Source organism: Mauremys mutica, chromosome 1, assembly GCF_020497125.1.
Source record: "Mauremys mutica isolate MM-2020 ecotype Southern chromosome 1, ASM2049712v1, whole genome shotgun sequence".
NCBI classification, from domain to species: domain Eukaryota; kingdom Metazoa; phylum Chordata; order Testudines; family Geoemydidae; genus Mauremys; species Mauremys mutica.
The window spans coordinates 285862708-286439423 of record NC_059072.1 but is presented as its reverse complement, the minus strand read 5'-3'; the positions used below and the strand labels follow the sequence as shown (position 1 = coordinate 286439423).

The 576716-nt window shown below is 42.6% G+C and overlaps 1 protein-coding gene and 1 pseudogene across 3 annotated transcripts; both read right to left on the bottom strand.

The window, feature by feature from the left end:
- Positions 1 to 127618: 127618 nt before the first annotated feature.
- Positions 127619 to 550092, bottom strand: KLF12 (Kruppel like factor 12). Of its 3 annotated transcripts, XR_006578411.1 has the most exons (9): positions 549531 to 549650; positions 446784 to 446847; positions 400463 to 400552; positions 334876 to 335419; positions 309597 to 309732; positions 290904 to 290963; positions 216523 to 216680; positions 128559 to 128754; positions 127619 to 127717 (listed from the first exon to the last, which is right to left on the bottom strand). XR_006578411.1 is itself a non-coding variant. In XM_045011495.1 (8 exons), the coding sequence occupies exons 2-8, from the start codon at positions 446802 to 446804 to the stop codon at positions 191658 to 191660; spliced, it is 1191 nt and encodes a 396-aa protein (XP_044867430.1). In that variant the 5' UTR covers positions 446805 to 446847; positions 549782 to 550092; the 3' UTR covers positions 182676 to 191657. The 3 variants fall into 3 exon arrangements, 2 of the variants coding, with proteins under 2 accessions (XP_044867430.1, XP_044867423.1); XM_045011495.1 differs by lacking the exons at positions 127619 to 127717; positions 128559 to 128754; positions 549531 to 549650 and adding exons at positions 182676 to 191839; positions 549782 to 550092; XM_045011488.1 differs by lacking the exons at positions 127619 to 127717; positions 128559 to 128754 and adding an exon at positions 182676 to 191839.
- Positions 197919 to 198328, bottom strand: LOC123367330 (annotated as a pseudogene).
- Positions 550093 to 576716: the final 26624 nt, after the last annotated feature.

Genomic DNA, 576716 nt, shown 5'->3' with positions numbered 1-576716 from the left:
AAGTGACTGGTCTCATCAGACTGGGAGCAACCTGAATATTTTTTGGTGTAAGTGATCATTTATCACTAAATTTAGCTTGCCTGGGTGGCAAGATAGACTGGAGAGCCCAAAGGGACTGCCTGTGACTCCAGGGTAAGACTGTTATAGTGATCCAGGAGTTCACATTTTGGATTTGTGAAATCTAATTATAACCAGTTTGGGGTGTGTCTGCCCTGCTTTGAACAATCTGCTCTGACTTTGGTGCTCTTGGTTGTGAGCCACTCCAGACAGCATGACAGGTGTAGTATCTGATTCAGATGGAAATCCGAGATCATTTTTGGAATAAACTTCAGCTGTGGCCTCAGAGAAATTTGATCTATGTGGAAGACTATATATGGTGGATCATCCATAACGGATCCCAGTTCACCCACCATTTTAGCTGAGATGATGGCAACTAGAAAGTCGGATAAGTGGGATAAGGAGCACAAAGCCCCGGATCCAAATGGAGGTCTGGTTAGTGCTGAGAGGATCAGATTGAGGTCCAGAGTAGGCCTACTCACAGGTGGGAAAGTACTAATGAGGCCTTTCCAAAAATGTACCATCACCAGTTGAGTATATAGAGTGTGGTTATAAATTGGAGGGTGACAGACACCGATAGCTGCCAAGTGAACCCATAGTGAGCTAAGTGAGAGACCTGATGTCTTTAAGGAGAGAAGATATTCCAAAATAGTATGGATGTCCAAGTCTTCTGGGGTTATCTGATATCAGTGAGCCCAGATTAAATATAATTTCCATTTGGCTGTGTAGAAGATTCTTTTCTACTGTTGTTAACTAAAGTATGTCCTGAATTGCTTCTGAGCTACATTTTCTAGGTTTGATGCTCATCCAAAAAATGTCAGGTAGAGGGAAGCTGGACTGGGATGCTTGCCTCTCTGCCCCTGTCCAGGGTCAGTAGGTCCTGGAAAGCCTGGAAACTGATGTATGGGCATGCTGGGGAACCAGAATTCCCTGGTAGAAAGGCTGAGGTGCTGGTCGAGGCTTGTATGACTGAGATCAGTCGTTCTTCCTCCTTGGCAATGGAGTGAAGACTCCAAGAGAGTAGAGGGTTGCCCTGGAATTTTTCAGGGAGTGTAAAGATTAGTCTCTTTTTATCACTGAACAGGCAAGTCCTCCATTGTGAATTATACTTCCCGAGGAACCCAAAAAATGAAGCCCCAACACTCAATGCATGACAATAGCCATTGCCATTGAACAGGGGACTGTGCCCGCTGCATCAACAGAGGCTTGGAGGAATGAATAACATGGTGACCAGTTTACCCTCCTCAATCAGAGCCTGGATCTGTACTCTGGAGGGTGTCTGTACATGAATTCTGCTAACTTAGGTCTGGTCTACACTGGGGGAGGGGGGGAATAGATCTAAGTTACGCAGCTTCAGCTACGTGAATAACATCGCTGAAGTTGACATACTTAGATCTACTTACCGCAGTGTCTTCAGTGCAGTAAGTCGAAGGCTGATGCTCTCCTATTGACTCCGCCTGTGCCTCTCGCCCTGGTGGAGTACCAGACTCAACAGGAAAGTGCTCGGTGGTCGATTTATCGTGTCTAGACTAGAGGCGATAAATCGACCCCCACTGGATTGATCACTGCCTGTCGATCCATCAGGTAATGTAGACAAGCCCTTAGAGTAACAGATGAAATCAGTGTAGTTGGCTATACAAAATTGCAGGCTGGCTGAAGAGCAACCTTCCTGCTCAGTAGGTCTAAATGTATGGCATCCTTGTCCGAAGGAGTGGGTCTTGCTTAATGTTGCCTGCTCCTTTCAGTAACAACTTGGACAACTAAAGAGTTCAGGGCAGGGTGCATAAATAAAAATTCTGCTTCCTTGGCTGGCACATAGTATTTCTTTTCAGTCCTCTTAGAGTTAGGAGGACAAATGGCTGGTGTATGCCAGATGACCTTACCAGGCTCTATGATGGTCTCATTACTGGGAAGTGCTACTCTGCTAAGCCCTGCACTCTGCAGAATGTCCAAGAGCTTGTTAGGAGCCTCTTGTACCTCTTCAGAGGAATCTAGAGAGTATCAGAAACCCTCCGTAATAAATCCTGGGACTGCCTGTAATTATGAGGCAGAAAAGATGAGCTGGTGCCACCGCCACATATGAGGATGATGTTGCCATTGGGGCTGTTGGTACCATTGGATCTGATTTTCTTCTTCCATTTGCTTCTGAGGAAGTTCAGATTCCTCTCCAGGAGGTGAGGTATGTAGTGACTCCCACTGAGAACATACAGACTCAGGGTATTGCGAGTATGGATCCCATGGTCCCCAGTAAGGCCAGTGAGAGGGATCAAACATTGGCTGAGCAGGTCCCAATAACAGGGTGCCATTGGTCTGAGGAGTAAGTCTTATGAGGTTGCAAAAAAGCCCACGAGATTCAGTGCCGTCTATCTGGGATGGACCTCACCAACATCAGATTCCCCCAGTGAGGAACAGGAGGATTCCAATTGTAAGGCTGGTGTGTTTGATCCTGTGAATGAGATGCCCGGGTGGTAGAATGAAGGGGAGACTAACTTCTCCTTTCATACCACCCTTGGGCTGATGGTGTCAGGACCTCCCATGTAAGAACCAGGTCTGATAACATGGGAGACTCTAGATCTAAAAAGAGAACAATATCTTCTGAGATAGTGTATCTATCCCTGGTTGATGGGGGCGGGGCGGTGGCTTTTATCAGGATTCGCAGTTGGAGCTGGTGTAAAAGGCCTTTCGATGTTGATAGGTTTCCCTGAGGACATGATGGTACAGCCGGATCATGGGGCTCTCTGTGTTTCTCCTTGGCCAGTACCAATTGTAACAGGGTACTTCTGCGCCCCCCTTGGTTCTGCCCGTGCTGCGCCCACAAACCAGCCAGAGACCTCTGCATTGGTGCAATCACCCAGCCTCTTTATTTACAGGATATGTTCCCACCACCTTCTAGCTGCAAACAGCTTCAGTAGTACAGCTTCAGGGACTGCCAGCTCCTGCAGCCAGCAGAGAAGAGCTTCCACTTCCTCTAATTCTCTGGCTCCTGGGTTTATTCAGCCATCTCCAATTACTCTTTCTTGATTGGAGCTGGCGTGACAGAGACCTGGCTCAGATTATCTTAGCCAGCACCCTGTCACACAATGACTGTGCCACCCTTGGCTCATGATGTTTGTCTTTGGTCAGTACCAATGAAGGGATCTGCAAACTGGTAATGGGGCCCGTAAGAGATCCTGAGCTTCCCAGAGCAGGGGGCAAGTTCTCACTAGACTTGAGTGGAGTCGGGAAGAAACCTGTCTTTTGAAGAGGCTTTGGAAGAGGATTTATTTCTATACTTCTAAGAGTGTTTCCTCCCCTCAGCCTATAAGGAGTTCTTGGCTCTGCTCCTGTGTGCCCTTGTGTTGGAAGTCACGGTATTAGGAGAGGCATGCTCTGAGGTGCCTCTGCCTGTTGTACAGGGGAAACTGCCCAGCCTGGATCAGATTGGGGGCCTCATTGCATAATCCAGCAGGAACTTTCTCAGTCCATATTCCTGCACTCGCTAGGTTCAGCTGGGAACAGATCAGCAGGTACTGCACTTTGAAGAGACATGAGCTTCTAGACAGTAGAGTCACTTCTGATGGTCATCGCTGACAGGGAAGTCTCAGGAACAGGAAATACAGTTCTTGAAGCCCAGAATCCTGGGCATAATACTTGTCCCATATCGGAGTCTGTGCGGGGGGAATCCCGAATTCAAAGTTATCCTAATGAATCTATACTAACACTATCAAGAACTGTCTAAAGAATATTACTTACAATATTTACAGGTTAGACACTGAAGGATAAATTTCATGGACACTGAAGGGGTTCCATCTCAGACCATGTGGTAGTAGAAAGGAACTGGAGAATGGATCAGTCCGCACCACCCCAATAGCTTCAGTTCTAGAGCATGAGGAGGAGAAGGGCACAGGAACAGACCAATGGACGCCGCTAGCAAAAATCTTCCAATCCCAGGTGCATGGAGCACATGTCCACCCACAGTGGAATATACCTAGGGACCAGCAATCGAAGAAGAAGAAGAAAAGATGAACAATCTTAAGAAACAAAACCCATCCTGGTTGTTGCTGTTCATATCTAAACCCCAATACAAACTGACCACATGGTCACACGTGATAGGTAAGCCCAAAGAAGGTAATCCCCAGATGTCAACTATGTATGAAATAATTCCAGAAATGGTTTCCGTTTGTGATCATAGATGTTCATCTTATTAGTCCTAATAAAGGGAGTTTTCTCACATTTTGCCAAATCCAGATTGGCAGTTGTCCATAAACCAAGTCTGACATAGTTTTGCTTTTAAAATTCACCAGTTAAATTTTTGTAGTTGCCACTGTTGCTCTCAGGAGCCATCTTTTTTCCACTGAATCAAATTATGTAAAAAGTTGGCTTATCCTAGTATCAGGACTGCTGCATCATTGTCCATCAGCTAATTCTGTTTCTCAGGGGTCATGATCTTACAAAAAGGTCATATTGGTCTAATGTTATATGTCTGATTTCAGAGTAGCAGCCGTGTTAGTCTGTATCCGCAAAAAGAACAGGAAAAGCAGCAAAGAGTACTTGTGGCACCTTAGAGACTAACAAATGTATTTGAGCATAAGCTTTCGTGGGCTACAGCCCACTTCTTCAGATGCATAGAATGGAACATATATTGAGGAGATATATATACACATACAGAGAGCTGAGTGTCAATGGCAGTGCATTTACAGCATTTGGCATCATGGTGGCTTTTTGAACATTGAAAACAGTGTTGTTCCAGTCATGAGATATAATCCTTTTTATGGCAATCCTTTTTACTGCTCCCTTCTCTCCCCTTGCTATCTGAGACAAGTGTTTGGATCTTGTTTCCTCGCAAAGAAATTGTAGATCTTGGTTCTTTCATGGAGGGAGCAAACTCAATAATAAGAGAAATATATTTTGATAATACAGGTGGAGACTGAATTTTTATTTTTTGTATAAAAAGTTCTGCAAGGGTTACAAGGTTATGCCTGCATAGATCTGACTATAGGACTCAGAGCCTAGGTGAGACAAGAAAAGACACACAGGGAGGGTCTGATGGAAGGATGAGGCGAAACAGTGTTGGTGTGGTCACTTCAGAGGCTAATGTTTGGATCTTCAGGGTTATGATAATGGTTCATACTTATGGGATATTTGGAAATAAAACAGATGACTTGGAGGGCTGAGGGGCTTAGTTGTTAGGGCATGTGGCTCTCAGCCCCTTAAAGACTGAGGAGCCTCAGTCTTTAAGGCTAGGATGATGGCAAACCCCACAATGTCTCTGGGGTTTGCTCACTCAGTTATCTCAAGTGCTGGAGGCTCCTAGGTCCCCTTTGTAGTCTCCCTTGGCTGGGGAGAAAGAGATTACTCCATGTTGGCTGCCCAGACCAGTGCTCCATCCCCTCAGGTAGGGTGGTAGCTAGCTCCTGCCTCTTCTCCAGTCAGCCCTGAACTAAGCCAGACTCTCTCCTCCCCCACCCCCGCATCCAGGCCTGGCATTAGCTGCAGGTATAGCCAGGCAGGGCTAGCTGGGCCCAAAGGCTTTCTATAACCCCTGCTGTGTTAGCTGGTTTCTCTGCTTCATCACATGGACCTGCTGTCTAACATAATCATTTTACATAGTACTGTGTATAACAGAGCAGATTGTAATCAATTCTCATTTTCATGTTATTACTGATACCACCTAAGCTACAAAATTTGTTAGTGAGTACAGTCCTATTTTAACGCTATTATAGGTAGAACAATGAATTTAGCTCTCTTTTGGATAGTGAATCATTCATGAACTGGTCCTGTTTTTTTTTTCAAAATATATTTGTTATTTGTAAATACTTTCTAAATAGTTTGGATGAATAATGTTCACTCTACAAGTTGCTCCTGAACTGTTTGTTTTAATTCTTTGCTATTTGTGTTGTGTGGTTTGTCATCTATATAATGTTGTAATGTTTCTTCTTCATGACTGGATGCCTGACTCTTTTTAAACTAGAGAATAATGAATAGTGTCTAACAAATAACTAATTTACTACTATGCATTCTTGGGCAAATAGTCATTCATGTTAACATTTGTGAAACCTTTTAGTTTCATGAGCATATTTACAATGACTTGCCAGTTGTCTGAATAATTCTGAAAAGTGAATATGACCCCCGGAATGAGAACAAACCAATTCAAAGCTTTTCAACCTAACCAGAGTAATTTTGAGAGGTCCTTAAAAATAACAAGGTCCAAAATGTGGCCTCTGTTTGAATATGTGCTCTGTTTCACATGCAATCACTTCTCAGCACAATTTTGGGACACTCCCTTATGTACACAAGTGATTTAAATTACAGATGTAAGTCCCATCTGCACAAGCAAATTAAGCAGAAATGAGTTTGCAGAAGTGACAGAGGTGCAAAATCAATGTGCAGATGTATACAGAAACCATGTGGAGTACCCTTTGAAAATTTGGTCCTGAAAGGATAATCAACAGAAAATCAATCATCTCTACATACTATTATACAGGCCTGGATTTTTAAAGCTATTTAGACATTGTTGCACTCTGTCTCACAATGCCCAACCGATTTAGGAGCCCAAATCTAATTTCTAAAGGGATTTAGGCACCTAGCAGTCTAAATTCTGTCAACAGTGACTGGGATTTTGACTCAAGTGCCCAAATCCCTTAATAAAATGAGATTTAGGCTCCTAAATCAGTTAGATGTTGCAGCATTGAGCACAGCAATGCCTAATAGCTTTAAAAATCCGGGCCACAGTGCTTATTGCTTCTTTCAATGAACCATTCCAGCAGAAGCTTTCTAATGATTATGTAAAGGTGACATATGCATGCCAGCAAAGAGATCAAAACCAGAGTTAATGAGTGCCCCAATTCTTCTGACACTAGGGAACCTTGGGAAAGTTGCAACAAGTGTAAGCTCTCGCTTTTTTTTTTTAATGTTTGTGTCAGCGCCCTCACAAATCTGTGATTCATGACAGGAATTCAGCGTGGATCTTCTGCAATGTAAGCAGCTGCAGATACTTCAAATACCTTGGTACATGTGATCCAGCAGCTTGCTATAAATTTGCCCCTAAAAATAAAGTAACAAGTGATTGAACAGCGATAGGAATTAAATGCTGTAGTTAGTGAATGGAATGCGAAAGTCAGAATCTTTTATTAAAGCAATTGCTATAATTATAACCAAAATGAAATAGAAACACCCTAGAATGTTATCTTTGAATAAACTTGCCACAAGATTCCTTTAAAAGGTTTTTTTTATACTCCTGGACACTGCAAAAAGCTATTTGCTGGTATACAATGTTACTGAGCATGATATTTATATTGTTACATCATCTGAGAGTCAAGCACATTTCCACATTCTACAAGATATAAATTAAGTTCCTAAACTAGTTTAGGTTCAAACTAAATCTTTCCCCTAAGTTTTTATTCATGTGAAAGAAGTAACCAAGGAACAACCCAAATAGCTTTTGATACTGAAACATTGTACAGTAAAATTAACAACCAAAGCCCATTGAAGTAAATGAAAAGACTCCCACTGACTTCAGGCAGCCTGCTAAGAGGGAGGAGGTCCCAGAGCTCAGGCTGCAGCAGAAGCCTGAATGTCAACACTGCAGTTAAACAGCTCCTAAACCGGAGCTCTGCAAGCCCAAATCAATTGGCGTGCACCAGCCACTGGTACTAACTTCAGTGTAGACATACCCATAGAGGACTTCATTTTCCAAGAACCTCAGTTTGACACCTTTCACAAGCACTAACTTTATGAAGAAGAGGCAGTAGTCTGCTGCAGTTGTGGAACTGGCAGACGTTAGACTCAAATTCTCATGTACATGGATCTACTTGAAAACCAAGGAGCCTGTGTATGTAAAGGCAGAATTAGACACTCTTGCAAGTGTTACATAGGTAATTAATAGGTTTTTTTAAAATCAATACAAATTGCAGGAGAAAGAATACTTTGAATTTTAAAAGCTATGGCGCCAAATCCTGGAGTTAGTTATAACTCAGTCCTTACAAAGGTAAAACTGATGCTGGCATCGACGACTTTAAAAATTGTGTGTTCACCATGTTTATACACAAATTTTAGTTACTGCTCCGAGGCTGTGCTTATTTACCTTTGTAAGTGACATGTTGCAGTACTTTACCTGCCCCACTTCAAACTCATGTAACATTTTTTGCTATGAAACACTCTGTCTCAATACTGTGCTCCTCCTGGCGTGCTTTGTTTCTCTTTTGTTGAATGTAAAGAACGGGGGTGGGGGGGTGGAGGGAGGGAATATCCATTATTTATTTAGCTCTTGAGAACTGAACTAGCTGTTTTATACATGCCTTATAAATTACCATTAAGAATATAGCCCACTTTTTAAAAGAAGCTTATTAGGACACAGGTAAGTGCGAGTGTGGTCTTTTTAGAGGAATGTTTGATTGAAGACCTGTTTTTGGACACAAGTTAAGGAAAAAGATCACTTAACCTCACTTGAATAAGTGGAGATGAAAGGTTAAAAGCTTTAAAGACCTAAAAATGCATTAGCAAGAGAACAGTAAATATAATCCCTGGAGACATGGAGGAATTAGCAAAACAAATGTCAAAGAAAGAAATGCACTCTAAGATCGGCTGGAACCGCAACACAACTCCTCAGTGCAGAGTACATTGAAGTGTTTCACTGGTTATTTTAAAATTGTCTTTGCATTCTTTAGATTGGCACTAATGGGAATGATTCTAACTCTTACCACAAACTGTGTAAGGGAGACTTGTGTATATCTTTCCACATTTTAAGCCTCCATATAGTTCTTTTTAAAATGTGTATTTTACCACATACCTAATTCGACCTATTCCAGACCAATTTGGTTTACAGTGCTGATGAACCAACAGTGTAACACTACACCTACTCAAAAAATCTACTTGTGGAAGACTAGATGGATCAAAGGACTGTTAATGTAAGAGGAACCTTTCATCATAACAAAGTCCACTAAATGATAGGTTTTGGAATTTATAGCAATATTTTTAGTTATGTCATGGGCACCTAGAGCAAACGAATATATGCTTTTATTTTAACTTTGCATAAACCTAAATCACAAACTTAAATCAACCACATACACATAACTGAATTGCAGCCACCTCTGAAGTGAAGGGTGGTATCTCTATATAGAGCACATCACAGCAATCCAGTCTTGAAATGAGAGAGGTGAGAATCACTGTGGCAAGATGCATATCTGAAATTAAAGGCTGACAAAGTGCTAAAGGTAAATGGAACTCAACTATTTTGCTAGCTAACCATCTAGAAGTAGCTGAGGTTCCAACAGGGCTCCCACATTGTGAGCCTGAAAAACAAATGGCAGACATACTCCTCCCACTGAGGGAGCTGGTGTCAAATCCTCCCTCTGATTTTGCATATATGGGCCAAAGACCTTATATATATATATGGGATTTACAGATTTTATTCCGACAAAACCTCCTTTGGCTCTGACTGAAGTTGTGTTAGTAGATGCAGAAGGATTTGACAGTGCAAGAACAGTAGGGTTGCAAATTTTGGTTGGACATATTCCTGGAGATTTCTTTGCATGACATAATCTTTAATTAAAGATTAATCTTTAATTCCTGGAGACTCCTGGCTAATCATGGAGGGTTGGCAATCCTAATTAGAACAGTGGATCAAATTCTGGCCACATTAAAGTCAATGCCAACACTCCCATTGACTTCATTGGGGCCAGAACTTCACCCAGTGTCTTTAGCTAAATGATAATATCTAGCGAATAGGGTCCACAGGTTCGAAAGCACAGATCTATGACTGTAGTATAACATATGCATGCAATTTTGTAAAAGTTGGGGATATTGGCAGTGAAAAGTTTTCACTTATATAAACAACGCTGTTCTAAAATTCTGCTTCTTAAAAATTCAGCTTAATATATGACAAATTAATCTCATTGCAGAATGGTCACATATTAAAGAGCTTTTTAAGAGTTTCTGAACTCATTTTGAACTTTATATTTTCATTTAAAACTCTCTGCTAAGGAATTTGGGAGGGTGAGCCGGGGGGGGGGGGGAAGACATTTGTTTAAATTCTGCTTTTAAGAAAATGTTAACACTTTGATATCGGTCTCCAATTAAATTCAGTATTTAACAGTCTAAGGAGAGGGATGAGCACCAATTAAATATTTGCTCTTTCCTTCTCCCAACAACAAATATCTTACCGGTATCTTTCAATGAAGGACCCATATCAGCCAAATCACTGTCATCAACCGTGGAGATCTCTAGGGAGCAGTAGCCAAGGATGTGAAGATTCCCCATCCCCTCCACCAGGAAAAGGTCAGTAAGTGGAAAGACCTGGAGTAGACTTTAGTGGCCTCACTATACTAGCAACCAGTGTAGTGGTTAAGGGGTAGGCTCGGATGGCCCTACCCTTAGGGGCTGATGATGTGGTCAGTGGGTGTCTTGCTTCTGACACTTCCCCAAATGGCAGCCAGTAATATGAGGATAGCCTTCCACCACTGTAGTCAGTTTAAAGGCAAATAAATTACTTGTATTGTTCCTTTTGTCCCACTCTATTTCTAGAAGGGGCAGCAGGAGTCTTCCATGACCCAAAACTTGCTTAGTAAAGGATTGATCTACAAGAGAATCCAGTAGCTTTTCCCCAAAATTTCTTTTGTTGGGCTACTGTATTCCCCTCCACATTCTACAATAGAAACTTGCTCAAAAAGTGTTTTAGCTAAGCACCAGTTCTCCCCTCCCCTGAACCTTCTCCATCCTTCTCCCTTTTCCTGTACATTTAATAATTCCATTATTCTCCCTATCATGCTAGACTGCAACTCCCAGTGTCCTATTTCACATCTCTCTTTTATGCCCCAATGCATTCCAGCTTCCACTAAGCCCTGGTGATTCCTGCTGTTCAGTATCTCTAAAAGCTGTCCTTTCCTCTTCATTCCCACTAGTAAGGCTCTAAGGGCAGGTCTACACTAAGGGCGGGGGTCGAACTAGGGTACGCAAGTTCAGCTACGTGAATAGTTTGAACTACTTACCCATCCAGACGCCGCGGGATCGAAGTCCGCGGCACCAAGGTTGACTCCGCCACCACCGTTTGCAGTGGTGGAGTACCGGAGTCGACCGGAGCACGCGGGGAGTTCGAATTATCGCGTCCAGATTAGACGTGATAGTTCGAACTCCGAGAAGTCGAACTCACCGCGTCGACCCGGCAGGTAAGTGTAGACTAGCCCTTAGTCATCTCCCACTTTGACTAATGAAACATGATTCAATGATTATTTGTGCTCCCCCCCAGCTGTGAGTATGAAATGTGATATATATGAAATATGCCCAGAATTAAGGATTTTTCCTGGACAGTAGAGTGTTCCTGAAGCAGTGTCATTCTACAATTCCTTTTCAAGCTAAATTAACTTGCCTCTCTCTGGCCACCCTGTTATAGATCAGAGAAACTTCAGTGGAACTCCCATTTGTACTTTCAAGGGTAAAAAGTGCATTTGAATTTTGGTCAAAGCCTTCCTCCAGTAGGGAGATGGAGCCTCACCATTTGAAAGTGCTTCTCTCTTGTTTTGTGTGTCCTGATCAATGATGAGCTAGGCGAACACTAATTAGGATAACTCCTGTTCTTCCCACTCCTTCCTGACAGAGCTAAAGAAAAGAAAAAAAAAGCACCACCACCACCTTTACAGAAGGTTTGAGATTTGTGGGTTGTTTTTGTTACAGCGGTAACACAGCTAGGGGATTTTACCCACCTTAGAGAGTTTGTGGAAATTCACAGAGGAGAACAATAAAGTTGGACTAAGAATGTTAAAAGGCATTTTTTTTCGTTAGCAAAGGACTTAAAATCAAAGTTTAGAGTTGATAATTTCAGGAAGAGACTTATTTGCACATTCCGATACATATGGACAAAAGTTAATATCTGAACATTTGAAACTGTTGATTCTTTTAAAATATATTCAGTTTTAGAAACTGAAATCATCTGTGCAAATAAAATGAACAACCTATGTCAATTGCCTGTATTTCCATGAGACAAACACAAGGGGAAACATCCTGCTATTCAAAGCACTAGGATGTTATGTAATCAAACATACCCCCTCAATGAAATTGCGTTCACAAATTACAACTGGTGGGTGCAAATTACATGATATTTGGTTATAGTCTGAAACTCAAGGAACCTGGCATATTGTACAATGGCTGAAAATACACTGTTACATATTCTTAAATTTTCACCTTTGTATAATTCCTCTTTTGGACCTGGCTTCATTTACAAATGACTATCTTATAGGGTATGTCTTAATGGTTTTACAGTGTTTTTATGATTGCACATTCACTTTCCTTCAGAAATAAAAGCCTGTTCTTTTGATCAGAAAAAGTGCTTATATGAGGAATATATTCTGGAAAAAACAACCCTCTTCTCCCAGTTGTGTATCTTGGAACAGAGCAGCCACAGCCAGGATCTTCTATTTTGTTTATGTAAAAATATATTTAACAAGATGAATCCCATCAGGTTTATCTCATTTTCTTAGCTCAGGGATCAGCAACCTTTGGCACGTGGCCCGCCAGGGTAAGCACCCTGGTGGGCCGGGCTGGTTTGTTTACCTGCCGCGTCCTCAGGTTCGGCCCATCGCGGCTCCCACTGGCCGCGGTTTGCCGCTCCAGGCCAATGGGGGCTGTGGGAAGTGGTGTGAGCTGAGGGATGTGCTGGCCGCCCTTCCTGCAGCCCCCATTGGCCTGGAGCGGTGAATTGCAGCCAGTGGGAGCCGCGATCGGCTGAACCTGCGGACACAGCAGGTAAACAAACCAACCTGGCCCACCAGGGTGCTTACCCTGGCAGGCCGTGTGCCAAAGATTGCCAATCCCTGTCTTAGCTCTTCTGGAGACATAATGCAAAACGGAGAGCTGCCACCAGGAACTACTCTATTTTGTACATGAATCTTTAAAACATTCATTTTTAAGTCATAAAGCATTATTTCTATAGTGAGAACTTGAGAACTATCCATCCATTATAAACCTGTGAATCAGACCATGGAAAAATGTCTACTTCCTATTTTTCCTTTTGAAATGCAATTGTGCTTAATGTTACAATTCAGCAAGATAACGTCCTACAGTCTGACTAAAGGACTTGGAGCCAGAACTCCTAGAATTTTAATCTGACATTAGTTCCCCCTGTGGGTTTATCCCAGTTACTCATGATCTCTGCCTCAATTTCCCCCTTTACTCAAAATGGGATAATGAAGTCAGGTTGATCCTGTTGTTTTTCATCCCGTGTGTGCAAAAAAGGTATATTTGATGGAACATCCTGGGTCATTTTTCTGTGCTGACTACCCCAGCCCCCCGGTCCCATCTTGTCTGATAAAACGTAGGCTGCTATACCAGGTACATTATGAGGCCTAGATGGCTTCATGAGGCTCAGGAGATCACTCTTAATAAGATATTACACAGACAAAATAACTAAAATGTTGTTCAGGTTGTAAAATCACACACTTGCAAGTTAGGAACTGTCAGATTTGAAGTTGCCTGTGGAACCTTAATTCTGCCTCTGTGTGTGCATGTGTTACGGTGCAGTTTTTAATAATACGATCCCATTCTATTTTTTCCATGTGTCCCTTGCTTAATTTAGTGCACAAGATGTACACTGCTCAGGGAATGAGACAGGATTACCATATTTCAAGTTCCCCAAAAGAGGACACTGTTGGAGGGAGAGGAAGGAGCTGGGGAGAGGGGAAGAAGGAGCTGGAGGGAGGGCACAGTTGTGGGTTCTGGAGGAGGAACCTGCAGGTGAGGTGCTCACTGGAGGTAGGGGTCAGTGTCACTCCCTGTCATGGTGACAAGGTGGCTGTTGCAAGCCCAGGATGCTGCGACAGCCATCAGTCTGGCTTGCAGGCGAATGGACCAATCAGCTGTGGATGCAGGGGAGGGACCAATTGAGAAATGGCCCTATCAGGGCTCTTTCTGAGCTGCAGCTTGCCTGCTCTGCAAAAACCCAGGACATTTCCTGATATTTGAAAAATCTGTCCAGACAGAAAAAGGAAGCTCAAAAAAGGGGCTATGTCTGGGAAAACCCTGTCTGTATGGTAACCCTAGAATGAGGCAGCTGTTCAATATTTCTTTTTATCCTCAGTATGGCCCCGGTGTTATTACTGCATATCTCCCAAACTTTGCACTGAAAATGGACTGATTTGTTTCCTCGTGGTCTTTTCTAGGAAACTTATCACAGTAGTATCTGAGGGTACTTTTGCACGGCAATTAAACATCCGCAGCTAGCCTGTGTCAGCTGACTTGGGATCCTGGGGCTTCGGCTGTGGAGTTGTAAAATTATGGTGTAGCCATTTAGGCTTGGGCTGGAGCCTGACGTCTGGGTCCTGGCCCGAAGATTTACACCAAAATTTCACAACCCCACAACCCAATTCCCACATGAGCCCAAGTAAGCTGACACTGACCAGCTGAGAGTATTTAATTGCAGTTTAGATATACTCTGCGTGTCACACACTGTAGTTAATTTATCTCCCCATTTCACATATAGGGAAACTGAGGCAAAGAGACTTTCCTGAATACACAGCTCTCTCTCCCTCCTCAGTTGTGGACCCCTTCCACCACAGATTCTGCATCCTGTCAGGAGTGAAGCATAAATGATGGAAGACCTATTACTAAGGAATTAGAAGATTTACAAGATGATAAGGAATGGAAATCTGAGGAAAGTGATGGAGAATCATCCAGTTTTGCTGGTGGTGTAAAGGAGAGTGATGATAAAGAAGAATGTGGCTCACATGAAAAGTCGAGTAATGACAAAGAAAAATCTGGTTTACATGAAAAGGTGAGAAATGATAAAGAAGAACGAGCCTCACATGACAGAAACAGCAGTCAGAAAAAATGCACACCACAAATCAATACATTAGATCCTGCCGACGATCCTAAACTCTGCCAATATTGATCGTACAGTTTTGAATGGACCAGGTAAAATTGAGGATATGATGTTTCCAATAAATGAGCAAAAGCGACACTTCTCAAAGTCATACTGCAAAAGAGTGCTCAAAATGGTGAGAAACTGAATCAGCGTTGGCTAGTTTACTTGAAATCAACTGACAAAGTGTTCTGGTTTTGTTGCAAAATATTTGACAAGAATGCCAAATCATTGCTTGCGCTTTCTGGGTACAATTACTGGCATAACTTAGCTGATGTTCTGAAGCAACATGGACAGTCATCCAGCCATTTTACAGCCTACTCCAAATGGATGGAGGTTGAGTCCAGGCTCAAGCTGAATAAATGCATAGATTCAGAACACCAATGCATTGTTAATGTAGAAACCCAGCATTAGAGGAATGTGCTTGAGCATCTGATTTCAATTACCCTCTTCCGTGCAAAGAATAGTTTGGATTTCTGGGGCTGAGGAGATAAGTTGTTCACTGAATATAATGGACATTTCCTCAGTTTGGAAGAGCTTGTTGGGAAATACTATGATGTCATGTATGAGCACATACGTTGAGTAGTTCGTAAAGAAGCTATGGACCATTACTGCAGCAAAACAATTCAAAACGAATTGATTGACCTTATGGCAAGGAAAGTTCTCGATAACATATTGATGTGGCTCAGCAAAGCGAAGTACTATGTTGTAATAATGGACTGCACTCCCGACATTATTCACAGTGAAAAGATGTCATTTACAGTAACATTTGTTGACAATGATGATGGCTGTGTCCAAGTAAAGGAACACTTTATCTGTTTCCAGTCTGTGGACGGCTCTACTGGAAAAGACCTAACAGAACTGTTTATGAATGTTTGGAATGAGAATAAAATAAAGCTCCAGGACTGCGATGGCTAAGGCTATAACAATGGCATGAGGCTATAACAATGGCATGAACATGAAGGGAAGAAACAGTGGCATCCTTGAATCAAAGAGCTTTCTTTCATGCCTCATGGCTGCCATTCCCTCTACCCGATTGTGTCAGATGTAGCATCATCTTCTTTAGATTCAGCATCTCTTCGGAGTACAGTAGAACCTCAGAGTTATGAACACCAGATTTATGAACTGACCAGTCAACCACACACCTCATTTGGAACTGGAAGTACATAATCAGGCAGCAGCGGAGACCAACCCCCCCAAAAAACCTAAAAAATAAATGGAAAGCAGTGTCCATCGAAGAAAAGTTTGGACAAATGAAGCACCACGATAAGATCTGAGTGTTTTTGTATGACCTTAATAAGCTGCCAGCAGACAGGAAAACATACTTGAACAATTGTACAGACCTTTACCAGATGCTGACACATGGGGAATGTTTGGACATCAGTGATAAAGACCTCTATGTGGAATTGGACAACATCTGTCATATTTTGCAACACAGGAAGCACTCTTCACTTCAAGTTCTCCAGTTCATTCATGATGCAGAGCTGAAGGACACTTTTCCTAATGTGAGGATAGCTTTGAGGATTCTGCTCACGCTGCTGGTCACAGTCACAAGTGGTGAGCACAGCTTTTCGAAGCTCAGGCTCATTAAAACATATCTTCATTCAACAATGGTTGATGAGAGACTGACATTGCTTGATATTTTATCACTTGAAAATGCCATTGGCCATTGGCATTTCTTTGGATTTCTCTGATGCTGTGCTTCAGTTCGCAAGGACAAAGGTGACAAAAGTGATCTTTTTGAACAAAAGGACTAGGGTTAACATTCTAAGACTGTCACCTACTGTAAGACTATTTAATACTGGTCCACCCAGTGTTGGTGCACAGTTCATTTGCTTGATGTTAGTACATTTCAGTTATTCTTAAACTTAAAAAGTTTCTATAAGCTTAGAGGAAACCATTTTTTATTTGCTTATATATGGCATGAATAAATACAGATTTACAGATCCTAGCATGCAATTTTCTTGATTTATATGATGGATAAATCATGCATGCAAATCGTGCATGAAAGTCGTGAAATGGGCTACAGATGCAATAAAAAATAAGGTATTCTAAAGTTTAACAAATAAGGGGGGGGTGGCACTGAAGATGCTCCTCGCCTTGGATGCCATTTGGTCTAAGGCCAGCTCTGTCAGCCACATTAGGCTTCCAGCTCTTATCAAGAAGGCTTCAGGACACTGGATCTGCTTCACAGTCAAAGAGAACCAATCTCCATATAGTCAGATGATGACCTGAGACTAGAGCTGGAAAGCATTCTTCTTCCTCCTCCTCTAAAGAAAAGAAAAGAAAAGTAACAAAATGCATTTTAAAAATGTAGATGTTTTTGAGAGGGAGCTACCCGTCTTTGTGTGTTAAATCAATTATCTTCACACTTTTGCCCAAAAGGCAATTCTATACATTTACTATTTATTGCATGAAGAATAATCCATCTGTTCTGAATTAGTTTCCACTTAATTTCTTTTCATTACCTATTGTCCTATTATCATTGCTTGACTGAAAACAGTCACTTGAAACATTTTATATTGCTTAGCATTTTACATACCCCATTTAAAACATGTTTCTATTGTACAGATACAGTGATTTTTAACTCGTCCAACTTGAATTATATTATGACCTACTTTGTTCTTATTTTCTTGTCTTAAGCAGGGTGGATAAGAATGGATGATTAAAAAACCAGATTTTTAAAAACTGGTTTATTAACATAACAAAAATGTAAAAGGTAAGAATCTGAATAAATGTGTTAAACTATATAATTTCTTAAATAAATATTTATGGCTAGAGCATGTCCTCTTTGTTAGCAAAAAGAAGCATCAAATTTAGTTGCAAATTAATATGTTTTAATGGTTATCAGCCAATAAGAATCAACCTTTCTTTAGGAAAGTAACTAAAAGTTACAAATGCCAGCACAATTAAAATCAATTGTTAAAATAAATGATTTACACTATTTTGATTTACACCAATCCACCCTGGTTTTAACCACTAAAGTACTTTCAACAGTGATATGGAAACATCATAACTTCTCCATAGTCAAAGCTACGACTAACTTTCTAATGCAGTCCCATTTTTGAAACCATCCATGCATCCAAATTTATCAAAACAGAATCAATCTTAACATCCCTGTGGGATAAGTATCCATATTTGCCTTGTCCACCATATCCACAGAGCCTAGAAACAATCACATCTACCTTCCTGAGGTTGGTAGAGGAAGGATCTAACCTCCATTCCCACTGTGCTAAACAGGAGAATGGTCTTCTGGAGTCTATTGGTTAACATTACTTTTTGTGGTAGCCAGCAGCTGGGAAATTAAAGGCTTTGAGGGCATGAAGCAGAAGCAAATAAGAGTACATATACTGAAGAGCAGGGATTGGCAACCTCTGACACGTGGCCTGCCAGGGTAAGCACCCTGGTGGGCCGGGCCGGTTTGTTTACCTGCCTCATCTGCAGGTTCAGCTGATCGCGGCTCCCACTGGCCACAGTTCACCGCTCCAGGCCAATGGGGGCTGCAGGAAGGGTAGCCAGCACATTCCTCGGCCCGCGCCACTTCCCACAGCCCCCATTAGCCTGTGGGAGCTGCAATTGGCCGAACCTATGGAAGTGGCAGCAAAACAAACCGGCCCAGCCCAGCCCAGCCCGCCAGGGCGCTTACCCTGGCATGCCATGTGCCAAAGGTTGCCAATCCCTGCTGAAGAGTATGGAAAAGACATTGTTCATCTTAAGCTTTGCATTTGGGTGTACACTCAGGCTGGAGGGGCAAAACCAAGTCTGTGTATGGGTCCACCTGCCTCTTTGTAAATGACATCCCTGATATGAGGACTTTCTGGGTTCCTAGACCATATTCTGTAGCATGACAACAAATTACAAACTCCTTCTCTCAGAAGGAGAACCCAAGTGAAAAGTATCTGTGGCCAGGTGCATTAAGGCTGGAGAGGTGTGAATTATACCTAATGGTTTAGTGAGTCCTCTTGCCTCTCCAGAGGAATTCAACCCTCCCTCAGGATTCCTGTTTGGGGGAGCAGTTTTAATTCTTACCTGGGATGCCAAAGAAGATCTGTGGACTGGAGCTGCTACAGAGAGGTGCTGAATTCCCTAGCTGTCCTAGCCATGCCCACCTTCCTGCCCGATACTACCCACTTTTGCAGCTGCTTTGGCTTGCTCACTGCCTGAAGTGCAAGAGAGATTGCAATAGCTTTCCACCACCACAAGAATCCTCACCTGGCAAGTACGTTACTACTAATATCTTGCAGGAAGCTGATTTCAACAGTGGCAGAAATCTAGCCCTTGGTCCCAAATTTACTGTATTATACATTAAAGACTAGCATGGTACTTTCTCTCTGATTTGTTTCATTATTCCTTCTGCCCTAGGTTAATCCCCATATTCCTAAATCTCTATTCTCTCTGAAAGCACAAGCCAATGGCATAATTCTTCACTAGTTCGTGTTTAGGGACTGACTTGCATTGAGGGCAGCTTGTGGATTTTCAGGGAAATGAGTTCTATAGAGAACTGTTCATCCTTTTATGTGTTCAGCTTTAAATGCATCGTCTCTCCAAAAGCTTGATTCAATTCCCACTGAAGTCAATGGGACTTTTTGCATTGGCATTAATGGGATTTGAATCGGACTCCACAAACATTTCTCACAAACTGCCCTTAGCAGTTCAAAAATTATTTCATTGTAAACTTTCTCATACTTATATATTAATAAACATTTTTAGAGTAATTGTTTTTCTCTATCCCTTTTCATAATTGTCTTATTGCCAAGAAAGACTGTTTAAAATGGCTGCCTACAGACCTGCATGCCACAGATGCTGTCAGTTCAGGGACAAGCCTTTACAAAAAACTAAACTCATTTGGTATAGGATCGGATTAACTTTTAATGGGCAAGTACATCTGTGTTTGGGATGGGCATGGAGCTAATTTGCTGTGAATAGAATCTTCTTCACTAGAAAGAAAAGTATTCTTTTGTGTTACTTATGGTATTTGCTTTTCATGCATTCTTCCCCTTCAGTATGGGTAAAGAATTATAGGTTACTAAATATCTTTTGCTTTTCATTCCAGGAACAGAAACCCGATATAAAATGAGATTAAGATCACAAAAATAATTCTTCCTATTGTTTTATGTATACAAATACAGTCTGGAATTTAGTACAAATTGCAGTCAGATTGCAGGAGGGTTTTATGTTATTTATTTTTTCAAATCATCTCAATGGCTAAAGATTGACAGGTGACATTTCCATTGGGGCTGGTGCAAAATATAGTATGATACTTTTATGGGTTAGAACCTCACTGGTACTGGTGGGTGCAACAGCTTCATTTCATTCAGGATAACTGTAAAAAGCAATTGAACTCCTTTGTGGAATAAATAGTTGTAACAATAGGAGCCAGTGACTTCCTGGAGGTATCCATTGTTGTGAGGCAGGAACCACCGCCCTTGTCGGTGCCTGCCATGGATCAGCTCCCCAACTCCCACAGGCATGGGCACCTGAAACACTCCCCTTGCAGCCTCGGAGTTACTTTACAGGTTAGCGGTTGGCACACCCCAGCCCTCAAACCCTCTGAACATCTTCCTGAAGTGTCCAACCCCTGGTCCACTGGACACTCACTGTATGTACAGATTCGTTGCTTCCAAAGAAACAGCACACTTCAGCTTACCAGTTCCGCCTTAGGTCACTGCCCCGCTTGACACACAGCACTTAGATATCTTTATAGTGAAATCAAGCATAAGTTTTTTTAACAAAGCACAGAGATTCGAGCATTAGCAAGTAGAAGTAATGAAAACAAATGGTTACATATAGAATACAATCATAATATGCATTCTAGAGTCTAGACTTAATTAACAAGTTACTCTCCTGTCTGGTCGAATATTGTGCACCCAAAATCCTTGCAGTGCTGTCCAGCCAGGCTTGGCTGTGGCCCTCCTTCCATGAGACAAGCACGCTGGTGAAGGATTTTGTGATTTCATGAGACAAGCATGCTAGGTGAAGGATTGTGTGTGTTTTCCTGCAGCCCAAGCCTTTTTGTCTTTATTGATAAACAGGATACCCCCTACTGTTTATTTTATCCTGTACATTTTCTCTCTAGTAGATTTTATTCTGCTCTGGCTCTGTATGCAAATAGACATACAGTGTGAGGCAGAGGACAAATGAATGACTAGACAAGGAGACAGGTGTCTGTTTCCTCCTATTTGAAAGGAACTTTTCCAAGGTATGTCAGCTCCTTGTGACCTGCCTTAACTCCAAGACCTTAAGAATATAATTTTTGGTATAGATACTTATTAAAAATTACCCGTACATACATTTCACAATGAATCTGAGGACCAATGGACTGCTGGCTCTCAGTAGAGACCTCACATGCCACCCTTTACTAAACTTCTATGCATATATTCGACAGGGATCCCTATAAAACCATCTGTGTCCTCTACTAGTTGGCACCAAGATATCCCTGAGTCACAAGGCCTCCACCCAAAACAAAGCTACATTCAAGTCCAGAGTAGGAGATAACCATGTAACTCAAGAGGGATTTCCTTGTGATCTGGTAAACTCAGGGCAGAGGGATTGATTGGATTGGAACAGTATATCTGTCTGTGTGAGACAAAAAATGAGAATACCACATAAACAGACACAGAAAAGGAACAGAAAGCTAGCGGACAGCCAGACCAAGCACTGGGACTGTGGCCCTGAGGAAAAGCCGAGAAAGAAAGAGAGAGAGCATTTGGGGCTAAATCCTGGCTAAAATAGGTTTGAAACTGTTAGCAAGAAAGCCTTGTTTGCTTCCTACTGTGTTGAGGGAAACAGGACTTTGTACATTCTTTGTAAATAAATATGATTGCACCAAAGAAACACTTAGCACCTTCATCAATTTGTCCTCCTAACAGAAATAATCTGCAGGATCCTGAAAACTGGCTAACTGCTTGATTCAAAAATGTGTAACAATACATTATGAAACACAATTCCTTAAAATCCTCTTTACTGAAGTTGGTAAGTCTTCTTTTAATAAGCTGTGGTAAACCTTCTTAGGTGATTTCTGCTGCAATAAACAATAGAAACAAAGGGCTGATTCAGGAAAAAAGAGTTTGAACCCATGCACTTCTATTTTGCAAGAAAGTGTGCTTGAGAGTCAAGTTATTTTGTGAACAATCCAATGTACACGCTAATAAAAAGGACATTGCACTTTCCTGATTCCCTTTCACTCTCCACTTTCTGTGTTTGTCTATCTCTTGGCTTTGCAGTTTTGCTATATGCTAATGCAAAATGCACTCAGTAGTGGTAGAAACCGTATTATTCATGATAGACTTCCAGAATTGCTAATGTGCCCATAAAAAGCACTCAGTCAGGTAGTTAAGATTATCATATATAATTTTAATTGTGTTTGTAATACCTTTGCCAAACAAAATGTCAACATTTTTTTCCTAGTCTGGTTATTAACTCTACTTAAAACTTCACACTGATTATCACTGGATTTGCTCTTTCTCTCACATTCACTATTTCAGCTTAACAGCCCTTTTTACTAGTGTAATGAATTTATCCAAAAGTAAATGATATAGTAAAACACATGAGCCAGACGGATGTGTTCAGCACTGTACACTATGAAATACAATGGCTTTATTGGTACTAAATCATGTTATTGTTCTTCCAGTAAAAAGCAATTAGAGTTAAACGGTTCCTGACTTCTAGTCCTGTGCTCAGTCCACTAGATCATACCAATCTCTAAATAATGTTCTGACGCTGGCTTAGAAAAGCAGTGCCCTAAAGAGCAGGAGCAGCTCAGGATAGAGTTAGAATTAGAAATGCAGCTTGAACTTTAGATTCACTTGTCCATGTTGTGTCAATCCTGTGTTTGTGCAACTGAGTGGAGAGGGAGGGAACAAGGGCCTCCCATTCCCTTGTATACCCGTGCAGGAGTCAGCCATACAGAGAGTTCTTGCACTCATGTTGACTGCAAGGGTTCTTCTGACTAGTACCAATAGTCAGCTGAAATGGAGTGGGGAAGTGTGAGAAGAAGGCAGGCCCCAGCTGCCAAGGGGAGTATAAACTGCACCCCTTTAAGAATGTATCAAGGGACACAGATACTGAGAGCTCTGAGAGTTAAGTTTCACAGAGGTTCAATGCTTTCTAGAGCTACTATTGAGTGATATATCTCTACACTGCCCTTGAGGCGTGCTAGTGCCTTAACAGCACGATAGAGCCTAGCATTAGAACTCGAAAGGGAAAACCACATCTACATCTCCTACTGCACTTATTAGAAAGCAGAAGAGATGGCAGAAGAGAAAAATTAGGATGATATTTCCTTCATTCACTCCTATCTACTGTTAGCACCTTGGCATTATCTGCTCAGCTTGAAATATGGGGACTTTTGTTGGAATCCTCAGATTGAGTGCGTTCTTCTCTTCTCTTCTTTGGAGGAAGATCCTTGTTACTAAAAATGGCAGCAATGCCCAGGTTAAAAGGCACTGATGATAGCACAACCTAAGTACATTATATAAATGCTCACCTGAGTCTTCCTTCCTATTTGACTCTGTGTTCTTATTAGTATAAAACTGATGGTCTGGACTCCATACATTTTCTAAAAATCTCTCTCCAGGCATCTATGACATTACTCTGTTAATTTCTCGGACTGGATTCAAAGTTTCTCCCAGCTGATCTTACTACCTATTTACATAGAATAATAGAATATCAGGGTTGGAAGGGACCTCCAACCCCCTGCTCAAAGCAGGACCAACACCAACTAAATCATCCCAGCTAGGGCTTTGTCAAGCCTGACCTTAAAAACCTCTAAGGAAGGAGATTCCCTACGTAACCCATTCCAGTGCCTCACCACCCTCCTAATGAAAAAGTATTTCCTAATATCCAACCTAAACCTCCCCCACTGCAAGTTGAGACCATTACTCCTTGTTCTGTCATCTGCTACCACTGAAAACAGTCTAGATCCATCCTCTTTGGAACCCCCTTTCAGGTAGTTGAAAGCAGCTATCAAATCACCCCTCATTCTTCTCTTCTGCAGACTAAATAATTCCAGTTCCCTCAGCCTCTCCTCATAAGTCATGTGCTCCAGCCCCCTAATCATTTTTGTGGCCCTCCACTGGACTCCCTCCAACCTTTCCACATCCGTCTTGTAGTGTGGGGGCCAAAACTGGCACAGTACTCCAGATGAGGCCTCACCAAAGCTGAATAGAGGGGAATGATCACATCCCTCGATCTGCTGGCAATGCTCCTATTTATACAGCCCAAAACGCTGTTAGCCTTTTTGGCAACAAGGGCACACTGTTCACTCATATCCAGCTTCTCGTCCACTGTAACCCCTAGGTCCTTTTCTTCATGACTGCTGCCTAGCCGCTCGGTTCCTAGTCTGTAGCAGTGCATGGGATTCTTCCGTCCTAAGTTCAGGTCTCTGCACTTGTTCTTTTGAACCTCATCAGGTTTCTTTTGGCCCAATCCCCTAATTTGTCTAGGTCCCGCTGTATCCTATCCCTACCCTTCAGCATATCTACCACTCCTCCCAGTTTAGTGTCATCTGCAAACTTGCTGAGGGTACAATCCACGCCATCCTTCATATCATTAATGAAGATATTGAGCAAAACTGGCCCCAAGACCAATGTCTGAACCTGTGGTTCCTCTTGTACTGAGCAGGATTACTATTGGAACAACACATCATCAGTAGGGTAAAACTAACCTGTCTCACGATGGTCTAATCGACCCAGCTCACGTTCCCTATTAGGGGGTGAACAATCCAATGCTTGGTGAATTCTGCTTCACAATGATAGGAAGGATCAAAAAGTGACATCGCTATGAACACTTGGCCGCCACAAGTCAGTTATCCCTGTGGACTCCGCTTGATACCAGTTGCCAACTAAACCTGGAGCCATTGATCACTACCCGTTGAGCCCGATGATCTAGCCAGCTTTCTATCCACTTATAGTCCATTCATCCAGCCCATACTTCCTTAACTTGCTGGCAAGAATACTCTGGGAGGCCGTATCAAAAGCTTTGCTAAAGTCAAGGAATAACACATCCACTGCTTTCCTCTCATCCACAGAGCCAGTTATCTCATCGTAGAAGGCAATTAGGTTAGTCAGGCATGACTTGCCCTAGGTGAATCCATGCTGACTGTTCCTAATCACTTTCCTCTCCTCAAAGTGCTTCAAAATTGATTCTTTGTGGACCTGGTCCATGATTTTTTCAGGGATTAAGGTGAGGCTGACTGGCCCATAGTTCCCCGGATCCTCCTTCTTCCCTTTTTTAAAGATGGGCACTACATTAGCCTTTTTCCAGTTGTCCGGGACCTCCCCCAATCGCCATGAGTTTTCAAAGATAATGGCCAATGGCTCTGCAATCACATCAGCCAACTCCTTTAGCACCCTTGGATACAGTGCATCCGGCCCCATGGACTTGAGCTCATCCAGCTTTTCTAAATAGTCCTGAACCACTTCTTTCTCTTCAGAGGGCTGGTTGCCTCCTCCCTATACTGTGCTGCCCAGTGTAGTAGACTGGGAGCTGACCTTGTTCGTGAAAAAACAGGCAAAAAAGCATTGAATACATTAGCTTTTTCCACATACTTTGTCACTAAGTTGCCTCCCCCATTCAGTAAGGGGCCCACACTTTCCCTGACCATCTTCTTGTTGCTAACATACCTGTAGAAACCCTTCTTGTTACTCTTAACATCCCTTGCTAGCTGCAACTCCAAGTGTGATTTGGCCTTCCTGATTTCACTCCTGCATGCTTGAGCAATATTTTTATACTCCTCCCTGGTCATTTGTCCAAGCTTCCACTTGTAAGTTGTTGGGTTTTTTTGTGTTTAAGATCAGCCAGGATTTCACTGCTAAGCCAAGCTGGTCGCCTGTCATATTTACTATTCATCGGGATGGTTTGTTCCTGCAACCTCAATAAGAATTCTTTAAAATACAGCCAGCTCTCCTGGACTCCTTTCCCCCTCATGATATTCTCCCAGCGGATCCTGACCATCAGTTCCCTGAGGAAGTCAAAGTCTGCTTTTCTGAAGTCCAGGGTCCGTATTCTGCTGCTCTCCTTTCTTCCTTGTGTCAGGATCCTGAACTCGACCATCTCATGGTCACTGCCTCCCAGGTTCACATCCACTATTGCTTCCCCTACTAATTCTTCCCTATTTGTGAGCAGCAGGTCAAGAAGAGCTCTGCCCCTAGTTGGTTCCTCTAGCACTTGCATACATTCATCCTGTGTAACACTCAGCCCTATTAGAGTCCCCCTGGCTGGACACTCACCAGTTTGCTGAGTTTGGGGCATCCTTAATGAGTCCCACTTGCTTTAGACTTCCCTGCCTTTTCCCTTGGCATCTCTGTCACATTTCCTGCACACAGGCTCTGTTTGTCACCCCTTCACAGAAATGGGCCCAGCTGCCCAGGCCCCCAGGACGAGTGCTGCCTCACAGACTCCTCAGTAGGTTAAGCACATCTTTTCCCAGAACTCCACCCTTGTGAGCACTCTGGGTTTACAGTTTAACTCTTCAGGTAACTCTACACGTAGCCTTTTTAAAGGTTTCTAAACACAACAACTCTTTACTTAGAAAGACAAAGTTCTAGGCAAAATAATAAATACTCCTATATACATTTCCCTGCCTCAATTACCTCACCACTCTTAAGCATTCTTTGGGCTTAAGCCAGAGTCCTCTAAGGAGTCCTGCATCCTCTCTCTTGCACATAGCTTCTCTGAATCATGGTGGCTGAATTTCTCTCTCTCTGCTCTAAGTCAGCTTCTTTTGACATTGGCTGGTCCTGCAGTTAAACAGGACCCTGCTCCAATCTTCCTCTCAGCTGCCCAGTATTTCTGTATCTCTATGAGTTCCTCTAACCCACCCAGTCTCTGTGGTTTTTAAAGTCTAGCATCCACACTTTGGTTTGTTGCTGGCAATTTTCCACCGTCCAAACCCAGCCCATTGCAGAGATGTGGGAGAGAATTGGTTTCCCCTAGAATGCAGTTACTCATTTGTTCTCCCCAGGTGGGATTTCCACCTGTCCAGATTTTCCCAAGATTGTCCCTTTTTTCAGGTAGTGGTCTTGGGAAATCTGTATGGGTACTCACTACACACTGCCAGCTGTTCACTTTTACAGGCTCGGGATCATCTCAGATGTCTTGGGTTTTTTGTACCTCAGAAACAGCAACCCTCTACCCACATAAAATCCATTCAGGTAAAATCTATCTAATTATCCTTAACTATTGGCCTATTCATGGATAGAGTTGATGCCACCCCTTATCGCTTTAGCACAGGGAACATGTGGCAGTACACAGTAAAAGACGATCATGGGACATAATGATACATAAGTTGTACCTAGACAGATTCCCCAAATGGTCACAGCCTGATTCTTATCTCACTTACACTTGTGTCAAACAACTTTTGCACTTTGGCTGCTTGGTGCCGCTCTGGTGATGCAAAGCTGCCATACAGTTGGGTTTATGGCTGCTTCGTATTACTGGCAGAAAGTACTAGTGAATGTATCCCATTGTCTTCAGTGGAGTTACTCCTAATTTATAGTAATGTCTTTCATAGGCAAAATTCATGTTACATGACAACGTCAAACTCACACTTTTCCAGGTTGCCTTTTCCTTTTTATTCCTTCTAGTATTTCCCTCACAAATCACCTGTAACTCACATGCATATGTACATTTACTCAGAGTAAATGATGAGTGAATGCCGTCTGCAAAAATACAGTGCTGTGCTCCTAGCAGAGTTGATCACTAGTTGGTCTTAGAGAAATAATATTACAAGCTGATATCATAACGGACAATGATAGTTCTATTGGCACAGAAGGTTTCAGAAAGTTAAAGGCTTGTTTTCTCTGATGGTCTTTATTAATGATTCTGTTCGTGAAAGCCCACACACTTTTTGTGTTGAGTTGGAGCCTGTGCTATAGCTGATCTTAGAATTGAAGATGTATTGGTAAATAGAGAGTTGTTCCTTTGCTGGGTCTTTAGCAGGGTAGCTGGAAAAGGAAAAAGTTGTTCCATTGAAAACATTGGCTCAGTTTAATGATTTAAAAATTGCCAGTAATTCTCCATTTCATAGTCTGTACTGTCAGATGAATATGTCTGTCCTAAAAGTGAATGTCTAACAGTGAAGCTAGTATGCACTTCCATACTTTCCACGATGCTTACTAGGTTTTCTCACTGCTCAAAAGGCCAGTCGGGTTTCTGAAATAAATCAGGGTCAAGCTGAGTTCTGGGTATCCCGTCATGTTCGTCAAGTATTTTTTCTACCATTGAATTACACACGTTACAAACTCTGTCTGTAACTTGGCTTGAGAATGCTTTCCTTACATGGGCTTCTTTTGCAGCTACCATGAAGGATTTCATAAACTTTCAGGAACATTACAACATGGAGCAGAGAAATCACCACCCTAGTATCACTATGCAGCATATGATGTATTATTAAATAATTACTGCTTTCTGAACAGGAATATATTTAATTGTGTGATTTCATCACCTCAGGGTAAAAGCTCTGTCAAGGCTGTAATACTGTATCTTGTAAATATATATTTAGGGACATTTCAAATGTACATTATTGATCCAGTGAACCATTAAGAGCTCATGTTTCCATAGTTTTGACATGGTAATTGCCTATGAGGTAATTCCATACTCAGGGACTTTTACATGATAGTATATGTTGTTCAGTAGCTCCTCACTATATGGATTCTTGATGTCTTAAGAGTTTCAGAAAATTTTCCCCTATTGCTTCAGTGCAAGTGCCATGAGTTATCTGAAAATCAGCATAGCATATCATAAGAGAGCTATCAAAATTAGAACATAAGAACTGCCATACTGGGTCAGACCAACAGGTTATCTAGCCCAGAATCTTGTCTCTGACAGTGCGCCATGATCCACCTCTGTCTTCCCCTCCCAGCTGCTTGCAGTCAGAGGCTTAGGGTCTCCCTGACCATTTTGGTTTATAGTCATTGGTGGACCTATCCTCCATGAACTTAACTAGTTATTTTTTCAATCCAGTTATACTTTTGGCCATCACAACATATCACGACAATGAATTCCATAGATTAATTGTGCATTATGTGAAAAAGTACTTCCTATTCTTTGTATTAAATCTGCTGTCTATTACTTTCATCATGTTTTTTTAATCATGTAAAAGGATGAATAACATTTCTCTATTCATTTTTTCCATACCATCCATCATTTTATAGATCTTGATCATGTCCTCCCTGAGTTGTCTCTTTTCTAAACTGAACAGCCCTAATCTTTTTAGTCTCTCCTCCTATGGAAGACATTCTCAACCTTGGATCATCTTTGTTGCCCTTCTCTGAACCTTTTCCAACTCCACTATATCTTGTGAGACAGGGTGACCAGAACTGGACACAGTATTCAAGGTGTAGGCACACCATGGATTTATATAGTGGCATTATAATATTTTCTGTCTTATTTTCTATCCCTTTCCTAATGGTTCATATAATTCTGTCAGCCTTTTTCAGGCTGCTGCACACTGAGCTGAAGTTTTCAGAGAACTATTCATGATGACACCAAGATCTCTTTCTTGAGTGGTAACAGCTAATTTAGAATCCATCATTATATATGTGTAGTTGGGATTATTTTTTTGCAATGTGCTTCACTTTACTTTTATCAATGTAGAATTTCATTTGTCTTCTTGTTGTTCACTTATCCAGTTTTGTGAGATCCCCTGTAACTCTTCGCTGTCAGCTTTGGACTTAGCTATCTTGAATAATTTTGTATCATCCGCAAACTTTGCCACTTCGCTGTTGACTTCTTTTCTATACCAGTAATGAATATGTTGAACAGCACAGGTCCCAGTACAGAACCTTGGGGGACCTGCTGTTTACTTATCTCCAATATGAAAACTGGCCATTTATTCCTATCCTTTGTTTCCTATGTTTTACCCAGTTACTGAACCATGAGAGGACTTTCCCTGCTTTCGCATGACTACTCAGTTTCCTTAAGAGCCTGTGGTGAGAGATCTTGTCAAAGGCTTTCTGAAAATCCAAATATTCTGTATTGACTAGATCACCCTAATCCACATGCTTGTTGACAGCTTCAAAGAATTCTAATAGATTGGTGATGCACGACTTCCCTTTAAAAAAGCCATGTTGACTCTTACCCAACAAATCAAATTTATCTGATAATACTATTCTTTACTATAATTTCTGCCAATTTGCATGGTACTGAAGTTAGGCTTACTGGCCTGTAATTGCCAGAATCGCCTCAGGAGCCCTTTTTAAAAATTGGCATTACATTAGCTAGCTTGCAGTCGTCTGGTACACAGCCGCCTTTCAGTGATAGGTTACATAATACAGTTAATAGTTCTGTAATTTCATATTTGAGTTCCTTCAGAACTCTTGGGCAAATACCATCTGATCTTGGTGACTTATCATAGAATCATAGAATCGTAGAACTGGAAGGGACCTCGAGAGGTCATCTAGTCCAATCCCCTGCACTCAAGGCAGGACTAAGTATTATCTAGACCATCCCTAACAGGTGTTTGTCCAACCTGCTCTTAAAAATCCCTAATGATGGAGATTCCACAACCTCCCTAGGTAATTTATTCCAGTGCTTAACCACTCTGACAGTTAGGCAGTTTTTCCTAATGTCCAACCTAAACTGCCCTTGCTACAATGTAACCCCACTGTTTCTTGTCCTATCCTCAGAGGTTAAGAAGAACAATTTTTCTCCCTCCTCCTTGTAATAACCTTTTATGTACTTGAAAACTGTTATGTCCCCTCTCAGTCTTCTCTTCTCCAGACTAAACAAACCAAATTTTTTCCATCTTACCTCATAGGTCATTTTTTCTAGACCTTTAATCCTTTTTGTTGCTCTTCTATGGACTTTCTCCAATTTGTCCACATTTTTCCTGAAATGTGGCGCCCAGAACTGGACACAGTACTCCAGTTGAGGCCTAATCAGCGTGGAGTAGAGTAGAAGCGGAAGTAGAGCGTGGAGTAGAGCGGAAGAATTACTTCTCGTGTCTTACTTACAATACTCCTACTAATACATCCCAGAATGATGTTTGCTTTTTTTGAAACAGTGTTACACTGTTGACTCATATTTAGTTTGTGATCCACTATGACCCCCAGATCCCTTTCTGCAGTACTCCTTCCTAGGCAGTCATTTCCTATTTTGTATGTGTGCAACTGATTGTTCCTTCCTGAGTAGAGTACTTTGCATTTGTCCATATTGAATTTCATCCTATTTACTTCAGACCATTTCTCCAGTTTGTCCAGATTATTTTGAATTTTAATCTTATCCTCCAAAGCACTTGCAACCCCTCCCAGCTTTGTATCATCCACAAACTTTATAAGTGTACTCTCTATGCCATTGTCTAAATCATTGATGAAGATATTGAACAGAACTGGACCCAGAACCGATCCCTGCAGAACCCCACTCGTTAAGCCCTTCCAGCATGACTGTGAACCACTGATAACTACTCTCTGGGAACAATGCACTCACCTTATAGTAGCTCCATCTAGGTTGTATTTCCCTAGTTTTTTTATGAGAAGGTCATGCGAGACAGTACCAAAAGCCTTACTAAAGTCAAGATATACCACATCTACCACTTCCCCCACATCCACAAGGCTTGTTACCCTGTCAAAGAAAGCTATTACTGTTTAGTTTATTACTGTTTAGTTTATCAATTTGTTCTAAAATGTTGTCTATCGACACATCAATGTGGGACAGTACTTCAGATTTGTCACCCAAAAAGGATAGCTCTGATGTGGGTATCTCTCCAACATCCTCTGTTGTGAAGTCTGATTAAAAGAATTCATTTAGTTTCCCTGAAAATGCCTTGTCTTCCTTGAGTGCTCTTTTAAGACTTTGTCATCTAGTGGTCCCACTTCCTTTCTGGCAGGCTTCCTGCTTCTGATGCACTTAAAATAATTCTTACTGTTAGCTTTTGCATCTTTAGCAAGTTGCTTCTGAAATTCTTTCTTGGCCTGCTTTATTACACTTATACATTTATGGTGCCAGAGTTTGTGCTTCCTATTTCCTCACTAGGATTTGACTTCCAAATTTAAAGGGTGCCTTTTGGCCTCTAATGGCTTCCATGACTCTACCATTTAGCCATGGTGCTATTCCTTTGGTCCTCTGATTGGGGTATACATTTAGTGTGAGACTCTATCGTGGTGTTTTTAAACAGTTCCCATGCCGCTTGCAGACATTTAATCCTTGTGACATTGATAAAGTAATTATTTCTCTAATAAATAATAATGATAATTAATAATTAACAAACCAATTATATTATACCATTGTACAAATCACATCATCTACATCCTCTACTTTTCCCTTTCAGTATAATTGATAAAACTAATATTACTTTTTGGGTACATTTTAACGTTATAATTGGAGGTATCTGCACGGGATTGGTTATGCTGCTTTCCCATAAACAGATAGCAAAACATATTTTTTTTGCATCTCAATTACTTGCATTTCAAATGAAGGAAGACAGACAAACAAAACAAATATGAATTCTCCATGAGAAACTGAAAAGAGTGCGACTCATTCTATACTAGAACTTAAACACAAAATGGTGCCTACCTCACAATTGTTCCTCTGGAGACTCTCCTACTTTAAGATACATAAAAACATAATAACATCTCCTTTCAGTTACAGATCTTCATTTGCTCTTTTGGGGTCCCCTTTATCCCCTTTCAACTACTGATTTCTGTAAAACACAACCTCGAAGTAGCAATAAAGCATATACGTTAATAATACATCTAATTTAAAAGTTATAGGGTGGGCTGACAGAAAACCTATCTTGACATTTCCTACCCCTTTCCATTATAAAAGAGTATTATGACCTATTTTGAAATCTATAACATCTCATTGTTTGCAGTACACCTCTGAAATTTGGCAAAGAGAAGATGTATTTGGCCAATTAAATTCTGCTCAGGTTTGGCTGAGTTATAAATTGTCAAAATTTTTCTTTTCTCTGTGCATCCTGCAGGGAAATATTGGCAGTATACCAAAATGATTACTAAATATATGGACAGTGTAAGGACAGGCAGATGCCAACAGCAAAAAGCAGCAGCAGTAGACACTGTACTGAAAAAGCCTGGGAGCTGTTGGGAAGGGAGTGAGGAAGGGTTGTGGGGAGACAGCCAGGCCAGGATCCCACCAACTACTTCTTGTACTGAATACATGGTACCAGTTGCTCATTCTCCCTCTTCTCCCTGCCCCTTCCCATGAGCACCACAGAAGGCAGCATCTCAGGCCTTTGCCAAGGAGGGGAGAAGGAGAGCGAGTGCTGGGCTGGGCTCCTCTATAACCACCACTGCCTGATCCCAGCTGCCCATCACCAACCCCAGGATAACAGCCTTCTTTTGCTACTGGTTAAAGTACATAGGCCTGTAGCTCAAAGTAGTAGCAGCTGCTTTTCAGTGATCAAAACCCAGTGATGAGGGGTTTGTTAGAGTTGCACAAAAATGTAAGTAACTTGCATTAAAAAAACCCCACCCTCTGTTAAAAGAAATGACTTAGGCTGCAAAATCAAGTACTGAAAGTTAGGAAATGCCAGGATTAAGGATTCATGTGCAACCTCAGTTCAGCCCCTTTGTCCATATGCATTTATGATATGGTCTTAAATTATATGAGCACATACTGATTTTTTCCACAGCATACCTGCATTATTCAGTGCATAGGATGGCCGCAAACGAGGGCAGAATTTAGGTTTTAAAGACCACCCATTTCTAATTCTTGAGTGCTTGACTTTGCAACCTAAATAACTTCCTTTTAACATCATTTATTTTGTATGTTATAATATCAAGGTTGTCACATATCATTTTCAAGAGAGGCAGCTGCTGCCATAAAGTCAAATAGCAAATCCTGGAGGTGCTCAAATGAAGCTGTTGATTATATATATATAAAATATATATATATATATGACTTAAGAATGTAAATAAAAAAAATAATTTGTTTGGGGGAAGAAATCCAAGCAGAATATACCTAATATTGGGGATTATTCTTTCTTATTCCCTCTTTCCATATTTTAGAAACAACATTTAAAGCATCATTGTGAAAAATAGTTTTTAAAAAGGCTATATAGATTGCAATGATAAAACTGTTTATTGCAAAAATTGAAGGGTAAGAATCTCAACTGGTATACATTGATATAGCTCCATTTGCTTCAAAGATCTAATTCTGATTTACACCAGTTGAGAATCTGTCCCGGAGTGTTTAAAAATACCAGCCCACTGTAATGAGGGACTTAGCAATTATAATGCTGATAACACAATAACCTGTAATCAAACACAGTCTCGGTTCAATGATGTATAATGAACCCATAGTAATCAGATTACACATATCTGCATCTAATCTAAATATCCAAACCCATAATAATAGTAATTAATAAGTACTTGGCATTTACATTGCATTTTCAACCCAAGTATATTAATGTCGTTTACAAACATGAATCTAACAATAGCCTTGTGAGATAGGTTAATATTGTTATCCCAAAATTACAGCTGAGGAAAGAGAGGCATAGAGAGTTCACGTGACTTGCCCAAGGTTCCATCCAGAAACAGAATACAGCACTTTGGTTTAGATGGGAGCATCTGCCCCAGAATACAATTTGTGTTGCACCTGCCTATACCAGGTTTGACTTGGTTCCAAGTTTTCTGACTCTCAGGCTTGTGTCTTAACCACAAGACCATTGATCAGCCTTTGAATTGTAAACAAGAGTGAGAAGAAGGATGGTCTAGTGGTTAGGGCACTAACCTAGGATGTTGGGATACCTGAGTCCAAGTCCCTTCTCTGCCACAGACCTTAGGCAAGCACCTTACTCTCTCTGTGCCTCAGTTCCCCATCAGTAATATGGGTATGATAGTATTTCCCTAAATGTATTAAAGTGTGCGTGGTATTTAGATACTGAGAGAATGGGAGCCAGCTATCTTAGACAGTCAGAACAACATATTGTATCAAGCTTTGTCATATTCTTCAACCCTTTTGTTCGGTTACACAGGCACAGCACTGAGCTCTGGTGCTACGATTTGTTCAGTGGCGTCCCATCAGGACATGGAGAACCCAGCTTTGCTCCACTATACCTGGGCATATCAGGAAGTAATTTAGGTTAGGAAGCTAGAAATAGTTCTTGGGAGGTTCAGGAATTGAGAAACAGATATTTAGGTTAGGGATTGAACTCAAGACCAAGTGACAATCAGGTTTCAAGTATAGAAATCTTGTGAAATCTAACCATAAAGGAGAGTTGTTCTATTGAGACCTGAGCTGCATCTGAGCCCAAGCTGGAAAATAGGCCACTTCTTGGTTCTGGAATCAGTCCAAAAATTCAAAGGGGTTCAGAGTCTCATTTCTGGGTTTGGCTCACTTCTAATACAGACACTAGCCGGGGTCCTGGAACAATTTGTATAGTGGGGGAGCTGAGAGCCATTGAACCAAACAGTAAACCCTGTATATAATGGAAACCATTTCAAGCCATGGGGTGCTGCCACACCCCCAGCACCCCTAGTTCCAGGACCTATGGACACTAGTTCAGATTTCAAGACAAATTTCAATTTAAAAATGTGACATGTTTTTGATTTATAAGAAAGAAATTAAGGCAGCCATGGTCACTGACTTCCATCCTTTTTCTTTTATTTATTCTTACATTTTTAAATGAATGTAGTGCATAGAAAAACTAGGAGATTTAACTACTAAAAGTGTATTCACACTTAGAAAGGCACCTCTATGAAAATGTGGTCCTTGGTGTGCATAGCACCTTAATTTTATTAAATTCATATAGAGTCAGATGAACGGTTTCCCCCTATTTGTGTGTGTGTATACAGATAGATAGATAGAGCCTCTGGCCTGGTTTGAGACCTTGCAAATCAGGAATAAGAGTACATTTTAAGGCCAATTATTCACCTCTGAAAATAGTGAGATTTAAAAGAGCTCCCCTGACAGATGGCCCTTTAACTACATTGTATCATATACAAGTATACTTAAGCTTCTCCTGCTCTATGCTGGGTAAATTGAACAGCAGATTCCAACAACACTGTGCCACAGATGTCTCTTCTATACACACCATATGTTCACTATACACACTTGTGATTATGTAGGATTTATATATTTATGGTCTATGTAAATAAACTGGAACAGAGTTTTTTCAAAATAGATACTGAAGTAATGAAAGTAGTTTCTGAATGCACTTTACTGTAGGATTAACATAAATAGAGCAGCACTCAAAACATCTATACAATGAAATTCTTTGGAAAGGATGAACAACATTCAATAGATGTTGTGTGATGCTGAAGTATGACTATTTTAGCATATGTGAACATTGTGCAGTATAAATCCTCTAGTGTGCATAGTAAATGGCAGGCCAGATATAGATAGATAGATAGATAGATAGATAGATTTTTTAAGCATTCAAAACATTTTATGTAATGTATTTATAATGTTATTCAACCAAAAACAGTGGTCAGAAAAGAGTATTGTGTGCACCATAATAATGTGTCAACATGTTTGTTTGGCATGTATTTATTTGATATGTCATAGATAAGAGTAAACTCCAGAATGCAAATGTATGCATATACCTTCTAATTTGCTGTTTGGGCATTCTGTTATCCCACTTTCTATTAATCTGGACTGTGTACCTGACTATCCTGCAACATCGTATGTAGAGAATTGTTTGGCACTGAAACTTTTATTGCAGAAGTATTGTATTGTGAAAACAGCATTTACTGGGGAAGGACTTGCAGCATGGTGGTGTCATGGAGACATGATTAAAAGAGGGCTTTGCATGTGGGTACTATTTAGTAGAGTTTGATAAATAGAGATAAACCTGCTTTGTGATTGAGTTTGTAAATGAGTCTTAAATTTGAATGATCACTCTTTGAAGGGGCATACTCTTCATTATTTGCTGTCACCATTCAGGAAGATGTTAACGAATCCTGAAATTTTCATAAATTTTAATGCAAATGATTCCATTAGACCTTATTGTTATTTTTTATTTCTTCTCCTACCAACACCTAATCACTGAGCCGAAACAGCGGCATGTGACTGAGATTATTAACCACGCACCATGAACTAGCAGCAGCGAGTAATCAATTAGAACAGTTTGCAATTAAGTCATAAAAAAATCCCCATCTGAAAATTATTTCTTCAAACTATTTAGCATTCACTTATGAATAATGAATACTTTGAAAACATGGAGATTGATTTGCTAATTATTCACAAACAAAACCAGGCTATCTCCATTACTTATTTTATTCACAACAACTAAGTTTTTGGTTACATATTAGACGAAACTGACAAGCTAGACAACACTCTTGCAAAACTTCTGGCAACGAGCTGAAAAATGTAGGATTTAGGTACCTAAATATACTTTGTGCAACCCACTCTGAGCTGTTAATCCATGCCCTTGTATGAGCACGGCATTCATGGGGAGAGGTAGAGGTAGACAATAGAGAGCGCAAACTCAAGTGAAAATCAACTGTAATCTGATCCAATTACTAATGCCTTCAACCTGTCTCCTGTTTGAATGTCTCCTTCTGAAACCTGCTGCATCAGGTTCTGCATATGTAGGGTTATTTTTAGATTTGCGTGAGCTGTTTACTGGGGATTTGAAGTCTGGTAACTGAGACACTCTAGACACACTTGGAATGCTCATGCTCACACACTCACAGCGCTTTGCAGGTTAGACTTGCAATTAAAAGGGCTAGGTGACTCTGTCATTCAAAGTTTATGGAGACTTGCATTAGGTGTCAAAATCATGATGAAACAGAGCCCTGAGGATTTAATATTAAGGCACCTAAGGATAGAAATATTCACAGACAAGCAGTTATGGACCCTTGAACTGGCAAAAAGATTTGGCTGACCGACCACCAAAACAGCTCAGTCTCATTAAGATCTGAGGTTTTTTTTATTTAGCAACCTTCCTTCCCTTTAAAATAATATTTCAGCTATTTAAATTTGCTATTTAACAGTGTTTTTTGGAAACTGACATTCCCTCCATCCTCAAGTATGGTTTTCCAGAATATTTCTCATTTCCAAAACTGCCATTAGACGGCTAAAGAAGTCACATCCTATAATATTATATAAATTAACACAGCCAGTGTATGTAACCTGATGAGATCACCACAAGAAGTTGTATTAAGTTCTTAGGGTTACCTTTCACAACTGTAATGTTATTTTCTCCTTTTTAATAGAATACCCCGGTGGTTTTTGCTATCTATCTAATCTATCTTTCTATCTAAACACATACTCCTCCTCTACCATCCACACACAAATATTTTAAAATTTCAACATTTCTACACCCAAGTATAGCTATGAGTTCACTTCATGAAGACTGTCAATTCAATGTACTGAGGGCAACTACGATAATAAAATCACATTCACCTTAGAAATTCTTGGGGAAAGAATTTAGATTTTAATGCTCTTTCTAAAGTAAGTTTTAATGTCCATTAATTGACAATTGTTAGGCAAATGTAATTTTAATTTAGATTAACTTGTTTTGTTTACTCCACATGTAGCTGAGGCCTTTTTAGATGAAGATAGATTCAATAATCACGCAGGTAGTGCTGAGACAGCGATGAAATTAGACACCTGTAGTAAGACAAGCTAGTTTTGGCCCTAACTACTTTTCACTATACTATAGTCTTGTTGTTTTTTCAGTCAGAAATAGAAAAAGTGTTCAGTGTTGCCACCACCTGCAATCTTCACGTGTACTCTACTTTGAAATTTGTCATCAGTGTTTGATGTCAGTTGTAAATATGAAATAAATGGGAGGTTAGTGTTGCCTTTTTGCTGAATTGTTGAAAATATTTACGTTCTTGAGCCCAGTATTTTCAAATTTTGGTGCCTAAAGTTGGGCCCTTTAATCCATATTTAGGCACCTATGCAACTGTCCTGTTATACGGATATGCTGGCTACCCATAGCAACTACAGCTGAGCCTTCCTTAGATACAATAGCATTCCTCTGTTGTCAGAAGGTTTAAGATGATGCAAGGGGGTTTCTGTATCCTTTCATCTTCTCCGACCTCCAGCCAAAAACAAAGAGAAAAATTCTTCTGTGAAGCAATGTTCAGCAAATGCTTTACTAATTCACCACATACAACACAGACAGGTTTAAAATCTAGACAATAATAGTATGGTATCTCTAGGACATATTTTATTGATTACAAGCTAAATACTGTATACACAGTTTATAACAGGGATCAGCAACCTTTGGCAAGCGGCCTGCTAGGTTCCGCCGATCGCGGCTCCCACTGGCCGCGGTTCGCAGTCCCAGGCCAATGGGAGCTGCGGGAAGCAGCGCAGACCGAGGGATGTGCTGGCCACTGCTTCCCACTGCCCCTGTTGGCCTGGCATGGCGAACTGTGGCCAGTGGGAGCCGCGATCGGCCAAACCTGTGGACGCAGCAGGTAAACAAACTGGCCCAGCCCCACAGGGTACTTACCCTGGAATGCTGCGTGCCAAAGGTTGCTGATCCCTGGTTTATAAGGTAAAAACAGGGGCATTTAGCCTTTATGACATAGCCCTGGGCTTGGTATGGTGCAGAGGTGCCCAATCTATAGGGAACTCCATGAAACATGGTGCCTCAGGTAGACAAAAGTAGTATTAGAGCCTCTGCAGGCATAGCAGCATGTGGCTACTGCAACACCGTCAGAGGATGTACAGTACAGTGTCCCCTGAGATTGGGCAGCTCAGCTGACTGGTGTTAAGGGGAGGCAAGGTCATCACCTTTCCACCTCTTTACCCCTTTGGGGAAGCTAATGCTGCTGTGGGCACTTGCAGAGCACTTACTCTTTCTGGAGCTCAAGGACTGCCACTATGAGCAGCAGCAAAGCCACAAGATGGAGAAGTTCTTTATATCTCACTTATGCACTAGCACAGCTGCCAGGCACAATCTGTCAGGCACAATGTTTTTTATTAAAACAACCCTGTGGTATGCATGGGTTCTTGTGATAATGTCTTTACTTCTGCTGAAATGGAGTGATCATGAATCTGCCAGCTGTAATGTATTTTTACCTGTGTACCTATTAGAGAATTTGAAATGGCTAGTTTTACAGCTTTGCTCATGGGATCAAAAGGTTAAATGAGAAAAGGTTCTGTCTCACTTGACAGCACTCGAGAGATCATACTGTACATACAGGATAGTGTATGTAGGACTGTTAACAGATGTGCAATTCTCCACATACCATTGGAAATGTCACAGTGAGCACCAGTACAACTTTGCAGTACAAACTCCCTCTGAAAGCCTATCACTAAATATTTTTCAGGGGTGGGGAAGAGATCATTCTAATTGGACCATCCGTACCAGAGAAGTGAGTGAGGTTTCAGTGTGCATCCTACAAAGAAGCTTAAACCACATTATTGGACATCTGTGTTCACCTCTCCATATAGCTGCTTCTCTTCCATCTGCAAAAATTTTATACAGCCTGTCACCAACACAGAAGGAGGAGGATGGCCAGGGAGTAGGGAAGGGGCTGAAAAACAGCTTTTATAATAATAATAATTAATAATAATAATTAATAATAATTGGAGATATACCAATCTCCTAGAACTGGAAGGGACCTTGAAAGGTCATCGAGTCCAGCCCCCTGCCTTCACTAGCAGGACCATTACTCTAACTGGCTTATTCCTCTTTCTGTATAGAGGATAATCTCTATAAAAAGAGGATCATTTTATGCTGCTTGGGAGTAGGAATATCTAGCCGTGTGTGCTATATGAACTCCCACTGAAAACATCATAGAGTGGAGTCCACAGCCCAGATACCAATGGCAACATGGTATACTTTGCCACCATGGTATTATTGCTGAGGGACTCTTCCAGCAGCAAGGACCCTGTTGCATTCATTTTGCTGCTGTGTTAACAATGCCAGAAAATGACAGCTGAGAAATTTATTGTTTCATAGTAATGGGCTCTGAGTACCCTTGACAGATCATTAAAAGTGCAAACCAGTTAAAACAAATAGCAAATGAACAACTTTTCTGCTCTGGTCATGAAACCATTGAGGATGCCCTGCCAGCAGCTCCCTCTATTATTTAACAAGGGAGAGCCATTTCAATTGCCTTTGCTCCATTGTGGAAGAACGGCACGGGGACAGAGGCATGTAGACAGCTCCCAAGCCATTTCAGACTTTATAGATCAGAACCATCACTTGAAAGCTAACACAAGGAAGTTGTGGTTCCAGGTCTGGTTAAAGGCAATGTCAGAGATAACAAATGTGTCTGCTCCACTTTCTAAAAAAATCACCAGTCTTGGCCTCCAGAAGGTCAAAAGAGCAAATTAATTCCAATCCTGAGGAGCTTCCAAAAAGACGGTTGTGCATCCCTCATCCTAATGAGTTCTACCCTGAGGTCAGACAACTAAGTTACTCATTGCAGCTGACCAGAAAAAACAACAATAGGGCATAGTGGGTGTGGCAGTCTTCAGGGTAACCAAGGCTCAGACCTTTTACAGTTTGTTAGATAATCTTCAACTGCTTGACTTGCATCTGAAAAGAGAGGAGAAGCCAAGGCAGAATTCGGGAGTTGTATGTCAGAGGCTGGCCTAACCTCCTCAATAGCCAGGCAGCCACCGCTGCACTAGCTGAAGCTTCTGAATGTTCTTGAAAGGTAGTGTTAAGAAGAGAGTTTTGCAAGAACCCAGCCTGAAACTGATGTCCCCTAGTTCTCTGCCACATCATCTGCAGATTCTAGACCAGCTGAAGTATTCCATGTGGTCAGCGGGCTGCCTCCATTTGGGGACAGTCAAGTCATTTTCCATATGAATAGTTTTCCACCTGTTAAGCAGACAAAATCGCTCAGATCTGTGATGGTTTCCCAGGCACTGAAGACAGTGTGTCAGAGGAGTAAGGAACAAGTGTCCCCTTTTCTGAATAAGTTTAACTCAGTCTCACAGAAGCATATTCTCAATATGCTGAAATAGCTTTACCCAGGCACCAGCAAAATAGACTTTTGGCTTTCTGTGTTATTAAAATCCAGTGGAGAGAGCCTGAGTCTGTTGCTAATGAGTACTATTAATACCTCCCTTTGTGAGAACAAGCTGTCTATCACCCTGAAGCAAGAGGTAGTTAGGTTCCTACTTAAGACAACATTTCTTCCCATTATCATTTTCAACTGGCAAGAGAATAGAAAAAAAATAAATAAAAGCAACTAATTAATTAGACATTTTCATTACAATCTTTAATCGCATTACAATATTTGCCGAATGGACAATCCTACATCACTTATTTACTTTTTTATTAACTAAGATGAATCAGAACTTTGAATCTGAACTCCTTGGGGGATTCAGAATCATTCAAAAATGGTCATGGATCGTTTTGTTTAGGTCAGAACCAAAGCCAGATGGGCCTTTTTTCCAGCTTTGGTACAGCTGCAGTAGCACAGAATTGTTTATGAGATTTTGCTTCTGCATAATCTGAATTTAAATCCTGGCCCTGGTTTGCCTTTACAAAACAGTATGCTCTCAACACAACCAACTCCAACGACTGTATGAACTGCTTTTGTGTGTGTGTGTGTGTGTGTGTTGTGTAAGGGGTGTATGCAGACAGGTGGTTGAAGGAAAGCTGTCATCATGTTTGCGGGAATAAAGTTTGTGGTGTATGGTAGCTGTGATAGAAGTGAGGGGTGTGTGTGTACATAGGTTGAAGACTATAGGGTGTGTGATTTCTTATGCATCCTAACTTTTCATTTCCTTGCTTTTGTGAGTTCATGTCAGGTCTGTTGTGTGTGTGTGTGTAGCAACCCTAATTGCCTCACAACAGATTTTTGTCTATTAATTATAATGCCTTTATTATTTCCTGAATATTTTAAGCACATTCTTAAATTTATTGCTACATTTACTTAGTTTGTTTCCACTCAGTAACATTGAGTTTACATTTCATAGGCCAGGGCTAAAGTGAGCTTTGGCCTCTGAAATAAAGATAAGAACTACAAATGTCACCTGGATGCCTTGATACGTACATTTAAGAACTGTTACACAAATAATGCCTTTTCTCAAAGGTGTATAGTCACCTCCTACAGTCATTTAGAACTTGATTTTTCAGAGTTGCCTCCACCAAGCTTTTACCTATACAGGACAATTGCATAAGCACAATTTTTTGGATGCACAAAACCAAGAATTTGGTGCCCAAGTGACATTTGTGTACATATACTGGGTAGCCAATTGGCATGCGTTAGGTCAACTAGCTTATGTGTAACCATAAATATATACTTATGGACATTTAGAGCCCACTTGGAAAAATCTGGTCGTGTTCCAGAGGCTTAGCAAGAGACACCTTAAACGAGAGGATGAAAACACTGAAAAGATGGATTTGAGAGCTTTGTACAATGATAGACTAAAAAGTCAGATCATTTCCTAATCCCTTGATTTGAACCACGCTGTGGGTTGAATTCTGGCACATTGAAATCAATAGGAGTTTGTTATTAACTTAATATGACCATGGTTTCATTGTATATCTTTGGGGTAATTCTGCATGGGATTTATATGATATGATATTAAATATTAACAGAAAATGAAAAGTATGAAAGCTAGTATCTTTCCGTATACAGAACCAATTTCAAGGATGAGAGCAACTTGCCCACACCTTCTTACTAATTCACATTTTTCTTCATGTCTAATTTTTCTTTGTGTTCTGCCTATGTAAGGAAAGAAATTCCTGGGAATTTGCAAATGTTAGAGAATGTACTTTTGAGAAACCAGGAGATTTTTAGAAAAGCTGCCATGTCAAATTTTCAGCTACATATTTGATGAACTTTAATGAACTCTCTGTCCTTAACTGTTAGAAAAGAGCCACACTACATCTCATCATTAGTCATCCTGATACTGAATAGTTGCAACTACTGTAATCACAAGCACTACTAATCAAACCAGCCATATTCTATTTATTATTGTGAAATAAATAATTCCTGTATGACAAGTTGACAGCAAAATAAGGAGCAGTAAGAAAAGCTGTTCATGCACTCCATTTGTTCTAGGCGTATTGCATAACACAGTCTGATACAAAGTAAGCAGGTAATGTATTTGTAACGGCCTGATCCAAAGTCCATTGAAGTCTGTTGACTTCAAAGGTGCTTTGACACCATTAATGAACGTTGTTTTTGCATACCATGCAGCATCAAATCTCAGTTGAAGTAGTTCATATTAATACCGGAGTTGTTACCCTCCAACTCTGCTCCTTCCCTTTCCTTCCTATATTTTGTGACAATTGTTATGTCTCATCTTTTTTTTTTGGGAAAGGGATCATGTCTACTTATATGTTTGTAGAGGGCCCAGCACTGCCTGGAACCTTTGAATACTCCAGTACAATAAATAAATTATAATCACATACCAGTATTGCTATGCCATTTTTGTAGTCTAGCCCCCTGTACTGAGGCTGGACCATATATGCCTAGACCTCTCCTGTCAGGTGTTGTCTAACCACTTCTTAAAAACCTCCAATTATGGGGTTTCCACAACTTCCTTTGGAAGCTTATTCCATGCTTAACTATCCTTTTTATAAGAAAGTTTTTACTGAAATCTAATCTAAATCTTCCTTGTTGCAGATTAAGCCCATTACTTCTTGTCCTACAGTCAGTGGAAAACATGGAAAACAATTGATCACCATTCTCTTTCTAACAGCCTTTAACATATTTGAATACTGTTATCAGGTCTCCCTTTCAGCCTTCTTTTCTCAAGACTAAATATGCCCTGTTTTTTTTAACCTTTCCTTATAGTTCAGGTTTTCTAAACTCTATCATTTTTGTTGCTCTTCTCTGAACTCTCATCAGTATGTCCAAATTTTTCTTGCAGTATGATGCCTGGACCTGGATACTGTACTCCAGCTGAGGCCTCATTAGTGCTGAGCAGAGCAAGATAGTTACCTCCCGTGTCTTACACGTTATTCCTGTTAACACATCCCAGAATATTAGTTTTTTTTCACAACTTCATCAACTGTTGGCTCCTACTCAGTATGTAATCTACTATAACTCTTAGGTATCTTTCAGTGCCCATCTTTACTGTAGTGCCCATCTTTAAAAAAGGGAAGAAGGAGGATCCGGGGAACTACAGGCCAGTCAGCCTCACCTCAGTCCCTGGAAAAATCATGGAGCAGGTCCTCAAGGAATCAATTCTGAAGCACTTAGAGGAGAGGAAAGTGATCAGGAACAGTCAGCATGGATTCACCAAGGGCAAGTCATGCCTGACTAACCTAATTGCCTTCTATGAGGCGATAACTGGCTCTGTGGATGAGGGGAAAGCAGTGGATGTGTTATTCCTTGATTTTAGCAAAGCTTTTGATACGGTCTCCCACAGTATTCTTGCCAGCAAGTTAAAGAAGTATGGGCTGGATGATTGGCCTATAAGGTGGATAAAAAGCTGGCTAGATCATCGGGCTCAACCGGTAGTGATCAACGGCTCCATGTCTAGTTGGCAGCCGGTTTCAAGTGGAGTGCCCCAAGGGTCAGTCCTGGGGCCAGTTTTGTTCAATATCTTCATGAATGATCTGGAGGATGGTGTGGACTGCACTCTCAGCAAGTCTGCAGATGACACGAAACTTGGAGGAGTGGTAGATACGCTGGAGGGTAGGGATAGGATAGAGAGGTACCTAGACAAATTAGAGGATTTGGCCAAAAGAAACCTGATGGGGTTCAACAAGGACAAGTGCAGAGTCCTGCATTTAGGACAGACAGATCCCATGCACTGTTACAGCCTAGGGACCGAATGGCTAGGAAGCAGTTCTGCAGAAAAGGACCTAGGGGTTACAGTGGACGAGAAGCTGGATATGAGCCAACAGTGTGCCCTTGTTGCCAAGAAGGCTAACAGTATTTTGGGTTGTATAAGTAGGGGCATTGCCAGCAGATCGAGGGATGTGGTCATTCCCCTCTATTCGACATTGGTGAGGCCTCATCTGGAGTACTGTGTCCAGTTTTGGGCCCCACACTACAAGAAGGATGTGGAAAAATTGGAAAGAGTCCAGCGGAGGGCAACAAAAATGATTAGGGGGCTGGAGCACATGACTTATGAGGAGAGGCTGAGGGAACTGGGATTGTTTAGTCTGCAGAAGAGAAGAATGAGGTGGGCTTTGATAGCTGCTTTCAACTACCTGAAAGAGGGTTCCAAAGAGGATGGATCTAGACTGTTCTCAGTGGTAGCAGATGACAGAACAAGGAGTAATGGTCTCAACTTGCAGTGGGGGAGGTTTAGGTTGGATAGTAGGAAAAACGTTTTCACTCAGAGAGTGGTGAAGCACTGGAATGGGTTACCTAGGGAGGTGGTGGAATCTCCTTCCTTAGAGGTTTTTAAGGTCAGGCTTGACAAAGCTCTGGCTGGGATGATTTAGTTGGGAATTGGTCCTGCTTTGAGCAGGGGGTTGAACTAGATGACCTCCTGAGGTCCCTTCCAACCCTGATCTATGATTCTATGATTCTATGATAGGCCAGCAAATTATTTAACATTTTGTAGTTGTGCTTTTGCTTTTTCCTTCCTAAATGTAGTCTTCGTTCCTAAGTTTAGCCAAGTCTTGCACTTGTCTTTATTGATTTTTACCTTGTTGATTTCAGACCAGTTCTCCAATTTGTCAAGGTCATTTTGAGTTCTAATCCTATCCTACAAAGTGCTAGCAACGTCTCACAGCTTGGTGTCATCTGCAGATTTTATAAGCATACTCTCCTTTCCATTATCCAAGTCATTCATAAAAATATTGAATAGTACTGGACCTAGGAGACCAGACTCCACTGGATACACTGTCCTAATTTGACACTAAACCTTGATAACTACTCTTTGAGTATGGTTTTACAAACCGTTAGGCACCCACCTTATAGTAGTTTCATCTAGACCACCTTTCCATAGTTTGCTTATGAGAATGTCATGTGGGACTGTATCAAAAGCCTTACTAAAATAAGATATATCATGCCTACAGCTTCCCTCCCTCCCCTACATCCACTAGGGCAGTAACTCTGTCAAAGAAGGATAAAATGTTGTTTTGGCATAAACTGTTCTTGACTACTGGCTATTACTTATAACCCTATTATCCTCTGGGTGCTTAAAAATTGATTGTTTAGTAATTTGTCCCAGGAGCTTTCAAAGTATTAAAGTTAGGCTGATGGGTCTATAATTCCCACTGTCCTCTTTGTTCCCCTTTTAAAAGATGGGTACTTGGTTTGCTCTTCTCTAGTCTTATAGGCAGCCTATTTCCTCCTCCATGAGTTCTTGAAGATGATTACTAATGGTTCTGAGTTTGTTTCACCTAGTTCCTTAAGTTCTCTAGGATGAATTTCATCAGGTTTTGCCAACTTGAATATATCTAATTTATCTAAATATCTTTAACCTGTTCTTTCTCTGTTTTATCTTGTGTTCCTTCCCTTCGTCCATTATAGTCTGTGGTCCATGTTTTAGCTCAATGTCTGCATGCTAGATAGGGTCATATATAATCTGCACAGAAGTGTTTGAATATGGACCATTGAGTAGTGTCAGAAGGTGTATGCACATAAGCATTCAGACCATGCCCTCTGCTTTCTTAGTACTGCCTTATATTGGCCTATTGCAACCCCTGCCACAGCAGGTCTACAGAGGCTAAAATTTTCAACCTTGAGTGCCTAAAGTTAGGCTCCTCAAACCATATTTAGGTGCCTAAATGTAAATGGCTTCATTTTCAGAGGTGCTGAGCATGTACAGTGCCCACTGACAGTTTCTGCTCCCATCTTCCCTGATGGCTGAAGAATTACTAACAGCACCGAAGGACAATGCCAGACTAAAATAAGATTCTTAACATGCAAATATATATAACTATCATTAGTACCATCTGTGAATGTAAAAGGGCAGACATGGGGCAGGGGATATGGCCACACTTCAGGAGGAACAAGTGAGTGAGCACAGAGAAGCTCGGACAATAGGAGAGATTGTTGGATTACATTTTTTCACAGCACTGAAGACTGGGTAGGGTAAAGGTGAAAATGAGTTAGGTGATCTGAACTTAATCTTGATTAATGAAATGCTTAATTAATGAAATGCCTGTTTTAGGAAATGCTTGTTCATGTTACAAAAGAGCTACACTGTTCAACAGAATTGTTAGTTCTAGCCTAGGAGAAACCTAAAGATGAAATGGTTGAAGTGTTGTACATCTGTAAAAGATGCATTGACACATTTTCATGAAGAAGCTTACAATACACCCAATATGTGCGATCAGTACCTTGCTTTCAGAGTGAAAGTGGGTAGGCAAAACTCACACACAAAGGTCTGAGCAAAGCCCATTTACAGCTGCTGGTAAATATCACACTGTACCTGACTCTAAATAAGAGTAAACGACTCCTACTTTGCCTTCCCAAAGGAACACCTTAAGTCTAACATCCACAGCCTTTTCAAGACTGCTTTTGCACGTGCACAAAAACTGATCGCAAAACATGTAAAGAATCAGTTATCCAAATAAAACCTAGGTAGCTCAGAGACAAAGACATTGAACTCCAAACTGCTGTGCCCATAACACTACTCAAATTGCCAGACACCTTTGTTAGCTATGTATCATGACAATTTTATCTCTATAAATTGAATCACTCTTTAAAGATTTAACGTATTAAATATATTATTTTAAAACTCTCTGTTAATAAAGTGCTTGTTAACATTTCAGTTGAGTAGTTGGTACCTGAAAAATGCTAGAGGTCTTATGGTCTTCAAGGGTATTTGGAACAAACCATTATTGTTTGCAGACTAATTCTTTTGTGAGAATAAAGCAATCTACCTTAATGACAGCTTGTGCAATAACAATCTATGATATAGTACTTGGATGTAGCAAGAACTGTATTTTAAGCCAAGAAAAAAAAACAGTCAGTATCTTGTGCGTGAGAAGCATGTAAGATACCCTGAGGTGACTTCATATAATTCTAAACTAGCAGGTAGCTTCTTGCATAGCTAATCATGGCATCAACGCCTGAAGCAAGTGGAGGTGGTTGACAATGTACTTCAGTTTTAGATGAATTCAGCTCCTTTTGAATGCTATCAGTTTAATTCACTGTTCCAGGTTCCAAAGTAGACATTTAAATGCTTTATTTTTGCAAAGTACAGGTGGTAATCTTGTGGGGCAGTGGGGTGTGTGTGTGGAATCATAGTTTATATAATAAAGAAAATACTACAGATCTCATGGCAGAACTGGGAGAACTATTCAGTACAAATAATCTAAATGGTGAATTTAGCCCTTTTCTCTCTCTCGGTGAATTATCCACAAAAATACTTTGATTTTTTTGAATGTGTTTGTAGAATTGTGCTGAGAATGCTATTAAGCAGATATATTTCAGCCTAGGGGTAGTACATGAACTGTTTGCATTGACCATGTCTTTGGCTATTTGCTATTAATTGTTCATGATGTGTGATTGACACATGATCTTGTCTTTGCTCCCTAACTGGATGACTGACGTTTTTAGTAAAAGAAGAGGGATCAAAGAGATTTTGAGATGGCTGCACACACCTCTCACATAAACACAGAGGAACAGATTTTTAAAGGTATTTAGGTGCTGAAAGATACAAACACTTAGTGGGATCTTGAAAAGGTCCTAGGTGCAAAGGGAGTTAGGTGCCTGGGCCCTTTTGAAAATCGCACTATGTGCCTGTCTGCATCGGTCAGCACCTAAATTATTCCAAAAGTCTGGCCTGTATTTACTCTTTGCTTTCCATCAACATTCTTGTAAATCAATCATAGTTTATATAATAAACAAAATCACTCATATGTAAGTTTGTGGAAAATAAGTAAAAAGGACACAAATACAGTCAAAGTGAATTAGTTGCTTTGATTCAATTGACTGTTTTCTACATTATTCACCTAACTCTGCTCTCTTCTCTGCACTACAGGTTATGCATCTGTGTCAGATAGGAGCTTAATATCTGAAAGATCTTTAAAGCAATTTCAAGGCAAAGTGGACCAGGGGTTAAATCACTCAAGTTGGTTCAGGAAGGTAGAAATCTACCTTAACAGAACTGGAGCTCCTTACTACCACTGGTTAAAAAAAAAATGATGAAAGTTTGTGGTATTTTATAAAAAATATATAAATTTTTGTCAATTTTTTTTAAAATTCCATTTCACCAAGTGTTTCATGTTTCAAAAATAATTCAAAATAATTTTAGATGTATTTTCAAAATACTTCAAAAATTTGAACTTTATCCTATTTTACAAAGCTTTTCCCTTCTTTTTTCCACTGGAATGATGGGATGGAGGAAGGAAGTACACAAAGTTAAGAATGTTAGAAGAAAAATACTCTGACACTTTAATTAATTGCCACTGGAAAAGTGAGGTTTTTTTAAAAGTGAGAAACTTTCTTTTTTCAACCATTACAAATCCCCCCCACCCCGACTTTCTCATGGCATGAAAGGGGGAAAGTAAAAAAATAGTGAGAGAAAGAAATGAAAAAAAGCCAGCACTTGGAAATGAAATTTTTCTAAACAAAGCAAAAAAAAAAAAAAAAAGGGTGAAAAATTTCAAAGGAATCAAAATATTTAAAACAGTTCTACACAAACTTAATCTTTGAAGATATGCTAAGAAATCAAGTCCCTTGGGCTCAATTCAATGCAAGTACTGCAAAACAGAAAGACAGCCTCAGAAGCTGTCTAAAGGTACATCCCCCCCCCATTGTCCACATCTAAGCCCCAGAAGTATGTGTCTGAAGATGAGTAAAGGGTGAGTAAGCTAGAATGCCCGAGGGGTGTGAGTAAGTGCATACCTCAGGCCATGGCACAGCCCCATACCTGTGCCAGTGTGCAGTGTGGAAGGGGATAAAGGGAATATATCAGGTCTCAGATTTGAAAAGTCTTCTGCCCCATCTCCAATACAATAAACCCTTTTCTGCATGACCTCTACCCAATCGATAAAGGTCATTGTCCCTTCATTTTCACTAGAAGTAGTGCCTTCATTTTCACTAGTAGCCTGCTGCACTCTTTACAGATCAATGCACGGGAACATGGACCCTGCTTCAAGAGCAGCCTTGTGGCCCTCTAACCCCACTCAGATGCTGATCAATGTGTGGTTGGAGTACACTGTCTTCCACAACATTGCCTGGAGCAGCAGGAACATACAACTGTACTGGGAAACTTCACAGATGCTGGAGCAGGTGTGGATTGAATAGACTCCAGCACTGTTCTGGGAACACATGAAGCACTTGAGACTCCTCTACAGGAGGGCAAAAGACTCCAACAGTTGATCCAAGAGGTCTCATTGTACACAGCCCTTCTACAATGAGCTGAATTGGGTGTTGTCAAGGACTTCCATATAGACCCTCAACTGGTTCACAACCCCCTCCTCAACCCCACCACCCTCATTGTCTGACAGGATGTCAATGAGGGCCAAGACAAGGAAGCATCAGGGACCATGGAGGATACCCCAGAAGACTCAGAGGATGAGGAGCATGTGATTCTGCACCTCCACTTGGAGAAACCAGTTGAAGAAGTTCCCCAATAAAACCAAAGAGGAACTTGAGCCTTGGAAGGAAACAGAATCTAAGGCTGGTAAGTTACAGTAGACCTCCACCCTCCTCACCAATATCCTCTCTTGCTTTTGCTACACTCCTGATTTCAAGCCCAGCCCCATTCCACTCCACCCCAAAATGATTCCTTAGCAAGTTACAGTTATAAATCGGTGATTTTATTGAATTCCCATGAACCACTGTTATGCATTTGGTAGAAGCTATAAAACAGATTATTAAGGAACAATCGTTGTGCCCTGGTGTCTGTGGATTTCTTGGCCAGCATGCAGGCAGAGATGATCCGGGGTCATGCAGACTGGAGGAAAGGAATGGGGGCTGGTTTAGAAAGGTCCCAGTTGGAAATGAGACAGTTGTAGAAAGCTTATAGTTGGTAGTCTAAAATTAGTAAGAGCTGTCTGTTGTTCCTTGGAAGATTTCACAGTTTTTGTGCTTCTACCCTCATACACTCCCAAACGTACAATCCCCTTACAAATAGGAGCTGTGTGGAAGGTGGGGGTTGAGGACTGGGAAGGGAACAATTTGGTTGTTGGAGGAATGGGTAGTCACAGCAGTTCTTACTTCCTTGGAAGATTACAAAAAATATTACCCTCCCTGTCCCTGGTGTCTGGGTGCTCCCACACCCAGCCATGCTTTAAAAGCTGGGGGAAACAAGGGTGGGGGAAGGATCCAGTTTGGTGGTTGGATAAACACAGCATGGTGTCCCTTTGCACTGGAGAAGCAATGGCATGTGGTGCTGATCTGAAATTTCAAAGAACAAAATAGACTTGCAGTGTCTGTGTCTGTTTTTCCCCATCCATTTCACCATTCTTAGACAGGCACAGGAGCAGGATTTTGTGGTGATGCCAGGGTGGGGTGGGCAGGGTTCACAATTCAGATCTCCCTTTGCATGGAAACTCCATATGCTAGCTGAGAACAGAGTCAATTTCCAGTCAAACTTCCTCCCAGCAAGTATCGGATGTAGCAGAACCTCCATCTGGGTCTTGAGGTTCAATGGCAGTGCAAATCTGCTCAGTCCACCTTCATGGTTGACCAACCCCCCTGTTCAGTGATATGTAGTGGGGTGACCATTAGCAGAAACATCTCTTTGGTACAGATTGCCAGATCTACTCCACTTGTCTTTTTGATTTTGGTACCTTGAAAACTTCTATGTTCTCCAACTGTTGGCCAGTCTTTAAAGAAGGAATTGCAAACTGGCCACGTCGACCCTGGAAGGAACTGCCAGTCCCACCTCTTGTGACACTATGAAAATTTAAATTTTAAAAAACATTAGTACATGTATCTTACCATTATTAGCCTCTGCTCCTTCCTCAAGGGCTGCAAAATTTGTTTGCGAACCCAGGATAGCCTAACAGTTGCATTCCTGGAATGTTGACAAGTATCAGTATGTGGCCTTCCACAGCAAAGTTATGTTTCTGTGAGAGGAGGGTCTCAGAACCAAGAACATAAGAACATAAGAATGGCCGTGCTGGGTCAGACCAAAGGTCCATCTAGCCCAGTATCTGTCTACCGACAGTGGCCAATGCCAGGTGCCCCAGAGAGAGTGAACCTAACAGGCAATGATCAAGTGATCTCTCTCCTGCCATCCATCTCCATCCTCTGACGAACAGAGGCTAGGGACACCATTCTTACCCATCCTAGCTAATAGCCATTTATGGACTTAGCCACCATGAATTTATCCAGTCCCCTTTTAAACATTGTTATAGTCCTAGCCTTCACAACCTCCTCAGGTAAGGAGTTCCACAAGTTGACTATGCACTGCGTGAAGAAGAACTTCCTTTTATTTGTTTTAAACCTGCTGCCTATTAATTTCATTTAGTGACCCCTAGTTCTTGTATTATGGGAATAAGTAAATAACTTTTCCTTATCCACTTTCTCAACATCACTCATGATTTTATATACCTCTATCATGTCCCCCCTTAGTCTTCTCTTTTCCAAGCTGAAGAGTCCTAGCCTCTTTAATCTTTCCTCATACGGGACCCTCTCTAAACCCCTAATCATTTTAGTTGCTCTTTTCTGAACCTTTTCTAGTGCTAGAATATCTTTTTTGAGGTGAGGAGACCACATCTGTACACAGTATTCGAGATGTGGGCATACCATGGATTTATATAAGGGCAATAATATATTCTCAGTCTTATTCTCTATCCCCTTTTTAATGATTCCTAACATCCTGTTTGCTTTTTTGACCGCCTCTGCACACTGCGTGGACATCTTCAGAGAACTATCCACGATGACTCCAAGATCTTTTTCCTGACTCGTTGTAGCTAAATTAGCCCCCATCATGTTGTATGTATAGTTGGGGTTATTTTTTCCAATGTGCATTACTTTACATTTATCCACATTAAATTTCATTTGCCATTTTGTTGCCCAATCACTTAGTTTTGTGAGATCTTTTTGAAGTTCTTCACAATCTGCTTTGGTCTTAACTATCTTGAGTAGTTTAGTATCATCTGCAAACTTTGCCACCTCACTGTTTACCCCTTTCTCCAGATCATTTATGAATAAATTGAATAGGATTGGTCCTAGGACTGACCCTTGGGGAACACCACTAGTTACCCCTCTCCATTCTGAGAATTTACCATTAATTCCTACCCTTTGTTCCCTGTCCTTTAACCAGTTCTCAATCCATGAAAGGACCTTCCCTTTTATCCCATGACAGCTTAATTTACATAAGAGCCTTTGGTGAGGGACCTTGTCAAAGGCTTTCTGGAAATCTAAGTACACTATGTCCACCGGATCCCCCAAGCCCAAACATCTACACTGCGATTTTATACCCCTGCAGCCTGAGCCCTGCAAGCCCAAGTCAGCTGACCTGGGCCAGCCACAGATCTTTTATTGCAGTGTAGACACATCTATTGCATACTGGAAACAATTATCTAAAACAGAGATCGACAACCTCTGGCATGCAGCTCGCCAGGGTCAGCACTGGGGAGCCGGGCCGGTTTGTTTACCTGCCGCGTCTGCAGGTTCAGCCGATCGCGGTTCCCACTGTCTGCGGTTCATCATCCCAGGCCAATGGAGGCGTCCGGAAGCAGCGGAAGCCAATGGCCTGGCCCACCATGGTGCTTATCCTGGCGAGCTGCATGCCAAAGGTTACCGATCCCTGATCTAAAAATCTCAGATCTGTCTGGGGCACTTTTTATCTGCTAAAATTCCTAACAATAATATTATACACTTTCACCAGAGAACAAGAGAAAAACACTCTTCTACCACTGGGCTGATTGCTCTTAATAAATTATTTAAGATCAAATTCTAAGGCTCCCTCAAATCACTTCAGCGGGTACTGCACCTAAATCTCAGAGCAAAATATCATCTTAAATGAGTAAAACAGCACTCATTTTAAATGTTATTTTACATTGTTTCTAATAAATTCATTAGAAACATTACTGCTTTGCCACTCTCTATTAGTGTTTGTTTTTCTAGTGTTTTTTTCTCTACCTCTTATACTGCATTTAAATCAATCCTCTGTGCGGGATATTAGCAGGAATACTATACACATCATTCTGGGAAACTAGGCAAGAGATTATAAGGAGGGATTTTCAAAAGCACTCAGCATTGGCCTAGTTCTGTTCCCATAGAGATCAAAATGTTATCTAATTAAGTGCAGCAAAGAGTCTTGTGGCACCTTATAGACTAACAGACGTTTTGGAGCATGAGCTTTCGTGGGTGAAAGCTCATGCTCCAAAACGTCTGTTAGTCTATAAGGTGCCACAAGACTCTTTGCTGCTTTTACAGATCCAGACTAACACGGCTACCCCTCTGATACTTGATCTAATTAAGTGTTCTTCAAGACCTAGACCAATATTCTTAGCACTGGTCAAGCTGTAGACAGCACAGCCCAGGAGGGGCTGTAAAGGTGACCAGGATGGACTGCCGTGTTCCAGCAGGGAGGGACGGTAACACAGGAGCTTGCTACATCAGTTCTACACCACCATATCTCTACATCCCCCTACAGTCGGATGGATCCTGCCAAAGCTGGATGTACTAACATTAGAACCAGAACTGGCCAATGGTGCAACACAAAATGGCCAATTCATTGTGGAACATCTAGGCCTTTGTCTGAAGTAGATGAACTTAATAAATGTCAGATAGTAAGACGTCTCTTGCATTTTCCATAGGAATAAATAATTAACAAAATGTAAAAAAATGCAATCCACAGAAATGTAATTAAAAAAGATAATTCACATGTAACTGAAAATTGCTATGTCAGGTGATAGAGGCAATCCCCCTGAGCTCAATAAATCAAACATAGCTGAAATAGTCAGTGGGTTTGGCTCTCTTACCTGACATGAAGCAATTCTCAATTAAATGCAAGTTTTCTTCTTTAAATGATTTCCATGGTTTGAGTCTCCTTTTTGTGGTTATTTGTTCCTGTGGAAGGTATGCTAGTCATTTTGTTTTTGATCTAAAATTCCGCACACCATATACTTGCATTGGTGCCAGTGAAACTCCCTTCTATATGGCCTCCAAAAGTCCCAGCCCTCCAGACTTAAGCACGTGCAGAATGCTACTGGCCGCCTTCTCACAAGTACAAAGAAATGCAAACACATCGCCCCCCTTTTGAAACAACTGTAAAAATTTCCTTTTGATTTGAGGATCCAGCTCAAAATATTCTTCCAGGGACATGTCCCAACCCCACTGTACCTCACAGATCTTGAGCCATATCAACTCTGGCAACACATAGAGGCTGGAAAACTGCCCTAAGTATGCAGCTGAACATTCTCCCAGCTGGAGGGGTTGTGGCTAGCATGTGTTGTGTTCCAGTGTTCCCTCTCCAGTGTAATGGCCCTTTGGGTGCTGATACAATCTGGCATAGTTTTGAGCAGCCCTGAGACTGCTCTAAACTATTCTGGGGTTGGGAATAGTGAGAGCAGAAAGCCTGTCCCAGAACCAGTAGCCACAAACACCTCCCTTGTGTTTGCCCTCAGTCATGTCTGCACCCAGTTCTGACTGTGAACAACTAAAGATTCAGCTTCTTATCACTTTCTACTCCCCACTCTGAACCCTCTCCTTATCTAGCATCAGTTTCCTTTCTGTCCCTCAGTATAGTTCATTAAAAGTGGAATGATAGCCTTCTCCTGCTCAGCTCCAATCATCTGCTGCTTCTTACCAGAATCTCTATGGCTAAATCCTGCACTCAGAGTTAAATGCATAACACCTTTTGAGGGGCAGGATTTAGGTGCCACTTCTCTCCACAGCATTTCCTACTGGCTAGCTTAGGCAGCTTCTTGCTCAGCTTGCCTTTTTAGGCACTTAACCTCAACCATACAATGCATGGGGAGCATGGGCACCTAAGTTGGGGATGTGAATTCCACTAGACAGCAGGGAACCTAAAAGTTAGGTACTGCAATGCTGAGTGTTGCAATGCCTAAATCCCTCTTGTAAGTCTAGCCCTCTATACCTAAAAATGCCACAGAACTAGAAATGATGGTATAAAGCAACTGTATCTTGCCTTGCAAGGTCCTGAGACATCAGACTTTAAACCCTTCACTAGTGCAGCACTGAATATTACCATTCTAAACATGGAGGCTGCTTCAAGCTGCTTTGGGGTCTGAACTATTAGAATAAATGTCAGATTGATTAATGGGCAGAGGGCAGGTAAAGCAGCCAGACATGGCATTTTCACCCTGGTTAGCATGCTGATGGGTTTGTGTTAATATTCTGCTTTCCAAAACTTTACACACACGAGGCCCATGAAGTCCATGAGATTGCCGTTGTGAGTGAAGTTAAGCACAAGCGTAAGTGCTTGAGGGAACTGGAATCTTAAATTGATAATTTTTTAGACATGACTCAGGTGCAAAAGGAATATAGAGAAAACATCATGCTTCAGGGCTCAAGCCAAGCTCTATATAGTAGCTGATTAGGAACTTTATTGAAACTTCCTGTGAAGCACCTGGCACTGGTCCAGGATACTGGACTAGAAGGAGCAAAGAGTCCTGTGGCACCTTATAGACTAATAGATGTATTGGAGCATGAGCTTTCGTGGGTGAATACTCACTTCGTATTCACCGACGAAAGCTCATGCTCCAATACGTCTGTTAGTCTATAAGGTGCCACAGGACTCTTTGCTGCTTTTACAGATCCAGACTAACACGGCTACCCCTCTGATACTGGACTAGAAGGGCCACAGGTCTGATCTAGTACGGTGAGTCCTATGTGCCTATAATTTATATGAGTGAAACACGTGAAATAAAAATTCAAGGAAAGTAGATGGAGTAACCCAGGGATCAGCAACTTTTGGCATGTGGCCTGCCAGGGTAAGCACCTTGGCATCCGGGCTGGTTTGTTTACCTGCCGCGTCCGCAGGTTCGGCCAATCGCAGCTCCCACTGGCCATGGTTTGCTGTCCTAGGCCAATGGGGGCTGCGGGAAGTGGTGGCCAGCACATCCCTAGGCCCACACTGCTTCCCGTGGCCCTCATTGGCCTGGGACGGAGAACCCCAGCCAGTGGGAGCTGCGATCGGCCGAACCGGCCGATGCGGCAGGTAAACAAACCCGCCCTGGCGTGCCGCGTGCCAAAGGTTGCCGATCCCTGGAGTAACCTGTCATGCCTACAACTTGCTTTAAATTTCAATCAGAATCCAATTTGGGCAGATTTCTAAAATGAACATTTTCTTACACTCATAGAAATGTAGGGCTGGAAGGGAGCTTCAGAGGTAATCTAGTCCATTCCCCTGCACTGACCGAGTACACCTAGACCATCCCTCTTACCCGTTCTCAAAAATCTCCAATGATGGGGATTCCACAGCCTCCCTGGGAAGTATATTCCAGAGTTTAACTACCCTTATAGTTAAAAAGTGTTTCCTAATCTCTAATCTAAATCTCCCTCACTGCAGAGTAAGCCAATTGCTTCTTGTCCTACACTCAGTGGACATGGAGAACAATTGATCACCCTGCTTTTTATAACAGCCTTACCATATTTGAAGACTCTTATCAGGTCTCACCAGAAATTAATTTTCTCAAGACTAACATGCCCTGTTGTTTTAACCTTTCTTTATAGGTCAGATTTTCAAAACCTTTTATCATTTTTATTCTCCTTTGGGTTCACTCACATTTCCCCACATCTTTCTTAAAGTGTGGTGCTCAGACCTAGACACAGAACTCCAGCTTAGGCCTCACTGGTGCCTAGTAGAGTGGGACGTACATATGACACGCCTGTTAATACACACCAAAATTATATTAGTCTTTTTCACAACTGAATCACATTGTTGGGCCATATTTAATTTGTGATTCATTATAATACCCAGCTATTTGTCAATAGTACTACTGCATAGTCAGTTATTCCTCATTTTGTAGTTCTGTATTTGATTTTTTTCCTTCCTAAGGAAAATATTAATACATCTATTATTCTCTAGGTGCTGATAAACTGATTGTTTAATCATTTGTTCCAGTATCTTTCCAGTTATCAAAGTTAGGCTGATTGGTCTATACTTACCTGGGTCCTCTTTGTTCCCCTTTTTAAAGGTAGTATGTTTGCCCTTCCGCAGTCCTCTGGGGCCTCACCCATCCTCCATGAGCTCTTGAAGACAATCACTAATGGTTCTGAGATTGCTTCAGCTAGATCCTTATAGTAACTTGGGATGAATTTAATCAGGCTCTGATTAAATAAATACATCTAACTTATCTAAATATTTTAAAACTGTTCTTTCCCTGTTCTGGCTTGTGGCCCATCCCCCTTGTTTTTGTTAATATTAATTGTGTTAAACATCTTGTCACTATTAATCTGTTTGGTGAATACTGAAGCAAAACAAACATTAAACACCTCAGCCTTCTTGATGTCATCCATTATTAGCTCTCCTTCCTTGCTAAGTAGTGGATCAATGCTTTCTTTAATCTTTCTCTTGCTCCTAATGCATTTATAAAATCTCTTAATGCAACTAATTTTGTTCCTTAGCCTTTCTGATTTTGTCTCTATATTCTTGTGCTGTTCCTTTGAACTTATCCTTAGCAATTTGTCCATGTTTCCACTTTTTGCAGGATGCCTTTTGTTGTTCATGTAATTAAGGAGCTCCTGAGGGAGTCATATTGGCCTCTTGCTATTCTTCCCATCGTTACTTCATGTCAGGATAGTTTGTTGTTATGCCTTTAATATTATTTCTTTGAGAAATTGCTAGCTTTCCAGAAGTCATTTATCTCTTACATTTTCTTCTCATGAGGCCTTCCCTACCAGCTCTTTGAGTTTGTTAAAGTCTGCTTTTTTGAAGTCCATTGTCCTAATTCTGCTACTCTCATTCCTTCTTTTCCTTAGAACCATGAGATCTATTATTTTGTGATCACTTTCACCCACATCACCTTCAACATTCAGATTTGCAAGCAATTCTTCTCTGTTCATTGGAATCAAGTCTCAAATGTCTGTTCCCACTTATTTCCTGCACTTTCTGAAACAGAAAGTTGTCCCCAATACATTCCAAGAACCTATTGAAAATTTTGTGTTTTACCTTACTACTTTTCCAAGTGATGTCTAAAATCCCCCAATACCACCAGATCTTGTGTTTTTATATTTCTCTTATTGTTCTAGAAACGCCTCATCCACATCCTACTCATGATTTGGTGGTCTATGGTAGACTCTTACCATAAGGTTTCCCCTGCTTTTTCATTGTAGTTAATTTTGCAAAGTCATTTTATATTAACAAAGTTACACAACAATGAATGTGAAAGTTAAAAAGTTGCATTTACTATTCTGTGGAGGAAAAATTTTCTATGGGTTGATCCTGAAGTCCTTGTTTATGACACTAAAGCAAAAAGGGGCTAGTAGAACTGTACTTATTGCCTGAAAAACATAGAATACTGGGATCTTTTCCATTTCTTTTTCTAATAAAACCTAATTTTAGTCACAATCTTGAAGTGCTAGAGGTTTGGCCCTGCCCCATTTTTGGTGGTTTGGATAAAAGGGGAGCTAAATGCACTCAGTCCCTAGTCTTGGCTTTTTAAAACCATAACCTGAATGATGAGTTTTTGTGAAACCAAAACCACCTCTGTTTGCTCATCTTTTTGGCAAAACTCCCTGAAGTCGATGGGAATTTTGCATGTGCAAATAACGCAATCGTCTAAAAAATCCATCTGTATTGAACAGATAATTTCAAAATTGATCCTCAAACTTTATCTCCCACAGCCTCTCTTGTTTTTGTCTTCTCAGATTCCTTGCCTACATTGCCTTTTCTGGCCCATTCACAAGTATTGCCTTTGCAACTGATTGAATTTGTGGCTTACTGTGTCACAGAGTGCAGTACATCATTTCAGTTCCACCTTAAAATTAACTTCCTCTCATCTTCCCTGTCTCTCAGTTTCAACAGTCACATAAAAGTGGCTCTTGCTGCACCTGTCTGTGTCTAATTACTGCTGGGAAACAATGCACGTACCTTTAGCATTATCCTTAAACTCTTTCTTGCTACATCACTGGCTCCTTTATTGGCATTGTATTTATTGGCCAGTCTTAACACTCATGTTCAGACACAGCTCCTTACAGATCCAACCCACTTTGTTTTTATTTTCAACCACCTAGCAACATATTCTTTACAGGGGCTCCTCCAGAATAATTGTGTGTCACTCATAAATATTATGTTGTGTAAATTTTGTAGCTGTGCAACCATCTCTCTCTCTCTCTCTCTCTCTGAGGTTTGTTAACTCACAGTAGTAGGTAATACATGAATGAGAGCTCTAGATCTGGAAATTAGATTAGTTAGCATTAGAGAAACCCCACTGAGTACTCAGTAAAACACTGATACTAATAATTGCAGTATTGCAAAACTGAATTTCAGGCAGTTAGCAAAATTGTACTTACTCCTTGTGTTCGTCTCTTCAGAAGTGTTAGACAGTTAGGTCCCAATCCTGTCTCCATATAGGCAGGCACCGGTATACATACAGAATTTCACTGACTTCAAGAGCCTCACATAAGTGTGAGGATCTGCTCTCAAAGAGGCAGTTGCATCCATTATCATTATCTTAACTTCATTCAGGTCAATTTTGCCAGAATTGGTCAAATTTGGATGATACACTTAAACAAAAAAAGGCATATAGCAGAGCCAAAACATTATTTGTTGGTTATTTGGGTTTGTTTGTCAGTAAATTAGGCCTGATCCTCAGATGTGCAGGAACAAATATGTTTTTCATTTTTTTTTAAAGCAAAAACAAGAGGAAGGCCAGAGAGCACAGTTTTATACTTCAAGGTACTGGTTCCCAACTCTCATGATTTTAATGTGAATCATAGGCATGTAATCCTTTATTTAAAGCCTGGAGTCATGTGATTACATGAGATCTCATCTTTGATTTTAAAAAAAGTCAGTTTCTAGCCCTCATGGCTGTAGGGAAAAGCTTGAAAGTGTGACCCAACTGCAACCTAAAGGCTCAGAAAACAGACAGTCACCAAAAAGCACACAATGTATTAAAATCTCATGATTATTTGGGGAGGGGCAGAGGGGAGATGATTCATGATTTTTGAACATTTGGATTGGCAATATTGAGTCCTGCTGTTTCAAAACTGAACATTTTCTAACTCTATTGGATTACTGACCTGGCTGGAGTGATGGGGTTCAGATAGTGGTGTTCTATTGTCTCATATTTTATATCTATAATCCTTGTGGAGGTTACCTGAGTGCCTGGGTGTCTCTTTGCTAGTAACCCAGAGAGAGGCTGTTCAAGGTAGCTGCCAGTATATACAGTCTTATTGGGAAAATTCTCTACCCACTCAGGCTGAGTTAGTCCATCAGTTCCCTAGATAAACCAGTTACCACATGGCAAGTACTACTCTTGCTGCTAGTGCAGGGTTGCCCACCTACTCATACACTTTAAGGCCAGAAGGGACCATCATGGTACTTTAGTCTGACCTCCTGCGTATTGCAGGCTACAGAAACTCACCCAACCACTCCTGTTAGCAGGGGTGCTGGAACAATTTGTATAGTGGGGGTGCTGAGTGCCATTGAACCAAACTTTAAACCCTGTATATCAAAGAATCATAGGACTGGAAGGGATCTTGAGAGGTCATCTAGTCCAGGCCCCTGCCCTCATGGCAGGACTAAGTATTACCTAGACCATCCCTGGCAAGTATTTGTCTAACCTGCTCTTAAAAATTTCCGGTGATGGAGATTCCACAACCTCCCTAGGCAGTTTATTCCAGTGTTTAACCACCCTGACAGTTAGGAAGTTTTTCCTAATGTCCAACCTAAACCTCCCTTGCTGCAATTTAAGCCCATTGCTTCTTGTCCTATCCTCAGACGTTAAGAAGAACAATTATTCGCTCTCCTCCTTGTAACAACCTATTATGTACTTGAAAACTGTTATGTCCCCTCTCAGTCTTCTCTTTTCCAGACTAAACAAACCAAATGTTTTCAATCTTACCTCATAGGTTATGTTTTCTAGACCTTTAATCTTTTTTTTTTTTTTTGCTCTTTTCTGGACTTTCTCCAATTTGTCCACATCTTTCCTGAAATGTGGCACTCAGAACTGGACACAATACTCCACTTGAGGCCTAATCAGCGTGGAGAAGAGCGGAAGAATTACTTCTCATGTCTTGCTTACAACACTCCTGCTAATACATCCCAGAATGATGTTTGCTTTTTTTGCAAAGTGTTAAACTGTTGACTCATACTTAGCTTGTGGTCCACTATGACCTCCAGATCTCTTTCCGCAGTACTCCTTACTAGGCAGTCATTTCCCATTTTGTATGTGTGCAACTGATTGTTCCTTCCTAAATAGAGTACTTTGCATTTGTCCTTATTGAATTTCATCCTATTTACTTCAGACCATTTCTCCAATTTGTCCAGATCATTTTGAATTTTAATCCTATCCTCCAAAGCACTTGCAACTCCTTCCAACTTGGTATCATCTGCAAAATGTATAAGTATACTCTCTATGCCATTATCTAAATAATTGATGAAGATATTGAACAGAACTGGACCCAGAACTGATCCCTGCAGACCCCACTCATTATGCCCTTCCAGTATGACTGTGAACCACTGATAACTACTCTCTTGGAATGGCTTTCCAACCAGTTTTGCACTCACCTTATAGTAGCTCCATCTAGGTTGCATTTCCCTAGTTTGTTTATGAGACGGTCATGCGAGACAGTATCAAAAGCTTTTCTAAACTCAAGATATACCATGTCTATCGCTGCTTCCCCCTACCCACAAGGCTTGTTACCCTGTCAAAGAAAGCTATCAGGTGGGTTTGGCATGATTTGTTTTTGAAAAATCCATGCTAATTGCTACTTATCACCTTATTATCTTCTAGCTGTTTGTAAATTGATTGCTTAATTATTGGCTCCATTTAGCTTTCCAGGTACAGAAATTAAGCTGACTGGTCTGTAATTCCCTGGGTTGTCCTTATTTCCCTTTTTATAGATTGGCACTATATTTGCCCTTTTCCAGTCTTCTGGAATCTCTCCCGTCTTCTATGACTTTTCAAAGATAATTGCTAATGGCTCAGATATCTCCTCAGTCAGCTCCTTGAGTATGTATTCTAGGATGCATTTCATTAGGCCCTGGTGACTTGAAAACATCTAATTTGTCTAAGTAATTTTTAACGTGTTCATTTCCTATTTTAGTCTCTGATCTTACCTCATTTTCACTGGCATTCACTGTGTTAAATGTCCAATCACCACCAACCTTCTTGGTGAAAACTGAAACAAAGAATCATTAAGCACCTCTGCCATTTCCACATTTTCTGTTATTGTTTCCCCCACCTCATTGAGTAATGGGCCTACACTGTCCTTGGTCTTCCTCTTGCTTCTAATGTACTTGTAGAATGTTTTTTATTTATACCCTTTATGTCTCTAACTAGTTTGGTCTCGTTTTGTGCCTTGGCCTTTCTATTTTGTCCGTACATAATTGTGTTGTTTGTTTATATTCATCCTTTGTAATCTGACTTTTTGTAGGACTCATTTTTTATTTTTATATCATAGAAGATCTCCTGGTTAAGCCAGGGTGGTCTTTTGTCATAATTCCTATATGTCTTATGCAGTGGGATAGTTTGTTCTTGTGCCCTTAATAATGTTTCTTCAAAAAACTGCCAACTGTCTTCAATTGTTTTTCCCCATAGACTTTCTTCCCTTGGGATCTTACCTACCAACTCTCTGTGTTTGCTAAAGTCTGCCTTCTTGAAATCCATTGTCTTTATTTTGCTGTTCTCCCTCCTACCATTCCTTAGAATCATGAAGTCTATCATTTCATGAGCATGTTCACGCAAGCTGCCTTCCACCATCAAATTTTCAACCGGTTTCTCCCTCTTTGTCAAAATGAAATCTAGAACAGCCTCTCCCCTAGTAGCTTTCTCCCTTTCTGAAATAAAAAATGGTCTCCAATATATTCCAAGAACTTGTTGGATAATCTGTGCCTTGCTGTGTTATTTTCCCAACAGATGTCTGAGTGTTGAAGTCCTCCATCCCTACCAAATCCTGTGCTTTGGATGATTTTGTTAGTTGCTTAAAAAAAGCCTCATCCACCTTTTCTTCCTGGTTAGGTGGTCTGTAGTAGACCCATACCATGACTTTACCCTTCTTTTTTACCCCTTTTATCCTTATCCAGAGACTTTCAACAAGTCTGTCTCCTATTTCCATCTCACCCTCAGTCCAAGTGTATACATTTTTAATATATAAGGCAACACCTCCTCCCATTTTTCCCTGCCTGTCCTTCCTGAGCAAGCTGTACCCTTCTACATGATGGAAATCACTTCAAGCCAGGGGTGCTGCCACATCCCAGCACCATTATTTCCAATACCTTTATCTGTAAATAGGCCTATAACCTCTGGCTGAGTTACTGAAGTCCTCAAATCTTCATTTAAAGATTTCATGTTACATAGATTACTAATTCAAACCAGCAAGTGACCTGTGCCTCATGCTGCAGAGGAAGGTGAAAACCCGCCAGGATCTTTGCCAATCTGACTCAAAGGAAAATTCCTTCCTGACCTCAAATATGGTGATCAGTTAGACCCTGAGCATGTAGGCAAGGCCCCCTAGCCAGACATTTATGAAAGAATTCTCTATAGTAACTCAGAGCACTCCCCCTCTAGTGTTCCGTCTCCGGTCATTAGAGATATTTGCTAACAGCAGTCACAGATGGGCCATATGCCAACATAGACAATCTCATCACATGATCTCCTCCATAAACGTATCAAGCTCTGTCTTGAAACAGATTAGGTATTTTTCTCCCACTACTCCCCTTGGATAGCTGTTCCAGAACATCACTCCTCTGATGAATAGAAACCTTCATCTAATTTGAAGCCTAACGTTGTTGATGGTCAGTTTATATCCATTTGTTCTTGTACCAGCATTGGCCCTTAACTTAAATAACTACTCTTCCTCTGTGGTGTTTAGCTATCTGTTGTATTTATATAGGACAATCATATCTCCCCATATCTTTTGTTTTGTTACCTAAATGAGCCAAGCTTCTGAAGTCTCCTCTCATCAGGAAGTTCTCCATTTGTCTGATCATCCTAGTAGCCTTTCTCTGCACCTGTTCCAGTTTGAATGCATCCTTCTTAAACAGGGAAGACCAAAACTGCACACAGTATTTCAGACGAGATATCACCAGCGTTTTGTATAACAGTAATAACACTTCTCTTTCTCTCCTGGCTATACCTCACTTGATTCATCCTAGGATTGCATTAGCCTTTTTCACAGCCATATCACATTGGCAGCTCATAGTCATCCTGTGATTGACCAATACATTCAGGTCTTTCTCCTCTTCTGTCACTTCCAACTGATACTTCCACGGCATAGAGCAAACATTCCTGTTGTTATTGCCTAAGTGCATGACCTTGCACTCTGCACTATTCAATTTCATCCTAATTATATTATTCCAGTTTTCAAGGTCATCCAAATCTTCTTGTATGAGATTCCAGTCCTCATCTGTATTGGCAATACCTCCAACTTTGTGTCATTCACAAATTTTATTTGCGAACTCCCACTTTTTGTGCCAAGGTTGTTAATGTAAATGTTAAATAAGACTCGTCCCAAAACAGTCCTTGAGGAACTCCACTAGTAACCTCCCTTCGTCCATTGTAGGCTCCCAGTTAACTAGTTTCTTACCCACCTTTTTATTCTTATATTAATCCCCATTTTCTCCAATTTACTTAATATTTTCCATGTAGCACAATATCAAATGCTACTGAAATCCAGATAGATTAAATCTATTTTGTTTCCTTTGTTTTCTCAAAGAAAGAAATCAGATTTCACCAGACCAATCTATCTTTTGTACAACCATGTTGTAAAACTGTTTTATTCCAGTTACGATTATCCTCTAGGTCCCTATGTACTCTCTCTTTCAAAATTTGTTCTAAAATCTTGCATACAATGGAGGTCAAATTAACAGGCCTGTGGTTTCCTGGATCACTTTTCTCCCTTTCTTATATATAAGTGCTCTATTAGCAATTCTCCAGTCATAGGGTATGACCCCCTGAGTTTATAGATTCATTAAAAATCCTTCCTATTGGTCTTGTAAATTCATGTGCCAATTCCTTTAATATTCTTGGATTGAGATTATCCAGGCCCCCTGATTTGATCTGGGCCCAGCAATTTGATCCCATTAAGCTGTTTGAGTTTGACTTCCACCTCAGATGTGGTAATTTCTACTTCCATTGTTCTCATTAGCCACTCTGCCACTGCCCCAAAGCACCTCATTACCCACATCAAAAACTGAGGCAAAGTAGTTATTTAGGTGTTGGACCATACATAGATTATGTTTAATCGCCACAATCTTAGTGTTTAACAGTCCCACTTCTTCTTTCCTTGTTTTCTTTCTATTTATATGTCTAACGAACCTTTTACTATTGCTTTTAATTTCCTTTCCTTGGCTTTTGGCAGTTCTTGCTTTATCTCTACACTTTCTGACTTCCAAGAGGATGCTTTCCTTGCTGATCTATCCCATCTACCATTCCTTGTAGGCTGTCTGCTTTCTCTTAATAACCTGTTTGAGATGCTTGTTCATCCAGTTTGGGCTGCAATCCTTCCCTATGATTTTTTTACCCTTTGGTTGGGATGCAGTTTTCAGATAGCGTGTGCTACTTTGACTTGAAGTACAGTAATTCCAAGCATCCTCCACTTCTTTGAGTTCTTCAGTCCAGTCCACTTCCCTAATTAATTCCATTAATTTTTTAGTGTTTGCCCTTTGGAAATCAAAGACCCTAGTTGCAGACCTATTTTTGTTTATCTTTCTATTTAGTTTTAAATGAATTAACTCATGATCATTCAAACCAAGGTTGTCCTCTACAACCAGTTCTTCTTACTACTTACTAATACCAAATCTAAAATGGCATTAGTTCTTGTTGGTTTTGTGACTATTTGGTGATGAAATCTATCATCTATCTATTTATCTATCTAGGAATATCTGGGCTCTACCATTATTAGTAGCGTCTGTCCTTCAACCTATATCTGGAAAATTAAAGTCTCCCCTAATTACACAATTTCCAGTAGCTTTTATTTCATTAAAAATATTACAGAGATCTCTAGTCATATCCAAAACGGACCTTGGGGGGTCTGCAGCAGACCCCAAGCACTATCCCATGGAACCTCTATTATATTTCTTCCCCAATGTGATATTAACTCAAACAGGTTTTGTTTGATCCAGTCCATCATTTTTCATTTCTATACAGTCTACCTCATCATTAATATACAATGCTACTCCACAAGCTTTACCTTTATTTCTGTCTTTCCTGAACAGCACATAATTACCTGTATTCCAACATGTTTCTATTATCCCAATAATATCTAGTTTCATTTCCTGCACTTTTCGTTCTAGTTCCTCCATTTTGTTATCTAGGGTCTTTCCATTGGTGTATAGATATCTTAGTTGGTTCTGCTTGGTTTCACCCAGATTCCATGCCTGATTAGGTAGTCATTTTACTGCCAGTTTCTCCTACCTGACTGTTACTGTCAGTGGTATTGGAACTATCTTTCTTCTTGTTGCCATTCTCGTACCCTCATTGGTCCTTTCTCCATTGTTGTATCCTCTTTTACTTGATTTTCCTCTTGCTGAATATTAGAATCAGGCATGGAGATTACATGAGTGTCTCCTAACTGTCTTCCCCAAATTCCTAGTTTAAAACGGTTTTAATCAGTTGTGCCAACCTCATCCCAGAAGTCTATTTCCTTCTCTACTCAGGTGGAGTCCATTCCATGAGAACAGTCCTTTGTGGATGCTTTCCAGTGATTGAACATTCCAAAATCCTCCTCATAGTATCATTGCCAGAGGCATCTGTTGATCATCTAGGGACAGGTAGAGACTCCATGCATCCTAGCAAGAATGAGGGATTCTTTCCTGCTCCCATTAGGATCCTCTTCAGCCTCAGGTCCACATCCCATATCTTAGGGCTAGTCTACACTTACCTGCTGGGTCGACGCGGTGAGTTCGACTTCTCGGAGTTCGAACTATCGCGTCTAATCTAGACACGATAGTTCGAACTCCCCGCGCGCTCCGGTCGACTCTGGTACTCCACCACTGCAAACAGCGGTGGCGGAGTCGACCTTGGAGCCGCGGACTTCGATCCCGCGGCGTCTGGACGGGTAAGTAGTTTGAACTAGGGTACTTCGAGTTCAGCTACGCTATTCACGTAGCTGAACTTGCGTACCCTAGTTCGACCCCCGCCCTTAGTGTAGACCTGCCCTTAGCTCCCAGCAGACAGAACACCCTTCTGTTTTCTGGATCAGCCTGCTGTGATTGTATCTGAGCTCATGCGTAAGAGATTAGCTATGAGGAATTTTTAGGATATTTATTATAATCTGCATGTGATCTCTATATCCTTTCATGGTGAGGAGAAATCTCGGAAACAGAAGCATCCTGATTTCTGCGCGAAGAGGATGCCTGCCAACTGAGATTTCTCAGCAACTGCACAGGCGCTGACAGTCTGGATACAGCTCTGAGCACGATATTCCTTTGTGGATTTGAAAGTATGCTATCTTTTAGTTAGACAGGGAAATTGTTTGGGAGACCCCCTATTCCCTGAACTGTGTTCTCAAGCAATGGGGTAGGGATTTTGGGACGTATTACTTACGGACTATTAAATCTATGGAAGGACTTATCATCTTGTCCCACGTGTGAGTGTTTTGGGATCTACTGAACCATGCTATTATTGCTATAGAAGATATGATTTTCACAAATCATCAGGGTCCCCCACAGAGTATGCATACCACCAGAGCATTTTAATTTTGTTCTTGGTAGATCAGATCAAGTAACTGGGGAGTTTTAGTTTATCAGCAGCGGGCGGGCATCAGTGACCCAGAGTATATTGGTTTACCCTGTTATCTTATATTAATTTCCTGTTTAAAACATTTACTCTGTTATTTGTGTTATTCCTTGGGACTCTCCTACTATCTGGCAAGTAAGTGTGAGTTATTCCATGGTTACAATTTTCCTTCTAAGCTGCCCCGGAGAAGCAAAAGGGGTGGAGGCACAGCCAAATAAATTACCTATGATGAGAATCAGGAAGTTACACCCTGCTGAGCTGGAGGCTGGGATCCAGATGAACCCAGGCCTGTCCATCAGAGACCATAAGGAGACTGACGTTATCAGAGATAACTGGGTGGACACAGCACTGCAGATCTGATAACACTATTGATACAAATGTGAAAAATTCTTTGGCCTTCACTAAAAATTAAAGATTATAGCAGAGCATATACCTAGGAGTTTATACTTTTATTTTTTCATATGAAAATATATTATCAAGAAGGTAGTTCTGCTGTTGAACGAACCCTCCATGCGGTTTCCCTGCCTTGTCCCAAAACGTGTACTGTGTTCTCAAGATGTGGGGAATCCGTACGCTGACCAAGAATAACTGACGAAATAGCTGCAGATTTTCAGTGCACTTTCCTTTGTGAAATACAGAGGCTGCAGAAATGTGAAATAAGGAGAAGACTAAAAGAAATAGATTAGTTTAAGAACAAAGTCAGGATTTATTTGAGGGAAAAGGGCAACATATGAGGTAGTGTATGTGGGACATTCCAGGCTAAATTCATCCTGCTGGTATAAGGAGTGCAAAGTGTACCCTTTCCTCTCTCCATGTCAGCAGGGCCAGCTACTTACTGGGGGATTTAACTATGGGGGAAGTCATGTGGTGTTTCTACTGCTGCCCTTCCTTAGCATTTAGTTAGGGGTAACTTAGTCAGCTCTGGCTGCAGGCATCTCCCCTGCCTCTCTGGCCCATATGGAGCTATCAAAGGCTCCCCACAGCTGAAGCTGCCCCCAGGACCATCAATGATCTTCCTCTGAATAATTTCTCTGTATCAATCCAGGCTTGTCCCTGGCCTGCCCACTTCTCCTCCCCGATCCTGCCAGTCACCATCATATTCTCCTGGTAATCAACCCCTGGAGCATGTTCTGCAGAATTAGAGGGAATGGGGATAGGCAGCAGTCATGCAGAAAGGGAGAGAGCCACATGCAGATGTTCTCTTCTGTTCATGGGTCTAGGGGGTGTTATATGGGCCAGTATTGTTATTTTATTTATTGTTTGTAGTGAGGTACTAGGCAGTGTTCACTTAATAGACTCAATCCTGAACAGAGTTAATATGTCCTTTACTTAATTTAAGCACGTGACTAGTCTCATTGAACTTAGAGGACTTAAGATGTATCTCCACAGTGACAGGGAGTGACCTCCCACCCAGGGTAGACAGACTCGGGCTAGCTTGGCTTGAGCTAGCCTGCTAAAATAGCAGTGTGGATGTTGCAGCTTGGGTAGCAGCTCAGGCTCTCAAGCCCACCTGACCCACCTCTGGGTCTCAGCTCAGGTGGCCAGCCTGAGTCTTCACCGGAGCCACAATGTCCACACTGCTACTTTTAGCATGCTAAACTTGAACCAAGATTTAATGCTAGTCTGTCTACCTGGTCTGAGAGGCTCAATCCCAGTTGCAGTGTAGACATACATTTAAAGTAGAAGCATTTGCAGGATTGGTGCCATATATAAAGAGGTAGCCTCTGCACCAAATAGCTCACTGTCTAACGTGTCAATCCAATGATAGACTCAATGTGCCTTTGCCTTCCTGGAGCTGGGCATGACAGACAAACAATAACAAACAAACAAGCAAGATACTTGAAGTAATGTAAGGTCCACAGGTTATTTTTGTTTTTTTTAAATCTTTTCTTTTAATCAGTGCTTGCTTATTTAATAATTAGCTTAATTATTTTAAAATCTTATCTAGTTAGATTTTGTTTTGTCCCACTTTAAATCTTTCTAAATTTATTTTTTACATTAAAAATAAAATAAGCTATGTTAAATTAGTTTTGCTCTTTTCCATTTTCTATTTTTCCTTGGCTTTTATGTGTTTCTTAATATGTATAATCTCTTTTTTCTTCAGTGTTAAACCATTGCCTGATTCTCTGATTTTTTATTTTTACTTTTAAATTTAATTATTGTCCAGCATTATTTTCTCTGGTTTAGCTTCATCAGTACTTGGCTACCCATAATTGTATAATTGTGCTCCTAAAAAAATGTGTCTTTTGCAATTGTAGATCGTAACACTCTATCACATTCTTCATTCCCAAGGCGACACCTTAGCCCGTTAGAAGTTTTTGGCCTGAAGCAAGATTACTTGGTGAAATTCTGTATGTTATTCCGGAGGTCAGACTAGGTGATCACAATGGTCCCTTTTGACCTTAAAGATCTATGAATCTGTATCCTCACCCTTTTCCCACACTACCTTCCAAAAGACCTTACTTCCCTGTTCTAATGAGATCCAGAAGAAACTGGAGGATGGAACCAGGTATCTGGGTTTGGGAAGGCTAGAGTTGGTAGAAAAATGACAACAAATTAATTTTTTAAAGTAATTTTTGTCAAAATTTTGATGATTTTCAACCAGTTCTAGGGAAAGCCTGTTGCTACTCCTTGGGGCCTTTAAAAAGGTTCTTTACAATGTATATGTACCCAGAGTTTACTGATGGGGGTGTGCATTTAATAAATAAAAGACCCGATTTTGCTACCCTCTATCAGACTCAGTTAGTCCCTTATTTTGCATATACTTTCTATCACTTACACATGGAGTAAATAACTATTCAGCATGGGTAAAGATGATAGAATCAGGCCAAAACCAAACAAGCAGGTGCAAGGCTGCTATGTCTCTCGATTAATCGCTCCAACTAAATTTAAATTTATGGCAAAACAAGGGGCCTCAATTCTGTGATATGCAGAGCTGTCAAGTCCATAATTAACAGGAATTAATGAGCCCTAGCCAGCAAACCTTTGCTAATGCCAGTACTCCTCCATAAGAGTAGAGTTATTGAAGTCAATGAGACTGCTTTACACGAGTGGGCACATTAGACCTGAGGTGCACAGAGCTGGTTGAAATTTTTTCATGAAACTTTGTTATGAAAAATGGCTTTTTGACCAAAATGAAAAGTTTCATTTTGAAAGAATATTTCCAGCTTTTTGCTGGAAAACTGGAAATCGAAACATGACATTTTTTCAATTTTTTTTAGGTGTCAGTAAAAATTAACCAAACTTTTTAACTGAGAATATTTTTGAAAAATTTGATTTTTAACTTGAAGAAATAAAACAAAGTTGGAATTTTGAAAAAAAAAATTCTCATGAAATATCACAGGCATTTTTTTCACCCACGTGTAATGCAGATTTGCAGGATTGGGCTCTTCATTTTCAAAGTAACTACCCTGATTGTGGTAGTACTGTCGCTTCTATTTGCTAGTACGTGGGGCTGTGCACATACACATTGTGCAACTGTGAGAGAAGCATTTCCATATAAGCAGACGTGAAGGCATAATGCTTTCAGGCCAGTGCTGTGATGCTGACTATTAGAAAGCTGTGGAGCAATGTCTCATAATTTAAACACATTAATATTTAATTAAAAATGCTAGATGCTCTAGAATACTTTAGATGGATGAATAGAAACTCTTGCCCTCCCTGCTTAGTGGCCAGAGCCTACCTCTTCCTGTAATAAGCAACAGTAGCAGCATCTCCTCCAAGTGGTAAGAGACTAGACCTGGTTGGAAATTCTCTGTATCAACCTTGAAATGTCTTGAAAAAATTATGTGGAACTGATGAACTTTCAGTGACTCACATTCTGGGTTCTGAAACTGAACAAGACCAAAATTTCAGAAAGGCCAAATTTCTTGCAGATTGGGAAATCCCACACTTCAGCCAGCTTTCCAACAGACAGGAGGGGATTCTCTGGCCCCTGATGGAAAGCTAACGGGAAGAAGTGGGTTATGATAGGAGCAGCGGTAGTTGCTCATAGCTCACCGTGCGTGTGCAGAGTACCATGCTTCAGGACAATATACAAATAGTATAGAATAATACAGAAAAGCAAGATGCAATATTATATTTTTCATACTCTGAACATATTTTAAAATCAATGAACAAAAGAATTTTAAAATCATTACAGAATATTTACCATGCATTACCCAGACAGTATGTAGCCCCAGCCAATTCAGTTACATGTTTCTGCACCCGTAATTTAGCTGAATGCCAGGTCTACTTGCCAAGTTTAAAAAAAAAAGAAGCAAAAATACCACAGCCTGCTTGTTAGAACCCTTTCAAGTATCCATGTCTCTCAACTCAGACATCAATTAGTCTTTGTATATGTTCTAGAATGTTTCTTCATCACACAAGGTACAACTTACCAGGGTCAGAATTTGTTTTCATTGTACAAGACACATAATGTTCTTTATCTGCAGCAACCTCATTCTTCGCTGCAGAGAAAAACATACCTCTGTATTTTACCCACGTGACAAAACTTCACAAAGGGAGGATGTCCAAAATAGGCTGTTTGTCCCTCACTCCCTGAAGGAAATTCCTATCTAAATAATCTTGTCTCTACAGGTGTTGAGACAAGAAGTTCTCAAATGAAAAAGGGAAAATGAAATAATGACAAACCAGCTTAGCTGAGAAATACCGCATGCTACCCTTATAAAACTACAAAAGGAAATGTGTTTTTCATTCCCTCTCTAAACACAGGGTTTAAATGTGAATACAGCAACAATACATTTAGAGTTATTCATCATCACTTAAGTCCTAAGATTTAGGATATTTGTGTGCTTGAATGTCTGACTAGTAGAAACTTCAGACTGCTATTAAAATGCAAAATTCCTTTCCTTAGTATGCACAAGCATAACAGACATAATCCTTTATCTCTGGCAAAGCTGTTAGCTTTTTGCCCTTTGGCATGTTCGATGTATACAGTATCTGTAGCTATTGCCTAATATATCTACCGCAGGAGCTGAGATACCATGATGATGGAGGCCATATACATGCCTAGATAGGCATATAGATAAACAGAAGTTTTCTCACTGACTTGCCAGCTCTTTGATCCAACCAGTGGAACTCGATTTTCCAGATTATTTAAGCAACAAGGCTCAAACCCATCTGCTGTTTAAATCCTGGGACCTGGCAAGTGATCAAGACCCTGCACTCCCACCCCACCACCATCATGTGCAAATTAAAGATAAACATTGAGCAGTTCTCATTTAAATATGTAGCATCTGACACAGCCTTGATTTTTGCAGTTGCAAGAGAATAAAAACAACAGTTGAAGGAACTGCACTCAGTAAAAGGTTTCCCTGGTAGAGAGGCCAAACTAAATAATGAAGCAAAAACATGCTTCACTGAAACTAAACTTTAGTCAATTCACTCTCCTGAAACAAAGGATTTTTTGTGATTTCAAAAGTGCACATTGTACTTGACTCTGGCAGCCACTTATGTGTTTTTGAATGATCTGGTTATGTATAAATCCCAATTTAGCAAGCCTTTCAGCACCTAAATCCTAGGAGTGATCTGAAAATATTAATGACGTTTTCTAGATAGTGTAGCTGCCCTTTTCTTCCTCATAACCATTTTAAAGTACAAGCTTCAGTGAAAATGTCTTGATGTACCTTGTTTATTGATTGGTATTTTCTTCCCTTTTATTTTATTTCTTTGTCAATATTTATAAAACATCCAAATTCTATTTCATGTTCTTGTGGCAAAGTGATTATTTTTGCCTTCCTTCCTCTCCTTTTATTCCCAGGATCACTGAGCTTTAATGCATTCTTTAAATCATCTGATAGAGCCAGTATTCCTTAGACATGCAGCTATTAACATAGAAGGAATTTTAGGGTGAGATGGCATCAGATTAGTGCAAGGTTGCTCACTGAGCGACAAGCTCTCAAATTTTGCTGTGCAGAGTCTGAGCAATCATGCTTTTGAAGGGCATTTGCAGATGGAAACATCTCACCCTGGGCTGTGGAACACTGATGCAGCATTCGCAGCTGTGATCTGTCTACCCTTACATGGAACAATTTGTAAAACGCTACTGATTTGGTAGCATTTTTCACCTGCTTTGCATTTTTGCAAAGGAAGTGAGAATCAGTGATTTCGAATGTTGGAAGGGGGACTGCAGGTCTTTAGCTTTGAACTGGTCTCTCTTGTAGAGCTTGATGCATCATAGCCCAGCATTAAAGAAGAGAACCCAAAGGAGATGACTTGTGGTTAAGATATGTGTGACTGGGAAATCTGGGTTTGGTCAACTCCTTCCCACTGTCAAAATATGTATAGAATTTTTGGTTGGTTGGCTGGTTCTTTTGTGGGTGGGTGGCAACTAGGAATTCGGTTGCACACCTAAAATACTTTTTTAAAAGTGATATTCCTTATATCCTAGGTTGGAAAATCAGACTGGATTCTTTCTTTGACTAGAGCACCTGAAACCTGAGCTACCCTGTAAGTTAGTATGTTTTTCTGTACTCTTTCTAGAGCTGATTAGAAATGCCCACTGTCCACTTATGCCCTCAAATAATTTGTACAGGTGAGGTAAACTAATCCACAGTAATATGGGTTAGAAGTTCAATGTCCCAGATATTTAGGATAGGAGAAGTTATGGAGGAAAAAAAATAACGAGAAATTGGGGACAGTCTTAAAAAAATATAATGCCACTACAAACAACCGCTGTACAAACCAATATGGTAAACTGAACTTCCTTCTGACCATAGCTTACTGTCACTGGGCCTGATCTGGAGCCTGGGGAAGTCAATAGAAAGACTCCCAAGACTTCAGTGGGCTGAGGATCAAGCCAAATACTGTTCCCACTGAAATCAGTGGGTAGGATTCTATGCCTCAGTCTCCACCGCCTTGCTCCTTGTGCTCTTATTTACACCTGCAGGGCGGGAGTGTAAAACGCTTCTTGCATTTCTACCTCATTTGTCCCCATGCACATTTAAAATATCACTTGTATAATTGTAATTCAAGGTTGACAGCAAGGGTGATCTGCCATTGCCTCTCTGCTATGAACTATAAATTCTTGTGCTGCTTCTCACAAATGTTCATTTTCTTATCCTTTCGCAGAGTTACAATGGGTTGCTGAGGTGACTGCTCCAACTTTCTCTATACTCATTAGTCCTGATGCTACTCTCAGCTATGCCAGTGTAAATCTGGAGTAACTCCAGATGTTGATAAAGTGTGGATGTGAGAGAGTGAGGCCACTGGAGTAATTCCAGAGGAACACAGGTAACTTGAGATCAGATTAATTCCCACTAGTTCCATGTGGCCTTAGGAACTACATAGTTCAAAACATACTTCTGTTGTCAGTGTATCCGTTTTGTCTATCTTTTCTTCAGTGATAGGGCTCCTTTCACTTCCTGGAAGATAATAAATGTTCTTCTTATTCCTTTATTCTGCCCTTCTGAGTTATTGAATTTTAAATGCACTTTCCAGAAACACAAATACAAGCTTGCGATTTAAGGGCCACTGAATTCTGAATTCAGTAAATAGAGCCAAGAGGAATTAGAAAGTTCATGTTTAAAAAGCTTAATTCAAGTAAATGAACAGCATGTACCACCAAAACTGGCAAGTAATCATTTGTTATCTAAGGCTTAATGCAAGGAACATGCAAGAATCATGCCTATTTAAGGACAATCTTGTAGTTTTGCATCATGTATGCCCAACAGAGATCACAAGGGCAGGGTACTGTGACCTAACGAATTCTGAGAGCTGATTAATCATTTTAGGGTATATATACACCACAGACTAGCTTATGTTCAAATAATATCAAACAACCTTTGGAAGAACCTCAATCAAAACACCGGAGGTTGCGTGTGAAAATTCTATTTATCATAAGAATATCTTGTTTACCCAAGCGGTGGGTGTTTAGCATTTATGTTCTTTCTCTGATAATAGTGAGGTTAGGGTTATCTCCCCAGCCCTTTTAAATTGCTGGGCCCCAGGGCAGCTGCCCCCGTTGCACCCCACCCCCTATCAGTGGCTCTGCCAGTACGGTCGGCTGCGTATCAGCGGCCCCTTTCTTACCGGTACACCCTAATGGACTGTAACAGCTTACTTTCATCTCTGGTCTTAGAATACTGGAGAACCAGTGTTGACAGGGCCAATTCGATCAGGGTGGATGTAGTCCACTCCCAATAACAGATGAGGAGGTGTCAATTCCAGGAGAGGCAAAGCTGCTTTTGTAATGAGCCAGCCACTCCCAGTACCTATTCAAGCCCAAATTAATGGTGTTAAATTTACAAATGAATTTTAGTTCTGCTGTTTTTCTTTGAAGTCTGTTTCAAGTTTTTTTGTTCAAGAATAGTTACTTTTAAATCTGTTATAGAATGTCCAAGGAGATTAAAGTGTTCATCTACTGGCTTTTGTATGTTACCATTCCTGATGTCGGATTTGTGTCCGTTTATTATTTTACATAGGGACTGTCCGGTTTGGCTAATGTACGTGGCAGAGAGGCATTGCTGCACATGATGGTATATATAACATTAGTAGATGTGCAGGTGAATGAGCCCTTGATGGTGTGGCTGATGTGGTTGGGTCCTCTGATGGTGTCACTAGAGTAGATATGGGGACAGAGTAGGCAACGAGGTTTGCTACAGGGATTGGTTCCTGGGCTGGTGTTTCTGTGGTGTGGTGTGTAGTTGCTGGTGAGTATTTGCTTCAGGTTGGGGGGCTGTCTGTAAGTGAGGACTGGCCTGTTTCCCAAGGTCTGTGAGAATGAGGGATCATTTTCCAGGATAGATTGTAGATAGTTGATGATGTGCTGGAGAGGTTTTAGCTGGGGGCTGAACGTGATGGCCAGTGATGTTCTGTTATTTTCCTTGTTGCACCTGTCCTGTAGTAGGTGATTTCTGGGTACCCATCTCGCTCTGTCAATCTGTTTCCTCACTTCCCCAGGTGGGTATTGTAGTTTTAAGAATGATTGATAAAGCTCTTGTAGGTGTTTGTCTGTCTGTCTGAGGGATTGGAGCAAATTCAGTTGTATCTTAGGGCTTGGCTGTAGACAATGGATCATGTGATGTGTCCTGGATGGAAGAAGCTGGAGGCATATAGGTAAGTATAGCAGTCAGTAGGTTTCCGGTATAGGATGGTGTTTATGTGACCATCACTTATTTGCACTGTAGTATCCAGGAAGTGGATCTCTTGTGTGGACTAGTCCAGGCTGAGGTTGATGGTGGGGTGGAAATTGTTGAAATCCAGGTGGAATTCTTCAAGGGCCTCCTTTCCATGGGTCCATATGATGAAGATGTCATCAATGTAGCACAAGTAGAGGAGGGGCGCTAGGGGACGAGAGATGAGTCAGTCATAAAAATGTTGGCATACTGTGGGGCCAAGCAGGTACCCATAGCAGCGCCACTGACTTGAAGGTGTAAGTTGTCCCCAAATCTGAAATGGTTGTGGGTGAGGACAAAGTCACAAAGCTCAGCCACTAGGCATGCTGTGGCCTCATCAGGGATACTGTTCCTGACAGCTTGTAGTCCATCCTCATGTGGAATATTGGTGTAAAGAGCTTCTACATCCATGGTGGCCAGGATGGCGTTTTCAAGAAGATCATCAATACATTGTAGTTTCCTCAGGAAGTCGGTGGTGTCTCGAAGATACCTGGGAGTGCTGGTAGCGTAGGGCCTGAGGAGAGAGTTTAAATAGCCAGATAATCCTGCTGTAAGAGTGCCAATGCCTGGGATGATGGGGCGTCCAGCAGGGGTGAAAGTAACTTAAAGGACTTACTGGTACTCCGGAGTCCTTAGGAGGGGGAGGGGCATGAACCAAAGAGGCAGGGCCTTTAAATCCCCGGGCACTTTAAATCAGGATTTAAAGGTCCTGGGGCTGGGGCTGTGGTAGCAGCAGCTGGGAGCCCTGGGTCCTTTAAATCACCCCCGGAGCTACCAGCTGCAGAGGTGGCTGGGAGCCCTGGGTGTGATTTTAATGGCCCGGGGCTTCAGCTGCCACTACTGCAGTGGAGCCCCAGGCCCTTTAAATTACTGCCAGAGCCCTGCCGCTGCTAACCCGGGACCCCAACAGCGGGGCTCGGGTGGTGATTTAAAGGGCCCCAGAGAGTAGCGGCAGTGGGAGCCCTGAGCCCTTTAAATTGACACCCAAGCCGCACTGCTGGAGCCCCGGGGTAGCAGCGGCAGCTGGGAGCTCGGGCAGTGATTTAAATGGCCCGGGGCTCCGGCTTCCGCTACCACCCAGGGCCCTTTAAATCGTCCCTGGAGCCCTGCTGCTGGAGCCCTGGGGTAGCAGCGGCGGTGCTCTGGCGGCAAGTTAAAGGGCCCGGGGCGGTAGTGGCGGCCGAGCTGTGAGCCCCAGGCCCTTTAAATTGCACCAAGGGAAGCCGATCCGCCCCGGTAGGGCGCACCGGCTCTTGCTGGTATACTGTACCAGGGTGTACCGGCTTACTTTCACCTCTGCATCCAGGGTTTCCAGGTTTATGGATCTTGGGTAGCAGATAGAATACCCCTGGTCGGGGCTGTAGGGGTGTGTCCATGTAGATTTGTTCCTGTGCTGTAGCCGGGAGTTTCTTGAGCAGATGGTGTAATTTCTTTAGGTATTCCTCAGTGGGATCAGAGGATAGTGGCCTGTAGAATGTGGTGTTGGAGAGTTGCCTGGCAGCCTCCTGTTCATAATCCGACCTGTTCATTATGGCTACAGCACCTCCTTTGTCAGCCCCTTTGATTATAATGTCAGAATTGTTTCTGAGGCTGTGGAATAAAAGAATAAATGGACACAAATCGGACGTCAGGAAGGTGAACACTTCAACCTCCCTGGACATTCTGTAACAGATTTAAAAGTGACTATTCTTGAACAAAAAAACCTTCAGAAACAGACTTCAAAGAGAAACAGCAGAACTAAAATTCATTTGTAAATTTAACACCATTAATTTGGGCTTGAATAGGTCCTGGGAGTGGCTGGCTCATTACAAAAGCAGTTTTGCCTCTCCTGGAATTGACACCTCCTCATCTATTATTGGGAGTGGACTACATTCACCCTGATCGAATTGGCCCTGTCAACACTGGTTCTCCACTTGTGAGGTACTCCCTTCTCTTCATGTGTCATTATCAGGGCCGGCTCCAGCTTTTTTGCCGCCCAAAGTGACAAAAAAAAAAGAAAAAAACCCCAAACCCTGATTGAGCTGCCGCTGAAGTGCTGCCGAAGAGGAAGAGAGGGACTGAAGGACCCGGTGCCGAATTGCTGCCAAAGACCTGGACATGCAGCCTCAATAACGGATGGAGTGCCGCCCCTTTCTATTGGCCACCCCAGGCACCCACTTCCTTCGCTGGTGTTTGGAGCTGATCCTGGTATTTACATAATGCCTGCATCTGTAACTTTCACTCCATGCGTCTGAAGAAGTGAAGCTTTTTACCCATGAAAGCTTATGCCCAAATAAATCTGTTAGTCTTTAAGATGCCACCAGACTCCTTGTAGTTTGAATATACAAGTTCAAACTTCTCCTTCACTAACTCCTTCCAACTAGCGCATAGGTGAGTGATGAAAAGAATTGGCCCAGGAATAAAAAATGAGTTATTAGGGTTTTTGTTGCTAACTTAGCAATTAAACACCAGCGGCGCAGAATAAAATATTTCACTGATGATTTAGGGGCCTGATCAGATTCAGCTGATCGCGGCTCCCACTGGCCGCAGTTCACCGTTCCAGGCCAATTGGAGCTGCTGGAAGCAGCGCTCAGCAAATCCCTTGGCCTGCTCCGCTTCCCGCAGCCCCCATTGGCCTGGAGCAGCGAACCACGGCCAGTGGGAGCCGCGATCGGCCAAACCTGCAGATGGGGCAGGTAAACAAACCGGCCCGGCCCACCAGGGGTTTTCCCTACACAAGTGACGTCCCCAGTTTGGGAAACACTGATCTATGTTAATGTAATGAAAAAGCTCTAATGTCTTAATGTTACTAAATAATAATATACACCTGACTACTGAACCTCAAATTCATATGATTCCCAAAGCAAGATACACATCTGTAGCTAGACATGGGGATTTCTTAATCTACCAGGTTCCACAACTATGGAACTTGGTTGTCAATTACACAACACCTTGAGAAGAAGCAATTTGAGATAAAGAAGCTTATTTCTTCCCACACGTTCCAAGGTAATTTGCTTGAGGGTCTGATGCACACAACTGGCTTGCAATACAGTTATCAATATGCCAGTATGGACAGGAACCCTGTCAGTAGTGCTGATCCACACAATTATAAAATATTCTCACACAGTTACCATGTGCATTTCACCCTGCATCTCCAAACAATAAGTTTAGATATAGCAGTTGCATTTACGATTTATAGTATTTTAAATGACAGTGTAATTCTCATCCCTATGTTGAGATGAAATAGAAAGACATGGAGTTGTTCTGCAAATATGTCATTTGTGAAAATATCATATAATAGTTTCAATTTAAAATATTTTCCCTTTTTGGTAGAACTGTAAGAAAAATATCTGTATCTTATATTCCTAAAGCTCATGCTTCAGGGTTTCAGCCAGCCACCGGCAGGGGTCAGGAAGGGATTTCCTCCCTACCCTGCATGTATTCTGACCTCCTGTATAGTGCAGGCCATAGATCTTCCCCAAAATAATTTCTAGAGCGTATCTTTTAGAAAAACATCCAATCTAGATTTTAAAATTGTCAGTGATAGAGAATCCATCCCAGCCCTTGGTAAATTGTTCTAATGGCTAATTACTGTCACTGTTACAAATGTACACCTTATTTCCGTCTGAATTTGTCTAGATTCAACTTCCAGCCATTGGATCCTGCTAGTGGATGTGGCAAAACTTTTATCACTGGTAACATTTAATTGACAATCAGATGAGGATTAGTAATTGTGGACATAAACAATTTTTGAAAAAATAGTTTAATTTTCTTAAAGTGCAAAGAACCAAGTCAATTTAAAGATGGAGAGATATGCAATCAACACACTTCTTTTTTTAGCATAATCCACTGCCAAGAATATATTGAAAACCAAGGGTCATTTATATGACATGTCCATACATTGAATAAAATCTCTAAAAGCTGTCTGAGAGATGTGGCTTAAAATTTTTAAGTAACAATCTTTTCTAAAATGCACCAATTGTCTAAAATTATTGAATGTATATTATGTATTGATATTTAATATAATGCACATGAAATAAACAGCACCGAAAGATAAAACAGGACAAAATTCTGTGTGGAAGGCCATTATACTGACACAAGGCCGAGGGCTCCGGTGAGCCTCTGAAGACAATAGTCCGTGGCATTCCTTGCTGCTTCTTTACAAAAGGAACAGCCCACTTCTCCCCAATGCCCTCTGTCAAATCAACTGATCCACTGAGCAACCCAGCCAAGCCTCCATGTCCCTTTGTAACTGTGGAGCACTGGTGGGCATATTAGACAATGTCCAAGCGAATGGGAGCCCAAGTGGCTGTCCTTGTCACCTTTCCTCTAGCACTTCCATGAAACTCGAGCAGGATTTTTCCAAAGAGTTCTATAATAATTATTGCAACTAACAATTACTGTAGAGCTTTACACATGGAAAGTACTGCTCACACATTAAATCACTAGGTCAGGGGTCGGCAACCTCTGGCACGCGGCTCACCAGGGTAAGCACCCTGGCAGGCCGGGCCAGTTTGTTTATCTGCCGCGTCGGCAGGTTCGGCCAATTGCGGCTTCCAGTGGCCATGGTTTGCTGTCCCAGGCCAATGGGGGAGGCGGGAAGTGGTGTGGGTGAGGGATGTGCTGGCCACGGCTTCCCGCCTCCCCCATTGGCCTGGGACAGCGAACCGCAGCCAGTGGGAGCCACGATCCGCTGAACCTGTCAATGCGGCAGATCAACAAACTGGCCTGAACCGCCAGGGTGCTTACTCTGGCGAGCCGCATGCCAGAAGTTGCTGACCTCTGAACTAGGTTAATTTATGCAGTGTAGTTGTAGCCATGTTGGTCCCAAGATATGAGAGAGACAAGGGGGTGATGAGGTAATACCTTTTATTGGGCCAACTTCAGAGAGACAAACTTTTGATCCCCACAGATCTTTTTTTCAGGAGTGTATGTCTCGAAAACTTGTCTCTCTCACCAACAGAAGGTGGTTCAGTAAAAGATATTACCTCACCCACCTTGTCTAGGTTAATTTATGTTTATCAGTGCATTCAACATGTAAAGCACTATCTATATTGATTGTTATTTTTGTTCTTTATCTATTAATGTAACTAATACAACTGCTAGCATAAACAGAGTGATATAGGGCCAGATTCTGCTTGGAATTTGCACCTTGTGGGGAAGGAGAAAGGACCATGTAAGGACCAGACATAACTGTAGTCTCTCAGCTCAGGAGAGAATGGCCTGCTCCATTTCTACTTGCCTGGGAGAACCTACGGTCCCAAAAGGGGTGGGGAGAATGTTGCATCATGCATCCACACGCACACTGACTCCTGGAGCAGGACTAGGGCACACTGATGTCATGCTGCACCTAATAAAGATGTGCAATAGCAGGCACACTGTCCTTGCATATGGGGGAGCTCTGGAAGGCATTTATTGCCCCCCAATGTTCCTCACTGTGACAGTCCAGCTCCATACTGGCCCTTACTAGGGGCTGTGCCTCAAAAGCAGGATCCAGTGGGTTGTTTTTTATTCCCTCATCTAGTTGAATTTGATGGGTTATGGAGTTCCAAATAAAGTTATCTGCAGCAGAACAAGAACAAAACAGGATGGGAAATACCTTTGAACTGCTCAACCCAGCCAAGTCAATCTAGTTCCTCCCAGTTGCCAGTTAGTGATTTTGTTTATTTCATCGTTGCCTGTGCTTTGTCTCAGACATTAAGCATACTGCAAAATTTCAAAAGCACAACATTTTCTGAAAAAAAATTGGAATCTAGAAACAGGGCCCCCCCAGAAGATCAGTCCCAACTTTACAGCCATTGCATAGCATAACATCCACAACACAGAACAACTTCATAGCACAGCAGCCACTAGAAAGTCCATTACACTCGCCAGATAAGTTTGGCATCAATCCATCATTTACTCCCCACTCTCCCTCTCCCCCTCCTCCCTCCGGTAAAGCATGGGAAAACAGGTGCATCTTCGGGTCAGTCCTAAAGGTCACCCAATCTTGGTTGCAATAGCCTAGTTACCCAGAAGACTGTTTCTGAAATCTAAGGTTAACATTACAGTTCCGTATGTTATGAAGTCTGCTGATGTAATTCGGGGCAGCACTTTGTATCCTTTGTGAAGTATGAGCAGCCCTAGAACCGAAATAGAAGAGGGAAAGAAGGCACAAGTTCTATTCAGCACGTCCTGGCAGTTAGTGTGATGATCTGCTGTTGTGACTGTGCAAAGGGTAGCCTTAGGCTTAATGTGGCTGGGAATTGCAGGTATTTCTTGTCATTGGTCTCACATTTTTCAAGGAGGTAGCCATATGGAGGAGTTCCCATTGCCTGCAGCCAGTCTCTGCTCTTAGGTCAGAAGAGATAAGGAAATTCCATTCCCTGAGTGCAGTCTTTCTGGTTTTCCATATGTTCCCAGCACATTCTCTCCAATATGAAATTTCAGCACTTGTGACATTATTTCTCAAGGCCTGCTGCTACTGCTCCGGCACATGAGCAGTGAGCTAATTCTGTTCACAGTAAGTGTGGAAAAGCTTCCTCATCAGGGGGATTTCTTCTGTGCTTTGTCACAGCAACCTCATCCACTGGAAGGACCCTGATCTCACCATGCCAGAAGCAAACTCTCAACACTCATGAGTGAAGCCACAATAAACCATCAGATTGGCTTAAAATCATAAGATTTTAAACATTTTGGTTTTTTTTTATTTACTGCTGTTTTTTTGAGCCTTTAGATCATACCCAGGTCACATTTTTAAGCTTTTCACCCTAACCATGAAAGCTAGAAACTTACCTTTCTTAAAAAATGAAAGCTGCCATTCTCATGCAATCACTTGCCTCTGACAGCTGAGGCTTTAAATAAAGCAGGGGTTCCCAAACTTGGTTTGCAGTTTGTTCAGGGTAAGCCCCTGGCAGGCTGCAAGATGCTTTGTTTACCTGAGCGTCCACAGGTACGGCCGCTCGCAGCTTCCAGTGGCCGTGGTTCGCTGTTCCTGGCCATTCGGAGCTGCGGGAAGCAGTGGCCCAGCCCATTAGAACCACGGCCAATGGGAGCTGCGAGCAGCCGTACCTGCAGACGCTCAGGTAAACAAAGTGTCTCACGGCCTGCCAGGGGCTTACACTGAACAAGCCGCAAACCAAGTTTGGGAACCCCTGAAATAAAGCACCAAAATGCATGAGACCTGTGATAAAATCATATGAATTAGCAATAGTGATTTTATTAAATGTTCTTGCCTTACATAGGTGCTGATTTTTTTTTTGGTAACACTTTGTGTCCTTTTTTAGTTGCTGCTGATGGAGGTTTCTACCATGCCTTCTCCACTTTCTCCTCTATTTCTTTTACTTGCTTATTAAAGATTTCATTCATATTGTGCAGTTTAATATGTCTTTTTAGTTCATGGCTAATTTGATCATTGCCTCCTTTTAGCTTCATTGTGATTATCTGCAGTTCTTGTCTCATGGTTGTTTTGCTGACCTGTGAGTTTGGGCTAAGTGGACTGCTGAATTTGTGCTCGGAGTACAGCCATCATAAAAACAAAACAAAACCGAAACTATGTTCCTTCCTTTTTAAAATAATTTTATCCTTAGAAGATGACTTTCCTCCATAGCCACTTAAAAAGAACTTTTATGGAACAGATCTGCTAAAGTCTCTGGAGGAAATTTATAGTAAAAATAGAAGAGGGATTTTAGCCCATCTTCTTCTACACTTTATCCATGGATGATCTCATTCAGTTGTAAGTGAGGGAATGGCCATGCTATTATGGAGAATTTTCCTGACTTCTCTAGTACCCAGGTGGAATTGGATGGTGAAAAGATCTCAGTCCCCAGTCCAACTCCCTTTACCTGGATGCCCTGACCTCAAAGACTCCTCTGCCTGTGTAGCACAGTCCTCATAACCCCAACGAGGCCGTGCCCAGGATCCCTGGGGGGCTTAACCCCCAGTTTTGTCATGGGTCACTGAGGCGAGGGTTTTCCCACATTGCAATACTCTCTCTTCACCAGCCACTTCCCTGACCCAGTGATCACTACACTGAGTTTATATACATACGTACCACATACAATTTATTAAACAGAAACTGTAAATGAATAAGGGAAAAACTGAAAAGGCTAAAGGATCCAGAAAGCCCACACTATGGGCATGGGGAGCCCCATAAACCATAGTCTCTGGAACTCAGGAAAAGTCACAGCCTATTCCTAACACATCCCAGGCCACCTTCCCAGGGCCTGGATGCACTGTGATGATATGGTGGGTAAGCCACTTGCTCTCATGGTGGCTACACACTTTCAGGCTCTAGGTGGCGAGACCCTTCTGCTGTCAAGTTTGTGTCCCCCCTCTAAGTCTAGCCTTCAAGGCCCTCTAGTCTGGTAACATTCCCCTCCACTGGGCACTCTCTGCCCAGGGTGTGCACTTTTCATAGAATCGTAGGACTAGAGGGGACCTTGAGAGGTCATCTAGTCCAGTCCCCTGCACTCATGGCAGGACTGAGTATTATCTAGACCAGGGATTCCCAAACTTGGTTTGAGGCTTGTTCAGTGTAAGCCCCTGGCGATCTGAGAGACGCTTTGTTTACCTGAGCATCCACAGGTACAACCACTTGCAGATCCCAGTGGCCACGGTTTGCCGTTCCCGGCCAATGGGAGCTGCGGGAAGCTGCGCGGGCTGGGCTACCACTTTCCGCAGCTCCCATTGGCCAGGAACAGTGAATGCTCAGGTAAACAAAGCATCTCGTGGCCTGCCAGGGGCTTACCCTGAACAAGCCATGAACCAAGTTTGAGAACCCCTGATCTAGACCATCCCTGAGAGGTGTTTGTCTAACCTGCTTTTAAAAATCTCCAATGATGGAGATTCCACAACCTCCCTAGGCAATTTATTCCAGTGTTTAACCACTCTGAAAGTTAGGAAGTTTTTCCTAATGTCCAACCTAAACCTCCCTTGCTGCAATTTAAGCCCATTACTTATTGTCAGAGGTTAAGGAGAACAATTTTCTCTCCCTCCTCCTTGTACCAACCTTTTATGTACTTGAAAACTGTTGTTCTCTCTCAGTCTTCTCTTCTCCAGACTAAACAAATCCAATTTTTTTCAATCTTACCTCATAGGTCATTTTTTCTAGACCTTTAATCTTTCCCCCTCCCCCCGCTTCTCTGGACTTTCTCCAATTTGTCCACAGCTTTCCTGAAACGTGGCACCCAGAACTGGACACAATATGCACAATAGAGTGGAAGAATTATTTCTTGTGTCTTGCTTACAACACTCCTGCTAATACATCCCAGAATGGTGGGTTTTTTTTTTTTTTTTTTTTGCAACAGTATTACACTGTTGACTCATATTTAGCTTGTGGACCATTCTGACCCCCAGATCCCTTTCTGCAGTACTCCTTCCTAGGCAGTCATTTCCCATTTTGTATGTGTTCAACTGAATGTTCCTTCCTAAGTGGAGTATTTTGCATTTGTCCTTATTGAAGTTCATTGTACTTACTTCAGACTATTTCTCCAGTTTGTCCAGATCATTTTAAATTTTAATCCTATTCTTCAAAGCACTTGCAACCCTTCCTAGCTTGGTGTCATCCACTAACTTTATAAGTGTACTCTCTATGCCATTAGCTATGCCGTTCTACCTCTCACCACTCTTGGCTCCAGTTTACTTGCAGCATGGCTGACTTTCTGCTGTCCTGGTTCTGGTCCCACAGCTCCCCATGGTAACTTCATTCTGGCTCACCATGAGCGCAGCTGTTCTCTGCTGCTCCAGCCCCTCAGGCTCTAGACTGCTGCTCTGTCTCCGCTCTGTGCTGCTGAACTCTTCCTACTGGCCCTGATTACCAGTCTCAGAATCCTGAATCCTTTTTGACCCTTCCCCTTTCTCCTGGTATTGGGAAAGGGCCAACCAAAAAAACCTCACTACGTTTCAGTAAGGGGCTGACAGACCACTTACACAGTCCCTGAAATGAATGGGAGCTAGGTACCAAGGTGCTATTGAAAAATCCCACTAGGTGGCCATCTCCATCCTTAGTAAACTAAATATCATTAAAAATCCATCCCTAGGTCACTTTTGAAAATGGGTCATAGGCTCCTAAGTCACTTAGGCACATTTGAAAATTTTACTCTAGATCACTTCTTGGGTGTCTTGCTACCAACTCAAACACAATAGGACCTAATCTGGCCTCCTTTTCTTTCTTCCCAACTCCTCCTCTCTTTCTCCCTTCTCCACTGTGGTGTTCGACAGCTCTGCTATCCCTTGATTTCATATACTTGTAACACACAGAGTTTTCTTTCCCCTCATCATCCCCATATACCAATACCATCACAACACCTTGCCAGTTTTTCCACCACAGTGTCATCAACTCCCATTTATTCCCTGCACCAGAACCCTTGTCCAGACCCTGATAACCTTGCTTAGTACTATAGCCTCTTCCTCTCTGTCTTCCCTGTTTCTCAGCTCTCCTCCCACTAGTTCATTCAAACTTCAACAAAGAAAATCATCTACAGTGATCACCACTCTGACCATGTCCAGACACTTTTCATATCCCATAACTGTCTTACCCCATTCTCCTCATCAAATTCACGCTCTTCATCTTTACCCTGAAGGTTCAGCAAAATATAAATGGCAGCTCGCCACCCTTTCCTCTTTCAACGTTCTTCTTAAAATGCAGTGAAGTCATCTAACCAGCACAATGGCTCCTTTATGCTGGGCAAAAGGGCCAGCGGGACATACAGGGGCTCTAATAACCTAATATCCAGCAGGGAGGCGATTCCCCCAAAACAGGAACTGAAAAAGGCAGCTGTAATGAAGCCTTCCAAGGATCCACTTGCAAGCCCTGGAATGGGGCAGAAAAGATGTATAGGGGTCTGAAGTGCTGTGGCAATTCTAGGCAGCTCACAGGAGAGGTTACTATAACTTAAGCCCTGAGAGCTGTTTAAATTATATCACCAATCACACTTCCACAGCAACCTAGAACTGGGAAGACACAAAGCCACCTTGGACTCTGCTCCTTCAAGCTTAGTACCACAGCATAGAATCTCATCTGCAGTTCTTCCACCAGGCCTTTGATTTCCCACCTCATAATATCAGAAAATAAAAAAATATATATATTTTTATAAAGTATCCAGAGGTAAGCCTGGCAGTTATAGCCCCGTAAGCCTAACTTCAGTACCCAGCAGGTTGGTTGAAACTATAATAAAGAACAGAATTATTAGACACATAGATGAAAATGATTTGTTGGGAATGAGTCAAAGGGAAATCATGCCTCACCAATCTACTAGAATTTTTTGAGGGGGTCAAACAAACTTGTGGACAAGGGTCATTCAGTGAATACAGTGTACTTGGACTTTCAAAAAGCCTGTGACAAGGTCCCACACCAAAGGTTCTTAAGCAAAGTAAGCAGTCATGGGATAAGAGGGAAGGTCCTTTCCCAGATCAGAAACTGTTTAAGAGACAGGAAACAAAGGCTAGGAATAAATAGACAGTTTTCAGAATGGAGAGAGGTAAATAGAGGTGTTCCCCAGGGATCTGCATTGGATCCAGTGCTGTTCAACATATTCATATATAATTTGGTAAAAGCAGTAAATAGTGAGGTGTAAAATTTTCTGGTAATATAAAATTACTCAAGATAGTTAATTTCCAAAGCAGACTGTGAAAGTTATGAAGGAATTTCACAAAACAGGATGACTAGGCAATAGAATGGGAGATGAAATTCAATGCTGATAAATGCAAAGAGATGCACATTGGAAAACATAATCCCAACTGAACTGTACATACCAAATGATGGGCTCTAGATTAGCTGTTACCACTCAAGAAAGAGATCTTGGAGTCATTGTGGATAGTTCTCTGAGAACATCCACTCAATGTGCAGCAACCTTCAAAAGAGCTAACAGAATGCTAGGAACCATTAGGAAAGGGATAGATAATAAGACAGTACATATCATAATGCCACTATATAAATCCATGGTACACCCGCACCTGGAATATGGTGTGCAGCCTGGTCACCCCATCTTAAAAAAGTTATATTGAAAAAAGGTACAGAGAAGGGCAACAAAAATGACTAAGAGTATAGAACAGATTCCATATGAGGAAAGATTAATAAGACTGGAACTTTTCAGCCTAGAAAAGAGATGACTAAGGGATGACATGGTAGAGGTCTATAAAATAATGAATGAGTGGGGAGGAAATGAATAAGGAAGTGTGATTTACCCTTTCACATTTACCCTTTCACAAGAACCAGGGGTCACCCAATAAAATTAATAGGCAGCGGATTTTAAAAAAAGTATTTCTTCACACAACACACAGTCAAAGTATGGAACTCTTTGCCAGGGGGATGTTCTGAAGGCCAAAAGTATAGCTGGGTTCAAAAAAGAACTAGATATGTTCATGGAGGATAGGTCCATCAATAGCTATTAGCCAAAATGGCCAGGGATGCAACCCCATGCTCGTGTTCCTAGCCTCTGACAGTCAGAAGCTGGGAGTGGATGACAGGGGGTGGATCACTTGATGATTGCCTGTTCTGTTCATTCCCTCCGAAGCACTTGGCATTGAGCACTGTCAGAAGACAGGATACTGGGCTAGATGGACCATTGGTCTGACCCAATATGGCCATTCTTATGTTCTTAAATCGACTGACATATTTTAAATATTAATAAAATGTCAAGATTGCTGCATTACTAACCAAAGCAATCACACAATAATATTGTGTGATCTTAGTCTTCCCTCCATATCCTCCAAGTACTCATTCCTTTATCACTCATTTTTCTATCTTAGTCTCGCGCTTTTTCCGTGCTACAGGGATTTCTGGTTTTCTGTATCAGTTTTACACTAAGCAAGCAAAAGTGTACGTAATGCATAATAAATCACAACTTCTTTTGTAGTATCTAGTAAATGGAGCCTTTACCCTTATGGGCAGGATTCCAGTCTTTTTTTTTTTTTTAAATGATAGTCTTTTAGTTATTTGCAACTCTTTTAATCCAACCTATTCATAAACTTCTTTACATGTTCTATTGTACATTAAAGTTGTTCTAGGATGGTAATTACTGATCATGAGTTCACACAGTACTGTACATTATGTCGGTAAGTAGATAAATGCATAATCGCTCAATAATATGAAAAGATTCCAACTGAAGGACCGAAGGAACTTGTCATTTTACTCCACACCTTGTGAGTCAGTAAAATGGATTCAATTATATACCAGAAGCAGCACTTCACTGTGATGAAACCCATCATAAAAAAAAAACAAAAAGTGCCACTACATGTTGGCAGTTTATAAAATGAGATTAACTAGCTTATCCATTGGTATTAACATGTCTTTAAGAATGGCAACATTCTTTGTAAATTAAATAGCTATTAATTAAAAAGCCTGTCCAAATATGCTTATACAGTGATGCCTGTCCAGATACGCATATGTCTACTAACAGTAGTGAACACAACTAGGAAACAGAGTCCATTTTTACATTTTCAGTGGGCGTTCACCTGGCCTTCAATCACGTGGCTTCCATTCAGTACAATGGGCCAGTTCTTTGGTCCCACTCAGTACACTTTGTGCTGATCCATGCTGCAAGTGGGACTTAAGCCTATCCTAAAAAATTGTGGAGGAATGCTTGGCTGCGGTAGCTAGTCCTATGCCTCATCTTCCTGGGCCCCAGCCCAGGATAGGGAGTAGATGGAGCATTCTGTGCTTTGGTGAGCTTTACTAATGTAATAGCTTCTAGGAGACTATTGCAAGCCAGTGCAACTTACAGCAGTCATGAGGTTGCTCTAAGTTGCACAAGATGTTGAATGCGCCCTCAGGACTGGGAGTGGGACAGCAATCTGATGCACCAACCATAGCTCAGATGCACCTGAGAACGTAGCCCGAACAGAATAATTTGATTTATAAATGTGAATTATACATTTATATAGGAAATCCTAGCCAAAGAGAAATCCTTTAAGGATCCCTTAGTTTGCCATACCTACCCTCCAGAGACCTGCAGATTCAAATCCTGAAAGAATCTACTCAGGTGTTCATTTTTCAGAGCTATATAAGCTGAGCTCTGTGCAGTATACTGAGTATGGGTCTTTAATAATTGAGGTCATATATATTCTTTGTATATATTAAAGCTTTAGCTTCACCAAAATGCCCCTCCACTACTTTGTTACAGCGTGCTGTTTGCTGGTTAGTTGCCATCCTCCACTCATAAGTGGTTGCATTTCCCTATATGGTTTGTCAGGTGCTTTAGAATGAAGGGTGCAATGTAAGATTTCAATCTTGTGAGGTATTGCACATCTATTAAATATTATTCACGTGAGTAGATATTTTTACGAACAGATTCTCAACTGGATTGACAACTCAGAATAGACACAAAATAAACCAGGTGACCAAATATTAGGCACATTTTGAAGTTTGCATGCATGCTTTGTGTGTGTGTGTGTGTGTGTGTGAGAGAGAGAGAGAGAGAGAGAGAGAGAGAGAGGTAACACACTTTTCTTATTTGTAGATTAATAGTGTATTTGGAACAAATGTGTCTGGATGAAGAAAAGAGGTTGTTCTGTGCACACAGGTCCTGATATCTATGGCAGTATTTCCAATGACTTCACTGGGCTTTGGGTCAGGCCCAAATTAAAGTAGGGAGTTGTGTTTTGTAGGCGGAAACAGTAGGGAGTTGTGTTTTGTAGCCTGCCCACAAACAAGCCCATGTTTGTGGGCAGGCTGAGAAGAGCTTAAAGGTCTGGGAGGGTATTAGAAGGCAATGTGTCGGGAGAGGTATATCCCAGGTAGATATCAGAATTATATTACTGAACACCTCCAGGCATCATTGCAGAGTCCACAAGAACAGTTGAGGCCCTAGAAAAAGGGAGTGGTATTATAAATTTATCTATTTATGATAAAGATAAGAACACACATTGCAACATGTAATTAACTTTAGATTGATTTAGACAGAATTAGAGAATTCTTAATCCATCTAAGAAAAATGAACAAAGCCCGAGAAACCATAACCTTAAATCAAGGCTTTGTCATTGTATCTGTGTACACATTGGCCAGCGATGTGTATTAAACAGGATATCGTAAATCAACAAAGTCTGGCAAATAAGTAGCCAGGCACATAAAGGCCTTATATTGATGGAACTCTGTACACATATTGCTAAATTTAAGTTGTCAAATTTTAAGCTGTGCTTTGACCATTAAAGAACAGCTCCTCTTCTTCCATTCACAATGTGCCTTAAATTATAGACCCACAGACTAACAAATGGAAAATATATGTTTTGTACTGTTCATTTTCAGTGTTGTTGTAGCCGTGTTTGTCCCAAGATATCAGACAAGGTGGGTGAGGTAATATTTTTTATTGGAACAATTTGAAGAGGACCAACCTATCTTGTCTCTTTCACCAACACAAATTGATTCAATAAAAGATATTACCTTTCCCACCTTGTGTCTCTTGCACTGTTCATATCATCCAGAGGAAAGCTCCAAAAGTATTAATTGCCAGGCTCTTCCTTATTCAGTACAAAGCATATTACTGAGATACACTCTGTGCTCAGATTTCACACCCTTTGCAAACTATGCCTTACTCATTCTCTGTCTCACTAAGAACAAAAGAAAATTATAGTTTTATTCATCTCTCACATATATTTGTTCTACGACAGAGCCAGAAATTGAAATTAGACATTCAAGGTTACACCATAGTGAAGCAAAACTTACTGGCTTGTCTTGAAATTGAAACAAGGAGCAGAATCTATTAATTTAAACCCTCTTGTCATAACTAACAGATCTACCTACCTAAATACTTTTATGGCCTTCATATGAAAGCTTCCCATAATATCAGAAATCTACCTATAATGGATATGTTATGATAACATAAGAATGAATTCCCTGGACACAGAATGCATTTGATAGATCATATGAAATTGTAGGGATATTAAAGAAGGTTTATATTAGACATGGTTTATATGAAAAATAACTTATTGTTAATTCATGCCTCATAACTAAAGGTTTATGTTAAAAGTAAATTTGTGATTCTAACCTGCAAGCCACCAGCTGTGTCTGTGTGAAGCCTGCTCAAAGAAATACTTTGTATAAAACTTGTTAAACATTAATTAACTCTAAGTAAGCCAAAACAGTAGCTGTTATAGTGTATAGATAGAGACCCCCACCCTCTGTAAGTTTTCATCTCACTTTATCTTTGATTGTTAAAAGACAGTGAAATAGATGTGATTAAGATAGAGAATGTATGTGACTGAATGGTTAGGGAGTTACCAGTCTGAAGAATTCAGTGTTGGCTGAAGAAGGTGTCAAGTGGGATCAACCAGATGACCCACCACACCTCAAAGGAAGGAAAAACAAGTATCTGACAGAATGGAGCCAGCCATCTGCTGATTGATTTAGCAACAGCAGAATGAAGCAACTCCTATCAACTAACATAGGGAAAAATCCCTATAAAACTGGACTCTAAAGACTGAGGACTTTGAGTCTATGGTTCTGATACCAACCTCCAGGAGCATCAGATGCATCTGACACAGACTCGGCTCCATCCTCATGACCAAGATACCTGGCCAGTAACTTGGCATAAGCAACATCTAGGCTGGTAACTATAACATCTATACAGAACCTGAATGAATGATTGTGTGAATGAATATGTGTGTGTGTATAAGGAATAAGTAGTAATAGAAACAAGTAGGAAAACATTGTCTTTTGTTTTGTTATGGTATTTACAATAAATGTGGCATCTTTGCCTTATCCCTCTTAATAAGATCCTGCTGGTTTTTATTATATTGGTACAACAAAATAAATGCAATACCTAACCTATTTCCAAAGGCCAAAGAAAGGAAACTAGGAAATAAAATGGTTTCTACAGAAATCATATTATTGCAAAACTAGTAGACTGGTAGCGCTAGCACAAAGTCTCTGTTACAAAAGGAAGTATTTATGAAGATATGTCTATAAAGGAAACACAATACATTTTCAATCTACTCTGAGATCTCACATACATGAGGCATCTTTATATCTCAGAAAGCTATAGTATCTAGAGTCCCTGTCTCTGTCAGCTTCCAAATGTGTACTCTCACAATTTACCTCCTCCTTTTTGGTCAGGTATCTCTCTGTTAGGCTTTCCCAGCTGGTGACCTTGGGACACATCCTATTGGCATTAGAGCAGAGAAAATGTCATTTAATTGGATTAAAAGCCTTTCCATTCCTTCTAGGATTTATTCATTTATGGGCTAAATTCAAACCTATATAAACTGTTGCAATACAGTTATACCCCTTTAATCCATGCCTAGATTTGTCTCAGTATGTTCAGAGGAAATATCACATAGAGAAGGCTTGCAGAATTGGTGCCTATGTGCTAGATACCAATGGATATTAACTTTTATGCAGGACGTAACTTTAATTTCTGAGTAACAAATTAGTTACAGGTAGAAAAAAAACCCTATAACTGAGAAGTTTTGAGAAATGTTAATCACTGCAGATTTGTACATGGAGCACCAATTTCTTTCTACTTTTTAACCTGGGAGGGGTGGGGGGGATTCTGGTGGTTAAAGACTGGGCTTAGGTTTAAGGCACGCAGAGACCATGCTTTAAGATATTTTAAAGAGACTCAGTTTTATGCTGGAATGCTGGATACAAGCTCCAAATATATATGTTGTTATTCATTTATTTAGTAAGTATGAACAGGTATACAAATCCTTGCAATGTAAATATCAGAAACAAAAGAATAATCTTTACAACAGTGAGCTTTTGTTTAAATAGACGTTATACAGGAATATAGTCATCAGCTCTCTATTGAAGAGGGAGTACCACATTACAGAATGGCGTCATTACGCCAGCAATGACATATTGTTTATAGAGATTATAGAATCAGGCTTTCTATTGGTTTTATTATATGCTTAGCATATTTTAAAAGAAGGAAATAGAGTTTGTGTGGGCAAAATAATTGTATAAACAAAGAGGGAATATAAAGAATAGAGTGAGGGTGACTCATTCATGGAAGCATTTAGCTTCTTCAGTATGTGCATCTACCTGTGTATCTAGTTAGCTAGCTAGCTAATGGATTGGAGTCTCTCTCTTAATGCAAGTTTTGCAGATAACAGATTTGAATTCTGAAATCCTGACCCCAGCTTTTCGGTGTGTAATCAAAATCCTTCTATATGAAGATCCTCATAGAGCACAAGTGGTGGTTTGAACAATGGAAATGTGGGAAAGAGCAAGCAATGGGCAAGCTACAGTACTATGGAGAACCACTGCAAAAGCTCACAGCAGCAATGACTTACTGTTAGGCTGATATCTGCCCTGACTATAGAATTATATGAACATTTAGGTGATTCCTAAGTGTCTCCATTTCAGTGTAATTACTGAAATGGTCCTTTCCAGGTGTTCCCAGTCAGGTCTCAGGCCTCCAGCCACCACCTGCCTCAGGGCAGGCACCTGTGTCCCATTCCCTTCTGACCAGGGGTTTTAATGCTGCACAGTCCTCAGTAATGCCGGCACCTAGGCTTTGGATGCTCTCTGGGGGGAATGACAACTGTGTCCCAGCAATTATAAGTTGCTACCCAGCTCCTTCTCAGCGGAGAACATTTATTCTTAGGATGGAAATATCAAAGAGAAAACATATAACACAGTAAAAAGTCCCTACATGTTTCCTAAACAGACCAGAAATTGCCCATCTTCCACATGGAGTCTGGTAGGCCACAGTCCTTTCCAACCCTTCACAAGGATTGGGGTCCCTGTCAAAAGGAAGACCTGCAGGATGTTTAAACTCAGCCTTTATAAATCCCAAGTTCTTTCTTTGTCTCTTGGTCAACTCAGTTTGAACCAGTGTATGCAAACCACCACAGAGGGTGATAACTTTCTGGAGTTGTTTATAGTCTTAGCGACTAGCCTTAATCAACCCCCACTGTTTTTAGTTCCTGGAGGGGCTGGGCAAACACTCCCCCATGGAGTAGGACACACTCATACATAAATCATTCATAAATATAACACAATGGCCCCCAGAGATATTGTATGGGGTTGCAATATTTATCGCACAAATCAAACATGGACCTTCAGCAAATGATTGCAAGAAGGCTGGATACACTTACTAGGTAATTATGAAGGTCCTGCTGCCTACCATAGAACCCATACTGCCCGTGCAGCCGTACAGTACTCTACGTCTTCTCCAACAAGCTATCTATGGTTTTGATTCTCACCAATGAGTATTTATAGCCACACCTAATGTCAGTTACAACTCACATTTTGCTCAGAATAGTGAAGTAACCAAAGCAATCCATTTTTGTAGTAGAATTATATGGTTCTTTCTTCTATCTTATTTGTAATACTAAGGGAACATATGGCCTTAACTGTATAAAAACTTCAACAGGAAAGGTAAAGAGGATTTTATTTATTTATGTGGAGACATATTCCACTGTTAGTTACACTGGTGTAAGTTTATAGTAACTTCATGTAAGCCAATAGAGTCACCTCAGATTTACACCAATGTAACTTGGTGCTGAATTTGAACCTTAGGGTATTAAAAGTCAAAATATTTTAGAAAATATTTGACACATCGATTTTTATTTTAAACAAATATTTTGTTCTTCTTTTTCATGAATAAACTTTAGAAAAGAAAAGCATCCCTTAATGAGGAAGCAGAGATCTACTCTGTTGATTGTAGGTCTCCTATATCAGTGGTTCTCAAACTAGGGCCACCGCTTGTTCAGGGAAAGCCTCTGGTGGGCTGGGCCGGTTTGTTTACCTGCCGCATCCGCAGGTTTGGCCCAATTGCGGCTCCCAGTGGCAGTGGTTCACCGCTCCAGGCCAATGGGGGCTGCAGGAAGGGCGGCCAGCACGTCCCTCAGCCCACACCGCTTCCTTCAGCCCCCATTGGCCTGGAGCAGAGAACCATGGCCAGTGGGAGCCATGATTGGCTGAACCTGCAGACGCAGCAGGTAAGCAAACTGGCCCAGCCAGCCAGGGGCTTTCCGTGAACAAGCAGCGGCCCTAGTTTGAGAACCACTGTCCTATATCAAAGGTTTTCAACCTTTTTCTTTTGGAGGCCCATCCCCCCAACATGCTATAAAAACTCCATGGCCCATCTGTACCAAAATAACTGGTTTTCTGCACATGAAAGCCAGGGCTGGCGTTAGGGGGTAGCAAGCAGGGCAATTGCCTGGGGCCCAATGCCACAGGGCCCCCCGAATGTAGCTACATTGCTCAAGCTTCAGCTTCAGCCCTTGATGGCAAGGCTCAGGGACCTGGGCTTCAGTCCCATGCAGTGGGGCTTTGACTTTCTGCCCTGGGGCCCAGTGAGTCTAATGCTGGCCTTGCTTGGAGGCCCCCCATAAACCTGCTTGAAGCCCCCTAGAGGGCCCCAGGCCCCTCGTTGAGAACCACTATCCTCTATCATGCTTGTGAACTCAGCTAAAGGCCAGTTATTTTATTCCACACATTCAACTCCAGGCAAAACTAGATCTTAAATTTGGCATTTGTGCATGGGGTGTTTGGCTCATTTAACAGGTCAAATAATCACCATATCTTCTGACCTTAATGTCACCATCAGTTACTGAATGACACATTTCTTGTAACTATAGAAATTTTACCCATGAGGGTGTTTGAGTGGAATGTTGCTATGTAATAGGACTCCAAGAAGAGTCTTTAACAAAGCAATGAATGAAAGACGTCTTCAGACAGGGCCTTTCCTGCCATTAATGTAATACGTACCTTTAGGGCTATTGCATCAGTAACTGGACAGGGAATCAAATAAATCTGACAAAGAATGTGAAAAACTTGATGCATTCTATGTATCATTGGTGGGTGGAGAAGGGTCTGAGGAGGCGTTAGCTTGCTGTTTCATTAATACCAAACTTACATTTGAACTTATTATTATTGATTTATTCAAGTTTCTACCCAATTCAAAAGCTCTTATTTTTGTCATTTATTTTTCAATGACAGCAACAGTTCAATTTTATGCAAGAGGCTATTTATAGCCTTGTAGAGACATGTAGAAACATGATTGGCCAGAATAAGTGATTTAAGAGAAACTGAACTATTTGAGGCAACATGGGCCAACTGGTATAGCGGGATAAAAAATAATTGCTATAAAACTTATATCAGAATGTATTTATTTACTGCATATGCTATGCTACCTCATGTCTGTGTTTTCTTACACTTTATCTATCTCACACTTCCTGTTTAATATTTTTGTAATGCAAAAGGTGCACAGTTAATTCTATTTAATTTTAATTTTAAAAATTAGTAAAAGAAAATAACTCTCTATGACCAGTTGTAATAATGCAATGTTGTTGTCACAGTATAGTGAAACCAATATTAATATTTTTGCAGGTTTGTTTAAAATTGGTGTGGATTTTAGCTCATATGAATTACTGAGGCATAAGGTGCTTAAGTCATTGTGAACAATTTCAAAGACAGCTCTGCCAGTTCACATCAATACTGACCGGAAACACACCTGTTATTCCAGTTCTGAACCTCTACTGCGCACAGAATTCCAACTTGCCAAAATGTCTTGTGGTTGAGTTCTAAGTCAAATCTCCAGAGGCAAAAGGATAGTGCATTAATCCAATACATCAATTTATTTCTCCCATCCATTTTGTACTAGTATGAAACTAATATGCTGTAGGGACCTGAAGGAAAGTTTAATGAAATCTTCAATGAGCTTTGAAGCAGGCCCCACGTGCTTAAACTATGGACCTGATTCAGGAATGCATTTCAACATGTGCCTAAATTAGATCCTGTATAGGAATGCTTGCCTGAATTGGGGCCTAAAGTTGGTTTCAAGAGAATAAAGTGAATGTTCACAGGGTAAAACATTAAGCACAAATTATTCACCAGATAATGTAAAGCAATGTGCTGTGGCCTTCAGACACAAACAATTTACTTACCTCATCAATATTAATATCTAGCTAGGATTCTCCCTCCCTCCTACCTTAACAAAGTTCTTACACATTCCTTGTTTGTTATTGCTATGCCACGACATGCTGCGTTTCTTTATCACACAGTGCTGTCTCCTCTTGTTCATGTCATTGGCAAAAGCTTGTATTTAAACAATAATGCTAGTCCAGGGGTTGGCAACTTCTAGCACTCGGCTCACCAGGGTAAGCAACCTGGCGGGCCGGGCCAGTTTGTTTACCTGCCGCGTCAGCAGGTTCGGCCGACCGTGGGTCCCACTGGCCGCGGTTCGCTGTCCCACGCCAATGGGGGCGGTGGGAAGCAGCGCGGGCGAGGGATGTGCTGGCCTGGGATGGCGAACTGCGGCCAGTGGGAGCCATGGTCTGCTGAACCTGCTGACGTGGCAGGTAAACAAACTGGCCTGGCCTGCCAGGGTGCTTACCCTGGTGAGCTGCATGCCAGAGGTTGCCAACCCCTGTGCTAGTCAATAAGGCAGAAGTTGAAGAGACTTCAGGAAGGGACCAAAAGTTGTTAGAGATGCTAGGCTGGGTTCTTGGTATCACATTTTTATTTAGATTTATAGCAATATGTAAAAAGTGTCTGGTCTATCTGGGCTCAATCTTAAGTGCTGAGAGGATTCTGAGCATCTTCAACTCCCAGTATCACAAAGATTGAGAATGCTCAGCACATCTCAGAGGCTTTTACCACTAGATAAGTTCATGGAGGATAGGTCCATCGATGGCTATTAGCTAGGATGGTGTCACTACCTTCTGTTTGCCAGAAGCTGGGAATGGGTGACAGGGGATGGATCACTTTTTTTTTAAATAGATATGGAGCTATACCTATCTCACAGAACTAGAAGGGACCCCAAAAGGTCATTGAGTCCAGCCCCCTCCCTTCACTAGCAGGACCAAGTACTGATTTTGCCCCAGATCCCTATGTGGCCCCCTCAAGGATTGAACTCACAACCCTAGGTTTAGCAAGTCAATGCTCAAACCACTGAGCTATTCCTCCCCTCCACTTGATGATTACCTGTTCTGTTCATTCCCTCTGGGGCACCTGGCATTGGCCATTGTCAGAGGACAGGATACTGGGCTAGATGGACCTTTGCTCTGACCCAGTATGTCTATTCTTATGTTCACCTTACAAGACCAGGTGGCTGTGATGTAATATAAAAAAATTACAATGGCAGAAATATAAAGAAATCCAAGACCCAGTGAGACAACTGTGCTTGGGTGTGTGTGTTAATGCTGACAACGGGGGCATGGATCAGCATTCATGTCGCAGTCCCCCTCAGTCCCTGGACTGGGCCTGAGAAACTAATGATCCAATCAGGGGACCAAATTCGGTGATGAATCCTGGTCATGTGCTGCCTGAGAAACATTGCACATAGGCCAAGAAGAAGAATGCTGACAAAGACCAGAGTTACACTCTTAGGAAGTGGAAGGGTTCTCAGCAGAGGGTCCTCAGTTGTGAAACTTGCTACCAATGGAGCTCAGAATGAGCCCAAGCATCAGAGGAAAGCCCATCTTTTTATTAAGACTTTCCCTCAGTGACAGCAGCTAAAGAATGTCAAGTGACTATTCTCATTGATAATGACACAATTAAATGGACATTAAAGAACGACAGCTGATTGAAGAGAAGGTGTTTTATGGGGAAAAAATTAATGCAACTCTTAATTTTCGTATAGGTCGCTCCATACCACAGCGATGACTGGCCTAGAAATATCTACGTAGTTATACTAGCAAGCACATAGGTAGGGAGAGAGATATAATAGCAAGCTCCAAACAGCCAAAACCATAGATGGATCACGTTTTCTTCAATTATGTAAGTTTCTCACAACAACAATTAGAGTATCAAAGAGTTATCTCCTTAACTGTATGTGCATAAAACAGGATCAATGGCAGATTCTTCTGCCTGCAATCAATAAAGATTAGTCCTGACATGATCTTTTGGCTGCGTAGGATGTAATAGGATGGCATTATTTGGTTGGTCCATCTGACCAGAGCCTTGGTGCCAAGGATCATGAGTTTAGATGAGCAGCCAGCCCCAAGAGGCTGTGAGATTCAGCGGATTGGGCAGTGGAGTATTAGCCAGGACATGTGGGTTCTTTTCCTAGCTCTGCAACTGACCTGGGCAAGTCTCTGCACCTCTGCTTCCTCATCCACCCTTTGCTTTTTTGTTTATTTAGATTGTGGGGACTGTCTCGTACTATGTGTTTGTTTAGGGCCTAGCACAATGGAGACTCAGTCTTAGCTGGCGCCGCTAGGCATTACAGTAATACAAATAGTAAATAGCAACAAGAATACTGCAATTGCCATTTCTCTTGAAGGAAGTTCATACCTTGCTGCAGCTTCTAACACAGTGATGCCATCTAGCACCATCCTTGATGGCAGACATCTTCGAGTAAACAATGCAATATTTGTGCATTACATATTGAAGACAGAACATAGAGCCTGATTTCTTGTCAAATAGCTTGCAAAATCAGCCTATAAACAGCTGTGCAATAGCTGATTGTACAAGATAAGTAGAGATACATACAGTGCATCTGAAATCAGACTGATCCAATGTTGTTTGTGATCCAAGACCCTGTGTCTACCTGAAAAATTAACATTATTATACAAAGTATCCGGGAAATTCATAAAGATAACCAGCACGGTCAGCTTTATTTAGTCAAGTGCTTTGCTTTTAAGCAAGCACATAACTTTGTTGATGTGGAGGTTAGGGGTAGGAAGCCTTCCTTCAAAATGGGTTAATTCATCTTTACTTAAGCTCTGTTGCAGAAATAAGACTGTTCATAATCTAAAGGAAGAAGTGATATTTTTAGCAGAAGTTTAACCCCTTGGATCTGAAAAGCTCTCTTGCAGATACTGGGTTTCAGCAAAGACCTGCCTTAGTAGTCTAATGTTCCGTTCTGGCCTTAAACTCTGTAATAGGAGAGTTAACCTAAGAGCAAACAAAAGTAATTTTCATAGTTTTCTTTGCAAATTAAAAAACAAAATGTCTGTTGAATGTCTAAATTCCACCATCAGACATTTTCAATATGCTTAATGTGTCACCTACTGAAAAGTACATTAAGTAGGTTGTTTGCAGAGTAGCACCCATAAAGCTGCTGTACTTACTTCCGCCATAAAAACAGATCTCCAAAACCTCACATTAGATAGGAAGAAAGGATTGAAAAAGCTTTTCAGCTCAAGTATCCCAGACAACTCCGAATCTGCTTCATATTCAGAGAGCTCTGGACATGGGGGTGGGCTTGGAACATTTGCTACTGTTCAGAGTCCTGTTTATGAATTCATGTAATTCTGATTCTTTTAATCTAATTGGAGCCGTATGGCCTTCAGAAAGAAAAGGCATCTCCTATATTTATTGATTGTATCTCATGGGACATTTTTCCTTTCTCTCTTTCCCATGCCCGGCCTTTCTCCCTCCTATTCATGATTCTGGAGAAGGGGGACTAATCTCCCACTGGGTTTCTGAAACTCTTAGGCCACATTCTCGTGTGGATTCCATCATATTACAGTGTCAGCTTTAGTAGGGCTGCACTGGCCTAACGGACAGCAGAATTTGGGCTAGATTGTGAATGCCTTACTCACAGTGAGTTAGGACCTTACTCCACAAGGAATAAGATGCTACTCACAGTGAGTAAATGTATCAGAATCTGACCCTAAAGAGAAATAATATTGGTAATGAACGACTAATGCAGTTCAAGATTTTATTTGAGACACAAAATGAAGCTTGGAAAATTGGAGAACCTCAGTGGTTTGAGATACTTAGCAGGTCTAAACAGATTTGTGTAGTAGTCATGGGCATTTTAAATTAGAAATCATGGTTTATTTAAATCCTAATAAATATCTTCTGCTGAACTATGTCAAAACAAAGTGCCAAATACCTTTAGTGGATTCTTTAAACAAATAACATTAAACTTACTTAAATAATGCCCTCTGGGTATTGCACTGAAACACCTGTTTTCTTGAGCAACATCTACTCCCATGGGAAATAAGTTCAAAGCAAGTATGGTAACATGCAAAGTGTTTTTGCCAAGATACAACTGGAAGCCAAATCCCAGAGTCAGTACTGCAAATGGGGAAAAATGCCACACTCACTTTTTCCCTAATAGCTCAAGGTCAATTTTACAATATGGCTACTTTTGTTTCCAAAGAAAGATCATCATTTGGAACTTTTAACTTTAACCTGATTTTTTAAAGGACTGAATTTAAAGTAAAGGAAGAAAAACAAGCAAACCCTCATCCAGATATCTAAAAATGTTTAACGTGAATTGAGACAGGAAAATGTATTTATGTCAGGGATTGGCAACCTTTGGCACGCGGCCCATCAGGGAAATCTGCTGGCGGGCCGGGTCAGTTTGTTTACCTGCAGCATCTGCAGGTTCGGCTGATCGTAGCTCCCACTGGCCGCAGTTCGCCATTCCAGACCAATGGGGGCTGAGAGAAACGGCGGCCAGCACGTTCCTCAGCCTGTGCCGCTTTCCACAGTAAGAATTTGACCCAAAGCCCATTGAAGTCAATGAAAATATTCTCACTGTCAGCTCCTTCTCCCATTGATTTATATGGTGCAGGATCTGGCTCCATAGAAAGAAACACTCCTCATTCTGATCTGTACCTCAAATGTAATGCCACAGAAATCATGAGTAGGTGTAAAACTGATGCAGATGCGATTATATTCAAGCTGTGTTAATTCAGTATCACTATTACTTCAGAATTATATTTTCATTTATAGTGTGCATTAGATCTGGGACAGGAGGAAGTAAGTTCTTGTCTACACTGGCAAGTTTCTGCACGGTAAAGCAGCTTTCTGCACTGTAACTTCCAAGGTGAACACACTGCCAAACCACTTAGTGCGCAAAAACTGCGCAGTTGCAGCGCTGAAAAAAAATGATCCCGATGAGAAGCGTAGAGCTTTCTGGGCTACGGCGCTGCAGTGCCAGTGTAAACAACATGGTTGATTACTGCACTGTGATTGGCCTCTGGGAAGTGTCCCACAATGCCTGTTCTCGCCTCTCTGGTCATTGGTTTGAACTCGACTGCCCTGCCCTCAGGTGACCAACTGTCATCCCCACCCCTTAAATTCCTTGGGATTTTGAAAGGGCCCTTCTTGTTTGCTCAGTGATGCATGCAGTGGTCTCAGCACATCTTTCCAGGTGACCATGCCTGCTCCACGCACCAGGCGATCCCCCGCTTGGAGCAATGCCGAGCTGCTGGATCTCATCAGCATTTGGGGAGAGGAGACTGCTCAAACCCAGTAATTATGATACCTACGGACAGATTTCACGATGCAGGAGAGAAAGAGGCCATGACCAGGACACACTGCACTGCAGGGTCAAAGTGAAGGAGCAGCGGAATTCCTATCACAAAGCACAGGAGGCAAACCAGTGCTCCAGTGCTGCGCCCACAAGCTGCCAGCTCTACAAAGAGCTGGATGCGATACTCGGTGGCGACCCCACCTCCACTGCAAAGGACCCCATGGATACTTCAGTGGCTCATGTGCCAGACGAGAGTGGACCGAACCAGAAGGAGGAAATCTTGGATGAGGATGTGGCAGGAGACCCAGAGGCAGAGGATGACTTGGAGGTCAGAGATGCATGCAGCCAGGAGCTCTTCTCTACCCAGAGGAGCCTAGCCAGTCACAGCTGTCAGAGCTTGGCAAAGCACAAAGAGGAGAGGAGGCCCCTGGTAAGTGGCTTTGATTTTGGGAATCACTGAAGTGAGTTGTTGGGGGCAGGAGGTTGCAGAAAGCAGGTTTGTGTCTGTATGATGCATGTATCTCCACATGCCTAGTCTGAGCGGTGGAACAGGGTATTGATTGACTCCCTCACTTCACGGGAATCTGCCTCAGAGATCTTCACAAAACTGCCCACAATACTGCCCATGATACTGGGCTATCCGCTGCCACAGGTTCTTTGGCAGTGCTGCTTTGTTTCTTGCTCCATTAAGAGTAACTTTCCCACGCCAGTCTGCTGTCACGGGAGGGACCATTGCTGCACACAGGCGAGCGGCATAAGGGCCAGGGCGGAAGCCGCAGTTTTGGAGAAGACCCTCTCATGATTTCCTGCTCACCCTCAGCAGTGAGATATCTTCCATAATGAACACAACCTGTGGAAAATGTAGGGACAGGAATGATTATAAGGGTCCCTCCTACAACCACATGCCCAGTATACATTACAAGGGTCCTGGAACACTGATTTCCCCTACCCCTGAGGTTACTCACCATTTTGGGGGTCTTGTGGCTCATGTGTGCTTGCCTGGGGTCAGCCAGTTAGTGACAGGTGTGTGAATAGTGGCTGTGTTTTAAATCACTGAATTAGTGGTTTGTGTGTTGCAAACAATCCTGCTTCTGTAAAATGTTGCGTTTTGGCTTCACAGAGATATGACCTTGGGAGCCCAGCCTCCATCTGTGTTATCGCCAGCTGAACGGCTGCACAGAATTAGAAAGCAGCCATGAAGAACTAAAGAGGACTTTCTGCATGAAGTCATGAAGCACTCTGTTATGTCCTAGGGGCAGCCGGTGTAGGAAGCAATCACTTGAGGCCAGAGAGCAGACAGCTAACCAAAACCTCCATTTTATTTACAGAACAGAGAGCTCACTCAGCCGGTTGAAACCGGCTGAGCTATCCCTTAATAGTCTAACTCAGTTGCCATAGTAACAAAACCCATGACAACCAAATACACAACATATTCCTCCCCCCCTAATAAGAACATCCCCTAAATAAAACACACACTAAACTAGAGAAGGAGGGTAGACTGCCTCCATTCCCAGCTAAACCCTGGGGATTATTTTGCCCCATAACCGTGGGTTCGCCCTAACTAAAGATCCAGCCGATGAGGAGGCCTTCTGTCTCTAGGTGGATTACGGCGAACTTCTGGTGTTGTTGCACCCGAAAGTACTAGGGGCTCAGGGTCCGCAGCACGAATAGGTGAGGAGGTGGTATCAGCTCGTGCTGGGCAAAGGGGTATCTCAGCTGCCGGCAGTAATGGAGGAGAACAGTCAGGAACAGGTGACTCATGATTCGGTGTCTCACCAGGAGGGGTGAAGTCAGACCCCTCAACTGCAGATGGGTCCTGAAGACTGGCATGACCTGGCAACAGCTGATCTACATGTCGCCGCCAGGTAAGATTCTCTGCAGTCCGGACTGTATGGGAAACAGGTCCTGTTTGAGTGATGACTGTGGCCGGGACCCATTTAGCTCTGGAAGTATAATTCCGAGCCAAAACTGGCTGCCCTGGGCTAAAGGTTCGGTCTTTTGCTCTGGGTGCCCGTCTGATGACTTGATATTGCTGCTGATGTTGCACAGTTTGTCTGGGTTCAGAAGGTTTCAGCAGATCAAAGCAAGTGCGCAGCTGTCGTCCCATCATTAGAAAGGCTGGGGAAGCCTGGGTCGTAGCATGAGGTGTGTTTCTATAGGAAAGTAAGAAGGTATCCAGACGCTTTTGAATGGAGTGTTGTCCCTTTGCTGATTTCAAAGCGTTTTTCATTGTCTGCACAAATCTTTCAGCTAATCCGTTGGTGGACGGATGATATGGTGCTGACGTGATGTGGTGTATCCCATTTGCCTTCATAAAATTTTGAAACTCCTGAGAGACGAACTGCGGTCCGTTGTCGCTCACAAGTTGTTCTGGCAGACCAAAACGACTAAAGAGTCCTCGTAGTTTTTGGATAGTACTCTCTGCAGTAGTGGACTGCATTATAGAGACTTCTGGCCATTTAGAATGGGCATCTACTGCCACCAAGAACATGCTTCCTTCAATGGGGCCAGCAAAGTCAACGTGAATACGTTGCCACGGGTTTTCAGGCCAGTCCCATGGGTGTAGGGGTGCCCACTGGGGTGCATTTCTTACACTCTGACATGACATACAAGCTTTTGCCTTCTCTTCAATAGCACTGTCCAATCTAGGCCACCAAAAATAGCTTCGTGCAATTTCCTTCATGTGCACTATTCCACAGTGACTGGAATGTAGCTGTTCTAACATCTGTGATCTCAGGGGTGGTGGAATAATGACACGCCTCCCCCACAACAAACAACCAGATTGGACCGATAACTCCGTCCGCCTGGACATGTAGGGAACAAGGTCGGGTGAGACCGGAGAGGTTTGTCGAGATTTTCCATGCATCACCAGGTCCATAACTTGGGATAATACTGGGTCAACGCGGGTTGCCTTCTTTATCTGAGTAGCAGTGATGGGTGTATTCTCTACCTGTTCAAAGTAGAAGATTTCCTTTTGGGCACTATCTTGATGTTTGACCGGTAAAGGCAACCTTGAGAGGCCATCTGCATTGCCGTGCAGAGTGGATTTCCGATATTTGATTTCATATGTGTGTGCAGAAAGTATCAATGCCCAACGTTGCATACGACTAGCAGCTAATGGGGGAATGCCTGTGTAGGGTCCAAAAATTGATGTCAGAGGTCTGTAAGAAGAGTAAACTTTCACCCAAACAGGTACTGATGAAACTGCAGGCCAATTGCAGGGGTAAGGATGGATCAAAGTGTGTTAGAACTTCAGAATTTAACAATGCATCCTTAGCTTTGTTAAATGCAACATCACAGGCTTCAGTCCACTTCCAGGCCTTGTTCTGCCCAAGGAGCTCATGAAGTGGTTTTAGCAGTGTGGCTAACTGTGAGATGAACTTTCCATAATAGTTCAGTAGTCCTAGAAATGAGCGTAGCTGGCTTACATTTCGAGGTGGGGGAGCCTCCACAATAGCTTTAACTTTTGCAGGGGCCTTATGAAGACCTGCAGAATCGATGATGTGTCCCAAATATTCAACAGAGGGCTTGAAGAATTCACACTTGTCTTTGCGAACTCGTAGGCCATACTCTTCCAGTCTTTGTAGGGTAGCCTCTAAATTCTTTAAGTGATCCTCTTCATTTCTTCCAGTGACCAGGATATCATCCAGATAGCACTGAACTCCTGACAAGCCACACAAGATCTGGTCCATAGCCCTCTGGAACAGGGCGGGAGCCAATGTGATTCCGAAGGGTAGGCGACAGTATCGATAAAGCCCCTTATGAGTCACAATAGTCAACAGCTCTTGGGACTTTTCATCGACGTGCATCTGTAAATATGCTTGACTCAGATCAATCTTACTGAACTTTTGTCCCCCAGCCAGGCCTGCGAAGAGGTCATCGATGCGGGGAAGCGGGTATTGCTCTGCACACAACACTGGGTTGACAGTGACTTTAAAATCACCGCAAATCCGGAGAGAGCCATCTTTCTTCACTATTGGAACGATAGGAGTGGCCCATGAGCTATGGGTAACTGGTATTAGGACTCCATTGGTGACCAGGCGCTCCAGGTCTGCTTCAACTTTTGGCCTGATGGCATATGGCACAGTTCGGGCTTTCAGATATTTTGGTGGACTGCCAGGTTTAATGTTCAATGTCACAGTGATTCCCTTCATACTTCCCAAATCATCTCCAAAAACAGCAGCATGTTTCCTTAGTATAGGGGTTAGACTGGTTTCTTCTTTAGTCATCCGGTGCACTTCTGCCCAGTTCAGCTGAATCTTCCCAAGCCAAGACCTACCCATTAAGGCTGGGTAGTCACCTCTCACCACAAACAGTGGCAATTTAGCCACCTGTCCATTGAGCTCCACCTTAACATCAATAGTGCCCAACATGGGCACAGCTTCACCTGTATACGTCTTCAGAACAGTTTTTGTTGCCTTAAGCGGAAGATGCTGTAGCTTTTCCTTATACACAGTCTCAGGAACCAGCGAGACAGCTGCACCGGTGTCTAGTTCCATGCATATAGGTTTGCCCTCCAATAAGGGGGTTACCCAGTATTCATGTGAGCCCGCTGCCAAAGACAAAACATGCAGTGGCACTTCCTCTTGTGAGGAGGTGTCACCTTGATCATCCTGGGTCTGCTCTAGGGTATGCAAGGTTCCTCTTTTTGTCGGCCAGACCACAGGCCTCTTTTTCTTTTGTTTACAGGCATACTCAATGTGTCCCTTTTTGCCACAGTGTCGACACACCAGGTCCTTACACCAGCATTCTGATGCCTGGTGACCCAGCTTACCACAGCGGTAACATTCTTGACTCTGCACCATTTTGTGGGTCAGTTCTTGTGACACTTTTTGCACCCTAGGGGATGCACCGATGTATTGTGCCTCCCTTGTAGCCAGTTCCATGGAGACAGCAATATCAACAGCCTTCTGTAATGTAAGCTGAGCCTCTGTCAGTAGGCGCTTCCGTATAGCTTCACTGCAGAGGCCACACACTAACCTGTCACGCAGGGCATCATTTAACATCTCTTTAAATTCACAGTGTTCTGCTAGCTTTTTTAAAATGGCTACAAATTGTACAACTGTTTCATCTTCCTTTTGGTCTCTTTTGTGGAACCTATATCTTTCAACAATTACCAGTGGTTTTGGGGAGAAATGAGACCCCAGGATTTCCACAATGTCACTGTAAGATTTAGTCTCAGGCTTAACAGGGTGTAGTAAGCTGCGTAGCAGAGAGTAGGTTTTAGCCCCTACAATAGTTAAGAATATTGGCACCTTCTTCGCTTCTGTAATGTCATTTGAAGAGGATCACTTAAAGAATTTAGAGGCTACCCTACAAAGACTGGAAGAGTATGGCCTACGAGTTCGCAAAGACAAGTGTGAATTCTTCAAGCCCTCTGTTGAATATTTGGGACATATCATTGATTCTGCAGGTCTTCATAAGGCCCCTGCAAAAGTTAAAGCTATTGTGGAGGCTCCCCCACCTCGAAATGTAAGCCAGCTGCGCTCGTTTCTAGGACTCTTTAGTCGTTTTGGTCTGCCAGAACAACTTGTGAGCGACAACGGACCGCAGTTCGTTTCTCAGGAGTTTCAAAATTTTATGAAAGCAAATGGGATACACCACATCACGTCAGCACCATATCATCCGTCCACCAACGGATTAGCTGAAAGATTTGTGCAGACAATGAAAAACGCTTTGAAATCAGCAAGGGGACAACACTCCATTCAAAAGCGTCTGGATACCTTTTTACTTTCCTACAGAAACACACCTCATGCTACGACCCACGCATCTCCAGCCTTTCTAATGATGGGACGACAGCTGCGCACTTGCTTTGATCTGCTGAAACCTTCTGAACCCCGACAAATTGTGCAACATCAGCAGCAATATCAAGTCATCAGACGGGCACCCAGAGCAAAAGACCGATCCTTTAGCCCGGGACAGCCAGTTTTGGCTCGGAATTATACTTCCAGAGCTAAATGGGTTCCGGCCACAGTCATCACTCAAACAGGACCTGTTTCCTACACAGTCCGGACTGCAGGGAATCTTACCTGGCGGCGACATGTAGATCAGCTGTTGCCAGGTCATGCCAGTCCTCAGAACCCATCTGCAGTTGAGGGGTCTGACTTCACCTCTTCTGGTGAGGGATCGAATCATGAGTCACCTGTTTCTGACTGTTCTCCTCCATTACTGCCGGCGGCTGAGATACCCCTTTGCCCAGCACGAGCTGATACCACCTCCTCACCTGTTTGTGCTGCGGACCCTGAGCCCCTAGTGCTTTCGGGTGCAATAACACCAGTAGTTCGCCGTAATCCACCTAGAGACAGGCGGCCTCCTCATCGGCTGGACCTTTAGCTAGGGCGAACCCACGGTTATGGGGCAAAATAATCCCCAGGGTTTAGCCGGGAATGGAGGCAGTCTACCCTCCTTCTCTAGTCTAGTGTGTGTTTTATTTAGGGGATGTTCTTATTAGGGGGGGAGGAATATGTTGTGTATTTGGTTGTCATGGTTTTGTTGCTATGGCAACTGAGTTAGATTATTATGGGTTAGCTCAACCGGTTTCGACCGGCTGAGGTGCTCTCTGTATATATGTAAATAAAATGGAGGTTTTGGTTAGCTGCCTGCTCTCTGGCCTCAAGTGATTGCTTCCTACACCGGCTGCCCCAAGGATATAACACCTCCCTTCTCCCATCCCCCTCAGTGCTGATGTGCTCTCTCTCCTCCAGCTGTTGTTTTTTAATAAAAGAGTTGTTTTGGTTTGAAAGCAATCTTTATTCTATTAATTAAAAGCAAACAGCCCTGCAAAACAACAGGCAATTTTCTTAAACCTTCATAGTGCATCATCTGCACCAATCACAATCACCTCCTAGCATTACAAGCACTGCACTCCCGAGCAACAAGTATTAGTGGCTTTCAGCTTCAAATTGCTGCCTCAAGGTATCCCTGATCCTTATGGCGCTGCGCTGTGCCCCTCTAATAGCCCTGGTCTTTGGCTGTTCAAATTCAGCCTCCAGGCGCTAAGCCTCAGCGGTCCAACCCCGAGTGAAGCTTTCACCCTTCCCTTCACAGATATTATGGAGCGTACAGCATGCAGCTATAAGCATAGAAATATTGTCATCAGACAGGTCCAACTTCCCATATAGGTAGTGCCAGTGGGCCTTTAAATGGCCAAAAACACACTCAGCAGTCATTCTGCACTTGCTCAGCCTGTTGTTGAACAGCTCCTTGCTGCTGTCAAGGTGTCCCATGTATGGCTTCATAAGCCACATCATTAAGGGGTAGGCAGGGTCTCCCAGGATCACAATGGGCATTTAAACTTCTCCTACGGTGATCTTCTGGTCCGGGAAGAAAGTCCCTTCTTGCAGCATCCTGAACAGGCCAGTCTTCCAAAAGATGCATGCGTCATGCACCTTTCTGGACCAGCCTGAGTTAATGTCTGTGAAACGCCCACCGTGATCCACAAGCACCTGGAGAACCATTGAGAAATACTCCTTCCGATTAATATACTCGGTGGCGAGGTGGTCTGGTGTCAGAATTGGAATACGCATGCCATCTATCGTCCCCTCCATAGTTAGGGAAGCCCATTTGTGCAAAGCCATCCACAATGTCACACATGTTGCCCAGAGTCACGTTTTTCGGAACAGGATGTGATTAATGGCCCTGCACACTTCCATCAACACAAGTCCAACGGTCGACTTTCCCACTCCAAACTGGTTAGCAACCGATCCATAGCAGTCTGAAGTAGTCAGCTTCCACAGTGCAATCGCCACGCGCTTCTCCAACAGCATGGCAACTCATTCTTGTGTCCTTGTGCCGCAGGGCGGGGGCAAGCTCATCACACAGTCCCATGAATGTGGCTTTCCTCATCCGAAAGTTCTGCAGCCACTGCTCATCATCCCAGACATGCATGACGATGTGATCTCACCACTCAGTGCTTATTTCCTGAGCCCAAAAGCAGCGTTCCACTGTGGTCAGCACATTGTGTCATAGCTACAACGTGTGGCAAGATCAATGCTGAACTCCTCTTGCCTTTGTAGTTTAAGGAATAACTCCACTGCCACTCGTGACGTGTTAGTCAGAGCAAGCAGCATACTGGTCAACAGTACGGGATCCATTCCTGCAGACTGAAGAGTCAGAGTGCATAGTACACAAACCATTGAAAGATGGTGCAGAATGCGGACGGAAGCACAGGGATTGCTGGGATGCGAAGCAATGCATCACGGGGCATTGGGACAGGACACAGGATGCCCCCAACCCCCTCTGCCTTCCCACAACTCTTAGCAGCAGAAGAGATGGAGATGCTCTGTGAGATAGGTGCCCAGAGTGCACCACTGCAAATACCGCTGCAAGTGCCTCAAGTGTGAACATGCTATTGCACGGCAGCTGACAGTGTGAACACACAACAGCTGTTTTCCTTCAGTGCGCTCTGAGCGGTGCAGTAACTGCTGGCTCTGTAACTCGCCAGTGTAGACATACCCTAAGAGAACAAAGTAATTGGGGCCAGGTAAAGATATGTTGCATTTTTTAATTTATGCCCTTTAGGTGAAATCCTGGTCTTATTAAAGTCAATGACAAAGCACCTTTAGTTTGTGCTTCATCTTGAGAATATTACAATTAGCCCTCTAAGCACCTAAGAACGCACAGTGCGCATTCAAGAAGGACACATTTCATTATGCTGGGGAAGACTATTCTAATTAGCCCAGATTTTTTATCTTCAGTGGGAGTTAGATTAAGTCCTTTGTGAACCCGGCAATCCCCTGAGGGCTCAGTGATAACATTTCCAGCATTAATGGCAGAATACAGGTTTACAAAACCACGATACTCACGAAAGACAATTTCCTAGTAAAGTATGTAATCTGACTTTTGCAAAACAGCCTAATCACTAATTACATTTTACAGCCAACCGGAAAAAAGCAGCCTAAGTTTCAGAACATCCTTTAAAAAGAAATCCCCCTACGTTCTAAACAAAGAGTCTTTCCTCTTCCAGGAATGAGCCTTACTTGGTAGCTATCAGTTCAATTTGCATTTCTCCAGAAACAGGATGGAATGGGAATGTGCACGTTTGACTGTAGCTGATGATCTCACAGGAACTAACCTGTGAAATGCAGCCATAAGCACAACAGCAGCAAAGAAGTGAAATCTCTTGCCTGGTTGACTTTGACATAAAGAAAAGCAAATTGTCAGAAGAGGGCAGCCATTTTTAAAGGCAATCTCTCAAGCTTCCTACGGACCAGGGCTTTCACTTTAAATACAAGTGAGAGAAGTGACTGTTTGTGATGGGGTTTGGATCTCTGTTGACAGCAATTTATGGCCCAATACCTGTCAATCCATTTGAGAGTGGAACTGGTGAAGGAGGACCCGAGTCCCCTTCCAGAAAGGAGACTGACAGAAGAAACACCTGCTTTTGGGATCCTATGTTCACTTTATTGCTTGTGGCTAAAACTGTGTAAAACTCAGGGTTTTTTGCACTTCAGCCATGCTACAGGGTAGACCCAAATGAACTGAAACATTCCGGGTGCATCTACACTGCGATAAAAGACCCACAGCATGGCTGTGGCTGTCTCAGGCTCCTGGGGCTCAGGCTATGGGGCTAGATAATTGCAGTGTAGATGTTCAGGCTCAGGCTCTGAGGCTCACTCCCCTTGCAGCGTCTTAGAGCCCAGGCACCATCCCAAGCCTGAATGGTTACAAAGCAGTTTTTAGCCTTACAGCCCAAGCCCCCATGAGCCTGAGTCAGCTGTGCTAGCCACAGCCATGCGACAGGTTTTTATCACTGTGTACACATACCCTGAATGTTTCAGTTCATTTGGGCCTACCCTGCAGAGTGGCAGACCTGGGCTCTGAGACTCAGTGCCGCAGGTTGTTTTTAATCACAGTGTAGATCAGGGGTCGGCAACCTCTGGAACACGGCTCGCCAGGGTAAGCACCCTGGTGGGCTGGGCCAGTTTGTTTACCTGCTGCGTTGGCAGGTTCGGCCGATCGCGGCTCCCACTGGCCGCGGTTCGCCATCCCAGGCCAATGCAGGAGGCGGGAAGCTGTGGCCAGCACATCCCTCACCTGCATCGCTTCCCGCCGCCCCGATTGGCCTGGGACAGCAAACCGCGGCCAGTGGGAGCCGCTGTCCGCTGAACCTGCCGATGCAGCAGGTAAACAAACTGCCCCGGCCTGCCAGGGTGATTACCCTGGCGAGCCACGTGCCAAAGGTTGACGATCCCTGGTGTAGATATACCCTTAAAGTCAACCTCAGCTGAAACTAGTGATTTTCACCTGGGTTTCCAATGAAACCACATAAAAAGTGCACATTAGAGTTTGACTGTCAGAGCCCTTACTGAAGTGCACAGTGGGGTAAGTATGATCCCCGCCCCCCCATATTTTGACTGGTTGTGGTGGGGAGAATGAGGGCAACACACTTTATATACCCTGTAGTGAGGAAGTGCAAGTGAGCAGGGAGGTGTGGAGAGTGAGAAGGGATCTGACTCTGTCCACCCTTGCTCCCATCCTGCTGACTACAGTAACTGGCTAGGTGCACAGGAAGGATGTCTCTCCTCTAAATGAAGTGAAATAACTTATTCCTTCCCAGGGCAAGTAGGAAGCAGGAGAAGAATTGTGATTCTCAGATGAGTTAGCATTCATCCTTTTGATCTGTTCCTAGGGTGAAGCAATGGCAATAAGCTGTACTTGACTCAGGACACACTGTGAAGTTACAATCTAGACAGAGGAGCCTTTATTTTTGCATTTTAAAGAAGTAGTCAGAGAGAATCCTTACACCAGTTGGTAGCATAACACGAGGAGTATGTTTCTTTGTGAGTTTGAGGAAAGGCTGAAAACTTGATAGCATCCAGACTCAAAGAATACTGATGGAAAAAGAAAATAGCATTGGTGGGGAAATAAAAAAAAGAGGATGGCTCCAGCCAGCCCTACAGCAGTTTGACCCCAAGATAGCCCTAGAAGCAGTTCCAGAGCCACCAATGCAGCTGTTGGTGGAGTCTTCGATAGCCAGATGTTGTTGCTGAAAATTGCATTCATCTGTGTAACTTATAGTCCTGACCCTGTTTAACCAAGGGAGCTGGTTCTGTTGCTAAAATAGGTAAAAGAGAACCAAGCAGAATGTCAAACTATGGAACGATATGATATTTTACTACCAAGAATGTACTGTCTGGACATATAGATCTGCCCATTTATTTTGTAACAGCAACTTTCTAAAAAGCATTACGAGTGGTGTGCTACACAACCAGCCAATCTTATCCCCAAAACAATGGGCAGCATTGGTATCTTTTCACATCTTCTAAGCATTATGCTAATTTAAAGACCTGCCCCTTTAAAATTCCCTGTCCTGTAGGAAATTACTTGCCCTGCAGGGTGAGTTCTGTAGGAGAACAGTAAAAATGTTTCGGTATAAAAATATACACTCAGTTTCTGCAGGATAAGAGAAATTTTAAAGGGCTGGGAATATACTTGCTCCGAAGCCACCCACAGGATAAGTGACAAAATTAAATACATCTGTCCTGTTACAGTACATTATGTCATGTCAACTGACATGATCCAGTGCATTACTGAGTGTGCAAGCCTCTCAGAAATTTAAAAGAAGCTATTGACTGCACAATTACTTATAGTATTATTTTTATTTTTGGCATATGAATGTACTGATTTGTGAAATGGGCAAATAACTGCCTCTAGAGTGCTGAGTATTTTTTCTTCTTGTTGTGCATAAAATAAAGTTTTATTACTGGTTGTCTTGACCCCAGGTTTCCTGCAACCCAGTCTTGGTTACTTGCTACTACCACCGAGATTCGTATTTGGAAATTTTACCTCAGGGCACCCCCTTCTCTGCTCTCTTGTTAAAATGACCCTGGCCCCAGGAGTGGGCGTCCTCTGATAGGTATGGTAAGTGATTTCGATGGATGCTCCAGAAGACCCTATTCATCACAGCTCCATTCTGAGTTGAATTAACTAACTTGTAATTTATTTTTGAAAATTAAAAGCTATGACTGAACCCCATTACCAATCATCTGATCACTGTCCTTATTTACTGCCTCAGTTCAGTCTTCCTTTTCATAAGCCCCAGAGTCTGATGTTCTCCTATCTGGTCTCATGCCACCCTTTCTGCAGCCCAGGCTTCTATCACCCCTGATGGCAGGGCCGGCTCCAGACCCCAGCGCGCCAAGCGCGCGCTTGGGGCGGCATTTTGCCGGTAGGGCGGCAGCCTGCTCCGGCGGACCTTCCGCAGTCATGCCTGCGGGAGGTCCACCGGAGCCGCGGGACCAGCGGAACCTCCGCAGTCATGCCTGCAAGAGGTCCCCCGGAGCCACGGGACCGGTGACCGCCAGAGTGCGCCCCGCAGCGCACCGCCCTGCTTGGGGCGGCGGGATTCCTAGAGCCGCCCCTGCCTGATGGATGAGTCTCTGGAGAGATCTTTCTTAGCAATTTCAGCCAATCCCGGCCAAACCAACTCCAACTGGCAAGTCTCCCGATGCCCTCCCCCAAGGGTCTTCCTCTCACTACTGATTTTCAAATAAACATTCCAGGGTGGCTCTTAGCAACCCAGTGGGCTCTCACAGAGTCCTTAGGTTTCAAACCTCAATCTCACTTCTACCCATATCCACCTCCCTCAGACCTAACATAACAGAGACACAACACATACCCTAAGGTTCTCCACACGGGGACTTAGTTTTCAATGCTTTGCATATGTTAATAGGCACTTGAAGTTACAGTGGTTTGTAGCACTAGCACTACCCCCTCTTATTCAATTCCGAACCAATACCTCAGAATACTGGTAGGGAAGTGGTGCCTCTAATGTATGCTGTCTTTTGGGTGGGCCATAAAAATGAGACCCCGACTACTTGCTAGCATTAAAAAATCAGTAGTAAATTTTACTAATAGGATTGTTAATCCAGTGTCCCCTCTGATTTCCAACACAGGTAATTATAATCTATGAAAACTCCCCACCCTGTTTCAGTTAGATAAGGCAGCATTCTTCAATTCCTGTTTTAAGCTGTCGGATAGCATTGTTGTGAGCTGTTAATAAATAATAGCTCTTATACAGCACTTATCAGTATATCTGAAAGTACTTTACAAAGGCAGGTAGAATCATCATCCCCCATTTCACACATGGGGAAACAGAGGCACAGAATGTTGAAATAACTTTTCTAAGATCATTCTGCAGCCTACTAGCAGAGCCGGGAATAAAACATAGTTCTCCTGAATCCCAGTTCATTGCTCTGTCCTCGAGGCATGTTAAACATTTGCTATCTTCCACCTCAGCAGTGGCAGTACTGTGGTGATGGCCAAAGTGATTCCCATATAGCATCTACATTTTATAGTTTTTAACAGCATTTGTAAAGTACCAGAAGATTCATTTCGATGAAGGATGATAACATCAAGAGAATCTTTTAAGGAGCAATATGGCAAAGAATCAGATTTGCATTTTCTAATTACTTAGAGAAAACGTTTTCCATTATCTAGGACATCTGATAAAATGAAGTGTTAAGTAAAGAGAAGAGGAATGGCAAGTAGGAGAAAGAAGAAAATTGTTCTATGTTACGAAAAATTACCTTCTCTCATTGCATAATGCAGATATTCTTCCCAAGAAACCTCTTTTTTGACTGACTGTATCTAGTAATTATTAGCAGTAAACATGTCACCAGTTGTTCATCGAGAGAACAAACAATAAACAATGAATCATCCAGCCTAAAAAGAACTTTCAGTTGACTCTGTAGTTGGTTCCAAGAGCTAATTCTGGTTTGCTACCAATATATTTTCCACATTTTGAAAATATACCATAGATGAAATATGTACTGCTCGCGATGTCTTTGAAACTCAACAAGCTCTGTCTAAATCAAATGGCCAGGGGTAAGGCTTGGAACAGGAAAGGTGGGTTTTCTAGAGACAATGTTACAATATTGTTTTAAAAAGAGAACAGTGATAGCTCTGTATTTTTTCCTAGACTCTGCTTACCTTGCAGAATCCTGTATGACAATTAGGACTGAGTCTGTGAAATTACCTGTCCTGTCCATATGAGATTTCCTCTACATATCTGAGCTGAACAACAGGCCAGGGGACACCAGCCGTTATAGGAACCCACAATTACATAGGTCTAAACATGTACAGGACTGTTAAAATTGCATTTGAAAAGTAATCTATTGAAAATGGTGTATTACTGGATTTAAAAAGTAATCATTTAGTACTGTGGGACTCTATGGCAGCAAGGGGATTGAAGTTGGTGGAAGTTCATGGTGCTAAACACCCATCAACAGTGGGCAGATAGAATTGAATCCTAATAGACTAGTAATTACTTTTCATCATGTGTTCAAGCAGAACTGTAGCTGTTTTGGGCAGCTATATTTCTACTTGGGGTAGAAATGGCAAGATTGCTTAGGCCAGCAGCTTAATCCATGTTAATGGACAGTAACCAGATTTCTTCTCAAGACAAAAAATTTATTTTATAAAATTATTGTAGCCACTTATTTTAATATATGTTCTCTTGGGCATGAAGCAAACACCCAGATACCTTCCAACTTTTGGGCAGCATGAGAAGTCATACACAGTTCTAGTTCTATTTCATAGCTGATCCTTCTTTATGTAATAGACCAGCTTTAAAACACTGGATATGAGCATTCTCATCATGGGTGTCATTTTAGGAAGGGATGGGGGGCAGCAGAGAGCCATACTTCCCCAACTTTCATCTGGGACAAAAGGCAAACAACATGTCCCATCCCACCCTCTCCTCCACACACAACTTCCAGCCCCCATCTGCGGGGGAGTGGAGGAGACAACAGAATGAGCAGGAAATGGTGTATATGTACTGTGTGGCCCACGTACTTGCTGCATGAGTGCTACCTACTGAACTTACATTTCTATAAGGGTGTTAGAATATAATAGCAACTGCTCTCTATCTCTCCCCATCATGCTGAGTTGTGCCTTACTGAACTCACATTTTTATAATGTAAGATATAAGTAATATTATTCAGAATTTCCTCTCTTCTTTTGTTCCTTGCTCAGCATAGGGATTGCCATGGTTTTCTTTGTCTGTTTTCTTCTTACTTCACATGTTTAATTATTTTCAGAAATAAAAAAAATAAAACAGTAACATGGGAGAGGGAATCCAATGGAGCTACTATAGTACAATGAATATATGTATGAATGAGGTAAGAAGGAAGGAAAGCAAAATAAATTCACAAGCAACCATGGAACCTATTGAGGGGGGGTGGAAAGTACTTGTTACAAAGAGAAGCAGTGATGTTCATCAAGTATCCTGACTGATTCCTTATTCTTTAGTTCATAATCTAAGAAGGGAAACCAGACCATCTGGAAGTCACTTGAGTGCTTAAAAATTATTTTCAATAATAAAAGTATCCTTCTAAACATGTCTCTGTCAAAGAAAATCACTACACTATCGTGTTCTAATGATACATCATTCCTATTATTTTAAGTAGTTCTAATGCTTGTTGGAAGGAGTGTGGAAGAAAAGGTACATTTTTGCACAGCTGGCAAGAATGTCAGAAGGTGGCAGAATTCTGGTTTATCTTAGATTTCATTTTTGAACTTACAGAAGCCAAATAGCCCTGAGACCTTTTGCTGATACTTTTAGATTATACTAAGAAAGGAACCTACCAGCTGAAAAATGCAGGCCTTTTTCTCATCTTGCTGCTGTCAGGATATAGGGGCAGTCCAAATTTCATTCTCTCTCTCTCTAGGTACTTATACAGTCTTCCATCACCATACTATTCTGCCATCTTCAGACATTTCTGTCAGATGTGCTAAAAGCTATGTCTTCCTCCAACCTCCACTATGCATCTGAACTACTTATAAAAATTGCTAATTACATAAAAGATATGGTTGCCTAGCTCAACCACTTAGCTCTTTGGTGAATGGACTCTGATTTTGTTTTGCCTAATGCAATGGGGCCTTGGTCTACGACTGGGGCTCCCAGGCACTACAATAATGCAAATAAATAAATAAAAGAATAAACACAAGTGTCTAGCTAGAAGCAGGACTCTTTGGTGAAATCCTATGGCCTATGTTATACAGCTCAGACTAGAGGATCATAAAGGTCCTTTCTGATCTTAAAAATTTTTTTTTCAATCACTGAAAAATAATAATATGTGAGGGAGAAAGGGAGGACATCATCTTTGATGTAGGCCTCCAGATGGCTATCTGACCAGCTGCTGTACAAAATCGAGGGACATGCTCTTTGTCTGGTCCTCAGGGGCAGAGAGTGACTTTGTTCTTGCTGATTTTATTTATTTTAGCTTTTTTATGGCAGTACAGGGGTGAGGCTTTATTAAAAGGTGTTTTACATCTTGACCATAAGGCTTTCAGGGTTGGCTCCTTTTACTCCTCTGATGGTTAGAAACCTTCCTCAAATTTCAAGCCTAAACTTGTTGATGGCCAGTTTATATCCTTTTGTACCTGTGCCAACATTGGCCCTTAATATAAATAACTTCTCTTTCGCCATGATATTTAGCCCTCTGGTGTATTTATATGTAACGCTTCTGCCAGTCAGCATTGGCAGCAACAAGGGCCAGGTTCAGTATCTAGGGGTTCCTTTTCAACAATACAACATACAACTGGATCAAGCCCCCACCCAGTGACCTGCGACAATTACATACCACCTCCTGGGCACCTCTAAGAGGCAATACTTCCCCTCTCACAAGCACAGAGTCTGAGTGTAGCAAAGAACTTTTAATAAAAGAGGGAAGTAACCCAACATTAATTTGGGAAAATGTCACAAACAGGATTCACAAACATAAACCATGAGCAAAAGACCCAACCCCAAATAAGTTGGGCAGTGTCCTTTCCCCCTCAGGTTCTTAAGTCCAGCAACCAAAAGTTCCTTTAATGTTCCTGTTCCTTCTCTGCACCCCACTCACAGCTGTTGTCCATGGTCTATGCAGACCCAGAGTTCAGAGGTGCATCTGCAGAGTTCACCTCCCACCCTGGGTAGAGGGCGGGGTAAGAAGGCACCTTACTCATTCTGCTGCCCAAGCACTTGCTTGCCACTCCTCTCTGCCAGCCACCCTGCTGGCTGATTGATGATCCACCAGGATGTCTTCAGGTCCCACCACTTAACACAGCTCTCAGTGATTTCAGTGGTTAGTGGGAGAGTCTCACTGATGGTGCACACTGGGCAGTCTCTTGCATCAGAGCAGGTCTTGTCCCAAAGCAGGTCTAATGCTTAGACCTATCAGTAATTTCAGCTCTGCAGTGTGTAACAAGACTCTCAGTTGAGTCTAAATTAGCTTTTTTATTACACAGTGGAAAGAGGAAGGGTCAAATGGTGTCTAAGACCCTTAAGCAGGGCTCACACCACCAAGTACGGTGATACGTCCTCAGCTTATAGCAAAAATTCTTGTTGTCAGTCCCTAAGTGCATGACCTTACACTTTGCACTATTAAATTTAATCACATTTCTATTATTCCAGTATTCAAGGTCATCCAAATCTTCTTATATCACATTCTGGTCCTCCCCTCTATTGGCAATAGCTCCCAATTTTGTGTCATCCACAAATATTATTAGCACATTAGCACATTGTGCCAAGATCATTAACGTAAATATTAAATAAATTTGCCCCCCAAGACTGATCCTTGAGGAACTCCACAAGTAACATCCCTCCAGCCCGACAGTTCACCTTTCAGTATGACCCTGTTGTAGTCTCCCCTTTAACCAGTTCCTTATCCAATTTAGCAAATAATTTTCCATATGAAACCATATCAAATGTTTTACTGAAATCCAACTAGATTATCTCAATTGCATTTGCTTTGTCTAGAAAATTGATTATCTTCTCAAAGACAGAGATCAGGTTGGTCTGGCACAATCTACCTTTTGTGAAACTGTGCTGTATTTTATTCCATCACTATGGGTTTAGCTCATTTCCTACACAGAGCATTTCCAGAGCATGGGCAGATTGAATAATGTTCAGATCCGCATCCAGATCAAGGCAAACTAACAACTGGGATCTGGGTTCAAGTTTGACAGCTTGACAATCTTGGGGGCAGATTTATTGGGAGATATCTGCCAAGTGGGACTGAAATTTCATGAGGACAGATGTAGCCCTGAGATTCTGGGATCATTCAAAACAGAACTGGAAAACAGGACCCTGCTGATTTTGGATCCAGTCTGGAACCAGTGTCAGTTCATTTATTGTACTCCACTACAAAATGGTATACATAAAACAACAACAACAATGTATCACACCATATATATATATATATATATATACACTAAGGATGCTAGGTATCTCAAAACAGTCTTAATATTTGGATATCACTTCTACTAATTTTTGAAGCGAGAAAAACCTTGAAGGCTAGTTAGTTCACCTGAAAGCAACCTAGAAGAGGATACTTTATTATGTGATAGCTTCAATAGCACTGATACACTTTGAATAAACCCTGACGCAATTAAAACACATCTAATTTTCATTTGTTGTATTGCAAACCATCTCCACATCAAAATGTATAAATTAGTCTTCCAGAAGATTATGCTTTTATGGCAAAGAGGAGCTGTTTTTCCATCTTTTTCAGACTGTAAGTGTACTTCTCAGGCCTCCCCTCTCCTCCCCTGCCCCTAGTACTTTTTGTACTCTTGAAAAAAATGATGAGCAACCCTTTGCACTGAAAATCCTGCACAATGTTGAAATGCAAAACAAGAGAACTTTTCTCTCAACAAATATAAACACATTCCACTTGAAGGTACAATTATAAAATAGCAAAGATATGATTAACGAATTCCACAGGGATTCATTACAAGCTTTCATTTCTGGTAAACTAATAAATGTTTCCAGCTCATTTAAAAAAAATCCCAACATTAAAGAAAATATTACTGGTTGGGTCTCTGATAGGATATCACCAGAGAGGCAAACTATCATCTATGCCAGATATGCAAGCCAATATAGCAGAGAAACCCATCAAGTATATCAAGTCCAGGCAAAAATATAACAAGTAAAAAAAGAAAATCACTTGAACTACAGCAAACCAATGGTACACCCATAAATATAACTGCTGTGCTACAAGCCAAGGCAAAAACCTCAAACACATTTTCAGAGATCTACTATTAAGACAAAAAAATAAAGAAATTTAACAATAAATCAAAAATCTTTTTACAGAACCTTAATGAAGGGGGGAAAAAAAAAAGAAAGAAAGAACAGACGAGCACAGTAAAAAGTCTCAGCAAAAACAACGAGGAGTCCTTGTGGCACCAAAGTCTGATGAGGTAACACTGTAATTTAAAAAAATTGGCAAAATCATCCCTGGTGCAATTCAATATATAGTAAAAACAATATCCAGTGTATATATCTAATCAATCTTTAAGAGAATATTAACCATACTTCGTGGTGGCGGGGGGGGGGGGGGGGAAGAGAGAGAGATTGAACCTTGCTTAGGACAAAAAAGTCTTGCACCTGTCCAGGACACTTGAATTTGTCCATTACACTCTGACGCTGTGTTTCAGTATGTGACAGGATAAGTAAGTATTTTGTTGGTTGAGAATTTCCATAACTATTTAGAAAAGGGAAACAATTCCACTCATACTACATGAATCTGTAATTGTTGATGTAATGGGAATATATTGCAATCACGGATACTTTATATGCAGGTATAGAATAAGTAGGTTTCAGTAATTTAACTAATTTAATGCACAGGTCTTAATCTCAAAGAAAACACAAACTAGCATTTCAGGGAATGCATTTGAAACTCCTGCGATATGTTAAGTTATGAGTGTCCAAAAAGTTGCTTTTGAAATTAATGCCTACTAGATTATGATTATTTTTTTCTCCTATTTACATTAATGGAGCAGGACTGAACCTTTAAGATTAAAAGACAAAAATCAAAGGGTTCCCAGAGCAGCAGGAAAGCAACTTTTTCCACAGGTTTATTTTCAAATAAGTCAGAAGTCTGGAGGCCACTGGCGGAGTGTTTATATTTGGGGGGATTTTTTGTCTGACCATTCTAAGAGGAAAATTATATCAAGTTCACCAGGATGAACACAAGGCCATTCAGTGACATTATTGAAGTCAACTCTCTGCTGTTAGTATAGGGAAGGAGAGTTGGGCTATCAGAGGGTCACTCTGGGTAACTTAATACCAATTCGAGAGGACTTGGGCAATGGAGGATGCTTAAAACTACTTCACCCTCATTGCAGATGATGGGTGGGGCCATGGAATGCTGCCTTTGGATGATCTTGCCACCAGTGGGGGAGGATTCATAGATTTTAAGGACAGAAGGGACCATTTTTGTCTGATCTCCTGTATAACACAGGCCAAAGAATTCCACGCAAAACAGAGTCACAGAAAAACAAAGAGACTTGCCCAAAGTTGAACAGTCGATTAGTCGTCCAGCCAAGACTAGGTCACAGGTCTTATGCGTTCTAGTGCACTAGACTATGTAGTTGTTACATCTGATAAAATGTCTTGTGTTGGGCTAGACATTAATTCTGGTTCCTAACTTTAAGCACCCAAGTGTGAAAATGTTAGTCAATGTTGATTAATTTAGGGATATTTAGATATGAGATTTTGGTATGGTTCCATTGCTGTTTATGAAAATTGACCTACATTCCAGTGGCCTAGTGCTCCTGGGTCAGCTGACAAGTGTGTGTGAAGACAGGAAAAAATCCATCTCCATCTTTCAAGGATTCATTATTTATACACAAGAAAACAAATTTTTGTAAGTTAAGGAAATACCATTCACCGTGTCATGTCTCAATTTACTTTTGCCTCAAGATGTAAGAAAATAAATATTCCTTAAAAAGTAAATGATACAACACACTCTTATGGCCATCCTGAAAAACATGCTGATAGATGGAACTTTAATCAGTCTACTCAAAGACCAACCCATAGTAACTACAATGACTGCAATTCCAGCTATGAGCGTTTTTTCTTTAGGACATTCTCCACTGTTTTCATATCTATTTGCTTAACAGACACATCTCTCATTTCACTTCCTGGAACATATCTGATAGATTGATGTACACTTTCATAGAGAGAAACTGTGCTTTTCTCCTGTTGACTCAATCTCTGATGAAAAACAATATGAAGGAGCAGCTATGCCACATGACACCAGTGAAGGATATGGCCCAAATTGAAGACCATTTTAAAGATGATTGTTTGCTGTTGCTTTCAAGAAGGGAGGGAGGAGACTGACAACATGTACCGAAAACCACCCACGACAAGGTTTTTGCCCCATCAGGCATTGGGAGCTTAACCCAGAATTCCAATGGGCAGCAAAAGCAATATTCCTATTGATATTACTGCTTCCTGTGTGCTCCGCAATATCTGTGAGAATAAGGGGGAAGACATTTATGGTGGGGTGGGAGGTTGTGGCAGATCGTCTGGTGAGCAATTTTGAACAGCCAGACACTAGGGCAATTAGAAGAGCACACCGAGGCGTGCTACGCATCCGAGAGGCTTTGAAAAACAGTTTCATGACTGACCAGGCTACAGTGTGACAGTTGTGTGTGTTTGTCCTTGATGCAAAGCCACCCCCTTTGGTGAATGTACTTCCTTGTAAGCCAATCCCTTTCCCCTCTTCGACCACAGCTGGCACAGGAAATAAAGTCCCCATTGTTCTGAATCCATTCATTCTTTATTTATTTTAAAAAACCTTGAGATCACTGACAATGCTGACTAGTAAAAGGAAGCTTGGGTGTACAAAGGGTTTGATAATGAGGTGGGGTGGGGGAGGAGGGAAGGACAAGGCCACTTTGCTTATTGTAGCCACACTACAAATCAAAGCTGTTTGAATGACAGCCTTCTGCTGCTTGGTCTATCCCCTGGAATTGAGTGGCAGGGTGCCCGGAGCCTCCCCCCGCGTTTTTGGGCCTCTGGGTGAGGAGGATATGGAACTTGTCGAGGAGGGCAGGCGGTTACACAATGGCTGCAGCAGGGTTCTGTAGTCTAGTTGCCTTTCCTGCAGCTCCACCAGATGCCTCATCAGGTCCGTTTGCTCCCCCATTAGCCTCAGCATCTCCTCCTGCATGTTCTGATCACGTTCACTGTATGCTTTCCTGGCCTCTGCCACCGAATGCCTCCATGCAGTCAGCTGTGCCCTATCAATGCAGGAGGACTGCATGAGCTCTGAAAACATGTCATCACGAGTGCATTTTTTTTGCCTTCTAATCTGCAATAACCTCAGGGACGGAGTTGATGTAGGGAGCATAGAAGCATATGCAGCTGCAGGGGGGGAAAAAGGGAGAGTAGAATTTTAAGAAGATAAGTTTCTGAGAACAAAAGGGAGACTCTTTCACAGTGAATCAAGCAATTCACAGCAGACAGCACATGAGTTTTAGGTACAAGGTCTCATTTTGCCTTTTATATTGAGCGCCTGCCAGGATGGTGACACATCACACATGGCTGGACAACAGAATTTGGTTTGCAGGTAGCCATGGTAAGCCAAAATAGCAATCAATGTCGGTTGTGTTTGCCATTTAAAAGGAGGGGCTGCAGTTTTGGGGTGGATGTGCAGCACACACACCTCTCCACCCCCCAGCATGGCTATTCTCTGGGTTGATCCCTTTTAGCCAAGTGCAAACAGCCCAGCATGCACGGGCTCTAACTTGTTGGGGATCACCAAACAGAGGGGATTGTGCCCTTACAAAACTTCCCCTATTTCAACCGGGTGACCATGAATGATATCGCTCTCCTGAGGCTGACACAGAAAGATAGGGACCGAATGTTGCATGAATGCGACCAAAACTCAGGACCATTCGCTGCCATGCTTTGTGCTGCAATAATTCCAGACTACTTGCTACTGGCTTGGCATGGTAAAGTGTCCTACCATGAAGGACAAAATAAGGCAGCCCTCCCCAGAAATCTTCTGCAAAGGCTTTCTGAGTACCTCCAGGAGAGCTTTATGGAGATGTTCCTGGAGGATTTCCACACCATCCACAGACACGTAAACAGACTTTTCCATTAGCTGTACTGGCCACGAATACATCTTAATTATTCAGGGCAAATCAAACATTAAACACAATTGCTTTTAACCCCTGTAGTGTCGTTACAAATGTGCACTCACCAGAGGTGCCTTCTCCACCATCAGAGTCCGGGAACAATAGGCTCTGGGAGGGTATTGGCTCCAGGGTGAGGAAAAGGTCCTGGTTGCTGGGGAGAATGGATTCTCTGCTTGCCTGCTGCGCATTCTCCTCATCATCATCCACAAAATCCTCATCCGTGATGCCTGAGGCTGCCACTTTGCATGAAGATGAACTCATCTGCAAATTTGACACCATCAGCTCAGGATTAAACAAAGACTATGAATGGCTAGCCAACTACAAAAGCAGTTTCTCCTCCCTTGGTGTTTACACCTCAACTGCTAGAAGAGGGACTCATCCTCCCTGATTGAACTAATCTCGTTATCTCCAGCCTGATTCTTGCTTGCATATATATACCTGCCTCTGGAAATTTCCACTACATGCATCCGACGAAGTGGGTATTCACCCACGAAAGCTCATGCTCCAATACGTCTGTTAGTCTATAAGGTGCCACAGGACTCTTTGCTGCTTTTGCATAAGAGTGTCGATCCAAAAACAGAGGAAATTAGATTGCACCTGAGAGCTAAAGGAGCTTTAGCAATTCAAAAACAGCTCTATAAATCCGGGGTCAGCAACCTCTGGCACGCAGCTCACCAGGGTAAGCACCCTGGCGGACTGGGCCAGTTTGTTTACCTGCTGCTTCGGCAGGTTCAGCCGATCGCGGCTCCTGCTGGCCGTGGTTTGCTGCCCCAGGCCAATGGGGGTGGCGGGAAGTGTGGGCCGAGGGATATGCTGGCCGCAGCTTCCCGCTGCCCCCATTGGCCTGGAGTGGCGAACCGCAGCCAGTGGGAGCCGTGATCGGCTGAACCTGTGGACGTAGCAGGTAAACAAACTGGTCCGGCCTGTGAGGGTGCTTACCCTGGCGACCTGCGTGCCAGAGGTTGCCAACCCCTGGTATAAATCAAGGCAGATGCAAGGATTCCACAGGGAACTATTGTAGGATTTATGAGAATAAAGTGATAGGATTAATGACTGATTTAATGCAAATGAGGACATGAACAGGTGTATTTATAACAAATTTAAGATGTCTGATAGAAGGATGAAAGCTAGAAAAAAAATACAATAGTTCCCTGGACTGGTAATGAAGATAGATTTGAAAAGCAATCCAATGTTCTGGGACATCTTCTTAGCTGTTGAGATGACTAAAGATGTGTGTTTATGCTAGAATAGAAGCCATAAGCAAACAATGTTATACAGAGTGTGGACAAGAATGCAGACTACCCCATCTATATCTGAGACAGATAGTTCCTGTGTGCAGTGTAGCTGTAGCTGTGTTGGTCCCAAGATACAGTATTAGAGATATAAGGTGGGTGAGGTAATATCTTTTATTGGATCAACTTCCGTTGTTGAGAGAGACAAGCTTTTGAACCACACAGAGCTCTTCTTCAGGTCTTCTTCTTCGAAAGCTTGCTTCACTCACCAACAGAAATTGGTTCACTAAAAGATATTTCCTTAACCACTTTGTCTGACAGATAATCCCCATCCTTCCTGGCAGTAACCAGGCTACATCAAAACCAGCTACTATAATCTACAGCATATTGCAGCTGCATGAACAACTTTTGACCTAAGAGATAGATTAAGGGTCAAATGCACAGTCTTGCATTGCCAGCAGACATGGGCTAGATGACCGAGTAGATCTCTCCTGTCTTTAACATTTGTGATAATTATAATAGTTAATATTAATAAAGTTACATAAATGCAGCAAACTTGGTGTGGTCCAGTGGGGAAAAAAAAAAGACAAATTCTGAGGCCTGGTCTACACTAGGACTTTAATTCGAATTTAGCAGCGTTAATTCGAACTAACCGCTCAACCGTCCACACCAGGAAGCCATTTAATTCGAACTAGAGGGCTCTTTAGTTCGAATTTGGTACTCCACCCCGGCAGGTGGAGTAACGCTAAATTCGACATGGCTAGTTCGAATTAGGCTAGGTGTGGATGGAAATCGAACTTAGTAGCTCCGGGAGCTATCCCACAGTGCACCACTCTGTTGACGCTCTGGACAGCAGCCCGAGCTTGGATTCTCTGCCCAGCCACAGAGGAAATGACCCGCGAAAATTTGAATTCATTTTCCTGTCTGGGCGGTTTGAATCTGACGTTCTGGTTGCACATCGGGGCGAGCTCCGCAGCACCGGCAGCAATGCAGAGCTCTCCAGCAGAGGAGTTCATGTAATCTCTGAATAGAAAGAGGGACCCGGCATAGACTGACCGGGAACTCTTCGATCTGATCGGTGTGTGGGGCGAGGAGTCTGTGCTTTCGGAGCTGCGCTCCAACGAACGGAATGCAAAGACCTACGAGAAGGTCTCCAAAGCCATGATCCAGACAGAGGATACAGCCGGGATGCAACGCAGCGCCGCGTGAAAATCAAGGACCCCAGACAAGCCTACCAAAAAATCAAAGCGGCCAACGGACGCTACGGAGCCTGCCACCACTGCCCCACCAGTGACCATGGACTCTGATGATGGGACAGTGTCGACGGACAGTTCCTCGACGATGTTCACGGACGGGGAAGATGAGGAAGGGTTTGTGGAGGACGAGGCAGGCGATAGCGCTTACAACGCTGGTTTCCCCGACAGCCAGGATCTATTCATCACCGTCACGGAGATCCCCTACCAACCCTCCCCGGCCAGGAACCCGGATCCTGAATCAGGGGTAGGATCTGTCGGTAAGTGCTTTAACCATGTTAACTTTTATTCTTAATATAACAGGAATCTGAAGTGTGTGAAAAGGAGGTCTCTGTATATATGGTGATAGAACAGAAATCCTCCTGGGAGAACGCCACGAAGCTCTCCTGCCGTTAATCGATAAGCATCAGCAGGAGGTTCCTGGGGAGAGCTGCCTTATTGGGTGCTCCGTGGTAGCACACTTTTCCGCGCGAGGCTTTCACGCGGTATTCAGGGAGCACTGCCTCCCAGAGCACGGCTGCATAGGTCCGTGGTTCGTGCTAGATTTCACGCAGCATGCGCTCTCTATCTCCTTCAGTGCCCGTCCTCACGGTGATCTCGCTCGGAGACTCCTGCATCTAAGTAGGGGAAGAAATGTTACGTTACGCCTGGTCCAAAGTATTTTTAATAAATAAACGGACAGACGGCATAGCACAGACTCAGCACGCAGCTGCGTGACGAGCGTAACGGAAAGCCAAAGAATCAAATGGACGCTCATGGAGGGAGGGGGGAACGAGGACGCAAGGTATCCCACAGTTCCTGCTGTCTCCGAAAAGCATTTGCATTCTTGGCTGATCTCCAAATGCTTCTAGGGTCAAACACAGTGTCCGCGGTGGGTCGGGGCATAGCTCGGCAATTTACGCAGCCCCCCGACCCCCAGAAGTTAAAGGGAAAACAATCCTCTGTTGACTCTTTTACATGTCACCGTATCTGTACTGAATGCTGCAGATAGACGCGATGGTGCAGCACTCAACACCAACATCCTTGCTCCCCCCACGCTATGGATGGCTGATGGTACAATAAGATGGAAATCCATCCTCATCATCAGCCTATTGGCACATGGGGCAGTGCAAAAGGACTGGTAACCATAACGACCGTACCAACTTGCTTGGAACAGGTCGGTCAAGGCCGCCTGTTGCTAATTTTTCATGGTAGATGGTGCAGTATGGCTGGTAACCGTCCTCATCATTGCAACAGGGAGCTGAGCTCCATCTGCCCCCACCCTTCATTGTAAAGAAAAGATTCAATTGCCCCTGGACTAGCAGAGGGATGAGTGGCTCCCTCCTCCACACCCCTTAATGTCATCTCTGGACTATCATTGCAGCTGGAGGCTTCCTTCCACTCATTTCTCACAAACGATTACCTGTGTCTTATTCATGCATTCTATATTACTTCATCACACAAGTGGGGGGACAATGGTATTGGAACCCAGGAAGGCTGGGGGAAGAACGGAATGAACAGCTGGGGTTGTTTCAGGAGCACACCCTGTGAATAGCGTTCAGCTCAAAATTTATGCAGGATTGGACAGAGAGCAGCTGTGGTCTCTGGTTGTATGATACAGTGGTTCTCTAGTACACTTGCCCATAATCTAGGCAGGACTGATTCTATTTTTAGATACCCAAAAAGGAGGGATTGACTCGGGGAGTCATTCCCAAATTTTGCTTTTGCGCCCCTGGCTGATCGACCAGGGGCACTTATGACAGCACCAAATGGCGCAGTGCAAAAGGACAGGTAACCATGACCATCTTATTACCGTCTTCTTACCAGTTCATGGTATGGTAGACGGTGCAGTATGCCTGGTAACCATCGCTGCTGTCATGCAAAAGCATAAGCATGCTGCTGTGTAGCGCTGCTGGTCCGCCTCTGTCAGCGGCATCCAGTACACATACGGTGACATATACAAAAGGCAAAATAGGGTCCATTGTTGCCACGCTATGGCGTGTGCCAGGGCATTTCATGAAAACGTGCTCGAAATGATTGTCTGCCATTGCTTTCCCGGAGGAAGGAATGACTGGCGACATGTACCCAGAATCCACCGCGCAAATGATTTGTGCAACAGCAGGCACAGGGGTCTCAACAAAAAATTCACAGAGACAGCCTAGACTCAGTTAATTGTTCGCAAAAAAGTATCATTGCAAGGAATTAACTAACTGTTTCCCATCTCACAGCTTCCACTGTCTCCAGACCTGCCACAGCATCCACCTCGCAGAGGCTGGCGAAGATTAGGCGGCGAAAGAAAAAGACAAGGGACACGATTTTCGATGAATGTGTGGGCTGCTACCTAGCCGAGGTGGACCAGCAGAGGCAGTGGAGGGAGAAAGTCTCTCTGTACCAGCGCTCACACAGCGAATGGGAGGAGAGGTGGCGTGAGGAACACAAGCAGGCGACTCAAGCAATGCTTGTACTACTGAGGGAGCAAACGGACACGCTCCGGCGACTTGTGTATGTTCTGCAGGACCGCTGCAGGACAGAGCCCCCGGCAGTATCTCTGCAACTGCCCTCCCCCGCCACAAAGTCACATTCCCCCCTCACCTCAAATAACCAGGAGGATGCCCGCCCTGGGCCGTGAATACTGTCACTGCACCCCAGCAGAGTGCTCAAGTAACCAAAAGCTCTCCTACCCTACATTTGCATAAGTCCTTCCCTTCCGGACTCAAACAAGTCCCAATCCCAGTCCCATCCCATAACTGTGTACTTAAGTAATAAAAATACTTTGCTGTTAAGTACTGTTTCCGTCATGTTTCTTCACTGAAGACTGTGTTTGAATGGGGTGCGTGGGGAAGTGCGTTGCTAATTGCATAGGACAGGCACCTTTCGCAGGGTACAGACACGGGGGCCGGATCAGCAGCGGGTAACACACACAGTGCAGTCAGCAGGCACCGTGGTCGGTATGGGAGGTGGTTTCCAGGTTCTGTGTGGGCGGTGGGGATGTGACTTTTTAGCGGGGGAGGGCAGGTACAGATCTTATACAGCGGTCCTTGTCGTGGACCGCTGAGTCACGCAGCAGAGGAATCTGTATCCGTCCTCCTCCGCCACAAGGCCACATAGCCCCCCGCACACAGAATCCCAAAAAGGAGGGATGGCAGGCTCCGTTGAAACAAGCAGTCCGGCAATGCGGACCGCTGTAGGAGCAGGAGCCTGTCATTCCTTGAGTTTAGAGGCGGTCTTTACATCAGCGCACACCCTACCCACCGCAGTCTGCGTTCCAGTTTCGACCCTTTAACGAAAAGTCATGAATAAAGAAACCTCTCCTCAGTAACAGTGTGACATGTATTTTATTTTTACACGTGTCTTGGAAGTGGAGGAAACGGGGAGAACGGGGTATTTAACCGAAGAGGAGAGTCAACAGTAACTGGGTAAAGAAACAGGGGCAGGTTCAGCTTCTCTGTAAAGAAACTGAACAGTCACAGGTCACGCTGCTCGCTGGTATTTAAAGAGTTCCTTGTCGCTGTCCCAGGCGCCTGTATAGGGCTTCATGAGCAAGTGCATTAGCGGGCAGGCTGGGTCACCGAGGATCACTATAGGCAAATGTACATCCACAACAGTTATTTCGTGGTACGGGAAGAAACTACCTTCCAGCAGGCGTCTGAGCAGCCCACAGTTCCTGAGAACACACGCAACAGGAACCTTGCCCGGCCATACGACGTTCATGTTGGTAAAACGTCCCCTATGGTCCCCCAGTGCTTGCAGAACCATTGAAAAGTAGCCCAATTTCTCAGCAGCTGAATGTGGAAGAGGTGGACGATAAAGTGCGAGGAGGAGAAAACGGCGAGGATCGCAGCGGGCTCCATGCTTGCAGTGCTGTGGCGTCCACGCTGTCACTGACCAGAAAAGTGCACGAACAGATTGCCCGCAGGCGCTTTCAGGGAGGGAGGGAGTGAGGGCGTGATTGACGGTTCAATGACGACAGTTACCCAAAACCACCCTCGACACATTTTTTCCCCCAGCAGGCATTGGGGGCTCTACCCAGCATTCCAATGGGCAGCGGGGACTGCGGGAACTGTGGGATAGCTTCCCACAGTGCACCGCTTCGAAAGTCGACGCCGGCCCCGTTAATGTGGACTCAGAAGTTCGAATTAGTGTATTTAGTATGGATACACAAATTCGACTTCATAAGGTCGAATCCACAAATTCGAATTAAGTAGATTCGAAATAGTCCTGTAGTGTAGACAAGGCCTGAGTTAGATCCTTTACCCTTTTTAAGTGCACTTCATGTTACTCCAGCAGCTGTGGAGTCCCCCTGGAGCACAAAGGATCTTCTCAAGGCTGCTGCTTCTGTTTGTTTTTGATCCAGTTGTAGTCAAGATCTACTGAGTGTCCAGCCACTGGCCTCATCCTCTGCCAAAGACATATGAAACTAATTAAATAGTGAGGCTGACTTTCTACCTGCAAATGTAAAGACAAATTACCTGGGGCTTCAAAACAAGTGATCCTATCTAATTAGTCAATCATGGGTTTTTTAAAGTCATCTCATGCCTCCGTATCTAAGGGCTAAATTACTATTAAAACAATGCTTTTAAAAATGATAAAGATTGGTCACTTAAGCACCTGCCTAACTTTAGGCCATTACATGGAAGTCACATGCTTAAGTACCTTGCTTGATTGGGGCCTTACTCACTCTGAGCCTCTCTTTTATGAGTAATAAGATTGGGGAGTATAGCAGCTCCTTAGACACAAGGAAAAATTAGGGTGACTATCAAGAAAATATGTTTATGGAAAGAGAAATCAGGGTCCCCAGAGACCCCCATTACACAAGAAACTTTAACATACCACAAAAGGAAAAATCCCTTTTTGACATGTGGGTAGACAAAATGGCTGAATAGATCTTTTTCATCTCTAATGTTACTAATTCTGTGCCCTCCTTAGCAAGCGGTATTTCTAGGAATGGCATTGCAGCTCTACTACTGTAATGACATTTCCAGATGCATTCTCTTCTGGAGGGGTACTTTTCAGGAATGACATCTGAGAACATGACAGCACCCACCATGGAGGCAAAAGCAGGCATATCAAATGACCCCAAACTGCTAGTCAACAGCTAAGCAGTTGCCCTAGGGTTCACAGGTGTCCAAATATTTACAGGATTAAGTGCATCTATTGTCTGAAACCATCAGAGCACTGCAATAGGAGTGATTAGATATGCAGATCACACTTGCACATTTTAAAGAAAGGTTCCTAACCAATTGTTTTGACTGGGCAGAACCTTGTTATGACCAGGATCACCCTTTGCTTCCTGAAGTGAGTGCACTCTGATTACAGGCCTGAGTAAATACTAACCAAGCTCTTCTATGGTTCTTTTCATCTGTAGATCTCAAAGAGCTTTACAAAGGAATGTAAGTATCATTATCCACAGCAGGGAACGTGACTTGCCCAAGGTGATCAGCAGGCCTGTGGTAGAGGTGGGAATACAATCCAGTTCTCCCAAATCCCAGTGCAGTGGGCTATGCATTAGGTACTAAATCCAAAAAGGTACTTTGGTGTTGAATCACCTAATCCCTGGGAATCCTGCCATCTAGTGGAATTTTCAGCTCCGAGGAGAGATTAATAAAACTGGGCCTTTTCAGTTTGGAAAAGAGACGACTAAGGGGGGATATGATAGAGGTCTATATAATCATGTGGAGAAAGTAAACAAGGAAGTGTTATTTACTCCTTCTCATACACAAGAACTAGAGGTCACCAAATGAAATGAATAGGCAACAGGTTTAAAACAAACAAAAGGAAGTATTTTTTCACACAACACACAGTCAACTTGTGGAACTCTTTGCCAGAAGATATTGTGAATGCCAAGACTATAACAGGGTTAAAAAAAGAACTAGATAACTTCATAGAGCATAAGTCCAGCAATGGCTATTAGCCAGGATGTGCAGGGATGGTGTCCCTAGCCTCTGTTTGCCAGAAACTGGGAATGGGTGACAGCGGATGGATCACTTGAGCCATACCTGTTCTGCTCATTCCTTTTGAAGCACCTGGCACTGGCCACTGTCAGAAGACAGGATACTGGGCTAGACTGACCTTTGGTCTGACCCAGTATGGCCATTCTTATGAGTTAGGCACTAGCTGTGGAGTGTTTCTGAGTGAGTCTCATTGGTGCCTAACTACTGGATTTAGGAACCTAAGTACTTGTGTGAATCTAGTCCTAGGTCACATATACTTCAATATGATTCTAGTTTATGGTATGGAATATCGAAAGCAGCTGACTATAGGCTGCTACTTGAGATTTTAGGAGGGATTTTAATGAAGTAGTGCAGCAAACAGATGCTATGGTGAAGTCATCCATATAAATCCGGAGGGAGAGAAAGAGTTAGAGAAAGAACAAACAGGTTTGGGCATTCCAAATGCAAGGGGAATGGAAGGAGAAAGAGGAGAGAAGGAAAAAGAGGAGCTGAAAGTCACAGGCCTGGATGGGAGGCAGAATAGTTATGTTACCTATCTATCCATCCACCACCATAGTACCTGAGCACTCTGAGCACAGACTTAAGGTAGGGAAGAGGCTTTGGGAAGAGTGAGGGCAAGGTCCATTTTGGCCATGTGGAGTCTGAGATGCTGTTCTTCTATTAACCCCTTTACAGTTCCCTCTCCAGGCCAGAGCAGGTTTCTGGAGAATAGCCAGATGTTCAATTACCAATGTAAACAGGAGAGTAAATATGGCAATCTCAGCTAATCCAAAGGAAGACAAAATTTGTGATTCATCCTAATAATTACAGTGTCTTGGAAAATATTTTGAAAAGAAATATATTCAGCACTTTGGAAATAAATATACTGCATGCATTTTCATTTTTTAAGCTGCCATGGAATGCTAATGGTGACAAAATATTTGTGTTATACAGCCAATACGTGAATAGAAATATTTTCTTAGTGACTTTATACAGTTTTATGGTGTTTGAGACCTTTTACGTGAAATTAAATATATGTTTAGCTCCGGTCTTCAGAAATCCTAATAAAAAGTGTTTTCTGAAATGGAAAAATCAAAACACACTAATTCTAAAAGATCATTTTGACACGTAAACGTTGCTGAATAAGCACATTTTGCACTCTACTGATGTTGAAACGTGAAATATAGTAAAGCACATGTAAGTTCAAAAGAATTTTGCTTACCCAGTCAAGGCTAGAAGCCTTCTGGTGAATTTAGAATTCCTTTTCACGAAACATTTACATATAAAGATACAATTTTACGCCAATATAATAATGATACTGTGATGATAAAAAAAAACGCTAAAAAGATGTTGGCTAAAAACAACAACCGCTCACTTGGTCCCTTTCCTCTTAATGTATCCCAAAGCACTTTACAAAGGTAGGACCCAATCCTACAAACACTTTCACATGGGTGTAATTTTGCTCATGTGATTATTCCCATTTAATTTAATGGGACTACTCACACAGGTAAAATTGCATACATGTGTAAGTATTGGCAGGATCAAGAACTTCTAGCAGAGACTCTACACAGGTGTAGGGGGGAATGGGACATTAACTGTTAAGTAGACTAGAGATCACTTCAGCCCAGCTCCTCAAAGGCACATAAGCACCTATCTCCCATTGATTTCAATTTTTTACAACTAAGCCCAATTTCCTGCCCACACACAATTTTTCACCTGCAACTAACTACAGGCACAATTCTGGACTCTCAGATAATTGCCAGTGCAAATATTAGCTTTTAGTCATCTAGCCAATCAGGGAGTGAGATATTTAAATACCATCATTTACACCCAGTTATTGAGCCTGCAAAATTAAAGGTACAAAATTGGAAACCAGTCTGATGACCCTTTTTTAAAATTATCCCTTAATGACCAAAAACAGTCAGTGCTTTACTTTTTAAATTATATGCAAAACCAACACATTATCATAGATCTCTTTGTTACACTATTGCTGCTTCACATTTGTGCTGTATGCTACCTGGGTTTGTTGGTGTGATTGTTTGAGTCAGTTCTCACTGAGGTCAGAATTTTTAAGAGCAATGTATTGATTTTACAATGTAGTGGACATTTGATTTGAAGAGGTTCACATATTTTGACAAAAATAAATGCACTTTATGTTGGCGTTTTAGAAAGATTTGAAAATCTCAAGCCCTTGCACGTGTCATTAGTGTCCTTGTGTGATTATCTGGGAGCTATGGAGAATTTCCTCCTCCTGATTCTTTGTGGGGGTTGCAGCCCTTCTGATTAATTTTGTGGTTCATCACTTTGGCTGGGAGTTATACTCTGAGCAGTGGAAAAAAGTGTTCAGATATCTAGTAAAGGCCTCTGACAGAAAACTAGTGTGTATATGTGGGAGGGCCAGGTGGAGGAATCCTTCTCAAATCGCCAGCTTTAATAAGTGTCTGCCAAACACACAAGGTAATTGACATGGTGAGTTTTCCATCTCGAAGGCTCAACTGGTCAGGACAGAACAGCAGCAGTCCACAGATATGGAGAAGCAATAATACACCATATAAGGCTTGAAACAGAATATATGCCTGATAATTATGAATAAGAGACAATGGGTCTTTTAGATATTGCCCATCCACTCTGGGGAGCTCTACAGTCAAAGTGTAAAATTATATAAAACACATTTTAAAAAACTAAATTCAGTGCGTGAATAGGCTGGTTTGATAGCCTGAGGTGATTTTATACCACACCAATACATCACCTACCTCTGCGTCGTACTGACTAATGTCTATGGATCACATACCGGTATTACCATTTGAAATATCTGTATTCTCATACCTCAGGTAACTCCTGACTTAAGGAAAGATTATATATACAAGATGAAGGTTCTTTTATCAGCCTGTTTCCATTTTATGTCCTTTGGGCTTCTAGGAGCTCTGCTTGTGGAACAAGTGTAAGTTACTGGAAACGGGCGAACAATCTACTCAGATAAATTCATGAGGCAGAAAAGATAGAAGTATTCAACAAATATTCCTGTCCTGTATTTGGGAAGGATCAGGATGATGTATTCATATCTTACAGTGATAATTAAATACTTTCTACCCCATCAGTCATCTGAGAGGATGTTATGTAACAACTATTAAAGTTACACATTTTTAATCTCCAGAAGTGGATAACTTACACTCAAGAGTATTAAAAGAACTGGCAGAGGAGCATTCTGCCCTATTAACATGTTTTTTAATAAATCTCAGAACTCTAGTGAATTTCCAGCTAACACTGTGTCAATAGTTAAAAAGGAAAAACAGTCTGACTAGGATAACTATAGGCCAATTAGCTTGACACCGATCATGGAAAGGCTAATATTGGATACAATCAGTAAAGAATTTAAAGGCTGATAGCATAATTCAGGCAAGTCAAGAATGGTTTTACGGAAAATAGGTCTTGTCAAACAAACTTGATAATGTTTTTTGATGAGATCACAAGTTTGGTTGATACAGGTAACTGTGGTGACATAGACTTTTGTAAGGCATTTGATGTTGTATTGCACGACATTTTGATAAAAAATGAACACTATACAAGATCATTATAGCCTGTATTAAATGGATTAAAATTGGGTAACAGATACCTCTCAAAAATGATCATAAATGGGGAACTGTCATCCAGAAAGGGTTTTTCTAGTGGGGTCCCACAGGGATCTCTGCTTAGCTCAATCCTATTCAATAACTTTATGAATGCTATAGAAAAAATTAAAAAATTATTACTAGTGTAATCTACAGATGACACAAATATTGGTGGAGTCATAAATAATAATGAAGACAGGTGAGTTACACAGACAGACCTGGATCATTTGGTAAGGTGTGCTCATTTACACAACATGCATTTTAATATAGCCAAAGGTCATATATCTAGGAACAAAGAATCTACGCTTATAAGACTGTGTGTATGTTGTGGGGGTGGGGGGCGGACAGACTCTGTATCCTACAAAGTAGTGATTTTCAAAAAGACTTGGTCATGGTAGATAACCAATTGAACATGAGCTTCCAGTGTGATGCTGTAGCTGAGGGTAAAGTGAAAACATCAACTTGCTACAAGATAAGCTTTTTGGGGGATATTTCCAACTAGGCTGGAAAACGATCTAAATTTCTGAAGGGGACCCAAAGTGTATTCATAACCAGGGCCAGGCTTAGGGGGAGGATGATCAGGGCAGGTGCCCTCACATTAACATTTTGGGACACAAGCCCATTGCATCCATGGGTGCTAAATCCCTCCCCCTTGTTTTGCTTGCACCTTTTGTGGGGGTAGGGGTGGGAGGAGGAGGATGTTTTCCATCCTGGGTGACAAAACTCCTAGGGCTGGCCCATGCATAACACTTAAGGCCTCCAATGAATTTGTTATATGAGTACTGATGGGTGAATCTGAAAAGGATCTATTTAGATAAGCATCTTAAAATCCTTTGGCCAGAGCCTCAGAGGGTATACACTGGTGCAGTTCCATGGACTTCAGGAGAACTTCTGTTAGAATAGCTGTGGATATGCCCCTTGATTCTTTGACTGCTTTGCTCTGGAAATTTGGCTAAAAGCATCACCAGTACAGGCTTTGTAAAAACGGACTTCCAGTACTTCAGGGTTTCAGCAAAACAGCTTTTTACCTAGGGTCATAGAGAAAATTAGATAAATACTAAATACTAGAAGGGCCTGTACCAAAATCTCTGATCTGAACACATGTAAATTTTGGTATGTTTGATCTCTGTGTCTCAATTTCACAGAACCTGCCCGTCTCTAATAATAGCTAACAATAAAAGTGTATGTAGTTTAAACAATACAGCATTTAGATGTGCCAGGAGGAGAGGAAAGAAATTAAATTATGAGGAATTCATTGAATAGATTTTCTGGGCTTGTGGAATGGCTAATCAAGTTGCAAATTATATCATTCTGATTGCAAGAATGATTCAGACCTACCCAGGTGTATGAAGTGGGTGAGATAAACTACTGCTGACATATGGGTCATGCAGTGACAAATGGAGTATTATCCTTCAGTCATGATTAGTAATGTTTAACCATTACACAGAGACTTACATCACAATCCCCTGGTGAGCCAAAATACTCAGACTGAGACAACGTATTTATAAAAGTGACATCCATGGGAGTCCAACAGTAGTAGCTTGAATTCAGATTATTTGACCCTCCAAAAACTGTAAATGAAATGGCTAACTTTACAAATATATACATTTCAATAGGCTCTTACACTTGAGAAGCAGCTTTGCATTCTAGCAGTTATGTCAGATTGCTTCTGTTTTCTGCGGCTTTCCTCAAACAAGTAAGCCTTTATGGAAAAAGTCCTATAAAATGTAATAGAGAGAAATCCAAAAGTTATAAAGAAATTAATCTCTCAGTCTATGGAGTCTAACAGAGAATGATACTCTTTCTATGGGTTTTCTGAATCCTACAATACAATTTAATAAAAAGGATACAATTCTCTATTAAATGGTTCAAAATATACCTGTAGAAAAATGATAATTTTCTACTAAATTCTATAGGAACTTTCCAGTAAAAGAGACTGCAGAACTGGGGCCAACTTGAGCGCATTGATTGGCCTCACTCTATTTCCCAGGGTAAAACTGAATAAGGGAGCTGCATGAGATAGCTTAACATGGGAAACACAAATTCAGTAATCTGATATTTCCTGGTTAATCTTATTTACTTTCATCAGGCCTTTTCTGGAAAATGCCCATTTAAATGCACACTCAGAAACCCTATATAGCACTAGAGCTGCGCAAAGCTATTCTGCCTGCCAGTGAGTGGGTGTTGTCTTCCAGTTGACATGTTAAATTAAGGTCCCTTCTTCCCAATCTCATGTGGCTGAGGAGCTGGAAATCAAAGATCCCATGGCCCATTTTAAGAGAACAGTGGGTAATTTCATGGTTCTAACAAATATTCCCCCTCACCCCTCTCAATAAAATGGCTCTAATGTACAGAGTTGGGGATGAGCTACTGTGGAATGGAATAATGAGACTTCCACAGTTACCTATGCAGTCAATGCATGACCAGTTAGGGAAGAACAAACTGCTTTGGAACAATTAAGAAACAGTCCATTCTTTTGACCAGTACTTGAACAAAACCTTTATTGACATTAAAAGAATATACTAATACAATATATTACAATCACAGAGTCCAATACTGCAAACTCTGAACCCTTTAATAACATCAGTAGGCCTTACTCACACAAGTGGTCCCACTGGAAATCAGTAGGACTCTTTTTATGGCAAAGGTCTACTCACAGAAACAAGAGTTTGCAGGCTCAATGCCTTTATTTCATATACCAACTTTCATTACAAAAATTATACACCAAAATACTTCAAAGCACATGGCTGCCTTGTTTAAACAAAAGTTGGCCCACATTAGGTGCACTACCCTTGCTTCCTGGTCTTGGATGAAATAGCTGGAAAGGGAGCAATTTTGTGTGATTTTTTACCTGGATTAAACCAGGAAGTACTGGAAATGTCATGGAAAAGCAAGTTAATGTACTGTAGCAAAGGGCACTTATTAAAATCTGTAATTATTATAATTAATAATAGGGCTATTGACAAAAGGCCTTTTTCTGGCAAGTGCTTCGGGCATTCATCAGGTAATTAAAACAAATCACAATAATTACATAGGAAAAACAGATGAAAATATGCAGTCTCAGTGAAATCTGAGTTGGGGGATAGCTATGATAGCTATCCTGCTTCCACCATCACAGGGATGTCATGTTAATTAAAAATTCACCTTGAAATACTTGGAAATGGGTTTTAAACTTTTTCATCATAACTGCTAAAACTGTTGGCTGCCTGGACCACAGTCAGAGGATTGGTCCAAGAGGCCAAACTTTTATAGACTCTTCTGTAATTAAATTACACTGCTTCGATTGCTACTTTTCCTGTTGCACTTGCTCCCTAGCCAGTAGTCCTGTACAAGGGATAGAATTTTGCCTACTGTGTTGCAAAATGTTAAATTGTTATATTATCCAGCAAACTTATTTTAACATGTAATTAGGCAAACCTTTAGGTTTTCTCACTTCAGCTACTGGCAGGTTGTCTGAATGAACCATCAGTACGGACCATTTGTCTAAATATGACATTTTCTAATTTCATAGACATTTTATAAATGATGATCTTTTGGCCAAATTCTCCTTTCATTTACAGTGGCGCAAAGTCACTGAAGTGACCAGGGTAGTGACAGTATAATTAGGAAGAGAATATGGCCATTCTAACCAGTCAGTTCTCAGTAGTCATGAAAGAGAGGCAGGCAGTGGAATTCTCTGGTAGGTTGAATGCCAAGAGCAGACTGCAGGCTGGTGCCAGCTAATGTGGAAGAAGATGAAGGAATAGAGGTCTGCCCCAAATGTCTTTCAAAAGAGGTATCTTTCTTCTCTTCGCCCTGGTCTACACACAGCCCCGGGGTCGAACTAGGGTACGCGAATTCAGCTACGTGAATAACGTAGCTGAATTCGAACTACCCTAGTTCGAATGACTTACCCGTCCAGACGCCGCGGAAGCGAACTCCGCGGCTCCAAGGTCGACTCCGCCAACTCCTCCTGCCGCGGTGGAGTACCGGAGTCGACCGCGGCGCTTCCGGAGTTCGAACTATCGCGTCTAGATCAGACGCGATAGTTCAAACTCTGAGAAGTCGAACTCGCCGCGTCGACCCGCGCGGTAAGTATAAACGTACCCTTCCCCTCTGCCCCCAAACATATTGGCATAGTTCACCTCTATTGCACAGATAATCCTCATAAAACCTTTCTATCCCCAGAGCACAGTTCTGAATCACTTCCAGTTTGTTTGGTTTGGGAGGTACCACAGAGGCCCACTTTGCTGATGGGCATAAGCTTATGGGTCACTTTGTTTGACTCCTGTTTTTGTTATCTTGTTAAAAAAAATCTCACTATGCCACAAGTCTTCTCCAGGGACTCTGTGTGAGTGTGCGTCACTTCCATCAGGCATTCAGCTTTCAACTGCCAAACCCTTAAGATCCTTTCTCCATTCCTGTACTTGTACAGTCATGCAATATCCTCTTTCAAAAAGAGTGAGAATAGGATTCAACTACAACCATCAGAGGAGTTGATATTGATCTAAGCTGACTACAAAGGAAACTGATTAAAAGCCTATTTATTGCTCCACTCATGCAATTATTAATCACCAGCATAATAAATTCTCCACCCTGATTATATGTCTACATTCAAATAAATGAACTTCAGAGGCTTCTGGTGTTGTTTAGTTCTGAGTTTCATGCAGCAGAAAGCTTTTGAATTAGCTCATGTGTGTGTTTAAAACCAGTTTGTAAGGTTTTTGCTTTTGCAATTTTTGCCCTTATTCATGAGCTCACACAGATAAACAGGTGAATGCAGCACCACAAGATAAATTTCACAAAGAACTTTCGGTCATTTTCTATTAAAATTCTGGACAGGAAAAAAACAGTACTTAAAACAGGACATACTTAAAGATCTTCTGATTTTAACATAATGCAGTGTGATTATTTTAATTCCATTTATAGAGAGTTGGCCTAACTCCGCTTCCACAGAAATCAATGGTGAAACTCCAACTGACTTTAATTGAAGCACTTAGGTCAAGGATGAGCACTTCTGAAAATCCCACTCTAAACATCGTATGGCACTTTTTCTATGAGTAGTGGTTTACTCTCTACACAACAATAACCCCACAACAGTCCCTCTCCACACACTGGCAAACAGCAGGCTGTAACCCAGTTATTTCCCCTGACAGCTCCATTTCGGTAGTGCTGGAATCATGCACCCCAATCCTACACGTAAGCACCTACACATATGCAGGACTTTAAACACACATGTAGTCCCATTCAATAGACCACCAACATGCTTAAGATTACGTATGGGTTTAAAATTACACACATGCCAAGTGCTTTGCTGAATCAGGGCCCTACTTTGTAAAACATGCTATAAATGTAAGATATTGCTATTGTAAATAGTGAAGATTTTATCTAGTTTTTTAACACCAGGAACTGAATTAAAGTTTTGTGCAAATCTCCGCTTTATTTTCACTCCTTTTGCACAACAGTGTTATTGCACTTATCTGTAAAAGTTTTTAAAAAATACAAATAAGCTATAAGAAAATTACTATGTCAGTATATAAATTCTAATAGCTACTTTACATCACTCCTGAGGGCCTCCCAAGAGTTTTACTGGCTCTGCGACATGATAGCACATTACCACTTTGGTTATGTGACCAGTGCAATTTACTGTACACATTGTAACCTGCCTCAGAACTCCTTCCTGTAAAATAGTTCCATGTAAAAGACAACCTCCCCCCGCAAAACTGCCAAAATGTAACACCCCTCCCCACAGCATTTTATAACATGCGTTAAATCCCAGACAATGAGATGAAACACTGTGGCAAGTTTCCTTATTATTTGCTTCATATTTGTTTTTAAATTGATTCTAAATCAGAATGAAACTGACAGTGAGAGGCCTGTCCTATGATGTGGAAAGAAGAAAGTCCTGTCAAGAGAGCGATCTGGAAGGTTCTGTTATTAATGTGTTTATGAAGGGACAGGGAGAAAGAATTAGTGGGTCATAAGTCACCTCCTCTCATTCAAAATCTTGCTGGCTTTGGAAAGAGAAGCGGATTGTCATAAGGTTCGTCTCACAATGCCTGCACTCATACTAGTCTTTTTTTTACTGTAACTCTTTCTCACCTCTTTTCCCAATTGCAGCATCTTGCAGCCCTACCTCGTGAAGAAATACCTCCAAACTTCCTCAAGTCAATAACCCCACAACTATCTTCTCCTGAATTCTGTCCTGGCGTTGCCTTGTTCTATTTAAACCATAAGCTCTCCAGGACAAGGAATTTTGCAAAGCCCTGTGTAAATTAACAGTATAATTTTAATAATAATTAGCTCTTGCATCTGTGGAGGTTAAGCTAGCAACAGCAACCTTCTCCCAAAGGTTCCATGATTATCTTGCACTTGAAGTTGCATTTTTGTGATACTCTAAAGACAAATCTTCATGGTCTATTACATTTAGCTATTCTGTAGTAAAATGGATTTAGATGTCTGTAAGATAATGGAATTTCCAGTATTTGATGCTCAGATGCTCTGATGATTAGTGCCTGTTATTTGCTTTAAAGTGTTATTGTGCCATTCATCACTGTAGTTTCTGAGGGCAGGGGGCATGAGATGATGCCATTATATATGGTCTTACAATTCTTTTTCTTAGCAAGTGAGCAGTTCTTGAGGCAGAGAGTTTTCTGGGAATTTGACAAATGTGTTGGGCTAAGATCCCTGAAAGAAGGATGCCTGCTGCATGCTGTTTGTGAACACTTCTGTTCTGGGAGGGATAAAGAAAACAAGTTACCCTCAAAATATACCCAGACTCTACATCACTGATTTCTCCTCCAAAGGGAAGCTGACACATAAGGTCCCAACCTCTGTTACTTCTTGCCAGAGGAGCAATAATACCTAAAATAATAAGTCTGGGAAAGTAGCTAGGTCAGTAAGCAAGGACGTGTCTTGCAGCTATTTTAGCTCCTTGGAAAAATGCTGAAAAACAGCACAAAGTGGAAGCGGTAGGATTTACAGTTAGCTTTGAAACCCTCAGTCTTTCGCCGTGTATGCTCACACACAATGAGGCCTCACATTAATTTTATCACAAAAACCGCTATTATTTCATAATTTTACATTAAGTCATGTACATAGACTCATCAAATAGAGGTGAAGAGCCTTTTGGCAAAAAAACCCAAAAACTCTTGAAGTGTTTACCTACTCATAATTAATGGTTTCAGATTGTTCCTTACTAAGTTAGGCAGCCATTATATAAAGCACAGTTAAAAGAGTCTTGACATTTTCTGTGAGTTCCAATTCACCTTTACTAATGGATACAGTTCAGTCCCCTTTTTGTGTCTTACAATGCCACAAATGCAGTTCAGAATAATGAAGACTTCCAAGAGTGGACATGGAATAATTACACAAAAGGTCAAAAGCCTCTTGCCCTGCAATAAGTACCATTTCTGATGGACCTGCTAGTTTGTTTAGAAAGACTGTCACTACCTAAAGGCTATAGGAAAAGATTCTTCTCCCAGACCCTGAGAAAGTTATGTTCACACAATACGTAGACACCCTCACAAAGGAAATTATATCTTAGCTGTTTTATTCCCCAAAGTAAATTATCCTTCAAAAGCTCATACAAACATTCACCATGAGATCTAGGGCCCTTTGAGTCATAGGCACAACTCCAGATGAAGTCACTGGGATTTGCACCCATGCATCCAAGAGCAGAATCCAGCATATTATAGCATTGGCTATAATCCTTGCAGTTCAACAATGGGCTCAAAGCCAGGCTTGGGGCAAGCAGGTTACATGACACAGCAATGAATTCAACTAGACTTGTGTAGGTAAAGAGTGATCCATTTGTAAATGAAGCAGTAGGACTGGCCAGGCAGAAGGACAGACTGTCCTCTTGCCATTGCCCTAGAGAGAAAGGAGGGGAAATGGAATGCTGAATAGAGCTGGGCAAACCATGTAGACTGTGATTCTTTTGTCTGTGCAAACTGGCCCCCTCCAGTTTGTTGGTTCATTAAGATACAGAAAACTTAGACCCCGCCATTCCCCCAGTAGCATCCTCAGTGGCATATTACTACCAGTCTGTCCAGACAGGGCTGTACTAACCTCATTATATGGCAGGTAATAGCTTTTGAACCACAACCCAAGAGCATAATGAAATGTTTATTTAATTCCATGATACATCTGTACCTTAATTCCAGGTACACCTGGATTCTCCAATAGGACCCTCTAGGGCTGATGCCAGGCCTGAACAAAGCCTTGTTGCAGGACCAGGTCCTTAGAGCTTTATGCCACATAATATAGATGAGCACTTAACAGCCAGGGTATTGAGGTGTCTGGGAAAGAAGTTTTGGACAAAAGTAACTTTCTTCAATACAGTGAGTGGCATTTCTATGCCCGTATATTAGACACCAGTCATCGTAGTATCTGGGAATACTTCACATAGCTTAAATTTAGGGCTGTCTATTAATTGCAGTTAACTCATGCGATTAACCACAAAAAATTAACTGCGATTAAAAAAATTAATTGTGATTAATTGCACTGTTAAACAATAGAATACCAACTGAAATTTATTAAATATTTTTGGATATTTCTCTACATTTTCAAATATATTAATTTCTATTACAACACAGAATACAAAGTATACAGTGCTAACTTTATATTATTATTTTATTAGAATGATAAATGATAAAGAAAAGAAATAGCATTTTTCAATTCACCTCATACAAGTACTGTAATGCTTTATCGTGAAAGTATAACTTACAAACGTAGATTTTTTTTGTTAGATACCTGCACTCAAAAACAAAAGAATGTAAAACTTTAGAGCTTACAAGTCTACTCAGTCCTATTTCTTGTTCAGCCAATTGCTAAGACAAACAAGTTTGTTTACATTCATGGGAGATACTGCTGACTGTTACTTATTTACGTCACCTGAAAGTGAGAGCAGGTGTTCGCATGGCATTTTTGTAGCCAACGTAGGCCAGCAAGGTATTTACCTGCCAGATATGCTAAACTTTCATATGACCCTTCATGCTTTGGCCACCATTCCAGAGGACATGCTTCCATGCTGATGATGCTCATTAAAAAAATAATGCATTAATAAAATTTGTGACTGAACTCCTTGGGGGAGAATTGTATGCCCCTGTTCTGTTTTACTGGCATTCTGCCATATATTTCATGTTATAGCAGTCTTGGATGATGACCCAGCATCTGTTCATTTTAAGAACATTTTCACTGCAGATTTGACAAACGCAAAGAATGTGAGATTTCTAAGGATAGATACAACACTTGAACCAAGATTTAAGAATCTGAAGTGCCTTCCAAAATCTGAGAGGGACGAGGTGTGGAGCATGCTTTCCGATGTCTTAAAAGAGCAACACTCCGATGTGGAAACTATACAACCCAAACCACCAAAAAAGAAAATCAACCTTCTGCTGGTGACATCTGACTCATATGATGAAAATGAACATGCGTCAGTCCAATCTGCTTTGGATCATTATCAAACAGAACCCATCATCAGCATGGACGCATGTAATCTGGAATGGTGGTTGAAGTGTGAAGGGACATACGAATCCTTAGTGCATCTGGCACATAAATATCTTGCGATGCCGGCTACGACAGTGCCATGTGAACGCCTGTTCTCACTTTCAGGTGACATTATAAACAAGATGTGGGCAGCATTATCTCCTGAAAATTGTAACCAAACTTTTTTGTCTGAGCGATTGGCTGAAGTAGGACTGAGTGGACTTATAGATTCTAAAATTTTATATTTGAATGCAGTTATTTTTTGTACATAATTCTACATTTGTAAGTTCAACTTTCATTATAAGGAGATTGCACTACAGTTACTTGTATTAGATGAATTGAAATATACTATTTCTTTTGTTTTTTACAATGCAAATATTTGTAATAAAAATAAATATAAAGTGAGCACTGTGCACTTTGTATTCTGTGTTGTAATTGAAATCAATATATTTGAAAATGTAGAAAACATCCACAAATCTTTAAATAAATGGTATTCTATTATTGTTTAACAGTGTGATTCATCGCGTGATTAATCACGATTAATTTTTTAATCGTGATTAATATTTTTAATTGCTTGACAGCCCTATTTAAATTAAAAGCAGCATAATTCCCAGATTCAGGAAACAAATACCCCATGAACTTCTGCGACACTGTACCTTTAAAGAAACAATATGAAGAACATATTGCCAATATGCTGTATACTACGTGAGTGTTAAGTATTACATTTACTATTAGTTGTTATTATCAGAGCTGGAAGTTGACAAAAAGGCTGGACAATGGGCTGGGTCTACACAGCTTTCTGAATGTATTAAGGCTCGGGTTTAGATATATTTCTAGAAGGAGTGAGAATTCCAGAGGTGAAGACCTGCCACCAAAAATACCACACTGCAGGTTCCCTTATGCCTCACCCTGTTCAGCATTCTGGATGAACACTGATGGCATAGCACAGTGTTTCCCAAACTTGGGACGCCGTTTGTTTAGGGAAAGCCCCTGGCGGGCCGGGCCAGTTTGTTTACTGGCCACATCCGCAGATCCGGCCAATCACAGTTCCCACTGGCCGCAGTTCGCTGCTCCAGGCCAATGGGAGCTGCTGGAAGCGGTGGCCAGTACGTCCCTCAGCCCGCGCCGCTTCCAGCAGCTCCCATTGGTCTGGAGCAGTGAACTGCGGCCAGTGGGAGCCGCGATCAGCCGGACCTGCGGACGCGGCAGGTAAACAAACTGGCCCAGCCCGCCAAAGGCTTTCCCTAAACAAGCGGCGTCCCAAGTTTGGGAAACACTGGCATAGCAGATCAAAAAGGGAGGGGCAATCCCTGGGATAGCTGAGCCATAGGCCATATGACAGCATCTTAAATTTCACCTGGCAGTTGACTGGCAGCTAGTGCAGAGTGTGGAACACTGTTAAATATGCTCCCATTGCTCCTCTGTGCCCAGAAGACGGGTAGTCACTGGCCAGAGCTTCCAGTGACCTTGATGTTTAGTCCCAGATAGAGCATGTAGAAGTAATCCAACCAAGAGATAAAGACTTGGATGACAGTGGTCATATCTTCACATGAGAAGAAAGGACACAACCTTTCGATCACAAAACCAGATCCACACCAACAAGAAATTCTTCCATTCTTACATGTGTCATATCTGTGAACTGTGCAGCCTGAGAATCAACAGGTTTGGTCTTGTCTGGATTTATTCATGATCAGTATGCTGAAAGGCTGTCAAAACTTCCTCACTTTCTAAACGGACTCCACCTCTTTTGTTCACAATGGATTATGAGGAAGTTTCTACACTTTTATTTGCTCCTTAAAGTGGCCTTTTAAAGATCATAAATGCATTTTGTAAATTAGATAAATGATGAGTTTTCCTTTTGATTCTCACAAACCATGAATTGTTTCCTGGCATGCATGCTGTATATGTATGATCTATCAAACACAGGCTGAAGTGGTGGTGTGCAGATCCTGATCAGACCAGTGTTCAGCATTTGCATACAATACCCACTCAGAGCTAGGGTTTAGTTTGGATCTAATGATGCTGGACTCATAAAATACTGTTCTCAGTAAGTTTTGGCCCCAAATGCTAGAAATCTCACCAGATCAGCTGTTCTTGTGGTTCTGTCCACATTGGAACAAGAACCAGAAGCAGAAAATGGGCCCTTTTCAGTTTTGGATCTAACACAGAACCGAAATCTTAAATGTGGGTAGATATTCACCAGTCATATCTAGGCGCAGGTGAGATCTTCCCTATTCAGAAGAAACCCTTACTTACTGTAACTGTGGTTCTTCGAGATGTGATGCAGACGTGTATTCCACTTAGGAGTGTGCGCACCCAGTGCACAGGAGCTGGAGAAATTTGCCTAACAGTACCTGTAGAGGGGCAGTGTTTGTGCTTTGTGGCCGTAGCCCCTCACCTTGCTACAGCAGACGGTGCCACCCCAATCCTCCTCAGTTCCTTCACACTGAACACTCTGAAACAAGACTCAGATGCAGAGGGGACGGAGGGTGGATTGTGGAATATGTATCTGCATCTCATCTCAAAGAACCACAGTTACAGTAAGTAACCATTTCTTCTTCTTCAATGCCTCCAACTGAGAAACCACTTTAGACCAAAATTCTGAATGGGGCCATAAAATTACTTTGCCTTTGGAGACTTCTGTATAAGGAGGATCTGCCAACAGAGCCCGCAACTCACACACTCTCCTTGCAGATATTATCACTACGAGGAATGCAGTTTTCTGACACAAAAGTACAAAGGGACAAGATGCCAGGATCTCAACTGGAGATCCCATTATGGCTGACAGGACTGCGTTAAGGGCCCACAAAGGAACCAGCTCTCAGACCGGAGGATGTAGACATAAGAACAGCCACGCTGGGTCAGACCAGGGGTACATCTAGCCCACTATTCTGTCTTCCAACACATGCTTCAGAGGTAATGAACAGAAGAGGTAATCATCAAGTGATCTGCTCTCTGTTGTCCATTCCCAGCTTCTGGAAAACAGAGGCTAGGGACATTCAGAGCATGGTATTGCATCCCTTCCCATTGTGGCTAATAGCCATTGAAGGACCTATCCTCCAGGAACTTAGCTAGTTCTTTTTTTAACCCTGTTATAGTGTTGGCCTTCACAACATTCCCTGGCAATGGTGAAAAAGTTCTTCCGTTTGTTTATTTTAAACCTGCTGCCTATTAATTTTGTTGGGTGACCCCTGGTTCTTGTGTCATGTGAAGGAATAAACAACACTTTCTTATTACCTTTCTCCACACCAGTCAAGATTTTATAGATCTCTACCATATCCCACCTTAGTCATCTCCTTTCCAAGCTGAAAAGCCTTTTTAATCTCTCCTCAGAAGCTGTTACATATCCCTAATCATTTTTGTTGTCCTTCTCTGTACCTTTTCCAATTCCAACATATCTTTTTTTGAGATGGGGCAACCAGATCTGCACGCAGTATAGAGGATGTGGGCATTCCGTGTATTTAGTTGGCGGCATCATGATAGTTTCAGTCTTACTATCTATCCCTTTCCTAATGGTTACTAACATTCTGTTAGCTTTTTTGACTGCCATTGTACATTGAGTGGATGTTTTCAGAGAACTATTATGATGACTCCAATATCTCTTTCCTGAGTAGTAACAGCTAATTTAGACCCCAACATTTTGTATGTATAGTTGCGATTATGTTTTCCAATCTGCATTACTTTGCATTTATCAACACTGAAATTCACATGGCATTTTGTTGCCCACTCACCCACTTTTGTGAGATCCTTTGGTAACTCTTCACAGTCTGCTTTGGACTTAACTATATTGAGTAATTTTGTATCATCTTCAAATTTTGCCACCTCACTGTTCACCCCTTTTTCCAGATCATTTATGAATATGTTGAACAGCAGTGGCCCCAGTACAGACCCCTGGATGAAGGAGTCCTTTTAAGAATTTTGCTACCATTGGATTGGAGAAGACTGATCTTCTCCGAATGGGGGTGTGATAGGGTGCGACTCACCATGCTAGCGCATACTCTTGGTCATCTTGGATCAGCTCCACAGATCAGTATGCCAACTCTTGGTGGTGTCTTGCCCACCATCACTTCTGCTCCTGGACCCGTGCCATTCCAAGGACCGCAGTGACCTCTTCAGGACTCAGCCCTCTGGCTGTGTCACACTCTGTGCTCCTCCATTCCAAGGGACAGTATCGCAGTCAAACAATCCATCCACTTCCTCAGTGGCAAGTTGGGGAATCGTAGGGTGAACCTGGGCCCACCCACTACTCTGGGTTCTGGCCCAGGGACCCTGTAGATGGCAGCCCTGTTCTGCATCCCTTCTTGTACCAGGCTCCCTGGCCCCTGCTCCCCTCTTGGAGGATCTTGAGCAAATCGTGCTGCTCTTCTGCCAACTGCCTCAGGCCTTCATACAGGTATTTCTGTGCCTCCCACTGTTGCTTCTGGTTCTCCAGGATCTGGCTCATTAAGGCCTGGATCCTCCTTGATTGCTCATCAACCCCCTTCAGTGGGAGGGGCAACTCTGAAGTCCAGCCTGGGAAGGTACACCTGCCTTCCACCAAAAAAGCCTCCACACACAGCAGCACCACTGTTCCTTTAACCTAAGTGTCTCTGGTATAGCCTTTCCCACTCCCCTTTTATCAGGGCCAGCTGTCCAACAGTTTCTGAGTCTCCCATATTCTCCACCAAGTGTGACAGGGTGCAACTCACCACATTAGCACGTTCTGCTGGTCATCTTGCAGATCAGCTCCACAGGTCAGTACGCCAACTCTTCCTGGTGTCTCACCTGCTGTCACTTCTGCCCCTGGACCCATGCCATTCCAAGGACTGCAGCATCCTCTTCAGGAAACAGCCCTCTGGCTGTGCCACACTCTGTGTTCCCCCCTTCTGGGGAACAGTACCACAGTTCAATGGTCCAATTACTTCTTCTGTAGTGAGTGGCAGGGGTGGAGGGAAACCCAAGCCCACTCACTAATATGGGTTCCAGCCATGCTGTGTCCCCTCCAAACTCTCAGTCTAAATCCTTGGGCCACTTCCGTGCAGCTCCAGTACATTCTTTGCCCTTGCCTCAGAGTCTCAGCCTTCAATGCCCAGTCACCAGCCAGGAGCTCTTCCCTAGCTCCCCTGGCTCCCGACTAGAACCACGGCTCTGTCCAGAGTGCTGGCTTTCTTCCACCTGAAAGGCATCCAGTCCTCCCTCCTTGAGCTCCAGGGAGCAACTGAACTTGCTCTGCCCTGCAACTCTTCTTATATGGACCTTCCAGGCCCTGACTGGCTGCTCCTCGCAGCCCTTCTCCTATTGGCTGCTTTCTGTGCAGCCTCCCAAGGGCTCCATTAATCCCTTACAGGCCAATGTGAGGCAGATGCTCCATTACAGGGGGGATGAAATGCCAATATCGCTACCAGATGCACTTTCATGAACTAAATAGAAGCCCCAACTACTGAAGGTGCAGCAGGCACTTCAAAATGTCCTGGATAGAAGTCAGCATTGGTTGTATTCCACAGGCTAATGATCACACCAAAAATTGCTTCCATTTTGCTGAATAGGCCATACTGGTGGAGGTTTTTCTACTGTTAAAGAGGATGTTTGGGACAGCCATTGAACACTGCTCTTCCTCCTCATTCAGTCATGCAGCAGCCACACCATGACATGCATGGAGCTGAGCGCAGGATGCAAGATGTGGCCTTGGTTCTGAGTGAGTAAGTCAGATAGGGAGGCAGCAGTATGGCAGGCTGAATAGACAGTGAGAGACGGTCAGAGAACCAGAACTGTCTCGGCTATGCTGAGGCAGTGAGAACAAGCCTGACCCAATCCACCCTAAGCTTGAGGATGAGCTGAAGGATGACTGGGATTGGGGGGCAATCTCCAACCCGATGAGGCCCTCGGTGCCAAAGCAGGCACCTGGCTTGTACGAGCAGCTGCTGTTTCAGGCGAAGGTCCTGAGCCACTTGAGTCCATTTCACAATGATCTGCAGATCACACAACACTCTTTAATGTGGGCATCACCAATACAGAGCATACGCTGCACATGGGGATTGCTGTTGGGACTCCCTTCTCCACACGAAGGACAATGTTGAAACCTTGGGTAGGGCATCACCGAGGAAAGTAAACTAATACAACTAACAACTAACACTAAGGGTACTGCTGACTATATACAACAAGAGAAAAATTAAACTAGTTGAGGGGTTGTGAGTTTAAGACCACAGAGAGCTCTGGCAGAATGTTGCCTGCTAGGCAAATTTCTCTGGCGCTGGGTGTGCACACACTTAAGTGGAATACATGGCTGCATCTAGTCAAAGAAGTACACAAACTACTATACAGAACATCAAACAAATACCATGTCAAACCTTTTTAGCACACCTCTAGTGCTACTATGCAGTGGCCTTTGTACTAAATAGATGTCCCTTTATTATGGCGTTTTATTTAGTGGGTGTTTAGATGGGCTCCGTTTCCACGTGCTTAGAGGGCAAGATTTTATTTCAGTTCTGCCCCACTTTTAGTATTTAGTTACATCCTAAGACATTGTTTTGATTTTTGCAATATTTGTTTTTTTGTTATGAAAGCCCTTGGCTATGGAGCGGTTTGTCAGTCCTATTCTATATTATTACTAAGAATGTTCCGTCAATCTGTGAACTGTAAATAGAAAATACATGTCAGTCAAGCATATATCAGTAGGGAAATAGGTATAGTTATTCCTTGAATGTTTGTTTTATAAAATCCAAGTTCTGGAAAACGAAATACTATTTGTCATTACAGTGCATAGATTGTAAGAATCAAGAAAAAGAACATGGAATAAGTACATTGCCATGCAACTGACTTATGTGAGGGCAGTTTTTACCACTGTCATAAACAGTTATCTGGATAAGAGAAATATTTACAGAAATATTTCTCTGTAACATATTAACATACAGACTGAAAACTGAACTAATTAGAACAATGGAAGAATGCAAAATAACTCACATATCCCATGTAGCCCTTGACATATTGTATTGTACTAATGTTTCTGGATTTGGGGTCAGGAAGGAATTTCCCCCCAGGTCAGATTGACAGAAGGGAGATTTTTTCACTTTCCTCTGTAGCATGGGACCTGGGTCACTTGCAAGTTTAAACTAGAGTAAATTGTGGATTCTCTGTAACTTCAAGTCTTTAAATCATGATTTGAAGACTTTAGTAATTCAGCCAGAGGTTCTGGGTCTATTGCAGGGGTGGGTGGGTGAGGTTCTGTGGCCTGCAATGTGCAGAAGATCAGCCTAGATGATGATGATGGTCCCTTCTGGCCTTAAAGTCTCTGAGTCTATGAGAAGCTGCAGGAGAAAATGTATTTAATACAGTTTGAAGAAGAAACGGTAAACATCTGGCCCAGCTAGGCCTTAATTTCTGTGCAATATGTACATAGAACTCCAATTAGCATTATGGAAGATGATCTGTGGAAGTAAATATCGTCCCTAATGTAAAGGCCACAAATCATAACAGCTTTAGTATGCCATTTAACAAGGCATTCACTGTTCTCCAGTCTCATATAATCATGGAAATATCATTGCCTCTCTCTGGATTTTTCCCTTTTACATGCTTATGCAGACAGTTTGCTTGGCTTTACTCACTAATGTGGTTAAATTTGTAGGCTTCTTGATGACTGCCACTGTTACAGAGCACATCTCTTTCAATGTGCTCCTTTTTCCTGGCGATAATACAATGGCTCTGATTCATAGACTGCAGGATAGTGGTTGTAAAGTTGCTGGAGCTTACTGCCTCTTGGCACTAGGGATCAAGTTCAGCCATGATGTAAGCATCGCTAGTGAGGAGAACACACCAAGCTTCAATTTGGCCCTAGGGGTTTAGCTCCTCTCACTACTTTTCTCTTTCACTACATTTCAGGACTAGAAGAAAAATGCAAGCATTTCCATATCACACTGTATAATTTAACAGAACCAGGAAGACTAATATTTTGCCTAGCAGTTTTTGTAGCTTGTATAGACGAATTTTTTATACCCACTCTCCTCCCACTTCCTCCCCTACCGCAATGTGGAACATTTTGAAGAGCCAGGATTACAGGCCCTTTTACTACAGGGACATTGCTAATCTTTTATAAATTAGGGCTGGATGAATCCTGCAAAGATCTTCTCTAAATATTCTTCCTTTGTTTTCATTCTAAAGCAAATATGATTCAATTCTGTTTTCAACCTTTTTGTGTTCACTAAGACTGGCTGAATATTTTCTCTTGAAGCTGATTTTCAGGGGAAAATTTGTTCTTTTGACTAAATAACATCTTTTATGAAAAGGGTCTGGTTTCTGCAGAAAATTTTGACTTTTCATCAAAAAATACAAACACCCAAAGGAACTTTTTTCTTCGTCAGATTTCAGATTTTATTTGTGGGCCAGGTTCCATAGCCCAATTACATTTCTCCTCGTGCGCCTTGGCCAGGGAGTCCCATGATGCATTGCAGCAGTTTAGCAAGAGGAGAGACTGTGTTGGCTCATGGGAGATGTAATTCAAACAGGGAGCCAGGCTCATAGATGAGAATGAGGGTACAAGCTTCCCAAATTACAACTCCCATAGCAATTTTCAGTTTCTGGCCAAAAGATTTTGGTTTATAAAATTTTGCTAAAATTTCAATTTTTTGTGTGGAAAACTTCAATGAATACTTAATTTTTTTCTTTTCCTAAGAAATTTCCATGGGGAAAAAATCTCTACTTTCTAACCAGCTTTAGGGTTTACATTACAATGAACAAGCTTATTGGCAGGAAAGTTCACAGAAAAGATGTATTTCAAGTGAATATGGAAGAATCTGAGCATTCATACTAGAAATTTGCTTCTAAGAATTCTGCTAATCAAATCAATGAACAGACATAGCTGTGGCCTGTTTTTTTTTTCAAACTTTAGCAGCAGAGCTCAAATTTTGAATACTGAATACTTGCAACTATTGCTATAGCACAATCTACAGAATTAGCTTGGTTTCGCCATACAGTACCATAATCCTATTGGTTTTAAAGCCATAGTCAGATAATGGTCCCTTTATTTCTATGCCATTGCCAAAGCATCCATCGGCTTAAAATATCAGATGGGAATGAAAATGGTGCTGCCATGGGGCAGATGTTTAATACGTGTACTGCACTATTCTGTTCTTACCTCTTTGTGTTTATCACTGCATTAATTTTTTTCTGTTGTTCCAGTCTATTTAAAAGAAATATACAAATTATCACGTGAGCTACATAATATCATTATTTTTCATTGGCTGGCAGTAGGTCATATTCTTTAAATAGGGAATGCATGACGGTCAGCTATGAATTACAAGGTGCATTCTGGGCAGCTATCCCACAGTTCCCGCAGTCCCCGCTTCCCATTGGAATGCTGGGTAGAGCCCCCAATGCCTGCTGGGGGAAAAATGTGTCGAGGGTGGTTTTGGGTAACTGTCGTCATTCAACCATCACTCCCGCCCTCCCTCCCTGAAAGCGCCGGCGGGAAATCTGTTTGCGCACTTTTCTAGTCAGTGATAGCGCGGACGCCACAGCACTGTGAGCATGGAGCCCGCTGCGATCATCGCTGCACTTATGGCCGTTGTCAACTCCTCGCACTTTATCGTCCACCTCTTCCACAGTCAGCTGCTGAGAAATCGGGCGAGGATGCTCCGGCAGCGCGGTGAGGACAGGAAGTCACAGAGTGGCACAGACCTGTCACAAAGCAGGGTACGCCGCGCAGTGGAGATCATGGTGGCAATGGGTCAAGTTCATGGTGTGGAACGGCGATTCTGGGCCCGGGAAACAAGCACGGACTGGTGGGACCGCATAGTGCTGCAGGTCTGGGATGAATCACAGTGGCTGCGAAACTTCAGGATGCGTAAGGGCACTTTCCTTGAACTGTGTGACTTGCTGTCCCCTGCCCTGAAGCGCCAGGACACCCGGATGCGAGCAGCCCTGAGTGTGCAGAAGCGAGTGGCCATAGCCCTCTGAAAACTTGCAACGCCAGACGGCTACCGGTCAGTAGCGAACGACTTTGGCGTGGGCAAATCTACCGTGGGGGTTGCTGTGATGCAAGTAGCCCACGCAATCGTTGAGCTACTGCTCTCAAAGGTAGTGACCCTGGGAAACGTCCAGGTCATCATAGATGGCTTCGCCGCGATGGGATTCCCAAACTGCGGTGGGGGTATAGATGGGACTCACATCCCTATCCTGGGACCGGCCCACCAGGCCAGCCAGTATCTTAACTGAAAGGGCTACTTTTCAATGGTGCTGCAAGCACTGGTGGACCATAGGGGACGTTTTACCAACATCTACGTCGGGTGGCCGGGCAAGGTTCATGACGCGCGTGTTTTCAGGAACTCTTGTCTGTTTAGACGCCTGCAGGAAGGTAGTTTCTTCCCGGACCACAAAATAACTGTTGGGGATGTGGAGATGCCTACAGTGATCCTCGGGGACCCAGCCTACCTGCTAATGCCCTGGCTCATAAAGCCCTATACAGGCGCCCTGGACAGTGATAAAGAACTCTTCAACTACCGGCTGAGCAAGTGCAGAATGGTGGTGGAGTGTGCTTTCGGACGTCTCAAGCGGAGATGGAGGAGCTTACTGACTCGCTCGGATCTCAGCGAAACCAATATCCCCATTGTTATTGCAGCTTGCTGTGTGCTCCACAATCTCTGTGAGAGCAAGGGGGAGACCTTTATGGCGGGATGGAAGGTTGAGGCAAATCACCTGGCTGCTGATTACGCTCAGCCAGACACCCGTGCGATTAGAAGAGCCCAGTGGGAAGCGCTGTGCATCCGGGAGGCTTTGAAAGCTAGGTTCCTCAGAGAGCAGGGTAACCTATGACTGTCCAGTCTCTTTACAGAGAAGCTGAACCTGCCCCTGTTTCAGTTACTATTGACTTTTTTCAGCGGTTACATACCCCCTTCACCAGGTTTCCCCCCTTCCAACACACGTTTAAAAATAAAGTTATTGGAACATTTTTAATTAACAAAGTTTTCTTTACTAACAAATTCGCGTTAAAGGGTTCAAACAGGGACGCAGACTGTGGTGGGTACGGTGTGCAGTGATGTACAGACCGCTTCTACACTCGAGGAATGACAGGCTCCTGCTCCTACAGCGGTCTCTGGGGGGAGGACGGTTACAGGAGGGTGTGCAGGAAGGGGTGGGTTTGCAGGAAGGGGTGAGGGGTGTGTGGGAAGGGTGAGTAGGTGTAGGGGGATGATGGCTCTGGCTGGGGCTCAGGGCATCGGAGAGGCTCATGGCTAGGGTGGAAGGGCATGGTAAGGGCAGCCTGCCTTGCCATTTGTGGATGCCAGGCGCTCGGACCCTGGGGCAGCATACACCTCCCAGACTGACCTGGGGCAGCAGACACCTCCCAGAGTGACCCGGGTGCCTAGTGACTGCACTCTGTGTGTGACCTGCTGTTGATCCTGCCCCCATGTCTGTACCCTGGTAATGGTGGCTGTCCTATGCAATTAACAAACCCCTATCTCCCCTTCACACAAAGTCTTCTGCAAAGAAACATGACGGAAACAGTAATTAACAGCAAACTATTTTTAATACTCAACTACACAGTTGGGGGATGAAACTGGGATTTGGGATTGGGTGAGCCAGGAAGGGAAGCAATTCTCATACTTTAGGGAATGAGAGCTGTTTGTTACATGAGCGCTCTGCTGGGGTGGAGTGACAGTTTTCACGGCCCCTAGCGTCCCTCCTTCTTGTTATTTTGGGTGGGGGGGGACAGGACTTTGTGGCGGGGGAGGGCAGTTGCAGATACAGTTCAGGGGGGCTCTATCCTCCTGCCTGCGGTCCTGCAGAACACCCACAAGGCGCCGGAGCATGTCCGTTTGCTCCCTCATTAGGCCAAGCAGCGTTTGAGTCGCCTGCTGGTCTTCCTGCCGCCACCTGTCCTCCCGTTCGCTGTGTGAGCGCTGGTGCTGACATAGGGTCTCCCTCCACTGGCTCTGCTGGGCCGCCTCGGCTCTGGAGCAGGCCATCAGTTCAGCGAACATCTCGTCCCGAGTCTTTTTCTTTCGCCGCCTAATCTGCGCCAGCCTCTGTGAGGGGGATGCCGGGGCAGGTCGGGAAACAGCCGCAGCTGTGTGATGGGAAAAAGGAAGTGATTTCCTTGCAAAGATACATGTTTGCGAACACTGAACACAGTCTAGTCTGTTTCTGTGAACAAGACCATACACGGCACCTATCTCATGCGCTCTCAGGACAAGTTCGAATTTTCGGCATTCGCTTTCATTGCCTGGGTCTTGCACTGGAGATCAGACAAGCGGGGCAGGACAGCAGAATCCGTGTAGCAGCCAGGCCTGGTAAGCAGTAAACTTTAGGCTGCTTAAAAGTTAATGGATAGCAGTGCCCTCCTGCTGCAGGCAATCTGGAAAGCATAAACTCTGACCCTGTTCCACCCCCTCGCGGCTGTCCCTGGGAAAGATCCCTGTATGCTTCCCCTCTGCAGCCTCCACCACGTGGCTGTTAAACGACGCTTATTGTTATGCAAAGGAAAAGTGAAGCATTCCCAATAGTAACACTAATTCCCCTAATTAGATGCAGCAGTCGCCGAGCGAGATCACCCTGAGGCGGGTCACTAAGAGAGACAGAGAGCATATGCTGCGTGAAACCCTGCACAGACCAGGGCCCTATGCTGCCATGCTCGTCGAGGCAATGCTCCCACTGTACGTGAGGATAGCCTGGCGCGGAAGAGTGTGCTTCCACGGAGCACCCAATAAGGCACCTCTCCCCAGGAACCTCCTGCGGAGGCTTTTCGAGTACCTCTACGAGAGCTTCGTGGAACTCTCCCAAGAGGATTTCTGTTCTATCCCCATATGCATTGACCTTCTTTTCATATAGTTTTTATTCCTGTTTTTTAAAAAATAAATATTTACATGTTTATAGCACTTACCTACTGATCCTTCCCCTGATTCAGAGTCCGGGTTAACGGCTGGGGAGGGTTGGTAGGGGATCTCTGTGAGGCTGATGAAGAGATCCTGGCTGTCGGGTAAAGCAGTATTGTAAGCGCTGTCGCCTGCCTCGTCCTCCACAAACCCTTCCCCATCTTCCCCATCCGGGAACATCGCCGAGAAACTGCCCGTCGACACAATCCCATCCTCAGAGTCCACGGTCACTGGTGGGGCAGTGGTGGCAGACCCACCGAGAATGGCATGCAGTGCCTCGTGGAACCGGCATGTCTGGAGCTGGGCTCCGGAGCGTCCGTTTGCCGTTTTGATTTTTTGGTAGCCTTGTCTCAGGTCCTTGATTTTCACGCGGCACTGCGTTGCATCCCGGCTGTATCCTCTGAGTGCCATGGCTTTGGAGACCTTCTCGTAGGTCTTTGCATTCCGTTTTTTGGAGCGCAGCTCCGAAAGCACAGACTCATCGCCCCACACAGCGATCAGATCCAAGACTTCCCGGTCAGTCCATGCTGGGGCCCTCTTTCTACTCTGAGATTGCATGGACCCCTCTGATGGAGAGCTCTGCATCGTTGCCGGTGCTGCTGAGCTCGCCCCGATGTCCAACCAGGAATTGAGATTCAAACTGGCCAGACAGGAAAAAGAATTCATATTTTCCCGGGGCTTTTCCTGTATGGCTGATCAGAACATCTGAGCTCGGATTGCTGTCCAGAGCGTCAACACAGTGGTGCACTGTGGGATAGCTCCCGGAGCTACTAAGGTCGATTTCCGTCCACACATAGGCTAACTCGACATAGCCATGTCGAATTTAGCGCTACTCCCCTTGTCGGGGTGGAGTACCGAATTTGAACTAAAGAGCCCTCTAGGTCGAACTAATTAGCTTCCTGGTGTGGACGGTTGCACGGTTAAATCGAATTAACGCTGCTAAATTCGACATAAACTCCTAGTGTAGACCAGGCCTAAGATGCTTCTATTGGTCCTGATGCAGAAACTACTATGTACTATGGCCAGTACTGTGTTGAAGGCATTGATGGTGCAACGGCACAAACAACGTCTCTCTTGGCATTATGCCATATAAATTGAAGTCACTGTGAAATAAACCATCAGCTATGTGAATTTCAATTCCGTTTAAAATACAGGAATAAAATCTGTTTGTTAAATGGGGGAAAATATTCCTATATAAAAAAAGAAGAGATTTTTTCATACCCATAAAGTGCATTGCAAACCACAATCAGTTGAATGAAAGCTAAAAGATAAAAATATTTTTAATCAGCTTGGCAATGTCTTTTAAATTATTTCATCTTGGATAAAAAGATTATAAAAGAGTATTGGGCCAGAACCTAAGCTCAGAGAACCCCTCACAGTGGGATAAAGGTCTTTATGTTAGCTGCTCCTCCCAAGTCCAGCACAGGGTATTCTGGGATGTGCTGGAAACATGGCGTATCAGCTGACAGCACATAAGCGGTTGCCTCATGAGATGCACTGGCTGCCTATGAGTGTCAAGATGTAATTCAAAGTGGGTGATACTCTACATAGCAAGAGATACTAGTGTAGTCTCTCCTCACTACCCCCCAGCATGGACTGACTGGGAAGTCTTGGATCTGATCGCTGTGTGGGGCGATGAGTCTGTGCTTTCGGAGCTGCGCTCCAAAAAACGGAATGCAAAGACCTACGAGAAGGTCTCCAAAGCCATGGCACTCAGAGATACTCTACATAGCACTGTCACATTCTGAATTTTCTTTTAGAATGTAGCTCCATCGGCAGCACATTGCACTAGTCTAGTGTGGATGTGACAAAGACACCGATGAGCATAGCATGGGCTGGATCCAAAATAAAATGTTGCACACTCAGCTTGTCAGGCATAGGTTGAACCAACCTTTGAGAGTAACAGTTGCCATTTGAGCATCCAGCAGAAACCTTAGCTCTAATCAAACTCATTCTGAACTTGAATTGCTAAGGACAATGAAAAGAAGGTTACTCACCTGTAGTAACTGTTGTTCTTCGAGATGTGTTTCTCCAATCCATTCCAGTTAGGTGTGCGCGCCGCGCGTGCATGGCTTCTCCGGAACTTTTTTACCCTAGCTACTCCGGCGGGCCGGCTGGCGCCCCCTGGAGTGGCGCCGCTATGGCGCCGGTTATATACCCCAGCCGGCCCGTCCGCTCCTCAGTTCCTTCTTGCCGGCTACTCCGACAGTGGGGAAGGAGGGCGGGTCTGGAATGGATTGGAGCAACACATCTCGAAGAACAACAGTTACTACAGGTGAGTAACCGTCTTTTCTTCTTCGAGTGATTGCTCCAATGCATTCCAGTTAGGTGATTCCCAAGCCTTACCTAGGCGGTGGGGTCGGAGTGAGACGTGGCAGAGTGTAAAACTGCTGAGCCGAAGGCTGCGTCGTCTCGAGACTGCTGCACCAACGCGTAGTGGGAGGCGAAGGTGTGGACCGAAGACCAGGTGGCCGCTCTGCAGATGTCCTGGCTAGGGACATGGGCCAGGAAGGCGGTAGACGAGGCGTGTGCTCTCGTGGAGTGAGCGGTGAGGCGGCACGGCGTCACGTGAGCCAGCTCGTAGCATGTCCGGATGCATTGCGTTACCCAGGAGGAGATGCGCTGGGAAGAGACCGGCTCGCCTTTCATGCGATCGGCGACTGCTACGAAGAGCTGTGTGGAACGCCGGAAGGGCTTCGTCCGTTCGATGTAAAAAGCAAGCGCTCGACGGACGTCGAGGGTGTGGAGCTGTTGTTCCCGAGGCGTGGTATGGGGCTTCGGGAAGAAGACCGGAAGAAAGATGTCTTGATTAAGGTGGAAAGCCGAGACCACCTTTGGCAGGAAGGCCGGTTGAGGACGAAGCTGCACCTTATCTGCGTGGAAGACGGTGTAGGGCGGGCCCACCGTCAACGCTCGGAGCTCCGACACTCGTCTTGCCGATGTTATGGCAACCAGGAAGGCCGTCTTCCAGGAGAGGTAAAGGAGAGAGCATGTGGCCATAGGCTCGAATGGTGGACACATGAGTCTGGCCAGGACGAGGTTCAAGTCCCAGGTCGGGGCAGGACGTCGAACCGGCGGGTATAAGCGGTCGAGGCCTTTCAGGAAGCGGGAGACCATCGGATTGGAAAAGACGGAGCGACTCTCCACCGATGGACGAAAGGCGGACACTGCTGTGAGGTGGACCCTCAAGGAGGAAACTGCCAAACCTTGCTCCTTAAGGTAGCAGAGGTAGTCCAGGATGGTAGGGACAGGTACCACGAATGGGTTGAGCCCCTGTTGGTCACACCAGAGTGCGAACCTCTTCCATTTTGCCAGGTAGGTGGAACGAGTGGAAGGCTTTCTGCTTTCCAACAGGACTTGTTGCACGGCCGCCGAACAATCCCTCTCTGCGTGGGTCAACCACGCAGGTACCAGGCTGTAAGATGGAGGGACTGCAGGTTCGGATGGTGGAGCCTGCCGAAGTCCTGCGTGATGAGGTCCGGCCATAACGGGAGCGGGATGGGATCCCGAACGGAGAGCTCGAGGAGCAGGGTGTACCAATGCTGCCTCGGCCAGGCCGGAGCCACGAGTATGACGGTGGCTCGATCCCTCCGAAGCTTCTGGAGCACTCTGTGTACGAGCGGGAACGGAGGGAAGGCGTAGAGGAGGTGAGTCTCCCAGGGATACAGGAAGGCGTCCGACAGAGAGCCCGGCGAGTGACCCCGGAACGAGCAGAACTGGAGACACTTCCTGTTCGCCTTGGAAGCGAAGAGGTCGACCCGGGGAAACCCCCACCTCTGGAAGATCGAGTGTGCAACGTCGGGACGAAGGGACCACTTGTGGGAGAGAAACGACCTGCTGAGATGGTCGGCCAGCGTGTTCTGCACTCCCGGAAGAAAAGACGCTTCCAGGTGAATGGAGTGGGTCACGCAGAAGTCCCACAGGAGGATCGCTTCCTTGCAGAGGGGAGACGAGCGAGCTCCGCCCTGCTTGTTCACGTAGAACATTGCTGTTGTATTGTCCGTGAACACTGTCACACAGCGGCCGTGCAGGTTGGACCGAAAGGTGTGACATGCGAGGCGGATCGCTCGGAGCTCGCGGACATTGATGTGGAGTGCGAGCTCGTGCGCTGACCAGAGGCCTTGAGTGTGAAGGTCCCCCAGGTGAGCCCCCCATCCGAGCGCAGAGGCGTCCGTGGTCAACGTTGCCGATGGCCGAGGAGGGTGGAACGGGACTCCGGTGCACACGACCTCCGGGTCGAGCCACCAGCGGAGGGAGTCGAGGGTCGTCCTGTTGACCGTGACCACCATGTCGATGGAGTCGCGACGCGGGCGGTACACCGTCGCGAGCCAGGACTGGAACGGACGGAGGTGGAGCCGCGCATACGCGGTGACATACGTACATGATGCCATGTGGCCTAGGAGGCGAAGGCATGCCCGCACCGTCGTAGTCGGGAAATTGACGAGGTCCCGGATGAGGGAGACCATTGTCTGGTGCCGAGCTCGAGGGAGAGAGGCTCTGGCCACCGTGGAATCGAGGACCGCGCCGATGAATTCGACGCGCTGTGTCGGAATCAAAGTGGACTTGTCGACGTTGATGAGAAGGCCGAGCCGCCGAAAGAGAGCCAGGATCTCTGTTAGCTGATTCCCCACCAGTTGTCGGGACTGACCTCGAATCAGCCAGTCGTCCAGATACGGGTAAACATGTATCTGACTCCGTCGTAGGGCTGCGGCGACGACCGCCATGCATTTGGTGAACACTCTGGGGGCGGTCGACAGGCCGAACGGCAACACGGCGAACTGGTAGTGGGCGTCGTTGACCACAAACCGAAGGTAGCGCCGATGAGGGGGGTAGATAGCGACATGGAAGTAGGCGTCCTTCATGTCGAGGGCAGCAAACCAGTCTCCCGGATCCAGGGAGGGAATGATGGTCCCCAAGGTGACCATGCGGAACTTGGGCTTGAGCAGGTATCTGTTCAGCCCGCGAAGGTCCAGGATAGGACGTAGCCCGCCTTTCGTCTTGGGGATGAGGAAATACCTGGAGTAAAATCCCCTGCCCCGCCTGGAGGGAGGCACCTCCTCGATGGCACCCACGCTCAACAGAGTCTGGACCTCTTGTATGAGGACTTGCTCGTGAGAGGGGTCCCTGAAGAGGGACAGGGAAGGTGGGTGGGAAGGAGGGGGTGAAACAAACTGGAGACGGTATCCCGAGTGGACCGTGCTGAGTACCCAGCTGTCCGACGTCACACGGGACCACGCCGAGAAGAAGCGGGAGAGGCGGTCGTGAAATAAACGGGAAGGATCCGGAGGGGAGAGTGATGTGCAGCCCTCGTGCGTCCCATCAAAAGGGTTGCTTGGCCGCGTGCGGGGCTTTGGAAGCGGCCTGCCCCTGGTTTCGGCGGTTGCCCGATGGGCGATGGCGATTTTGGGCCGGTCGCCGAGCCGGGTAGGGTCGGTACCGCGACTGATACCGGGAAGGCTGTGGGCGGAATGGCCTGCGCTGCGTCACCGGCGTATGCATACCGAGTGTACGTATCGCCACCCGGCCATCCTTTAGAGACTGGATCCGCGAGTCCGTCTTCTCCGAGAATAACCCCTTGGTGTCAAAGGGCAAATCCTGGAGAGTATACTGTACTTCCGGAGGCAGGGTCGAAGATTGGAGCCAGGCGATGCGCCGCATCATGACCCCCGATGCTAAGGTGCGTGCCCCTGAGTCCGCCACGTCGAGGGCGGCTGTAATGGAGGACCGAGAGGATCGCCTCCCTTCTTCCAACATAGTGGTGAAGTCCTGGCGGGATGTCGACGGCAGGAGGTCAGAGAACTTGTCCAGAGATGTGAGTATGTCAAACACGTATCTGGCCAGGAGGACCAGCTGGTTACCAATCCTCATCTGCAGACCCCCCGCAGAATAGACCTTTCGGCCGAGCAGGTCCATCCGTCGTGCGTCCTTTGACTTTGGAGCAGGGGCCGGCTGGCCGTTTCGCTCTCTATCATTGACGGACTGTACAACTAGGGAGTCCGGAGCCGGATGCACATACAAGTACTCATAGCCCGTGGGAGGGACTGAGTACTTTCTTTCGACGCCACGGGCTGTGGGAGGCACAGATGCGGGCGTTTGCCAAATAGTGGTGGCGTTCCTTTGGACTGTGCGCACAAAAGGTAACGCAACCCGTACTGGCATGTCTGACCCCACCACGTTTGTGATGGGGTCCTCGTCCTCCTTTACCTCCTCCACAGGGAGGGCCATAGCCGTCGCCACATGGCGGAGCAGGTCCTGATGCGCCTTCGCATCAACGGGGGGCGGCTCCTTTGACGCCGCGCCGGCCACCGCCTCATCGGGTGAGGATGCGGAGGATAACTCCTGGACGACCTCGGCCGACGAGGGGTCCACTGCGTGGTGCGCTGGGGGTTCGGAGGGGCCCTCTGACTCCACCGGAATAGCTGGTAGTGGTGATGGCGGTGGTCGAGATATCGACGCCTCTGGGACTCTGCGCTGGGCCCCTGGAGGCCCCGGCAGAAAGGGCACACCATCCGACTCATATTGGGCCCATGGCACCCAAAATCCACACTGCTGCGCACCGCGAGGCTGGGCTGGTGGCGTCGGAGGCGGGAGCCCATAGGCTTCTGCGCCGGAGGCGACCGACTCAGGGCGAGAAGGCCAGGGAGGTGCCGAGGAGATTCCAGGGCATACCGCAGCGGGATGCCCTTCCACTCGGTGCCGGGAAGGCGACCTCGCATGACTCTCTCCACGGTGCCGGGAGCTCGACCGGCGCCGGGAGCTCGACCGGTGCCGGGGGCTGGAGCGGTGCCGGGAGCTCAACCGATGCCGGGAGCTCGACCGGGAGTAAGATCTCCGGTGCCGGGAATGACCACGGTCATTGCGGTGCCGGGAGCTCGACCGGTGCCGGGAGCTCGACCGAGAGCGCGAGCTGCGACGTCTGGAGCGTCCGCGGGAGTTGCGGCGCCGGGAACGGTGCCGTGACAGAGACCGTCGGTGCCGATGCGGTGGCGACTTGGATCTGGTGCGACGCCGGGAGTACGACCGGTGCCGCGAAGAGGAGCAGTACCGGGACTGCGACCAACGAGCAGACTGCGATCGGTGCCGCGATGGAGAGCGGTGCCGGGATCGCGATCGGCGGGACGGGGACCTGTCGACGGTGCGGGAACGAGACCGGGACCGTGTACGACGTCCACGCCGTGATTCCAGGGATGGTGGCCGGATCATCGCGGCCGGTTTTCCCTTGGACACGACAGCCCGCACCGGCGGTGCCGGGGGCCGGAGGCCTGGAGCCTCTAGGAGCTGTATCAGCTCTCGCGCGGAGGCGAATGTCTCCGGCGTTGACGGCGGCCGAGGCTCGACCACGGACGGCACCGGGGAGCGTGGCGGCGCCGGACTCGACGGCCCTTGCGGCGCCGGAGTCACCGGTGCGGTGCACGGCTTGTGCAGAGGCACCACGGGGGCTGCAGGCTGCGGAGTCGCTTTGGCAGAGTCCTCTACGCGAGCCTGAGCCAGAGCCTTCGCCAGTCTCTGTTTCCTGGCGGGCGAAAGCGAGCGGTGCCGAGACTTCGTCACCGCCTTCTTCGCCGGCGGTACCGCAGACGTGGAGCGACTCGGTGCCGGCGGTGTGTCCTGCACGGGAGGAGGCCGCGGGACCGGTGCGGGCGGTGCCGCTGGTTGAAGAGACGCCTCCATGAGGATCTGCTTTAGGCGGGTATCTCGATCCTTGCGGGTCCGCGGTTTGAACTTCGAGCAGATCGGGCACTTGTCTGTTCGGTGCCCTTCGCCCAAGCAGCGGAGACAGGCGTCGTGCGGGTCTCCCACGGGCATCGGTCTCTGGCACCCCGTGCAGGGTTTAAAGCCCGGTGCTTTGGGCATGAGCCCGCACCGGCTAAGGCAAAAAAGGGGAAAAAACCCCTTTTTACCTTATCTATCTAACACTAACTATACTAACTAAATAACTACAACTAACTATGGTAACTATATACAACGATGAAGAAGAGAGAAAGCTAGGGACGTGGAGAACTGTTTAGCACTCCACAGTTCCAACTGCCGTCACGGGCGGTAAGAAGGAACTGAGGAGCGGACGGGCCGGCTGGGGTATATAACCGGCGCCATAGCGGCGCCACTCCAGGGGGCGCCAGCCGGCCCGCCGGAGTAGCTAGGGTAAAAAAGTTCCAGAGAAGCCGTGCACGCACGGCGCGCACACCTAACTGGAATGGATTGGAGCAATCACTCGAAGAAGAAGTCCCTCAGTCAAAGCCACCACCATGACATTGGCTTAAAAGTCATGCAATTAAAAAAAATTAAGTATGTGTTATTTTAACTTCTCTTCTGGATTCTGAGCCTTTAGGATTCAAGTTTTCATGTTTCTCTGCAACCACGAGGGCTGGAAACTTCCTTTTTTTTTTTCCTTTCCCCAAATGAAAGTTGAGATTCTCCCATAATCACATAACTCCAGGAGCTGGGGCTTTAAGAAAACACCCAAATATCATGAGACTTACAAATAAAAATTCCCTTCCATTTACAAAACACAGTCACTATTCAAGTCTCTGCGTATAAAATAAGCCTTAGACTGTATTTGGAAGAAATATGTCTGTGCATTGTAACCAGGTACAGTTTTGGTTTCCTTATTCTGTAATATGCTATAATTATGCCAGTTAGTGTGTTTTTCATATAATTTACATGAAAAAATATAACTTATGCATCTGACATTCTGACCTATATCCCAAGAAATGTAATGCCTAATCCTATCTGTACTAAGTGTTCTACATAGATGTGTATCTATTTCAAGCTTGCTGGGACCTTTCAGCACTTCCAATTTTCTTAGCTGGCAAAGCATAGATCTGATATTTGTGAATGTTGCCAGATCACTCGGGAGGGCTGGGATGTCTGGATTTGATGCATAATTCAAATCTTAAAACATTCAAGCCCTTTGAAGTAGTGGCAGAATTTGTAGTCCAGAATTAACATAATTCATGTATTAATTTATGTCAGTAGTTGAGCCTATTTTATACATCCTGTCACTGAAAGTATATTTATACCTTTAGCAATTTACAAATACCCTTGCTGGAATTGATCAAACAAGACAAGATTCCTTTTGGCTATTGCCTCTGAAATGAACTACACAACACAAATATTCCATTCCGTAGTGGAAATTGCATTTCTTCTCAATTAAATAATAAACCTTCTGTTCCTCTGCCACTAACAGAGATAAATATTCTGAGCAATCTTTCCACTGCTTGAAATACCAGATGGGTTTAAAAATCATGGTGCCAAGAGGCAAGGCATTTGATGCACTGGATTGCATTGCTGTTCTTACTGCTTTATATTTAGATTATCAATGAACTAACCTCACTGGGCTTCCATTAGTTAAAAGTAGATCACCCTTTCTGTTATTTCTGATCCCAACAGCTAAGATCTGAAATAAACTGCTGGAGGCTTGAACCTTTTGAATAAACATAGTAGGCCAAACTCAGACCTGAAATAAATCCATTCAGTCAACAGAATTACTCCAGCAATGAATTTGGTCCACAGTATATTGGTTAGGAAAAAAGTTAAAGCTAATGTCAGTTTGGGGAATCACTTAACCTGCTTAGATTCAGCCTTATTACAAAATCTTCTTTGCAGCTTGCAAAGAGCACATGGAGCTCCTGATATGGAGTGCATTTGTGGTCATAATAGAATCATGGCGAACTGAATGGAAAAATATGTGTTTGAGCACTTAAAGCTAGACTTGTAGACCACAAAACGGACTTCACAAGTAGAGGTCAAGGTGGCACTAATTGAGACAAGATTATACTTAATGGAGAGTCACCTGGATTGAATTAAGTGCATTTTCTTGGACATAGCAGGCTGAAATCAGGATAAACAAACTATTCCAGAATTCCTAGGTGACCTCCTAATAATTATGACCGAATTTGAATTTCAGAACCCCAAAATTAGACGTTATATAACAGTGCACATTGCTACTCGGGAGGTCTGTTTGTTGTGATGAACAGAACATAAAGTAAATCCTTCACACACAATACTGCAGGTGGAGACTGTATTAGCAATATCTCCACCCAATACAGCTAATGAGCCTCCAGTGTAAAAACATTTCTGTAATTCTCCGTTTTCACATTTTCTTCTTTTGTGGAGAATTTGATACCAAAAGAAGCCTAATTGCCTTGTTTTCAGTTCCATAAACTGCTGACATGCCACTTGACATGAAGCTGGGGGGAGATGTAGCTATGCTGGAGGGTAGGGATAGGGTCCAGAGTGCCCTAGACAAATTGGAGGCTTGGGCCAAAAGAAATCTGATGAGGTTCAACAAGGACAAGCGCAGAGTTCTGCACTTAGGACAGAAGAATCCCATGCACCGCTACAGGCTGAGGACCGACTGGCTAAGCAGCAGTTCTGCAGAAAAGGACCTGGGGATTACAGTGGATGGGAAGCTGGATATAAGTCAGCAGTGTGCCCTCATTGCCAAGAAGGCCAACGGCATACTGGGCTGTATTAGTAGATTTCCAGTAGATCAAGGGAAGTGATTATTCCCCTCTATTCAGCACTGGTGAGGCCACACCTGGAGTATTGCATCCAGTTTTGGTCCCCCCACTATTGAAGGGATGTGGGCAAATTGGAGAGTCCAGCCGAGGGCAACAAAAATGATTAGGGGGCTGGGGCACATGACTTATGAGGAGAGGCAGAGGGAACTGGGCTTATTTAGTCTGCAGAAGAGAAGAGTGAGGAGGGATTTGATAGCAGCCTTCAACTACCAAAGAGGATGGAGCTAGGTAGTTCTCAGTGGTGGCAGATGACAGAACAAGGAGCAGTGGTCTCAAGTTGCAGTGGGGGAGGTCTAGGTTGCATATTAGGAAACAGTATTTCACTAGGAGAGTGGTGAAGCACTGGAATGGGTTACCTAGGCAGGTGGTGGAATCTCCATCTTTAGAGGTTTTAAGGCCCGGTTTGACAAAGCCTTGGATGGAATGATCTAGTTGGGGATTGGTCCTGCTTTGAGCAGAGGGTTGGACTAGATGATCTCCTGAGGTCTCTTGCAACCCTAATATTCTATGATTCTATGTGCTTTGGTTAGCCACATATGGTAAGTCCACTAGCAAGTTCATTTCCACTCTGCATGTAAACTTTTGGGGCCACCAATTTTGTTTTCCTTGTAAACTTTCTTTTTTTTTCATTGTATTTTAACCGTGAAAGTATATATCTGTCTGAAAATACTGCCTAAGCTACTGACGATAGTGTGCACACAGCTCACTGTCTATAGCTCCATCTATAGTGTAGAATATATGCCCTGTATGCTGTGGTGATATCAAAGAGGTAAACTAATAGTCATGTAATAAATTTCATTTAATCTTGCACATTTGACTGTCTCTACTGAACTACAATTTCTAATTATTTTCCCTCAGGATTGTGTCTGAGATTCCAACTCTAAGCAGCTTTGAACACCTGCCATTTAAAAATAATCAGCCTGCCAGTGTTTACCTTTATTTCACTGAGTATTGGAACAGGCCCTTAAAATCCAATATTTCATAGTATTGGCTAGTAGGGCTAGACATAGATATTTCATGCCACTAAAAATGGGAGAATCTAGATTTTCAGTGGGACACAAAACACTTGCTTTATAGGTCTGATAAATTCTGAAATATTGTACCTGATAATGGTGCTATTATTCTGGATAGACGTATTTTAGGTAAGTTTGAAACATTTCTAAAGTGTTAATTATATTTTTCCTTTCCTTCCCAGGCCTGTACAGTTGCACTTGTGAGATTAAGGAAGCTGGGTATCAGGGTGAAGGAGAGGAAAAGTAACTTATTTTTTTTAAACTCACATAAACATTTCTAAAATACAGCATGTGACATGTACAAAGCTGTGAAGGAGTGATGAGGCATAAAGGTTTAACTGGGAGTTCTTTGGCATAACCTGTATGACCCAGTTTTGCTTTCTCGGCTTGTGAGTAATGCAGCCATTCAAAACTTATGCTGATAAAACCTGAATGCCACACTACTCCATCATGTGTTCCTCCCAGATAGAAGAGCACCAGCTCAATCACACAAAAGGAGAGTGCCAGCCAGTGTATTATTATCATCATAATAATAAATAAATAAATAAATAAGCATACTAATACTTTGCTTTTCTGGAGTGCCTTCTAGCCAAGGATCTCCAAGTGCTCTGCACACATTAATTAAACCTTACAACATCCCATCTGGCTGGCAGTGAGTGTATTTACATACCTATATCACATCAGATAGAGGATACACAGAGAAAGCACAGCCCACCCCGAGGCCCTCTGAACACAGTTTGGCTGCTGGCATGAATGGGGCCAAATTGTGTTTAGCACCTGATGCTTGAAGTGGACTGATCCTTTGAGAATGAGGGGCTGAGTTCACTTTCAGTGGGAGGTTCTGAAGACAAGTTGGTCCTATTTATGTCAACAGACAAATCTGAGTGGTCAGCCATGGTGGATGGAAGACTGAGCAGGCATGTTTGATATTGGGCATCCTTAGTTTAATTTTTAGTACTGACTAGCATTTAGAGTATACATCAGTGTATACAGTCTGCCCATGCTGTCTCTTCCTATGCACACACATAACCTTCTCTGCAAGGATTAAAGGCTTGATCTTACACCATTGAAATCAATGGGAGCTTTGATATAGTCTCCAATGACAGCAGGAGCAGGGTTCAGAAGAGACATGCTAACATGGGTGGCACGTGAGCCCCCACTTAAGGGAGGCTAGCTATGTGGCTCTGCCCCTTCAGCCTAAGGCCCCACCCCTACCACCCCCCTTGTCCACCAGAGCCCCGAGCGCCCCCTCCCCTGCGGCCAGAGGATCCGTGTCCAAACCGCCATGGGTCGCGGCCAGAGGACCTCTATTCGAACCGCTCTGGGTTGCCCAGCCCCAGCGCCAGCCCCAACGCCGGGCTGCCCGCTGGCCACCCCCTCCTCCGCAGATTGCCTCATCCTTCCTTCCCCCACCCCACTCAGCCCAGCCACCCCTCTACACCCCCTTTCCACCAAGCTGAGCACTCCCCCCGCCCATCGCAAAACTTGAACATGTAAAAAAACTTGGGAGGAGCATTTGCTACCCCCCCCAGGTACCCCTAATTGCTGCTGGCCTGCTGCTAACCTGGATGGAGTCCTGGAGAGGAGCAGCCAGGCAGGGGCGGGTGGAGAACACTCAGATTTTCTATGCGCCATGCAGGTTCCCAGGTGGCTGCGTGGGGGCATCATACATAAGCTATGACTTCTGATGGAAGCCCACTCCCAGCAGGGAAGGGAAGAAACGGGGCCACCGTCACCCTGGCATCTCGTGGAGGGTTGGCAGTTGTGCTGGGAAGGTTTAGCCTACTCTGGCCTATTATACCCACTACCCATGGTGCCCAAGTTCCATATTAATTTAGAAGCAGTGGTCAAAACCAGAAATAGAAAAGCAATGGCAAAGAGAAGCGTCATTTTTATTTCCACTCTTGCATCCGACGAAGTGGGCATTCACCCATGAAAGCTCATGCTGCAAAACGTCTGTTAGTCTATAAGGTGCCACAGGATTCTTTGCTATTTTTATTATTGACTCTTTGGTGCTGTTTCTAAGACCGCCAGAGAAATGGGGAGAAGACAACAGCAAAGATAGAAAATACAGCTCCAGTCTTTGCTTTTGTCCCCATTTGCAGTCTCACTGCTGAAAAAACACAGGCAGGGCACATGGTCTTATCAGCCACTTTGAGACATGGCAAACTTGTATCAGCACTGGGCAGATTAGGACAATACTTTTAGCTGCCTTCTTTTGGTCACAGCCAGTGTTGCAAAATATACAAGCCAGACTCTTATTAAACAGCGGACAAAAGGAGAGAAATAGGAAAGAAAAGAAATAAGGCAATGAAGGAACAGAACACTCAAAGAGGGGGTGAGTGACAAAGTCTTACATCCCAGGTAGTGGTTGGTATTCAGCTGGATCCAGTGCAGGAGATGATGTCATCTGGGTCCCTCTCTTGTTCTGGTTGGGTGAGGACCTCTCTCAGGATCAGGACAACAAAGGCCCCATGATCCTAAAAGATGGTGGGGGTGGCAGTCATGATGGTGAAGCTTGCGCCTTCCTCTTCTTTTAGTCTGCCAGCACTCACTTGTCTCTGAAGACCTTTCTTTTAAGGATCCCAGAAGGGAGTGATAGGTGGAATTCTCTCATTGTTTTGTCCACCATTTAGGCTTTGTTACTGACATACCAATTTTGGTTCATTGATTGAACCACACTTCTTGTTTACTAGGCACGATATTAACAGTCATTAAATTACATCAGTAGGCTTTTTTGTCTTGATTAATTCTGTCTGCCTTTTGCACCTTTTCCCATTATCATTTGTTGTTGTAGGTTATTGTGACATTTAATGAACTTTCACTCACTTTTTACAAGTAAGCTTACAATTAGGCTAAATTGGTTGGCCCTAATTATTACAACAGTGCACAACTAGTAAATTTACTTACAATTAATCTTTTCCCTAAAACATCAATGTGGCAACTCCGGTCCCCATTTGACTGTTTATTAATTGATTTTAATCTGAAATAACAGTGTCCAAGTTGCATTCATCTTTCAAAAATGTTTTGTAAATGATGGAAACTCAAGAAATCAGACTTTCCTAGTTGTTGATGAACTAAATGGCAAACCAAATGTTGAGCCCCGGGCTCCCATTGTACCTTTCTTGTAGTTGTAGTAATGCTCTTTGATAAATGAAACTTTAAGATTTACACCTAATGTGGTACAAGACTCAGCATTTTGTTTGGGGAGTGGCCAAAGCTGGAGGCCAGAAACTTGTATCTCATATACACGTGCAATGCCCCATGTATTTTGTTTAACTAAAACAAAGGTGCTAAGGCTTTGATTTGCAGACATCAAATAAAACTAAAAACAAAGCAGCTTTAGAGAAAGCAAACAGCTGGCTCCCTACATTGCTGACTATTAGGGTTTGTCTACACTTGAAATGCTACAGCTGCACCGCTACAGCTGTGCCACTGTGGTGCTGCAGTGTAGACACTACCTAAGCTGATGGGAGGGGTCTTCCTGTAGCTATAGGTAATCCACCTCCAGTGATTTTCTAGGTGCCTAAAAGTTAGGTGAGTCCCACCAAGCCCAAAGTGATTTGTCCAGGTGGGACAAAATGTTTGGGAGTTAGGCACCTAAGTACCTTGGTGGGATTCACAAAGGTGAAGTCAATTGGACCTAAGTATCTGAGTGGGGATCACAAAGCTATTTAGGCACCTAAATCCCATTGATTTCAATTGGGAGTTAGACACAGAAACATATTTGTGAATCCCATCTGACCAAGGTCACACAGAAGTCTGTGGTGGAGAAGGGAATTGAACTTGGGTTGTGACATAGCCACTGGACAACCATCCCCCTCAAAGGTCAAGCAGCAAGTCTGGAGCTGGAAATGTATGCCATTTCTCAGCTCCAGACATGCAATGGTTATTGCAAAGACTGGACCAATGGCCCTTACTTACAGAGACAGCATGCAGCTTGATATTTCTGAGCTGCATGGAAATCTGGGTGCCTATGACATAGAACCACAAAGAATCGTAGTACAGAAGAGACCTCAAGAGGTCCAGTCCCCTGTACTCGTGGCAGGACATGGTTCTCACTTTGCAATGTAATGGTGTATTTTATTAAAATTTTCCTCAGAAAAAGGAAAATTAAGACAAAAAGGACAAGAAACCATATTAACTCTTAGATTGCACTATAGTTGTGGGCTGTCCCACATTAAGGGGAACAATCCAGGTTCCTAGCATGTAAGTACTGGGGTGGCCTCTGGCTATCTTTTCACAGGAATGGATGTTAAATGAACTTCTCCTACCAGGCCAAGGAATAGCTATGGAGCAGTTCCACATGCTATTTTGGCCCAATTACTGATGTCTCCTTCTGTGACTCCACCGTGTTCCCTCCCTGAGGTAGACAGAAGAGTAGAAGCTGTGCTGCTGATGGATCCTCTGGCCCCTGCTGGGACCTGACTTTTGTAGGTATGAGGTAAGTCCTGAGCACTCCTTGCAGAGGTACACTGGCCTCTCAACCAGAGGACTCTCTGTGGCTGCAGGGCTGAGGTTTTGCCTCTGTTAGAATAAACCAATGTAAGAACCGCTGTAGGATATTTAATGCTGTCTAGTGGAAGAAGCTGTTAATGCTGGTGTGGAATGTTAACATTGTTTTGGTTCAAAACACAACACAACCATTGGACTGATTTTCCATAGTAGCATATATGAGCTTAGGTTCTTCAATGTGCATTTTAGAGATGCTGTGTAATTTCTACAATAACTTTTAGTGTTGACATATTTCACCAAAACCTTATCTCCTAGTGACATGGGTTGCCGGGGGGGGGGGGAGGGGGGGGGGGAGGGGAGAGTACACTTCTCTGGAGATGCAAATCTCCTATTTGTCGCTTGAGACAAAGTATTTCAGAAAATACAACATATACACAGGCAGAGGCCACTTGTCAACTGCTCCATACCTACATAAAACTGAACATGACACATTTATGAACTGGCTGATCAAGAGCTAGATGGAAACATAATGACTCCTTCCATTCAGTGTAGGAGAATCCCATACCCACATAGCATTCATGAGAAACACACAGTGCAGATAACAATAAATGTTACAAGAGGAAATGCCTTTAACTGATAAGAAATGGAGCAGATGACAAATCACAAAAGCCTCCGGTGAGCTTCACAGAGGTAGATAACCTTGAGATGTACCTGAATATAAAGATTAAACATGAAACCTATGTTTAGCAGAGATTTATAGAGCTTTGCAAATACCTCGGTTTCACTATTTGCATTTGCATCCATTCTGCACTTTATTGTTAGTTTCTGTCTGTTAACATTTTGTGCAGACACAGAAACATACACAATAAAAATCACCCCAGAAAAAGTTGGTTATTTGAAATGTTTTACAAGGGAATTTTATAGATCAATCTCCCCAGTGACCCAGAAAGGTAACAAAGAAAGGGCACAGTAAAGTCGCATATGGGGCTGTGCAAAATTTAGAAAAAACCACGAAGGATCAAAAATATTGATGTATTTGCGCTCATTGGCCACATCTAGTTACTCATTTCTTGTAAGTGGCAGCCCTGACTATTGTGGGCTGTATATCTATGCTAAGGCAAATATGTGAGACAATAAATAGCTTTGTTAGTCTGCCTCAAGAGCAAGGATAGGGGCTACTGTTGCAATTCAGGCCCCTTAAAGCCTCCCCGGAAAAGTATCCAACAGGAGAATACATGGTCAGCAATTGAGTGGGTAAAAGCATTAAGTGATGGAAGCCCTGCTGACTAATGGCTTAATCGGGAATGGAGGGTCAGAAATTTTAGGTTTAATTTCCAGCTTTTACTGTCTCTCTGTGTGAAGTTAAGACCATTCAAACTTCTGTTAATTGTCTTTATTTCTTCATATATAAAATGGGTATAATACCTGATGAGGGTTGGTTAACAAGGGAAAAAAATATTTTCCAGTGCACAGCCTGAGTATCTGGACAATACATTGGGAATTCCACCGGGGGTGGGGAATGAATCCTACCTATCAAGTACTAGTGCACTCTGTGGCTCCAACTTCCTAGCTTTGTAGGGGGACAAAGGCTGGTAGATATGCATAGAGGTAGATGCTCTATTACGTCCTGGACCATTACCACTTGCTCCTCAGCAGCAGTGCATTGGGAGAGCATGCACTCTGGCTCAGTTTTCTCAAATCTACCCCACCCTGCACAGTGGAACCAGACCACACATCCACAAATACAGGTTTGAGTGAACAGACCTCTATTTGTGATGTGTAATGAATCACAAGGATCAAGGCTGCTGTCTATCGAATCTATTGTCAGATAACAAATGGCTCTTAGTTGTCTGATTCAGTGTCTATATGATCAAAGATGAAGGTGTCTGCTCATGCCTGTTGCTGCTCACATTAATGGAAAATCATTTTGCACAAATAAACTAATTAGTACAAACAGACTCAGCACTTCAAATAACACGTTGAGCCAAAAAAACAAAAGGGAAAAGTAGATGACAATTAGCCTATTGTTCATGCAAATGGAAGAAATAACTTCAGAATCAGACAATAGGTCAAGAGAGTATATTGCGTAGGCGTTCATTGGAGAACAGACTAAACAGGAAGTGATGTATTTTATACTTATAGCACTGTTGGGAGAGAAAGATATTAAATCCAGGCAGAGCACTGAAAGGGAACAAACAACATATTGTGTGGGAGACAACAGTAACAACTTTGAGCAGGGGGAGACACAGGACTATATGGTTTAAAATACATCAGTGGCTTAAGAGACTGTAATTATACTTTACTGGGTATGGCTTTGGTTTATGCACATTTTTTGATAAAGCCCAGAGGTCTCCAAATCTAAAGCATATTGTTTATTTGTTTCTGTGCCTTAATCATTTAAAGCTCTGGTTTCAATTAGAAAAATAATTATAGCAGTTAAAAGTGAACAAATGGAAATGTGAAGGAAAGGGAAATGTTCAGATTTAGGAACAAATTTCACCAAAGAATACAGCGTCCAGTTCAAGTCTCTGTCCTGTATTCACAACCATCCTTGGGACTGGTCCTAATTGCTGTAGAGCTTGCCTGTCCCTTGCGATCATGATCTCCCAATGTTCCGTTGGAACCATGGAAAAGTCAGCCACTAGAGAGAGAGGCTCATGAGTCCAGGAGACAGAACTTTCACAGGGCCTAGTCCTGGACTATGGAATCATGCTGAAACCCACCAATTTCTAAACCAAATACAAAAACTACTTTTGTTTTTTGACTTACAGGGCCGGTGGAAGGATGTTTCACGCCCTAGGCGAAACTTCCACCTTGCACCCTCCCCCCTGCACCCCCACCCTGAGGCACCCCCCTTGTGGCAGCTCCCAACTCTCCGCTCTGAGGCACCCCTCCCCCCCGCCCCAGCTCACCCCTGCTCCGTGCACAAGCACCCCAAGCATGCTGTGGCCGCTTCACTTCTCCCGCCTCCCAGGCTTGCGGCGCCTACGCTGATTGGCGCCGCAAGCCTGGGAGGTGGGAGAAGTGAAGCAGCCACGGTGTGCTCGGGGAGGAGGCAGGGCAGGGGTGAGCTGGGGCGGGGAGTTGCCCTGCGTGCTGCACCCCGCCCCTTACTTGCTGCAGGCGGCCCTCCCTGTGCTCCCCTGCCCCAGCTCCCTCCGCCTAAATGCCGGTGGCGACCAGGGCGGCTGAAGATCCGGCCGCCGCGGTCGCTGCTGAAGAAAATGGCACCCCCGAAATGCCAGTGCCCTAGGCGACCGCCTAGGTTGCCTAAATGGTTGCACCGGCCCTGTTGACTTACCACAGCTTTCCTTCAATAATTGATTCTCTCTCTCCCCATCTCATATGTGTGCACACCCCACCCCCACAAAATGCATCCATACACATAGATACCTGTCACACACGCACCCTTATTCAAAGAAACTATAAATTAATTAAGCTATTTCCCCTACAGACTTGCGGGGGGGGGGGAAGAGTAAGGCGGGGAGGGAGAGTGAGTGTGTGACATATTTGCATTTTTAAATACTTAGTAGGCACTCAGATACCATACAGTAGTGGTAACCCAGTACACAGATAGAAGATATTACACTAACCTTTTTAAAGAAAAGTATTCAACTAGTTTTTAGAGCATTACTGGAAATGTGTGAATAATTTGGCCTTAAATAATCATATTTAAGCAAATTTTTTTTATCATCCTAAGACTTTCCCATTTATATAATTGAGTACTACTCTGATTTGCCCCCGCATGTTACATAGATGTAAAAATATCTATACTTTGTATGGTAGCTTTTAGAAAAGCAAATAAAATCCATTTCTTAACAAATCTATTAAAAATCACTATATGTTTACAGAAAAGATTTTTGTAACAAAGGTTTAATTTAAAAAGTTAATAACTGCATTTCAGAAGATCTGAGTCACCCACAGTAATAATTAGGGGGTTTGTTCTATACAAAATGCTTTATTGAACCTTCATGCCTCCATTCAGATAATTATACAAATGCATACATTTAAAGGTTTAAACTCTATTTCAGTTCACAGCTCAATTCATAGGAAAGTTGAATACAGAAAAGCAATGCACCAACAGAATATGTCTGAGACACCATTAGAAACAATAACACTTCTTCATTTAAATCTTTGAGAATAGACTGGAATAGTCATCCTCTGACAGAATTTCATGAGGGGACTCCCTTTACATTATCATAGGGCAAAAATCACCATTTTACAGTAAGAGGAAAAAAGCTCTGAGTATATTTACAGTACATACACTATACATAAATACAAGAACAACACTTACTTAATATTAATAAACTTATAACATAGGTGTTGCCTAAACACTACATAGTATATAAATGCAGAGGAAACTATTGGGAAATTAGATCTTTAGATGATTTTTTTTAAAAGAAATGTTTTGCAGTTAAAACCCTTTGAAAAGAAAGCAAAAGAAAGATTTAAGGAATTAATACATCTGCTTGCTAGCACTGGTAGTTTTAATTCTTCTCAGTTCAGGACTTTCTATTGACACACTTATCTCTGTCGGGTTATGGACTAGTGACCCTTTCACATCATATTCTAGGAAAGAGAATCAAGATGCTGTACATATTATTCCACTGCTGTGAAGCTTCAGTCCTGAATCCGTTTCGTAAATTAAGGGATGTTTTTGTATTTTTACACAAGAGGTTCATACGAACAATTACTGGCACTTACAAAAATAATGACCTAGCTGAAGGGAAAAATATGGGGCCAAATTCAACCCTGGCCTCAATGTTACACCTAATATCATGGTGGAATTTGCTTCATCTATGTTTGGGTTGGCCAAGAATGATATTTTTTATTATTCTTTTGTTTCTTCACAAACACAGCTGACAGAACACTTTAAGTTAATATTATTTTTGACCTCACATGTAGATAGTATCTCAACTCTTCAGTCACTTTGAGCAAGTGTGTGTGTGGGGGAGAGGGGGGAAGAGAGTGGTGGTGGGGTATGTTAAAAGATCTGATGTCTGAATTTATAACTGTTTATGTTCTCTTGTGCATGCAAATGGAAGATATAATTTTTCAGGAACAGACAACAGGTAAAGAGAATGTGTTGTGTGGGTGTTTGTTGGAGAGCTTACACTAAACACATTTATACTTACAGAACTATTGGGAGAGAAAGAAGTTGTCTTTAGAAGTATATATATGTCAATTAGAAATGGGCTTGAATCAGAACCCAAGATACAACCTAGTCTGAATTTTGGACAAGTTCAGCCTCAATCCAAAAACTGTGTCTCAGAACTGTCTCTTTGATAAGCCCAACACAAAATCTGATGGGAATGGATTTAGAGAATGTTGGTACCTAAATCTGGTTCCAAACTGCATGGCTCAGGTCTTAATCTCAATATAGTCCATAACAATCACATCACATCTCAGTGTGATACCATGCTGAACACTGTATATGTTTGCAAATGCATTTTAAAGGTAGGGTTAGCAACATACAAAAATATATCTCATGAAGCAAATCAATGTGTCCAACAATACACAAAGATCAAGCATTTTTACAGTCACTAGTATTTCAGCTTGCTGAATTTTTTTTGACAGACTAAACTCTGGAAAACATTGAAGATCATGAATTCACACAACAGTGCCCTAGAGAATCCCTATCACTAAGAGCTCAATCTTGTATTCTTATAGGAACCAGAATTCCCACTGAATTTTTGCCTGTGCTGAGGAGCAAGAGTGTGTCCATAATATTCTATGATATGACAAGGCTAATACAGTTTATTTCATAGTCCATCATCAATGAAATCAACAACTACTACAGAGATATGCTGGCAATCAATGCAACTAAAAGCATGTATCTGTGTGTGTGTGTGTATTGCAGAATGAAGCAAGAAGAATTGCACATTTTTGCATCATGAAGACTATACTGCCTTTCTTATGAATGGCCAACTGACATATACTGCTGCAGTAAACCAGTCCCCCTAAAGGAGATTTCTATGGGGGCCTGTTTCTAGCAGTGTTCCATCAGAAAATACACACACACACACACACACACACAGAAAAAAACAAAACAGGAGCCATTTTTGCCCTTCAGCCTTCTGTTGACATATTCTATGATGCCCTACTACCATCCCCCAGTGTGCACTGAATTCTTTTATGTGCTTAATGTCTGGACATTAAATTCAGGATGACACAGAATAAATATTTGCATGTCCTGGTGCGATTATATCCACTGATGGCTGATATGATTAAAAATAATTGGTTACTAAACTAGTGGTAATGAAACGTGTTTAACTGACACACACTGTCTGCAGTAGTTTTTGCACACATAGGCCCACATTTTCAAAAGTTGTATCTAAATTTGCACCTGCTGTTTTTCTCTTCACAACTATTTTTGTATACACAGAATCCTGCCTCAGTTTGTGCAAATAAAACAGATGTTATACGATTCAAATAGCACGCACAAATGTGGATTTTTGCATACACAAAATGTAGTATGTGCAAAACTGCAATTACAAATTGAGAAGCTATTTTAAAAACATGATCTGCATTGTATTGTTTAAGAACAGAAGGTAATGTTCTTCAGTTTAAATTCTGATCTTCAGTAGGTTCATTTTAAGAAGCAGAAAAAGCCTAAGAAATGACACCACTGAGATATTTTAAAAATCCATTAGTACATCAATTAATCAACTTTCTGTCAGAAACATTTAAGATTATATGTAAAAAGAGAGACAGTGTGAAAAAGCCCTGGTTGTCATGGCTGGCAATTTTCTATAATAAAATCAATTAATTTATTAATGTAATTGTCAAGGACAGTTGATTAGTAAGATCATTTAACATAGAAAACTCTCTCTAGATCATTTAAAAAATATCTGCAAATGTTATTTAAATATGCTCCAGGCTCCCATCCGCTTATCACAAAATGAAAAAAAGGGAGTGATCCATTCTTTGCTGACTGTTAAAGTATTTCAGCTAGTTCCCTGGTGATTTTAAATTTTTCATAAAAGGGGTATTACACAAGAGATCAAAAAAGGAGAGAAGTAATGTGTGAAATCTAAGTTTCAAGAGTTCAAAGCCAACGGAGAGGATTTTCAAAGGAATTTCCATTGAAAAACAATGCATTGCATTATTCTTCTAGAAATAGTTGCTAGCGTTACACTGGTTTTATTGCTGTTTTCTGGATTATTTCATTTGGGAATACCGTGGATGCCTGGATGATTCTCAAGCAAATTGGCCATAAATTGGGAGGGACACCTGAAACAGTGCAGGGCAATGACCTCCACCTATAATTTAGACCTGGTGTGTGTCTGATTCACCTGTAAATTACAATCCATTTCCTTCCTGCAGATTTTTGAAAAGACCAGACCAGAGAAAGAAGATCTAGCACATCATCTTAATAAATGAAAAAACAAATGGCACTTTGTGTTTGTTTCTGTGTTGCAGCGATATAGTCCAAGTGTAATTTAATTTTTGTTTTATTGATAACAGGATCCTAGTTATTGCTGTGTAAAAGTATAAGAACATCCCATCAGTTCTAATGTTCATGAACAGGCACTTTCAGTTTCTGTTTCATGTCTGTAAATGGACTTTGGGTGGTCCTTGTTACAAACATATGTACACTAGAAATGTCACAATCTTCCTGTAGCACTTCATCTTGACATGCAACTGTACCTAAAAGACTAAATTCCTTGGAATCAGCAAAGAGTTGACCATCTGTTTTAGATATGCAATCTTTCATTCAAACTGCATTTTAGTAGGGGAAGATAAACACAACAAATAAATTAAACGAGAGTCTGATGCTACTGTATCTTTTGTGCATTTTAGTGACTAGAAAAAAAGCACTAGTGCAGTTGTTCTTGTTTTTCGTTTGTTTTTTACCTTGTTCAGACTAAGGCATTCTGAGTTTTGACTTTTTCAGCTTCCAAGGACTCAAAATGGCTTCATTGCATCTAACACCATTGGCAATAAACCAAGACAAATGGCCACTCCATTTTTGCACAGACTGAACATGCTCTGACAAAGTGTAACAATTTAGTTCCTATATTTTAACTGTGTGTAAGTTTTACAAGGCATATCTGAGCAGGTTTTAATTTTATTTTTTGTGATGGAAAACTAAAAGTTTTGTTTTAAACATACTTCATTTAAACTATTTACAACCTGTGTAAAATTGTAAAGTTTGAAAATACTTTTCGACTATCACATATATTACAGAATATTTAAACTGTTACAAGTACAGTAAAATACCTTCATTCTATTTTTTAAAGATGCAGTATCCTTATAGTTAGGTTTCATACTAAAAACTGAATTCCTACTGAAATTGGTTAGGATATAACATATTTAAAAGTACCAATGGGCATGACTTGCTAGCATACATTGCACAGTTACTGTTACTCTGTAATGAAACCGTGAAAATATAGCAGTTTTGAAATTTCTTTATGTACATCTTCAGTTATAAAACACAGGCAAAGGCATAATACAGTAATACAAGCTGGTTTCTTAATAAGGTGAAGGTATTTTCTTTTACAGTACTAAATATTTCCAATTCTTCATCTGGTTTTGAAATCATGGTTAAATCTTTGTTTCTGATTACGTATGTAATGAGGTATGTGAACATGTGAGTGTTTGTATGCAGGTGTGGATGTGTGTGTGTATTGGGGAAGGGAGGACATGTCGAATGGTCTCTATTTTTGTATGCTGTATAAGACACACTTTACCTCACTGACCTCTTTAAAAAAAAGATTTTAATGGCGGTAAACTCATTTCCACGTTGAGGCATCTACCCTCTATAAAGCAGAAAGATAATTTTTCTATTAAAGAACATTTATTATCAGAAGATTCATTTATCAATGACAACCTGGGGTACTTTTTCTATGCAGTTAATGGAAAAGGAGATGTGTGGTTGTTATTATTCCATTATTATTTCTGGGGTGTTGCTCAGCCATTTGTCCATTGTCTGCATAGTGAATTTACCCCAAATACCGATATTGCTGATGGCATTTTTAACACTGTTAATTTCATTATACATTATTTCAGCTAACAATTTCACATGCACCTTAGTTTAAACCTATTTTACTTTTAATGGTGCCAAGTATAAGAAAGTGGAGAATAAGGAATACTGCATCTTCATCTCCTTTATAAACTGCCATTGCTATGAGCTGATTTCAAAGTGCTGGATCGTTTGGGTGTTTAAAAAGAGTAATGAAAATTTAAAGTTTAAAAAATCCTGTATCAAAGAGAACACTTGTTCAATATGTTTTCAGATACTATTGATGACTGGGCTTTACTGTCCAGACCAAAAACAGCCTTTTAAAATCACCTGGAGCGTAGCACTTTGTAGCATAGGTGCACATGCAAGCTGTAATGCATACAGTGTACTTCCTGTCTACCATTTATTCACACTGAGGAGGATAAAAATTTGCTCTTATTGCAAGAATGGGATGGTTCACATTTGTGTTTTACAATTGCATATGTACAGATCTAGTGTGTTGTGTAAAGATGACACCAGATATTCCTGCATGCTGTTTATGTTGTAAGCCATTCCAGTTGCAAATCTGCAACAGAATTTGGCATTTTAGAGAAAATTATAATAGGGAATATCAGACTTTGCATGAATGCAAAAGATAGAGGTAGTTCTGAACCAAAACCCTTGGTCTGAGAACACCATTGGAGTCAGATGAAGTTCAGATCTCTCTTCAAAGATAACTTCTCTTAAATCATTTCAGACCAAGAACAGAAGCATTAAAAATGGTCTCAATGAACATATTGGGCCAAATTCTGTGCGCTCAAATATACACATGAAGCTCACCATTAATTTCAGTGGATGCCTACAAACCCCAAAGGCAGACATAGCTGATTGGAGAGGTTATCTGGATAGAATAGCAACATGAAAGCTCTTTCACACACAGATATTTTATCTTAATCTTCCTAACTGGAGAATGCGTCAAGAGGGATTGTCTGAAAACTCCAGTATTTGATGCTTTTGCCTCTGGACCTGTTTCTGCTGTCCCTTGTGCTAGACGGTGTAACTCCAGTGATTTTAATGGCTTTACCCATTGCACATTGATCTAATCCAGAGTACAACCAGATCCGCTGCAGTGTTTTTAATATGTAAATGAATAGGCAACCAGATGAGAGAAATGATGACATCCCTTACTGCTGTTCCTGAAAACTACGCTAACAGGCTTATCAATCTCCTTCTGGCCAATAAACTTTGTTTTCTAAAGATGAACTAGCTCCAAAAATAAAATAAAATAAATAAATAAAAAATAAAAAGAAGAGACACCACATGATTTGCTGAAGGGAATTTGTTGTGCACCAGTAAAGATCAGCCAAAAGTAAATTCTGGTTCTTTATGTTCAATTACTGCTACTTGAGTAATTGCTGATTGCGCATTAAAGAAAATCTCATACATTGACATGTGCTTGAACCCTTTTTCTATGTTTTTAGAAGGAATGGTACGTTTAAAAGGACATTGAAGTTAATACAGGTGGGTCCGAAATGTAACCTACAGACAATGCTAATCATATCTCACATACACTGATCAATCAATCCTTTATATGAGGGATGCAACACTAGTAGTAAAATCTCAGCTGCATAGTCAGGAGACCCCATGACAACCCACCCACCTATAGTGTGCTCTTGGTTTGTTTCAGTCACATCCCATTACACTGTTCCTTTCACTCTCCAGTGGGGTCTCCAGTGCTGGTTACGAGAAGGCTAGATATTGAAATGTTTCTTTTGGATTTGGATGACCTACCTGATCATGAGAATAGGACAGGAAACGAGAAGTGGAAGAGGCAAGCTCATGCAGTGACAACAAAGACTTTTTTTTTGGTGCTGCTCTCTTAGTTGGGGAGCTGGAGCTGAACCCTCTTGATGCCCTTATTTGGGAGAGCTGATCAATTGTTCAGTATCAGGAGAACATTTACCAATGTATTTAGGGATGATCAAACTTTGGGCCTGCCAATCTTTATACAGTAGTGTCCCTTTAACGTTATTCTTCAATTATTTGCACTTGTCTTAGTGTTTAGTTATGCCTTCCTCAGTTGTTGGTTGAATTTTTCTTAAAGACTGTTTTGATTTAAGAAGTCCTGTAACATAATAATTGTTATTTCAGGAATCAGAAGTTAATTCAGACTGGTCAAACATCATAGCATCAAGCGGCATCATGAATTTCATTTGTGCAGTTCCTGGAACCAAGTGTTCATAATTAAGTGTACTGCAGAAGATGTTATGTGTTTACTTTTTATCTCTAAACTATAAACATCTCAACAAACACAACATTTCACCAAGGCTCTTTGTCACTTTGAGCTGAATAACAGATCCTCACGAAAGAGAAAAAAAACCTGTTCTGTTTTAAAGAACAATTGCTTGCTAAGAGTTTCTCCTCTCTTTAACCATACAATTTAATTAATACAAATTGGTTCACAATTATAGGGCTGCATGGGAATGATAAACAATTTGCATTCATGTAAACTAAGGAGGTTTGAGTGGAAGATGCCTGCAGTGGCAACCTCTGGATCCCATGTGAAGGGTTATTTATAGCATACTGGGTTGACTAATGTCTCCTTATCCTGTACTTCCAAGTGAGGAAACTAGAACCCTCTGGATCATCTCTTTCAGAGAACATCTCTTCTACTCTATTAACCCATTAACAGTGGGGGTTTCCCAACCCTCTCACCTATCTCACCTTTCCAGCCACAAAATAACTATTACATTAGATGGGAATGAAAATATTTAACTGTGGTACCTAGCAGGCCAAAGAACATCAAAAAGAATAGCGTAAGCTGTCAACATAACACAAAAAATCCAATATGCTATTTCTTTACAGCCACCTTAGTTGGTACAAAGATTGGGTTTGGCAAGTCCTCATTATGTTTTTGTCTTGAAAGCCATTTCATTCATTATTGCTTTCACCTGTTTGAGATGCAGCTGTTTCTTTTCTGTTTTTCCTCACTAGAAGTGGTACATTCAATTCCATTTTATGGATGGCCACGCCACTAATCTTGGTGCAAGTGGATATAAGATTTGTTTAACTGTTTCCTTGTAATCAAATACATGTATGTAGATGGGGAGGATGCCTGGGTGACAAAAAATTGCACTTTGAAAACAGGGCAGTAGCTTGTAGATGGGGTCTTTCTATACGAACTGTTCTAAAATCCACAGCAGAGCACAGATGCTTATACTGCACTTCAGCTGAAATGCTGCTACCCCATTTTGTTTTACAGACTTCAACAAAAAAAAATCTAAGAAAAAGAAAAGGTTACATGTTTGGTGTCCTTTAGGTCATAATGACAAACTGTGGTGAAACAGTAAAACGCCACCATCATTATTGCAAAAGTTTGCTTAAGTGCCCCTACACTTCAGACAGTGGAACCTCTCCAGCAAAATCTTCTCACTGACTTTCATGCAGCTTGTTTGTAGCACAGATCAGGTATATTTTATATAATGATAAGACGGTAATCAAAAAAAGGGGGAGACAATGGAATACTAAAGGTCTAGAGGTCTTGTTTTTGTCATTGGTTTGTGTTGTTATCTGATAATCAAAATAGCAATAATTCTCAAGAATAAAATGTCCAACAGCTGAGAAAATGTACAGGCCATAAATGTTGTTGAAGGACACAGCATGGAAAATAATGCCCATTTTTGTAGCATTTAAATTGCTATCTCCCAGGTGAACATGATGACATTTTGGGGGGTTGCCATGCTCGGGGGCTTTAACTTCAGATGGAAAGGAGAAGAGTGGCACTTCTTTTCCTGCTTTTTTGTTATGGACATTATGGAATGCCCTTTGTGTTAACACTGTAGAAGAGGATTCAGCCCTGCTGAATGCACGTAGTTAAGAGATCCAGCTCTTATACTCTGCTTGACAAGTAGCGTTTCTCACACCAGCATGTGCCTACGGCGGTGCAGTGCCAAGTGATCTGAACGGGAAAAGCTGCGATCACAGTCTGCACACTTGAATGGCTTCACTCCCGTGTGCTTACGATAGTGCCTTGTCAGTTCATCTGAGCGAGCAAACTTCCAGGTGCACCCTTCCCAGGTACATTTGTATGGTTTTTCTCCTAGGATAGACAAGAGAGAGAAAGAAACAGGCAGTGATTTTCTATTCAGTTGATCGCAGTCACTCCAAGCCCTTCTGCATGCATCCCACTCCCACTGCCTCTGGGCAGTTTAAGGAAAATTTTCAAAATTTGTACTTTCTGAATTTGCAGAATAAGACAAAATATTTTGGCCCAGATTTCTTCAGACCTACAGGAGTCACATGACTAAGAGAATCAACCGGATTAAGGCAACAGCAATCTGAGGACAGAGCTTTGTGAATCCTTTTAGCTTGCACTTCCCCAGTCCACACCTGCTCTCAAAATGGCAGACTCTCTTCAGTTTTCATGCAAAGGCAGAATGCCAAAGGGAAGTCTCTTACTAGAAAGGCTCCATCGTTTTTACAAACCACACAACAGAATATTTACTAGCACATTGTAAAAAGTCTATAAAAATAAAATATATTTCTCAAAATAAACAGAAAAAGAGCAATCAGTGAGGCTCTCTCCTTGTTCTTGTTAAGTTAGGGTGAATTCAATGGGATCAGAGCTAGGCAAATTCTGAATGCTCTGGAAAATGTTGTACTTAAAAAAGTGAAGTGCACTGCATAATACAGGTTCTATATAAGTCAATACAACACCAGCAGAATAATTCAAAACATCCCTATTTTATCATTTACAAAATAATAATGTTGTTATGCAAACCCATTTCTATTCCTCTTATAAGCCACACATTTATGTAATTTCTTCACCACCCCAGCATTCTGTGGTGACATGTTAACTGCTCTTGGGTATCTCCCATATTCAGCAGTCTAGTGTGCATCAAAAACTGATAAAGAAAACCAGCTTGAGGTGTTTTTGTTCACATAAATATGTGCTTTAAGGAACTCCACTGGCAAATTGAATTAGAATGTAGAAATTCATCAGGTATACTGTGGTTGCAGTTGCTAAATCAGCTAGCCACAAGCAGTGTTATGAGGAAAAAAGCATCTCTACCTCAATGATTTCTTTATTAGAAACCATCTGCCCTAGCTTATTTATACTCTTGTTCTGGTTCATATTTAGGCTCCCTGGAACCCTGAGCAAAATGAGTAGCAAAATACTACTTCAATTACATAAAACAGTGAGAGAACGCTTACCTTGGCCCCCTACAGCACTTCCCTGCAGGTGTCTCTCCAAAAGTCAACAAACACTTGTTGAGCACATTATAATTTCAAAGAAAAAATCTCACTCATTTCCCAGTTCACAAAATTGTTGCCATGTTTTAGAGGGATAAGACCTGAAACCTCCAGATGAAATGGCAGCGTGTGACTTTATAAACAATTCATATGCTGCACATATATATAGGTATAGCAGTAACAACATTTGAGCTAATAAGAGTTATACCTATTGCAAATCATCTGGGATATACTGTACCTATATGCCATCTAATACCCTACAATTTGCACTGCTTCTGATGTCTGATGGTGAAATAAAACGAAAACTGCAGGGCCGCCCAGAGGATTCCGGGGGCCCGGGGTCTTCGGTGGCGGGGGGCCCTTCCGTTCCGGGACCCGCCGCCGAAGTGCCCCGAAGACCCGCAGCGGGAGCCCCCCGCCGCCGAATTACCGCCGAAGCGGGACCCGCCGCCGAAGCGCAGCCTGGTCTTCGGCAGTAATTCGGTGGCGGGGGGGGTCCCCGCCGCGGGTCTTCGGGGCACTTCGGCGGCGGGTCCCGGAACGGAAGGGGCCCCCCGCCGCTGAAGACCGGGCTGCGCTGCGGCGGCGGGTCCCGCTTCCTCCCCCCCCGCCTCTTACCCAAGCGCGTCTCCGGCGGGGCCTGAACTCCGTCCCGCTCAGAGCCGCGTGGTGAGGGGGCGGGGCTGTGAGCTCCACGCCGAGCGGAGGCAGCTGCCCCGCCCCCTCCCCACGCCGCTCTGAGCGGGGCGGGGCTCAGGCCCCGTTGGAGCTCCCAGCCCCGCCCCCTGACCACGCGGCTCGGATCGGGGCGGGGCTCAGGGGCTCGGCCGGAGACTCGGCGCTTGATGCGCTGAGGCTCCAGGAGAGGGGCGGAGGCGGGAGCCTCCGCTCTTCTCTTGGGGGCCCCTGCGGAGCCCGGGGCCCAGGGCAAATTGCCCCTTTTGCCCCCCCCCTCTGGGCGGCCCTGTATTACTGCAAAGACAATCCAGTATTCTGTGTTTTGAATTGATTACAATACATATCTGGAAGCAATAATGAGGATAGGAACTTTGTCAATCTAATTCTGTGATCCTCCATTGCATGCAAAATGCTGAATAAGATTTATTGTGTTCTGGATGTGCATGGCATCTGGCTCTGGAAATTCTGCAGCTAACATGAGGTGTATGAGCATGAGCTAACTGGCAGATGGCTGGTTATGTGTTCTTGCCAATGACAAAGTGCTACAAAACGTACTCAGATTTGCCATGGAATTCTCTTACATACCCTTGCCACAAACAGTTGGTGTGGAATGCTGTACAAATGTACAATATTCCATGTGACCTGGCAGATCTATACTAATGGTCTCCTCACGTCATATGAATGATTTCTAACTACAGCATGCGTCACACCATCGCTGTGCCCCCATTCTCAACACATTGTAAATCTCTTTTCATTCAGACTAACTTAAACAGATCTTTTTGGTTCCTCTGGTAACAGAGGCTTCCAAGGCAAAGTGGGGATGCAGTTAGTCTAAGTGCAGTACATTAAGGTACATGGGTGCTTATCTGAATCATATCCAGATTACCTGAAGCTCCGAGAGCTCTGTAAGACTCAGGGCCTTCCCCCATCACAGCCTCCCTCCCACAAAAGGGCCCCAATGCCCCTTGACTTGGAAGAAGGAGGAAGGCCAGGGGAACTGGCTTCTGCCCTCAACTAGGAATGAGACATACCAGAGATAAGTAGTGAACCACTCCCACTGGGCCATTCCCTAAGATGACAGTCCTGCAGGTAAGAAGTATGTGGAAGATGTAGAAGGAGGTGGCTCTGTGGCACTGAGCTGGAGTACTTCAGCTTCAGCAGCCAGTCTCCCTTCCCATTAAGTCCTGCCTGTTCAGCCCTGGAAAAACTGGTACTGGGAATGAGCCTGGAATCATCCCATTCCTCTTTGACTAACTTTGGGTAGGAATGGAAGAAAAAAGAGAAGATAGGAAAAGGAGGAAGAAACCTCAGACACAGAGGGTATGTTGATCCAACCCTGTGAATCAATGGAGTTTAAAAAAAGCAATGAAGCTGCAAAATTTTTCCCATATTGGGCTGGGATGACCTGCCCTCTAATCTCCTGCTCCACCTTAGGGCTTCCTGGTTTTTGTGCTGAAATCTGATGGGTAAGAAAATATGAGCTAAAGTAAGGCACCTCAATGAGAGTGCACTTTTAGTCCTAGAGAAGTGACTGGTGGAGTTCTGCAGCATGACTACTATCGTACAATTTATGGTTTAAATGAATTAGGCATTCATTTTCTTGTCCAAAATAACCCTGCTATTGTTTGGCAAGGTTAATTATGTTTAATAAGTTGCAGGTATGACTCAAATCCAAAATGGAACTAGTCATTTCTACTTTCTATTAATAACCCAAATATTTTTAACATCTCTCCAAAAATCCCTTGTCCTAGTCCAGATGCTACCCTCCCAAGTACCTTAATTATTGTTATTAAATGATTTATCTCTCCCCACCCATCTTACTCTCAGAGCAAAGCACTTCAGAACATACTTAACGTTAAGCACATGCTTAAGTCCCACTGACTTCACGTTAAGAATGTCATTGTATTGAATAAGTGCCACAAGGCCTAATCAATTAGTAAAAGCTAGCTTTTACCCTTTCCCAACCTATATCCTATCCTACCCAGCCCCCGGAATCCCTAAACAATCACCTCCCTCCCATCTAGCCTGACCACTTCCATAAGATCAATCACCTAAAGAAAGTGCTCCCTCTCTCTCCCCATCCAGACACTCAGATACCCTAAAATAGTTATTTCATGCAATTCTGTGAACAGGGGAGAGGGCCATGCACCAAAAGAGAGCTCTTTGCCATATGGACTCTCCCCTGCAATACTGATGTGTTCTTCTACTGAAGCTTTTGCCAGGAACAGGGATTGCTGTCAAATGCTTCAATTCCCCTGTAGACAATTATGGAATAACCTGCCTTTGGGGAAATTTCTTTCTACCCTCAGGCAGTTAGTGGCTTATGTCCTGTAAAAAGAGGTTTTATGTATTTTAATTGTGACTGTTCTAATTATCCATATGAATTTTTATATCTATCTATCTATCTATCTATCTATCTATCTATCTATCTATCTATCTATCTATCTATCTATCTATCTATCAGGGCTGTCCATTGATTGCAATTAATGCCTGTGATTAACTGAAAACAAAATGAACATGTTAATTTTTTTAGCACGTTAATCGCATACTTTTGGGTGGGGAGGGAGGCATCAGCTGCGAGGGGGCTGAAGCTCCAGCCCGGAGCTCCAAAGGTGGTGGTGTTGGTGGGGAGGAGACCTAAGCCCCAAGCCCAGAGCTCCATGGGTGGCAGGGGGCCTGAAGTCCTAGCTATGGAGATGGTAGGAGGGCTGAAGCCCCAGCCCAGAGTGCCGTGAGGAGCTGAAGACGCAGCCCAAAGCTCCATGGGCTCCTACACTAAGCAGTCCCAATCTTTTCAATCTCTTGTTGCACGGAAATCTTCCCATGCTTCTAGTCCTTTTCACCATTTTTCTGTGGACCCTTCTTAAAACAGTATTCATAATTTTGAAAGACTGATGATAATGTACATTTTAAAAATTAGACTGCATGCACTAGAAAATATGCTGTAGGGAAGAAAATGCACTGGGAGTGAGATGGGCTGCATCATGTAGGTTTTTTCCACCTCTAACTTTTACGATTTGTGAAATAGTCAAATGATAAAATTCTGATTTTGATAAGAAAAAAATAAATGATCAAAACACCTGAAAATCAAGTCTGATTTGAAAGAGAAGAGTTTTAAAACAGGGGGCCAAATTCTACCCTCTTATACCCACATAACCTAACTGGCTTGAGTCGAGTTGCACAGATTTAACTGAGGCCTAAATTTTCCCAGACAGCATAATCGGTTGTGTAGAATGATGCAACGGAAGTAGGTCTACTACCAATTTATCACAGAAGTAGTGGCAGAATCTGCACTCGCCCAGTCCCACTAATCTAGAGCCATCTCCTGAAATATTTATGCTATCAGTGGGAGTATTCCCTGAGTAAAAACAGAGTAAGGGCCTTCGGGTCTAGCCCCTAGCAAGTTAAAAAAGCCAAACAGACAAACCTGGAACTCAGTCATACAAACATGCGTATGTGTAACATTGCTGATGGGAGCAGTGCTGTTGGAGTAAAGGGTGAGTAACTGTAATTAATTAAAAAAAATACAACTTCAAAAGGATTTGAGGCAAACTGTTCCATAAGCAGAGTCTTTAGAAAATAAATGGCCCAATAAAGTTTGAAAAGCATAGTTACAATAGGAGAAAATGTTTTCTAATACAGGACCAATAGTACAACAAAACAAAACAAAACAAACACCCCCCAAAAAAGACAAAACAAAACAAAAAAAAACAAATAGTGTACAAGTACCTGGATAATACATTATCTTATAATAGCGCAGATTTGAAGTTTCATATTGTTGACTGTCAATAGTCCACACACAGTTTAGACACCATATTTCAAGAGTATGCAAACTTTCCTAACGAAAGCTACTTTAACTGGTATAACCCAGATGTTCCCTCATTTGACCAACTCCATCTAACTTTAGATGCGCAGAAGGGCTGAAATATCCAGAGTCGGACATGTGCAACACTTGATATTTGATCAATTTTCCAAAAATTTATCAGAACAATGACAGTAATGTAAAGGGAGAAAAAGACATGGAGGAATAGAGTCCAGGGGGCCGGAACAGGTGAAGCCAGGGGGCCATGTCCCGCCCCTTTACTGGCCATAAGAGCAAGTGATGGGGGGGGCAGAGTGGAGCAAGCGGGGAGCAGGGTCTTGGGGGGGAAGAGGTGATGCGGGAGCAAGGCCTCAGGGGAAGGAGCAGTCAAGAAAAGGCAATTAAACAATTTTGTACAAAAGTTAACACCTTCTGTATGATGTATTCACTTTGCTGTCATCATTTGTACAAGTTGTTCACCATTTACTTGACCATCATCATCTATATCTGCTTCCTTAATTATCTCATCAACTTCATCTGCTAGCTTCTCTCCAAAATTTGTCATCACATGATGAAGTTTTGCAGTGGTAATATAATCACTGACATCCTTATCAAACACACAGAACGCTTCTCTAGTATCTTCTTCATGTGCTGAATCCTTCATTTGTCTTGCCTTCATGGTCAGAAATTCTGGAACATCAATTGTGCCATCGCCATCAGGGCACCTACTTCAAGGATCATATCCCGTAACTCAGCTTCTGTTGGGTTTTGACCAAATGACCACATCACTGCCACCAATTCCTTTGCTGTTATAACACCATTGCCATTTGTGTCAAATAGTGAAAAGAGTTCTTTGAATTCTCAATCTGCTCTTCTGTGTTTATCAGCCTGCGCTGTCTGCAAGCCCACAGACCTCAGCTGAGAACAGCATCAAACATACGACAGCAGGGAGATTTCTCTTGGAAATGGCGGGAAGGTGCCGAGCGCAGGATTATTTCCCCTGGCTTACTCATGTGAATAAAGTTACACATGCGTGTAAATGTTTGCAGAATCAGGGCCAAATTGAAAATCCATGGAAAAGCCTTACAATTACTTCTCACTGTTTAGGAAGTTATTGCTACAATACACTCGTAACAAAATGCCCAGTGTGGAGTACCTGTGTCATCTGGCAGCAGTGCCTATATCACCATCAAATTAATTCCGAAAGGGAGAGTACAGTCCCACGACACCACACTGACACAGCAGTTGGGTTGGGAGTTACAAACTGACGGCGACAACAGATGACTACGTTTGGGAGTGAACCCAACAAATGCAAAATGTTTGAACAGTTCAAGAATCTCTTTACAATAAAATGGCCATTGTATAATTAACAGCCTTAGGCACTCCCAGAGGAAGACAACAGATTGTAGAAGCAGTATAAAGGCAAAAAAATGATGTCATTTTAAGTTTTATTCAAATTAATTTTAAACAGTAGTGTCAAATAGTTTAGAATTTTTAATGAAAAACAACAGCACTTAAAGCATTTTCCCTCTTCTAAGTGCTTTATAAACCTATTTTAAAAAATGATTATTGCTTTACAATAATCAGGCTTCACCACAGTCTTGGGAGGTCAGTATTATTATCTTTATTTTGCAGATAATGAAAGTGAGACAGAGAGCTTAAGTGACTTTCTCAAAGCCCCAGAAAGAGTGAATGGCAGAATTAGACTTAAAGATCTTACTCACTCACTCTACAAAACCCAGAATATCATTGCAGCACTAAGATTTAATACATTTTAAGGAAATGTTTTAGAAGACAACTTTAGAATCTATGTACTTGGTCTGAGCTCTTGACTTACTATATGTCTTTGGTGAAGTTACTGAATTTGACTTTTATGTCTTGGTACTAGTAAGATATGCAAATATAGCTGTGACGCTGGCAGGCCTGATGCCAGCTCTTGCCAAGACTGCAGGCATTAGCTAAGAACTAACAAACTCATAGCTGGAGACCCAGACCAGTTCACCTTACATTAGTTTTGCTCAAAATAGGTATTAGCCTTATAAGAATGTATTTAATGTCTAGACTCTATGAAATGCTTGCAAGTTGCTCCATGCATTAATCTAATTTGTAACGTCTGTATTCCATGCTATAAGAAAATATGTAAGTTTTGCTTTATAACTTTGAAAATGTTTGCTCTGAACTTGTGAACCTAGGCACAGGAATGTGTCCTCCTCCAATCCAGAAGGACTAACAAAATCACATAGGCCATCAAGGAACATTGCAATACAAAGAACTGGTTAATGGCCCTATCACACCTGGGAAATGTTACGTGCAAGGAAGCTTGTCCTGTGGACTTGGAAGCTGAATGAAGGAAACAAAACAAAGACACAGGGAAATTTTCTCTCTCTCTCTTTTTGGCTGTTTGAGCCCTGTGACAAGGCCAGAGATACCAAACTGCAGCCGGAAAGACACTTTGAATTGATGGATCACAACAACTCTGTCACCCTTAGGATATATATGATAACTCATTTGTGTGTATATGTTTGCTTGCTTTAATCTGTAAATAACTCTTATTTCTTTTTCCTAGTCAATAAAACTAGATAGTTTATTACAGGATTGGCTACAGGCATTTTAAATTTGTTTAGTGTAAAATCTAGGGTACCAGTTGATCTGGGGTAAGTGTCTGGTATCCTGTGACTGGAAGCAACTTCACCATTGTGTGATTTTAGAATAAATAACCATTTATCATGAAGTCCGGTTTGTCCTGGTGTTAAGATAGACTGTAGAGTCTAAGGGGACTGTCTATGACTTCATGGTAGGACGGTTATAGTGATTTGGGAGTTCACATTTGTTACTGGCTTGGTGAAATCTAATTACAGAACACACCACCAGTTTGGGGTGTCTGCCCTGTTTCTGACAGTCTGCCCTGAGGTAGGCACTCACGGTTGTGAGCCACTCCAGACAGCATAACAACAGCATCTCTCTTGGACCAGGGTCGAGTTTTATATCAGCTAAGCAAGTTTGGGAAACTAAATTATAAGAACTGAGGCGGAGCATAATCTAGCGTAATCGGTTGAGGCATACAACTTAGTATTTGGGGTTCTATTCCTCGTTCTAACACTAACCCAACGTGTGACCTTGGGGAAGGGAATCAGTTTCTCCATGTGCAAATTGGGATAAAACAGTTTCTCCAATTTAAAAAAAGAATAAAATTTACATCCAATAGAACAGAGGGAATTTCATGATGCTTTTGACAATTCTTAATGCTATTATTTATATTCTGTCACTGATAATTTATATTCTCAGTCACTGATAATTCAATTAAAAGTCAACTACTTTTATGTTTCCTTATCTTTACATGTTCCCTCTACATATAGCTCTTGTCATGGGAGGCGAGTTATATACCCACGTGGTGCCCGGGCATCAGCAATATTCAGAGCCCAGGGCCCAGCTCCATCAATGTTTGGGGCCGGGTCTCCCCCCTGGCCCCACCTGCCACCCCCGTGCCTCCCCTGGCCCCCCGTTGCTGGCCCCCGAGGGAGCAGAATGTCCCTGCCTCTTCCATGCAGCTCCATGCTGCCTCCCTGCAGCAACTGCTGCCGCAGGGTCCTAGTGCCCCCCTCCCAACTCACTGCCAGGGCAGACTGACTCTGAGCCTGCCCTTCCACCTCAGACCCTTCCCTTTTCCGGCGGGACCCTCCACCATCACAGCCCCCCCCACCCGCAGTCACCACTCCTGCCCCATGCTGGGCAAGGAGGCAGCCCCATCTCCCACCCCCAGTGAGGCTACAGTCAAGGGCAACAGCAGGGGAGGAGGCGCACGCAGCACCCCACGGCACCCACCATGGGGGAGCCGAGGGAGATTTCTGGACCTGAGAAGGGCCCTAGGAGCACATGCAGTGACAGTGGTGGGGGTGAGTGTGCTGCTGGGGGGGCGGGAAAGGGGGAGCTTCTCCCTCAGAGCTTGCTGCTGCCAGCAGGGAAAGGACTGGGGGGAGTCCTTTCTGGCCCCTCTCCTGGAGCAGCCTGCCTACACCCCAAACTCATCCCCAGCCCTGCCCCACCCCAGAGCCCACACCCCTAGTCAGAGCTTTTACCCCCACTGCACCCTCAACCCTCTACCCTAGCCCTGAGCCCCTCCCACACCCCAAACTTCCCATCCCTAGTCCCAGCCAGAGCCCTCATCCCCCCCACACTCCAACCCTCTGCCCCAGCCCTCAGCCCCCTCCAACACCACAAACCCCTCATCTCCAGCCCCAGCCAGAGCCCTCCCCCTGCACCCTAACCGTCTGCCCCAACCCTCAGCCCCTCCCACACCCCAAACCTCCCATCCCCAGTCCCAGCCAGAGCCCTCATCCCCCCCACACCCCAACCCTCTGCCCCAGCCCTCAGCCCCCTCCAACACCACAAACCCCTCATCTCCAGCCCCAGCCAGAGCCCTCCCCCAGCACCCTAACCGTCTGCCCCAACCCTGAGCCCCCTCCTGCATCATGAACCCCTCATCCCCAGCCCCACCACACACCCCAACCCTCTGCTATAGCCCTGAGCCTCCTCCCACACCCCAAACCTCTCATCCCCAGCCCCACCCCAATCCCCCCACCCCCAAACTCCCTCCCAGTGCCTGCACCCCTTCCGCCACACCCCTCCCATCCCCAAACTCCCTCCCAGCACCTGCACCCCAGACTTCCTCCCCCACCCAAACTCCCTCCCAGAGCCTTGGGCAGGTGGGGGATGAAGTTTTTTTGGGGGCGTGGAGTTTGGGCAGGTTCTGGGCACCACCAACATTTCTACAAACCTGCCACCCATGCTCTTGCTCTCACCAGCACTACTCTGCCCTAGCCATTAGCATGGCTCTTGCTTGTGATCATATCCACTGTGTCCCCTCCACCATAAAACCAAAGCTAAAACCCTGCACCATCACTGCTTTACTTTGACTCTTCGGGTTTGTGACTCACTCTGTTGACAGGACCTATATAATACTCTAAGGCCTGGTCTACACTAGGACTTTAAATCGAATTTAGCAGCGTTAATTCGAATTAACCGCTCAACCGTCCACACCAGGAAGCCGTTTAATTCGACCTAGAGGGCTCTTTAGTTCGAATTCGGTACTCCACCCCGACAAGGGGAGTAGCGCTAAATTCGACATGGCTATCTCGAATTAGGCTATGTGTGGATGCAAATCGAACTTAGTAGCTCCGGGAGCTATCCCACAGTGCACCACTCTGTTGACGCTCTGGACAGCAGTCCAAGCTTGGATTCTCTGACCAGCCACACAGGAAACGACCCGGGAAAATTTGAATTCCTTTTCCTGTCTGGGCACTTTGAATCTGATGTCCTGGTTGGACATCGGGGCGAGCTCAGCAGCACCTGCAACGATGCAGAGCTCTCCAGCAGAGGAGTCCATGCAATCCCAGAATAGAAAGAGGTCCCCAGCATGGACAGACCGGGAAGTCCTGGATCTGATCGCTGTGTGGGGCGATGAGTCTGTGCTTTCGGAGCTGCGCTCCAACAAACGGAATGCAAAGACCTACGAGAAGGTCTCCAAAGCCATGGCACTCAGAGGATACAGCCGGGATACAACGCAGTGCCGCGTGAAAATCAAGGACCTGAGACACGGCTACCAAAAAGTCAGAGCGGCAAACGGACGCTCCGGAGCCCAGCCCCAGACATGCCGCTTCTACGAGGCACTGCATGCCATTCTAGGTGGGTCTGCCACCACTGCCCCACCAGTGACCGTGGACTCTGAGGATGGCATAGTGTTGACGGGCAGTTTCTCGGCGATGTTCGCCGATGGGGAAGATGAGGAAGGGTTTGTGGAGGACGACGCAGGCGACAGCGCTTACAATACCGCTTTCCCCGACAGCCAGGATCTCTTCATCACCCTCACAGAGATCCCCTACCAACCCTCCCCGGCCGTTAACCTGGACTCAGAATCAGGGGAAGGATCAGTCGGTAAGTGCTATAAACATGGAAACATTTATTTTTAAAAAAACAGGAATAAAAACTATATAAAAACTATATAAAAACTTTTCCATATAAAACTATATAAAAAGAAGGTCCACACATATAGGGATGGAACAGAAATCCTCTTGGGACACTTCCACGAAGCTCTCGTAGAGGAGCTCGAAAAGTCTCCGCAGGAGGTTCCTGGGGAGAGGTGCCTTATTTGGTGCTCCGTGGAAGCACACTCTTCCGCGCCAGGCCATCCTAACGTACAGCGGAATCATTGCCTCGACCAGCATGGCAGCATACGGTCCTGGTCTGTGCAGGGATTCTCGCAGCATCCTCTCTCTCTCTCTCCGAGTGACCCGCCTCAGGGTAATCTCGTTCGGCGACTGCTGCATCTAATTAGGGCAATTAGTGTACTGTTACTATTGTGAATGCTTGACTTTTACTTTGCATAGCAATGACCTTCGTTTAACAGCCACGTGTTGGAGGCCGCAGAGGAAAAGCATACAGTGATCTTTCCCGGGCACAGCCGCGAGGGGCTGGAACAGGGTCACACTTTATGCTTTCCAAATTGCCTTCAGCGGGAGGGCACAGCTATCCATTAACTGTTAAGCAGCCTATAGTGTAGTGCTTACCAGGCCTGGCTGCTACACAGATTCAGCTGTACCGCCCCGCTTGTCCGATCTCCTGTGCAAGACCGCAGCCAATGAAAGCGTATTCCGAAATCTCGAACTTGTCCTGAGAGCTCGTGAGACTAGGTGCCCTGTATGGTCTTGTTCACAGAAACTGAGTAGACTGTGTTCAGTGTTCGCAAACATGTATCTTTTCAAGGAAATCACTTCCTTTTTCCCATCACACAGCTGCAGCTCTTTCACGAACTGCCCCGGCATCCCCCTCACAGAGGCTGGCGCAGATTAGGCGGCGAAAGAAAAAGACTAGGGACGACATGTTCTTGGAACTGATGGCCTGCTCCAGAGCCGAGGCGGCCGAGCAGAGACAGTGGAGGGAGACCCTATGTCAGCACCAGCGCTCACACAGCGAACGGGAGGACAGGTGGCGGCAGGAAGACCAGCAGGTGACTCAAACGCTGCTTGGGCTAATGAGGGAGCAAACGGACATGCTCCGGCGCCTTGTAGATGTTCTGCAGGACCGCAGGCAGGAGCAGAGAGCCCCCCTGAACTGTATCTGCAACCGCCCTCCCCCGCCACAAAGTCCTGTCCCCCCCTCACCCAAAATCACAAGAAGGAGGGGCGCTAGGGGCCGTGAAAACTGTCAGTCCACCCCAGCAGAGCGCTCATGTACCAAACAGCTCTCATGCCATAAATTTTGAGAAGTGCTTCCCTTCCTGGATCACCCAGTCCCAAATCCAAGTTTCATCCCCCCACTGTGTAGTTGAGTATTAAGAGTAGTTTGTTGTTATTCACTGTTTCCGTCACATTTTCCTTGTCAGAAGACTTTGTGTGAAGGGGGGGAGGGGTTTTTTAATTGCATAGGATAGCCTCCATTACCAGGGTACAGACTTGGGGGCAGGATCAACAGCAGGACACACACAGACTGCAGTCACTAGGCACCAGGGTCAGTCTGTGAGGTGTATACTGCCCCGGGTCAGTCTGTGAGGTGTATGCTGCCCCAGGGTCCTAGCGCCTGCCATCCACAAATGGCAAGGCAGGCTGCCCTTACCATGCCCTTCCACCCTAGCCACGAGCCTCTCCGATGCCCTGAGCCCCAGCAAGAGCCCTCATCCACGGACACATACTCACCCTTCCCACACACCCCTCACCCCTTCCTACGCCCCAACCCCCAGCCCAGAGCTTGCATCCAAACTCCGCCCCAAAGACGGCACCCCTCACCCCTTCCTGCAAACCCACCCCTTCCTGCACACCCACCTGTAACCGTCCTCCACCCAGAGACCGCTGTAGGAGCAGGAGCCTGTCATTCCTCTAGTGTAGAAGCGGTCTGTACATCAGTGCACACCGTACCCACCACAGTCTGCGTCCATGTTTCAACCCTTGAACAGGAATTCATAATTAAAGAAAACTTTGTTAATAATCAGTGTTCCATTAAATTTATTTTAAAACGTGTGTTGGAAGGGGGGGAACCTGGAGAACGGGGTATGTAACCGCAGATCGAAGTCAACAGTCACTGAAACAGGCTCAGGTTCAGCTTCTCTGTAAATCAAGTGGACAGTCATAGGTTACCCTGCTCTCCGAGGAACCTAGCTTTCAAAGCCTCCCGGATGCAGAGCGCTTCCCGCTGGGATCTTCTATTGGCACGGCTGTCTGGCTGAGCGTAATCAGCAGCCAGGCGATTTGCCTCAACCTCCCATCCCGCCATAAAGGTCTCCCCCTTGCTCTCACAGAGATTGTGGAGCACACAGCAAGCAGCAATAACAACGGGGATATTTTTTTCGCTGAGGTCCGAGCGAGTGAGTAAGCTCCGCCATCTCCCCTTGAGACGTCCGAAAGCACACTCCACCACCATTCTGCACTTGCTCAGCCGGTAGTTGAAGAGCTCCTTCTCACTGTCCAAGGCGCCTGTATAGGGCTTCATGAGCCAGGGCATTAGCGGGTAGGCTGGATCCCCGAGGATCACTGTAGGCATCTGCACATCCCCAACCGTTATTTTGTGGTCCGGGAAGAAACTACCTGCCTGGAGGCGTTTAAACAGACCAGAGTTCCTGAACACACGCGCGTCATGAACCTTGCCCGGCCACCCGACGTAGATGTTGGTAAAACGTCCCCTATGGTCCACCAGTGCTTGCAGCACCATAGAAAAGTAGCCCTTTCGGTTAATGTACTGGCTGGCCTGGTGGGCTGGTCCCAGGATAGGGATGTGAGTCCCATCTATAGCCCCACCGCAGTTTGGGAATCCCATCGCGCCGAAGCCATCTCTGACGACCTGGACGTTTCCTAGAGTCACTACCTTTGAGAGCAGTTGCTCAATGATTGCGTGGGCTACTTGAATCACAGCAAGCCCTACGGTAGATTTGCCCACGCCAAAGTGGTTCGCTACTGACCGGTAGCTGTCTGGCGTTGCAAGTTTCCAGAGGGCTATGGCCACTCGCTTCTGCACAGTCAGGGCTGCTCGCATCCGGGTGTCCTGGCGCTTCAGGGCAGGGGACAGCAAGTCACAGAGTTCAAGGAAAGTGCCCTTACGCATCCTGAAGTTTCGCAGCCACTGTGATTCATCCCAGACCTGCAGCACTATGCGGTCCCACCAGTCCGTGCTTGTTTCCCGGGCCCAGAATCGCCGTTCCACACCATGAACTTGACCCATTGCCACCATGATCTCCACTGCGTGGCGTACCTTTCTTTGTGAGAGGTCTGCGCCACTCTGTGACTTCCTGTCCTCACTGCGCGGCCGGAGCCTCCTCGCCCGATTTCTCAGCAGCTGACTGTGGAAGAGGTGGACGATAAGGTGCGAGGAGTTGACAACGGCCATAAGTGCAGCGATGATCGCAGCGGGCTCCATGCTCGCAGTGCTGTGGCGTCCGCGCTGTAACCGACCAGAGAAGGGCGCGAACAGATTTCTCGCCGGCGCTTTCAGGGAGGGAGGGCGTGATTGACGGTTCAATGATGACAGTTACCCAAAACCACCCTCGACACTTTTTTTCCCCCAGCAGGCATTGGGGGCTCTACCCAGCATTCCAATGGGCAGCGGGGACTGCGGGAACTGTGGGATAGCTTCCCACAGTGCACCGCTTCCAAAGTCGACGCTGGCCCCGTTACTGTGGACTCAGACAGTCGAATTAGTGTACTTAGTGTGGATACACAAATTCGACTTCATAAGGTCGATTCCACAAATTCGAGTTAAGTAGATTCGAAATAGTCTTGTAGTGTAGACGTACCCTAAGATAGACAGACTTAACTCTTTGGGACAGGGATTCTTTATCTTTTACCTACCGCACAGTGCCAATCACATTGCTGTTGCTTAACACATAGTAAACACTAATGTGAATGACGATAATAATTAAATCAAAGGTAAAAATAAAGTTATAAAGATTTCAAAAGTTCTTCAGAAGGAGATACACTTTTCTAGAGAATTCAAGGTGTTCAGAGAATGGAAGTGGTACTTCTGCCTGGCAATAAATGCAATCTTGTAAAATGTACAAGGGCTTGATCTTGCAATACTCCCAATAGTATTTGCTGGATCCGATCCCTGCCAGGCAAGTCTTTTCAAGATGTTAACCTGCAATACTTATTATATATGTTGTGGTAGCACCTAGGAACTCTAGTCATGGACCAGGACCCCACTGTGTTAGGTGCTGTACAAACACAGAAGAATGAGATGGGCACTGTCCCAAGTTGTTCACAGTCCCATTAAATAGGCCAGTGGCAGACACCACCAATTTGAATGACTAAATGTATTCTCTCTACACCCATGCAAATCATACATCATTTGAAAGCTTATTATATCTACTTTAAAATAAGGGACAATGTGGAGCTGTCAAGTGGTGCCATTACCTTAAAAACGGGGATAAACAATGACACTATTAACACATTAAAATGACTACTTTGAAAAATTTGCATTCATTTGTTATTTTAATGACCCTATGTGTTATTTCAAAACATGAAATTGAATTTCTTTGTGACCGCCATGCATCACAACAAACTCTAATAATAAATGTGTACAGATATTATTGAAATGTAACAGCACCAGTGACATTTCTAGTCAACATTATCATCATCTTGTTCATCATTATGATCTCTGTCGAGAGTTACCGCAGTCTTCATTGCCTTGGATGCACACTGCGTGCAGGGAAGATTGTTCCAACTACAGACACAGTTTATTGTGTTGTGACACCTACTGTATAGGCACAAATATGATCTTGTAGAAGTTAAGGGCCCTTAAGGAACACAGGAAGTAGTTCATCATCCACATTTTGCCATCCATAATGTAATGGTGATACCTATGTGCAAAGGCATTCAAATCTTTGCTTGTCATGATGCTCTTTTGACATGTTCTTCAACTGTCCTCACATGGGGGGAGTTTGGCCAGTCACTTGTCCCTTTTGATGGCTAGACTGAGACGCAAGCAATTCCGGCCTCTGTAGGTCTCCTTTTCTTTCTCACTCTTGTCATACAGCATGGCTACCAACTTCCTTGCTGCAGAAATTGCAGTTTGTCCATCACTCTCTCCCAATCTGGCAAGATCTCTGACCGGGTAAGCTCCTGTTGCTTTGATAACATTAAACACACATTCCCTCCCCCTCCTTCCAATATCAAAAAGGGATGATACAGTCACATCCTGTTAATGTGTGTACAGCAGGAAGTGTGTTGCAGAAGTCATGAGCGAGTACATCACAAATTGCACACATAGATATAAAGTGACCCTTGTCAGTTGTGCTGGTAATGGTGCCTGTTTCAATCCACATGTTACCAATGTGTTCCATTTTTGGAAAGTAGTGAACAGCAAGGATCACAATATCTTATCAGGTGACCTAATTACTATGGTTTCTTTGACACCAAAAGACCCAAAAGCCAGGCTGCACATACAGCATTCAGAAGCATCCTTGTATCCACTTCCTCCTGAGTACTATGCAAGTCTTGGGCTTCTTCAGCACTTCTATTGGTGATGGACTTTCCTACTTCCCCACTGGAAAAGCCTCCAGCAAGGCATGTTTGTGTTGGGTGTGCTCCTACACTCTCAGGTGCATTTTGAATGATATATTCACAGAGGAATTTTACTAGTGACTGCTTGTTGGATGCCACATTTAGAAACTTTTCCCATGGAGACACAGGGCATCCACCAATCATCTAATGTTTCTTGCATCCAACCTTATATCCTGTCCGTCATTGTCTTTCTGCAGTTTTCACAGAGTTACTATTGTCATATCTGTCAAAGACTTCACTTACAGAATTAGCTTTGTCAGATCCTTTCAGGACCTGCCCCTAGTACATCGGAGGTGTGGAATTTGTCTCCAGCCATCATTTGTATGACAGCCATGGCATCTCTGATGTACACTGTGTGAGGGGGAAGGGTCCCAGAGCCTGGGCTCCAGCTGGAGCCCAAACGTCTACATCACAATTAAACGGCCCTGTAGCCCAAGACCATTGAGCCAGAGTCAGCAGACATGTGCCAGCAGCAAGTGTTTAATTGCAGTGTAGACATACCCATGGGTGTGTGTAAGGGTGGAGGGGTTTTACTGTCCTTTATGCTGCTACGTGGCTGTGCATCCTGGACTACAATCTGGCTGTGAGAATTTATAAGTACTAAAGTTCTGGAAAGTAAAATATTAAGTGATAAATTAGAGAAGATTTTATTCTACATAACAAAAATCAGTATTCCCTTGTGCCACGCACAGACAAAACCCCTATGCATCTCATATTTACAAAGTCAAGGGGCATTGCTGCAAATATTTTTCATAACCTAGAGACAAGAGCAATCACAGCTAAAACTAGACTCACTTTCCTACATCATTCCCAACAAAGTGCTTTGGAGTAAGTATGGGCACTGTTCCATGTTGGCACTGTATCAGACTTACAGTGCAGAATAATTATTCCCTTGCTGTGTGTGTGCTTAAGGTGAATTTAGTGCTCACAAACAGCTCCAGATTAATGAAATCATTGTCTGCAGAGAGGCTGTATGATGAAAATTGTAAGTACAAGCTTTTTGTGATGTGGACTCCTGCCCATGAAGAACTGGACTCAAGAGGGTCCATCTCATTACACCCAGGCTACTATGGGTATGTCTACACGTCAGTAAAAGACCTAGTGCGGACCTGGGTCAGCTGACTCAGGCTCACGTGGCTCAGGCTGCAGGGCTATAAAGCTGCAGTGTAGACGTTCAGACTTGGGCTGAGCCCAGGTTGTGAGACCCTGCGGGGGGAGTCGCAAAGCCAGAGTTCCAGCTCAAACCTGAATATTTACACTGCAATTTCATAGCCAGCAGCCTGAATCCTAACAGTCCAAGTCAGCTGACCTGGGCCAGCCATGGCTGTGATGTGAGTCTTTTATCGCAGTGTAGATGTACCCTGTGTGGCTAGTAGGTGCTATCTACCCGGGATGCGGTAGAACTGGGAAGTCATTCCCCGTAGTCCATTGTAAATTTCGTGAGCTAGCTGATGCCTAATTTTTAAATGTTATGGGCCTTATCCTATGACATTGAAGCCAATGACTCCAATAGGAACAGGATCAGGCTCTAAGAGCCCAGTTCAATAAAAGAATATGGCTATCTTCCATGCTGCAGCAGCCTGCAGAAAAAACCATAAGCCTAGAAATGAGGACTTCCATGATATGCACTTGTTTCCACAGTGGTAAGCTCTACTGTTTATTGAATCTGGCACTAGGTTTTAGAAAGTCTTTCTTGAAAAATAAAAGTGACACCCAAGACAAATATAACTTCCTATTTTATTTAAAATATAGTAATTTATAAATTGGTTTTGTTTATTTAAATTTCCAGTTTTCTAGCCCAGGATATGGGCCTGCAGCCCTTTAACCCATTGGTATATTCACATGAAGAGCTGCAGGACTGGAGCTAAGTGGGAAAAGAGATGTGTTAATTTTACACTAGGCCAAAACTCTACAAAACTAAAATGAAATCCAAACGGATTATCTAAAGGATGATGTTTCCTCTTAATATTTGTCTAAAGAAGGGATTACAAGCCAATAAATATATTTCTGTAATGTACAGCTGGCAAAAGGTATTAAACAATTCTTAAAAAACAACAACAACAAAAACAAAACAAAACAAAAAAAACCCCAGGTAGTAAATGGAGTTTTAAAACCTACAGAGCAAAAATAACTTTTTTGGTATCTCCTATTTCTTAAGTTTGCTCTGAAATGCTGAAAGGAAAATCTGGACAAAGACTAATGACAGGTGTCCTTTCATATTAAAATAATATATGGAGCAACAGTGAGTGAGAGGAATGCAAAGTTTGAAAAAGCACAGACTAAACAAAACACCCATGTATTCACTAGCCCTCTCTCTACTTGGCTGGCATTTCAAACTAGCTGAAAAGGAACAACTTCTGTCACAGGAAATACTGGCGGTTTCTCGGGTACACAAATGCATAGCTGAAAAGTTTAGTGTCTCCACATGACACTGTGAAGAGACCAACACTGAAAATGGCCTTCATTATGTCTAAGGCTATAGGTATTTACTTTCACATCTGAGGGATGCTATTGATCAATGACATGCCCTTACCCGCATCCTCCCAAGTTCAGACACCTATCTGACCTTATTGCTCATTGCTATTATATTAATAAAAAATTAAAAAATAAAAAGTCTGTAAAGTTAAATATTAACCAGTGTAAACTGAAAATTGCCCCACCAAAGAACTATAAAATTTACCTGAAAAGCCAGCAAAAATGATGAGCACAGTGTCTCTGACCCAGTGACTTCTTGATAACAACTGGCAGAGGGCACAGAGGGTGCATAGGATTTTACAGGGGTCCCCTGCGTCAGATATATGTATAATAATTCATGAAAAGGTGGCATGTGAGATCTCTGCCTGGAGCCAGTAGCCTACTGCTCATCACAGTCATTGTGAAAGGTATGTACTGATAATATTTCATATTTATTTGTCTATACTGAAAATTATGGTCTTAAGGCAGGTAACCAGGAGGTGACATACCTTGGACAGGTTCCTTTCAAGCAGGGGGTAACAGACACTTATCTACCTCTCTGGACATTGTCTATTATGCTCCCCACAATGTAGGCTTATTTGCATACTGAGCCAGCTGCTGATTAAAAGACTGAAATCTACAAGAAAGAAGTACTCAGGAAAAAAAGAACCAGCAGGGGGATGTCTTGCTTATGAATAAGGACAATGGATTGTTCTGATATATCTGGCGATGCAAAGACACTCAGGATCTTTCATCAAGGAGGCGAGCGGACATGAATGTCTCATGAATGAATCACAGCCAAGCCTGGCTGTAAACTGTTGGAAGAACTTTGGATAAGCAGAGCTCTATACAATAGGAAAGCAGCTAGTTAAGTAAGTCTAGGTTCTAGAATCTGTGTTATGATTTTATTTTATATGTAACCATTTGTTTTCAATACTTCTACTTGCTCTCACTTGTCTCTCTAAACTTGGTTAAATAAACTTTTACTTGCTTCATTATAAACATATCTAAGTGCCGTGTGTCAAGCAGAATGGTGATCTGAGGTGAAACTGGTAAGCTGAGTGTACTGCTTCTTTGTAAGCAGCAAAGCTGTGTCCAGAAGACTTGAGGCTGGACACTCCAGGTCAACAGTCAGAGGGCTCAGGGTCTGGAGAGTGCCTATTGCTAATCTGTATAGAGAGAATGGGGCCTGCACAGGCCTAGAGCGGAGTGCTCGTGTTGCCCGGGACCGGTGGAGTCAGGGAGCTGACCCACAAGCAGAAACAGACAGGCCTTCCTTGCGCTAAGGGCCAGTGGTAGTGAGGTGCCTCATAGGGTGACCAGGTGTCTGGTTTTCGGGATGGTTTGCAGCATCTGCAGGTTGCAGCATCCGGCGGATTGCAGCTCCCACAGGCCACGGTTCACCGTCCCAGGCCAATGGGGGCTGCGGGAAGCGGCGCGGGCTGAGGGATGTGCTGGCCGCCACTTTCTACAACCCCCATTGGCCTGGGACAGTGAACCGCGGCCAGTGGGAGCTGCAGTTGGCTGAACCTGCAGGTGCTGCAGGTAAACAAACCGTCCTAGCCCACCAGTGGCTTTCCCTGATGGGCTGTGTGCCAAAGGTTGCCCATCCCTGAGCTAGATTATAGTTAGAGCTGTTTTGAGAAAATGTGAAGATGGATGATACGCTCTGAACATTTTTGCAATATTTTCTTGCTTTTCTCTGAAATTTCAAAATTTCCATCCTTCTACAGAACATACTCACACGAAAGTGAAACATTTTGCACAATTCCCCCCTCACACACAATTTTTTTGATCAAAAATTTGTAACATTTGACATTTGCGCCCAGTTCTAGTTACAGAGAAAAACTAGGGCTGACTGAAAAATGAAGCAAAATTTTCCTGAAATGTTGATGGAAAATTTCATCAACATTTCTAATTTTGAAATGTCTAACCAACTCTGTGGAAGACTTTGAAGAACTAAAGTAAACTTAATTCTGTAGGACCTATTAAAACATTTTTAAAATTCCCCATACCAAGTTACTTTATAACTCCAGATATTTGCCTCTTTAGGAGGTTCTAATAAAATACCACTGCCATCACTACCCAGTTAAGCAACCTCCACAACTTTATGCGATTAAATTCCACAGTGGGTATGAATGATGACACTCAGTTATTGCACGGATTAGGACCATACAAGTACGTAGGCAGAATGCAATGAATGCATACTTTAGGTATGAATACAGTAGAGTGCTTTCACCCTTCTGATCTATAAAGATTACTCATTTGAAGAGTCACATATTAGCAGTTTACTGTGAGTTCAGTGAGACAGAAACTAGCCTGAGAAAACACAGGTCATCTGATTTCTCATAGTTTCTTCTTCTTCTTAAGGGAGATGATAAATCTGAGCACATGCTGACTGTAAGCCCCTCAGGTTCCCATCACACCTGATATTTTCCAACCTTTTTAGATGATTTGGCAAAATAACAACAAAAACCTGATACTGAAAAGATAAAATTGATAGCTGGTACTTGTGACTTATGAACTGTTCTAATTTAATAGCGAGATCTGTTTGAATGTTTTCTGGTTTTCTAATTGCAGAAACAATTTGTTATTCAAGCTCACCACCTAGTGGATTCAATAGCCACAAATGAGAGTTCATTGTTTACACTAGCATTTGAAGTAAAATTGGTGAACAGTACTTGCTACTGATAGTATCTTCAAGTATCCAGGTCACACAGGGAAAAGATGATATGATATTACTGTCTACAGTTCTTTTTTAAAAATTAAATTTAAAAGAACTATTGTTTAATGTCAACATTTCTTAATAAAAATATTTTTAAAAGTTTACTATATCAAAATGATTGTGTATCTATTTCATTTGCTGTAAATATACATCAAGTGTACTAGTAAATATTAAGGAGCTTTCACACCAGTTCTGCTCAGCTAAATTATTTGCAGCAAGATCAAATGGTGCAACAGCATACTCCATGAAAAATTAAAATTATGCAATGCCAAGTTTCTGTGATCTTTTGTCAGAAAGAACTTGCTCACCCTTGTGTGCCTGGCTGTCATAATTCATTTATACCTGTCCAATACTGCACACTAATTACTATGGGTCATACATAAATAATTGACTCAGCTTGCCTGAGGCAAAGGTAAAGACTCAGATAAACATGCAAGGTGAGATTAATACCTACTGTAAATTCACAGTCAATGCTGTATTTAAGGAAGACTGTGAGCTTCTCACAGAGACCAGAAAGGTGTTTTGTAAACATGTTCAGTTTTAACAACACATTACAGAATTTCTTATCTGATCAGCTAGTTGCCTAAATTTGACACTCACCTTCTTTCTGTTTAATTTTTATTGTGTAAATAGAAGCAGAGATGGAAGCATGACAGTATAAAGCAGTCAAATTGTGTACATGTGTGAGCTTTTTTGTGGTACTTTTCTTTGAGATATTTTCAGAAGGAACAAACCAACAAAAAAGATCACTACAAGATACCCAAAGCAGTTGTCATTTGATATAGGTACAAAGACTCCATTACTCCCTAAACGCTCCTGAAAAATAATTCTAGACACTAATGCCATTTTCAAACTTGGGGGCCTAACTTTTTTTTCCAGGATAAACTTTTCCAACACATACAAATGCTGAGGGCTGGTCCACACTAAGAAGCGGGGTCAAACTAGGGTACGCAAATTCAGCTACGTGAATAGCGTAGCTGAATTCGAAGTACCCTAGTTCGAACTACTCACCCGTCCAGACGCCGCGGAATCAAAGTCCGTGGCTCCAAGGTCGACTCCGCCACCGCCTTTTGCAGTGGTGGAGTACCGGAGTCGACCGCGGCGCTTCCGGAGTTCGAACTATCGCGTCCAGATTAGATGCGATAGTTCGAACTCCGAGAAGTCGAACTCACCGCGTCGACCTGGCTCGTAAGTGTAGACTAGCCCTAAGATAGCTCGTGCCAGATACAGCAAGTCTAAATTCACACAAAAGTGTGAGGCAGTGTCATCTTATCATTAGATCATAACTTCCCGTTTCCCAACTAGCTGCATCTGTCACAAGATGAACTGAAAGAAATATAAGTACTGAAAGTGGGCGTGGTCTAGTCCTCTGACCATGGGACTGTGAACTGTGCCTAAGTTCTAACTAAGAAGTTGTATTTACTGCTAATTTAAGTAGTTATACTAACTTTGTAATGTTTATGCTTTCAGTTAGAGCATAAGAATTGTCTTGTGGCGAAGAGACCTAGAAGCTATGGTCCTAGTCCTGGGTTCTGCAACAGACTTCTTGTGTCTCAGTTCCCCATCTGTAAAACTGGGATAGGACTATTACTTTGCTAAGTCCTATGGGTGTGGTGAGAGCATATTCATTAATATATGGGAGATACTTAGATATCACGATGATGGGCAGCATATAAGACCCTAGAAACATTGAGAGATTAAACAGAAAAGAGCAGTCGCTTTGGCAGTCAACTTCCTTTTAATGCTTAGATCTGAAGTTATAAGACACTAGAAATGTTGCTGAAAAAATTATATCCCGAGTTCTTTAGTATCACAACACTCAGCTTTGACACTGACTACCTCCATGGCCTTTCCAAAGTCATTTAATTATTATTGTTATTATATTATGTTTTATCTGTATTAAAATAGTGCCTACAACCCTCGACTGACATTGATGCCTCACGGTACAAACACAGAATAAGAGACACTCCCTACTCCCAAGAGCCTATAATCTGAAGAGACAAAAAAACCCCAAAGGGCTGAAGGGAAACAAAGGCAGAGGTGCTTGCCCACTGGAGAGCTGGGAACAGAAACCAGGTCTCTTGACTCCTATTCAACAGTCGACACTTCCCCTCTGTTTCTGTCTCTGGCCACTTGAACAACCTGTTTCTGAGTGTACTAGTCTGTAAAATTATAACATTCACTTACTTCAACCTAGTACATTCACTTACTGGTACTGTATCTCCCCTCACAATGCTGTCATGAGGAACAGTTGCTCTCTGTAAAGAGTTTTGAGGATATAAAATGCTGTATAACTACTAAGCATTATTATTATATTCTCAGCAAAGTACCTGTGTGTGTCCGCCGGTGAGCCTTCAGATGAGAACTTTTTGTGTATACTTTGTTGCATCCTTCAAAATCACACCTATGGATGCGCCGCTTCCTGGAGTCTGGGGACTCAGACCTTCTCTGGCGCCTTGTGCTCTCAATACTGAATGGTGAAATTGAACTGCAAAATATAACAGAAGCAAAAAATTAAGACAAAGGAATATTGTGCAACTTGCACACAAACTTATGAAATCACGGAATACAATAGTTTGGTATTCAACTTGGTGTGTTACTGACATGTAATTACAGGTCATAGAAAAGGAAACCAAATTCATTTATAAAAAGAAACCAGCAAGAATATTTTGGACCTTAAGGAAACTAAAGTACTAAAATAGGAATTGTTGTGATCTGTAGTCACTCTCCACCAGAGAACCGTTAACACTACTTTTGAAAATCTTGTTACAATATACAGAACAAGTATAATTTTTATTTCGACAGTTGTGGTGATACTAGCACTTCCGAAACAAAGCATTTTTAGGGGGTTTAGAGATTTGGCTGTAAACAGTCTGGGTTAAAACTATGCATAAAAGTTTTCAGTTCATGATCATGCTTTTATGGCTGCCCCAAACTGGGATTTTACCAGTTTTAAAGCCATAGAGGCCTGAACTATAGAGTTCTTTTTGTGTAAATATTATTTTTAAGCATTATCATAATTTAGAGTTTCCCAGTGTGTATGTGACCTGTAGCCATAGAGAGAGTTTGTGAAAATGGACAAAGTCCTTGAAATCAAAACCAAGTAACTAGAAAACAATTCCTAGGAGAATACCGTTCATCAGTTACTAGATTATGTGACATGAAAAGAAACAAATCTAGCTGACAAGCAAATGGTTTAGGAATTGCATTTTGGTATCTGCAGCAGATTAGAGAGTTGGGCTATGTGATTCATGGAGATAAATCATACTACTCCAGAAACTATTTAAAAAAAATTCCGACCAGCGAAGATAAAAGCTGAATGTGTAAAAAACAAAAACAAACCCAATCAAACACAAACTCCTAAATCCTAAACATTGTACGTACAGAAGATACTCTGAGCAAAAGCCACAAGACCAGAAAATCTTGATCTTGAATGAAGCATTCAAGTTGCAGATAGTACAGCTTGTTTAAATGTCTGGTCGATGGAAGGAAGATCAAGCCCATTATACAGCTGTGATGTCTAACAGTGAGAAAAATGAGTGGCAAGCATAATCAGCAGGTACCATTAAGTTATTTGTTACGTCACGTGCAGACCAGTGACCTCACTGCTACAAGCTGCCCTGCGTTTATAGCAAAATTCATATAGTGGAGAAAGAAAGTGAAACAGTATTGCAACTGTGGCAGAGGACCTGATCCTGGTACCTCACTGAAATACTCAGTAGCTTTAATGGGCTAAGAATCAGGCCCACACATCCAAAGCTAGAAACAGCAGTTGAGAAGTGATGCAGTCACGGTGCCTTGCCTTTTTGTGTTAGTACGGAATCACACATAAATAATAAATATTGTCAGCCTGTTGAGCACACTGAGGTGGGGGTGTCAAAATAATGCTAAGCATGAATCACAAGTATCAATCCAAACCATTCTATTTATTTCAGCAACATGGACTAAATAATCCACTAACCAACCCAAAAGCCATATAATACAGCTATGAACTAACCTCCCAATGGGAGGTGACCTTCCTCTGTCCTTCACTTACTTGGTGGTATAAGTTATTGCAATTCATATACAGGCAGATCCTGCAGTGCTATGGCAGGAATTGGCTCAATTTACTATAAGAAGAACCTCAGAGTAATGACCATTGTTCACCATAAGACCCAAAATATGGAGGTACCAAAGTAACAGTCGAAGACAGCATACAGTCACATTACTGAGGCTCCTCTGATAGAAGCCATTCCTGTATTAATCTTAAATTCAGCTGTAAATGTGCTTTGAATCAGACTCTTAGAGGTGAATGGACAACACAACATTCTGTTTACTTGAGCAAGTTGTTTACAACATCCCACTAACCAGCAAATGAAGAAATTACAAAGTAACCTACTCAAAACCTCTTTTTAGGGCCATAAAGGTCTCACAGCCTGGCTCTGCTCAGCTCTGATGCTCCAGGGAAAGCATAGTTTAGGGGTAACACATCATCTAAGGAAGCCCTGTTGGAGAAGGAAGCCAACTGGGTATTCATGTAAGAGATATTTTTATTCTATAGAACAGATTCAATTTTTTTTAAAACTAAGATTTTATAGTCACGTAAAATGACTTTTTTTCTGACGTTTGAGAACTGTGCCATATTCTAAAAATGTGCCAGTCGTGACTCCCTTCCCCAAAACAGACGCATCAGTACAACAGTTTGCTTGGTAGCTGTGATGGCTTAGAATGGGGAGTATGTGTGAACCAGGAAGGGGTTAAACCCCTTTCCCAGGCAACAAGGAGAAAAGTGATCCTTACCTGAGCTGCCAGACCTGGAGATTAAAACTGGTAGCTGTGACTTGTTAGGCTGCTAGAAGGCACAGCTGTGAGTGTGTCACTCCAGGTCTGGCAGCTCAGTCAGTCTTTAAGTGTCATCTTCCTCCTTTCTACCCAGTGAAGGGATTTAATACCTTCCTTTTTCACACCAGGATGGGCACATACAACCCACCACAGATGGATTCGGGAGGAGCCCAGCCGAGCCAACTTGGGCAGTGAGACTGCCCAGTGTGAACCCAACAGAGTTACTCCATATTCAATCCTGTTTAAGAGCAGAGTTTGGCTCTTAATGTCAATTTGACACTTGCTTAATTTTAATTAATTATATTAACAGCTGTGTAACTTGTGTAAAAGTTATCACAGGGAAGAGCTGCTCTTCTCAGATAAGCAGCAACAATAACTATATTCATTATTGCTTAATGAAACTTAAGGTAAAACAAACATAATCAAACATTGTTTAGACTTAAATGTTTTGAGTAGTCTATAAACCTTCAGCCACAAAGTGACGTGCATGGCTAAAATCCATGTCCAGAAGGCTGAACATTTCTCTCTTACACTAGAGGCAAAAAAAGACCTTTGCAATATAATGAAAATTTAGACTCAACCAGCAGATGGCCTTCTAGTCCTCTAGAATGGCCCATGCTCTTTGGCTCTCATTACAACAGGCATTAGAACAGCACAGCTAGTGCAATATTATCTTTTCTTTGCGGCCAAGGTACCTATTTTAATTCCCATGTGTTTTGCTTCCCACTATTTGCATACACTGAAAAACACTTCTGCTTTTGGTCCATGCAGCAACAGAATCTCAGACTATTAAGGACAGGCTTAATCTTACAGTAGCTACTTTCTGTATTTGGTCTTCAGTTTTCTTTTTAAATAGGCAGAACTTAGCTGGTTGGAAATACGATTCATAGGAGTTGGACCTACACTGTGGAATTCACTATATAGTCAAAGGCGTCATCACATTCAGAACCAAATGTAAAACCCATCTCTTTAACATAGCTTTTCCTCAACAAGGTCTTTTCTATCAGTGTTTCTACCTTCTCTCTCACACAACAAAATATATATATGTAGACAGATATCACAGATCTCATGCTGGTGAGTGAGCATGTGGGGATTCAACTATTAAACATTGTGCTGCTTTTTAGTGGAAAGAAAATGGTTTTAAATCTTCTCAGTGTTAACAAAAGGAAACAATTGTAAAATGAGAAATTTATTACTATATTATAGCATGTTTCTGGGTGCTACATAGAAGGAATGACACATGAATTTAACAACGAGAATTAGTAATTTTTGAAAAATGTATACCTTCTTGGCCAAATTCTCCCTTGTATGTGCACAAAAGTGCACACACATGAAATACAAGCAGAACATTCTGACATAATATGCCTGCATTTAGGATTATAAATTACAGAAACTGAGAATATGCAGTTGAAGAGAATCCTTGGGTCTCTGGAATACCTTCCTAGTTCAAAGTGATACAAGGGCCTCAGAGACATAGCTGCTTATGGGTGCTCAGCATTTATGAAAATCAGGCCACGTACTTAACTATCTAAATATAGATTTAAAATCCTAATTTTCAGTTTTTTGTTTTTTAAATCTTAGCCTTCGGGTCCAGTGGTGAGTGACACCTCCAGAGCAGACTAACTCAGCATGACAGGACTGGAGGCCCTGTCCTCCTCTCGCTATGGTTCTCTGTCTCCCTCCTGCTGTGGCTCAGCCATAACTGGAACTCGCAGCTGTTCTACTCTCATGACTTCACCAAAGGGACAGCTCAGAGTGAAGAAAAAGTGGCCCCACCATACATGCTGATTTATTCTAGTTTGTTTCTGAAAATTTCTGCCCGTGAGGATGTAGTGTTTTTGCTGGTTTGTGAACTCAGCACTAATGGAGTTGGCCTCTGGGCATACCATGAATATTGCTCCAAAGATGAAAGACCCTTTTTCTTTCTGTGCTCCGAGGATTACAGACAGATATAGGCATCCACTGGTTTTTCCTGCAGGGTGAACTGAAGTGTGTTTCCAAGTCTGAAAATATGCTCCTTTCCAACAAAACTTCACACATAGTAAAAATTTGGCCCCTGAAAACAAAAGTATTTTTTCTACCCCTCTGATGCTCTCATTTAGAGTAATGTTTAAAAGTACTGTAGTGCACACTAAACATTCAACTGCAACAATGAATGGTTATATAAACTATTTATTAAATTTATTTCATTATAATTTACGTTACTTACAAAACTCTAACCATTGTCATATGGAGCCACCAAACTACTCATTGTACAGTAATGCAACGATTTTGATACCTTCAATTTGTTTTATAGGTTAGATTCAATCTCCTCTTTTAACCCTATACCTCTTATTTCTATTTTCAATCTCCTCTTTTAACCCTATACCTCTTATTTCTATTTTCTACAATCTTCTTAACAATATCTTATTCATAGTGTGTGTATATATTTTATTATATTCCCCCCTCTGAGTCTTATCTATTAGGTACTGTTTTGTGCATGGTTAATATAAATATTAGGAATATTAGATCATAAAACATGGCAAACATGGTTTAAGATAATCAGAAAAGGAAGATGTGCATTACTCATTTTATTAATGGTAATTATTGTAATTAATACATTTTTAAGGTGATTTTACATTGGGAATTTAAGGAGAGAAATTTTTCAACAGAGAAAGAAGGCATCTGGCTGTATATACAAATGAAGCAAAAACTACATACATGCCGTATACATGATTTGATTACATTCAGTGTAGCCAGCAAACAAAAGGAACCTGCACATTTGTGACTATGGCTTTATCCATAATACTTTCTATCTGCAGAGACAAAATGCGGCTGACTTGAACTGTTGATTTGCCCTGTTGGAACATAGTGAATTACATCATTTCTCATCCTGTGATGTAACTGAATGTGCAACGATGTGCAAAACAAACTCTTTCCTGTCAGCTGGAAGGAAACTGGGTTCAGAAGAGAAGAGAGTGCAGTGTGACAATGTACAAGAACAATAAGATATGTCTTATCAAAACAACCATCATCTACATTATTAGGCACATTTTATATATATATATATAGGAGAACAATACAGTTAGTTAATGATATTGTATGTTCCCCTTAACTCAAGCATATAATGAATTAGAGAAATGACAGTCAAAAAAGACTTTCACCTATTTTATGCTCATCATTAACCAGGAAGATTTTACATTAGAGACTTGTTTTGTTAAAGAGCACAGAAATTTTATCAGTTTATAGATTGGGAAACAAATGCTAGTAATAATAATAGGGCTCAGCTTTTCCTAGATGTGATAGCTGATGAATTCCTTCATCAAGTGGTTGCTGAACCGACGAGGGGGGATGCCATTTTAGATCTGGTTTTGGTGAGTAACGAGGACCTTGTTGAGGAAATAGTTGTAGGGGACAACCTTGGCTCGAGTGATCATGAGCTAATTCGTTTCAAAATAAATGAGAGGATAATCAATATTGCATCTGAGACTAGGGTTTACGATTTCAAAAGGGCGAACTTTACTAAACTAAGGCGACTAGTTAGGGAAGTGGACTGGACTAACATATTTAGGGATCTAAAGGCAGATGACGCCTGGGGTTACTTCAGGATGAAGTTGCAGGAGATGTCAGAGGCATGCATCCCGAGAAAGGGAAAATGGCTCGTAGGTAGCAGTTTTAGACCGAGCTGGATGAGCAAGCGTCTCAGAGGGGTCATTAAGAAAAAACAGAAAGCGTACCAGGAGTGGAAAATGGGAGGGATCAGCAAAGAAACCTACCTTATTGAGGTCAGAGGGTGTAGGGAAGCAGTGAGAAAGGCAAAGCGACGGGTGGAGATGGACCTAGCGAAGGGGATTAAAACCAATAGCAAAAGGTTTTTTAGCCATATAAATAGGAAGAAAACCAAGAAAGAAGAAGTGGGACCGCTTAAAACTTTGAACGGAGTGGAGATTAGGGATAATCTTGGAATGGCACAATATCTGAACGAATATTTTGCCTCGGTCTTCAATGAGGCTAATGTAGGGCTAAGGAATAGTGATAGAGGGACCGATGGGAATGAGGATATGGGGGTAGACATTACGGTATCGGAGGTGGAAACCAAACTTGAACAGCTTAACGGAAGTAAATCGGGGGGGTCCGGATAATCTTCACCCTAGAATATTAAGGGAATTAGCGAGTGATATTGCTAGCCCGTTAGCGATGATTTTTAATAAATCTCTAAATTCGGGGATTGTACCGTTGGACTGGAGATTAGCTAATGTAGTTCCTATATTCAAGAAGGGGAAAAAAAGTGACCCGGGTAACTACAGGCCTGTTAGTTTAACATCTGTAGTATGCAAAGTCATGGAAAAATTTTTAAAAGAGAGAGTGGTTACGGAGCAGGAGGCCGATGGCAACTGGGATAGTTTACAGCATGGATTTACGAAAGGTAGATCGTGCCAAACCAACCTGATCTCCTTCTTTGAGAAAGTAACAGATTTTTTAGACAAGGGAAATGTGGTGGATCTAATATATCTGGATTTCAGTAAGGCGTTTGATACGGTACCGCATGAGGAATTACTGGTTAAATTGGAAAAGATGGGGATTGAAATGAAAATCCAAAGGTGGATAAGTAGCTGGTTAAAGGGGAGACTGCAGAGGGTAGTATTGAAGGGGGAACTGTCGGGTTGGAGGGGGGTTACCAGTGGAGTTCCTCAAGGTTCGGTTTTGGGTCCGATTTTATTCAATCTATTTATTGCTGACCTGGGAACCAAGAGTAGGAGTGGGCTGATAAAGTTTGCCGACGACACCAAGTTGGGAGGTATCGCCAATTCGGAAAAGGATCGGGATATCCTCCAGGGAGATTTGGATGACCTTGTAAACTGGAGTATTAGTAACAGGATGAAATTCAATAGTGAGAAGTGTAAGGTTATGCATTTAGGGATGACTAACAAGAATTTTAGTTATAAGCTAGGGACGCACCAGTTGCAAGTAACGGAGGAGGAGAAGGACCTAGGAGTCCTGGTTGATCGTAGGATGACTATGAGCAGGCAATGTGATGTGGCCGTTAAAAAAGCAAATGCGGTCTTGGGATTCATTAGGCGAGGTATTTCTAGTAGGGATAAGGAGGTGCTAGTCCCGTTATATAAGGCGTTGGTGAGACCTCATCTGGAGTATTGTGTGCAGTTTTGGTCTCCCATGTTTAAGAAGGATGAATTCAAACTGGAACGGGTACAAAGAAGGGCCACTAGAATGGTCCGAGGAATGGAAGGCCTGTCGTATGAAAGGAGACTTGAGGAGCTCGGTTTGTTTTCCCTAACCAAAAGAAGGATAAGAGGAGATATGATTGCACTCTTTAAATATATCAGAGGGATAAATACCAGGGAAGGAGAGGAATTATTTCAGCTCAGTGCTAATGTGGACACGAGGACAAACGGATATAAATGGTCAGTCAGGAAATTTAGGCTTGAAATTAGACGAAGGTTTCTAACTATCAGGGGAGTGCAATACTGGAACAGCCTACCGAGAGAAACAGTGGGGACGAAGGACCTCCATGACTTTAAGATTAAGCTAGATAAGTTTATGGAGGAGATGGTATGATAGGATACCAGGCTTAGTCAATAGGTTAATTAAGTGCCACACTGGTAAATGGTACATGGGTCAATGATATGATATTCTTAACCTTTTTCCTGAGGGTATGGCTGGAGAGTCTTGCCCGCATGCTCGGGGTTCAGCTGACCGCCATATTTGGGGTCGGGAAGGAATTTTCCTCCAGGGTAGATTGGCTGTGGCCCTGGAGGTTTTTCGCCTTCCTCCGAAGCATGGGGCAGGGGTCGCTTGCTAAAGGAGTGGGGGGATCGGCTTATGTGGCCTGCATCTTGCAGGAGGTCAGACTAGATGATCATATTGGTCCCTTCTGATCTTGAATTCTATGATTCTATGATTCTATGATTCTAGTTAACTATCTTGCACTTAAGCATTGCATAAATTATTGAAATGCTTACATCTGATTTCGGGAAACAATAACTTTAATGGAGCTATGACAATTTACATCAGCTAAGGATCTGGCCCCAGGAATCTATATCTGGATCAGTAGAGAAATGTTTCTTTTTTTAAAACTATATGTGTAAATTTGCCCCCACAAAATTATACCACACCCCAACCCAGGATGGGTAATAATCAGTCCTGGAATAGTGACAGATTTAAAATCCAACACTAGTGAACCATCAGAATAGGATTGTTGTACAACTGGAAAGGGCAGATTCCAATGGAATATGTAGCATGTGCTTCTATCCCTGGGAGGTTCCAAAATATCAGACTTCACAATCATGATATTCTTATGTACAAAAAAGGTATCTTTAGGGCATTTTTACATGTTTTTTAAAATTCTGTACTTCTAATTCTTCTTCCCACCCACCCATCCTCCATTCTCCATGACCTGTGCAGCTGGACTCTTTGTAGCTAAGGCAGTTGGCGTCATAGGTTGAGGGATATGATAAACAATTCCACTATAATGTTTCAAAACTCTTAAAACATTTCTCAAATAGTTTCTCTCTAATATATGTTCCCTATATAAAATGCATGCCTGAGTGGTGTTATATAAACTCTTTGTTGGCGTTCATTTAGAATGACTTGTATAACTCCTTCCTTGCTCTGCCACCCTGAGTATTGCAGGTCAGTCCAAACTCATGCAGTATAAACTCTTATATTACATCACACTACCATGAAATTTCTTTCTAAATAGTGCAGATACAGACTTTTGTGATACACACTTCACAATGCAAAGCAAGGAAGTGATCAGAAACCAATACGAGCTTGAATTAAATGATTCTTTTCTCTTCTTTTTTGAATTAACTTAGTTCACTTCAGGCAATGATGTTCTTGACTAATGTGTGTTAAAGAGTAAAATCCATGGAGAAAAGGAAACCTCTGTTAATTAACTTCATCACAATGAACTCACTCTTACAGAAAAGTACATGAAGGCATTTCTTTAGATCTGAGCTAAAAATAAGCAATTGAATGGTTTTCCCAATGGCAAGGAGTAGCTCCTGACTTACTACATCTCATCCTCATCTGACCTTTGCTGGCTCAGCTATAATGTATGCACACAGCATGTGGCACAGAAGAGGAAGTACAGCTATGTTATCTCTTCATTGGACCAATGGGAGAAGAGCAAGGGTCAGGCCTGGGGTACTTAGGTTTAATAAAAGCACCGAGATCCCCTGCAAAAGGAGATCATATCAATGCTGGATTAGTTTTTTTTTCTTTTGTGTTTCCTTCCAAATGGAACAGAAAAAACTGGAAAAGTTAACCAATGTGCCTCATGCTCACTGGTTTCAGGTGAGTTTGTTCTCAGCAGGGCTAAGCCATTCTTCCACTTCCGCTACCCATGCTATCATGAGTATGTGTACACAAACAGGGGAATCACACCCCTAGCTCATAGTTTAGATGTAACATTTAAGAAATATGTGGACAGTAACAAAAATGATGAAAGGTTTAGAAAACTTGATGTTCGAGGAAAGGTAAAAAAATCTGGTGATATTTAGTCCTGAGAAAAGGAGGTGGGATCAGATAGTCTTCAAATATATTAAGCAGGGTTGCAAAGAGGACAGTGATCAGTTGTTCTCCACATCCTCTGAAGGCAGGACAAGAAATAATTGCCTTAATCTGCGGCAAGGGAGATTTAGGTTAGATATTAAGAAAAACTTTCTAACTATAACAGTAGTTAAGCATTGGAATAGTCTTCCAAGGGAGGTTATGGAATCCTCAACACTGGAGTTTTTAAGAACAGGTTAGATCACCTGTAAGAGATGGTCTTAAGTGTGCTTGGTCCTGCCTCAGTACAGGGGACTGTACTAGATTCCAGCTCAGAGATCGGCAACCTTTGGCACATGGCTCGCCAGGGTAAGCCCCCTGGCGGGCCTCAGGTTTGTTTACCCGCCGAGTCCGCAGGTTCGGCTGATCACGGCTCCCACTGGCCATGGTTCGCCTTCCCAGGCCAATGGGGGCTGCGGGAAATGGCGCAGGCCGAGGGGTGTGCTGGCCACCGCTTCCCACCGCCCCCATTGGCCTGGAGCGCAGCCAGTCAGTAAGTGTATATATTTCAAAGAATACATCTACTACTGTTACAAACTAATGGCTATAACCATTTGGCCTGTAAATGAACAAGGGATTAAATGTTTTTCTTGTTCTACTTTGAGTACATTTCATCCCTTATTCATTTTAAAGCTAAGTACCTACTGAAGAAGGCCATACATAATTGATTTTTTTAAATTCTCTCTCCAAACACTCTTATCTAATCAATAAAGTTTCAGTTTTTCTCTCTGCCTTTGTCTCTCCCATTGAATGGAAGTTCTTATTGTTAGAGAATACTTCATAAAACTGATATATTAATAAACCTAAGAAGTCAATATAAATCCTGCTAAATTGTCTTCATTATCAAGTAATGCTTGAAAATCCTGACATATTTATGTTTGATCAGAATCTAGTCTTTGTTTTTTGTGTGGTATTTTTTATTTAGCTCTACACATTTTCAGTCTCATGTCTATCAGGTATTTCTTTACTTAGATTGTATTACTTAGATTGTAAACTCTGCAGGGAAAGGACCATCTCTTTGTTCTGTGTTTGTACAGTGCCTCGCACAATGACATTCTGGACCATGACTAGGACGCCTAGATGCTACCACAATGCAAATAAATAATGATACTTCGACTCTCCCTCCACTTTCTCTAGATATTTATTCATCCAGCTTTTGCCATCCGGTAAGATGAATGTGGATATGCATTTTAAATTGTTGTTTACTATCTGAAATATTCCTAAGAGCCTGACCTGTGTACCCTCTAAAATTTGTGAGCCACATGCTACTTCAAACTAACGGCTAAAGACCATTCATAGGGCAATACACAGATAAAAAACAACAGCTTTGAATAATGCTTGAATATGACCAGTGGCACAAGGGCCAGCAGAGCTGAAAACAAGGGAGTTTGAGTGGGAGTTTGGTGGAGGGTGTGCATTGTGGTTTTGTTTTGTGTTTTGTTTCCTTCTTGATAGGCACTTAGGAGGGATGGCTGCGACAGCTACAAAGGCAGTAGTATGGAAGAAACAATGAAGATGACTGGATGCAGAAGCTGTGGGATGTACATTATTCTGGAGAGGGTACCTAAAAGATGCTTCATTTATATGAAGTGCTGCCTGATAGATATGATGGAAGGGAAGGCCCGAGGTTTGGAGATGCAGCTAGAAGCTATGGTTCAGTTTCAAAGATGATTTGAGCAGATGATGGAGGAGAGGAGAGAGGAGATCAAAGGGAAATCTCAAAACTTGCAGATGCATAGACCCGAGAACTGTGAGGGTAGACTGCTGGATGAAGAAAGTGGCCAGTTGAAGCATATGTCTACGAAGATAAGGCAGAGGAAAAGACCAGCTAGCAAAGGAGAAATAAAGCTGAGAAACAGGTGTGCTGAGTTGGAAACGGAGGGGGAGAGGCAGACAGTAACAGAAGATTGGAGAGCAAGGGAGAAGAAGAGTGGCTAGTCCTACAACAAGGTGGGAAGAGACAATGGAGATCGTGTCTGGAGCAACAGGAGGACAGAGGATGACTCACAGAAGACTGCAAGGGAGACCAGAAGACGAGAAGACTTGCAGCCAGAAAGACCAGAATTGCACCAACACCAGGGAAAGGCAAGTCTAAGTGATTGGGAATACCCTACTATGAAGAATAGATAGGTCTGTCATCAGAGCTGATCTGGACAACAGAAGGGTGTTGTATCTGCTGGGAGCTAAGATACAGGATGTGGGCCTGAGGCTGCAGAGGATACTAATGTGAGCTGGAAAGAATTTACTCACTGGGATGCATCAAGGAAGACTACGCCAGGCTGGGGAAGACACTTAAAGAAATGGAGGCTCAAGTGCTCTTTAGTGGGATTCTACCTGTTCCTAAAGGAATAGGGCAAAAGGGAGACAATATTATGATGATCAACAGATGGCTCAGAAAATGGTGCTAGAAGGAGGGCTCTGGGATGTGCAACCACTGGGAGACATTAACGGACAGAGGATAGTTCTCATGGGATGGACATCTCCTGAGTAGGGAGGGAAACAGACTTCTGGGATGGAGGTTGGTATAACTGATTAAAGAGCTTTTAAACTAGGAATCTGAGGAGATGGTTGGGAGATGCCCATGTAATCTCCACGTCTGATTTTAATATTGAGAGGAAGGAAAATCAAATGAAAAGAACAACAAATAGGAGGAAAATGGTTAACAACAGTAACAGTCAGGTAGGTGATACTGGCAGTGAAATGACTGTATTTAATCAGGCGAGGAATCTGGGTGAAGCCAATCAGAAACAACTAAGATTTCTGTACACCAATGCGAGGAGGCGGGGTAACAAAATGGAGGAACTAGAACTACTGGTGCAGGAAATGAAACCAGATATTATAGGGATGACAGAAACATAGTGGAATAGTAGTCATGACTGCTGTCATAAACAGATAGTTAAGGGTTAATGTCTCTTTTACCTGTAAAGGGTTAAGAAGCTCAGTAAACCTGGCTGACACCTGACCAGAGGACCAATAAGGGGACAAGATACTTTCAAATCTTGGTGGAGGGAAGTTTTTTGTTTGTGCTCTTTGTTTGGGGGTTGTTCGTTCTCGGGACTGAGAGGGACCAGACATCAATCCAGGCTCTTCAAATCTTTCTGAATCAGTCTCTCATGTTTTAAACTTGTAAGTAGCACAGGCAAGGCGTGTTAGTCTTATGTTTGTTTTCTCAACCTGTAAATGTTCCTTTGTTGCTGAGAGGATTTTACCTCTGTTTGCTGTAACTTTGAACCTAAGGCTAGAGGGGTTTTCTCTGGGCTATATAAATCTAAGTACCCTGTAAAGTATTTTCTATCCTGATTTTACAGAGATGATTTTTACCTTTCTTCTTTAATTAAAAGTTTTTTTTAAGAACCTGATTGATTTTCCTTGTTTTAAGATCCAAGGGGTTTGGATCTGTGTTCACCAGAAAATTGGTGAAGTCCCTCAAGGCAGCCCAGGGAGGGGAAGGTTTTGGGGGGACAGGGAATGCGCCAGACACTGAATTTCTGGCTGGTGGCAGCGTTACCAGATCTAAGCTAGGAATTAAGCTTAGAAGGGTCCATGCAGGTCCCCACATCTGTACCCTAAAGTTCAGAGTGGGAGAGGAAACCTTGACAACTGCAATACAGGTACTGAAGGGTAACAGAAAACAGAAATAAAGGTAAAGGTGGTGGAGTAGCATTGTATATTAATGATAAGGTAGACTGTAAAGATATTAAAAGAGATGGAATAGATAAAATGGAATCTGTTTGGTTCAAAATCACTTTAGAGAAGAAAGGAAACAGAAGCTCCACTGGGACAGTGTTTGGAGTCTTATTTGGATATAGCTAGAGATCTCTTTAAAATATTTAATGAAACAAATTACTGGGAATTGTGTGGTAAAGAGAGACTTTAATTTCCCACATATCGATTGGAGGACAAATGCTACTAATAAAGGTAGGGCCCAGATAATCCTAGATGTGATATTCAACAGATTTCTTCACAAAATAGTCTCCGAACCAAGAAGAGGTGATGACATTTAGATTTAGTATTGGTACGTAGCGAGGAACTCATAGAAGAACTGGTTGTAGAGGACAACCTTAGCTTGAGTGAAAATGAGTTTGTTCAGTTTAAACTAAATGGAAGGATAAATAAAAATAGGTCTGCAACTAGGGTCCCTGATTTTAAAAGAGCAAACTTCAAAAAATTAAGGGAATTAATTTTTTAGGGAAGTGGACTGGACTGAAGCAGTCAAAGATCTGAATGTTGAGGAGGCTTGAAATTACAGCAAGTCAAAGTAAGAGAAAGTAGCTGAAGCCTGAAAAAATCATAGGGAAGGGTTGCAGACTAAACTGGATGAACAAGCACCTCAAATAGGTTATTAAAAGAAAGCAGAAAGTCTACAAGGAATGGAAGAAGGGATGGGTCAGCACGGAATCAGAACAAGGATTGAAGATGCAGGACCACTAAACACTAGGGTTGGGGTGGAGAGTAAAGAAAATATAGGTATGGAACTACACCTAAAAAACCCCTTTGCCTCAGTTTTAATATGGTTGACGAGGAGCTGGTGGGGACAGAGGGGCAGGGAGTGGCAGGGTGGCTAATGGGAACAAGGATACGGCAGTAGAAATTACCACATCCGAGGTGGAAGCCAAACTCAAACCACTTAATGGGACCAAATAGGTGGGCGCAGATAATCTCCATAGAAGAATATTAAAAGAAATGGCACCTGATATTGCAAGCCCAATAGCAAGAAAAAAATCCACAGACTTGGGGATCGTACCCTATGACTTCAGAATTGCAAATTCATATCTGAGAAGGGAAAAAAATGTAATCCAGAAATAGGCCCATTAGTTTGACCTCAATTATATGCAAGGTCTTAGAACAAATTTTGAAAGAGGAAGTAGTTAAGGAATAGAAATAAATGGGGACAAATACAACACAGTTTTACAAAAGTTAGAGCATACTAGACCAACCTGATCTCTTTCTTAGAGAAGATAGCTGATTTTCACCTGGATTTCAGTAAAGCATTTGATAGTTTCACATGGGAAATTATTAGTTAAAATGGAGACGGGAATTAATACTAGAATTGAAAGGTGGTAAGGAACTGGTTATAGGGGAGACTACAATGGGTCAGGCTGAAAGGGGAATGGTCAGGCTGGAGGTAACTTGCTAGTGGAGTTCCTCAAGGAATGGTCTTGGGACCAAACTTATTAATGACAGAAGTGGGAGTACACTAATAAAATTTGTGGATGACAAAAAATTGGGAGGTACTGCCAATACAGAGGAGGACAAAAATATTATACAAGAAAATCTGAATGATCTTGAAAACTGGAGAAACAGAAATGAGATTAAATTTAATAGTGCAAAGTGCAAGATCATGAGGTTAGAGACTAACAACATGAATTTTTGCTATAAGCTGGGGACTTAGTTGGAAGTAATGGAGGAGGAGAAAGACCTGGTTGATCACAGGATGACTATAAACCACCAGTGTGCCATGAAAAAGGTTAATGTAATCCTAGGATACATCAGGCAATGTATATCCAATAGAGATATGGGAGTGTTAGTATCATTATACAAGACACTAGCAAGGCAATATCTGGAGTACTATGTGCAGTTCTGGTCTCCCAGAAGATTAATTGAAACAGGTGCAGAAAAGGGCTACTACAATGATAAGAGGAATGGAGAACCTACGAGAGGAGACTTAAGGAGTTTGGCTTGTTAGCCTAACAAAAGGGAGGATAAGGGGAGATAGGATTGCTCTCTATAAATACATCAGATGTAGGAAGAGGAGTTATTTAAGTTAAGGGCCAATGCTGGCACAAAACCAAATAGATATAAACTGGCCATCAATAAGTTTAGGCTTGAAATTAGACAAAGCTTTCTAACCACCAGGGGAGTAAAGTTCTGGAACAGCCTTCCAAGGGGAGCAGAGAGAGCAAAAAACCTAAAGCTTGGTAAGTTTATGGAGGGGATGGTATGATCAGATTGCCTACAATGGCATGTGGCCCATCTGTGACTGCTCTTATCAAATATTTCCAACTGCTGGAGATGGGATGCTAGTTGGCAAGTGCTCTGAGTTACTACAGTGAATTCTTTCCCCAGTGTCTGACTGGTGGGTCTTGCTCACATGCTCAGGGTCTAACTGATCACCATATTTGATGTCAGGAAGGAATTTTCCCCTAGGTCAGATTGGCAGTGTCCCTGGGGTTTCTCTTGCCTTCCTCAGAAGCGTGGGGCCCACGTCACTTGCTGCTTTGTATTACAGTAATTAGTAGATTCTCGGTAACTTGAATCTTTAAATGAAGATTTAAGGACTTCAGTAACTAATCTGGAAGTTATGGGCCAACTACTGGAGTGAGTGGGTGAAGTTCTGTGGTCTGCGATGTGCAGGAGGTTGTCTGAGATGATTATGATGGTCCCTTCAGGCCTTAAAGTCTAGGAGTCTATGAATGTGCTTTACAGTTTCAAAGCAGAAAAAAATAATGTGACACATCCACATTCCTATTCAGGCAAAGATCCTATCTAAAAAAATCCTAGGGTAAAGTGAAGAAAAGCTTTGTCATTGGCTTCAATGGGACCAGGATTTCACCCCTAGTTTACACCATGCTCCCAGAGACAAAAACTGAGTAAGGATCCAAGATTTGCCTCATTGCACTAACTATGATTTTCCAAGTGAGTTTATAAGCAGGTTCTCATAAGATGAGTTAATAAGATTCCCTCTTTATTTGCCTTGTTGAAATATAATGTAATGTGTTTTCATGATAAGCAGTTTCCCTCTAGCATGTGTCTCCCTTTCGGATGTTAACCATTCAATTATTTGACTTAAATTGTTCAGCTACTTCCAACTGACACTGAGTACTTTGTGCAGAAAGAGGCAAAAATGTATCAAGTCCTGAAATATTCATTTTAGTCCAACCAAGCCAATCCCTAAATGCTAGCAAAATATTGATATTTACAAACTTTGGAAATATTTTTTTAAAGATTGAACCCACAAGAATTAATTAGAGAAAATATTTAAAGGTAATGCTGCACTAAGGTGGCATCATATATAGATAATTTAGTCTGTGATATATTGCTACAGTACGTGAACCCTGTATTTCACAGTGGGGTTTAATAGTCACAGTTACCAGATTAGTGCACTTTCTTCTTTTATTTGAAAGTGTCAGGAGGAAAAAAAATTCCATTTCTATAAACTTAGAAATGTAACCTGTTCCTCAGCTGGATTCCTTTCTAATGCTGCCTTTCCTCCATACCTGTCATGCAATTAGTCCTCTCTTCAGAGTTAAAATACAGGATTTGTATGGCCTGGTTATTATTTTAGTATGTTTATTCTTACAACATCATTGCTAGTGTTCCTTTTCAAATACTCTACTATATAAGCATAATACAAAGAAGGATGTAAAAAAAAAAAGAGAAACATCTATTTATGCATCCTACAGCATCCCCTTTTGTACCTGAGCTCCTATGATTCTATCTGAGGATCAAAGAAGGTACCAATATGGCACAGACCTATTAGATCAGGGATCGGCAACCTTTGGCACGTGGCCCGCCAGGGTGCTTACCTGCCGCGTGCACAGGTTCGGCCGATTGCGGCTCCCACTGGCCGCAGTTCACCACTCCAGGCCAATGGGGATGGTGGGAAACAGTGGCCAGCACATCCCTCGGCCCGCACTGCTTCCTGCAGCTCCCACTGGCCTGGGATGGTGAACTGCAGCCAGTGGGAGCTGCGATTGGCCGAACCTGCAGACGCAGCAGGTAAACAAACTGGCCTGGTTGCCGATCCCTGCATTAGATCATCTAGCTTATCTCCTTGCCAGTTTAGGACTGTTGCCTATAGTACATTTACTAGTGTAGTTTTAACAATCCCAAGTGGCGGGCTGAGGACAGGCGTGACCCAGAGTGTTTTTGATGCTGAAAGCATCTTAATATTGTGGTTTCAGGGCACTGGATTGTGACTCAGAGGATCCTGACTTTGCCACAGATATTCCATGTAATTTAGGGCAAAAAACGTAATCTCTCTCAATTCCCCATTTGCAAAGTGGGGATAAGAACACCTCTCTCATAGGGGTATAGTGCAGACAAAATCCATTAATGATTGCGAAATGCTCAGATACTACGATGATGAGTGCCAGCTAAGTACATATAGAGACTAATTGGGTGAAGTAATATATTTTATTGGACCACCTTCTGTTGGTGAGAGATACAAGCTTTCGAGTTTACAAAGAGCTCTTCTTCAGGTCTGGGAAACATACACAGGCCATGTCTACACTTACTGGGGATCGACGCTGCTACGATCAATGCAGCAGGGGGGTGATTTAGCGGGTTTAGTGAAGACCTGCTAAAATCGACTGCAGAGTGCTCTGCGGTCGACTCCAGACCTCCACCGGAACGAGAAGATTAAGGTAAGTCAATGGGAGAGCATCTCCCATTAATGCAGCATGGTGTAAACACCACAGTAAGTCGACCTAAGCTACATCGACTCCAGATACATTATTTGTGAAGCTGAAGTAGCGTAACTTAGCCCCGGTAATGTAGACAAGGTTTCAGAGTAAAAGGTGGAAAAGATTGTTTAGCATAAGCAGTTCACACATATTCCAAGGAACCATTTAAGGGGAAGTGGCCAGTTAACACCCCACCAGTCATGGGGGAGGAAGTGAAATAGGGGGTAGGCAGCTGGGGGTGGGATTGTTCATGGGTTATAGATGTAAAAAGCCACAAATCCAATGTTTTTATTCAGTTAATGATTTTTAGTGTCTAACAAAGTTATAAATTTAAGCTCCCAGGCTTGTCTTTTGAAAGTATTGTGCAGGTTTCATTTGAGGATGAGGACCAATAGGTCAGATATAGAGTGATTGCTTTATGAAAAGTCCCACAGGTGATAGGGTGTTTCTGTCTTTTATCACTTCCTGTGTGAGTTCATTTGAGAATGTAGTGATTGGTTTCACCCACAGAATTGTTGTTGTTGGGGCATTTAGTGAGGTGGATGAGGTATTCCACATGTTGTGATACGCATGTGTAGGATCCATGGATCTCGAAAGGTGTGTTGTGGTGGGTGTTGATCACACTAGCAGTAGAGACATGTCTGCAGGTTTTGCATCTGTCATTTTGGAAGGGTCTGGTGCTGCTTTGAGTTGGTGTGTCCTGGTCAGTGGAGAGTTTGCATCTGATGATGAGCTTGGAGAGGTTGGAGGGTTGTTTGAAGGCCAGAAGAGGGGATTCACAAGACATTCTTTCAAGAGAGGGTACCCATCGAGTATGGGTTGAAGGTGTTTGATTATACCCAGTGCATAGATGTCAAGTATCAGAGGGGTAGCCGTGTTAGTCTGGTTCTGTAGAAGCAGCAAAGAATCCTGTGGCACCTTATAGACTAACAGACGTTTTGCAGCATGAGCTTTCAAGAAGTGGGTATTCACCCACGAAAGCTCATGCTGCAAAACGTCTGTTAGTCTATAAGGTGCCACAGGATTCTTTGCTGCTAGTGCATAGATGGACTCTCAAGTACATAGATGGACATTATCCCTCACATCACTACACAGAAGCAATGTTGAGAGGAAATTAAGGTATTTGTTGGCCTGCATTAGGGTAAAGAAGGAAGGAGATGGTGATTGTTTGCCTGAATTGGAGGAACAGGACATTAGAGGCCTGAAATAAAAGTGATCTGTGCTGAGAGAAGGGTATAGGAAGTGTGAACTGGGCAGAATCTGTCATGTGGAAAAGAAGGTCAATGGGGTTTGATGGGGAGATCTATACTGTGGAAGTGGGTGGTTGGGTATCTGCAATAATGGGGAGGACAAGGAGGAGACATATACTGTGTGGTATCTGTGCTTGTAGCAAAAGAAGCTGGATCAGTCCACTTCCACCACATTCCTTAAAAGTTTGTGCCACTGCCCAACAGACCTACTGACCGGATGTTTTCCCTGAAAGCTTAAATTTCTATCTCATAATTTCATCAGATTCTCATATTTATACCCCCTTTACATGATACAACTATGGCCCTTGCCACTGGGAAATTGAAGTATTGACTGAAGAACCATCCAAAAAGGCCTGAAACACAGCATTCTCCCATGCAGAGAAAACAGTGAGTGGGTCTTTTTATCATCAATAACAGACTTAAAACTTTTTGAAAAAGAACTTGTCCAGTTAATCACAACAGGTACCTTAATAGTTGTACTCCTCTTGAAGATAACCATCATATCCCATAGGACAGATCAACACATTTCCTCTTCATTCCACCAAACATTTACTTGCTTACTGTCTGGAATTTTACAAACTGTACCAGTCATTGAGTACAGCACTCACTACTGCCACTAATGTATTTTTTCAAGATCAGATACATGTATTAATTACAGTTTTTCTAATGGAGCCATATTTCTCCACTAATTATAGCATATAATCCTATATTTTTAAACAAACACACACATACGATGGGGGAATTGAGGAGAAAAAGAATGTACTGGATCTTAAAAGATGAGAAAATATATCGTTTTGTAACATTTTTGGGCCTTAACACATAGATAGTGCAAAAGCACATAGTTACAGTTACCAAAGCACATTGGTGTCTGGGTAGATCATTACAAAGGTGTATGGAAACAAAACCTTCAGCTGTGCGATACCACAGTAACTACAGTAAAAATGAAGGAAAATATTCAAAGTCAGGGGAGTCATGTGAAGAAACCAGTCATACATTTCAAGGTCAGAAGGGACCATTATGATCATCTGGTGTGACCTCCTGCATAACATAGGCTACAAATTTCATGCGATGACAACTGCATCCAGCCCAAGAACCCATGTATGAAATAGTGCACATCATTTAGAAAGTCATCCAATCTTGATTTAAAGACTCTTGTTAAACAGCCTTCCCCAAGTGAGGATCAAACTCCTCACTACATTTTTTTAATGGATCCTGTCATACTATGCTTAACTATTTCTTCTACAGCTGTGTTGTCTAACCCTGTTATTTCCTAAAAGGATTTTATTTGTGTAAAGGTTTAGGCAGGTTTGGCATAGGTTGCTAGTTAGAATGGGTGAAATTTTTCCAGGTGTGGAAGGTCTACTCAGGGTACTTTGAATCTCTTTAGCCTTGGAGAAGGTCTGTGTTTGGGGGCTTCCACACCTTCTGCAGACTCCATGCAGGCTCCTAATAGGATAGAGTGAAAGGGGCTGTTGGGTGCAGAATGGATTGAAGCTATAAGGCCATAAAATACACAAGTAGCAGGCACAGAGGGGTGTGGTAGCTATTCCAATTCCTCAAACTGAAGCAGCAGCTGGAAAGTGGCTATAAGGTGCTTAATGTTGCAGAGGGGGAGGGCTCCAGCAGCTGCTCAGACAAAGCTCAATTACTCTGGCTTTGTGTGGAGAGAAAAGACTTTCATCCATTGGATTGTTTGCTTCATGGTAGAAGAATCACTCTTAAAACAGCATGAGGAAAAGACACACACACACACATACACATCAGGAGTGCAGTGAGAACTAGAACAAGGACTAGGACTAGGTTCTAGTCAGGAGGAGAGGATGGAAGAGGATAAAGTATGAGCCAGATCAGACGAGAAACATTCACATAAAAAAAAATCTGACACATCAGAAAAGGGCAGACAAATAAACAGTGACAAGTTTTTAAAGTGCTTGTACCCAAATGCTGGAAGTCTAAATAATAAGATAGGTGAACTAGAGTGCCTTGTGTTAAAGGAGGATATTGATATAATAGGCATCACAGAAACCTGGTGGAGTGAGGACAATCAATGGGACACAATCATTCCGGAGTACAAAATATATCGGAAGGACAGAACAGGTCGTGCTGGGAGAGAGGTGGAATGGACTATATGTGAAAGAAAATGTAGAATCAAATGAAGTAAACATCTTAAATGAATGCACATGTTCCACAGAATCTCTATGGATAGAAATTCCATGCTCTAATAAGAATATAACAGTAGGGATCTATTATCGACCACCTGAACAGGACAGTGATAGTGACTATGAAATGCTAAGGGAGATTAAAGAGGCTATCAAAATAAAGAACTCAATAATAGTGGGGGATTTCAATTATCCCCATATTGACTGGGTACATGTCACCTCAGGACGAAATGCAGACACAAAATTTCTCGATACTTTAAATCAGCGGTCCCCAACCTTTTTGGCACCAGGGACCGGTTTCGTAGAAAAAAATATTTCCGCGGACCTGTGGGATGGTTTTGGGACGATTCAAGTGCATTACATTTATTTTTGTACTTTTATTTCTATTATTATTGTAATATATAATGAAATAATTATACAACTGACCATAATGCAGAATTAGTGGGAGCCCTGCCCCCTATCTGACCCCCACCCACTTCCTGTCCCCCCGACTGCCCGCCCCCCTCAGAATCTCCGACCCATCCTGCTCCTTGTCCCCTCACCATCCCCCAGAGACCCCCACCACCCTGGGACCCCACCCCTGCTCCCTGTCCCCTGACTGCCCCAACCCCTATCCCCCCCCGCTGAGTCCTGACAGACCCCCCCGGAACACCCACAATCCAATCCCCCCATTCCCTGCCCCCTGACCGCCCCCCCAACCTCCGCCCCCTCTCTGTGCCCTGACTGTCCCCAGGACTCCCTGCCCCTTAGCCAACTCCGCTGGCCCCAGCCTCTTATCCCCGGCTCCCCGCTCACCCGGAGCCTCAGCGCCTCGCCCGACAGCTGCGGCGTGCCTCCGGCGGGGCCTAAGCTCCGTCCCGCTCTGAGCCGCGTGGTGAGGGGGCGGGGCTGGGAGCTCCACGCCGAGCGGAGGCAGCTGAGCTCAGCCCGGAGCTTGCAGCCCCGCCCCCTCACCATGCGGCTCTGAGCGGGGCGGGGCTCAGGGGCCCTGCCGGAGACACACCGCTCGATGTGCTAGGGGTCGGTGCGCGGCCCGGTTCCTAACAGGCCGCGGACCGGGGGTTGGGGACCCCTGCTTTAAATGACTGCTTCTTGGAGCAGCTGGTACAGGAACCCACAAAGGGAGAGGCAATTCTCGATTTAGTCCCGAGTGAAGCGCAGGATCTGGTCAAAGAGGTAACTATAACAGGACTGCTTGGAAATAGTGACCATAAAATAGTAACATTTAACATTCCTATGGTGGAAAGAACACCTCAGCAGCCCAACACTGTGACATTTTATTTCAGAAAGGGGAACTATGCAAAAATGAGGAGGTTAGTTAAACAGAAATTAAAAGGTACAGAGACTAGAGTGAAATCCCTGCAAGCTGCAGGGACACTTTTCAAAGACACCATAAGAGAGGCCCAACCTAAATGTATACCCCAAATTAAAAAACACAGTAAAAGAACTAAAAAAGAGCCACTGTGGCTTAACAACCATGTAAAAGAAGCAGTGAGAGATAAAAAGGCATCTTTTAAAAAGTGGAAATCAAATCCTAGTGAGGTAAATAGAAAGGAGCATAAACACTGCCAAATTAAATGTAAAAATGTAATAAGAAAAGCCAAAAAGGAGTTTGAAGAACGGCTAGCCAAAAACTCCAAAGATAATAACAAAATGTTTTTTAAGTACATCAGAAGCAGGAAGCCTGCTAAACAACCAGTGGGGCCCCTGGATGATCGAGACACAAAAGGAGCCTTAAAGACGATAAAGTCATTGCGGAGAAACTAAATGAATTCTTTGCTTCAGTCTTCACAGCTGAGGATGTTAGAGAGAGTCCCAAACCTGAGCCCTCCTTTGTAGGTGACAAATCTGAGGAATTGTCACAGACTGAAGTGTCATTAGAGGAGGTTTTGGAATTAATTGATAAACTTAACATTAACAAGTCACCGGGACCAGATGGCATTCACCCAAGAGTTCTGAAAGAACTCAAATGTGAAATTGCAGAACTATTAACTATGGTTTGTAACCTGCCCTTTAAATCAGCTTCTGTACCAATGACTGGAAGATAGCTAATGTAACGCCAATATTTAAACAGGGCTCTAGAGGTGATCCAGGCAATTACAGACCGGTAAGTCTAATGTCAGTACCGGGCACATTAGCTGAAACAATAGTAAAGAATAAAACTGTCAGACACATAGGCGAACATAAATTGTTGGGCAAAAGTTAACATGTTTTCTGTAAAGAGAAATCATGTCTTACTAATCCAAGGATCGGCAACCTCTGGCACGCGGCTCATCAGGGTATGCACCGGGCCAGTTTGTTTATCTGCTGCGTCAGCAGGTTCGGCCAATGGCAGATCCCACTGGCTGCGGTTCACCATCTCAGGCCAATGGGGGCTGTGGGAAGCGGCATGGGCCGAGGGATGTGCTGGCCGTGGCTCCCCACCTCCCCCATTGGCCTGGAGCGGCGAACTGTGGCCAGTGGGAGCCGCGATCGGCCGAACCTGTGCACACGGCAGGTAAACAAACTGGCCTGGCCCACCAGGGTGCTTACTCTGGTGAGCCGCGTGCCAGAGGTTGCCGACCCCTGTACTAATCTATTAGAGTTCTTCGAAGAGGTCAACAAACATGTGGACAAGGGGGATCCAGTGGACATAATGTATTTAGATTTCCAGAAAGCCTTTGACAAGGTCCATCACCCAAGGTTCTTACGTAAATTAAGTTGTCATGGGATAAGAGGGAAGATCCTTTCATGGATTGAGAACTGGTTAAAAGACAGGGAACAAAGGATAGGAATAAATGGTAAATTTTCAGAATGGAGAGGTGTAACTAGTGGTGTTCCCCAAGGGTCAGTCCTCGGACCAATCCTATTCAATTTATTCATAAATGATCTGGAGAAAGGGGTAAACAGTGAGGTGGCCAAGTTTGCAGATGATACTAAACTGCTCAAGATAGTTAAGACCAAAGCAGATTGTGAAGAACTTCAAAAAGATCTCACAAAACTAAGTGATTGGGCAACAAAATGGCAAATGAAATTTAATGTGGATAAATGTAAAGTAATGCACATTGGAAAAAATAACCCCAACTATACATACAATATGATGCGGGCTAATTTAGCTACAACTAATCAGAAAAGAGATCTTGGCGTCACTGTGGATAGTTCTTTGAAGACATCCATGCAGTGTGCAGCGGCAGTCAAAAAAGCAAACAGGATGTTAGGAATCATTAAAAAAGGGATAGAGAATAAGATGGAGAATATCTTATTGCCCTTATATAAATCCATGATACGCCCACATCTTGAATACTACATACAGATGTGGTCTCCTCATCTCAAAAAAGAAAGATATACTGGCATTAGAAAAGGTTCAGAGAAGGACAACTAAAATGATTAGGGATTTAGAATGGGTCCCATATGAGGAGAGATTAAAGAGGCTAGGACTTTTCAGCTTGAAAAAGAGGAGACTAAGGGGGGATATGATAAAGGTATATAAAATCGTGAGTGGTATGGAGAAAGTGAATAAGGAAAAGTTATTTACTTGTTTCCATAATATAAGAACTAGAGGCCACCAAATGAAATTAATGGGCAGCAGGTTTAAAACAGGTAAAAGGAAGTTCTTCTTCATACAGCGCACAGTCAACCTGTAGAACTCCTTACCTGAGGAGGTTGTAAAGGCTAGGACTATAACAAGGTTTAAAAGAGAACTAGATAAATTCATGGAGGTTAAGTCGATTAATGGCTTTTAGCTAGGATGGGTAAGGAATGGTGTCCCTAGCCTCTGTTTGTCAGAGGATGGCGATGGATGGCAGGATAGAGATCACTTGATCATTACCTGTTAGGTTCACTCCCTCTGGGGCACCTGTCATTGGCCACTGTTGGCAGACAGGAAACTGGGCTGGATGGACCTTTGGTCTGACCCAGTATGGTCATTCTTATGTTCTCCAACTGTTTGCACTACACGGAGAAAGGGTTAATGTACCCTTAAATAACTTTAAGGGCACTATGCTGCTATTGTGTTTATTAAAGTAGTTGTCTTATGATCTGAGGATCAAATCTTGATCTCAGTGAAATCAATGACAAAATTGCCATTGACTTTGATGCCATCGCCAATTGGATCTACGGAGAACTTCATATTTTAATATCTGGCTTGCCAGGAGTTCAGTTCTTTTAGGAGTGTTTTCACACTTAGAAGTTCTGATTTCCAGTTCTAACATCTTCCCTCTCCCCTAACATAAGAACAGCAGATTAAGTATTTTATGTCACTGCTTTTACCATTTCTGCAGTAACCCTGTGTATCCTGTCTCTCAGCACTTTGTTATACTTTTGAAAATAAATTAAATCAAGTATCTCAGTTCTAAATACCATGGATAGCATCTTCTCCTCAAAACAATCTCTCCCTTATTTGAGCCTCATACTTTGGCTGCTCTAACATAGGGTGGTACTTGTTACACAAAGGAAATGAAAAAAATTTTGAATACTGATATCATGGATTTTTTTGTAAAAAGATTAATTAAATGTCACGTAGAACTGTCATGTGGCCCTCTGAAGTCCCATTCCTGACATAATAGAGGTACAGCATATGAAGGGGGCCATCCAATAATATAGGTGTCAGGCTTCAATAAGAATAGAATAACCATAGACTGCTTCTCACACTGTATTCGTTACAATCAGTGTCAAAAGGCTGGGTTCTTGCTCCTGTTACAATCTTTCCTACAAAAATGAGATGTCAGAATTTCAGTGTCTCTTATGCTCAGTAAATTATAGTTGTTTTCGGTACATCGTTGACCTTTTCAGTGTTCTGTAGCTTGAGTGACAGACCATTCACATTCCTTCATGTTAAAAGCCTGCCTAACCTGTTTTGGAAAAGGTTCAGCAGGAAGATTATTGGTACCAAAGATCAGAGAATACCAGTAAGGACAAAGAGGCCCAACATAGTATTCTACCCTTTATCCAACATATGAGGATTAAATTCTTCTATTTCATTTTTGTGAAAAAGATTTAAGTCAGAACAGAAAATGGCTCAATATTAATCTACTTCAGCAACAAACTGCTTTAACTTCAGCCTCTGCTGTTCGAAGGGGAAAGATATTGATTTTGCATGTCCTGATATTCGTTATACACTTTTGGTTGGGCTCTTTTCTGATATGCTACAACCTAGCTCTTCCCTACCAACAAATGCTGCACTTAAGATACATTTTAAAGTATAGTACTACTTAGCAGATACAAACCAAGGGCAGCAAACACATTTAACTACAGAGCCTCATATTATCTCAGATTCATCATTATACAATAAAACAAAAATGGGTGTTAGGAATGTTACGTAAATAAAATGCACAATTTAATGACATGTTAAGGTTGCATATTCAGTCACCACTAAAAGTCAGGAAAGGGTGGTCTTGTGGTTAAGACACTGGCTTGGAACTCAAGAGATCTGTGTCAGTTCCTGTATCTGCTAAGGACTTCCTATACGGCCTTGGGTAAATCACTTCATCTCTCTGTGCCTCAGTTCTTTAATTCTAAAACAGGGATACTACTACTTCCTCTCTCCTACTCTTTGTCTACCTAGATTATAACCTTCTTGTGTAGTGACTGAGGGCAGGTCTACCCTAGAAGTACTACATTGGCACTGCTGTGTCACTGTAGCGTGTCTGGTGAAGACGCTGCATGTCGATGGGACAGCGCTCTCCCGTTGGCATAATTACTCCACCTCTGCGAGAAAGTGTCTCCCACCAACATAGTGCTAGTGTGGACAGTCCTTAGGTTGCCGTAACTTGCGTTACGGGGGGTGGGAGTGTTTTTTTCACATCCCTGAGCGACATCAATTAGATCGACTTATGTAGTAGTGTAGATCTGCCCTGACTCTTACTATGTTATTTGTACACTACCTAGCTCTACGAGGCTCTAATCTCATGTGGGACACCTAGATGTTAAAATAACAAAAAAGTGTAGGCCCCAAAAGCAATGCTAAATCTCACCTCTAACTCCTGCATGTTCTCACAAGATGTGCACCACAGAACATGCAGAATATACCAGGCCAAGTTACAGCTGGAAATGGAACTTGAAAATATGGCCAACCATGGGTGGCAGGTTTGTAGAAATTTTGGTGGTGCCCAGAACCTGCCCAAACTCCACCCCCCAAAAAAACTCCACCCCTCACCTGCCCAAGGCTGTGGGAGGGAGTTTGGGTGGGGGAGGAAGTCTGGGGTGCAGGGTGCAGGCGCTGGGAGGGAGTTTGGGGATGGGAGGGGTGTGGAGGAAGGGGTGCAGGCTCTGGGAGGGAGTTTGGGGATGGGGGAGTTGGGTGGGGCTGGGGATGAGAGGTTTGGGGTGTGGGAGGGGGCTCAGGGCTATAGCAGAGGGTTGGGGTATGGGGTGGGGCTGGGGGGTTCATGATGCAGGAGGGGGCTCAGGGTTGGGGCAGAGGGTTGGGGTGCAGGGGGATGAGGGCTCTGGCTGGGGCTGGGGATGGGAGGTTTGGGGTGTGGGAGGGGCTGAGGGCTGGGCAGAGGGTTGGGGTGTGGGCGGTGAGGGCTCTGGCTGGGACTGGGATGAGGTGTTTGGGGTGCTGGAGGGGCTCAGGGCTAGGGTAGAGGGTTGAGGGTGCAGTGGGGGTAAAAGCTCTGACTAGGGGTGTGGGCTCTGGGGTGGGGCAGGGCTGGGGATGAGTTTGGGGTGTAGGCAGGCTGCTCCAGGAGAGGGGCCAGAGAGGACTTCCCCCCAGTCCTTTCCCTGCTGGCAGCAGCAAGCTCTGGGGGAGGAGCCCCCCTTTCCCGCCCCCCCAGCAGCACACTCACCCCCACCACTGTCACTGCATGTGCTCCTAGGGCCCTTCTCAGGTCCAGGAATCTCCCTTGGCTCCCCCATGGTGGGTGCTGTGGGGTGCTGCGTGCGCCTCCTCCCTTGCTGTTGCCCCTGACTGTAGCCTCACTGGGGGTGGGGGGATGGGGCTACCTCCTTGCCCAGCATGGGGCAGGAGTGGTGACTGTGGGTGAGGGGGGCTGTGATGGTGGAGGGTCCCACCGGAAAAGGGAAGGGTCTGAGGTGGAAGGGCAGGCTCAGAGTCAGTCTGCCCTGGTAGTGAGTTGGGAGGGGGGGCACTAGGACCCTGTGGCAGCAGTTGCTGCAGGGAGGCAGCATGGAGCTGCATGGAAGAGGCAGGGACGCTCTGCTCCCTCCGGGCCAGCAAGGGAGGGCCGGGGGAGGCACGGGGGGTGGCAGGTGGGGCCAGGGAGGAGACCCGGCCTCAAACCGTGGAGCTGGGCCCCAGGGCTCTGAATATTGCTGGTGCCTGGGAACCACGTGGGTATATAACTCGCCGCCCATGTGGCCAACATATACACACTTAGAAAGTGCTAGTGACCTGGACATTAGTGAATGCTACATGTTGGCTACAATAAGGTTTAGAGACAGATTCTCATCCTTGCGTTAGATCAGGGATTGGCAACCTTTGGCACGCAGCCCATCAGGGAAATCCCCTGGCGGGCCGGGACGGTTTGTTTACCTGCAGTGTCCACAGGTTCGGCCTATCGCAGCTTCCACTGGCCGCAGTTCGCCGCTCCAGGCCAATGGGGGCTGCAGGAAGCGGCATGGGATGTCCTGGAATGGCGAACCGCGGCCAGTGGAAGCTGCGATCGGCTGAACCTGCGGATGCTGCAGGTAAACAAACCGTCCTGGCCCGCCAGCAGATTTTCCCAATGGGCCACATGCCAAAGGCTGCTGATCCCTGCATCAGATGCATATATTTTTTCGGGTTTTCCATAGATTAATTTTTTTTTAAAGTTTGAATTTCTTAATTGTGAGAGATGGTGAATTGATAGACTAGAGACTGATGTTCTCGCTTTATCCACTGAACAGGAACAGCATGGGCAGCGCTTCTGAAAGTTTCCCCACATTGCTCTGCCAATGTCCATCAGCCCTTAACTGGAGTGATCACATCCAGATGTTAGAGGGTGGTTCAACCCACTGGGTGAAATCCTCACCCCACTGCAGGTAACTGCAAAACTCCCACAAATGTCAATGGGGCCAGGATTTCACCTTTGTTCTTTGGGCGGAGACTGCCAAATATGAGATTTTTTTTTTGTGAAGTGGACACCCACCTGGCTCGTGGGACCTGGGCTGAGACCAGCAAGCTCATTTCATATATGCCACTGAAAATGCAGTGTATCATATGTAGGCTCTGCAGCTCTGTGCTAGGCCCCATATCTTGCTGTTTTGCTTAATAAAAAGCACATAATTGCAGATCCACTTCTCAGAGACACAGAATCCAGTGTATTTCCTTCTGAAATCTCAATATGGTCAGGGAGAAACTCCTACTTATCCTATTACAGGATCAGGGTTATAGTCTTGTTGCATGTTTTATATAACCGCATACCCTTCCTTCATGTCATAATCAAAGAGCTCCTGCAAAATGTTAGTTTTTCCTTTGGATAATAATAAATAAAATAAATAAATAAATAAATAATAATAATCCTTGAGTAGAACAAGTGTGCAGTCAGGGTCTTCTTGAATACTACTGGCAGAAATACTAGCCACTAGAGGCCCCCAAACCTGGAACAAGGAAGCCATTATTGACCAAGACTAGTAGGAAAGCCAAACCTCTATTTTATATTCTGGCAAATATCGCAGCAAAAGGTGGTACTGTGATTTATATGCCATTCATCGTTGTTTTCAAGATATCCACTGAACTGAAGAAGCGCCATTACAATACATCAAGCACATGTCAAATCCCATCTAAATCATTTGGGGCTGCAAATACATTATTTGCTTGACATACAGTAATTGATATATCATATTATATTTGACATTTCAAGGACAATAGTGCCCATTTAAATGGAGACATGTTAAACAAATAGTTTCTCCTGAGCTAAGCGAAACCGAGCAGGAATGCAATGACGGGCCTTTCAATGGCTATCTGAAAGGAATAAAACTTTGCAAAAGAAAAAAATCTTCTTCTGCACACAAATATTAAAAGCAACAGAAGAGTCAGCTCAACAAGGGGATAGATCTGCTAACCTAAAAAGAAGCATGTTGTGAAATCCTGACCCCATTGATGTCAGTAACCAAACTCCCATTGACGTCAATGGGGTCAGAATTTCACCCTCAGAGTAAAAACATTTATGTAGCAAATTACAGTATTTTTCCTAAGCAGAAACCATGATCTTAATTTGATATATGCAAAAGAAAGAGACGTATTAAGAGGAGAATAGAACAAGATTCACTATGAGAAGTCTTATTGTGTGTATTGTAACTTTTTAAGAATAAAATGACAATAACTTTGGCCTGGTGAGGACTCTCCTAGTGCAGAGCTGCCTGCTTTGAAGGAAAAGTGGGGAAATGATGTCTCTGTGAACCATCCTCTCTCCCCTTGGGACCACCTCTGCAGAACTGAGTAGGGTTAGGAATAACATGGAATAGCAACATTAAGGAGTCTTAGAAATATGGCAGGTAGACAGATACACACAAACAGAGCTTAGAAGACAGAATACAAGTGGGAGTGAGCACACCAGGGGGCATGCCATTTCCCCCACACAGAAATCCAGCCACAAATAGAGTCCTACAGGACAGCTTCAGCAGGATCCAGCCAATAACAACAAGGGTCCTGCAAAAGCCATGCTGCCAGGAGGAAGGAGAAGCCAGTGTAGACACAGAGGAACAGTAGCCTATGCAGGCTGCTCCTGCCTTGACTGAACTTCAAGGAGGGGCTAGGATGCCTCAATACCAGCAAAGGCAACTCACCAAATTCCAGATTACACAGTCAAACCCTCATGACAGCTGTGTTCTCCTGGCCCCTCCCACTGGAGGAAGGATCTGACATGTCCTTATTTTATGTGCATTTTAAATGTTAACAGATTTTTCCTCTGTGCATTGTGGTGTGGGGGGAGAGAGCAGGCTGGCAGAGTCTTTAAATGTAGGATCTGAGGCCTGGTCTACACTAGGACTTTAATTCGAATTTAGCAGCATTAATTCGAACTAACCGCTCAACCGTCCACACCAGGAAGCCATTTAATTCGAACTAGAGGGCTCTTTAGTTCGAATTCGGTACTCCACCCCGACAGGTGGAGTAACGCTAAATTCGACATGGCTAGCTCGAATTAGGCTAGGTGTGGATGCAAATCGAACTTAGTAGCTCCGGGAGCTATCCCACAGTGCACCACTCTGTTGACGCTCTGGACAGCAGTCGGAGCTTGGATTCTCTGACCAGCCACACAGGAAATGACCCAGGAAAATTTGAATTCATTTTCCTGTCTGGGCACTTTGAATCTGACGTCCTGGCTGGACATCGGGGCGAGCTCCGCAGCACCTGCCACAATGCAGAGCTCTCCAGCAGAGGAGTTCATGTTATCTGTGAATAGAAAGAGGGACCCAGCATAGACTGACTGGGAACTCTTTGATCTGATCGGTGTGTGGGGCGAGGAGTCTGTGCTTTCGGAGCTGCGCTCCAAAACACGGAATGCAAAGACCTACGAGAAGGTCTCCAAAGCCATGATACAGACAGAGGATACAGCCGGGATGCAACGCAGTGCCGCGTGAAAATAAAGGACCCCAGACAAGGCTACCAAAAAATCAAACCGGCAAACGGACGCTACGGAGCCTGCCACCACTGCCCCACCAGTGAGCATGGACTCTGATGATGGGACAGTGTCGACGGACAGTTCCTCGGCGAGTTCGCGGACGGGGAAGATGAGGAAGGGTTTGTGGAGGACGAGGCAGGCGAGAGCGCTTACAACGCTGGTTTCCCCGACAGCCAGGATCTATTCATCACCGTCACGGAGATCCCCTACCAACCCTCCCCGGCCATGAACCCGGATCCTGAATCAGGGGAAGGAGCAGTCGGTAAGTGCTTTAACCATGTTAACTTTTATTCTTAATATAACAGGAATCTTAAGTGTGTGAAAAGGAGGGCTCTCTATATATGGGGATAGAACAGAAATCATCCTTGGAGATCCTGGGGAGAGCTGCCTTATTGGGTGCTCCGTGGTAGCACAGTTTTCCGCGCAAGGCTTTCATGAGGTACTCAGGGAGCACTGCCTCCCCGAGCACGGCTGCATCGGGCCCTGGTTCGTGCTAGCTTTCACGCAGCATGCGCTCTCTATCTCCTTCAGTGACCCTCCTCAGGGTGATCTCGCTCGGAGACTCCTGCATCTAATTAGGGTAATTACTGTAATTTTACGCCTGGTCCAAAGTATTTTTAAAAAATCTACGAACAGACGGCGTAGCACAGACTCAGCACGCAGCTGCGTGACGAGTGTAACGGAAAGCCAAAGAATATAATGGACGCTCATGGAGGGAGGGGGGAATGAGGACGCAAGGTATCCCACAGTTCCTGCTGTCTCCGAAAAGTATTTGCATTCTTGGATGAGCTCCAAATGCTTCTAGGGTCAAACACAGTGTCTGCGGTGGGTCAGGGCATAGTTCGGCAATTTGCGCACACACCCCACCCACCACCAGAAGTGAAAACAATCCTCTGTTGACTCTTTTACATGTCACCCTATCTTTACTGAATGCTGCAGATAGACGCGATGGTGCAGCACTCAACACCAACATCCTTGCTCCCCCCACGCTATGGATGGCTGATGGTACAAAACGACTGGTATCCGTCCTCATCATCAGCCTATTGGCACATGGGGCAGTGCAAAAGGACTGGTAACCATGCGTACTAGCATCTGTGAGGTCGATCAAGGGCGCCTGGCCCTAATTTTTCATGGTAGATGGTGCAGTATGGCTGGTAACCGTCCTCATCATTGCAACAGGGGGCTGAGCTCCATCAGCCCCCACCCTTCCTGTGTAAAGAAAAGATTGAATTGCCCCTGGACTAGCAGAGGGATGATGGGCTCCTTCATCCACAGTAATTAATGTCCTGCCTGGACTATCATTGCAGCTGGAGGCTTCCTTCCACTCATTTCTCACAAACAAGTCACTGTGTCTTATTCCTGCATTCTTTATTACTTCATCACACAAGTGGTGGGACAATGGTATGGTAGCCCAGGAAGGCTGTGGGAAGGCCGGAATGAACAGGTTGTGTTGTTGCAGGAGCACCCCCTGTGAATAGCATACAGCTCCAAATTTATGCAGGATCGGACACAGAGCAGCTGTGCTCTCTGGTTCTATGATACAGTGGTTCTCTAGTACACTTGCCCATAATCTAGGCAGGACTGATTCTATTTTTAGATACCACAAAGGAGGGATTGACTCCGGGAGTCATTCCCAATTTTTGCTTTTGCGCCCCTGGCTGCTCGGCCAGGGGCACTTATGACAGCACCAAATGGTGCAGTGCAAAAGGACAGGTAACCATGCCTATCTTATTACCATCTTATTACCAATTTATGGTATGGTAGATGGTACAATATGGCTGGTAACCATCTCTGCTGTCATGCAAAAGCAAAAGCATGCTGCTGTGTAGCGCTGCTGGACCGCCTCTGTCAGCGGCATCTAGTACACATACGGTGACATACACAAAAGGCAAAACAGTGTCCACGGTTGCCACGCTATAGCGTGTGCCAGGGCAATTCTGGGAAAACGGGCTTGAAATGATTGTCTGCCGTTGCTTTCCAGGAGGAAGGAATGACTGGCGACATTTACCCAGAATCCACCGCGAAAATTATTTGTGCCCCAGCAGGCACAGGGGTCTCAACCCAGAATTCACAGAGACAGCCTACACTCAGTTAATTGTTTGCAAAAATGTATCTTTGCAAGGAATTCACTCCCTGTTTCCCATCTCACAGCTTCCACTGTCTCCAGACCTGCCACAGCATCCCCCTCGCAGAGGCTGGCAAAGATTAGGCGGCGAAAGAAAAAGACAAGGGACAAGATGTTCGAGGAACGTATGGGCTGCTACCTAGCAGAGGCGGACCAGCAGAGCCAGTGGAGGGAGACCGTCTCTCTGTGCCAGCGCTCACACAGCGAACGGGAGGAGAGGTGGCGTGAGGAAGACAAGCAGGCGACTGAAACGCTGCTTGGACTAGTGAGGGAGCAAACGGACACGCTCAGGCGCCTTGTGGATGTTCTGCAGGACCGCAGGAGGACAGAGACACCCTGCAGTGTATCTGCAACCGCACTTCCCGTGCCACAAAGTCCCATACCCCCCTCACCGAAAATAATCAGGAGGAGAGGCGGCCGGGGACGTGAATACTGTCACTGCACCACAGCACAGTGCTCAAGTACCCAAAAGCTCTCATACCCTACATTTGCCGAAGTCCTTCACTTCCAGACTCACAGTAGTCCCAATCCCAGTCCCATCCCCTAACTGTCTACTTAATTAATAAAAATGCTTTGCTGTTAATTACTGTTTCCGTTATGTTTTTTCAAAGAAGACTGTGTTTGAATGGGGGGCGTGGGGAAGGGGGTGGTTAATTGCATAGGACAGTCACCTTTCCCAGGGTACAGACACGGGGGCAGGATCAGCAGCGGGTCACACACACGGTGCAGTCAGTAGGCACCCTGGTCGTTATGGGAGGTGGTTTCCAGGATCTGTGTGGGCGGGGGAGATGTGACTTTGCAGCGGGGGAGGGCGGTTACAGATCTTATACAGCGGTCCTTGTCCTGGACCGCTGAGTCACGCAGCTGAGGAATCTGTATCGTCGTCCTCCACCACAAGGTCACATATCCGCCCGCACACAGAATTCCATAAAGAGGGATGGCAGGCTCCGTTGAAAGAAGCATTCCGGCACTGCGGACCGCTCTAGGAGCAGGAGCCTGTCATTCCTTGAGTTTAGAGGCGGTCTTTACATCACCGCACACCCTACCCAGCACAGTCTGCGTCCCAGTTTCAACCCTTTCACGAAAAGTCATGAATAAAGAAACCTTTGTTAAGTAATAATGGGACATGTATTTTATTTTTACACGTGTGCTGGAAGTGGGGGTAACGGGGTGAACGGGGTATGTAACCGAAGAGGAGAGTCAACAGTAACTGGGTAAAGAAACAGGGGCAGGTTCAGCTTCTCTGTAAAGAAACTGAACAGTCACAGGTCACGCTGCTCGCTGGTATTTGAAGAGTTCCTTGTCGCTGTCCCAGGCGCCTGTATAGGGCTTCATGAGCAAGTGCATTAGCGGGCAGGCTGGGTCCCCGAGGATGAGTATAGGCATCTGCACATCCACAACAGTTATTTCGTGGTCCGGGAAGAAACTACCTTCCTGCAGGCGTCTGAGCAGCCCACAGTTCCTGAAAACACACGCATCATGAACCTTGCCCGGCCACCCGACGTTGATGTTTGTAAAACGTCCCCTATGGTCCCCCAGTGCTTGCAGCACCATTGAAAAGTAGCCCAATTTCTCAGCAGCTGACTGTGGAAGACGTGGACGATAAAGTGCGAGGAGGAGAAAACGGCGATGATCGCAGCGGGCTCAATGCTTGCAGTGCTGTGGCGTCCGCGCTGTCACTGACCAGAAAAGTGCACGAACAGATTGCCCGCAGGCGCTTTCAAGGAGGGAGGGAGGGAGGTTGTGATTGACGATTCAATGACGACACTTACCCAAAACCACCCTCGACACATTTCTCCCCCCAGCAGGCATTGGGGGCTCTACCCAGCATTCCAATGGGCAGCGGGGACTGCGGGAACTGTGGGATAGCTTCCCACAGTGCACCGCTTCCAAAGTCGACGCTGGCCCCGTGAATGTGGACTCAGAAATTCGAATTAGTGTATTTAGTATGGATACACAAATTCGACTTCATAAGGTCGAATCCACAAATTCGAACTAAGTTGATTCGAAATAGTCTTGTAGTGTAGACAAGGCCTGAGAGGCAACCCTAATCAAAACCATTTTCTTCTTGTGTTTCTAATTTCTACATCCATGCAGGCTCCTATACTATCCCTCCTTTGCCATCCTTGGTGCCTGTACATTTCAAATATTTATATGCTGTTATATGCCCCTTAATTGTTGCTTTGCCAGGCTATACATATTTAACTCTGAATCTTTTCTTGTAGTCCAGTCCTCCAGCTACCTATACTGTTTGCTACTCTTCTTGGAACTTTTCAAATTTGTAAATATCTTATTGGCACTGAAGTGCCCTAAACTAACTCTAATATTCCAAGGTTTGGTCACATGAGAGGCATATGCATCAGTGTTTTCAAGATTGTAATCTAAGAATAAGTTATAGCATTCAAATATAATGGTGATAAAAACCTAAGATATATTGGATAGATTGCATTTATCTCAAAGAAATGAACTAGGAATTCAGAAAGTTATTGGCATAATAAATTTTTTTGGTATAAAATGTTTTTTTTCCACCTGTGCTTCATTGTGAAAGGATTTAAAGGATGCTGTGAAATTATTAATGATCAAACAAACATTTACACACATTACTGATGGTTAAGAACATGAAAGCACCATTGAATTTTTTTAAAATTTGGTTAACTGAGTTTTATACTTTCCTACTGCAAAGTTATTAGAGTACAAATGAATGAAACTACTTTATTCCCAGAGCTATGCTGATATATCTGAAGGTAAACAAGAAGGTAAATAGAAATGCTATTTGTTTCCAACTTGTTAAACCAGATGGAAAATAAGAACATGAAAGTAGTAATTATATTTGACCAGCAGGCAAAGAATATTAATTGTCCAAAATCTCAAAAAGTTGTAGGTGACCCCTTTAATTGGAATAACTACAAAGAAAAATAATATGGATGAGCTTTCAAGAGCCACAGTCTATCCTTGGAACCATGGAAAATTGAGCAAGATTGAAAAAAAGATATGGCGTCAGGATCTTATTTTAAACCTCAGAATTAAACAGAGAGATCAAGTAAATCAAAGGAAATGAAGGAAAAAAGAACTCAGGTAAAGGTGTGAATTTAGGTGTTTAATAGCTCAGTCTGGACTGCAAGGACAAGAAGGGAGCGTAGGTGAAAAACAGGGAAAAGAACAACGTTGTTAATGAATGTGCAGTTATTTTTAAGATTCCAACAGAATAATGCAAACCACAAAGAACAAAAAGGAAGAGTAAAACTATAAAGCAAGTCTTTCACAGCATTCTTTTAGAAATATGGCTGAGCAGATTTTGTCAAAGTGTATAAAATGTTTTGATCCTGGGCTGAGACTTCCATGAAAATAGAACAGTGTTCCTCAGTTCTTTGAGAATAAAGAGACATGGCAAAGCAACAGAAAGGGGTGAAGAACACCATGCACCATTAAACAGAGGCCTGCCTGCGCATGCACAAATGTATGTACGTATGTGCATATGATGGAATTCACAGACCTGAATAATTTGTATCCATTTATTTCAGCATTTGACAAAGATGTTTTGTCAGCTCAAAATTAAACAGCATTTTGGTTGTTTTGTTTTTAAAAAAGTATATAGGAAATGGTGCCAGATATGTGAATGAAAAGATGCGAAACCTGCCACTACAATTAATAATTTTCATATTCAAAATGATAATATTGTCAAATCACTAACACTGCTGCAGGGAAGCACCTACGAATAGCAGCTATATAACATGTTTTGCAAGAAAGTGAATTATTATTTCCAGATTTTGGAGGTAAACGTTCACACTCAGCATTAACAGGGAGCAACACCCACATAGTGAGTGTGAGAGTAACATGTACATATCATATATTTGTCTGAATTCAAGATATAGATAGACTTTGTCCAGTGTTGAGAAAAGAGCAGAGGGCACTTCTCCAGACCCTGATCTACAAGCACTGATGCATATTCATAAATGAGAATGAATATTTTCACTCAAATCAATGTGGCTACTTGCAGGATATAGCTATGCACAGGTTCAAGTGTTTTCAAAATTGGAGTCCAAGTTTGTTAAACATGCCAGAAACTTGGTGAAAGAGGCACGTCTAACCACAAAATATTTAATTAGTCAATGAATTGATTTTTGTGATGTACAAAATATGTACACTTGGGAGGTATATCAAAGGACGTTGTTAAGCTCAGAAAGCATATTTAAAAACACCATCTCCCTCCATGATTGGAACTGAGAATTTTAAAATATAATTTATTTTTACTCAATTTGCAATTTGTTTCCTTTTCTGGATTTTTCTCAGGTTCAAGCAATAAATCCAATCAGTTTCATTTTTGATTATACAGCTTCTAAACAACTATATTTCAGGTTGTCTCTCATGCTGCAATGTTTGTGTTTCAATAAATTAATATTTTTAAAAAGACATTGACAGGGCATATTTGGTTCCTGGTAATATTATGTTAAAAAGAAGATTTTATAAGACCAATTCAGTAAGTTGTTTCTTTAAATTCCAGTAAAAGCTGTTTTGAAAAATGTATACACACTGCAGTGTTTCAACTGCAACACTGCAGAGAATGTTTACTTGTCATTCAATACCTATTATAAATTGCCAGTTTTGTTACAATTTTTATTATTATCTGAATATGACTACTTATTTGCACATAATTTCCTTTGTATTCTAGTTTTTTGTATTTCAATTTCATATTTTATTTCTGTATGATTGGAATACTAGCTTCTGTTTGCTACTTATCCATGACAATATTGTATTTAAAATACCCAAATGACCTTCACCAACTGTTCCCACTGGAATTAAAAACATCATGAAAGCATTTCTGTTAGGCTAAGATTCTCTATCTGATACTGTGTTCACAATAAATTAATTTGGAGCCAAATATCCCACTTTAAAATATGACTAATATCAATTCTTAACTCTAGATGGCAGCAACCGCCTTTACTTCTTTTCTGTATTTTAACCTGCCTTTCCTAGTCTTTGTTCTTTAACCCTACAGATAATTCCATACTTCCTTCTCTTCCCTCAAAATACAGATTTCACCTGCCCTGTGCAGTTTGGGGAAGATTACTGCAAGGCATTTTCACTAGAAAAAATCAGACCATTCCTGTAGTTAAGCTACAGGGTTCTTCAACGAGTACAAAATAATTGAGGTCTGAAGTAAACACTAAGACAGAAAGGTGATTTTTTTCCTGTTCCATATCAGTCAATTACAAGTGTTAGAGAAATTGTTCTTTTCCTCTAAAGACTCTCCCTCTCAAATAAAAAAAGGGGGACAAAGACCATAGGAAGAAAGCATTATAGAGGAAAGGAACCGTATCATAATGGAGGGACCAAATTTCATAATGGTTTTGAACTGGTGCTAAAAACCATTTCCTTTTTTAAAGAATATGGGTTTAAAGTACTGCACAGTTTTAAAATTCTCTCTTCAGGCATAGTACACTGATAATATATTGTTTAGATTTATTAAACTATGCAAAGCTACTTTATATGTATTGTTAAACTTAACAACACAGAAAGGAAATTTAAAGTTCAGGCTGAAATATTTTATTTGGGTTTTCAGACCTATTTTTCAAAATTTTTACATTTAGGTTCATTAATCTCTCACCGTTGTTTGGCTCAGGCCTTGCGTTCTGATATTTCTGTTTCCTTCCATGCCCCCTTTGTATTCTCCCCACAAGCATCTCTTTATGTTGCTCTAAGCTGCCTCCCTTACACCTGAAATCTCCTGGTCACGTTCACCATACATTCTCCCTTACCTCCTCCAAATTCACTACTTAAGACCATAAGAACAGCCATACCGGGTCAGACCAAAGGTCCATCAAACCCAGTATCCTGTCTTCCGACAGTCGCCAATTCCAGGTGCCTGAGAGGGAATGAACAGAACCAAGTGATTCATCCCCTGTCACCCATTCCCTGCTTCTGGCAAACAGAGGCTAGAGATACCATCCCTGCCCATCCTGGTTAAGAGCCACTGATGGATCTATCCTCCATGAATTTATCTAGCTCTTTTTTTAACCTGTTATAGTCTTGGCCTTCACAACATCCTCTGGCAACGAGTTCCACAGGTTGACTGTGCACTGTGTGAAGAAATACTTCCTTTTGTTTGTTTTAAACCTGCTGCCTATTAATTTCATTTGGTGACCCCTAATTCTTGTGGTATGAAAAGTAAACAATACTTCCTTATTTACTTTCTGCACACCAGTCATGATTTTATAGATCTCTGTCATATCGCCCCTTAGTCGTCTCTTTTCCAAGCTTAAAAGTCCCAAGCTTATTAATCTCTTCTCATACAGAAGCTGTTCCATTCCCTTAATCATTTTTGTTGCCCTTTTCTGAACCTTTTCGAATTCCAATATACCTTTTTTTTAGATGGGGGCAACCACATCTGCATGCATGGATTTATATAGAGGAAATATGATATTTTCTGTCTTATCTATCCCTTTTTTGATGATTCCCAACATTCTGTTAGTTTTGACTGCCGCTGCAAATTGAGTGGATGTTTTCAGAGAACTATCCACGATGACTTCAAGATCACTCTTTTGAGTGATAACAGCTAATTTAGACCCCATCGTTTTAGATGTGTAGTTGGAATTATGTTTTCCAAGGTGCATTCCTTTGCATTTATCAACACTGAATTTCATCTGCCATTTTGTTGCCCAGTCACCCAGTTTTGTGAGATCCCTTTATAGCTCTTTGCAGTCTGCTCTGTACTTAACCAGCTGGAGTAGTTTAGTATCATCTGCAAATTTTGCCCCCTCACCAGTTATTCCTTTTTCCAGATCATTTATGAATATGTTGAATAGGAGTGGTCCCAATACAGACCCTTGGGGGACACCACTATTTACCTCTCTGCATTCTGAAAACTGACCATTTATTCATATTCTTTGTTTCCGATCCTTTAACCACTTACCGATCCATGACAGGACCTTCCTTCTTATCCCATGACAGCTTACTTTGCTTAAGAACCTTTGGTGAGGGACCTTTTTCACAGCCCCTTCGACACCCACCCCTCTTACACCAACCCAATCAAACAGAAACACACAAATACTTTTTCACAGAATCATAGAAATGTAGGACTGGAAGGGACCTCGGTACATCATTTAGTCCAGTACCCTACACTCAAGGCAGGACTAGACCATCCCTGACAGGTGATTGTCTAACCTGCTCTTAAAAACCGCCTATGATCAGGGCTGGCTCCAGGGTTTTTGCTGCCCCAAGCAGCAAAAAAAAAACCCCAAAAGCAAAAAACAAGTCACGATCTGCAGCTCTACCGCTGCTGCTTCAGTTTTCAGCGGCAATTCGGCGGCTGGTCCTTTCCTCCGAGAGGGAGTGACGGACCCGCTGCCAAACTGCTGCCGAAGAGCTGGACGTGCCACCCCTTCCTCGTGGCCGCCCCAAGCACCTGCTTGCTGGGCTGGTGCCTGGAGCCGGCCCTGCCTATGATGGAGATTCCACAATCTCCTTAGGTAATTTGTTTCAGTGCTTAACTACCCTGACAGTTAGGAAGTTTTTCCTAATGTCCAACCTAAACCTCCCTTGCTGCAATTTAAGCCAATTGCTTCTTGTACTATCCTCAGAGGATCAGGAGAACAATTTTTTACCCTCCTCATTGTAACAACCTTTTACATACTTGAAAACTGTTACTATGCCCCCCCTCAGTCTTCTCTTCTCCAGACTAAACAAACCCAATTTTTTTCAATCTTTCTTCATACAGTAGAACCTCAGAGTTACGAACACCAGAGTTACGAACTGACCGGTCAATCACACACCTCATTTGGAACCGGAAGTACACAATCAGGCAGCAGCAGAGACACCCCCGCCCCCCATGAAGTAGAGTGGAAGAATTACTGCTTGTGTCTTGCTTACAATACGCCTGCTAATACATCCCAGAATGATGTTTGCTTTTTTGCAACAGTGTTATACTGTTGACTTATATTTAGTTTGTGATCTACTATAACCCGCAGATCCCTTTCGACAGTACTCCTTCCTAGGCAGTCATTTCTCTCTCTCTCTCTCTCTCTCTGTGTGCACGCACATGCACAATTGATTGTTCTTTCCTAAGTAGAATACTTTGCCTTTGCCCTTAGTGAATTTCATCCTATTTACTTCAGACCATTTCTCCAGTTTGTTCAGATAACTTTGAATTTTAATCCTGTCCTCCAAAGCACTTGCAACCCCTCCCAGCTTGGTATTGTCTGAAAACTTTATAACTGTACTCTCTATGCCATTATCTAAATCATTTATAAAGAAATTAAACATAATCGGACCCAGGACCAATTGGTGTGGGACCCCACTTTATATGCCCTTCCAGCTTGACTGTGAACCATTGATAACTATTCTCTGGGAACAGTTTTCCAACCAGTTATGCACCCACCTTGTAGTAGCTTCTTCTAGGCCAGGGATCGGCAACCTTCGGCACGCGGCACGCCAGGGTAAGCCCCCTGGGGGCCGGGCCAGTTTGTTTACCTGCCGTGTCTGCAGGTTCGGCTGATCACAGCTCTCACTGGCTGTGGTTCGCCGTCCCAGGCCAATGGGGGCTGCAGGAAGCGGCGCGGGATGAAGGATGTGCTGGCCGCGGCTTCTTGCAGCCTCCACTGGCCTGGAGAGGCAAACTGCGGCCAGTGGGAGCCGCGATTGGCGGAACCTGCGGACGCGGCAGGTAAACAAACCGGCCCAGCCCGCAAGGGGGCTTACCCTGGTGTGCTGCGTGCCAAAGGCTGCCGATCCCTGCTAGGCTATATTTCCCTAGTTAGTTCATGAGAAAACAAAACAAAAAACCAAACAGACATAAGCAGGCTTTATAACCTCAGAAACTTATTTTGTCCATCACTGCAAGTAGATCCTGATTCTCTGAGCACCTTGCATGTCACTACCTTTATCGAGCTTCACAGTATCAACTCTATGTAACTACTGTGTGAAGCAACTCACATCACATATGTGTTTGGGGCCTCAGATTGTAAGCACATCCAAACAGCAACACTGTTTTTTATTTCTCTGTGCATATATATCTGTATGGCCCTGGTAAATAATAGATAATGATACTTAGGCACAGTGGGACCCACTTCAGTATAGAAGAACAACATATTGTGCTAAGGTATTTAAATGCAGGATTGTATCGTAGGAACATGTCACTCTTATAACATCCCAGCATTGGTGTGAGAACTGTGCTGACGTATCAATTTATGGGTTTACTCAATCTCCTTCTCCAGCTGAGGGAGGAAATTCATATCCCTGCTCTGGCAGTTTGGGGCTCCACAGATTGTAAGGCTGGTCAGGCTGATGATAAGGCCTATCTAAGCCTATGAAGCACAATCTACTTCAGTATCTAGTTGTGAAATATATACATGATCTCCTGGAAAGATGTAGGGAATAAAAACAGAGATGGTCATTATAGGTCTCTTTCATCCTGGACCCTGCTCCTATTGTAATCAGAAAGTGTGTTTTGTGCATGCACAAGGTGCAAACTGATTATCTATGGCAGGGGTCGGCAACTTTTCAGAAGTGGTGTGCCGAGTCTTCATTTATTCACTTTAATTTAAGGTTTCGCATGCCAGTAATACATCTTAACGTTTTTAGAAGCTCTCTCTCTATAAGTCTATACATTATATAACTAAACTATTGTCGTATGTAAAGTAAACAAGGTTTTCAAAATGTTTAAGAAGCTTCATTTAAAATTAAATTAAAATGTTGATCTTACGCTGCTGGCCCGCTCAGCCTGCTGATGGCCTGGGATTCCATTCACCTAGGCCGGCGGAGGGCTAAGCGGGGCCTGCGGCCAGGACCCCGGCTGGCAAGGGGACGGCAGCCAGGACCCCAGACTGGCAGCAGGCTGAGGGGGACCCGGTGGCCGGGACCCCAGACCGGCAGTGAGCTGCCGGCGCCACTAAGCCCACTGCTGGTCTGGGGTCCCGGCCCTGCCCACATAGAGTGGGTACCTACCTTCTCCCTGGTTTTAGCCCATTCTCTTCCTCTCTCTCTGCACTGAGCTGAGGGTGGGGGTGCACTGAGCACAGGGCTGGGGGTGAAGGAGCAGGCTGGGGGTTGGGGTGTACGGTCTGGCCAGGAGCTAGAATAAGGGAGGGGGCTCAGGGTTGGGGCAGGAGGTTTAGGTGTGGAGTGCTTACCTGGGCAGCTCCCATTTGGTGTGAGAGGTGCAGGTGGGAATGTGGAGGGGGGAGGTGCAGGAGCTTTCGTTTGGTGCTCAGGATGGGGGTGGGAATGTGGGGGGTGCAAGAGTCAGGGCATGGGGTGTGGGGGGCTGGGTATGTGTGGGGGGTGCAGGAGTCAGGGCATGGAGTGTGGTGGGCCAGAGTCAGGGCTGGGGTTGTGGAGGGGTGCAGGGCTCAGGGCAGAGGGCTGGCGGGGTGTGGGGGGTTCAGGAGTCAGGGCAGAGGGCTGGGGGTGTGGGCTGGAGTCATGGAGATGCTCACGGCAGGGGGCTGGAGGGGATATTACCCTGATTCCACCCTCCTTCCCCAAGGCCCCATCCCCACCTCTTCTCTGGAGCAGCGAGCATGCTGCGTCTGCAGTTCTGGCTCTGCTTCTCCCCCTCCCTCTCCAGGTCCATCAACTGTTCGGCTGCAGGGAGGGAGAGGAGGAGGGACAGAAACCCAGCACATTGGGGGAAGAGACGGGGGAGGAGGGAGCTTGGCTGCCGGTGAAGGTTGCCTTGCAGTAGCAGCTGGCAGGACCAAGCTTCTGCCCCCTGCCCCCGCAGGAGAGAGCAGTGGGCGGGGGGAGGAGAAGAGCAGTCTGGGCCGGGCAGGATTTTTAATGGCACGTTGCTGCCTGCCGGGGTCCCGGCCTCCGGCCCCGCCCAGCCTGGGTTTGGCAGAGGGCTGAGTGGGGCCGGCAGCCAGGACCTCGGAAGGCAGCTGCGTACCATTAAAAATCGGCTCACTTGCCGTCTTTGGCATGCGTGCCATAGGTTGCCGACCCCAATCTATGGGCTAGCTCTATATTCAGTATGGTGGCTAGATGATGGACTGTGATAGCCTGTCACAAGTGTATAGTGAATTTCTTATTTAAATCTGGAATTTCTTCTTTTGTGGGCTATTTTAGATCAGTGGAAAACTGAATAGCTTAAGAGTTTGGAGTACAGAGTCGGCCATTAGTTTGAATCTAGTCCAGGCAATTAGCTACTACAAGTCCTGACCATCTAAGTGCTTCAAGTGCATTCTGATAAATAAACTATCAGGCAGTCCCTAGTGAACAGATGTCCACCTTATCAAAATCATAATCACATCTAGCACTCAGATATGCAGCTTTCACAGACAGGAAAGAATTAGGACTAAAATTTCCAAATGTGATTTATTTTGGGTGTCTCCATTTTTGGGTGTCCAACTTCAGGCAGAGTAGACATGATTGAAAAATTTGGCCTTTGTGTGCATTGCAACTGAACTGCCTTTCCCCCCCTAGAATTGCTCTCCCGTCAGAGCGGAGGCATACTGGAGAGGGTGGTATTAGTAGAAACGCATTGCTACTGCAGAGATGTCATTCAAGAAAGGGTCCTGGAGACCAACATACTTGCCCGTAGCTATGATTTCTATGATGTGCCTGGTGGTAGACTAGTGGCTGCCAACTTAATTCACATGTGTATAAAACAGAAGTCTATACTGTACGCTATGTAAAGTGCTCTCACTAATATTGTATTTCCAGAAGCAATCTCAGGTGAATCCTGTTAGATATTCTGACAGCTCAGATTCATAAATTCCAAGGCCGGAAGAGACCATTGTGATCATCTAGTCTGACCTCCTGTAAAACACAGGCACTAGAACTTCCCAAAGTTATTCCTAGGGCATATCTTTTAAAAAAAACATCCAATCTTGATTTAAAATTGTCAGTGATGGATGACCCTTGGTAAATTGTTCCAATGGTTAATTATCCTCACTGTTAAAAAAATATGCCTTGTTTCCAGTCTGAATTTGTTCTGCTTAAACTTCTAGCCATTGGAACAGATTATACCTTTTTTTGCTAAATTGAAGAGCCAATTATTATATATTTGTTCTCCGTGTAGATACTTAAAGATTTTAATGAAGTCACCTTTTAACCTTCCCTTTGTTTGGCTACACAGATTGAGCATTTTGAGTCAATCACTAAAGGCATGTTTTCTAATCCTTTAATCATTCTTAAAGCTATTCTCTGAACCCTCTCTAATTTATCAACATCCTTCTTGAATTTTGGCACCAGAACTGGATAGAGAATTCCAGCAGCAGTTGTGCCAGTGCCAAATACAGAGGTAAAATAACCTCTAGTCCTACACAAGATTCCCCTGTTAATGCATCCCAGATCTCACCAGCTCTTTTGGCCACATCACATTGGGAGCTCAAGTTCAATTGTTTATCCACCACAACCCCCAAATCTTTTTCAGGATAGGGTCCCTTATCTGTAAGTATGGATGAAACATTCTTTGTTTCTAGATGTATACATTTACATTTAGCTATATTCAAATGCATATTGTTTGCATGTGCCTAGTTTACCAAGCGATCTAGATCACTCTAAATCAATAACCTGTCCTTTTCGTTATTTACCACTCCCCAAAGTTTTGTGTCATCTGCAAACTATATCAGTGATGATTTTATGCTTACTTACAGGTCACTGATAAAAATGCTAAATAGCATAGGGCCAAGAAGTGATCCCTGCACAACCCCATTGGAAAAGCATCTGCTTGATGACAATTCCCTAAATTTTGAGACCTATCAGTTAGCCAGGGTTTAATCCATTTAATGTGCGCAATGATAATTTTATACCATTCTAGGCTTTTAGTCAAAATGTCATGCCGTGCCAAGATCATCTCTTGAGATCAGCTGAACTTTGGGTATGTCTGCACTGCAATCAGGAGGTGCGATGACAGCATGTGTAGGCGCATCCAAACTAGCTTTCTTTGAGCTAGCTTGCTAAACATAGCAATGCAGCTGCATCAGCACAGATGGGATTGTTCTTGGGCACCTAGCCATGCCACCCTGTGCCAATACATCTACACTGTCATTTTTAGCTTGATCAAAGCTAGCTTGGGTATGCCTACATGTGCTGCAATCACACCTCCTGATTGCTACGTAAACATACCCTAAAAATTAAATTCTGTACTGGATCCATGTTGGATTGTCGGACCTGTGTTTGCATAAAACCCTACTGACGTTACTGGAGTTATTGTTCATGCTACTAGAGGGTGCAAAAACCAGAGCATCTGAAACAGTAAGCCTTTTTGCTCTTCCTTCCCCCATCTCCTCAAATATTACCACCTGAATTTATCATTTATAGGCTTTACTCTGAGGCTCAGCACAGTATCTGAGCAGAGTACAGATTAATAAATTTATCCTCCCAATACCCCTGGAAGGTTGGTATGTATTACTATTACCATTTTACAGACAAGGAATGACACATAAACAGACTAATTTTTACAAAAGCTCTTATCTGCAATGGAAATTGTGAGTACTCAATACTTCTGAAAACCAGGCTGTTAAGTGACTTGTCCAAGGTAAGACAGGATGTCTGTGGCATAGCCAGGAACAGAACCCAGAGTCCAGGACCAGTGTGCCTCTGTTACGAAACCTATTTTGCCCAGTTTTCAGAGTAGCAGCCGTGTTAGTCTGTATCCGCAAAAAGAACAGGAGTACTTGTGGCACCTTAAAGACTAACAAATTTATTGTAGCATGAGCTTTCGTGAGCTTCATGCTACAATAAATTTGTTAGTCTTTAAGGTGCCACAAGTACTCCTGTTCTATTTTGCCCAGTGTCCTCTCTTCCCCACCTCCCAGTAAAAAACATGAAAAACTGCTCAACAACTTAGAAACTGCTCAATAACTTAGAAATATCCACACCTCACATTAGACCTTGCATACCAAATTTCAAGCCAGAAGGAACTCTTCTCCACTGTGTGATCCTTCTCTCACCCTGCCCTCTGCACTTGGAATGGCCTCCCTTCCTGTATAACATTCAACCTTCTCCTTCACAGCCCTTCTCGGAGCCTATGGTTCCTCAGACCCTTGCCAATAATAACCCACACTGTCACCCCAAACCCAGGAAGTTCTAAACACAAAAATAAATACACAGAATTCAGATTGCGTAATGTAAGCAATCCCATAATCGTACTTGATAAATCATATCTAATGTAGGCCCGGATCCTGCAAAGGCTCATGCAAGTGCTTAATGTGAAGCACAAGTAACCCCACTGAGCTCAACGGGGCTACATACGTGCTTAGTATTAAGGATGTTCTTAAGTGTTTGTAGGATCAGAGCCTTAGACTGTAAACTCCTCAGACCAGGTACCATGTTTTAAGCTCTTTGTTCAGCGTATATAATATATCTGTGGCCCTATACTCAAATGTGAGCCTGCAAATAAGGGTTAAAATGAAAAAAAAAAAAGCAATGGAACCTTTTCTACATAAGAGATAAAAAGGAGCAGGTTCAGGAGATAAGTTAAATGAGAGAGAAAAACAATTTGATATCTTACATTGTTGTACGTAGTGGAGTTTTAGCCATGTTGGTCCCATGATATCAGAGAAACGAAGTGGGTGAGGTTATATATTCTACTAGACCAGAGATCGGCAACCTTTGGCATGCGCCTCACAAGGGTAAGCACCCTAGCAGGTTGGGCCAGTTTGTTTACCTGCCGCGTCCGCAGGTTCGGCTGATTGTGTCTCCCACTGGCCGCTGTTTGCCGCTCCAGGCCAATGGGGGCGGCGGGAAGCGGCAGCCAGCACATCCCTTGGCCTGCGCCGCTTTCCGAAGCCCCCATTGGCCTGGAGCGGCAAACCGCGGCCAGCGGGAGCTGCGATTGGCTGAACCTGCGGACGCGGCAGGTAAACAAACTGGCACGGCCCGCCAGGAGGCTTACCCTGGTAAGCCGCGTACCAAAGGTTGCCGACCCCTGTACTAGACCAAGTTCCATTGGTGAGAGAGACAAGCTCTCAAGCCACACAGAGATGAGCTCTAAGATATTACCTCACCCACCTTGTCTCTCTAGAGAAAAACTAGGCTTCCATTTTTACAGATTGTTTAATTATTCAACTCTCCTTTGCTGTTTTTGTTATCTAATACATACTCATGTTTATAAAACTGCAGTCTGAGTAAGGGACCAAGCAGGGTGTCTAGAGATAACAAAGAGCATGTTGACACCCTGGATATCAGACTTGTAATGAGACACTAATTTGGTTCAAAGCAGTAGTTTGGCAGAAACAACATACTTATAGACTATTAATAGAGAAAATATTCACAGAGCTGTGACCTTTATGCCTCGGCCTGGGCTTATAGCCCTGTCTCTATTATATTTAAGCAAATCATTGCAGCAAGACATCTTATTTGTATCTTTTTTTTTAAATCACAATTGTAAGGCTTGAACTCCCACTGTAGAGCAATTGTCTATTACAAATACTGATGCAGCACAGAGGTCTACCGCTGAAACATGACAGGAAAAAAGGCAACCTTTATGGCCAACTAAACCACAATGTCCCCCTGACCCTACCACAAATCTGCAGTCAACCTTAACTACCACAGATTTTAGCTGGAGGCCTCAGGTACATTTGGGGAAAGTTAGCACTCTAGATGTTACAAGCTGTAACAGTTAAATGTGATCTGCTATGTATGAAGTAATTAATAGCAGACAGACACACAAAACAAATCAGAAGACATGGAGTTGCGGAAGCAGCAATAAATAGGGGTGCCTCTAAGTGGTTACCTCCTCCACATCAAAATTCACAAGGTGTCCAAATGGGTTTATAGTTTCATTGACTCTAATTAGGCATTTCAAATACAGCATTGGCAAAAGCTTGACGGAAAACATGTTTAAAAACACAACCAAGAGGATAGTTCCCTTGTTACTTCAGCTTTCATTTGCCAAGCCGTATGTTAACAAAAATGTTGATTGTTAAGGTCACTGAGACTAGAAGAGCCAACCCGAGATATGGCTGTCTTGGGTCTTTTGTGAAAATAAGTGATTAGAGCCTGTAACTCAGGCAATCAAAACTGACAGTCTGCACTTATGTATTTACATTTTTTAACCAGGATAGATCAACTGTTTTTGTAATTATTATTAATAACTAATTTAGCACAGACAACACGCTTACACCTGTAATTTACACGAAAATACACAGTCACTGCCTCAGACAGAAAGCACTCTAAAACATAGCTACATAGGACAAAATTCTGCTCTCATTTACAGAGGTGTAATCTTATGCCAAGATTTACACCAGTGCAAATGAGATCAGAATTTGGTCCAGAGAAGACAACACACAGAGTTTGGTGCTGGCACACCAGCTCACACCAAGGTCCTTGTGTCTCAATGGAACACTGACAAATACATGGCTGGAATCAATGTGGCTCACCTGTGTGTTAGTATTGTTAAAACAGGTATTAGAATTATAAAAATGTGTTTAGACTTTATTGATTACGTATGAGTTGCTGCATGCATTAACCTCACTTATAACTTCTGTAGGCCATATTGTAAGGTAATATTTGCACGGTTGTATTGTGCGCCTCTGTAAATCACCAGACAGGAGAGAGTCATTAATTAGTGTGAAGGGCTGATCTTCAACAGAAGTTGTCACATTCTTCCCAAAATGAAAGGTCCATCAATACCAGATGGACTATTATGGGATGTTGCAACCAGAATTTCCCTACATGCTAGCAACAAGAAGATAAAAGAGTTTTGCTGTCCTGCTCTCCTCCTTGTAAAGATGAGTGTTAGAAGTGGACTCCTTCCATCAGCTGAGTTTGCAGCTCAGTGCACATGGCAGGAGGGGGATAAAAATCCCAAACCAAAGGAATTTAGGATCTCTATGCTGCTTGGATTCTGGGGGCAAGGATTTTCTGGGTACAATCAAGAGATTCCCAGCAGATTAGCCTTAATTAGCTCTATAAGACATACAGAACTTGCTTATTATAGAAACTTCTATTACTTTTTGAAACTTAAGATTGTAACTCATTTGTGTATATATGTTTACCTGCTTTGACCTGGTAATAATCTTCTTGTTTCCTTTTTCTATGTAATAAATCTTCATATAGTTCATTATAGGATTGACTACAAGCATTGTCTTTGGTGCGAGATCTAAGGTGCAACTGACCCGGGGTAAGTGACTGGTTCTTTAACCTGTAAATAATTATTTTATTTCTAGTTCCTAGTTAATAAACCTTTAGATAGTTTATTGCAGGATTGGATACAGATGTTGTCTTTGGTGCAAGATCTAGGGTACCAGTTGATTTGGGATAAGTGACTGGGACTGGGAGCACCCTGAATGTAGTGTGATTTTTGGTATAAGTGATCCATTTATCACTAAGTCCAGTTTGTCTGGGTGGCAAGATAGACTGGAGAGTCTAAGAGGACCGGCTGTGATTCCATGGTAAAACAGTTATAGTGATTCAGGAGTTCACATTTGTAGTAAATTTTATAGTACCTGAAAGGGGAATTGGTGCTTTAAAGGGCATTACTCTGCCCTTTTTTGTGGGCAAGGAGCACATTAATACTAACCTATTGTGATGCTGACAGGCCAGATGCCAGCTCTTGCCCAGGCTGCAGGCATTTTCTAAGAACTGACAAACTTATAGCTGGACACCAGACCAGTTCACCTGTATGTTAGTTTTGCTCAAAATAGATACTAGTCTTATAAGAATGTATTTAATGTTTTGACTCTATGAAATGCTTACAAGTTGCTCCATGCATTAATCTCAGTTGTAATGTTGCATTCCATGCTATAAGGAAATATGTACTTTTTGCTTTATAACTTTGAAAATGTTTGTTCTGAACGTGTGAACCGAGGCACAGGATTCATCCCCTCCTCCCTCCCATCCAGAAGAATTATCAAAATCGCATGAGCCATTAAGGAACATCACAATGCAAAGGATTGGTTAATGGCCCTATCCCCCCTTGAAAATGCTATATTTAAGGAACCTCATCCTGCGGACTTGGAAGCTGAATGAAGGAAATAAAACAAAGGGCAGGTCTGCACTTAAAATGCTGAAGCTGTGCAGCTGCACCTCGGTAGCACTTCAGTGGAGACGATACTACACCACCGAGAGAGCTTTTCCTATCCGCATAGTTAATCCACATCCACGAGAAGCAATAGCTGTTTCGATGGGAGAAGGCCTCCCATCGACATAATGCTGTCTGCACTGGGGGTTAGGTCAGTATAACTTCGTTGCTCAGGAGTGTGGGTTTTTCACGCCCCTGAGTGACATAATTATATTGATTAAATTTATAGTGTAGATCTGGAGAAAGTTACAGGAAAATTTTCACATCTCTCTTTTCACTGTTTTTCCTCTGACAGAGCCAGAGACTCTAAACCCAGGCAGAGATCCCTAGGGGTTACCCCTGGTTCCACCCTGAAAGACACTTTGAATTGACAGATCACTAGAACTCTGTCACTCTTTCAACAGTATAGCTGTAAAGACTTCCAAATTGGTGCGCTGTATTTCAGACATTTAAAAATATACTGCACGTCATAACAAAGGACAGCTTTAAAATGCAAAATTCACAGGATCACAGACATTGGAAATGGAAAAGTCCTTTTGTGTCCTTTTGGCCATCTCCCTAACAATGTACAGTTGTTCTCTGCAATATATTTCCCAGTGTCTTGTTAAGTCCTTTCTTAAATGGCTAGATAGTGGGTTTAGTGCCACTTCCTGTTGGAGAACATTCTCTAGCCGCATAGATCTCACTGTTAGGATATTATTCCTGAAAAACTCTTTACTTCACACTGTGTCGCCTAGTAATAACCTTTTGTAATCATCATTCCCCCTCGTGGTGGAAATTACTTGGAGCCTATTTTATTCTAACTTCCATCACTGGCTTAAGCTCTAACTGCTTATGCCAATGGAGGTTCAGGCATAGTGCTCATCTCCACCACACCTTCTCTCATCCTTGCCCCACTCACACCATGCCACCTTGACCCTCTTAGACACAGGATGGGACACCGCTATCATACAACCATCTCCACCAACCCCCCTGGCCAGTCATTTATGTGATATGAAAAAGAATTCATACAATAGCTTTACAAAAAGCAGAATTACACAGTTATTGGCACTGTACCAGAATGTAGAAAATATAAGCTAACATATATACTTAAATGACCAGTAATGTCATAGCTTGTGGAAGGCAGTAGCGACTAAAAGTGAAATACTATGATTGTGAAATTAAATTATTTTAAAATTTACATTTAACTCCCCATACACAATCCCATATCTAGTGCTATCTGTAAAGGGTAGGGAAATACCCAATGCTGTCTTAGATGGAAATAAAACAAAACCAAGGAGCATGATCCGAACATGACTAGACTGTCAATGTATTTCTGAACTGCTGTATACAACCCTCAATATTCAGTGGTCTGCTAGAGAATTAAAGCCAGTTTTCACTTCCCTCAAGTTACTTCTGGTTCAAGTAAGGTTTCTTCCTAATATGGTCATAGCAGCCAATCAATTTTCTTTGCATTGCCTTATGTACCTTTCAAACACTAGAGCCAGATGGCTGTCTATTGCCACATTTATCGTGGAGAAACAAGTGAAAAGTTAAACAGCATTGAATTAAGAATGAAAATGATGATCAGTGTAATGAGATCATTGTAGGCTTGATTGTTACTGACCTCTGATGATTCTAAGCATAAGTGAAATGTACAATCCTAGAAAAAGCATACGTGTATTAAGAGTCAGATGTTATTTCTGTGCATATTCACAAATAATCAATTTACATTTCTCCTTTCCCTGCCTCAGTGGGTCTACTTTATGGCTCAGTTACCGACATTTAGTAATCATCTTTATTTTGTGTCTGTGTACCAAAAGCAAGCAAATACAAAGCTTGACATAGTGCATCGTGCCAAATTATTACTATTATCATTTTTATAGTACCTGAAAGGGGAATTGGTGCTTTACAGAACAATTAGAAAGACAAATTCTGTGCTCCAATGAGCCTGTCTAGTGTGAGACAAGACAACTAGTGGGGATTAATAAAAAACAGCAAGGAGGTGACACAGAGAGGAAGCACATGGGTTATGGCAATAAGATTAGGTAATTACTCAGTTTAGCCATGTATACTTGTTGAGGCTTTAATTAAAGTTATCTATTGTTATTATCATTAGCTCACTTTTTCAAATGAGGCTCAGTGAGTGTGGACATTTGTAAGTATGCTTTCAGGAGCATAGTTTACTTGTACTCTAAAGGATATCTTATTTCACTTAATTTTTGCAGCCTACAGAAAGAAGATATATTTGAAGGACTTTTAGATTCCAAAGTAAATATGACTAGGAAGGATTTACAGGTCAGCAAATAACAGCCACAGATTTTGAAGCTTTCATTGATTTCACAATGATGGAATGATAAAATCTGTGACTATGAGCCAAGATATACCACACTAAACAGCCTACCTCAGTATACTGAATGTAAAGCAGCATGGACAAGTAATACAGTGGCTCTCTGTTAAGATCACCTTTTATAACATTCTGATAGTGAACTCACTTTCAGCTGAGCTAGGAGAAGGTGTGATAGACTTGTTTCCCTTACTGACCCTTTTTTAGTTTTATGGGCTCATTATTCAGAAACTGAATAGCCTTCTCTTGTTAGTGTAGACAACATGGTCTAGTGGACAGAGACTAGACCAGGGGTCGGCAACCTATCACATGTGGCTTGCCAGGGTAAGCACCCTGGCGGGCCGAGCCAGTTTGTTTACCTGCCACGTCGGCATGTTTGGCCAATTGCGGCTCCCACTGGCCTCAGTTCGCTGTCCTAGGCTAATGGGGGCAGCAGGAAGCGCCATGGGCCGAGGGATGTGCTGGCTGTGGCTTCCTGCCACCCCCATTGGCCTGGGACGGCGAACCGCGGCCAGTAGGAGCCGCAATCGGCTGAACCCGACGATGCGGCAGGTAAACAAACTGGCCCAGCCTGCCAGGGTGCTTACCCTGGTGAGCCACATGCCAGAGGTTGCCGACCCCTGGACTAGACTGAGAGTGAAGACTGGAAATAGGTCCCAGCTCCCACACAACCTCTGACATTACTTCCCTTTCCTGTGCTGAAGGGATTATGAATAGGGCCCTACCAATTTCATGGCCATGAAAAACATGCCACGAACATTGAAATAAGCCCTTTCCCATGAAATCTGAAGGCTGAAATCAGAAGGCTGTTATGGAGGGAGATCACACCCACCTCCACAGGCAGTGCAGAAGCTCTCGGGGCACCCAGGCTTGGGGCTGCTGCCCTCCCCCTGTGGCTCCTGCCTGGGCTCGAGGCACCCTAGCACCACGGCTTCCACCCACTGCCACTGCCGCCGCACCCCCACCCCGCGTAGCTTATGCCGGGGCTCTGGGCTGCCAGAGCTGGGGGTGTAGTGGCTGTGGCTCCTGTCCTGGCTCAGGGACCTAGACTGGGGGCTGCCACCCCCCACAGCTCTAGCCCCTGCAGCTCCTGCCCGACTCGGGGCTGGGGGTGCCTGGCTTGGGGCTGCCCTCCCTTGGCTCCTGCCTGGGCTGAGGACGCCCGAGCTCCAGGGCTGCCGCTGCCCCCGCTTGCAGTTCCTGCTCAGGTTCTGGGCGCTTTAGCTCCAGGGAGTCTGTTCTCCTGCCCCGGTGGCTCCTGCCCAGGCTCTGGGTGCCCAGGCTTGGGGTTGCTGCCCCCAGCCCCCATGGCTCCAGTTGGGACTTGGGGCTTCCACCCCATGACTCCTGCCAAGGACCTGGGCTGGGAGCTGCCACCCCCACAGCTCCAGCTGGGACAGGGGGTTTTACCCCTCCCCAGCTCCTGCCCAAACTCCAGGCTTCCACCCCACTACCCTCCGTGGCTCCAACGGGGGCTCAGGGTGCCCAGGCTCAGGGTTGCTGCCCCTCATGGTTCCTGGCTGGGCCGCCCAGGCTCAGGGCTTCCGCCTCCCCTCCCAGCTCCTGCCTGGACTCGGGGAGCCCGAGCTCAGGGCTTCAGCCCCCACAGCTCCTGCCAGTGCAGGGGCACCCGTTTTTCAAATTGTCCGGAGCCCTTGGGAACGGTGCCCCATAGGCCTATACATTAATCCACCACTGGCACTGACTAGCAGCTAGGAGCTCTCGTTTGGGGCGCTCCCAGCAGCACTGGGGAGATTCCCTTACCTCCGGGAACCTCCTCCAGCTGCAGGAAACTCCACACCTGCTGCCTTCAGAGCTGGGCTCCGACAGCAGCACAGACGTGAGTATGGCAATCCTGCAATATCCTTATAACAGCTTTGGGATGACCCCCTCCCCCCACAATTCCTTTTTGGATCAGGAATCCTACTCATAGAATCACAGAATCATAGAATATCGGAGTTGGAAGGGACCTCAGGAGGTCATCTAGTCCAACCCCCTGCTCAAAGCAGGACCAAATCCCAACTAAATCATCCCAGCCAGGGCTTTGTCGAGCCTGACCTTAAAAACCTCTAAGGAAGGAGATTCCACCACCTCCCTAGGTAACCCATTCCAGTGCTTCACTACCCTCCTAATGAAAAAGTTTTTTCTAATATCCAACCTAAACCTTTCCCACTGCAACTTGAGACCATTAGTCCTTGTTCTGACATCAGGTACCACTGAGAACAGTCTAGATCCATCCTCTTTGGAACCCCCTTTCAGGTAGTTGAAAGCAGCTATCAAATCCCACCTCATTCTTCTCTTCTGCAGACTAAACAATCCCAGTTCCCTCAGCCTCTCCTCATAAGTCATGTGCTCCAGACACCTAATCATTTTTGTTGCCCTCCACTGGACTCTTTCCAGTTTTTCCACATCCTTCTTGTAGTGTGGGGCCCAAAACTGGACACAGTACTCCAGATGAGTACTCACCAATGTTGAATAGAGGGGAATGATCACGTCCCTCGATCTGCTGGCAATGCCCCAACTTATACAGCCCAAAATGCCGTTAGCCTTCTTGGCAACAAGGGCACACTGTTGACTCATATCCAGCTTCTCGTCCACTGTAACCCCTAGGTCCTTTTCTGCAGAAATGTTTCCTAGCCATTCAGACCCTAGTCTGTAAGAGTGAATGGGATTCTTCTGTCCTAAGTGCAGGACTCTGCCCTTGTCCTTGTTGAACCTCATCAGGTTTCTTTTGGCCCAATCCTCTAATTTGTCTAGGTCCCTCTGTATCCTATCCCTACCCACCAGCGTATCTACCACTCCTCCCAGTTTAGTGTCATCTGCAAACTTGCTGAGGGTGCAAGTCCACGCCATCCTCCAGATCATTAATGAAAATATTGAACAAAACCGGCCCCAGGACCGACCCTTGGGGCACTCCACTTGAAACCGGATGCCAACTAGACATGGAGCCGTTGATCACTACCCATTGAGCCCGATGATCTAGCCAGCTTTCTATCCATCTTATAGCCCATTCATCCAGCCCATACTTCTTTAACTTGCTGGCAAGAATACTGTGGGAGACCGTATCAAAAGCTTTGCTAAAGTCAAGGAATAACACATCCACTGCTTTCCCCCCATCCACAGACCAAGTTATCTCCTCATAGAAGGCAATTAGGTTAGTCAGGCATGACTTGCCATTGGTGAATCCATGCTGACTGTTCCTGATCAATTTCCTCTCCTCTAAGTGCTTCAGAATTGATTCCTTGAGGACCTGCTCCATGATTTTTCCAGGGACTGAGGTGAGGTTGACTGGCCTGTAGTTCCCTGGATCCTCCTTCTTCCCCTTTTTAAAGATGGGCATTACATTAGCCTTTTTCCAGTCAAGATTTTGCAACACCTTGAAATTTCAGATGTAAACATGTGAAACTGACAAAAGTGAATCATGAATTTGATAGGGCCCTAATTATGAAGTCTTTTCTAGGTTCTGTGTTGCACTGGTCATTAACAGAGTACTCAGTAAAGAGCCAGCAGTTCAGCAGAAAATACTTCTGACAATAGAAGAATCCTGGTCATTCCATCCTCTCCTCTTTGGGATAGGGACCATTTGCATTTTGTGTATTATACAGAGCCAAGTACATTGTTGACTCTTTAAATAAATAACAATAATAACAAAGCCAGGGTATATATCAGTGGGCTACTGGTGCACTACTTTGCTGGTGGAACTAAGCTGTGGGCTAGCAGCCTACTAATGCACAACCAGTTGTGGAGTATTGCTATAGTTACTGGTCACCTTTTAACTTTAGGTTTCTCCAGTTGCCTGACGAACTGCAGAACTACATACCTTTCACAGACAGATGGAGTTCCAAACTCCTGGCTTAGTTAATGGGGCTACAGCCTGCTAAGCTGCACAATCATTACTAAATATGTTAATGTATCATATTCCACTTTGCTCTCATTACTGTGTGCATTCTTGGTTTGCATACAGCAAGAGAATGTTCAGCCATTACAAATGCTTGGTTTGTGCAGATCTGTTGCAACATTTCATTTCCACCACATGAGTTGATATAGGCTTCCCAGTCAATTTCTCCAGACAGCCAACTCTTGCTGAGGTGTGTTGCAGGACTACACTACTGTCACAGAATCCTGCTTTCAACAAAAGGTTAAATGGAAAAAATCTACCTTCCAGTCACTTTAGTTTTCAAACTGGCAGCCTAGTGCCCCCAAGTCTGACCTGTACCTCATTGTGGTACAGGGGTGTAACATCTGAAGTAGGGGATTGCTTGTGAGACCTATGCCATCAGCGATGAAGGCTGGTCCAAAATATCACTTTGGGCATTATGCAAGGTGAACAGGTCCAGCGAGAACCCTGAAAATGATGGCTAATACAGGTGGGAAAGCTGCAGAGCATGAGCTGCACCTAGCTACCTGAGGTAAAGGAAATCACTGAGAAAGACTCAACAGCTTGGGTCACATAGTGTGAATGCAGTACTGGTAGACCAGGAAAAAGTTTGCATTACTGTGCCTCTGTCTCAATACCTGGGGCAATGTATTCTTTGGGACAATCGTTTCCTCTTGGTTTTGATCAACATGAGTAACTTGGCACTCAGCACCGGGGTTAAAACCACTGCTCTACTCTCAGCTTATAATGCCCTGTTGATGCCATCTTCCCCTACTGCACTTGTGACGGTCTCACGTCAAAGCCCCTCTGGGGACATATCCTGTGATGTCAGCAGGTGTGTCTGCAGTATACTGTGACAACGTATTCAATCGTAGCTGGGATCTCTGCCAATCCATCAAAATTGCAACCTAGAATATTGCAGTTCTTTACAGACGTGGTCATCAGGTCATTATCTCATGCAAAATGGACTGTCTTGGCATATCAATTGCAGGCCTAACAGAAGCAAGGCAGATAGATCATGGACACCACAAGGCGAGAGATTCATTACTTCTGTATTTTGGCGATCCTAACCACTTACATGGGGTAGCATTACTACTGTGAGGCAAGCCCAAGTCCTCCTTGATAACTTGGACGCCCATGTCTTCTTGACTACTTACTGTACGTCTTAAACATTGGCATGGTCATTTCACTGTCTTAGTAACCCATGCGCCAACAGAGGAATCTGCTGATTTAGTGAGAGATCACTTCTATGATCAGTTGGAATCTCCAGTATGTACTGCCTCTCTACATGATAATCTCGTGACCCTGGGCAACCTAAATGCAGTTACTGGCACCCTCTGAATTGGGCTTGAACAGGTTATTGGCCATTAAGGTTCAGGTATACCCAACGATAACTCCTGTCACTTGCTCATGTTCTGTGCCTCCCAGAGTCTTTCCATTCTTGGGTCTCGGTTCAAGTGGCGACACATATACCGGATGTTCTGGATCTCTCATGGTGGTATCACTCAAAAGGAGTTGGACCACATCATCACATGTTACAGGTGTCTCTTCACCTCTTGCAGAGTATATTGCAGTGTGGAATGTGCCATGAACACAGATCACCAGCTAGTGGCTGCCCACATGGTGCTGCTGGTGCTTCGACGAGTAAATATGTCCTCTGTGATGATGAAGCGACGCACTTCTCCATGTGCTGGGTTTAGCCAACAGATTTTGTATCGACATCAGCAATAGACTCTCAGTCCTAGCTGACCTGCCAGACAACGTCGAGGTCGCCTGTTCTCTTCCATCCTCCACCAATCTGCCAAGCAAATAATTGGCTACAGGAGCCCAGCACATCAACTATGGCCATCAGAGAAGCCTTCCAGACAATTAAATTGAAGGCCACAGCCCTCCAGCGTGGTGATAAGTGCACCCATAATTAGCTGAAGTGAAAGTTCAACACCCTGGCACTTCATGATCACGAGGAATATTATAACCAAGTAGCAGATGATGTTGAACTCAGCATAACCAGGAGATACTTAAAGGCAGCATTTAGCACGATCTGCAGTCTCAGAGATCAAGAGGTAGTCGCTATGAATGCCATCTTGAACAACAGACCATGTTTTGTGGTCAAAGACAAAGTTGCAAAATCTAGGATCAGGTCCATCCACAAGTCCAATCTCTTTGAATAATGAAACTGTCGAAGAAGTTCCAGCTTTTACTATTTATACTCACCAGTTCCTCCAACTCTCACATGGAGGTTCTCCACCAGATTGCCATTGCAGCATCTGCCATGGGTTGTTTACAATGGATATGGAATCATCATCATCTTGGCATGACAACCAAGTTCAGGATCTATTCAAGATGTACCCTGTCCATACGGCTGCACAGTTGTGAAACACGGATACTATGCTGCTCAGACAGGGGAAACCTGGAGGCTTTCCACGCAAAATGCCAACGTTGTATACTGGGCATAAAGGGGAATGATTTCATTTTGCACATGTTTACTGTTGCTCCAGTCTACGGACTCTTGGGGCCATTGTCTGCAGATGGCATTTTATGCTTTTCAGACATGTTGCCAGAATGCCACAAGACATTTCAGTGAATGCCGTTCTCTCGGTGGCTTGTACCATCTGGGATAAAATTCCACCGACTGAGGGGTAGAGGCAGCCCAAAGGCAGACCCCCTATTACATGGGTGCATCAAATCTGTTGGACTCTCAGACTTTTGCAATTGCACAGGAACGGATCAAATGGCAAACGCTCACTACGGCCAACCGTTTGGCTAAGTGCTGAAGAAGAGACGAAGAAGAGCACACAGTCTGTTGTCCATGATGTAGCTTCCATTTTTATAAAGCACAAATGGAGTTTGGTATATCATCAGTTTTGTAAAGGATTAAGGCTATCAAGTACCTAAACCAAGGACATCAGGCTGCACTGTAAATGTAACCCATGCAGTTAGGATTTCTGAGAATGCAACGTATCACAATAATGTGATATGCTGACAGGTATTAAGAGGCTAATCTAAGTCCTGGAGGTAATGATTTGGAACTGTCTTCCTTTAGCCATTGTGGTCTTTTAAATACAGCTTAGTTTACAGCTTTGTTTACATTCAAATATCTTTTTAAATTTGCCTCATCCATTGAAACTATTTTGAGGATTTCTGGAAGGTTTGTGTGTCTTCTAAAACTGCTTCTGCAATTGTCTGCTCAGGCTGCACCTCTTGCTGCACTAGCTAGTTATTACAGTATTTTGCCTTGCTGAGGCAGCATCCGCCCCTTGTTCCAGAATTCAAGATGATCCTAGTTCAAGGGAGCCACGTTACTTTCAGTCTGGCTGGGCACACCACTCTTTATGTCACAAATAAGCCCCTTATTTTAAAGAAAAAAAGTTAAAATGAATTGCTATATTGCTGTAAACTAATCTTTATGTATAAGAGACTTAGTGTGTTAAGTCAGCAATTTACTTAAATCCCTATTTTTCCACAGTGTTTAGACTGGACAGTATTTTATAGCAGATAATATAATTTTGTTCTAGCTCCTTAAAAGGACCAACCACAGTCTCCCTTTAAAACCAAAGTGCACCTTTGCACTTGTGCAGCTTGTATTCTTTTAGGATCCTTTATTAACATTCTTTCCCTTACATGCTGTTCAATGGCTGCCACAGCTGAGCTGTTCTGCACAGATTTTCTGCTCAGTATGGGGGGAGGGTGTGTTAATTACAAAGAAAGATGGAGACAGGCCAGACAGCCCCTCTGGTGAACTGTCTCATACATGCGCAGCCTACTTCCTGCTGTTTTTCAGCTACAAAGATCACCTGTTGGTGTTGGCATTCACCCAAGCTGGGGCCTAGCGGAAATGACAGAATCAGCTAGAAATGAGAGCCAGCTCATATTCCAGCTACCCAAATAAGAGAAATACAAAAACAGATGATTGCAATGTGACCTAGCTGCTTCATATAGGAGCCAAGGGGGAAAATGTAGAAAACAATCATTTAAAAGGAAGCTCTGCTTATACTGGGTCTTTGATTGCTGATATTTTCTCTCCACACCCACAACAGACAAACACTTCTCCACATTAATAGCTTCCCATGGGGAGAACTCACTCTGTCCTTTCTGCCCCTGCTAGGGATGTTGGATGCTCCCTACCCTAAATAAAAGATTATAAACAAAGATCCATATATTTTACTTAAATAATCAGCCAACTCCAACAGAGACCTCTCTGTACTGCCTGGTCACACATGATTATTTAAAGAAAGCCTACAAATTCAGGTCCCAGACTCCTCTGTCCCTCCTCATAAAAAACAATATGCAAACCTACCTCTCACTGAAATTCATACTTCTGCAGGAGAAAGGCTATGCACCATTTAAGTTTCATTTCATCCTTCTAGTCAGAAAGGCAGATTAACAGTAATTAAATCAAAAAGATAATTGATATAGGCTGTCTTTTTAAATATAGGAATGTTGCCTTTTAAATGATAAAATACTTCTATACAAGATTCTGGTCATATACTATACTTCCAGAAGATACAGACTTCAAACAAGGCATTGCAAGCTATTTACAATATGTATTTACCCAAAGCAGCAACATTCATGACATTCAAAATGTTTAGTGGAATGTTTCTGACCCTGAGTTCAAACATGTTTTGACATAATAAATACATATTCTCTAGTATGGCTTAACTGTCTTTAAAAGAGTTCCAAAGAGGTTCTTTTTTTGCCCAGTAATTCTTTGAAAAAAAAGGGTGAGTGAATATTAATTTTTGAAAAGGCAGGTTTTTCTTTTCCAATGGAATGAGCCCCAGAGCCTATTTCTTGCCGAGAAAACACTTAATGAATAATCAGTGCATATTCCAGTCCCCCAATAAGCACCAATTTTTCAAACCCTCAGAGTATGAGGCAGCTCTTGTGACTTTGGCCTTTAAACTGTGACACTTCTTGCCTTACCCTCCTCTATTTTAACATATAGCTTCTGGCAGCTAGGCAGGTAACCAGAAACCAAACCCTAGTAGTGAGGGCAAGCATGGCCTAATTTGCACATTATGAATTATTCAGGAGTTCCTGATTCCTGCACCTGCACAGAGGCAGGAAACTTGCAAGGAATAAGCATTACTCTTCTCTTGGGTTTACACAAGCTCAATTACTGCTCAGCCACTTTGTTCTGTAACTAAGGGTTTCGGGTCTTGTATTAACCAATGAAAATGGAAAAAAAAATTCTCACAGGATCAAAAAACAGGCAATCATTCAACCTCTTTTGAGGTAAACAAATTCTATCAGAACGTAGCATTCATCTTAAACATGCTAATCCAGATCAGAGCACAGACACAAGAAACTGAATATACACCATAAAGAATGTGTCTACCAGCTACTCTATTTAGATATTTACTCAGCTGTACAAGACAGCACATTTATACTTTTTCCTAGCTCAGAGCTGCAAGTATTTCACTTGGTAACTTGACCATTCAGATTTTTCCCCTCCAAAGTCTGCAGATATAGTTTGGATAAATTATCCACCTTGGCAGTCTGGCTAAGATCAGGGGTCCTATCAGTTTGATGTTAGATATGTCCTCTCTTGAGAGAGTATATCCTGAATTTTCACGAGGCTGGATTTAATGAGCAAATAGGTGTTTTCCTACTATAAGCTTTGTCAAAGAGTAAGTGACTGTGATGCTAGTAAACTGGGTGCCAGCTCTTGCCAAGGCTGCAGGCATCAGCTGAGCACTGACAAATTCATAGCTGGAAACCAGCTCACCTGTATGTTAGTATTGCCCAGGATAGGTGTTAGACTTGTAAGGATGTGTTTAGACTCTATAAAATGCTTGTAAATTGCTGCATTCATTAATCTCACTTGTAATGTCTGTATCCCATGCTATAAGGTAATATGTAAGTTTTGCTTTATAACTGTAAAAATCCCTATTCTGAACTTGTGAACCCAGGCAGGAGAAGTTCCCCTGCACATCAGGAAGGACTATCAAAACTAAATGGGCCATTGTGAAATATCACAATACAAACACTGGGTTAATGGCCCTTTCATACCTGTGCTATGTGCAAGAAAGCTCATCCTATCAGCTTGATTTCTGGAAATAAAGATAGATGAAGAATTTTCATGGCAGCTCTTTGCTGTTTGGACTCTCACAGGACTGGAGTTAGGAAACAAAAGCAGAGATCCCCAAGGTCAACCTGGGTTAGCCTTAAAAGACATTCAGTGCTGACAGATTACTGTATCTATCACCTTTTGGAATCACAAACTAAACTATATATGGCATCTGCTTTTAACCTGTAAATAAGGGCTGGTCTACACTGGGGGGGGGTGTCGATCTAAGATACGCAACTTCAGCTACATGAATAGCGTAGCTGAAGTCGAAGTATCTTAGATCGATTTACCTCGGGTCCTCACGGTGCGGGATTGATGTCCGCGGCTCCCCCGTTGACTCTGCTACCGCCACTTGCTTCGGTGGAGTTCCGGAGTCGATGGGGAGTGCGTTCAGGGATTGATATATCGCGTCTAGATGAGACGCAATATATCAATCCCCGATAAATCGATCGCTACCAGCCGATAGGGCGGGTAGTCTGGACATACCCTTAGTCTCTAATTTCCTTTCCTAGTTAATAAATCCTTAGTTTACTATAGGACTGGCTGCAAACATTGTCTTTGGTATGAGATCTGAGGTACAAATTGACCTGGGGTAAGTGACTGGTCTCTTGATACTGGGAGTAACCTGAATCTTTTGCGATCTTTGGTGTAAGTGACCATTTATCACTTAGTCCATCTGGTAGACTGATGTGCCTAAGGGGGACTGTCTGTGACTCCATGGTAAGACTGCTATAGTGCTTCAGGAGTTCACATTTGTTTCTGGGTTGGTGAAATCTAATTATAGACCCTACCACCAGTTTGGGGTGTCTGTCCTGTTTTTGACAGTCTGCCTTGAGGTTGGCACTCATGGTCGTGAACCACTCCAGGCAGAGTGGCAGTGACATCTAACAATAAATCCAAATACGACCCAGAATCATTCTACTCTAGAAAGTAAATATAAACATATGCAGAGAGCTGACACAATCAAATTAGTTTTATGAACATTTGAAGATAAATGTGAAATAATTTTTGAATAAAGGATGTGAAACATACAGATGTAAAAGCATTAAGTCAATGCTAAGCAAAAACTTCTATACTGCATCTCCTGTTCCTACTCCCATTGCGTATCTGTGGGTTTTGTTCTTTAACGCACCATCACCAACAGAGTCCTCAGTTAAAAGATCTGCTCATTAATCACAGGCAGCTAAGCATCCTGCTTTGACTGGTTCAGTAAAAGAGATCTGCAGCAACTGATAATACAACCTTTTTAATCTTATGTTTCAATGGAACAAGTCTAACACAAGCATTACGAATTCAGGAAGGTACAGTCAATCCTTTTCAAACCTTCACTCTTCTTCTTTCAGTGCCTAAATAAGTTAATTCAGACTTCTTTCAATGCAGAATGCATGATTGGTCCTATATTGCCACTATCTCATTCCTAGCCAATAACAGGTTCTCTGGGTCTTTTTAAAATTATTTTAATTAGGCATGTAAACATGTTGTATTCTTTGATGCTCTTTCATTCAGCATCATTAATCCCCAGCATGAAATCAATAGACTTAAAACATTTAATCATGTAAAAATGCAACCTACAAATCCACAAATGACTTTCATTCATCACGTGCATGGACAAATACCCTATAAGTTAGAGACTATGCCTTCTCTTTCTGCCTTGGGGATCAGGCTAGTCTCTCATAAAAATAAATAGATTCTCTCTCTCTAGATATCTGCCAATAAGAAAGAATAGCCATTAATGGGGGGAGAATGTGATTGTTTGCTAAGTCGCAATTTCCCCTGTCCTGGGGTCACATTGGTCTGATGAGATGGTCCCCTACTAATATTAATGTAGAGATTTTTTTAAACTTTGTTTTGTTGTAGTAACTAGGTCACAGAGTGTACTGCATGTGCATTAAAGGAAAATATCTTCCTCCCTACAGTGATTTAACCCTTAGCACATCACTAATTATACACATGAAAACAACACATATGGACAAGAACCACTATTTTTGTTTTGTTTTACTAAAAGAGAATTTGCCCCCAGGTCATTCCCTCTAACATGTGAAGTCCAGGGGCAAAGGAGAGTTTTGCTGGGAAAATGTTGACATCTCACTGTGTACTGCAACACAAAGAAGCCTTTAGAGCAGGGTTTCTCAAACAGTGGTCACCGCTTGTGTAGGGAAAGCTCCTGGTGGGACGGGCTGGTGTGTTTACCTGCCCCGTCTGCAGGTCTGGCCGATCGTGGCTCCCACTGGCCGCGGATCACTGCTCCAGGCCAATGGGAGCTGCTGGAAGCTAGCAGCGATCCACGGCTAGTGGCAGCCGCGATCAGCCCGGCCCACCAGGGGCTTTCCCTATACAAGTGGCGACCCCTGTTTGAGAAACCCTGCTTTAGAGGGTTTCCTATGTGTAAGATCCTCCAAACCCATCAGGATATAGAGAGCAACTAAAATCTCACCAACAAGTCAGAAACCTATGGCTGGAGTATAAACATGAAGAGCCATTGATTCCTATCGGTGGGGGATTAAAAGGGATGGAAGAAGTAAACAGGGAAGAAGGATAAAAGTAAGAGCAGTTGAATTTGGTCATATTTATCACAATGAAAAGATTAACATGTGAATAATGTTTTTTAAAAAGTGCAGTATGAGACAGGCAGTGATATGAATATCCTATGTCTCCAATGTAGTAAAACCCATTCTCCTACTGTAAGTGACTGAAGGAATGAAAACTTTATAACAAGTTTATTTGGGCATAAGCTTTCATGGGCTAAAACCCTCTTTATCAGATGCATGGAGTGGAAAATAGAGTAGGAAGATATATATAGCAGTACATGAAAAGATGGGAGTTGCCTTACCTAGTGGGGGGTCGAAACAAATCAATTACAGTGGGCTATTATCAACAGGATGAAAAATCACTTTTGTAGTGGTAATCAGGGTGGCTCATTTCAAGTGGTTAACAAGAAGGTGTGAGTAACAGTAGGGGCAAATTAGCATGGGGAAATTTTTTTTTTTTAGTTCTTGTAGTGACTCATCCACTCCCAGTCTTTATTCAGGCCTAATGTGATGGTGTCCAGTTTTCAAATTAATTCCAGTTCTGCAGTTTCTTGCTGGAATCTGTTTTTGAAGTTTTTTGTTGAAGGAATGTCACTTTTAAATCTGTTATTGAGTGTCCAGGGAGGATGAAGTGTTCTCCGACTGGTTTTTGAATGTTATAATTCTTGACGTCTGATTTGTGTCTATTTATTCTTTTGCGTAGAGACTGTCCGGTTTGGCCAATGTACGTGGCAGAGGGGCATTGCTGGCACATGATGGCATATATCACATTGGTATATGTGCAGGTGAATGAGCTCCTGATGGTGTGGCTGATGTGATTAGGTCCTATGATGGTGTCCCTTGAATAGATATGTGGACAGAGGTGGCAACGGGGTTTATTGCAGGGATAGGTTCCTGGGTTAGTGTTTTTGTTGTGTGGGGTGTTGTTACTGGTGAGTATTTGCTGCAGGTTGGCGGGCAGTCTGTAAGCGGGGACTGGCCTGTCTCTTAAGGCATCGTCCTTCAGAATAGGTTGTAGATCCTTGATGATGCACTGGAGAGATTTTAGTTGGGGGATGAAGGTGACAGCTAGTGGCATTCTGTTACTTTCTTTGTTGGGCCTGTCCTGTAGCAGGTGACTTCTGGGTACCCTTCTGGCTCTGTTGATCTGTTTCTTCACTTCAGCAGGTGGGTATTGTAGTTTTAAGAACGCTTGATAGAGATCCTGTAGGTATTTGTCTGTCTGAGGGATTGGAGCAAATGCGGTTATATCTTAGAACTTGGCTGTAGACAATGGATTGTGTGATGTGGTCTGGATGAAAGCTGAAGGCATGTAGGTAAGTATAGCAGTCAGTAGGCTTCCGGTATAGGCTGGTGTTTATGTGACCTTTGCTTATTTGCACTGCAGTGTCCAGGAGGTGGATCTCTTGTCTGGACTGGTCCAGGCTTAGGTTGGTGGTGGGGTGGAAATTGTTGAAATCATGGTGGAATTCCTCAAGGGCTTTTTTCCCATGAGTCCATATGATGAAGCAGTCATCAATATAGCACAAGCAGAGTAGGGGCGTTAGGAGACGAGTGCTGAGGAAGCGTTGCTCTAAGTCAGCCATAAAAATGTTGGCATACTGTGGGGCCATGCGGGTACCCACAGCAGTGCCACTGACTTGAAGGTATACATTGTCCCCCAATGTGAAATAGTTGTAGGTGAGGACAAAGTCAAAAAGTTCAGTCACAAGGTTTGCCATGACATTATCAGGGATACTGTTCCTGACAGCTTGATAATAGCCCACTTTAACTGATTTGTCTCGACTCCAGGCAACTTCATCTTTTCATGTACTGCTATATATATATCTTCCTACTATATTTTCCACTCCATGCATCTGATGAAGTGGGTTTTAGCCCATGAAAGCTTATGCCCAAATAAATTTGTTAGTCTATAAGGTGACACAAGAACTCCTCGTAGTTTTTTGCTGATACAGATTAACACTGCTACCACTCTGAAACTTATAACAAGTATGACTAATCTGTACTTTACTGTAGATATTTTGAGCCTTAGTGAGCATTCCTGATTGGTTCTTTTGCAGCTATTTCCACCGACAATAAGGTTTATGTGCTGAGCAACATGGAGGGAAAGGCATAGTTTAGGGAATTACTTCAAATGCCTTGGCTGTCCCTAGCTGCATTAATTTTTCATTGCCTCATTTATGCTAAAAAATGAGATAAGTCTAAACTATGTAATGAGGGCATTCAAAATTGGGCAAAAAGAAGATCAAGCATTTTCTTGTGTAGGCACTTCTAATTATTATCAGTAGCACCCTGTATTGTTGTTTATTAACATTAAAAGGAACTATTTTAAAAAACTTTTTAAAAACACATGGTCCAGGCTAACTAAAAAACTTTTCTACTTGACAGAAGCTGGAGCTGACTCTTGATTCAAAATGACAATTCAGATCCAGACGTAGGGTCAGGTTTTCAAAAAAGGGTGCTCTGCCCTGAAGCTGAACCACAGGAGCAATCTGAGTCCTTGCACTTCTAACTACCTAACAACATGAGTTAGGGGTACAACAATATACCTCAAAATCCTGAATTTAATTAAAATATGCTAACTGATCACAACCACTGCTTTCAGTTAGCCCTGTAAATACCTGAAGCAAAAAAGAAAAGTGCAAGTTTTTGTCTTTGAATACTGTATGAGTCAAAGGGCTAGTCTACACTTACCTGCCAGTTTGACGCGGAGAGTTCGACTTTTCGGAGTTCGAACTATCGCGTCTAATATAGATGCGATAGTTCGAACTCCGGAAGCGCTCCGTTCGACTCTGGTACTCCACCACTGCAAACGGCGGTGGCGGAGTCGACCTTGGAGCCGCGGAGTTCGGTTCCGCGGCGTCTGGACGGGTGAGTACTTCGAACTAGGGTACTTCGAATTCAGCTACGCTATTCACGTAGCTGAATTTGCGTACCCTAGTTCGACCCCCGTTCTTAGTGTAGACCAGGCCAAAGCAAATCAAGGTGAAAATAGTGTCCAGCAGGATAATTCAGACCAAGAAAATCATCGAGCTCCATAGCAGTTTGACCCTAGCTTGGCCCCAGAGGCAGCTCTACAGCTGCCAGATAGAGATCCTGCCAAGACGCTAGCAGAGGTGCAAGCCAAAAAGCAAGCAACAAACCTACATGCCAGTACAGGAAAGCTATATTCCAGAATTTGGCATCTGGGTCCTGCAGCTGCCAAACACTTCCCATCTGACCAAAGCTGTACAGTGTGCTCCTAATAGAAAAGCAAGACTGAACTATACAGGAGCAAAAGAAGTACTGTCTGTAGGACACAGAGGATGAAGGAGCATCCTGTACCTACCAACCTCTGAAGTATACAAATAATGCTGCTGTATCGCCAATATAATAACCTGGACTGAAAGACATATTTTCAAGGATCCGACAGGAATTGATAAATATTTTGCTGGAAAAGAAGCAGGAGCAACATGTAGGACCTATGGGTATTCACGTCAATGGGAATTTTGTCACTGACTTCCCTAGGTAAAGAATGTTTGTATTACTAAATCTGAATAAATCCATCTTTTACACTGAAAGGCCTAATAAGTTCGCCTGTGTTTGACTGCAGAACCAGGGGATTGATTTGAGCAGCATGTATGGCCTTCAGTAGATTTCCTGAGCATGATAAGCCAGAAAAGTTTCAAGGGGCACCCAGAAAATGCTTCTCCTGTGCTCCCTGAGCTATTCTGCATGCCTCTCCCTACACAGAGCTCTTCTGCAAAGCCACTAGAGCACTGTAACCATCCCACCTGTGCTCCTCAGAGGAATGAACTCACAATTTTCAAAATTACAAAGACACACAGTACACAGAAGGGAAAAATCCTGACCCCATTGAAATCAGTGGTAAAGATTCTCGTGGCTTGTATGGGGCCAGAATTTTACTGGAAATATTTGGAAATCAGATTCTCTTTCATTTAGTTGTCAGGAGTTTAGTTCAGGGTTCTGGGCTTCCTCAGCGACAACTGACGATGGTACCACTAACTCTTAAAGGAATGTAAGGAATGCATCTCCCAGCACAATTGAAAAATAAATAATAAAGTGATTTTCAGTATTTAAAAGACAGTGCCTCAGATATCAGAATACAAAACTTGAGCATCACAGAAAAGAAAGGCTCCATATTTTTAAATGATGGTGATGTTGTTTGAAAAAGAAATTAGATGAGATTATAAAAAATGCCTAAGAGTAAGTACTTAGCTGTCATTGAAACATGTAGAGCTCTTGGGCACTTTTGAAAAAGCTCATCCGTTGCCCCTAATTTATATCTGTGCAACCCTACTATCCCATTGGGCTTCATTAATCCTAATGACTTAAATGGAAGTGCAGAATGAAATGATAGTCGGGAAGTAGAAAATAACTGTGGAATGATTGCCTATAAGAAAACAAGGGAGTACTTTTTAAAAGCCACATTAGACAGAAGCCACATTAAGCTCCATCTTAAAAGTTAATGCTGGGAAACCCTGCAGTGATAGGTCATGATTTCTGTCTTAATTTATGCATCTGTAAAATAATAATAATAATAATAATAATAATACAAATTACTTAAAAAGAGATGTTTGTTATCTTACTTTACAGCTGTACAAAATTTTGTAAGCCCAAAAGTTAATAGTAAGAGCAAGAATGTACTTTTATAATAAAAATAATGAATATATTACAATTTTAAACATGACATGATGCAAACATACCAATTTCCCAGAAATTTCATGAAAAAAGCACAAGTTCAGTGATATGAAACTGTCCAAAACAAAACAGAGAAACTTCTTGAATGAAATTCCATGAAAATAAATTATTTATCGACATATTTGCATTTAATTTATAATAAAATCCACCGTTTCTGAAGACTGTTGCTATCCTGTTATTTTCCCTAACTGCACTAATCCATAATTCCAGTAAGCAAATTATACCAACTGTGATGAGTTTTCCTTGCAGTATGATGAAGATTTAAGTGGACTGTAGGAGTAAACAATTTCATATGATATATTGAGATTATTCCATTAGCCCAAATTGTACCCTCAGTTACATCTGTGCAACCACACTGATGGTTCCCCATTGCTTAAGTGAGGTTGCACTGAGGTAACAGAGGGGCACAATTCAGCACATTATGTTTAAAATATTCAGAAGAGCCTATAAATCATTTCCTAAGTTTTCTACTTGTTAGGTTTTATTAGACTCACTAAAATATTGAACTTTATTCTCATCTGACACTAGTGTAAATCAGTAGTATGATTACTGAGTCAATAGAGTTACAATGGAGAACAACTGTTGCCAGAATAGAATGAGGCGCATTAAGTCTACAGGTGGTCTATCCATGCACTCTAAGGAATCTTACTAAGGTTAACTTGTATGCATTATTTAAGTCATAAAGCTAGTATTCATAAGCTGTATATAGCATATTCATAGTGAGTGTAGATGTTTGAAATCCCCAAACTTTCCTGATTCAAGGATCACATAGTAACACAAAATCTGCATAGACCACCAGCAAAGAAAAGAAAATGAAAAATAGAATAAAGATGTGCTGCTGAGAAAAAAGTGTGGGAGCTATGTTTGAAGTGCTGTGGATACCTCTGTTTCATGGTCAGCTGCTCAAACATATCTTATTCTGACACTATGTGAAAGTTGTGTGGGACATTTTAGTCTTATGAAAATCCTGGAAAAATGAAAATGCTATTAAGAAGTGTCATAATTTAAAAATCAAAGCCCTTCTTTTAGGAGAGATTGCAGTCCCCACTGGGGATCAAAAGGCGCCTGTATCCGAAATGGTAACAGAAATGTTCAAATATACATTCCTTTAGAAATGCAACATTTTAGGACAGTAATGGGCTGTCTCTTTAGCAAGGAACAATTTCCAAAATTGAGGTTGCTCTTTCAACTGGCTCGAAGAAAGGTATTAGGGTTGAGGTTTTCATATGAGAGAAAATATGTCAGCCATCACTGATAAGGTTCAAATACTCACTTAAAATCAATGTTTATATAATTTTTTTGTTCCCAAGAAAATTTTAGTGCCTTGAGCTGTCCCGAGAAGGTGATTTACTACTGCCATTTTGTAAATGTTCAAGAAATGTGAGTTTGAGGTTTCTGTAATATAAATTTATTTAACTGTATATTACTGTTATTAATGGATTAGGGGAATCCTTTATCTATTTGACTGTTAATTTATGAATGACAAAATATATTTTTTTCCAAATGTTCTCCCTCTCTTAATTTACTTATGAATCTGAGGTCTAATTATACATTTGAGGAATGAGATTTTTCTTTAACGTATTTGTTTACACTAAACATATACTGCTATGATCTAAAATAATCTAAGACATTTCATTATATATGCTTTAAAATTTGATAAAACAAAGACAAACCAACACAAACAGTTAATCCCAATGAACATATTACACACAAGATCAATGTCATATGCATATTAGACTGCACATATGTAAGTAAGTTTGTGCAAGCTAGACATTTCCTGGAGCTCCCAATGACTTCACAGCATTTGCTGGAATATCCCACATTTTACTTCAGTGTGAATATCTAGGAGCTCAGCACTTGAAAAAGCAGGGTATTAATGTAGAGGCCAATATATGGAATTAGGAACTGAACTTTAAACACACATTTTAGCCTCATTTCCTCCCCCCCTCCCAAAAAAAGGTATGTTGGTGAATAACTTGCTCCTTTGTGACAGTTATTCTATCATGCTATAACCTTGTGAACCTTGGGATCACTGGCAGTGATTAAAACCTATATTGACAAATTTCAACTGTGGAACCTTGGGTAAAATGATGTTGTTACTTAATTTCAAGAGTTTACTTTGGCTGTACTCTGTATCTTATCAAGCATCTGAAGAGCAATGATTGTTTGTTCTATTTTCATATTTTATTTACCAGGAGTTGAAAATACTCAAACTTAACCCTTTCCCAACCCCAAACCTGTGTATCTACTGACTTGGCACAGCCCCACATGCTATCTCTTACAGGAGCCAGCCAAAAAAAGAGGGAAAGAAATCTTAAAATTAACTGCCACTAAACTTTGTCAAACACACAGAACATTATATAATACACAATAAAATACTTCATACCTGGAGTTGAAAAAACGAAAAGTGTTAACAGCTGACCTGGCACAGCCCCACATGCTCTCTCTGGAAATTGAACACAGACAATTAGGAATTTTAAGACACCCCAAACATTTCATGGGGCCTAGACAAGCTGGAGGAATACTTACTGCAAAGGCAGATGGCCCAGAAATGGAAGGGGATTATAATTTTTCCCAAAACTCACTTAATACTTCTTCTAAGAAGTCAAATGGGAGTTTTGCCATTGACTTAAATGGGAGCAGAGGCCAGCCTTAAGGTCCCAAACCTCAACAACTGATAATTCTTGTTCACTTTGAGTATTTTGTCATTAAACAAGCTGTCATCCCCAAAATAATACAATGTTAATAGGAATTTACATGAGGCAACCACTGCAAAAAGAGGGAGGGAGAGAAATTGGAAGTGAATTTCCACTCCTAGAATCCTTGCTGCTTAAATAATATAGTTCCCAACATTCCAAAAAGAAAAATCTAGCTGTTAACCCTTTTTATCAAAACTCTAACTCCAGGGACAATACAAAATTTTCTACAATATTATTTGGAATATTTAGCACTACTTATATGCTATCTAATAACTATATAAATTCTTATGCTGTAATTTGGAATACATGGAATATTTCTTTACACTAATGAATTCTGATCTATTACATGTGCTTGAAAAAGGAGCACTATACAGCTGGCTTTCTGAAACAGTTTCATCACATTAAAAAAAGAATCTAAGGAAAGCAAAGTCCATGAATAACTCTCTTCAGTCTTGCTACCTGTGGTTCAGAGTCAGACCTCAAATGTTCCATGAAACTTGTCTGAGACCAACACCAAAGGAACTAGCAAAAATTAAGAAAAAAACCCTTATTTCTCTAGCACACTAATAATTGAATAAAATTGCATTGGAAGCCTTAGAATGGGCCAGGCTACTGGAGGGGCTCCTTTAAACAGATGTCACTGATAACGTTAATATGTCCAGTGGGAGGTTTTCAAAATACACAGAGACACTCCCATTGATTGTCATCATTTTCACCCCTTTGATGTTCATTTAGGCCAGGGATCGGCAACCTTTGGCACGCGGCCCGTCAGAAAATCTGCTGGCGGACCGGGACAGTTTGTTTACCTGCAGCATTGCAGGTTTGGCTGATCGCAGTTCCCACTGGCCGCGGTTCCCTTGGCCCGTGCCACTTCCCGCAGTCCCCATTGGCTTAGAACAATGAACCACGGCCGCAGTGAGAGCTGCGATCGGCCGAACCTGCAGATACTGGAGGTAAACAAACTGTCCCAGCTCACCAGCAGATTTCCTTGACGGGCCACGTGCCAAAGGTTGCCGATCCCTGATTTAGGCCTTTGAAAATCTCTCAGTTATTTCACACCTTAATATTTCCAAAATTGGAAAAATAACAAAAACAAAATATATAAACCTCCAACATTTTTTTCTGAGATATTGCAACACTCCTTTAAATTATTCTTAATTTGTTTGGCACAAGCAGATAACAAACATTATTTATCTTTTCTATTGCATGTTTCTTTGGTTTTGCCTTAAATAATAAAGATTTAATAACAGGAAAAAATCTGCTAGAGTGATGAGACAGAAAAGAACATAATTAATTTTAAGCACAAGTAAAAGTCGTTAGTTCCAATGTGCCTGCCATGTTGGCTCTATCTTAAAGACATCTACCTATTTTCTACCATAAATCTTTTTCTACAATCCTTTTCTTCTATAGTAAACATCTCCTGATCTTATCAGTTGCTTATCAGGCACAGAGTAATGCATGATTTTTCTCGGAGTTGAACCAGCATATAATGAAAAGGCATTGGGACAAATTCTCCCCTCAGAGGTACTCAAGTGGCTTTCATTTGAAATCCATGGAAGCTGCACACAAGTCTCCCACAGCAGAAACTGGATTCTAGTTTAAACTGGAAAAATGAAACCTGGAAGTCATAATACAGAATGTCAAGTATCAGAGAAGTAGCTGTGTTAGTCTGGATCTGTAAAAGCAGCAAAGAGTCCTGTGGCACCTTATAGACTAACAGATGTATTGGAGCATGAGCTTTCGTGGGTGAATACCCACTTCGTCGGATGCATGCACCCATGAAAGCTCATGCTCCAATACGTCTGTTAGTCTATAAGGTGCCACAGGACTCTTTGCTGATAATACAGAATGACACTCTCAAGCTGCACTCACCTTCCCATCTTACGCTTCACCCTGTATCACCACTTCGGCCCAGATGGCAGAAAAATAACTACTCGTTAAAGGTAATACGACAAGGCAGGCAAAAAACAGGTTTGTGAGAAAAGAAAATATTTGTCATACTGAATTTTACACAAACACAAAAGGCAGTTTTTGCATGCAACTAAAAACTACTGTTTTCTCTCTCCAAAAAATGTATTTTTGCTGTGAAAATGGCAAATTTCCACTTATGACTAATTCATTTAAAACAAAAAAACCACCCCACAATTCCGTACAACACTGTGAAATTTGCCATTTTTATTTGAAAATGCTATCATTCTCTGACAGAAATGACAGCATTTTGCCATGAGTTTAAATCTTAGAAATATGAGTATCTACATAAGAATATTCACTAAGTGGTACTTTTACCCTGCACCACCAATTTAAATCAAGGCAGCAGGTCCTAAGATACCATCTCCAGCTGCAGATAATGGAAACTCCACAACAAAGAAGCAGCTAACAGTGTTCTAGCCACTCAGATCAATTATTTGGCTAAAAATTCTACCACTGTCTTTAATCAAAATGGAGGGATAAGATATTTACTTGTTGTGTAACAGTCACAGAATTACCACTATGGTGATGGGGTATTTAAATAGCTCAACATTTTGACCAATGTTGACAAAATTCATATGTAAACCGAACTTTCCTTGCCTTTAGTCTTTTTTTGCTCTTGCTGAAGCTAACCATGTGATAGCACTTCAGTTCAAAGAATCCATCTGCTGGAAGCATAACACAATAGTGGATTTACTCACAAGTACTATTCATTTTACAAAACGTTTCACAAATTACAAAAGAGCTGAGATCACATTTCTAAGACAATAGGGTTTGACTCCTATGTTTATATCCATGCTCTGAGGTCCAAATTGTGGTCTTAAACTGTAGTATATCAAGCATGACGTTGGCATACAAAGACGATATCTCTCAGCCACACAATACGTTGGTGTGCTTATTCTGTATGGAAATTGCACATACATAGAACTTTATAAGCAATGTTACTAAGATTAATACATACTGTGATAAGGGGAATATTACATTTTATTTTGAATAGTAAAGGCTTAGAAAGCCAATGAATATATGTTGTAAACCAGGTAGCAATTGCAGGATATGAAAACTGCTTGGTAAAGAGGGCAATCTCTGTCTCAATGAAGTGAACAATTGAGAACAGATAATTTATTTGACAATATCCTGTTTATTTTTCTGATGCTGGAATGTTCATGAGGAGATTGTGATTTTCCTGAATTTATTCATTATTCTAATTTTCTCTACAGACTTTGATAAGTTTAACACTATAGATTGATCAGCTACAGTTCGGATTTAGTGGTGGGTCTGCACCCAACCCTGACACTGCACAAGGTCTGGGACTGCCCCAGAAACACTGTGGGGCCCTGCCCCTCTACGCCAGGCGCACCAGGTGTGGGCAGGCAGGCTCAACCAGGCAGGATACAAGTGTGGAGGGGCTTAGTGAGAGGGGATCCAGGTGAGGGAGAGAGGATTCTGTGTGGGACAATCTGGGTGCAGGCAGCTCAGTCAGGGGTCCAGGTGTGAGGGGATCTGGATGCACGGACTCTGCAGGAGCTTCCAGATGAAAGTGGCTGGGGCTCAGTGGAGGAATCTGGGTGTGGGAGTCTGGGTACTAGGGGAGTGGGGCTTGGTGGGGTGAGGATCTAGGTGCAGCTAGTTGGGGGGGTCAGTGGCATGGGGGGGTCTGGATGTTGGGGGCTCATCGGGGTGGGGGTTTCAATGCAGAGAGGTCAGGTAGGGGTGGTCTGGGCGCAGGGGTGAGATTCTGGAGGCAGGGGATATGGGTGCAGAGGGGCTCAAGATACAAGGGTTGAGGTATGGAGGGCTAACTGGGTGTCTAGGTAGGGCAGGTCCAGATGCCCGCGGATTGGGCGGATGAGGGAGCAGCTCCCCCATACAGTGACCCCTCCCTCCACAGCTGAGGTGTGATGGGAACAGGAAGCTGAGCTTCCTGCAGCTGGGAGAGGGTGTGACAGCCCCAGCCACTCCTTGCAGGAGAAGAGGAAGTCCCATTCTCTCCTGCCTCCAGCCCAGCCGGGACTAGCAGCTGATTCTGGCTCAGGGTAGGAGCAACTGGTTGGGATGTCCCCAGCCCTACCTATCTCATAGAACTGGAAGGGACCCCAGAAGGTCATTGAGTCCAACCCCTGGCCTTTACTAGCAGAACCAAATACTGATTTTGCCCCAGATCCCTAGGTGGCCCACTCAAAAACTGAACTCACAACCCTGGGTTTAGCAGGCCAATGCTCAAACCACTGAGCTATCCCTAGCCCTGAAGTGATTTACCTCTCCACTGGCTGCTCCGGGTGCCTGAACGATGTACCTGTGCAGCTAGGGAGTGGTGCATGACTGCTCTTGCAGCTGCCTTTTGCTTCCCTGTCAGAAAGTCATTTTTCCATGGGGAAGCAAAGAAATCGGCAGGAGACATGAATACTATGCACACACAGTGGTGCAGAATTCGCCCAGGAGTAGCCACCAAACGTCCAGCAGCTCAATGTATCCAAAATAGGTAAGTAAATAAAAACTTCGGCCAAAACTTCAATCTTGACTCACCTATTTGTTCTTACTACAGAGATGCAGGTATTCAGTTTGACTCCAAAATCTTTGACTATTATCACTACTATTAGTCACTTTCTTAAATACTGCTCTGCTAAAATTCTTATTTCAGTCTTCAGCTCCTTTCATCATGACTATTGTAATTTCCTTCTGTGTGGTTTCTTTAAACACCAACTAACCATATTTTAATGTGTCCAAAATACTAACGTTCAACTCCACAGCCACACACCTCCTCATCTCCTTGAAGGTTCACAACCGTGTCATCATCAACCTGAGATCGGGTGACCAAATTTCCCTATGCTGAATAAAGGACACCTGGCAAAATTACTCGTACTCAAGCGAGTTCAACAGCGATCAATCGAACTATGCAGTACAAACGTTCAAATTAACATGAAGTTGACTGAGCCCTAGGTTAAAAATAAATACTGCACAGTTTATTTTTATTTACCTTCTTATCTTTTAAGGCTTTAGGGTTCACACGGTGAGGGGTGATATACACAGCCCTATTCCCCGCACATACACACACAGGCAGATGTGTCACACACACACATTGCCACACACTGACCAACCCTGCCCTGCACTCTCTGTCCTCCATGCCTGGCTGGGCCCCCCAGGATGGATCTCTCTCTCCTGGTACCTGTCGCCGCGTCCTCCTGAGGCAACATGTAGGGGGACATTCAGGGTAACATGCCCCCCCCCAGATTTCTGCAAGGGAACCTGACTGCAGGGACTTCAGCGAACCCAACCAGAGAGGTAGCTTAGCAAGGGACGGTGCCTTGGGGATGGAGCAACCCCGTGATCCCTGGGAGCAGGACCCAGGGCAGGGTGGGGTGGGACAAGAGGGTGCTAAGCCCCTGCCCCGGGGGCTGCTGTGTAGCCTGCAGGTTTGGGTGTGAACAGGCTGGAAAATGCTCCCCTCCCTCACCATTCCAGAGACTAGCCGAGGGGCAGAGAGGCTTCCCTGTGCCAGTGCTGTGCTGGGTTTTGGCACATGCTGGGCTCGGCTCCTCCTGGCCAGCGCCCTCGTCCGGAGGGTCTTGGGCTTTCCCGGGGTGCCGGCCCAGCCAGAGGCAGTGGAGGAAGGAAGGAGCCTGCCAGAGAGGCTGTTGGGGACCTGAGCTCTCTGACCAGGAGCTGGTTCTCTGCACAGCGCTGGGAGTGGGATGTTCCACGCCAGGGAGGATATAGAGGAGCAGCTGGGCTGGGGGAGTGGGATGAAGGGCCAATGGGTGGGCAGCAGAGGCGACACATAACTGCCCACCGCCTGGCACCTGGACTGCACTCACCAGCCACCGCAGCTCACAGCATGCAGCCAGCACCGTCTGGAAACAGGACGGGGGGGTGGGGAGGGCACTGCTGACCAAGAGCCAGCATGCAGCAGGGACTGCGCTGATGGACGAGCAGTGGGAGTGGCCGGCCCCACTGCATCTTCACCCCACCACCAGCTTTGCACACCCACCCCCATTGTCGGCCACTGGACCCCACCCCCTCACCGCTAGTGGTGCGGGCAGCTGGTGAGCTGGGATCTGGCCAACAGCAGGACCCACCAGTACTGATGGTGAGATAGAAAATATGGGACAATTTGCCTGTTTTTAAGAAAAAGTCTGGACACCTGCAGGAGGGCTTAAATACGGGACTGTCTCGTTAAAAATGGGAGGCCTGGTCAGCCTAGCCTGAGACTCCAGTTGGTCAGAACAGAAGCAGCCAAAGCAGGGACGGTTGCACTGGGGTTGAGCAGGTAAAATGGGGCCCAGCCAGGGCCACATCTCCTCCCCTAGCATCTCCCCTAGACCCAATACTGTGGGAGGGAGACCACCCTCGCTCTGGAGGCACTAAGACCCAGGTGGTGCCTCCCCTCCTCCCACCACATGGGCTTGGGAGAAAACTGCAAACAGGAGCTAGCCAGACTCCACCCAGTAGAAGGGACCCTTGGTCCTTTGAACATCCAGAGAACTGTCCACAGTTTTGACTGGATTTTCTCTGCCTTGTGCTCCAGCCCTTCAGGTTCCAGCTGCTCTTTGTAACAATTTCTTCACCTCATTTTCACTCCACACCATCCTCCCTTGCACCGTTACACTATCCCCTTCCCTTCAGCTTACTCCTTCCTAGCTACCCCTCCCAAAAAAACAGTAGAACTAACACGGGGGTCGGCAACCTTTCAGAAGTGGTGTGCCGAGTCTTCATTTATTCACTCAAATTTAAGGTTTCGCGTGCTGGTAATAAATTTTAACGTTTTTAGACGATTTCTTTCTATAAGTCTATAATATATAAATAAACTATTGTTGTAAGTAAAGTAAATAAGGTTTTTAAAATGTTTAAGAAGCTTCATTTAAAATTAAATTAAAATGCAGAGCCCCCTAGACCGGTGGCCAGGACTCAGGCAGTGTGAGTGCCACTGAAAAGCAGCTTGCATGCTGCCTTCAGCATGCATGCCATAGGTTGCCTACTCCTGAACTAACATGTCGTTTGGTGCCATCACACTGTTCACTCTGCTTGTGTGTTAGACCTCTTTCCCGATTCTGTGTCTGTCTCATCTATGCTTATCTAAGCTCTTTGGGGCAGAGACTTTCTACTGCTTTGTTCATACAGTGCCTAGCACAATGGGGCCCACTCTTGGTGGTCATAGAGTCATAGAAGATTAGGGTTGGAAGAGACCTCAGGAGGTCATGTAGTCCAACCCTTTGCTCAAATCAGGACCAACCCCAATTAAATCATCCCAGCCAGGGCTTTGTCAAACCAGGACTTAAAAACCTCTAAAGATGGAGATTCCACCATCTCCCTAGGTAACCCATTCCAGTGCTTCACCACCCTCCTAGTGAAATAAAAGGCACTACTGTAATAAACATGATTAATAATAATAAACAATAGGAATCAGCACATAATCTCTTCTGTATCCATTATCCGGGTGATTTCTCTCAGTCCTGTGTCTCCAAGATTCTTTCTATTCATACAAATCTAAACAGGATTTGTCTGGTGAGAGAGAGAAAATGTTAGGGAAGAGAGACCAGGGGATTTGAACTAAACAGCGGGGACAACCTAAAAGAAATCTCTACCATCATCCCCTGTGGAGAGAGAGAGAAAGCGGGCATTAAAAAAGTTTGGTATTGAAGTTTCCAGTATCCCTGTGTTCAGTCAATAATGTGTCAGCAAGACTTAGCCACAGCTCCCTTTTCGCTAGTGCCCTATTATAGACGCCATTTATATAGATGTTTATGCATATATAGCTATAACTGGCTTTGAAGCATTTTATGATACTTTAGTATGAATGTTACTGTTAAGAATTAATTGCATTGTATCAAATCACAATTCCACAGAATCATGGGAATTGCCTTCAGGGGAAGGATGGATAAAAACTTATCTAATCTAGATAACGAAAAAAGTAGTTTTGGCTCCAGTGACAGCACAGGACAAAGTTCCCACTTTTTCTGATCAATAAGTCAAGGTAGCAGCACGCTGAAGTAGTTTTATTGTGGCTGTTTCTGACAGTGTTTTATTACCTAATCCACATTGATGAGTATTTGCTACATTCTGAGTTTTATAATGCACAAATCTCTCCCTCTACTTCCTAGGTGGATTAAAAAAACACCCCAGCAACCCCCTTCCCCCCCCCAAAAAAACCCTACCAACCCCTGATATCACAAAACTGAATAATGAACAGTCTAGGGACACTATTTCCAAATATACACCCAATTTGACAACGGGGCAATAGCAATGCATTAAAAATGGCACTGGCATAATTTGGTTTAAAATCCGTACTGGTGTAATGCTCTTGAAGCAATTATGTAACATCAACATATCAGCAAAACATATCTAAAAGCTAATGATTAGAAGTTCATTTTGAAGCAGCACAGTCCAGTGGATTGACCAGGGGGTAGAAGACAGGCATTCCTGTTTCCAGCTCTTCACTGATTTGTTCTGTGGCCTTGGGCAAGTCACTACCCTGAGGATAATAATTCTTATTTTCCTACCACACCAGGGACCTGTACGATTTAATTAGTTAATGTTTGAAAAGCACTTTGAAGAGAAAACTGCTATGTAAATGTCTATTATATAAATTAATAAGCTACAAAATCAGTAGTGTGCAAAATTTAAAAAAATGCAAATTTAGGTAAACATCTTTAGGAATATAAAATCCCAATATGCTACAGTTTAATAACTAACATAAAGAAACAGGCAATGCTTAGATCAAAACCATAACCTTACAGGAGACAATTAAATGGTGACCCAAAATGTAGAACTTTATAGAGTCTAGGAAACAGGATCTTTAAAAGTTATTTTATTTGGGGTGGAAGATATGAAAGGGAGAGAGACACACACACACACAGAATCCTCATTAACTACACAGGATTTCTGTAGAATCTCTAAAGGTGTAAACAAAGTATTTGTTTGTAAACATCCAAACTTTGTTAAAGTTTTGTGGTTGAATCCTGGCCTCAATACATTCAGTGGCAAAACTCCCATGGGCTTCAAGAAGCCCAGGATTTAACCTATAATGGTTTTATTAAACTCAGTTCTTTCTCCCAATTTACTTATCACACTATTTAAATATTTTCCTTTTAAAGAAACTATTACTACTTGTAATGGTACTCAGGCTTAATGTCTGGCATTTAAAAGTGATACAGAAGCAGAGAATACACACCCTAACGTCATTGTTCTTTGCTACGTCCTAATCTATTCAACAGTTATCCATCACTAACCCTTGTAGTGGATATAGGAAAATATAATTTCTTGTAGACCAAGCTAAAAGGGTGTTTTTGTTTGTTTGATTTTTCAAATTAGCTTTCTTCTAGGAACAATTTGACAGTATCTCAGTTTCCTAATATATCATTATTTAAACAATACCATATCCTTTCTTAACAGACAGTTATGTCAATTTTGCAGGAACTTACTTTTGATTTATAGCTTCAATCAACCCTGCACTTGTTCAAGGAAATCTCTGACTCATGTGAAATCTGTTATTCTGGCAAGAGGCTCTTTCAGATATACTAGCAAATTTCCACACCAATGTCCCAAACCAATGTGCATGCTCTGAACAATACTGTTTGATTGTACTGACCAACCTTGCAAATTAAACTATTTTTTTTGTTTTGCACAAATTGTCCAAAACCATTGCCACGTGCAAGAGGTACTTTATCACCTTTATAAAGACAACAGATGGGGTTAAAATCGCCAAGAAATCTATTCTTAAACAGCAAGCATGGTCATTTTGCATTGCTCCGGCCTATGAAGCATACCAAGTACACAAAGAGCTGTTCTATAATATGTACAGGCCCTGAAAGTTCTGATGCTGTTGTGTTAGGATCCTTTAATATAACTTTAGGAACACAAATGATTATGAGAATTACAATTCTATGATCTATTATGTGTTGTAAATGGCCACAGTAAATACACTGAATTAAATTAAATGACAGCCATATTAAATGCATATTAAATGATGAACAATTTTGTTCAGAGGAAGAATGGTCCAGTTAGGGCACAGCCTAAGATTTGAGAGACCCAGGGTCAGTTTCCTACTCTACTATAGACTTTCTGTGTGAACCTAGATAAGTCACTCAGCCTCTCTATGCTTCACTTCCCCAACTGTAAAATCATCCCATCAAATCTATGCAAACTTTCAAAGTGGGCAGCAACAAGTGGTTATTGTTTCACAGAGGACAGATGTACTACCTGAGGAAGCAATGCTCCTGCAAATGCTGAAAAACACCTTCAGTTACAGCTCCTGGAGACTCAAGACAAAGCCCTTTGTAACTAGAGCAACAAACTGAAGTGACAGGTTTCAGAGTAGCAGCCGTGTTAGTCTGTATCCGCAAAAAGAACAGGAGTACTTGTGGCACCTTAAAGACTAACAAATTTATTTTAGCTAAAATAAATTTGTTAAACTGAAGTGAAAGATCTCTAATATGCACAGTGCAGAAGTAGTAATGGTATTGGCTGAAGCCGGGAAAGAGACAGTACAAGTGTGAAAAATGAATGGATGACAGGAACACAACTATAAATCTCAGGAGAAAAAACCATCCATATGTTTATTTAAGTTAGAGGGGTACAAGGAGATTCTGACCTGACCATTACATACTTTGTCTAACAGGGCTACACATACTGTATTACTGGTCCCATACCCGTGCTGCTTATTAGGTCTACAGTGGTATTCCTTTCCCATTGATATATGTTTAGAATTACAGTGTGCATCACAATCATAAACATTCAACAAAGCAGAATCATCATAATGATGTGATCCATCCAAAGAAGAATCTGTAGTAGAAACAGTGCCGCTATACTCAGCTTCATACATCTGAGCACCTAACAGCATCCAGCCCAATGCATCAAGGTCCCGCTATCTGGATAATCAGTACGATAAGATATCCCAAATGAGTCTCCTATTAAATTAATCATTGGTACATCCACAGGTATCCAGAGTCTCCAAAGGCTCCACACCAGCACCAAAATTTCTGTGACCCTATGAGCCAGAAGGCAAAAGCAAAAAGCGTCCTTGTGCAGCATTAATTTGCTTACCTCCCCACTTCTTAATTTAATTTATTTTTTTTAATTTTTCCCTCAATGGAGATCTCTCACCTTACACTCATTAAGCCAGGGGATCAGCCACATGGGGCAGGAATCCCACACCTACAGAAACACCTTGGGAGTGTGGCCAGATAGGCTCTCCCACCTCTTGGGACCCAGACATGGCCTCAGCTGCCTAAACCTCCCAGGAAAGGCCAAAGAGATGGTATAGGGAAAAAAATTAAAATTCCAGTTTGCTTTTCCAAAATTTACAATTTTAACACTGCACTAACACAGACTTTGTACTAAGGGCAAATCTGGTCTCCAACTTGTGCAGCAAAACCACTGTAATTTCATTGTAAAGGGGAAGCAGCATTCCAGCACCTCATGTAATGATATGCACCCCATGCACCACGGCAACCAATTATTGGGGGCCACATGGGCATAAGCTGGCTGGGCAAGGGAAAGAGACCAGGCGAGGGAGAGGGATGACATGCTGCATGAAATGGGGGGAGGGGAGACAGTGGGCAAAGCACTGTATCTTTGGGTGCTCTACTGATTTTTTGTGGCCTGGTACATGAGTCTTACCATAAGCCTCACGGAGATCCCTAGTGCACATCTAGTATCCAGCTCTTAACAGAGGTTACTGTCCTATGAAGCTCAGTCCTAAGCTGTCAACGGTGATAAGATTCAGTGTCAATCTTCCACTTTCTTATTAGAAATATTTATACATCAATACTGGGGCCCTACCAAATTCAAGATCCATTTTGGTCAATTCCACGGTCATTTAAAAACTCATACATTTCATGATTTCAGCTATTTCAATCTGAAATTTCATGGTGTTGTAATTGTAGCGATTCTGTCCCAAAGGGGAGTTGTGGGGGGGGGGTCACAAGGTTATTGTGGGGGGGGGGGTTGAGGAACTTCTACCCTTACTTCTGTACTGCTGATGGTGGCGGCGTTGCCTTCAGAGCTGGGCACTGGAGAGCGGCAGCTGCTGGCTGGGAGCCCAGCTGTGAAGGCAGAGCCACCGCCAGCAGCAGCGTAGAAGTAGTAAGGATGGCATGATATGGTATTGCCACCCTTACTTCTGCACTGCTGACTGGGCCCTCAGTCAGCAGGTGCCACTCTCCAGCCACCCAGCTCTGAAGGCAGTGCAGAAGTAAGGGGTGGCAGGACCGTGACCACCCCCTAAAATAACCTTGTGATGCCCCCTGCAACTCCCTTTTGGGAAGGACCCTCAATTTGAGAAACGCTGGCCTCCCCCGTGAAATCTATATAGTATGGTGTAAAAGCACACAAAAGACTAGATTTCATGGCGAGAGACCAGATTTCACGGTCCGTGATGTGTTTTTCATGGCCGTGAATTTGGCAGAGCCCTAATCAATACAAATATGCATGGCACTCTACCAACGTAGATGTGACATGTTGCTCACAACCTAGAGACCTCTATCATCTACACACTTAAGGCAACTAAGCCCGACAACTGGTAGCAGCTGGAACAAATCTTCAAATTACACTACCTTAATTTTATAATATATATTATAACTACCACCATAGGGCAGCAGAGAATAACGTTAGAATCTTGTATACAGAAAACTCATAAAATACTGAAATGTATCTGTCAAATAATACACTGTAACTTTAGAGCTAGGCTATTGGATTAGCTTTGCTGAATTAAACAATGGCTATGAAAAGTGGTCAAAATAAAACCAAAATGTTTCAACCTGCCTGTTTTTCAAACAAAACAGGGAGGCAGAGAAACAAGTTTTCTGGCAAAAAAAACTACTTGGCTGTTTTAAAAATATTATAAAAGCTCTCAAGGTACTATTTAATTAAGACATAATAGCAAACAAGTAGTTTTTAGCATTTAGATTAATATCTGGTTTTTGGATAGTAATTTTTTATTTTAGGATTAATATGGACATGGAACATAGCAGCCACACAGGAAGATGAAGTGCAGTATTTAATTAGTGGATGGATGAAGAACAAGGTTTTCATACAGACCTTCCAAATAGTTAAGGAAGAGTAATTTCCAAAGATGATCATCTAAAACCACAGCTATATGTAAAAAATATGTATTTATTCTTAGATCATCAAAATGAAGGTCTAATATAAAGCAAAGCCCCTTCTTACATATACTGTTTCTTTAACTAGTAGATTTCCTTTCAAACTTTCATTGAATTTCCCCAGAGTTAACTCAACCTGGTGGATTTAGTGACTCCAGCTGAGTTGGCAGCCATTCACTTCACCTCACTTGGGGTTAATGTAGAGGATGGCAGCACAAACACTGCCAACTTAAATGCAAGAGTGTAATAAGAAAAGCCAAAGAGGAGTTTGAAGAACGGCTAGCCAAAAACTCCAAAGGTAATAACAAAATGTTTTTTTAAGTACATCAGAAGCAGGAAGCCTGCTAAACAACCAGTGGGGCCCCTTGATGATCAAAATACAAAAGGAGCGCTTAAAGACGATAAAGTCATTGCGGAGAAACTAAATGGATTCTTTGCTTCAGTCTTCATGGCTGAGGATGTTAGGGAGATTCCCAAACCTGAGCTGGCTTTTGTAGGTGACAAATCTGAGGAACTGTCACAGATTGAAGTGTCACTAGAGGAGGTTTTGGAATTAATTGATAAACTCAACATTAACAAGTCACCGGGACCAGATGGCATTCACCCAAGAGTTCTGAAAGAACTCAAATGTGAAGTTGCGGAACTATTTACTAAGGTTTGTAACCTGTCCTTTAAATCGGCTTCGGTACCCAATGACTGGAAGTTAGCTAATGTAACGCCAATATTTAAAAAGGGCTCTGGGGGTGATCCCGGCAATTACAGACCGGTAAGGCTAATGTCGGTACCTGGCAAATTAGTTGAAACAATAGTAAAGAATAAAATTGTCAGACACATAGATAAACATAAACTCTTGAGCAATAGTCAACATGGTTTCTGTAAAGGGAAATCGTGTCTTACTAATCTATTAGAATTCTTTGAAGGGGTCAACAAACATGTGGACAAGGGAGATCCGGTGGACATAGTGTACTTGGATTTCCAGAAAGCCTTTGACAAGGTCCCTCACCAAAGGCTCTTACGTAAATTAAGCTGTCATGGGATAAAAGGGAAGGTCCTTTCATGGATTGAGAACTGGTTAAAGGACAGGGAACAAAGGGTAGGAATTAATGGTAAATTCTCAGAATGGAGAGGTGTAACTAGTGGTGTTCCCCAAGGGTCAGTCCTCGGACCAATCCTATTCAATTTATTCATAAATGATCTGGAGAAAGGGGTAAACAGTGAGGTGGCCAAGTTTGCAGATGATACTAAACTGCTCAAGATAGTTAAGACCAAAGCAGATTGTGAAGAACTTCAAAAAGATCTCACAAAACTAAGTGATTGGGCAACAAAATGGCAAATTAAATTTAATGTGGATAAATGTAAAGTAATGCACATTGGAAAAAATAACCCCAACTATACATACAACATGATGGGGGCTAATTTAGCTACAACGAGTCAGGAAAAAGATCTTGGCGTCATCGTGGATAATTCTCTGAAGATGTCCACGCAGTGTGCAGAGGCGGTCAAAAAAGCAAATAGGATGTTAGGAATCATTAAAAAGGGGATAGAGAATAAGACTGAGAATATATTATTGCCCTTATATAAATCCATGGTACGCCCACATCTCGAATACTGTGTACAGATGTGGTCTCCTCACCTCAAAAAAGATATTCTAGCACTAGAAAAGGTTCAGAAAAGGGCAACTAAAATGATTAGGGGTTTAGAGAGGGTCCCATACGAGGAAAGATTAAAGAGGCTAGGACTCTTCAGCTTGGAAAAGAGAAGACTAAGGGGGGACATGATAGAGGTATATAAAATCATGAGTGATGTTGAGAAAGTGGATAAGGAAAAGTTATTTACTTATTCCCATAATACAAGAACTAGGGGTCACCAAATGAAATTAATAGGCAGCAGGTTTAAAACAAATAAAAGGAAGTTCTTCTTCACGCAGCGCACAGTCAACTTGTGGAACTCCTTACCTGAGGAGGTTGTGAAGACTAGGACTATAACAATGTTTAAAAGGGGACTGGATAAATTCATGGTGGCTAAGTCCATAAATGGCTATTAGCCAGAATGGGTAAGAATGGTGTCCCTAGCCTCTGTTCGTCAGAGGATGGAGATGGATGGCAGGAGAGAGATCACTTGATCATTGCCTGTTAGATTCACTCCCTCTGGGGCACCTGGCATTGGCCACTGTCGGTAGACAGATACTGGGCTAGATGGACCTTTGGTCTGACCCGGTACGGCCTCTCTTATGTTCTTATGTTCTAAAATTCATTGTTACATCAAAATTAGTTCATGATTTGTTTTGAGCAAATATGTTAAACTAATCAACCATATTTTGCACACAAACTCACCAGCGATCACAATGAAAGACAAATTATGGTAGATATAACAGCAAAAGACAAATATATATAATATAGATGGGTGAATGCCATCTGGTCCCGGTGACTTGTTAATGTTGAGTTTATCAATTAATTCCAAAACCTCCTCTAGGTTTATATTTGTCTTTTGCTGTTATATCTACCATAAAGTTTAATTTCTGAAAGTGGAGTAGGAAAAGGCCCACTTCTGTCTAGCACCACATAGTATTCACAGCACCTGCTGGCCAATTTTTCATTTCTTAAAAAAGTCAAAATTGCACAATATCAGACCCATAAAGCACAGAAAAATGTCATTGGCATTCAGATCCCGCCATGCCTTTAGGGGTGTGGTCTGTCCTTTCAACGCCTGCCCCACAATCTGGCACTTAAAGGCATGGCAGGTTCCCCTTACTGCTTTAGTCCAACACAAGTTACTGGCCTTGAAACTGGGTGAAATTTAAGGGCCTGTGAAAGACTGGAGATCAGACTAGATGACCTAATGTTCCCTTCTGGCCTGAAACTCTATGACTATCTTAAATATTATGTTAATTCTATATTTAATTATTAGAAGAAACTTAATATCTCACTTGTGAAACAATATGTTCTACAAGATCTATGGCACCAGGCAATCACGTGTATATCCAAGGATGGAAACAGATTGACTGAGATAGGTACATATACTGACACTTCTTTCTAGATTTGCAGCTGCATGTGTGGTGTGTATGACAGAGATATATGAAGGAAATATGATAAATTTACAAATCACAGACAAATTAGATTTCCTTAGTGTGGCTTTTGAAGCAAACTCACCGATTACTATTTAAATAAAAACTATAGCAAGAATGTGTTGATTTTAGGTTACTGAATGTCTTAATTTAATTCTTAATCTCAAGATCTGTTTAAATAATATTCAACACATTTCCTCCCTACACCCCCAAAAATCAATCATGGAATAAATTATTAGCCAAAAAAACACAACTTTTCATTATTTGAACAGTTTTACAGATTTTCAAATAATATTAATCAATTAAAATAGCTAACATTTGCCTGCCAATCATATATTAAAATATTTGCAATTTGACCTTTCTTCTCCATTAATCAATTGGCACTATTTAGTACAAAATAGATTTATTTTGGGTTATTTTTATTTTTCTATCTTATCACATGTTCTATAAACTGGAAATAAAATACTAGGCACTTCAGGTCCTGGGATTTGTAACCAATAAATTCAGAATGTTGTGCTAAATCATCAATCAAACAGAGCCATCAACAGTGAGACATCTTTCCCCCTACCTTGCCCTGCTGAGAACTTCCTCAGCATATTGAAAGAGGCCAATTAAAGCAACAGATAGAACACAATGTCCTCTCCATAACTTAATCCCTCTTTGCTTGAGTGGGATATAAATTGGTGCCAGGCTATTACTGTGGTTGACTGGAACCTGAGTGAATCAAAATCTATCTCTACACAATGAGCTAGGGGTGTGATTTCCCCACTTGAGGACGCATACTTGTGTTAGCTCTCATCAAGTTAGTGTGAATATCAATACCAGTGTAGCTGCCACAAAGGCATGGCACGGACAGGTTTCAGGTGGGTTTGTATTCAGCACCGCTCTCCTGTGCTTCTGCTGCCAGTGCTACTGAGGCTATGCTGCTATTTAATGCTTGCGCTAGCTAGAAGTTAGCTAGCTTGATATGTGTACACTAGCCAACGAATGACAATGCTGATTCATAGTGTAGACATAGCCAAAGTCTCATTGGTGAATCCCATGCTGTGTTATTCAGTTCTGAGAGGCAGGCCCTCCCTGGGATGTGATGACTTATTAGGTTAGCCACATCCTCACATACTGTCAGCTACCAATTCTCCATGCAGTTTGTACTTGGAGAATCTATACTGTCAGTGGACAGACTCTCTTTTTTGGGTGGTATCAGGGACATAAAGTTAAAAAAAAATTCTAGGGGTGGATCAGATGAACTCCATCTGCCCAAATTATGCAAAAAAATGCATTCACCCAATATGTACCTTCTCTGACTTGTTTAAGCAAATAATGTATCACTTTGCAACTACCAACTTTTCGGCTGATTCTAGTAAGTATAAAACATCAGAGTTATCTAATTGTTCGAGTGCCTTTAAACCCCAAGTGAAGTTTTTCGATGCATTCATGATAAACGTTTAGTATTTTAATCTCACTTTCAAAACTTCCATCTTTTGATTTATTCAGCTGAAGGAATATATTATTTTTCAAGCCTGGAGACTCAAATTCTATTTCTGGCTCTGCTTCAGACTTCCAGCTTGATCTTTATACTTCACCTCATTTTCCTCACTTATAAAATGGAGATGGTAATACTTATTTACCTCACAGTGGGTTACCTTCTAGCTGCCATGGTGATGGAGCAAGCTCATGCGTCAATAAAATTAATAAATACAATCCAAGCAAACTTTTAATGGAAAAAAAACCCACTAACAAAATAAAAATTGAACCAAAGAGTTATAATTTGCCTAAAAATAAACAGAAAAATAAAAGTAATGGAAAAACCTGACTGGAATCTTTTACTAATTTCCTTTCATGTATGCTCTTCCTTTGGAAAACTGTAGATAGTTCTCTCTAGAAAGCACTGTAAGAGACCTCCCAGTTCTGCCATGAGCAAGGACATTTTTTGAAACAAACTGAATAATTTAACAAGGTTTCCCCCTTAAACAAAAACACCAAAACTTTGCAGTTGTATAAAGGAGAAGAAAGAATTTCACTCTGAAATTTGTTCTAACAACGAGTCAGGACCACACACCAAAAAAAGGAGAGAGAGAGAGAGGGAGAGACGGCAATCTCCTCCTGAAGGGACTGAAGCTGAACAGAAAGATGCTGCCATGTATGCTGGCTCAGGGCTCGGATGACATATCTGCAGAATAGCTCATGACTGGTGCTTCCATTAGCCATTGAACACCTTGGCAATACTTATCTCATCCTGAGAATGTGATACTTACTCTTGTACAGCTCTGGCTATGGAGAGGGCCGTGGATCCAGTTTCATTAACACTATCTAAGGTCACATTTGGCAGGTCATCATCATCACTGTCACTTTTAATTTGTCTGGGAGATATGCCTCGGGGGTCCATTTGTGCTGGAAAAGAGACATATAATGGATTAAAGTTAGCGTGATGAAACTAATCTTGTCCCAGAACAACATTAGGGTGTACAACACTTCCATACTGTTATACTGTATATAGCACCTTTCTCCTTTAGCTTCACAAGATACTGAATATATGAAATCGTGTAGTGTATCTACAGCTTCTGTTAGCTACAGATACACACAAACATATTTGCAAATGCACAAAATGTCAATATCTGTATTTTATATATATGGATACTGCATACCCATGAACCATTAAAATAAAATAAAATTGCACATATATTAATCTTTAAACATTCATTTTACCTTTTGGGTATTTATTTTTTTTGTCTTTTGGGGATGTTTTTGGGTTTCGTTTGTATGATTTTACATATTTCTGAATGGAGATTTAGGGCAAAAATTTAGTGGTCACTTTTGCCCATCTTGAGACATCTAAGACCTCACTCAAAATCAAACAGTGAACTCTCAAGTGCTCCTTGGAGAGGAAGAACGGCCCAGTGGCTAAGGTGCTATCCTTGGTGTGTGTAGAGACCCAAGTCCAATTTCCTGCTCCATTGCAGATATCACATGTGACCCTGTATTTCAGTTCCCCAACTTTAAAATGGGGACAAAGTACTTTACTACTTCACAATGGTATTATGATACATTAAAGATTGTGAGGCATTCAGATACTCCTGTGATATGGGCCATATAAGTAGACAGCCAAATTCCCAAGAATCAGTTGCCACTTGAGAACATTGGTCTTAATGTTTAGTTTATCAATGCACTGTGCACAGCCTTTAGGCATAGTTGTCATTTCTATTTTTTTTTGTTAAAGATCTTAATAAAGACGATATTTAAAAAAAAACATTCAGTAGGCTAACATAGTAAGTCAGAAATACAGTAGCGGGTGCACTTACAGAAATCAATTATTTTACAATATTCTTCTGAGACATATTGCATAATTTAGTCACCATAATTTTTCTTGATTAGCTTGTCATTGTGTGCATTGGTTGTTGCATGCGGTAAATAAAATATCAGCCATTTGTCAGAGGAGGGATTGTTGACTCTGACAACGATAAAGTCTATACCTTATAACTGCACTGAGATGTATATTGACTGTATTTCAATTTTTGAAAAGTCATTGGTAACATGCTTCATTATTCCAAAACTACAAGCACCATATTCTAGTCACACATTGCACACTCTAGCATACTACATGTGTTTAAACATCAGTTGCCAACATAAGCGGGTAATTTGATTTAAAAGTGGTTGATTGCTCATCACATCTGATTTTACCAGAGAGAAAACCAATCAGAAAGAAACGTCATGTTTGAGAATTCCTGATCGCCAAATGGCTATGGGCTATTAGAAGCAATTGTAAAATGTGAAATAATTACCATCAGTGTTAACTATTTTTACTGATTTTTAAAAGTGAAATGTGTTGCTTGTTACACTACTTATATAATTACATGAAGCAGATAGTTACATGTTGTTAAATGTGTGAAAATAAATATGTGAAGTTAATGAAGTTTAAATTAAAAAGAACAAAACATATTGCACTTGATATTTTCAGCTAACAGCAGCATCGTCTTTCTCCCCTGTAACATGAAGGCCAACTCAGAAGCCTCCTGGCTGTTTACACTCAAATGTAGCTTTGTCAAAGATGTTTAACAGTTAGTTTATGATGGAGCTGCCATTATATATTAATTTTGTACATTTAACTTTGCTCATTTTTAAATAAAAGGAGCTGGGTTAAATAAGGAAGAAAACTGTCTTAGGCATGTTTATTCATTACACAACATGCCATCTAGTCTTTTTATTATGTGATATTGCCGACTCTTGAGATTTTGTTGCATGTCTCAATATTTGGTGTTTTTCTTAAAGTACCAAGTGCTTGAGGCATGTGATGAGGTGAAAATCTCATTTAATTTAAAAAAGTAAATTTCTAGCCCTTATGGTTGCAGAAAAATGCTTGAAAATGTGACCCAAGTGTCCCTAAAGACTCAAATGCCAGAAGGCAAATAAAAGAATAAAAATGTATTATCTTTCAAAAATCTCATTATTTTAAAGCCAATTTCACAATTTTGAGATATGAATCGTGATTTTTTTTAATGTTTGGGGTTGGCAATACTGATTAAGTTGCATACTTAATAGGACAAATGCTGTTCCATGTTATGCCGATGCAGCCTGCTGAAGTTAAAGGAATTGCATTGTGGTAATAGAGCATAATTTGGCCCACTGGGCACAGCTTGCATAACTGCAAGTCTATGATCATGACAATACCGGGTGTCTTGTGTTGCATATTCTCTGCAAAGTGTAGGCTCTCCCACGCTTTCAAAATAGTGAAAATCAAAATGCTGTGGTGGGGAAATTCAGCACTGTTAGCACAGAGGAGTGGTTTTTCAATCTAATTTATGGTGATGGCTAATTGGATTGATGCCAAACTGTATAAAATCCACACATTAGCATTAAGAAATTTATTTCTATTCCCTCTCATTTTTTTCTAATCTGTCAGCCCCCATACCCGTCATCTCAGCATTCTACTTAGTTCCCCCTTTCCATATTTGGCCTCTGCTCCTTCCCGTTACCGCATACCTTGCAGTTCTCTTATGTCTTCCGATAGCTCTCACCCCTTTTTTGGTCTCCCCTCTCCCTTTGTGCCCACTTGCCTATTCCCAAACAGACGTGCAGCCTCTAGGATGGCTTTTACAAGTCTCTGGAGAGGAGGTTGGCTCCTTGCCTCATAAACTGTCACGCAATGGCCTAATGTTTTCAAAGGATTCTGTGAGGTGCTCAGCAGGGTGGAGTGTACCGCTCTCCTTCAGGTTTTATTACACAAGTTGGTGACAACTGGTTGACAGCATGGTGAGCCCAGAAGGCTGAGTTCCTCCTTTTCCATCCCAAGTAAGTTCCATTGTTTCTCAGAGCAGTTGCAACTGCTGTGGGGAAATGCAGCAACTAAAGCTATTCTCCTCCCAATAAGATCCTTACAGGTAACTGATTAGCTGATGCCCACATAGAGAGATCTCCTGCTCACCTGTGACTACAGTGCCAAAGCTGCACAGCAGAATTCTTCTGCTTGGTCAGGGCCAGCTCACAACATTTTGGCACCTGAGGCAGGGAGCTCAAATGATGCCCGCATGCCCCCTTACTTGGGCCAAAACTTTGAAAGGTCTCAACTCTGCCTTCTTCCTGTTCTACTCCTCTCTGTTACCTACCCCAGTAAAGGAGAACTAACAACTTAAAATGCCTTGTTCAAAAATTTTAAGTAACACTTACTTAACTTTCAAACGCCTAAACAGCAAATGTAACTTGTCTGGATATTAAACACTGGCATTTTTATCTGTGTGAATAATCAAAGTGGTGCTTTCCGTGCCTTCTTGATTGCAAAGATGTGAACTGCTTCTGAAGGTCCACAGTCTGGGCCAGCTCATGCTCTATTGGGATAGTTGCAAGGCTGACCAGCCTCTCTTACGTCATTGTGGAGCGTAGATGTGTTTTTATTAACTTCAGCTTGGAGAAGCTGCGTTCTCCACTGACAACTAGTACAGGAAATGTTAGAAGAATACACAGAGCAACAAAAGCATTTGGAAAGAGGGTCATCTTATTTGTGCACATATATTCCAGAACAGACTTTGGAGTTGATCCTGCTGAAATGTATCTCGAAAGGGCTTTCAGTTCATTACCTAAATCACTTGCATCAATATCGCGCATGTCATCATGTGTCAACACTGTCTCTAGTGCCCTGCATTGCTGGTGTAGGTCTTCTTCAGGTATAGTAAGGAATTTTGGAATATCATACAACATCCCAAATATACTGCTGTGTTCCTTGAGCTGCATGAAACGTTCTTCAGCTGACTGTATTGCACAATCTAGCACCTGGTTAAAGAATTCAACTTTGAATTGTTGTTTGGGGTCTCTTATGGGATTATCCCATGCCTCGTAATCAAAATGTCTTCTTCTTCGGTGACTCTTGTATTCTTGAATGGGTGGGAAAATAGCTTCAGTGTGAAGTTCCTCTGCTAACTTCTGTGCACTCTTCAGAACATTTTGAAATCCCTCATCTGACTGGTAAGACTGTAGGTATGACTTTGCTTTCTCCAGTTGTTCCATTGCTCCAGATATATCAAGGTCAACATCTTGGATTCTCTTGCTTACAACATTTATTTCAAACAGTATGTCATACCACAACACTAAGCCACACAGAAATTTGAAGTTATGTATGTTTCTGGTGATTCCATTTCCCTCTGCCACTGTTCTCTCACAAACAGTTCCTGCCATAGCATTATCCTCCATAATGGCAACTATGGCATCATCTATCTTCCCAATCTGATGTTCGATAGGCTTTCACTCGATTTTCCCATCATGTGGCACTCAGTTGTTTCAGTGTCAGAGAGGATGTTCCCAGATGTTGCTTCAAAATTTGCCATCGATGCGTTGATGCAGAGAAAAATACTTAGATGCTTTGAATTACATTAAAAAATTTAGCAGCCTCACTAGAAGCTAATGCTGCATCACTGACCACCAAGTTCAATGAAAGAACTGCAAGGGACAAAAAAAAGCTCGAGGGTTTAACTCTCGGGTCCACGTCTGCACTCCTCTGTTCTTTCCTCTCATGATGGCACCATTATCGTAGCCCTGACCTCTCATGTCAGCTATCACAATTCCCGTATCTTCCAGCTTTTTAATAAGCACATTTGTCATACCAGCTCCTGTAGTATCAACAATGTCAATAAATTCTAGAAAATGCTCTCTGACAGTCACCATTGCAGGGACATTTTCACTAGGTTCTGTTGTTGTTATAAAACACATAATTAAAGTAATTTGTTCTGTATGACTGATGTCAGGTGTGCAGTCCAGAATAACAGAGTAATATCTTGGTGACTTCAGATCTGCCACAATCTTCTGTTTGACTTTTGTTGCCGGTAACTGTATGATCTCCTTTGGAATTGTTTTTCCAAGGTAGTGGTGTGTGTACATTTCTTGGGTGGTGACTCTTCTTAGATGCTCCTGGAGTACAGCATCAAACTCAGCCATCAACTCCACAATTTTAAGAAAGTTTCCATTCTTTAGCACATACAGCTGATCTGAAATGCCACGCAATGCCAGGTTTTGGGTAGCAGGCATTCTCACAATGGCAATGAGCCTTTTCAAAACATTTTGCCAGTAAAGAGACTCTGATGCAATCTTCTCTTGATGCTTATCATCTATGGTGGCCTTTAACCTTAGTCTCATCTCAAGCTCTTTCCACCTATGGAATGCTCTGTGGTGATTTGCTGCCTTCGCATGGCATGCCAAATTTCTAGCCAGATTTTACTAGCCCTTTGTTCCTGTAGTATCCAATGTGGCTGGAACATTAGACTGAAAGAGTTTGCCACAAAAACAGTATAGAATATCAGGGTTGGAAGGGACCTCAGGAGATCATCTAGTCCAACCCCCTGCTCAAAGCAGGACAATCCCCAGACAGATTTTTGCCCCAGATCCCTAAATGGCCCCCTCAAGGATTGAACTCACAAGCCTGGGTTTAGCAGGCCAATGCTCAAACCACTGAGCTATCCCCCCGCAGCATTCTGGGTTTTTGAGTAATAAGCCATGGCCTCTCCACTTTGTCACTACTGGGGATTTCACGCCAGTAATGTGTTGGATGGAAACTTCTATTTTCATTGTCTTTGGGGAACATGAAGTTTTTCACTTGCTGTGGCCCAGGCATACAAGGAAGTCCCTCAGGCTAATGCTCAAGTGGGTCCACAGTCCTGGATCATCTAGACTTAAGGAACTAAACTCAGCAGCAGCTGTTTCTTGCGCCTCCGCCTCACTCTTCTCTGATCTACACTTTTCTTCAGGAATGTGCATGGTTACATCCATTTGAGATGGAGATATGGATGCTGCAATAGCTGCCAGGTCACCTGAACTCTGACTAACTGGAAGATCAGGCATCTCCTCACCACTCACATCCTCACTGGGGCCGGAAGGCTCACTGTGAACATTTGTGTCTATGTATCTCAGGAGAGCTCCTTCCTGCTTAGATAGAAAAGCTTCCTTTGCTTTCTTTCTTTTTCTGAATGCTGCCCCAGAGGGGCGTTTTCTTCTTTCACTCATGACTGCTGTTCTGTGCCAGCTATAGTGGCTCTCAACACTCAGTTGAAGGGGACAAATAAGCAGGCTGGTAGCAGGGCCTGAGTGAGGGAAGATATCAGCATCTTAAGGGCCTAACTGGCTCCTACTACTTCAGTTGACTGCCTGTTCTCCTCAAGTGGGTTCAGGGAAGCAGCAGGAAACAGGAAGCTCCCTGAGAAGCTGGTGTTAATCAGTCCAGGCTCCTGAGGGTGCCAGAGAGGTACATAAGAGGCTCCTCCTCCTCTCTCTCCCTGCAGCTCCTGCTGCTTTCTGTTATTCCCTCTCACTTTTTCTCCTGCCTGCCTGTTATGTCTCTTGTGCCCTCCTTCCTCCAGCACAGCACTCCACCATCTCTGTGCATCTAGAGCAGAGAGAAAACATATGCACCAGCAGCAGACACAATCTTCTACACTCTGGGCCTAGTGGCGCCCTCCCACAGTCTGGGACGTGAGGCAGCCGCCTTCGTTCACCTCATGGTAAAGCCAGCCATGTGCTTGGGGCTGTGGGTGGGAAGTAGATATGCAAGAGTACCAGAAAAGCAGCTCCACAGCTTGTGAATTTGGAACCCCACAAAACAATAAAATTTTTGGCTCCAATCCAGCAATTGACTTCTGGGGTACAGTCCAGGGCAGATTAAGGTAGGGGCTTTAGGGGCTGCAGCACAGGGCCCCAACTCAAGGGGGGCCCCGCAAAAATAAATCACAGGCAGTGATCTCTGAGCTGCTAAAAGGGGTGCTCAGGCAGACTTCCTGCCTGCCCTAACCCCACGCCGCTCCTGGAAGTGGCTGGCTGCTGACATGTCTCTGTGGCCCCTGGCAAGAGGTGGGGGAGGGGGCTCTGCGCGCTGACCCACCCCCAGTACCGTCCCCTACAGGGGCAGCGCTTGTGGGTGTGGGCAGCTTATGGCGACCCACTGCCCCACTGCCTCCCAAGGGGCTCGCAGAGAGGTGCTAGCAGCTAGCTGCTTCCGGGAGCGGCGTGAGGCTATGGCAGGCAGGCAAGCTGAGCCCTGCTGCACGCCGGCCGGGAGCCGCTTGTGGTAAGCGCCTTCCAGCCGGAGCCTGCACCTCACACCCCCTCCTCCACCTAACCCCCTGCCCCAGATCAGAATTCACTCCTGCACCCAAACTCCCTCCCAGACCCCTCCTGCACCAAACTTCCTCCCAAGAAAAATACTTATATACAGAGGCCCCACAAAATCTAATAGCCCTGGGTACACTGGAGAGTTAATCCGGCCCTGGTACAGTCAACTGAGGATTAGGGCCTTTTTCTTTATAGTTTCTTCCATATAAACTGTATCCAAAAATATTTTATAGAGTTAAGAATACAGGCCAAAATGTTCAAATTCAGATGGCCTAGAGTTAGGCCTGGTCTACACTACGCGTTTAAACCGATTTTAGCAGCGTTAAACCGATTTAACGCTGCACCCGTCCACACAACGAGGCCCTTTATATCGATATAAAGGGCTCTTTAAACCGGTTTCTGTACTCCTCCCTGACGAGAGGAGTAGCGCTGAAATCGGTATTACCATATCGGATTAGGGTTAGTGTGGCCGCAAATCAACGGTATTGGCCTCCGGGCGGTATGGGGAGGCAAATCTGTTCTATCACAGCTCCGTTACAGAAGACGAAATGCCAAAGCATTTGAAAAAATCTCCAGACAGAGGCCACAGCAGGGACTCAGCACAGTGCTGTGTGACAAGCGTAACAGAAAGCCAAAGAATCAAATGGATCGTCATGGAGGGAGGGAGGGGGTACTGAGGACTCCAGCTATCCCACAGTCCCTGCAGTCTCCGAAAAGCATTTGCATTCTTGGCTGAGCTCCCAATGCCTGTAGGGTCTAACACATTGTCCGGGGTCATTCAGGGTATAGCTCGTCAATTTACCCCCTCCTCCCCTCCCCGTGAAAGAAAAGGGAAAAAAATCGTTTCTTGACTTTTTTCAATGTCATCCTATGTCTACTGAATGCTTCTGGTAGACGCGATGCTGCAGCAGTGAACAACAGCATCCTCTCCCCTTCCCTCCCCTCCCCGGTGGCAGATGGTACAATATGACTGCTATCCATCGTCATCATCAGCCCGTGAGTGCTCCTGGCTGGCCTCAGGTGAGGTCAGCCGAGGGCGCCTGGGTAAAAATAGGAATGACTCCCGGTCATTCCCAGTAGATGGTACAGAACTGCTGGTAACCGTCTTCATCATAGCAACTGGGGGCTGAGCTCCATCAGCCCCCCCCCTTCATGTCTAAAGAAAAGATTCTGTACTGCCTGGACTTTCATAGCAGCTGAAGGCTGGTCTCCTCTCCCACCACCCTTTAATGTCCTGCCTGGACTATCATAGCAGCTGGAGGCTGCCTCCCCCTCATTTTATCTCACTAACAAGTCAGTGTTTCTTATTCCTGCATTCTTTATTACTTCATCACACAAATGGGGGGACACTGCCACGGTAGCCCAGGAGGGTTGGCGGAGGAGGGACGCAACGGGTGAGGTTGTTGCAGGGGCACCCCCTAGAATGGCATGCAGCTCATCATTTCTGCGGGATCTCTGGGGCTCTGACACAGAGCGGCTGTGCTCTCTGGTTCTCTACTACACTTGCCCCATATTCTAGGCAGGACTGACTATTTTTAGACAAAACATAGGAAGGGAATTCCCATTTTTGCCTATGTGCCCCCGGCCGACCTCAGCGAGGCCAGCCAGGAGCACCCATGATAGCAGCAGACGGTACAGAACGACTGATAACCGTCATCTCATCGCCAATTTACAATGGCATGGCAGACGGTACAGAACAACTGATAACCGTCTCTGCTATCTTGCAAAGGCAAATGAATGCTGCTCTGTAGCACTGCAGTACCGCGTCTGTCAGCAGCATCCAGTACACATACGGTGACAGTGACAAAAGGCAAAACGGGCTCCATGATTGCCATGCTATGGCGTCTGCCATGGCAATCCAGGGGAAAAGGGCGCGAAATGATTGTCTGCCGTTGCTTTCCCGGAGGAAGGATTGAGTGATGACATTTACCCAGAATCACCCGCGACACTGTTTTTGCATTGGGATCACAACCCAGAATTCCAATGGGCAGAGGAGACTGCGGGAACTATGGGATAGCTACGGGATAGCTACCCACAGTGCAACGCTCCGGAAATCGACACTAGCCTCGGTACATGGACGCACACCGCCGAATTAATGTGCTTAGTGTGGCCGCATGCACTCGATTTTATACAATCTGTTTTACAAAACCGGTTTATGTAAAATCGGAATAATCCCATAGTGTAGACATACTCTTAGATTCCAAAATCTGTATTTTGGTATAAGCGGCCTGATTTTCAGTTGATGAGCATGTCCCACTGAAGCCAGCAGCTCTGAAAATAGGACCACTTTCATTTAGACATCTAAATATAGCTTTAAGAGATTTTTGCTTCCAGGTTTGTATATGCTGCTCACAGTTATTAAATAATGATTTGTAGTTATTATTGGAATAACAAACAACAGAATGTGAAAGAGAATTAAAAGATTTAGACAAGGGAGAAAAGATATGTTAGCAAATGGGATATGAAAATTGATGAAGAGCCAGTGATGAAACTGGCAGACAATGTGCAACTGTACCCACGCAATGCACCTTAACTTGTGTTGCACCTTGCTTTCCAGATCTAGCCCTGCTTTGATCAGAGACTCTCAATTGTGCTGAGTTGTCTGGTGGTTTTGTGAAGTGCGAAGGAGGCTGGTGCTAGGCAAGCAGAGGGAATGAGGAAAAGAGTGGGTGAGTGTTGTGAAGGGACAACATATATGCTGGTAAAGATCCATGGAGAGTTATAAAAATAAGCATTTTGTACTGGAAGCCGAATAGACTGGGGAGGCAGTGTAGGAATTATGTGAGGATGTATGTGAGTTTAGAGAGCTGAGGAGGCCATAAGGCTCTATGTTTATATGAACCTGAAGGATTAATGTTCCTTTTAGTTGAAATAGTGTAGAGATTACCTCTTGACACACTAGCACATATTCAGTAGGGCCCTATCTTCTCTCACTGCCCCCATTAACAAAATTAATCAGAAAATTTTAGAAGCCTGTTTCCTTTTAGAAGCCAATCTTTCAATACACCAACAACACAGCAAAAGCCTGTTCCAATCACTGCAGCACCCGGGCTATTGCTTCAAAACCACAATTGTAATATTTTTGACCTTTTATTAAAAATATACAGTTACAACAATGGGACTGTATCTAAAATAAAATTAAACACAGAGACAAAAGTCATTGTTCTATGTTTGCTGATATTAGAACAGCTACTGTTTTCATAAAGACTCACACATACTACCATTTTTCCCATTTGTAGGAAAAACTACCTAAAAGAATGTTTAACAAGAGTTCCTTTAAGAAAAATATAAATAATTAATTAAAACATTTAGAGTAATACATGTTGACTAATATATATTACATGGAATTATACAGACAATTTTTAAGCATAATCTTAAAAACATTTTATCGCTATGCCACTGTACAATCACTGACATTTAATCATTCTACCTCTCTGCACTAAATATTACACCACACCTTCCATTTATTTTAAAAAGAGACTAGGTGAGTTTGATATTCAGGAAGCTGAAGGATTAACAGCATTGCCTTGGAATCACATAGTGCAGGAACTGGCAGACATTATGCAAGCTTCCTCGGTGCAGCTCTGCCAATGCACCTCAACCTTGACTGGTGCTATACATTGCTTTTCAAGTCTTAGCCCTGCATAGAGATGAGACTCTTAATTGTGCTGAGCTGTCTAGTGGTTTAGTGATGTGCACAAACACAGGATGAGCCCACTAAACTCACTATGACCCAATATAATATAAGGTATGCAGAAAATCTTTAGAGATGAAAAGTGTAGCACACCAGTGCACTGCTATTGCTCCTGACACTTTCCAATTATAAGCTGATTTTTTTTTCTGATCAAGTTTTCTGGAAGCTGATGTAATACAAAGTCATCCCATCAATAGGAAGGCTGAGACCTACAAGAAGTAATTACACATAAATACATTATTTTAGATTTAAATTAAATCCTGGCCCTGGAGGTTTAAGATGTATGCAATATTTAAGAACAGAAGAAAGCTAGGTAATCATCAGTAGTTTTGCCTCCCTTATTAGTTAAGCCATACAGAGTTAGCTAATGCTTAAATGACTTATTAGGGGACCAACACTTGCCGGTGTGACAATAAAGAGAGAAAATAGAATATCAGCATTCTGAAATATTGAGGACTGTGGTACTGTATGTTTAACCTCAATACTTGTCTTCTGAATTAAATAAAATCTTTGCTAATAACCTTGCAAATATGTATATACAGAGACATATGCTGAAGTATCATGATATAATACTAACTAAATCATGCTTTTAGTTGTGCTCTTAAAATGATTAAAAATCAAATTCTGCCTTCTGAATGAGTGTATGATATTAGTAGACGGTTTGTTTTTGTTTCATATGTGAAACTTCACATTGTGCTTTCTATGACGAATGCACAGTATCCTGCATGCTAATCTAACAAATAGCATCACTGTTCAATATAAAGTGATTGCTTATAACAGGCCTTGAAAATGTACCAGACACCTACTAGCTGGAGCATCAAGCCTGCCAGCCGAAAAATGAAGCTCTCTGCCCTTCCCCCATCAGTGAGATCCAGGAAAATGCACTGAGTGAGAAGTTTGATGCAGGAATCAATGAGTGAAATCCCACGGCCTGTGTTTCACAGGAGGTCAGACTAGATGATTATGGTTCCTTATGACCTTATAATCTATGCCTCTTTTTAAAGCTGGAAAGGGAAGGGTACTGGGATTTCTGTTAGTGTGCTGTCCAGAGTCCCTGCTTGGAGATCCATCTTTTACATCAGTCTCTGGCCTGTTGATTGATAAATTTGAAATTTCAACCCACTCTAGCTACCAAAAGTGAGAAGCTGTGCTTCCATTACTTTCCTCGCAAATGTAATACAGTAACTCCCCACTTAATGTTGTAGTTATGTTCCTGAAAAATGTGAAGCGAATCCAATTTCCCCATAACAATTAATGTAAATTGGGGGGTGTTAGGTTCCAGGGAAATTTTCTTTTGCCAGACAAAAGGCATTATATACATTTTAAACAAGCAATTTAATACAGGTAAATTGCAGCGTTCGAGAGGCAGGGGAGGGAGGGAGAGCCTGCGTGCCAAGTCCTCGCTCCTCCCCCCTCCCTCCTGCTCCCAAAACGCTGCAAGCCACCTGATTGCTGCAGGCAGGAGGCAGGGGAGGAGGGGGAAGGTGCTGATCCGCAGGGTCTGCCGGCGGGCGGGAGGCACTGGGGGGACATAGGGAGGCTGCCAGCTGTGGAGAAAGCAGGCAGCCAAACTACGTAAGAGTGGAGCATTACACAACTTTAAATGAGCATGTTCCCTAACTGATCAGCAATGTAACAACGAAACAACGTTAACCGGGACGACTTAAAGTGAGGAGTTACTGTATGTAAAAGGAGGGTGACCAGATGTCCCGTTTTTAAAGGGACAGTCCCACTTTTTGGGACTTTTTCTTATATAGGCGCCTATTGCCCCCCACCCCCGTCCCTTTTTTCACAGTTGCTAACTGGTAACCCGATGTAAAAGTTAAATATCAGCTAACATAAAATTATTTCTAGTAGTAAACATTATTTTTGCTACCAGGAATCTCTCCCAGGAATAGGAAAACAATCCCCCCTGAAAACCAAAGATTTTCACATTCACAAGAATCTCTAACATATTAATCTGGGTGTGGACTTGCTGCATTAACAACAAAGTACTGGAAAATATAATTTAATAAACTATACAGTCTCTAGGCTTTTGGATCAATGTTTTATGACTTGCCAGGGCACAGAAACATTGTCAGAACCAGTTCAAACACTAACAGGATTGGTGAACTGGAAAGCACAAGTCCTGGATCATGTTAAAAAAAGAATATGCATTCCTGAATCCCAACAACTCTACCTACCCGCACCTACACAGCAGCACCACCAGCCTGCACACTTCATCCAACAGCCACAACCGTTCATTTTATCACCTGTTTGCATGGGGACTAGAAGCATCAATTAATATTCACATGTCTGTCTTGGGAGGAGAAAGAATATAGTTGTCTTCCTGCTATGGGGTGGAGAAGAAGGTGGGTGTCTGACTGCACTGGCTTTAATGGGTACCAATGTTTCAAAAACTCCTGAATAATCACAAATCCAGGAAATTCAAATACTAAATAGAGGGACTTGTGCTCATCCCTCCCCACTTAGTTAATGCCAGGAAATAGGTTAGAATTACAAATATCTGGTCACACGCCATAACTTGGAGTCTATTCCCAGACTGAGGGTGGGTGTGACCGCTATATCAATACTGGGCATTTCCTTTGAAGTTCTGTCCCTCAAAGGCCTAGTGGTCGAGGATTAGAGACAGCCAAGTGACACACTGGATGTTGGGCTGTAAAGCTCAGTGAACACCTCCTTGACATATTTTTTCATTATGCCTGGGGACACCATTGTCATAGAGCTGGGTGCTGTCAGATGTGGACACCGCAGAATGCTAGAGGGCAGGTTGCCATGCTGCAACATCCTGTCTCAGCTGAGAGGATCAAGCTCACCACCATGAATAATGACAGGAAGGGAAAGGTAAGCAAATACAACATTGCTCTTTGTGATGAGGGTTGTCTATTAGATCTCCAGCCACATAAGGTAAAAAGAGAGTCTATCTAAGATCCACACCCAACCATTTGATACTAACCACTTCTGACGACTGCCATGCGTGACAGGTTTAGGAATCCAGCAGCCAGTCACTAGGGAGGGAAATACTGAAGCAGAATGTCATATATCCTGCTACAGATTTCCTACAATGGAAGCAGCACCTCCAGATACAGATGTACATGAAGCATTTCAAAGAAAAATTGTGCTCTAGTTTATGTAATATACTTTTGGACAGCTGTGTTGGGAAACCAAATCCATGCTTTACAGACATAACAAATGTACTCATTGTGGGAAAGATGTCCTTTACTTCCCCCCCACCCCCCATCCCCACAAGCAGATAACTACTACATGGAACACATATCAGGTATTTAATGTTCAATATCAACAGTTTTTGCTTTTGAAACTTCTCTGAGAACACTAGTCAGATTTTAAATCAAAACAGCTTGCTGTCTGGTAAGGCCAACAGAACTGGTCGATGTATTTAATAAAACTTTATGTACAAAGCAGCAGTATCCATGAACTTAATGGTCAGAATATAGAGTCTACAGGGGTAATTTTTATTATAATTTATAGTGAGATTACCCATACTCTACAGTTTTCAGATTTTATTGAGATTTTTATGAGTCTATGTGGCTGTAGCAGTTAACTGCACTAGACATAGCAATGGTGAATGGTGAATGGGAACTGGCATCCTCATACATATTATGTCACTAATCTACCATAAGATATTAATTGCAGTTGTCCAATCTAAGGCATTATTTAAAATCATTTCACAAGTAAAATAATTTGCTATAATTTAATAATAGTGGTGTGTATATACCTATGGATGTATGTAATGTATGCACATATTTATGTATCTCCATCCATCTGTGTGTGTATATATATATATAAACACGAACACTGATTTTTCTTTATACAAAGGACTTGTTTCATTTTAAACTGTCTGAATGTCATAAAACTCTCTCTCATCTATACGAAACCGAACTACCGAAGCTATTAAGATCTAAATCACACCAATCATCTAATATACAAATACTCCATCACCAACATAAAACAAACCAGGAAAAATAACAAGAAAAAATATACTCATATATTGAACAACATATGGCAGAGGAACTATAAGGCAGTAAGAGATTCAAGTTTATAACTAACACACTTCAAGAATCTACCAGTACATAAGTTACTTTGCACCCCCAGGAAATTTGCAGTAATTTGGCCCAAATGACACTAAAATTTAGAGGTGTATCAAACAAACAGGAGCTTAAGGGAACAGAAGGCAGAACAATTGTACTGGGACCCTCAGTCTGTAACATCTGTGTAAATAAAGTGAAATGGGAGAGGATGAGACTCCAGCAAACATGAGGTACTGGGCCCCCAAATTTCTCTTGATGGGTCTGGTTCATATCCTAAACTGTATGAGTTATATCAAAATAACAGATTTGGGGCTCAGTTCTAGCTTTTTGTACTATGATGTGCGCTGATGGGGATGCAAAGTTGTAGAACCAGAGGAATTCTTCATGAACAAAGCAGGCAACGGCCAAATGCCTCAGGGCAAATTCAGCAGCCCTCCTTATACTTGCTTCAGGAAGATTTAGAGTGTATCCCTCCCTGCCACCCCCCCTCCCCCCCAAAACAACAACAAACTGTCTCCAGGTGCTAGCAAATATGGTATAGGAAGGAATGAGATATAGACATGTCTTCTCCCTTTCAGACCTGGTAGCAGGAATTGGAAAGCTGGGCAGACTCAAGTAGGGAGAAGCACCCAGCATCTTCATTCCTCCTACTGAGATCTGAGTGTGGAGTGAACATTCTGGTGCCAGACTCCCTGCGGGACTGGTACAGCACCAAACTCTCCATTGGTGCCAAACAAACAATAAATGTAAGAATGAAATATAGTCTTTTAAGAGGCCAAAATGTTTTGAGCAAATGAATTAGTAGTTCAAGATGGGACAAAACCAAATTAGACATTGGCAATTCTTTAGTATTTATTTTAAAATTAAAATAAAAGACTTGTGCTGTAGTAGTCATCATACTTAAGCATGATTATTTTATTCTGCTTCCCTTAAAAACAGCCTCTGTCTCAAATGCATGATAAAACATATTTTTTGTCCTATCAATGTTTTAGTTCCTTCATTCCAGAAGAATGGCTATTTCTCTGGATTCTTAAATAAATGACGCTGCTACAGTAATGTGAATTCCACCTTAGGACATAAGTCTCTTCTCTTTCTGTTTCACTCTGTGGCTAGTCACTGCCATTCATTTGCTCCTTTCCCAGAACCACTTATGGTTCTGCCAAACAAAGCAGGGGGTGTATTCAGCTTGCAAACATTTTAGATATCCAGTAAATGCATAGGAGGAAGCTTGGGTGGAGTGTCTTCAGCCTCAATGGATTTTTGTGCACATCCAAAAGAAAAAAAAATAGCAGAGAAACTCCACCCTGTTGGAAAACAGGTCAAAACTAACAGTGAATGGAGATGCAGAGACACATGTGTAGGAAGAAAAGTAAATATGGCAGGTGACCAGCTTGGCTTAACAGTGAAATCCTTGCTCGTCTTAAACACAAAAAAACAGCTTACAAGAAGTGGAAGATTGGACAAATAACCAGGGAGGAGTATAAAAGTATTGCTCAGGCATGCAGGAGTGAAATTAGGAAGGCCAAATCACGCTTGGAGTTGCAGCTAGCCGGAGATGTTAGCTGGAGAAGGGTTTCTTCAGATATGTTAGCAACAAGAAGAAAGTCAAGGAAAGTGTGGGCCCCTTGCTGAATGAGGGAGGGAACCTAGTGACTGAGGATGTGGAGAAAGCTAGTGTACTCAATGCTTTTTTTGCCTCTGTCTTCACAGACAAGGTCAGCTCCCAGACAGCTGCACTCTGCAGCACGGTATGGGGAGGAGGTGACCAGCTCTCTGTGGGGAAAGAAGTAGTTCGGGACTATTTAGAAAAGCTGGACAAGCACAAGTTCATGGGGCCAGATGCGCTGCATCCGAGGGTGCTAAAGGAGTTGGCCGATGAGATTGCAGAGCCATTGGCCATTATCTCTGAAAAATCATGGCGATCGGGGAAGGTCCCGGATGACTGGAAAAAGGCTAATGTAGTGCCCATCTTTAAAAAAGGGAAGAAGGAAGATCCAGGGAACTACAGGCCAGTCAGTCTCACCTCAGTCCCTGGAAAAATCATGGAACAGGTCCTCAAGGAATCAATTCTGAACCACTTAACGGAGGGGAAAGTGATCAGGAACAGTCAGCATGGATTCACCAAGGGCAAGTCACGCCTGACTAACCTAATTGCCTTCTATGATGAGATAACCGGCTCTGTGGATGAGGGGAAAGCAGTGGATGTGCTATTTCTGGACTTTAGCAAAGCTTTTGATACAGTCTCCCACAGTATTCTTGCCAGCAAGTTAAAGAAGTATGAGCTGGATGAATGGACGGTAAGGTGGATAGAAAACTGGCTAGATGGTCGGGCTCAACGGGTAGTGATCAATGGTTCCATGTCTAGTTGGCAGCCGGTATCAAGTGGGGTGCCCCAAGGGTCGGTGCTGGGGCCGGTTTTATTCAATATCTTCATTAACGATCTGGAGGATGGTGTGGACTGCACCCTTAGCAAGTTTGCAGATGACACTAAACTGGGAGGAGTGGTTGATACGCTGGAGGGTAGGGATAGGATACAGAGGGATGTGGATAAATTGGAGAGAGTCCAGCGGAGGGCAACAAAAATGATTAGGGGGCTGGAACACATGACTTATGAGGAGAGGCTGAGGGAACTGGGATTGTTTAGCCTGCAGAAGAGAAGAATGAGGGGGGATTTGATAGCTGCTTTCAACTACCTGAAAGGGGGTTCCAAAGAGGATGGATCTAGACTGTTCTCAGTGGTAGAAGATGACAGAACAAGGAGTATTGGTCTCAAGTTGCAGAGGGGGAGGTTTAGGTTGGATATTAGGAAAAACTTTTTCACTAGTAGGGTGGTGAAGAACTGGAATGGGTTACCTAGGGAGGTGGTGGAATCTCCTTCCTTAGAGGTTTTTAAGGTCAGGCTTGACAAAGCCCTGGCTGGGATGATTTAGTTGGGTTTGGTCCTGCTTTGAGCAGGGGGTTGGACTAGATGACCTCCTGAGGTCCCTTCCAACCCTGAGATTCTATGATTCTATGATTCTATGACACAGAAAAATCAATCTTTCCACATAAAACAACAAACACAGTTTATATAGACCCATATTACCTGACCTTTAGAGTCATGGTACAAATTGAATAGTGCTTAGTGTTGAGTTTCTAACTTTATAGTATAAACTGCTACTTAAGACAAACAGTCTCCTATGGAGTGCATCCTTAATAGCTTAAAAGACTCTATTACCAACTTACCAGTGAGTAAAAATAGTCTAGTAATGGGGGATTTCCTACTGTAAATATAGGGAATACCTACCCAAACTAGTAATGTTTTTCTTAGTGATTAATATCTTAGCTACCGGAGAACATATAAAAGACAACTTTTTAATTACATGTGGAATATGTTCCTCATATGACGTAGTCCATCTGGACTCAAGCCAGGCTGTTTCCTCCTTTCCCTTTCATATTGACTAGTTACCAGCAGGGGGATCACTGAGAGCAGAAGAGAAAGTCTCCCTATCCCGAGTTCTTGTGCTTAGCACAAGTTTCCCACTGCAGCCAGGTGCCCACAGATGGAGCATACCCAGTTGCTCTGCAGGGATGATTTGCACCAATCCATTGATGCATAGGAGCTATGAGGGGTTGGAGCTCAGTGCAGATGGAATCTTCCGTGAATTTAGCTGCCTGACTATAACATGACCATTTATCTGAGCATGTGTGATCTGAGATTTTTTTCAGAGGCTCATAAACTGGCTACGTATGTGCAAATTTTCACAGGGAGGGCAAAAGCCCCATCCCTGATAAAAGGGTGACAGCCTCAGCCATAGTTCAAGTTCCTGAGCCAAAGCGTGGAGGTGCTAGAACTTCTCAGCAAAACAGTTGTGCAATTTTTTTAACATGACAAATCAATGCATTTTCCCATAATCTTGTTCTCCTAAACTGCTGAACTGTTTTAGCTGAAACTGCCAAATCCCAAAATCAGCCTGAAGCAAACACCTGGCATGGAAAATTTCAGCCCAAATGGATAAAGTTTGACAAAGTTATGAGCAAGTGAATAAAATATCAGGCAAACTTAAGTATAGGTCAAGTACAGATGCTACCTGAACCTTTACTTATCCCTTACAGCAGGGGTGCCCAAACTTCCTGTCACATGCCCCCTTACCAGTTATGGAATCTGTCTATGCCCCGCCTCCATTACTGCACAGTTGGCTCAGCAGAGGAGCTTTGGCTGAAGGCAGAGCTGGAGGCTACAATGGAGATGGGGGAGGAGCTGGGGCTAGAGGCGGAGCTGGGCTGGGGGTGGAGAGGGAATGAGGGAGGAACTGGGCTGAGGCGGAGCAGGGGTGAAATGGGGCTGGGGCTGGGTTCGGGGCAGAATGGAGCTGGGGCTGGAGGTAGGGTCAGAGCAGGGCTGGGGGGCACTCCACTCCCACCCTCTGTGGGGACTGTCCCAGGTCCCTCCACACGATCCCCCGAATGTTCCTCCTCTGCGCTCTCTGGGGGGGGGGGTGCCCCACAGTTTGGGGACCACTACCTTATATCAACAGTCACCATTGCTGAACAAAAATATTTTATTCAAAGTCTCTCAGGAGTCTTTAACACGTTGGAATACTTTATTTACTCCTGAGGGAATTCTACACTAAAAAATTAAAAATACTGCATCAAAATAATAAAAATTTTAAATTCTACAAAATTCTGCAAATTTTATTTGTCAATAAATAACTATGGAGGCTCCAGCATGGCAGTGGGGAGCACAGGCCACTGGCTACACGGAGGAGGGAGATCGCCCTGCAGCCCCCTATCCCAGGACACGGACTTGATGATGATGCTGCACCTGACCCTGATATAGTGCAAGGGCTGGGCCTGCCCCAGAAACACCCTAGGGCCCTGCCCCGCCGTGGTAGGTGCACCAGATGTGGGCAGGCAGGCTCAGCCTGGCAGGATCCATGTGTGGAGGGGCTTAGTGTGGGGGGGATCCAGATGTGAGGTGAGAGGGTTCTGTGTGGGGCAATCTGGGTGCAAGTGGCACAGTGGGGGATCTGGGTATACAGGGGCTTGTTGGGGAGGGGGGGGGTTCCAGGTCGTCCTGGGGCGATGGGACTCTGCACGGGGGGTTGGGTGAAGGTGGTTGGGGCTCAGCAGAGGGGCCTGGATGCCGGGTGGGGGTCCAGATGCAAGGGGTGGAGCTCAGCAGGGAGTCCAGATGCAGGGTGATGGGGATCAGTAGGAGAGTCCAGGTGTATATGGAGTGGGGCTTATTGGGGTGGGGGTTCAAGTGCGGGAGGCTCAGTGGGGGGTGGTCTGGGTGCAGGGATGGAGGTCTGGATGCAGGAGGGAGGGGCTTGGCAGGGATCAGACTGCAGGGGTGGTGGGGCTGGGCAGGGTGGGGGTTTAGGTGCAAGGGGCTTGTAGGGGGCATTTGGGTATGGGGGGCTCTGGATGCACAGGGGTTGGGCGAATGGGGGAGCAGCTCCCCGTGGCTGAGGAGTGATGGGGGAGGGAAGCAAGAGAGGGGGTGCAGAGAACATGCTGAGGAGTGATGGGGGCTCAGCAGGGTAGGGTTACAGGAATTCTGTGAGCGCAGTGGTGCAGAATTCCCCCAGGAGTATTTATTGCATAGTAATAGTGGTCACCAAAAGCATTTTCCAAAGTTGTCGATAAACCACAATGTAGTTGTCCTAATCCTGCAGCACTTACTGAGATAAAACATCAGTTGAAGTAAAGGAGAAAGGACTTTACTGCTTGAGTTGCTTGAGAAAGGACTGTGGGATAGGACCCACTGGAAATAATATTCCTAACTCTATATCTATACCTTCTTGTATTATATATAGAAAAAATGAAGTAAATTATTCAGACCTTTAGCCGGGCCACTTCACCTTGAGTGGTCCCTTGAAATGTGTTATGCTAAACAGTCTGTTCCACCTTGTATTTAGCTGTGACACTCCAAGTAAATTTTCTTGACCTGAAAAAGAGCTCTGTGTAAGCTCAAAAGCTTATCTCTCACCAACAGAAGCTGGCCCAATAAAAGATATTACCTCACCCACCTTGTCTCTCCCTACATTAACATTGGGAGGTCACTCCCTACCCCTCAATTTATCAAGGTGCCATCAAATATTTTTATACATCCTTATTAAGCCAACTTTTTTGTTAAATAAGATTTTTTTTTCTGAAACTACCTATTAATAATACAGTGTCGTTCCATAACAGTCTGCAAAGTCCCATTGACGCCAATGGCCGGTGAGGATGCACAGCATGACTGGGTCTAAGTCAGTGTGGGTTTGATTTTTCAAACTGCTGGCCCCCTAGATGGTGCTAAGCAGCCTCAACTCCCACTGACTGTTCAGGACTCTAAGCACCTCTCAAGCTCAGGCTCTGCTTGCAGATTGGGACTTTTCTTCTTTGTTGTAGGTAATTACTCCATGTCCCCCCCAAAAGCATGTAAATGAATAAGATAAGAGCTGAAAGTTTAAAGGAGATATCATGTCCTAAAATGCTGTATTAACACTTTCGGTGTGACAGTCAGACTATAGCAAGCACAGAAATGAGATTGCAACTTCATTTGGAAACTGTATATGTTTTCAAATTTCTGTGTACTGGCCAGTAACCAGTAAAATGAATGAGTAAGTGTTGGAGCAGCTCCTGTACAATGAAAACCTAAAAAAAAGTCTGAATTTTAAATTTGTTTTTCAAAGGGGGATTCAGGAGTTTTGTACACAAAGACACACGCACACGCTTCCGCTCATTAAATCTGTCTATCTTTCTTTGCATTCACACCTGGCTCTCAGTTTTGGAGAAAGAGTTTGAGATAATGGGGGAACATGCAAATGGGGCATTTCAGACATGAGATGAGATGCAGGATAGCGAAGATGACACTAAAAGAGTAGTTGGTAAGATAAGGAGGAGAATCAGGACAGCGAATAAGAGGAATAAAGCGGCGGAGGAGATTTTGAAGGTATTGAGAGGAAAAGGGAATTCAAGCAGAATAAGAACGGAGAAGTGTCCTGTTGACTTAGCTAGAAGGCAGTAGTTAGGAATCAGGGCAGTTTTGTTGGAGAGAAGAGAATCCAGATTGTATGGTTCAAGGGAAGAGCTAGGGGAAGAAATGTAGGCGGTTGGAGCAGAAAGCACATTTCAGTGCTTGGGCAAAAGGATCATTTGGAGATGAGATGTTAGAGAGAAAGATGAGATCAAGGGAATGTTTTCTTAATATACAAAAAACAAAATGTGTTTTTAGGCAAAACAAAAGTAGCTGGATGGGTGGCTGGGCAAGGAGACAGAAGAAGAGGAAAAAGCACACTCAACAATAACACCTATGGGCACTGATAGAGAAAAGTATTTATTCTGCAAAGCACTTAAACAAGTGCATGTGCTTAAGTCCCAATGAAGTCAACACGACTTAAGCATGTGCTTAAGCACTTTTCTGAATTGGGCCTAGTAACACTAATGCTACTTTTGACTTAGATAAATGCATGGCACAAAGAATGTACAGATTAAGAGCCAGATTCTGCCACTGACAATTGCTCATGTTAACTGAGGGAAAAATTGGTCTCTAAACATTACTTTTTACATTGATATAAATGATCAACCATCAGGTGAAAGTTGAAGGCACACACAGATTTTAGATCAGGGGTCGGCAACCTCTGGCATGCGGCTCGCCAAGGGCAGCATCCTGGCGGGCCGGGCCAGTTTGTTTATCTGCTGCATCGGCAGGTTCAGCGGACCGCGGATCCCAACGTGGCAGATAAACAAACTGGCCCGGCCCGCCAGGTTGCTTACCCTGGTGAGCCGCGTGCCAGAGGTTGCCGACCCCTGTTTTAGATAATTCTGAATCTGCATGTCTCATTCATTTGACTGGAGGATATTGACACCAGTTTAATTTGCAGAGCAATGCCCTTTTATTATCCGTATATACTTCTTACGTATGTTAACCGAAAAAGCTCACCATTGAATTTAAACTATGATGTGCATATATGAAAATAAGATTTAGCTGTTAATTTATGCAAAATATACTGTTTATTGCCCTTCTTATTTGTATTGGTTTACATAACAAAGAAAGAAAACACACGCCAGAAAGAGCTAACAAAGAATGGCTACCTATTGTGGATTGTTACCATTATCCTTTTATTATAATTATTCAAATTATCTTGTACATTTCTATCAAAAGTATCAGTGACAGCAGAAAGGGTGCAGCTAAAGAGAAAAAAATTAAAGGACAGCTTAATCCCTTCTTTTTCTCTAGCTGAACATTAAGAGGTGCAGTGGTGCTGGGTAATGATCTCTGCCAATAATAGCACAAAGGAGAGGTTGTCAGGGTAGCTCAGTATGTCTGCATCTGAAGCTTGTGGGCTGAAATCCCCAGAGTACACTAAATTCTGGAATTTTGCTGGTGAACGGGGGTAGTGAGTTTCCACTCTCACAAACTGGGAAAGTACTGACTACAGATGTAGTTGTAACCATTGCCAGTTACCACCTTTGAAAAGTAAACCAACAGTTTCTGTACCTTAGGACAATACTCGTCAAGCTCAAGATCAGATTCAGCTCAATCCCAGTGCAAAACTCCAAAACAAAACATCAAATCAAGATTATTTATTTTACAATTATTTTACAGTATGTTGCAGCATGCTGCTTTCATTTATCATTTTTTACATAATGGCATAGGGCCCTAAAATTATGTCATTGTATAAAGTGTAATAAAATGTCTTAACCCACCATCATTTCCAGTCTCAGAACAAAAACCAGATATATTCTGAGTTAGTTTTGCATGTTCTGAGCCTATAAAGAGGGTAAGTTCCATTTTTGCAAGAGGCTTGGCTTGTTGACTTCCATACTAAAGCTAGGGGACTGAGGCAATGGGAGGGGAAAAACAAAGATTTATGAACAACATGATGCTACTAAAAACCATAAAACCCCGCTATTGCCAACAAACGTAATAATATTACACCAGAAATAGACAGAAGAGTCAAAAGAAACAATCTTTTGGGAATGACTGCATGAATCTCTTAATTAAGCACTAAGAAACTCTAGGGATGTTATAAAGCATAATGCTAAATGCTTTTCTGTCTCATGAGCCCTAAAAGTGAGATTAGCTATTAATACTCTCCCCTGCAGCTTGGAGCAAAAGCTCATTCTTTGGGGGGGAGATGTGATCATGTTCTACTTATCAACATGCAAGGATCTTTGACTCTAGCCTCCCTCATGTTCCTACCATTGCCACTAACATTTCTTGGTCCATTGTGCTTATAAAGCACCAATCACCATAGTATCTAGGCGGGCGCAGGTTGCCCACCACTGATCTAGACACATCTATTTTCTGTGTCCTTCCCTCCACCTTTTTCCTGTCTCCCTTCCTCCTCACATCTCATCAAAACTACTCCTCTTCAGCTCTCCCAATTTCTAATATTTCCTCCTCTCCTATAACTTCAGTGTCATCTTTTTGCTCTCTGCCTTTGCCCTTACAACTCTTCAACTGTTCTCCACTCTCATTTTCCTCCTCTTTGGAGCTCTTTCTCAATACAGGCCCACCATTCAGCCCGCACTCTCCTCATGCATTCTCTCCTACTTTCATGCTTGCATCTTGGGTTCTATTTCCGTAAAACTGATTTGCACTATTCACATTCCCTGTTTTCTCCTTCCATCCTACTGTTCATTCTAACAGAAACAACTGGAGGCAGGGTCTCCCACTGGCCCTCCTTAGGCTGAATGAAACCTGGTTCTATACCTTCCACTCCGCAGCTGTCACTGGCTTTTGCTTTGGAGGCCTTTCCTTCTCATATTCCTGCAACAGGGCTGTTCTCAAACTGAACCTCTCTCTCCTTTGCCTTCCTTAGGTCCATTCCAACTAGCTGTTTCTCCCTGTCCTTGTGAGTGGCTTTTTACTATTTCCCCATCTTCCTATTCCCTAATTTCAGTGCCAGGCACTCAAATACCAAAGTGATGATTATTAGTCATGACGGACAAAGTTTATCTCTGATACCACTCTATTGAATCCAATTAGGTTACACCAGGGATGAATCCAGACCCATCTGTTCTTTAGTTTTAAGGTTTCTTAAACTTTGTGGTAAAATAAGCTTCAGTAGATGAAAAAAATAGGTTTATAAGTTAACAGCATTTTCCAAAGAACTGTTATTCAGCTACCACAGGTTAATTTATGCTTTACAATGTTGACCAGCCAAGGTTACAGCTCCTGATATGCAAATGGTTTCAAATGAGCCTGGGATATGCAAAGCCAGCTTGTCTTACCTTTAACATGGCTTCTCCCATCCTCCAACAGCGGTACTACTATAGTGTTGTTCATATTTCCAGGTGATCTCACAGCTGTGTAGACTACAGGTACCGACTGCACCACCACTGGAATGCGGTGCACATGACTCATTTTGTTGGACTGTAAGTTCATGGGGCTTGAAGGTGGTACTGGATGGATTATGTGCAAAAACTGCTGGCCTCCAACACCAGATGCAGAGGCCACAAGAGGGCCTGGAGTTAATACTGATGGCACAGATGCCGCTGAAGATACTGATGTTATTACCGTAGGGGAGGAAGCTGGCCGACTAGAAGAAGAAGAAGTTGAAGTAGAAGAAGGAGAGGAGGCTGATGCTGTCATGGAAACCGGTGAAGATGAGGCTGCTATAGGGGATGACCTGGCTTTGTTTATTGACAAGTCCACTGGTTCAGTTTGTGTTTGGAAATGGTCTGTAGATAATGAATCCTCTGGGGGATCTGCCTTCATGTTATTTAACAACAAGGGTACAGCTTCCATGTCTGGATAGTTGTGGACGTTTGGAGACTGTGGGGAGGAAAAAAAAGAACATTTTATATTTTTAGTCACTGATATTAAATATTTGGCTAAGACAATTTAAACATTTAATTGATAATGCACATTTAACATGCAGTTCACACTTGGTTCTTAAACCACCGGAGATTTGTTTCTGTTCAATGTGGCAGCTCATGGCTGAAGGGGCAAAACATCAAGTATGAGGTGAAAAATATGCGTACTTCATCAGCGATATAAAATCCAACTAATATTTCCACATCATTGAATCGGAACAACATTTCTCTATTGGCTTACCATTAATAGTAGACAGTATTTGATTCCAGATTGCAACACTGCAAAATGACCTGTAAAAAGCAATTGCTGGGCTTTTTCAGACCTCACTTAATCTAATAAAACTCTTTCATACAAAGATACAATTAGTAACCTTTCTGTGCATTTCTTCTACATGTAGGTGGCTCAGAATATAGCCTCATAATCTCTAGAATGCTAGGTATCTCAGAATATCATTGCTGATGAGCTAATAAGAAATGCCCAAAATCCATTGCTTCAGACACACTAACTAAGTATCATACAATCAATTAATCCTCTTCTGGTTTTTTAGAATTAAACTATGTTAGATGTTTTTGTTGAAGGCTTTTCCATTGCCATTTTGAGCAAAAAAACAAATTCCAGGACATCGAGAAGATATAATGTGAAAGAAAAGTAGCAACATTTAAAATAAAGTAAAATAATAATATGAGTAATAATAATGATCATAATGGGAGACCTAACACCTTAAATTCCTAAATATGAAAATATGAGATATTCTAAAAGCTCCTGTCCATTCCAGGAAAGGAATATTTGGGGGGTTTGATTGATCATGATCTGAACGGCATTCACCTTCATCTTCCCTCTCCCCCCAAAAAAGTTCAATGGATGAATGACAAAAATGTTTAGAGGCATTAGACTTCTGTATGTGGAAAGAGTGAAAAAAATGGGAATGTTTAGTTTAGAGTGGAAATGAATAAAGAGACATAAGACAGGTACATAAAATAATGAATTATACCAAATTGTATAGAGAAGGCCTTCTTTTTATCCTCTCTCTCTCAGGGGACATCTAATTAAATTGAATGGCAACAAACTGTAAATTGATTAAAAGAAATACTTTCTTTATACAAGTATCAGAGGGGTAGCCGTGTTAGTCTGGGTCAGTAGAAGCAGCAAAGAATCCTGTGGCACCTTATAGACTAACAGACTGTTAGTCTATAAGGTGCCACAGGATTCTTTGCTGCTTTCTTTATACAATACATAATCAACCTGGGCAACTCTTTAGTACAAGATGATCTTGACTTTACGAGTTTAGCAGAATTCTAAAGAAGGATTAGGCATTTATATTATACTATACGGTGAAGAGTAAGGTTGGTTTTGTGGCTAAAGTGATGCATTGGGACTAAGCAGACCTGGGTTCCATTTATGGCTGTGACATATACTTGTTTGATTTTAACTTAGCCTCTCGGTGCCTGGGGATAGTAACAATTCTTTCTTTCTTTCTTTTTTTTTTTGCCCTCCCCATGCCCCCTTCGCATATTTAAAATGGTAAGATCTTTGGGACAGGGATCCTCTCTCTCTCTCTCTCTCTCTCTCTATGTATATGTACTTGTGTATAAATGTACACCCGTGCCAGTTGGGGCCTCCGCATGCTATTACAGTACAAATAATCAAAACAATAATTATATTATATAGCTAATGAGAACATGCACTATTCAATAGATAAGATAATTCTCTACACACTTACAGGATAGAAAATACCATGCTTCAGGGCATACTTCAATCACTGACTAACGTGGTTATAAAGAAATATTCTTAATGAAAAAAATATTCTGTAATTGCCCACTATGTACTCTTGTACCTTCCTTTGAAACATCATGCACTAGCCATCATCATCTGAACTACGTGGACCACTGGTCTGGGAATTTCTATGTTGATCTTGCAGTAAGGTGGTAAGTAGTTATAAGAATGGGACAGAGGAAAATGCATCTTTTTGACCATATAATTTACCACCTTGAATCACAGATTCATAGATTTTTAGATCAGAAGGGACCATCATGATCATCTAGTCTGACCTCCTGTACATTGCAGGCCACAGAACCTCACCCATTCCTGACACTGAACACTTTTTAGCGCTTTTACTTTAAAAAAATGAAAATTACATACATGATATAGAGTAGATTGGTTGCTACCACAATCATGTCACAGAATTTGGCAAGGTTAATCTCAGAACAGGGCTCTACATTTGATTGTGGTAGTTCTGACTTGTGTTTTGGAACAGCTGGCGTGCTGAGACCCCTGGTATCATATTGACCAGTATGGTCTCATTGTACTACCCGCTTGTCTCTACCTGTTATCTCTTGTCTTATACTTAGTCTGTAAATGCCTTTGGGCAGGTATTGTCTTTTTGTTCTGTGTTTATACAGTGCCTTGCACTAATGAGGTCCTAGTTCCTGTCTTTGTCTGCTAGTGCTACAGTAATACAAATAAGTAACAATAGTAACAACAATAATGTCCATACAATTATACTGAACTGGCCTTAAGCTGTGAAACTGCATTTGAAAACTTAACAAACCTCACAAGGATTTCCCAAAACAGAAATGAAAACCCTCAAAAATCAAGAGGGTTTAACCATGTCTGTACGTCAGTAAATTCAGGATCCCAATAATTCATTTTAGTATGCATTGTAAGAGACAGCAGGATGCATTTGAAGCCGCTGATGCTTTGGAAATCTTGTACGTAAAATAAAAACGGTACAGTCTCAAAAAGTACCCCCTATTTTGTTCGGGTGGATGGGAACACATATCTTTGCACCACTGCTTGACACTGACCTACTCCAGAAAGAATCTGCCATTCTGTATGGATCTCTGTCTGTCATGGAGGACATTAAGTGAGATTGCAAAAAGCTCAGATATCAGCTGTGTTTGCATTCAAATTCTAAACATTAGATCATCATTATTTTCTGGAAATGTATGGTATGAACAAACATTTTCCACCAAGAAGTACTATTCTAGCCTTAAAAAAGCAGGAACTCTTTGAATGAGAAAATGTATTAACCCGCATTTTTAAACAAGGAGAATAGCTGAATTCTCAGCATGTTATTTTTTGGCATCTTCCTAGAAATGTAATTAACTATTGCCTTCCTATCACTGAACAATGAATTTTATAGTTAAATTTAATTAATCTACTCACTTTTTATTCAATAATGCAAACCAGAAGGGTCAGAATACCACTGCTAAAGGGATCAGAGGAAAATGTAGTTTCAGCTGTTCATTCAGCTTATGAAGAATGTTGAATAAAAAGCCAATGGGGCTCCGTTCCAACCCTGCCCTTAGTCACCTTTATCACATGAGCTGGTGATGTTGGGGCCTAGCACTGAAAAACTGTTTGATGTCTGGAAAAGACTTTTCCCATATGGCTACACTGCCAAATTGCTGGGTGGATTTTTTTCACCTCCCATCAGGCATCCAGGAAGGTCTGGTTGGGGGGAGTGGGGAGTGTGCACTTAATTGTCACAACTTTGGCAGGTTCCAGTGAAGTTGGTGGGTTCAAAAAGGTCTGATGACAAATCACTGTAACTCAATGGGCTGCTTGGGTCTGACCCAGAGTACAACATGACATGGTGATGGGTGTGCCTCTTTGTCTCACACAGCATTGGCTCTGCTTATCTCATAGCTACAGCCTCCAGCATGGGGATTCCTGGGTATGCCTGATGGTGTAGAGAGGGTATTTCTTTCATACTCACCATCAGGTTTGTAGAGCCTGGGGTCTTGGTGCTCAGTTGAAATTGGCACTGGAACAGTCCAGTTGGGTAGTCTGAGGAGTGGGTCCCCATTGGTTAAGGGTTTTTACTAAAGTTACTGCTTCTGCATTTACCAATATTATAGCGAACGTCTCGTCTCCCTTTTAAAACTTTAAATCAATACTTCCTATAGTGCTCTGTTTATAAATTTGCCAGTAACAAATACTACCTGGAGCTCTATATGTATCAGTCCACTGCTACTAGATTGGAAAAGAAAGTTAATCTGACACAGCATAAAAACAAAACAAACAAAAACACCCAAAAAGCAAAAACATTATTGTGCATTTCAAGACTATTGTATAAATATGCTGGATGACACCTCATACCATGCTTTTCAAGCCTATCTACACAGAAACAGAGTTCTACTTTGTTGCCTTCCCACTGTTTCCCTGAATTTCACCTTTCCTTGCCATACTTTAGTCTATATTCTAAAGTCCTCTCCCATGCCTATTCCAGTCATATCACAACTCCTTTGAATCTTTTCCTTGGTTCTTGTCTATATCTAAACCAGGGACTGGCAACCTTTGGCACGCAGCCTGCCAGAGTAAGCACCCCGGCAGGCTGGCGTGGTTTGTTTACCTGCTGCGTCCACAGGTTTGGCCGATCACGGCTCCCACTGGCCACGGTTTGCCGTCCCAGGCCAATGGGGGCGGCGGGAAGTGGTGCGGGCTGAGGGATGTGCTGGCCACTGCTTCCCGCCACCCCCACTGGCCTGGAACAACAAGCAGCGGACAGTGGGAACTGCGATCGGCCAAACCTGCGGATGCAGATAAACAAAGTGGCCCGGCCCACCAGGGTGCTTACCCTGGTGGGCCGCATGCCAAAGGTTGCCATGATCTAAACGATGTAGGGCTTATAAATTCTGCACACCAAAGATACCTAACAGATCTGGGGAACCAGCAGAGGCTATAAACTCTGGAGGACCAGAGAGAATCTTGACTTCAGCAACCCTTCTCGGTGCTGTACAACTTACAAGCTTCACAGGTTACTCAGCCCCAGTAAGACTGTCCACTATTGTGAAGTTATTTTGCCCTGCCTGATGGAATTTATAAACTGAACAAAGAGCTGTCAGAATCTAAATTCCTCTTGCTCCCTGGCAGTGTTCTCACCAGGACAAACATGTTGTTATAAGTTTCATCAAAAGTCCTTGATGAGGACAATGGAATAAACTAAGTTTAGAATTCATACAATAAACTGGCTTTAAGACAAGAAGTTTAAAAAAAAACAAATCAGAAAACCTCCAATTGTTTGAATTATCACATATCACAAATGCCTTGTCTGATTACCATCAAACTGTCCCACATTATTCTCCACTTGCAGTGGAACTTACATGAGCAGTTTCAAATAAAATTATTTTGTTTTGGCAAAGTTAAAGGAGAGTAAAAATCAAACTTGTCCTGAAAAGCAGGCCACAATCAACCACAATCAACCACTGTTGCTCCATCACAATGGGGCTCAGCCCCCTGTGCTGTCAGAATTAGAGTGGGCTTAAGTGCCATAGCTTTCACCTCTGATTTTCATGCTTGGCAGGCAAGGTTTAGGTGACACAGGCCTGGTCTACATTATGAGTTTATTTCGAATTTAGCAGCATTAAACCGAATTGACACTGCACCCATCCACACAATGAAGCCCTTTATTTTGATATAGAGGGCTCGTAATATCGATATCTGTACTCCTCCCCGACGAGGGGAGTAGCGCTGAAATCGGTATTGCCATTTCGAATTAGGGTTAGTGTGGCCGCAATTCGACACTCCGGGACCTATCCCACAGTGCACCATTGTGACCGCTCTGGACAGCAATCTGAACTCGGATGCACTGGCCAGGTAGACAGGAAAAGCCCTGCGAACTTTTGAATTTCATTTCCTGTTTGCCCAGCGTGGAGAGCTGGTCAGCACAGGTGACCATGCAGTCCCAGAATCAAAAAAGAGCTCCAGGATGGACTGTATGGGAGATACTGAATCTGATCTCTGTATGGGGAGATAAATCTGTTCTATCAGAACTCCATTCCAATAGACTAAATGCCAAAACATTTGAAAAAAATCTCCAAGGCTATGATGGACAGAGGCCACAACAGGGACTCAACACAGTGCTGAAACTTAAGGAGCTGAGACAAGCATACCAGAAAGCCAAAGAATGAAATGGACGCTCATGGAGGGAGGGGTGACTGATGACTGTAGCTATCCCACAGTTCCCGCACTCTCCGAAAACCATTTGAATTCTTGGCTGAGTTCCCAAAGCCTGAAGGGTCAAAAACATTGTTGCGGGTGGTTCAGGGTATATGTCATCGCCCCCTTTCCCCCCCGTGAAAGCAAAGGGAAAAAAATCCTCTCTCACTTTTTTTCAATGTCACTGTATGTCTACTGGATGCTGCTGGCAGACGCGATGCTGCAGCGCTACACAGCAGCATTCCCTTCCCTTCCCTTGCCTTGTGGACAGCAGACGGTGCAGTATGATTGCTATCCATCATCGTTTTCCTGTGAGTGCTCCTGGCTAGCCTCGATGATGTCGGCCGGGGGCGCCTGGGCAAAAATGGGAATGACTCCTGGTCATTCTCTTCTTTAAGTTTTGTCTCCTGGAGATTCACTCCTGCTTGGAATATCATAGCAGCTGGAGGCTGCCCTCCCCTCCCCCCTTTGATATCTAATGGAGATTCAGTCCTGCCTGGAATATCATAGCAGCTGGAGGCTGACCTCCCCTCCCCACTTTGATCTCTGCTTGCAGAGGCAATAAAGTCAGTGTTGTTTCAAATTCATGCATTCTTTATTACTTCATCACACAAATGGGGGGATAACTGCCATGGTAGCTCAGGAGGGGTGTGGGAGGAGGGAAGCAAAGGATAGCATTGTTGCAGGGGCACCCCCTAGAATGGCATGCAGCTCATCATTTCTGCAGGATGTCTGGGGCTCTGATCCGGAGCGGCCGTTTGCCTCTCTGGTTCTTTAGTAGGCTTGCCTGATATTCTAGGCAGGACTGACTCTCTCTTTAGACAAAACTTAAAGAAGGGAGTGACCTGGGGAGTCATTCCCATTTTTGTCCATGCACCCCCGGCCGACCTCACCAAGGCCATTCAGGAGCACCCATGACAGCAGCAGATGGTACAATAAAACTGGTAACCATCATTGTCAACTTGCAAAGCAGCAGACGGTACAGTATGGCTGGTAACCGTCTCTGCTAACTTGCAAAAGGCAAGGGGATGCTGCTGTGTAGCGCTGTAGTACCGCGTCTATGAGCAACATACAGTAGACATATCGTGACAATGAAAAAAGGCTGAACGGGCTCCATGGTTGCCGTGCTATGTCATCTGCCCAGGCAATCCAGGGAAAAGGGCGCAAAATGATTGTCTGCCGTTGCTTTCACGGAAGGAGGATTGAGTGACGACATTTACCCAGAATCACCCACGACACTGTTTTTGCCCCATCATGCATTGGGATCTCAACCCAGAATTCCAATGGGCGGGGGAGACTGTGGGAACTATGGGATAGCTATGGGATAGCTACCTACAGTGCAACGCTCCGGAAATCAACGCTAGCCTCGGTACATGGACACACACCGCCGAATTAATGTGCTTAGTGTGGCCGCGTGCACTCGACTTTATACAATCTGTTTCCAAAAACCAGTTTCTGTAAAATCGGAATAATCCCGTAGTGTAGACATACCCCAAGAATATCTTACTATGGTTTTCCTAATGCTTCAATTTCAAAACAAAAACATACTAGATTCCAAATAAAGAAAATGACTTAGCATAGCACAACTAATTCTGCTTTAAGTAACACAATGATATACTTGGAATTCTTGTACAAGAAAAAAATGCATGTAGAAAGATTGGATTTAAGGATGTTTAATCTTATAGCTCAGTTTTCCCTCATTAAAATGGAAAATGTTCCTATTTCTTCATGCAGATGAGGGTGGAGACTTATTTAAATGAGTTCCCCAAGCTCGATGCAACTCATCCCATGAAGTAGGCAAGCTTCTCCTCCTCATCCTCTTAGGACTGGCCAAGGCACTCATGGAATAGGAAAGTTCGAACACACAATCAGTTTACACTGTCTTTTGGCATTCCAAAGAGCCACATAAGTAGAGTTCAGAATAGGGTTATTCCCCACCCCTCACCAAAAGCATCTCTTGTGTGCAAAACTTTTTTTGTTTAATTTAATAATTGTATGAATTAACTTTCTTTTAAAAGTAATAAAATAGATATCTTTGAAAAGGCCTTTCCATGATGACATTCACAATAGAGATAACGCATTTTACTCAAAAAGCTCCAACCAGCCAACCTTCCCCCCCCCGAAAAAAAAACACTCTGAAACAAATCAACCTTAAAAAAATTAAAGTAAATTAATAAAATCTAAAAATGTCAAGAACAAAACCCATATCCCATGAAGAGTTTTTACTACCCAAAGACAGAGACGCCATGAAATCCACTGGAGACTTTGCTAAAGCCACTGATTTTACCTGAAAGGTACCCAGATGGGTATAGAATAAGATACATAAGTCCAATTCAGACACTCATTTTTGAAAACTTAGCTTAAGTTTTAATATGCTCTAAAACTACAGGCTTTTGTGTTTGTTCACTTAAAGCTGCTGCCTCAAGAGTTTTTAGGATGGCAGAACAACTCCGTTTAGATTCATTACCTAAATGATCACACTTAAAGAAAAGCAAAACCCAGAACGCAGTGTCTGTCTTATACTCTCCACTTTTCATTGGCAGAGTAAAATAAAAAATGGTTCACAAAAAGTTAACACAAAACAAAGATCTACATTTTTTCCAACTGCCATTTTAAAATTTAATAGCTAGTGGGTAGAGAAAATTTTATAATCCTCTTCTCTGGGGCTGATTCACTGTTACCTATGCACTTTGTGCAGTCTTTTACAATAGGGAGAATGAATGCAAAATGATGCTAAATGCTACCAAATCCATCACTTTGCACTGGTGTGAATGACTACATAGGGTTCAGGGCAACATAGACTCAGGCCCATTAAGCTCAGAGAGAGCTAAATTTTACTACTACTCCTTTAAGAGTGCAACTTTTTTACCAAATGGTCATATGATCAAATATAATATTCATTTAAATAACGTTGTGCAGGCAAGGATCTAATGTGCTTTACAAATACTACCTGTGAAGTAGGTTAATAGTATTATTCCTATTATACAAACATGGAAATTGAGGCACACAAGGCCAAATCATCAGCTGAAATAAGTGGTCATAATTCCAAGGAGCTACCATGATTTCTACAAATTAAGGATCTGCCCTAAAGGAGTTAAAGGAAAAAAATTCAAATGCGGGTGCTTCAAGTTAGAAACATAAAATCTAAATTATTATTAGATTCTTATAGGTAACTTACACAAAGGAAATTATCCCTGCCCCATAGAGTTTATAATCTAAGACAAACAACGTGCAAAGGGTGGGAGAGAGGGACATAATTTAAATGTGTACATGTTTTGTAAACATTTTGTATACGTTATACAGACTTTTAAAAATTAAGTACACATTAATAACCTGGCAATTCTACTTACATATCCAGTTGTTGGATTTAGGGTATGTCTACAATGCAATTAAAAACCTGCAGCTGGCCTGTGCCAGCTGACTCGGGCTTGTGAGGCTTGGACTAAGGGTCTGTTTAACTCAGTGTAGATGTTCAGGCTCAGGCTGCAGCCCGATCCCGAATGTCTACAAGCCTGAGTCAGCTGGCACCGACCAGCTGGAAGTGTCTAATTGCAGTATAGACATACCCTAAGTTGTCAAACTAAGTACTAAAGCTTGAAAATTTTGGTCTGAAGTAATTTACCTTAGGTCATATTACAGTCATAGGGCTGTGGCAGAATTGAAGTATTGTATGTACGGTGTTGTCACCTAAAGACTGCAGATAGATACTGGGCCCCACTGTGTTAGGTTCTATGTATGTGTACCCCTAGGAGGCAGAGGTTGCGGTTCCCTGTGCTAGGCGCTGTGCTCATTACACTGTACCCTTAGATGAGTTATTAACTGCAGGGATTGAACCCACAACCTCTGGCTCTAAAAGCTAAGAGACTCAGCTCTCTTGGTCAAGGCTACAGCACATTGATCAACCCAGCGTCTACAGGGGGGCCAGAGTGCCATGCTGAGTAAATGGTTATGTACACATATGTAACTAAATAAAATGTAATAAAATAAAATTAACTGTCCCAAAGAGCTTATTGTCTATTGCATGATAAGAGCCAACAGGTGGAGAAAACACATTGTGGAAGGTCAATGTAACAGTGAATCTAGAATATTAAGCAGTTGCCTCAGCTTAATACTTATATGTTTGATTTCAAAATGGATGCTTTGAGCTCTGAATATTTAGAAATAAAATTGTCATTACTGGTATAGTTCTTGAGCAAAAACCAAACTGAGCACACGTGCTGTGTATTGCAAATGGCCCTTGTGTACAGCTTTGTTTTTATAAAGCTTGTTTATATAAACTATATAATACTCTAATAGTATTAAAACACATACATTATATATATATATACACACACATGCAAATATAAAATATAGGCATGTTAATACTATTAGAGCATTTCCATGACCCTGCTAATTCAGGACTGTTCTTTGCAATACAGCTTTGTTTATATGTATGTAGGACCTACAGAAAAAGATGCAATTTAAAAAGAACCTAGTCAGAGATGGGAAGATTGAGTTTAAAACTAACCATGCATAAACAGGAGGATGACATCAAAGTTTCCTGGTATGAATAATTTAAACTAGTTGATAATATTGCTTTTACTTATCCTTATCTTGCCTAGTCACACTAAGGTATTATTATTAAGGTATTATATACTAATTGGGCTGTGACATCATTCTGTTACAGCAACAGAAAAGAACATATGCCACAATTACAACATATCTTTGGCAACAGCTCAGACTTGGAGATGGGAGAAGTGGTTTAGAAGGAAAAGCGATCATCTTCCAAATAGCATTAATTTTTAAACACAAGTTTAACAGTGAACACAAATACATTTCATTTTCAAATTACTTATGTTTAAATAATGTATTTCTGAAGACTGAGTAAGCATTAAAGTTAGTTGTTAATTCCACCTCCATTCCCAAGACTCACAGAAGAAGTACCAAAGGACTTCTCCACTAGCACTGAAGAAAGGCTGGTGACTACTTCCTTCCAAAGCCAATGTTACTTAGACCATGGGTAGTTTGGCAGATGAAAGATGAAAGTGATACATTTCTTGAATGTGAAGACTCATTCTCTTTGGCATTACTAAGGTCATATCTAAACTAGCAAGCTTACAGTGGCATACCTGTACTGATGCAGCTGTGCCGCTGTAAGATCGCTCGTGTAGCTGCTCTATGCTGACTGGAGAGAGCTCTTCTGTCGATATACTTAAGCCACCCCCGATGAGCAATGGTAGTTATGTCAGTGGGAGAACTTGTCCGCTGACATAGCACTGTCCACACTGGCGCTTCTCTCACTGTATCTATGTGGCTCAGAGGGGTGGGTTTTTCACACCCCTGACTGACATAAGTTATATACTGAGAAAAGTGCTAGTGTAGTCATAGCCTAACTCTACCTGCTGTCATTGATCCTTTCCTCAAACCTGAATCAATAACGTATTTAAAAAGCTAGATGTTCAGCACAGATGTATAATTTATATTTTAACAGTATTATTAAATTGCTCCATTAAAGGGAGAAACTGAGAGAAATTCAATGCATGGCACAGTAATTTATAGGTAGGGTACAAGGTAATACTTCAAGAGAAACAAGAACTTTAAAAAGGCATAAAACAATAATGGTGTTTGGCCTAGTCTAGAATATTGCTTATGTACAGTACACAAAGCATATTTATAATATATTTCTGGACCCTGTACCTATACTTCAGTTTCAGGATAAAAGATAAAAACTTATAAATAAATGGCAGAAAATATCATAGAATCATACCAATTACTTCAGTAGGTCTATTTGCGTAAGTAAGTACTACTGGAGGGGTCGGCAACCTCTGGCATGCGGCTCGCCAGAGTAAGCACCATGGCAGGCCGGGCCAGTGTGTTTACCTGCCACGTCCACAGGTTTGGCCGATCGCAGCTCCCACTGGCCGTGGTTCGCCATCCCAGGCCAATGAGGATGGCGGGAAGCCATGGCCAACACATCCCTCGGCCCGCACTGCTTCCCACAGTCCCCATTGGCCTGGGATGGCGAACCGCGGCCAGTGGGAGCTGTGATCAGCCAAACCTGCTGATGTGGCAGGTAAACAAACTGGCCCGACCCTCCAGGGTGCTTATCTTGGCGAGTCGTGTGCCAGGGGTTGCTGACCCCTATACTACTGACATGAATGAAAGCTGCAAAGCTGGACAGTTAGATCTTTTAATATTTTCTCATTACTCAATGCCTCCAGCTTCTGATCACTTTTGTTGTTCTTTTCTGAACTTCCTCCAACCTGTCTATATCTGTCTGGTACTGCAGTGCCCATAAATGACAATAATATTCAATGTGAAGTTTTAGTTGTGCTATATAGAGGGAGAACAATTACTTCTTGCTCTATTTTGTAATGACTCTGTAGGTAGTCCAAAACTTTGTGTTGGGTTTTTTTGGACCACTGGAAACTCATGTGTTCCAGTCTATTTCCACCTCAACATCTCTTTCAGCATTACTGCTTTCCAAGTTTCTCTTTCCAATTATATATAGATATGTTTCAATTTATTTTCCACCAGGTGTATTCATTTTTTCAAGCTTAATCTGAGCCTATTATTTACTGCCCTTAATTCTAAACTCTCCAAGTTCCTTTTTATTTTTCAGACCTTAATGATATTTGCAAAACCACACAATTTAGAACATTTTTGAATCTCAAAATGTTCTTTATCTTCTGTGAAAGATAAATAAATTTGCAATAAATATGTTAGACAGTAGTGGACCTAATGTTGATCCTTGGGGCACCTCACCAGAACCTTCCACAGTATCATACAGTGTTATTTATTGTTACCTTTATTTGAAATGTCCAGATATTTTTCAGTCCATATGAAAATGTTCCTAGACCAACCAATGCAAATTAATTCTGATGGCAAGACTTCATGATGCCTGCGTATCAAGTGGCATACTGAACTCCAAATAGTTTGCATCCACTACGTACAGGCAGGGCTGGTTGCAGCACCTACCATAAAGGTTGTTCAACATTTCCCATTATATTAGTATTTATTATTTGTGTTACTGTAACACCTAGAAGCTCCAGTCCTGGACCAGGACCCCATTAGATGAGGCTGAAATTTTCTAGGCTGCATTGTCTGCCTCTGGCTGAATTTTATGGGAAAATTTCATCCAAAAATATCTTGCTCTGTCTGTTAAAAAATTCTGGAAACCTTTACTTTGAGAAGCTCTGGCACTTCCATGATTTGGAGCAGGGACTTGACATTTGGCAGAATGATAGCCTTTGTGTCAAGCATGTGCCCTGAGACCTCCCCATGAAAATCTGCCCAGTTCTGGGAAACAAGCAATATCTTGTGATTGAGCTACACAGAATAGTTTTTAAAAACTCTGTTGTATTTCATATAATGCAACCAATTCATTGTGTGACCTGAGAAAAGTCTCTTTGTCTCAGTTTTCATTCAGTAAAACAATATCAATAATATTCATCTACATTAAACATTATATGATTAATCCCCTTGAGTCTCCTTTTATGTAGGTAAAGACATATTAGCCCCATTTCACAGCTGGGAAATCTGAGGCAAAGAATTTTAAGGAGTTTTCCCAAGACCACAAAGCGGATAAGTGTCAGAGCCAGAATCAGAACTCCTCAGTTCTTTGTTCTATGCTCTTATCATAAGACCATGCTTCTATTCTCTATTTTTTCCAGATTTCTTTTTGAATAGTCAGTTCAATAAATACAATCTAAAACAAAAAATCAATCAAAACTCATTATACATATTTTAATTTTAGAATCTGATTCTACATAATTGTAATCTAATTTTGATTGTATGCAAATATCACATTTATAATCTATGGTAGTCAGCAGTGAGTTCTTGTTTCTTAGCATTTTCACTGCAAACTATAATATTCAGCTAAGCAACTGAACTAAAATTATCCTAAATATACATGTTTTAAAGTATATGTTTAAAATATCCATTTATATTACTGGGTGTGTTACAACAGAGAGGACTAAAGCGGTTTGGGTCATTTATTTGTTTCTTTTCCTTAGAACAGAGTAGCACGGAACTCAAATAATCACCATAATGCTAGTCATGGATGAATTTTGTTTCAGAGGCTTGCTTTTAAGACAGGAAACATCACTTTAAAAGAAGCTCCTCTTAATATCAACAACGGTTCAACAACTTCTCATTTCCTAACCCTACCTTAGCCCATTGACCAGCTTCAAAGTAAATCAGATTTCCTAAAATTTATTTAAACTTCTCCAAAGAACTTTTCAATAACAGAGCTTTACACATAAATAACAGATAGTTGTCCAAAATTATAAGGGATATAAGATGATTGTCTGATTGCATTCTGTGGCATGCAAGTGTTAATTTAGTAGTTGGTTCTTTTATACTCCTCCATGGTAACATGCCAGACGACTGCTTAGCTCCTGATCCAAAGCACATTGAAGATGGAAAAGGCTTTGGATCAGACCCACACACATCTTCTGCAAACATGGGGATATTGAAAGAAAAAGAGTTTATACTTTGTTTGCTTTTGATCTTCAATAAATATTCTATAAAATATTTATTTAGTTATTTAACAAAATATTTGACAAATAGATCCTATATTCTGAGAAGTGTATATATTATATATATATACATATACTGCCCATGTATAGTGCTAGGGCACAATGAAATACAGGTAAGTACTTTTGCTTGCATGATTAGTATCTTGAGCTATTTACTAACTACTGCACATAGAAGAGAAGTTCTGCAGCTTTACTGCAGTCATTCACCACACCCTAACCAAAATACTTTGTAGTATCATGTAATAGGTCAGAGAAAACGGGGCTTTTTATTCAGTGTTTATGCCATTTCTAGGAAACTAGGGCCAGATGGTCACAAGAGCCAAAGTTCCCACATATGCATCAGCTGCAGCTCCCATTAAGGGCCCTAAATGCGAGCAGCTGAACTCTTTCAAAAATTTGGCCGTTAAATGTTTAAGGAACATTCAAGTGTCAGATGTAAGAGTTGGTCCAAACTTGCAGCTCTGCTGCTTTACTTACCTGTCTTGAGAGGTACTATGTTATGCTAAAAGCTTTGATATGTTTGTTTAGTCCTCTTGAATATAATGTAGCTTCAAAAGAAGCAGAAAAGGCCAGTAAGTTTTATTATTATTTTAATTCATTATTATTATACGGACAAAAAAATCAAGACAAGCACATCAAATAGATCTGTCTCTGGACAGATTTAAGGGTGATTCCCCTGGGATACAGCTACTGCTAGTCTTGTTGGCATGTGGTTCCTGTTCCTAAGCTACTTTGCAGCACTAATTAGTATAGGCACATCAGACTATATTACATATTAAATGGAAGAATTCATGCTTAGTTCTCCCCCCACTCTGAGCTAAAAATAATATCTTTAGTTTTAGTATATATGTAACTTGGAAGTCTGAATGTGATCAAACTAAAAGCTGTGGATTACAGCTGTTTTACAAATGATTTGCTGTCTCATGAATTTGATTCAATAAGTCGAGCTCTTTACATTCTAACGAAACAGAGTAAGACTGCTGCTGACAAAAATAGCAGGCAAGGCTATGACTCCCCAGTGTTGCCACCTGAGGCAGGGCCACATGCAGATTGTGTCTATTAGGTCTTGCATGCATTTGAGAATTCTGATGTGATAATCACCCTTTGTTCCTTCTATCTTTCCGGTAACACACCTCACAACCATACACAAATGTGTTCCCAATGGTGCACAGGTGTTATGACTGTTTCGATTACACTTGATTTCAAACCAGACTAATCACCATCTCCCTCCCTGTAAATTTCCATCAGCACAACAACAATGTGGCTAGGAATTGCTTCCCAATGGTGCAAATAGTCCTCCTAATATCATTCCACAGCATTGCTTGCTGCTTAGATGGTTCATCTGGTCTACTTTCTGCACTCCACTCCACAGGGGCAAATTCAATAGGTGCCGCTTATCTGCACAAACAGTGGTGGGCACAGTGAGGAGCTCATTTGTGTTATTTCCCAAGCAATCTATTTAGGAACACAGGAACTGCCATACCAGCAAAGAACGGTGGTACATTATTTAGTATTCTGTCTCCAGCAGTGACCAGTACCAGATGTTTCAGAGAAAGGTCAAAGTAACCACAAAATGGACAATTATGGTATAATCTCACTGTAGGGGAAATTTCATCCTAATCCCATTAGTTAAAAGTTGTCTTTTACCCTGAGGCATGGAGGGTTTGTCTCTTCCTAACTTGAGGATTTAAAAAAAAAATGTAACTGTGGATGCTCTCATTCATATGAATATCATATCTTCTTGCATCCTGGCAAGCTCTTGGCTTCAATAACATGTAGCAATGAATTTCAGAGACTAATTGTGCATTGTTGAACAAAAGAAGTATTTTCTTCTATTTGTTTTAGTTTTGCTGCCTTTCACTTTCCTTTAATATCCCCTTATTACTGTAGTATGAGAAAAAGAAAACATGAATACTCTATCTAGCTTTCATTATTTTGTACATCTCTATCACATCCCTTCTTACTCATCTCCCCTCTCACTAAACAATACTGATCTTCTCCCTGTCTCTTCAGAACGAAGCCTTTTCATTTCTCCAATCATTTTCATCACCCATCTCTATATCTTTTATGAGATACAATGGTCAGAATTGATTGCAGCATAGCCGTTGTTATTTTTGTCTTCAAAAATTTTCAGTACTATGTTCAGCAGCTACTGATTTTGTAACCCATGCTTGAAGTGTGGCTCTCTGTCCTCCTCTAATGGCTGGATTAAACAGCTTTATATGAATCTACTGTTGACTTCAAGCTAACAGACCTGGGTCTCTGAGCCTTTATTGTTTGAGCTAATACTTCTAAAGCCAAGTAGATGGGGTTCATTCCTCACTTCTGACAATCCAACAAGAGACCACAACTTCATACTGTTTCAGGCGGTAGCATGTCTCAGGGGTCACCTCCCTAAGAGTGTAGTTCCAACTGGACTGAAGCAGATGTGCTGGTGAACGTGAGCCTGATCCTGCTTCTACTGAAGCCAGTGGATAAATTCCCATTTTCCTCAATGCATACAAGATGAGGGCCCATCTGAGGAAAGGAGGAGGTCTAGACCCAACTGAATTCAGTCAGAAGGAACACTTGAGTATAACCAAGTGACGGAGTGTCTAGCTGAAATGGAGTGACAAGCTGTGAAAAGATTGTTTGTAATCCCTAACAAGACCTTAAGTAGAATGGTTCATAGTTTATATATACTCTGGTGGTCTTCGCAGACAGAAGATGTACATCATCATATTACATGGTAACAAGGTATTTGAAATACAAAGGCCTTTTCTTGGATTTCAAGAAGTGATTCTAAAAAAAACGTATTCCAGCTCAAATCAAAATGATTTTGCAGCTTTAAACTGTAATTTATATTCAACTAATAACTAATCCAGTTCCTGCATGGAATATAATAGATAGCTTTATATTAGAATGTGATGGTGGGTTTATCAAAATTCTCCTTCCTTCCTTATTAATAAAATGACTTTCCCACATAGAAAGTAGAGCAATGGTGCCATTTTATTGGCCAAGGTTTATAACTTAGCTGGACATTACTATTTTATTAAATTTAAAATCAATTAACATTCATATAAAAATGTCATTATCTGGACTCTACAAATCGAGTAACCAAATTCAGTGCTAGCCTAAGTGGATGCAACTCTAGTAAAGTAAATGGAAATGCACCATCCTTGGTTAGTAGTCAATTTTGCACAGTGGAGTCTAACTTCATGAAGTGAGAGCGTAACATTTTCTATAATTTGCTTATATTCTTAAGACCATATTCTCCAGGCTACCTGAGCTCAATGAAAGATCGAAGTGGGTGGTGATACGGGGGTGGGGGGAAACGCCTAAAAAGCTGTTCTAATGTTTGCTACTGTCCTTGGTCCCCGGGGTTATCAGCCAAGTGTAGGTGTGTCACTGACACATCCCCTGCAACGTGTGCTGAGAGAGGCATTACCAAGACATTGTGGTGGCTCAGTGCCATGTGATGATTCCCTACACAGGGAATGGATCTTCAAATACACCTCTACCCCGATATAACGCAACCCGATATAACACGAATTCGGATAGAACGCGGTAAATAAAGGACAGCGTTATATCGGGGTAGAGGTGTAGTTGGTTAAGACAAAACTGCTTTGCACTCCCTAATAAAAAGCTGTTCTAAGAGAACTGACAGCTGAAATACACCTCTACCCCGATATAACACTGTCCTTGGGAACCAAAAAATCTTACCGCGTTATAGGTGAAACCGCATTATATTGAACTTGCTTTGATCCGCTGGAGTGCGCAGCCCTCCCCCCCACCCTCCGGAGCAGTGCTTTATCGCATTATATCCGAATTTGTGTTATTCGGGTCACGTTATATCGGGATAGAGGTGTAGTGAGACAGTTTGAAATTGTCAAAGATTACTGCACATATGAAATCTGGTGATGAATGGTTAGATTTTTGTCTCATAGGGAGTGCAAAAAAAGGAAGATTATTTGTTTAAACCAAACTTTGCACTTTACACTAATCACCCAGGACTGAAAATGTTGTATGGAAGCATTTTATAAGATATATAAACTTTAATTTGAAACAAAAAGCAACTTGCATAACATAAGACATACATTTAGGAGAAACCACAAATTTGGTATGTAAAACATAACTTGTGCTTTGCTTTCAGTTTACTTGTCTTCAAAGGGTTCACAGTGTATGTAACCATACTAATACTGTGATCATGGAAATACTGATTATACACTCAAAGCATGACATCTGCAATCACATCACATCATTCTAAAGGAACAGAATGATTGTCAAAAAGCGACGTGTTTATCATTGTGAGACTAAGCCAGTTATCCACTTTATATGGGTTCACTCTATAGCTCTTCAAAGATATAGAATATGTCTCAAGAAATAAATGCAGGGCTTGCTATAGCAATCGTATATCAAAATGACAACAAATATGGTAACAGGTTCTTCTTGAAATAGTGCTGTTAAGTTCAATAAGCCTGTTGCTTGAAAGATTATGAATGATGTGAGATTTTTCCAGTATAGCCCTTTCCATATTAGTCCTTTCTAGTAAAAGAGCTAGCTCAGCTATTCTCAGACAGTGGGCCATAGCTCTTTGGGGAGAGGTGTCTGTGACAATTGTTCTGGGGTCTGCAGATAACAAGTTCTTATGCGGCAAAAAGGGCTAATGTGACCCTTGGATGTATAAACTGGGGAGTAGTGAGTAGAGTAGGGAGTGATTTTACTTTTGTATATGGCAGGGATTGGCAACCTTTGGCATGCAGCCCGTCAGGGAAATCTGCTGGCAGGCTGGGATGGTTTGTTTACCTGCAGCATCGGCAGGTTCAGCTGATCGCAGTTCCCACTGGCTGTGGTTCACCGTTCCAGGCCAATGGGGGCTGAGGGAAGCAGCGCGGGCCGAGGGATGTGCTGGCCACTGCTTCCCACAGCCCCCATTGGCATGGAACAGCAAGCTGCGGACAGTGGGAACTGCAATCGGCCGAACCTGCGGACGCTGCAGGTAAACAAACTGTCCCGGCCCGCCAGCGGATTTCCCTGACGGGCCGCGTGCCAAAGGTTGCCAATCCCTGGTATATGGCATTCACGAGACCAATACTGGAGTCCTGCATACAGTTCTGGTGTCTGCATTTTAAGAAAGGATCTTGAAAAATAGGAGATAGTGCAGGAAAGAGCCACAGATATTACTCAAGGGCTGAAGAAAATGCCTTACGGTGAGAGACAAAGAGCTCAATCTGTGTAGTTTATGACAAGGAATATTGAGAGGTGACTTGATTACAGTGTAAAAGCAACTTCACAGAGAGAAAACACCAGGTATTAAAGGGCTCTTTAATGTAGCAGAGAAAGGCTTCAGAAGAACCAATGCATAGAAGTGTAAGCCAGACAAATTCAAATTAGAAAATCAGACACAAATTTTTAAAAGCGAGGATGAACAAGTAAGAACACAAAAGCCTAAAAGTCTTTATATGTCTGTGTTGTTTATCTGTTCAAAGTGCCATGAAACGATGGTCCGTTACTATTATTTATTATCTATGAAATCAACAGGGGCCAAAAAAAATGGCTGAATAGAAAAGTGGCTAGTTTGAGAGCCACTTGACTCATGTCTTTCTACAAGATGGGTCAATATGCTTCTGGATTATTGTTGTGAGGTTTGAGAGAAGCCTTCAGTTTAAAATAATCTCATGTGGGATGCTCACAAATAAACAAGATAAAATATGACATCTGAAGCCAGTTGACCGTAATTGATGGAACTGTGCATATGAAACAAATCAGACAGAAAATACACCACTACCTCGATAGAACGCTGTCCTCGGGAGCCAAAAAATCTTACCGCGTTATAGGTGAAACCGCGTTATATTGAACTTGCTTTGATCCACCAGAATGCGCAGTGCCCCCTCACCCCGAGCACTGCTTTACCACGTTATATCCGAATTCCTGTTATATCGGGACACGTTATATCGAGGTAGAGGTGTATACTGATGAGGAAAGGGATATAGCTGTCAATGTATTTATTTTCATAAATCAAAATAAATAAAATAGAAATAAAGGTTCCTGTCCCAGACTCTAAGCAGTTTTGGCAATTATTTAACACAAAGCACAAATATGACAACAAATCATCCACAAGTTTTGCCATACACTGGCTGTAACTAGCCAACTAGTAAGAAAAAACCCACACACTCTACCCTCAAACAACAACCCTTCTTCAAAAGGCCTGGTACAAAAGATGGGTTTTGCAAGGTTTTCTGAAGGTGAACAAGCTATTTCCAACACAAATAGAGGTGAGATCCAAAGCTGATGGGCTCTCACTGAGAATGCCCTACCAGCAGCCTCCCCTCTCACACACAGAGAGCTCCAGTGGCTCTGCTTACAGCTCTGGCTTTATGGAACAGAGAGAAAAAAAGACTATCACTGTGGTAGGTTTTATAGATAACGTATGTTCTACCTGGAAACCTACAAGCAACCAACACAAATCACAGAACCCTTGTGTCATTTACTTGCAGTGAGATACCGCATTGAACACATAAGCTGTCATATTCTGCATCAGTCTCCAAAAGGATTCAAAGTATAGGCCCATGTATAAAGCACACTGAAGTGGACTAATCTTGAGCCATCAAAGGCATACATGATGGAATCGAAGTCAGCATCACAAAAGAAATAGCCACAGTCTCCCAGCCACACGTAAAATAAGAAAGGCATCCTTGCTACTGCTGAAACCTGATCATCCAGCAACAACTGGGTTCTAACTCACCTAACTCATAAGCTGCACCACACATAACAAATGAGAAGGGGGCAAACACTCTCAGTCAGGGGGACAGGCATAGTCTTTGCCACATCTTTTGGTTGCTTTCCTAAAGCCGCTAACATCACCACCACTTTGTTTGGATTAAGTTTCAGGCAACAGTGCAGAAAAGCAACTCAGAATATGGGTTTAGTAAAAATAGAAGAGAAGGAAGGGGAAATTGCATGATCCTATCATTTCAAAGAGAGTAAGAATATACACCAAAGGAAGGAATAGTAATTTAACAAGGCACTACTTAGGAGCTTTTACAAGGCTCTAGAGTTAGAGCATATCAGGAATGCTGAATTTTAGCTTTAACTTGCTTTTTGCAGGAAAGATATATGGAGGTTACTTTGTAACCCTAAGAGCACCCCAATCCCAGATGGCAAAGGGGTTTTTTGTATGTAACAGTAAAACTCAGCTGACCTGACCAGCTCAAGACACCTCACACACTGTTGTTATATTCATAGGTGGCAGGTTATATATGTTTGCGGTGCTCGAGCACCAGGAATATTCAGGGCTGGGGGCCCTGCTCCAGCAATATTTGGACCTGGGTCTCTCCCCCGGCCCTGTCTGGATCGGGCCCCGGCCCCCGCGGGCCTCCCCCCCCCCGCCCCGCCGCATCCCTGCCTGCTTCTGCTGCTGGAGTAGAAGGGCTCCTGGCAGAACTGCTGTCTGCTGCCCCAGGGTCCTAGTGCCTTCCATCCCCTACTGGCAAGGCAGGCTGCCCTTACCCTGCCCTTCCGCCCTCGCCCTGAGCCTCTCCAATGCCCCAAACCCCTCAGCCCCCCACACACTAATCCCTCAGCCCTGAGCCCCCCCACATCATGAACCCCTCATCCACAGCCCTCACCCCACACCTCAACCCTCTGCCCCAGCCCTGATCCCCCCCATCATGAACCCCTCATCCTCAGCCCCAACCCTCATCCCCCTGCACCCTGATCCTCTGCCCCAGCCCTGAGCCCCCCCCACAGCCCTCACCCCACACCTCAACCCTCTGCCCCAGCCCTGAGCCCCCCCATCATGAACCCCTCATCCTCAGCCCCAACCCTCATTCCCCTGCACCCTGATCTTCTGCCCCAGCCCTGAGCCCCCCCACGTCATGAATCCCTCATCCTCAGCCCCACAGCCCTCACCTCTGCACTCCCTCCTATCCCCAAACTCCCTCCCAGAGTGTGCACCACCTCCCTTTTCCCACACACCCCTTCCCACCCTCAAACTCCCTCCCAGAGCCTGCACCCCTCACCCCTTCCTATGCCCCCACCCCCAGCCCAGAGCCTGCACCCAGCACCCAAACTCCATCCCAAAGTCTGCACCCCTCACCCCCCCCTGCACACCCACCCCCTGCCCCAGCCCGGAGCCTGCACCCAGCACCCAAACTCCATCCCAAAGCCTGCACCCCTCCTGCACCCTAATCCCCAGCCCAGGACCTGCACCCCAGACCTCCCTCCCCAAACCCCTCCCAGAGCCTTAGGCAGGTGGGGGCGGAGTTGGGGGGGCGGGTTCTGGGCACCACCAAAATTTCTACAAACTTGCCACCCATGGTCATATTTATTTAAAAGGAGTCTTGTAATGCATTATCTAAAATGGTAGGTCTAAGGTTATTAATATATCTGTGAAATGTACGTAACAATTCTGTATGTGAAATTAGGGATATTCTCTGATATGTTTTTGAGAGGGTAAAAAAGGGAGGCAAAACAGTTTTTTTTCCAGACAAAGAGGAAGACAAACACCAAGCAAACCAAGCCAGGTGTAACCATAGACAAGGACAATAGGCTATTCATTTGCATCAGAGATTACAGGAAGATCACTTGCACTGTAAAATCATAGGAGACTGCAACATTAACATGGCATCAGCTCCCTGGTGGACACAGCAAGCTGAGCTGAGCTGAGCCAAGCCCCCAGGAGGGCTTCCTGACTTTGAAGTCAAAGACAAACTTTGGGACTATGAGGAATTGTTAAAAAAATGTTGAGGGATCCATTTCCCAAGGGAACAAAGAAACCAGCACTTTGCTTCTGTGAGGATTGGATCCTGGCTGGAACAGCCAGTCATGCCAGAAAATGCTACCAACTATGTGTAAGAAACTACACTGGGTAAGCAGCAAAGAATCCTGTGGCACCTTATAGACTAACAGACGTTTTGCAGCATGAGCTTTCGTGGGTGAATACCCACTTCTTCGGATGCAAGATATTACACTGGGTAATATCTCTTGCTCAGAATTAAATTTTAGACACTAGAAACCGTGTTATTTTTGTTTTATTTGTAACTCCTTCATTTTGCTATCTCTCTTGCTTGAAATCACTTAAATCTATGTTCTGTGTTAATAAACTTATTCTTAGTTTTACTACAAACCACCTCAGTGCCATGTATTAAGGTGGAGGATATACTCCAAGGAGAGCTAGCAGAATGTAGTACGAACTGTCTTTTTGGAAGCAGAGAACTTGGTGTCACTTGTAAGAGTGAGATGATTTTAGGGAGACTTGGGACTGGCAGTGTTGTTGGGGTTACTGTGCAAACAGTAACTGGACTGGTAACTGAACTAATTTGCCCCCATCAATGAAGGCTTGGAATTGAACCCTGTCATCCTGAGGGAATTTGTCCTTGAAGTCTAAAAATTTGTCATTGTTGATAAAATCATATTTTGCTAATAGGGCCTGGTAGTTAGCAATTCTAAACTGAAGATGTGACAAAGAAAAAAAACTTTTCTCCCTAGGAGATCAAGGTGATTGGTATTCTTGTCTGAATGAATTGCCTTGGTATGTTGCATTCTAGGGGCAAGTCTACACTACAGTTACCCACTTTGTTGAGAAATGGAAGCTATGTTGGCTGGAGAGTATCTCCCACGACATAGCCCGGATGTGGATGACGCAACACTTGTGTTGTTGGGGGGTGGGCTTTTTCACACTCTGAGCGATAGAAGTTATCTTGACTTAGGCTTTAGTGTAGACCTGATCTAGATCGCTAAGTGGCTGCTTGTACCACCAAGAAGTTGGGTGCTCGGTGAGAAAACAGGAATTCCACACTTTTGGCTGGAACAAAGTAACACTTCTCAGACTTTTTAGGTGTGGGAGCACAAGAAGCAGAAGTATGTCAAAACACCCTGGCTGAGTCCATGATGGCTTTGTGAACTGGGAGGGCCATCTGACTGGTACCTGAAGGTTGCAAGATGTCCAGCAGGCTATGGCTGTGTCTCTTTGACCTATTTGAACTGGATCTACAGCTCAGCTGCTACTCTCTGTAGGAGATTTTGATATTGCCTGTGGAGGTGGAGATAATGAAGCTGGAGCAATCCCCTCATCTGGAGAGCAGGATGAGGCAATCATCAGGACCATTGGATCTGGTTCAGCTTCTTCTTCCTCAGACTCCAATGGAGCCACTTTGTTAGGAAAAGGCAAACAAGTTCATGCAAAGGGGGGGGGGGAATCTAGTGAAATGATACCAGCTGCCCCAGTACTGACAGCACACAGGGTCATCTGGCTGGGGAGGACACCAAGGCATTGGGCACTACTGGTTCCCTAGGAGGACATAACAGGATGGAGGATGGAATCCAGGTCTTCTAGAGCTTCTATTTGGACTCTCCTCCCTATGTGAGGGTGACGGTTCATCTGGAACCTCAGACTTATCTGACAAGGCAGTCTCCTGTTTGACTGGTGGAGCCACCATGGATGAGTGCTCTGGTTTGTGGAGGGAATAGGAAATGGCCCGGTGTCCTCAAAATAGATTCTTCCTCCGGTGTGTTGATGTTCCTGAATAGAGCTGGACCAGGGAGGAGAGGAGATTGAAGATAGGGTAGTGTGAAGGTCTCTGGAGAGAGGTATGTCTCATCTCACACCATCCTGGAATGTACCAGTGAACGGACTTTTGGATCCAATGCTTCTCTAGTCTTAAAGAACAACAGGTCCCTTTGAGAATGGATAGGTACTAGCGCAGAACTCCAGACTAGACTCATAGACTGTGCTGGGTGGGTTATGAATCAGAACCACGGTAAATACTGATGGATCCATACTCTTTCACAGCACACTCTCATGGTGAGGAGGTTTAAGCAGGCCTAAGTCCTTAGGAATTGCACAGGAGGACTCACCCTGACTTGGACTAATCGGGGAGGGATCTTTCTTCAGGGAGTAAATTTTGATGAGGATCCAGTCCTTGTGTTTGTAAGTGTCTCTCTTATTCTCATGAGAAGCCCTGGGAAAGAAATCTTTAGGCTCAAATGTTGTAGCCTTGGCTCCTGACCTTGTGCTCAGAAAGGCTCTGCCCATTGACTCAACTCATTGTATGGGGGGCTCTCCCCAGCCCAGATCCAATCAGGATCTCATGGCATTTTCCATGAGATGTTTTCTCAACTGGAGCTCTCGACCCTTCTGGATTCAGGAAGGGAAGGAATTGCAGATGCTGCACTTTGCAGAGATGTGAGCCTCTCCAGGGCATTACAAGGCAGCACTGGTGTTCATCATTCACTGCAAAGGAACGGGGGCAGCAGATGCAGTTCTTAAACTCTGGGCATAGTCCTTGTCTGCAGGGGAAAAATTCCCCAAGTCAGGAAAAAAATAGCTAAGCCATACTAACTATGCAATATACTAGAACTATCAATACTAAGAACTATTTACAATATATTAGAGGTTAAGCTGAAGAAACATGGAGAGAGCTGTGGACACAGAAGATTCCAATGCATGCCAGGCGGTGGCAAAAAGGAAGTGAGAGGTATTGGTCCACATCGCCCTTTATACTCCTGGTTTGGAGCACAAGGAGAAGAACTGTGCATGTGTGGACCGGTGGATGCTACATTTTTGAAATCTCTAGACTCAGGCATATGGTGTGCATGTGTACCCATGTATGGAATACACATAAGGACTAGTACTCAAAGAATAGAGTCTTTAGGGAAACCAGGAGATTAGCAAGCATTAAGAATATTTACAACCAACGGCCAGGGAAGTAGTTTGTTTATTCACAATGGAAAGTTTTGGCCAACATAATGAAAGTATTTAAAGTTATGAATTACTTTGATATTGTGGAATAAGATACACTGTTTACATTAACGACAGATGCTTTAATAAGCGAGAAAATAACAGTACATAGGGAATTCAGGCAAAACTATTTCACTCTGAGTAATAAACCTATAGAATAACTTGCCAAGTATTGTATTCTATTCTGTTTTTATGTCTCACACATCACTGTGGACTCTCAGAGCCTTCCAAAAGTGCATTTAATATGAACAACAAAAAAACTGAGAAGAAAAACAATATTGGCATGTCTATGAAGTGAGCAGAGTGGATAATATAATAATTCACAAAAATGGGATTGAGTGCAATGCAAAGGAGAAATGTATTGAGTCAATTCCTTATTTATGCATTATATTACATACATATTAAGGGCCAAATTCTGTTTTTAGTTACTTGTGCTTAAATTCATGCCACGCTAAAACAAAAATTGATAGCAGAATATGTCCCTAAGAAAGTATCACCAAAACTTTATGGACATTCTGGTGGTGTGTGTGTGTTTTCTTATTTAAGAGATTGTTACAGCTAATATACTTACATGTTGCTTGCAGAGCTGCCCATGACATTATGAAAAAGTGAAGTTCTATACAGGAAAAATCTTCAAAAATGTTTAAATATGAAATTTAACAAAATATCCTTAGTCCATAAAACACTATGGTTTTGCTCAATAACCACTATTCATTTTAAATTGCAACATTAGAAAGATTATCTGATCCATCTTTAATCCATGCAAAGTATGGCTAGACTCTACAACGATGGGGGCCCTGTAATTGTGTGTGATAAGACCAAACTAGTTAGCCTGGTTTTCTGTATGTTTTGTGAATGCTCTGCCACAAAATGATCTCATGCTGTGTTTTGCCATTTAATTATGCTATGATCCATTGTTTAGTAATTGTTACTTACTGTACACTCAGTAAGATTATTTGCCCCAAAAGCCTTTGTGGTACCACACTATAATTTTTAGTTTATTCATTCATTTCCATATACTGTTCGCACTTGAAATATTAACTTCAGAGGTTCTTGCAGGATTTTAGCAATTCTACTGAAACCATTAACAGTGAACTATGTACATAAGTGTTGATTCTGTCATAGATTTTCTAGTGGAGAGTTCAAGTAGGACATTGTGCTCTCGACTATAGCTTCTCCCCTCCCTCGCTCCCCCCGCTTCAGAATGACTGGGTGGTGTTTTGCTCTCTTCATCCTCACCCTACATCATGATGCAGCAACCAATGAATCATAATATGGCCCCCTGTCTGGAGCTACCTCATCCCTGGTCAGAGGGGTCTGCCACTTTATCACGGCAATGATTAACTCCATCTCCTCTTTCTCTTGACACCAGCTGCTTTTTGCAGGGTGAGGGAAGCAGCAAATGCTTAATATGGGAGAAAACTAATGACTCAGTATTTGGCAGTTACAATAAGCACAGTACTTATTTTGAATGATGAGTCACTACTTTTCATCCCTGCCACATAGTGCTGGTACGTTCACTTTGCAGAAAATCTCTTTTCCAGATGGCACTGGTGGCAGAACAAACATCCTTTTTGCTAGAATCAAGTCAAGAGATTATTACAACTAAACTTGAAAATATTATGATAGAGGTGGGTGGCTCATGGTCATCCATGGGTGCAGAGTATTCATATAATAAGAAGTATAGTATATAATATTCACATATTCAATAGTAAGAAGAATACTTAGCATGTATATAGTGTTTTTCATCTGTAGATCTCAAGGGGTTTGATAATGATCTGTAATTATCATTACTTCTATTTTACAGAGGGTGAAATTGAGAGACAGAGGTCCAGGGAATTGCCCAACGTTATACAATGTGTCAATGATAGAAGTACGAGTGGAACCCAAGTCTACCAACTACCAGTCCAGTCCCTTTCCCATTATACCACAATGCCTCCCTTAGGGGTGCTCTTGACTACATCTTTTCTTGCTAGTTGTGGTGTTATTCTGTAAGTACACAACAGTACAGTATGGTGGCTGCTTATACCACATTTCCTTTTTGTGTTATTCTGATCAAAGGATAGATGACAACAAATAGATTCCAAGTTCGGTCAAAAGCTTAAATGAACCATCCACTACCGCTTAAAAAATAATTAAATGTTTATGTTGTCCACAATATTTGGAGATTTGAATAAGCAAAAGGACATTTAGACATACTTATGTAACCCATCTGAGCTTCAGCTGTCCATGTCTTTCTTTGCAGTCCCACAGGATCCTATTTGAATGACACCAGGACTATGGGAGGTACCAGAATGCACTATATGCTACCGTATGTAAAACTTTCATTCAGATTAGCACCGGAGTCCAACAGAAAGCTTTCCATGGCTGCAGGCCATGTAGTTTTAGTGATAAACATAAAAGAGCTTTTTGGTGGAGCTGGAGATTATTAGATTTTTCCCCCCCTGTTCTTAAAAGTTCAGATTTGTTTTGGAATCTAGTATTAGTTTAAGGTTTGAGCTACTTCTTATTCGAGCCAATCTGAAAACAGATTTTTATTGCAGAGATGCCCATCATAAGAGGTACAATATAGTTATATGCAGGCCAGTAACTCTTTCCCATAGTATTTTAACTGTCACAAATGATATCACAGCAAAACAGTAACAGTTCCATTGACACTTTAGGGTAGTTAATGGGTCTTAACTGTTCTACTGACTTTGCATTCAGTATGAATGAACCAGGGATCCCATTCTAGGTCAATGGAAGATTCCCCTTCACTACCCCAATAGAGACATCTCATATTTCAAACACCTGCTGTGAATCAGAACTGAACAGTTACAATAACAATCAATTCAATATTTTCTTTTTCATTCTTCCTTTAAATGGGACACTCCCAAGGTTAGTAGGCTTTAGTTTTAACTTCAGTCAACAGTGGACCCATCTATATGGAAATATCTTTAGGATAGGTTACATGTATTTCCCGCCTAAACTATTCATTCTAGGCTGCAAGGAATATTGAAGAAAAGTCTGTTCAGATCAGGGATCGGCAACCTTTGGCACATGGCCTGCTAGGGTAAGCCCCCTGGCGGGCTGGGCCAGTTTGTTTACCTGCGGCGTCTGCAGGTTCAGCCGATCATGGCTCCCACTGGTCGCGGTTCGCCGTCCCAGGCCAATGTGGGCTACGGGAAGCGGCGCGGGCCGAGGGATGTGCTGGCCAACACTTCCCACTGCCCCCATTGGCCTGGAGCAGTGAACTACTACATACTAACTCCAGTCGAGGTAGCGCAAATCTGTCTACCGGCATTGGGAATCACACCTTCCAGCTTCAGTGTAGACTTACTTAGGGCAACTGTAATGTAAAGATTAAAGCACAATGATGCCTCAAAGTTTCCTTTTTTTTTTTTTGCCTTTTAAAACTAACTCTTCCTCTTACATTTTCAAAGTGGCAGAAAAAGATTTAATCATGGAACTCCTATTAAAATTCCCTCACCCCTTTCAAAATCTCTAATTAAAGAAATTCAACTGGTTTCTTCTTGTCCTAGCTGGCAACTAGGTTTTGAATCAAAGTAACTATTCTGTACATTTACTGGCTTTTGGAACTACCAGAAGAAACCAGTGGAACTTCTAATGGAATCAACAGGACTTTCCATTAGCATTTCAAGCAATGCTTTCAAATTTACCTCTTAAGATAATTAAAATGCATTTCTGTGTGCCTATCTACTGCATGTAGTATATTTTATTTTTGATTTACTTGTGCTTACTCTTACTTTTCATACCTTATCTAGAAATTCAATAGCTCATCATGGTCTACAAAACATTCAGAAGTACTTATCATTCTTTATAGCTTATATACAACATTCAGAATTCATCATTGACACAGTATTTGTGACTTGAAAAGATATCTAATCCAATAATGTCTACGCAGTTGCTGATTTTAACTTGAAGCCCTTCAGTACTCAAAGCATATGTAAAGCCAGAAAAATATTTCTACACTTCTTTTTCATCACCACCTCCAGAGCAGGATTGTAATCGATCATTTGTAATTCATGCATTATTTAAAGGATGCCGCAGCATTATGCCATATATCACTCCTCTGTAAAGCAATCATGTCTACATAGAAAGCTGTTTTTCAATTATAATGAGCCTGCATTAAAGCTGAATTCTTATTTTTCAGTTTATAACATATAACAGTAGTAAATTTTTGTTTTCCAAATAAATGAATAATGGGTTTTCCATGATGTCATGAGATGCACTGTTTTGTAGAGTAAACTAATATAGAATATCTTTACTTCAGACAGTATAAATAAGAAATGTCAGGTATTCCATACTGAAAACAATTGCTTAAACAACATAATATCACTTTCTGACAAAAGAACTTAATCAATATTCTTTTGCCACATTTTATTATCAGAGCAAGACAGTCACAATTAAAGTTGCATTATGGTGATGTATCAAGAGCCCTGAACAGGATTCAGCAGTCTTGCATATAAATATATCCCAGTAGAAAACTTCAACAGTATTTAATAGGGATGAAACTAACCCCATACTAAATCCTAAAGGACTTTTCTATAAGTGTTGTAATTTTGCTTATGGTAATTGATATAAAATTAACAGATATGTTCATCCTTGAATACATCATACTTAACTTACTATTTATTTATTTTTTTACAAACCTTGCACACAAACCTGAGAGGTCTGGGGCACCCTCAAATCCGGTTGGTAGGAATGATACCAACACTGAAAGCGTTCAGCAACTTGCCCACTCAGCCCCGAGAACTTTTAAAAGAAGAGCAGGGCACAAGGTTAATGTTGGCTAAACTGCTAGATTTGTTAATATAAAAAAATGATGCCAGGAACAGCAGATTCTAAGTCTATTTCCATGAAGAAGAGTTTTTCCTTCACATTCTATCCATTTTTCTTTCTGTTCTTTCCCCCTACTTCTTTGCCCTCTGTATCTCAGCTGTTATGATGGAACCAAAAGTGATCACTTCTCTGCAGATCTGATCATTTCTCAAACTTCTTACTAACTCACCATTACATTAGGGCTGGTTAATCGAATGCATCCCCCTTGAAATGTACATACTAGTACATTATCTACCATGTCAAATTAGCAAATTCAAAAAATCAAGTCCATTTGCAAACCACAGATTGTCCCAATTCATTATCATATGACACTTGGTCAGCTGACAGATTGTAAATTAACATTTTATCTTCTGTTGTACCCTTCTTGTCATAGTAATTACTATAAAAACTCTAATCAGCAAAGTCCTAAAATAACTAACACTGATGTCTTTTATTTGAAGAAGACCTTGTGATACACATTACATCCCCAGCTGTAAAAAAAAATCTCAGGATTTGCTCAGCTTCCAAAAGCTACCAAGGCAGGAAGCTTTCTTATATTTAAACAGTGATCAGCTATCCAAATTCCTTACTGATTCTTTGCTTCTTACTATTATTGAACTGGAGTAATCAATGTGCTTTATATTTACCTACAGTTGTAAGTGTTTTGCTGAAATGATCTCTGAAATACCTGCAGATGACCTTAAAAGGAAAGACTCTTTCCTGTAATATCATTTTCCACAATGTTCCAGGCTGTATTTTCCACAGGGTTTATAATTAAGAATGCTTTTGATTGTGAAATTGGGCCTCTGTTGTGTGGAGTTAAGCTGCCAATGAATACACCTACTGGATCAGGCCCATGGGGCAAGATAGGAACAGGAGCACTTATCTATCCCTGGTTTTTGGATAGCACTGGGGCATAGGCATGAACGGGGTGTCTAGGTGCCTAGACTGAGTCACCCGTACGCATACCCAGAGACAGAAACTTGGGCACCTAGAGAGCTTTTATAGTGCAAGATTAAGTGCTTACAGGGTTAGGCTACAGCTGAGATATAGCCTACTTTTATTATCTGTGTATTTCTCTCCATAGTCCAATTTGCTACTAAGAGCTGCCATATAGAAATGGTTGCCATATTAAATTTATTTTGAGGGAAGGTACATGAGGGTTCTGGAGAGAACACTGCCCCTGTCTTCTTATCAGAGGCAAGTCAAATTTGTGTGAGTGACAGCTTGGTTGCTGGTTGTGAGTTAAGAGAGAGGCTGCAGTTTCTGCTCATAGGAGATGCCACAGAAGATATGAGACAGAGAGCAAAGAGACCTGGAAGTAACCAGTAATGTGTTATATATGATTTAAAATAACAGTAAATGGAGACGGTGATATTTAACAGGATCATTTTGCTTTTATCCTGCGGTTTTGAACACCAGTTCTAAAACATGGACACACTACAGAATGTACAATGGTTCACAGAAGGGCTGGCTCTAATCTTATAGATGTAAGTCAGATCGTCAGATAAGGATGTTGTCCCAAAAGGCCATTCCCATGCACTAAACATTATCTTCTGCCTCCCATGGAGATCAAGGGAGCATAGCCTTCCCAAGCTCTACTTTGAACAGCATAACAGACATCATCACAAAAAAAGCACTCTCAAAATAGACAAAAAACACACAACAAAATCCCACCGTGAGTTATAGTTATTATGTAATGTCTTCTGTCTAATGCTTGCTTTGACATTCTGCCGAGTAACACCAAACAGTCCATCGACTGGAACTGCAGGAGGAGATTAAATTTGATATCAGAATTTCTCCAAAAAGCAGAAGTCCTTTCTCTAAATTAGGAGGTGCTTTTTAATCATTACCAACACTCTCTGAGCAGAATAGTTTTATTCTAATCTTAGCTACATTCCTGTCTAGGAAAAAAAAATGATCAGTTCACTAGAAAGAGGGTCTTTTAAAAAAACTAAAAGTGATTAGCATTCTTCATGTTTTCTCTCCATCCCTAACTAATGTTCTCTCCTCACACCATGAACAGGGCTACAGCTAATAATTTTGCATGTTAACACCTGAATTTATGCAATGTAAGTACTGAAGATGCAAGAACGAACAACTTCAGACTTGCCAACTTGCAGATGGATCTGATCAAGTTTACATACCAACAATCCAGATGTTTGATAGAAAAGACATCAAGTGAAGACAAAGATTTTTCTTGGGCTATTTTTGGTGTTTAGTTTCTCACAATTTTGTCAGGGACATTGTGTGCTGCAAAAGGGGTAGTGATAGTTCATGCAACAGGAAGCGAAAGGGAATAGAACAGTTTAAAAACAGCCCAAGTAAAAAGAAGGAGGACATAAAAAATCATGTACGCTATATCAACCAATGTGTCTTTCAAAACCCAAACATTGTAACATCACTTGCCCCTCTAGTGGCAGGACATTTTGAATATCAGCTAATTTTTGCACATAGCATAAAGCAGTAAGGGAGTGTAAGATCAAACAGAGGATTCTACTTTAATTGCAGTATATGTCTATAATATTAGTGTTTTCAAATAATCATTATATTATGAAAGGTGATAACTCCACTTCATTTAAGGTAAATATTCATCATAATATAGAGGCAACCTTGCAGTGCTATCTGAGTTTTAAAGCAGACCCCCATGTTTAATAGAGTCGGGATCCTTTCAGACACTGAATTGTCCAAACAGACAAATGGTGTTTATAAGTGTCATAATAAGGGTCAGCACAGTATTATTTTATATTCTTTAATACCTTGTCTATCTATTGTTTAAAAATTGCATCTTTCCAGTCATACAGGTATTGTCAGCTCTCTTCTCCCTTGTAAAATAAGTCTGTCTCTACATTTCAAAATAAACCTCTCTGCAGCAGTATTTCCCAGCAGCACCAAACTCAGTTCCTTAAGGAAACAGCTGTCTTACAGGCCAACACTGTGCTCAGAAATTCATTATAACAACAGCTATACAAAAATATCTTGAAGTCAAATTCCAAGGTCCAACGAACTTGGAAACTATAAGCTTTTAAATGTGACCATATGAAGCTCATTTACTTCTGTTATCACTTGGAACAAAGCAGTTACCTTAACTGACCCAGTCAAAGGGAAAATGCTGAGTAGCAATCCTCTGAGTTCTGCACACAGAGATGGGTACTTGATCTTTACTACAGGGGTCTGGGAAAAGAGGGTGGGGGCAGGAAAAGGGACCAGTCGAGTTTGTGCTTTCTTTTAACAGAATGTTGGGCATCATTAAGAAAGGGATAGATAATAAGAAAGGAAATATCATATTGTCTCCGTATAAATCCATGATATGCCCATATCTTGAATACTGTGTGCAGATGTGGTTGCCCCATCTCAAAAAAGATATATTGGAACTTGAAAAGGTTCAGAAAAGGGCAACAAAAATGATTAGAGGTATGGAACAGCGTCCGTATGATGCAAGATTAATAAGACTGGGACTTTTCAGCTTGGTAAAGAGATGACTAAGGGGGGATATGAAAGAGGTCTATAAAATCATGACTGGTGTGGAGAAAGTAAATAAGGAAGTGTTATTTTCTCCTCATAACACAAGAACTAGGGATCACCAAATGAAATTCACAGGCAGCAGGTTTAAAGCAAACAAAGGGAAGTATTTCTGCACACAATGCACTGTCAATCTGTGGAACTCTTTGCCAGAGGATGTTATGAAGGCCAAGACTATAACAGGGTTCAAAAAAGAACTAGATAAATTCATGGAGGATAGGTCCATCAATGGCTCTTAGCTAAGGATGGTGTCATTAGCTTCTGTTTGCCAGAAGCTGGGAATGAACAACAGGGAATGGATCACTTGATGATCACCTGTTCTGTTCATTCCCTCTGAGGCACCTGGCATTGGCCACTGTCGGAAGACAGGATACTGGGCTAGATGGACTTTTGCTCTGACCCAGTATGGCTGTTCTTATGTTCTGCTAGCCTTAATCACAGTAAACATCATGACACTCTCCAATCTATTTTAGGATTTTATACTGCTGCCTATCTGCTGCCTGTCCCAGGCCAATGGGGCTGCGGGACGTGGTGCAGGCTGAGGGATATGCTGGCTGCGGCTTCCCACCATCCCCATTGGCCTGGGACAGCAAACCGTGGCCAGTGGGAGCCGCGATCCGCTGAACCTGCCAATACAGGAGGTAAACAAACTGGCCCGGCCCGCCAGGGTGCTTACCCTGGCGAGCTGCGTGCCAGAGATTGCCATCCCCTGCTGTAGTATCTGAGCACCTTTCATTCGAAACTGAGAGCAATAATTAAGTCTCTAAGAAAGTCTTTGGCTCTCATCCCTTTCTGGGGTAAAAACTCAGATTTTGTTGTTGCTGTTCTTGGTTTGTCAATTGTATGGTTTGTTTAAAAAAATTTCTAGAGGTACACCTCTACCCCAATATAATGCTGTCCTCGGGAGCCAAAAAATCTTCCTGCGTTAAAGGTGAAACCGCGTTATATTGAACTTGCTTTGATCCACCAGAGTGCGCAGCCCCACCCCCCTGGAGCGCCACTTTACCGCATTATATCCGAACTCGTGTTATATCGGGTCATGTTATATCGGGGTAGAGGTGTATTAGGAGAGATGTGGAATCAATGTTGTGAGTGTCATTTTTGCTATGGTAGAAAGGATTTCTCAAAGAGACAGTAACTGCTTGTAGAGTAAGGTGCTACTCAGTGTTAGTAAGTTTATCTGACCCCTAGTAATTCCATCAGATAGTACCATTATTCAAATCTAGAAAATGCCCCAGTCCAAAGCAGGAACAATAGAGTAAACCACATGTGACACTTCTGGAGTAAATTGAGATGCTTAAAAAACAAATCAGGAAAACATTCAAGAAGAGAAGTTAGCTCATTTTGTAAGCCTTCCTGTTCCCTCCTAAACACATTTTCAGACCATCATCACACATTCCAAAAAAATTCTACTGGGGCTTAAAATAACAGGTGTAATGATTCAGGCAGTTTGGTTATTTTTTGTCAAAGTTCTGAGAAGAGAGTTTAAAAAACTGGATTATAATGAAGGCTTGTTTTCTCTCAGCATATGGTACAGAGTAATACCTCTGACACTTCCTGGAGGTATCCTGGTTTGTGAAGCACTTTGCTACCACCTGGTCTTAGTGTGAGGAAGCCTTGAACGTACCTGCCATGAGTCAGCTCCCTAACTCCTCCAGCCACAGGCAACACAAATACTTCTGTGTAGACCTATGCAAGGCTTGCTCTCTCTCTCCAGGTTAGCAAAAGGCATACTCCAACCCCTGAAACTTCTGAGCATCTCCCTGGAGTGTTTAGCCCCTGGTCTACTGGACACTCACAGTATTTACAGATTCACTGCTTCCAAAGAAGCAGCACACACCAGCTCACAAGTTTTACCTCAGATCACCACTCTGCTTGACTGACAGCACTTAGATATATTTACAGTGAAAACAAGTAAAAGTAAAGTATAGAGCAAGCAGAAGTATAAGAAACAAATGGTTACATATAAAATAATATAAGACAATCCATGAAAGGAACCTACCTGCTACATGTTACCTCCTGGTTATCTCCCTTAAGAATGTAATTTTCAGTATAGACATAACTCCTTAAACATTATCTGTACACACATTTAACAGTGCTAATGATGATCAGTGGGCTACTGGATCTTGGTAAAGACTTCACATGCCACCCCTTAGTGAATTATTTTGCATATACCCAACCCAGGAGATCCTTGTAAAATCTTACACAGCCCCTTTGTCCTCTGCCAGTGGGCAATAAGTGGTCCCTGGGTCACAACATCTCTTCATAATAATTTTTTTTATTAGACTGTCCATTATTAGGCTAATGTAGCCTGGCTCTTGTTTCAACGGAGATCGTGTACCATGCTGCAATATGCAAAATGCTTAACTTCCAATATTAGCTTAACAAAAGAGGAGCACTATACCATATTATTCATATGTTATAAAGACATTATTTTCCAAATCCATTTGTCACATTTCTCTTCTATTCTTGCTAGTTGTTTGTTTAGCTGACAAAATCACTAAATTTCAAATGAATAAGTGGACTTAAATATGAAAACTAACATCTTCTGACTGAACTACAATTTGAAATGTCAGTTCCAGACAAATAAACGAGTAAAACTCATAAGGGCATAATTTATTAACACTGCCAAATTCATTACTCCTGAATTTCTTCTTCTAATAATGACATAGAGTTGGTCCTCAAGAGCTTATACTAATCAGACACACACACACTACAAAGAACAGAAGGATCACTCAAGCTCTGCCGACTGAGTCTAGTTTTTACATCTGTTCTGAATTTGCTGCTGAAAGCTAGTAAAACCTTAGAGAAACTGAAATCCTATTGTAAAGATACCATATCATATCCTCAGAGAGATTCACAGGACCTCCCTTTCTCCTAACATGGAAAAGAGGAGCTTTCTGTAAGGTCTTGGAGAGTTATGCTGAAATTATTTAAAAACAAATATTTTCCCCCACATTGTTGATGAGACATTTCACTCTTATTAGGCCACTAATCTAGATTTAGAAGTAGATTCACCTATGGAGAGGAAAAGCAACAGGATCTCGGGTTCTTAATATTCCTTTGAAATTGTATTTCAAAGCTGTGCTAAACAAATCAGTCAGAGAGCATCATCCAAGCAGTACACCCACGTTCACAACCTTTCTTTACCTAATGATAATTACAGACTGCACTACAGACAGCCTTTAATAAACACCATCAAGTTTAGAAGAAAGATAGCTGTAGGGACCATCTGTTGCCATGGAAATATCTTCAGGCCACACTGTCCTCTGCTCTAAACATTACCTTCACATTAACCTATTATTATGCTTTTCTGTGTATATTAGTACAAATTATGGGTTAACACACCCCAATCGGATTGTTATAAATGACATTGGATCCCAGGCTATAAAACATTCCAAAAAACAGGGAACACATTTTACAGATAGCACTAGCTATTGACTAACACACTTTCCATAATCCCAGCTCAGCTGAGTTCTTCCCTCAATGTAGTATATGGGCTTGATTCTGCAAGCTGCTGAGTGCTCTCAAATTCATGGGCATGAATGCTCTCAGCAACTCACAGGATTGAGTCCCAGAAAGATTGTTTCAGAACTCTCCACCTGCATTTCCTTCAAGGCTAGTGAGCGATTGACTAAACACAAACAGACAAAACCAAACAAACAAAACACCAAATTCATTCAATGCACAGGATAAATGGCAATCAGTGAATGAGACAGTGGTTCAATATTTTAGATATATTATCTTCACCTTTCAGTGCCTGATCCTGTTTCATTCATTACACATCATTCAACTGCTTCATGGAACAAAGCATGGGTGTTTGAAACCTCTAACTCATTTGCAACCTACACACTGAGGATCAGGTGCTCAGCTGGTGTAAACTGGCATAGCTCCACTGAAGTCCACAACTCAGCATAGCACTATGGATGTCAATGGAGCTATGGTGACTGACACCAGCTGAGGATCTGACCCTGAATGAAGTAGCAGTCATGTGGGCTAAAAACACCAGGGACACTCTAGTTTGGGGCAGCCTGAACTCCACTTCCATTCCCTGCCAGGAGAGCTTAATGGAATTGCATTGCTATGGCTTATCCTTCTGGGCCCTGGTCCTAGAAACTCTCCTTTCCTATGAAAGTTCCACATCCTGGGGCTCCACGAAAAAAAAAACTTTACGAAGTCAAAATCTGGATTACCAATTTAGCAAATTCTGCAATAATCTGAGAAGGGAGATGTGCACAGCACACCCATCCCCACTCTAACTCAGTTCTCTCCCCAGAAGTTTGCACCAGCAGACGGAATATAGAAGAAAATCAGTTACAAAGTTTAATTTAAGTGTAAACTTTGCTCAGCATCATTACCTAACAGTGATACCTGATAAGCAGCAGAAACAAGACAGGGAGGGGAGTTGTACACTAAAATATTATTTCTGAATTTAAAAAGAACAACAAAGTTCTCTCTATATCCCAACTTCAATTTAGTTAATTAACATCAATCTGATAATTGCAAAGAAACAATCCAGCAGCATTTGGATGTACCTCTGGTTGCATTTCTGGCATCTCAAATTTCAATTGTATTTTGCCAAGAACAATGAACCTGTTTAAGAAAATAACTATAGTTCCACTAGCACTATCCATATAAATGAAAAATATCCCTCTGATTTTTATTTTAAAGTACACACAGAAGCAGAGTTTTAAAACAATATATTTTCCATGTAATCAAACCTTGAGGCAATGAAAAACTTTGTAAATGGACAACGGCCAAAACAATAAATGTATAAAATAATACACTTCCTAGGCTTGAGGGCTTCACATTCAAAATCTTACCACTGAAACAGAACTTGCTGCATGACATGCAATAAATTCATAACAAGGAAGACTTGTATTGATTATATAAAGATGGTGATTATAGGCAACCCCTGTCATTTGAAACCTAACATTCTTGGATCTTTGTTTTTAAAACATTTAGCATTTCAAATGTCTAAAAAATATTTTTAAAAAATCTGATTTTTTTTCTGTTGTCCTTCCATGCTTTCTTGTCTATCAGTAATACAAGCACATAGGCTAACTTCAATTATGATCCACATAGACAACTTTAGAGCCACAAACTGCTCTACCTGCACAGTATCTTTCTTTGTATACCAAATGAGAAAAGCACGAGTTCAGATATTCTGTCACACTGAGGATCGTATCACATTAATATTACACCTGGGAACAAGGTACATTCCATTCCAGCACAAATCTAGTTAATAGACTGTATAAATATTAGAATGATTGTGTTTCAAGAGCTGGTTTAATCAAAGGAAAAAGGAAGAATTTTTTTGCTTTTATGCAAGTTTATATTTTTTTCTGATCAAAACAAACCTTCTGCTCATCTTTGCTCCCATCAGGTAGGGGGTTGGGCTTTGTCTATTTGTCAGCCCTCAACAATCATTATGCATCACCATCAGTATTAACAATCTGCAGGTCATCCCCTCACTCCCACCTGTTCAGCCTCACAGTCTACAAATGAGGTAATTAGTTACATCTGTACAACTTGAAGACCATTCCAAATACTTTGACAGTAACCTGGGATTGGTCAAACTGATGACTATACTTGAAGAGCAGGCTTGCACAAGTGAGAGAGCAAAAGGGGCATTCACAATCTTTATAACTTGACATGATGTGTTAAAAGGAAAGAACTGTAGTCTAGGTTGAATACGAAGGGTTGGTGGTTAGCAACTGAACATATTTCATTTGTAGACTGTAGTTTGATATGACGTCAATAAGGCACTATAAATATACACAATGCCATATTTAGTCACTTTTCAGAGCAGAACTGCATTAAGTCCACTTAAACTTCAGCTAGTGCAGCATGTGTCTTCCAGTTTATTTAACAGTTTCTCACAGGGAGCAAACACATTTCTGTGTTTTGTACAATGGACTGACTTCTAATTCAGTTCTGGGTGCAATTTAAGGTGGTGTTTTCACTCTATACATTCTTCAATAAGTGGATGCTTGTTACTTTAGACAAACAACCTCCTCATGTTCTTCCAGGATAGTTAAGACCAGGTAAGGTTCTTAGGATAAAAACTGACCAGGGGACTACAGGCAGGATATTTGGGGGAAGGATCCTTTCACTGGTTAATAGAGCCCAAGATTTTTAGCCTTCAGGGCATGATGCAAAATTCTTCTATTTACTCAAACTTTTTTTTCCTGAATTGGTGGGTTGGTGACAATTTTAAGATTTATTTGGGAGGAATCTAACTGAGGCTTCTAAATTAAATTAATCTCTTTAACTGAGTGGTCCAATTTGTTCACTGCTTTTTGTACTGTAAATCTAACATGCTGTGTAGCTAGTCCAGCCTGCACATCGCTCCGCCACAGTCTCTTGCAAATGTTGGAAGAGCAGTTTCATTCTAGACCAGGAGTTCACCAGCCTCAGACCTGGGCCAACAAAATTCCTGATGGCCAGCATCTAGTTTGTCTCCCCAGAGTCAAGAAGGAAAGCCCAAAAGGTGAATCATAAGATGAAAATACAGACTTATGAGTTGCTACTCTCTCTGTGTCACCCTTAATAGGAAATAAGGAATGGAATTGGAAGAGATAATAGTCCAAGGAAATATCAAGCTACTCTGCATAAAAACATAAAACTGGCCATATTGGGTCAGACCAATGGTCCTTCCAACCCAGTATCATGACTTCCAACAGTGGCCAATGCCAGAAGCTTTAGAGGGAATGAACAGGACAGGATAATTAGCAGTGATCCATCCCCTGTCGTCCAGTCTCACCATCTGGTTTAGGGACATCCCAAGCTTGTGGTTGCACCATCTTGGCTAATAAGTCATTGATGGGCTTATCTTCCATGAACTTATCTAATTCTTTTTAGAACAAAGTTATATCTAGGGTCTTTTTGTTTGTTTTAAACCTGCCCCCTATTAATTTCATTGAGTGACCCCTGGTTCTTGTGTTATGTGAAGGGGCAAATAACACTTCCTTATTCACTTTCTTCACATCATTTATGTGACCTATCATATTCCCCGCTTAGTCTCTTTTCTAGGCTTTTTAATCTCTCCTCATGTCGAAGCTATTCCATACACCTAATCATTTTTGCTGTCCTTCTCTATAGCTTCTCCAATTCTCATATATCTTTTTTTAGTTGGGGCGAACAGAACTGCATACAGTATTCAAATTGCAGGCATACATGGCTTTATATAGGGACATTATGATATTTTCTGTATTATTATTTATCCCGTTACTGTTAGATTTTGACTGCCCCGCACATTTCAGCGAATTCGCCACAATGACTCCAAGATCTCTTTCTTGAGTGGTAACAGCTAATTTAGATCTCATTATTTTATACATATAGTTGGGATTATGTTTTCCAATGTGCATTACTCTGCATTTATCAATAATGATTTTCATCTGCCATTTTATTGCCCAGTCACCAAGTTTTGTGATACCCCTTTGTAAATCTTCACACTCAGCTTTGTATTTAACTATCTTGAATAATTTTGTGTCATCTGAAAACTTTGTCACCTCATTGCTTACCCCTTTTTCCAGATCATTGCTGAATATGTTGAACAGCACTGGTCCCAGTACACATCCCTGGAGCACCCCATTATTTTGCCTCTATCTACTGTGAAAACTGATTCCTACCCTTTGCTTCCTGTCTTTTAATCAGTCACTGATCCAGGAGAAGACCTTCCCTCTTATCCCATGACTCCTCACTTTGCTTAAGAGCCTTTAGTGAGGGACCTTGTCAAAGACTTTCTGAATGTCCAAGTACACTATATCCACTGGATCACACTTGTTCACACATTTGTTGAATTCTAACAGAAATTCAAAGAATTCTAATAGATTGATGAGGCATGATTTCCCTTTAAAAAAGCCATGTTGATTCTGTCTCAACAAATCCTGTTCATCTATGTGTCTGATAATTCTGTTCTTTTCTGTAGTTTCAACCAATTTTCCTGGTATTGAAGTTAGGCTTACCGGCCTAAATTGCCAGGATCGCCTCTGTAGCATTTTTTAAAAATCGGCATTACATTAGCTATCCTCCAGTCACCTAGTACAGAGGATGACTTAAGTGATAGGTTACATACCACATTTAGTAGTTCCGCAATTTCATATCTGAGTTCCTTCAGAACTGTTGAGTGTATACCACTTGGTCCTGGTAACTTATTGCTGTTTAGTTTATCAATTTGTTCCAAATCCTCTGCTATTGACACTTCAATTTGGGAAAATGACTCAGATTTGTCACCTAGAAAGAATGGGTCAGGTGTAGGAATCTCTCTCACATCCTCTGCAGTGAAGACCGATGCAAAGAATTCATTTAGCTTCTCCACAACAACCTTGTCTTCCTTGAGTGCTATTTTAGCACCTCAATAATCCAGTGGCCCCACTGATTGTTTGGCAGACTTCCTCTTTCTAGTGTATATAAAAAATTATTGCCATTAGTTTTTGTAGCTTTTGCTAGTTGCTCTTCAAATTCTTTTTTGGCCTGCCTAATTATACTTTTACATGTGACTTGCCAGAGTTTATGCTCCTTTCTATTTTACTCAATAGGATTTGACTTCCAATTTTTAAAGGATTCCTTTTTGCCTCTAACCACCTCTTACTACTTTTTTATTTTGGGGGTATACATTAATTTGAGCCTCTGTTGCGGTGTTTTAAAAAAGTTTCCATGGAACTTGCATGCGTTTCACTCTTGTGACTGTTTCTTTTAATTTCTGTTTAATTAGCTTCCTCATTTTTGTATAGTTCCCCCTTTTCAAGTTAAATGCTACTGTGGTGGGCTTCTTTGTTACCCCCCCACCACACACACACACACACACACACACACAGGTGTGTTAAATTTAATTACATTATGGTCACTATTACCGAGCAGTTCCCCTATATTCACCTTTTGGACCAGATCCTGTGTGATACATAAGCCTAACTCAAGAATTGCCTCTCCCCTTGTTGGTTCCAGAATTAGCTGCTCCAAGAAGCAGTCATTAATGGTGTCTAGGAACCAGGTCTGTGCTGTGCATTGTATTACGCAGGTGGTAATGGAAGTAAGAGGTGGTTAGAGGCAAAAATGGAAGGAGAAATGGGGTAGGAGTGATGGTTTATGAAAAACTGAATAAAAGTGTTCGGGAAGTCATCAGGGTGAATCATTATTTAATGGCTCTCCGAAAACAAGTGAAGGAGTCAGTTATTTTTGTTATCAGTATATGACGCAAAACAAGGTTGCCTTGAGGAACAGAAGGAAGATGTCAAGCAGCACCTGAACAACCTAGCAGATATAATTAGAACAGAGAAATTACTGCTCATCCTGGGAGATTTCAATGCTCATTTAGGCTCAAATCGATCAGGTTATGAACAGATGCTGGGATAATATATAGTGGGATCGCAGAACACAGAGGTCGCTACATTGTTTAATCAGTGGGTGATTGCTAAAACTTAGTTTAAGAATAGAGAAAATAATCTTTATACATATCAAAGCAGCAGAGTAAGCATGCAAACAGATTTCTTGCTAACCTGAATGAACCAGAGGAAAATAGTTATGGATTGTAATGTTATCCTGAGAGAAACAGTTGCACCACAACACACACCATTTCTGGTGATGTTGTGATTGGCAAATGAGCTCAGAGAGAGCTTCGCATCAGGATGTGGCGACTGCTTGGCATGACTGCAGACAAGTTTAGGGAGACAGTTGCAAGGTTTGAGCCAAGAGATACACAAACTGGAACAGCAGAAGAGGAGTGCTGTATCTTCATGAACGTATTGATTTGAGAAGCTGAGATGCTATGTGAAAATGCTAAGCTGGGTAGACACTATCTAGTGAGAAATGGTGGTGGAAGAAGGAGGTGCAGAAAGCAGTAAGAAATAAGAAACAAAATGGAGTGATCACACTATTCATAAAAGATGCAGGGGGCAGACTGCTTGTAACAGAACACACGGTATGTAACCGATGGTGAGAATACTATGAGAGTCTATTTAATGAGGAGAACCTTTTATATACCATCATATGAACCAATAATTACAAATGTTGATGAGCTTCCAAAGGCAGACATCAAGGCAGCACTGCTGAAAATGGCACCTGGAAAAGCAGCAGGTCTGGATGAAAACACATCAGAATCAGAGTAGATAAAAATCAATGATTAAAAAAAAATATTTAAAAAATCCAATTTTTTTGATAAAATGCTTTTTGAGGGGAAAAAAACTATCTTAAGATCATTTTAATTAAGACACATTATAGCTCAAAGATCTCTCATCATGGAATAGGGATTATAAATTCTAATTCTATAGTATGAGACAATATATTCATGTAATGTTTAAGAAAAGTTTTGTGAATGAGTTCCAATAGTTCATGGATTAGGGACCCAAGATTATGGGGTTCCAAGGGCTTCTATATCGATTATTTAGGTTAATCTTTCTATCTACGTAATAGGACTCAGTGCTCAGTCTAGAAGATACCATCAGAGATGCTTAGTTTTTTCAGTTCTCAAACTGTGGATTTGTGTCTCCAGAGATAACATGCTTGTTAACAGCAAAAAAATAATGTAAATAAATAAGTAATATATAGAAGTCAGAAATAACAGACATCAACCCTATTGTCCCTCTGCAAAGTTGTGTACACACAGTCAGTTCCTTACCTCTCTCTAAAAGTGCAAAGTTTCAAAAAGTTCAATGAATAGAAGATTGTTGGAGGTGGAATAGATCTGGACAAGGTGAAGAAGTCTAGAGATAAATGTGAGACGGGAAAGACAGGCAGTAAAAACAAAAGTGAAACTGCTGGATCAGCATATTCCAGAAGTCTTGAGCTCTTTCTGAGTATAGCCTTCATTGATTTGAGATCTACCATACCAATCTCTCACTAGAAGGGAAAACCTATAATGGCAGCAGGCCATAGAAGAGACCCAGTTTGGGAATATTTTAATGAAGTTCCCCTACTTGTGGGCAAGACAGGCACATGTGCAAAATGCAAACAGTGCAACAAAGAAATGCACAGCCTGGTTGCCCAAATGAAACAACATCATGAGAAGTGTTCCTTCTCAGGAGGAAGCTGCATTGAAGATGATGAAAGGAACATGTCTGAACATGCAGGATCTTCAGGTTGGTAAACTTTTTTATTTTATACATCTTTCTTAAGAATTGCCTGTCTTCCTTCTGAACTATTCTTGAATTCTCAGGTTTGAACAAAAAATATATAGTTGTTACTCTAAGGCAGGGGTAGGCAACCTATGGCACGCATGCCAAAGGCAGCACGCGAGCTGATTTTCAGTGGCACTCACACTGTCCGAGCCCTGGCCACCAGTCCAGGGCGCTCTGCATTTTAATTTAATTTTAAATGAAGCTTCTTAAACATTTTTTAAACTTTATTTACTTTACATACAACAATAGTTTAATTATATATTATAGACTTATAGAAAGAGACCTTCTAAAAACGTTAAAATGTATTACTGGCACGCAAAATCTTAAATCAGAGTGAATAAATGAAGACTTGGTACACCACTTCTGAAAGGATGCCAACCCCTGCTCTATGGTACTATCATTTTAGATACAGTTGTAATAAAAAATAAATAGCCAAAATAAGCAGATCTTCCTTTTACAATTTCACCTTTAAAGTAGTACTGACTGTCAGTGAATGCAATGAGTAACACTAAATGAGCAGTATGGTAATAATAATTAAATAACTGCATTGACTTATTTTGTTTAGGAGAATCCAGCCTCAACATACAGGATTTTGAAGACTATCCACCTTCAAGATCATCATCATTTTCTATAGTTTCAGAGTTATCTGCCAATGATAGTGTTTCAGTCACATCATGTATGTCACATAGTCACAGTACATCACCTGTAGCACAAAAAGAAAAAAAAATCTCCATCATCCAGAAACAACCATAGATAAGTTTGTGATAAGAACCAACAGATTACAAAAAGAGGTAATTGATGAAAAAATTGCTCTGTTTGTTTATGCAACAAACTCTCCTTTCCATGTGATTGAGAACCCACATTTCATTAAAATGGTTCAGTCATTAACACCAGGTTACAGTCCACCCAACAGAGCAGATGTTGCAAGCAAATTGCTGGATAAAGTGTATGAAAGAGAAATTGAGCAGTATGCAAAAGGTCTAGACTAGAGGGTGAAATTGTTAACCTGAGTCTTGATGGGTGGAGCAATGTCCACAATGATCCCGTTGTATGTGCTTGTGTGACAAGAAGAGAAGGGAATGTCTTCCTTACAGAAACAATTGATACATCAGGAAATGCACACACAGCAGAATACTTACAAGAAACAGCAGTAAAAGCTGTAACAAACTGTGGGGAAAAAAGTCAAATGTCTAATACACAGGTTGGTCATGGACAATGTTGCAAATATATCCAAGATGAGAAGAAATTTAGAAGAGAGTCCCAAGCTAATAACATATGGTTGCAGTGCTCATTTGATGCACCTCCTAGCCAAAGACTTCAGTGTTCCACAAATAAAGGCTACTGTTGTTTAAATTGCAAAATGCTTCCGTAACAAGCACTTTGCAGCAGCTGCTCTGAAAAAAGTGGGAGGAACCAAGCTAACTCTCCCACAGGACGTGCGGGGGAACTCAGTAGTGGAGTGTTTTGAGCATTATATCAAGAAGTGGCTTAATCTGATGAAAGTTTGTAAACAAAATCGTGAAAAAATAGATGGCACTGTCACAGCAAAGTTCTCAACATTGGGCTTAAGAGAAATGTTGAATACATGCTGAGTATCCTGAAACCTTGAACAAAATGCAGAGAAATAGCTGTTTTATTGCTGATGCTGTTGAAATTTGGAAGGAACTGAGTGAGATCTTAAAAAGAGAAATATGCAAAGTTACAAGTATTAAAAAAACGAATGGGACACGCACTATCTCCAGCTCATTTTCTTGCAAATATTCTCAATACTCGGTACCAGGGACAAACCTTAACTGCTGAAGAGGAAGAGTTGGCTATGACATGGACATCCAGCAATCATCCCTTCAGAATGCCAACTATAATAAACTTCAGAGCTAAGGATGAACCATTCAAGAAATATGTTTGCTGATGATGTTTTAAAGAAAGTCATACCAGTGAACTGGTGGAAGTCACTTAAGCACTTGGATTCAGAGACTGTTGAAGTATAGGAAGAATATTTTCTTCCTTTGGACTAATTCATTCGAAACTGAGAAATCGTTTGGGACCTGAAAAACCAGGAAAGCTTGTTTTTCTTTTCTAGATTATGAACAAACAGGAAAATGAAGATGAAGATGACTGAGTTAGCTGCAGAAGCCAATATTTTAAGTTTCTCATGGTGACCTGGCTCACATAGTCAATTTAATTTTTGTGGGTTTTTTTTAATATTTCATTTAACTATTTTAGTTAAAACAATTTTAACAAATCAAACCTGATTTTAAAAAAACTTGAATGTTTAAATAAATTCAAAAATTCATATGCTTGTTTTGTTAAAATATTATATCTTTGCAGTTGAAGAAAAAAATCCAGAATACATAATGTTGTTGTTTTAGTTAAATAAAACAATTTAAATGTCTTTCTGGTGATGTTCTCCTCCTAATACAGCATGGTAAGAAAATCCTCCAAATATGAATGATTAATCTGTTGAATTGGAGATAGTTCACCTCCAAATGACTTCATAAATATCTGCTTCAATTATCTTTGGTAAATGAAATAACCAAACAATCATTCATTTTCTGATATAGCTGTAAAACTAATCTGAAAAGTTTTCAAAATAAATCACTTTAAAAATGTAGAGTGTGTACCTTCTAAAAATGAAACCTACATCTATCTCTGAGTTGTGAAGAATATGTATTATGGTTAGGGTTAAATCAAATCAAATCAAATCCACCCTGTCTATGAGTATTACTTAGTATTACTAACATGTTGCTACAATAAATGATCAAATATAATACATATGACTATTTTGTTTATTGTTCATTTTTAGCCATATTCACTCACTGGCACCTAACTGGACCCCTCTCAGCTTATTAAACTTCTGGCAGATAGTAGTCGCAGACCGGTAGGATTTCTAAGAGCCTAGAAAACAGAATAAAATGGGTTTATATACCACATTTGTAATGAAAGGGATCAGACTATTTTCTTCAGTAACCTTACTCAAGGTCATAGTTATGCTTCATGTTAGAAAACAGAATTTAACAACAAAAGTCAGATGAAGATTTAAATCACTCCTACCTACAGAATCACACTCACTCATATCTGAACATGTACTTCCAAACCACAGAACATATCAAAGAGAGATGGAGTCTTTTTAAGTTAAATCCCACCCCCTGCCTCCAGCAACACTATATTTGAAACCATCTGAAACAAAAGACTATTCCCACTCTGAATGGTTCAGCTTACTGAAATTTCTAGAGACAAACAGTAGGGCATCAGAATAAATAATGTGCTCATACACTGTTTTTGCTCAGTCATGCCAGAATGATCTTAACTGTTTCATGTGAGATAACGATGCAATAAATCTTAACAGATCTGTACCACTGCACTCTTTTTCTCCATAGCATACTCTGAGGTTTCTAACATACAGATATATCATCCTCATAAACAAAGGCCTTGGTCATGCAAGTCCTTGTATAGCATAAAAGGCTGATGTACTCCATCGTAAGTGAGAGTGGAGGCTATACATAGATAACACCAGTAAGGTTAAGGATTAGGTATAGTCCTTCATGATGTTCATGAGCCTTAAGCCTTAAAAATAAAAAAAAGAGGCATGCTGTTGATAGAGCATCAGGGTGTCTGAGAGGATATGGGTATTAGAGCCATCTTTATTATTAATGAGGTCCTTACTTTTGCAGGCTGCCCTTTGGTCAGGCTCTACTATCAGACAAGAGTACCTCGTCAGACATGCGCTCGCAAATACAGGATGGTTCCCTGTCCTGTTTGCCAGATTTTACCATTTAAATACAATACTCCATACAATCAAGCCCAGAGAGTAACTATTTAACATATGCAGTTTTACCAAGGTCACTCCACTGATCTAGTGTCTGACTCAGCTCCCACTGAAATTAATGGTAAGACTACCATTGACGATACTGAGAGCTCAATCAGGACCTTAACAATCCTCAACATATCATATCCGCTACAAGCTCAGCATTTGAAATCATTATCCCACTACCTAAATTTTCTCATTTATTCATCAGATGAAACAAAAATCCAGTATTTCAGATTAACAATATGTTAATATTTTTTAAACCTAGAGCTTTTTATAGCGCTGAATATCAAGCAAATAGCACACCTTCCTACTTTCAGGGCTCTTTGGTAATGCGGGCTTTAAAAAGTGTTATAAAAAGTGTTGCATTTTTAAATCACTTCTTCTCAGAAACTTCTCATGTTCTACCACAATAGATACAAGAAGAAGGAAACCAGTAAATTATGTGTAGGAAAGGTTCAAAATATTATGGAATAAAGAATTTTGACTTTCTTTTTTTATTTTCTCAATTGCTCCTTAATTTGTGGTGTCCTCAATTAATTTTCTGTAGCTTTCATACCAACCGGAGGATTTTATACTGGCAGCCATTACCATAGTATGGGAGCACCTCCCAAGCTAATAGACAGGCATGGCAGGCTTCTGTAATGGATTGCATGGGGTATTCAGCTCCTACAGAGATATTCCAGGTTAATATATTCAAAGGGGAATGGTGAGAGTAGATTATTAAAAATAATGTACCATTTGATTTTTAATGCATATTTCCCTTTAAATTTCCACTCAGCAGTTCTTCATTGCAGATTTTGTCTTGTTAAAGAAATTACTTTGTTGCCATGGCAACATATTCCCACCCTGAAGTTCCATCATGGTGCCTTTTCTTTCAGTTTCTGAAGACTGCAACTATCCCCATCCCAGGCCCACCTCTTCAAACTGCTACTGTCTGTACCACATTTCTCGACACAGGTTTTCAATTATTTTGCATCTGGCTTCAAACTTGAGTCATCTTGTTCTTCGGTGAAAGCACCCTGTGATATAGTTTAGGACTAATTACACTTCACTGAGAGCATGTTCACATATAGACCTCTACCACCAAATATAAGGGTTTACAGTCAATACTTTGTTAATAAATATTATTAAAAATCAACAAAATATCTCAAGAATCTATGTCTGAACAAATATATTTTTTACATATTTATGACAGTAAGGTAAATCTATCTACTGACAATGCAGAAATGATAGCTAGGTCTTGTTGTTTTTAATTATTTTGGCAAAATTATTTTGGCATAATATGTGCTCAAATACTGTACATCTTCATGATACGCCCTCATTATAATTAGCATTCCCCTTTCTCTATCAGCACTAACTGTCTGAAAAGAAGAAAGAACATGCCTCTTCTTAGAGATGACTTAATTCAATAAAGAATTTGAATGGAAGCAAGAAACACATTAAAAAATATCTCCAACCCAATAGTGATCCAGGAAAGAGTCTTAAACCTCCTCCCCCACCCCACCCCAAAAAAGTTCTCTTTTTGCAGATTTATACGTAAAGATATTAGTTTTAATAATAGGTTTGACACTATTTAACAGTAGGGTGACCAGAAGTCCCAGTATTAATGGGAACATCCTGATATTAGAGGTTTTGTCTTATATAGGCAACTATATTTCCCGACATGGGGGAAAAAAAGTGTCCCAATTTTTCAGACTTGTTATCTGCTCACCCTATTTATGGGTAACCATCTTCTTAGACATGCATCATATTGCTTGTGTTTTGGGAAGTCATGAAGTTTAAACAATTGGAAAAACTTGACCAGTTTGGACAATTTTATACACCTTCATGGATCTCTCCCTCACTCTTGATTTTAGTACTCTTTTGCAATTGATTTAGTTCAGCTAAAATTTTATTCATTTAGGATTCAATTATGTAAACTGCTCTGGCCCCAACCCTCTGTGGACCTGATCTTTCACTCCCTATGCAAATGAAACTTGGATTTACTTCTTTGGGAGTTTTGACCCTGGGAGGATTGCAGGTAGGGTATTACAGTGCCATTATTTGGAAAGAAACAAGTTATTTTCTATAATCGACTTAGACTATCAAATTTCCAGAGAAACCAGATGTTGTAGTCTTAAATCCTCTGGGAAATGTGTGACTGTTTACTCCCAAGATTAAGGTCCTAATCCAACTGCCCTTGAAGGAGGATCAAACCCTAAGAACTCTCTTGGGCTGGTTAGAAAAAAATTAGGTAAATTTAAACCAGAAGTAATTGAACACTTAAAAGACTGAGTACTAACAGCATACATGTTTATTTTATGATTACACCCTGTCTTAAATTACAGTCACTTATCATATCGGTAGTCTAAACGATTACTCAGACATACTTTCAAGTGCATTTCATGCTCCAAACAAGCCAGATTAAATCCATTTTGGAAAAAAAAATCCGTACAGAAGAAGCAGAAATATGAACTCCAGTTTCAATGAACCACAAACTATGAATTGCTTCTTTAAAGTAAAGATGAATAACATACACTTAAGTTACCAATTTTTAGTTTACAGTTTCACTTAAAGTAAAATTCTACAGCAATCCATCAATAATATATTTTTGATCTTAGTATCTTTCTAAATACTACTTTTGGGGTTTCCTGCCACAAGTATCAGTAGAACTTTAGGTGTCATGTTATGTACTTTATTATTAACCTGCTGATTACAATTTTTGGATATGCAGTGTTTGTTCAGTAATATGGCATTTGCATGGTAGATTCATGGCTATTCAAGTTCTAGTATGTTATCCGGTCCATCACTCTGCCTGTGCAGGATTTTTCCTAAATATATTTTCTAGTGCTTTGTCCCAGACATGGCTGCCCCCAATGCTCTATGGTGGAAAGAAAACTGTGGATATCCTTTTGCAGATCTAAACGACCAGTATCTCATCAATGAACTATGATGAGAGACATTACATATGAAAATACTATAATAGATATATACTAGGTAAATGGCAACACTGTTTGAAAATGAGTAGGCACAACAATAGTCAAATGGTTAATCACTTTTGGCCTGAACCTGAAAAACGTTATTCATATGAGTGGCTCTTCTCCAGAAGAGAAGTCCTGTTGAAGTTAACTTTGTCAATTTTGATTTAGCAATACAGAAGAGTCATCTATATTCAAGCTCTAGGTGTCCTAACAATCATTAGATTCATGGCCACATAAAGATATCACGCCACACCAAAACACAATAAAGATAATCATACTAGCCAATAAATACAGCAACAAAACATACTCCCATTTCACTCTAACCAAAATCCCACACCTTCAGCCCTCCCCAGAAGCCTTGTCAGTTTGCTTTTGCAGTGCTCCCGAAAGGTCCATATATCCAGGTTATTTTGGACCAGGGATCAGCAACCTTTGGCACGCGGCATGCCAGGGTAAGCACCCTGGCGGGCCGGGCCAGTTTGGTTACCTACCGTGTCGACAGGTTTGGCCGATTATAGCTCCCACTGGCTACGGTTAGCCGCTACAGGCCAATGGGGGCTGTGGGAAGCAGCACAGGCCGAGGGATGTGTTGGCCACCCTTCCCACAGCCCCCATTGGCCTGGAGGGGTGAACCACAGCCAGTGGGAGCCGCGATCGGCTGAACCTGCGGACGTGGCAGGTAAACAAACCGTCCCGGCCCGCCAGGGTACTTACCCTGGCGGGCCGCATGCCAAAGGTTGCCGATCCCTGTTTTGGACTAAGGTGAGCAGGAGTAAGTTTCAGAATCAAGGGGCCTCTACCTACTGCTTCTTTTATAATGAGGGAAGTTGCCTCCTCTGATCTCAGTGTAGAACAGGGATCTGTCAAGTGGGCAGGTACCAGATAATGTAAAGTTCTATAAATCAAAATGAACAAGTTAACTCTACCAGGAGACCAACAGACAATCATTGCAGATCCCAGAGGACTGGGGCCATGTGTTCCCAGGGAGCTACACTGCTTACCAAGCTGGATGTGGTAGTCTGCAAAAGTCTATGAAAGGATTTAAAATGCAGTCTCATGTAGATTAATTTTGAAATTCCAAAAGGCACATAACAGTGGCGATTTCAAGTACAAATGTAATAAAGCCATCCATGGCACTGTTGTAATATTAGCATCCAACAATAACTGGAAGTCCAAAACCACCACCAAGATGTGAACCTGAGTAACCAATTTTGTAGAAACAACGAGGAGTACTTGTGGCATCTTAGAGACTAACCAATTTATTTGGGCATAAGCTTTTGTGGGCTAAATAGTTCTAAGTCTAAATATTTATGGGCTAATAGTTCTAAGTCTATAGCAGTAAACTGTTTATTCAAATGAAAAGTTTTATTTGAGGATTAGAGATATATTGTTTTCTTAAACTCAAGAGGTGTTTTGAGTTCTGTTTTAATTCTGCAGCAAACCACACTGATGAACGGAATTCAAAGCATTAATCTACTGAATACCTTTCCCCCCATTTTTCAGTCAACCAAAATAAACCCCGATATTTACCCAGAAAAAATATTTATAGTTTTTTTGCACTGATTTTTACCTATGTTTTTTGTGGTGATAATAAACACTGATAAATTCCTGGGGAAAATTAAATAAAATAAAAACTGAAAACAAAGGGCCCTAAATATTTCAAATGCTAAAGCAATTTTTCATAACACTATACTTTTCAGTTATGTATTGGCAACTTTTTTAATGATCCAAAAACTATTCCTATGCAAACCTTTTATCATTATTTACATAAAATTAAACATAAAATGATAATGTGGAAAACTGCCGATACTGCAAATTATTTGTACAATTTATTTGTACCCGTTCCTACAGTCCTTCCCCCCATCACTGCAGTTTATGGGTTCCCTGGACTGTGTTAGCGGTTCCTAACTGGGTTCCTCTTCCACCCCTTGACATTTGGTTAAGGATCAAGACACTATAATAACATTATTGCAAGTGCTTTCCACAGCGGAATTCATATGTTACTCTGTTGTGTTTAAAGAGGTTGTTTTATCAATCATATACATCATGCATTCAGACCAGTCTCATCTTGGGCAAAAGTCTAAGAACATATCATTATAATTAACTTGTAATACAGGTATTTTAAGTAAAATGTCCAGAGATGCAAGCTCCATAATACAATCATATAACATTCCATGATCATATGAACAAGGCTGGCAGTGTAGATCCCCAGTCCTCTCCCCACTCAGAAGAGAAAAAATTACACCAGAATTCTCTGCTCCACAGTACTAAATAGAGGCAATGTTTATATTAAACTCTTATCAGTTGTGATGAAGTGGGAATGTTCTTGATATGTTCTTTGAATACTGAGTGGAGAGTATTGACCTGGGAAGGTTGCAGGGGAGTTTTGCTGGGACTGTCTGCATTGGGGAAGGGAGGATAACTAACATGAGAACCCAGGCGGGGGGTTGGAGGCCAGGTAACATCTCTGCCCGGGAAACTGGACAAAGGACACAAAGGCTGGAGTCGGGGAGGCTGAGTGAGACGGCTGGAGGGAGTTTCAGTTTGGAGCTGGCTGGGCAATGGAGAGGGGCGCCCCGACGGGGCTTGGGCTTCCCAACAGGGCCGTGGCCTCCCTGGGGCCCCCAGATGGACCTAACTAAAGGGGGTCCTGTTGTCTGTACCGGCAAGATCTGTTTTGGACTGTGTTCCTGTCGCCTAAATAAACCTTTGGTTTTACGGGCTGGCTGAGAGTCATGGTGACTCGCAGGAAGCCGGCGGTACAGGGCCTTGTCTCCCCCATACTCTGTGACATCAGTGCACATCTAAATGATGATCAGGCATGCTTTTCAGTACAAGAAGAGCAAAACAATTATCAGATAACCTAAAGGAAAGGCACAAGAGAAACATGTGGAGCCATTCAACCTACCCTAACCATAGATATTCTGGCATTGTCCATCCAGAGTGTTATGACACTGTGACAAAGCACAGGGCAAACAGCAACCAAATCAACTATCAAAAGTAATGCAATGCAATGAACTCTCCAGAGAGGAAGAGGCAAGTGATCTCAAATGGTGACTTTGAAGTGAAAAATATCCAGGCCATCCATAATCCAATCCACTGGATAGTATGCTATCTTTTGGGAGAGAGGACAAATTTGCAAGAATGATATGGAATTCCCAGTCACTGCAGTCTAGAACAATGACAAAAGTTCCATTTATATTCAGTAGATAAAATCAAGTATGAAGACTGAAACTGAGATCAATGTAGACAGTCTTAGTTCTGATGTTTATTGTGAACAGAGAAATTAGGAGACTGATGCTGGAGACCACCCAGTGAATGTGAGTGGCATAGAGATGAGGGGTTTGGATTCATGTAAGAGCAAAATGCTTTCTGTAATGATGAAGTTGACCAATGATGATGATCACTAGAAGAAGGGGGAAACTAACAAACTCATGTGTTCAAAAATGGCAAGGTTTGTTATAGATGGATTTGAATCTATTCTAAAGAATGACATGCAAATGGAGACGGGAGATAGTCAAAGATTTTTTACTTCTCTAGTTTCTATGAAATCTCAGCCAAACAACAAGATGTACAGAAGAATGAATGTGAAAGCAGACATCTTTAAATAATAGTTCATTAAATACTCATCCTCACAGCATGAAATAAAGGAATAAATCCAGTAAAGCATAATCCTTAAAATAATTTACGTAAGCACTCATTTCCAGAGAGAGAGAGAGAGAGAGAGAGAGAGAGAGAAGAAAAAATGCCTATAATACTAACACACACACAGAGAGAGAGAGAGAGAGAGAGAGAGAGAGAGAGAACTTTCAGTACTTCCCAGCAGGATAGAAAGTAAAATATTCATTAAAAATACTATTTATAAAACCACCTCAGATAGGGAAAAGAGAATTAAAGAACAGCAATAAACAAGAGAAAAATAAAAATGATCTCTTTCCCATCATAAACAAACAAGATTAAAATAATTTTAGCAATACTGCAAGACGGTGGAGTTTATATCACACTGCTGAGACACACTGTAGTGCTATAAATTACTATATTGTATTGCTTAATATTTGTTTTATTTCTGTTAAGCTGCATTGTATATAATAAAACAATTTGTACTTGTAGAACACTTTTCATCTGAAGATCTCAAAGTGCTTTACAAAAGCAGGTACGTATAATATTGCCAGTTTACAAAACAGACAGACAGTTTGTTCGTTTGTTTGTGACCACATGCACACAGTAAGTCAGTTGCAAGCATAGGAAAAGAACTCTATGATTCACTATTCTATGTTCTAACTGCCATGTTTTCCTGCTCAAAATACAGACCTTCTGTCTAATTCGTAATAGAGTGACCACCCTGAAGCATGTAAATCTGACAATTTCACTTAACTGTGCATCTAATCTGCTTTTCCCAGTTTCCCCTTTTCCTGGCTCTGCTTGTATCCCCCAATTTTCTTAGGTATTAATCAACTTTTCCTCAGCCCCCCCAGCCCGCTTATACACAATCAAATAACATAAGGTTAGAATTCAAGAAATGGGCCAGAACAGCAGCCATGGAAAATGAAGGCTTTCACTTTATCCACAGAACACATACAGCATGGGCAGTAGCTGTGCAAGCTCCCGGCTTCCTCACACTGCCTCCTATCAACTTGATCTAACTTGACAGAGAGACCTCAACGAAGTGTGAGAGATCAGTTCCACCCGAATCAGGTGTGCTTGATTGTTGACCTCTATATTGGACCAGTTAATTCTGTTTTGGGCATACAGATACCTATTCTATAGAGGATGCACTCAGTTTGAATCAATTTTATTTTATTTCACCTTGCTGTACACTGACCTAAAGTTGGGATATCAACTGTAGCATACATAATACACACAACTAGGATGGGTACCCAATTTTTAATTTCAATGTGTAGAGAAATTATTGGCATCAAAAATTGGGAATGGCATAATATTATATCATGCCTGTGTTTACACTGAAAGTGGAACTGTAACAGATTATATTGCTAGATTATATAGTAAGTTCCAATGGCTTAGGGAATATATTACATTCATTAACGTATTGTACAAGCTCACATCAGACAGATATCAAAGTTCAGAAACAGGTAGATGTCAGGGCTGATCGAAAATTTTCCACTTGAATTGTTTTGACAGAAAAGTCATCAAATTAAACAATTTTTTGGGAGGTATCTGCTTTTCCACAGAATTTTTTTACATTTTATATAAAAAGCAGACACCCAAAAACCCAGAAGTTATCAGCGAAAAACTGATTCAGAAATGCTGCCACAGTGCCCTATGGGAGTTGTTGTTCATGTGCCTTATGCACCCATTCTCTTCTATGGCCTGTGCTCCCCAGCCACACTACATCTCCCCGGATGCAATGTGGCAACTCAGCAAGAGGGGAGACTGTGGTGCATTATGCAACATGTAGTCTGGTCAGGGACCCAGGCCCATAGAGGAGAACTGAGATGCAACTCACTTGAACAGTAATTCCCATGAGGGACTGCACGGACATTTCCAAAATCAACATTTTTTTTTTAAATTTTAGGAGGAAATGTTTTGGTTTTTTTCTGCCCAGACAGTCAAAATTAGTTCTAGTAGATGAGAATGTCAGAGTCATTTTATGACAATATTGTGACACTAACTGGAAATCAACTGAGCAGCTGTATAATGGCACCCTAAATGCATGGAACAGCCCCCCTGCTCTCATGTATCAAACACTATCCCTCTTCTCCTTCAAATCTATCCATAAAGCCCATTACTTATGCTAACTCTTCCTCCACTGAACCCTTCTCTGTTGATGCCATTTTGCTTTCTTACATTTGTACTGGTCACTTTTACTTGTCACACTAGTCTAAGTTAGACTGTGAGCTGCTTGGGGATGGGACCTTGCCTTTTTGTGTGTTTTATACTGTGCCATATATGCCTAGTGCACACAATAAATAAAATAAAATAATAAATAAATAAAATAATAATAATAATATTGCAGGTATTTGGAAGAATCCCATCACAATGGCAGCTAAGCATACTTTTAGCCAGATAAAAACAGAACCAAACTCAATTACAGGAATGGGGATCATGTTCTCTGCAATGCTTCACAACAGCTGATTCAGCTACCTTGGAAAGGTGAGCAATGGTAGATAATAGTCAGTAAATTACGTTACAGAGGATCCCAGGCCCTACTGTTAGCTGAAATTCTGGACAGCATGATGCATCTTACAGCATACAATATCCCACTGCTTTTTTTATACCTATAAACTTGACTAATTTGACAAAGTGACTGTATAGTCTTTGGTATTATTGTCATTATAGATAGTGCAAACAGACCCATTCTACAATTAGGAAAGCAAAACTCTTATAATTAAAAGTTGTAAAAAGGCTGGGAATTTTTTAATATTAGGGACCTGCATCTGATCCCAGAGAAATGAATGTAAAATCCCATTGGCTTCAAGATTAACAGGATCTGGACATAGGTGGGAACACATCCAGCCTCTTTAGGCCATCACTTTTATATTAGTCTTGAATACATCACTCTTACAGACTACATTAGGGCCTGAACCTGCAAACCCTTAATATGACTGCTGTCCTGGATCAGGTCCACAGTCTGACTGACTCCCATAGGAATCAGAAAAATGCTAAACAGTAAGGGTGTTCAGGATCAGGAACTTAAATGGCCTTTGAGAGCAGGATTTGCTCTGTTTATGAAGGACCATGCACATGTATGATTCTGTATAAATGAATAATGAGTCATAATCACAATATTATTTCCAGTTTTTTAATGGTATTCCTGGAAGTATGGCAAAAGGAAAATGACAGAAAGTAAACATATGCAATTTTCTGTGCAGGATCGGATATATATATCCAATATATTGGTGCATCCCTATTTGTGAAGTAGCCATATCACCATGCTAAACCTGCTTTATCATTTTAAGAATAAAAAAGGAACACCATTCGCTATCTGGCTGGAGGAAAGAGTGACAAATTATAAGTAAAAAGTAGCAGTATTTTTTTTCGATTACCAACACAGAGAACTCACAAATACTACACTAAAATCAATTACATGGTATCAAAAAAGCTTTACCATATAATCAACTAAAGGAAATTTTATTGGAAAGTCAAACAGGATATCACAGTATTCAGTCACTTTGAACCTACCAGGTTGCTATTTCATCAATAATATTTCAGCCTGTTTTCCCTCACTTTCAATATTAAGTTATGTACATAGCTTACATGTTTTTGGTCCCAAAAATCAGATATGCAGCAAAGGAAAAGACCCCACATGCTACTCCACCATTAGAATGGAGAACAGGTGCTGCTATCTACACATATACATGCTATCAACTTCAAATTTTGGAAATAAGATGGAATACCAGGCTGGTGGTGGTGATGGTGGGGAGGAGGGGGGGGAAGAATAGACGGATTTCTTTCTTTCTTTCAAAACAAGGGCATGGGTCATGGTGGATTTTCAATCACTGACCATTTTTAAATCAAGATTTGATGTTTTCCTAAAAGATCTGCTCTAGGAATTTTTGAGAGGAACTTCTACAGCCCGTGGTATACAGAAGGACAGACTAGATTATCACAGTGGTCCCTTCTGGCCTCGGAATCTCTGAATCATATTAGAAGGCTAGATTGCAGGCTGTGTGATTCCCAAAGTAACCTAACAGCAGTCATTGCTATCAAGACTATCCCATTCCCAAACTATGATTCAATACACATTTTAGAGATCTATGAATTGAAAAGGGACTGTTTTGTTTAAAGCATTATTGTCATCACAAAGGCCATGCCTCCAGAACTATATAGCACTTCTGCCATGGAGAGGCAACTGTTGCAATTACCCTGGCTGGGTAGAACTGTAACATTTGTTATAATGTATATAGCATCATAGGTGTGCATGATATTTTACAGACACATAAGATGAGAAGATCATATGGCAAGAGGAGAAATAGACTTGGGAGAGCAATATTAGCCTTTTAGTGGGTTTTGTCATTGTAGTCATTCTTTTCAACATCCAGTCACGGTCAGCAATGGGAATAGAAATGGATGAAGCAGAAACTATGGGATGAATTGAGGATGACAGAAATGATCTTTGAGGAGAGATCTGAGGACAGAGAGTAAAGTGATGAGAATGGAGGAGATTAAAAGATTTAAAAGTTGTTGAAAATTGAGAGCACTTTATTATGTCTCTCTAAAAAACACTGATATGGCCCTTCTTTACACCTACTCCAGTAAGAAAGGACGAATAATATATATTGCCCCCAATATTTTGCTTTATGTTTTCAAATATATCTATATAAAACAGCTGCCATATGGGTACATGTGATACATATTATCAAAGTGAATCAGATCTATTAGATAATGTTACATAGCTTTCAAGCATCATCTAATTTGCGATGCATATGTTTCAATTTTGCATCTACAAATGCAAAAAATTAAAATCCTTTTAGCAAAACTAGGGCCTGCAAACACTTATGCAAATGTATAACTTAACTTATATTAGTATAGTTATGCGTGTTCTTAAATGTTTTCAGGAGCTGAGCCTTATAAACTGCAATTCGTATAGAGCTTTTACACCTCATATTCAAGCCACTTAGCACATTACATTTTAGCCCATTGTTTAACATTACTTCTGTTAATGAATTCATTGGCAATTCTCTGTCACTGAAATGTCTCTAACTTTTGTATGTCTCTTTAGTACACGGTATTTTTTTTCCAAACTATTTCTTGGTATAGCATGAACGTGAACATTTTTCCTGCTGAAATACCTCATTTTCTCCTGTAAAGAAGCTGGGTTGCTTCTTATATGTTTCTCTCTGAAGCTGGGTACTGCTAGACAAAGATTTTACTGAAGATCAAAAGATCTCAAACAGTAGGACACCAGAGAATATTAAATGATAAACACATTTAGATTTCTAAGGTAATTTTACCAAGTTATTAGTAATACTAGCTCTTGTTCCACAGTAGGAAAGGTAATAATGAATCTTTGTTAAAGGGCAATGCAGTAGCTTTTATGTAATACCTTTTCTTCACTTATGATAAAGTCATTAAAGCAGCACTGTGTCTTCTTGAGACCTCATACAATAATCTGCATTAAATCTCCCATGCAAAATTAAGGACAGCATTTCACTGGAAAAATAAGCATCCACTCTCGCTAATGCTGATGCTTTCCAAAAATTATAAATTTACACTAAATCAGTAAAGCTTTTCAGAGTGCAACTGCTTAACATTTTTCAAAGCAAACAGAAAATCCATTCCCCTTGCAACTCCTCTATTTCATATTCGTCTAGTGATCTCCATCTCCCAGGTCTTGTCTTCACTGCAGTGTTAGCTCGAGATATAACCGAAGTGTTGTCCTTAACCTAACTCCCATCCACACATTTAACTCAAGTTAAATAGTGCTTTAAACTCAAGTTAGCTGGCCTGTTGGGGAGGGTTGGGGTAAGCTGACTTCAAGTGTTGCTAGAGCTAGAAATACAGTGAGGATATGCAACTCTGTGAGGCTAATACAATCACTCTGTGCAGCTCAACTGTTGTTTTGTAGTGTGACCACTGGTAACTCAAGAGGAATTAATTTGCATGTAAATAACTTGAGTTAACACGGCAATGAAGACAAGCTCCCCCCAAAAACCTACTTCCAAAAGTGGAACTGAAGTCAAGACAGGAGTGGCAACTAAAATTGTGTGCATCTTGACTGACTCAAATATGATACATTTTCCAACACACAACTATCAGAAGGCACATAAATTATTACATCATCAGAATAACAATATTTTCCATGGTAGGTACATTACCATATACTCAGGTAATCTGTATTATCATTGCAGCTGGTATACTGGGGGACGAATTTTCAGATTTGTGTTGTGCAAGTCTATGACAAGCAATATCTTCAACAAATAGGATTACAGCCTTTTATGCTAACCAGTAATCCAACACCATTATTTGATTCATGCAGTAATGTACAATTTAATTTTTTTTAAAACAATCTTCTGACTAAGTCTGGAACCTAATCTTCAAAACCCAAAGCAGATCGGAAAACTCTAGTGACTCTTGCAGTTTACATTTAAAGCCCTCCTCTTCCCCCCAGCTTTGCCTTCTTCAAATCCTCCCATTTCTTCAACTTCTGTTCATCCATAGTTCATACTTGTACCATCTCTTTTCCCTCCAGTTTTAATTTCAATTAATTCTATTAATACACTTTCTTTCATTATTTCATCTCACCAACAATTGCAGGATTGTTTTTTATTGGTACAGCTTTCAGTGACATGTCTAGTCTAATCTAGTTTTAAACAAACTGAGTGATGGAGTTTCCACCATTCTTTTAGGTGACTTAGATGGTAATCTCTTTGGAGTAGAGACCATGTCTTTCTATGTGTTTCTACAGCATCTAACACAATAGAGCCCTGATCCTGACTGGGGCCTCTGGACACTATCAAAATAGAAATTAATAAATTAAAACTATTTCACTGTGTAACAGATTCCACTCAGTATGTTTTTCTTATTATGCAGCCTAAATCAGGGGTCGGCAACCTCTGGCATGCAGCTCGCGAGCTGGGCCAGTTTGATTACCTGCTGCATCGGCAGGTTTGGCAGACCACGGCTCCCACTGGCCGCGGTTTCGCTGTCCCAGGCCAATGGGGGTGGCAGGAAGCCGTGGCCAGCACATCCCTCGCTTGCGCTGCTTCCCACCACCCCCATTGGCCTGGGACGGAGAACTGAGGCAAGTGGGAGCCACAATCGGCCAAACCTGTCGACACGGTAGGTAACCAAACTGGCCCGGCCCGCCAGGGTGCTTACCCTGGTAAGCCGCGTGCCAGAGGTTGCCGACCCCTGGCCTAAATCATCACTTTCATGGCCTATTTGTTGATTGCCTCTTAAAGATTTATAAAGGTGCTTTATTCTTCTGACTAGACACTACTTTCCTGCCCCAATTAGCAGTGAAGCACATAAACTTCCAAACTAAATTGTGGTCTTTGTCCAAAGGCTCAATCACTGGAAAAAGAGCAATGATGTCATTTTCTGAACATACAGAAGTCCATAAAACTTTATTTATAAAAGAACCAAGGAAATTAGGAAATCAAATAAATTGTTAATTTCCTTCTAGTTTCTAAGACCCAAGTAGGTCTTCTGGTATCAAGTCACACTTTAGTAAAGTATGGAACTTTTTTTATTAAGGGGACATGCGATACTCAGCGTAACTATTTGCTTTTCTCTATCAAAACACATTTTACTATATTTGCTTTCTAGTCAGTATTAAGAAAGGTTCATGGTATACATGGGTTTCATGCCAGCCCCCACAGAAGTTATCAGAAAAGTTACCATTAATGGATCAATCTTTTTAGCACTATGGTTTATAAAAAGGACCTAGTTTTGTTGCCTTCTCACCCTCCATACTGTATTGCATTATGCCACCTCCTTATGTGTGTTGAGGGTGCTCTTGTATCCCCTTTAAGAAGCTGCACGGATGAATCAGAATTCCCTTAAATGGTGTCTTTCCTCTCAGAATGAAGCTGGGAGGACATTTTAGGGAACTGTTCTTCCACTTCCAAATCCTTCAAAGTAGGCCCCATAAGGCTCAATCCTCTCCCCCATATTGTCCAAAATCTAAATGAAGCCATCGGGAGAGGAGCTGGAAAAACACAGGCTGAAGTGCTAGCAGCTAACAGTAACCTCTAAATCAACAAAATTACCCCTTCTATTATATCTGCTACCTAATGAGGGCATCTGTCTGCAGAAGGTTACGTTGCTCTGCAATATTTGAATCCTTTTGCCTTCCTCAATGCTACTGGATACCCATATAGGGACTACCATAATAAGAAAGTATCCTATCACCATCATCAGCGTCTCCATGGTCATCCACACATTCCTGATTTCCAGGCTTAACTCTTGCAACTCATGCCCAAGAATGAAGCAACTCACCCTGAAAAAGCTCCAACTAGTACAAAATGCAGTAGCCCTTCTTCTTAGAAACATTGACTGCTGTGATTGTAACACCCTCGCATTCAGCACTTGTTCTCCACTGAATAAAAAATCCAGTTCAAAATCTCTGTCCCAATATTAAAGATTTCCATGAGGTCAGATTTAACTACCTGAGAGATCACCGCCTTCTCCATGATCATAAACTCTCAAAGCAGCTGTGTTCCACCAGAACAAGGAAGCAGTTTTTCATGAAAAGCATGGAGTTTGCCAGGTGGGCAGAGGAAGGAGTGATGGGACAGCTGATACATGGCAAGATCCCCAAAATATACTACAATGTACAATATAATGTTAATAATAACAGAGGGCAGAAAGTGGCCTATTGTACCCACCACACAATTTTTATTTCTTATTTTTTTGGCAGCACTTTCAAAACTTTTTCCAAGCTAAACCCAAGTAAGGATCCACACTGTTCCAAAAACTTTCAATATATCTTTCTAGAGTACAGATTGCTCTCCACTCCCAATGGATGAGATTGGCAGTTGACAGATGCGTTTCCCAGAGAACTAGCCTCAGGAAGACAACAGAGAGAAGAGCACACCATGCTGGGGAGAAGCTGTCCACTGGAAAGTCTGGAAATGATTACCAAGACACTGAAGAGGAAGGGGGGGGGATTTTTCTGGAAACCTCTACTTACCCCTTGTTCAGATTCCAACAGTTCTGTTTTGACTCTGACTGCCGGCATCCCATCAAGCATTAACATTCTGTTCTCAAAGGCGCTGATGTCCTAAGTAAGGGGGAAAAAAGAGAAGCAAGAGTCAACTTAAAAGGAAAAAACTGTTTGGCTCAGTTCACCTACAATGCTGCAGATGCCGTACCAGTTTGCTGGTTTTTGCTATAAGTTCATGTTCCCTAACATGAACACTCACAAAAGTTTGGAAATTAATATTGTTTGGTACATAGTTACCATCAATTTGTTAATTATATTAAAAATACTGTCAACTATCCTATCAATTACTTATATGCATGGAAACTAAATCTCTGTGGTACAGCAGGAAATGATTTTCTGATTTCGTCATTTGAAGCAGAAAGATACATATGTATCATCTCTCATTCACTGCTAAGCTATCAATGGTCACCTCCAATCCACCAACGATGTTAGCCTCCATCACCCACTTGTTACATTTTCAAACAAGCACCTTTGTGCTTTCTCCCATGCTGCCCCACATGCTTGCGAGGAGTTTCCCATAAATATCTGCAAAATAACTCATTATCCATCTTAAAAACCCTCCTCAAAACTCTCTCTTGCTATGATGCCTACAAAAAACTTGATAATAGTAAGGCTGTTGGGCTGAGACTATCATACTAACCAACATTGTCTCATTGTTTCCTTGTACTCTCCACCCATTTGTCTGTACCCATCTGTTGTCTCTTGCCTTATAGATTGCAAGGTCACTCTTTTTGTTCTGTGTTTATACTGCACCAAGCATAATGGGGCCTTGGTCATTAACTACTGGCCGCAGTTCGCTATTCCCAGCCAATGGGAGCTGTGAGCAGCCGTACCTGCGGACACTCAGGTAAACAAAGCATCTTGTGGCCCGCCAGGGGCTTATCCTGAACAAGCCGCGAACCAAGTTTGGGACCCCCTGTCTTAGGCCCTATGGTAACTCAAATAATTAATACTACTACTAATATACACACACACACACACACACACACACACACACACTTCCTCTTTGCTAATATTGAAAACTTTTGAGTTAGAATTGGCAGCCTTGTGTCCACACATGCAGTTATTCAGGAAGAGCAATTTCTGAATAGCTATTTCAGAATAACTTCATGTGTAGACAAGCCCTAGATCTCATGGGCGGGGGGGTGGAGGAGTCCACAAACAACTGAGTAATTGTATTCCCAAATGCCTTGTTTTCATACTAAGCTATTTTTAATGTAACAAAAGAAAAGAATGGTTTCCTTTGGAATGACAGAACAGCAACATTAAGTGAAAGCTCACAGATCATATTCAGGGCCAAAGCTTCACAAGTAATACTCTGCACTTCTCTAGCACCTTTCAAATGGGTATCTCAAGTACTTTTACAAATAGGCACTGCACTGTGCCTTTAAGGCACAGCCCCACAGCAGTGAGTAAAAAACTGCTCCAATGAATACAACAGGGTGGATGAAGGCAATTCCTCCATCCTCTTCTATATCACTGAGGGTTAGGTACAATCCATCTTAGCTACAGAAACATAATATTGCCATGGGTGGCAAGTTTGTAGAAATTTTGGTGGTGCCCAGAACCCGCCCCCCCCAACTCCACCCCCACCTGCCTAAGGCTCTGGGAGGGATTTGGGGGGGGAGGTCTGGGGTGCAGGTCCTGGGCTGGGGATTAGGGTGCAGGAGGGGTGCAGGGTGCAGGCTTTGGGATGGAGTTTGAGTGCTGGGTGCAGGCTCCGGGCTGGGGGTGAGGGCATCAGAAGGGGTGAGGGGTGCTGGCTCTGGGAGGGAGTTTGAGGGTGGGAAGGGGTGTGTGGGAAAGGGGAGGTGGTGCACACTCTGGGAGGGAGTTTGGGGATAGGAGGGAGTGCAGAGGTGAGGGCTGTGGGGCTGAGAATGAGGGATTCATGACGTGGGGGGGGCTCAGGGCTGGGGCAGAGGATCAGGGTGCAGGGGGATGAGGGTTGGGGCTGAGGATGAGGGATTCATGATGTGGGGGGGCTCAGGGCTGAGGCAGAGGATTAGGGTGTGGGGGGCTGAGGGGTTTGGGGCGTTGGAGAGGCTCAGGGCTAGGGCCAAAGGGCAGGGTAAGGGCAGTCTGCCTTGCCAGTAGGGGATGGCAGGCACTAGGACCCTGGGGCAGCAGACAGCAGTTCTGCCGGGAGCCGTTCTACTCCAGCAGCAGAAGCAGGCAGGGACGGGGCAGGGCGGCGGGGGGAGACCCGCGGGGGACAGGGCACAATCCAGGCAGGGCCAGGGGAGAGACCCAGGTCCAAATATTGCTGGAGCAGGGCCCCCAGCCCTGAATATTCCTGGTGCCCGAGCACCGCAAACCTATATAACCTGCCGCCTATGAATATTGCTACAACTATTTTACAAATTGGATAATGAAGGCACACAGGTGAAAAGGGACTTTTTCATGGTAACACAACAAATCAGGGACAGACTTTGGAACCGAATCCTTGAGTCATGAATCCAAGCCCCTGTTGTAACCACTAGTCTTCCTCTTCAGTAATGTAAATCTAACGGGAAGTCTCCCTTACATGTATTCCGCTGGCAGCACATCAGTATAATACTCCCTAGTGCATTTATTTATTTTGAAAGCATGTGTTCACTACCATATTTCTTCATACAATTTATTTTACAAATTGAAAGGTGTGAAAATTGCTGCTAACCCAAGTATAGCGTCCCTCGGGGGTGGGGGTCGACAACTCCAGAAAAGCACAGCAACTTTAATCACATGGTTACCTTTGTGAAGTTTCTGAGGAAATGGACCTGACTGGGAAACTGAACGTAAGGGAACACTATGAGCATAAAATTCAGTCAATTAAAAAAAAGCAAAAAATAAAAAAACAGAAAAACATCTTTTAAAGTATTTTAAGTACACCTCTACCTCAATATAACGCTGTCCTCAGGAGCCAAAAAATCTTACCACGTTATAGGTGAAATCATGTTATATCAAACTTGCTTTGACCCACTGGAGTGCACAGCCCCGCCCCCCCCCCGGAGCACTGCTTTACCACGTTATATCCAAATTTGTGTTATATCGGGTCGCGTTATATCAAGGTAGAGGTGTATTACACCTTCCCAAGAGTCTCAATTTTCATGACAGTACAAGTAGTCGGGTCTTAAAAACATTTCTACCTCCCCTGTTGCTGCATAAATAAGTCATAGTAAAAGAGGAAAACTATAGGCTAGTCTACGCTAGAAGAACTGTAGCAGGTCTGGTGAAGCACTGTATGCTGACGGGACAGCTCTCCCATTGGCATAATAAAACCACCTCCACAAAAGGCGGCAACTATGTCATTGTGAGAAGCTCTCTCTCTGACATAGCGCTGTCCACACCGGTGCTAAGGTCGGTATAACTTATGTTGTCATCGCTCAGGAGGGTGGCTTTTTCATACCCCTCAATGACATAAGTTATACCGACGTAAGTGGTAATGAGTACAAGCCTGAAAACAGGAAAACGAACACGTCGATTCTCAAGGTACTCCCCACGGGCAGACCAATTAGCCCATTTAGGGTCCCACTGGCTTAAGCGGGGCTCTGTGTGGCAGCTTGCAGGAACGGGGTGTGTGGGGGGGGAATGGGACATTGAAATTGATTACACGTAAAATGCTCCCATATGCACCAAAGTCAACAAGCTGAACAAAACTTCCTCTAATCTTTTAATAATAATCTCAGATACTACAATAAATTACACAGTTTCAGACAAAATAACTGACATTTAAAAGCAAGCTAAGATGTTCACCTGTTTCCTACTAAGATCTCTCTCCATAATGTGGCAAACTTAAAAATGCTGGATACAATGAAGACCAAGAAAATTTAAAATATAATGCTTTAACACAATTTCTTTAATCAGCTTTGGATACCTTGATTTTTATCGGGGTGGGGGTTTAGGGATTACGATACCAACAAAATAACTCAATGAAATTGTTCCAGGCTCAAAATTCATGTCCTAGGGCGTCACTTAACTTCAGTGGTTTGGATGTGGTTTAGGGTGGAGCAGCAAAGGCAGCCAGCTTGGCATTCCAAGCTCTGTAATGCTTTTATTCCACTTGCTAGGAAGTCCCTTCCCTTTCGTGATTTATAAGAAGCACAGTTTTGAGTTTTACAGCAAGATCAGGAATCTAGCATAATAAAGCATCTCTTAGGCTGTTTAGTTTGTAGACAAAGAAGGATGAGCTGATATTGCTTCACATCCCTAAGGAGGTCTTACCCAAATGAAAAGGGGAAGAGACTTTCTTGTGCAGGAGGCACAAGCAGAAGGGGGTGAAAAAAAAGAGACAAAGAGCGATTCAGAAAAGGCAGGTTTAATGAACTGTTAGAATCTGATTAGAGGCTAATGTACCCTTTAGTGCTTTGTACCAATTTACAGCTGATATACTTTAACCATTTTTCCCACTGGCTGTGATAAACTCATTAGTTTTAAAAATACAAGCTAACCAGAGTCTTCGAAGTTTAAAACTGATAAATCATGGAAACCTGACTAGTTCATGTATCATTTAACACATTTACATTTAACTAAATTTTCATGGCTCCCCCTTCCATTTGTTGCCTAAAATCATATTTCTTAAGAGGTAAGTTCTGCCTTTTGAGCTGTGGTCTGAAGAATGAGCACAGTGAACAGTTCTGGCTTTTGGATCATGTATAATTTGGACTGGGAATAATCACAGAAACAGACTTCTCCCAAATCATTTCTTTTTTGCGCTTATAACTAACTGGTTAACTTGGGACATGGTCTGCTACCTCCCAAGCAGATTTAGTCTGTATATCATAAGTAAAAATGTAATGTTTAGCCCAATATTCATGTATAAACTTGCTTTACCATTTTTGAGCCAGAAAGAGAAAAAATAAACTGAACGCTTTTCCAAATACCAAAAAAAAACCACCCCATGACTATTTTTGAAACAGCTGTAGAAGGAAAGTAGACTGTTGCTGAGAAGAACCTTTGAGGGTAAATTGGTTTTAAATTTGATCGAGCTATGGTGCATGCTTTTGAAAAAAATCACACTCAATTTTTAACAACCAGAGCAGTAGAAAGGGGGAGTGTCAGGTGTACTTTCCATGCATGAGTGGTAATTTTCTTGCATATTCAAGCACAAATAGAAAAATTATACTAAAGCAACATATAGTCATTAATGAAGCAGGGCCCTTTTGAAATAATATCTATTACTGAGATAGCATATTTTATTGGTAGATTTCAAAGCACTTTACAAGGAGGTCACTATCCTTATTCTGACCTGAAACACAGAGAGGTGAAGTGACTTGTCTAGAGTAGTCCACAAGGCCAGTGGTAGAACTTAAATCTCCCAAGTCCCGGTTTAGTGCTCGATCCCCTAGACCACATTGCACTGAAGGTCTCTCATCTGCAATCTCCTTACTTGCATATTGGATGAGGCCAGATTCCCTAGTCTTTATTTCACCATATTTGGAATATTGTATACAATTTTGAATGCCCTGATATAGGATTTTGACAAACTGGAGAGAACTGAGAACAGAATAAAAAGAATGAAAGGATTTAATAGGCGTGACCAGGAGAGAATGGTTTAAAAAAAACAAAAAAACAATGTACCTAAATATGCATAGCTTATGTGAAAAAATTTGAGGTAATTTGACAAACTTCAAATATCTGATTGGTTTTAAGAGTAAAACAAGGGAGGTGTTTATGGTAGTCCCATGAGAAATATATGAAGAAAAGGTGACGAACATGAGCAAAAGAAAATATACACTGAACATTAGCATCATTTTTATCAATACATTTGATTCAACTATGTAATAGTGTCCTAAGGTAGAATCCTGGTTGTAAGAGTCAGCGCTTGTCTACACTACAGAGTCTTTGAAAGAATAGCTATACTGATACAGTCACACCAACTGAAAGAGCTTTCTAGTGGAGATGCAGCAGAAGCCCACAGAAGAAGTTCTGCTTGTATAGCTAAACCACCTCCCCAAACATTAATATCTAAGTCAGTGGTGCTCAAACTTTTCCTGTCCTTACCAGTAGTGGAATCTGTCCACGCTCCCACTCAATTACTACACAGTTGACTCAGCTGAGGAATTTGGGCTGACGGCAGAGCTCCGGACAGAACTGGAAATTGGGGAGGAGGTGGGACTGGAGGTGGAGCTGGCCTGGGGTTGGAGAGGAAATGAGGGCAGAGCTGGGCTGTGGGGGAGGAAGCACAGAATGGAGCTGTAACTGGAGCCCGAGCTGGGCTGGAGGCAGAACAGGGAGCAGAGCAGAGCTGTGGCTGGAACTGGGCTGGGGATGGAGCAGGGGGCGGAGCGGAACTGTGGCTGGAGCTGGGCTTGGGGCACCTGGGTGGTGCTCCCTACTCACCCCCATGGGAGCTGGCCCAGGGCCCACTGCACCCCCCAAAAAAACATTCCTCCATGCCCACTTACGGGGGCATGCCCCACAGTTTGGGGATCACTGATCTAAGCCAAGAGAAGTCTGTATAGTTGCATTGACACCAGAGTTTTTGTTGGCCAGCGCTATGACATTTTCCCACACACCTAGCCAACACAGCTATTCTGGAAAAACTTTGTGGTGTAGACTAAGCCTGACCGAGAAGCAGACTGACCAAGATACTTGTGAATGTGACACAAGAAGAAATTTTGCTCTGGCAGGGAAATGTACATGACCTGATAGAAATCATAGATGGAAAAGCTCTATTATTCTAATTTGACTTCATTGTCTTCCTTAATAGATTCACCAGTCCAACCTAAACGAAGTGTTTTACCATTAAAACACATTCAGACCGCTGCTCTAATCCACTCATACAGTAACCACTAGCTAAATTCAACTCCCATTGACTTCAGGGGGTACAGGATTGAATCCTTATCCAGGAACGTTCTGTGTATGTTGCAATAATATGGCTTCCTGTGAGAGCAAAGATCTTTTAGCACAAATACATACTCAGCATGTGTGTTCGAGCCTCCCTTTGAACTATATATGAGAATACCAAAGGCACTGTTTCATGGATAAGTAACAACTGGGTTTTGAAATATCTTTATGAAAAGGGCAAAATGGGACTGTATATCCTGAAAAGATAAAAGACTTTTTCCCCAAAAAGATTTTCCTTCAAGCCACAAAGATTCTACCCCCGTAACACAGAGAAAGCTCTGATAGAGACAGCTGCAACAAAGTCCTAAAGCAATGACACATTTTAAAAAAATCCACTTTTTTAATACTTACGAAATCATGTTATAAAATAGTATACTTCAGAGTGAACAGCCAACTATATATACATATTTTCATGTCTCAAAACCAAAAACCCTATGTCTGCACAGGAGGAGAGTTTGCATATAACCAGTCAGAGCATAATCAGGGGATAGGTTTGTAAATAACATCCAGCGAATACAAATGAGATGCACAAAAGCCATTTCTGGAATTGCCATTTACTGCTATTGCCAAACAGGAGAAACAGCTCACTTGGTTGTGCTTAAAAACTGCACATAGAAGGAAGTGAGAATAGGAGCAGTTATAGGGCCAGTCATTGATTGAAATTCTTCCAAAGCTTCCCGTGAGACACTCTCTCAGCCAGGTGCTCAATGCCTCATGATATATTCTGGACACAGAGCTGTCACATGTCTGCAAGCCTGCAGCACCCACACTCCTCATCCTCACTTCACCTTTCCGGTGAGCATTTGCCATTCTCAGCAGCCCTACCAGTGGGTCTGTGCTGCTTTCTCATATCCTTCATTTGAACTCCTGCAGACCAAGTGCTCTGTCAGCTATTTAGAATAGAATTCCTTTGACAGATTTTCTAAACCAAGAAGAATCCAGGCTACCTCCACCTGCTCCTGAAGTGTTTTCCATTGTCTTGATCTTGGTAGAACATTCAAATATTTCCATAATGACCTGAATGGCTGCAGTGCTGGAAAAACTTCATTTTCATCTCAGAAGTAGGATTTCCTAATGGATTATACCTGTTAGAAAATTCTTCAATTTTCACTTTATAATGTAGGTTTAAATGTGGGATGAAAAACCACTCATATTTCCATTTTTGAAAAATGAAGCATCAGTTACTTGGGGGAGGAACAGGATGATTTTTTTTAGATTATTTGTATTTAAACCTAAAGGAATGAATAACTTTTAAGAGAAGTAATTTTGGAGGCCTAATCACTGATTGTGCAACTCTTAATCAGCTTTCATGTCTGCAGATTTTGCTTCTTTATTCCAGTCACTTATAAGCAAGTTTTCAGTGAAATATTATAATTTCTTGATGCATTCTTTGATTCTTCATTTCATTCTTCTTTCAAAGTTTTCAATCATCTTGCAAATCTTGATCTTGTTCTTGAATATTCAAAATTATCTCCAGATGAAAATTTCAACAAAGTTCCTTTTACAGTTTTCTGCCCTTTTTCTTTGATTCTCATATTAGAGACATCATTAGTCTATTCATAGCTGGACCCTGCTTTTCCTGCTGCACTGCAATCTTTTATCAATTTTTCCAGATATGTATATTTATTTTTATACTGAAAAGATCAATGAAACTTTAATATAATGAGACTTTTATAGGTTTTCCACTATTATAGGAAATATTACCACTCTTCCCTTTTCATTTTGTCTCTTTGGAATACTCTACTAATCATATGCTCCATGACATTTTTTGTCAGAATCTTGGTGTGACACAGATATGCCCAAGCAGATAATATTACACCTATGTCAGACCATCTTCTCAGTATTTAATCAATGGGGTCATGTATGGTCTCTGCTGAAAGCTAAGAAGTACCTGATTGTCATGGTTATTGCAAAATGTTTGTATAGGAAACTATTTTAGAGCTATGTAAATTATAGCATATTATATTTCAAGTCTGTTGAGAATAAAACCTATCACATGAGGAGGCGGAGCCTGAGAGTCAACATAAGAACAATGAACATCCGTGGACACAGCCTATGCGTACTGCCTGGAGATTTACAAAGACAAATGAACACCAGGAGAGTTCTCATAAGAAGGGCTAAGAGACAATAGCTTGTCACTGTAAATGGGCAGATGTGGCCCAAGTGGCTATCCAACACAGAGAGTGACTCGGCCAGTAGAAGCTGAATTAGTGAATTAGTGTCTTGTGAATTAGTGTACGTTATGGATGTACAGTAGATAGGGGACTGGGCAGTCGAGCGTAACAAAGTGGGATGTGTAAATTGCTAGCCTGCAAAGGGAAAGAGCAGACCTCACGGAGCCTGTAACAGAGTTCCTATGTTGCCAACAGCAGATGAATGAGTAGAGTGTCTCATTGTGGGCGCAGTCAGGGCTCCCTCCTGCTGTAATCAGGTGGTAGTGATTCACCCTAGACACTGCAAAAAAGTATCACACTTGCATACCATGAAGTGAATATCATTTTTACTTGTTTTCTGCTCCTTTGTAGCAATAAGGGGTTACTTCCAGCAGATATAAATTACATATCTATGTTGGGTATTTCTAAGACAGCTATCGCTGCGGTGTCAAAGCACTGTACAGTATGGTGTGATACCCTGTACCCCATATTCACCACTTTTATATTGTTATAATATATTTTGTACAAAGTATACCTTGTAAAGTATCATTTGAAAATTCATAATCTGCTGCATATTATTATCCTATTGAAATGGGTGTATCAACATTATATGTGAAGTTATGAGATTCTACTATATGATTGTTACTGAAATATATTGTAAGTCTGGGTAAAACCCATAAACCAGTTTTCAGAGACAAAGACACACTGGCAACTCCAGATAGGTATCAAAGTCAAGTGGGCTATCACTTACTTAAGCAGCCATTCTTCAGCAACAGAGAAGTGTAAACAAGAAATTTACATTTCATCTCCAATTTCATGTCCACAAGGGACTGTTTGTCTACATGCCAGTAGGGAGGCAATCCTCAAAGAAAGGAAGAGGGTATAAAAATAAGAGACAGATGTGGCAGGCTCAATCACAGAGACCTGCTTGGGACTGCCACCTGATGTGCTGAGACTACTTCTGAGCCAGTTTTCTCTGCCAGTTTGAGCCTCCAGAAACCTGCCTTGTTGAGTCAGACACGCTCCAACACAGACCCAGAGTCTGAACCCCAAAGCTGCAGACTTAACTGAAAACAGCTTAAGAAGTGCTCCTGTCTCTAGCACCCAGAGACCCAGCTCCCAATGGGATCCAAACCCCAAATAAATCCATTTTACTCTGTATAAAGCTTATACAGGGTAAACTCATAAATTGTCCACTCTCTATAACACTGATAGAGAGATATGCACGGTTGTTTGCTCCTCCAGGTATTAATTACATACTCTGAGTTAATTAACAACCAAAAGTGATTTTATTAAATATAAAAAGTAGGATTTAAGTGGTTCCAAGTAATAACAGACAGAACAAAGTAAGTTTCCAAGCAAAATAAAACAAAACATACAAGTCTAAGCCTAATAGATTAAAAAACTGATTACAGATGAAATCTCACCCCTATAGATGTTCCAATAAGTTTTTTCACAGACTGGACTCCTTCCTAGTGTGAACATAAAAATGATCATACTGGGTCAGACCAAAGGTCCATCCACCCAGTATCCTATCTACCAACAGTGACCAATGTCAGGTTCCCCAGAGGGAGTGAACTTAACAGGTAATGATCAAGTGATCTCTCTCCTGCCATCCATCTCCACCCTCTGACAAACAGAGGCTAGGGACATGATTCCTTACTCATCCTGGCTAATAGCCATTAATCGACTTAAACTCCATGAATTTAGTTTAGTTCTCTTTTAAACCCTGTTATAGTCCTAGCCTTCACAACCTCCTCAGGCAAGGAGTTCCACAAGTTGACTGTGCACTGTGTGAAGAAGAACTTCCTTTATTTGTTTTAAACCTGCTGCCCATTAATTTCATTTGGTGGCCCCTAATTCTTATATTATGGAAACAAGTAAATAATTTTTCCTTATTCACTTTCTCCACACCACTCATGATTTTTTATACCTCTATCATATCTCCCCTTAGCCTCCTCTTTTCCAAGCTGAAAAGTCCTAGCCTCTTTAATCTCTCCTCACATGGGACCCGTTCCAAACCCCTAATCATTTTAGTTGCCCTTCTCTGAACCTTTTCTAATGTCAGTATATCTTTTTTGAGATGAGGAGATCACATCTGTACGCCATATTCAAGATGTGGGTGTACCAAGGATTTATATAAGGGCAATAAGATATTCTCCATCTTATTCTCTATCCCTTTTTGAATGATTCCTAACACTCTGTTTGCTTTTTTGACTGCCGCTGCACACTGCGTGGACGTCTTCAGAGAACTATCCATGATGTCTCCAAGATCTCTTTCCTGATTAGTTGTAGCTAAATTAGCCCCCTTCATATTGTATGTATAGTTGCAGTTATTTTTTCTAATGTGCATTACTTTACATTTATCCACATTAAATTTCATTTGCTATTTTGTTGCCCAATCACTTAGTTTTGTGAGATCTTTTTGAAGTTCTTCACAGTCTGCTTTGGTCTTAACTATCTTGAGCGGTTCAGACAGCAGAGAGGTTAATACAGACAGCATAATCATAACCAGAAAACTACAACCTTTCCATAGACACTCCACTTGACCTCCTCTGTACAAGACCTGGTGCAACCATAGGACCCTGGTTGCAACAATGATCTATACAGTCACAGTTCAAGTCAATAACGTCACAATAGTGACCTCCACATCACCTCTCCTACTTCCATCTCTCAGCTCATGACTACAACTCTCAAAGAACAGAACAAACAGGGAAGTGGTCCCAGGCTGGAAAAGGACGCAGCCTGTGAAAAGTATTGCAGCTGACGGTGAGACAAATAAGCCTTTTAGCTTGGTAAAGTTAGGAATTAGCTTGCATTTTTATCTTTTTTATTTCTTTTGTAACCTATCCTGACTTGTATGCATATATACTTGTAATCACTTAAAATTTCTCTTTCTGTAGTTAATAGACTTATCTTACTGTTTTATCTTAACCAGTATGTGTTTGCATTAAAGTGTGGGGGGAACATCTACTTGATAAACAAGGATGGTGCATAATCATTACCCACTGTTGGAATGACAGACTTACTATGAGATTACACCATCCCAGGACAATATTTAGCAGTACAAGACACACTTTTTTGGAGAACAAGGATGGGACTGAGGAAATGCAGGGTTGCCCTGTAAGTAATTTATGAGTGGCTAGCTAGTAGCTCTCAATACTGTGTAGCTGGGAGGAAGTTATATGCTAAAGGCTGTGTGTGTGAGCAGAACCTGGAGAGGTGGTTGTTCACTAGCAAAGCAGTGCAAGAGGCATCCCAGGCTAGATTGTACCCTGGGGAATATCAAATATGGTAACTGCACCTAAACTAATGCTAACTCATTTGATCAATTCTTTTCCTGCCACATCCAAATAGAGCGCAACTCTGGAAGGCACTCAGCACCGTCAGCTCTCATCAATTTGAATGAAAATTGAAGATGCCCAAAATCTTGTAGGAGCAAGCCAATATGTTACATATCAAACTGATGTACTGACAGTACAACACATAAATTACTTTAGGGCTACTGAGATACTCATGTAATTTTGCCAGTGTTGTACTAAAACATCTAATGCAAATATTCTGGACTTGATTCTGACTTCACAACATTTTTTGCTCCAGTGTATCTCAACCAGACCATCAAAATGCTTTAGACACATTTCACCATTCCATCAACACAAAGCAGTTTTAAAAACAGCTTCTGGATGAAACTGGCCCAAAGATTTCAATGGAGTTACTCTTGATGTATATATGAGGGAGATCAGAATAAAGCCCTCTCTTTATCTTGTAAGGAATAAATATCAATTTGTTCAAATTCAAGTTATAACGATGGCCCATAATCCTTACAAGAAAATGAATCTGATACAAATAACTCACATAAGTGTCCCTGCAAAAAAAATCTACTTTAGAACCTAGTTTGAGATGATATTTAGAGTGTTTGTTTTGTGATAAAGAATAAATGACAAGCATTTACAATAGAAATTTTGAATTGTAATTGTTGCAAAATATAATTTACTTTCTAGGATGTTGGCAGAATAAGATTTCATTTTGTTTTAGCATATTTCCAGACAGTCAGTGTAGTAGTATGTATGATTCCTCTTTTTTCTGTAGATCCATACATAAAATAACTTTGAATTAGAATGTCCTACAGAAATGCCTGTTTACGTAGAGAAACTTTTTTTTACAATATAGCCTTACAACCAACATACAATGTTACCCTTCAACATTTTTAAAGTACCTTAAGAAATTAAACAGATAATAAATCAGTGATTTTACAACTATATAAAATTCTTATTCAACTTTAATGAAACTTGGGAATATATAAACAGATGGAAAAATTAGGAAAAAGCATTTGTATTTTCAAGACTGAAATAATATTTAGGGACCCAGAGAGAAGAATATGGGCAGACAAAATAAGATCCAACAAAAAGTACAAGTTAAGGAATATGGAAAAATACAATTAGAAAATAATAAATCTGAAAAGCTGTAATGCCCAGAGAGACTTGGAGGTGGTAGTGAACAAGAAATTAGATATGAGTGTGCAATGCTATACTGCATAAAAAACATGCAAGGCCAGTGTGCAAATATACAACTTTAGTGAGTCTGCACCTGAAATACAAGATTCAGTAGCAGCCAACTTATTACTAGACAACTGAAGACAAACCAGAAGAGTCCAGAAGCAAGTAGATCAAGGATCTGGAAGAAGTGACTCCTTGGGAAAGCTTTTAAAATGTGAAATGTGTTGCCTGGCTACATGAGGGCTCATGAAAGACAAAACTATAAATATCTGATATCAAGAAAGAAATAGTTATTTAGCATGGAACAAAATGGCAGAATCAGCAGTAAGAAAGCTAAGAAAAATTAAGCTAATTATTAGGAAAGCTTCCTGACACTGAGATCTGTAATTCTGTGAAACAATTTTCCAGAGAAAGTGGGAGAAGCCCCCTCACTGAAGCTAATTAAAATTGCCCTGGAAAAAGCAATAGCAAGCTTATTGGAAAAAAAGCAATTCTGAATCAGAAAAGGGGACAGACCAGATGACCTAATCATTTTATGATTTTATTTATAACTCTATATGCCATTCCCGTTAATGCAGTATTGTTCCTTCTAGTCTATTCCAATGTAATTTGTCCAATCCAGTCTAGTTTTAAATGGCACCTTTGTAACTGGGTCATCATCCCAACAAGCATGGCAATGGGTAACTAACCTTGAAAAGAAACTGCATTTATAATCTGTATTTATTGTGGAAAAACATGCAAGGTAAGTTAGAGGAAGAAAAACAGATGTTGGATTCATTCCCATTTTCACTGGCAAGAATATCTTGAAGTCCTTTATATACTGTAATTAATCTCAATTTCTTGTAATCAATATATTGTTAATTACTCATATTACTCATCTGTAAATATGTATATGCTTAATTATCGAATAACAATCATAAAATCATAGCCGTGGCAAAGGAGAACAATCCGACAGGAAGAGACTTTCAAACATATTAGACTAATATAACATCAATTTACCATATACAAGTTTGCTTTGCTACATTTACTTAAAGTAGAAGGAACCCATCTGGGGGGAGTGCAAACTCTATGAGTTTCCCAAACCTGATGAAGAGCTCTGTGTAAATGCAAAAGCTTGACTTGCTCCCAAAATTACTCATTGGTTGCTTCACCACCGCTACAGATTCACAAAGCTGATGCCAAAATTCTCATAGGTGATGTTCAAACAGCCCCCAAAGGAGGGGTTTTCAGAATTAGGAGAAGGAGAGTGCATGCCTTAGATCAGTGGTAGGCAACCTGCAGCCCATGGGCCACACGCGGCCCATCAGGGTAATCTGCTCGCTTGCCGCAAGACAGTGTTTACATTGACTGTCCACAGGCATGGCCGCCCAAAATTCCCAGTGGCCGCAATTTGCCATACATATAATTACCTAGTTTAAAATTTTTCCAGGAAATGAAGGCTAACAGCCCAAATTTTGCCATCAGATCTTAATCACGTGTGGTTAAGTCTATGGCTATGTGAAGTGTTGGTAACAAAACCCCAAACTATTCTAGTTTCAGGTTCTATTCCAAACTGAAATTCAGATCAAATTCACCAAACAAGAAAAAAAAAAGACCACTTCAATTTATTACTGTTTTGAGTGAATGTTGATCATGTGTGAAATACAAAGCTGCATATTATTTTGATATGAAACTGTGTAGTTCTGGCTGAGTTTCACTTTGAGAGTTTGGTTTCATTTCAACTAAGAACAAATCTCCAATAGTGGGAATTTCATGGATCAGAAATGAATACAGTGTTCAAAAGAACCCATGTGAACAAACAAACAAACAACAAATCACAATCACATTATGTCTCGTCTGAAAGGCAACACCTTCAAAACTGCACTGACTCCTTGAACCACTAGTTCAGCAGATAACTCAGAGGATAACTCACACAGTATCATTAACACCACACTTTTTGCAGTAGCCAAAAGTTTCCTAATAGGTCTCTCATGCTTGTGCCCCAAACTAAGCAACAACATAAGGATCTACAAATGCAAAAGCTTCTGAAATGTGACTCTAGGGGCCAGATTTTTAAGGCAGTTAGACACCAATCTGCATCTGTAGGCATCTAAGTACCTTTAAAAATCTGGCCTTAAAGAACTTGGACAAGTGTTCATAACAATTCGGTGTCAGAGCTAGGTATAAAATCTAAATCTTTGTGCCTTATCTCCAGAACATACTGCCTCTCTGTACAGTCACTTGCTTAAATTATACTTTGACTTGGCACATGTAGTATGAAAGGGGTTCTGATTTCAGGAGAGACCAAGTTTGGTGTGACATCAAGAGGCTCAGAAATGCAAGCAGAGGCCAAGCTGCTCCCTGTCAAACTATAGAGCCTCAGAATGTACCTCTGCCTACTTAGCATACTTTAAGATCTCATTCCATCAACTCTAACTGCCTGCCACATTACTTATTGCTAATGAAACCACACATGTCTCTACAAGGGATTATTGATAATTACGACAGTGGTTGCTTCAGATATGGTATGCGTTATTTAAATCACAATAGCATTCATTGTAACATGGCAATAAAATTAACAACAAAATTATTGTCTTTTGATTGCTTGGGATTCATATTCCGTATTCACTGAATAATAATAGATATTTGTCTGAAGACCAAACAAGTATTTGCTACATATTTATGGAATTTCTCTGTCCCACATGCACATACAAAGATTTGCTTAATAGAATGCTAACTATTTAGTAAAGGTTTGTATTTTAATGTATTTATCTACCCACAAACCTAAAAATCCAGTTTGAGTTGAAATTAAAAATAAAACCTATTCACAGCATTTTATGATGTATAACAGGGATCGGCAACCTTCGGCATGTGGCTCGCCGGGGTAAGCACCCTGGCAGCCCGGGCCGGATTGTTTACCTGCCACGTCCGCAGGTTTGGCCGATCGTGACTCCCACTGGCCATGGTTCGCTGCTCCAGGCCAATGGGGGAAGCGGGAAGCAGTGGTCAGTATATCCCTCGACCCGCGCCGCTTCCCGCAGGCCCCATTGGCCTAGAGCGGCAAACTGCGGCCAGTGGGAGCCACGATTGTCCGAACCTGCAGACGCGGCAGGTAAACAAACCAGACTGGGCTGTCAAACGCGTGCCAAAGGTTGTCGATCCCTGATGTATAACAAAGAAATACACTAGTGACTGCCCTTTATGTGTCTCTGAAGTAAAGGCTAAAAAAGGAAGATTTCTACCAAGTGGTTAGTCACTTTTGTTTTACAAGAAGAAAGTTATGACTGATCTAGATCTCCATCCTTCCTTGACTATAATTGCAAGTCAAATGACTCTCAGTTGTTATTGAATTCTCTACTTTCTATACTCCTGAAGCAGTGTTTACATACCTTATTTTAGTCTCCCTCAAGAAATATACCCAAAGTGGGTTGGAAAGAAAGTGGAGTGGGGTGAAGTAAAAGTTTGTTCACAATTCTATTTGATCCATAAAAAAAGTATTAATTGAAGAGTTTGTTTGCTGCTTGGAAGAGTGACAGAAGATTATAACAGAGACATTCAAATGTTATATGAAAAATGCTGTGTAAGCAATCCAATTCAGGTGATTCCTTTTGTTTAAGAGATCGCTGTTGGAGACAGGAAAGGAAAAGGTTTACATATATGCCCCTCCCTTTATATAGGACTGAAGTGACAAGTATTTTGGTTGCTTGCCTCCATCTGCGGGTAGGAGGACATAATATCCACAGGTTGTAGGAAAAACTATTTCTGACAAGCCATTCTCTGACAAAGATTATTTGAAACTATCACATGCGCAGCCCTAGTAGAGCTCCCCCTTTGGCTGGACACCCTCCATGGCTGTTATCTTTGGGTTCCTCCTCTGGGCCCTTTGTTTTTTAAGCCTCCTTTCCAGGCAATGCCCCTGGCTTGGGGTCTCTAGGCACATGTTTGGGGTGCAAATCCTCTTTCTAGCACCCCTTTGAGAGCTGAGATCTTGCAGTCCAACTGCTGAGCCCCTGGGGTAGTACTGACAACTCAGGTTCTCCCCATAGCTTAACACACCTGCTCCCAGAATTCCAGATGTGTCGGTGCTCTAGGCCTACAATTTAACTCTTCATGAGCATGTGGCAGAGAAACCAGAACAGACACAGACTTTGCACAGAATTCTAAACACAAATATTCTTTACTTAGCACGAGAAATACATAGATCTAGACAAAATGATAACCATGATTATACATGTTTCCCTGCTTCAGTTTCCTCACCACTCTTGAGAGCATTTGGGGCTTCGGCAGAGTGCTCTGGGATGTCAGGATTCTTCCCTGCAGCTTCTGGCATTTCTTCAGAATCATGGAGCCTCTCCCCATCTCTAAGTCTGCTATCTTTCTCTGACCTTGGCTAAACCAAAGACCCTTGTTACGAAAGCTTGTCTGTCTCCTGTTCACTCCTTCCAAAAGGTTCCTGTTTCTTGCTTTGCATGTCCCCCAGGTTTATACTCATTACGCCTCTGGCATTTAGGGGAGTGACGAAGCTCTTCCACTCCTATCTGGTTCTAGCAAGTCTTTCAATGGTTCCCCAGCTGCGCCCCAGATCTTTCAGTTCAGCTTTCACAGCTCTTTGCCATGCTGTTTTCAGATGGCCTCATTTTCATTTGCCTTCAGGTGTCCATGTTATTGCTATTCTGGTGATGGAATCAGTTTTCATTCAAAGTACATGGCCAATCCATCTCCAGCTCCTCCTTGTAATGATTGTGCTCTTATCTTCTTGGCTGCACTGTGTTTGTTCTTGGTTTGAGATTGTTCTGGGCTAAAAGATATGGAAGATGTTTTTGAGGCAAGCTGTATGGAGTGAAGACAGTCTGGGCATGTCATACATTCCCCAGCATTCTGCACTATAAAGTAGTGTTGAAAGTACGCAGCTGTAATAAATCTTGAGTTTGGTTTTGGTGCTGTGTTTTGATGATTTCCAGACTGTATTTAAGCTCCTGATGGTGTTCCTGGCTTTACTGATTCTCTTCCGGATATCCTGGCTTGTTCCACCATCTGACTAATGGTGCTGCCCAAGTATGTGAATGTTTCTACATTGGTGAGAACATGATCCTCTATCCATAGTGGTAACGGTGAGGCAATATTAAGGGTCATGATATCTGTCTTATTGCAGTTGATTTTCATTCTGATTTGCTGGCTGAACGTATTGAGTCGGGTTGTTTTTTCTTGTATATGGTGCTGGGTATGTGATAGGCAAGCGAGATCATCTGCAAAGCCCAGGTCTTCAAGGTATGAGAAGGGTGTCCATTTAATGCCTCTTGGTATGTCTTCTGTTGTATGCTGCTTTACCCAGTTGATGGCACTGTTGAAGAGGATCGCAGGCATGACGCACCCCGATGTACTCCTGTTTTGACTTCACAACTGAGCTCACTGTGATCAACACTGCAGTAAAGTTGGAATAGAAGCTTTTGATGATATTGATTATACGGAGAGGGATTCCATATGCCCGCAGAATGCACCATAGGCTGCTCCTGTGAATGCTGTCAAAAGCCTTCTCAAAATCTATTAAGTTTATGTTGAGTTGCCATTGCCATTCTAAGCATTGTTCTATTATGTTTTGTAGAGTGAAGATCTGCTCTGTGCATTTACGCCCTTTGATATACACTGGATTATGATCTTACACAATAACTTGCTTTGCATAGATAAAAGTGTGATACCACACCAGTTATTACAATCACTGAGAGCTCCTTTCTTTGGTATCTTCATTTATAACCCCATTGGTCCACTCATCTGGCACTTTTTCCCTTTCCTAGACTGATGTGAACAGAGGGGCCAGGATAGATGCTACTAACTCAAGATTTACCTTGAACAATTATGTATTCAGGTTTTCCTTGCCAGGAGCTTTCCCATTTTTAAAGGATTTGATGGCTTGGAAGATCTCTTCCTTTGTTGAGGTGTCTGTGTTGATATCAAGATCTTCTTCTGCCTCCTTGATGCAGGGCTGTCCCTAGCTATTCTGGGGTTCTACGCAGCACCCCCCAGCACTCACCGGCAGCACGGCTGGGGCTGGGCCACTGCACTTTCCGCCGCCGGTGAGTGCAGGCCCAGTCCTGCTGCAGTCCTCAGGGGCGGGGCTCAGCAATCTGGACACCACCACCTTCTCTTTAAAACAATCATCCTGAAGTTACACCAGCTCATGTATCCCTGGACAAAATAAAAGGAAAAGATCACATTTCTGAGGCTGAAGGTTCCAGGTTCATTCCCCAGTCATTATGGAGATTCTTACAAAGGGATTGCAACTGTAATTAATGTTCAGGATAATCTCATAAAAGATTATTTGTATCCAGTGACAGATGTATTTACCTGATTTGTCCCACATCCCTTTGGTCTTTGTACTGTCTCACGTTTGTCTTTGTACTCCTTTGGGTTGGTACTGAAGACAAATTTTTAGTTGGAAGGCAGCCACAGGGAATTACAAAATTCTGATGAAGTGTCTTTCTTGCACTTGCTCCTCTTTCAGGTTTTGCCTTACGAACAGGTTCCTCTCCTTTTCTTTATAGGAGAGAGAGAGAATCAACATGTTCTAGGCCAGTTCATTATATACACAAGGGGCTCACTAGTTCCTTCTCTTTCATTTCCAGCTGAAGGACACCCTGCTGGACTGGGTGACATAGAAGACCTAAGGGACAGCAAACTGCTTCCAGCTTTGAGAGCAGCAGCACATTACACTGGACAGCTGCACCCAGAGTGCCATGTATACCAGACCCCATTAGTCCAGCATGGTTGACTGCCACAGGAATCCCACAGCAGTACCAAAGGGATAAAGATGGGGAAGAGTTGGCTCAACCACAAAGTGGACTTATAGCAGGTTCTGCATATAGTGGACAACATCACCCAAAAAATGTCTCAAATGTCCTGTCTCCACCTTCTGTCAATGAAGAACTACAACTCTAACTTATACCCACGCATCTAGACTAGTGTAGAAGATCTAAGAAATTTCAAATTTGTTAACAGTTATTTGCAATTATGAGTAAACACAGTTTAATTCATGGTTATATCACAAGAATAAGGGAATAATTAAATAAAATTGAGTGGCTGCAAATGGAACAGAGAGATAATTCCATAGTAACTAAACAATAGTTCACAGCCTTGCAATTTATCTTTAGCACTCTGCTTCACATCATGCACCAGAGTATAGTAATTGCTTGTATGCATTTTTTCTCTGAAGGAAGCAAACTACTTATTTGAACATGCCAGGAGACTGGATGTGTGAACTTATGATAGTCAAGCTTCAAATGTTATCTCAGTGTTGGGCGTCTGATCCTAATCCCACTAAGGTCAATAGTAGTTTTGCAATTGGTTTCAATTGGAGCATTATTGGATAAACATTTATTACAAGAGCCGGTAAAATAGTATTCTTTAGATCAGAAATGTGACAACTGCAGACTTTTCTCAGTTGGTGAATGAACTGCAAACCATTCAGGATTCCTGTGAGTGAACCAGAATTTAAGTATTTGCTAAACAGTCTGAACATATAATTTTCAAGTTATGAGTTGTTTACAAATTGTTCACTTCAACTATTAGATACTTACTATTTGTGGTGTCTGATTCTTCACATATTATATTTTCTGATCCCTAACTGGATTATTTTAAATTTTTAAATACGGTAGGAGAACAATGAGTGATGAATAGTAAATAAAGCAACCAATGGTGCAAGCATTCTCAGGTACCCAAATCTTTGCAGGATTGTGGCCTAATTTTGCATTAGATATAATTACTGTCAAGAGCATCATATACTGAGCATATGCCATGCCCACTGACTCCAACATAAAATATTCAAAATCTTTTCCCAGCAATTACAGCATTAAAAATCCATGCTCAAATAAAGAGATATATTTAAGCAGCTAGTCACATAAGCCAGGAGAAATTTGGCAAGTATAATCTGAAAGACTAGAAATCAACACTAAAAAAAAAAGCAATCATTTTACAAAAATGTGTTAAGCCATTTATGAGTTATTGATTTGAAGCATGGAACACATTGTAACTGCTGAATTCCTTCTGGAAATGGAGAATGTGATAGCCAACATCCTCCTTTGTCTTTTGAGATGGAAATGTCCTTCAAATGGATCACACACGGGAAACTCAACAGTTAAATCTGTTTTAATTAATTCACAAAATTTGGAAATTCTTCACAAGATTCCCATCCAAGGCTGGAGAGTGAAACAGAGAGTGAAACAGACAGAAGTGCCCCATTCAGGGTTTCCTGCTCCTGACAGTGACCCCAACAGCTGGTACTGGTCACTAGAGAGGATACTGACTAGATGGACCACTCATCTGATCTGGTGTGGCAATTCCTCTGTTCCTGTAATGATTAATTCCCTGTGAATGATTTCACAAGTGATTCAGGTCATCAGGATTCACTACTGGGGCTTATGCTGGACTCTAAGTGAACTCTTCACAAGCCTGTAGACCTTGGGTCCTTTGTTATCCTCTTCCATGACTTTGTCTTTGAAAGCTCAATGTTATGGCCTGTCTATGTACATAATTGTAATTTCATGCATACTGGATAAGAACCATAGTGACGATGACAGTTGCTGGCAAAGCACTACAACAGTTCACAGCATTGTGTGTTGTTGTTATCATCATTGCAAATACAGAACAGGTGCTACCACAACATATTACACATCCTGTATCTGGTATTTAGACCCAGTCAGCAACAATAGTTTTCGGTGTGATGTTCTGTGTGAGTTAGTTTGATATAATCATGAATTACTGCTAATTAGGTCCCACTGTGTCTTTAAATCCTCATTAATGAACTTTACTTCATTGCACCTGGTTGTACACCCCACAGCTTTGAGATCTAACATAGCATTCTGTTATCTTTAAAACAGCATCACATTCCCATTAAAAATGTATAGTGACCTTATCCATGTGAAAGCCTTCAAGAAATAATACACTGAGATAACTGGTTGTTTGGCATCATGCACTCTTTATTGTGTGTGTCAAACCCTGAGTCATATTGATACATTTAACATTTCTCATTAGTACATAATAGGAAATTGTGGTTGTGTAATACTAACATATTTAACTTCTCATTAGTACATAGGCACAATTTGCTATTATGTAAACCACATGTACCCTACATGTGGTTTAGTTATACTGTGTACAACATGCTGAAAATGATTTTTTGTTCACACGGGCTCTATTTCACGTACAATATAATGTATTTATTAGAATGCAATGTGTTTATTAGTACTACTTTGCATCATAAGCTCCATGTGTGTTAAACTGCAAATATTTTGAAGAAATAATTTCTGCACAGTGGTAAAGTTTGTCAGGCAACAGAGGAACTCACATGTCCCCTACACCTCTCTGCACAACACTTGTATCATTAATATGTGTGGGTGCCAAACTGCCCCACTTGATCCCTTCATCATTTTGGATGTGGAGGTTTAATAAACAATAAAACATATTTACATGCAACAAAATTATAGCAATCACTGGTCAGAAGAGCAATGGTGATTGGAGTTTGAGTGATGCTGGATACACATCTCTAACTAGTCATTCATCCATCCTATGCAGGCAATTCAGTGCAACTTTTTATACTGGATGTCTGTAGTCATATCATCTGTTGACAAGAATGCAGGGAACACTCATATACCCTAATTCAGGAAGCTCTCTCTATGGGATTTAAACATGGGAAAAATTAAGCAGAATTAATTACTATTGTAGAGTAATAGGCAGGAATAGATGTTCCCCTGATTTAAAGCAAGAGATTTATAAACTAAGGCTACGTCTACACTACACAACTTTTAGTAACACAGTTGTGATGCTAAAGCCATGCCACTAAAAGGTGCACAGTATAGTAGCTCATGGATCCGACAAAGTGGGTATTCACCCACAAAAGCTCATGCTCCAATACGTCTGTTATTCTATAAGGTGCTACAGGACTCTTTGCTGCTAGTATAGTAGCCGTTATGGAGTTATGTGGGAATCAACCCAATAGTACATTCCTACTAAAGGATGCTGTGATAAATGGAGGGGGAGGGTAGCTCCCTTTTATGGACACCCACCCAGCCAATAGGTATAAAATCCCTCTCAGTAGCTGTTCTCTAATTGCTCTACCTGTAAAGGGTTAAAAAGTCTCACTATTATGCATAGATAAAAGGAAGTGAATGGGCACTGGCCAAAAGAGCCAGAAGGCTAGAACTTTTTAAAATTGAAAAAAAGACTCCCCTTTTGTCTATCTCTTGGTGTTCTTCAGGAAAGGAGGACAGGGCAGCAGCTATGCTGTAAGAAGCTTGGGCCAGGTATAAAAAAAATCATCAGTATCATACCTAGAAACTAATCATTTAAAACCTCAGATATGTAAATAGATCAGGAAATGTCTAGGAAGACACGATTATACATATCCCTTTTATTTCGTTATGGCTTGTGGATTCCTCTTTACTAACCACAGGTGCTTTTGTTTTGCTTGTAACCTTTAAGCTGGATCTCAAGAAAACTATTCTTGGTGCTTAATCCTTGTAGTTGTTTTTTTGTAAAATCTAGCAATAGCCTGAGTTTCCAGATGTATTTTCTTTCCTTTTTTTATTAATCAAATTTACCTTTTTTAAGAACAGAATTGGATTTTTGTGTCTTAAGAGGTTTGTGCATGTGTTCTTTAATTAGCTGGTGGCAACAGCTGATTTCCTACTTTTTCTTTTTTCAGCTCTTCCCCGGAGAGAGTGAAAGGGCTTGAGATTATCCCACATGAAGGAATTCCCAAGTGCACCTTCCTGGACTCTCAAAGGGGTTCTGCACTTGAGTGCTGGAAGCATCTACAATCCAAGGTCAGAGAAAAGCTGTAACCTTGGGATTTAACACAAGTCAGGAGTGGCCAGTATTAATTTTTAGAATCCTTGTGGGCCCCCACCTTCTGCATTCGAAGAGCCAGAGTGGGGAATTAGCTTTGACATGGTGGCAGAAGTGGGATCATTTTGAACCAGAGGCACAGACCTCATGATTTTAAAAGGACACATTTTTCTTTTGGCAGCCTACAAAGCCATTGAGTTTTTTTTCCTTTCTTTTCTTTGCTGCCTGAGGGGGAACAGGCATACAGAGGGTTCAACCTGCAAAGCCAGGGAGTCAAACAAGCAGTTTATATTTTTTCTTAGCTTCATGGCAATGCAATAGCTAGGCTAGAATAGGGCATCCCTGTGCATGAGGTTGCGGTCAGGGACCAAAACCCTAGAGAAACCAGTCTTCCCAATGCGGCATGCCACTGAGAAGGCAGACCCAGATCAAGCCCAGACATCCAGCTCCATGACAGAAATGCAGAGAGGGGATGAGGGACTGGAGATTTCCCCAGAGAGAACCAACCACCTCGCCCCAGCCCACAGTTAGCTGCGCAATGCTTTAAATGTAATGAGCTGGGGCATGTAAAGGCCAACTGCCGCAAGAGCACTAGCTGACTGCAACTCATCACTCCAGGATACCACTAAGAGCCTTCAGGCCCAGATGCCTCGCAAATACCCCCAGAGCGAAGGGAAACTGTGAGTGTGGGCAAGAGGAAGATTACTCCGTGGAGAGACACTGGAACACAGGTGTCAGCTATCCACCAATCCCTGGTGGTCCCCAAATTCATCAACCCAGAGGCCCAAATGAAAGTGCAACCTTTTAAGGACAACTTCTTTAACTTGCCTACAGCCAAGCTACCTGTCCAATACAAGGGCAGGTCATGAATATGGACTTTTGCAGTCTATGACGATTATCCCATTCCCATGCTGCTGGGTGAAGACTTAGCCAACCATGTGAGGCTAACAAAAAGGGTGGGGATGGTCACCCGTAGCCAGGCTAAACAGGCCTAAGTCCATTCCTGAGCCTCCTACGAGGACCCAGTCTGTGTCCCCTGATACCACAGGCCTGGGGACCCAGCCAGAGGTGGTGGAACCAGACCCCAGACCAAAGTCTATGGCAGCGGTTGTAGATCCAGTCCCAGGACCCAGCCAGAACCAGCCCAAGGATTGGAACTAGTGGAGCAGTCAGCACCAAAGCCTGTGTTTGCAACCCCACCGGAGTCAGGGGAGCCAGCACCAAAGGGCACCGCTGAACCTGCACCTGCAGCAGCAGCTAAACTGGTGCAAGAAGCTCCAACGGAGCCTGAAATACAACCTAGTGCACCGGCAGAGAGTGGTTCACAGTCAACAGAGATGCCCCCATCACCTGCATTGCTTCCAGTGGGACCAAGCCCAAGTCCACAACCCAGAGAGGAACCAATGTCGCCAGCAACAAGAGAGCAGTTCCTGGCAGAGCAGGAAGTGGATAAAAGTCTCAAGGTACCTTGAACAGCAGCACAGAATGACTCACCACCTCTCAGCTCTTCTAATAGACCCAAGTTTGTTGTAGAAGGAGGACTCTTTTACAAGAAAACCCTTTCTGGTGGGCACAAGCAGGACTGGCATCCTGAGAGAGACAGTTCATAGTTTCAACTAAGTATAGGAAAAAGCTCTTGAGCTAAGCCCATGATCATCCTATCGGCCATGCTGGGGTGAGTAGGACCAAAGACCGTTTGGTAAAGTCATTCCACGGGGAAGGAATGGGCAAGGACATTTCTACCTATGTCAGGTCTTGTGAGGTGTGCCCGAGGGTGGGAAAGCCCCAAGACCAGGTCAAGGCCCCTCTCCAGCCACTCCCCATAATTGAGGTTCCATTTCAACATGTAGCTGTGAATATTCTGGGTCCTTTCCCTAAGAAGACACCCAAGTACATACTGACCTTTATGGATTTTGCCACCCGATGGCCAGAAGCAGTAGCTCTAAGCAACATCAGGGCTAAAAGCATGAGCCAGGCATTGGCAGACATTTTTGCCAGGGTAGGTTGGCCCTCAGACATCCTTACAGATTTGAGAACTACCGTATTGTTCCGAGTATAGGCCGCTCCTGATTATAAGCCGCACCCTTAAAGTTTGGTGCTATTTTAAAAAAATTAAATTTTTAATTTTTTTAACTTAAAGAAAATCTCAGCCGCGGCCGGGACTCAGAGGGCTCTGGGCTGTCTGCCGCGGCGGGGAGCCCAGAGCCCTTTAAATCCCAGCCGCGGCGGGGAATCAGAGCGCTCTGGGCTGCCCGCCGCGGCGGGGAGCCCAGAGCCCTTTAAATCCCAGCCGCGGCCGGGACTCAGAGGGCTCTAGGCTGCCCGCTGTGGCGGGGAGCCCAGAGCTCTTTAAATCCCAGCCGCGGCTGGGAATCAGAGGGCTCCGGGCTGCCCGCCGCGGCGGGGAGCCCAGAGCCCTTTAAATCCCAGCCGCGGCCGGGACTCAGAGGGCTCTAGGCTGCCCGCTGCGGCGGGGAGCCCAGAGCTCTTTAAATCCCAGCCGCGGCGGGGAATCAGAGCGCTCTGGGCTGCCCGCCGCGGCGGGGAGCCCAGAGCGCTTTCAATCCCAGCCGCGGCGGGGAATCAGAGCTCTCTGGGCTGCCCGCCGCGGCGGGGAGCCCAGAGCTCTTTAAATCCCAGCCGCGGCGGGGAATCAGAGCACTCTGGGCTGCCCGCCGCGGCGGGGAGCCCAGAGCTCTTTAAATTCCAGCCGCGGCCGGGACTCAGAGGGCTCTAGGCTGCCCGCTGCGGTGGGGAGCCCAGAGCTCTTTAAATCCCAGCCGCGGCGGGGAATCAGAGGGCTCCGGGCTGCCCGCCGCGGCAGACAGCCCAGAGCCCTCTGAGTCCCGGCCGCGGCTGAGATTGAAAGTATTTTTATTGGGTTTTTTTTAGCAAGGTCCCGCTTATAGGCCGCACCCCTAGTTTAAAAACTTAAATTAGGGGAAAAAAGTGCGGCCTATACTCGGGACAATACGGTAACTTCCTTGCAGGGACCATGAAATGTCTTTGGGAAGCTCATTGGGTGAACCACTTGGTTGCCACCCCTTACCACCATCAAACAATGGCCTAATGGAGAAGTTTAATGAGACTTTGGGAGCCATGAAACATAAATTCATGAATAAGCACTCCAATAATTGGGAGCTAGTATTGCACAAGTTACTCTTTGCCTACAGGGTTGTACCACATCCCAGTTTGAGGTTTTCACCCTTTGAACTCATTTATGGCCACAAAGTTAAGGGGTCATTGCAGTTGGTGAAGCAGCAATGTGAGGGGGTTACATCTTCTCCAGGAACTAACATTTTGGACTTTGTAACCAACCTGAAAAACACTCTCAAAGACTCCCTAGCCATTGCTCCAGAAAACCTACAGGATGCCCAACAAGAGCAAAAGGCCTGGTATGATAAAAATGCCAGAGAGCATTCCTTCAGAGCAGGTGACCAAGTCATGGTCCTGAAAGCACTTCAGGCCAGTAAGATGGAAGCAGCATGGGAGGGGACATTTATGGTCCAAGAGCATTTGGGAGCTGTTAATTACCTCATAGCGTTCCCAGACCCTATAATAAAACCGAAAGTTTACCATGTTAGTTCTCTAAAGCCCTTTTATTCCCAAGAAATCAAGGTTCTCCAGTTTACAGCCCAGGCAAGAGACAATGCTGAGTGGCCTGAAGGAGTCTAATATGAAGGCAAAAGCAATGGTGGAGTAGAAGAGGTGAGCCTTCCATAACTCTTGGGCGTAAGGAGCGACAGCAAATCCAGGAGCTGTACACCAGCTTCATACCAGTGTTTTCAGCCACCCCAGGACGGACAGAACGGGCATACCACTCTATTAAAACAGGTGATGATTAGAGCCCAACCCTACCGGATGGCTCCTCAAGCCAAAACTGCGATAGAAAGGGAGATCAAGAACATGTTACAAATGGGTGTAATCTGCCCCTGCGAGAGTGCATGGGTCTCTCCAGTGGCTCTGGTTCCCAAACCGGATGGGGAAATCCGCTTTTGTGTGGACTACCGTAAGCTAAGAGGGAATTTGCAGTCGCCTACCATAGTGATGTGGCCATATTCTCAAATTCATGGGTAAAACACCTCCAAGCTGTCTTCTAGCACATAAGGGAGGTAGGATTAACCGTTCAGGCCAAAAAATGTCAAAAGGGCTAAACAGGGTATCATACCTTGGACACCAGGTCTGTCAAGAAATTATCAACCCCCTACAGGCTAAAGTAAATGTTATCCAAAATTGGCCTATCCCTAAGTCAAAGAAGCAGGTCCAATCCTTCTTGGGCTTGACTTACAGACGATTTGTACCACACTACAGCCAAATTGCCACCCCACTTACCTACCCAACCAGGAAAAAACAGCCAAATGCAGTTCAGTGGACTGAGAAGAGTCAGAAAGCCTTTAACCAGCGTAAGGCGGCCCTTACGTCTGACCCTATGCTAAGGGCCCTGGACTTCGATCAACGTTTCGTTGTAACCACAAATGTGTCCGAGTGTGGTGTAGGAGCAGTTTTAATGCAGGAAGGACCAGATCAACAATTCCATCCTGTTGTGTTTCTCAGCAAAAAACTTTCTGAGAAGGAAAGCCACTGGTCAGTCTCAGAAAAAGATTCTACGCCATTGTGTGTACTCTGGAGAAGCTACACCCATACATTTGGGGACAGCGGTTCCACCTGCAGACTGACCATGCTGCACCGAAATGGCTTCACACAGTCAAAGAGACTAACAAAAAACTTCTTCAGTGGAGTTTAGCTCTTCAAGACTTTAATTTTGAAATACAACACATTTCAGATGCCTCTAACAAAGTGGCTAATGCACTCTTTGGGGAAGGTTTCCCAGAATCATCAGTCAGGTAAAAATGTCCCTGTTTTCTAAGTCATTGTAGTCCTTAAAATGTGGAAAATACTATTTAGTTCTTCATGTAATTAGTAGCAAAATTAGAGGTGCATGTATCTTATTAACTGTTTTCCTAAACCTCCAGGAAGACATCCCAGACGGTGTGGACCCGACCTGAACCAGGCTGGCCAATGCTGTCTGTGATTTGGGGTGTGCGTGATAAATAAAGGGGTAAGTAGCTCCCTTTTATGGACACCCACCCAGCCAGTAGCTATAAAATCCCTCTTAGTAGCTGTTCTCTAATTGCTCTACCTGTAAAGGGTTAAAAAGTCTCACTGCTATGCATAGGTAAAAGGAAGTGAGTGGGCACTGGCCAAAAGAGCCAGTAGGAAGGCTAGAACTTTTTAAAATTGAAAAAAAGGACTCCCCTTTTGTCTGTCTGTTGTTGTTCTCCCAGGGAGAGGTGGACAGGGCAGCAGCTATGCTGTAAGAAGCTTGGGCCAGGTGTAAAAAAAAAAAAAAAAAACCATCGGTTTCATACCTAGAAACTAATCATTTAAACCCCAGATATGTAAGTAGATCAGGAAATGTCTAGGAAGACATGGTTAGGTTTATCCCTTTTATTTCGTTATGGCTTGTGGATTCCTCTGTGCTAACCCTAGGTGCGTTTCTTTTGCTTGTAACCTTTAAGCTGGACCTCAAGAAAGCTATTCTTGGTGCTTAATCCTTGTAGTTGCTTTTTTAAAATCTAGCAATAGCTTGAGTTTCCAGATGTATTTTCTCTTTTTTTTTTAAATTAATAAAGTTTACTTTTTTTAAGAACAGAATTGGATTTTTGTGCCTTAAGAGGTTTGTGCACATGTTGTTTAATTAGCTGGTGGCAACAGCTGATTTCCTTTTTTTTCCCTCTCTCCTCTTTCTCAGCTCTTCCCCAGGGGGGGGGGTGAAAGGGCTTGAGGGTACCCCACAGGAAAAAATTCCCAAGTCTACCTTCCTGGGCTCTTAAAGGGGTTCTGCACTTAGGTGGTGGCAGCATCTACCAATCCAAGGTTTTTATTAAAAAAAAAAAAAAAGCTGTAACCTCAGGAGTTAATTTTTTAAATCCTTGCAGGCCCCCACCTTCTGTACTCTAAGTGCCACTGTGGGAAATTAGCCTTAACAGATGCCTTTGCAAAAGAATAGAAATTTACTTGCAGATCTTCCTCAGTTAAGGCGCGCACACACACACCACCTCTAGGGACTTCGGTAGTGAATAGTTTCCATGATGCCTAGCATGACAACCAGTGCAGGATTTTTACATATTGTCTGCAGCAACCTTGAGTCCCGAAGTCTTAGAGTGTTGGATACTGTGGCAAAATACCTGCTTCTCCTCAGCAGGCTCAATCCTTTTTAGCCTTGGAGACGCCAGCTTGGGCAAAGCAAATCCTTCCAGGTAGCACAGGGTCTGGCTGATCCTTCCCTCAGTCAGTCACATGTACTGGTTTTTTCCCCTTCTGGGGACAGAGTGCAGCCTTCCTTGCTGGAAGGGTTCAGAGCCTTGCTGCACCTAACTTGCTGACTGCTTCTCTCACTCTCCCCCCTGATTCCTCACCAGGGAGGGTTTAAAAAGGTCTCCAGCATTTGGGGCCAGCTGAACCTAATTAGTTCCCTGGTAACTCCTTTTCCAGCTGAACCTTATTTCCCCATGGCTATCTCTCCTCAGTGGATAGCGAGAGGCCTTTTAACCCCCTGGGACTAATTACTACCCCTCCTTTTGTAGCCATTTGTCCTGGGTTTGCCACAATACAATGAGACAGACGTAAGTACAACTGGAGCATGTACTCCATATGGTTGAGATATATCTTTAGAGCTCTAGGAATACTCATTTATGCCAAGAGTTAGACTAAAACAATGGGAGAACTAGGCAGCCAAGGGCCCTTTGAGAATCTGGAATTCTCAGGACTTCTCTGCCATGTCTGAGTCAGGGCAGAGAATTCCAGCAGGGAGGCACTTCAGTGGCAGAGCCAGGTTGCTGAAACTACTATGACACTATTGATCCGATATAGGGGAAGAGGCAAAGGAGGAAGATTATAAATCGCATCTGCCTGAAACCGAGTAAAAATAAAGGGTTTAAAACAAAATGGTCAAGAGAAACTGAACAGCCAATTTGTTCCTGCACTGGAGGCAGAAAATCTGGTGGTTTGAACTCAAAGGCAAAGCCTAGTCCTGGACCAACAATACTGGACTGCCTCCAAATTCCACAGGCGAGGGCTATGAGTAATGACTTCACAGTGAAGCTGTGCAACAGAACAGAATTTACCCATAATATTTCTGAGACATCAAAGTAAGCAGAGCAATTGTGCACCTTCGATCACCAATCATTTATTCTTCAAGACCAGTGAAGCAGAGACTATCCCAACTATCTCCCTCAAGCACAGTGCTACATCTGGAGACACAGCTCCTGGTTCGATAGCAATGTTTTACTCTGTAGTACTGAGTGATTCCATAGCTACCAAACAATTTATACTCTTTTATGTAATGCCTTGTCAGTATGGCTTCTGGTTTTCGGTGTTTATTAATTTCATTTTGGGGGTTTAGTTTTTAGCAATTTTTGAGTTTTATGTAGATGTCAAAAACATTGGGATTTTTGACAGGTTTCTTTTTGTATATACAGTAACGAGTAATCTTTTTGTAATGTTCCCTTTAACGTTAAACCTTTAGAACACACCAGTAGGATTTGCATGGGCTCATTAATGCACAATACATTAGAGTGCTATTGCAATCACACCACTGTAGTCTGCGTTACTGCTCCATGTAGCTAAGCCTTTCAGTAAAAGGTAACCATTTACACTGTTTATTGGATATATGCCGATTTTCTTTTCTTTTCTTCCTCTTCCTTTTATTTATTTTTAAAAAATTGGAGATGTTTTATTGTTTTTTATCAGTTAAAACTTAAAATCAGAAACAATTTATCTAAGAACATTTCTCCAAAATGAAGTTACAGGCCATATGAGGAATGATTTTAAAGGATTTTCAATCTGCATGCCCATGTACACTCTCACATACACACACCAACAACAAAATAAGAAAGCACTCTATTTTGGATGTAGCCAATATCCTGAGGTAAACTTTTTCATTGAGGCACAGGTGCCTGTAGAAGGTGAGCAACCACCAACTGTGTCAGAAAGTGCTCAGAGGGTGGGGTGGCAGGCCATCTTGCTATTGAAAAACACATTCCTTTCCATCAGCACCCTCCGCCACCAAGGGTTTCTAGTCCTTCCCTTTAGCACAGGGACTTTGAAGTCTGGACCGCTGAACAGTGAAGGTCTTTTCCAGCTGGGTTCTCCCCCAAAGGCTCCTGTTGTTGCAACGTCCTCTTGGAATGGATAGAGGAACCCAGGCCCACCCTGTCCACCGGGCCCCAGAGCACAGCCCAATGGTAGGCTGCTGCACTCTGAACCTTGGAGTACTAAACAGCCACCCCGGGACCACTTCCTACCTAGTCTCCTTTAGCTTCACAGAGTAATCTTCAACCAAGTCTCTGACCTGCACATACAGTCACCTGCCTATCCTTTGTACGTTTGCGCAAGTCTGCATTGTCAGGTGTTAGGCAATGAGCTCCTGGGCAGCACTTCCTGATCAGAGAAGCCAACTGCTCCCTTCCACTATCTGCATGCCTCTGACCTGCTCTGCTTCATTTTTGAAGCCCTGCCTCCAATTTTTACAGGCTTGGCAGGTGTGACTCAATGGAGCTGACTGAGCCAAGAGCTGTTCCTTAACCCTTGCTCTCCAGTGTGGGGTTTGTATACCCCATCACAATGCTAAATAGCCACACCAGCACAAACAGTTAGTTTGGATGAGAGAGCAATGGCAGATTAAGATTCAGAACAAAGTAACAGCCTAAGGTCTTCTTTGAACCTGAAAGAACAAACAATTTTTTTGCACTATTTCTATGCTTCTGATCCTCCAGTTTCCATCCTGCAGAGGAAACACACTTGATCAACTAATGTAGAAAAACTAGAGAGGAGTGAACTGGTTTGAATAAATTAAGGCCTGACTCTTCACCCATCACAAACCCCTTAATATTCAGCAACCCTCCCAACCTTACCTCTACTTCAGGGCAGGTACCAATACTGTTGAGGCTATAACTGTAGTAAATAAAATTGGTAATTAGCAATTTAGCCCAGTTAATGATTGTTTTGCATTATGTTTAAACACATACAGTACATCTACACTGCAATAAGAAACCTGCTGCACCAAGTCTCAGAGTCTGGGTCAGCTGACCGGCTCGCAGGGTTTGGACTATGGGGCTAAAAAGTGGAATTGTAGACATTCTGGCTTGGGCTGGAACTCGGGCTCTTAGAACCTCCTGCCTCACAGATCAGCTGACCTGAGCCAGCTGCAACTGTTTTGTGGGTCTTTTATCACAGTGTGGATGTACCCATAGGTGTCAAGACCACCACATCTGCTCCTGGGGTACATGCTACTTACCCACAGAACTACTAGTAAATATTTCAATTTTACTTTGTAAAAGTCACACTAGAGTAACTCCTCACTTAGCGTTGTAGATATGTTCCTGAAAAATGCAACTTTAAGGGAAACAATGTTAAGCGAATCCAAATTCCTCATAAGAATTAATGTAAATGGGGGGGGTTAGGTTCCAGGGAATTTTTTTTCACCAGACAAAAGACTATATTATATATACATTATAGACTATATATACACACACAGTATAAGTTTTAAACAAACAATTTAATACTGTACACAGCAATGACGATTGTGAAGCTTGGTTGTGGTGGTGGAGTCAGAGGGTGGAAGAGGGTGGGATATTTCCCAGGGAATGCCTTAGTGCTAAATGATGAACAAGCACTCGGCTGAGCGCTCAAGGGTTAACACATTGTTGTTAATATAGCCTCACACTCCACAAGGCAGCACAAATGACGGGAGGCAAGACAGCATGGCAGACAGAGACAGAGAGACACATCCTGTGGGTGAGAGAGAGATGTGCACTGCCCCTTTAAGTACGCTGACCGCACTCTAAGTACATTCCCTTTTTAAGTAGACAGCAGCTGCTGCTAGCAAGCTCCCTCCATCCTGAGCCCTGTCGTGTGTCCCCCACTTCTCTATGGAGATGGGGTAAGCAGGGGGCAGGAGCAGGGGGGAGGGGGATACCCTGATATTAGCCTCCCTTATCCCCCCTCACCCCCCACCCTGCACAGCAAGCAGGAGATTCCTGGGAGCAGCTCCAAGGCAAAGGGCAGGAGCAGCACATGGCATTGCGGGGTGGGACAGCTGAACTGCCAGCAATTGATGGCCTGCTGGGCGGCTGCTGCACAGGGAACTTAGGGGAGTGGGGAGCTGATAGGAGGCTGCTGGTCCACCCTGGTTCCAAGCCCCCACCAGCTAGCTCCAACGGGCTGCTCTTTCTGCAAGCAGTGGACAAAGCAGGCAGCTACCAAACAACGTTGTAAGGGACCATCACGCAACTTTAAACTAGCATGTTCTCCAACTGATCAGCAATGTAACAACGAAACAATGTTAACCAGGACGACTATAAGTGAGGAGTTACTGTATTAACACTGAGATATGTCCCAGTTTTCAACTTCTGAGAGCTTTACAAACATCAACTAATTAAGTCAGAAACCACTGAAAGATCAAGCTGAAACAAAGAAAAGGTTTGGCTTCTTGTGCATTAATAGCCAAGATTATACATAAGTTCTGTTGACTACTTTTTTCATATCAAATGATAATCTTTGCTTTTTGCATAGTTCACATAATTATGGCCATACATTCAATTACACACTGCAATAAAATAAACTGTCATGCTGTCTCACACTTCTATATCTCATCCATTATGTAAATCTCTAAACAGTAGCTCAGCAAACATGAGCTCAGTTCCATTGAAATTATTACAGTCAATAAGATTACTCACACATCTAAATTAATTTTCATTTTAATAGAGCCAGTGCAGTCTTCCTATTTCCTAATCTCAAGAGGGACATTTTCTCTGTAATCTACTCTTTAAAAAGCACTCCTCCAAACCCATGTAGTTTTAAGTGTCATAGAATCTAATACAGGAAGCATACTGTATTTGGGGTTCGTGTCTTCCTTCTAAAAGTGGAAAAATGAGCAGGCAGATAAAAAATAATGGCAATTATTTGTTGATACAATAATTTTTAAACTAATCATTATTTCTGAGTGTAAGGTTTGGCAATACTAATACTGCAAAATATATATAAATTTGTACTCCATGAAGATCTCCACTGCATTTTTACATGTAAAGTTTGAGTGTTAAAGCTTTTGTTTACATTCTAGTAATGCCTAGATGTCCATCACAGCTGACTGCAGCAGTTAGGGCTGCAGTGGCCTAGCATCAAACTGAACTGAAACAAATAACTGGCAGATCAATATAAGGCAACAGCCTCTCAGAAAAGAACATCCCCTTTCACGTGTAAGAAACTTCAGGGCTGGAACCTGGGACCATGGGCCACAGACACCGCCGCATTGCCATAAGAGGCTTAGATTAGGAGTTCATGGGAGGACCCTGTGAGGCTGGGCTTGGCAGGAAGTACTGCCCAGCATGACCTGAGTGGTGGCCCCTCAAAGTCCACTGATTGTCCGGTAGTAGTACTTAAACCAGGAAGCCAGGAAGGGGGCTCTCTGAGCAACAACAGACTACTTGCCGGTCTCTGCTCCAGACCCTACTTGTGATAGATCCAGCTTCCAACCCTGGGCTTTGTCCTTGACTTCGCTATTTGATTGCTGTCTGTAACCTGGCACCCGACTCTGATCTCTTGATCCTGCCTGCATCCTGACTCTCGGTTTGCCCATTGGCCTGTCTTGGACCCTGACCTCCTGGTACCTGACTCGGTCTGATTCACATCTTCTGCTCCAAACATTAGGTCTGACTGCCCATATCCCGGTCGTGACAGTTTGCTCTGACCACCTTTGCCCCCCATACCCTTGTAATCTATCCCACTCCTTCCACAGATAATGGCAGGGGTGGGCCGCCCTATAACCAGCAGCTCCCTGAGGGACCAGGAGCCACAGGACCAAGTCACCTGTGTGCAGGTGAAGAACCTCGCTCTACAGACCCACGCTACACAGTGCGCACTCGAGGCACAGACCTTGTATGAGCAACTAGTCCAGGGGTCAGCAACCTTCAGCACACGGCCCATCAGAGTAATGCACTGGCGGGCTGCAAGATATTTTTTTACATTCGCCATTCCCAGTGAATGGGAGCTGCAGAAAGCAAGCCTTTGAGATCATCTTTGATGACCTGCATTGCATCCGCTCTGCAAAGGCTGCCATCTGGAAGCTTTGCCAGAGACAAGGGCCAGCCACCTCCTACACCACCCATTTCTGATGGAATGAGACAGCCCAACTTTATCAATTCTGGTGCGGTCTCAATAACAAGGCAAAAAGCAAGCTAGCCCACATCGAAAAACCCACCCATCCAGATGACTTTATTGACCTCACCCTGCGCATTGACTTTTGGCTGCATGAATGGACGGAGGAACGGAAGGGTGACCGACACCCCCATGCCCATCCTCCACACTAAGAGCCAAGCAGATCAACCTGGACGGCAGACCTCTGACCACAGAGAAAAGAAAGAGTCAACAACAGCTGAACCCATGTTTTTACTGGGTAGGACCTGGACACACCCTTGCCTCCTACCCAGCTCAGAAGAACATGGGAAACAAACCAGTCCAGACCCAGTAAAGGGGGTACATCCTGGGCACCACCAAAGCGCAATGCTCCAGAACTACCCCCATGCATTTCCAGTTGCTACTGCAGTTGTAGGTCTTGGGGCAGGCACAGCAGATCCCCCAACTAGCAATGAGAGACTCTGGGGCTCTGCAGTAGCCAAAACTCTCCAGATCCCTTTCCAGCTGAAACCCACACTGGACCTGGTGGAGATGATTGATGGCTCACCCTTATCATCAGGACCGGTGACTCGAGAGACCATCCCCTTAGAGGCTGTAATGGAAGGGAACCGAAAAACAACATGCTTCAATATGATCCGCTCCCCATTCTTCCTGATAATTCTTGTCATACTCAATTAGAGCGGCATGATCCATGTATCTCCTTGTGGCAGAGGAGCATTAGCTTATCCTGCCAGTACTGCCAGAAAGCATGTCTCCAATGAAGCAACCAACCCACAGGGTACCAGGGGCCCCAGGATGAGAGGAGACCCTCAGAAGTCGAAATACGGGCACTGGGGACTAGCCAGAAGGGAGTGGCTCCAGGCCAGAACCTCAGTGTTCCCTGACATGTACCGCAACTAACTGGATGTGTTTGAAAAGAAAAATGCAGATTCATTACCCTCACACCAGATTACAACTGTCCAACAGATCTACAGCTCAGCACAAAGACACCCTATGGATGGATATACTCTATATCTGAACCAGAGCTGGAGGTACTACATGGCTATATCCAGGAAAACCTTGCCAGGGGCTGCATTCAGTAATCTATCTGTCCAACGGGGACACCAATCCTCTTTGCGAAGAAGAATGGGTCACTATGCCTCTACATAGACTATTGCACCTTGAACCAAGTGACTATTTGTAACCGGTACCCTTTGCCCTTATTTCAGAATTGCTGGACCACCTGAGGACTTCCAGGATCTTCATGAAACTAGATCTTTGGGAGGCATACAATCTAGTGCACGTAAATCCTGTGGATGAATGGAAAACCGCTTTTCGTACTGATATTGGTACGACAAATACTTGGTTTAATCAATGCCCCTGCAACATTTCAACATTTCATAAATGATGTTTTCAGGGATACCCTGGACCAGTACATGATTATCTACCTCAACGACAAACTAGTATTTTCCAAGAATGCAGAGCAGCACTACCACCATGTCTGATCAGTCCTGGAAAGCATACAGAAGCATGGGTTGTACATCAGATTGGAAAAGTAAACCTTGAACTAGGCCACCATTGAATTTTTGGGGTACAACATCTTCCCAGAGGGAATCCAGAAGGATCCGCAGAAGGTGGAAGCCATCTGCAAGTGCACAGCACCTTGAACCCTCCAGGAATTTCAATACTTCCTGGGCTTTGCAAATTTTTATAGAAGATTCATTGCAAACTTCTCCTAATTAATGACTCCCCTGACTTCACTCCTCTGCAAAGCCATGCTATTCGCTTGGTTGCCCAAGCCCAATTTGCTTTTGATCAGATAAAGGTCTCCTTCACTATGGCCCTGATTCTGGCACACCCTAACCTGACTCGTCCATCTATAGTGGAAGCAGATGCATCCAATGTGGCCCTACGGGCAGTACTCTTGCAGCGATTCATATCCCAATCAGTTCTGCACCCTTCTTGAAAGCTTGCCCCTGCCAAGATAAGCTATGAACTAATGAATAAAGAGCTGTTCACCATAAGAACTGCATTTGATGAATGGCATCACCACCTTGAGGGAGCTCGGCACCCCTAGTATAGGTCTTCACCAACCATAAGAAACTCAGGTACCTCCACAAGGCCCAGGAATTGAACCAGAGGCAGTTAAAGTGGGTCATGTTCTTTTCTCGGTTCAAGTTTATGCTATCTACCTCCCAGGAAAGCAAAATACTATTTTTTCTTAATCTCATTCTCAGAAGTAGTTGAACCATTTTAGGTAAAACTTTCTCCAAACACCTCAGTTTGGGGCAGACACCAGCCAGAATAGTTTAAGTTTGGGAACATTATAAGAAACTGAAAACAGAGTCTTGGAATGGGAAGTAGCAGGCAACCTTAACTATAGATGTCGCTACCAATGTAGCCTATGACACTAAGAACACACCCATAAACTTTTTTAAACAGTTTAAGCACCAGGGTATTATTAATAAGTGTGCAAGTGTGAAGAGACAAATACTAAAACTTTGCTCATCCAGGACTCATTACCATTAACAATTGTTTTTCATGGAGCAATGACCCTGACAAAAAAAAAAGCTATATTTATTTTACAATGACATTTTGTATTTCGGCAGCATATATATTATTAAAAAGTTATCAAATGTTAATCAGTAATCAATATTTGGTAATTCTGCCAATTCTACATTAAATCTAAATTAGTACCTTTTTTTGAAACCTCCTATTGTAAAATGTGACCATATCATTTTTTTTCTTTCTGCAGCTTTCATTCAAAACAATGCTGAAGCTCCTGTAGGTTTCCAAAGTACCTTTTGGTAAATGCAAGTTAAATTTAAGAACTACTACAAAGTCTATGCACCAAAAATATCACAGGGCCTTTCCCAACTGAAAGGAACTCTTTATAGATGCTGGCCCACATAATTTTTTTGGGCTACTCAGCCAAGAGGCTGCTCCCAATTCTGAAGAAATTCCCCTGGGCAGTTATGTACCTCTCAGATGAGCAGCTTTTATTAAGCAGGGGTTGTATTTTTCTCAGCAGGCCAACCTTTAACTAGGGAAAAATCAGCTCATCTTAGTGCCAATCTCCACCCACTTCTTCCTGAAGCTTTGTCCAGAGTGACCACGGATATCTAGTACTGCATAGACACATTTATGAAATAGCCTTTCAACAAATACATTGGATATATTTGTTTCTAATATGTGACTATTTTGAGTACAATAGCTACAACCCTGTTTGGGAGGTCCCCGACAGAAATCACATCACTGTTACTCCACCTGGTCTAAAAGAGGTCAGTTCACAAACCAGCTACAAAATAAGACTCCAGGCCTAGGCTTTGATGAACTGTTCTTGTGTGTATCTAAGTATGTATACTTTGGAATCCCGCCCTCGGCCAGCTGCTGAGGAGCTCTGAGTAAACACACCAAAATAGTTGCAAACTGAATGGAAGAGAGCCAAAATCAAGACCCATAAACAAGAAACCATTTAGGCTATGAAAGCAACTGCAGAGCAGAAACTGAAAAAGTGGTATAGAACAGGTTTTATACTGCTGTTAGGCACAAAGGCTAATAGGAAGGCTGAAATCTTCCCAGAAAGCATTCATTAATTTTACAATGTCAAGGGGAAACGGAATCAGTTCAAATGAAATGAAAGTGTGTGAAGCAGAAAGGGCTCATTGCAGACATCTTAAATGTCTTTACTACTTGGAGTACATCATTTTTGGACCTGCCCCCAGCAATTTTTCAGCAGTCAGGATCAGTTCCAAATCCACCCTGCCCGCATCCAACCTGAGCTGGCTCAAAGCTGAATCCAATGATGATTGAGCACAGAGAAGCTGCACTATTCTGGATGTGCATCTGTCAGAGCATACACTATTCCAGCAGCCCAAAAGAAAGAGGCAGCAGAAGAAGATACAACAGATAACCTACCCTTGACATAGAATAAGAAAGAAAATCTATACTGCTCTACTCTTTATTGAGGATCAGATTTGGAAAATTCAGTTCCCTCTCATCCTCATGGGTTCCCCTGTATAAAGTATGTATCACAAGTTAAAGCTAATGAGCCATAAGCCTATGGTTGTGCTCCAGCAGCTATTCAATATCTGATCATGGTTGACAAACTGGATATTAACTGTGCATTATAAATATTTTTAAATAAAGAGCAGCAGTTTTAAAATATCAAATTTTTTACCTTTAATGGACTAATCCTAATAAACACTGAGCACCAAGAGAGATTTATAGGAGTTCTTGGTCTCAGTATGCCCTGAATCTGACTGTCATTCAATTTATGTGCTCATTTCTTTAGCTGTTTTATCCTAGATTTTTATATTCCTAATGAATTATGACAAAGAAAGCATCAAACTACAGTCTCTTTGCTTTAGCATGATATAAACTGCAAGGAACACAACTGAAAAAGGATAGTGGATTGATGCCCAGCACTAGAATACACTCCTGAGATTCATATACTTTATCCTTTTTATATTCTAGTCATAGTTATATTCCAATGGATGAAGTTAAAGATGACAGAGACTATTCAGATCAGTCACTTTCTTTCTAGGAAAACAGTGATTGTGGATGCAGGGAGGTCAGTGTGTGACAGTAATCAAACACCCCATCACACTGGTACTGGAATCCTGGTAAGAGGATGTGCTCTAAATTCAATGAACACACAGTATGAAAATGTGAACCTTAGAGGGACATCTCAGCAAAACTCAAATGCATTTTTGACAATTGATCACTGAAAAAAAATTCTTTATCTTATAGTTTCGTTAGTTTTAGAGACTATGTGTGTTTTGTGAATAACCAGACTTTAAGTGGTCAACTGCGTAATAGAATTGAGTTGGCTTTATATAGTACCTTTCATTACAACTTTTGGAGATACTCAAGATACCACAGTGATGGCGATCAGACAAGAATTTTGATAGATAAATCTGCACCTTAAAGACTGTTTGTCACAGGTCATATTGTGCCTCTTCATTTTGGTTTGTGTCTTTTCTCCAAAAGCTAAAAGTTAAAAAGAATTAAGTTTTAAAACTCTGACATCCATGTTCAAATCCTTAAGGAGACATCTGTTAAAGCAGTGTTTCTCAAATTGGGGTCGCCGCTTGTGTAGGGAAAGCCCCTGGCGGGCCGGGCCAATTTGTTTACCAGCTCCGTCCAGAAGGTCCGGCCAACTGCGGCTCCCACTGGCCACGGTTCGCCGCTGCAGGCCAATGGGGGCTGTTGGAAGCGGCAGCCAGTAAGTCCCTCAGCCCGCACTGCTTCCAGCAGCTCCCATTGGCCTGGAGCAGTGAACCGTGGCCAGTGGGAGCCACAATCGGCTGGACCTGCGGACGGAGCAGTTAATTCTTTTTAACTTTTAGCTTTTGGAGAAAAGACACAAACCAAAATGAATAGGCACAATATGACCTGTGACAAACAGTCTCTAAGGTGCAGATTTAGCTATCAAAATTCTTGTATGATCCCCATCACTATGATGCTAATGATATACCAGAATATTAATGTTCCAAAGAGAAGTCATATTTGGTCTTAAGTGGCCTTTTAACTGTCTGATGGCTTTCCCTGCAGGGAAAAAAAGAAGCCAAACTAGAGGCTTAAGATGAAATCCTAGCCCCACTGATCTCAATGGAGCCAGAATTGCACCCTTAGATTTTAATAGTGGCAGTAAAAGTACCACCTGCCTCTTTGTTGCTTAAATTGTCCAGAACCAATCTTAGCTCCAGAAAGAGAATTTTTACTCCCAGGCACTGAATTTGTCCATACAACAAAGTCTGTACGAAAACAATTGTATGATTTAATCATTGCATTTTTCTAGTCTGAAAGCAGAAGTTTAGCAGTCTAGTTGTAGAATCCTTCATTTTGCATAGGTTGCCAGACAGACAACATACAATAATCATAATTCACTGTCTTTGACCCTCATACATATATATCTAGATCAGTTATCAACTTCCCCAAGACTACTGGGAAGTGTAACCTGAATTGTATGAGAGAGAAAAACTATGACTTGGACGCACCTAGATATCACCATGCTGTGCAGTTCTTCATTACCTTTGCTAATACTTTGCAGAGAACCAGAAAGAGGAAAAATAGGGAAAGGAATTGGAGACACCACCAGAAGGATGAAAATGCATCTCTCCCCACTGCACTTTTAGCCAAAAAACTTAGGAACATTTCAGTTTTATGAAGGTAAATGGTGGCAAGTCATTTCTTGAGTTCACCACAAGAGACTCCTGCACCAAAAGCACAAGGTGGCCCTTCTCCCTCTCAGAATTTTGGCCATAACTTTCTCTGTCTCTGGGATGTGATGAGCAATTAGACTTTCTGCCCTGACATAACTTCCTAATTCTAATGCCCATCATGATAACCTAGTCCAGGGATCGGCAAACTTTGGCACGCGGCACGCCAGGGTAAGCACCCTGGCGGTCCGAGCTGGTTTGTTTACCTGCTGCGTCCATAGGTTTGGCCAATCATGGCTCCCACTGGCCGCGGTTCGCCGCTCCAAGCCAATGAGGGCTGCAGGAAACAGCACGGGCCGAGGGATGTGCTGGCCGCAGCTTCTTGCAGCCCCATTGGTTTGGAGCGGCCGCACCTGCTGAGATGGCAGGTAAACAAACCGGCCCAGCCCGCAAGGGTGCTTATCCTGGCGGGCCACGTGACAAAGGTTGCGGATCCCTGATCTAATGTGACCTTGTTCTTCCTCTATTTGTATGGTAAGAGACACTGTAGCACTGTTGTCTGAACAGACCTGGCAAAATAGGTGTGTAAGTATCCTGTTTCATCTGTAACACATTGAGAACTTTCCAGACCAACAGGAACTCCAGCTTGTTTACATATAAGTAAAGGGGTCTTAGCTAGCTCTCTTGGAAATCAAAAGAGGCTCTCTAGTCTGTCTTTAAGACATCTGTTTGCTGCATTTCAAGAATATATAAGTCTACCAAGAAGTGCAGTTTAATAGCATTAGTTTTTCCTTCCTCTACATCTGAGTTAGCCAAGAGGTTTGTAACATACAAACACGGGTTCCCCAGCTATGTGGGTTTCCTTCCATCCAACAGACACTGGTATCAGAGAAGAGTCATAGAAAAGTCAGGAAGTTGAGCTGAGAGAGATCTCACAAGCCTTTTTAGTTTTCTCTAGATAATGGTGGGAGCACACATCACCTGCTGGCCCAGGTCTGCACAATATCAAGCATAATGGGACCAAGGAGTACTCAAGAACTAATAATAATAATCTCTTGAATCATGAAATATCTAGGATGAGAACCTTAAAATCTACTGTAATTACTAGAAAGTCTCAACAGAGAAGAAATTAGAACGGACTTTTCTGTGCCTACTAAAAACTTCAAGTGGATTATTGCCAAAACATGAAGCTTTCAGCCATTCTGTAGTTGTTACGATAAAAACGCCATCTAAGTCAGGGGTCTCAAACACGCGGCCCGCGGGCTGCAAGTTATTTTCTGCGGCCGGCGAGCTCCTCACAGCCCCCCCACCCTCCCCCAGCGTTTACCTAGAGCGGCTCCGGCTCGACGCGCACCCGGGGCAGGGCAGGCTCCCTGCCTGCCTGCCTGGCCCCTGCACTGCTCCGGGAAGCAGAAAGAATGTGGGGGAAGAGAAGCACAGGGTGTGTGTTGCTGTTGCTTCAGGCACCGCCCCCAGCAGCTCCCATTGGCCACGGTTCCCCGTTCCTGGCCAATGGGAGATGTTGGGGGCGGTGCCTGAAGCAACAGCAACACACGCCCTTGTGCCCTTGCTCCTGCACGTTCCAGCCGCTTCCCAGAGCAGCACGGGGGCAGGGCGGGCAGGCAGGCAGAGAGCCTGCCCTGCCCGCAGTGCGTGCCGGGCCAGAGCCTGCCCCCCGTGCGTGCCGAGCCAGAGCCTGCCCCCCGAGCCCCTCCTGCAGTCGAACCCCCTGCCCTGAGCCCCTTGCCGCACCCTGCACCCGACCCCCTGCCACACCCCTCCTGCACCCCAACCCACTGCCCTGTGCCCCCGCTGCACCCTGACCCCCTGCTGTACTTGCACTCTGACCCCCTGCTGAGCCCCCTGCTGCACCCTGTACCCTTCCTGCACCCCAAGCCCCTTCCCTGCACCCGACCCCCTGCCCTGAACCCCCTGCTGCACCCCTCACCCCTCCTGCACCCCACACCAACTCCCTGCCCTGAGCCCCTGCCATACCCCACACCCCTCCTGCATCCCCTGGGGTCAGCGAGGGGGCGGAGTTGAGGTGGGGATTTCGGGGAAGGGGTTGGAATGGGGGCAGGGAAGGGGCCTCATGGAAGGGGTGGAATGGGGGTGGGGCCGAGGGCGGCAGGGGGGAGGTGTCAGTAATGCGGCCCTCGGGCCAATGTACTAGTCCTCACGTGGCCTTCATGGTAATTTGAGTTTGAGACCCCTGATCTAAGTAAATATGCAGTGTCGTTATAGCAGTGTCAGACACAGGATACTAGAAAGACAAGGTGGTGAGAGAGTTGAGCTTTCAAGCTACACAGAACTCTTCTTCAGGTCAGGGAAAGGTACTCAGTGTCACAGCTAAATACAAGATGGAACATATAATTTAGCATAAGTAGTTAATGGGCATTCTAAGGGACCATTCAAGGTGAAGTGGCCACTTCACACTCTGCATACCTTTCCCAGACTTGAAGAAGAGTTCTGTGTAGTGCGAAAGCTTGTCTCTCTCACCAACCGAATTTGTGCCAGTAAAAGATATTACTCACCCACCTTGTCTATCTAAATAAATTAGCATCCTTATCCAAATGACCTCAGGAGAGTACTGGTCTCGTTGCCATGGTGAACCACTTTGGGACAATGCATAGAATGAAAACTCTTGCTTCCCACAGGTATTGCCCTTCCAGGAAAAACTTAGTTTTGTTTCTGTAATTGGAATGCATGAGAATGAGGAAAGCTTTGCTTAAATCTGTTTCACACCAGCTGACGGTAATCATTAGATCTTTCAAAATGCTCTTCTTAAATGAGTGGCTGTACTCCAAATCATGGTACTGCCGATTGTATTTGCCATTACGATGTATTTACTCTATGCAGACAGGGAAGCAAAGACAGTTTCCTGTAAGCAGCCTTGAAGGGACACTGGTTAAAGTAGTATCACAGCTAAGTATTAGTAGCCATTACCTCAGAGGACAGAGACAGATTTCAAAACATACTGAAATTAATCATTTTATAAAGCATGCAAATTAAGGACAGTGAATTACCGAGGCCCACCAGTACCTGTTCCCTTATAATCACGGGAAATTGATGCTGCAGAAACACCCACCCTACTTTTAAAAGACGATACTCCAGAGAAAGATCAAAAAGCACCAAATATCTAACTAAGATATCCTATTCTATTCAGTTTCTCATACCGCACTTATCAGTTTGGCATTCATCCAACTCATCATTGCATTCATCCAACAATGCATTAAGCTGCATAACTAGCATCTGTAATGGAAGATATCCTCCATTTAACAATTACTTCAACGTTGTGCACGTAAAGAAGAAACACCCTGGAATCTCATGCCATTCAACCCTTCCGATGTCAATGGAATAGCAACAGACTTAAACCAGCATAGAATTTATCCCAAAGCATACTTTTCAAATAAAAATAAGCATTCCCACCTGAATACTTTCACTTAATTTTCTGTTTTCTTTTGAAAACTTAGTTTTTTAAAAGTATCAGAAAGTGTATCATTAAACCCCATATAAATTATTTGTCAACAGAACCTCGTCTGACAGACAACAGGAAAATGAACATTAATTACTTCACTTAATGTGCTTTTAAAGAAAATATTTATTTCTGATGCTAGCAGTAATATTTATAATGCATATTGTTGTAAAATTGTCAACAAACTTTTATGGCTTTCCTCTTCATATGAATACTCAGTCATCCATTCGTTCCTAGATCCACTTCAATCCTGAAAAATAAAAATCAATAATTCTGAATGAATTAGGAAATGGGCACTGAGCAGATGTAACTTCTTCAATGTTTTATTTTTGTTTCTCAACTTTTATTGCCTACTTTTGCAAAAACACAGGGATTTACTCTGCGGTGAAACATTGGAAAAGAACTGTTTTTCAATATTTTAAATAAAGCAGGCTGAATATTTCAAATACTAAGTTATGTCTCGTGCTTTTCAATTAATTGATGTTTTAGTCAATATTTTTCTGTCAATTCAATTTCTGAGTAGTTACTTGAGTGTTCAAAATTTGAGCTTCTTTGCATGGACAATAGGTCACATGATATATTTATACTGCGTGATTGGATGGAGTAACTCTTTAGCAGGTGTCCATTTCAAGTACTTACAATTTTGATTTCAAAATTATTTAAAATATTCTGCAAGATCTGATTAATATTTGCTGTTTGAGACAAGTTTCTTGCTAATAAAACTCATTCCCTAGAACAGGGGTCGGCAACCTCTGGCACACGGCTCGCCATGGTAAACACCCTGGCGGGCCAGGCCAGTTTGTTTACCTGCCGCATCGGCAGATTCAGCCGATCGCGGCTCCCACTATATGTGGTAAAAAAATTTCATAGTTCAGCATTAAGCCATGGGGAAAAAATTATATGACATAAAAAGAAACAGACAAAATAGTTTCCTGTGGCACCTTATAGACTAACAGACGTTTTGCAGCATGAGCTTTCGTGGGTGAATACCCACTTCTTCAGATGCAAAAAGTGGGTATTCACCCACGAAAGCTCATGCTGCAAAACGTCTGTTAGTCTATAAGGTGCCACAGGATTCTTTGCTGCTTCTACAGAACCAGACTAACACGGCTACCCCTCTGATACTTGACAAAATAGTTTTATTTTCTTTGCTTCTTCAGATTAGATATAATATAAAAATACAGTTAATTTTGCATAGTATAGTCTAATTTCTGTAAAGCCTTTAAAAAACCTTTAAAAAAAATAAAGAATCCCAAACTGTGGCCTTTAATTTCTTGGCACTACGCCTTAAATCAGGGGTCGGCAACCGCTGACACACGGCTTGCCAGGGTAAACACCCTGGTGGGCCAGGCCAGTTTGTTTACCTGCTGTATCAGCAGGTTCGGCCGATCGTGGCTCCCTCTCACTGCGGTTCGCAGTCCCAGGCCAATGGGGGTGGCAGGAAGCTGCGGCCAGCACATCCCTCACCCGCGCCGCTTCCCAACGCCCCCATTGGCTGGGACGGCAAACCGCGGCCAGTGGGAGCCGCGGTTGGCCAAACCTGCCAACGCGGCAGGTAAACAAACTGGCCCAGCCCGCCAGGGTGCTTACCCTGGCGAGCCGCGTGCCAGAGGTTGCCAACCCCTGCCTTAAACCCTCTTGCCAGAATGTATGGATATAACTGGAATGGACTTTTACTTTCATATGTCCCCTTTAATAAAGTAAGCTGTGTGAATTCAAGACTAACTCTGTTGTCAGAGAGCTAGTATAAATAATCTGTGATAACTTGATTTTTTTTCAAACTGATGCTGTCTCTCCAATAGTGATAGCATATATAACCTATTCATTTTTAAGCCATAACCCAGTGTTTCATTACTGCTATACATACATTAACATAGCTATCAGGTTTAAACATACTGAACAGCCTTTTACCTTTAAAACTATATGAGAATCTGGAAAAGATGCAAAGATAGTAAACATTAATGAAACCCACTAACATCCCAGTCATTAAGCACCAAATCTATATAACTTAATAACTTTTAATCCAATCTTTTTTAGAAATAAAATAAATGTAAGTTCCAAATTAACATTAATATGAGTCACAAATGGTTGCAAATTCCCTAGAAACAATGATCTCACTACATTTAATTAAATTCTGTAGGCTTGGAGTGTTCTAACTACTGTAGAGTATTTGTCCTATCTTTGATGTATCTTGGAGAGTATCTTTTTTGTTTAATCTCCTTTGGCATTATTTGAATTGCTTCAGAATTTCCATTTCATGAGGCAAATTTTCTTTGGCTTACAACTGAGCCAGTGAGCATTGAGCAATGTCTAAATTTTTTTTTATTTTTTTTGTTATTTTATTTTGAATTGCACACTGTAGGGAGATGCCTTTGACTTCCTAGCAGCCCCATTCTGTGCCAACATCCAAATACTGGATACCTGAGCCAGGTTTTCTGTGTCCTAAATGTATACACATGGTATGATTATCTAACCTGACTGCGAAAGGACTCAGTCACAAAACTGTTACATTAAATATTACTGAATATTACTCACTGAAGGACTGTCTGGATATGTAGACTCTCTACTCAGACCCTATGCTACCAGCACTCCCAGCTATCTCCGTGACACCACTGATTTCCTGAGGAAACTACAATGCATTGGTGACCTTCCAGAAAACACCATCCTGGCCACCATGGATGTAGAGGCTCTCTACACAAACATCCCACATACTGATGGAATACAAGCTGTCAGGAACAGTATCCCTGATGATGCCACAGCACACCTGGTTGCTGAGCTCTGTGGCTTTATCCTCACACACAACTATTTCAAATTTGCTGACAATATATATCTCCAGATCAGTGGCACCGCTATGGGCACCCGTATGGCCCCACAATATGCCAATATTTTTATGGCCGACCTGGAACAACGCTTCCTCAGCTCCCGTCCACTCACGCCCCTTCTCTACCTACGCTACATTGATGACATCTTCATCATCTGGACCCATGGGAAGGAGACTCTGGAAAAATTCCACCACGATTTCAACAGCTTCCACCCCTCCATCAACCTCAGCCTGGACCAATCTACACGGGAGGTCCACTTCCTAGACACCACGGTGCAAATAAGTGATGGTCACATCAACACCACCCTATACCGAAAACCTACCGACCGCTATGCCTACCTTCATGCCTCCAGCTTCCATCCCGGACACACCACAAGATCCATTGTCTACAGCCAAGCACTGAGGTACAACCGTATCTGCTCTAACCCCGCAGACAGAGACCAACACCTAGAAAATCTCCACCAAGCATTCTCAAGACTACAATACCCACACGAGGAAATAAGGAAACAGATCAACAGAGCCAGATGTGTACCCAGAAGCCTCCTACTAGAAGACAAACCCAAGAAAGAAACCAACAGGACTCCACTAGCCATCACATACAGTCCCCAGCTAAAACCCCTACAACGCATCATCAGGGATCTACAACCCATCCTGGACAATGATCCCACACTTTCACAGGCCTTGGGTGGCAGACCAGTTCTCGCCCACAGACAACCTGCCAACCTGAAGCATATTCTCACCAGCAACTGCACACCGCACCATAGTAACTCTAGCTCAGGAACCAATCCATGCAACAAACCTCGACGCCAACTCTGCCCACATATCTACACCAGCAACACCATCACAGGACCAAACCAGATCAGCCACAACATCACCGGTTCATTCACCTGCACTTCCACCAATGTAATATATGCCATCATATGCCAGCAATGCCCCTCTGCTATGTACATCGGCCAAACTGGACAGTCTCTAAGGAAAAGGATAAATGGACACAAATCAGACATTAGGAATGGCAATATACAAAAACCTGTAGGAGAACACTTCAACCTCCCTGGCCACACAATAGCAGATCTTAAGGTGGCCATCCTACAGCAAAAAAACTTTAGGACCAGACTTCAAAGAGAAACTGCTGAGCTCCAGTTCATCTGCAAATTTGACACCATCAGCTCAGGACTAAACAAAGACTGTGAATGGCTTGCCAATTACAGAACCAGTTTCTCCTCCCTTGGTTTTCACACCTCAATTGCTAGAACAGGGCCTCATCCACCCTGATTGATCTAACCTCGTTATCTCTAGCTTGCTTCTTGCTTGCTTATATATACCTGCCCCAGGAAATTTCCACCACTTGCATCTGAAGAAGTGGGTATTCACCCACGAAAGCTCATGCTGCAAAACGTCTGTTAGTCTATAAGGTGCCACAGGATTCTTTGCTGCTTCTACAGAACCAGACTAACACGGCTACCCCTCTGATATTAAATATTACAGTATTTCAAAGCTTCATAGGGTGTCCTTTGACCTGTAATTGTTTCCAGTTCTCCATATTTTCTCATCAGTTATTTTGCTACACAAACATCCTACAGTGCAACCTAGCTTCATGTTACCAGTGAATGCTGGAAGTCCTATTAGCTCACTCTGGCTATGGTAATAATGAGAACAGGGATGTGTGTTTCCAAACCGCTTAAGTGTAGCTATTTTACTAATCATAGCTGAATCTGTTTTACATTATTAAATCATATACAATTCCCCCTCCCCACCCCCGCCTGGTGAAAAGGTTCCTTCATTAACAATGATTGGTGTTGCTTATATATTTCCCTCTGCGTGTTACTGTTTACTCAATTTACTGAGCACTGAATTATTAGTTCCCTTTCACCTTTAGAATGCCTGTTTTTTTTCATTCTCTTTGTATGTGAGATTGAAGGCTCATGAAAATGTTCCTGGCTGGCCCAAGTCCTCAGACAGTGTAAGCACATCACAAACCCCAACAATCAGGTTTCCCACAATACTGCCCCATGGTTGTGCATCAACCCACACACTTTAAGGATGAACAGGGAATTAATTCTCCAGGGCATATATTCAGTCCTTGGCCTGTCCAATGAGATTGGTGCCAATTAGGATTAGTTGCAATATGGATACCTGCTACCACTTTAATTCGCACAAGCCACCATTGAGATATTAAAAGGTAAAAATGTTGATTACGTATGACTTGGTCTGGATTTGAACTGGAAATGAAAAGCTAGACATCAAATTGCAATTTCAAACTCAGACAGTATATCTACACTGCACACTGAGCCTGGGATCTCAATCAGGTTTGAGGCCAAACCCATCTTCCATCTACACCCAGATCAGCTTGACTCAGGTTAGCAACCACTCAGGACCTGGCCTGCGGGGTGTGGGGCGGGAAAGAGTCAGAGACCAAGTCCCGCTGCACCTCGGGTTCAAGCACTGTCGTATTGCAGTGTGGACACAGCTCAAGTCACAGACCTGGGTCAGAATGTCTGCATAGTGCAGTATGGATGCTTTAGCATGGCTGAGACACCCAGGTCTAGCAATTGTAAACCCAGGTTTACAATAAAGTGCAAATGCTCAAGCATGGGCTTAGAAACACTGAGTCTACAAGTCCAGGTCCCACAGACCCTGGCTTAGTGTACAGGGTAGACATGCCTCTAGTAATCCTGTCATAAAATGGCCTGATTGTCAGATGTGCTGAGAACATGCAACTCTCATAAAAGTACCAACGAAAAATCACACCACTTACAAATACAAAATATACTCCTTTTGTCAATTATATTACCACCAAGAAACACTTCCTGGATTTTTTAAGACAATTTATTCTTCCAGGTTTAAATAAGGCTGCTATGGAATACTTGTTTTGTTTTAAGTAGTAAATGGAACGTGATGTGAAAAGTCCAAATAGGAGCACTTACATGCAGTATCATTTTGCAAATATGGCTTTTAGTACCAGCAAAAAACCTAAAGCACAAAATAAGAGGATTGGAAACAAGAACAACATTATTTGTTTGATCTAAAACCCTTAAATGACCAAGGGCTTTCTGTGTAATCACAGAGCAAAGTCTCTAACAAACATGAAACGTGTCAGGCCAGGTTTACACTACAAATTTTTGCTAATGCAAGTTACATTTCCACAAAGCTGCAGCAGTTAGCATATCACTTGTGCACGTGCATCGAGACTGCACATACTCACTAGGAGTGCTTGTTTCAATGCAGGTAACGCAGTGTGCAACTCACCACAGTCCAGCACACTGTTTTTTGGGAAGTTTTGGCAATGTGTGGTGGGACAGAAACAAGTAGCAAAGGGGGTGACTGGGACTGCAGAGTCAAGTTCCCATCATGCAACTTTCTCCAATGCCATCTCTATCACAAAATTTTTGTACTTATTTTGAAAATTCCATCCACAAAGGACTTGTCATGGTCCACCATCTCTGACAGAAGCATGGAGGCTATTGTCATGAGCATTGCAAGCACAGGATACATGAACCTCCAGTATCTGCAGAGCCACAAGAAGAGCCATGGGGAACATGATGATTTCCTGGAGGGCAGATTGATGGTGGCATTCATAGAGCAGCGGCAAATGGTGGAGCACTGCTTCTGGGCCAAAGAAATACCGATAAAGGTGGGATCGCATCGTAATGCAGGCTTGGGATGAAGAGCAGTGGCTGCAGAACTTTCAGATGTGCAAGGCCACATTCCTAGATCTGTGTGCTGAGATTACCCAGCCCTACAGCACAGAGACACCAGAATGAGAGCTGCACTTGACAGTGGAGTGGCGATCGCACTCTGGAAACTTGCAATGCCAGATTGGTACCGGTCAGTGGAAAATTGTTTGGGAGTTGGAAAGTCCACTGGCAGGGCAACTGTCATGCAAGGGTGCAGGGCCATTAATCATCTCCTGCTATGCAGGACCATGACCCTCAACAATGTGCAGGACACAATGAATGGATTTGCAGCAATGGGGTTCCCAAACTGTGCTGCAGCAATAGATGGCATGCATATCCCTATTCTGGCACCAGACCACTTGTCACATAGTACATCAAACAGAAAGGGCTATTTTTCTATGGTTATGCAAGCGCTGTCAGAACACCAGGAATGTTTCACCAACATCAGCATTGGCCAATCAGGGAAGGTGCATGACGCACACATCTTTAAGAACAGAGGACGGTTCAGAAAGTTACAAGCAGGTACTTTCTTTTCCAGCCAATGGATTAACATTGGTGTTGTTGAAATGCCCATAGTGATCCTGGGGGACCTAGCCTACCCCTTACTCCCCAGCTCATGAAGCTGCACGCTGACCACCTCAACAGCATCAAAGATAGATTTGCCTAACGGCTCAGGGGAATGACAGTTGGATGTTCTTTTGGTAGATTGAAGGTTCGCTGATGTTGTTTACCCACTAGACTGGATCTCAGTAACCAATATATCAGAACAGTTATAGCTGCCTACTGCGTCCTGCACAATACATGTGAAGAAAAGGTGGGGGAAAGTTGCCACTGAGGTGGAGGAGTTTGAACAGCCAGACACACGGGCTATCAAAACAGCTCAATGTGGAGCTATACGGCTTAGGGAGGCTTTGAAAGAACACTAACTGCGAGCCACAGTAATGCATTATGGTGTACTGTGCTTCATCTGGCCCTACAGTTTGGAGGCCTGTTAGGAATTGCATGGTGCTTGGTGCACATCTATGAATATAATACTGACAATGCACCAATTAATGTTGTGGTGCTTCCTGTACATTTATCATTATTACACTGTGTTTGTCACTGATCCTATAAGTTGTGTCACAGTGTACAACAACAAGTAAATGGGTACTTTCACTACCGCCAGACATTATGCAGTATATGTTGGGAATCAATAAAGATGAGCTATTTACCAAACAATACAGTTTTATTGACTAATGAAAACACCTTAAGAAATTCTGTGCAATTTAAAAGCAAATACATTAAAACCTTAATAAATTTATGGAGGAAGGAACATTCATGTCCATTTTAGCTACACGTACAGTAACCTGTGAGAGCCACAGTTGATGTATCTGAAGCTGTTGTTGCCCTTAATGTCTCCCTGTGTAGAGTGGTAGGGATAGGGATGCGGCCCCTGATGCCACGTGGAATGTGCAGGGTGGTTGTAGGGAGGTGCTGCACTCTGTAGTACTCCATGGCCTGCAAATGGAGGCAAGCACAGGATTGTAGGTCCACAAGAGTCTGCAGCCAGAGAAGCCCCATTATGCCCTGATGCATCTCCCTCTCCTTTTCCTGGTGAGACTCCTGGGCCTTTCTGCTCTTTTCCTCTCTATACAGTCTGCAATATTCATCCTCCAAGCCCTCTGCTCATGGAGGATGATGCAGCACTGGCTTGCAGGATCTCACTGAACATGTCATTCCAAGTCCTCTTCTTTCTCCTCCTCATCTGTATCAGGCATTCCAAGAGTGTGGAGGGGGAACCCCTCAAGACCGCAACAGCCATAAATACAGATAAAACACAAAGAGGTACCATTGTCTGTATAGTCTGAACGGAAATTGAAAGTTAGATTCAGAACTCCCTTCCCTTGCTCCCCTAAAGTTTTAAACAAGACTTGATTACTGACACTTGTGCTTCAGAGTGATTGTGCATGGTGCGACTCACAGCACCAGCCACGGTGAATATGGCCTGCTAGGGGTAAGGGAAATGCATTAAACTATATGGGAGTATAAGTCAGTGTCGCTGAATACAGCACCATTTTCCACAGGTGATGGTGATTTTAGCTGATATCTCATTCCTGAAGGTAACAAAGGCACAGAGGGCAGAGCTGCTGCTGGTGTCCCAAAGGTACCTGGGGCCATATGCTGCTAGACTGTTTACTGCAATGCTGCCTGCCAAAGTTATAGCCAACTGGAATGGGGAAAAAAGTGTCCTACTGTGGAGGAAGAAATAAGGCCGCCATCCCGAGAAATCTTTGGGAGAGGATTGCAGAGCACCGCCATGGAAGTTTCATCAAGAGCTCTCAGAAGGATTTCAGAGACATCTGTGTACGTAAACTGCTCCGGGACGCCCCGGCCTAACTCTACAGGGGAAGGAAAAGCAGATAACAACTCTATCTCTCTTTGTTGTGAATTAATGAAAAGTTGATAGCTGTGTCCTGCTAAGCTGGGGATGCAATGGGAAATAAACTTACACACTTACCAAAGATTCCTTCCCCTGCTTTGGGATCACCCATGCTCGACTGCCAGGACTGACTGGACTGTGGTGGAGTCTCAGACAGGCTCTGGCTCAAAGCATAATGGAGCCCTCCGGTCACATGTCCCCCATCCTCTTGCTCCATCTCAATCCTTGTTGTTCATGCCAGGGACCTTTGACTCGGGCTCCTCGGAGGTATCCATGGTGTATGCAGGTAGTGGTAGGGTCTTCACAAAGTATCGCATGCAGCTCTTTGCAAAAGAGGCAGATCTGAGGCTTGGCACTGGATCAGTTGTTGTCCTCTTTGGCCTTCTGATATGCCTGCTGCGGTTCCTTTGCTTTCAGGCAGCACTTCTGCTGCTCCCCGTTGTACCCCTTCTCCTGCACTCCCCGTGCAATGTGCTCATAGATATCCAAATTTCTACAGCTGGCCTGTAACTGTGCTTGAACAGTCTCTTCTTCCCACCGGCCCAGGAGATCCAAAATCTACTGTCTCCTCCAGGCTGGAATGCATCTGAATTGTGTAGCTGGCATGGTTAACTGGGTAGTTGCACACGACAATGGAGAGCGGCTACAGGTGGGCTTGCCAACATGAACAACCAGGAAAAGCCATTTAAAAAATGTGTTGGGTTTTAAAGGGGGGGGAGTGGCTTCCGATCTCCATTACCCCTAGGCAGTGGAGTTAACAATTGTGACCAGAGCACTCATTGTCAGGCATTGTGGGACCGCGGCTGGAGGACTGGTAAAATCAACGTAAGTAACTCAGCATCTACAGTTACTCTGTACTGACCTCAGTAATTCAACCATTGCTCAATGCGGCTCACGGAGCTGGTGTTACTATGACAATGTAATGGAGAGTTTGCATTGGTTGGAGAAAAATTTAAGTGTAAACACATGCACAAACACAAGATAGTTTACGTCAACCTAACTTTGTAGTGTAGACCAGGCCTCAGACTGATGAGAACTGGCAGAAAGAAAACACAGAGTTGTATCCCTTTCCAACCAAAAACTAGCTATCTTCATAAAACTAGGGTTTCAGAATTTTAAAAACTTGTAAACATTTATGAAAGCTATCACATATTTGCCATAGGCTTGTTTTCCCACCAGCAGAAAACCATCAGGAATTGAAATTCCAATCCACATGTGATCTTACGGGTAACAGAGTAATACTAAGGTATTTCCAGCATGTCAAACACCTTCACTGACTCGCAAAACATTACCATTGGGGGACGGAAAACATGTACTGGGTCAGATTCAGAAATGAAATATCAGGTTGATCTTATTAATGTATAGACTTTGAATGAACATACTATATATTTTTTGTTTCTCTCTCTACTTTGAGAATATATTTTTTAAATTATAAATAATACCTAATATTGATTCATCAAAATAGAAAAGTTTGATGATGCAGATAGGCCCCACAATGGCAACAAGAGTATTTATAAGAGCCTGTAGATCCATCTGCCCCCACCTCCCTACACCTTCAGCAGATGTCAGGCATAAAGAGGGGACTTAAAAGGAGGAGACCCCAGTTCTGGGCTGATGAGGAAGGAGGGCAGAGCTCCACTTCTCCTGATGTGAGAAAAGCCTGGTTGCAACCCAGAGTGTAAGCAAAGCCTGTCAGTCAGATAAGCCTTCTGCTAGAAGGAACGACAGGTTGCTGGGGGACCAAATAAAGTATGGACTACTTGAAGGCAAGCCCTGAACAGAACAGCAGGATCCCACAGAATATTCATTGAATGACCTGTTTTGAGCTGTTTTTTATCCTGATTTTTTTACTCTCTGGGAGTGGTAGAACTGAAGTGTGATTTGACTCCTGAGCTAAAGCACCACTACCTCAGACCTCACAAGAGATAGCGACCTACCAACAGAGACCTGCACCTGGCTGAGTCATGCCCTGATAGGCATGAAGGGATGCTGCAGAGGCAAACCCAGTCATAAATAGTTAATATACTGGAAATATGAAAGTGATATTTATACAGAATTTATTTTTTTATAAATTCATTGAGAAATGCTCACTAGCACAATTAGAGGGTTATTCCTGCGTTAAATTCCTCTTTCCAGGATTTGGGCAAAAGAGCCCAATCCTTACGTTATGCAGGTGACACTATCTTTTCTTCACTTCAAATAACGTCACTGTCACAGAACTGACCCTCCACTTGGCTGAGATCAACCCATGCCTGAAGCATAGCTGGCTGAAGCTGAACCTGAACAAGACTGGTGGGCAGAAGAAAGCATTGGGAAGAGTTGGACGCTGCAGAACAGTCTCTTTCAGCTGAAGGCACACAGCCACAACTGATCAATACAGATAGTAGTTTAGGAGTGCTCCTGCATTCCTACTAACCATTCACATAGCAGTGTCCACGTTGAACACTTTTCATCATTTCTGGCTGGCAAAGAGATGACCCATCCTTGCAGAAGATGACCTAGCCTCTGTAGTACATGCCTCTGTCACCCCCAAGCTGGGCTATAGCAATGCAATATGCTACTCACAGGCTTAAGAGCCTTACTGAATCAGGATTTCAATACCTATATTCTCTAGACAGCAAATCTCATCTTTGGAAATATCCAGGCTTATGAATCACTTTGTCAAATCATTTAGTTTATTATAAGAAGGAAGCATTTTGTCTTATTGGTTTCCCTTAAGTTTGCACTTATGCTATTTTCCCAATCTTCAAAGGCCCTGAGTCCCAGCAATCCTCCCCGAGGAGGAGGGCTGAATATGACTTCTTCAAATCTCATCAATGATGCTCTGAGCATTAGATTGGGAACTGGGTTGTTTGAGACCAAGACAAGGTGCTCTCTTCCTTTCTGGAAGTGAAAATCTGCAGGAAGGGACTTCCCAATTCAAATCTCCAGCAGCACCATTAGTACTAGACACCCCAGGCTTGACCTCTTCACTGGATTTCTAATTCACAACTAAATTCAAAAGCTTCATGGATAATACAGACTAGCAGGGCCGCCCAGAGGATTCAGGGTGCCTGGGGCAAAGCAATTTCAGGGGCCCCTTCCATAAAAAAAATTGCAATACTATATAATACTATATTCTCATGGGGGCCCCTGCAAGGCCCGGGGCAAATTGCCTGACTTGCTCCCCCCCCCCCACGGGCGGCCCTGGGAAAAATAAACCTTCCACATCTCGGCACAAACCCAGTTTTGAGAAAACTTCTTTACAAGGTATCACTGGTTCTCAGCATCAGCTAATGCTAAAAGGCACTTTGCGTTCATTTATGTTAGAGCATAAGAACAGCCATATTGGGTCAAACCAAAGGTCCATCCAGCCCAGTATCCTGTCTACCGACAATTGCCAATGCCAAGTGCCCCAGAGGGAGTGAACCTAACAGGTCAAGTGATCTCTCTCCTGCCATCCATCTCTACCCTCTGACAAACAGAGACTAGGGACACCATTCCTTACCCATCCTGGCTAATAGTCATTAATGGACTTAACCTCCATGCATTTATCTGTTTCCTAGAGACTGGCTCCATGGGATCCCTCACAAACAGGAGACGGTTACCATGGGTTTGTCTTTAGTATAGCTTATGTACATACTCCACGAACTGAGCATTTGAGCTTGTTCCAGAATCTGGGATGAGCCTATGTTGTGAAAACTGAAAAGCTCAAAATTGCACATGCATGTGAATGGGCACAAGGTGCTAAAATTAAATTAACACAGGGGTTCTCAAACTGTGGGTCGGGACCCCTCAGGGGGTCACGAGGTTATTACTGGGGGTCGCAAGCTGTCAGCCTCCACCTCAAACCCCGCTTTGCCTCCAGCATTTATAATAGTGTTAAATATATTAAAAAGTGTTTTTAATTTATAAGAGGGCGGGGTCACACTCAGAGGTTTGCTATGTGAAAGGGTCACCAGTACAAAAGTTTGAGAACCACTGAATTAACCCTTCTGAAGCCTCAGGGAATGCAGGGGAGGAGGGTCTCCCTTGGTAGGGTTGGGAAGGAGGTAGGTGGTGTAGGATATTGCTCTTCTCATGTGATCTCTCCCCCAGTGGCTAATTTTAAATGAAGCTACCCTCCCCTGACATGAATCTCCCTATGGCACTGAAATTAAATATAGACTATAATTTGGCATTTGAGAAGTGAAAGGGATGGTAGCCCTAATGGAAAAGCTAACAGCTTGGCTTTTCTGCAAGACTCAAACTGCTGAATGAGCTTTAGGGTAGGGAAGGCTGTGCTTCTCAAACAGCCTGGCCCTGCCCCCTATTCAATCCCCACCCACTTCCTGCCCCCCAACTGCCCACCCCCCTCAGAATCCCTGACCCATCCTGCTCCTTGTCCCCTGACCGTCCCCCAAAGACCCCCCCCAACCACCACCCGGGACCCCACCCCTGCTCCTTGTCCCCTGACTGCCCCGACCCCTATCAACCCCACCTCTGAGTCCTGACAGACCCCTGGAATGCCCATGATCCATCCCCTCAATTCTCTATCCCTTGACCACCCCCCAACCTCTGCCCCCTCCCTGTCCCCTGACTGTCCCCAGGACTCCCTATCCCTTATCCAATCCCCCCAGCCCCTTACCCCCGGCTCCCCCCTCACCTCAGCGCATCCAGGAGCGTCCCTGGACAGCAGCAGCGTGGCTCCGGCAGGGCCTGAGCTCCCCCCCGTTCAGAGCCGTGTGGTAAGGGGGCGGGGCTGCAAGCTCCAGGCCGAGCGGAGGGAGCTCAGGCCCTGCTGGAGCTCGCAGTCTTGCCCCCTTACCATGCGGCTCTGAGCGGGGAGGAGCTCAGGCCCCGCCGGAGCCACACTGCAGCTGTCCAGGGATGCTCCTGGATGCGCTGAGGCTCCGGGAGAGGGGCGGAGGCGGGGTCGGGCCGGGAAGGGAGCCTCAGCCATTCTCGTGAGGGCCCCTGCAGAGCCCAGGGCCTGGAGAAAATTGCCTCACTTGCTCCCTCCTCTGGGCGGCCCTGTAGACTAGTGGTTCTTCAGAGATTCTGAAACTATGTAGTTGCCAGGGGCTACTAAAAGATTGTATGTGTTGTGTAACTTCAAAAAAGGACTTCCAGACTGTTCTAATTCATACCAGTCAAAACTAAGAATCAACCCAGTGTGCCATTAGGGCTTCTGTCAGAAAGGTATTTAAGATTATTATTCAGATTGTGAACCACTGTTTTGTCTGCTCTGATTGCAATATTTTGCCAGATGGAACAAAGAATAGGTTAATATGCCAATATGTATTTATTAAATGTTAACATTCAAATTTATAGTCTTATATGGGACTGAAAGGACACTTTTAATATATACAGTACTAACCTGTTACAATGGGGCCAAGTATTTAAGTTTGTTCTTACAAAGCTGCTAGTTGCTTTTCATAGTATCTTCTCTTAAAATTCTTGGTTGGGGTTTATTTTCTTTGTGTCTAAGGGTAGGTTTATTTATTAATTATTATTAAGGCTTTTTTACATATTGCTGCAGTTAGTTTGTCATAAAAATTATCTGAAGTTTAGTCTAAATATTTCTGAAGATAAACTTAGTGCTTCATATTACGATTTTCATTGTTATTTTGATTATAAGTGAAAGAGAAGCAAGAGTCATAGAAAGTGGGATGCTTGTTGCTAGGCAACACGTGATACCTAGCTCTCGAATTCCTATAGCATGAAATATCTATAAAGGCTTCTACAGTGAATGACATCTAGTAAAGAGAGAAATCAGAGACACACGTTTACTGGAATGCGTCACAAGTCAATGTAAGAAGCAGCAGCTGTGCCACCAATCCAGTTCCCAGGATATACGGAAGTAAAAAGGCTACCCTGGACTTCAATTGGAGTGGGATGTGGGTCCATGGGGATATCATCAAAAACAGTATTTATTTGTAACCCAAATGAGGTAACACTACCAGTAAGGGACCAAAACACCACAGAGGTCTTGGCAGGGAAGGGAGCTGCATACTTTGGTCATCTGGTTGCAGAGTTTAGTTTTTATAATTTTATTATGATGTTATTTTTAGACAAGAAAGGAGTGCATTGAGTGACCTATTGGCTGGGAGTAGAGGATTCATTAACAAAACAAACAATTTGCAAGAATTCTGTATATTTATCTCAGTCCTTTTGAAGCTTAATTCAAATTAGCAGTTCTTATTCTAATGAGTATACCCAATATCACTTGAATAAAGGTTTGCAAGATTGATCCCCTTTTCTTTATGAAGTCTTAATATTTGAAACTAATGAATTATTTTAAAAGACACCTTATTGCTCATCTCTGTTTTATTGCTTTCAGTTAGGAAGACATTTGAAACAGGGACTCTGCAAACTCAATGAAGACAGGGAAAAGTTCTCTTCTGATGTCTTATTTTAAAATGCACCAGTACTATGCATCCGTCATGCATCCGACGAAGTGGGTATTCAACCATGAAAGCTCATGCTCCAATACGTCTGTTAGTTTATAAGGTGCCACAGGACTCTTTGCTGCTTTTACAGATCCAGACTAACATGGCTACCCCTCTAATACAGTACTATTTTGATATTTTAAGACCTGGTTTGTCAAAAGCAGATGTAGTATGGAACATAATAATAGGGAATGCACTACCCTTTTGAAAGTTTGTCCATATGTATTTTAAAGAGTCCTTAATCTTTCAGACACTATAGGTTATTTGCCAATAAGAATTAGGAAACCAAAGTGCAGATATGAATGCACAAAAAAACCTTCCGGTACACCAAATAAAAAAATAGTCAAAACGCATGTGCAATACCTACATTTTTAAAGCTAAACAGTTTTTTTTTCATTTGTTAAATTTTAAATACAAAGTAAATTCTCACCTCTTACATGTCACCATCCTAAAAAGATTCATTTTAATAATCAGTGGTGTTTAAATTACAAAAGGGCAATTAATTGCATGGAGCAAAGAAAAACAGAATCATTCCTCCCTCTGCCAAACTCATACAAATGCTGCCAGTTATTTTTAACATTTCCAGACATTTGACTGAACTGATTTTACTCTGGGGCAGATTCTGCGCCAAAAATTTAAAATTCTAAAAAATTCTGCATATTTTATTTGTCAAAATAATGCAATATAATCACACCACTTTCAATTGTTTTGGTAATTTATTTAAACTACAATAAAGAAAAAAAGTCACAATAACTATTCAGCATTTCCTAAACACATGAAAGTTATGTTACAAACACTTGGTAACTTATACCCTGCAGTCCAGTTATAAACCTGGATTTTCATTTAAATTACATCACACAACACCAAACATGGGGGGGGGGGGGAAGGAGAATGTAATTTTAAATTGCTCAGATTTTCACACATGAAAGTCATACAGTTTTGCTACTCATTGTCCTGGACTGGGCTGGGTACCTTGGGAAGTGCTTGCTTCTGATTGTCTTGACATTTTATTGACTTCTTGGTAAATGTTTTATTTGCCCTCAAAGTCTTTTTTTTAACTGGGTAAGTAAAATAAATCCTGAGCTGTTTCTAACCCCACTGTGCCACTTTGGCACAGAAAAAGAGTGAGAAAGCATATAGATCTTCCTAGCTGATTCCCTTGCTGTCATCTCTAAGGCTTTACATCACTCTGGCAATGTAGGGGCCTTAAAACTTTTACAAGTTTTATGCTCCTGGGGGAATTGACTGAGAATGGGAACAGTTAACTAATAATAGGAACATTAACAATGTTACTACGGTGAAAGCTGCTACATTTCTGCATGGGGAAAGAGCCTTCCTCCTGCATAATAAGACCACCTACCCCTCCATGCCCCCAGCGAGCCCCAGTTGTTGGCAGGCATGCACCCATGCCCAGCCCCGCCCCCCAATGGTGATCAAGGTCTCCCTCACAGGCACACATGCCCAGCCCCTCCCACAGTGATTTGCATTTCTGAGGCTGCTCCAGGCACACTGGAACAGACACAATGCCTGGGCTGCCAGGGAAGAGGCACGTATCCCCCTGCAGATTTCTTTTGCATTTTTTTGCACGAGGGGCACAGAAATATGTGGGCCATATGAATTCTGCACCTCTGCGGGGGCACAGAATTCTGTCAGGAGTATGATTTACAACCATCATATTCTTGTAATTTCTTAGGTTTGGGCTTTAATAAAATGATTTAAACATGTAAAACTATTTCCAAGACACAAGAGAATGCTGGGCTGCACAATATACACACTCAGCACAAGAAGAATTCTTGTGGAATTCTGCCTTATTCCATACACCTTTATATAGATCATATTCCATTTACAACATTGAATTAAAACAAAATTCCATGAGATTTCTTACATGTCTACATCATATGAAAGTCAACAGGACGTTAAGAAATCATATATTAAATGAGAATTTCCATAGAACATATGGATGCATATTGCCAATTTATTTTACTAATAACTGACCAACATTCCATTTTCATAGAACAAGAAACAGGATCTGTGCATAGAATTTCTAAGCCCATACTACTCTGTCAAATCAATAGAGATTTTCAACAGATTTCTGGAACATGTATCCAGTAACTATGAACTGGTCTGACCAAACTTTTACCACTTCCCACCAAACTGCTGCTTCTTCTTCAAAAAAAAAATGCAACTTTTTCTTTTTTAATAATGGCCAAAATTATCTACTTTCAGACCTTCCATTCTAAAAATGGTAGAACCATTTTTGCTAAGACTTTAAACAACATCAGCATATTACTCCCAGGATGAGAACAAAGGTGCAAGATTTCAGCTTTCAGCATCTGAAAATAAACCTTTAGAATGGAAACACTCATGCAACCTTAATTTCTTGTTGGAGCTATGCTTGTTGTGGTTCAACATCATACTTTAATTCCACATAAAATATTATTAGTTAATTAGTATAAAAATGGAAAATGAAAGTCAAAATGTGAAATCCAATTTGCAGAAAAGAAAGCACTCACGTGTGAAATTCATGACACCATCAGCCCATTTCCCTATAGCCAGAAGGAGAGAGAAATCACAGAGCAGGATTAACCAATCCTAGTTTTTTTTTACAGAATAAAAGCTCCACTATAGGTAAAATATGCCATTTTATGATGCTCGGTTTCCATTATCTAATCATCATTCCTCAATCTTTTATGTATGGACAGCTTCAAAAAGGGAACTGAGGTGTTCATGCACAACCACTTTTTTCATAAGTATATTCTCACTGTGACTTTTTCCAGCAATTTTTCCCATCTCTGCACCAGACCGAGAGGAAGGAGCATCAGACCCTTGTCTCCATAATTATAGCACTAACAATACTTCTGACATGTAATCTTGAACATAATAACTGATATGTTTATTGCAGTTATGCAAAAGTAGCTTGAGGCAGGCAAGTTTCATGTTCCAATTTCTCCGCCCCCTCTCTCCCATCTAATCCTGTATCAAGTGCCTTCATTCACCCTCCACATGTATTTAGCATCTTCAGGATGCATTCCAGACTAGGTTCAGCGCTGGATGAAAAACCTATCTGATTCTTCTTGCAGTACAAATGCAGTATTATCTGTCTTCATAATCTTGCTTGAAGTTAAAAAATAACTTTGATTTATCTTTCTGCCCATTTTCAAAATTAAGACTTTTTTCCTATTAAGAAGTTGCTAAATTTCACAAGCAACTAGAGGAATAAAAACAATATTTGCCCTCACACATATTTATAAAATGAAATACAACATAGTGCATTCAAGAAGATGAGGTAACTAGTTTTCTTATGATGCTTAACACTAATTCTACATAGGATAGTTACTGTTCTAATTGCTACTTTGACACACCAGAAATTCAAGGAGCTAGGATTGACCTTTCGAGCCCTAAATGTACAGTGACTTAACAAAGTGATATCATATCTCTCTGCAAGTGATACTTTATCAGATGAGATCAACTGAGGTGCTCAAATCGACAGCCCTCTGGATTTATAAATTTGGGGCTGGTGGCAAGATCACATTGAATGAAGATGGATCCTCAACTAATCTGTTAACTTTCAGGGGGCATGCTGCAAGGCATATCTACATTCCCAGGAGGAGACAGTGGGATAGAAAGAATTAAAGGGAATAAAGGGTACCATTTTGTTTAAAATTTAATTTGAATCATGATCATTTAGGGGAGATTTTAAATTATTTTCATCCCTTTTTGTACAAGACCAGGAGCACCAGATAGGTGCATTTAAAAGAAATGCAAAGCAAATAAATGGCCTGCCACGTTCTTACTATACACAAACAATTCAATGGAAACAGCACAAAACAATCTCTGTATGGAATCAGACTGCTTTCCTGTGTTCCACACAAAAATATGCTGTACAGTGCACCCTCTTTTATAATGAAAAAATAACCGGTAAAAGAAAATTCATTTATAAGAACGCCCATCTCACTGAAATGTAAAACTGACTTGAAAGATGGCCCATACAAGGAGCAGACTTGATGAATGAATTCATTTTCCATGCAGTAAGCCAGTTACCTCCAATTTCCACTGCTTGACAGAGCCTCCTTACATGAAGGTCTGTTAAAGGAATAAACGTCTTTCAAAATGCCTTTTTTGGTAATGAACAAACGTGCTTAAGATGCTACTTGTGAGAAAGGCTGAAAGATGTAAGAATCCAGACTCATATTGCAAATATTGTCCCAAAACTTAGTAGAGAGTCACTCTCAGATTTGCCCCCAGGAAGAATAAAGAAACATCAGCACAGGAGAAAAATCTGAACAGGGAGAAAATCTTTAACAGTGTGTTTATATCCAGTAGCTTATGTAAACTCTTGCAGGTCTTTTCCTTTTATGCTTTGCAAGATATTGTAAAGAAGTTAAAGATCAACACTGAAGATCAAAACAGTGTTCACAAAAGGTTATGCTGCTGCCCCTGTACAGTAGTTCAGGATCCAGTTTGCCTAATTACAGAAAAGAAAACTATTCAGAGGATAAACAAAACAAAAGCTACAAATTTCCAGTCATTACACCAGGTTCCCATCAAATCCTACATCAAATTCAAAATTCTATGGATAAGTCCTTAGGTATGCTGGAGCAGTGGTCAGTACAGCCCGGCAGAGGCATGGGGGAGGGAGATGAGCTAGGATGTCTGTGACAAGAACATACAGAGTTCCTGTGATTCCCAGCCAGCCTAACAGCCCTGGGGGGAAATCCTCAGCTGGCTGCTTAAGGCAGCTGTCAGCTCTCTTGAATTACTGGAAGAAAGCAAAAGGATCCAAAGTCCTGTCTCCCACATTGGATTTCTAAGGTCCCACCAGGGTGGGGCCAAACTACCAACGTGCGCCTCTCTCCGAAAGGATCTACCAAAGCAACTGTGGACAAAATCAGGAAAAAAAGCAACAATGGAGCAGGATAGAAGCCTTCTCTGCAGCTGACCCACAGCTATGGCATTCTCTCCTGTGAGAGACTGAAACTACTGTAAATCTTAGTGCCTTCAGGACCATATGTATTTACATCTATTCTCTGTTACCTCAGTGCAATCCCAATGAAGTCAGTAATAGTGGTCAGGGGTGGAGGAGGAATATACAAACTAGAGCTGGACAAAGTGGAGACATGGACCATATTCCAGTTTAAGGTAAACATAAAGGGATCCCACTTACATCTATGCCAGAAGAGCACGGCAGCCCCAACTCACCAACCCGCAGGCATATCTAAAGTCAGAACATGACCATATATTTTTGTGGTACTTCAATGAAACATAGAAGCACCTTTAAAGAAGAAAATAAAAACTGAATCTATAATGATTCTTGTAATATTAGTTATGTTTTAGCATCCAATTCCTGTTCTCCTTAAACCCAATAAAAGTTTCACCACTGAGTTCAAGAGAATTAGGTTTAAATCCTTTGTCTGCATTTAGAAATAACATTCATGCTAGTAATATTAGAAATAGTTCTTTTTACAGGAGGAGCACATGGGAAGTATGTATATAAAAGGAGAATTTTAAAGTTTAATTAGTTTGATGGGTTTTATAAATATCTATAGGCTCCAGCCTGAGGTCACTACATGACAGCAATGTTGTTATTAATCAGCTTAACTAGTCTATTCAACCAGCATGATATAACAGTCGCTGATAAGTGTCTATTTTAATAGGAGCGTATACACCCTAAAATTGATCAATTGACCACTAGTGTTGTCATTCATCATTTTTATGACATTTTACATAAAATGTACTTACTTGAAAGTAGTACAGATTAGCTGAATTACTCTTAATGATCATGCACATTACAGACAAAAGAGCTCTGAAAAGAGAGAAAATAGATGTCTCTGCATGCAGGTTTCCGAGCAAGCTCCTCATCAGGAAGGCTCCACTTCTTTTTGTTTTAATTGTGGGGAGGGTTTTCTTTCGGGTGTGGTTATAACTAATAGCGCACAATAATACGTATAAAGTAGCTGAAATTCCTCCTTCCAGTGTGCATTACTTTGCATTGTCTGCACTGAATTTCATCTACAATCATGCTAATTAGCTATCTAGAGCTAGATTGTGCCATTTAGGCATAGCTGAAAATAAGGGTTGACACAGCACCATCCCATCTCATGGGAAGCACTAGAAGCTACTCTACTGGCCAGTGCACAGGTACTTCTGTTCCCAAGAAAGTAGGAAAAAGGAAGTTCCTATAATCCCCACCAGCAATTCTACCTGGTCCATACGTAGGCTACACTGGAAAAGAAGGTAATGGGATGGGAATTTTTGTCTGCACATCCACATAAGGGTGAGCAAGAATCTGGCCACTAGTTTGATTAGGTCTTTCTGGACTTCCTCATAATTCTTACTATTCTTTACTAATCAGAATTCTTTTGTGTCATCAGCATAGAAATCCACCAAATTTCTCTACCATGTCTATCCCAAAGCCACACAGCATCCCAGACCCACTCAGGCTCTCAACTGTCATGTCACAGGAGTCTCCTATGTGATATGCCAAATGTGTAGGCAAAAGCTATCTCACCAGAATATACCCCCCTTCAAATGAAACAAATAGATGCCACAAGAAAGAGTTGATAGTTGGTGACAATGGGATCTGATCATATGAATATTGGATATTAGGAAAATTTTGGATATTAGGAAAAACTTTTTCACTAGGAGGGTGGTGAAGCACTGTAATGGGTTACCTAGGGAGGTTTTTAAGGTCAGGCTTGACAAAGCCCTGGCTGGGATGATTTAGTTGGGAATTGGTCCTACTTTGAGCAGGGGGTTGGACTAGATGAACTCCTGAGGTCCCTTCCAACCCTGATATTCTATGATTCGATGAATATGTACCACCAGTGTAAAATAAATATATTTTTAAAGAAAACTTAAATGCATTTCCAAGTAATTTTATGATCAGCTCTACAGCAACAACTGGAGCTGAAAATTGGATATTAAAGATGTTCTTGGGAAGAGGGGGGGGGGACACAAAACCTGCATGATTTAGAGTTACAAGTGTGATTTTAAGAAATAAGAGTGAGTTCTGAAAGTCAGTGTTGTTCTTTAAAGTCCAAAAAAAATTAGGAAGACATTTTTATCTAGCACGAGTCTTAAATTTTCCAATAAAGACCCAAACCACAAGCTGAAGTTCTGGAAAAATGATAACTTGGGGTTTTATATACTGAAATGGTTGCATCTCTCTATTGTAAGTTACCTTAATGCAGTTCTTTGGTGACTCTCTGGAGAATTTTAAATTACTATTTTTTTTAGTGCTTTTTATCTGATGATATCAAAGGGCCTTATGTACATTAAGCCTCACATACCTTTTGGGAAATACGGTATAAGCTGGAGCACAGAGAAGTGAAGACCAGGTTTTCAAACTTGGGTGACTGACATTAGATATCTTATTCCATATTCAGGTGCATCAATAAAAGTGTCCCAATTTCATAGGTGCTGAGTGCTTGCTGTTCCCACTGGCCTCAGTGGCAGGAGGATTGGGCACATAATACACAATCAATCAGCAGGTACCATTTTATTGCGTGAACAAACATTTAAAAGCAGCCCTTTTAACTGGTGCCCATTACAGTACTCAAAACTGCAGATGAATTATTCACATTTGCAGCCTTGTGGGCAGCAGCTCTGCTCAAATGCAGCAGACAAGTATCCAGTCATCTGTTTTAATTTGCTCATGCTGTTGCCACAAGTTATTAAGGACAGAAACTGGAAAGAGGACTGGAAGACAGAGAAACTCCCTAGGCAAGGAGGCCTGGGAGAGACCCTGGTCAGACAGACAACCCAGGACGGTGATGGGACTGAGTGGGAAGCAGCCGAGAGGAGGCAGCAGCAAATATTAAAGGAAAGCAGTACAGGGCTGCTGTTTATAGGGTCCCTGGATTGGGATCTGAAGTAGTGGGTGGGTCCAGGTCCCCTCACTGGCCACTGGGGAAGTGGCCTAAGCCCTGATGATAGGATAAATCTGGTTGAGAAGCCCAAGTGAAGGGCAGGACTTAAAAGGGCCACCAGAGAGCTGCTGAGAACAAAGTCTCCAGGGAGAAAGCCCTGGGGACAGTGCTCTAAAACAGAGCAGGGACAGACTTAAAGCTTACCCAGAAGGGGCTGAGAACTGAGCTCAGAGACAGGGCGGCAGATACCAACAAGGGCACAGTGATAGGACCTGTTGGACATTTGTTACCCTAGAAGGGTAACTTCCTTCATGCAGTTTGACAGTGTGTGACCTGGCCAGAGGGCTGAGCTATTGAAGACCCACCCAACAAGGACAAGAGCCAACAGGGGGCGCCAGGAGCAGAGAAAGGAAAGAGTGCAGGATTGCACCCATCCAACAGGAGGCACTTACAAGAGGTCGGTGTACCCTGTCACAGGCATAATAAATCCTGAACACTTTCACTAGTGGATTCAAGTCAGCTCTAAAATGCTGCATAAGAGGATTTCAATGAACAGTACAGTACATTTGTGAGAGGAGGACCAGCTTGTTGGAAGGGAATGGGGGCAAGGTATTTGTCCGCAGCAGGTGAAGGGCGGGAGGAAAGCCCTTGTCATTGGAAGCCTAAATACAATATATCTTTCCAAATGAAATAGTTTGAGGCAGGAGAAAGGATCTTGGTGAGGCAGCAGACTAGGAGGGAATGACAAAGCCCCCCCCCCACACACACACTTAAAAAATGTGGAGCCCCATACAGCTACATTATACGTTATTAGATGGTCCTGGTTGGACTTCCTCCTTTCCTCAGCCTTACCCGTTTGTAACCCCCTATCTGGAGTTGGTTGTTCCTGACACATTACTCTACGCCTACAGGGAACTTGTCCCTGAACTACAGCAGCAATGGCTACAAAGGTTCAAGACACCGTTTCCCAGACACCAGGAGTCCATGGCAGAGACAGAACAAGCTGTAAGCTACTACCAGAATGAACCAGAAGCCAGAACTCAAAGACAAAGGGTTTGGTTTTACTTTTGCTGTTGTCCAAGTGGATCAGAGAGAGAAGCATCATAGCCTGGGAGGTCCCCATTAAATGTCCCATTCCGACCCACAGCAAAACTTTTAACTTTGTTGGTAGTTACTGGGTCATTGAAGGGTGTCAGCCCAGCAGAGACAAACACTCCAAGAGGCTGAGGAGTAATTCCAGGTAAGGCTACCGAGAGCCAGCCTAATTTTCCATTGGACTGCAGATCAGGGAGCCTCAGGATGATCCTACCCTTTCAAGGACAAGGATCTTGTAAGAAATCCTGTGTTTGTTTATTTATTTTGCTTGTGAGTTTTAAATTGGCCAATGATTATAGCACTGCATCACTCAGGAAAGACCTTGTGCTCAACTCACTATCTCCTTATGCTGGTGCTGGGAGGGAGCTAGGTGGTTTGGGCCCACTGTAAATGATGGAGACTGAAGGGTTGAAGGTATTGTTGCTCTTTTATTATTCTATTTACTCCTATATACACACACACACACACACACACACACACACAAGAGTCAGCAACCTTTCGGAAGTGGTGTGCCGAGTCTTCATTTATTCACTCTAATTTAAGGTTTCGCGTGCCGGTAGTACATTTTAATGCTTTTAGAAGGTCTCTTTCTAGAAGTCTATAATATATAACTAAACTATTGTTGTATGTAAAGTAAATAAGGTTTTTAAAATGTTTAAGAAGCTTCATTTAAAATTAAATTAAAATGCAGAGCCTCCCGGACCAGTGGCCAGGACCTGGGCAGTGTGTGTGCCACTGAAAATCAGCTTGCATGCCGCCTTTGGTTGCCTACCCATGCACTAATATACAGTATTTGGTAATATACATTTTCCCAATGAACAGAACCCCTTGTGTTCCATGCACTAGGAAGGGCCCTATTTCATGGAGGCACATCCCCAATATAAAGAACCCAGGCAGCACATCCTGAGGTCAGAAGGAAGAAACTGCTCCAAGCTGCTGGCAACAGAGAGAAGCTTAAACCACACCTCAGGGCTGGGCTTACACACTTTTGTGCCATTGTTTTACACTGCAGTACTTTTTGGAGATGCTTTAAGATTAATCTCTTCAGGGCAGGAATACTTTTATTGGTTTATACTTCTACTTACACTGATGAAAATAATGTTCTAACACTGATTATTAGCAAAATGTGGAATTCTTCCTCTCTTTAAAACTGAATTGGTAGGGAAGCAAAAGTTCAGTATAATCACAGTCAGATTAATGCTTTGTCCATTGTTCTAATATATAAGAGTTGCAAGAATCTGGGTGTTTTGGATTCAGACATACCAATGGTGAGACACATTTCAGTAATCCTCATAAACATTCCTAAGTGAAAGTCACTGTCTGGGTGATCTGGGACAAAAACTGAACCCAGCACTCTGCAGATAGTTGGGCAGGGAGGGACTATAAAAGTTGTCTGGAGCTCTTAGCCCCTCCAAAGTGGGAAAGAAGAGATCAATAAGGTGAAAACCATCATGCCTCCCCTCATTGCATCACACAACAGCATAGGGGTGCAGACTCTGCCCCCTCTTGATTGTGTCTCAGCGGCCATGCTCTCCTTGTTTTCCCCAAAGCACTAGAAGATGTTATGCCCACTTTCACACTCCCATTAGGCAGTGCTCCTTCACACTGCCCTCATCAAATTAATGAAATAGTATTATTCTATTTAAACTGGCTGAGTTTTAAAGTGGAACAGGAGAGAGTTTACTGGTATTCCTACATCAACACAAATAGACTCATATTTTAAGAAGGTATCTGGCTAATCGTTTAAGACTCAGGGAGCAAATGACATCTAAGAACCAGTACCCTTTAATTATATTTTAACAATTGGCCATTTAATTATACGGTAAATACCCTGTAATTACTAAATAAGTGTAAAAATATATCTGATCTCCTATGAAGCATAGTTTCACAGTAATTACATTATAGTACTAACTGGAATTACCTAGTAAACTACAGCAATATATGATCAGCTAATAAGTATATATAGTTACCAATTAAACTAGATGGAGTTAGTACATAATTGAATGGTTCATACTTACACCCCAGCCCCGCATTGTACATGTGCAGTACTGCCAACCCCAAGTGACCTAAAAAATCATGTCAGGACTCATAAAATCATGAAATTGGCTTACATAAACATGAAATTAAAAAAAATACATTTTGGATTATTGTTATTTGTCTTCTGTTTTTTTTTTAAGCCTCTGAGGTTCACATGTTCAAGCTTTACTCTGCAACCATGAGGGCTAGAAACTTTTTTTTTATTTCTTTTTAAAAAATGTATGATTTTATCATACAAAGCCCCAGCACCTGCAGTCAAGTTAAGGAAACGATCAAATATTGCAATAAAGAAGCAGGAGTTGACAATACTTTGTATGCTTAAAACTTTACACAGTGAGTAGTCCTATCAGAGTCAATAGGATTACTCACAGTACATAAAGTTACACAGAGGGAGCCTTATTTGTTTACCTAAAAAACCTAACATTGAAAATAATGCTGGGTTGGAAGTCACATTGCCTGGGTTGTTAAACTAGACTGTAAAGTACACTAAACTGCATGAAACAATCCTGGATAGTTGATGGTTTAAAATGTCTTTTCATCCTGTAACTTCCTGTAATGAAGTCATGTAGACCCGCTTCTTGAATAACAGAGGACTCAGATTTTTATATTATATACAATTCTGTTGTGCCCTACACCATAGTACAGAGATCGGCAACCTCTGGCACGTGGCTTGCGAGGGTAAGCACCCTGGTGGGCCGGGCCGGTTTGTTTACCTGCTGCGTCCGCAGGTTCGGCGGATCGTGGCTCCCACTGGCCACAGTTCGCTGCTCCAGGCCAATGGGGGTGGTGGGAAGCAGTGGCCAGCACATCCCTTAGCAGGTAAACAAACCGGCCCGGTCCGCCAAGCAGGGGCGGCTCTAGCCATTTCGCCACCCCAAACACGCCGCGGGGCGGCGCTCTGCTGGTCGCCGGTCCCGCGGCTCCGGTGGACCTCCCGCAGACGTGCCTGCTGAGGGTCCGCTGGTCCCACGGCTCCGGTGGACCTCCCGCAGACGTGCCTGCTGAGGGTCCGCTGGTCCCACGGCTCCGGTGGACCTCCCACAGGTGTTGGTCCACCGGAGCCGCAGGACCAGCGGACCCCCCACAGGCACGGCTGCAAGAGGTCCACCAGAGCCGCCTGCCGCCCTCCCGGCAACTGGCAGAGCGTCCCCCGCGGCATGCTGCCCCAAGCACACGCTTGGCGTGCTGGGGCCTGGAGCCGCCCCTGCCGCCAAGGGGCTTACCCCAGAATTAATGATGACATTACCATATTTCTTCTCTACAACTAGTAGTATCTGGACTATTGACACTAGTTAAAATTTTATTTCATGGAGAGCAGAATACAGCCTTTACTTCTATGGTAGAATGTTCCATCTGAATTTTGGACATGGCACCCTGCATTTTAAAATGTTTGAACTAAGAGGGAGAATTATAACCAACTCATCACAAGCCAAATTTTGCTCTCAATTAAACTGGAGTAAATCAAGAATAACTTTCACCTATGTAACAGAGACAAAAACTGCCCCTAAGCTCCAGTGATGCCCCATTGTTCCAAATTCCTGATGCTTTTTTTTAATCCACACATTATTTGCCATAAAACACTGAAAGCGCTTTTTGCTTACAGAAAATCCACCGTACATAATACCAATCATAGACCAGGCCTTATTTGATGGTAACACTATTTTTTCTTCTTTGACATTGTTTTCATATGTAAAACATTTACACACACAAAAAAAAAGTATATCCAAGGGAAAATAAGCTAGGTAGGTGAGAGTCACATTTGCAGAGAGATCCAGTGTGGAATGGTTTGTAAAATTTTGAGGAAGTAGCTAGACTGCATGAGACATGTTGCAAAGGACAAGGGTGAGTTTCTTTAGCGCAAGGAGATCTATGCTATGTCCAAGATAGCAAAATAGTGTTCAATCTGACCTCTAAGGAGCACCTGGACCACACAAAATTAATCTTTATTATGTTAATAAATGTCTACTCTATAGGGATTCTCATAAATAAAACTGATTAGACTACTTTAAAACTAGTTTGTAAAATGATGGCATAATTTGTGGAGGATGGTTTTGGTATAGCTGCTACTGCTAGCCCATAGTCATCCCAAAATCCCATTGAACAACTTGACTCATGAGATGTTCTTCTTTCAAAATATATTATTAATAAAGACTCAGTAAGGATGTTGATAGGCCCAAAATTTCACTTTATAGTAAAACAGACCATCTAAGTATTTGGTTGATATGAGGTAAAGAAAGCTTGCGTAATAAGTAGCATCAACCAAAAAAAAAAATTATATATAGTATAGGCCACACTGAAAGTTAGTATTTCATGAATGTGGAAGGGGAGATTGTAGCTAAATAAAAAACCATCACTGGTAAAATTGTGATGTGACCAGATGTATGTTGCAACATTAAGGCGTTCTAAAATTCACACTGGCAACTGTCAACCTATTAACAGAGACCCCTATACAGCTGAATACTGAGTTACCACAGTAAAGGTTCTATTGGAATTTCCATTATTAAACCGTTATAGTTAATAAACTGTAACTCTGTCTTAAAATTTGCTATAAACTGTAATTTGTTTATATTTTTCAAGAAAATGGACTTGATTGAAAACACAGAAAATATTTAAAGAAACCAATTTAACTAATTTTAAGATGTCAGGGAGAGAAGAATTAAGAGTAAGGTTTTCCAAATTTTTAACAAAAATTGAAACTAATCGTTGTTTTGTTTTGCTTTCAAATCAAGTTTAACAATCCATCAGTCTTAATTGTTTCTACTATTTATTTACTTTAAGGAACAATGCAAAAACATAATTGCTACGATCCTGAGATTGAAAAAAACACTGACAAAAATAATGTTTCATTTGATACTAGGAGTCAGATTTTCCCAGCATGAATGTTCGCAGATCTTTCATTGATTAGCCCTAGAGAAATGTCAATATATAAATAAATGAAACAACAATGCTAACAATGGACCCACTAAAAATATTCAAAGGGTTAAAGTTTAACCCTCCACCACTAAGGCTATATTAAGCATCCCCTTATTATCAGCATACTGTGGCCCGTTGTGTGTTGTAGGGAATTGAAACCTTAATTGTGGGGTTTGGTTTCCCCTTGCACACACACCCCGCACACACACTTTTTCTTTCATAGGTTTGGTTTTACATTTGATGGTAATTTTGACTGGGTGAATAATTTCTATTTTTAGCCCACTGAGGTAATATGGCCAGATTATAATGACTTTTAGCTGTATTTTCCAATCAACAAACTACTGTATAGTGGAAGTTACTTTTTTGTCTCACTTCTCTTGTCAACTGATCACGTGACAATAGTGCAAGTTCAGTCCAGTGATTCAGTCTCTGCTCTCATGTCTGAGTGGTTACAGCAGCATGTTAAAATACAAGCAGTCAGGAAATCTTGACAGTTCCTTAATCTTTAGGGTATCAAATATCAGAAAGCATCCTCTTGTATGGAAAATTTCTTGGACCAAAGCCAATACTTTAAACAGTTTGACACAATGAGGAGGATCAGAAAAAAAAAAGTACAATTTCACACTGAAAAGGTAACTATTGATCAGGTCTGGCTTTGCAAGGACCAAATTTATTTAGGAGTCCCGCAGATTAACTGAGTACAATTTCACTGTGCAGCATTTAGTAAACACAAAACATACTTCTCAAACACACATTTCAAGAGGCTACTTCAGAATTTATTTTTTGTTGCTGGTACTGTAGTTTGGGGTGGGCTGGGGAAGAAATGTTTCAGTGAATGAGCTTAAAAATATCATCTTATACGATCAGAATCAGTGGCCAAAGTGGTGTATTTTTAGTGAAGTGCACAAGTGACATTCATAGACACTTTGATACTTGGCACCCAACACTACTAAAAATGCCAATAAATAAAATAAAAATCTCCAGAATGCATCAGAAACACAGAGATTTAAATATGATGAATCCTACTGACTGGCACACAAATCATTACAACTAGAGTATTAGAAATAGTTTTTCTGTGCTTTTTCATATACTTTCTACTCAATGTTCTTGAAAGAACTACATTTTTAGACTTGGCAACAAAGCCAAACAGTACTGGTATAGATGTATTGGCACAGGCAGGTCAGTGTACTGTTTCACATTCAATTTAACACTAATAGGCAAAAACAACAGAGATTAGAATTAATTTGGAACACAAAAGACTGAAAACACAATAAGGAATAAACCCTTCTCTTCCCCAAGAAGTCTAAAGAACAAAATGGACCACTGCCATGTACCAACCCCCACTAAAATGCTTGCTGGAGAGGCATGGGGACATACAAAATTCCATGCACTTGATCTCAGCTTCCTATAGATCTTCTCAATGTGGAGGGATTAGTAAACTGCAGAGTCAGCTTTGAAGAATACAGTGCTAGAGATCCCTCATTTAGTTCCATGGCAAGCCTTTATCTCCATATTCCTGCTCTGGATGCAGCTCCCCATAACTCCACACCTTTGCAGAAAAAAACTCTATAGGAGTAGCAGGCATGAAGCTTAAGTTAATGCTGCTTTAAGTAGCATATGCATAGTTTTGCTACTCATGGAGGGGAGGACACCATAGACAACACCTCCTCTCCCTTACAGATCCTGTTCTCTATACACATAGGGCATGTCTATACAGGAAAGATGCTATTGTAATGTCAATAGACCCCAGTCATCAGGGGGCAGGATTGAACCAGGGACCTCAATGAATGAGCTTCTATTGCATGAGCTGAAGCCAACTGGTCATTAGCTAAGGCTGTAGAGCAGACTCATTTAACTCTCTCTAAGTGCTCTCGGTGGTACTAGATGTGACAGAACATCACACCCAGAAGGTGTGTAGTTTACACTATGGTAGGCACCCCTGTGGTAGCATTGATCTGGCTAAGGCAGAGAACAATACTAGTGAAGATTCGGCAGCATGGGCTTTAGCACAGACTAGCAATCTGAGTACATACCCAGGATGCCCGGCAAGCGCTGAAGCCTGTGCCACCACATCTTCACAACTACTCTTACCCATGCTAGCTAGTTTAAAGCTAGCACAGGTATATCCATGCTACAATTACACCTTCACTTACAGTGTAGATACGTAACATGGAAAGTCCACTTTTGAGGAAAATCGTCTTACCCTGATTGCAGAAAAATGCCAGAAAAGAAAGGAAAGACAACTGTCATGTAGCAATCATGACCCAACCCTGTCTTCCAACACCACCTGCAACATCTGCCAACAAGCCTGTGGCTCAAGGATCAGACTCCTCAGTCACCAAAGTACCCATGAAAAATAAAACCTGTGAGAGAGATCATCCTCGACCTTGAGGGATCACTGATAAGACATACCGTACAGGACTTTTATGGACCTGGATGCAAGGAATGATGAAGCACTCCTACCCTACCTCATCTCCCAAGAGACACATGCCTAGTCCAGGCCTTAATCATCTGCTATCACAACATAATTAACATTAGATTGCAGTTCGTCTGCTCTCACATCTTTGATTCACGTCTTGCATCTAAAGGTTTCTTTAGAACAGGGAATTACTGATGCAATATATCAATGTAGTTAGCTAATGCAAACCCCTAATGTAGACACACTGCACCAGTGCAAAACAGGACTTACACCACTGTGACTTATTCTGATGCAACTTTTGTTTCAAGACCAAGCACTTCTCCCAATTACCTCAAAAGCTCACACCAAGTAGACAAAATTCTCTACTATATGTACAGCAGGGGAAAAAATTGCCTGAAATGCTGATATTTACCTGAGGTGTTTAGAGCAATCTAAGTTAGACAAAGTTTTAAACGGGGGTGCTTTGAGAGTTTATTACTGTAGATGTTTGTAAAGCACTTTAAAGATGAAAAAGTGGTACAGAGGAGTGATGTATTATTATTGTATAATAGACACTGATAGACAGGAGTAAGAGACAAACTAAAAAAAAAAAGACCTTTTTCCCCCTCCCTATTTTTTTTTTTTACTGTTGCAGAGCCTGCAGTGAAACCTGATTCAAAACCAGCTTCCCAATATACAAGTAAGGCTAAACCAGTCTCCTAAAAGTGTCAAAAGGAAGTTCCTTTAATGCAGATATGCCATGTCCCCTAGCTAAATATATTTTCTGATAAGAGGAAACTCTATTGCTAATCCCAGTCAGATGAAGTTTCCGGATACAGTTGAACTCTATAATACTGGCACATCTAGGTCATTACAAAGGTCCTTGCAGTTGGTGATCTAATTAGTTGTGATCCCTGGTGAAATACAGAAGTCAGTACATGGTTTACTTTTTTTTTCTTTTTGTTAAACTCAGCCAATATATCATGAGTCACAGCAGGTCAAGCCAAAGAGTAAATCTGTATCATGGAATAGGGTATGTGTTATCAAAGAATATTTGTGAACACAAACAATGTTCTCACCATTATAATAAAAACCAAAGCAGTAGGACACAACAGAAAACAGAGAGCTCCTTACGGTAACTACAAGACGGAAGGTGTCATTACAAGGCACAGGTGGTGTTAAATACCTTTAATTTCTCAGGGTTTGATTACTGAAGGAAAATCACAATTACACTAACACACAAAAAGACCTACTAGTTACTTTAAATAGAAGAAACTGATCATTAAAATGTTAGAATTTTTTAGCTAGGTGGGTATGATGGGAGTTCTTAGGGTCACAGAAGATCACAGGAATGAAAATCTACCTTAATTGGCAGCTGCTAATCTGAATAAATCTCTCCTCTAAAATACTTCAGGGATTTTAAATTATTGTACCACAGTAATTTAAAGTTTGAAAACAAAAAAATTCCTGAACACATTTTCAGAAGTTTGCGCCCATGTAGCAACCATATCAGAAGTCCTGGACATACAAGGAAAAAGCAATTCTAAAAACAGCTATCAAATCTTTGTCCCAAATACTAATATGTTTTTTTTTTGAAAGACCAGAGGGGAATAGGGGATTGCAGAGGCAGGGAGGAAGTAGGGTAACACAGGAAAATGGAGATGAGAAATTTATACACATGTACTGTAATTCACACTGTCCCCAGCTGCATGTTCTTTTCTGCCCAGGAATGGAAATGCATGGGTATTAATTCCAGTGATGCCTATAGCTTGAAAAGCCAAAGTCCACCCTGAGTTGCTTCTAGTTTATCGGGTTAAGGCACGTTGGTTTCCATAACCAATGGTGCACAAGGGAGTGATGTGGCTAGCATCATGTCCAACTGCCTTTGACTCCTCTAACTCAATGGATCAGATACCTATTTGCACTGGGTGGACTAGAGGCAGCCTTTCTGTGTGAGATCAAGCAAAACTCAAATCCACAATTTCTAGAATAGCAGCCAAGCAACTCAACCACTCAGCCACCGCACCAAGAAGTTTATAGCTTACCTAATTTCTCATGCAAGAAATCACTGAACTCTATAGCATACTTTGTGTAATCCTAGGTTTTATCACTGTAAAGAAATCTAAGAGCTAGTGTAGCTTATCCGAAGGAGAAAAATATGCATAAAACTGTTGATCTTTTTTTTGCTTATATTTGTCTTCTAAATAATTTTAAAATCTGGCACATTAAATTAGATGTAGGTCAGGGAAGAGGTGACAGTACCTTGAGATTGACCCGGTCCTTCTCTCTTCGTTACACCAGCTTTACAAGGTACTTGTTTTGTTGGTCAACTTAAGGTTTGTAGAAGTCTCGGACCCTGAAGCTACTGTTTTGCAAGTTCTTTCCTGTGTAATTCAGCATGTATGAGAATCAGGCCTCCTATCAGTCACAGACAGGAAGCTTTGGCACTAATTGAAGTGCCAATCTACACAGTGGGGAGACATGCAAGGCAGCAGCACTAGGAGAGGAGCCTTTTTAAAATAAATGTATAACAAAAGAAAATATAAGATAAAAAGAAAGATGGAGACTGAAAGGGAAAGGATTTGAACAAAAGAAACCAGAAGAGGGAAAAGAGATAACATTAGAGAGGAAAAGGTTTCAGCATATAAAATAACTAGCAAATGATAGGACAACAGGTCAGAAGAGAAAGCACTAGCTTCTGCAGTAGGCTCACCTCCTGAGACTCAGAGCAGCAGGAATCCTCTGGGTGGAACAGAGGGAAAGCAAGGTTTATGGAGGGGCATTAGGACATGAATTGAATGGGTGTTTTGCAGATGGTATCAATGAGGTTGTCAGGAGCAGAAGGAGCCAAGTAGGACGCTCAGGAAAATCACCAGGGTGTTAGAGAAGGCAGGAGTGGAATTGCTAGCATGTCTCTGCCTAGTTCCATCCTAGGAACTGCCCATGATTTACCAGACAGGCAATCCCACTGCTGTGAACTCCAGGAGGTTCATAAAACGGAGCTGTCAGGAACCATCTTTCCACACAGCGCTGCTCCTCTGCGTTCCTTCTCCTTCCAGTATTAGGTCTCTGGTGGATGGGGGTTTTGTGGGAATGGAAGGAAAACACTGCTCTCATGAAAGCCTCTTGTGACTTGTCAGAGGACAGTATCACTGATAAAAAACACAGATAATCCCAGAGGGCTTCAGATAGTTCAAAAGGGGGGTAACTGGTGAGAATTTGGCTTTGGGGAAAAAACTCAGGAGACGAGAACTCCCAGTGGACCCTAGGGGGGGAAAAACACATTCATATGTAGACTTGCTAAAGAGTCAGGTAGAAACTTAGATGACATTTTTTCACTGAAATTCATAATTGTGACCAAAAAAACCAGATCTTTTATTTTTTGCAAAAATACGTGAACGTTTTGAGGTTTTTCCACCCTGCTCTAAAAAAAAAAATAGACAAAAGAATCTTCATGGTTAAAGATTAGAATGTAGCGGTCCATTCGTGTATTCAGGACCTATGTCCAGGATTCTCAAACTTTTTCATATTGTGGACCATATTTTAATACAGAGATTGTGTCATGGATCCCTGTCTTTACCACTCATGATCATATCATAATCGTTAACAACAACAACAATTGCTTACATAGGAAAGTAATACTACAAAAGTACTCAGCATGTTTTTAGCTGGAAGTAAAGAAGTTCCCCCGACCACTAGCAGGTGCTGTTTGGCTACATTTTGGGAACGTGTACAGCTCAAGCGTTCATGTGGGGAATTCAGAAAAATTGGGTGAACATGCAGAATTGTAAAAAAAAAAAATCCAATAAAGTCTCTCTCTCTCTCTCTCTCTCTCTCTCTCTCTCACACACACACACACAAGCACAAAATGTTAACATTGAGCTTGTCAACATCAATTTTAGACAACTGAAAAAGTGTTCTTGGGCAAGAAAGTTATGAGTTACAGAATTTTTTATACAAACTAAGAATATGAATCTTATTATAAAACAGAAGCAAATTCTAATCAGTTATAAATAAAACACTAAGAAATATAAATGATAACTGTACATGCATCTACAGATCTTAACAGAGGAATTACATGTTGAATAATAATTTTAATATTTATGATAGATTAGACCTTAGTTAAAGATTGAGAGGAGGCATGGGTTTGTAGTTAAGGAATTTGGGGTTAGTGAGATCAGGGTTCAGGAAACCAGATTCAATTCCCTGCTCCTCCTATGTGGCCCTATCTTATTTTTTCTATAGTATCTTAAAATATTAGAACTGTGTCCCAGCACTAAAATAAGGTACAGTTTAAACATTTTCTAGGTTAAAGGTTGTTATTATTCTTCAAAAAAGTAAAATCCTACCCTAGGAAATCATGACTGCCCTTCTGCCATAAAACATGGAGATCATTTTTGGTTGTATGGCCAATCTGACCATAGGATATAACTAGGAAAACTCAAGAGGATTTTACCTACACCCAACTCCTGCAATTCACTGCACCTATGCAGAGTCCCTATTGACTTCAGTCAGGCTCCACACAGACATAGCCGCCCATGAATTGCAGCATCAGGACCACGGTTTCCTCTATGTCCCATACAGCACCAAGCATTGTGAGAACCTAATCATTTAAAAAAAATGCCAAGGTAGGGCCCATCAGATCCACAAAGTTATAGGTGGATAATAAGTATGGAATGTGGGTTCCCCTCAAAGACCTCCCATCCTTGCAGTCACTGCTGCTATTTCATTCATTTCAATGCACCGTGGAATCACCAGATTTTCTTTTTCAGTTGTTAACCCATATATTCAGAAAGGAATATGCAAATTCTAGTCTCAAAAAAAACCAAAGCAAAACATCTGATCTTTTAGAATGTAACTGTATGTGAGATTTCATTGTTCAAAAATTTTATCCATTCTAGAATATTAAAAAATAAACAAAATGGTAATAAACTTTTAAGAAGGTTAGTAATAAATGATTTGCTATTTAAGCCATTGTTCTTAAAATGAAAAGAACAGAATTGTACTGAATACAAATCAAGTTTCACCCCAGTGGATTTTGAAGTGGCCACCATCAGGGGATTATTACAATAAATTATTATAATGGTAATACGTACAAGTATTTCCAAAGATATGTCAGCTACAGTTTTATATATTAGTTTTCTCTGAAAATAATAGCAAAATACAGCTTTGTAGCACATTTAATTAGGATTTCATTGTATAAACATGACTGGAGAGAGTAAAATCTCTGTGGTTTTAAATTGAAACCCTCATGTTTTTAGTACACATTTTAGCTAATCCTTCAAGGTAGAGTATTGTTAATGTTTTCATTTTACTGTAAATAAACATTTGTCCTGATTCAACAAGGTGCCAAGAACCCTTGTCTCATACTGATGTCAGTGGGTGTCTAAGGTGCTTAGAACCTGGCAAGAGGGCACACAGCATCGTGTGAGGCTGGCCCCTATATTATTAAGATCATTACTGCAATACTTTGACCAACAACAGGTTATGATTGTGGCACTGAATAGTTTTAATCTTTTCTACATGCTCAATCTGGACAGAACATGCAGAAAAATAAATTTACATAGCATGAAGGATCTATTTTACACCACCCAATCCCTGCATTCAGGGAGTGTGGAAATGGCATCCCTAATTTACCACCTTTTGGATAGGTAGTTCAAGACATACTTTATCAACAACTAGGCCAGGGATTGGCAACCTCTGGCACGCGGCTCGCCAGGGTAAGCACCCTGGCAGGCCGGGCCAGTTTGTTTATCTGCCGCGTCGGCAGGTTCAGCCGACTGCAGCTCCCACTGGCCGCGGTTCGCCATCCCAGGCCAATGGGGGCGGCCGGAAGCCACGGCAAGTACGTCCTTGGCCTGCAGAACTTCCTGCCAAGCCAGGAAGACCCAAATTGTAATTTTGGTTTTGTCCCGCAAATCTGTCACCCCTCCCTGCCTCAGCTTCCCCATCTCTAATACTTCTATCTCACAGAGATATTAAAAGGACTAGTTAATGTATATAAAGCTCTGGGAAGGTGTATTACGTGCTAAGTATTATGTGGATTGAAGCTCTTTCATAGCTTTGTAAGATATTTTTAAATACTATACAATGCAAGACTTATATTTTTGGTTGGTGTGTGAACACATAGGGTTGTCAGAAAACCAGACTGGAATAAAAACTCTCTGTAAACTTGAAAACTTGTGTCTCTCACCAACAGAAGTTGGTACAATAAAAGATATTACCTCATCCACCCTGTCTCTCTAATATCCTGGGATCAACATGGCTACAGGAACACTACAAACAGAAAATTAGTGAGCAGACGTTGCCAAGATGGACTTCTGCACACTTGAAGGGACTTTGTTTTTTTCCAGGTCTTTGGGGTCCCCTTAGGGCCTCATCAAGCTATCATTGAAGCCCATGAGAATTTTGTCATTAAACTTCAATTAGAGCAGGATCAAGACTTAATGGTCATTGGACTGCTGCTGAAACAGGACATGATGCATGAGGAGGGCTCTGCTAAGTGAAATGAGGATGGGGAGAGCATGAGGGATTTATTATTTTTCAGCACTTACTCTTTACATTATAGATGTGCACTACCTGGGTGCTCCATTTAATGTTTAGCTACTGTGCCAATGCAGGCTCTGGAAATATCCAAGATACACACTAATGGTTGGATATGCTGTGAACAGATTAATGGTAAATACAGTCTATATTCTAGCTCCATAACATGAAAGGTGGTTAGCTGCATTGTGTCTCTTTATCTTCATTCTGCTTCACAGCAAGCAACCCAATGACAATATTAGAAGTAGTACATATTTGCCTATAGAGGTGACTGTGTAGTTAAAAAAAATATATATATAGTGAAACTTCCCTTAACTGACCACTGAAGCGACTGAAAGAGAGCTTCTTTTTGGAGGCAGTCAGCTAACAATGGTGTAGCAGACATTCATACATACATTCAGGAATATTTGGGGGGTCTCTAATGACAGGAAAGTTATTTAAGAAGGTTGGCCTCTTGTGTTGGTTTCAAAGTAACTGCTGTGCATGGGCAGCAGTTTTAACCCCAGTCAAGAGCACAATGTTATCTTTCTGCAAATAAGTCTTTCCATGATCAACTGATTACTGGGATGTATACCTTTTGTAATCCTGTTAGTTTGGGGGTTTTCAGGACCCTTTAATTTTAAAAGGTTTCTAGCCTTTGTTATGAAGGTAGCCTCCAAACTATAGGCCAAGTGCTAGGGTTTAAACTTTGTCAGAATGAGTTTTTCTTAGAACCACTGGCTACTCAGTCCCCACTACCTCTGAACATCAGCATTTTGAGCCATGAACCAAAGGATATGGGTCAACTCCAATGTTTGGAAGAGCAGCAAAGAATCCTGTGGCACCTTATAGACTAACAGACGTTTTGCAGCATGAGCTTTCGTGGGTGAATACCCACTTCTTCGGATGCAAGGAATGTTGCATCCGAAGAAGTGGGTATTCACCCACGAAAGCTCATGCTGCAAAACGTCTGTTAGTCTATAAGGTGCCACAGGATTCTTTGCTGCTTTTACAGAACCAGACTAACACGGCTACCCCTCTGATACTTGACACAATGTTTGGAAGGGATCGCCAATTAATCTGTGGATTTTGAAAATCACCAGTGTATTGAAATTTTTTTCCCCTGCTCAAGAAGAGGCAGTTCAATAGGTCAAACAGCTCAGCTGTAGGCTGCAGTACTGGGCTGCACAGGAGGAGAACATGGCCTCTCCCAAGCCTCCTGGGGAGTAGAAAGAAGGACCCAGCCAACCTTGGCAGCAACAGTTGCATTGACAGGACAAGGAAGAACAACAAGGGCATATCATCATAATGGGAAAGAGATGGCGACAAAAAGGAAGGAATAGCAGGGAAGGGAGAGATAGCAAGAGGGAAGAGATGAAGATATGGGGAGTCTACGGAGAGGAAATGTTCAGAGAGAACAGAACAGTGGAGCAAAGGGAAAGAGAAACATAACATGAGAGAGCTAAGAGAGGTGGAGAGGAGAGAATAATAATGATGCACTTTTCTACAGTACCTTCCAAATGAGTATTTTCAGTCATTCTAATTAATGAAATAACCTTCACAACATCTTTGCGAGATAAGGCAGTAGTGTATCTAGTTTGTAGAAACAGCAGCACACACAACCATACTTCCCCCAGGGCACACAGGAAAGAGACAACAATGGGAGGAAAGAAAAGGAAAGACACAAAAAGTGAAAGAACAACAAACAGAAAACAGCAGACAAATATGAAAGACATTGGAATGGAGATGGACACAGAATGAGTCAGAGATGGAAGGATTGGAAAAATGTATAAAGAAACAAGAGAACTGGGGATGGGGGGGACCACATATCCTTTAAGCCAGTCAGCGATAATTCTTGTGGTTTTTTTATTTTAACAATATATTTATCTGGCAGATTTCCTATATCTGTTTGGATGGGGAAAAAGATGACATGACTATTTTGCATGACTACATTATATTAGTATCACGGGCTAGTCTGAATTCTACAGATAAAACATTGTAGATAAAAAGAGACTAAAAAACAAAATCTACACTTTGCTAGAATGCTGACAAAAGCATTCATCCAATAGGGTCCTAAAAGCCCCCACACTTCTGCATTATTAGAAGAACTGTTCCCTGAAATGTTATTTTTTTTCAAATGTTGTCAGCTATAGTGCACAGAGCCTAAGCAGTCAGGCTCCACTTCACCTACCTCCAGCAAAGGAGGCGTTTTATCCTAAGATTATGTCACTTTCCCAATCTCTACAAGACTATTTTAAATAATCAGTTAAGGGGGTTGGGTGGGATTGGGGCAAAGTTTGGACTTGCTCTGAAAGCCTAAGATCCACACTCTCCACCTGAGTGTACACATTCACCAAGGTATGAGGATATCTGAATTTTCCAGGAAGTTATACAAACCTAACACTACCTCAGTGACAGTAACAGTAGTTAAAAGCAGCTGAGTAGACTATAGGAGCTGCCAGCTCCATCTCGCAGTGGAGCCACTGCAATACCCAGGTACTGGGAATTTTTCTGAAATTGTGATGAGACGAACAGGATAATTTTCTGCTACCCTATAATCTTTTCATACACTTCAATTTCCAAACATCGTTTAGATACATGCTAGAAAAACTGAACAAAGCAGCAAACATCATTTGGTTCACCTACAACATGAGATGCATTCAGCATGAAGATATCTGCCATACTACTCTACCAATTTTCTCCTTATAATCTTCAAGCAGTGAATTTCTCTGATTCTTGCAGCACTTTTGGCTATTTTCCCCAAACGGACACATACATGTATATAATAAAACAAGCCACACAATGCCACTCTCCATGGAGCCATGAAGAATTTTATTTTTCTATTTGTCTTTTATGCTTTCTTGCAATTTCTGCAAAAAAATTCAAACAACTCAGCCTTTCCTGAAACCATATAGAAAGGATTCCTTTTGCTAGAAACCTCTCCTCTTATAATGTGCCAATTTAATTTCACAAGCTGAAGTAATAAGGAAGTCACAGAGACGAATGAAAAGAAGAAATGGAATTACTGTTTTAAAATCGGACTCCTTATTGTCTAAGCAGTGGCACACTGGGCACAGAATCCATTAAAGTTCTATATAAATTACTAAGTGGGCCAAATTCTGCTCTCCCTTATACCTTCATGGCCCCACTAAGCAGCTGCATGCATAAGAGCACATAATCCCACCATAACCTCTTCCCCATTTATGCATGTTTATTGATTTAATTTTTACAATCATTGTATATTAATTGTTGGTAAATTTTCAGTAGTGCTTAAGTGACAGACACCTACATCCCAGGGAAAGTCAAAGGGATTTAGGTGCCTCTGTCACTTAAGAATTTTTTGAAAATGTTACCCTGTGACTTATTTTTGTTGTCATCCTATCTTTGTTGTACTACTTGAGGTATAGCCACCTTGGGATTCCTTAACAGGGCTTCTATTAACGTTCCTGTATTTGTGCAACATGCTACTTTCATCAGGGAATTAAACAGACACAATCGAGGCAAATTCTCATTTACACTAGGGCCCTTTACATCACTAATGGCAGTGTAAAGAGGCCTTACAGTGCGTGCAACTGTGACTTACATCTAGGGCAAAGTTCCTTTACATTGCCAAAGAAGGGGGGCCTTAGTGTAATAGAGAATATGACACGGCTTATTTAAAAATTACACTCCTGTCAATTTTTGTAACCTATTACTATTATTGTTGGAAGCAACACCCAAGATTATTATAACTGAAAGGACGTGGATGAGACACAGTCTCTGGTTTTGCAGTTTGCTTTTGAAAATAATAGCACGTTGCTGCAGGTTAGTTTCCCTGTTTGCCCATCCAGTCAGCAAGGCCAAGATCCTGCAAGCACCCATTTGCAGAAGAGCCCCTGAACACATGTGTAGTCCCCAATGAGGCATAGGCGCTGCACATGGGCACGTGGTTCTACTTATTACAGGACCAGTTTGAGTCTCCCAATGCATTAGACCAGGGGTGGGCAAACTACAGCCTGCGGGCCACATCCAGCACACCAGCCGATTTATTCTGGACCTTGAGCTCCTGCTGGGGAGCAGGGTCTGGGGCTTGCCCGGTCCCGCACTCCAGCCGGGGAGCAGGGTCAGGGGCTGCTCGACATGCGCATGCCGCAACTCCGTACGGCTCCCAGAAGCAGTGGCATGTCCTCCCTCCGCCTCCTACGTTTAGGGGCAGCCAGGGGGCTCCGTGCGCTTCCCCCGTCCCAATCCACATCCTCGTAGCTCCCATTGGCCAGAAACTGCTGCCAATGGGAGCTGCAGCGGCAGTGCCTGCGGATGGGGCAGCGTGCAGAGCTGCCGGGCCACACCTCTGCATAGGAGCCAGAGAGAAGACATGCCGCTGCTTCTGGGAGCTGCTTGAGGTAAGCACTACCTGGAGTCTGCACCCCTGAGTTCCTTCCACACCCCAACCCCCTGCCCCGATCCTCCTCCTGCCCTCCGACCCCCTCAATCCCAGTCCAGAGCACCCTCCTGCACCCCAAACCCCTCATCCCCAGCCCCACCCCAGAGCCTGCACCCCCAGCCAGAGCCCTCACCTCCCTGCCCCGCACCTCAATCCCCTGCCCCAGCCTGGAGCCCGCTTCTGCATCCTGAACTCCTCATTTCTGGCCCCACCCCAGAACGCGCACCCCCAGCCAGAGCCCTCACCCCCTTCTGCATCCAACCCCAATTTCGTAAGCATTCATGGACCACCATACAATTTAAATACCCAGATGTGGCCCTCAGGCCAAAAAGTTTGCCCACCCCTGCATTAGACAGAAATAGACTAGAAAGGTAGCACAGTGCAACTGGAGTTACCTCCATTACAGGAATGGTATAATAGTTTTGGCAATACTACTACTGTGATCAGATTTGACAAAGTCTGAATTTTGAATTGAAAATATGGCACGGTGCCCAACAGGTTGGTGTATTCAAGGGAAGAGTGGCTGAATGCCCTGTGATTATATCACCCACTCAGGTACTCTTTAGGAGGCACATACCACATTGCAGAGCAGAGTGCCATAATTTCATTTTAAACATTGGTAATGCTATAGAAGGGCATTCTTACCATCAGGTGGCCAGATGGAACCACAGTCTGTTGAAAAGAAACAAACACAGATCAATAACTACAGTTTGATTTGTGTGCTTTAAATATTGTCAAAACATGTTCTAGGAGAAGGCTGGTGGACTTCATGGTGAAAGCTTAATAAATACAAATGCTTCTATATGAAGAACTAAACATCAGTTAATTAAACTGACTTAAATAAGAATGATTAGGCATTCTCAAACAGATAAGAAAAAAAAACGGTGAGAAAAGCCTTTATAGTTAAAGAGCCAATGGAACAGCAAACGTTCTTTGTGGTATGCAGGCTATATTTCTTCAACAGTAGGAACTTGTGAAACACTCACATGAAAACAGGAAAGCATGAATTCATGAGGGATCCTAATCCAAACTCTTACAGTTTTAAATTGAAAATAACTCTTTCCCTATTGATTTTTTTTCCTTTTCCATTTGTGAAACACTAATTTTTGCCCTCTCCATTTGTTAATGATGCCCAAGCCCACATCTCTTTGCTTACTTCTATCTTTGTGTCTGTACTGCCATCCTTCCAAATAAGCAGTGTAAACGACCATTTCAGAGCCCTCTGTCTTGTGCTGACTTGTCATCGCAAAGGATGGTAAATCTCACCCTTCTCACTCATGACCAAAGATGGAGGAAACTCCCTAGCATTCCCTAAAGAAACCAGGGCATTGCTTTTGCCTGAGGCCCTCACAGCATCTAACCAACCCTGTGTACTTATGAATCAGCATCACAAATATCAGTATAGCTCTCAGACAGACACTTGTTAGTTAACTTAGTTTCCCTCTAATGTATACATGGCTGCCTCTAAAAAAGCAGAACATAAATTACATCCTTGCCAATCAATATCTGAAAGCCATAAATCATTTTGAATGAAAATAACCCTGAAACACACTGGAATAGGAGATAATTCTGGAAAGATAAAATGAAAAAGCAGAAAATAATGCACTAAAAAGTGATTGTCCCTACCACTGGCTACTGGTTATTTCTTTACTTCTCAGTATCAGATTGATGGATTTAACAGAAGAGGCTCTACTCACCTTACTTGTGCAGTCTCATTGGCTTTAATAGGACCACACAAGGGCGTAACACCAGCAGAATTTGTCCCTTTATGTTTAGAATCTAGTGGTTTTGGCCACCAGATTTTAAGGACCAAATACAAAGGCTGAAAGATGATGTCCAGTAAAACTAAACAGGAAAAAAAAATCCCTTTGGGAATTAATCTGAATGAAAAAAAAATTGGGGATAAATTTGTGGTTCTTATGAAAGACTAATATTTTAGCATTGAATCCCTCCTACTAAATAGGAACTATTAATTCTCAAACTGAGCCAGACTGTGGAAATATTTGTGATGCACACACATATCCACTCTGAACAAGAATGACTTATTTTAGTTCTGATCTGAATTGCAGATGTAAAAGGCACTAGTCCACTTTAGCAGCCAGTCTCCTCCCCACAAAATATTCCTGGAAAAATAAAAGGCAGACAATGCACTGAATAGAAAGTTCTGTCTTATTGCATGTAGCTCTTATAATATACTGGTGAAAATCTCAAAACTGCATATAGCAATTAGCTCACACAAAGTGAGGAAACAAGTTGTAAACTATAATTAAAGAAAGTAATGGAGCATGCTGTAGACTTATATACTTTTGAAATGTAGAGTATACTAGTCCAAGTGTACTGAAATATGAGTCAATGGTGCTCATTTGAGGTATTTATTTAAATAAAATTATTTTAATCCTTTAGTGATCATGGGCTTCCATCCCTCCCTCTTCCTGTTGTCCAATAAGGTAGAAGCACAAACCTACATAACTTTGAGATCATGCTATTAAACCTCTATCATTCAAATATGTTTCACCTATCAGGAAAATGTAAGAGAGGAGAGACAGACTATGATGTAAACAGCGCAATAGGGTTGCCAGGTGTCCGGTTTTCGACTGGAATGCTCAGTCGAAAAAGGATCCTGGCAGCTTTGGTCAGCACAGCCGACCAGGCCACTAAAAGTCTGACTGGCTGCAGCGGGTGGTTCCGCATGGCTCCCAGAAGTGGCCAGCATGTCCCTCCAGCTCCTAGGTGCAGGGGCGGCCAGGAGGGCTCAGCGCACTGGCCTTGCCCATGGTGCAGACGCCATCCCGAGCACCAGCTCCGCAGCTCCCATTGGCCAGGCCTGTCGACCAGGCAGTGCATGGAGCCCCCTGGCTGCCCCTGCACCTAGGAGCCCGAGGGACATGTTGCTGCTTCCCAGGAGCCACCAGAAATAAGCGCCACCTGGAGCCCGCATCCCAAACTCCCTCCCTGACCCCAATCCCCTGCCCCAGCCCTGAGCCCCCACCCACACACCAAACCCCTCAATCCCAGCCCTGAGTCCCCTCCTTCACCCCAAACCCCTCATTCCCGGCCCCACCTCACACCCCACACCCCTAGCCAGAGCCCTCACCCCTTCCACACCTCAATCCCTAACCCAGCATGGTGAAAATGAGCGAGTGAGCGAGGGTGGAGGAGAGCGAGAGGCGGAGGGAGAGGGATGGAGTGAGCAGGGGCGGGGCCTTGGAGAAGGGGCAGGGCAAGAGTGTTCGGTTTTCTGTAATCAGAAAGTTGGCAACCCTAAACAGGAATGACATTATAAAACTTAACTGGAAGAAGGATGTATATATTTGTTTAATATCCATTAAGAGAAAACATTCTATTTCAGCAGTGACTTATTCCGTAGAAAGATCTGGCGTTTCATTTACATTTCCCACGGCACAGTAGTAAAGAGAACTCCACCCAGAGCAGAGACTGGGTCTCTGAGAAACTGGGGAGTAGGTGTAACAGAGAACATTCTAGATGGACTCTTACCTCATGCACCTTCCAGTGGGAACTTTTATGTGTAGAAATTACATCTACCCTGTAGTGTGCAGGGGAGGCCAATTTGTTTAATTACATTATATTTCTGTAGTTTTTCCTGTGTAATATAAATACATACTTAGCAGAAATAGCCAAATTATGAGTACATACTGCAATGATATTATTCATGAAAACCTTCTTACCCTGTGCACAGATGGATGACTCACCATTGTGCCCAGAAGGCTGTTCAATCCAAAAGAGGATGCCAGATAAAGGGACAACCACTCAAGCCCACAAACCAAGTGTATTATAAAAAATAAATAGTAAAGCCTTTTGCGTTTTTTTGAGAAGATACAGGAGAGCTCTAACTTGCATTCAGGATAGTTCTGGGAGACCTACAAATTTAAATATGCAGTATGCTACCTTCAGATTATTCTTGTGGCAGTACTTCAAAACAAGGAGACATAAACATGGTGTCACAGACTCTGCAGCAAGCTTGACTTAACTTCTGCTGGATTCTGCTACACTGACACTCTTCAGATTCTGTGGCAACTTCAAATACATTTTTAAAAGGAAGTTAAGTTTTGACTGAATTAAATGTAAAAGAGCCTAGTACAATCACTTCCTTGTTATTTATTTGATATTAAATGACTCCATTTCCTCTGCCCTTATATTTTTTTTCTATTTTCAATGCACTATTGAACTTTATACTGAAAATGTGCAAGTGCTACGATGAAGTTGATTAAGAAGGAGCTGGTTTTGAAACCAGTTGGTGCTCCTTGCACCTGGGAAGAAGAGATGGTTTGGGAGTACAAGGACGAAATTAGCAGTACGTTCTGGTCAAACAATCAGCAGCCAAGTTGTTAAACAATGATGAGTTTGTTTCACAGTTAAAATCCAAATAGGATGAATGGGGGGCAGTGCATACCTCTCCGAGCTAGCTTTCAAATTGTTGACACACACCACTCACATCACTTTACATTCTTTGTTCAAGTTTGGAAGATTTTCTTGGCAAACATAAGGCTACCTTTTTTAAATGAAAACTCAGATGCTGGAGCACAATTCTGTTACAAAGAGGTGAAGTCAGCACAAATCCTCATGGCCACAGATTACAGGAGGCTCTAGATCAGGGGTGGGCAAACTATGGCCGGATCCAGCCTGTCAGGGCTTTGGATCCAGCCCACGGGATTGCCCCCCATGGCACCGTGGGCCCCGCGCTGCTCTCAGAAGCGGCTGGCACCAGGTCCCTGCAGTCCCCAGGCAGGGAGGCGGGGGGCTCTGTGCATTGCTCTTGCCTTCAGGCCCCACCCCCCGCAGCTCCCATTGGGCGGGAAGGGAGAACCGCGGCCAATAGGAGCTTCGGGGGAGGTACCCAGAGGCGCGGCAAGGGCAGCGCACGCGGAGCCCTCCACCTCCCCACCCCCAGGGCCTGCAGCGCTTCCTGGAGCGGCGCGGGACGGGGGACAGGGCAGGCATGCAGGGAGCCTGCCCTGGCCCCGGTGCGCGCTACTGCCACCCCAGAGCCGCTTTAGGTAAGTGGCACCAGACTGGAGCCTGAACCCCTCCTGCACCCTGCCCCCCAACTCCCTGCCCTAAGCCCCCTGCATGCACCTCGCACACCACCTGCACCCCAACTCCCTGCCCTGAGCCCCCTTGTACATCCCGCACCTTCTTGCACCCCACAACCCTGCCCTGACCTCCCTGTGTACCCCAACTCCCTTCCCTGAGCCCTCTGCCCCATCCCAATCCCCTGCCCTGAACTCCCTGCTGCACCCTGGACCCCTGTGCACCCCAACCCCCTGCCCTGAGCCCCCTCGTACATCCCGCACCCCTCCTGCACCCCAACCCCCTGCCCTGAGCCCCCTCGTACATCCCGCACCCCTCCTACACCCCAACCCCCTGCCCTGCGCCCCCTTGTACACCCCACAATCCTCCTGCACCCTAACTCCCTGCCCTGAGCCCCCCATACACCCCACAGCCCTCCTGTACCCCAACCCCCTGCCCTGAGCTCCCTGCTGCACCCTGCACCCCATTCACCCCAACCCCCTGCCCTGAGCCCCCTCATACATCCTGCACCCCAACCCCCTGTCCTGAGCTCTCTGCTGCACTCTGCACCCCTGTGCACCCCAACCCCCTGCCCTGAGCCCCGTCCCGCAGTCCGCACCCCTGCCCTGAGCCCCCTCCTGCACTCTGCACCCCTCCTGGAACCCAACCCCCTTCCCTGATCCCACTCATACAACCCACACCCCTCCTCTGCCCCAATCCCTTGCCCTGAGCCCTTTCCTGCACACCACACCCGCTCCCACACCCTGCACTCCCTCCCGCACCCCAACCCCCTGCCCCAGCCCTGCATACAATTTCCCCACCGAGTTGTGGCCCTCAGCCCAAAAAGTTTGCCCACTCCTGCTCTAGAGATAAACATCACCCACATGATAAAAAGCCAGGATAATGGTGCTGTATGTAAGTGGCTGTCAGAAAATCTGCACCCAACAAGGGCAGAAGTTAGTCGCTCCTACAGTATTCTGTTTCCTACAGAAATGCTACACCACATGCCCTGTCGCCAGGTGCAGAGCAGGGCAATTCCTGGGCATGGTTCACATGACCTCAGCAAAAGCAGTCTACACAGCCTACAAGCCACTGCAGTCAGAAAGAATATGGGCACAGATCAACACTGCTTTTGCAGCAAACAGGTGTGCTGATCTGGCAGATGGTTAGGCCATTTTCAAAGCACTGACCAAAATTTGACCTATTGCAGCCTTGCAAAATTATCATGGAAATTTTACCAGCCCCAACACAAAGTCTCCTCTCTGCTCCTTACCATGGTGATAATTAAAAGGAAATATTATTTTCCTTGTCTTTTCTAAAGAAAAACAAAAGAGGAGTTACTCAGCCTCAGTAAGCAGAATTTCTCAAGTACCAAAGGACAACCTAAAGAATTATTGTGCACAAGATTTACACTCTAATAATAATCTTTGTTTTTATGTCTATTGCACTGTTTTGCTACAAAGTTAACTATCTTATTTAAAAGGACAAAATCTCTCTAGTGAAACCTACAAAATAAATAAATAAATATTTGAAAAAGGGATACATTGACTTTTGCTACAGTCTATATAAACTCATTATATACTGGAAGATGAAACTCCATAATGCAAGTAAAATAAAGAGAAATATATTAAAAGAAGATTTTGTGTAATCCTCTGCTTGCACCTTGCACCCCTCCTGCATCCCAACTCCCTGCCCTGAGCCCCCTGCCGCATCCCACACCCCTCCTGCACCTCAATCCCCTGCCCTGAGCCCCCTCGTGCACCCAGAACCCCTCCTGCACCCCAACCCCTGCCCTGAGCCCCCCGTACACCCTGCACCCCAACCCCCTACCCTGAGCCCCCTCGTACACACCGCATCCCTCTTGCACCCCAACCCCCTGCCCTGAGCTCCCTGCTGCACCCTGCACCCCTGTGCACCCCAACCCGCTGCCCTGAGCCCTTTTTCAAATATTTATTCTCCAATTTCAAATATTTAACACTAGATAATTAGAATAGAATAGAATTAAATATTGAAAATGAGTCTGGAGAGGCTGGTTCCTTTAACTCTTTTCATGTGTCCAACAGGCATAACAAGACAGAGCTCACAGTATGTTCTGAGCAAAGCTATTTATGCATTATGACAAGTGTTAAGAACAGACTTCTGATTTGGTACAGTCTCACCAACTCTTATTGGAAAAAAAAAGGTCCTTTAATAAAAGCTTAATATGGAAATAGCAGCACCTGGCTTGCCTCAAATTCTGAATCCCAGAACTAGGAAATATATCAAAAGTCTGATTACTCATGAATAAATAAAAAAAGCTTCTTTACAGCACCTTCCATTCTTGAAGGTGGTGGTAGGTGTTTTAAAGAAGAACAGTGTTTTTATTATCATCATCATCAACAAATGTTTCCTCTATCCAAGGATCTTCAAGCATCTTACAAAGTTTAATTTAGCTCACCCGCTGCTTCTGAAACAAACGTTATCATTCCCAATTACAGATGTGGAAACTGAGGTGCAGAAAAGCTAAGTAACTTTCCCAAGTATAGTATAAGTCAGTTACAGAGACAGGAACAGATCACAACTCTCCCAATTCCTAGCCTGGTGTTACAAACACAAATTCATGCTTCTTCCCAAGTGTTAAAGTTTACCTCAAGTTCAAATCAAAACAAGTCACAGAGTCTGCACGGCATACTGATAGAGAGTAGCAGTGAGCTGAGAATAAAAGATTTCAAGATTCAATTTAGCACTACATAGCCCAGTTCTTTATCTCAATCTTTTTAGCTAGATATATTATAAGAACACTAACTGGGCCACAGAAACAGCCATGGTATTTTGGCCCTTCTGTTTGGGCAGAGGTGTGAAATGCTTTTAGATCCAGTGATGAGCTCCCAAAATCCTAAGAACCGGTTCCCTACCGGGTCCTCGGCAGCACTTCGGCCGGGGTGGGGGTGTCTTCACTCACTCCGGGTTTTCGGCGTCATTTTGGCAGCAGGTCCTTCACCCGGAGCGAGTGAAGACCCCGCCCTCCTGCCGAAGTGCCGTCAAAGACCCGGTAGGGAACTGCGCGAGAGGTACAGTACAAGCCCCACGTGCCTGTCTTCCCCCCACACACACACATCCGACCCCAACCCACGTCCTGCCCCCGACTGCCCCCCTCAGAACCCACAAGTCCCTCCCCAGGTTAGCAGCAGCAGCCCAGGGCCCCGGGGGCTATTTAAAGGGCCGGGGCTCCCCTGCTTCTACTGCCCCGGCCCTTTAAATAGCTGCCGGAGCCCTGGGGAAGCGGTGGGGCTCTGGCGGCTATTTAAAGGATTGGGGCAGCAGAGGCAGCTGGAGTCCCAGCCCTTTAAATAGCCCCGGGAGCCCCCCACTATCCCAGGGCTCTGGGGGCTATTTAAAGGGCCTGGGGCTCCCCTGCTTCTACCACCCTGGCCTTTTAAATAGCCGCCAGAGCCCCACCGCTTCCCCAGGGCTCTGGGGCTATTTAAAGGGCCGGGGCGATAGAAGCAGCAGGAACCCCGGACTTTTTAAATAGCCCCTAGAGCCCCGCAGCCCTACCCCAGGGCTCCAGCAGTGGGGTTCTGGTGGCAATTTAAAGGGCCTGGGGCTCCAGCCCCTGCTGGGAGCCCCAGGCCCTTTAAATTGCCCCCTGGGGAAGCCGGGCCGCCCCTTTAGCAACCAGTTCTACAATGGCTTCTAAATTTAACTACCAGTTCTTGCAAACCAGTGTGAACTGGCTCCAGCTCACCACTGGATATTTATAGCTCAAAAAGGTTTGGATCAAGTTCTTACTTGATCTGAATCACATTGCTCATTGCTAGAAAAAAGTCAAAAAAATCAGAAATAATTAAAAAGCAGTCTTGGAGTCTGTCAACCACAGGGTTTATCTCAGTGGATGCATGCAAGATCCAGAGAGGATTGGAGATATCTAATCAAGAGGTATTAATTCTATTATCTATAGTTTTTTATACAGTCCACATTGCCATAGTATCTGAGTGCCTTCCAGTAGTGGAGTAAGTGACATGACTAACATCAGTCACATATGGTTTGTTTTCTCTCTTAACTTCTCCCTAGTAGGAGAATTGCATGTGCAACGCAGTGTTTTGGTTTAGTAGGTTTTCAGGATTTTTACATGTGCACTTCTATGTGTTTATGTGCCCTTAGTAGTGGGAATATGGGTGATCAAAGGAGGATTAGGGCCTCAGGGCAGAAGGAATGGCCTCCACGGTAGTGGTGAAATCTGGATAATTTGGAGGATCATTAAACAGGAGGCAGGAGGGATTGTCTATGGCAGCACATCCAGAAGCTCCTAAAGAAGGGAGGAGCAGGATCTATATGGTATATATCACCTCTTTTTCACTTGGAGAACACTGGAAACAGATTTTGTTGCATGAATATTACCAAATGCTGTACAATTATTTATTTAAGTTCACACCCAGATTAACTAAAAAAGGCAAGACATCTAATGAGCTCCAACATATTTCAAAGTTTCTCCCAAAGCTCTAAACGTATGGTGTCCTAAACATGATTCCATATTCCTACATCCACCTCCCTACATTCTCTACTGTCAAAGGCAGTTCCCTCCACATGTACATAATATTCTAAGGTAACATGAAAATAAGTAGCTCAAAATGTAATTTAAAAAATATTCTCCATTATTGCCATTCTAACCCCCTGTTTGCAGCCTCTTAATTTTCAGAAACTCTCACCATTCGGTATGAAATTTTCCAGGCTTGGTCTCTGCCTGAAGGGGAGGGTTTGTTTTGGAAAGTTGGAGAATAAAACTTTTCAGCCATTTTGAAGCATGAGGAGAGTGGAAAGATACAGTTTGCCAAATATAAACACAGCTGTGGATAGAAAAGGAGCTTTGCCTGCCTCATTCCGTGTGCATCTCATGAAATGAAAGCAACATAGCTCCTAAGGCTTGGACATGTAGGGATCTCTAATACAGACTTCCTGAAATGTAGTGAAGAGGGTCCTTGTCAGGTTCTTGGGATAGGATGTTCTGATGGCACCAAGACAAATATATCCATATCATGGATTTTACTTTATTTAAACACACACACACACACACACACACACACACACACCCCAAAACCTATAAAACTTAAAAAACAATCACATACTTTGGTGATACTGAGGCAATATACCAGGGTTTCTCAAACAGGGTCACCGCTTATGTAGGGAAAGCCCCTGGCGGGCCGGGCAGGTGTATTTACCTGCCGCATCCGCAGGTCCGGCTGATCGCGGCTCCCACTGGCCACGGATCGCTGCTCCAGGCCAATGGGAGCTGCTGGAAGCGGCGGCCAGTAAGTCCCTCGGTCTGCGCCGCCTTCAGCAGCCCAGCCCAACCCAGCTACTGCTATGGGGAGAGAGAGCTGGGGGGGAGGGGAAGGAGTCCTCTCTCCCCACTGCACCCCAAACCCCTCATTCCCTCAGCCCCACCCCAGAGTCTGCACCCCCAGTCCGAGACCTCATGCCTCCACACTCCAACCCTCTGCCCAGCACTGAGGCCCTCATCCCTGGCCCCACCCCATATCCTGCACCCCCGGCCAGAGTCCTCACCCCTCCCGCATCTCAACCTCTATCCCAACCCTGAGCCCCTCACACACACTCCGAACCCCTCAGTCCCACCCTGCCACATGAATTTTGTGATGTGCACCAATATGAAGATGTGTCACACGTCACCTCCATATTGGTTCACGTAACAAAATTCATTCTGCACATGGGTGGGAAAAATTAGAGGGAACACTGGTGTGGATAGCTTGTTAAGAGTATCCAGGAAAGCAGACAGCTTTACTTCTTCTCTTTGGTTTCTTAAGTGAAATTTCTCTCTCAGTTATGTGGTTTGGGGCACCTTGTACTTTTCAAAGCACTTCATTCATGTCCTTATACTCCACGTCACCTGCTCCTTGAAGAGAACACAAGTGTTCAACAACTTCAGATACCTATATTCCAACCAGAGTTAGGAAAATACATCTGTTCTTGCAACCATTTCTAATGTCACTGTGAGAAATACTGCAGCAGTCTTTGTACACACATTTATAAGTGTTCGGTTTTGCATCAAAACCAGAGAAAACAGCAGGCTGTGAATTTGTTGTGGAAACCATGACTTTTAACACACACCGCAACTTTTTATAGTTGCCGAAAATTTGAATGACACTGTAACCCCATATGCAAGGTCACAACATCAATCAGGGCAAGTCTACACTGGGAACTTACATCAGCACAGCTACATGTCTCAGGGGAGTGAAAAATCCACACCCCTGACACAGCTACCCCAACCTAATCCTTGGTGTGGCCAGCGCTAGGTTAACAGAATAATTCTTCCGTTGACATAGATACCGCTTCTTGAGGAGGTGGATTACCTATGCCAACAGGAGCAGCTATACCGTTGTAGCATTTCAAGTGCAGACAAGCACCCACTGAAATTTGACCCAACTGTCCCTCCATCATTCAAATTTGGTCCAGCTGCCCCTCCATCATGCTTGCCTTTGAGAGTCAAGCAGGTCATGCAGGATCTCTTCTGTGTCACTGCCCTGCTTTGCCAGGCAGGCTGCATACCTTGGAAAACCACACCAAAACCATGTTTAAAAACTGTGGCTATAACTTTTAAACCAAAAAAATCACAACTTCCTTACAGCCTTATCTCTATACAGCCACTTTTACCTTGTTTATTTTTCTTCCTTCCTTTTTAGAGACCCTCTGATCCCCTTGATATTTCAGAAGTATCCTATCCTTATGGCCAGTGATCTTCTTATCTCTCCACATGCAAATAATGCAATCATGCCTTTTTAATCAACTATAATTACTTTACTTGGGTGACAACAATAAATCCAATCAACAAAGCACTGAAGCCAAATAGTTGTGCTGGGTTCTTAGGAAGATGCTCTCACCTCATTCCCCAGGACCACACAGCAGCTTATAGAGCTACTCCACGAATGACCATGTGTGTCCCTAATCCTCTGGCCCTAGATCTTACCACTTACCCTTTCACTGGCCCACCCATAGTCTGACTCCTGTTCCCTTGGCTCTGGGCCACACATGAGTTTGTGCCTCCCAAATTCAGCTCCTCTGTTCCCTAGGAGAACCACGTGCAGAGGCACCAGAAGTGAGGGTTCCATTCATCCCAAAGCGGACATTAATAGCTACATGGTTTAACAGTCAAAGACTTAAGAAATGTCACTTCTGACAAGTCGTGGCCAACAGATGATTTTAGATTACTCAGTTTTTGAGCGCCCAACTTGAGATACCTTAAAGGGGATTGATTTCAAGAAAGTATTCAGGATCCCTTTCAAGGTGCCCAAAATAGGGCACCTAAAAACTGAGACAGACACTTTAAAGGGGCCTGATTTCCAGGAAGTGCTTAGCACCTACTTCTTTCTCTTTTTGGGTGCTCATCTTCAGACACCTTGAAAGGGAAGCTGAGTACTTTCTTAGCATCTGGCCTCTTTAAGGTCTAATGCTGGGCTCCAAAAAATCACTAGGCACTGTCTTGGCTGTCAATGTGAAGGCTGCACTCCCAGCCTTAACGCTGCCCCCTCCCCAAGGGCGGCTCCAGGCACCATCACGCCAAGCGCATGCCTGGGGCGGCAAGCCACGGGGGGCGCTCTGCCGGTTGCCACGAGGATGGCAAGCAGCTTGCCTTCGGTGGCCTGCCTGCAGAGGGTCCGCTGGTCCCGCGGCTTCGGCGGACCTCCCGCAGGCTTGCCGCCGAATCTGTGGGACCGGGGACCTCCCGCAGGCAAGCTGCCAAAAGCAGCCTGCCTGCCATGCTTGAGGCGGCAAAATACCTAGAGCCGCCCCTGTCCCTACCCCACAAGAACAGGCTTTACAATAGAGCATTTAATGGCATGATGGTCTACCATTTTTCAGTTACTATCTAATATCACTTTTTCCCCACCGTCTTATAAATGCTTTTGCATTTACCTAAACTGTACAGAACAGAGCCCCTTCCCAGAGTTCCAGGCACCTTCACCACAAATTAAAAACAGCAATACAACAGCATACCCACCAACTTCCCCAAAACCCAAACAACAACATTTACACCTACAATATAGTGTAAACAACAGGCAGGTCAAAGGTTGGGCCTCCAAATGTTTAGTGTCCCTTTTAAACATCTGCTGAAATGCAACTAACAAAGACACTCACCTGCATCTGAAGAGTAACAAGAGAAAGAGTGTAAAATCTAAGGAATGAAAAGCCAGAAAAATAGCAGTGAAACAACAGATTTTTCAGAAGTTGGTTAATGCAAGCATTTCCGACAAGAAAAATAGCAAGTCAAAGGCCAACTTCATCTTTCTTGCAGCTTCACTGAACTAACAGATTTGCAAGGGAAGGGAGGGGTCAGAAGTCTTAGCACACCCTTTGTAAGTAAGTAATTTTCAGGTTAAGTAGGCTAAGGATGAGTACCAGTAGTTGATTGACATTTACTATTTCACAGTAGTATGCTAGCCAGAAAGTTTGGCTTGTATGTCTGTCTAATTTGTTGTTATAGACAAAGCTTAATAACTGCTTGCATATGGTGCTTTATGCATAAATATAATCTATTTATACAGGAGCAGATGCATCACTTGGGGGCTTATTCTCCCCATGACCCACGTCTGGAACTCCCATGGATCTCCAGCATATTGAGGGGAGAATGTGCTCCTCATAATTAAACTGTAATCCTGAGAGTTTCTTTACAGGTCAGTAATCTCAATCTGAACACCAAGTCATTTTGTGATTGAAAGAAACGGATTTACTTAGCATTCAAATCATAATAAGAACACAAAGTTTCAACAAAAGTCAGACCAGTAAGGCCTAACTTTTTTGGCATGTATTTTAGTTACTGAAAAAGTATTTTAATTTCTGTAACGGAACAAAGATATTGACTGGATTTGTCTTTTAACCCAGTCAAGCAAGAAACTCCCAAACAGATTTCACAGGGTTCACACTATATATTCCTAATCTCAGATTCAAATAGCTCCAGGGAAATGAGAGCTGCCCCTTCCCTTCCCTCCCCACCCTAACAGCAGCAATTTCATATTATGTTTACTTCAGCATATTACAGCAGTTCTGACAGATGTAGCAATACAATCATATACTTTTTTTTATTTGGAGACTTTGTGAGATAATATTTTCATTTTTCCAATGTCTCACCACTGGTATTTAGATTTAAAAACACTAATTCTCAGCACTGTTGCTTGCTATTCATAATGAAAGCCACAGTGGAATCTTTCAGGTTTGTTTGCAATTGTGGTTTCTTTACTTCTTGTAAACAAGGCAACTTCCTGTCTCAGGGTTCCCATTGCTATATCAGGTTGAATCATGGCACTCTTCACAGTCATGACCCCTGAATGCAAGCATGCTACAATGCTGTCTAGTTCTATTAACAGGGGCGGCTCTAGGTTTTTGGCCGCCCCAAGCAGTCATGCCCGGGAGGCGCCCCCGAGCCGCGGGAGCAGCGGACCTCCCGCGGGCATGACTGCAGAGGGTCCGCTGGTCGCGCGGCTCGGCTGGACCTCCCGCAGCTGCGGGCGGTTCGCTGGTCCGGCGGCTCCGGTTGAGCTGCCGCAGGCATGCCTGCGGGAGGTCCAGCCGAGCCGCGGGACCAGCGAACCGTCCGCAGTCATGCCTGCGAGAGGTCCAGCCGAGCCGCCGGCCCAGCATCCCCTCCGCAGTCATGCCTGCGGCAGGTCCGCTGCTCCCGGGACTCCGGTGGACCTCCCGCAGGCATGACTGCGGCAGGTCCGCCGGCCCAGCCTGCCGCCCCCCCGGGAAAGGGCCGCCCCAGGCGGGTGCTTGCCCCGCTGGGCTCTGGAGCCGGCCCTGTCTATTAACTATGCGTTACAGTGTGAGATAGCATTTCACAAGTACCCATTCAAAGCAGGCTACCCCTCCTCAAAACCAGCTAAGAATCTGCCAGCATGTTCATTTAGACTGAATATGGTTAACTTGAATCCTTAGCATTTTAATGCTTGAGAAATATTGTTTTGCATTAAGTGATTTGTGATATGAAACCTGTTGTGCACCTTGAAATAGTTGCTACTGCAAATAGAGCAGCTTCTCATTTCAGGGTCTCAGAATCAAATTATGAATCATTTTCCATTCTAAACATATGGATATGGACACACAAAATGGGGCTCTTAATCAAGGAAATTAAACATATCTATTTTACTAGATGAAGGGAGGATTCTTTTAGGGGTGATGATTTTTTGAAACCAGCATTTTATCACTATTTCCTGATCCTGTAGTGCAGGGGTCAGCAACTCTGGCACAGGGCTCGCCAGGGTAAGCACTCTGGCGGGTCGGGCCAATTTGTTTACCTGCCGCCTCCACAGGTTTGGCCAATTGTGGCTCCCACTGGCCGCAGTTCACCATCCCGGGCCAATGGGGGTGGTGGGAAGCCGCGGCCAGCACATCCCTCGGCCCGCACTGCCTCCCACAGCACCCATTGGCCTGGAGTGGCGAACTGCAGCCGGTGAGAGCGGCGATCGGCCAAACCTGTGGACGTAGCAGGTAAACAAACTGGCCTGGCCCACCAGGGTGCTTACCCTGGCGAGCCACATGCCAGAGGTTGCTGACCCCTGCTGTAGTGGATACGTTTATTGCACAGCATGACGTTAGATGTGTTTTCCTATACGCTGATAAATTATATATGATGTGTGTCCTACTTCTTATAGTAATACTTTTCTCATCATTTCTTGCAGGATTGTGTCAGTTAATGATAGCCTTGGCATTTCTGACCTTTATTTAGTCAAAAATTTTCCATCCTGTTTAAACAAAGGGTTCTGTCTGCAGCTTTTGACTGTCACCATTTTGCTTACCCATGGCAACCTATTCTGTTCAATAGCCAGCGTCACAGTAGCTTGACACAGAGCCATGTGCATGTGATGTTGAGACTGTTTCAGACAACAAACAGACAGATACTCCTCATGCCCTTTTTGCTAAGACCCTTGTGCAAACTTCCTCAAATCTCTCTGATCTATCAGAACCTCAGCAGAGCTGAAATTGTAATGCTGTCAGTTACTACAGAATATTTCTGCTGGAGGAAAAACATCTCTCTCTTGCTTGCTCTTTCTATATGCCTGTACCTCCAGCTGCCTCACTGCACTGTGTCAGTGTATTAAAATAGAACTGGCTTGATGACTTCACTAGTTCTCTCAAATAGGCCAGTTGGCAGACCTCTAACAGTCTGCTCCTGTGTAGAAGAGGTTGGGGTTTTTTCCCCACGTATGAAAATTCACTTTCATTCTGACTACGGAAAAAAATATCTTGCTTTTGAACACAACTTGAAAAATTCACTCACCTACCCACACATGGTGAGTAGGAAGCCTAAGTGAGAGTCATCTGCTTCTGCAGAATCTAACTTTCCTTAAAAAATTCTAGCCCTTATGATTGCAAAGATAACCTTCCAAACACGAACTAAGTTAAACTAATGCAATGCTATCTTCTCAAGTCTGCAGACACACCTCCAGTGCTGCACACTGCTGCTCTGAGCTTTGCCAGGCTACAGCAGAGCAAACTCTACTGCTGCCCCACAGCCTTGTGGACAGCAATGAAACTGACAAGAAATCAGATCAAATTTCATTCTGCTACTACTTAGGCTATGAGCAATGGTAGAGGAAGGCTCTGGAGATATTCACTAGATTCAAAAAGGGGGAGAGAGTGCCACAGGGATATATAAATGTCCCTAAGAGAGGCTGGAGAGCTGATGGAAGGATAGAGAACTGGAGTTTTTCCACTCCCCTTTGATGCGCCTAGGTGAATCGAGTGGCAGCAAGGAAGGGGAAAGGATGAGACAGTTAAAAAAACTAAAATATTGCAGAAGACTAGATGATTCTATTAAGTACATAATTATTTTCAAACACATATTGACATTTTTTCATTAAAAATGCTGTCACTTCACTTTGGATTAACTATATCATATTTTGAGGATATTTTACTATCAAGGCTGTAAATCTTCATGTACAAAAATCACCACACATATGACAGAACCTCATGGAACAACTTCTGGGCACAGCCAGAAGGGAAACAGTGCAAATGCTATACCAGGATCCAGATTCCCCCAATTCTGCAGGATTGGCATTTTGTAAAATCTCAATGGGTACGCGCCAGAGAAGAGAATTCTCGAAGTCTGTTTAAGGATCAGGCAGCATGGTCAATACATTTTCTTGCTGACATTTTGATTAACTCAAGGCCACTATAGACCTGCTCATGCTCAGATTCCTAAGAGCCTGGATGATTTGTGTAGGGGTTCAACAGGGAGCTGAGGTTTGGCCAGGATGCAGACACAAAATAGTACTGCTCTTACAGCATTCATTTGTGCCCATTTTGGATGCCAAAGCAAAGAGATGTAATTTGGCTCATTTTGATTAACTGCCTCATACCATGTAGACCTAAGGGGTAACATTTTCAAAAGTGTCTAAATAATTTAGGAGCTTAAGTCCCATTTTTAAAGCCCCTACGTCATTTAGGAGATTAAACCTCATTGGAAGTCAATGTGACATAGGTTCCTAAATGATTTTAAAGGCTTTTGAAACTTTTACCTATGATTTATGTTGAGTCAGAAATACAGACATAGAGCTTTTGCTCACACTCCATCTGTTTATTTAAAATGACCTTCTCTAAAGCTGATCATATAATTGAACATAATCACTTGGTACACAGGTTCTTACATTAGAGATCATAGGGAACTTCTTATGACCCCCTCAGAAGAACAATCTGTTTTCCCCAAAATGGACATATGCTAGTATTTTAGTAAGAGTATTATGATCTTAATCCATTTCCTCTACAGTAGGTACTGAGTGTTTGAACTATCACAGTGCAGGAGCTTAGTCCTGCTTTTTTACAGATGATGGCTTGAAGTTGCAAAGGAGTAGAGAGCAGAAGAGGAAACAGACTGAAAGAAGGAATAAAAGATGGCGATGGATAGACACAAAGAGGAAGGAAGGGGAAGAAAGCATGAAGTCAACAGTGCTAGTTCCACAATATCTGATCCCTTATTTTGTTCTTTCTTCATTTTTAAATTAACAATCATTTGGATTACAAATATTTAGAGGGAGCTGACCAAAATCTATCCTGTGACTTCAAATTGTGATTTGGGACCATTTTATTTGGCAGAGAATGCTGAATATATGGTTCCGGAGACTAGTGCCACCAATTCTCACCTCCTGCACCGTCTTAGGCCTGCTACAGATTGATGGCAATGCAACTCATGGGGGTAAGATACTTCTGAACATTCCCTTTGACTGAGACAGAGAGGGCAGGGTGCAGCCTCCAGAAATTCTTTACCTTTCAGTCCTTTTTCTTAGAGAAGATTGCATACGATTTATTAAAAAACAAAAATATATGGAATTAAAACCTAAAGGTAAAACAGTTTGCTTTACATACGCTGATTTATGCTTAGAGTCATAGAATCATAGAATATCAGGGTTGGAAGGGACCTCAGGAGGTCATCTAGTCCAACCCCCTGCTCAAAGCAGGACCAATCCCTAACTAAATCATCCCAGCCAGGGCTTTGTCAAGCCTGACCTTAAAAACCTCTAAGGAAGGAGATTCCACCACCTCCCTAGGTAACCCATTCCAGTGCTTCACCACCCTCCTAATGAAAAAGTTTTTCCTAATATTCAACCTAGACCTCTCCTACTGCAATTTGAGACCATTACTCCTTGTTCTGTCATCTGGTACCACTAAGAACAGTCTGGATCCATCCGCTTTGGAACCCCCTTTCAGGTAGTTGAAAGCAGCTATCAAATCCCACCTCATTCTTCTCTCCTGCAGACTAAACAATCCCAGTTCCCTCAGCCTCTCCTCATGAGTCATGTGCTCCAGACCCCTAATCATTTTTGTTGCCCTCCGCTGGACTCTTTCCAGTTTTTCCACATCCTTCTTCTAGTGTGGGGCCCAAAACTGGACACAGTACTCCAGATGAGGCCTCACCAATGTCGAATAGAGGGGAATGATCACATCCCTCGATCTGCTGGCAATGCCCCTACTTATACAGCCCAAAATGCCGTTAGCCTTCTTGGCAACAAGGGCACACTGTCAACTCATATCCAGCTTCTCATCCACTGTAACCTCTAAGTCCTTTTCTGCAGAACTGCTGCCTAGCCATTCAGTCCCTAGTCTGTAGCAGTGCATGGGATTTGTCCGTCCTAAATGCAGGACTCTGCACTTTTCCTTGTTGAACCTCATCAGATTTCTTTTGGCCCAAACCTCTAATTTGTCTAGGTCCCTCTGTATCCTATCCCTATCCTCCAGAGTACCTACCACTCCTCCCAGTTCAGTGTCATCTGCAAACTTGCTGAAGGTGCAGTCCACGCCATTCTTCAGATCATTAATGAAAATATTGAACAAAACTGGTGCCAGGACTGACCCTTAGGGCACTGCGCTTGATACTACTGCCAACTAGACATGGAGCCATTAATCACTACCCGTTGAGCCCAACGATCTAGCCAGCTTTCTATCCACCTTATAGTCCATTCATCCAGCCCATACTTCTTTAACTTGCTGGCAAGAATACTGTGGGAGACCGTATCAAAAAGTTTGCTAAAGTCAAGGAATAACACATCCACTGCTTTCCCCTCATCCACAGAGCCAGTTATCTCATCATAGAAGGCAATTAGGTTAGTCAGGCATGACTTGCCCTTGACGAATCCATGCTGACTGTTCCTGATCACTTTTCTCTCCTCTAAGTTTTTCAGAATTGATTCCTTGAGGACTACACACTGGCATCAACTACACTAGATAAGTTTCTCTCAGTTTAGTTACCAAGGGGGGGAACAGCATTTGTGCTCTCTCTGGATCATTCTTTGGTGAATCTGTTAACATCACTTGCATTCTAGAGAGAGATTCTTTTCTGTGTCCAGAGCTCTCTCTTATCAACTCCCTTCGGCTAAATGAGGGGTCGGCAACCTCTGGCACACGGCTCACCAGGGTAAGCACCCTGGTGGGCTGGGACAGTTTGTTTACCTGCCACGTCGGCAGGTTCGGCCAACCACGGCTCCCACTGGCCGCAGTTCGCCGTCCCAGGCCAGTGTGGGTGTCAGGAAGCTACGGCCAGCACATCCCTCGGCCCGCACCGCTTCCCGCAGCCCCCATCGGCCTGGGATGGCGAACCGCGGCCAGTGGGAGCTGCGATCGGCCGAACCTGCCGATGGGACAGATAAACAAACTGGCCCGGACCGCCAGGCCGCGTGCCAGAGGTTGCCGACCCCTGAGACAAACCTCACTTGATCTAGGGTAGCCATCCCCTTTTCCAAAACAGTTTCTCCAGTTACCCATGCCTATCTAATAAGGTTTAGGGGGAATGGGTATTCGCTGAGGAGCAGGCCATTGAGTATACAAAAATCCTTTAATGAGGATTAAGAGCCACCTTTCAAAGGCTTAGTGACCAAGCTCAGAGACTATATTTCACAGACTGGTCTGAATATCTCCACTCGAGACAGTTTCTGTGCAGTCCTTTCAAGTAGGCAGGTTGACATTTTCCTCAATATTAAAACCCTCCCTCCCATCATTTTCTGTTATTTTGAACTATGAACTAGGGACACAGGTCCAGACCTTCTGTCACAGCCCCAACCAGAAACACTGAGGAATTTCTAACGGAGGAAGTTCTGGTATACCCAAGAGTTGCCAGTGCCCGAGATTAAAGGTTAGCTGAGTCCAGTACTGTCAAAAGGAAGGTCAGTTTACAGCTTTATCATATGGCCTGTAGGCAATAAGCAGCTGCGTTTTCTAACCTGAGTTGTAATGCATAAATTGCCATGGATTTACTGGTGCTCTGCAGAACACTTGTCCAAAACACCACCACTAGTGCTTTCTCAGAATCAGTATCCTCTTACTGGTCAGGCCAGTGGCTCCCACACACTCTCCATATAGTTTTGGTGGCATTTCCCTTTCTGTCCATAAGGGGAAAGGAGCAAAAAGGAGAACAATGCTCCTTGCACTCACTTTCCCTTGGTTGTGGGAAGGAAAAAAATTTCTCTCTTCCACAAGTTGCTCTTGGGGGCAGAGGAAGTTCCTGGAAACTCCAGATGAACCCCCAAAGGGAGGTGGGAGATAATATTTGGGTGCCCCTTCCTGTATGAGAGCAAAGGGGAAGAGGTGGAATGTGTAAATGTGATTGTGAAAGGAGTTGGTGAAATGGTTTATTATTATCTATTTGGATTGGAAGGTCAGAGAGATGAACAATGTGCCCTAACTTAGTGCTCTGGGCTCTTATGAAAATGTGACCCCTTATTTTGGATCAGAAATCTTTTAAAAATCTGATTCTGATTGTAGACATGGAACTTCTTGAACACATAGCCCAGGGGTCGGCAACCTCTGGCACGTGGCTCACCAGGGTAAGCACCCTGCAGACCTGCAGACGCGACAGATAAACAAACTGGCCCGGCCCACCAGGGTAAGCACCCTGGTGGGCCGGGCCAGTTTGTTTAACTGTCGCGTCTGCAGGTTCGGCAGACCGGAGCTCACACTGGCCGCGGTTCACCGTCCCAGGCCAATGAGGGCGGCAGTAAGTGGCGCAGGCGAGGGATGTGCTGGCTGCAGCTTCCCGCCACCCCCATTGGCCTGGGACGGTGAACCGCCGCCAGTGGGAGCCGCAATCGGCCGAACCTGCCAACGCGGCAGATAAACAAACTGGCCTGGCCTGCCAAGGTCCTTACCATGGCGAGCCGCGTGCCAGAGGTTGCCAACCCCTGACGTAACCCATAGTGACCAGTAGACTAACAGTCTCTAATCGACGTGTGTCTTATTTAGCTGTTGCCCCTGTTCCGCAGCAGCCCACAACAGGGGTAGCAGCTTTCCAAAGGGCCCATGACTGAGGTATGTTGCTGAAGAGGTGAGTGGAGGATCACATAATGGGCACATTTAGTTTTACTGCCTCTCAAAGCAACTCCATTTTCTTGTGGAGCTTTGCAAGTATCTTTTCCTTTGTGAGATTTGAGGAGGATGGCTAATAGGCAACCCCCCCAAAGTCATACCACTTGTCTTCAATACTTTACCAATTTTTTCTTGGCTAATTGCCTCAAGCTCCCCTCCCAGAATGTATGATCACTTTGTTTAAAGGCGAAGGGAAAAGAGTATAGCTTGAACCCCTGTAAGGGTTCAATAAATCCAGACAAACTCACATGAGCTCACATACTACAAGAAGCAGAGGGGATATTGTGGCACTGGCAATAGTTTGGGCTAGCCACCCAAGTCTAAGGCATCCCCCCCACCCCCAAGTCCAAGCATGGGCAGCTAGCCTGAGGTGCTGCGGATGTAGCTATCCATGGACCATGTTTGCAGATTGTGGATGGATACGGATCCAAATTTTATATCTAGAGCCCTGCAAAACGTTGGATACACACTTTATATCCACAGATATCCACGGGCCATGTTTGTGGATTGCAGATTGGATGTGGATAAAAAATTTGCATCTCCCCAGGGCTCGAGGGCTGGCAATCACACCTTCCAGCTGCAGTGTAGACATAGCAGTGGAAACCCATAAAAAGTTTTGTTTTTTTTTAAATCAGTGTCAAAGAGCTGATCTCAAATCCTCCAAGCATGGCTACTATTATGCATAATATTAACATTTAATTTCTGTGGGGTATTTGGGAGGAGAAGGGGTGCTGACCTACAATTTCAAATCAGATGCTTAAAAAGCAAATATGGGTTTCAATTATCATAGGTGATCCCTAAAAATATGCTGACCTTTGCACTTCCGTAAATCTTTGGAGTGGGGGGGCGGGCAGGGGAAGGGAAGAGATAATGCATCGGAAGTACTGAATCCGGTTCAGTGTTCCTTAAGGAAATTCTTTGTTCAGGATGTTTTTAGAAAAAAACAGTCTACAACTGTATTTGTCCTTTGAACATTTCAGGATTTGATTTCAGTTGCACCAGCTGCTGAGTAAATTACACTGAAAGCAGAAAGCTTTGTTTCAAGTGTAGCCACACAGAAGCTCCCTTGATGTACTCCAGAGTTCATAAACATAGAAAATACCAACAAACCACCGCAAAGACCAAATTATTACAGCAAATTACAGAAAATGCATTAACCATGGAACAAGTACTAGGCAAGTCAGTGTTGCCTGAAGATATTGTTACACAAGCAGTAAGAATGACAAAAGAAAGCCAAACATTTAAACATCTTTAGTGGTCTTCCAGCCAAAAATGAGACTTCAAAAGTAGCCTACTTTTTACATTACTTATTCAGCAGTATGCAGCATGACATAATTGTTAAGCAGCATGTCACCAGCTAATGTTACTTGATAGCTTACTAAGGCTTTGTTAAACATTCGGATTTGCATGCAACTATCAGCAATGCCAGAAACATAGGGATTTCTGTAATATCCTTCCTGCTGCCATTAAACTGTTAACACTATATTTTTTCTTGTTTGATTTGTCAATTGACGATTAGAAGGTATCATATTTTATTTTCCCCTGCCTGCCCTGAACACATTGCTGATGCTGCAGTGCAGTGCTGCACTGCTAAGGATGCTGTCCTTCGGATGACATAACAACGCAAAATCTCTTTTGCCCACTGAGGTACAAAGGAAGAGTAGAAGCTAATCCCTGATTCCCGGCCAAAAGACTCTCTCTCAATAAAGCAAGTTATACCAGCTAAGCCTGTGTGTCAACTATTACTGAATAATTAGTAGCTGCCACGTTTACAGCTCACCTGCTCTATCAGTTTCTAACTCATAAAGTGCTTCAAGATACCCAGAGTATGAAAACCTTACCTGGACAGCTTTTGCCTCTCCTGCTACCATCCCATCTTCCTCCTCCCCTTTACATCCGAGCGCTGAGTGTGCTGGCTATGCCTGCTTCCTCAGTGTTCTCTTCTCTATCTTGCTCTCCCCTGGATCCTCTGCAATCTGGCTTCAGCCCACTCCACTCTACTCTACTGAGACCACTCTGACTAAAGGTCATTACTGATCTGCTTCCAGCCAAGTCCAAGGGCCTCTTTTCACTCCTCAGACTCCTTACTCCATCTTCTGCCTTTGGCAGAGTCAACCACTCCCTCCTCCTTGCACTTGATTGGTTCTCCTGCCTTTTGAATTGTTCTTTCACCACCTCCCTCAGTGAATCCTCCTCCCTTCTTCTCCTAAATCCCCTCACTTTCCCTTGGAGATTTGTCCTTTTCCCTCTGCACCCAACCAATCCTCTTCTGCTCTAATAATGTTGTTTTTATTATTTCATAAGCACCCTTATGCGGGTGTTCTATACAGGACAGTCCCTGCCCAGAGTAGTTTACACTCTACAGGGAGTCAGAGGTAAGACACACTGAAAAAACATGAGGAAAAAAATCTCCTCTTGTATAATATAGAGTTTTAGTGAGGGTGACACAGATTAGTGCTTGTGGGCCCATGGGGACCTGATTCATTGGGACCGGGAGATTTTTCTATGCATAAAGAATATGGAGAAAGGTATAAAGATGGGCATAGGAGAAAAGTTGACGCAAGCAGTGAGCTGATGTTGCTAAAAGGATGAAGAGGTGAGAGGGCAACAGAAAGAAACCAGATCCAAGAGGGAGACAGGGGTAGGTTTGTGCAGGGCCTTGAAGGCCTGGGTGGGAAATTTTAACTTGATACAGAGGGCAACTTGGAATGACATGGTCTAATCAACACGCAAGGAAGGTAATTTTAGCAGCTGCATTTTGAACGGAAAGAACAGTCAGAAGAAGGAGAATCAAATGAGAAGGGCCACAAAAGCCAAGGAAGGACAATGTGAAGAAAGAACCATCTCTATTAACTATTAATTTAAATTGCACTCAAAAGCAACACTGGGATTGAGGACCCATTGTAGTAGAGATTGTACAAACTCAAAAGAAGACTCAGTCCCTGTCCTGAAGAGTTTACAATCTCAGACATAAACCAAAAATTGTAAATACAAGTTCTGGGTACCTTAATAAGATCACTAGGAACCCCTGTTGAGTTCTGCATTGGCAACTGAATACCCAACATCTCTTCCTTCATGCATGCCAACTCATGCATAACATGGTGAAAATTCATTTCTTATCTGTTCACTTCCTCTGAAGTCTTCCTTCTCTATCACTATCAATTATTCCATCACCCTCCCAACCTGGAGACGTCTCAGTCTTTTCTATCTTCTTTTTCTGCCCCAGCATCCATACTGTTATTAAATCCTTTTGGTTCTTCCTTTATAATACCGTACCTCCAAAAATCTGCCCCTTTCTAGTCATCCTCACCATCAAAGTCTCACTCCATGCCTTGATCATCTCATCTTTGCTACTGCAACCACTTCCTCTCTGGCCTCTCCCATTCTCACTTGCATTGCTCATGTCCATCCAACATGTTGCCACTGAAGTCATCCTGCATGGACCTCTGGGCACCTTCTATGCCAAGTTCCAGCAAGATGCATGCATAATGAGCACATCTCATCTTTCACCATCATCAGGGCCGGCTCCAGAGCCCAGCGGGGCAAGCACCTGCCTGGGGCGGCCCTTTCCCGGGGGGGCAGCAGGCTGGGCCGGCGGACCTGCCGCAGTCATGCCTGCGGGAGGTCCACCGGAGCCCCGGGAGCAGCGGACCTGCCGCAGGCATGACTGCGGGAGGTCCACCGGAGCCCCGGGAGCAGCGGACCTGCCGCAGGCATGACTGTGGAGGGGACGCTCGGCCGGCGGCTCCAGTGGACCTCCCGCAGGCATGACTGCGGACGGTTTGCTGGTCCCGCGGCTCGGCTGGACCTCCCGCAGGCATGCCTGCGGCAGCTCAACCGGAGCCGCCGGACCAGCAAACCGCCCGCAGCTGCGGGAGGTCCAGCCGAGCCGCGCGACCAGCGGACCCTCCGCAGTCATGCCCGCGGGAGGTCCGTTGCTCCCGCGGCTCCGGGGCGCCTCCCGCGCATGACTGCTTGGGGCGGCCAAATTTGTAGAGCCGCCCCCTGACCATCATACCACTTGTTCTCCCATACCATCTCTGGCATCTTTTGTTAACTATCATATTTCACTGTAGTCTGTCTGATTTAAATGGTAAGTTCCTCAGGGCAGGAACCCGTCTTTTTTTGGGGCGGGGTGGGAGGAGGGGAGCTTTAAAAGTGCCATGAGCTCTTATTGCATTAAAAAAATCCCTAAATCAAATTCCATATTTTTCTTTAATATCACACAGATCAGTTTGATAAAATTTAGCACTAAATAACCAACATTTCAATACGGGAGGCATTCAAGACTGTATTATATTTCCTTGTTCAGTTAGTGTAATAGCATATGCAAATCATGCATTTACACATGCAAATAAGTATTTAGGCATCTAAACGTGCACCCCATTCAAAGTAGTTACACACACAAATAAAGCGGCACAATTGTGCTCCTAGAGCGCTAGTCTCCTTTTTTTTCAAAACTCGGCCTATCAATGCACCAATACCAGGTATTTGTTGCAGTATAATCAGAGAAGCTTTAGACACAGTACCTAAATATAAGAACTATTAGTGACATGCTCCAGACATGAGTAGAAGACAGAATTCATAGGTTGTGCACTAGTTTAAGTTGTTTAAATGTATAAAATATTTTAATACTGAGCCAAGGAGACTATATCCTTGGATCGAGTTTCTACATGGCAAAGTTCAATGCTTTTGTAGCTACCTGGTCTTTTCCTTCTCACCAACTATGGGATGTGTATTTGTTGTTCAACCAGCTCCTGACCTTGTGTCTCCCTCTACCCCCAGCCCTGCCCAGATCCTCCCAGTGGTGCAGCCCAGCCACCTTCCTCCCCTCTCTGGGACAACCCAATGTGGCTTCCTGACCTAGGGAGCTGCTACAAGCACCAGGGAGCCTTTCCTATCCTGGTGTCTCCCACACTTACCTTCAGAGCATTTTTCAAATGCGCCCCACCAAATCTTGTCTGTCTGCCACTCCCACATGGCTCTTCCCACACCCTCTGTCTGTATCCTAACACCTGTCCTCTTTCTTCCCTCTCACTGGCTCCATTTCCCCCTCCTTGTTACCATCACCTTCTACACTTCCCACCAGCTCTCAACTCCTGTCATCTACCATCCACCCAACTCCTTCCCATCAGGCTTCCTCTCTGATTTTGACTCCTGTCTCTCTCTATCTCCTCAATCTCCCACAGTCATCTCCAACCCCTCACTTTCAAATTCTTCTTTAACCTGCAGGCCTGGTTCAACTTTCTCAGTCACCAAAAAGGATCATTCATTTGACTTGGGTTTCACCAAGCACTGCTCTCCTTTTTTTACTGAGTTCCACTCTCAGCCATCGTCTGGGCTCTTTCAGCATCGCCCATCAATCCTCCTCCCCACACCCTGTCACTTGGCTTTTCCATAACTTCCAGTCCATCAACACCAATGATGTCTCATATGATCTCGGTCATCTCACACCTCTCTTTACATCCCTCCACTGGCTCCTCCTTTTCGGTCTTGTTAAACATAAAAGATACTTGTCTTCACTTTCAAGGCCATTCCTTCATGGCCTATTCCCACCCTCCCTATCATCTTATTCACTAGTGAGGTGTCAACCCCTGCGTCCCATAGGCCCATGATGAGAGCCTCCATCACCCATTTGTTACATTTTCAAACAATCACATTTGTGCTTTCTCCCATGCTGCCCTCATGCTTGGGAAGACTGCCCCATAAACCTCTGCAAAGCTACCTCATTATTCTCTTTCAAAACTCTCATTGGAATTCTGCTGTTCTTTGATGCCTACAAAAAAACTTAACAGCTGAGATCACAACCTATCATGATGACTGATATTGTTCCCTTTGTTTCCTGGTACTCCATTTATCTGCATCCATCCATGGTGTCATCTTAGTTTATAAACTCTCTAGGGTAGGAACGGTCTTTTTCTTCTGTATTTGTACAGGGCCCAGCACAATGGGGTCTTGGTCCATGACTGAGGCTGCTAGGCAGTATGGTAATACAAACAATAGTAAATATTTGAAGATGAAACATTTCTGATGATGGAAAATGTTATCATACTGAACAAGAAAAGCACAAGCCAGCTCTGTGATGATGCAAAATTGCTCATTAACACCACGGAATCACTTATGTGTCCTTTAGGCAGATTAAACCATTCACGGTCACAGAACCCTTTAGGACAGACAGCCCCAAATGATTACTGTTTCTGAGAAGATCGGCTTCCCTTAGCGGGCCTATGCATGCAGTATTATTGCACATAGCCTTTTGGCCAGGTACTGTTCTTAATGAAACTGAAGAGGGATTCGGGTTCTGATTTAACACTAACAAATTCAGATGAAAGACCTTTTGGGCAAATAGTGTGATCACAGCATTTATTTACTTTCTAGGATGTGTTGTACAGTAGAAATAATCCATTTGGAAGCTTAGCAATATTGATACAATCTCAGAGAAAGAAAAGTAAAGTGTAGAACTATTTTTCCACTCTTTTTTCAGTCTGACAACTAATGCACTTAAACTTGCCCAAATGTGAAAATTCATGGCATTCACAGATTCTTAAGCAAAGATCAAAATGATTTCTTTGGGTTTAATAGTTGGGGGATCACTTGTACAAGTGGCATGTTCTCCTAAGTCAATGTTCTGTCACTTTGAAAATCTTGTCACTGCTATCATATGATGCTACAACTTGCAAGAGTTAACTTCTCAGTCAACTAAGGACACTAGTATGATAATGGGATCTAACTAGTTTCTCCTTTTTGTTTTATGTCCATTCCAAGTTTGCTCCATGGAATTGGAATGTCATGTGTGCCATAACTGGCTCCTTCTCTTGATTACATAAATATTCACTTACACGGTTTGTAGTCTTTAACAATATCTTTGATGTCTGAAGTCATGGGATCTTTGTTGATGTACTCCTGCTGCTTTCTTCCTGCCTGAAATCATCTTTATCCTATGTCCAGCCTTGCCAATACTCACATATTTTGCATAAGTGATGTGAATTTTGGCATCTCTCATAATGTTTGCAATTGACATAGGCAGTATGAAAAAAAAAACACTTTTGTCAAAGCTACTGAAGTCTCATGTGGCATCACTCTAGAGCTGATAGCAAAATAGTATTGAGCCATTCTCTTAACTCCTTTACCTAAAGTAAGGCACAAAAAACCAAAGTGCTGATCACTGAAGCACCGCTCACTCTGATTGATCATCAAACACTTCTTTGGTTTGTTCTCTGTTCATTCATGGCTCTGGAAGATCACTGGCGAGCAGCATGTTGGACAGAACACACCCAGCATGATGATGGGTTTACTCTACCCATGGATTATGAAAAAAATATAACCTGAGTTACCATCCATACTATTATTATTATTTGTATTATTGTTTATTTATATCTCACAGTTACGAGAAGCAACCTTATTTTTATTTATAGTGCTCTTCAAAGTCATTACTGAACCTTCACAAATATTACAAGAATTAAGTCAATTGTTTCAAAAGTAGCCACACATTTTGAGAGCCCAACTTTTATAATCTTTGGGGATGATTTTTAGATGTCGTGAGTTCTTTCAGTTCCCATTGCCATCAGTGGGAGCTGTAAGTACTCAGCATCTCTTGAGATCAGGTCCAAGGAAGGTACCTAAGGTTGGGCACCAAATCTGGAGATCACTTTCACATATCTGGTTATAAGCCTCACAGCTGCACTGTTAGACAAATATTATTAATTCCATTTTACAGATAGGACAACTGAGGTACTTAAGGAACCTAAGGCACTTAAGTTACGGGACTTGTCCAAAGTCCCACAGAAAATCTGTAGCATTGCTGGAAAAAAGACCCAGTGCACACTCCCCGTCCTTGCCTCAACTATAAGAGAATCCTTCTACATTTTAATATACTGTATATCTAATTTGTACTGGAGCAGTGTAAGGGGCAAGTCATCGATCAACACGTTTGCAGAAAGGTGTTGCCTACCTTTCAGGTTAATTTCAAAATGAATTTAAATAGAGGTGTCTCTGGGGCTACATCTGTATCTGACTGAGAGGTGTGATTCCCAATTGGCATAGACATATTTGCTTGAGCTAGCATGCTAAAAACAGCAGTATAGCCAGGGTCGCATGGGCAGTGGCTCAGGCTAGACACCTGAATAAAAAGTCCCCCCACCCCCAGCTCTTCTGAGTATGTATTAGGGCAGCTAGCCCAAGCCATCACCCATTATTCTTTTCCTATATTATTATTTTTAGTGCACTAGCTCGGGCAGATATGACATCCCTCGCCCGCGCTGCTTCCCGCCGCCATTGGCCTGGGACGGCGAACCGCGGCCAGTGGGAGCCGCGATCGGCCGAACCTGCTGACGCGGCAGGTAAACAAACTGGCCCGGCCCGCCAGGGTGCTTACCCAGGCGAGCCGCGTGCCAGCGGTTGCCGACCCCTGCCCTAGTCCCTCCTCGCTTGCATCACAACAAATTGTAAATATTCATTGACATCATAGTGTCTACTGGATGCAAAGTGCTTTTCTCAGTTCGACAGTTTTATCACATCATAGTTCCGAGGCCCATGCATCTTTGCTTTATAGTCATCAGAGATATTCACAAACATCAAACAGGTGAGACTGTTAGAATCATAGAATATTAGGATTGGAAGAGACCTAATATCCAACCCAGACCTTCCCCACTGCAACTTGAGACCATTGCTCTGTGTTCTGTCATCTGCCACCACTGAGAACAGCTTAGCTCCATCCTCTTTGGAACACATCTTCAGGTAGTTGAAGGCTGCTATCAAATCCCCCCTCACTCTTCTCTTCTGCAGACTAAATAAGCCCAGTTCCCTCAGCCTCTCATCATAAGTCATGTGCCCCAGCCCTCTAATCATTTTCGTTGCCCTCCGCTGGACTCTCTCCAATTTGTCCACATCTTTTCTGTAGTGGAGGGCCCAAAACTGGCCTCCAGATGTGGCCTCAACAGTGTCAAATAGAGGGGAATAATCAGTTCCCTCAATCTGCAGGCAGTGCATGGGATTCTTCCTAACTGCAGGACTCTGCACTTGTCCTTGTTGAACCTCATCAGATTTCTTTTGACCCAATACTCCAATTTGTCTAGGTCACTCTGGACCCTATCTCTACCCTCCAGCATATCGACCCTAAGCTGGGGGGAGAGGTAATCTGTGAACTTACTGAGGGTGCAATTCATCCCATCATCCAGATCATTAATAAAGATGTTGAACAAAACCGGCCCCAGGACCGACCCCTGGGGCACTCCGCTTGATATCGGCTGCTACCTAGATATCAAGCCGTTGATCACTACCCGTTGAGCCCGATAGCCAGCTTTCTATCCACCTTATAGTCCATTCATCCAATCCATACTTCTTTAACCTGCTGGCAAGAATACTGTGGGAGACCATATCAAAAGCTTTGCTAAGGTCAAGATATATATCCACCGCTTTCCCTATATCTACAGAGCCAGTTATCTCACCATAGAAGGCAATCAGGTTGGTGAGGAATGACTTGCCCTTGGTGAATCCACGTTGACTGTTCCTGATCACCTTCCTCTCTTCCAAGTGTTGCAAGGTCACAAATCCCTGCATTGTTTGCATATCCAGAATTGCTCAGATTTTTTCAGGATCTGGACATTCATCCCCAAATGTGAGCAGGTTACCAATGTAGGGAACAAACAAAAGCTTCAGTACAACTTTTCTTTTTATTCAAAATTGAGATTGCTCTCTTTGGCTCTCTCCAACAGAGCAATGAGTTTGTGATCATGGTCAGCTATTGCTTCGTTCATTGTCTCACCACCACCCACTGGCAGTGATCTTTGCCTCTAGCGCTTCATGCGGTTGCTGCAGATATTCTTCTGGAGCTGTTCAGCAAATTGTTGAACCAACAATCATCATCCAAGCAGAGTCCAGAAAATTGTCATACAATTGCTTCCAGTGTCTAATTATAATTGCTGGAACCAAAAAGGCATCTAGAACTGAAAAGATTTTTGTTAGATCTGGCAATGTTCTTCAGTGGCTAAACAGCAGATACTGTGGACTTTGTAGTGATCTGCTGAGGTCTTTAGTACCTGTGTAGGTTCTGCAGCTTGTCTAGCTTTCTAATTGCCATTATATTGCTGATACCCTGGAGAATCAAGGTATACTGAAAAATGTCATAAAGCCAAAAATATTTTTCAAAGCTCTGTGTTTAAGGGCCCGGTACCTTACATGGCTGATGTTGTAATGTACTGGTTTAACCTTGAGTTGACCCGCCACATGTTACTCTCCAAGCAGACACCCAAATCCATTAAATAAATCTGCATGGACCAATCTCCCAGGTCTCTTCCTACAACAGTGATATCACATCAGTGGGTATCTTGGGCATTTTCACTTTTTTTACTCTGACAATACTTCTTCCATGTGCACAGTAATTAGTTCCATTTCCTCATATATTTGGGCTGAGAGTGGCAGCTTCTGTACCCCTTTCACTAGGCAAACTAGCCTCTAATATGAAGTTTAATTTGTATTGGCCTAATGATTGTACATGTAAAAACCATCACATAACTTTAGTGTCATTGTACTATGCTGTAAATCCTAATTTTCACCTTGTCTTGTTTTACAATAATCCAAGTAGTTAATTAGGTTACATGTGGAACCACAGTCCATTTGACACAATTTCCTTAGGGTTTGTTTGGTTTTTTGGTTGGTTGGTTGTTTTTGGTTTGTATTCATTTTTAGCATTATAAGCCACTGCTTTCCAGTGGTTTCAACTGCGCCTGCATGATACATAATATGTAGGCTCAACAGATCTGCTGTTCTCTGTCTTCAACCATATGAAACTTTACTTTGCTGCTCTGGCTGCATGTGGGCTTTTGCCCTCCTCCCAAAATCCACCACACACACACTTCCCCACCCCCAACATTTCCTATAGATCTTCCCTCATGCTGGACACTTCTGTCTCTTGCATGCTTGCTTGCATGCTGGCTAGTCTTTATGCTGTGCTGCTTCAGTGCTGTCTTCTGCTGTGTTTTTCTGAACATGTATTTTCTGCTTCTGTAGGACCTCCATTTGAGGCCCGCTCCACTTTCTTTTCTGTCATTTTACTGCCTCATATCAGCTCATCATGCAAAGTCTCAAAAATGTGTTTCAGAACAGTCTGAGCTTTGTTTCATCCCAAACTATGGGTTCCAGGTGTCCCTGGTCTGTTGCATTAGACAAGTAACATTCACATTTCTGACCACTAGAAAAATTTCTAGACTGCTTCAAGAGTCTGGATAACATCCCGCTTCCTCAGAGGGTGCAAAATGCTGGTAAGTACGTAGGTGGTTATGACCTATTAATGAACACAAGGAAGTTCAGTAATTCTCAAGATCTTTCTTTTCCAGTTTAGATGCACCTTTGTACTCATACAACAGGTATGTCATGTACATGAATCCATGATCAGTGCCCCCCCACACACAAACAAAAAAACCCATGGATCTTATGCTTACTTCAGGATGTTTACACAAGTTCTCTATAGCATAGGCCACTTTGACAGGACAGAGGTTCTTTCATAAGTGTGGAAGACCTCAACAAGCTCTGTAAAACTGAGTTATGATCTGCAACCTTTAAAAAAAAAGGCCTACTTTCTTTGGATTAACAGTTTCTCGGTTTATAGGAATCCTATTGATATAAAAGCATTTAGGATTCATTCAGAACCCACTTGAGACAAATCATCTCTTACAGACACATAATATAAAGCATACAACACACTTTCCAGGGAACTTAACACTTTTTCTTGTAAATTAATATGATTTAATGTTGCTCACTCCATTTAGAATAAAAAACACTAAATTGTTCTAGGCCATCACTTGCAGTCTGATTTTTAGTGGTACCAACCCCCACAGACATTAACATTTGCAGTAGTTGGGTGGCTCAGCACATCTGAAATCAGGGCCCAATGATCCTATTCAACATTTCTTACTCAAGCAAGGCTCCCACTGACTTCACCCAATCCCTCTGCCTCCAGAATTAGCCATTACATCAGCCTACACATAAACCTAGCATAGTAATATTCATGGATATTCAGTATCTTATATGACAAACACTTAGCTATATTAATTTTAAAAGCCTTCACCAATAGCTTAGGGTTTCCTTTAAGCTGCAGCTTTCTCAAGTCAATATTTGTAAATTATGTTTCATGTTACCAAGGAAACCAAGCAGGTACTACCTCCTGCAAGCAGCTTCTTCAATATCCTTTTCATCCTATCCATAGTTCACAGAAGTTACTTTTTTCTTTGTCAGACCAAGGGTAACACTTAAGCCACAATGCAAGTGGGGAAGAACCAGGACGTGTCAATTACGTAACACCACAAGGTCATGTAGAATTGGAGATGTATGATATTGTAAGAATACCTATACCAACAACAACTCTTAGCTCTTTTAGAGTGTTTTTCACTCTAGATCTCTGAGTGTTTTTTACAAAGGTATGTGATTTTCAAAGGCAATAAGATTGTGTAATGCCAATGAGCTGCTGAAAAGAAATGCTACAGAAGATCCATGAGGGTTATTTAGGTATTGAGAAGTACAAACAACGAGCACGAGAGGTGCTGTGTTGGCCACAGACCAATCATGACATTACTAAAAGTGGTAGGAAACTGCTTTTCATGCTTGAAATACAAGTCATGCCAACAGACAGAGCCACTGAGACCTCCTCCACTTCCACAAAGGCCTTATAAGAAGGTAGGCACTGACTCACTTACCTGGCAATCAATAGATTATTTAATAGTTACAGACTATTATTCTCTGTATCCAGAAATTTGCACACTGCACAGTACTAATAGTAAGTCAGTGATAGCTGGCATAAAAGGAATCTTCTCCAGACATGGAATTCCAGATGAAGTCTTTAGTGATAATGGACCACAATTTTCCAGTGCAGATTTTAGGCAATTTGCCACAGATTGGGATTTCCATCACAAAACATCAAATCCAAATTACCCCCAATCAGATTAACTTGTGGAAAGGTCTACACAGACAGTAAAAAACCTTATGAAAAAGACTTCTCATCTGTATAAAGCTTTACTGGTTTACCGAAGTGCACCTCTGGAAAAAAATTTCTTCAGCTAAATTGTTAATGGGAAGAAAGATCAGATCTAATTTACCAATTACTGATAATCTGCTAAAATCTCATAACAATGCAACCATATGGAAGATGAAAGAAAATCAGAAGTGGAAGCAGAAATATTATTTTTGACAAAATGGCCCGTGATCTCCCATCTCTTAACCCAGGTGATAGAGTGTGCCTGAGGAATCACACCTCCAATACTTGGGGCCAAAGAGGTGCCATTAAAGAACAGCTGCATCCAAGTTCTTATGTAGTCAAGACAGACCAGGGGGGATACATTTCAACACAATCAAAGGGATCTACGAGTAATCCCAGAAAGTTCCAACACATTGACAGCTGAGATGGACTCTGGTATTTCCCATCTGACTGATCCTTTATCATCAACAGACAAAGGAGAAACTGTCAGGGAACAAGAGAACAACTCAGACTCTAATGAAAGGCTGAAACAGAGAAGATCAGAGCAGGAGATTAAACATCCTGAAAGACTCACAGAGACTTGCTAACCTGCCTGGAGAAGGTGTGTTTTGAGAAAAGTGAGTGGTTACGATTTACTCAAGAGTGATGTGCTTGCTGGTCACTTCTCCTCTCTAGGTAGTTGTTGACACATTGGATTTATGGAAATGTACTAGATGGTTTGAGAATTTAATATATGTGTTATTAGATAGTTAACTTTATATACAAGAGTTAATTTATTTTTCTTTAAGAGGGAAGATGTAGAGATATGTTTATGAAAGATTGTGATTTGTAGACACTCCCTCATAAGGGACAGTGTTGTGAGTATGGGAATTTGGAGGTATGAACTGGAGGAGGAGGTTGGGAACACCACCTAGTTGTGTACAGCAGCTCACTACAGAAGCTCTCCAGTTTGTTTTATTAAAGTTTTATTCCTTTCTCATTCACTGGTTTATGATTTAACGAAACCCAGATCACTACAGGTGTAAGCAGAGTCAGGATGAGCTCTACCCTGACATCTGGTGGTAAATTATGGGGAGTGCAGAAAGAAGTTTCATGTATTTGCATTGGTATTTCAATTATTTGCATTGGCACTCCCACTCCCATTAGCATAGCACACAGCAGCCTGGGATGGCTATTTTCACCGCTGTGGGATCCCCAATTTCTTTGTTATTGGGGCAGGAGGAATGAAATGTTGTCACCCTGATTGGGTAAATGGGGAACTACAAAATTGTCTTGTGATGGGGGGTTTCATTGTCAGCTGGATAGCGCTTGCTAGATGGGGCACATGGGTTCCAAAACCCATTGAAAAGAGAGAGGCTGGGGACAGATGTCTGTACTTGGTGGTGCAGGCTCCTTGTGTGAGCCAGAAGCACCAGTTCCACCTATGCCTCTCTCCACTGTGGAATGTCAGAGTTAATTTTTTGATTCCCTTAAGAATCGAGATACCGGTTACTGAGCTGAACTCATGGGCACTGGGTTCCCCTACTATGAGCAGGAATCAGTAAGAGCTGAAATCACTGAAGAGCTGGACTTGCTGAGCTGAGAGCACTGAGTACTGTGCTAATGAGTGGGGGAGCCTGAAGCCATACTCTGGAGCAGAGCAGCTGGCAGAGCGGAGTGGAGCAGTTTGTGCAGCCACTGGGTGAGTGGAGCCAAGCAGCTCGCGAGGACGGCTGGAGTGGCTCACAGGACAGCTGGTGGACCAGAGCAGCTGGCAGAGCGGAGCAGCCCACAGAGCAAGCGGAGCTGAGCTGTTTGCGGAGATGATTAGTGGAAGCAGAACCCCATGAAGAGGCAGGGCAGTTGGCCCCGAAACCACGTAAGGTGCCCCTTTCTACCCATGCTGGGGAGGGGGACCTCTGCAGAGAGACTCTTGAGCTCTGGGGCTGCACTGACCCGGGACAGAGACTTTTGGATTGTGGGACTTTTGGGACTGTGGGTGATTTGGGGGTTGCTGGACTCAAGGGCCCCGAGAGAAGGACATGGCCCAATTTGCTGGAGTGGGTCTTTGCTCACGGTTTGACCTATGAACTCTAGCTGAGGTATTTTCCCAATTTAATGCTTGTTGTTTGTCATGTAATTAAACCTTTTCTGCTACACCAAGACTCTGTGCTTGCGAGAGGGGAAGTATTGCCTCTTCGAGGCGCCCAGGGGTGTGTGTAAGATTTTCCCAGGTCACTGGGTGGGGGCTCGAGCTGGTTTTGCATTATGTTGTGGGGAAGGGACCCCTATGTATTGAACCCGGACCTTGCTGCTATCGTTTCGGCCCGGCAGAAGGGTTACACAGGTATTACTTAAACCTGGTGAGATGATTCGCATGATTAGAATGTTAAAATCAACTATTATAACCGATTTAGAAAGGATTAAGAAGGCAAAAGGGGAAGGGGATTGGCACTCTGTCAAAAATGGCATTACCCATTTCCTAGTCACTCACAACTCGGAAGAAAATGATCTTGAATGTTTATGGACCAATGTCCTAACACAATGGTTCTCAAACTTTAGCAACCCGAGCACCCCCTTTTGAGTTACAAAATTTTCATGGACCCCAAATCCCCTGCTCAGCCCCAGGCCCTGCCCACACTCTACATCTTCCCGCCCCCCTCCACCCCTGCCCCTTCTCTTCCCCGCCTCTTTCTTCCCCCTCCCCCAAACGTACCCCGTCCCCACTCCTCCCCCTCTCTCCCAGCGCCTCCTGCACACTGGGGAACAGTTGTTCCACAGCATGCAGGAGGCACTGGGAGGGAGGGGAAAGAGTTGAGCGAGGGAGAGGGAGGAGGAGGAGGAATTGATCAGCGGGGCCTGTGGAGACCCCAGTTTGAGAAACACTGTCCCAACATATAAAGCACAAGATGGGCATGGGCGGTGGGTACCATAGGCTGGAGGAGGCTGTGCCTCCCCTAACAGCCAGGGGTGGCCCCACCCAAGGTCTGCCCCCCAGCCACCCCTCTCCTGCTTGAACTTCCTGCTCTGCCATGGCTCCAGTCTCTCTATGCAGTGACCCCAGTTCAGGCTGGGGCCACATCACCTGCCCTCCCAGCGCTGGGGATGAGGTTGGAGCCGCGCACCACCTGCCATCCCAGCGCTCTGGGGCTGGAGGGGACTGCGGCCACCCATCCTCCCGGCGCTCCAGGGTTAGGGATGGGGCTGCAGCCGAGTGCCCTCCCTGCGCTCCGGGGCTGGGGAAGGGCTGCGGCAGTGCACCGCCCACCCTCCCAGCACTCTGGGTCGGGGTGGGAGTGGGAGGAACTACGGCTGCTTCAGGGCTGAGAGAAGCTAGTCTGGGGTGGGGCCAGTGGCCGCAGTTGGGAGGGCATGGAAAGGCGGGACTGGGGGCTAGCCTCCCCCAGCCTGCAGTTCATGCACCACTCATGAAGATGGAATATTAGTTGATAACTGCTACAGATCACCAAATCAGACTAGGGAACAGATGACTTCTTAAGCATCTAACTCTAATCTGTAGGAAAAACTGGGGCATTATCATGGGGAACTTCAATTTGAGTGACACATCCTCGAAGTCTCATGCTGCCAATATTAAAACATCCTTGGAATGTCAAATATTATAGATGAAAGTGTCCTAACTCTAAAAGCTTTGCCCTCAAAACTCAGGGGAATCTTATATTATACCTTGTTTTTATAAAGATAGCTAGATCACAGAAATATAAATTAATGGTAGCTTAGGCACAAGTGATAACTTGAACATATTTATAGTATGCAAATATATTAATGTCCATATGAGTAATACAGATATTTGATACTTTAAAAGGGTGAATTTCACAAAACTGAAAACAATTATGAGCCAAGTCAGCAGAAACGGCAATGTAATCAGAAAAATATAAATGATAATTGGGAATTATTTAAGAACACTTTATTAGCTGTTCAAAAACCACAATAAAAAAAAAAGCCCATACTGGTTAAAAAAACCAAGCTGGTGTAGAGGGAAGTGAAGGAAACTATTAATATATACACAACAATTGGAAGAAAGGGGAATCTGACTGTAATGAATCTGAAACCAGAAGTTAGAAATTGTAAAAAATTGATAGGGGAAGCAAAGAGACAAGGAGAAATCTGTGGCAGCAGAGTTAAAGACAGTAAGAATGAGCTTAAGTATGTCTGGAACAAAAATAATCTTAACAGTGGTGTTGGTCCATTACTAGATGGAAATGGTAAAATAATCAATAATAATGCAGAAAAGACAGATGTGTTCAATAGATATTTCTGTTCTATATTTGGGAAAAAAAACAGATGATGTCCTATCATACATTGATGACACTCTTGCCATTTCACTAGTATTTCAAGGGGATATTCAACAGTAGCTACTAAAGTTGGAGATTTTTAAATCATCAGATTTAGATAACTTGCATCCAAGAGTTTTAAAAGAGCTAGTTGAGGAATTTGCAGCACTATTAATGTGGATTTTCAATAAGTCTTGGAGCAGAGGGGAAATTCCAGAACACTAGAAGAAAGCTAATGTTGGACCAATATTTAAAAAGGGTAAACAGGATGACCTGGATAATTGTAAGCCTGCCAGTATGATATCAAATCCAGGCAAGATAATAGAGCAATTAACATGGGACTCAATTAATAAAGAATTAAAGGAAAGTAATATAATTAATGCCAAGCAACATGGGTTTATGGAAAAAAGATCTTCTCAAATTAAACATGATTTTTTTTTACAATATTATAAATTTGGTTGATAAAGGGAATACTTTTGGTGTACTTAAAGGAATTTGGGTTGGTACCACACAAAATTTTGATTAAAAACCTACAATAAAATGAACATGGCACACGTTAAATAGTTTAAAAACTAACTTATGGTGGATAAGCAGCTGAATATGAGCTCTCAGTGCGACACTGTGGCCAAAAGAGTGAATGTGATCTTGGAATATATAAAAAGGGGAATCTCAAATTGGATTAGAGAAGTTATTTTACCTCTGTATTTGGCACTAGTGTGACCACTGCTGGAATACTGTGTCCAGTTCTGGTGTCCATAATTCAAGAAGGATGTTGACAAATTGGAGAAGATTCAAAGAAGAGCCACAAGAATGATTAAAAGGATTACAAAGCTTTACTTATACTAGGTGTTGGCAACCTTTGGCACGCGGCTCACCAGGGTAAGCACCCTGGCAGGCCAGGCCGGTTTGTTTACTGGCCATGTCCGCAGGTTCGGCCAATCGCGGCTCCCACTGCCTGTGGTTCGCCGTCCCAGGCCAATGGGGGCGGCGGGAAGCGGCGGCCAGCACATCCCTTGGCCCGCGCTGTTTCCCACCGCCCCCATTGGCCTGGGACAGTGAACCGCGGCCAGTGGGAGCCGCAATCAGCCGAACCTGCGGACGTGGCAGGTAAACAAACCAGTCCGGGTCCCCAGGGTCCTTACCCTGGTGATCCGCGTGCCAAAGGTTGCTGACCCCTGACTTACACTGACAAACGCAGAGTTCAATCTATTTATCTTAACAAAAAGATTTATGGGATGACTTGATCACAGTTTATCAGTATTTGGGTAGAAAACAAACAGTTGATAATAGGCTCTTCAATCTATCAGACAAATGTATAACATAGTCCATTGGCTGGAAGTAGAAGCTAGACAAATTCAGACTGAAAATAAGGAGGGGTTTTTTTTGTTTTGTTTTTTGACAATGAAGGTATTTAACCATTGGAACAATTTAACAGGGCCATGGTGGATTCTCCACTACTGGCAATTTTTAAATCAAGACTGGATGTTTTTCAAAGTATTCTCTAGGCCAGTGCTTCTCAAAGCCGGTCTGCCACTTGTGCAGGAAAAGCCCCTGGCAGTCCGGGCTGGTTTGTTTACCTGCCGCGTCTGCAGGTTTGGCCAATCACGGTTCCCATTGGCCGCGGTTCGCCACTCCAGGCCAATGGGGGCTGCAGGAAGGGCGGCCAGCACGTCCCTCGGCCCGCGCCGCTTCCCGCAGCCCCCATTGGCCTGGAGCGGCAAACCGCAGCCAGTGGGGAGCCACGATCGGCCGAACCTGTGGACCCGGCAGGTAAACAAACTGGCCCAGACCACCAGGGGCTTTCCCTGCATAAGCGGCAGACCAGCTTTGAGAAGCACTGCTCTAGGCCCACGTTATACATGAGATCAGATTAGATTATCTTAATAGTCCCTTCTGAGTTTGGAAAAATTTTTCAGAGGCTGTTGAGTACTGTTCACACAAAAAGAACTCATCCCAGGAGGAAAAGTGAATATTGCACTGATGTGGGTCTCCCTTTGTGGCAGCCCTCTACCTACATGCCCATGGACTGAAATTTTCTTCCTTCATGTGACAAGGAAGATGATAGGAGTTACTCCACCTACAAGGATATCTGCAAGCTAGAGGGGATCCATGTTTCTGTTTGTGAACTCTATCAAATTATGTATTTTCAATAAGCAGGCTAAGGCAAGAGAAATCCACTTAGCATGGTGTTAAAGGAGCATGCACCCTACAGCAGAGAAGAAAATCATCAAAATATAGTCATTTTCACATGAAAGAATTAAGTGCCAGCTATGCAGACTTGGAGGAGCCAGCAACAAAAACTAGCTTGTGATTTATACCACTTCTCAGAACTGTGTGTAATGTAGGAAAACCCACTTCAACGCTCCATGTTGGGCTAATACAAATGATGAACCAGAACACAGACTCATAGACTTTAAGGTCAGAAGGGATCATTATGATCATCTAGTCCGAACTCCTGCACAATCCAGGCCACAGAATCTCACCCACCCGCTCCTGTAACAAACTCCTAACCTATGTTTGGGTTATTGAAGTCCTCAAATCATGGTTTGAAGACCTCAAGGTGCAAAGAATCCTCCAGCAAGTGACCCGTGCCCCATGCTGCAGAGGAAGGCGAAAAACATCCATTGGTGTATAGCTCCATTTAAGTCAGCAGACCAATTTACACCCGCTGAGGGTCTGGCCCAATGTAAATATGAGAATAGAAGTTGAGACAAATGCTGCAGTATCTAGAATTTCTGAAAAAATGTATAAGCAAACATTTGTTAGTATTACAATAAGAGAAACCAATGTGTTAAAATCTATTCAAGAGGGAAAAAAAGTTTTGAGGAAGCCTTCAGGTCACTGCTTAGTACAAATGTGCTCATTTGCTGTTACCATTTTATTAGTACAGGCAGGGGCAGCTCTAGCCATTTCGCCGCCCCAAGCACGGCGGCAGGCCGCGGGGGGCGCTCTGCCGGTCGCCGGTCCCGCGGCTCCGGTGGACCTCCCGCAGACGTACCTGGGATGCTCCACCGAAGCCGCGGGACCAGCGGACCCTCCGCAGGCACGCCTATGGGAGGTCCACCGGAGCCGCCTGCTGCCCTCCCAGCGACCGGCAGAGCGCCCCCTGCGGCATGCCGCCCCAAGCACGCGCTTGGCGTGCTGGGGCCTGGAGCCGCCCCTGAGTACAGGCCCAGGTTGTAGTACATTTCCTAGGCAGTGAGGGACCATTTGCATTTTCTTCAGCTCCAACTCTAGTTTGGCCAGTCCCCCTCAACTTCCCCATCCCCTTAGAGAGACCCAGACCTGCAGAAAGTCCTTGTGATGCCCCAAGTCTTGAAACCAGGCCTGAGTTCCCAGACAGCTGCTGCATCCTGGCTTCCACCCAATGTTTGCTGAAACCTGATAGGCCAGGCAGCTTGTAAGGCTACAGCCTCAGCCAAGCACCACTCATCAGAGTCTAGTTTGGATGGCCACCCAGCTGCTCCTTTGATTGGTCCAACCACACTGTTTAAGCCAAATGGAGGCACAGGAAGTTGTCTGTGCAACAAGGTGATTTCCTGTTGTGGCTGCTTTGGACGCTGCTTGTGTCTGCTTCCTGCACCCGACTATGTTCCTGATTCCTGCTCTGTGCTTGATCCTTGCCTCTTCTCCAGTTCCTGCCCTTACTTTACTTCCACCATCAGTTACCAGTCCTGTCTCCAATCCCAGCCTCCGACTTCTGTCTCTGACTCTGGTTTGACCTTTGGTTCTAGCATTTGGTATCTGACCTCAGCTCCAAACCTCAGCTTCAATTCCTGACTCTGACTCGACACCTGGCTCTGATAATTAGCAGTTGCTAATGGTGCTAAAGGTCTGGTGCTGACCCTCACATTTGTTCTCCAACGTGGATACCTTCTCTGCCCACTATACCTGACTCCTGCTCTGACTAGCAGGCCAGACCACCTACATCCCAGTCCAAACAGTCCTCTGCGGGGAGTAGGAAAGATGTGGGTAGAAGTGGAGCGCTGCTGGGAAATAGATAAGCCACTTTTTCATGCATCAAAAGAAGCATGGGCAATCAAAGACTAAGCAAAGGGTAGTCTTTACCTGAAGAAAGGGTGGCAAGAAAGGGCCCAAGGAAAATCATTCTGGAAAGGAAATTGTTTGTCAGGGTTAGCCCCATGAACTTTTAGAAGCCCTAATTATTAACAGCAGGGTGTGTAATGAAAATGACAGCCTGACCTTAAACAGCAGAAGTAAGTGGAATTTCTTTTCATGCAGCATTTTGTGAGATATCACAAGTTTTCCCAAAGGTAGCTGCATATAGTCACATAGAGATGCCACATGAAATCTATATCCTGCAGTAACTCAGAGTAACTCTGGTTACTACTTTACAGCAGTGCTTCCGGGAGCTGCAGTAATACATTTTCACTAGAGTTTTCAGTTCTAGGACTCCGTCCATGGACCTTTATACTGGCACATCCATAACGTGCAAATCTATATAAAAATAACTATTTTCCACACATAGAAATGTGTGTTATGAAAATTAGGTTTGTTACAGACATCAGTACTCAGACATGAACACTGAAGGAGACGTCAAGAGGGGTGTAAACAACAAAACCCTAGTATAAAACTCATCCATGATAGATAAGTGATTCTTAAGTTAATGATTAAAACTGCTTTTTTTTGTCCTCATTTTTTTCCATGTAAAGACCTACACCCAGAGGACAAAGTTCAAAAGCTCCACTGAGTGCTGTTTACAAACCTCAAACACCATTGCTTGACTGTAAAAGGCTCCTTTTTATTGGTAGTCTGTAAAGAGTACAAGCTTCACGAATAGAAGCAAGTCACCAGTACAGTACAGACCCTTTTCAACTACCCTAGTGGAAGCCTAAATGAAGATGCTGCACAGTGAAACGAAAGAGGGCTTGTTAGAAGGAGGAATTGGAGCAAAAGCTGGGATTGTAATATATCAGAGAAGTGATAAGCAGTTTCCCAGTGGACTAATTAGCTTTGTAGTAGAGATGTATAAAATCTGTATTATGCTGTATTTCTTTTTTTTTTAATGGATAAATAAACACTGATTTAAACCTCCCTCAAGGGCATGGCGAGAATTATTTTGGCACAGAGTCTCCATTATGCCTGAATGCTTTTCTAGTGCTCTTTACTGGGTGACTTGTGCATGTTCTTCCAGGACAGTTTGGAGTATCATTACAGTCCTTCTTCCAAATGACAAAAATGAGATTTCAGACTGCTACATTCAAAGGAGTTTATGGCACTAATTCTCCTTCTTCCTTTTCTTAATCCTGACCTAGATTCAGAGCCTACCCTAATAGTTTATAGAGAGTACACTCACTTGTTTAAAAAAGAGGAAGAGAAACAGAGTCAACAAAATGGAATTTTACCCAGGAATAGGGGAATTACATTTCCAGTTCAGAAAGTCAGTCTGCAAAGGACACTTTTGGAGACTTCATACCATACTGTTTGTTTACTTCCAAAGAGATTCAAGTAGGAATGGGTGCAGGGCATTGAACAAAATGTTGTTGAATGATAGAAAAAGTCGACGCGAATCATGTTTCAGTATTCAGTTGCCACTTGAACACTTCAGGGAGGGAAGGAAAACCGTTGGTTTTGTTTTTTTGTTTTATAAAATAAGCTTATCTTTTCAGCAACCATCATTTGAAAAGAAGCAAAAACACAGAAAATGTAGAAATGGAGGGATCATTGAAATAAGTTATAATGTCCTGGGCAGATGGAGAAAACACATCAGGAAATACGTATGGACTTTAGCATGGTCTATAAGAGGGCTAGAACAATTATTAGGAGGGGATTTCAATTATCCTAGTATTGACTAGAAGCGCAATTGTAGAATTACTGAGAAAGGACATAGGTTCCTGGAAGGAGTATAGAGATGTTTCCTCAAACAGATTTTTGAGTAACTACCAACGTCACAGACTAGTCTAATTTACTCCTAAAATAGATATGATTAATGATCTAGAAGTTGCTGGAAAATCTAGTGTCTGAATAATCACAGCATTATCACATCTAATGTGATCCTGAGTGCATAAAAGAAAGAAGAGATCTAAAATGTACTCCACATTAAAACTAATATGAATGTACAGTAAAATGAAGATGGGCTTAAAATGATTATTTAGGGATTGATCCAAAGTCAAGGTGAGTTTTTCTATTGGCTCCAATAGCTATTGGTTAATTCCTGTAGTTATATGGCTCACTGTGTACCTCTTCTTCAGGCCAAGACCACCTCCTTAGGACACACAGCAATGGCATGAGCAGAGGGCACAATGCTGTGTGCATATTCAAAGCATAAGTAAGAAAGCAGCAATTCAGGCATGCCAAGGAAGGTAGGAGGGCAGCAGAGGGAGAGAGGAACTGTTTACATTTTTGTCAAGAGAAGCATCATTCCAGTTTAAAAATAAGAGGAGAGGATAGTTCTTTTCAACCACACAACTTAACAATTGTTTATCTGTCATCTCTCAATTTATGTAATTCAATTTGCATTTACTATAATAACAAATGTCTGATGTCTGCTTAAATGTTGATATCACCATCACCAAAGGAGATTTTAGATACAGCTAGGTATAACCTGAATAACAAGCCAAAGAAGCATCTATCCTTTAAAATAGCTCCAAGCTTACCTTGCACTTCAAATCACCGCAGAACTACTAGCTTGTAAATGTCTGTGTTTTTTCTGTTGTTGGCTATTATGGATTATTAAATGAATACATGATTAATATCAACTTAATAATTGTAATTAATTAAGTCTATTAAAGAATATTAATTCCATTAGCAATTCAGCTCTACAAACAGTTAGAGGATATGAATAGCAACAGAAAAACTACACAAGGGGCCCAGTCTTCCTCCTGCTGAAATCAATGGTAAAGATGGGAGTAGGACAGGGATCACAGTAAGATAAAAAGAGCAAGTATTTGCACAGGTGACTTCATTGCTCTTTATTGTTCTCCTATCCTTCCACTGTGTTGGTTAGACCTCTTCACTTTAACTGTACTTCTCCATTTTTAAGAAAGTACACTTTTTTAGTTTGTTCTTTCTTTCATAATGCCTCAAAGAACTGAACTCAAACAAAAACACTAAAAATATTAAGACCCAAAAACATCCATTAATTTGGGGTGCCCAATCCTGTAAACACTTATGCATGAGTGGTCCCACAGAGTTAAATAGAATTAGTCACAGGAGCAAAGGTACTACCACAATGGGAGTTGGCAGAATCAGGCCCATAGTCTATTAACAGCCATATTTATAACTACTGCCTCTCCTCCTCTAGTTTTCAAGGATATAAAAGCAATTAGGCTGCACAGAACAAGTGAGAAGTCTCAATTAAAGAGGCTAACAATCTAGTTCTAACCGAAAAATACTACTACCCCGGCACAAATGGTAAGAGGGTTTTGTATGACAAAGTGCTTGAACTTCCCCCTGCTGTACCCATCAAATTAAAAGTTAAATTTAAAAAAAAAGAAGCCTATATATTCTGGGACACAAACTAGCCAGCTAATAGCTTTCTCACCAGGGACCCATATCAATTTGGGAGGTAGAGAAATAAAGTGACTTCAAGACTCAAGTCCAAAATCAGTCTGTGTAATGAGGTACAACGCATTTCACATTAATGGACTTACATCCGGGTTGAATTTGGCTTGACTTTTACTATAGCATTCTCACTATTGTCAGTATGTTTTAAGGCATATTAGCTGGTCCAAACATAACATATTAGTATTCACTTCTATTCCCTTTCATAGAAAATATTTGTACAAATGTGAAATATTTATTTCTGATTGATTACTACAGAATGTCAGAACTGCAGAAAAATTGAAGTGATAAGAAATGGGCTAGATGCTGGTACAGAAGATTCAAGAAAGACTGTGATAGTTTGGACACATGTCACGAATAGACCTGGAAAGGAGACCATACATGGTGACATATACCAGAGTGCAAGGATCTAGAAACAGAGGAAGACAGAGGATGCATTGGACAGTTACAGAGAAGAATGACATTGAACTAAAAGGTTTAAAAAGATGATGAACAAAGCCATGAAGCTGGTACAAAACAGAATGTGGTGGAAAGACTGAATTCAGCTCCATCATCGCTGCTGAACTGAGGGATGGGAATCAAAGAAGAACATAAGGAATGGAGAACAACTGAGGTGAAGGCATTTTTGTACTTCTGGCATTTTTTTTCAGCTGACATGAAATTAGGACATTTTGTGTTATATTTGTCATCTTTCTACTTGACTCATTATGTTTAGGCAAAAAATATATATATTTTGCTTAGTTCTATGTTCATTCTTATCTGAGAGAGAGTTCCACAGTCTAGGTCCAGCACCTGTGAAAGGTCTTACTCTAGTACTCATGAGCGTCACCATACTGGTTTGGGTGAAAAGTAGTCATCATGGAAGTTCTGGGCAGCCTTCTCATGGAGGGCTTTGAAATTAAGACAGAAACCTTGGACTAGTCTCTCAGTATGCTTGAAATACCTCCCTGGCCTGCTCACACAGGGCAAGGGGTCATTTTGATCAAGTGAGTGGGTTAAGGAGACACTGGCTTCTTCTTGGGAGAACAAGAAAGGAGCAGAGTGGCCCAACCACCACTAATCCTTTTTGTGTCCCATCTCCTTTGAGGGAAGGGATAGCAAGAAATGAAGTAGAGTAGCTAGGCTTGCTACATTTTTTCACGGAATGAGAAGAGGGAATACAGGGTGTATAATGGCCAAGCCACTGATGCTAGTTCCACAAGATGGGGTGGGGTGGGAAGGGACTAAAACTCAAAGGAGCTTTTGAGTTACTAGGCACTGCTTTAGGAGTGGGGCGGAGAAGGCTCAGGTACAGGAGGAAGAGCCAAGAGGCCCACAGATTCCTGCATGGCCAAAAGAACAAGAGACTGTTTGACCGTGTGGTTGTTTGTTTGAAAAGTGTGAATTGGAAGTGCTTTGTTCCGGGTGAGCCTTGAGCGGTTGACTGGAGGAAAGGTTTTGAGCAGGGGCAACTGCTTCGAGCCAGGAGACTTATAAAAAAGCAGCCAGTTGCAAACCGAGTGAGCGGCGAACACAGGACAGGCAAACAGAGGGAGTTTTCCTTGGAGTTCACTTAGGGGGAGTTCCCACATAGGGCTTTTTTTTTGTCTTTCAGGCTTCTGTGAGCAGTAAATACAACATCTGAAGAAGCTCTTAGAAGGAAGACATTGTGGATAGTGAGCGATCAGCTGTTGTGACCTGCACAGGATGTACCATGTTTGTCTTTCTCCCAGAGGATAGAAGCGACTGTCTGTACGAAGTGCAAGCTGGTCTCCATATTGGAAGAGAAAGTTAAAGGACTAGAAACCCAGGTATCAACCCTGCATTGCATCAGAGAAAATGAAGATTTTTCTGGACAGAAGTCAGCATTTGGTACTGCAGGCACAGCATGCTGAAGAATCAGTGCAGAATGGGGAAGAAAACTGGCAGCATGTGACCTCCAGAAGAAGAAAGAGGAGAACCCATGTACCCCCAATGCAGATAGAGGTAAGAAAACGTTTCAGGATCTCTGCACAGGTACTACAGCAGAGAATGGTTTGGAAGAGTCATCTGAGGGAATGGATCAGAAGGAGACCCCATCGACCAGAAGGCATGGGATACATTGTCATAGGGATGAGGGTTCCACGACCACCACTCCCAAGAGGAGAAGATGGGTGGTGGTGGTTGGGGACTCCCTCCTAAGGGGGACGGAGTCATCCATCTGCCGTCCACGCTGGGAAACTCGAAAAGTGTGCTGCTTGCCTGGAGCTAGAACTCAGGATGTGACGGAATGTCTGGCCGAGACTGATCAAGCCCTTGGACCGCTACCTCTTCCTACTTCTCCACGTGGGCACCAATGATACTGCCAAGAATGACTTTGAGCGAGTGGGTCACTGCAGACTACGTGGCTCTGGGAAGAAGGATAAAGGAGTTTAAGTTGTATTCTCATCCATCCTCCCTGTTGAAGGACCATCAAATTGTGGAGGTAAATGTGGTTACGCAGGTAGTGTAGGAGGAGAGGGCTTTGAATTCTTCGACCATGGGATGTTGTTCCAGGAAGAAGGATTACTAGGAAGAGATGGAATCCACCTAATGAAGAGAGGGAAGAGCATCTTCACAGGCAGGCTTGCTAACCCAGTGAGGAGGGCTTTAAACTAGGTTCACTGGGGGATGGTGACCTAAGCCCGGAGTAAGTGGGGAAGTACGATATCGGGAGGAAACACAAGGAGGAGGGTGCAACAGAGGAGGCCTCCTGATTCATACTGAGAAAGTAGGGCAATCGGCTAGTTATCTTAGGTGCCTATACACGAACGCAAGAAGCCTGGGAAACAAGTAGGAAGAATTGGAAGTCCTGGCACAAGTCAAGGAACTGTGATGTGATTGGAATAACAGAGACTTGGTGGGGCAACTCATATAACTGGAGCACTGTCATGGATGGGTATAAACTGTTCAGGAAGGACAGGCGGGGGAGAAAAGGTGGAGGATTTGTACTGTATGTAAGGGAGCAATATGATTGCTCAGAACTCCAGTATGAAACTGGAGAAAAGCCTGTTGAGAGCCTTTGGGTTAAGTTTAGAGGCGAGAGCAACAAGGGTGATGTTGTGGTGGGCGTCTGCTACAGACCACCAGACCCGGAGGATTAGGTAGATGAGGCTTTCCTCAGACAATTAACAGAAGTTTCCAGATCACAGGCCCTGCTTCTCATGGGGGACTTCAATTACCCTGACATCTGCTGGGAGAGCAAGACAGCGGTGCACAGACAATCCAGGAAGTTTTTGGAGAGTGTTGGGAACAACTTCCTGGTGCAAGTGCTGGAGGAACCAACTAGGGGCTGTGAACCTCTTGACCAGCTGCTCACAAACAGGGAAAAATTGGTAGGGGAAGTAGAAGTGGGTGGCAACCTGGGCAGCAGTGACCATGAGATGGTAGAGTTCAGGATCCTGACAAAAGGAAGAAAGGAGAGCAATATGTACCCTGGACTTCAGAAATTCAGACTTTGACTCCCTCCAGGAACAGATGGGCAGGATCCCCTGGGAGGCTAATATGACGGGGAAAGGACTCCAGGAGAGCTGGCTGTATTTTAAAGAAGCCTTATTGAGGGTGCAGGAACAAACCATCCTGATGTGCAGAAAGAATAGCAAATATGGCAGGCGACCAGTTTGGCTTAACAGAGAAATCATCGGTGAGCTTAAACACAAAAAAGAAATGGAAACTTGGACAGATGACTAAGGAGGAGTATAAAAATATTGTTTGAGCATGCAGGAGTGTAATCAGGAAGGCCAAAGCACAACTGGAGTTGCAACTAGCAAGGGATGTGAAGGGTAACAAGAAGGGTTTCAACAGGTATGTTAGCAACAAGAAGAAGGTCAGGGAAAGTGTGGGACCCTTACTGAATGCGGAAGGCAACCTAGTGGACAAATTGGAGAGAGTCCATCAGAGGGCAATGAAAATGATTAGGAGGCTGGGGCACATGACTTACGAGGAGAGGCTGAGGGAACTGGGCTTGTTTAGTCTGCAGAAGAGAAGAGTGAGGGGGGATTTGATAGCAGCCTTCAACTACCTGAAGGGGGATTCCAAAGAGGATGGAGCTCAGATGTTCTCAGTGGTGGCAGATGACAGAACACGGAGCAATGGTCTCAAGTTGCAGTGGGGCAGGTCTAGGCTGGATATTAGGAAACACTATCTCACTAGGTGGGTGGTGAAGCAGCGGAATGGGTTACCTAGGCAGGTGGTGGAATCTCCATCCTTAGAGGTTTTTAAGGCCTACCTTGACAAAGCCCTGGCTGGGATGATTTAGTTGGGGTTGGTCCTGCTTTGTGCAGGGGGTTGGACTAGATGACCTCCTGAGGTATCTTCTGCTATGATTCTATGTTTCTAAGAGCAGCAGACCAGCACTGGAAAAGGGGGCAGAGGGCAATCAAATTGATGGACATGCGGTGGAGGCAGAACTGACTGGAAGGAGGACAGACTATTCATTTGAGAAAAATGTAGGTGATTTTATGGCCTTTGACTGTTCTCCAGTCCTTCCCCACAGAAGTTACATATTCACAGATCTGCAAATTAGCATTTGGAGACCACAGAAGTGTGCTAGTAGGCTTAGTCCTCAGATGAAAGTCTAACTAGCAATTGAGACCTGTACATTCACCAGTCCTTGAAGATGACCTGGAAACCTTCTTCCATAGAATGAGAGTAGTTATCCTGACTGACTCCTATTACAAGAGGCAAAGAGGCATTAGTAAATCCAATAACCGATTGAATTTTAAAGCCCAGCTTACTCTCTTTGCTATTTTAGGCATTCAACATGTAACAGTTCCTGTAGTTTATTTCACGGAATTAAGTTGTTTGGCCTACAGTAAAGGTGATCTATTGTCACTCAGTAATTCAAGGCATCTCAAATGCTTCCCCTTTAAAACTGCAGTGGGAATGAGAACAAATCCTTAACACATGCAACTCACAAAGATTAAAGGAAGACCTTGCACCGGAAACAAGAACAAAATAAACCAGATCTGGATATTGGCTTGGATACAAGAATATATGTACTAAATCTAATGAAAAAAAAATTAATTGTTCCTATTATTTCCTACTGTATTGTGCTTGATGTGTCTAATGCAGAGTCTGTCCTAGTGAAGTCACTCAAAGTGACAAATTGTTTTTTTCCAGAATAGGAGGACTGTAATTTTCAAAATCTGCTTTAGATAAATACTGTGGGCAACTTAGAACATTTTTGTTCTAGTTGCACATGGGACCTGTAAGGCGAATGTGCAAATGGCAATTCTATTAGGCTAACAAACTCCAGATCTCTGCTAAATAAACTGAGTTTACATGCCCCATTTAAGAAAAAAAAATCACCCTAAGGAGTGCCATTTTGTTTGTTCCCCCCCACAAAAAAAAAACGTTATAGGGACATGTCTACAGAGATTATTTCATACACTAGATGGAACCAATGGGAAAAAAGTGGCATTTAAAAGCATTATTGGTATTACAGAAATCAGCAAGGAGGATTCTTTTTCCCCTAAGTTTTCAGGAATATCTTTTCATCTCCCTCTACCCCAAGATTCTTTTGAAGGAGGAGCGGGGGGGCAGGCAAATGACCAAGGCTATGAAAGAGAACCTGGAACAGTGCAAACCATTTGCCCAAATTTTAAAAACTTTTTAGAGTCATGAATTGCAGCTCTTAGAACTCTGTCTCAGACCTCTGATGGCCATACTCTGAGGCCAGCTTGAAATTGTTTTTATGCCAGCCTTACACAACTCAATTTAAAAAACAAACACTGAGCTCCACGTTGTTTTGATTTTAACCTGAACCATGCCCTGTCCAAGATTCTTTGTTGTATAACATGTCAGGTGTTTTGCAATTTGGTTATAGATTATTTTCATGACACTTATGTGTCTGTCCTCGTCACTAGGAGGACTGTGGCCTTATTTTGTAGTTGACTCCTTTGAAAGCGCTGAGGTCTCATAAAAGAAAGACACCATTCGCTGTGCTTGATGATCAGAGCTTTCTTTGACATTCATTTAATTATTTCCAAGGTTACATCTAACACACTTCAACAATTTCGGCTGAAATTTTCCATGCCAGGTATATGTTCCAGGTTGAATTGTTTTGAAAGAATTCGACAAAAGTTGTTCAGCTATTTCTGACCATGAGGGAAAAAGATCTCCCAATACGAATATTTTTCCAACTATTTATTTTAAAGACCTCTCGTTTTGGAACAAGGAATTTATATTTGGCAGAGGAAATAATCCTAGGGTCAGTGAAGTGCCTTTTGTTATCCCAGTGAAAACCTAAACAAATTTGGACAAGATGTAAGCACGTTAGAATCACCACTTCCACATGCTCAATAGAGCTTCTTAGAGGCCTGCTGCTAAAAATCTCTGGATATACTAGCTACACTGCACTGCACATGCTCCCAGCCTCAGAGCTCCCTACATGCAACTACAATGGTCTTGCTCCCAGCCCTCAATGAGCCTTCTACATTGCAGGCACAAAGCTAAAGCTCCAGAAGGGACATAGGACAAGCAGGAGAAGCACCACCAAAATACCTTTTGGCCTAAGGGCAGATGTAGTGGGAACCAGGAAGAGATCATAAATTAGAATCTTAACTCTTCCACTCATTTGTGTTGATAATTCTGTGCACTTCATTACTCTGACTATTGAGCAAGACCACACATTAATTAGGAAGAAGGCAAATATCATTACCCCATTTTTCATATGGGACAACTGAATTATTATTTAAGGTCACCCCTGGCAGAATTGGGAATAGAACTCTGTCTCTAAAATGACAGATCTAAATCTCATTTACTTTGATGCACTGTTTTTCAGAATCTAGGTGACTGCTTGTGTTGCATTTAAGGACTAGTACATACTCACCTCCAGAGCCAGGAATAGAACCCAGGATTCCCAGAATTGCTCTGCTATCTAGCAACTGGTTGTGTAAGCCAGTAGCAAAGAACATATCTGAGCCCTCTCTAGTAGTTCGTTCACATAAAGGAGAACAGCCTGCACTTGGGTTCAAGAGGTAGTGCTTGGAGCGGTGGATCTAAAGCTCCTGGGTTCCAATACTACTGATGACTCAACTGGGGGTAAATATGGTACTCCATGATAGAATTCTCATTTTCAGTTCTCTTTTTCAAGACCTAAGAGGTTACATTTTAAAAAACCATTAAAATGTTTATGGTTGAATAGTCATGTGCTAAGACGTTAGAAAATACCAAATTAGGGTTGCCTGTGTCACCTTATTTCAGCATCATTGTACCATAATGCATACGCACTGTCTTTAATTACATGATCACATATTATTTCTTACAGGACCCTATACAGGCAGCCTTAATTATGGCATTTCATAACTTTTGAGTTCTTGACTTTGCAACCTTAATGTTCTTTTAAATGTTTTAATGTATATAATAATAATCAGCAACAGCACTTACACTGGCAAATCCAGCCCTTGTCTCTGCAGCTGTAGAGGCTCCCTTGACAAGTCAACCAATACAGTTATGGTGTTGGAAACATGATTCAGGGGTAATCAATATGAAGCCTGAGGACAAGCTGCATTGGGACTCCCCACAGAACAGTGTACAGGGGCAAGGAGGGATAGTGCCAAAGAATCCAGTGCTACACCAATTCTAGTATTTTGCTCTGAAGCAGGGATACAGTGCATCCATAAAAGCTACTTCAAACAGTAGGCTGTAGTAGATGGGTTGGAATAGATTTCCTTGAGTGTCCTGGATTCTGGGGACTGGCGGTAGATACCAGTAGACAAGAGAGAATTCTATCACCTGGCAGAGACACCCAGCACCCAAGTCTACTACTTTGGCTGGTTCTGATCCCTAGATTTGGCCTATCTTTATCTTACCTCTTCAAAAACAATTTACAAGCACTGATAAATTAGTTCTTCCCCGTGAAGTAAGTATTACCACATATATTTCTATATTCCATTAGCCCAGGGCTCGGCAACCTCTGGCACGAGGCTCGCAAAGGTAAGCACCCTTGTGGGCCGGGCCAGTTTGTTTACCTGCCGCGTCGGCAGGTTCGGCCGATCGCAGCTCCCACTGGCCGAGGTTTGCCGCTCCAGGCCAATGGGGGCAGCGGGAAGCCATGGCCAGCACATCCCTCAGCCCATGCCGCTTCCCGCAGCCCCCATTGGCCTGGAGCGGCAAACCGCAGCCAGTGGAACCTGCAATCGGCCGAACCTGCGGACACGGCAGGTAAACAAACTGGCCCAGCCCGCCAGGGTGCTTACACTTGCGAGCCGCGTGCCAGAGGTTGACGACCCCTGCATTAGCCCCATATCACAGATAGAGAAAATGAGATAGGGGTAGTTATTTGTGCAAGGCCACAAAGTGGTGCAGCCAGGATTAAAACAAAAGAGTTTCAAACTCCATTCTTGCATTAGGCCACATTCTCTGTCATACACAGGCAAGATACAGACAACAACTGTTCCATGAAAATGCAATACTTACCTTGTGCATTTCTCATAGCTTGATTCTGGCTGAACCACTCCAAGTCTGTGGTACTTACCACAAACCATGGTAAATACAAACAGAGCCTATAGTGGAATGCAAGGTAGTAACACACACCAGGCCCAGTATGTTTCCATTATGCAGAGTAGTCAAAGTTGACTTCATAGCAAAGCTAATTTTATGCTTGTCTCGTCTCACCTCAAAAATTCTTTTAACAATTTTTTGTAGCCAAATGATTTACTCTGTATAATAATAAAAGACTTCAGAATAGACTACCAGGGGGAAAAAAAACACACTTATTACTGACTTTGCTGTTTGGGAACAAACCCTGAAGTACACACACAGAATGAATTAACTGGAAAATACTGAAAACCTTCATTCTGAAAAGAAGTTGTCCCAGTTTGCCCACTTTTCCAATGGTCACTGATAAGTACTAGAACTAGAGTCAATGCTCTTGCCAAGATTATCAATAGAGTTATTTTTAGAGATATTAAAACTAAAACAGTCATTTTGACATTGGGATTCTTCAAATATTACTCTTTTGCTTATTTTCTCATCTAATGTGTCCTTTAAACAAAACAAAAAAATCCCTTTCGATATGATTCAGTTGAGAAAAAGAGAACTGTGTAATGTTCACTTTTTGAACCCTAGGTTGAGTCTCGCTGGATAAAATTACACAGTGATCTTGATTGACTGAACAACTCTGACCTATATTAAAATGTTTTTAGTACTGGGACAAAATATTCTCTCTCTTTTCCTAACATCAAGCCTGTATTTCATCTTTAAAAAAGCAAGTATTTTCTTCAGTGCATGAGAAGTTTAGCCATTTCATGCTTTCACATTTGCACTTTCAAGACTCAGTCTGTCTTACAGACATACCCTAGCATATTATGTTTAGGAATATAGGAAAAGCCCCGATATGACTGTTTAACTCTGTCTCACTAACGCTTGCTATGAAATGTCATGGCTTTTTAATATGTTTTCATCTTAGCTGGAGAAAGTGAGCATGTTTGTGTTTGAGCTCCTCCCCTTCCATGCACACACAGACTGCAGCTGTAGTAAACAACCACTAGCCAAGAGTTGAGAAGGTCAAGGCCTCAGTGCTGCACCAATATCAGTTTTTCAAAAAATGAAATCTACTTTCTTGGAAGGGGAAATTATTATTTTTTGTATATGGCACAAAGGTAAACCACAGTCATTTCCATTCAAATGGGGGGAGGGATGAGCCACAGATAAAACATTTGACAAAAATAATGTTAATTATTTTTCCATTCCTCTAATACAAAAGTGTCGTATCCATGGGTATGCACACAGTTGATTTGACAAATATAAATATTTCCTCAAACACAATTGTTCCCTTAGAAAACAATGTTTGACCTAAATGCAAGAGTATCAGATATATTTTTAAGATATATTTTCCTGCATTCCACCAGCAAAATGCTACCCCTTTTTTTAAGGAGCAGACCAGGAGGTTGGATAGCAGCATGAAGAGCAGTGCCAGCCACACAATCTTCACAAACACAATCCTGCAGCTTCAGGGCATTATGGCTCAGCACAGGTTAGCACACACAGTGAATGTACATTGTTTCCTCTCTGCTCAGGAGCTGTACCCTCATTTTCATAACTTGGCACACTCAAGCCCTAACCACACCTCTAGGGTTGAATATTCCCCCCCTAGAGCTTTCTTGGGGCCCAATCCTGCTCCCACTGAATTTAATGGGCATTTTGTCCATTGACACTAGTATAATAAAAGGCCCTAGAGTGTTTGGGAGCACTCCTACCTGATATACTCAAAGGAAAAAGGCTCCATGTAGTATTACTTGTATTGTGGTTTTTCCTAAGCACTGCAGTCGTGGACCAAGACCCCACTGTGCTAGGCATTGTACAAAGAACAAAAAGATGGTCCCTACCTCAAACAGCTTACAATCTAAGCCCCTTACCATGCCCATTCCAGTGCATCACCACAGCAGAGGGCAGAATCAAACCCAAAATATTAGAGGACCTCTCTTTTAAAGGGACAGCCAACTTGAGTATTTTCTGATCTGACTAATTTCAACAAAAATTCTAACAGAGCAGCCTTTGAATTGCACTAAATCTTAACAAAATTCCTTTTAAAATATTTACAAGAATTTTTCTACTTAGGTCAATTAAGAATCTTTACAACAACGGACAACGTGCAGGTCTGAGAACACCACCAGCATCTGCCAGCCAGCTTCTACAATAACAGCAGCAGTATCCAGACAAGTAAAGTAGAAAAGGGAATCAAGAATCCTTCCTCCTGCTGCCACCCCACCTCCTAGGCACCCATTGCTCCTGGATGGCAGAGAGGAGACTCCAAGGAAGGAGAGCTCCCTGACCTTCAATTTCTCCCCAGCCTCTACAATGCAATAGGAAGGAAAAAACGGAGGCTTTCACAGCACTTCAGGACAGGTTTTATCACTCCCTGCCCCAACACACTTCCTAAAGCTCCATTTCCATGAAAGGCCCATGTGAAGATGGATGTTGCTGTGGCTACCCACTCTCTCCTGTCCTTTTTTGGCTCCAGGTGGGAGTCCCTGGAAAAGCAGATACCCTCATTGCCCCAAACTCAGAAACTGCAACAGCTCTGCTGCTTTTGGTAAACCCCACACACTCCAGCACCTGGGGAAGGTGTGTGCATGTGAGCTCCTCCAGAGCAGTGAAAGAGGGTTGCCATCATGCTAGTGCATGATTCAGACAAGGCAAAGTGATCATCAGCAAAAATGAGTGTACATAAATGTAGCCAAACCCACAAAGAAAATGAAGAGGGGAAAAAAAAGAGAATGTTGTATTTGCTAACTTCTTTCAGCAATGGTGGGACTCTAGATCAGTGATTCTCAACCAGGGATACACAGAGGTCTTCCAGGAGGTACATCAACTCATCTAGATATTTACCTAGTTTTATAAACAGACTACATAAAAACACTATCAAAGTCAGTACAAACTAAAATTTCAGACAGACAAAATGAAAAAGTAATTTTTCAGCAATAGTGTGCTGTAACACTTTTGTATTTTTATGTCTTATTTTGTAAGCAAGTAGTTTTTAAGTGAGGTAAAACTTGGGGTATGCAAGACAAATCAGACTCTGGAAAGGGGTACAATAGTCTGAAAAGGTTGAGAACCACTGCCTAGATGGTATAACATTTTCAGACAGTAATGAGATTTTTAAGTTGACTGTGTCCTGTTAAGAAGCTTTTTAAAACACACACACACACACACACCCAGAACATATAAAAAACCAAGCATTCAGTCTAGATTTACTATAGCTTTAGATGATCAATAAAATGCCCATATCACCCCGTCTCCAATCAATTCAGCATAGTTACTAATTCTACACTAGAGGCTACTTTGCTGTTCCTGTAACATTTTAGAATTGGAGATCAACCAGAAAATGGAGGTCATGCACCAGTACTATATAAAGCACCCTTGCAAAGTTGCCATGAATATCTGCCTGCCATGGCAAAAAATAAATAAAATAAAATAAAATAAAATAAAAATCAATTTATACCATGACTGATAATGAAAAAAAGAGTTGGTTAACCACCTATGCAGGAAAAAAATTGCCACAGACATGTAGAATTTTACAAGGCTGATATAAATCATGAAAGCAAACTAAACTGTTTATCTTCAATATCTTTTATAAAATCTGCTCATATTTGTTCTGATTTTAAATGCATAAAATACGTATCTTAACATATCTGGCAATAGGTGGTGACAATAGCTACACATCGCATAACCCAGGTTTGAAGCTACTGCTTCTTGAAACTGAATTAATATTATGTTTCTGTAAATAACAGTTTAAAAAAATTTCTAACAGGAATACACTCAGTATTTAAAAGTGACCACTCCTATTCACATTGCAAACTCCTGCACCACCCTGCCTGTCATCAGCAAAATTTCATGTCAGACCATTTACTTTGCCAAACAACTCTATCCTCCAGTAAGAAAAGGGAATGGAATGGTTTAGGAGGATTTACAGGGTGACGTTTGTTTGACTGGCACACATCTGCTGTAGCAGTTCTATGCACATGCTTTTAATGTAAATATGAGTGTTTGTTTCCCCAGCTTTGAAATGTAACTGGGAGAACCGTCCTTATTATTTTAAATAATCAGTTTGATAAAAAAAAATTACTCACTGGAATTTCTTAAAATTATCTGTACAGAACAGTTCTTTAACAATCTGAATACTTAAATTAGTAAGAATGACAATACCAACTACATAGACTATTTATCCAGATTATACATTCCACTGTACTTAGACTTTAACTGAGCATAGTCAGCTTTTATCAGTTGAATTAAAGTTATTATTACTATTAAGATATGCAGAACTGTAAGCTTTCTGTGAGGGGAGAGAAGAATAGAGGGGGAGAGATGGAGGGAACATAGCACAAAGGATTTGGTACTTCCCCCCCAAACGTTCAGTTTAAATACACTATTAATCAGATCTGGCAAGTTCTTTTTTGCCCTCAATGTAAACGGTCACAGAAAGTTCCAATAATAGCTCTATTATGAATAAAATCAGAATGGATTCCTCTTGCATAGAAGCCTCTTGCTTTAATACAAACTAATGTCACTGAGGTCAGCACTCACTCGTCAGGTTACAGCAAGCTTATAACAGACAAGCTGTGGTGGCTCCCAAGCTGACGCTCACCACTGGTCTCAATGTAAAGTTCTCCCTTGTCAACTCTAGCTAGGTCCACCTTAATTGAAAAGAACAGCCATAGGCCATCCCCCAGCTACTTCCATGAACTATGCACTGTGGCAAGTGACAGTTACACATCATTACTACTGGAGACAATAATGACTGTAGCACAATGACCACTATTAATGCCAACAGTGTCATCCCCATCTTAACCCGTTACCCTCCTCCTCCAAATAACATGCAGACAAACAGATTTTTTTGAATGACAAACTAGAGCAGCAACCCCAAATTCAACATGACATTTATGTTTCCTTGCCACTGTCACTTACGTGACCAAGCAGTCCCACTCCCTGTGGACTACACATTAGCATGCATTCTTTGACAAAGGTTTTTTTTTTTAGTTTTTTTTAAACATCCTTTTTACGGGTAATTTAATAAAAGCCTTGCACATATCCTTGTTTTGCAAAAGCTTCTCCCTCCTGCCCTCCAATGCTTGCCCCATTCGAGAGATCAGCCTTCCAACATTTTACAATAATGTAATGACAGGAAAATAAAATGTTATCTGAAAGCTGATTGATTGGGACAACAAGAGAAAAAAAGAAAAGGTATGTTTATTCTGATAAGAAATGGAATAGGCACAGACCTGAACAGAAGCTGCAGAGCAGGAGAAACTGTTTTCTTTCCCTTATACAGAGTCCCCTCTCTCCCTCCTTCCCCCTCTCTCTCTCTCTCACACACACACACACTCACTCACACTCTCGTTCTCTCTCTCTCTCACTCACACACACACACACACACACATTCACTCACACGGTCTCCCTCAGCTGCTCTATGCAGTTCTCAGGAAATGAATGGGGGCAACACAGAGAACTGTTGTACTTGCAAATGACTTACCCGGATCACATGATGTGCTAAATGTAGGGTGGGCCAGTGGGTGGAGGCTTCAGAAACAAGAGAGGACACAATATAGCGCGAGGGAGCCTTACCAGGGACGCATCGAATTGCACTGGGGGCCCGCTCGAGGAGGGGAAAAGGGGGTTGCGAGGCAGCCCTTTCTCCCACTCTCTTTGCCCTCCTCAGAGCAGGGGACCAGAGGGGAGGGCGGAGCAGAGGGGAGAAGGCAACCCAGACAAAAGGGGCCCCCTTTCTCTCCCCCAACAACAAACCAAGCCCCGCGCGCGGGCAAGTCCCTTTTCTGTGCGTGTGATGGATCAGCAGGAACGAAACTGCTTGGCTGGCATGTAATGTATCCCCCCTCCCGCCCCTTCCGCCCGCCCCCCAAAACAATCAATCGGGGGAGGAGCAAGAGGAGGAGGGACCGTACAGCTGCGGCTCTGGTCGCTGAAATCCCCGGTGCGCGGCCAGCCCCTCCCCATCCTGAGAGGTGGGCTGGGAACACCCACCGCCAGGCCGGCGCGCTAGTGCCTCTTGCTGCTGCTGCTGCTGCTGCGCCGGGACCGGCTCCGGCTCCGAACGTGCCCTTGTCGCTCGTGCACACGCTCGTGCTCCGCCTCAGGCGGCCCCGCGAGCGTGTGTCACCGGGCTGCCCTGGGAAGCCGTCTGCTCCCCCCGCCCGGTGGTGCCGTACCTGGGCTCCGCTCTCCCCGAGCCTCGCGGGGGGACACTACAGGAGGCTGGGCAGGGGAGCGGGGGTGAGGAAGGAGCTGGAGATCTGCCCGGGGATAAGGAGCTAAGCGGGAGTGAGGCCACGGGGTGGAGGAGCCAGGCGGGGAGGGGAGCTGGGCTGGAGAAGCAGGTGGGGTGGGGGTCATAGCAGCTCAGCCTATGGGGGGCTACGGTGACCAGATGTCCCGATTTTATAGGGACAGTCCCGATTTTGGGGTCTTTTTCTTATATAGGCTCCTGTTACCTCCCACCCCTATCCCAATTTTTCACATTTGCTGTCTGGTCAACCTATGGGGGGCTGAGGACCAGATGGAAGGCCGTTTAGGAATGAGAGCAGATTACTGGGGCGAGGGGGTTGGTGGAGCAGACTGGGGAATGTGGTGGCACAGAGGTAGTTGAGGAATGTGTGTGTGTGTGTGTGTGAAAGGAGGGGACTGAGGCGAAGGAGTGTGGGTTGGATGTACTGATGTGTGTTGCTTATAACACTGGCAGGTTTAAAAGAATCAGACCTAGGTGTGATTTTTTTATGCTAATAGTGTCCCTTTAAAAGTAGTGAAATTATGACACCTGAAAAACAATAACCAAACTGAAAATGTGAGATTTGATTTCTCTGAGTCACCAGGGTGGTCAAACTTTGAAACACAAAACAATGAGATAGGCATAAACCAGTGTTCCTTTTAGCAATACTAACAATTTGGTTTCTGGGCATGACAAACGAAAACTGATAAAGAGCCCCACTGGCAGAGTACTTGAATTAAAAAAACAGGATATTTACTGAACTGTATTGTTTACATACAGAACATTGTTGATCAACATGTTTTTAATCACTGACCTGTTTTAGGTTTATGTCAAGACAGTAGTTCCTATAAATACACCCCATGCTTTAAAACAGATGTAATTAAATAAAATAATTAGTTTTCTTGAAAAATGTCAAATATTCTATGGCAAAATCTGAGTGTCATCTCTGCAGTTCTGTCTCAGTCAGAACATCCTATAATGTGAGATTTGTATGTGTAAGGACTGCAGGATCAGGATCTTCATGTATCAGAGATACACAAACAGAGAAATGGATTCTAAACATTTAAAATAATGCTAGGACAATACATTAACAACCAATACGAAAAACCTGGGCAAATATTGTATATATTTTAACATTAAAAAGCAAGAATGATCTTTGGAATCTTGTGAAATAAAAATATTACTTCAAAGATGTTACATTTTTTAGAAGCAGTAACTGTAAAACTGCAGGAAATACTTTAAAAAGAGATGTTATAAGGTTTTGTTTTAAAAAAAATAAAACATGTACCTAAATATGTATTAGCACACTAGAGTGTTCTGGGCCAAATCCTGGTCCTTGTATGACCGATTTACAACACGTGAGTAGCAGTGGTTTTAAGCTGGTTAAATGGGGATCCCCCAGTGTAGGCGAATCCTTGGATGAATATAGAGCTAGTGTAGCTGTTCTGTGCTACCTACCCTTTGCCTTAAGGCTGCTCTAAATTCCTCTGGGTGCTGAATTGGCCCCTGGTTAGCCCCAGGATCAAGGGGATGTACAAATGGCATAAAGCCACCTCCCTCCTTTCTCATCCCCACATCAGTTCTGCAGCCAGAAGATCCAACCCATAATCTTTAAAGCAGTCATTACAATCCTTTTGGTGAATAACACATTAAAACAAATAGGGCAGATCATCTTCTAATAGATTTAATAGGTTATTGCCTGGCTTGTTAGGTAAAATATAGAATTACATTTAAACAATCCTGTTTATATGCATATTTACACAGTAAACCAGACTGGTTCCCTGTTGATCTTGGGTAATTTATAGAAACTTACCAAAATACTATTATTTGTAGCATATATAAAGTAATGTTTGTTTGCCTACACAGTATTTACCTAAGAGGCCAAAATAACCACAAACAGCTTCCACTTCCTTATACTATGATGTATTGTAGCTAAATCCTGCTCTCTAATATACAACTGTGTGTGTCTTTTCATGCAATTTGTCATTAACTCTTATAATGTGAACCACTTCCATATGGCTTCTTTTGGCAAGAAAGAGCTAGTTACCGTCACCAGCTACTTGTCTCTGGTTCTGAACTCCATTTTCCTCAGAACTAAGGAAAGGAGGGATAACAAATTTGCAAAGTTAAGCATATACAAATATACATTTACACAGACACATGCAACAGAGAGAGAGAGAGATTAGGCTTAATTCTCCACTGCCTCATATCTTGTATAGTCATTTACTCTGGTGCAAATTAAGTACACAATGCTAGCAAATCAGAATTAGTAGTGTTTTCACCAACTTTCAACAAGTGAATGGCAGCTTTTCTTCATAATACTGTTTTTTATATAGAACACATTCCAAAAATCTCATCAGATATTATCATTCATTACATTCAATAAGATAATATTTTACCATTGTCAAAATTTAGAGTTGCAACACAATATTTTAAATATCAGCCTTTTAAAAGATAAAGTGCAGAGTACCATATTAAGTGGACTATTATAGAACTCATTTGGAAACACTCCCCTGATAGACTTGTATCATGTACTTACAACTATCAATAAAAAGCATAAGCATTTAAATTCATTTTTCTTAACCAGTTGGAGCTAGGAGCAGCGATTTCCCAGTGTTGGATGTCCTATAAGGAAAAATCATAGAACTGGCTTTCACCCACTGAGGTTAAAGGGTTAATGAGCACTTGACACATGAAAAATGAAAAGTAATAGTAGGAAGATGATTGCATGTAGACAGTGTGATGAGGTACATAACAGAGAAACATGTTATACACATTGCTGTGCAGTGAGAGGCAGATGAAGCTCATTTCTACTGAATTTCAAATAAAATATTAAAACCATCAATATTTATTTTATCACACTGAGAATATTTTATCCATTTATCTAATTTATCTAAGGAAATCATCTAGAGGAAGAGTTGGTTGAGCTGACATTTTGTGGTTACAAAATTTGTTCTCTTTGAACTTCATTGTGAGCTATGTTGGCTGTTTACGTGGTCTGTTGCCTGCTTCTAGGAACTTTGCCCATATATCTGAGTTTGCAGGACTGTATCCAAGGTGAAAATATGACTGCATTTGCAGTAGAAATCCAAATATGTTACATGGTTATATATCAATAGACATGGCTCACTCCTTATATCCTATTCATTTATGCTCATTCTTGTGCCACTGAGCAGAGCTGGACACACATCATCATTTGTTAGAAATTTTTCCCAAAAAAATGACCATTTTTCAAAACATTTTAATTACCTCCAAATTTTCCATTCTTGCCCATTTGAGTTGTTGTTAGGGGGTTTCATCACTTTTCTTGGTAATTGGTGAGGGTTTTTAAAAAACAATTTAAAAAATGAAATTTTGAATTTTGAAACACATTTAGCTTTTGAAAATTAAATAAATCCATAAAATATTTCCACGTAAAACTCTGAGACTAGAAAATTGGCCCTTTCTGAAACCCAGTAGAACAAACTAGTCTTTGAAATGTTCATTTATTTAAAACTTTATGTTTATACCAGCTCTACCACTGAACACCTCTAGGGACCATGTATGCTTCATCCACAGCAAATACATTATCTCCTCACTCAGTTCTGCCATATTCCTTGCAAAGAAGTTCTGCTATGCGACCCTCATTCACTCCCACACTCCCACTTATTTCCAGCCTTCTGCTCCTTCCTAAAACCATTCTCCCTCTCTGCATAAGAACTTGACGATTTTTTCAAAAACAAGATCAACTGAAATTTCCACCCTCATCCCCTTTGTCTCGCACCTCTCACTGCCACTGATAGGGAAATTTCTTTCCTGCTATCCTCCTCTAATGTCTGCACTCTGTTGTACCTTAATTATGCTGTCTTTTAGATCCTGATCCTACATTTACCCAACTGAGTAGTTCTATTGAACTCAGTTTAGCTACTTCCACGGTTAAAGTTAAGCACATGCTCAAGTCGTGGCAGGATCAGGTCTCAGTATGCTCCAGGCTTCTTCCATGCGGAACATTGCTTCCTCTGAAAGGACTTACCTCAATAGGCTATGTGCAGTCAGGTTCTTATGTGTGTCATGTCACCAGCAGAGAGCACGCTGTAGCATCAGTAGAGCCCTGCACAAATACAAAATTTGGAATCCACATCCAGATGTGGATATCCACAGATATAAAGTAGATATCTGCAGATTTGCAGGGCTTTAGATATAAAATTTGGATCTACATCCATCTGCGGTCCGCAAACAAGGTCTGCGAATATAGGCATCCACATCTGCGGATGAGGATATCTGCAGATATAAACAGATATCCACAGATTTGCAGGCCTCTAAGCATTAGGCCAAGTCAGAACAGGAAGTCAATAACATATTTTTACAGTGTAGGCCTGAGAGAAATAAAGATATATTTAAAATAAAGAAGTATGTGCTGAATTTTCCTCTTTCCTACTTGTTTGAGATGTCCAATATTTAATTGGCATTCTTTATAATTTTTTTAAAGTGCATTTTCAGTTCACTTTTAGTTTTTTCCATTCTACTTGGATTTCACTTCCTAACTCAAAATTAAACAAAAACAAACAAACAAACAAAATTAGTTTGGGATGCATGATTAAACAAAAGCCTTAACAAATTACATGATATATGTTGTAAGACAGATTGTATTCATTTGCTGAACTTGAGGAAACCTTTAGGATGACAGTTAATTAAAATACCTACAGTTGAGGGATTGTGTTACTAATTCCTTTTGCAACCATTTCACAACTCTTCTGAATAAAGGCAAAGAAATAAATGTTTTTGCCGAGGAACTGATCACATCAGCACATATGGGCTCTCTGATCTAGGCTCCTGTCCTGAAATCTGATCTATGATCATCTCTCAGAACCTCAAACAATTCAAAGGGACTGCATATGGGTACCAGGGTCTGGCCACTTTGATCCAATAGCAGTATCTGGACCTCAGACTATAAGCTCTACCGGGAAGAGACATCATCCTTTATCTATTTGTTCAGCTCTATGCTAGAGTTGCCAATTTTGGTTGGACATATTCCTGGAGGTTTTATCACATGACAACCTTTAATTAAATATTAATTTTTAATTCCTGGAGACTCCAGGACAATCCTGGAGGGTTGGCAATCCTATTTCATGCATATTATGGCCCTGTATAATGAAATGGCTATTAATCACACTGGTTGACCAAAAGCTAATGAATGTGAGTATTAGATAAAAGTGGTAGAGTATTCTCTATGAGCCATAGCACCATTTTACTTATGAATGATCTGAGCTTTTTAGGTATTTCACATTTGTTTTCCTGCACTTTGAATAAACCATTGTTCATTTTTGAATGCCAACAAGTTAAGCTTCTTTTCCTCCATCCACTCTGCTTAAAAACAACAACAACTGAGCGCACGCCTTGTAATCTAGTGTGTATAATAGAGCCCTTTTGATACTATAATGCTTTTTAACTGAGAAAGAGTTCAGTTACAATGAGTGAGAAAAAATTATAATGATATAATATGTGCATGTTTTTCTCCAGAGATAGAGATAAAAATATGCAATTTTCCAGATTTAGATAGGCAAATATATTGCTGAGGTACATATTTTAGGAAACTAGGTCTGCATAGTATTAATTGCATTGCTTTGTTTGCTGGATTTCTGAGGCTGCCATGCTTCTGTAGTAGATTCAGATGGAGGATATTCAAGATCAGTTTGAAACCCATCTTCTTTTTCTAGCCAAAGTCCTCAACCTACTTCTTGAGTCAAATTGCCCTTACAGATGCCATTGCTCAGTCAAGTTATTCCTTCTTGAATGTTAATTTAAAAAAATGATCACACTTTTACTCCCTGTCTCCAGTGAGATTCACTTGCTCTGAGAGCTTGCCATCTCCTCCACAATAGGAAAGGGAAAACATATCAGGTGCATACCAGGTAGAAGAGCAAAATATGCAGCAACTTCTAGAATGGCCATTTCAGGGAGGCCACTGCTTGATTTTACTAAAGTTAAAGGGCCAGCCCCAGAAAGGTGCGGGGAGGGAAGGGGGAAGAAGTTTCCAGAACAAGAAAATCATGCACTTGGGAGAGTTAAGAGGGAGCAGGAAGTGACCATCAAAGACATTTCTGGGAAAGGGGCTGCTTCTGTGTTATTCGTATCACCGATATATTATGCTGGTTTTATTATAACTGTAATTGTTTTTTTTAAATGGCAGGAAAAGTCATCTCATGACCCAAGAGACAACAACAATTAGAGTATCACTAATAAAATGGGATGTTTTGGACTTTCACTTGCAAATATCATAGAGCCGGAAAGTATAGCTTTGTGTCTAAGCCTAAGAATCACTTTAAGAATGCTTAGAGTTCTTAGAACTTCAGGTTCAAATCTCACTAGGACTAGCTCTCTGCATTCTAGGTACATAAATAGAATAATATGGGAGGAAAGGGGGCTTTCAAATGGTGCCTTAAAAGCTGAGCTCCTGTCTATTCTATGTAGACATTGAAGATGTCATGGCACCTTTTGTAAGAGAAGGGGTTTGAGTGAGTTTGCTCAAAATTTCCCTCTCTCCCCTGTCGTGCTGTGTGATGCATGCTACTTGGTTATCACATTCAGGGGCGGCTCCAGGCACCAGCACACCAAGCGCGTGCCTGGGGCGGCAAGCCACGGGGGGCGCTCTGCCGGTCGCCGCAAGGGCAGCAGGCAGGTTGCCTTCGGCAGCATACCTGCGGAGGGTCCGCTGGTCTCGCAGCTTCGGCGGACCTCCCGCAGGCGTGCCGCGAATCCGTGGGACCGGGGACCTCCCGCAGGCAAGCCGCCGAAGGCACCCTGCCTGCCGTGCTTGGGGCGGCAAAATACCTAGAGCCGCCCCTGATCACATTCCATCCAGAGTTTTTCTGTATAATCCTACTATGTATATAGGTTCCAAGCTTGCCTGTTCTCCATGCACTGATCTCATAGATTATAAAGGAAGTTCTGCATGTGGAGGGATTACAGAATCAGGCCCAATGTTAAGTGAAGAAATATGCTATATAAATATCTGAGGGGGTTTTTTGTTTTGTTTTTTTAATAAGGCATGTAGGAGAGAATATTTGGAGATGAATTATGGAATATTTTCAGCTTGGCATATTTGAGACTGCTAGCTGATTTTGCATTTAGTAGCTGACCAAAAACATCTGGGGTCTTCTCTCTGCTGATATCACAACAAATGTTTTACATTCTTCCTCACAAGTATTAGGTAAAATAGCAAATATTTAGAATAATAAGAAGTGCTGTTTTTCCCTTTTCATTTTTACTCAGCAAAGACTTTTGCTCTTCATGAGGGTGCTAAATATATTACAGCAGACTCAATGTCCAAGAAAATAAGCACCTAAGTGCTGTTTTCTTCCTTTCCCATCTTCTGTTTTATCTTATAGATGCTTTCTTGTATTACTACAGAAAGCTTTATGTTGTTAACTACTGCTTGGATGCTCTGCACTATTTCTCCTTTCTTCCTGCCCCCAGAATCTCTTGAACAGATACTACTGCAGTCTCAAGAATGCAGCTAAAGAAAAAAAAAAGGGGGTTAAATAATGTTCATTTTCAGAAAGAGATAGGACATACTGGGAATGTTTTTCATGCAGGATTTGTGTTGTTTCACTAGCTTGCTTTGAAACATTTTATTTTCTCTCTGGATATAGCTGGCATATCCAAACTTGTGAAGAATAATATGCTTTCTGGATATTACAAACTTGCAAGCATTTAGAGGCTGCATCCTTGCTAGTTCATGTATGTCACATTTCAGATCTGAGTGAATACTTTCTGGCTGAGTTATAATTTTTTTAAACAGGGTTTAGAAAGGAAACATCACAGATCGTGAACTACAGTGAAACCACTGGGCATCAATCCAATTACAACAGCTATCAGTAACAGCTGTAAATCCCAAGCATATAACAGAATTGTACTAATTTCTTAAATAATTGTTGCCCCTTCCTACTAAGAAAATTAAGTTATTTCATTAACTGCAAAGCTCAGAAAATACCTGTGATACAACCAGGAGACATGATTTCTATAAATAAAAGTTCCAGTCCTGCAATTGAAAGCATGTGGGCAGACTGCTGTGCCTGCACAATCCTCTTAACATAGTCTATCAGTTTCAGGATCAGACCCTGAAGTAGTAGTCTGGCAGTAGTAGTACAAAGTCAGCTCTTGCCATCCTTCCTCAACCTTAATTTATCAGGAAAAACACGCATGGGAGATTTGTCTTGGTGAGAATTAAGCACAGCAGGATTTGGATTCTAGCTTCCAGGTTTTTAGGCACAAATATGATACAGATGTGGTGCAGTTCATTCAGCAAAATCAGAGCCTTGCCCTGTATTATCTTCTTAATGTCAACATTGGACCCAACCCTGCTGCTCTTGAAATCAGTGGCGACGCTCCTATTAAATTCAGCAATACGCAACTTTTAACCTACAAAGTGCCTTACAAAAATCCTCATGACTCCTGTAATGTAGTTAATTATCTCCCATTTACAGATCAGATTGAGGCAGAAAAGTTGAGGCCAGTGTTTTCAGAAGCTTGGCCAGATGCCATCATTTCTCTTCCCAAATTCTGAAGGTTTGGCCATTCTATAGTGGTGTGTTAAAAATAGCCTGCTTTTGTATTGCTTGCACAGGCCACCCAGACATCACTGGCAATTTGAACCTCATGGGCTCTCCTCTTCTTGTCCCTGAGCACCCAGGAAGTATGCATGGATCCTCATAAAAATGTTGTTACATGCTGAGTGTGCAGGCAACTTAGGTGCAGACGAATATCAGCCTGGATAGTTCCTGGGTGCCCAAATCCTGTTTGAGCTCCTAGACAAGTACCCAAGTGGATATTTGTACTTACCCAATCTTTGGTAAAATTTGTCCATAATCGGCTTCTTATTCCACTTCTGTTAACATTTGTTGCAGAACGTGAATGTGAAAAGCTTGTTTTGATAGCACTTATTAAAAAGTACACAATTTCCCACATCTACTGACAACTAATTCTTTCTGAGGGTTTTCTATCAATCTGGGTATGGATGAAGTTGTAGTAGTGTCCCAGCAGCCCACAGGCGCACCATGAAAGGATTGTGGAAGTGCTTTGAATGGGAGAAGAGGCTGTGATTCTTATAACCAGGGATAACAGTAGTGCTTGGAAAGGATAGCACCATATAGCATTCAGTGGCTTTTACCCAACTGAGCCTAAGCACCCAGACAACTTGGGCACCGAATGCCGAGAGCAGATTTTCAAAGCACAAGCACCAATTACATTATGTTTTATAATTCCCCTTTATCTCAGAACCCCTCAAACTGGGTAGCCAAATTTTCTGCAGAACACTGAAGAAGGCCCTTAGAAAATTCCCCTACATCTGATTTGCCAAAGGCTTGTCAGAGCTGGGATAAGAACTTGAGGGTTTTTGGCACCAGGCCTATGATCAGATCAGTAGGACATGTCCTCCCTATCTAAAGTTTAACCTTCAGCATTTTTTTGTTTTGGTTTGGTTTTTTTTAGAAAGTGACCTGCAAAGTTAAAGTACAAAACTTTAGTGACTTTACCCATATGTTCTGGGTGCCTCAGGCGAGCCAGCACATATTGGTAGCCAGACTGAGAAGAACATTTAGCAAATTACCTCTTAAAAACTCACTTTATTTTTCTTGTTGAGCTGGCTCCCATCCAATGTGATATTCTAGCATGAGCCATGCAGTGACAGTAACAACCACCATGGAAACCAGCTGGAGCATGAGGCTGATCATGGGGTGGGGAAAGAAGGCAGCTAAGTCATTTTGTTGCATTAAAAATATATATATATAATGCATATTTTCTCAAAAGTTTTCCTTCTTTCCATTTTAAAACACAGTTGGAGTGCACCTCCCACACTGAGTTCCTCTTTCAATATTTAAAACACACTAATCCACAATTATATTGAACCTACAAAAATCTGTTCCTGACTACAAGTTATTCCCACCTCACAGTCAAATAACTAATCAGCTCCACACTCCTCTCAAACCCTGTCCAAATACTGGAGCAATAAGGAGAGCCTTGGAGAATATCCAAAAGGTTAACAAATGCAGGCTCCTGCAGGCAGAGGTTGGGAAAAAAATACCAGAGTCAATGGGGCCCTCATTGAGAATGCCCTGCCAGCAGCTTCCTCACATCAACCTCAAGAGAACTCCAGCCCGAGCACCCAGTTCGGGCACATGTGGTAGAACAGAACAAGAAGATGTAAAGAGTAATGGGCTCCCAAATCTATCAGGTTGCAAAGGTCTGCACACCTACCTTCATCCACACTAAAGAATCTCACTCCCCTTCAGATTGAAGTAGCCACCCACTAATGCAAAGAGGACATTCCCTTTAAATAGTCTTATTCCCTAAACACCTGTCACCTGCATCTCCCAACCTCTCTTGAAGTGATTCTCTCAACTTGACTGTCCCCTGATCATTATTGACTATGGCTCAGATTTTTAAACATATTTGTCCACAGTGGATCAGCTTCAACAGGAGATAATTGCATGCACTGGCATTCCATATTGCATAAATCAACAGCTAGAGCATTCTCCTGAGAGGAGGGATGCCCCTCTTCAAATCATTTCTCCCCCTCTGGGGAGAGGTGGACAGGAATTGGACTTGGGTCTCCTACATCCCATCTGAGTGCTCTAACCACTGGCTATGTAAGATGGACACCATCATCTCCTTTTCTGGCTCATTTGTATGATGTGAGGCAGGCACCTAACTCATTCCCTCAGGGACATCTTAGATGCCTAAGCTGCCTGATTCCAGGCAGTGGGTTCCCATTTGTGAATCACTAAGCAGAGATAGGAGCCTCCCTGCAGCCTAGATTTAGGCAACTGTCTCTGAGGGGGCAGGGATTAGCACCTCCCCACCTTGTTGATATCTTCCATAGGGAAATTTTGGCAACCACCCACCTAGTGTGCTGAATTTTGTGGATTGCATTCTTTGGTGCATTCTTTGTCCTCATTCATTGTATAGGGAGTCTAGGTGTCTAACGCAGACTTTGTGGAACACAGTGGTGTTCCTATGATTTCCTTGGTGCCGAAAAGTTAGGTGCTGACATGCTCAGAGTTGTAGTGCCTAAGTCCCTTTATGAATCTTGGGCCCTACTGAAAGTCAATAGGACTTAGTCTACAAAGTGACTAAGTAACTTTTGCAAAAGGGACTTAGGGCCAGATTTTTAAAGGTGTTCAGGCATCTTAAGATGCGGAGAGGTGCCTAATGGTATTTTCAAAAGCACTTAGGAACCCAGTTCCCAATGATTTAAATCTGGCCCTTACTGCCTCAATTAAAATTCCTCCCCCCCCACCCAAGCATCCTTTCCTCCCACTATCTGACACCCAGTCAAAATAACTACAGAGTAAATCACAAGGGAAAATAAACTTCCAATTCCCAAATGAGGCTCTGTCGGCCCAATTACTAAAATTTATTCCCCAAATCACAAGGTACTCCAATCCCAAAACCAGATTAGACATCTCTCACATTCTCTTTTTCTCTCATTAGAGTGGCATAAAAGAACAAAAACATATGAGACCAGGTCCTCAGCTGATGTAGACTGGCATCTCTTCATTGGCTTCTGTGGAGCTATCCTCATTTACACAAGCTGAGGATCTGGCCCATGGATATGGGAGAGAACTGTTTCCTCCTACTCCTTTCTATCTGCCACCAGCTCCATCCACTACATCAAATGTATACACATCTAATTCCCTAGATATCCTGCCCATTCCAATATCTTTATTGTGGAAAACCCTGAAAATAAACATTACTGGTTACCTTTAAATCACTTTAGAACCTCACTTCACTAGCACAGGAATATTGCAAAGAAACCATCTAATTTATATAGTCACCCAGAGGTTAATTAGTATAGGAAGGTAAATTTCCAGAAGAGTGCAGAGGAAAATAGCAGCTAAAAGCAATTCTTTCCTTAATTGGTTTTGTACACACACCTCTCACTCCATGTTTTACAAATGGACTTGATTATTTCTGTCTTCATTTTCAGAGGAGACCTCATGCAAAGCAGAAAGGAAGTCAGTCATTGAGCTTGCCTGAGTGGTTACTTCTTGACCTTTTATTGTAGGATGGGATATTTGGAAACATTACTATTACAGTAACATCACGATGGGTACTGAAATGCTGATAATAATGCTCTGCTTCTCTCTTGTGCATGCACAGGTTATAACTGAACCAAAAAAAAGTTCTTCCACTTCGAATAACTGATGGTTATCATTGCTAGATTCACCAGACTGGTGATCACAATGCCACTATGCTGCAGGTGACACTCAGCTTTGTCTTTCTCACTGAGAACAGACAGCATGCTTGCCTTGCTGTCCCTAGTGTCTGGGTGAAATAGGGACCTGGATGAAGAGAAGAAGCTCACATTCAGTCTGGGCAAATCTGAAATTATGGTGGTTGGGAAAAAGGAAGCACTTTGAGGAAATGTCAGAGACTGTCCTTGAACTGTCAAGGGGGAGCACAATCTCAGAGTCTTACTGAATTCTTCTCTGCTTCTGGACACCCAGATCTGCACTGATTACCCACCCAGTACTGGATCCAATTCAAGAACAGAAAGGGATTGCACTTTTCTACTGGGGCTAAATGGGATGGGTGTAGGTTACCTCCAAGACCACACCTTTCTCAGCAATAAAAGTTGTTGTGATCAGCAGACATTTCAGCTATCAAAGCCAAGAATACACTTTGGACTAGGAGCAGAGTATTCTTAATGTGTGTGTGTGGGGGGGGGTGACATTAAGATGGTGCCTCCTCCTGGTCATTCTGGAGAATAGCTCACAAGGTCAACACCCCTTCCCACAGTCACACGCCATCTCTTCACTTCTCTCTCCAGGTCTGCAGCCCCTCTCTTGCTCCCTGAGCTGCTGCTGCCTCTGCATGACTTAGCCCTCCAGCCAGATCACTATTTGCATTTTCCCCTTCTGGGGTACCAAAGGGTTTCTTCCTCAATCCTAGGCAGTCTTCCCATTCACTGCCACATAGTGCCACTCTCTCAGTGGCTGACAGGGGAACCCAGGCCCTCCCTCTACTCTGGATTCCAGCTCAGGGACCCTCTAGCCAGCAGTCAAGGTCTGTTCCCTTTTAGACCTTACTGCCTTTTCCTGAGCCCTCTCCTTACTATCTGACAGTCCCTGCCTCTGAATTTGCTGGATCACTACTCCCTCCTCCCAAGGAGGAGCTGCAGGCACACATCTTGGCAGCCTCCAAATACTCCTCCCCGGGAGTGACTGCGGCCTAATTTCCCAGCAGCCCCTAAGTCATCATTTAGCAAAGATAAGCATATTAAATTATTTTAATCTTTCCTCTTAAGTCAATCCCTTAATTAGAATCTATGATGGTGGAGTTTCACAGAGCATCTGCAGGCTAGAAACCACTAAGGCTACTTTCTACTAATTGTGCCCACAGACAGTACATTTATTAACGTTGTTGACGACATTTGTTTAAAACATGAATCTGTTTGTTTAGGTGAAAGAGGAAAGGCCGACCTCACTAAATCTATAGAAGTGAAAGATTGAAGCCTACAACACATACAAGGGGATAGTTTCCCGAGCTGGGATTTTAGGCCAAACTAAGCAGAGGCAAACCTAATAGCCAGGGGTTTGGATACTGAGCCTAGTAAAGCCCTTCTCTAAAATGCAGAGATTTTAAGATTACAGGGGTGAAAGAAACCTGTCAAATTTTGATCCATTTTTGCTCCTACCACTGGTAATGAGCATCAACAATTGTGAAAATAGATTCAGTAAGTCCTGCAGTACTCACCTCATTAATATGTTTTGATAAAAAGACATTGTGAGATTCAGTAGGAACAACAGTAATGCGAAAAGAAATCCTTTACTCTCTCCTTCTGTTCTTTCACCCCTTTCCTTTCTTTGTCTCCATCTTTGCTTGCTAATCAATCATTGCTTAAATTTTTAGACTGGATTGTGACTGGCTCTTTCATGAGTGCTCTGTGGAAGAAGGCACAAGGAAACTCCTCCCTTGCATCACAATAGCTTGTTAAAAATAAGTTACTGTGGGCTTCCCAGTGTGTCATGGCTTTTCTGCATGTGTCTTCTAAATTTGTGAATTATTTACACGGGCAAGAGACTGTCTCATTGCCGTGTCTTCTACAGCACCAGGCACACTGTTGTAAGTAATAAATACAATAATAATCCACATAAGGAATCTTTTTTCCTATATAAAGGGACAGGGCTCGGTTCATAAAAGGATTTAGGTGCATAATTGCCAAATTGCCATTTTAGGTACCTAAATCCCAGAATTAGGCACCAGAGGGATCCATAAAATCCCTGCTTTGCTGTCGCCAAACTCTGAAGGTACCTAAATTCACTTGGTGCCGACATTTTTGCAGTAAAAGTTCCCTAAGTTGCTATGTTTCTGCCTCTGAGCATGCTCACTGCATCCCCACAGCAAGCATCCAGATGCCTAAGCCCAGAACGGCGCATGAACGGGGGAAGAGAGGCGTTCCTCCACCTAACTCACCTGTGGCGCCAATCCAGTAAGTGTCCTCTGAGCTCGCCTACTGGGGCTCACACAAAACAGCTGGGGTGAGAGACTTCCCTCGTATTTCTTAAGCTGATGGTTAGGGTATTAACTGTAGGAGATCCCCAGTCCAAATCCTCCATCTGCCTGAAGGGGAGAAAGGATTTGAATAGGTATCTACAATCTCTCAGGTGAGTACCTGAGCCACTGGGTTATGGGCTATTATGATGTAAGGCACCCTCACTCTCTCCTGTTGAAACTGTTCCACTGTGGATAAATAATTTAAAAAGTTATTAGTGCAAGAGTACTGGATCATGTGTCACTCACCTCTGAGGTGAGTGCTCTAGCCTCCAGGGTACAGAGTCATTCTCATGCATTCTCTTGCCTAGTGACTTGGGGGATTGGTAAGAATTCCCCAAAGTTCACCCAATACTGTAATTGAACCAGTGCACAAATTAAGCTGATGGGACTTATTAGTACTGTGTTGGTCTTCTGATGCTATGGCAAAGAATAGCTGGGTGGAACGCAAACCAGGTAGGTTCCTACCAGCAAATATTTTTCCAATTGGAGCACTGGACGAAGCCCAAACAGAACCTCTATTTAAATTTAAGAAAAAGTCTCCCATGGTGTACCTTTATTTATCATTTTCACTACCTCTGCTCTTTAAGGTTTTAGTTAGAAGTTCAAGTGTAAAAGCTGCTCATCATAGTATTTGCATATTGACTGGAAGCCTGTTCAAGATTAACTGTCTAGTCTTGTAGTCCCAAGAGCTTTGGATAATTTGGCTCAGACTTAGACACACATCTTTATTGCATTCCTAATGTTTGTGTATATATCCAACCCAAACTAAAGTTCCAAACCTTCTGAGGTTCAGCTATCTTGATGTAATTAAAGGCCAATAACTCTTTTTTCTCCAGTTAACAAAGACTAAATGTAGTTTTTAAACACATAATGTCTATATGGAAAATATATCAGCTTTCTTTGTGGGAAACATATCAAACTGTAAAGGAGGATTTTCACCCAAATATGCTGAAAAGCATCTGTAGATGAAAACACAGATCTAAGAACAGCCATTTATTATGAAAAAGTTTCTTATCAGAGAACAATATATTTAGAAATCACATAACATGAAACAACTACTGTCACCCCTACTGAAACATGACTCTTTTTTGTCTATGTTGATACAGCCCCACAGTTTTGATTACAGGGATGTGAATTGCAGCACATACTACTGTGGATGCTGCAGGTGTGAACGAAAACAAAAGATACCTAGTTTGTGTTAACATAGTACTCTTTAAACAGACTAAGTTAACACGAAGTAGGTACCTTTTAGTTTGCGTCCGCAGCATCCACATGGGGGACTTCCAGCGGAGCACGCTGTCGTGCCCTGCAATTCGCACCTGTACACTTCTACATGGACAAATAATCTGCATTTGAATTACAAGATCCAGCTATCTGTCTGATTTGAAAATGAAAAGCTTGAAGTCATAGATATCACCTTGTGATTCTGCTATTGGAATTTTTCCTTCCATTCCGCCACTGTAAAACACTGTAGTATGTTTCCAGAATAAATTCCCTTCCTATTAAATAATATCGGAATGTCTCCATTTCAGAGCCAAGCATTCTTTTTTTCCCAAAAGAAAAATATCAAATCTCTGGTTGAAATGGCTTTTGACTAATATTCTGTAGTTATTTAACTTATAACAGCCTGTCAGTTTTCTTTGAGTTTTGGCTTATGAAGCAGGGCCGCCCAGAAGATTCAGGGGGCCTGGGGTCTTCAGAGGCGGGGGGCCTCCGCTTTAGTGGTAGTTCGGCGGTGGGGGGTCCTTCCGCTCTGGGACCCGCCGCCGAAGTGCCCCGAAGACCTGGCACTTTGGCAGTGGGTCCCGCTTCGGCAGTAATTCGGCTGCGGGGGGTCCTTCCGCCCAAAGTGGAAGGACCCCCCACCACTGAATTGACGACGACCCGGAGCGGAAAAAGTTCCGGGGGCCCGGGCCCCGCGAGAGTTTTACGGGGCTCCCGGAGTGAGTGAAGGACCCCCCTCCAGGGCCTCTGAAAAACTCTCATGGGGGCCCCTGTGGGGCCTGGGGCAAATTGCCCCACTTGCCCCCCCCCCCCCCGGGCGGCCCTGCTGTGAAGTATTGGTGAATGGCATTTTTAAGATTAGAAAAGACTAAATCACTAATGCATGAAGAGGCTACTGTGTGTATGTGTGTGTCCACACATGGACACACAATCAGGTGTGATGAAGGAGGGGAAAGAATTTTTCCCTATAACTCAAATTAGGTTGAGATTTTTTCCACTTGGCATTACTTAGTGTTTGCCACTATTTCACAATAGGAAAAAGAATCCTAGTGTACCTGCAAGTCAAAACAACTTCTTAGTTTTTAGCTAGTAGATATATTCCATAATGGCCTGAATTTTATTTGTTTTAGACTTGACCAAACGATTACCAACCACATTCCCCAGGAATCAAGTTGCATGTTCCCAAAAACACTGACTTGGCAGTTAATTCACTTTTTTGTTATTTGAAGAAAAAAAATAACCTCTATAAGGGTCTAGTTCTCTGAAATATTCAGCCAATTTCTACACTTCAGAAGGCCTCACAGGGATGCCAAAGCCTGCTGTACTTTTTACTGAATGAGAATCTAAAAGCATTTGAAGAATCTAGTCCATTACTCTTGTTAGAAACCCTGTTCTCACAAGAGTTCCAGTCCTGTCCAGTTTCAAGAGCACAGATTTTCATATATGTTAGAACAGGATACAACCTACTGTGGAGATGAGTGGGGGGGGGGGGGGCAGGGGGAGGAGAGGACACTAGATGAAGAGAAGAAGAGAAGAAGAAACAACTAGGTAAGGGGTGCAGGAAGAAGATAGATAAAAGACACAAAAAGTATCAAGCATGGCAGGAGAATTTGAGAATATTGATTTTTCTAGGGATGCTAAATGCTATCTTCAGCTGTTGATGAGCACTTAGATACCATGGTGATAGGTTGATAGGGCCAAACCTTTCAATGTCCATCTGAATCAAACTTCCCCTTTGAGCCTTTTGAGGTTAGTTCATCACCAGTAATAATTCTACCTGCCCAAGATTTTGATCCTGGGCCATTGGAGTATCTCTACACTGCAATTAGACACCCACGGCTGGCCCGTGACAGCTGACATGGGCCTGTGAGGCTTGGGCTTCCAGGCAGTTAAATTGCATGGTAGACTTCTGGGCTCAGACTGGAGCCTGACCTCTAGGACCCTGCAAGGTATGGGAGTCCCCAGGCTTGGGCTGTAGCCCAAGCCCAGAGGAGCGCACTGCAATTAAACAATTCCGCAGCCTGAGTCCCATGAGCCCGAGTCAGCTGGCATGGGCCAGCCACAGGTGTCTAATTGCAGTGTAGAGATATCCTGTGTCATGTCACTGTTGCATACTCTTTAGCCAGAGATGGATTAATACAGGGGCTTTAGGGGCTGCAGCCCAGGGCCCTGGCTAAGGGGGACCCTGGCACAGCAGGGCTCAGGCAGGCTGCCTGCATGCTGTGGCCCCACGCCACTCCCGGAAGCGGACAGCTGCTGGCATGTCTCTGCAGCCCCTGGTTGGGCGGGGGGAGGCAGGATAGGCAGCTCTGCACGTTGCCCTCACCCCAGCACCATCCCTGTAGCTCCCATTCAGCGCTCATGGGCACGGGCAGCTCACGGAGACACGTTGTCCCCCTGCCTCCCCCAGGGGTGTGCAGAGATGTGCCAGCAGCCAACTGCTTCCAGGAGCTGCATGGGGCTAGGGCAGGCAAGCAGGCAGCCTGCCTGAGACTTGCTGCTCCGCCGGCTGGGAGCCACATGTGGTAAGTGCCACTCAGCCGGAGCCTGCACCTCGCACCCCATCCTGCACCCCAACATCTCGCCCCAGGTCAAAATCCTCTCCTGCACCCAAACTCCCTCCCAGACCCCACATCCCCTCCTGCACCCCACCCTCCACCCCAGATCAGAATCCCCTCCTGCACCTAAACTCCCTCCCAGAAAGAAACTAATATAACAGCTGTTCTAAGGTAAGAGGTAGGTTATTTTGAATGAACTTAACTATATGCTACATGTTTTAAGACTGAAATGTAACCACAGAACAGCTTTATGTTAATTAAAAGGCAAGTTTACTATAGCGTTAATAGCCTCGATGTCATAATTGTGATCATTTTGTTTTAAATTAGGAGAAAGACTTGTATAGAGAGGCCCCTCAAAATCTAATAGCCCCGGGCCCACAGGATAGTTAATCCGTCTACGTCTTTAGCTATGGCCAGCCTCCTATTTGTGCACACACCATCTCGGGCTCCATTCCCAGATTAATTGTAATACATTTTGCAGAAATTCTTTCAAATGTCAAGGGAACCCTTCACCTGTCAGTCAAGAAGAATTCAAAAAAGGGCAGATCTGGCAGATTGCCAACATAAATGGGCTCAAGGTATTGCCATCCCTTCATTCCTACCTTGATGTGCAGTACATGCACACAATGTTTTCTGTGGCAGATCCAGAGAACTCACAGCCATAGAAAACCACAAGCCCATGAGATGAGCAATGCCTCACACATCTGACATACAGGGTCACTGTCAGAACCTACCGCAAGCATACACAGCAACAACAAAGTGCCTCTGTCCTGTTCCTTACTAGCTGTATTACTAATCAGTAAATGAATACAGAGCAGATTGGTGGTATTAGTTTAGGGATTGCCCACAAAACCTCAGAGGGTGTAGACAACGCAGCAGACTCATGCACTTTGCCAGTTACTCCAGGTCAGTACCTGCAGTAGTTTTCCCAGTAGACATCACCAGCTGTGCACACCGGTACTGTTGTGTGCTATGTGTTGGTAAGCATAAAATTCAGTGGGAGTGTTGGGTGCTTGGTTCTTTATAGGACTGTGTGACTGGCTTGATCAGTACTTGGATGGGGTATCTCTAAGGAAAACCCAGAATATTGTTAGTGTGGTTCTTGATATTCATGACTTGCAGTATTTATTATGGTTTCAGATTTATTCTTTTAGTAATAGAATGCTGAGTTACTCAGAGTATTTTTTTGACTGTGATGGGGAGGGAGGTGGAAGGGTAAGATTTAAGGAGTTTATGTCTATTAAGGAAGCATGATTAGAGCAACTGCTTGGGACCTATACTACCTGAAATATAAATGTGCATTTCACCTGGAAACAAATAATCAGTCCAGAAAAAAGATGTATGTACATGGGACTAATAGGAAAATGGTCTCTTAAAGATCAGTTTTAAATTCAGACACTCTTTTTCCTTTGCAAATTTGCATAGGAATCTGTTATTTAGGTCTCTTATTAGATAAAATGATTTTAGACAGGGGACAATTAAACTGCCAGCTTTTTAAAATGGGAGACAGTATGGTTAATGGAGAGGGCATGTGACTTGGAGTCAGGAAATCTATGCTCCAATCCTAGTTTTGTAATTTAGCTATTGTGTGATTTAATACTTTTCTGTACCTCTGTTCCCACTTCCTTTCTTTGTTGTTCTTGTTTATTTAGACTGCAAGTTCTTCAGAGTAGGGACTCTCTCTCAGTATGTGTCTCTAAAGCACTTAGGATAATTAATAATAAGTAAAAGTATTTGGGGGCATGTACTGGTGTTAAATATAATTATATCCCATGACTGGAACCCTACATCAGATAGCACCATTGAGGGTCTGTTTTTGCATTGGAAGGAATATTTTTTGTGAAAAATAATCACTGCACCATGAATTAATAATGCTAGTTTTAGTAAAGATTTCCAACCTATAGTTTCTTTAATGTATTAATATTTTCTCACAGAAGTCAATTTATCTACATAAATGTTATATGAACTTCCATCCTTTTGGTTGTCAAACACCCTAGTTCTTTTTATCAGTTTAATCACATATCAAACTTTCCCGGAACTGTAACACATCTCACCCACTTACTCCTTTCTAAAGATTATATATATATATGGATGCACTCATTTGTTAGCTGTTTTTTTCAGCTGTTCCTCATTGCATTTTTATTTTTCAATTACATAGATTCCAAGGTAAGAAGGGACCATTACGACCGTTTAATCTGACCTCCTGTATAACATAGGCCATAAAACTTCCCCAAAATAATTCCTAGAGCATATCCTCTAGCAAAACACCAGTCTTGATTTAAACATGTCAGTGATGGATAAGCCACCATGACCCTTGGTAAATAGTTTCAATGAATAGTCTCACTACTAAAAATGTATGCCTTATTTCCAGTCTGATTTTGGTTGGAAGTTGCAGCTAGACGTTCTCTGCTAAACAGCAGAGCACATTATTATATATTTGTTCCCCATGTAGATAGACTGTAATCAAGTCACCCTTTAACCTTCTCTTTGTTAAGTTAAATAGATAGAGCTCCATGAGTCCCTCACTATTGGGAATGTTTTCTAATCCTTTAATCATTCTTGTGGCTCTGCTCTGAACCCTCTCCAGTTTATCACCATTCTTGAATTGTGGGCACCAGAACTGGATACAGAATTCCAGCAGTGGTCACACCAGTGCCAAATATAAAAGTAAAATAACCTCTCTGCTCCTACTCGAGATTCCCCTGTTCATGCATCTAGAATCATATTAGCTCTTTTTTGCCACAGCATCACCCTGGGAGCTCATATTCAGCTGACTATCCATCATGACCATGACTTTTTTTTTGGTGTTGCTGCTTTTCAGGATAGAGTCTCCCATCATGTAAGTAAGGCCTACATTTTTGTTCCTAGATTTATACATTTATATTTAGCCATATTAAACTGCCTATTGTTTGCTTGTGCCCACTTTACAAAGCAATCTAGATGTTTCTGAATCAGTGATCTGTCCTCTTTGTTATTTTCTGCTTCCCCAATTTGTGTCATCTGGAAACTTTATCAGTAAGGATTGTATGTTTTCTTCCAGGTCACTGATAAAAATGTAAAATAGTGTAAGGCCAAGAACTGATTCCTGCGGGACTGTACTGGAGCCAGACCCCATTGATAACAATTCTTCATTGACAAATACATTTTGAGATCTGTCCATTAGCCTCTTCAAAAACCATTTAATGTGTGCCCTGTTAATTTTATATTATTCTAGTTTTTTTCAATTAAAGTGTTATACAGTACCAAGTCAAACACCTTACAGAAGTCTAAGTATATTACTTCAACACTGTTCCCTTTATCAATCAGACTTGTAATCTCATTAAAAAAAGATATCAAGTTAGTGTGACAGGATCTATTTTCCATAACCCCATGCTGATTTGCATTAATTACATTTCCCTCCTTTAATTCTTTATTAATCAAGTCCCATATCAGCCGCTCAGTTATCTTGCCCAGGATCAATGTGAGGCTGCTCATTTACCCTTTTTAAAAACTGGCACATCGCTGGCTTCCTTCCAGTCTTCTTGAACTTCCCCAGTGCTCCAGGACTTATTGAAAATCATCATTAATAGTCCAGCAAGCTCCTCAGCCAGATTTTAGAACTCTTGGATACAAGTTATCTGGACCTGCTGATTTAAAAATTCCTTCTACCTAAAACAATAGAAGGAAAGGGTGCTTAGCATCTCTCAAAGGAGGTGGGTTAAAGGTTGTGAACAATTATATTAGATAGCCTAACACAGGAACAATGCTTAAGTGATTTGATTAAGCTTACCCTGTAAGAGTGGTACAAGACTAGGATCTAGAAATCTTGACTTCTAGTCACTACATTATGTGCCCTGGAACTGCTCACACAAATCAGAGACACAGCATGCAGGGCTGGCCAGAAAAGAAGAATTCCATTTTACAAAAATTTTGAGGTTTCAACATTTGTTTTAGTTCTGCATCACAACAAAAACGAGACCTTTCTATTCCCCCCCCCCAAATAACACACAAGATACCCACCACAGAATAGCCAATTGGTTAGGGCACTGACAGGGGAAACCCAAGGTTCAAGGTGCTGAATCAGAGCAGGGATGAACCTGGGTTTTCCACATCAGAAGTGAGTGCTCTAATCCCTGAGTTACTGATGATTCTGGGGTGAGTCTGTTTCTCTCTGTCTGGTTTTGACCAGTAATTCTGTGCTGGACCCTAGAAATCTTCTTAACTAAAGTTTCGTCAAAATCAATATTTTCTGACAAATAAAAGGCATTTTGTTTAAAAATTTCCAAACAGCTCTAGCCACATGACATTAGATGTAATGAAAGAAGACATTGCTTATAACATCACTGTTAAAAGTCTGGCATTGTTATCATTATAGACCCTATGTTTCAGCGGTTTGTAATTCAATCAGAACAATTTTTAACTACACATACAAGGGGCCAAATTCAATCCCATGCCCACACTTTATAGTTACAAGGGCAGATGCTCTAGATAAGGAATTAATTCCACAGGAGAGCAGGAGGTGACACCATTGCAACATTTCCCCAGGGATGCATCTGGTGAAGGCAGCTTCAGGTGTAGATCAAAAGCAGCCCTGCTGTGGAGCATCTGCTACCCAAGCAGTCTCCACCCCTGCCATGGCTGGCCTCCCCCCACTTGGTGGGCTTTGCCAGATGCCTTCAGGTTCCCCCTAGCAGAAGAGGGCTTGGGGCATGTGCCACAGTGCTGCCATCTGTAGCTGGACTTTCTGCTACTGGAGACTGCAGCTGGGGTTCTGTTGGCACAAGCCAACAAATTCAAAAACCTTAAATCCAGCTCTTGCTAAAGACTGGATTTTTTTGTTTGTTTTTACCAGTTTTAAAAAAGATTCCATTTGACCATTAAGTGAGACAAAGTTTAAAACAAAAAAACAGGGAGATGTTTGTGAATTGATCTCAGAATTATTTTCCTGAGTTTGGGTTCTTTGTTGATGAAAAATGTAACAAATTAATGACTAAAATAGAACATTGAAGTTTCATTTTCAGATACTTTACCTCAGGTTGTCTCCAATTAAAAAGTAAATGTTGCAAGTAATTACATAATATAGTTTAATTCCTTTTGATAGCTTCAAAACATTTTTTTAAAAGGCCTTGGTAATGAGGTTGATAAATCAGCTAACTGAGTGTGCATGAAAACTTGTAACATCCATTCTTATACACATTTGTACAATACATAGCTGGTATCCTAAAAGTGTATTCACAAGGTAGACCAGGAAGGCTTTATGAAAGATACGCTGTCTTACAGGACAAAGAGTATGCCATCTACAAAATATTATAGTTATCTGCTTAATGTAAGACAGAGCAGGACAACCCTCTTGGAGCCATCAAGTCTACCTGATACATATTATGCATGTTAACAACAATTGCTTAATGGGTATGTTGATGCCAAAGGAACCATTCAGGTCTCTGTAAATAATACATATATTATATAAACTTCCATGAAGTATTTAATCCCTTTCATTCTTTTATACCAAGGAAATAAAGATACAAAACAATGTTTAAATAACTTTAAGGATCTGATTTAAACCAACAATAGCCAGGAAATTTAAGCAGCAAAGAATCCTGTGGCACCTTATAGACTAACAGACGTTTTGCAGCATGAGCTTTCGTGGGTGAATACCTACTTATTCGGATGCAAGTTCGGATGGAAATTTAAGAAAGCCAAAGGCAGAGACTCCCTTCTTATTGAAAGTCACTCCAGTTCCATTACATGCTTGTTTTCCTTCCATGTGAATTAAAAAAAAAAAAACCTCTAGTGTCCCCCATCTAACTTCTAACTCTTGTTTTATGTTAGACCCTGTCGGACAAGAGCCTGTAGTAGAGAAACTCAATCTCATGTCTTGTGTACAAAGATTTGAAATGAAACCATAAAAAGTTACAAGTGTTTTACATAAAATATAAGGGCTTTCATGGCTTTAAATGTCACACACTCTGCAGGGGGAGGAGGGGCTTCACATTACCAGCCAAGTCCCTAAGGCATCCTGGGTCCTTGAGGGCTGAGCCAGATACAGTACCTCCAAGAGCACATGTCCGAGAAGCAGCAACTGCAGCTTCAGAGGATTAGAAGCAGCTTATTGGCAGGCCTAAATTACTCCCTAAAAACTTCCACCTCTTCTTTCCTTCCTATTCCAGTGGGACCTGCTTAAAGGGGGAAAATCCACAATCCAGCCCAAGTAGCTAGTCTGAGCCTGGGGAGGAACACAGTGTGGGGAGTAGGAATGAAAAGGGAGGTAATTTTAGCCCTATGGATGAAGTAACCCATCACACCTCTAATATAGTAACCCATCACACCTCTAATCACGGATGTATGGACTGGAGTGTCTGTGCAGCAGCAGAGTCTCTGGTCATGCCCTTGCCTTGGCTCATAAGCCTTCCACGGGCCCTTGGAATCCCTCCTCCACCTTTGTGCAGAAATAACACTGTTCTTCCTGCCAAGGGGACCTCTGCAGAAAGGAGGTGATGGGCCTCACAGTGAAACATTTCAATGCGCTGCGGGTTTGGTTCTAACCTTGACTCAATGAAATTGTTTAGAGAAGAAACTGACTTCCCTATAAGAAAGTTTCATTTTGTTTTCAACTTTCACAGTCTGAGGAAGAAATTCCCTTGACAATTAGAGCTTCTAAAATTGCAGGCACAGGGTTTGTTTTGAGGGGAAAAACACATCAGCATTTTTTAGGTTATTTTTTCAACCTTTAGACATGTTGGCAAGGCATCCAATTCAGGACTTTTTTTTTTTTTTCATATGAAGGCATATAGGCAGCAAAGCACAGTGCCAGCTGTGAGTGCAATATAACCCTAGTCTGTCAATGATAAGGAGCAACAGCAGAAAGGAACTACCAAATAGACAAAAGCAAGAGAAATAAATGGACATATACAGAGGGAGTGCGCAAGGCTACTAATTATTGGAAATTTTGACGGTACTGGTATTTAAGTCACTAGTGTAAAAACAGTGTCACTTAGGACCATCTGCACAGTTGAGAGTGTCAGTTTGCATGAGTCCTATTTTCCACAAAGGAAACTGTCAAAAATTTGTTTACAATGAATTGGATAAACACAGAATAGTAATGTCCACACTCTACAGCCCTCTCCTTTGTGCCATATGTCTGTTAAACCCCGGCCTAGAATTTGCTCAATATAATCCCAGAGGTAACAGTTCAAAGAAAACATGGCACATGTTAAGCTTATATAATAAAATTCTACCCTCTTTATACTTGTGCAACCCCAGCAACTTCGCCCTTTTTGCTACAGTCGGGTGGGGTTGCATGAATTCTGCCCTTGTAGCAATCAGATTGGAAGAGTAAGACATATGTTAACAGGAGCTGTTATTCAGCTTTTGTAAATAGATTGGTAGTGGGGCACATTCTCAGAAACTCACCGAGTTTAATATGAAATTCCAGTCAACCTATACAAAATTCACTTAATAGTCATACCAAACTGAGAACTGGGGCAGTTTCGGTTTCTAAATCAGAAGAAAGATAAGAAATGGAACTTTTTAGATATATGCTGCAGCCAGATACTTTCTTTTATGTACAGGTCAGTATTTTCAAGTGAAGCATATCTATAATGTGAACAGTTACCAATAAGTTATTAAAGGCATACGGTACAATATAGAGTCATCGAATCATAGAAATGTAGGGCTGGAAGGGACCTTGAGAAATCATCAAGTCCAGCCCTCTGTTCTGGGGAAGGACCAAGTACCAAGACCATCTCTGACAGGTGTTTGTCCAACCTGTTCTTAAAAACTTCCATTGATGGGGATTCCACGATCTCCTTTGGAAGCCAATTCCAGAGCTTAACTACCGTATATACTCATTCATTAGCCCGTTCATTTATAAGCTGACCCCCCCAAGATGG

Bases quoted from the DNA above. Each gene is read 5' to 3' on its own strand.
- KLF12 (XM_045011495.1), bottom strand. From the start codon at position 446,804: ATGAAGAGGAAAGCCATAAAA. The intron at 309,733-334,875 runs GTAAGACAAGCT...TCTCTTTTCCAG, and splicing joins TGGGAGAAGCCATGTTAAAG to CACAAATGGACCCCCGAGGC. The intron at 290,964-309,596 runs GTAAGTATCACA...TTCAATTTCCAG, and splicing joins ATAGCCAGAGCTGTACAAGA to AGAGAGCATGTGGGGCTGTG.